The sequence below is a fragment of the Lepidochelys kempii genome, chromosome 2 (assembly GCF_965140265.1).
Source record: "Lepidochelys kempii isolate rLepKem1 chromosome 2, rLepKem1.hap2, whole genome shotgun sequence".
Taxonomy (NCBI): domain Eukaryota; kingdom Metazoa; phylum Chordata; order Testudines; family Cheloniidae; genus Lepidochelys; species Lepidochelys kempii.
Genome location: NC_133257.1, coordinates 256,329,413 through 256,824,898, shown reverse-complemented (window position 1 = coordinate 256,824,898; position 495,486 = coordinate 256,329,413). Strand labels below are relative to the sequence as shown.

Genomic DNA, 495,486 nt, shown 5'->3' with positions numbered 1-495,486 from the left:
TCTGGCCCCTGACCCAGCCCAGCCACTGCTCCAACCCCAGCGGCTGACCACTGTTCTCTGCCCCGGCCCCTGACTGCTGTTCTAAAATACACTCCAAAAGCAGTCAGATTTAAATTCCTGCACACGTCCTTGTATGAAGTAGGTACCTGCCCCATCTTGTGCACTGCACACATACAATATTGAGCATTCTGCACACCAGCGATCTTGCACTTGTCAAAGCTTTGAATTATGTGTAAGTCTATGAAGCCCCCATCCTCATCCCACCTCACGAAAATGTACAATTACAAGCATTTCCTTTTCATTTGTAACCCTGGCTGGGAGTCTAGCCAACATTCATCTTTACCCTTCTGTTAAACAAGCAGGAGACTCTGGGACACCAAAAGAACATAGATTCATATGTTTGTATGTTAAGGGCAGAAGGGACCGTTATGCTTACCTCTTCTGATCTCCTGCATAACACTGGCCATAAGACTTCTCTGAATTAATTCCTGCTTCATGGCCAATTGTGATTGAACTAGAGCTTATCTAACCAATCTTGATTTAAAAATTTACAGAGATGGGGAATTCACCACAACCCTTGGTTCCCTCACTTAAAAAAGCACCTTATTCCTAGTCTGAATTTCTCTGGCTTCAATATCCAGACATTGGATTTTGTTATCCCATTGTCTGCTAGCCCTCTATTAAATATATTCTCCATGTAGGTACTTATACACCATGATCAAGTCACCTCTTAACGTTTTCTTTGATAAACTAAACAGTTTGAGCTCCTTCAGCGTCTAATATAAGGCATGTTTTTCAATCCTTTAATCATTCCTGTTACTCTTTTTTTAATTCTCTTCAATTTTTCAACATCCTTTTTGAAGTGTGGATATCAGAAGCAGTAGTCCAGCAGGTTTCAGAGTAACAGCCGTGTTAGTCTGTATTCGCAAAAAGAAAAGGAGTACTTGTGGCACCTTAGAGACTAACCAATTTATCTGAGCATGAGCTTTCGTGAGCTACAGCTCACTTTTGCACCAGTGCTAAATACAGAGGTAATATAACGTCCCTACTCGATAATCCCCTATTTATGCATCCAAGGATTGCATTGGTCCTTTTTGCCACAATATCACATTGGGAGCTCATGTTCTTGCGATTATCTACCATTATCGCCAAGACTTTTTCAGAGTTGCTGCTTCCCAGGATAATCTCTCCCATCCTGTAAGTATGGCCTGTTCTTTTTTGCATTAAGCTATATTGAACTACACATTGTTTGCTTATGCCCAGCTTACCAGGCGATCCAGATCACACTGTATCAGTGGCCTCTTCGTTAGTTACCACTTCCCCAATCTTTGTGTCATCTGCAAACTTGATCCGTAATCATTTTGTTTTCTTCCAAGTCATTAGTAAAAATGATTAAATAGCAAAAGACCAAGAACTGATTCCGGCACGACTCCACTAGAAACACACTTGCTTGATAACATTTTGTGGTATCAGTTAACCTCTGACTGTGATGGAGCTCCAGTAAATATCTCCATAGGAAAAGGAAGTGAAAACCCCCACAACCAGCGATACCGCAGCTCTCCTCAGTATACCTCATCTCACTAGCTTAAGTGGACACACCTTTGACAGAAAATTATAGTAATCACCGTGCTAATTTCCTTTCACATGAACACCCTGATCAGAACATGAATTAATGGAAAGATTTTTGGACCACTTAGCAATAACCTGTAAACACCCACTTCTGTTAGTTATATCAGCAGCTATACCATGGGATAGACTTGAAACTGGAATGCTCTGTTGAGATTAGCATTATTAAACGGGACCAATCTGATTATCTAGTCCATTGTTTCTCAACTGATGGATTGCAACCACCGGGGAAGCCATGAAAGGCAATCAGGGGGTTAGAAGGTGGTAGAAATTTTATTACAATCTAAAACAAAGAAAATCTCACTCTTACTTCCTGCACAAACTTGCCTTTCAAGTTAAAGTTTTATCTGTCCACTTTTCAAAACACATAAATTACATAGGCTTACCATTGTTCCCACTGATACATTTTTACTCTTACTTTTATAGAAAATGTAAAGGGGGTTGTGATAATTCTTGTCTTCAAATAAGGGGTCACCAACCTGAAAAGGCTGAGCAACACATAGCTATCTGAGCTCCTGCATGGCACAGGTCATAGAATTTCACTCAGTGATTCCTCCAGTGAGCCCAGTAACTTGTAATTGAACCAGACGGAGCATGCTCTCCATCTTGATTTAAATTTGACTAAAATTACAAGACAATTAGTTCTGGAGTAATTTAGAATCTGAGAATATTAGCAGTGGGTGGCATGAAACTAGAAATGCAGGATAGATAAACATTAAACTTGTTGAACACTTCCACCTAGTGGTTTTGGTTAAAATGACATATAAAGAGAAACTTTTGTAACCTTTGGTTTCAGAGTAGCAGCCATGTTAGTCTGTATCCGCAAAAAGAAAAGGAGTACTTGTGGCACCTTAGAGACTAACAAATTTATTTGAGCATGAGCTTTCATGAGCTACAGCTCACTTCAACGGATGCATGCAGTGGAAAATACAGTGGGGAGATTTTATATATACAGAGAACATGAAACAATGGGTGTTACCATACACACTTTAAGGACAGTGATCAGGTAAGGTGAGCTGTTACCAGCAGGAGAGAAAAAAACAAAAACCTTTTGTACTGATAATCAAGGTGGGCCATTTCCAGCAGTTGACAAGAAAGTGTGAGGAACAGTGGGGTGGGGGGGGGGCGAATAAACATGGAGAAATAGTTGATTATCACTACAAAAGGTTTTGGGTTTTTTTTTCTCTCTCCTGCTGGTAATAGCTCACCTTACCCGGTAATAGCTCACACTCTCGTTACAGTGTGTATGGTAACACCCATTGTTTCATGTTCTCTGTGTATATAAAATCTCCCCACTGTATGCATCCGATGAAGTGAGCTGTAGCTCATGAAAGCTTATGCTCTAATAAATTTGTTAGTCTCTAAGGTGCCACAAGTACTCCTTTTCTTTTCTTAACCTTACATTCATTAATAAGGATTTATATTGTGTAAGGATTGTGTATATTGAGTAAGGATTTATATTGTATGCTTGAAGTTCTTGTTAATAAGATACTATGATGAAGTAGGTATTAAACTGGGTGAAGCCAAATGATGTGGTTATACGATGTACTTTTTAAGTTCAGAACTCAGTGGGGAGATAGATAAGTAAATAGGACTCAGACTCCTAAGTCATTTTTGAAAATGGGACAGAAGCTCCTAAGTCACACAGGTGCTTTTCGAAATTTTATCCAAAGTTTTAAAGGCCTCCTAATAGAAAGGGGATTTTTTTAGGGTAGCCCAAGTCTACAGTCAAGGTTACAGAGTATCTGAGGTTCTATCCAATGAGTGTCTCCTGCCAGGTTGTATTTTCTTAGCCACTGAGTCACCAGAAAATTCTTACTAGTTTAATGCCCTGTTATCAGGAACAGGACAGGGAGGCAGGAACCCTGGTTTCTCGTCCCAGCTCTGACAAAAGCTTCCTGTGCAAGCTTGCACAAGTCACTCAACCTCTCTGCATCAGTTTCCCCACCTGTGAAAAAGTGAAAATTGTTCCCCTTCGCTTCTTCCCAGGCTGCCAGTCTTCACAGTGGGATGCTCCCTGTATCCATTCAACTGGGGACAAGCCAGCTCTTGACTGTGATCCTGGCATCCAGCAGCCCCTCAAGAAGAGCATTGTAGAATTCTCTGCCTCTGAGCAGCTCATGCTGCAGCCTCAGGGTCCCTTTGGGGTGCAGCTTTCATAAGAGTTTGAGGGTTTTCTCCTCAGACCTGCTAAACTCAATCCCCTCCTTTGGGCTTTCTGAGGATGGCACCTCCCCTCAGAAATAGCTGGCAGACAACAGGTCGCCGTGAAACCTGGCTCCGAGCCAACGTGTTGTCGAGGTCCCCTCAGAGATGGCTGGGCAGGCCACATGGAAGCTCCCTTCACTGAAAGCGGGCCAGAACCAATGGCATAGAGCTGCAGGGTAAGTTTTTCAAATCCCTCCCCCCTTTGTTTTGCCCCTATTCACTCAATTTGAAGAGCAAACAGGAAAGTTTCACTAGAGCCTCCTGAGTCACAGGAGAAGGCAATGTTTGGGGGGAATCCAGAGGAAGAAATCTCTGATCTTGGTCAGCGCATAGGCTAGGTCTGTGCTGTAATGGCTGAAAAGGCCACAAAGCTTTCCCCTTCCCACAAGCTGCTTTACCTGCAAGGCCTCATGAAAGGTGCCAGCACCTGCAACGTTTCAGATACCAGCGAGTCACTCATATCCAGTTGCTCTGGCTTATTCCTTGTTCTGTGCAATTGGCCTCCCCTCAGCCCAGACTCAGCATGGGGTGAAGTGATTCAGATCCCCTTCCCATGAAGATTGGCCCACATCCTCTCATCTTCCAGCCGCCAGGGTCCCACAGGAGGTCAGAAATAGGCAACTATTTTCCTGAGGGAGACTTACAGGAAACCTGTCTGCAGACTGTCCTTTCAATTCTCCATGACAATTGGGAATTAACAACAATTTACTTAGATGCCCAAAAAGCCACAATCAAGGAAACCATATTGGTTAAAACAAAAATGACCTGATTTAGAGGGAAAGTGAAGCTATAAAAAGTTAAATAATAACATATAACATAAAAGAAAGGGGAAGTTGATTGTAATTAATATAAATCAGAAGCTAGGAATTGTAGAAAATCGATAAGGAAAGAAAAGAGACACAAGGAGAAAGCTATGGCTGGCAGAGTTAAGAACAATAAGAAAGAGTTTATTAAGTAAACTAGGAACAAAAAGTGATTATATTGGTATGGGTCCATTGCTAGATGGAAATGGTAGAATTATCAATAATAATGCAGAAAAGTCAGAAGAGTTCAATAAATATTTCTGATCTGTATTTGGGAAAAAACTGATAATGTAGTCGTATATGATAGCACTCGATTCCACTATAGCTCTGGATAATGTCAAACAGCAGCTATTAGAGTAGACATCTTCTTCAAGTAGTGTCCCTATGGGTGCCCGACTTCAGGTCTGCATGTGCCCTGCACCTTTGTGCGGAGATTTTTGGTAGCAGTGCACATTCAGCCCGCACATGCACCCTACCCATTCTCAGGCTGGACACTGAGGCTATATAGGGATGTATGGGTGAACTGCCCTCAGTTCCTTCTCAACCACCTTTGGCCAGAAATGGTGTTTAGTGGGTGCCAGTTTTTCTCTTTAGGTTTAGGATATAGTACATAGTTGTTACTATGTTAGTTAGTTTATAGGATATATAGTAGTTGGAATTGTTTCCATTTTCTTTTTTCCCTACAAAATTTCCCCGATCTTTTCTTGACTGTTGACTCAGGATGTGGGTCACACACTTCACCGCAGTCTGAACATTCCACAACCCCAAGTAACCTCAATGGTTTTTGGGACTAGAGGCGTCCTGTTCATCGGAAGTACAACAGGTGTTGTTAAATAGCAGGAAGGAATCTACAAGACAAGCTTACCTCCAGAAATGGAAAAGAGATCATCTTTGGTGTAACTGCCATCACCTTTTTCCACAACCTTGGATTACCTGTTGGAATTGAGGACATCAGGACAGTCTGTGAGTTCCATCAAGGTGCACTTAGCATCAATAACAGCCTTCCACTGACCAGTAGAAGGGTTCTTAATTTTCACCCATCCAACCACAATGCGGTTCCCAAAATGTCTTATGAATATTTTTTTTAAAGAAATTAGAGATCCTGCTTTGTTTTGGGATCTCAACGTTCTTAACCCTCTCATGAAACAGCTGTTTGAACCACTAGTTGCTCCTTTTTACATTTATCTATGAGGACGGCTTTCTGGTGGACATCACTGTGCTCAAAGGGTTGGGGAGATTGGGGCTGTAAATGCAGGCCCTCTATTTAATGTGTTCTCCATGGAGAACGTATCATTACAACCCCATCCAAAACTTTTATCAAAGGTTTCTTCAGAATATCAAATTAACTGAACTATTCACCTTCCAGTTTCTTTTCCTAAACTGTTTCAGACTATGCAGAAAGATACTTTCCACACACTAGATGTCAGGGGGGCAATAGGTTTTTACAGAATCAAGCCATCCAGAAAGTCCCCTAGACCCTTTTTGTGTCTGCTGTGAATAGGTCTATGGGATCCACTCTTTCCATGCAGAGACTCTCTACGCCCTCGTCAGTCAAGGTGCACCTGGCAGTCATATCAGCCTTCCATCCACCGGTGCAAGGGCACACGGTATTATCCCATGCTATGACTGGCTGGTTCCTTAAGGGTTTGGACCGTCTTTTTCCGTATTCTAGACCCCTGGTCCCACAGTGGGACCTAAACCTGGTGTTGGCTCGTCTCACGGGGCCTCCGTTTGAACCACTGGCCATGTGCTCCTGCTCTCACCTCTCATGGAAGGTGGCTTTCCTGCTTGCAATCACGTCAGCCAGGCAAGTCTCAGAGCTCAGGGCCCTGACCTCTAAGCCACTGTACACGATCTTTCATAAGGACAAGATCCAGCTCCGTCCACACCCCGCTTTCCTCCTGAAGGTGGTCTCCGCCTACCACATGAGTCAGGACATTTTTCTACCAGTCCTCTGCCCCAAGCTTCACACATCCAGTGAGGAGTGCCGTCTCCACACACTCAATGTGCAGTGGGTTCTGGCTTTCTACCTCAAGCGGAACAAGCCGTTCAGAAAGTCCTCGCAATTGTTCATTGCCTCGGCTGAGCGTGTGAGGGGCCAGCAGATTTCCACTCAGTGGCTTTCCAATTGGATCACTTCGTGCATCTGCTCCTGCTATGAACTGGCGGGTGTCCCCCTGCCACCCATTGTGAGGGCACACTCGACTCGGGTGCAGGCCTCATCAGCTGCCTTTGTGGCCCACATCCCCATCCAGGACATTTTTAGGGCTGCCATGTGGTCTTCGGTTCACACATTCACCTCGCACTATGCGATCGTTCCCCAAATCAGGGATGACGCTGTGTTCAGCAGGGCTGTCCTCCATCCTGGGAATCTGTGAACTCCTACCCACCTCCAACAGATATAGCTTGGAACTACATATTGTGGAATACACATGAGCAATCACTCGAAGAAGAAAAGACCCTTACCTTTTCCATAACTGGTGTTCTTCGAGATGTGTTGCTCATGTCTATTCCACATCCCCTGTCAGAGTTGTCTGGCAAGAAGGAACTGAGGGTGGAGGGAGTGTGCAGCTCCCCTTATACCATTGCCAGGCAGGTGCCACTCCACAGGTTGCAGGGGGCGCTCCCCCCGCTAGGGGAAAAACTTCCAGCACCGGTGCATGTGGTGATCATGCACACCTATTGTGGAATAGACATGAGCAACACATCACAAAGAACACCAGTTGCGGAAAAGGTAACTGTCTTTTCTCTGAAAACATCCACTCAATGTGCTGCGGCAGTCAAAAAAGCAAACAGAATGCTGGGAATAATTAAGAAGGGGATAGAAAATAGGACAGAAAATAACATGTTGCCTCTATATAAATCCATGGTACTCCCTCATCTTGAATACTGTGTGCAGGTGTAGCCCCACCTCAAAAAAGATATATTAGGATTGGAAAAGCTTCAGAAAAGGGCAACAAAAATGATTAGGGGTATGGAACAGCTTCCGTATGAGGAGAGATTAATAAGACTGGGACTTTTCTTCTTGGAAAAGAGACGAGTAAGGTGGGATATGATAGAGGTCTATAAAATCATGACTGGCATAGAGAAAGTAGATAAGGAACTGTTGTTTACTACTCATAACACAAGAACTAGTGGTCACCAAATTAAATTAATAGGCAGCAGGTTTAAAACAAATAAAAGGCAATATTTCTTCACACAACACACAGTCAACATGTGGAACCCCTTGCCAGAGGATGTTGTGAGGGCCAAGACCATAACAGGGTTCAAAAAAGAACGAGATAAATTCATGAAGGATAGGTCCATCAGTGGCTATTAGCCAAGATGGGCAGGAATGGAGTCCCTAGCCTCTGTTTGCCAGAAGCTGGGAATGAGCAACAGAGGATGAATCACTTGATGATTATCTGTTCTGTTCATTTCCTCTGGGGCACCTGGCATTGGCCACTGTCGGAAGGCAGGATACTAGGCTAGATGGACCCTTGGTTTGACCCAGTAGGGCCATTCTTATGCCCTGAGATTTTGATATTTGTTCTTTTCCTTGGGATGTTAATATGGGATCATTAGGAGTTTGCATTTGTGTAGCGGTGGGAAGTTCACAAAGATCTATTTATGTGAAGTGGATTACTAGGGCCAGATCTTCAGCTCTTTTGATCTGACACATAAAATGCTAAGAGTCCTGTAATGTGTCTCTGTGGTACATTTTTTCACATGGAGGACAGTGGTTTCCCCTAAACTACCTGACAGAAGCACTAGTCCTATCCCATTCGAAATGCAGAAATAAATCATCCCCCAAGTCAATGTTTAAAACAGGAGGAAAGAATGAAAAATGTGCTGCCTCTTTGAGAGAAAAGGCAGAAAACCCCTCAGGAAAACTGATCTTTGGTTGATGCTGACTGCTCAATATCCAGAGAGGCTGCTTGATGCAGAGCACTCAATATGCAGAGGATCTAACACCACTTCCAGAGAGGGGTCAGCTTGGAAAATAAACATGGCTGGAGCTCCATGTACATACGTTCAGTGTACACACACATGTATACAGAGCACCATGCCCCTCAAACACCCTATTGAGGAGAGAATGGGTATTGCTTACATTAAGAATGAACTATAAAACAACTGAGCATCTCAAGGGCATTTGTAATTTTGCTTAAAAATTTCTCCAAAAACAAGCCACAAAGAATCGAAAGATTCCTAGATGTAATAGGCCAAATTCTCTCCTGGCAGAACACCATTGACGTGAGTGTACATACCACAGCAGAATTTGTCTTGTCAAGGATGCGTCAATGGGTGTTGCCTCCTTTTTTCACATATAGCTGCAGTAGCCTCACTATAGTTAAAGTTGCAACCAGTTTCTGCCAGAAAGCACTATTTCAGCCTCCCTATAACTTTGGTTTGAAGAATTGCTTTGCCCTAAAAATTGTTTGTCAGGGGAAGCTATAGGGGACCTGGTGATAGTGTCCAGTGAGTAGAAGCATGGGAAGAGAGATTGGAAGACTGCCCGAGGGGATACTTGGGGTGTTGTCCCTCTTTTTAGTCTGAAGGAGGAGTCAATAGATTCCTAAAGTTGGGTATATTCTATATGGATTTGAATTTTTGACACAAAATGTGCATCCATAAACAGAGGCAGCTGTCTTTATTTCTTTGCCAATCTCATGACTGATTGGTCTGCTTCATGCCTATTGTCTGCGCTCATTTGGCAATGCTGCATATTCAGCTGAACCACCTAAATATGCTCATGCCTAAATGGAGTCACTGCACCATCTTATAGCTGAAACCCTTTGCCCTTCTTCACCCCATTCCTTCCTAGCTGTTAGCTCTCCTCTTTTGTTATTGGGCCCTGTTCCTACTAATGAATCTATCTGGGCAGATACCTGCACCTGTGTGAACCCCTGATGAAGTCAATGGGCTCCACATGAACTCAAATTTCCCTCCCAGGAAGATACAATTTCAGGGTCAAGGTCTTAGGCTGTAAGCACTCAAGGTAAATGTGGAGTGGTTAGAGTCCCTTGTCCTCATCATTTACCAGAGAGGACCAAGATGTGTTGCAGCAGGGAGCTTAATAAATATAGGAACTTCCAGGTCAGGGAGTGCTCTAGCTGCTACTTAAGGCCTGGCTCTTTGTGTTTATGTTCTGACACTATATCATGTAAGATATGTCTCAAAATCGCGGGCCATCTGTGGCCCGCAAACCTCCCCAATGTGGCCAGCTGGGCTCAGCAGTTTTGGGGCTGGGTCTCTCCCTTGGCCCCACCTGCCGCCCTCAGGTGCTCCCCCCAGGCGATTTACATGGCCCGGGGCCCTGGCAGTGCAGCAGAGGTGAGAGGCATCTGTCTGCTCACTCCACGTCTGCCAGCTACTCCCTGCGGCCCCGGGGCATGGCGGGGCTGTGCCTCCATGCGCTGCCCCTGCGGCCAATGGGAAGCTGTGGGGGCAGTGCCTGGGGGCAGCAGCGCGTGGAGGCCCCTGGCTCGCCCCACCTTGGAGCCCCAGGTATGTGTTGCACCCCCGACCCCCTCCCAGAGCCTGCACCCCCACCCCCTTCCCACACACCCCCTCCCATCCCCAAACTCTCTCCCAGACCCTGCACCCCCTCCCACACCCCACCTCCCACTCCCAAACTCCCTCCCAGAGCCTGCGCCCCCTTGTGACAGATTTATGTTACCAATCTGCCTGGGGCTTCAAGTGATCAAGCTGAGGCTGCAGGATTTTTACGGGAGGAGATGAAGGAGTACACCAAGTGACTAAGTTTAAAGCTTTATTAACCAAATAATAGCAGTGAGTGCTGGGCACACCCCACGTCACTCAGAGGGAGGAAGAAAGCATTAGTGCTCGAGCCCTAACCCACTTTCATACTTACACATGCACAACCCAAGGCTGGCCAAGCCGGAGTGTAATATAAGAAGAAGAGGGGGAAGGGTAGACGAGAGTTCTGCCCTGTGCACAGGTCGTCTAGGGTCCGCTGTAAATCTCCATCTTGCTTCAGCTCTCAGGAGGGTTTTAAGCCCTGGGTTCTTCTGAGGGTGTTTAATCCAGGGGCCCCCGTCCCCCATGCTCTCTGTACCAGTCCGAACCAGCCTTCTGCAGCTTTTTTGGCTTCTCCAAAACACACCAGTTTCAGGGTTGCAAGACTGTTGTGTTCCCACTCACTGGCCTTCACAATTTTATTAGTTTTCCAACCCTTTCAGTTCTGTCTGGCTCAGTTTTTTTTTTTCCTCACAGCTGGCCAGGGTTGGGATACAGGCTTCCGGCTGTTTGGCAGTAGAGAGCCTGTTTGTGCACGCTGGCCTTGGGTTGCAGTTTTGTTCCTTATTTTGGGGCCTCGCTGGATCATTATGTTAACCAGTTCCTTTTTCCCTTCCTCCCCCTTCGGCCTCTTGTAACCTGCAAAGGAATCTTCCATTGCACACTCACACCTTTAACCCTTCCCAAGATACTTCCCAGTGCATATAGAAGCGTTAGCAATGTACAGCGCTGGTACTTACCCAGGGGACCCCATGGGAGCGGGAGCATTTTATTGTGACACCCTCCCCACACACAGCCCCCAAACTCCCTCCCAGATCCTGCATACCCCCTCCCCCTATACCTCTCCTGCCCCCAACTCCCTACAAGAGCCTGCAACCCCACCCCCAGTCCCAGCCCAGAGCCTGCACCTCAGACCCCTCCCCCACCCAAACTCCCTCCCAGAGCCCAACCTCTCACCCCTTCTGCACCCCAATCCCCTACCCCAGGCCTCCTTCCCCACCCAAACTCCCTCCCAAAGCCTTAGGCAGGTGAGGGGGCGGAGTTTTTTGGGGGGGCGGGTTCTGGGCAGCATGAGTAACATTATTGGCCTGCTGGGAGGATTTAAGGACTGGCACTGGCCCTAAGGTAAATTGAGTTTGAGACCCCTGCACTACATGATCTTGGGAGTGAGTGAATTCCTTTCCCCAAAGAAGGAGTAAAGGAAAGAAAAGAGCCCCACCAGACTGCTAGAGTAGTGAGTGAGTGGGGAAACTGGGGCGGAGACTTTGAAAGCTGCAGCAGGAAGGAGGCACAGCCATGGAACCAATAGCATAAATGGCTCTGTTACAGAAGTTTGATTTTTGGCAACTCAGGCAGCTGGCCTTGCTGGACCCAGAGATTTGAGCAATTCTAGATGGCTTCTGATTTAACAGAGAGAACACAAGAATACCAGGTAAACGCCCTGATATTTGCCCGGGAAGCTGCTGCTGTGGACATCCTCTGTGCCCTATCCCTCACTGATGAGGAAAGAGAGAATTCACTCAAGTGAGTTTTTGGTGCCCTTTTCATAGGCAGTCAGAATGCTGTATACAAGAGAGTTAAATTTAACAGGCGGTTATGACGCTATGAGCCTATCAGGGCCCACTAGCGGAGGGCCCACAGTAACGTAATTCATATCAGGCCTGACACAGGCACTACCCCCAACGCAGTCTTGCCATAAGACGTATCTGGAAGGTGTCACGTAAGGGATCATTTGTAAACTGTGGATATGCTGAACACCAAAATCCCTGTGCGATACATGTCTGGGTTGTGTATAAGGAGTTATATGTGCGTAGTGGAAATGTGTTCTTAAAGTGTGTCTGGGAGGCAGTGTACACATCGAGCCCACCTTACACAAGGGAATGTGGCTTCCCCTGTCTGACTATCTTGTTTACAGGCAGAAGACAATGAAAGTATATTTACATACAGTAGAACCCCGTTTAGCTGACCCGCCATTATCCAGTTCTCTGCGTTAACCAGACAACTGGCACACACTGGTCCAGAAGGAGGCAATCTCTTCTGTGGCCTCTAGATGGCACTGCAGCCTTGCACTTTCCTATTCTCCAATGTATCTGGATTTTTGATTATCTGATCTGGCCCCTAGTCCCCATTTGATGGGATAAATGAGGTTCTGCTGTAAAAGTAAGCAAAGCTATCAAGCTAACAAGCAGCAGCTTAGTGAGCATGCCAGAGGATAGAATCTGCACCACTGGAATCCTTCCTGGCTCTTGAGGCAGAGCAATGGAGTTTGAGTAATATAAGAGAAGCAAAAAGACATTTTAGTTATCCGAGTAACAGCCGTGTTAGTCTGTATTCACAAAAAGAAAAGGAGTACTTGTGGCACCTTAGAGACTAACCAATTTATTTGAGCATGAGCTTTCGTGAGCTACAGCTCACTTCACGAAAGCTCATGCTCAAATAAATTGGTTAGTCTCTAAGGTGCCACAAGTACTCCTTTTCATTTTAGTTATCCATCACTTAGCGGACATAAAAAACAAAGGAGAATCCACTTCCATACAACATTGACAGGACTGAAATGACCTTCACAGGGCTGATGGCCTGCTTGTGAAAGGACAGCAAATTTTTAACCCCATGATACTTCAGAAAAAGAGGATCTGGGTCCTACAGGTACTCTCTCAGGAAGTGAGGACCCTCCACAGGAAACTCCACATGCAAGAAGTGAGAATGTCAGTCTGGAAGCCTGATCAGACCCTCTCAAAGACTTGATCTTTAGAATAATGCTCAGGACTATTTAAATGGAAGTGATAAGGGCTCACCGTAGTGTAAATAGTTTTAAAGAATTTCACGTTTATTTTGAATGTTTGTGGTAAACACATCGGTTTATAATTTAATTTTAATCTATTATTGTCAAGAAAGGGAGATGTGGAGTGATCATATAGTTTTTCCTCTTCAACAGTTACCAGAAAAGCCCATAAGAACAGCCATACTGGGTCAGACAAAAGGACCATCTAGCCCAGTATCCTGTCTTCCGACAGCAGCCAGTGCCAGGTGCCCCAGAGGGAATGAACAGAACAGGTGATCACCAAGTGATCCATCCTCTGTCACCCATTTCCAGATTCTGGCAAACAAAGGCTAGGGACACCATCCCTGCCCACCCTGGCTAATAGCCATTGATGGACCTATCCTCCATCAATTTATCTAGTTCTTTTTTTTAATCCTGTTATGGTCTTGGACTTCACAACCTCCTCTGGCAAGGGGTTCTACAAGTTGACTGTGTGTTGTATGAAAAAATACTTCCTTTTATCTGTTTTAAACTACTGCCTATTCATTTCATTTGGTAGCCCCTAGTTCTTGTGTTATGAGAAGGAGTAAATAACACTTCCTTATTTACTTTCTCCACACCAGTCATGATTTTATAGACCTCTATCATATCCCCCTTTACTCGTCTCTTTTCCAAACTGAAAAATCCCAGTCTTATTAATATCTCCTCATACAGCAGCTGTTCTATGTCCCAAATAATTTTGTTGCCCTTTTCTGAACCCTTTCCAAGTCCAATATATCTTTTTTCAGATGGAGCGACCACATCTGCACGCAGTATTCAAGATGTAGGGATACCATGGATTTATATAGAGGCAATATGGTATTTTCTGTCTTCTTATATATCCGTTTCTTAATGATTCCCAACATTCTGTTCGGTTTTTTTGACTGTTGCTGTACGTTAAGTGAATGTTTTCAGAGAACTATCCACAATGGCTCCAAGACTACTTTCTTGAGTGGTAACAGCTAATTTAGACCCCATCATTTTATATATATATTTGGGATTATGTTTTCCAATGCATTGCAGCAGGGACCTTAATAGACATAAGAACTTCCTGGACAGGGAGATCTCTAGTTGACACTTAAGGCATGGCTCTTTGTTTTTATGTCTTTGCACTACAGTAGGGATGGTGTCTTTCTGTTGGTCCTATGAAGTGTTCGGCTTCTTATTTCAAGAAGTCAGATCATTCAGTGAAATCATGCTCTAAAGTGTGCTGCTGAGTTGGACCCCAGTTGCCCTCACAGCCATTCCAGCAAGGGTTACTCCAGGAAACATGCTGGAGCACATTCAGGGACAGCTGGGAAAGCAACAGCTGGAAAAGGAGAACTGACCTGAGGAGAGAAGGCACATTGGAGATCATTGTAGGGAGAAGGAAAATAAAGTAACTATGGCCCTGATTCTGCTGTCAGATCTGATTTCAGCATCTGGGTCCCTTTTTGAACAGTACCCTGCACCCATATGACACTTGATAATAGTAACAATGCCTAAGTATATGGGAGAAAGAGTAGAGAAATGCAGGAGTGAAGTGCCAGGGCGAAGAATAAAGATGCTATAGAAATCAGATAGGAAAGGGGGCAGGAGTGATTTTTTTTTTATTTTAATTTCCTGTAGATGTTTAAAGCACCAATCTTAGGTCCCAGTGCAGCCAAGCACGTCATCATATTTTGCCTGATCCTGTTCCCATTGAAGTCAATAAGCATTACAATTAATTAAGAATTAAAACCCAAGAAGAAAAAAGCTGATGATTCACATAAAAATAGTTAAAAACTAACTTCATTCCAGTACATTTATTTTAATGTTAAAGATGCTGGAAGGAAGGGCATGTTAGATTGTAATGAAAATTGTAGAAATGAGAGTGTGGAATAAATGAAAATTATTTCATTATCTTGTGTTTGCCTCCATTCTTGGTGGTGGTCTTCTCATTAGCTGGGCCTCAAAGGCATCACCATATTTGACTATTTCTGCAAAAAGCAAATTTTCCCATTGTGATGGAGAATCTGCTATTTTTAAATGATAAAAGGCAAAGGAAGATCTATTTTAATTTTTTTCTGTAAAGTATGCAGCAGCGCAGGGACCAGAAAACTTTTATTGAGCCCTCTGCCTCATGCACAGGAAGTGACCTCAGGGATAAAAGTGAGGCAAAAATCCTCAGGCTGAGAGCACAGAACTTAAAGCCCAGGGGAAGTGGGCTAAGGCAGCTTCTCAACCGGGGGTCCACGGCCCCTTGGGGGTACGTGAGGCCTTTCAGGGGGGCTGCAGAGCCCCGCAGCTGAAACCCGGTGCGCCGAACCCCAGCACTGAAGCCGGGAGCAGCGTGGGGCTGAAGCTGGTGCCCTGAGCCCCAGCACTGAAGTGCTGTGGGGCTGAAACTAGCGGCTCCCCTGCCCCAGCCAGAAGCGGTGCGGGGCTGAAGCTGGTGTGTGTGCCCCCCCGGCAACTAGGGTGACAAGGTGTCCTGTTTTTGACTGGAACACATGGTCGAAAAGGGACCCTGGAGACTCTGGTCAGACCACTGACTGGACTGTTAAAAGTCCGGTCGGCATTGCTGCGGGGCTAAGGCAGGCTAGTCCCTACCTGTCCTGGAGCACCACGCTGCACCCCGGAAGCGGCCATCAGGTCCAGCTCCTAGGTGGGGAGGCCATGGGGCTCCACACACTGCCCGAGCACAGGCTTCGCATTCCCATTGGCTGGTTTCTGGCCAATGGGAGCAGTGCCTGTGGGCGATAGCAGCATGCACCACTGAGCCTCCTGCTGCCCCCGCACAGGAGCCAGCCTTGCGGGCTGCTTCCAGGGCGCAGCGCAGAACCAGGACAGGCAGGCAGCCTGCCTTAGCTCCCCTGCTGCGCCGCTGACTGGGAGCTGCCTGAGGTAAGCCTGTGCCCCAACCCCAAGCCCTTGCCCCAGCCCTGAGACTCCCCAAACCTGGAGCCACCGCCTGCACCCCAGAGCCTGCACCCCCAGGCCAGAGCCCGCACCCCCAGCCCAGAGCCCGCAACCCCCTGCACCCCAACCTCCTGCCCCATCCCAGAGCCCCCTCCCACACCCTGAACCCATCATCCTCAGCCCCACACCAGAGCCCTCACCCCCACCCCCACCTGCACCCCAACCGCCCTCCCGCACTCTAAATCCTTCAGCCCCCACCCCCCAGCCTGGAGCCCCCTCCTGCACTCCAAACCCCTCATCCCTGAACCCACCCCAGAGCCAGCACCCTCAACCAGCACCCTCACCCCCTCCCACACCCCAACTTCCTTCCCCCAGCCCGGACCCCCCCTCCCACACCCTGAACCCCTCATTTATGGCCCCATCCCAGAGACCGCACCCCTGTTTAGAGCCCTCACCTCCTCCCACACCCCAACCCCCTGCCCAAGCCCAGTTAAAAAGAGCGAGGATGGGGCAGATAGAGCCACTGAGGGTGGGGAAATGTAGTGAGTGGGGGGCAGGACCTCGGGGAAGGGGCGGGGATAGGGTGTGCAGTTTTGTGCAATTAGAAAGTTGGCAACCCCAACCCCTACCCCAGCCAGGAGCGGCACAGGGCTGAAGCTGGCGGCCCACCCGCCCCAGCCAGGAGCAGCATGGAGGTGAAGCTGGCACCCCCAAGCCCCCGAAGCCGGGAGTGATATGGGGCTGAAGCTGGCAAACCTCCCCCTCCCAAGCCAGGAGCAGCGGGGGGCTCAAGCCGGGAGCCCCAGAGCCACCCCCACCCCCCTGCTGAACTTGGGAGCTGCACTGGGAGCCCTCCATGCCCGTACATAGCCCCTAGCTACTCCCTTCCTGCACCCTGGGCTACTCCCCTGCCTGCACACAGCCCCTAGCTACCTCTCTGCCTGCACCCTGAGCTATTCCCCTCACTTCACACAGCCCCTAAATACTCCCTCCCTGCACCCTGAGTGGTTTTCAAACTTTTTGAACTGAGTCCCCTCTTTGGGTTATATTTTTTGGTTGCATCCCCACACAGCCCAGACAGGCTATGTGGCCTCCTGAGTGAGTCAGGGGGTGGAGGTGGCGCTCCCTCCTGGACCCTGCTGTGCAGAGCCTGCTTGAGCTTCACCAGCCGTTGTGCCCCCCTAAAATAGAAGTAAAACTATGCCTATGCCCAAGGATTCCCCACCCCCCAGCCCAAAGCCCACAGTGCCCCTCTTCCCCCCAACCCCTGCCAGGCCCTGGTGTTTTTATAGCACGTTGAGTGGAGCCTCAGCAAGAAAAAGTTAAGAACCCCTGGACTAAGCAGTTTTAAAGCCACCTTTGCACCCTCCCAATCCTGGGCTGCTTCAGTGGTGGGAGTGGCCCCCAACATATCTTAGACAACCCTGTGGGCTGATCTAAGCCTTGGTCTACACTAGGAGTTGAGGTTGAATTTAGCAGCATTAAATTGATTTAACCCTGCACCCGTCCACACGACGAAGCCCTTTTTTTCTACTTCAAGTGTTCTTAAAATTGATTTCCTTACTCCATCCCCGACAAGGGGATTAGCACTGAAATCAGCCTTGCCGGGTCAAATTTGGGGTACTGTGGACACAACTAGACGGTATTGGCTTCCGGGAGCTATCCCAGAATACTCCATTGTGACCGCTCTGGACAGCACTCTCAACTCAGATGCACTGGCCAGATAGACAGGAAAAGGCCCGCGAACTTTTGAATTTCAATTTCCTGTTTGGCCAGCATGGCAAGCTGCAGGTGAACATGCAGAGCTCATCAGCAGAGGTGACCATGATGGAGTCCCAGAATTGCAAAAGAGCTCCAGCATGGACCAAACGGGAGGTGCGGGATCTAATCGCTTTATAGGGAGAGGAATCCGTGCTATCAGAACTACATTCCAGTTTTCAAAATGCCAAAACATTTGTCAAAATCTCCCAGGGCATGAAGGACAGAGGCCATAACAGGGACCCAAAGCAGTGCCGCATGAAACTCAAGGAGCTGAGGCAAGCCTACCAAAAAAACAGAGAGGCGAACGGCTGCTCAAGGTCAGAGCCCCAGACATGCCACTTCTATGATGAGCTGCATGCCATTTTAAGGGGTTCAGCCACCACTACCCCAGCCATGTTGTTTGACTCCTTCAATGGAGATGGAGGCAACACGGAAGCAGGTTTTGGGGATGAGGAAGATGCTGATGAGGTTGTAGATAGCTCACAGCAAGCAAGCAGAGAAACAAGTTTTCCTGACAGCCAGGAACTGTTTCTCACCCTGGACCTGGAGCCAGTACCCCCCGAACCCACCCAAGGCTGCCTCCCAGACCCGCCAGGTGGAGAAGGGACCTCTAGTGAGTGTAACTTTTAAAATACTATACATGGTTTAAAAGCAAGCATGTTTAATGATTAATTTGCCCTGGCATTCACAGCTCTCCTGGATGTACTCCCAAAGCCTTTGCAAAGATTTCTGGGGAGGGCAGCCTTATTCCGTCCACCATGGTAGGACACTTTACCACTCCAGGCCAGTAGCACGTACTCGGGAATCATTGTAGAACAAAGCATTGCAATGTATGTTTGCTGGCATTCAAACAACATCCGTTCTTTATCTCTCAGTGTTATCCTCAGGAGAGTGATATCATTCATGGTCACCTGGTTGAAATAGGGTGCTTTTCTTAAGGGGACATTCAGAGGTGCCCATTCCTGCTGGGCTATTTGCCTGTAGCTGAACAGAAATGTTCCCCGCTGTTAGCCACAGGGAGGGGGGAGGGATGAGGGGCTAGCCACGCACTGGGGAGAGGCAAAATGCGACCTTGGAATGAAAGCACATGAACTATGTATGTAATGTTAACAGCAAGGTTTACCGTGAAAGAGTGTAGCCACTGTGCTAGAAAATGTGTCTTTTTAAATACCACTGTCCCTTTTTTTTTCTCCACCAGATGCATGTGTTTCAAGGATCACAAGATCTTCTCCTTCCCAGAGGCTAGCGAAGATTAGAAGGTGAAAAAAATGCTCCCGCAATTAAATGTTCTCTGAGCTCATGCTGTCCTCCCACATTGCCAGAGCACAGACGAATGCGTGGAGGCAGACAATGTCAGAGTGCGGGAAAGCACAAAGACCGGGAGGAGAGGTGGCGGGCTGAAGAGAGGGCTGAAACTGAAAGGTGGCGGCAGCATGATGAGAGGAGGCAGGATTCAATGCTGAGGCTGCTGGAGGATCAAACTAATATGCTCCAGCGTATGGTTGAGCTGCAGGAAAGGCAGCAGGAGCACAGACCGCTGCTACAGCCCCGTGTAACCAACTGCCCTCCTCCCAAGTTCCATAGCCTCCTCACCCAGATGCCCAAGAACGCGGTTCCATAGCCTCTGGCCACCCAGCCACTCCACCCCAGAGGATTGGCCAAGCAACAGAAGGCTGGCATTCAATAAGTTTTAAAGTTTTAAACTTTTAAAGTGCTGTGTGGCCTTGTTCTTCCCTCCTCCATCACCCCTCCTGGTGCTTCTCTCCTCCACCACCCCTCCTGGGCTACCTTGGTACTTATCCCCCTATTTGTGTGATGAATTAATAAAGAATGCATGAATGTGAAGCAACAATAACTTCATTGCTTCTGCAAGCGGTGATCGAAGGGAGGAGGGGAGGGTGGTTAGCTTACAGGGAAGTAGAGTGAACCAAGGGCTGGGGGAGTTTCATCAAGGAGAAACAAACAGAATTTTCACAACCGTAGCCTGTCCAGTCATGAAACTGGTTTTCAAAGCTTCTCTGACACGCACCGCACCCTCCTGTGCTCTTCTAACCACCCTGGTGTCTGGCTTTGCATAACCAGCAGCCGGCGATTTGCTTCAACCTCCCACCCCGCCATAAATGTCTCCCCCTTGTCACAGATATTGTGGAGCGCACAGCAAGCAGTAATAACAGTAGGAATATTGGTTTCACTGAGGTCTAACTGAGTCAGTAAACTGCGCCAGCGTGCTTTTAAACGTCCAAATGCACATTCTACCACCATTCTGCACTTGCTCAGCCTGTAATTGAACAGCTCCTGACTACTGTCCAGGCTGCCATGGCATTAAGGGGTAGGCTGAGTCCCCAAGGATAACTATAGGCATTTCAACATCTCCAATGCTTATTTTCTGGTCTGGGAATCAAGTCCCTTCCTGCAGCTGTTCAAACAGACCAGAGTTCCTGAAGATGCGAGCGTCATGTACCTTTCCCGGCCATCCCACATTGTGAAACGTCCCTTGTGATCCAACAGTGCTTGCAGCACTATTGAAAAGTACCCCTTGCAGTTTATGTACTCGCCGGCTTGGGTGCTCCGGTGCCAAGACAGGGATATGGGTTCCGTCTATGGCCCCACCACAGTTAGGGAATCCCATTGCAGCAAAGCCATCCACTATGACCTGCACATTTCTTAGGGTCACTACCCTTGATATCAACAGATCTTTGATAGCATTGGCTACTTGCATCACAGCAGCCCCCACAGTACATTTGCCCACTCCAAATTGATTCCCGACTGACCGGTAGCTGTCTGGCATTGCAAGCTTCCACAGGGCTATTGCCACTCACTTATCAACTGTGAGGGCTGCTCTCATCTTGGTATTCTTGCGCCTCAGGGCAGGGGAAAGCAAGTCACAAAGTTCCATGAAAGTGCCCTTACACATGCGAAAGTTTCACAGCCACTGGGAATCGTCCCAGACCTGCAACACTGTGTGGTCCCACCAATCTGTGCTTGTTTCCTGAGCCCAGAATCAGCGTCCCACCACATGAACCTGCCCCATTAGTACCGTGATGCTCACATTGCCAGGGCCCGTGCTTTGAGAGAAGTCTGTGTCCATGTCCTCATCACTCTCGTCACTATGCTGACGTTACCTACTCGCCCGGTTTCGCTCTGCCAGGTTCTGGTGCTGCATATACCGCTGGATGATGCATGTGGTGTTTAATGTGCTCCTAATAGCCAAAGTGATCTGAGCGGGCTCCATGCTTGCCGTGGTATGGCATCTGCACAGAAAAAAGGCGCGGAACGATTGTCTGCCGTTGCTCTGACGGAGGGAGGGGCGACTGATGACATGGCTTACAGGGTTGGCTTACAGGGAATTAAAAACAACAAAGGGGGTGGCTTTGCGAGAAACAGAATGGCCCCCTCAAGGATAGAACTCAAAACCTCAAGGATAGAACTCAAAACTGGGTTTAGCAGGCCGTTGATTTCACGGAGGGAGGGAGGAGAAAATGAATACAAAACAAATCTGGTCTATTTCTTGTTTTGATCCACTTCATCTATCTTTATACATCTTGCTGGCAGCAGACTGTGCAGTACAACTGCTAGCCATCGTCATCTCCTGGGTGCTCGGCAGAAGACGATGCAGTATAACTGCTGGCCATTGTCTTCTGCTGGCTGCTGATTAAAAGACAGTGCACTGCCGGTAGGACTGAATCATCATGAGACAAAACTTAAATGACCTGGCTGAGTCACTCGCATGTTTGCCCAGGCGCCCCTGACCTTATCGAGGTCAGTTAAAAGAGCACCAGGACTACGTCGACGACGGCTACCCATCATACTGCACTGTCTGCTGCCAAAAGGCAATAAACTGCTGCTGTGTAGCAATGCAGTACCACATCTGCCAGCACCCAGGAGACATACAGTGACAGTTAGCTGAGCGGGCTCCATGCTTGCCGTGGTATAGCGTCTGCACAGGTAACTCAAGAAAAAAAGGCGCAAAACGATTGTCTGCCATTGCTTTCATGGAAGGAGGGCGGGAAGGGGGGCCTGACGATATGTACTCAGAACCACCTGCGACAATGTTTTAGACCCATCGGGCATTGGGATTTCGACCCAGAATTCAAATGGTCGGCGGAGACTGTGGGAACTGTGGGATAGCTACCCACAGTGCAACGCTCCGGAAGTCGATGGTTGCCTCAGCACTGTGGACAAACTCAGCTGACTACATGCACTTAGAGCATTTGTGTGGGGACACACATAAGCGACTGTATAAAAACGCTTTCTACAAAACCAACTTCTATAAATTCGACCTAATTTCTTAGTGTAGACATACCCTAAGGTACAGCTGCTTCTCTGGGCTGCCATGCAGGCTGTATTGCCACTTGGAATCCTTGTAATGCTGTGGTGCCATCCCTAATACGTCATTTTCATCTCCAGGCCTGCTCCCCAGCATGCCGCCTACAGCATGGCTTGCAAGGGGATCCTCACAGGACAGCATATGGTTATCTTCCACAGTGTCTGCACCAGGGGGACTGCTCCTTTGGCTACAATTGGATAGTTTAGGACCCCCTCTACATTGCTCCAGTGTGCAGAGGCTGGAGTAAGGGGATCTTTGTTCTACCAGCTGCTGAGGGTAAGTGTGTAGGGGTTCTTTATCTGGAGGAAGGGGCAAAGGTTATGCAGAAGGTTCTGGGGAGGGGAGGGCTGTGTAAAGAGGTAGGAAGTAGCAGTGTCTATGCTTGTTTGGAAGTGTGTGTGTGTGTGTGTTAGTGTTAAGGGTGCACACCATTCCAAGGTTTCTAACCCTATTGCTCACTGGTCTGGAGTCCTGACATTCACACCCCCAGCCATCAATCAGGAGATACTGGACTTTCTTAGGGACACAGTGAAATCAACTAGGATGGGCCTCAAATTGAATAATTTAAAATGATCACTAGACTTTTTCTTTTAAGGTAAGTGCTATTATAGATTATGTGCAAATCTCTGTGGGTGTGTGTATGCAGTACTGCCAAGACCAAGCATTAAAAAATCATCTGTCTCGACTTGAAAAATGATTAATAGATTCCAAGGCCAGAAGAGAACATTGTGATCATCTAGTCTGACCTTCTGTGTAACACAGGCTATAGAACTTCCCCAAATAATTACTGGAGCATATCTATTTTTTTTAAAAAATAATCTTGATTTAAAAATTGTCAGTGATGGAGAATCTACCACAATCCTTGGTAAATTGTTATTTATGAGATTTTTAAAAATAAGAAATACTGAGTTCTTTTATTTCCCTTCTGGTTTTGAAGTCTTTAGGGTTCACATTTTCAATGTCCACAATTATGAAGACTATACACTTTTTTCAAAGGAAAGCTGAAACTTACATATAATCACATGAATCCAGGAACTGCGGCTTTAAGTAAAGTATTACATATTATGAACGTATGAGGGACGTAAAAGTCGATAAGAAGAGGTTCTATAAATACATTAGGAGAAAGTCAAAGCCAAAGGAAAGTGTAGACTCACTACTAAGCAGAGAAGGATTACTCCCAGAAGACTGAGGTATTTAATAACTCTTTTGCTTCAGTCTTCACTAAAAAAGGTTAATTATGACCAGATGCTTAACACATTGAATATTAACAACAATGGGAAAGCACCTTAAGCCAGAAGGGGGTGGGTGGGGGAGGTTGATGACCACTAGGAGGCACTGTATGAAGAATACTGAAGCATACCTTTAGCGAGTGCTGGAGATGGTGTACATCAGTGATACTCAGACCTCAGTGGTTAAGGAGCCAAATTAGCAATCAGCATTACCCAAAAGAACCACAGAAGTTTGAATTAATTGTTTCATTTACTATAAGTATTATATATTCAAATTTAAACAGTATGACATGGGAAATATTTTGTGTGTGTGTGTGTGTATGGAACTTGATGACCATATTTTTGTCAAAGTGGATGGAGGAAGAGGATGGAAAACTCCAGCTGTTCTATAGAAATGACTGTAACACCCAGATCATACACTACTAAGATAGACTTTGGGGAATGCAACAGAAACTGTCGGCATGAAATTGATGAATGAAATGGAAACTCCACATGAAGAAAAAGGAAGCAAAATTTAAGGTCTCTACGGGACTACTCTAATTCTTGCATGCTCCACGCTCCCAGGGAAGTGTGTTCAGTGAATGCAGGGCAATTGCACAGAACTCACTTCTAGACATTCAGAGTAGTGAATTCATGAACACAACTAGTTGAGAGTGCTGTTTAGCACCAGCTAGTACACTTGGTCACTTGATGCTATTTGGTATCTAAACACTTTAAAAGCACCTAAGAAAAGTATTTTTAAAAGGGTCCATCCCTTCAAATTGAAATGCTGACACTGGCATAGTGCTTCATGGTTTGAAAACAGCCAGTATGCATCTAGTCCAACCCCCTGCTCAACGCAGGACCAACCCCAACTAAATAATCCCAGCCAGAGCTTTGTCAAGCCAGGCCTTAAAAACCACTAAGGATGGAAATTCTGCCACCTCCCTAGGTAACCGATTCCAGTGCTTCACCATCTTCCTAGTGAAATAGTTTTTCCTAAGATCCAACCTAGACCCCCCCGCATTGCAACTTGAGACCATTGCTTCTTGTTCTGTCATCTGCCACCACTGAGAACAGCCTAGCTCCATCCTCTTTGGAACCCCCCTTCAGTTAGTTGAAGGTTGTTATCAAATCCCCCCTCACTCTTCTCTTCTGCAGATTAAATAAGCCCACTTCCTTCACCCTCTTCTCATAAGTCATGTGCCCAAGCCCCTAATCACTTTCATTGCCCTCTGCTGGACTCCAATTTGTCCACATCCTTTCTGTAGTCGGGGGCCCAAAACTGGATGCAGTACTCCAGATGTGGCCTCACCAGTGCCGAATAGAGGGGAATAATCACTTTCCTCGATCTGCTGACAACGCTCCTACTAATGCAGCCCAATATGCCATTAGCCTTCTTGACATCAAGGGCACACTGTTTACTCATATCCAGCTTCTCATTCACTGTAATCCCCATGTCCTTTTCTGCAGAACTGCCGCTTAGCCAGTCATTCCCCAGCCTGTAGCAGTGCATGGGATTCTTCCATACTAAGTGCAGGACTCTGCACTTGTCCTTGTTGAACCTCATCAGATTTCTTTTGGCCCAGTCCTCCAATTTATCTAGGTCACTCTGGACCCTATCCCTACCCTCCAGCATATCTACCTCTCTTCCCAGTTTAGTGTCATCCGCAAATTTGCTGAGGGTGAAATCCATCCCATCATCCAGATCATTAATGAAGATGTTGAACAAAACCAGCCCCAGGATCAACCCCTGGGGCATTCCAGTTGATACCGGTTGCCAACTAGACACTGAGCCGTTGATCACTACCCGTTAAGCCTGACGATCTAGCCAGCTTTCTATCCACCTTATAGTCCATTCATCCAATCCATACTTCTTTAACTTGCTGGCAAGAATACTGTGGGAGACCATATCAAAAGCTTTGCTAAAGTCAATATATCACGTCACTGCTTTCCCCATATCACCAGAGCCAGTTATCTCATCATAGAAGGCAATCAGATTGGTCAGGCCAAGACTTGCCCGTGGTAAGGAGCAAATAAGAGGAAGCTAACAAGGAAGAAGGGGAAATTTATTTCAGTGTGGGTTTTATATTTACTTTGCAACAGGTCTTTGACATGTAAAGCATCATCAGCCATTTTCAATCCAAGGCCCAGAGAGTGAAACCACATGTGAATGAGAAGACAGCAAGTTAAGAAGGAATCTCGGAGGGTGAAAAACTAAGATGGAGAGATCTGAGACACAGAGTTGCAGGACAACCAGATGTGACGATTACATAGATGTTCATGACTTCATCCTCACAGCACCCCTTTGCGGTAGGAAAACCCTATTATTTCCATTCTACCGTGGGAACTGAGACAACAAGTGATTAAGCAACTTGCTCAAGATCACCCACAGAGAATATGGCAAAGCCAGGGATTGAATCTATATCTCCTGAGTCCCAGCCTAAAGGCTTAATAAGAACATAAGAATGGCCATACTGGATCAGGCCAAAGGTCCATCTAGCGCAGTATACTGTCTTCCAACAGTGGCCAATGCCAGGTACCCCAGAAGGAATGAACAGAACAGGTAATCATCAAGTGATCCATCCCCTGTTGCCCATTTCCAGCTTCTGGCAAACAGAGGCTAGGGACACCATCCCTGCCCAACCTTGCTAATAGCCATTGATGGACCTATCCTCCATGAATTTATCTAGTTCTTTTTTGAGCCCTGTTATAGTCTTGGCCTTCACAATATCCTCTTGCAAAGAGTTCCACAGGTTGACTGTGCATTGTGTGAAGAAATACTTTTCTTTTTGTTTGTTTTAAACTTGCTGCCTATTAATTTCATTTGGTGACCCCTAGTTCTTGTGTTATGAGAATATTTGTGCCATTCAGATGCTTCAAACTGATTGGATGCATGAACACAGAATTACCTAAGAACTGAAGTAAATTATCAAAGTACTTTTTTCATAGCCTTTTTGAGGGAGAAACATAAAAACCGATCAAATCTGAGGTAAATTTTGACCCACAGTAAGAGGAGCTGAAACTGAAACAAGCCTGATGCTAAGGAAAAGACCTCCATTTTTCTCTCCTGTCTCCTTTGACAGTCCTGAAGTGGCACAGGGAACACAGCAGAAATATGGACAATCTGTTATATTTTAACCCTTCCATTATGGCATTGTTTCCATTCACCCTAATAATTATGGTTTTGATCACAAACTAGTAGCAATTTCCAATTACTCAGCAAAACATGCCTTGTGTTTTGAGAACCACCTAGTCATCAGGTATCCATCTTGTCAGCAGACAGTAAGATATTGTTTGTGGAGGTGGGACATCTCTCAGTATAGCACAGCATGACACACTAACCCTATCCTTTTAAAATGCAGCCAAGTATTGGCAATCCACAACTGGACTTACTTAGATGATGGTCACTTTTTGATTCCCCTAGTGTAATAGCATCTCTTTTCACCCATTGCTTGGATGCAAGGCTAATAATCATCTTCCTTTCCAGCTGATGGAATGTTGCTGGAGGCAAGCTATTTTGTGGGGTCTTTGGGGAAAAGGGTTAAATACATCCTGCTTTAATAATGTGAGCTCTACTGTACATATCACGACACTGAACATTTTCTTCACACTTGGGCACATTAGTTCACTCAGGCACTCCCTGCCCATCAATCCTTGCCTTAAATTAGATCAGTCCATTTTAATATTATATCTCAGGGTTTGATTGAACAAATAAATCCAGGCATTATAGTATTTCTCCACAGATCTTTGAAAGATTCTGCATTAGTAGGGCATACCTAATTAAAAAAGAGAAACTGAAAACTGATACAGATGCATCCTGACATATCAGCTAAGTTTATGTCAGGGTTCCACTGCACATGGAAATCAAACAGGCAGATGAAAGGAGAAATAGAACCCTAGTTGTCCATGGGGCAAGGAATTGAATTCCACTAGGAATTTTATGCAGCTTTTTACGCAATCTAGCCCTATAGTTGTAGTTGCCATTTTGTTGCATTCTCACACTATTAAAAAATTAGTTGCATGACAGTGATATTATGATCTGATATCCTTTATCTGTCCTGTACAACCTTCTGTTTCCTGATCCTTTTTTGTTAGTGCTCAGCTGAAGATGTCGTCATCTGAGCAGTCCCACTGGGTTTAGGAGCCTCTATTGACATTTAGTTCTATTGACCCAGCAAACTTAAGGAACCAAGCAATTCTCTAGAGCAGTGATTCTCAGCATTTTTTGGTCAGTGACCAAAAACAGGGCTACAAAATCATCCCATGAACCCACCATCTTTCACAATCCTTTGTGGCCATGTCAAAAGAAGAAACAATGGGAAGGTTTTCGTTCATACTGCTTGTGTGTGGGAAGGTTGCTGGCAGTGGGTTAGTTCTGCTGTAGGGTAAACACTGGTATATTTGATTGTAAGCTTTTCAAGGGAGTGACTGTCCATTACTCTGTGTTTGTCAGGGGTGAAAGTCAGGTGGTACGGGCCAGTACACCGTACCGGTAAAAAGTGGCCACTGGTACTGGCTCGTACCGCTGACTTTAAAGCACTGCCAGGTCAGCGCTTTAACTTTGCTTCCCCTTTTGCGCCTCCCCAGCTGGCGGCCCTGCCAGGTCCCTACGACGTTAAAGTGCTGCCATGGCAAAGCAACCCTGCTTAAAGCCTCTGGTTTTGCTTCTGTCCACTGTGAACAGTTTGAGTCCCTCCCTCATCCACAACAGAGCACACAGGTTCGGAGTTAGGACCTCATCCTTCAAAGATTTACTCAAACATACTCAAATTTATGCATTCTGAGTAGTTTCACTAAAATCACTGAGACTACTCAGAGCGAGTAAAGTTAAACATACATACATTTTTGTAGGATTGGGGCATTGGTATCTAAAATTGACTGCTTCCTGGGGTCTGCTTTGTTGGCAACTCAAACATAATAGCTCAGTTTAAACTTCTGTGTAGTTCTGCTCTTCTGGATCTTCCTATTGTTTACCTGCAGGACATACTCTGGCTCAAAGAAACATGACCACTCCTTTGTTTCTTTGCAGTTCATCTTTGTTTTAAAGACAAGGAGGATTTGTGGCACCTTAGAGACTAACACATTTATTTGAGCATAAGCTTTCATGAGCTACAGCTCACTTCATGCATCCGATTTTTCCTTTTCTTTTTGCAGATACAGACTAACACGGCGGCTACTCTGAAACCTTTGTTTTAAAGGTAATTGCTGCGACAAGAAGCAATATTTTCTTTAGCCAGTAGAGGGAGATGTTGGCTTGACATAGAATTGTTCATAATTATTGCATCACACCTACTACTAGAGGAAGATACTTAAACAGTTTCTGTTTTGAGGTGATAGCAAACTTCATGTGAAACCTTGTCACTTAGGCCCACAATAAAAGTAAGTTATGTGTTGTGCTTCACTGAATAGTTAATGATTCATAATCTATATGAATTATCAGTCTGTGTTTGCCCGTTAGAGCTATCTGACCATTTTTCATCAAAAATGAATTTTGAAGAAAATGTTTTTCTCAAAACCAAAAAAAGTGAAGAATAATTTCATTGTCAAAGAATTTTCCAGTTTTTCATTGCAAAATCAGAAACCAAAGTCCATTTTTAAAATTCAGAAACACTTTCTAATACCCCAAATGTTTTTCAAAAGCCAAATATTTTTCAATTTTTGGATTTCAGGTTTTCCTTTAAGAAATATTAGTTTGAAATTTAGAAAAAAAATCTAAATTTTCCATGAAAAATAATTTTCATATTTGCAGCACCATTGCTGCTTTCTGGTGATCCTTTTAGAATAGCTCTGATTGCTTAGGAAAACACAGGGGCACATTTTTGGAGAAAAGGGGGAGAAGGAAGGTAGGCAGCAATTGATCCATTGGCTCCCCTAACCATACACATTTTGCTTATGTCAGCTGCTTGTTTTGAATATGTTAACGTGTCCAAAACTTGCCACCATGTTTCCCTTAAAAAGAAAGTTTTTAGGGTGGCAGAAAATGTCTTTTTATTTTGTCTAATTTGTTTTGTTTATCTGATTTTTCCACTTTTTAAGTGGTTTCAGTTAACATTGTTTTATTATTTATTTGTTTGAGTTGCTGTCGTGCCTAGGAGACATTGTCATGGACCAGGACCCCATTGTGCTAGGCATTGTACAAACACAGAACAAAAAGGTGGTCTCTGCCCCAGTCACTTTACAATGTAAGTAGAGCTAAGTCTAAGTAACTAAAGTCTAAGTTGCCTTCAGTTATTCTCTTTCATTAACAGTATTATGACTGAATATTCTGTATGTGCTGAAGTAATGTTCAGAAGGGAAGACAGTTAAAAGGAAACACTCAAATAGCATGCACCTTTTTATAGGGAAAGTTTATGAAACACATAGGGAACATGATCTATGGGATGGGACCCTGGACTTGGGAGACTTGGTTCTGTTCTCAGCTCCACCACTGACTGTTTCCCTTGCACCTTTTATTCATCTTGGCTATTTACAAGTAAAATAAGTAAATATTTGACTTTAGTGTTTCCTATCTATTTGGGTTAGTCGGAACAAAAGAGCTCATTTCATTATCAAAAATAAACAAATATTATTATTTGGGTGGGATGGGAGTAATTTCCCAATTTTTAAAGAAAAATGAATTGAAGGTTAGCTCTTTTCTGCTTGCTCCCAGCATTTCACCTGAGGTATTGTAACACCACATTTTTTGCTTTCCACAGGAAAAGTGGTAGATGAATTTAACATTTGTAGCAGTGCGGCTCAAAAAAGCCTTGCTCTGGTATAAGGAACCAGATTCACTCTGAAGGCAAATAAAAGAGAAGGACAATCAACTCATTGCTGGGGGGATGAAGTTAGTGTGTGCATGTAAAATGCTAGTAGGCAAACGTCACTCCCCTTAAATTTAGCATCACAGCTAGCTACATCCACAATCCAGCATTTCCCATTGACTAAGGTTGCCAGTTCCATCCTTATTTGCTTCATTGTGTTACAAAATGCATGTAAAACTGTATAAGTGCATCCTCTTAACTGCAATGTATACATGTCATTGACATTATTTTTAGCAATAATTTGTCACGTATGATCCTGAATGAGTTTCCACTAAGATGGAGTCTCACCGGAGATCCCATGTGATTGTTGCTGAGAAGGAGGGAGGTTGTGGAAGTTGCAGATGGGGAGCAAGAATACTGAGCGATAGGAGTAGAGCAGTTTCCAGGAGAGACATTCATTTGGAGCAGGAACTGGAGGCAGCAGTGGTATCCTGGTGGCTGAGCGGATGCTTGAGTAAATGAGTGTTGTGGATGAGAGCTGGGATGGGGTGAAATATGAAGGAGGTCAAGTGGGACTCATTGGATGGGAGGTGGGGCAGGGTACAGGCTCAGCCGGGTGGAACTAGTGTTGGGTATTGTTGAGATTACAGGAAAAGGTGGGTCACTTTGAAGCAGGATCTGGGGGGTGGAAGGCAGAGTGAAGATTGGGTGGATAATTGGAGTTGGGGAGCAGCAGCCTATGGGAAACAGAAGCTGGGATGAGTAGCGATGTGGGGGGCTGAGCAGTGAGGAGGCTAAAATATGAGAGGGTGGTCCAGAGACCTCCTGTCTGAAATCACAGTTACAATTTCCTGAATGTCCAGACACAAAGATTTTATGTACCCCCCCCACCCCGTATAATAAGAGGCAGCTCAGACAGGCTTCCAGAGGCAAATTCTGTTTTGTTAAAGCACCAAAAAATATGTACCAAAGCTATAGGAATCTCAAATGCACACATGTAATTTTCAGCACAAATACGTATCACAATGATCAAAAAAGCCAGCATCAGCACAACAATGCTACATCCCAGACCAAAGCAGGGCATTAGCCAGTGCAGAAAGGCAGTGATGCCTAGTGGCTAGAGAACTGGACTGAGATTCAGAAGACCTGGGTTCCATTCCCAGCTCTGCCACTGGCCTGCTTGGTGACCTTGGGCAAGTCATTTAGCTTCCCTGTTCCTTAGGTCCCCATCTGTAAAATGGGTATAATGATTCGTCCATTGTAAAGTGCTTTGCACTCTATGAAAAGTACTAGATGTTGTCATTCCCTACTCTGTAGGAAAGAGCAATAAACCCTCCTGGCCTGGCCTGACACCTTATTGTGGTTCCTCATGAACATGGGATAAAATCTTTAAAAGCGTCTAAATCCCATTTTCAGAAGGGACTTAGACACTTAGGAGCCTAAATTCCATTGACTTTCAATCAGGGCATGTCTGTGTGGGAAAGTTATACCAGTATGGTGAGAATTTAAATGGTCATTGTTCTACCAATAAAGTATATCTCCCTGTGTGGATGCTCTTGTGCCCTTTTTCTGATTTATCTTTACGTTGCTTTGGAAGAGGGCTAAGCTAAGATGAAAAAAGCCACTCTTATTCTGAAATAAGAGTGTCCACTGCCCCCTGACATTCCAAGTCTATGTGCCCAACCCAGTCCTCTCTCCCCTACCAGGTTGATCAAGACCCTCCTCACTCCCCATGTGTTCCAATCAAATTCCTCCTCTCCCTGCACAGGGACCCCTCAATCCCATCTTCCTGCTTAAAGCTGCACAATGATTCATTTCTCTCCCCCATCCCCTCTTCTCCCTAACAGCTGCTCCACTATTCTCTCCTCTCCTTCATCCCACCTATCCCTTCCGTTATGCTGCACCATTCCCTCCTCTCCCCATCCCATCTTCCCACTCAGAGCTCCTCCACCATTCATTCCTATCCTCCATCCCATCTTCCCTCTCACAGCTGCTCCACCATTCCCTCCTTGCCTCCATCCTGTCTTCCTGTTCACACCTGCTCCACCATTAAATTCTCGCATACCTTATCATCTTCCCCCTCAGTGCTGCTCCGCCATTCACTCCTCTCTCCTGTTCCATCTTCCCGTTCACAGCTCTCCTCCATCCCACCTTCCCTCTTACTGATGCTTGACCATATTCTCCTCTCTCCAGTCCCATGTTCCCTCTCACAGCTGCTGCACATTTCACTCCACTTCCCATCCCATCTTCCCCCTCACAGCTGCTCCGCAATTCACTTCTCTCCTCCACCCCACCTTCCCTCTCACTGCTCCTCCATCATTCATAGAATCATACAATCATGGAATATCAGGGTTGGAAGGGATCTCAGGAGGTCATCTAGTCCAACCCCCTGCTCAAAGCAGGACTGATCCCCAATTAAATCATCCCAGCCAGGGCTTTGTCAAGCCTGACCTTAAAAACTTCTAAGGAAGGAGATTCCACCACCTCCCTAGATAACGCATTCCAGCGTTTCACCACCCTCCTAGAGAAAAAGTTTTTCCTAATATCCAACCTATATCTCCCCCACTGCAACTTGAGACCATTACTCCTTGTTCTGTCATTTGCTACCACTGAGAACAGTTTAGAGCCGTCCTCTTTGGAACCCCCTTTCGGGTAGTTGAAAGCAGCTATCAAATCCCCCCCCCTCATTCTTCTCTTCCGTAGACTAAACATCCCCAGTTCCCTCAGCCTCTCCTCATAACTCATGTGTTCCAGTCCCCTAATCATTTTTGTTGCCCTTCGCTGGACTCTTTCCAATTTTTCCACATCCTTCTTGTAATGTGGGGCCCAAAACTGGACATGGTACTCCAGATGAAGCCTCACCAGTGTCGAGTAGAGGGGAATGATCACATCCCTCGATCTGCTGGCAATGCCCCTACTTATACATCCCAAAATGCCATTGGCCTTCTTGGCAACAAGAGCACACTGTTGACTCATATCCAGCTTCTCGTCCACTGTAACCCCTAGATCCTTTTCTGCAGAACTGCTGCCTAGCTATTCGGTCCCTAGTCTGTAGCGGTGCATTGGATTCTTCCATCCTAAGTGCAGGACTCTGCACTTGTCCTTGTTGAACTTCATCAGATTTCTTTTGGCCCAATCCTCCAATTTGTCTAGGTCCCTCTGTATCCTATCCCTACCCTCCAGCGTATTTACCTCTCCTCCCAGTTTAGTGTCATCTGCAAGCTTGCTGAGGGTGCAATCCACACCATCCTCCAGATCATTTATGAAGATATTGAACAAAACCGGCCCCAGGACTGTCCCTTGGGGCACTCCACTTGATACCAGCTGCCTACTAGACATGGAGCCATTGATCACTACCCGTTGAGCTCGACAATCTAGCCAGCTTTCTATCCACCTTATAGTCCATTCATCCAGCCCATACGTCTTTAACTTGCCGGCAAGAATACCGTGGGAGACCGTGTCAAAAGCTTTGCTAAAGTCAAGGAACAACACGTCCACTGCTTTCCCTTCATCCACAGAAGGCAATTAGATTAGTCAGGCATGACTTGCCCTTGGTGAATCCATGCTGACTGTTCCTGATCACTTTCCTCTCCTCTAAGTGCTTCAGAATTGATTCCTTGAGGACCTTCTTCTCTTCCATTCCACCTTCCCCCTCACAGTGCTCCCCCATGCAGTCCTCTCCCCCATGCCACCATCCCGCTCACAGTTGACTCACCATTCACTCCTCTGCCCTTCCGATATTCCCCCACACAGCTGCTCAACAACTCACTCCTCTTCCCCTCCCATCTTCCCACTCACAACTGCTCCACCATTCACGCCTCTCGCTCACTTCCTACCTCTTCCCACACAGCTGCTCCACCATTACCTCCTATCCTCTATCCCACCTTACCCCTCTCAGCTGCTACACGATTCTCTCCTCTCTCCAATCCCTTCTTCCCCTTCACAGGTGCTGCAAATTTCACTCTACTCACCATCCCATCTTCCCCTTCACAGATGCTCCACCATTAAATTTTCTTCTCCGTCCCATCCTCCCCTTTCATAGCTGCTCCACAATTCACCCCTCTCTTCTGTCCCACCTTCCCCTGCACAGCGTCTCCACCATTCACTGCTCTCTCCCATCCCATCTTCCCACTCACAGCAGCTACAGATTTCACTCCACTCACGATTCCATATTCCCCCTCAAAGCTGCTCCAACACTCACGCCTCTATTTGACATCCTACCTTCCTTCTCATAGCTGCTCCACCATTCACTCCTCTCCTCTATCCCACCCTCCCTCTTACAAATGTTACATGGTTCCCTCCTCTCCTCCATCCCCCCTTTCCTCTCACACCTGATCTATCATTCCCTCCTCTTCTCCATCCCACATTCACCATGCATTCCTCTCTCCCAAGCCACCAACCCGCTTACAGCTTCTCCACCATTCACTCCTCTCTCCCGGCCCATCTTCCTGATCAAAAGAGCTACACATTTCACTCCATTCCTGATCCCATATTCCCTCTCAAAATCGCTCTACCACTCACTTCTCTCTCTCACATTCTACCTTCCTTCTCATAGCTCCTCCACCATTCCCTGCTCTCCGCCATCCAACCTACACAGTCATAGCTGCTCCACCATTCATTCCTCTCCCAATCCCGTTTTCCCCTCACAGCTGCTCCACAATTCACTCCTCTCTCCAGTCCCATTACCCCGCTAACAGCAGCTAACCATTACACTCCTCTTCTCCATCCCATCTTTCCCCTCATAACTGCTCCACCATTCTATCATCTCTCCCAACCCACCTCCCCCTTCACTGGTGCTCCACCATTCCCTCCTCTCCCTCATGTCTTCTATTCCTCCTCATATCTGCTCCACCATTCCCTCCTCTCCCCTGTCCCACCTTCCCCCTCACAACTGCTCCACCATTCCCTCCTCTCCCCCATCCCACCTTCCTCCTCGAATCCGCTCCACTGTTCCTTCCTCTCCCCTGTCCCACCTTCCTCCTCGCAATTGCTCCAAAGTTCCCTCCTGTCCCCCGCCGCACCATCCCCCTAACATCTGCTCCACCGTTCCCTCCTCTCCCCCGTCCCACCTTCCCCCTCACATCTGCTCCACCGTTCCCTCCTCTCCCCCGTTCCACTTTCCCCCTCACAACTGCTCCACCGTCCCTCCTCTCCCCTGTCCCACCTTCCCTCTCACAACTGATCCACTGTTCCCTCCTCTCCCCCGTCCCACTTTCCCCCTTGCAACTGCTCCACCGTTCCTTCCTCTCCCCCATCCCACTTTCCTGCTCACAATTGCTCCACCGTTCCCTCCTGTCCCCCGTCCCACTTCCCTCTCACAACTGATCCACTGTTCCCTCCTCTCCCCCGTCCCACTTTCCCCCTCACAACTGCTCCACCGTTCCCTCCTCTCCCCCATCCCACTTTCCCCCTCACAACTGCTCCACCGTTCCTTCCTCTCCCCCATCCCACTTTCCTGCTCACAATTGCTCCACCATTCCCTCCTGTCCCCCGTCCCACTTCCCTCTCACAACTGATCCACCGTTCCCTCCTCTCCCCCGTCCCACTTTCCCCTCACAACTGATCCACCGTTCCCTCCTCTCCCCCGTCCCACTTTCCCCTTGCAACCGCTCCACCGTTCCCTCCTCTCCCCCGTCCCACCTTCCCCTCGCGACCGCTCCACCCTTCCCTCCTCTCCCCGTCCCACCTTCCCCTCGCGACCGCTCCACCATTCCCTCCTCTCCCCTGTCCCACCTTCTCCCTCACAACTGATCCACCCTTCCCTCCTCTCCCCCGTCCCACCTTCCCCCTCACAACCGCTCCACCGTTCCCTCCTCTCCCCCGTCCCACTTTCCCCTCGCAACCGCTCCACCCTTTCCTAGAATCATAGAATCATAGAATATCAGGGTTGGAAGGGACCTCAGGAGGTCATCTAGTCCAACCCCCTGCTCAAAAGCAGGACCCATCCCCAATTAAATCATCCCAGCCAGGGCTTTGTCAATCCTGACCTTAAAAACTTCTAACGAAGGAGATTCCACCACCTCCCTAGGCAACGCATTCCAGTGTTTCACCACCCTCCTAGTGAAAAAGTTTTTCCTAATATCCAACCTAAACCTCCCCCACTGCAACTTGAGACCATTACTCCTTGTCCTGTCCTCTTCCACCACAGAGAATAGTCTAGAACCATCCTCTCTGAAACTACCGCTCAGGTAGTTGAAAGCAGCTATCAAATCCCCCCTCATTCTTCTCTTCTGCAGACTAAACAATCCCAGTTCCCTCAGCCTCTCCTCATAAGTCATGTGTTCTAGACCCCTAATCATTTTTGTTGCCCTTCGCTGGACTCTCTCCAACTTATCCACAACCTTCTTGTAGTGTGGGGCCCAAAACTGGACACAGTACTCCAGATGAGGCCTCACCAATGTCGAATAGAGGGGGACGATCACGTCCCTCGATCTGCTCGCTATGCCCCTACTTATACATCCCAAAATGCCATTGGCCTTCTTGGCAACAAGGGCACACTGCTGGCTCATTGCCAGCTTCTCGTCCACTGTCACCCCTAGGTCCTTTTCTGCAGAACTGCTGCCTAGCCATTCGGTCCCTAGTCTGTAGCTGTGCAGTGGGTTCTTCCATCCTAAGTGCAGGACCCTGCACTTATCCTTATTGAACCTCATCAGATTTCTTTTGGCCCAATCCTCCAATTTGTCTAGGTCCCTCTGTATCCTATCCCTGCCCTCCAGCGTATCTACCACTCCTCCCAGTTTAGTATCATCCGCAAATTTGCTGAGAGTGCAATCCACACCATCCTCCAGATCATTTATGAAGATATTGAACAAAACCGGCCACAGGACCGACCCCTGGGGCACTCCACTTGACACCGGCTGCCAACTAGACATGGAGCCATTGATCACTACCGTTGAGCCCGACAATCTAGCCAACTTTCTACCCACCTTATAGTGCATTCATGAAGCCCATATTTCCTTAACTTGCTGACAAGAATACTGTGGGAGACCGTGTCAAAAGCTTTGCTAAAGTCAAGATACAATACATCCACTGCTTTCCCTTCATCCACAGAACCTGTAATCTCATCATAAAAGGCGATTAGATTAGTCAGGCATGACCTTCCCTTGGTGAATCCATGCTGGCTGTTCCTGATCACTTTCCTCTCATGCAAGTGCTTCAGGATTGATTCTTTGAGGACCTGCTCCATGATTTTTTCCGGGGACTGAAGTGAGGCTTACTGGCCTGTAGTTCCCAGGATCCTCCTTCTTCCCTTTTTTAAAGATTGGCACTACGTTAGCCTTTTTCCAGTCATCTGGGACTTCCCCCGTTCGCCACGAGTTTTCAAAGATAATGGTCAATGGCTCTGCAATCACAGCCGCCAGGTCCTTTAGCACTCTCGGATGCAACTCATCCGGCCCCATGGACTTGTGCACGTCCTGTTTTTCTAAATAGTCCCTAACCACCTCTTTCTCCACCGAGGTCTGGCCATCTATTCCCCATGTTGTGATGCCCAGCGCAGCAGTTTGGGAGCTGACCTTGTTCGTGTAGACAGAGGCAAAAAAAGCATTGAGTACATTAGCTTTTTCCACATCCTCAGTCACTAGGTTGCCTCCCTCATTCATTAAGGGGCCCACACTTTCCTTGGCTTTCTTCTTGTTGCCAACATACCTGAAGAAACCCTTCTTGTTACTCTTAACATCTCTCGCTAGCTGCAGCTCCAGGTGCGATTTGGCCCTCCTGATTTCATTCCTACATGCCCGAGCAATATTTTTATACTCTTCCCTGGTCATTTGTCCAATCTTCCACTTCTTGTAAGCTTCTTTTTTATATATCCTCCTCTCCCCCGTCCCACCTTCCTCCTCACAACCGCTCCACCCTTCCCTCCTCTCCCCCATCCCACTTTCCCCTCGCAACCGCTCCAGCCTTCCCTCCTCTCCCCCGCCCCACCTTCCCCCTCATTGCTCCTCCACCATTCACGGCTTCCCCCTCTATCCCGCTTCTCCTAACGCTTGCTACAGCAGCGCCGCCTGTCCTGCACCGCTGCCCGGAGCTGATTGACCTGATTGAGAAGCGGCCAGTTGCCAGCAGGGGGCGCTGCCGGGCAGCGCTCGCGCTGGGAGACGCGCTGGGAGAGTCCGGCGCTGGCAGGTAGCGGGCAGAGAGCGCGGGGCTGGGGCTGGGGCGGGCGCGGGCGCGGGCGCGGGGCGGCGCCTGCTAACGCCTCCCCTGGGCTGGACGGGCCGGGAGCTGCGCGTCCCCACACATGCAGGCGGGGCGCGAACAAATCATGCCGCCTGTGGCGCGGGCGCCGTCCAGGATGGGGAGGAAGCGCTGCGGGGGGACAGAGCCGCCGCAATGAGCTGGAGTTTCCGCCCCCGGGGAGTTCCCGAGCTGGGAGTCAGACTCTGTGGATACAATGCTGGGGCGCTGGGTTTAGCAGGAAATAGCGAATAAAGCCAGTAAGTGTCTCGCCTTGGGTTGTTCGTGGTGAGGGGAGAATGAGCCCTGTTCTGGATGGGGCCGAGAAGGAGAGAGCTGTCACTGGGGGGGGGGCGACCCTTCCCGCGCTGGGGCCCCGCTTCCACTGCTGGTGAATGGTTCCGACAGGAGAGTTGGGCGACACCGGGACCGCCCCAGAGCCCCCCGCTGCCCGCCCCTCTCCCCCCTGCGCCCGCTGCCCGTGGCCGCCTTCGCGCGGGGCTGTTGAACGGGGCTGCAGAGTAGCGGGTGGCGGGGAGGACAGAGAAGCTGGATCAGCAGCGCTGGTGCTGGGGTGTGAGAGCCGCCGCTCCCCCGCTGACGGGTGACTTTTTATTTAGTTGTCGTCGTATTTACTTCCAGATCGAAAAGCACCATCAGCATAACGAAAACCGGAAAAAATGTTGTCGGTAATGTGATGTCGGACCTAGTTGGTCAGAAATTAAATAGTCAGTTTGAAGGGGAACCCTCCCGCCCCCCCACGTGATTTAGAATTAAAAATATATATTTCAGGGGCCGGGGAGGGAGTATAGATCTTATTTGTTATAAGAATAAACCTAGTATTTATCTCATTTGTCAAAAAATAACATCGGATGTCACATGTGTATTGTGGTAGCACCATTCACCCCAAAGCAGTTTGCAAGACACTCATATTTAAAAAGGTTTGGAAGATACCGATCCGAATGGAGATTTCCACTTGGCTCATGATCATATTCAAATAAAACCATGGGGAGATCTGGCGGATTCCTGCGTGGTGATCATGGTTTTATCAGGACATCTGGGAGTGGGACAGTGACATACTAGGGGGCACAGTTTGAGAGAAGGAAAGCAGAAGGAAAGCAACATTTATGCAACCGAAATGTGGCTGCAGTGGGAATAAATCGGATTTTTCTTGGGGATTTGAGTGTCGGGCGGCGGGGGTGGGAGGTGGAGTTGAGCTTTTAAAAACACACAGACACGCACAGAGCAACAGGTCTGGTTTTGCTTAGAAAGATTGAATAAAGGTGATTTGTGGTGCTTGACCTTAACCTTTCCTTTTGAGTTTGGTGGCGTTTGGGGCTCTTTAGCCAAGAGAGGAGAGGCGCGTTCAGAGTTAGGGAACGCAATTCGTCTCACCACTTTGGCAATGAGTAACTCTCCCGAAAGACAGGACACCTAGTGGACTAAACACTGGGTGCGATCCAAAGAGGATTTATCAGTACTAAAAATAAACAAGTCCACGGATGTGTCCAATAGGCTTGTGTCCCGTTTCGACCTTTTCAGGGCTGATTTGCAGATTTTTAATGGTTATTTATTTATTTATTGTTGCGTTAAATGTCCTGTCCAAGGTGCTGAAGTTGGTTTTCCTGACATTTTCCAGGATTTAAATGTTTTGGAGGAGTGAATTCTGGATTCTTTCTGTGTGGTTTGAAGTGAAAGATGGCAGGGAGAGGAAATTGGGATGTGTTTTCAAACACGTCTATTTGATCCTTGCTTTTGGCCTGGGAAAACAAGGCAGGTGGAGATGCAGATGGAAGTGGCAGATTTTGGTGGCAGAGGCTGTAAAAGGTCAGAACTGCTATGGAGTGGGGATGTGCAGTCCACTTATTTTAATGGCCTGAGAGGACAGTGTATTTGAAGATGCTGGTGCTGTTTTGGGGGACACATTATTGCCAAGAAATACTAACCTAGCTGGTTCCCAGAAAGTTGGGGAGGACCAGTATCGGGATGAGATGGAAGAGATATTTGCTGGTTTGGGAATAGTCTGTCTGCATAGTCTTATCAGACGGCAACTGCAGGAGAAAGAGACCCTCAGAAATATAGGCTGTTTAGAAAAAACACCCAATTTCTGTGGGGAAAGTAGCTCAGTGATGAAGTAATTTTAATGCTGGCCTGTGGTACACATTGTGATATTTTTAGGTTTACGTGTCAAAAGCTTTCAGCCTCAAGAAGTTGAGTTTACGTAATTCTTTGTACGTGATGATGCTAAGAATATTTTTATACAAATATGACACAACTCATCATACATGATTGGGAATCTAGTCTGTGATGTGTGTTTTTTCTCTGGTTCTTAATGTTTACTCTTAGGTAGTTATGCGTGCCCCTGGGGGTACACAGAAGTCTTCCAGGGGATACATCAATTCATTTAGATATTTGTCTGGTTTTACAACAGGCTACATAAAAAGCACTAGCGAAGTCAGTGCAAACTAAAATTTCCTACAGCCAATGAGTTGTTTATACTGCTCTCTATACTATACATTGAAATGTAAGTATAATATTTATATTCTGCATTATTTATTTTATAATTATATGGTAAAATGAGAAAGTAATTTTTCATTAATAGTGTGCTGTGACAATTTTGTATTTTTATCTCTGATTTTGAAACTTGGGGGTACACAAGACAAATCTAACTCCTGAAAGGGTACAGTAGTCTGGAAATGGTTAAGCCATTGCTCTTTGGCAATCAATAACAAAACTTTATATATTGTATAACTTTTCTATAATATCTTAAATCTGAGGATCTCAAAGCACTTTACAAACATACAGTTCAGATTCTGTCTCTCTTTTTCACATGGAGGAATATTTTTCTCCACAAGTAGGCCCACTGGTTTCAGGAATGCAACAACCCTATAAGATAGGGAAGTATTATCATCCTCATTTTACAGAAGGGAAAACTGAGTTTAAGTAACTTGCCAGATGTCACAAAAGCAGTCTGTGGCATCACCAACAATTGAAGCACACTTCAATTCCTGGGCTTTGGCCAGAAGGCTTCCTAGTTCCAAATTCTGGTGCTTTAGTTGGGAGTAAATATCTGTTTTAAGTGATGAAAACATTGTATACCTGAATTATAGCACAAACTGCCCCCTATAATCTTAGCTTGTTTTTTTTTTCATCCAAAACTGAAACTGTGGGTGCACTTTGACCTGACAGTGTCTCTTTAGGCTTATCTTGCAAAGTAACAGTTTCTAAATGAGGATGGAAATCAGGTCACATTTCTGGCTCTACAGGATTTATCTCATTTCTCTTTTTTCTCAGTAATTAGAGTCACTAGTAATGAGGAGAAGAAAACTCTTTCAGGACTGGAATTTCCCTAACCTCTCTTGCTTTCTTCTAGTATTTGTGTCACAGAATCAATCCAGGTGATGTATTAGTTTGCCATGCAAGGTCCATTAGTGCCAATGTGTAGGAACTGGTTACCTTTAGGGTTTGGCACAGCTGTTGTCGTCACCCTTACAAATATGCCTATTTTTCCTCTGATAAATAGTGTTGCCTTGGTATTTTCCTCTACTTACTGCAGGGAACAAGTAGAATACTGCAGATACTGGGGTGAAATTATTCAGGGCCAGATCATGCTTGATCATATGTAGCCATGCAAGGGATTAAGATTTACTGTGTGCTGTTTCCTCACATCTCATCTTGGGTTTAGGGGGAGGGGAAGAATGGTGGGACTGTACACCTGATAATTCATATCTTGCACAAGCTTTTTAAAAGTAGAAGTACCATGCAGGAAGTAATAAAATAGCACCAAGATTCTTCTTTACATTGTCACATTTAGTCATTCTGTAGTAACATTGAAATTACACCCTTAAATTGTCCAGTCTTGCCTATTCCCCTCCCAATCTAAAACTGGCCAAACTTTTAAAAAATATTATAATTATTTAAAGTAACAATAATAAAAGCATTGTTTCTCTGCTGAAATATTTATATAAACTTTCAGATCAAACTGAACATTTCCAGTTCACTCATAAGCTTCTCCAAAGGAGTTTACATTGTTAATACTAACACTCCCTTAACTACAGCAATGGTACACAATGCTACCATCATGTTACATAAGTCTCTGCAAAATTTCCAGTTCTAATAATACTCTAAATCTAAGTTATAATTTGAAAATTATCTACAGATTATGCTTAACTAACTTTGTAATTTGATGCTACGTTAATATGGAACATTTTAAAAATAGTAATAAATGTTCAAACCTGGGTGTTTAAAGTTAGACACCTAATCTAATTTTAGGTACCTATGGAGTGTCTGATGTTCAGAAGTGCTTAGCACTTCAAAAGATTCTTGGAATTACCAGACTGGATAGGACCAATGGTCCATCTAGTTCAGCATGCTGTCCCTGCTACTTTCAGATATTTCAGAGGAAGGTTTAAAATGCCCCTGCAGTAGGCAGTTATAGAATAACTTACCCCCGGAGGAAGTTTCTTTCGAAACCCATTTGTTAGAGAGAGAGAGAGTTTATAATAACCCTTCAAAAATCTTGGATGCTTTTTTAATTCCTTATTATTATAACTGAATATTCTTGTTATCCAGATAAAGGTCCATTTTTTTTAAAGTCCTGCTGCCTAAAGATAAGTGTCCTCCCACACACCAAATAGGGAATTCTCCTGATTCCTGTTATAATTCCAAAGCTCGCCATGTTTGTGTCTTCACCCCAGTTTCCATCCCTGCTATGGTTCTCATGTTACAGGGATTGTCTTGCCCTTCCGGCAGAGGATAGCTGGATGCGAGTACTCCCCATATTAGTATAGAGATTGCTACAGAATGACACAGAGGCTCTCTCTGTCTCCCAGTGGCTAAGCATACTGCTTCTGCTACATTCTCAGCCCCAAAGTGAAGAGCTGATTTTGAGTTTCAAGCATGGTAGAGCAATGCACTACTCTGATCCTGCTGGATTGGCTTGTAGGGTTGCCGGTAAGAACTGTTACAATTGGTGCACATAATGTTTTGCTAATACAAGGATATGGAAAGGACTACAAGTATCTTAAGGATTTTTCTTTCTCTTCAACAGTATTTCACTTTGAAAGGTCTAATCTCCAATTGATACATACATGTAATTCTCATTCATATGAATATGGGAGTTACTGACTGCATGTATATTGATGGGAAAATAACCCCTTTACATGTTGTAATATACCGTAGTTACCAGTGATGAAGGATATTTTTCACAAACCAAATCTTTAAGTTCTTATGCAGTTTTTGTTCCTAAATTCCCAAAACTGATGGTCAAATTATGCTCCTTGTTCCACTGGTGTAAATACTGACTAACTCCTTTGACTTCAGTGAAACTAAACTGGATTTACACTAGTGTAGCTGAAAGCATCATTTACCCTAAAGGCTTCCAGTTTTGGCTCTAGGTGACAGTTTGTGTAGCAGTGTCAAAATATATTGGATCCAGTCATATTCTCTGTCTCAAATCATTAATTATTCTGTAAAAGTTTCCAAGAAAAAGCTGTGTATTTAAAACACTTCCACAAAAAATATCTACAAGACCCTTTTGAGGTTAATTTTAGAAAATAATGTTTTTTCCTTCTGCTGAAACCAGATATAATTTGAAAGATAATGTACTAAGATTAAAATATAGCATGTAATTATATATTGCACAAGAACAGATTTCCTGATTTTTAGTGGGTTTAGCTTTTTTTTAAACTTTCTAAACAGACAGTTCTGTTAAAGAGAGAAAAGTAAATGATGTTATGAAACCACTCATCTTAATTTAAAAAAGAAATTACCAAAGCAAACTGAGAGAAAGGAAGAGAGAACTAAAAAATCTCTCTGTCTTTCCCATACCCCTTCTTTAGGCACTACTATAATACAAATAAATATTTTAGGTTTTTTTGTAGAGCCAATGACTCTAGTATATAAGGGCCTGACCCAAAGCACGTTGTAGTCAGTGGAAAAACTCCTATTTATGTCAGTGGGCTTTGGGTCAGAACTTAAGTGCTGCATAGGAAAATTAGATCTGTATAGAGAGATTCATGGTGGAGTCTATGGAGTGTTATGTTCTTTTCCTTCCCCTAGTTAGAGGAAGCTGTGCTTGGGGTATATAATTTAATTTTATATGCAGTACATATAAGCTTTAAAGCACAGAGAGACCTTTTAAACAACCAAGTGGCGTCCGAACAAGTAATTGGGAGTGAATACTGCTAATTATTGTTACATACTGGAGTGCCAAAGATCTCTCTGACTCTTTTGGTGGATTGTAAAATGTGGTTATGAAAATTTAACCATAAATGGAACTGGTAAATGCAGTGTTTATTTCCCTTCCACTATTCCTTTGGTGCACTATTAAATACTCTAATCGGTACACAAGTATTGTTCTATTTACTGAAAGACTCATTCACCTTTCACAGTTCATTTCATATCTCTTTGCTTGTCCCAAAGGATGCTAAGTTAATAGCTCTCAACCCGTTTGCTGTGTCCTAAACAAAGCCAAAATCCTTCTGGGATGCTCTGATTTACTGGATTGCTTCCAACGATTTCTCCTCAGATTCCAGAAACGTGCCCCAAAGCACTGTGATTTACTATGCTGCCTCCTTTGAAGTGACATGGGGAGTGGCAAGCAAGTAATTCTGCAGTCCTGCTGAGGGTAGCTTGAGCGGCTGAATGTGAGATTTTTGTCTGAAAAGTTTGAAAGATCTTGTTGAAGAAATCAGTTGTGGTTTTGTTTTATTTTATTAGTGAGCTAAAGTGATCTTCAAAAAGTGAAACCAAGGCTTTTAGGTGTGTCTATGGTGCCTCACACCATGGCAAATCTGGAGCACTTCTCCTGCGGTCAGTGGAGCTGACTGTAAAAACCTGGTGGTGTAAGAGTGGAGTAAGTGAGATCAGACTCAGCCCCTGAGTGAGGCTGTGTGTATAAACTAAAATCACCATGAACAGTTAACACCAGCAGGTCACAGCATTTAAAACTCATTCAGTAGCTTCATAATAAAGGGTTCCAGAACTATTGTAAGTGCCTGACCCAAAGCCCAGTGGAGTCAATAGAAAGATTCTTATTGACTTCAGTGGATCAGGCTCTCCGTTTCTGAAACCTCATTTCCCCCTCCTGAAATTTTCAGAGGTTTGAGTATTTTTAGATAAATTATGTCATGTGTTGTTGTTTATTGGGTCATTTATTGTTGGGAGCTGTTAGTTAAATAAGGAAATAACCTGGTAATATTGAAGCATGTTAGTTGTGCTTTGCTATGTACTTAATCACTCATCAGTCAAACACTGCAATGTAATTTTTTTTATAGCCCTATTGCCTAGTCAATGAATGCTTAACCAGCATACTGACAGGTTTCAGAGTAGTAGCTTTGTTAGTCTGTATCCGCAAAGAGAACAGGAGTACTTAGAGACTAATAAATTTATTTGAGCATAAGCTTTAACCCACTTCATTGGATGCATGCAGTGGAAAATACAGTAGAAAGATATCTATATATAGATATATATACACACACAGAGAACATGAAACAATGAGTGTTACCATACACACTATAACGAGAGTGATCAGGTAAGGTGAGCTAATACCAGTACGAAGTGGGGGGGAAACCCCTTTTGTAGTGATAATCAAGATGGGCCATTTCCAACAGTTGACAAGAATGTGTGAGGAACAGTAGGGGGGAAAATAAACATGGGAAAATAGTTTTACTTTGTGTAATGACCCATCCACTCCCAGTCTTTATACAAGTCTAATTAAATGATGTCCAGTTTCAAATTAATTCCAATTCAGCAGTCTCTCGCTGGAGTCTGTTTTTGAAGTTTTTTTTTTGTAATATTGTGACTGTTAGGTCTGTAATCAAGTGACCAGAGATATTGAAGTGTTCTCTGTCTGGTTTTTGAATGTTATAATTCTTGACATCTGATTTGTGTCTATTTATTCTTTTACATAGAGACTGTCCGGTTTGGCCAATGTACATGGCAGAGGGGCATTGCTGGCACATGATGGCATATATCACATTGGTAGATATGCAGGTGAATGAGCCTCTGATGGTATGGCTGATGTGATTAGGCCCTATCATGGTGTCCCCTGAATAGATATGTGGACACAGTTGGCAATGGGCTTTGTTGCAAGGATAGGTTCCTGGGTTAGTGTTTTTGCTGTGTGGCGTGTGGTTGCTGGTGAATATTTGCTTCAGGTTGGGGGGCTGTCTGTAAGCAAGGACTGGCCTGTCTCCCAAGATCTGTGGGAGTGATGGGTCATCCTTCAGGATGGGTTGTAGATCCCTGATCTACTTTTTCGGAAGGTGCTGCTGTCTGGTAACATCTACCTAGGGACAGAAAACTCCATGAGGTTTCAGCATTGTACTCTTGGGGATTGGCCTACGGAAGAACAAAGCAAGTGTCTTCCCCCACCAGACCCACAGATGAATCTTGGAGTGTCCATGGGGAGCAGAGGGCAGCTCTGGGCTTTATGTGGCTCTGCCTCATTTCTCTTGGAGCCAAATGTTTGGACTTCTCTGGGAGCTGCTGCACCATAGATTCCCTTCCTGAAGGAACCCTAATGCAAAGTGGAGAGGCACGGGAAAAGCAAAAGAGGCCCAGGATAGCCTGAAACTTTCTCTGGGGACTCTGTGTGGCTGCTGGTGGTGGGGCAATGTGTGTTCTCTCTCTTAACCCTGCCAATGGTTGGTCATTGCCCAATATGTCCCACCTGCTGTGTGTCCCTGGCTTCCACAGTTCTTTCCCCCATACCTATCCCCCGCTGAACACCAGTCCCAGAGTTTGGGGGTTACAAATGTGGCTTAAAACACCGTTTGCCACTTCCTACTTTGATTCTGCATTGAATGCATCAGAAACTGTCCGTATTTGGCTATATGGCTTGTTACTAAGTGACTTTATTTACGTATTGTGTATTTAAAAATGTGTGCTTCAAATATTAATTAATAATATAAGAAAATAGGTAGAAATAAACTGGGTAATGGATCTGATGATACAGAGTTTAGCTGTGATTGACACAGGTGCACATTCCCTCATGTTGCTAGAAACTGACATCTATAGTTTGGAATTCCAGTGTCAGAGACTGTATGGAACTGCAGGGACAGACCCTACTGTGTGTTGCCCTTCCCCCCCCCCCCCCGCACAAAGTTGCCTTGAACCTGGGGAATCCAGTTCCATGAAGATTGCCCATGTGTAAGGGGTTCTTGGGGGTGGGGGAAGATAGAGCCACACAGCTGCTTTTGCACCACCTCTTCTCCTGCCCACCAGTGCAAGTGGAATAGCCAAGTCAAAAATGTAGTTTGTTCAGGGGATCCCTGGACCCTGGTATTCTGCAGCTGCCAGAAATTTCTGGGAGCTGTTGGCACCTGGCATAGATTAGCACAGCCTACTCTGCAGACTGGCCTGGTTCCAGGGCTGCCTCAGGATTGAGTGAATAGCTAGGTGTCTTTGGGCTCCTCCTCTTTAGCTGTGGGTCTGGTCCTTATTTTCTGGCACTATATAAATGTAGTCTATCCCTTGTAGTAGTCAGATCAGAAATTTCACTTGTAATTTAAAACCAAATTTTCATATACATTTCAGTTTATTCCTGGTGAGAAGCAATTCTGGCGGCTGCTACTCTGAAACCTGAATTCTGACCCTGTGAACTTTTAGGCTGCCAGGCTGCATGAAATAGATGCAATGAACTTTTAAAGTTAAGAGCATCCTATCAGCAGGGGGAGGAGTGTCTATGTGCGATGACCATCATCTTGATTGACAACCAGTCTGAATGGGGGCCTTCAGAGCTGAAAGCTTGAGCTAAAACAACCAAGGCTCTGTAGCTGAGGGTTGTACTAGACACAGTCTCTGAGGACCAGGCACAGAGAGGGGATATGTAACAACGGCTGGCCAAGGCAGAGGAATGGAGTGGTGTGCACATGTGCTGATAATATTTAAAAAAAGCAGCCCAATGCCCTTGGTTTGTTGTGAGTTGCTGAGCTAAGAAGCTTTATCTCTGTTGCAGCTGTGATTCTGAAGGGCTGATTGTTTATCAGGATCAGGAAAAAATATTTTACAATGTTGTTATCTTTAGGCTTGGTTCAGTGTTAGTCCTATTGACTCTGACAGTTCCCCCAGGAACATTTTTGGAGGATATTTCCATGTCAGTGGGCGAGTCCCCCTTTAGTGAGATGATGATATACTGTATCCCTTTAGCTGCATTCCTATTGTAAAGCTTCATTTCATCTCCTCACCCCCTCCTTTACCGTGACTGATAATGACTTTTTAAATTAGTCATCACATAGGGTGTGAAATTCTAGAACTGAGTGCATGGCCCAAGGAAGCAGACTCTGCTCTCAGCCACGTGTATGTGGACTGAGACCCCTTTGCCCCAGCCAATGCTAATCTCTGCAGCTGCTACTGCAGGCCGGGGGCCACTGCTCCCCCACTATGTGTATCTGCACAGATTGCAGATCCACCATGTGCTCGCTTCTTTTGTACTCATAGGGAATTGCTCCATGGTACATATAGTCCAGTATCCCTGCCTGGCCTCTCCACAGAGGTCCTACCACATGTTCCTTCTTCTGTAGTAGCCACAGTGGCATGTGTGGAGCATTACCCCTTAATGCACTATCACTTAGATTCATTAAGTCCTTTGTTCCCATGTAGTTCAATGTTAAATGGTGGCATCAATAAGCCTCTTCATTTGTTGACTTTTGAAATATTTTTTCTCCCTTCCTGCACTATCCCTCATGTCCTCTTTTGAGATGCAAAGCTGAATTTGAGAGCTGTTCATCTTCAGTTCAGTTCCAAGCCAGTTGTGTGAAGTAGGTAACAGAATCACTCTGTTACATCAGCACCAGGGCTTGCATTGTAGGCCTTAGACAGTCATGTGAGCTACGTGGCTGATCGCTTCATTTTATAAGTCGGGGGTGGGGTCAATCATGCTACTTTTACAAGTTACCCCTTGTGGGATAGTCATAGAGTGACACTGGCTTTAGTTTCAGGGCCTCCGCAAGTTTTCCTTCTCAAATGATGCTTAAGGGTAGCACTGTTGATTGCAGTGGGGAGTGTAGCAATCAGTGAACCTCAGAAAATTTGATGGGTCCATTCAAATAAGCATCTGAAGTTTAGCTGCCTCTTTGGCCTAGAAATCATGCTAGAAATTGCATGAGTTCAGGTATTCTTACAAGAGTTGCATTACTCCCTGATTCCAGCCAGGGCAGCTTTTCTCATCTCAGTATATTTTGATACTTCTGGTCCTGACTAAAACCAGGAAGAATGAAAAATAAGTAAGTAAAGGGAAGAAGTGTTATCAAGACATACCAGATACCAGGGTGGGATTAACTGAAGTCCAACATTTAGGACCATTGGCATTCACAAATCTCCTGCTCAGCTGCCACGTAACTCTCTAGGCACTTAAGTTTCCACTGTTACAGCCACTGAGGTGCCTAAATTTCAGCATCTAGCCATACACAATGCCATCTCAATCCTGACACTGCTCACCACCTAGCTCACACCTAAGCCCCAGTAGCATTCACAAGTCAGACTGTCCCTCAATTATCTTGTCTTCAGGGCGTCATCTGGCAGACATGCTCAGAACATGCCTTAACTTGCACAAAAGACGGTGTGACATTTTCCCGGGGGGGGGACCCAAATTGTCAGGCACCTCGCTACCTCCCGCCCTTAGCATGAGAAAGCCTTGTCTGTGCCTGCCAGGGGTCCTCTCCCCAACTCTCCCAGCCAAAGGCAGCACAAACACTGCTCTGTCAGCCTACACAGGCTCTGCTGTCCCTCTCCCAGCTAGTGATAGGCATACACCAACCTCGGAGCATCTGCCTGCAGTGTCCAGCTCTTGATCCACTGGACACTCCCAGAATTCTCAGATTCTCTACTCGCAAAGAAACAGAACCCCACAGCTTACCAGTTCCACTCCAGAACACAGCTCTGCTTAACACACAGCACTTACATTTGTTTGTATAAACAAATCTAACAAAGACCAGAGATTCAAGTGACAGCCAGCAGAAATATTGGAAACAAAGAGTTACAAAAATAGAACCATCCCATGTATTCTAGAACCTAAACATAACTAGAGCAAAAGCTCACCCAAAATCCTTCTGGCGTACTACAGCCAGGCTTGCTGTGATCTTCCGTTCATGAGACAAACCATGAAGTCCTCTTGCCTCCACAGTGGAAGATGCAGAGCATGCCTTTGTCCCTACAGTTAGAGTCCAGAAATCCATTGTCTTCACTTGCAAACAGTTCAACCTCTGCTGCTTGTGTATCTAGAATATCCCCTGGAGATTTTGCAATCGCTTGATAAGCATTTTGTTCAGACTGTAAATAGGTGTGCATTGTGAAGTATACAATACTCAATTGCATGTAGCCAGACAGATAGATAAACTTCTCTTGCCTGAAAGAAACCTGTTTCTCACCTTTGGTGTGACCAGCCCCAAGTCACAGACCTTAAGAACATAATTTTCAGTGTATATACATAACTCCTTACACGTTATTGGTATATACATTTCACAGTGATTATGAGGACCAAGGTGACACAAGTTTCTAGTAGGGACCTTACATGAGGCTCTTTGATGGACTATTATGCATGAATCTCTGTAACCCTTATGCATCCCTGTTCCCTCTGCCAGCTGGTGCCAAGAGGTCCCTGATTCACAGCTGGGGGTGTCTCCTAGCCCAGTGATTAGAGCTTTTATCCAGGATGTGGTACCCACCTCTGCCTGATATGCAATAGGGATTTGAGCTTAGGTCCCCCACTTCCCAGGAGCATACCCTAACCATCGGGTTATGGAGTATTCTGGAGCAGGCCTTTTTCAGTGACCCCTGCTGAAGCCATTTCACTGTATATAAATATTTAAATATTCCTTGGGCCAGAAAAAGAGTGATAATGGCTCTATAGCCCAGCAGTTAGTGCACTCACCTGGAAGGTGAGCGACTTAGCTTCCAATCCCCTTGCTCCAGTATTTAATTAGCTATATACAGTGGAACAGCTTCAGCAGGAGAGATTGACACTATCCCTAGCCCAGTGGATACCACCCTCACCTTGGAGGTGGAAGGCTCAAATCCTTGCTATACATCAGGCAGGGGATCTGGCTGCCTCCCATATCCTGGGTGAGTGCTCTAACCATTGGACTAAAGATTCTGAGAGGAGCTTCACCTCTTCAGTTTTTTTGCAATAAAGCACTAACCTGGCTTACGCACCAAACTTCAGGAGCAGGTTTACAACTGTGAATCTCAAGTGGAGCAAAGCACCTCCCTCCATTCCAGACTTGGGTGCCTAAATCCCTTTGACTTCACCCTTCTCTCTAGAACTTACTATTGGCTAACTTTAATAGCTCTCAATGCTGACTTTTGTGAATCCCATTCTCAGGCACTTAACTCTTCCCATACTTCGTATAGGAAGCCTGGGTGCCTAATTTAAGGTTGTGAATTCCCCTAGGTAGCAAAGCACCTATGTCTCCCTTGTGAATCCCATCCAAACAGCCTGATTTTGATCTCACTTGCACCTGTGTAAATCAGCATAACTCCACTGAAGTCAGCGTTTATGGTAATAGGTGGCAGTACAACACACCTAAGAGAGAGTGGAGTTACACCAGGGTGAGGCATATCAGACTCAATGCTTTGGGGTGTCCTTGGTTATGTAATCAGATAAAGAGCAACAAAGAAGGATGTTCCTAGAATACCTTTGCACCTTGGAAGTTTAGTTCCAGCTTAGTTTGAGTTTTGGGAAAAGGTTCAGGAGTCTGCTTATTTTATCTGAAATACTTTTGTTAGTTTCTAAGGAAAGGCAAGTAAATATCGCCCTGCTGGAAATGGAGAACCAAAGGGAAAAACTATAAAAGGGATTTCTGGCTGTTAGCTGGGGATAGTTGCTGGTAACCAGGCTCCATGAAGTAAGCTATAAGGGGGGGATGTTCCCTAGAGGCATTATCTCCCATTGATGGCAATGGCCCAGATCCTCGGCTGGTATAATTCAGTATAGCTCCATGGACATCAGTGGAGCTACACTCATTGACAGCAGCTGAAGCTCTAACCCAGTTAGTTACATGTTGATGAAATACATCCTACAACAGTGGTTCTCAACCAGGGGTCTGAGCCCACGGGGGGGCTGTGAGCAGGTTTCAGGGGGGCTGCCAAGCAGGGTCAGCATTAGACTCACCAGGGCCCAGGGCAGAAAGCCGAAGCCCTGCTGCATGGGGTTAAAGCCCAGGCCCTGAGCCCTGCCACCCGGGACTGAAGCTGAAGCCTGAGCAACGTAGCCTCATGGTGGGGTGGGGCCTTGTTGCATGAGTCCCCAGGCAACTGCACTGCTTGCTACCCCCTAACGCCGGCCCTGGCTTTTATATGCAGAAAACTAGTTATTGTAGCATGGGAGGCTGTGGAGTTTTTATAGCATGTTTGTGGAGGGAGGGCCTCAGAAAGAAAAAAGTTGAGAACACCTGTCCTAGAATAGTCAAGAAGCTGACTACATAGATATCTGAACCATCAACAATGATCTTTGAAAAGTCCTGGAAGACGGGAGAGATTCCAGAGGACTGGAATATTGCAAATATAATGCCAATCTATTAAAAGGAAAATAAGGACAACTTGGGGAATTACTGACCAATTAGCTTAACTTCAGTACCTGGAAAGATAATGGAGCAAATAATTAAGCAATCAGTTTTCAGACACTTGAAGATAATAGGGTGATAAGCAACAGTCAGCATGGATTTGTCAGGACTAAACTGTGTCAAACCATCTGAATAACCTTTTTTTTTTGACAGAGTCACAAGCCTTGTGACTAGGGGGAAAGTGGTAGATGTGGTATATCTTGACTTTAGTAAGGCTTTTGATACTGTCTCGCATGACCTTCTCATAAACAAACTAGGGAAATACAACCTAGATGGAGCTACTATAAGGTGGGTGCATAACTGGTTGGAAAACTGTTCCCAGAGAGTAGTTATGAGTGGTTCACAGTCATGCTAGAAGGGCATAACGAGTGGGGTTCCACAGGGATTGGTTCTGGGTCCAGTTCTGTTCAATATCTTCATCAATGATTTAGATAATGGCATAGAGAGTACACTAATAAAGTTTGCGGACGATACCAAGCTATGATTCTGTGTTTGCGCTGGAAGAAAAATGTATTCTACACACTGATGGTATATGTCATTGGATACATTTGATGCTTTTATAGCACACTAAATTAAGACACAGTCCTGTGAAGAGCTGAGAGCTTTCAGTTGCCATTCACTTCAGTTGGAATTGAAAAGAATCAGGATTCAATCCTGCAAAGTGCTGAGGGGGAAATCCTGCCTCTCATGAAGTCAAAGGGAATTTTACCATTGACTCCAGTAGGGCCAGGATTTCACCCTGAGTGATCCTGTGAAGTGAACACCATCAACACCTACTGGTTTTAATCAAGGGAAGCTGAAAACACTTATCATCTTGCAGGAGCATTCAATACAAAACAGGATTGGGTCCTCATCACCTCACAGCTTTGGACCCATAGTATTCCATATTGTACTTCAAGTTTTCCTTTAAAATGGCAACTTCTGGGTAAGTTGGATTGGATTTCATATTCATACTTTTATATTATTCCCAGTGCAGTGTTTCTTTGCAGTTCACTTCTGTAATGGTAACAAATGTGAAAGTCACTGATTATTAAGACAGACTTTTTTATAGGAATGTCATAATTTGTTATGCTTTCTATCGATCTTAGCGTTTCCTACTGCACCTGTCATCATAGTATGCCACGCTGTATGATTCAATAAGTGACATTATTTACATAATTTTCTTTACTAGAGTGGAGCATTATAACGTGTTATAATATAGTCAATAGCTTTTCTAAAAAGCAAGCAGGCTATATCGATCAGTGTTCTTTGCTGTGGTTAGTAAACAGCATGCTAAAAATAAAAAAATATATAATCAAGATCAATGTCTAATTGATTTTAAGTTGTCATGTCCAGTTGAAAAACAGAACCAGTGCTTTCTGGAATGTTACTAATGTTCTGGAGCTTTATAAAGCTCGAAAGTAAATGGCCACATTAATAGCAGGGTCTGAGATCTGTTGTTTTTGGCTTTGTACAGAATTTTAAGCACTTAAAAGTCAGAAAAAGATTAAGTGTTCATCAAATACTTATGAGAATGTGCAATGTCAGCGAAATTCCCATAAAAATATTCTCCTGTGAGGTGTGCTGCTTGGGAATGGTGGTTTCTTGAATCAGAAAATGCAGGGTGATCCAGTGACTGTTCATAAAAAGGACCCTGCATAATTCTCAGATCAGCTTTACAGTGATGACAATTTAAAATAATTACAAAGTGGAGGAACTCTCACGAGATCTGATCTTGCAAAATAGCCAATAACTTGGGTTCAACTCTCAACTGCATCACAATTTCTTTCTGTTTTGGCTCTGGCTTGGAACCAAAACCATGAAGGGCAGGAATGGACGTTGGTGTTCAGAACTGTCTCCTCATGTCTGTAAGAGGTGTGAATTCAAGATTCCAGTTTTGATCCATCTCTGTTTGTAGTCAGAGTCACTGCTGTAACTGTAGCACCTAGAAGGCAGTCCTTAGGGCTGGGGAAATTCCCTGAAAGTTTGAGGTTGGGCAAGTACCTTTATGCTGCCCATCCTATCCTGGAACTTGCCATCTCTCTCCCTCTATCAGCCCTGAGCTCCTAGTGCCCTCTCTCCTTCCTCTGTTTAAGCTTGTAGTGTGTCTGGAGATTTTACTGCAGCACATGCTGTGTGCATTTGGCAAAGAAAATCCAAAATGGAGGATGATATATTTACAGAATAAGTATTTCCCACCCCGTGGGAAGCACTGTGCCAGTTAGATGGTATCTCTGGGCCATGCCTCTCTGTCTGTAATCCAGCCTCAGTCTGATGGCAGTCAGTCTAGGTTAGCTCTGGAAGGGAAAGGAACCAGAGAGATTTGGGCTGTTTACTTTTTTGGTCTGGTTGAAGCACTTTGACGCCCTCTGTTTTCAATATTTATTATTTCATTGTCACATCTGTTTGTTTTTAATTTGATGACAGTCTTGCTCGCATTATGTCACTCACACACACACTGTGAGGCACTGCAAATGTCCAACTATAGGCTTTTCATTTACTTCCAAGTCTCTGATGGCTCTAAACATGAGGGTTACCCCAGAGTGGGGGTGAATGTTGAACTGCCTTGCATTTTCCTCTTGCATGTGTGTGGGAGGTGGTGTAGAATCGGCTCTGAGCTTGCATGTGTGTGAGGGAGCATGGTTGCTGCTGTACCTTGTTATGGCAGAGCTTATTCCTCCCACTGCTCCAATGGCTGGTGTGGGGCTTGGGGTTTGAGGCAATAGCTCTTGGAGAGTTTCTGGGAGAGTAGGGAGGGGAGCTTAAGGGGACAGTTGTGCCTCATCAGAAGCCCTCAGCCAAATAAGCCCCCTGGTGCCACCCAAGTGGGGTGAGACCGCTCCCACCCATCCCTTCCTGCTAGCCACTTATTGTACACCTGTGTATGGGCCTGGCAAAATCTGTTTGTCATGGGGCAACTGGCAGTTGAAAAAGTGGGAGTGGGTCCAATGTACTGCCCCCATTTGCTTCCTTTGGACAGGGGACAGCGAGACAGGCATGGAACCAGCTCCCAGTGTAACACTGACAGATCCTGGTCATCAGGACCGAACTTGGGACCTCTGGAGCTTAGTGCATGAACCTCTACTGCATGAGCTAAAAGCTATATATGGCTGTTAGCTAAGGCTGTAGAGCAGGCTCATTAATCTCTCTCTAAGTGGTCTCGGTGCCACTAGATGGGACAGAACACCACATGCAGAAGGTGTGTGCGTTACACAGCAGCTGAGACCACCGAACTACTGTAGTGACAGGCCTGCACAGAGTTGAAAGCAGCACCCTGTATGTACTGGCCCCCCTGTTGGACAGAGTCCTTTCCTGATCGTAAGGTGTTGTGGGCAAGAACCATCTTCTTGTTCTGTATTTGAACGTTGTGCGCTGGGGTTCTGGTCCATGACTGGGTCTCCTTGGTGCTACCACAATGCAAATAATTAAGAGACCAATGGTTTTGGTTAGCTGTGGTTGCTTTTTTTTTGACTGAATTTAGCCAAAGAAAGTTCTTAGCTTTGAAAACTGCAATTACGCATGTGTTTTTGGCCAAATTCTACATTCCCACTTGGGGGTGTAGTTCTCATTATGTTCAACAGCATTGAATTCCCCTATCTCAGGTCAGAACTGTGTTCCTGATCCTCAGGTCCACAGTCTCGTTCCTGTACACAGTGGCCTTCCACTGATTTCCATGAGCTTTTGATCAGACCCTGTCTGAGTGGTAGGAATCCATGCCACACAGGCAGCATAACCTCTTTGTGGCTGCTACTGTGGGCTTTTGGCTGCAGCAACCCCTGCAGGTGTTGCGCCCATTGACGTACAGAGGGGAATGGCTGCTGGATTAACATAGCCACAAATTCACTGACTCTGTTCCTCCCCAACTTTGCTTCATATACCAGAAAATCTTGTATACTAGGGGGCAACGACTCCCCATGGAGCTTCAATGTGTGCAAAAGGTCTGGATCCTTTTAATATTTCTGTTGGTTGTATTGTGGTACCACATAAGACCCCCAGTCATGGACCTCATTGTGCTTGGTGCTGTACAAGTACAACAGAAAGCAGGTCTCTGCCCCAAAGAGCTTACATGTACTGTATCTTAAAAATTAACCATCTTTCTTTGTTTTTTTTTGTAAGAGTGCAAGGAAAGAGCTGCCAGCAAAGGCCATTTGCAGGGCACAACAAGTTTCACGGCTCCAACAAAACCCAGGAACTATTTACGCCTCCTGCTACACATTGGGTTCCATCTACTAGCACATTATCTAGTAACTATTAACATATGCACAGATATAAGGCACTCCCTTACCACTTTTTGCACCATTAACCTAAATTACAGTAGCACCCAAGGGTTCCATTCAGGGCCAAGGGCCCTCTGTGCGGGGCACTGTACAAACACCTAGGAAGAGAGAGTCCCTGCCCCAAAGAGTTCACTATCTAAATTTTAAAAAATGCCCAAGTGTGGGAAGGGATGAGTAAAGAGATCAGAGCAATAGCAGGCATGTGCCTTGTTAGTCCCATCTCTCCTTGGAGCTTTTAACATTTATTTTTGTAATCATTTCATTTGTTCTGTCAATTATCATGTGTACTTAAGTGGCTCCCATTACCATAGTATCTGAGCACCTCACCACCTGGGAGGAAATGAAGAGCTACTATTCCCCTTTTTACAGATGAGGAACTCAAGGCACAGGGAGGCTAAGTGACTTGACCACTATCACACAGTAAGTCTGTAGCAGAGCAGAGATATAAAGCCAGGTCTCCCAAGTCTTAGGCTAGCACCCTAACCACGGGACAATCCTTCCTTACTAATGGGGCAGGGAGAGTTGCAGGAATGGGGGGTGGTGAGTAAATAAGAACAAGGGAATGGGGGAAAGGCACAGGAGCTGGTGAGAGGAGGGCCGGGAGAATGAGGCTAGCAGTGGAGAGACTGAGGAAGAGGGCCAGGAGGGGAAGGCACTTGGGGCAAAAACAGCTGCTGGTCAGAAAATAATGCCCAACCATTATGTTGTAGAGAGCTGTTTGCTGCCATCACTGGTATCCAGGGGCTGTGAAGACCATGAGTGGCCTCTCCCTGACCTACACCTACAGCTGCTGCTGTTCCTGGGAGTTGGATCCACCCCCTGGAGATTCTGCTGTGCTACCCGCAACTTATGTGGCTGGGATTCAGGGACAGGGGATGTGGCTCTCTGGTTAAAGTGTCCAGGGAGTCAGGGTCTGCTTTAGTACATGATAAGATGAGCTTCTCCCTGCCCCATTGCTGATGCTCTTGGCTGTCGCTGTCTGCCTGGATTCACAGTGTTGCAGACACCCTGTGCATCCCCTCTCTGCCCATCCCACCCCCGAGCTGGTGCCTGCCCAGCATGGAGCCTCCAGGGAAGAGGAGGTGGCAGCTAGTAGGAAAGTGAAGGGAGTAGTGGGGAGAGGCAGGGTAGGCAGTGGTGAGTGGGGTTTTGCTGAAAGGGGCTGAATAGTAGGAGTAGGGACTGGAGGGGGAACATGAGGGAGGCTGGCTCATAGTCCTCTATTCCCTTAACTTCCACAGGCTCCAGATTCCTCAATCACCCATCTCTGTGGTGTTTGAGCACCTCACAATCTTTACTATGTTTATCCCAGGGTGGATACAAATCATGAAATTGACAAATACATTTGTAATTTTTTAATATAAATCATGAATTTTTTATTTACTTTTCATTGTTAACAGTTTAGTTTTTGAAGGGACTAAGATTTCTGCCTCTAAGAGAAATGAATTGAATAAAAATACGTCATCCTCTCATACTGTAAATATTTATGCACATGCTTAACTTTAAGCACAAATAGTCTCACTGAAGTCAATTGGACTGTTCATGTGAGTAAAGTTACAAAAGGATCAGGGACTTTATTTTCAATAGTCTGTTATTGCCTGTAGTGGTTTTGTAAATTTCAAAGGAGATGCCCTATCAGTAGTGGCCGTTTAAAACTCAGCATTTATAATTTAGTTCATTCTACGTTTTCATAGCATGAATTTTCAAATTTTTTGTATGAAGCTTCAATCTGCTTTTACATCAGTGATTTAAAAACTCAAGTAATGTAAATCCCTCCACTCTGCTTCATCCTCTCAACACTACAGTGGAGTAGGGAAGTACTGTTGTCCCCATTGGACAGATGAGGAACTGAGGCACAGAGACTAAGCGACTTCCCAAGGTCACAGGGGAAGCTGGTGGCACACAACAGGGAATTTGACCCTGGGTTTCATGAGTCCCAGGTTAGTGTCTGAACCACTGGTCTGCCCTCCAAAGCCTACTCCTAAAGTTGTCCGTGGCTCCTCTTCTCCCCAGCAACCTTCCAGGCTCCCCCTCCCTCCCTCCCCACTGCTTTTTCCAGACCCTTCTAGTAGCTCCTCACTCCTTGCTACAGCAAACCCCCTCAGCACCGTACTCGAGCTGTGCCTCTTCCTCAGCTTGCCCATATACCATGGGGTTTGGGGTGAGACGGATTGTGTAGGGCTGGTCTGGCAGTCCTAGGTCAGGAGGGTGTCCCACTTATGTCAGAGTAGGGAAATGCACTGGTTTAGTGGTCCCTCTCTGCCTGCAGAGTGAGTGCACAGTGGAGGCCAGAACCAGCGCAAAGTGTATGTAGGGCTGGGACTATGGAAAGTATCCATGCGGATGCTCAAACCTTTAAAGTACAGATACTTGTGTATGTGCAACTTTGTGTGTGCAGAATTGGAGCTTGCTAGAGACCCTTTTGAAAATTCACCCCAATGCCAGTTATGTCTATCAATTCTGAAACACCATATTCTGGAAGCATTGGAAGATGATCACTTATTCTTGTTCCTTCTCCTTAAGAAGTAAAACTTACCCCTGTGCAAAGGGCCAGCACAAGGGGTAAAATCCTGGTCCTTTTGGAATCAGTGGCAAAACTCCCATTGACTTCAGTGGGGTCATGATTTCAGCCAAGGTCTATGTGCCATGTGAACCCTCAAAATAGGGCTTAATTGGGGGCATAAGCTTACCTCTTGCTCTGCACAGGGAGGATTTTCACTCTTAAAGAATGGAAGAAAAGCTAGGAATAACAAAGCATTTAAGCTTGTGTTTTTTGTGATGACAGTGGTCCCAACCCTGAATTTTCTTAACATAGTAAAGTCACCGAAACAGAGGTATGTTCAAAGCTGGTGAAAAATGAATGAATGTATTATGGAGCTTACCAGAAAAAGAGAATTGTTTTTAAAATGTAAACCAAAGGGAAAGCGTGTTGCTAGTTCATCCAAAAGACTGATTGTACCAGCTAGTAGCAAAAACAACTTCATCAGCTTGTCACCACAGCTACTGTACACCTAAGGCTATTTGTTGCGTTAACAATAAAACAATGAGCATAGTAAGATGAAAGCTCATGTCACCTGGGCACTGATTATAGTCTGTGCCTCCATAAAAATATGCTGTTGGTTTAGCAAGTGGAGAAAACCAGTGATGATGTTAAACAACCTCAAAGGCACATTTTGTCTCCCTTCTTCTTTAAGTGGTGTTCAAGACCAGGTGTTAAGCAGAGCTATTATTAATTTTTATTATTTACTATTTTATTTTATTAGGAATATTTATAAGGTGCCCATCACCATGCTATCATTGCTTACTTTGTGATAGTTAAAATAGAGCAATCTTCATCACATGATTAGGGAGCACACAGCATAGCAGCTGACCCATGATCCCAGATGGCAGCTGGAAGATTAAGTGTCAGGATGATTCTAGACCTTGCCATTCATGAATGAAGAGAGAGGCGCTTTGTGTCTTGCCCTGAACATGGCAGGGAGGGGGGTCAGATGTATTTCCAGTAGGATTGAATTCCCACAGTCTCTAAAGACCCCTGCCCTGCTTCCTTAGCTTCCACCATATAAGAATCATTATTTCCAAGCACAGTTGTTGGGCTAAGACATCAGAGGTGAGGCAGGCTGTAAAACAGCTGAGGCCAAGATCATTTTAGGTCTTCTATAGCTAATGCCCTGCACCTTGATTTTCACTCATGAGTGAATTACTAGTCAGTTGAGAGTGCAGATCCCAAAGGTAATGTGCTCTTGTCGGTGTGTGCTGTGCAGAAGGTAGGCAGCCTCACATTGCATTGCCTGAAGCTTGTGTGGTCTCAGGTAGATTATGTTGCAACAATTCATCCTTGAAGTGACAGTTGTCTGGATGACTAAGGTGAGGCTTTCAGTTTATAGGAATGGTTGTAAAGATATTCCTGGCCAATGCTATCTGAGCACCCAGGTATAGCCCTCAGATTGCAAACCACGTTAAGGCTATGAGGATATAGGAGGCAGATGCCTTCAACTTGTTAAAGTTTTTGCCTTTGCCAGTTCTTCAGTGTTTCCCCTTCTGACCAATCTTGTCTTATTTAGATTGAGCCTTATCCAGTTTGATTTCATCCAGGTCTGTCTCTCTGGCAAGCACTGAGAGATCAGGGAAGCAGTTCAATTAGGGTCAGTTGACAAGGAGAACCAGAGCGGTGTGCATATTTCTTAAAGTCATTGTAGCCTGTATGACTTTGGAGCCCATGTGGTCCTTAGCGTTTTCATATAAAGATTGATAAGGGATGGTAACAGGCTTGCACCCTGCATAAATATGAGAACCTTCAAGGGGAAAGGGCAGTTTTGTAAAACTGAGTCTGTGATTTTGATAGCAGTAAACTGAGACACTGCCCCTACCAGGTCTTGTAGTCAAATAATGCTTCATAGTAGGTGGTTTTCAAAGCCACAAACAGTTCTTGTAATATCAGTATGCATTTCTGGCCTCTGTCCATTGCTCAGAGGAGGTCATTAACACTGAGGTTAATGCTGTTTCCAGAGCTGGAGCCAAAGTTTGTCAGGTCAGCTGAACGTTGACCTGAACAGGTGGGCATGATTGCTACATCCTATGTCTGGGAGAAAAACACAGCAAGCCTTAGTGTAGCACTTGTGTGGAAATGGCACCCAAAGCTGTCCCATTGTGATGGGAATGCCTGATATGCCTCCTACAGGCACCATCAAACACTCCTGTAAGTCTGGTAGGAAGCCAGCTTAAAGTTCTTCGAATAACTTGTCTTCAAAGTGGAAGCCTCAGTTGAGTCCTTCCACTGAGCTTTAGGACTCTGTCTCAATGCTGCACATGATGATGTAGACCCAACATCCCACTACTCCGATCTATTTAAAAGTGCCACCCTTGGACAAATGTGCATCTCCTTGACTTCAGTGGGAATTACACAGGTACATCCAAAGAATCCTGCACAGTTAGTGTCATTGAGTACACTGGCAGAGCTCTGTACTTGGCAGGGATAGAATTCTGACCACAGCTGGTAGTCAGGCGGTCTGCCAGTATTTCAGATGCTTCAGCCACTGCTCATGATCTGATGCCTTGCAGCTGAGCTAATTTTTTTATGCAAACATTGGAACATGTTGAACTTGTCATGTGGGCAAATCCCTCTTTTGCTTTTCATTTGCATACATACCATAGTTAGAAAAGAAAGCATGTGCATTTGTCAGGTATTTTATTTTGGCTTAGTAAGAGTTTCTCTTTCTCTCAAATTTGTTTTCAACAATATGTTTTGGGAAATCATACAAAAACTAGTATTTGTAATAATATAAAAATCCTGATTCTAGATTCAGATGTGCAATATGCCTTACATTGCTGGGGACATAAAATAAAATCAAATGTGCACAAATGCAGAAGCCCATCTTTGAAGTTATACTGCACTATATTCTGCTCATGGAAGACTGGAATCTGACCCCAGGGGAGTCTTTTTTGTTTGTTCACTAAGTGGACAGGGGATGATCCTCTGAAACCCTCTCACTTCTTTGTTACCCTATGCAAAGACTTTGCACAAAGCTGATCCATACTCCCAAATTAGGTAGGTTAGATTCAGTTGCTCTGCTTGTGGGTAAGTGAAAGGGATTGCTTAAGAGTTGTGTAAGGACTTTCCTCCATATTAGGAAGCTGAGGGTTCTTCCTTTGCAGAATTCCCAGGAGGAAGGGGCTAGATTGTGGCCATGATTTTGACACCTGCAAAGAAACTCTGATTTTTCTCTTCCAAGTGTGTTACTGTAAACTAGCAAAAAAGGAAATGTAGGGCAAGGGCCATCATGTAGTCCTCAGTATACCCTGTTGTGTTCAGCATTTTCAGTATGGTATATGATATCAGACATGTTTATGAGCATTATGTGCATGACATAGTACCTCTAGAAATAGAGCAGTTCTTTTTCTCTGATCACTTGTTGGTTTACATCAAACCTTTAATATTAGAACAGGACTGGGTAGCTCAGTTGATTTGATGTGGCACATTTTACTTCCCAGAGTCAGCAGTTGAAGTGTATTTCAGGTTAGTTGTGGCTCCAGGCTTTTAGCATTTGATCATCGTGTTGCCATAGGCCAGAATGGGCTGCTGTGAATCCAGCAATTGCCTTTTGGACCAGTCAGTAATATGGGCTGTAAGGCAAACCAATAGGTTGGTCATGCTTTGTCCCACAGCAGCCAGCAGACCCAGGTTTGGCAGCTGAGTGATCTTAGCAGCTGATTGGCAGTCTGCTTGCTTTGCCTGTTCCAGGAATGAAAATGCAAGCGTTTTTTGTTGAACAAGGACATGAGGCTATCTTGGTTCCAGAGCCACAGATCTTATATTGGTACCTTTCACAGCAGTCATCATTTTGCTGTAGAAACTGTCAAACCAGTTTATAACTTCTGATTTCCAAGTTTTGGAAGCCTGGCCACTCAATGAGGTGTTACGTTCAGTCTCTGGAGACCCGTTGTACCCACTCCATATGCCCAGCTAAGCTGATAGCACTTTGATTCCTGTCAGTAACTGTGTACTTCTCAGATCAAAGAATATTATGAAAAATCCCACTCTTCTAAAAACAGTATTAAAAAGGGGATGGCATTCAACAAGAAGGTGCTGGGATGGGAGCCAGCAGCAGTTACAAGAAGAGAAAAGTTAAGGACTGTAAGGATCTTAATACTTGCATGTTCTAGAGGGTGAATTTTGAAATGGTGAAAGGAAGCAATATGGCTGGTTTAGTGCTTTTATTTTGATTTATATAGCAAAGCTGGTACACATTTTTAAACATAACTACTAATCCAGAGACATTGGACTGAACCTGCCACCCACACACATTATAACCAGTGAGCCAGCTGAACAATAAATGCCTTTCCCTTCCTGAAATCTCAGCCAACCTGACAATAAGTGTATAGATGAGCCCTACAGCGTGTCCCTAAGGTCAAAACACCTATTTCCAATTAGGATGGGGGAATGAGTATCAAAATGCTGCGTGAAAAACACCCTCCCTCCAACAACTTCCTTTTATGCCAGGGGGCTGATAGTTAGAGCACTTCCTTACATTGCAGCAATGATAGTATCCCACAGGGAGAAAAGCTGGCTCTGAGGCAGGCAGTTCACAAACCATTTATAGCTTTATAGGGTAAAACCAATGGTTTGAACTCTACCAGGCAACTGGGGCAGATGATGGGGAAGTGACATGATGTACTCATAGTGTGAAATAAAGTGTAACAAGCAGGCAACCTCATATTGCATTGAATTAAGTCTGTGAACAGTCTTAGTCCACGTTGCAGTAGTCCAACCTCCTGGTGACAAAGGCAATGCCATATTCTATACTGAGAGGAAGCATGGCCCAGTGCACAAAGCACTAGACTGGAAGTCAGGAGACATGGGTTCTAATCTTAGCTCCCTCTTGACTGTTGTATGACCTTGGGCAAGTTACTTCACCTCTCTGTGCTCCTGGTTTCCCTCCCACCCTTCATCTATCTTAATTTTTGCGGGGAAGAAGGAACTGAACACCCTTGTCCCGCCCCTTCTCCGAGGCTCCACCTTGCTCACTCCATCCCTCCTCCCTCTGTCACTTGCTCTCCCCTATCCTCACTCACTCGCTCATTTTCACCAAGCTGGCAAGGGTCCCTTTTCAAAACTGGCAACCTATACTAGGCAAGCACACAATGAGGCTTGATCTCAGATAGGGTCTCTAGGTGCTTCTATAATATAAATTATTAGGGCTGGGATGGGATTAGAGCTTCAGTTTTGGGTCTGAATATGATTGAACACACCTGCAAATGTCCCCCAACTAGGCACTGAAGTTAACATTTCAATGATGTTTATTTCAATGCCTATGTTTGGGACTGCCATGCTCAGGGTATTCATTAACAACATCTAAAGTCCCTGTCTATGCAACAAAATATTCTGGACCAAATTAATCCTTGGAGAAGTCAAGAGAGGCAACTAGGAATTAATCTGGCCCACAGTGATTAAGCACCATGCTTAAACAGGGCCAAGATCTATAAAAGGGACCAACCTGTGTTAAACAATGTGAATATCGGGGGGACTAATCTAAATGGATGGTATTTAAATCAATTATTTTAATCATGATTTAAATAATCAAGCTGAAAACCTTGAGTTAAAGAATCAGTGTTCATCGTGCTTTGTACTTGTACTTTAGTTATTTTCCTAAAGAGAGGGTGATTTCTCATTGGTTGGTAACCATTAAAACATATTGATTTGCAACTAAATGTAGCATTTATACTAAATTAGGTTCCACTTTTTGCTAACCAGCAGGATACACTATAGCTATATATACTTATATAAGCAATTCTATAGCTTAGCTTGCATTTATCCATCTTTTGAATTTTTACATTTTTATTATGTTACAAAATGGAGAATGATGCATTTTTCTCATGTAGCTTTTTTTTTACTTGTGATTTGTGTCAAACTCTGAATGGAAATTAGAATTCAATTAAAAATGCACAAAACAGCATTTTAATGTTTTAATTAAATAAAACTACCTTAAATGTGCTGAAGGCATAAGAGAAAAGTTCATAAAAAGTTTATCAAAACATATTTTGTATTGAAAACAAACTGATTTATTAAACAAAGGAAGCGTTCTCTTTAGTTAGTGAATGGAACTGATTGTTTCTGGTTACCATGTCCTTTAAGATTTTAGAAATAGTAGATCTCATCCTCTCATGCCTTGTTTTTATTCATAGACTGGAAGAGGAAAACAATTTTTTGTTTTTTCAACTCCCAGTTCTTGTCTTCATTTTGAATGAATGCACTACTAATTAAACTGAATTAGCTGAATAAAATGAAATGAAGAAAACATTCTCTCTGAACCTACGGAAGAGGCTGAAGTGTCAAAAGTTGGTTTAGCACTTCAACAAACTCCAATTCCAAGTGCTTAGCCAGTGACTTCCACCAGTTCTGTGGTTTGAGTTTCTTTAAAACATGGCAGCAAACACATACTGCTTAATGTTGTTTTTAATTTAAATAATTATAATTTTAAGCTTTAATATAAATTGTTAATTTCAAATTTAATTTAAACTGTGTTTAAATACCAAAAAATTGATTTTTAATTAATCTTTTTTCATATCCATCCTGATGGACATGTAGTGTAAATGGGGCACAGTGAACCCTCAGTTTGAGCTGTAATGTTTTAAAGCATTGTCTTTCATTGACACCCCATTCCTGGGACAGCACAAGAGTGATTGTATATCAGGAGGGATAATCTCTCCTGCTCGGTGTGCACAGGGGGAGTACGTGCTGCAGCATTCATTAAGAGGGTACAGATTGCTTCCCTTGGCACTGAGCTACTCCTTTTCAGGCAATTTGCTCATCAGAGGAAAGAGAGGGCAAACAGTCCCTGCTCGACTGCTTTTGTGGTTGGCTCACTGCACCTAGGTAGGAACTGATCATTTTCTGTCCCTATACATTCCAAGATGCCTTTAAAAGTAGCTTGTGCCTGTTTCCAGTCCTTGCTTCTATGGCAAGTTAGCAATGTGTAGGTCTGTTTCTCACAAGTTCAGAATAGTGACTTCCCTCCCCCCCCCGCCCCCCATTCTGTATGCGCAGCATTTTTACTGTGCTGCAAGAGATGTAGCCTTGTCTCGGTTGGCTCAAATAGCATCATGGACCTGTCTTCTTGTTCCTGCTTCATCTGCATCTCATCTTGCAGTCACCCAGTCCCTCCAGAGTAGCCCTTAAGGCAGTCCACATGCTAGATGCTGCAGAACCAGATGCATTAACGTTAGGAAAGATGGACAAAGCCAGGCTAGATGGACAAAGCAGAGGGTTTTCTAGATTACTTTTTGCAGGGGGAAGGCAGAGGCAGGTGCTATTGTGTCAGCCACCATTTTGGCAACAGACTGGGGACTGAACTGGAAACCTCTAGCACTAAAAGCATGAGCTGTTGCCGTTGGAATCTAAGAGCCTGGCTGTTGCTGGAACAGACTCACACCCTTTGCAGATTGGGCACATAAGTAGACTCATTGTAAGGTTATAATGTGAAGTCTCATTAGAGAACTAAGGGGCTTGATGAAGAGATGTCAGGGTCTGTTGGAATTATTTTTTTAAAAATGGATGCTGCACCTCTGCTGGCTTTCTGCTATATGTGGGCGAAGGGCACTCTCATGAGCAGTTGATATTCTTATTTAGTCATATAGCTCTCCAAATTGACAAACAAAATCCAGTACAAACATTGGACTCTGCATAATCCTAGAAGTGATTATTTTAACTGTCAGTCTTGAATGTTATGCTTACAGTTCAGTATTATAAGTTGCCTGGCTACGTGACTACCTGAATAAATCATTGCAGCAGGGCCAGTGAATGATACTGTGGGATTGCCACAGGTTTAGCATAATCAGAATGCTTGAGGGCGTTATTCAGTTGTTGCAAGAACAGGAAATCTTGATTAATGCTGAGTTAGCAGTCTTTTTTGTAATGCAATTTCCAGTCCCATGGAAGCTTTAGTCTGAAGGCCATAGACATATCGATGGTCACAGATCAAAATACCTTCACTTTTCATAAATTATGCTGCCATGTTTATGTTAATGGATTCACAAAAGGACAGAATCCATAAGAGTCTAAGGGAAATTCTAACAGATATTCTCAACAATGAATTATAATACTACTTCAGAGAGTGATAGTGAATGTGAATCGTGACAGCGCCTTGTCTTCCAAAGTGAAATTCAGGGAATGCAGTTGTTAGACTTGACGGTGCCAGTTCATCTGCAGAACGTGTAGCAAGATCACATAAAATCTTGTTGGGCAGTCCTCCAGAGAATGCTGAATTTGTACTTCTCTGGCTACATCTCCTTTTGTATTTTTCCCCCATGGCCTTCCAGTGATGCCAGCCCCTATGTTTCCTCAGTCCTAGTCATCTTTCTACCTTCCGTGGTGGCTCCATAAAAGCCTGTCAACTTGGTTGCCACCTGTGGTTCAACTAGGGACCTCCAGAGCTAAAAACATCAGCCTTTACAGCTTGCACTAAAGGACTACGCCTTGTAGCTGAGAACTGTGCCAGACCTTCTCCTCTGTGGGTCAGGCAGAGAGGGGGTCAATTAACATGCACACTGGATAGTTGGCTGCACTTCGTATGTCTGGGTCATCCTCCCTGATACTATTTACCAAGTTACATCCCTCTCTACATCCAAATTCCCTCACTAAAATTTCACCCTGCTGTGAAATCTACAAGGAGAAAAAAAACCCTCTAAAGCCCCCAGACAACAGAAATAAGAACAAAACCATCATGATGTTCCTACATCTTCCTGGGTTAATGTGCTATCTTAGTATTGTCACCCTTGTCCTCCCCCTACCTCTTGTCTGTTTATGAGCCTTACTTGGTATGGCTTACTGACTTTAGTCTGAATGCTCATCAGAGCAGGGACCAGGCCCCCGATTGTGGGTTCCCCCACAACTCCTGAATACCTCCAGAGCCAATGTACAGTGGCAGTAAATCTGGTGGATCTCCCCATTAGGAAACACCGTAGGTGTAAAGGAGAATTCCTGGTGGCTTATGGCTGGTGGAATGGTGCTACACTGTCCAACGTTGGTGCCCCTGAGTAGAAATGAGGCTGAAGCAGGGAACTGGTGTGTGACAGGATTGAGGCGGGAGGAAGTGTGCAGCAGCAGTGTGTTCTTCACTCTAGCCATTTTCTCGTATTCCAACAGCCTGGGGCCTCTGTAGTTTATTCCTCCAGAATCCAGGTAGGCTGCAAAGGTGATGTGATGATGCTGGCAGACCAAGTGTGTGTATTTGGGCCAATTCACTTGTGTGTTAGTATAGGTCAAAGTGATTGTTGAAGGTAGAAGAATGTATTTGGTGTTTAGAGTTCATAAAACTAATGGGCCGTTACTTGTGTTGTTTTTTTTTTTATCTGTAGCTTGTTATGATGAACAGCAAACATTTACATTGAATATACCCCTGTAACTAAATAACCCATTAAAGAAGCCTTGTGGAATACTAATGAAGGACTTTATCAGAAAAAGTGCTAATTACAAAGCAAAATGCCATTTTGTGTGATGACCAGAGGTTAGAGACTCCCTCGCTCTCCATCAAAGGAAAAGCCCATGTGGGTAGAGACACTGACAGCTTGGTTTCTGCTATAAATATGGATTTAAGGAAAGATCGTTCATCTCTGGACTGTTTGGACTCTTACAGGGAAGTGTACCAGATACGAAATGGAGATCCCCAGAGACAATCTGGGTACCCTGAAAAGACTTTTGGGAAACTGGCAGTTTATTACATCACTGCCACCATTTGGAATTACAAACTGTGATTCATGTGTATATGTAACTTACCTCCTTTAACCTCTCAGTAACTCTCATTTTCTTTTTATAGCTAATGAACCTTTAATTAGTTCACTATAGAATTGGCTACCAGCATTGTTTTTGGTTTAAGAGCTAGAATACCAATTGATCTGGGGTAAGTGACTGGTCTCTTGGGCCTGGGAACAACCTGAATGTGGTGTGATTTTTGGTTTGTGACCTTTTATCACAAAGTCCAGTTTGTCTGGGTGGTAAGATATAATGAAGAGTCTCAGGGGACTGTCTGTGACTCCATGGTAAGACTGGCATAGTGATCCAGGAGTTCACATTTGTTACTGGCTTGGTGAAGTCTAATTATAGAACACATCACTAGCTAGGGGTGTCTGCCATGCTTTCTCACAGTCTGCCCTTAGGTAGGCAATCCTAGTTGTGAGCCACACCAGACAGTGTGACAGGTGGCATATGGCCAACTTTGTGTCCATCGCTGAAAGCTCGCGATAGTGTTGTGTATGTACATTCAGTGTTATGTGGAGTACGCATGTTGTGTGTGAGGAGTAACAGTGGAGATAAGAGGATGAGTGAGTGCAGACGTGTCAGAGCATGTGATACATGTTTGTAGAAGCAGGTGGGTGGGCAGAGGAAAAGCTCCCCCATAATAAGGTAAAATCTAAGTTAAAGAAAGGCGCTTCTCAGACATTTTGGTTTAATGTATGAATTCAAACTATACCTAATTTGTAGAGGGGCCTACAGGAGCCTGGAGCCAGGAATTCCTGATTTCTAATCCCAGATCCGCCACTGACTTGGGTCATGGCCTTGGCCAGGTCATTTAGAGCTGGACTGTGGTGCTGGCGGGGTTGTGGAGGGACATTGCTGCTGCCAGTGCCCCAGGAGGAATTGTAGCTGACTCATCCAGAATTCCTCCTGGGAGCTGCCTGAGAACACATACTGCCACAGCAACGCAGCCACCTGGGGTGAAGAAACAGCTCTTCTCTGCACCTGGCTGCTGAGCTGGCCAGCGGTGAGGATGGGCTTTGCTGTGGCCTATCCCTCACCTGCACAACTCAGACACATTGTCTGTCCCCTGCACAGGGGACAGACAATCTGAGCACTAGATTTGTCTTGAGTGCCTGAGCAGGACCAGCTACAATATGGCTCTTAACTTCTCTGTACCCCACTGTCAAAAGGTATAAAATTAAGTTAATGACACTTACCTCGTGGGGGAGGTAGGTAGATCAGCACTTCACAAGGCTCACAAGAGGCATGGGTTTTGGAGCCACAGACTGGGGAAGGGGCACGGTCTCCTCACCCTGCACATCCTGGATGTCCATATGGAAAGGATCTCTAGATGTGAACTGGTGGAAGTCACCCATGTGATGGGGCTGCTCCACCCTCCCTCTTCCCTGGCTTTCTCCCTCTGGGTGGTGGGATTCCAGTGGCAGAAGATACACCATGCAGTATCCCCTTTGTGGTGCCAGCCAGGCCTGAAATTGGCCCCTAGTGTGGTAAGTTTTCCTCTAAGATGAAAGCCCATTTAAATAGTCAAGGTTCCAGAGCCAAATTGAACTGGCCCATTTGCCCAGGAGATCATTATAGGATACTTTTATCCCATGGTTATTCTGAGATCAAAAACAATCGGCATTCTGTAGTTTCTTGGATTGCAGACCATCATCATTTATTCATCAGAATCAAAGTGCTTTATGTTTTTATGTGACTAGTTAGGCAGAGTCTTACTGTCTGCCTCCTTTTTGTTTTTGTTTGCTGCGCTCCAAGGTTTTGAAGCTGGTCTACCAACAAAATCTAGAACTAAGGTTGCAGCTCACTAACTTTTTTGCTATAACCTCATTTTCAGTCACTCAAAATTCAGAAAGATCCTTTTCTCTGGTTGATGGTTTCCATGTTTGAGTCTAATTCTGAAGCTATATTTTTGTACTTAAAACCTAAAAAAGTCTCTTCTTTTGTTTTTTGAGTGAGACAAGGGGGGAGGATGGGAAATGAAACTTTATCAATTTAAAGTATGCTGTCAACTTGAAATCTAATGAGTTTAAAATATTATTTATATTACACTAGAACCAACAGGGCTCCAGCCAAGATCTGGGTCCCATTTTCTAAGTGCAGTTACAAACACATAGCAATAGATGTCCTCTGCGCAAAGATGAAATGGCTCACCCAGGATCACACACCTGCTTGATGTCTGTCTGACTCGGAAATAGGACTCAGTTCTACTGGGTCCCAGTTCAGTGCTCCTGTCCATTAGACCTTGTAGGAAAATGTTCCCATCTCCACCAACCCTTATGCACACACACAGAACATTTTGGCTTTTCCTTGAAAAACCAAAATGTTTTCTATTTTCTTTGACAGAAAATAAACATTTTCCATGGAAATTTCTTCATTTAAAAACTTTGTTTTGTCAAAACCTCAATTTTTCCATTTAAAAATCAGTTTTGATGGATATTTTCAACCAGCCTTAGTATTCACTAGATTTTTCTGCCAACCCTGAAAGGTAGCTTTATGTAGTACTTCTGCTTAGATAAGATCATGGAGGATAAGTCCAGCAAAGGCTATTAGCCAAGGTGGTCAGGGTTAGAACCCTGTGGTCCCTAAACCTCCAAGTGTCAGAAGCTGGGGCTGGGCAACAGGGTATGGATTACTTGATAAATCACACTGTTCTGTTCATTCCCTCTGAAGCATCTGACACCGGCCACTGTCAGAAGACAGGACCAGGCCCGCTGAAGGGGGCAATTGCCCAGGGGCCCAGGAGATTAAAAAGGGCCCGACAGCCAGAAGCCCCAGCCCTTTTAAATCACCCAGTCGGGCCACTTACATTCTGAGTGCTCATTCCAATTTTTGTGGTTTTAATGGCACATTTTCCTGTTTTTAAAAATGTATTTCTCTCCCCTATTACTATGTGAAAGACCCACAGAAACCGAGGAAATTGCTTGTAATTGGTTTCATAGTTTCCACTGCACAGTCAATCAAAGTGCTATCAAATGCACAAACAACCAAAACCATGTAGTAAAACATTTTTCTCTAATGTTGTTCATTCATAACAATCATAGGTGTTAGTTTTTACCTACCCTTGTTACAAGTTTCAGACAATAGTAATTTTTGTGGTCTTTCCTTTTTTATTGTTGCCCATCACCTTAGTATTGGAGTGCCCCCCAAGTATTTTAAAAAAGACAGCAAAGAGCCAAATTCTCTGCTGATGTAATAGTTCCCAGTGCCATTTTGCCTATTAACACCAGTAGTAACTTTTTCTGCAAACGTTGAGCATGCCTCTTTGTAAAAATAATCCATAAGAATGTTTGCCCATAAGTAACTAAAGTGGCTGAACTTTAAAACATCAGACTTTTTATGTGGCTAAATGTCAGTGAGGAATAGACTCTTAGTGAGGTTAGTCAGAGGAACAACTTTCAAAATAACAAAGACAAATGATTAAAATGCTTTGTTTAGACACAAGCAATAAAGTATTTCTGTTTGACTTATAGTGATGTTATCTGCCATACTATGCAGTTGCTCTACAGTGCGACATTGGGGAGGTCCACAGCTTTATTAAGTTTCAGAGTGGTAGCCATGTTAGTCTGTATCAGCAAAAAGAACAAGGAGTACTTGTGGCGCCTTAGAGACTAACAAATTTATTTGAGCATAAGCTTTTGTGGGCTAAAACCCACTTCATTGGATGCATGCAGTGGATAATACAGTAGGAAGATATATATATATATATATATATATATATATATACACAGAGAACATGAAAAAGTGGGTGTTGCCATACCCACTATAATGAGAGTGATCAGTTAAGGTGAGCTATTATCAGCAGGAGTAAAAAAACCTTTTGTAGTGATAATCAGGATGGCCCATTTCCAACAGTTGACAAGAAGGTGTGAGTAACAGTAGGAAAAACAGACTCCAAGGAGAAACTGCTGAATTGTCCAGTTTGCAAATTAATTCCACCATTAAATTAGGCTTGAATAAAGACTGGGAGTGGATGGGTCATTACATAAAGTAAAACTATTTCCCCATGTTTATTTTTCCCCCTACTGTTCCTCACATCTTCTTGTCAACTGTTGGAAATGGGCCATCCTGATTATCACTACAAAAGGTTTTTTTCCTCCTGAAGATAATAGCTCACCTTAACTGATCACTCTTATTATAGTGGGTATGGCAACACCCACTTTTTCATGTTCTCTGTGTATATATATATATATCTTCCTACTGTATTATCCACTGCATGCATCCAATGAAGTGGGTTTTAGCCCACGAAAGCTTATGCTCAAATAAATTTGTTAGATATATTAAGGTTTCTCCTGTAACTACAGAGTAGTGTTCCGGAATGTGAAACCTCTGGAGTTGCAGAATAACAGTTCAGGAGTTAAGGTTTTGGATATCTGTGAGACAGTTGTAGTTTTTGAATTTATGTACAGCAGATTTTCATATTGCTTTAGTTCCATAGCCATTCTTTTTTTTTTTTTTTTTTTGAGGGGGAAATCCAGCCCCAAAGGAAATTAAATACAAAATCTATGAGGCTATAATGTTAATTTTGAAAGTGTAAAGATTTTTTAAATTAGAACATGCAAAAGCTAGTTTTCTCCCAGCAATGAGCATTCCCAAAGATTACACACATTTTGGGCTAGATTGTTAGGCATCCTATATACATTTATAAGTGGGAATGAGGGAAGGGTTCAGTGAACCAAGGAAAATTGTAGTCTTTTTGTGTTGATCTTTATTATTATTTGTATTACCATAGCACCTTGGCCCCTAGTCATGGAGCAGGACCCCATTGTGCTAGGTGCTGTACAAACACAGAGCAAAAAGAGTCCTTGCCCCAAAGAGTTTACAGTCTAAACCCTGGTCTACACTATGGGGGGTGGAGTTGATGTAAGATATGCAACTTCAGCTACGAGAATAGCGTAGCTGAAGTCGACGTACTTCGATCGACTTACCGCAGCATCTTCACGGCGGTGAGTTGATGGCCGCTGCTCCCCCGTCAAGTCCGCTTGCGCCTCTCATGGCACTGGAGTTCTGGAGTCGACGGGAGAGCGCTCAGGGATCGATTTATCGTGTCTAGACTAGATGCGATAAATCGACCCCCGATATATTGATTGCTACCCGCCGATCCGGTGGGTAGTGTAGACCTACCCTTTGATAAGAGACAGCTGATGCAGACAGACAAACGGGGGACTATGTCAGGGCCAGGAGGTAGGCATCTGGGCCTTGTGGTTAGCATAGGGCAAGGGGCCACGTCCTCACACCAGCTGGGGTTCAGAACCAGAAGGTCAGGAATTGAGAGTCAGATACCAGGAATCAGTCTGGGTCAGGATCAAGAAACAAGAGCAAGTAGTGCTAGGTGAGAAGCCCAAAGTAGGGTGGAGCCCAGCTGTATAGACAACTTCCTGTTCCTCCTCCTGACTTAAGTAGGGAAAGCAGCCCAACCCGGAGCTCTGGTGTTCCACCAATCTGGGCCGAAGGGTGGAGCCTGTTATCTGAGCTAAGCTTCAAGGAGCTTGGGTTCTGGCTGTGCCAGCCAGGTGTTGAGTGGAGTGTTATTGATGCCCCCACATCCAGAGCTGGCCTTACCATGAGGCGAACTGAGGTAGTCACCTCAGGTGCCAGAGTCTGGGGGGCGGGAGGCCACTAGGACCCAGAGTGTAGAAAATTGTGTCTGCTGCTGGTGCATATGTATTCTCTCTGCTCTAGATGCACAGAGACGGTGGACTGCTATGCTGGAGGAAGGAGGACACAAGAGACATAACAGGTAGGCAGGAGGAAAGGTGAGAGGGAATAACAGAAAGCAGCAGGAGCTGCAGGGAGAGAGAGGAGGAGGAGGGGCCTCTTATGTACCTCTCTAGCACCCCCAGGAGCCTGGACTGATTAACACCAGCTTCTCAGGGAGCTTCCTTTTTCCTGCTGCTTCCCTGAACCCACTTGAGGAGAACAGGCAGTCGAATGAAGTAGTAGGAGCCAGTTAGGCCCTTAAGATGCTGATATCTTCCCTCACTCAGACCCTGCTACCAGCCTGCTTATTTGTCCCCTTCAATTGAGTGCGGAGAGCCACTATAGCTGGCACAGAACAGCAGTTATGAGTGAAAGAAGAAAACGCCCCCCTGGGGCAGCATTCAGAAAAAGAAAGAAAACAAAGGAAGCTTTTCTATCTAAGCAGGAAGGAGCTCTCCTGAGATACATAGACACAAATGTTCACGGTGAGCGTTCTGGCCCCAGTGAGGATGTGAGTGGTGAGGAGATGCCTGATCTTCCAGTCAGTCAGAGTGCAGGTGACCTGGCAGCTACTGCAGCATCCATATCTCCATCTCAAATGGATGTAACCATGCACATTCCTGAAGAAAAGTGTAGATCAGAGAAGAGTGTGGTGGAGGCGCAAGAAACAACTGCTGCTGAGTTTAGTTCCTTAAGTCTAGATGATCCAGGATTGTGGACCCACTTGGGCAGTAGCCTGAGGGCCTTCCTTGTACTGCATGGGCCACAGCAAGTGAAAAACTTCATGTTCCCCAAAGACAATGAAAATAGAAGTTTCCATTCAACACATTACTGGCGTGAAATCCCCAATGGTGACAAAGTGGAGAGGCCATGGCTTATGTACTCAAAAACCCAGAATGCTGCATACTGGTTTTGTTGCAAACTCTTCCAGTCTAATGTTCCAGCCACATTGGGTTCTACAGGAACAAAGGACTGGAAAAATCTGGCTAGAAATCTGGCATGCGATGGGAAGGCAGCAAATCACCAGAGAGCATTCCATAGGTGGAAAGAGCTTGAGATGAAACTAAGATTTAAGGCCACTATAGATGATCAGCATCAAGAGAAGATTGCATCAGAGTCTCTCTACTGGCAAAATGTTCTGAAAAGGTTCATTGCCGTTGTGAGACTGCTTGGTACCCAAAACCTAGCACTGCGTGGCACTTCAGATAAGCTATATGTGCCAAACAATGGAAACTTCCTCAAAACTGTGGAGCTGATGGCTGAGTTTGATGCTGTACTCCAGGAGCATCTAAGAAGAGTCACCACCCAAGAAATGTGAACACACCACTGCCTTGGAAAAACCACTCAAAATGAGATCATACAGTTACTGGCAACAAAAGTCAAACAAAAGATTGTGGCAGATCTGAATTCAGCAAGATATTACTCTGTTATTCTGGACTGCACACCTGACATCAGCCATACAGAACAAATTACTTTAATGGTGTGTTTTTTAACAACAGAACCGAGTGAAAATGTCCCTGCAGTGGTGACTGTCAGAGCATTTTCTAGAACTTATTGACATTGATGATACTACAGGAGCTGGTATGACAAATGTGTTTCTTAAAAAGCTGGAAGATAGGGGAATTGCGATAGCTGACATAAGAGGTCAGGGCTACGATAATGGTGCCAACATGAGAGGAAAGAATAGAGGAGTGCAGACACGGATCCGAGGGTTAAACCCTCGAGTTTTTTTTGTCCCATGCAGTTCTCATTCATTGAACTTGGTGGTCAGTGATGCAGCATCAGCTTCTAGTGAGGCTGCTGAATTTTTTAATGTAATTCAAAGCATCTATGTATTTTTCTCTTCATCTACTCATCGATGGCAAATTTTGAAGCATCATCTGGGAACATCCTCTCGGACACTGAAACCATTGAGTGCCACACGAAGGGGAAAGTCGAGTGGTGGCGATAAAGCCTATCAAACACCAAATTGGGAAGATAGATGATGCCATAGTTGCCATTATGGAGGATAATGCTATGACAGGAACAGTTCGTGGGAGAACAGTGGCAGAGGGAAATGGAATCACCAGAAACATACACAACTTCAAATTTCTGTGTAGCTTAGTCTTGTGGCATGACATACTGTTTGAAATACATGTTGTAAGCAAGAGACTCCAAGTTGTTGACCTTGCTTTGTCCAGTTGTTCCATTGCTCCAGATAGATCAAAGTCATACCTTCAGTCTTACCGGTCAGATGAGGGATTTCAAAACGTTCTGAAGAGAGCCCAGAAGTTGGCAGAGGAACTTCACATTGAAGCTATTTTCCCACCCATTCAAGAATACAAGAGTCACTGAAGAAGAAGACATTTTGATTATGAGGCATGGGATAATCCCAGAAGAGACCCCAAACAACAATTCAAAGTTGAATTCTGTAACCAGGTGCTAGATTGTGCAATACAGTCAGTTGAAGAACATTTCACGCAGCTCAAGGAATACAGCAGTATATTTGGGATGTTGTATGATATTCCAAAACTCCTCACTATACCTGAAGAAGATCTACACCAGCAATGCAGGACACTAGAGACAGTGTTGACACATGATGACACGTGCAATATTGATGCGAGTGATTTAGGTGATGAACTGAAAGCCCTTTCAAGATACATTTCAGCAGGATCAACTCCAAAGGCTGTTCTGGAATATATGTGCACAAATAAGATGACCACCCTCTTTCCAAATGCTTTTGTTGCTCTGTGCATATGTCTAACACTTCCTGTAACAGTTGCCAGTGGAGAACCCAGCTTCTCCAAGCTGAAGTTAATAAAAACGCATCTACACTCTGTCAAGGTTCCTCCCCCACTCTGAACTCTAGGGTACAGATGTGGGGACCTGCATGAAAACCTCCTAAGCTTACCTTTACCAGCTTAGGTTAAAACTTCCCCAAGGTATAAATTAATTTTATCCTTCGTCCTTGGAATATCCACTGCCACCACCAAACTCTAACTGGGTTTACTGGGAAACGTAGTTTGGACACGTCTTTTCCCCCAAAATCCTCCCAACCCTTGCACCCCACTTCCTGGGAAAGGTTTGGTAAAAAGCCTCACCAATTTGCATAGGTGACCACAGACCCAAACCCTTGGATCTGAGAACAATGAAAAAGCATTCAGTTTTCTTACAAGAAGACTTTTAATAGAAATAGAAGTAAATAGAAATAAAGGAATCACCTCTGTAAAATCAGGATGGTAGATACCTTACAGGGTAATTAGATTCAAAATATAGAGAAACCCTCTAGGCAAAACCTTAAGTTACAAAAAAGACACACAGACAGAAATAGTCATTCTATTCAGCACAATTCTTTTCTCAGCCATTTAAAGAAATCATAATCTAACACATACCTAGCTAGATTACTTACTAAAAGTTCTAAGACTCCATTCCTGGTCTATCCCCGGCAAAAGCAGCGTACCGACAGACACAGACCCTTTGTTTCTCTCCCTCCTCCCAGCTTTTGAAAGTATCTTGTCTCCTCATTGGTCATTTTGGTCAGGTGCCAGCGAGGTTACCTTTAGCTTCTTAACCCTTTACAGGTGAGAGGATTTTTCCTCTGGCCAGGAGGGATTTTAAAGGGGTTTACCCTTCCCTTTATATTTATGACACACTCCATGATGACACAGGAGATGCTGGTTGGCCTTGCAACCATCTCAATAGAGCATGAGCTGGCCCAGACTGTGGACCTTCAGGAAGCAGTTCAAATCTTTGCAACCAAGAAGGCATGGAAAGCATCACTTTGATTATTCAAACAGATAAAAATGCCAGTGTTTACTATGCAGACAAGAAAAGTTACATTGGCTGTTCAGGTGTTTGAAAGTTAAGTGTTACTTAAAATTTTTGAACAAGGCATTTTAAGTTTTTAGTTCTCCTTTATTGGGGTAGGTAGCAGAGCAGTACCATGAGAGGAACAGAACAGGAAGAAGGCAGAATTGAGACCTTTCAAAGTTTTAGCCCAAGCAAGGGGGCATGGGGGTGTCATTTGAGCTCCCCACCTCAGGTGCCAAAATGATGTGGGCCGGCCCTGCCCCTACCCCATGGAGACATGGATCCTGTGGACTTTGGTTCAAGACCTGCAGGTCATGACATTGTACAGTGAGACAATATTGATTAGCATAATCGGCAGTGATCTCAGCTGCCTAGCCATTGTCAAGTATTTTGTAGTCATTATGAAAAAGGAGGGAGTTGAAGAAAGATAATGCATTAAAGTTTTGTGGATGTTTATGGGGAACTCCTTCCAAGTATGAGGGGGAGCACAGGAGAAAGTATGAAGGTAACAAGTGGGTGAATAAAACTAGAGCTGATATTTCAATAGTGAGTAAGAAATAACAGATAGGGTAGGGATAGATTGTGAAGGGCTGTGAAAGTGAATAGCAGTACCTTATGTTTGATGTCATAAAAAAGGGGGATGGAGGGATGAAAAGAGAGGGTCATATAATCAGAGTGATGGGCTAGGAGAATGATCTTTGTAGCAGCATTCGAATGGTTATGAGCATTTGTCAAGTCTAGAGAGAAGGATTTGTAATAATTTAGACGCCAGATGATGAGAGCCCGGGCAAGAGCTGTTTGCCCCACTAGCTACCCTTAAGGGGGCGGGAAGGAGCTGAAGCTGTCTTTCTGCTATCCATCTGCACCAGCCGGCAGAGAGGAGTGCACACACAACCCTTTGGATGTTGACCCTGCCTGGACTTTTGATCCATTAGAGTATTCAGCAACAAAATCCTGTATAACTGAGCCAGCGCCAAGCACTCCGGATCGGAGATGTTGTGCTACAGGTGTACAATCCCACAAAGCAAGTGGTGTAATCATCTTGGGTGCGTTAACCGGAGAGTTAACCAAATGGTACTCTGCTTTAAACTAGGTTACTTTTGTTAAGGACAGTGATAGGAACAAATTAAATCAATTTCAAGTGGGTTTCCATATATTTTTATGTGAATTTTCAATTTAATTTAGATGTGGGGAAATTAGGAATTGGGAGGATCAGTCATGATTTTCAGCATTCTAGCCTTTCAAGCTAGATACTTTGAAAACTGATGTCAGGGTTGCCTTATAACTATATAGGGTCTCTTTGTTGTAGAATTCCCTTAGTAATGTGCATTTCTCTCTCTGCCAGCTCATTCCTTTGAGGGGGTGGAGGACAGGGTAACTGAAATCATTCTGTGTCCCAACAGCCTGGCATCTGGAGCTGGCAAACTGTGACCTCTTGTCCGTGAATATTTCTTCCAGAATGCCAAAACAAGGAAAGATGGCTTTTTAATTTTTCTGTGGCCTATTGTATAATGATTCATAAACCTTAACATAGTCCTTGCATCATACTCCCCAAAATAAGTCAGTGCTCTAGATAAGAGAGGCCAGATCCTTTAGCCCTGATCATGTTGTTTTGCACCACTCTCACAGGAAAAAGCAGTGTTAAAGCAGGTTTAATCGCCTGTCAAAGGAATTCTGAGTAATAGATCTGGCTGAAAAACTTCCATTGAAACAGCTTTTTGATGGAAAACTGGGTTTTTATCTAAATGATTTTTTTTAAAGTTTCTGCTTTCCCCAGAAAACTTTGAGTTTTTGTCAATTATGCTGCCTCACTGTCCCATAGGATTTGTATTTCAGTTACCTCAAGTCTCCACTCTCTTCTATGGATGAGGTTCCCTAGCTGGGGTATATCTCTCATAATGCACCATAGCCAGGTTGTCCCTAATGCACTGCCTGCCCTCTCTGAGTCAGTCACTTAGAATCATAGAATCATAGAATATCAGGGTTGGAAGGGACCCCAGAAGGTCATCTAGTCCAACCCCCTGCTCAAAGCAGGACCAATTCCCAGTTAAATCATCCCAGCCAGGGCTTTGTCAAGCCTGACCTTAAAAACCTCTAAGGAAGGAGATTCTACCACCTCCCTAGGTAACGCATTCCAGTGTTTCACCACCCTCTTAGTGAAAAAGTTTTTCCTAATATCCAATCTAAACCTCCCCCACTGCAACTTGAGACCATTACTCCTCGTTCTGTCATCTGCTACCATTGAGAACAGTCTAGAGCCATCCTCTTTGGAACCCCCTTTCAGGTAGTTGAAAGCAGCTATCAAATCCCCCCTCATTCTTCTCTTCTGCAGGCTAAACAATCCCAGCTCCCTCAGCCTCTCCTCATAACTCATGTGTTCCAGTCCCCTAATCATTTTTGTTGCCCTTCGCTGGACTCTCTCCAATTTATCCACATCCTTCTTGAAGTGTGGGGCCCAAAACTGGACACAGTACTCCAGATGAGGCCTCACCAATGTCGAATAGAGGGGAACGATCACGTCCCTCGATCTGCTCGCTATGCCCCTACTTATACATCCCAAAATGCCATTGGCCTTCTTGGCAACAAGGGCACACTGCTGACTCATATCCAGCTTCTCGTCCACTGTCACCCCTAGGTCCTTTTCTGCAGAACTGCTGCCTAGCCATTCGGTCCCTAGTCTGTAGCTGTGCATTGGGTTCTTCCGTCCTAAGTGCAGGACCCTGCACTTATCCTTATTGAACCTCATCAGATTCCTTTTGGCCCAATCTTCCAATTGGTCTAGGTCCTGCTGTATCCTATCCCTCCCCTCCAGCGTATCTACCACTCCTCCCAGTTTAGTATCATCCGCAAATTTGCTGAGAGTGCAATCCACACCATCCTCCAGATCATTTATGAAGATATTGAATAAAACCGGCCCCAGGACCGACCCTTGGGGCACTCCACTTGATACCGGCTGCCAACTAGACATGGAGCCATTGATCACTACCCGTTGAGCCCGACAATTTAGCCAGCTTTCTACCCACCTTATAGTGCATTCATCCAGCCCATACTTCCTTAACTTGCTGACAAGAATACTATGGGAGACCGTGTCAAAAGCTTTGCTAAAGTCAAGAAACAATACATCCACTGCTTTCCCTTCATCCACAGAACCAGTAATCTCATCATAAAAGGCGATTAGATTAGTCAGGCATGACCTTCCCTTGGTGAATCCATGCTGGCTGTTCCTGATCACTTTCCTCTCATGCAAGTGCTTCAGGATTGATTCTTTGAGGACCTGCTCCATGATTTTTCCAGGGACTGAGGTGAGGCTGACTGGCCTGTAGTTCCCAGGATCTTCCTTCTTCCCTTTTTTAAAGATTGGCACTACATTAGCCTTTTTCCAGTCATCCGGGACTTCCCCGGTTCGCCACGAGTTTTCAAAGATAATGGCCAGTGGCTCTGCAATCACAGCCGCCAATTCCTTCAGCACTCTCGGATGCAACTCGTCCGGCCCCATGGACTTGTGCACGTCCAGCTTTTCTAAATAGTCCCTAACCGCCTCTATCTCCACAGAGGGCTGGCCATCTCTTCCGCATTTTGTGATGCCCAGCGCAGCAGTCTGGGAGCTGACCTTGTTAGTGAAAACAGAGGCAAAAAAAGCATTGAGTACATTAGCTTTTTCCACATCCTCTGTCACTAGGTTGCCTCCCTCATTCAGTAAGGGGCCCACACATTCCTTGGCTTTCTTCTTGTTGCCAACATACCTGAAGAAACCCTTCTTGTTACTCTTGACATCTCTGGCTAGCTGCAGCTCCAGGTGCGATTTGGCCCTCCTGATAACATTCCTACATGCCCGAGCAATATTTTTATACTCTTCCCTGGTCATATGTCCAACCTTCCACTTCTTGTAAGCTTCTTTTTTATGTTTAAGATCCGCTAGGATTTCACCATTAAGCCAAGTTGGTCGCCTGCCATATTTACTATTCTTTCGACTCATCGGGATGGTTTGTCCCTGTAACCTCAACAGGGATTCCTTGAAATACAGCCAGCTCTCCTGGACTCCTTTCCCCTTCAAGTTAGTCCCCCAGGGGATCCTGGCCATCCGTTCCCTGAGGGAGTCGAAGTCTGCTTTCCTGAAGTCCAGGGTCCGTATCCTGCTGCTTACCTTTGTTCCCTGCGTCAGGATCCTGAACTCAACCAACTCATGGTCACTGCCTCCCAGATTCCCATCCACTTTTGCTTCCCCCACTAATTCTACCCGGTTTGTGAGCAGCAGGTCAAGAAAAGCACCCCCCCTAGTTGGCTCCTCTAGCACTTGCGCCAGGAAATTGTCCCCTACGCTTTCCAAAAACTTCCTGGATTGTCTATGCACCGCTGTATTGCTCTCCCAGCAGATATCAGGAAAATTAAAGTCACCCATGAGAATCAGGGCATGCGATCTAGTAGCTTCCGTGAGCTGCCGGAAGAAAGCCTCATCCACCTCATCCCCCTGGTCCGGTGGTCTATAGCAGACTCCCACCACTACATCACTCTTGTTGCACACACTTCTAAACTTAATCCAGAGACACTCAGGTTTTTCTGCAGTTTCGTACTGGAGCTCTGAGCAGTCATACTGCTCCCTTACATACAGTGCTACTCCCCCACCTTTTCTGCCCTGCCTGTCCTTCCTGAACAGTTTATAACCATCCATGACAGTACTCCAGTCATATGAGTTATCCCACCAAGTCTCTGTTATTCCGATCACGTCATAGTTCCTTGACATCACCAGGACCTCCAGTTTAAAAAATTTAAAAAATACACTTGGTGTATTTTTTAAAAATGACTGTTCATTGAGGAAATCTGAACAAGTTCCGAGATCATTGCTGTACACTTTCTGTTTCAAGAAGCATGAGATGATCTCCTCAAATGTTTCTGTTTTTACTCATTGACCATTTGGTCCCATAACCTAAATTAATCAAGAAGCCGTAACAGGGTTGCCATTGTTGCTCACTTTCAGAGGATTGTAAGGTATGAGGCCCCGCTCAGTATTGCTAACGACCAAGCATGCACTATTTAGTCATAAATGCATCTTTATATTGACTTATTAGTTAATGTAATGTACACAATAATTGTACTAAGTCTGATGAATGTAAAATATGATTTTTAGAAAAAATTGTGCAACATGTTCTTTATTAGCCAAAATAATTCACAGTAAACAGATGAGAAGTGTAGGGAAAAGGTATGGGGTAAAGTTTTCAAAGGTACCTAAGTGACTTAGGAGCCTGGATTCAATTTTCAAAATGGCTTAAGTGCTTAGGAGCCTAAGTCTCATTGAAAGTCAATTCAGGTCCCTGAGTCTCTTAAGCACCTTTAAGCAGCAAAGCCTATGTGGTGGTTTAGCATCAGTTCAATTTAAGTAAAAGTAAAAGCAGCCAGGCGATCTGCAAAGTACAGCAGCTGGGCTGGGAGAAAGGGAGATTGTAGCTTTTAGCTTCTACATCTTAGTATTTATTTTTAAAAATAATTGAAAATAGGGAAAATAAAAATGTTTACCATCTCTCCTCCCCTACTTCTTTATCTTCATCTGTCTCATTTACAAACTTGATTATAGCATTATGTAATGACAATCAATTAGCTGTCATTCAGCATCAGCTTCCACATGAGTTTTCCATGCAGAGGCAATGAAATTGTGAAATAGTATTCAGGAGGTATGACAGAAATAAAATGTTTCCATCTTTCATACTCCTGGGGCCGGCCCCAAAGCCAATTGAAGTCAAAGGAAAGATCCCTGTTGGGTTAAGTGGGCTGTGGATTGGCCCCTAGACCCTAGGTAAGTTCTTAATTCTCTGATTGCTAAACTTGGCCTCTGGACATATGCAATTTTTGATGGTAAACAGGCAGATTATCCATTTTCCTTAGAAAACAATAATCTCTCACTCTCCCAGGGAGAAGAATCTCTTTCCCTCCATCAGAGTGGGATATCCGCCAGCTTTTCCAAACAACACTGTTAAATCTCCATTCCACCAAATAATGAAGCACATTTTAAATACATTCCAGCAAACAAAGGCAAACTCCCTTTCCTCATCCTCTCCTTCTGCAGTTTGTCTTTCAAGAACTTCCACTTCCTTTACCCACCGAGCTAATTTTGCTACTGCAGTTCTAAATGTATGACCTTTGATTTGGTTCACACAGGTCTCATGTTAATATTCATATTACAGTAGCACTCAGAGGTCCCACTCAGGGTCAGGGCTCCACCATGCTGGGCACTCTCCAAACACATACGTAAACAGAGTCCCCTGGGCTTACAAGCACTTACAATCAAAGACAAATGGAAAGAGGGCTACAGTAATAAGATCACATGGGTCAGCTATGTGTTCAGCTTGATGGTTAAAACTCATTGCAGGGAGAGGGGTTGGAGTGGAAGGAGGTATATGGAAGAACCATGGTAAAAGGAGTAAGGGAAGAAAGAGGGTTTACATGAGGGGGATAGCTTTGTGCAGTGATTTGTTGATGGAGATGAAAGGCAGGGTGGGGGAGATATTCTGGGAGTAGGTAGGAATAGATACCAAACCCTGGTGGGCTTCAGTGAATTGTATTATTTGGAAACCTATACAGATGTGCATCAGTAACTGTACAGTAACTAGAAAAGGAGTACTTGTGGCACCTTAGAGACTAACCAATTTATTTGATCATAAGCTTTCGTGAGCTACAGCTCACCCCTCTGACTTATTTATACAAGCCAATGTCTGTATAATTTGAAATAGCAGCACATGAAAAGAAAGCAGTATATTTGAGCTCACTAAAAGTAATATGAAGTATTTTATCATCAGAGAATTGTTACCTGGCACCAGTATTTAATTCTAGGCATAATGTTTGTCGTTCCCCAATGCTACTATAATATGAGGATGGAATCCTCTGAATTCATTTCCTTGTAGCTCATGTTAGTTTTCAGAAGACTTTATCTTATCAATAAGTCAATGGTAATGTCAGAATGCAATGATTCTGCTACAGCAAAACTCATTAAACTGGATTTATAAGCAGATACAGTGGAGGCAGAGTTGGCTGGAAGCTGATAAAGGGCTTGTGGGTCAGTTATTCAGAGGTTTCATTTTTGATGTACTATGGAGGCTGCTGCTTTTTCCCTGACATGACTGTAAATTGTGTCCTTCCTTTATTTACACCAGTTCTGCTTTTGGCTTATACACAAGGTGTACAAACATGTCTGATTTTAGGAAAGAAGCATCTCATTACCGCATTATGTGATGTCACAACAACCTGTAGGGTTGCCTGGCAAAGCATGTAACAAAGAAACTGAATCTCATACCTGGGTTTACATGACAGTATCAGTGTCACCCGTTACTTCAGTATTGTACATCTCCTAAAAACTATCCTCCTGCACTAATAAAAATCTTAGCCACTTCAATGAGATTTTGTTGGACAGTTTCAGAAACCCACACTTCTGAGTTCTTTTCTTCTGAGTACAATGTTTGGTATGTGTGGCTCAGGGGATTGGTAACATGATATAAAACCTTTCATCTGTAGGTCACCAGCTTGAATTTGACCCAGGTTAGTAGGGACTGCAAGTCATTACCATCTGTTAACTATGTGAAACTATATGGACTATGTGAAATAAATTGGAGGAATTAGTCCCATTCCTAACAAACAGAGTGTTTGTGTCCAAAAAAAAAAAGTACCGCAATTGTCAATATCCCTGTTTGCACTTTCAACTAAGGGGCTCAGTAAGGATTGAATACTTGTACAAGAGGGAACTCTCTTAGCACACACACCAAAGAAGAGTTAAGAATTTCAGGTTGCTGCTTGTGTTGTATTTATTCTAAAAATAAACACAGGCCTTCAGCTTCCTTTGCCTTTGGGATCTTTCATGAGGACTAATGTAAAATAAAAAAACACCAGTGACATACTTTCTGACATATATGGTAATCTTAAAGGTTTTTATATATTTTAAAAGCATTCCTTGCTGTCTGTCTTTAGTCATAATAGACTACATCCTCTGTCATTGTAATTGGTGTAGCTCCATTTAAATGAGCAGAGCTATGCTGAGTTACACCAGATGGTGATCTAGCCGATGATAATCCATGTTAGGAAAACTCACTAAGTAAATCATCTTTTGTGGACTTGACTAAATTATGCTTTTTGGAAAACCCCAACAAAAAACAGTCCTCAGCTTTTACAGAAATAATGAGTGCATTCTGTGAAATTTCAAGGACTGCTTTATTCTGTTCACCTCTCGTGTTCTCATGTGTTATACTCTCTAAACATACACATCGGTAGCAACATAGAAATTATTCAGTATATGGAGAATCTCCCATAACATCTTCAGACTGAGGAACTTGAAGCACTTTAACAATGTGAATGAACTAAGCTGCAAAATGCATCTTGTGGATTGCGATTAAACTTTTTGAAAGAACCTAAGTCACTTAAGAGCCTAGGTCCCATTGTTTATTCCGTGGGACTTAAGCTCCTAAATGATTTAAGTGCTTTTGAAAACATTATCTTACTGGACCCTCTCAAACTCCTGGCAATAGAACCTTTGTATCACCCCATCCCATACCATTTTGCATTCTTCATAAACAGGAGAATAGAGAGTGTGCACGCACATATGAGTTTCTGTACCTATGCCAGTAACCCTAAATTGCATATGTTCATCATTCACTCTGCATGTCCCTATCCCAGTATTCCCACGTTTTGCGCCACTGGAGACAGCAGTCCACTCTAGGAGCCAAAGGAAAATGCCAAAGAGATCATATCAAATGGGGTGGGGGGGAATGCAAATGTTATGGGCAGCATCAAATAATTTAAAGAAACCCATCTTTGATTTTTGTCATGGGGCTAGTGCAGACAACAATGCCTACACTTCGACCTAATATCTCTTACACAAAAAATACAACTTTGGAATATTGGGCTCAGTTTGTTTTTGTTTAACTTTTACATCTAATATAATTCAAATGGAAATGTTATTTCTTGTTAAGGGCCAGATTCTGTCACCCTAGTTCATGTTGAGTACTACCTTATTCTGTGAGGAGTCCCATTGAAATCAATGCGAGTAATTGAGGACTTAAGGTACTGTTCAACATGAACAAGGCTGGCCAACGCCGGCCATTAGCCTTTGAACACTGTTGCTTTCTTTCGACTGACAATAGATACTTACTTGGCTCAGCCTAGCATAGCATCTGCACTCCTGAGAATCTATAATATATTTATCTTAACAACCTACCTGTGTGGTAGGGAAGAGCTATTATCCCCATTTTACAGATGGGGAAATGAGGCACAGAGAGAGAGTGACCTCCCCAAGCACACAGAAGGAATCTGGGGCAGAGCAGAGAACTGAACCCAGGTTCCTTAGCTCCAGATTAGCACTGGTGTCACCAGGTTATTCTGCCTCTCGTTTAGGGCTAGATTGTGTCACAGAGTCACAGGCTACAATAAAAAACTAGCCCATTGCTGTGCTGCCTGAGGCATATCTAAGGGAAGGAGTCTCTAAGGGAATCTCTAAGGGAAGGGGTATCTCTCTGGCTCCAAGGGGTAGTAATTTGCTGCTAGCCATCACCGCATGGATAGTAGCAGGAGCAAACTCCTGGGCACTCTGGCTGAAGGTCTGGGGAGGAAATGGAGGAACATAAGGGCTGTGGGTCTTATTCCCAATTATCCCCCTGCACAGGTGTGCTGCCCAAGCTATAATCAGGCCTTTAGGGTGAAAGTCACCAATGTGTAGTGTTGTATTAATTTAGATGGAATACAGGGGCCCAAAAGGTCAAAGGTGTGAACATAACTCAGTCCCTGTCCAACATTAAATCGTGTTAAACAAGGTTCAGGGTTTGTTTATACAGAGACATCAGCCTGCTGACAGAACAAGGAGCAATGGTCTCAAGTTGCAGTGTGGGGCATCTAGGTTGGATATTAGGAAACACTATTTCACTAGGAGGGTGGTGAAGCACTGGAATGGGTTACCTAGGGAGGTGGTGGAATCCCTTTCCTTAGCGGTTTTTAAGGCCCAGCTTGACAAAGCACTGTCTGGGATGATTTAGTAGGTGTTGGTCCTGCTTTGAGCTGGGGGTTGGACTAGATGACCTCCTGAGGTCTCTTCCAACCCTAATCTTCTATGCTTCCATGATTAGTACCATGGCAAATGCACCATTAAAAATCCTTTTAACCTTTTATTAAAGATACAGGAAAGAAGGAAAACAGAGTATTTGAAAAGTAAGGCATTAAATAAGGCTTTTGTTTTAACAACATCCCTTGTTCTCTTTCGCTTTAGCTAGGGAGAGTTTTTAGAAGGAAAACACCCCTCTTGTTTGACTGTCTTTTAGATGGTATTAAAGATGATAAAGATGGGAAAAAAGTGAAGAATTAATAGAGATGTGTTGCTGCTGTTAAAGTCTGATCTTGTTTCTTAGAAGACAAAACAAATGCACACACAAAGGTGGGAGAGAAAAGAACAGTAAAAATAGAAATGCAGCTTCTGTCTCGGGCACTGAGTTTCACTTGCAGCCTTACCGCTGGAGAAACACAGGCACCGCACAGTCTCCCAAAAATTGGCAAACTTGTACCAGCACTGGGCTGCTTATGGTATTGCTTTTAACTGCATCTTTCTGGTCACAGGCTTACAGCACTGTTGCAAAATATCCAGTCTTGGCTAGCTAAGACAGACTCTTATTAGACAGAAGGAAAAAGGACAGGGATAGCAAAGAGAAGAAATAAGGTGGGGAAAGAAAAGGACACATGGAGGGGAGAAAGGGAAGAATAGACTAAGTCTCACATCCCAGGTGGTATTTGGAATTTAGCTGGTGCCAGTGGAAGTGGTGGTGTGATCTGGGTCCCTCTCTCTGGCATGGTCAAGATATCTCTCGGGATTAGGACAGAGAAGCTCTGGCATCCCAGGAGATGGTGGGGGTGGCAGCCATGATGGTGAAGGTCTTTCCAGTTGCCAATTTTGATCACAAGTCTTTAAGGCTCTCTTTAAGGCTCCCAAAAGGGAGTGATGGGAGGAAGACTCCATCCCTTCATATTTTGTCCGCCACTTGATTGATTTGATTTTCTGGTCCTCTACTCTTCTTGCTTACCAGTCATAATCTTAACACAGTCCTTGAATTGTATCAGTAGGTCTTTTTGTTTGTACTAATTCAGTATTTCTGTCTTGCTTTTGCACCTTTCCCCATCAATGTTTGTTCTGGATTGCATGACATTCCATGAAATTTCACTCACTTCTCAAGTTGAGCTCACAATTAGGGTAAATTTGTAGACCCATTTATCCCAGCACTAGAGAGCCAGCACTAGCCTATGCACCACATAAGCCCTATTTTGAGAACTTGAGTGTGTCTTAAATGCTGCATGGATCTTGTGAACAGGGGTGACTTTACCTTTAAGAATAAAAACTGAAAGACTTCTTCAGGGTGGAGAAAAGTAGAAGGATTACAGTTACTGGGGGAGTACTGATTTTATCAAATACAATCATTTTTAATGTTGACAACATTTTATTGATTGTTTCCATTCACTACTATGACATAGGAACCAGTTATGTTGGTACTTTGATATCTGATCAACCCTGTTTACATAACCAATCCATTTTTATCAGCACAGGCTGGTGTTGCCAGGGTTTAAGTAGGATTAAGGAGAGAAATGTTCATTCCATGCATAATGATTCTACAGAAACACAGTGTGTTGGACAGGTCTTTGAAGCTTCACGCTTCAAAAAAGTGCTTGAGAGGAGTGGAAATATACAGACTCTGTTGTGAAAAATGTGAGTCACAACAGCCATTATCGCATTAAAAAAACCTGCATTTCAGTTCTTTGATTCAGTCATTGATGATTTTCCTTTTTAAGTTGTGTGCTTTCACACTATATTTAGAAACATCTGTTCTGACCCAGGCTATTTGTAGAAATGTTTGTAATTCATAGATTGGAAGAAATTAGACATGATAAAGACCCGTTAAATCATTTGGGCCATTTCCTTAATATGTCTGAGTTTGAAGAATAACTATGTTAAATATATACTTTGAAACGTAGCAGGTTTGATAAGTGTAGTGTAAGAATGAAAAACATTTTAAAGCTTTTTCCATCACGAAAATGATGGTAAATAGAAATCTTGATAAGAGATTATAGAAGGAGTAGCAGTAACTGCTATAATTAAGATTGCATAACCATTTCCATTCTAACACATTAATTTTGGTCACTTAGAACTTTCTGAAACTTCAATCTTTTGGATTGAAATATTTAAGGCTTGATCTATGTTTGCAGGTTTGTTGTTTTTGTTTTTTTTTTTAAAGAAAGTTTGAGCAAAAATGGTTCAGCCATTTTTGAGCATAAAGAGAATGTAGAATGCCCTTTCCCATTCCCTTACTCACTAGGAGTTGCAGATGTCAGTAAGGTATGAAAATAGCCCTCATTAGGGAGAAGTGTCTTAGAGTTTTCTGGTGAAAATTAATTTTGATGTGACAGTAACCCACACACCTCCTGCATGTGGTGTTCTGTCCCTCCTAGTGGCACTGAGACCACTTAGAGAGAGAGATTAATGAGTTTGCTCTACAGCTTTAGCTAATAGCCAGTTGGCTTTTAGCTCATACAGTAGAGGCTCATACACTAAGATCCAGAAGCCCCAAGTTCAGTCCCGCCAGCCAACCACTGGGATCTGTTGGCATTACAAGTGAGGGCTTGTCCAGGATCTGAAGCTTGAGACATGCTTCCTCAGCTAGGGGAAGTATGTAACCCACACACATCCTGGGTGTGGTGTTCTGTCCCATCTAGTGGCACTGAGATCACTTAGAGAGAGAGAGAGAGAGATATTAATGAGTTTGCTCTGCAGCCTTAGCTAACAGCCAGTTGGCTTTTAGCTCATGCAGTAGAGGCTCATGCTCTAAGCTCCAGAGGTCCCAGGTTCAATCCCACCTGCTGATGACCAGGGTCCGTTGGCGTTACATGACCACCTTATGACCCATTGAAAGTTGCACGATACGCTTACACAGTAAATGATCCACCAACTCATGCTACATTTGTAAAGTGTACAGCTAAGGAAGGCTGCGCTACACATACATAGGCAGCTAGCTCAGCTCTGTCTGCAAAATGCAGTCAAGGTGTATAAAAGCTGATGCAGGGTCAGCAGGAAGCCTTGCCTCATCACTGCATGTCTTGAAAGTGTGCATGGGCTGAGCAAAGGAGCTCCTTTACAGCTCTGGGGATCACAGGGGTAGTATATAATCATTTCCCTTCTCCTCTGAGCACAAGTTTGGTTTCATGTTAGAATCGGGCCACTGGGCCTGATTCTCCAATGCATTGTGCCAGGAGCTTGATTCTCCCCTCACACCAATCTTGTGCTAGTATAACTTCAACATAGTTGCTCCTATCTTCATCAAAGAAGAATTAAGCTTCTTGTGTAGTAATTTTCGTCTGTGCAACCTGAGTGTAAAAGCTATTACCTGTGCACATGAGTGGGGAATGCTGATTTGGTGGCATTCTACAGTTACTTTTGCACATCTGTGCATGTGCAAGTCAAGAGAATCCGGCCCACTTAGACTAAATGCTAAATTTGCCCCTCTTAGTTCCTGGCTCCACAAGCCCATGATTTTCAGATGTTTAATTGCGATTGCAGCTGGCATTTGGAGGTTTCCCCAATGAAAATGCTAGGCAGGAAATGGATGGTCAGAATTTGCTGCCTGACTGTATTGTGTCACGTTTCATGGTTCTCTGCATTGCTTCTCAGAATCTTTTAATCTACTCTGGTGATAAACCAAGCCAAAGAAAAGAACATTCTATATTGTATCTCTTGGTTGGTTGGTTTGTTTGATTATGTTTTGTCTCAGTAACAGCACTGCAGTTCCCGCACCTGATGGGCTCCGAGATGCCTACTCCTGACATAGTTAGTTCAGGGAACGATTGCTCTTCTCTCTGTTGTGCATAGATGCTTGAGATCGATTTGGATACTGGTACACAAAAACATGTTTACAGAATCACCCTGTTCCAGCAAACTCCTGACCTAAGAAACCACCCCGAAATAGTTCCCAAATGTACTGGCTATAGTGCTCCACCTGTATTAAGAGACCACCACTGTTAACCAACCATTTTTTGTCATTCCCTTCAGTGGTCACATAAGACATGTTTCACAGTATAAGGACAACAAGAGGATTAGCTGGCCCATGTCTCTGGTGTTATTTATGGGACTGAAAATGCCATTTGTTTGCAGTTGTGGTGTTGAGTCAGAGAACAATGAGAGTGTAAGAAAACTCATTTCTGGTTTGCTGAAAGGCTTTTGTAACTTCCTGTTTTTTCATGACAATGGCGATATAAGGAGGGGAGCAAGTTGGGGAATTTAAGGGAAGATATAACTGAAGAAGAGTGTACAGATTATCTGAACTCAAGTCAGTATACTAATTCATCTGAACCCTAGCTGTTCAGATCGGCAGCAATGTGAAGTATGATATACAGGATAATGCAAGTCATTCCCCTATGATATGTCATGATCAATGACAATCTAATGAATTCATCTTGAAAAAGTCAGAACAGGAAAAACAATAGCTATTTCAAAGACTACTTTCCTCAAATAAATTGAGTCAATAAATATGCTCTTTGTCATACAGGATCCAGTTAAGGGTTTGTTTGCTAACAAAAAATGCTGTCATCACAGAACTTAATAGAAGCAGACTATCAGGACGTATCCGGTATAAGTAAACAAATAATATTTGAAAGCAGAGAAAAATAATAGGTAGCTAAACAAAACAGGTGTCCAGCATAAGCAGGCCAAAGCAATAGTGTACCACACCTCAAAACCTGAGTTGATTTTGTTTGTCACTGAGTTAGATTTTAATTTAGTAAGTATGGTCTTGCTGCTGTGGGTTAAAAAGCCTCTTCATTTCTCATGTAATATGTGTTTTATTGATACATATTAGAGAATGAAGATTACTCTTGCTGGCAAAACATTTCTCAGCCCACCCTCGTGTAGGGGACCAGCTCAAGGCCTCTGTGCTGTTTAAGTCCCACAAAAGACTTCAAAATAAGGCTTCAATGGGACTTAAACAGTGCATAGATATTGTGCAGGCTCTTGACATAGGGATGAATTCACCCCAGATTTTTTAGTAATAATGTATTTTTACATTAATTTTAACAGCTATCAGTGTGTCCTTTAGGGAAGATCTGTAAGTCCATTATTCCTCTGGTATGGTTTTGCATTTGCATTTTATTCCTGTAAGTTAATATAGATGCAAGAATTACCAGTTCCAGTCACCTATTTTCCATTCTGGCAGGAGTTGGGAATTTTGATGAGGAAGCATACTCAGGCCAAGATATATAATCTTGGGTGCCAAAAGTTAGACTTTTAAATCAATCTGTATTTAGATAACTAAATAGTAGTGGGCTGATTTTGAGAGGTGCTGAATTGGAAGTGTTGATTGCTCAGCATGTGTGAAAATCAGACCACTTTTATTAAGGTGTCCAAATATGCATTTAGGTGACTAACTTTATGCCTAACTGAACATTTGTTCCTCCACTTTTCTAGGGTAGGTTTCAGAGTAACAGCCGTGTTAGTCTGTATTCGCAAAAAGAAAAGGAGTACTTGTGGCACCTTAGAGACTAACCAATTTATTTGAGCATGAGCTTTCGTGAGCTACAGCTCACTTCATCTGTAGCTCACGAAAGCTCATGCTCAAATAAATTGGTTAGTCTCTAAGGTGCCACAAGTACTCCTTTTCTTTTTTCTAGGGTAGTGGGATGTAAAGCAGGAGAAAACTTGTAGCTGTTCAGGGCACTGATATGAATGTGGAAGATGCCTCTTCCTGAACCTGCAAGAAAATAAGTGATGTAAGAAAATATTACAGACACTTACGGTGGAGATTTTCAAATGTCCTTAAGTGACTCAAGATTCTTTAAATCCCAATGACTTTCAATGAGACTTAAGTGCTAAGTACATAAAGCACTTTTGAAAGTGGGATTTAGGTGCTTTTCAAAAGTCTACCCTCAATCTATAAAAGCTATTCAGATTTGATCACTCAGACAACTCCTCATTTGAATTATTTTTTCAATTAGTTTTATTTTCCCTAGTGTTTTATTGGACACATACAATTGGGCAAAAGGTTACCTGATTGTTGCTAACTCATGCATTGTTCTGTTTGCTGGCTTGCCAATTCTCTAGTCACTTACCTTGATCCCTTTTGTTTTAGCTGTTTCCCCTACTTGGAGTAACGACCAGTACAGAAGAAGCAGGATGAAAAGATGGCCGACTTCTTGTTACCACCAGGTTCTAATAGCTTCCACCGGTTCACACCTGAATCCTTGGCTGCTATTGAGAAGCGAATTGCAGAGAAACTTGCAAGGAATGCCAAGCAGGAATACAGAGATCAGCCAGATGATGAAGAAAAGCCTCAGCCACAGTTTGACTTACAAGCTTGCAAAAAGTTGCCTGATATCTATGGGACTCTTCCTCCAGAGCTCATTGGGGAACCACTGGAGGATCTTGACCCTTACTACAGTGACCACAAGGTTAGAGCCTTCAGAAGCATGTGTTGTTTTACATTTGCTTTCTAAGATGGGAGATATTTTATGCGGGGACTCTGGTTTTGTCTTTCCTTGCTCAGTAAAAATGGTTTCTTCTGGTTTAAGGATTGGAGAGCTAATGAGGGCAGAACTTCCTCCGGAGCACTAAACAGAGGGGCATAGTGGAATAAAAGCTTAGCTCAAGTAACATTGCATATGAATATACAGTGTTATGTGAGAAGAGAACATTAAATGAGTTAAATGAAATTGTGGGTTCCATCTACTGTACTTTCCTCTCTTTGCATGAATTTCATGCAAGGACCAAGGTCCTGTGCATTATTAAGCCTAACTTAAGCCCTTCTTGTTAAGGGTTTATGTGGTTCCTTGGGCCTTTTGCTGGCCTTCTGCACAGGAGGGACTATCACCTACATAGCGTAAGAGGTATATATGCAAACCATTCTTGAAAAGTGAAATTCATTTTTCTGCAGAGGGACAGCAAAAGCCCAGGCACCATTTCAGCCTCATTTAAAGTGTCAAAATAGGACTTATGGTGGGATTTAACTGGTGCAGTGTGCTGGCCCTCTGCACCAGGGTGGATTTCATTCTGGAGTGAATATCACCTGGTGAGAATCGTGTGGGCTGGACCAGAGCCACTACAGTACAAGCAGCTCCCTCAAAAGGCTGTTGACTGCATGACTGCGTAACTTGCTTTCCTGTACTTCAAACATGTTATAACATGGATGAGAAAATAACACCCACAAACGAGCATTCTGAGAACTTTCAATTTTTTGATGTATTCCTCTAGACTGTATGTTTAAATCTGTACATGAAATTACTATATGTTTCCTTGATGTAATCACTGGCATTTTTGTTCCTACGTTGTAAAAACTTAAATAGAAAAAGTAACAAAAGTTAAATAGACACAGAAGTAGATTATTTACTTGAGATGCCTGGAATCAGTCTATAATAATCTGTGGCTATTTAAATACAGCGTGCCCAGGCAGAAGCAACAGGACATTGCTGTAGTATTTTAGTCTTGAAAGCCAGATTCTTGATGGGTAAGTTCCAAAATTGCTTAAAGCTCACATTTGAACTGCCCTGATCTTGCTGCCTCCACATGCAGGTCAGTCTCTCTGTGCGCAGTTAGGGCATTTATTGGCTGCCTAGCTGTTTTCAGTCCCCTGCTCTGCTGGCAGCATGAAGGAAGAGCAGCGTAAGAGGTTCCGCACTAATTTTCTGCCATCTGAGGATCCCTTTTGCTTGGGGTGACCTTGGGGTGAACCTTTTAGTCCCATCCTCATTGGCTATGGGGTCAGACAGTGCTGGCAGTGGGGTGCTCATTCTATGTGAGAATTTGGCCAGGAATGAAACAAGGAATTAGTGGAGGGTATTATGCATGAACAGGCTCCTGTATGCAGATGACATACCAATTAGTGCATCCTCAAATGGAAGATCTAGAAGAAATGTTTTTAATAAAGTAAATACTAATGGAAACTGTGTGATCATGGGAGACTTTAACTTCCCAGATATAGACTGGAGGATGAGTGCTAGTAATAATAATAGGGCTCAGATTTTCCTAGATGCGATAGCTGATGGATTCCTTCAACAAGTAGTTGCTGAACCGACTAGAGGGGATGCCATTTTAGATCTGGTCTTGGCGAGTAATGAGGATCTCATAGAGGAAATGGTTGTAGGGGATAATCTTGGCTCAAGTGATCATGAGCTAATTCAGTTCAAACTGAATGGAAGGATTAACAAAAATAAATCTGCAACTAGGGTTTTTGATTTCAAAAGGGCTGACTTTCAAAAATTAAGGAAATTAGTTAGGGAAGTGGATTGGACTGAAGAATTTATGGGTTTAAAGGTAGAGGAGGCCTGGGATTATTTTAAATTAAAGCTGCAGAAGCTATCGGAAGCCTGCATCCCAAGAAAGGGGAAAAAATTCATAGGCAGGAGTTGTAGACCAAGCTGGATGAGCAAGCATCTTAGAGAGGTAATTAAGAAAAAGCAGAAAGCATATAGGGAGTGGAAGAAGGGAGGGATCAGTAAGGAAAGCTACCTTATTGAGGTCAGAATATGTAGGGATAAAGTGAGACAGGCTAAAAGTCAAGTAGAGTTGGACCTTGCAAAGGGAATTAAAACCAATAGTAAAAGGTTCTATAGTCATATAAATAGGAAAAAAACAAAGAAAGAAGAAGTGGGACCGCTAAAAACTGAGGATGGAGTGGAGGTCAAGGATAATCTAGGCATGGCCCAATATCTAAACAAATACTTTGCCTCAGTCTTTAATAAGACTAAAGAGGATCTTAGGGATAATGGTAGCATGATAAATGGGAATGAGGATATGGAGGTAGACATCACCATATCTGAGGTAGAAGCGAAACTCAAACAGCTTAATGGGGCTAAATCGGGGGGCCCAGATAATCTTCATCCAAGAATATTAAAAGAATTGGCACAAGAAATTGCAAGCCCATTAGCAAGAATTTTTAATGAATCTGTAAATTCAGGGGTTGTACCGTATGATTGGAGAATTGCTAACATAGTTCCTATTTTTAAGAAAGGGAAAAAAAGTGATCCAAGTAATTATAGGCCTGTTAGTTTGACATCTGTAGTATGCAAGGTCTTGGAAAAAATTTTGAAGGAGAAGGTAGTTAAGGACATTGAAGTCAATGGTAAATGGGACAAAATACAACATGGTTTTACAAAAGGTAGATCGTGCCAAACCAACCTGATTTCCTTCTTTGAGAGAGTAACAGATTTTTTAGATAAAGGAAACGCAGTGGATCTAATTTATTTAGATTTTAGTAAGGCGTTTGATACTGTGCCACATGGGGAATTATTAGTTAAATTGGATAAGATGGGCATCAATAGGAAAATTGAAAGGTGGATAGGGAATTGGTTAAAGGGGAGACTACAACGGGTCCTACTGAAAGGTGAACTGTCAAGTTGGAGGGAGGTTACCAGTGGAGTTCCTCAAGGATCAGTTTTGGGACCAATCTTATTTAATCTTTTTATTACTGACCTGGGCACAAAAAGTGGGAGTGTGCTAATAAAGTTTGCAGATGATACAAAGCTGGGAGGTATTGCTAATTTAGAGAAGGACAGGGATACCCTACAGGAGGATCTGGATGACCTTGTAAACTGGAGTAATAGGAATAGGATGAAATTTAATAGTGAGAAGTGTAAGGTCATGCATTTAGGGATTAATAACAAGAATTTTAGTTATAAGCTAGGGACGCATCAACTAGAAGTAACGGAGGAGGAAAAGGACCTTGGAGTATTGGTTGATCATAGGTTGACTATGAGCTGCCAATGTGATATGGCTGTGAAAAAAGCTAATGTCGTCTTGGGATGCATCAGGAGAGGTATTTCCAGTAGGGATAAGGAGGTTTTAGTACCGTTATATAAGGCACTGGTGAGACCTCACCTGGAATACTGTGTGCAGTTCTGGTCTCCCATGTTTAAGAAGGATGAATTCAAACTGGAACAGGTACAGAGAAGGGCTACTAGGATGATCCGAGGAATGGAAAACTTGTCTTATGAAAGGAGACTCAGGGAGCTTGGCTTGTTTAGCCTAACTAAAAGAAGGTTGAGGGGAGATATGATTGCTCTCTATAAATATATCAGAGGGATAAATACCAGAGAGGGAGAGGAATTATTTAAACTCAATACCAATGTGGACACAAGAACAAATGGATATAAACTGGCCACTAGGAAATTTAGATTAGAAATTAGACGAAGGTTTCTAACCATCAGAGGAGTGAAGTTTTGGAATAGCCTTCCGAGGGAAGTAGTGGGGGCAAAAGATCTATCTTGCTTTAAGATTAAACTCGATAAGTTTATGGAGGAGATGGTATGATGGGATAACATGGTTTTGGTAATTAAATATTCATGGTAAATAGGCCCAATGGCCTGTGATGGGTTTTTAGATGGGGTAAGATCCAAGTTACCCGGGAAAGAATTTTCTGTAGTATCTGGCTGATGAATCTTGCCCATATGCTCAGGGTTTAGCTGATCGCCATATTTGGGGTCGGGAAGGAATTTTCCTCCAGGGCAGATTGGAAGGCCCTGGAGGTTTTTCGCCTTCCTCTGTAGCATGGGGCACGGGTCACTTGCTGGAGGATTCTCTGCTCCTTGAGGACTTCAAACTACAATTTGAGGACTTCAATAGCACAGATATAGGTGTGAGGTCTTTTTTAGGAGTGGTGGGTGAAATTCTGTGGCCTGCATTGTGCAGGAGGTCAGACTAGATGATCATAATGGTCCCTTCTGACCTAAATATCTATGAATCTATGAAAATATTAAACCAGTGGTATGACTAGCTAAAATGGCATCTGATGAAAATGAGCATGACTAAGATTGAGGTCATGTGGGCAGTGGAGATGCCACAGGGAAACTAGATATAGAGATTAATGGAGTCAGACTAAACCAGCTTGACCAGTTCAAGTACTTCTGTGCATGGGAAGATGGCAAGTTTGGTCAGATATAGTTCAGATTGGAGAGCACTGGAAGAGTTTGAATGTGATACAATTGAGATTGGGGAGTGCTGGAAGAGCATAGAATAACATCACAGGGGTTGTGAATGACAAGCATATGCCACTGAGACTAAAATCCCAACTGTACAGAACAGTGGTGCACCCCACAATGCTGTATAGTGCAGAAGCATGGGTGACAAAAGAGATAGTAACTTTGATGCTTAGAGGTGTTTGAGATGAGATGTCTTTGCCCATTAGAGGAGTTTCACAAAGACAGAATTCGAAATGCAAGTATTAGGATGGAAATCAAAGTTGTGATGTGGCTGACAAAATCCAAGAAATGCAACTCTATGGATTTGGACACATGCGGAGGATGAATGAAGACCTGGTGAAAATAGCATGGGAAGAGAGGGTGATAGGAAAGAAACTCAGAGGAAAGGTGAGGAAGCAATGGATGGGCTGTATCAAAGAAGATGGAAAGCAGGAAGTCCTTAGTGCTAATGATGACTTGACCCCAGCTGATGAGATAAGAGGAAGAAGATAATTATTATGCAAGAGCATATCCATCCTAGTTCAGACAGATCAATTTGTCTTTGTCATAACCATACAGCTAAGGGTAGCCTAGAATTCCTCCTTACCTTAAGGGGTTAAGAAGATCAAATTGGGACCTGACCCAAAGGGCCAATGGGGAGAGAAGATACTTTCAAATCTTGGGGGCGGGGGGGAGAGGGGAAGGCTTTATTGGTGTGTTCTCTGGGGAAAGCAGAGAAGCATCAGGTCAAAAAACTCCTTCTCCTATAAACCATCCTGTACAAGTCTCTGATATTACAAAAAGAGTAAGTAAATAAGGCAAGGCGCATTAGATTACCTTTTGTTTTCAACTTGTGAATTTTCCCTTTGCTAGAGGGAGGTTTATCCAAGTTTTTTGTAACTTTAAGGTTTTGCCTAGATGGGAATCCTCTGTGTTTTGAATCTGATTACCCTGTAAAGTATTTTCCATCCTGATTTTACAGAGATGATTCTTTTACCTTTTCTTTAATTAAAATTCTTCTTTTAAGAACCTGACTGATTTTTCATTGTTCTTAAGATCCAAGGGTTTGGGTGTGTGTTCACCTGTACCAATTGGTGAGGATATTATTCTCAAGCCTTCCTCAGGAAAGGGGGTGTAGGGCTTGGGGGAATATTTTGGGGGAATAGGACTCCAAGTGGTCCTTTCCCTGGTTCTTTGTCTAAATCACTTGGCGGTGGCAGCATACTGTTCAAGGACAAGGCGGAATTTGTGCCTTGGGAAAGTTTTTAACCTAAGCTGGTAAAAATAAGCTTGGGGGCCTTTCATGCGGGACCCCACATCTGTACCCCAGAGTTCAGAGTGGGGAAGGAACCATGACAGTCTTCATTAAGACGACACCCTGAACTATCCTGGAGCTTGTGAGTTTGTTGGGTTGATGTGGCTCTCGAGAGCAGGCCATGCTATAGGATGGGATCCTCATGGCCTGGTCCTGCAAGGTGCTGAGCATCCTAACTCGCCATAACAAGGTCATCAGTTACCACACACTTCAGAATAAATGCAGTGTCTCAAACACCACCGTGGGTGACACAGGGTTTCAGAGGAATCTGCATAGGACAGGAAGGAATTTTCAGCTCAGAGGGAGGTGAAGAGGGAAGTTTGGGGCATTTTTCCTGAGGTGGGCAAAGACTCTGCATTTGGAAAGGTCTTTTGGGGAACTGTTCATTGCGTGAATGGAAATTCGCAACTGGAAGGATCTGGGAAGGGAATTAAGGGCACTGAGATGGGAGGGAATCTGCAGTTGGGAACTGAGTGAGAGGGCCCTGATGTATAAATGCAAACACTAAATGTTCTCATTTAATTTTCCATTTTGTTTTTCAGACATTTATAGTACTGAACAAAGGGAAGACAATCTTTCGATTTAGTGCCACTCCTGCCTTGTATATACTTAGTCCTTTCCATCCAGTCAGAAGAGCAGCAATTAAAATTTTGGTACATTCATATCCTTTCAGGTGACTTCCCACCTTCTGATGTTATCTGATACAAGCGGATGTGGGTATGAAATTATTTGGTTTTATCAAGCTGTTTGACAGCTGCATATTTGATTTCATTTACTACAGACATAACTAGAAATGTGTTAGATTTTTCCTAAATAAGATGCGTAAAATGGCTTTTATGGGAAATACAGAGCTAAACCCTACTTGTCTTACTCATGCAAACAGCCCCATTGACTTAGATGAGACTGCTTGTGTGAATGAAGTTGAGCAAGGTTTGGCCCAGAGTTAGTAAGAGAGGGCACCTTTGGGAGTCAGTGCAGGAGATTTGCTGTGATACATCAGGGGAAGCTAACCAGGATAAATTCCATCTGTCCCCTTCCCCAGTCAGAAGCAAACTTCACACATGTGATAATTCTCTGCTGAGATGCATGCATAGCTCCTTCAGCACTGTTCCATCCTCATGGGCTGTCCTTGTGGTTGAGTGAATACAAAACTGTGTGGGGCTAACACTACTGCTGGCACTAGACATCCCACAGTAGGTGACGAGAAGGCAGGATCATTGTCTCCTCCCCAAATCTATATTGGCCAGCAAATCGTGGAAAGAAAGGCACAATGCACTTTCAGAAGGAAAGCTGGGTGCTGTTGCTGGGGATGGTGTGATTGCACCCTTACATGTCCCAATGCAGAGTAATCCTTAAAAGGTACGAGCCTGCACTCAGACCCAAAAACGTCTTTAGGTCCTTCCCCATAACCTCCTACTCATTTCACTGATGACAGGATACGGAATTTAGAACCTCACCCACACAGTGATTCAGAATTCGTAGAATGCAACTTAAATGAGGTGAGCTGCTGTAGCCCTGAGGAAGGAGACAAGCATACATCTGAATTCTTGCAAGTTAAATAATCTAAACAAAGAAAATTGTTCTGCAGTGTTAATGCTGAACAATTTACCAAGGGTCATGTTGGATTCTCCATCACTGACAATTTTTAAATTAAGATTGGATGTTTTTTTTAAAATATCTGCTCTGGGAATTATTTGGGGCAAGTTCTATGGCTTGTGTTATACAGGAAGTCAGACTAGATTATCACAATGTTCCCTTCTGGTCTTGGAATCTATGAAAATGATTATTTAAAAAATTAAACACTTACACTCAATAGTCCAAGACCTGGCTTGTTAAAAATGTACATCACGGGCCAGATCTTCAGATGGTGTAAATTAGTGTAGCTCAGTTAAAGTCAAGGGTCTATTCCCATCTGAGGCCCTGGCCCAATATCTGTCTATGTAACTGAACAAATACACTATTATGTCTTATCAAAAAACAACAATGTAATGCTTGAGTATTCATTTATGACAATAGTTACAAAAATATTTTATCTGACACTTTAAAAGTTAAAGATCTGGATAGTATAATATTTTAAAAGTATGGGCCCAGATCCTTTTCTCATTTAAGTCCATCAGAGTTTTTTCCATAAACATCATTAGCGATAGCACTTGGATCCAAAGTTTGAAGCTTTCTGAGACACAAATGGGATGTTTAATCTCTGAGTGAAATTCGCCCTTGTGCAGAGAGCCAGCACAAAGTCTCAGAGTAGTAGCCGTGTTAGTCTGTATTTGAAAAAAGAAAAGGAGTACTTGTGGCACCTTAGAGACGAACAAATTTATTTGAGCATAAGCTTTCGTGAGCTACAGCTCACTTCATCGGATGCATTCAGCGGAAAATACAGTGGGGAGATTTATATACTGAGAGAACATGAAACAATGGGTGTTACCATACACACTGTAACCAGAGTGATCACTTAAGGTGAGCTATTACCCGCAGGAGAGCCGGTGTGGGGTGGTGGAACCTTTTGTAGTGATAATCAAGATGGGCCATTTCCAGCAGTTGACAAGAACATCTGAGGAACAGTGGGAGGTGGGGGTGGGGGATAAACATGGGGAAATAGTTTTACTTTGTGTAATGACCCATCCACTCCCAGGCTCTATTCAAGCCTAAGTTAATTGTATCCAGTTTGCAAATTAATTCCAATTCAGCAGTCTCTCATTGGAGTCTGTTTCTGAAGTTTTTTTGTTGAAGTATTGCCACTTTTAGGTCTGTAATCGAGTGACCAGAGAGATTGAAGTGTTCTCCAACTGGTTTTTGAATGTTATAATTCTTGACGTCTGATTTGTGTCCATTTATTCTTTTATGTAGAGACTGTCCAGTTTGACCAATGTACATGGCAGAGGGGCATTGCTGGCACATGGTGGCATATATCACATTGGTAGATGTGCAGGTGAACGAGCCTCTGATGGTGTGGCTGATGTGATTAGGCCCTGGGATGGTGTCCCCGGTGAATAGATATGTGGACAGAGTTGGCAATGGGCTTTGTTGCAAGGATAGGTTCCTGGGTTAGTGGTTCTGTTGTGTGGTGTGTGGTTGCTGGTGAGTATTTGCTTCAGGTTTGGGGGCTGTCTGTAAGCAAGGACTGGCCTGTCTCCCAAGATCTGTGAGATGATGCATCGTCCTTCAGGATAGGTTGTAGATCCTTGAAGATGTGTTGGAGAGGTTTCATTTGGGGGCTGAAGGTGATGGCTAGTGGCGTTCTGTTATTTTCTTTGTTGGGCCTGTCCTGTAGTAGGTGATTTCTGGGTACTCTTCTGGCTCTGTCAATCTGTTTCTTCACTTCAGCAGGTGGGTATTGTAGTTGTAAGAATGTTTGATAGAGATCTTGTAGGTGTTTGTCTCTGTCTGAGGGATTGGAGCAAATGCGGTTGTGTCATAGAGCTTGGCTGTAGACAATGGATCGTGTGGTGTGGTCTGGATGAAAACTGGAGGCATGTAGGTAGGAATAGCGGTCAGTAGGTTTCCGGTATAGGGTGGTGTTTCTGTAACCATCACTTATTAGCACCGTAGTTTCCAGGAAGTGGATCTCTTGTGTGGACTGGTCCAGGCTGAGGTTGATGGTGGGATGGAAATTGTTGAAATCATGGTGGAATTCCTCAAGGGCTTCTTTTCCATGGGTCCAGATGATGAAGGTGTCATCAGTGTAGCTCAAGTAGAGTAGGGGCATTAGAGGACGAGAGCTGAGGAAGTGTTGTTCTAAGTCAGCCATAAAAATGTTGGCATACTGTGGGGCTATGCAGATACCCATAGCAGTGCCGCTGATTTGAAGGTATACATTGTCTCCAAATGTGAAATAGTTATGGGTGAGGACAAAGTTCAGCCACCAGGTTTGCCGTGACATTATCGGGGATACTGTTCCTGATGGCTTTAGTCCATCTTTGTGTGGAATGTTAGTGTAGAGGGCTTCTACATCCATAGTGGCCAGGATGGTGTTTTCAAGATCACCGATGGATTGTAGTTTCCTCAGGAAGTCAGTGGTGTCTCGAAGGTAGCTGGGAGTGCTGGTAGCGTAGGGCCTGAGGAGGGAGTCTACATAGCCAGACAATCCTGCTGTCAGGGTGCCAATGCCTGAGATGATGGGGCGTCCAGGATTTCCAGGTTTATGGATCTTGGTTAGCAGATAGAATACCCCAGGTCGGAGTTCCAGGGGTGTGTCAGTGTGGATTTGTTTTTGTGTTTTTTCAGGGAGTTTTTTGAGCAAATGCTGTAGTTTCTTTTGGTAACTCTCAGTGGGATCAGAGGGTAATGGCTTGTAGAAAGTGGTGTTGGAGAGCTGCCTAGCAGCCTCTTGTTCATATTCCGACCTATTCATGATGACAACAGCACCTCCTTTGTCAGCCTTTTTGATTATGATGTCGAAGTTGTTTCTGAGGCTGTGGATGGCATTGTGTTCTGCACGGCTGAGGTTATGGGGCAAGTGATGCTGCTTTTCCACAATTTCAGCCCGTGCACGTCGGCGGAAGCATTCTGTGTAGAAGTCCAGTCTGTTGTTTCGACCTTCAGGAGGAGTCCACCCAGAATCCTTCTTTTTGTAGTCTTGGTAGGAAGCTCTCTGTGGGTTAGTATGTTGTTCAGAGGTGTGTTGGAAATATTCCTTGAGTCGGAGGTGTCGAAAATATTCTTTGAAAATAGGATTCTAGGTCACCACAGAACTGTATCATGTTCGTGGGGGTGGAGGGGCAGAAGGAGAGGCCCCGAGATAGGACAGATTCTTCTGCTGGGCTAAGAGTATAGTTGGATAGATTAACAATATTGCTGGGTGGGTTAAGGGAACCACTGTTGTGGCCCCTTGTGGCATGTAGAAGTTTAGATAGTTTAGTGTCCTTTTTCTTTTGTAGAGAAGCAAAGTGTGTGTTGTAAATGGCTTGTCTAGTTTTTGTAAAGTACAGCCACGAGGAAGTTTGTGTGGAAGGTTGGTTTTTTAAGAGAGTATCCAGTTTTGAGAGCTCATTCTTAATCTTTCCCTGTTTACTGTAGAGGATGTTGATCAGGTGGTTCCTCAGTTTCTTCGAGAGCGTGTGGCGCAAGCTGTCAGCATCGTCTGTGTGGTATGTAGATTGTAATGGATTTTTTACCTTCAGTCCTTTTGGTATGATGTCCATCTGTTTGCATTTGGAAAGGAAGATGATGTCTGTCTGTATCTGCTCGAGTTTTTTCATGAAGTTGATAGATTTCCACTCCATACGGCTAAATTCAGTGCCTTGCATAATGACAGGTTTCAGAGTAGCAGCCATGTTAGTCTTTATTCGCAAAAAGAAAAGGAGTACTTGTGGCACCTTAGAGACAAACAAATTTATTTGAGCATAAGCTTTCGTGAACTACAGCTCACTTCTTCGGATGCATTCAGTGGAAAATACAGATCTTGGGAAACAGGCCAGTCCTTGCTTACAGACAGCCCCCAAACCTGAAGCAAATACTCACCAGCAACCACACACCACACAACAGAACCACTAACCCAGGAACCTATCCTTGCAACAAAGCCCGTTGCCAACTCTGTCCACATATCTATTCACCGGGGACACCATCCCAGGGCCTAATCACATCAGCCACACCATCAGAGGCTCGTTCACCTGCACATCTACCAATGTGATATATGCCATCATGTGCCAGCAATGCCCCTCTGCCATGTACATTGGTCAAACTGGACAGTCTCTACATAAAAGAATAAATGGACACAAATCAGACGTCAAGAATTATAACATTCAAAAACCAGTTGGAGAACACTTCAATCTCTCTGGTCACTCGATTACAGACCTAAAAGTGGCAATACTTCAACAAAAAAACTTCAGAAACAGACTCCAATGAGAGACTGCTAAATTGGAATTAATTTGCAAACTGGATACAATTAACTTAGGCTTGAATAGAGCCTGGGAGTGGATGGGTCATTACACAAAGTAAAACTATTTCCCCATGTTTATCCCCCCACCCCACCCCACACTGTTCCTCAGACGTTCTTGTCAACTGCTGGAAATGGCCCACCTTGATTATCACTACAAAAGGTTTTTTTTACCCCCCTCTCGCCTGCTGGTAATCGCTCACCTTAAGTGATCACTCTGGTTACAGTGTGTATGGTAACACCCATTGTTTCATGTTCTCTCAGTATATAAATCTCCCCACTGTATTTTCCGCTGAATGCATCCGATGAAGTGAGCTGAAGCTCACGAAAGCATATGCTCAAATAAATTTGTTAGTCTCTAAGGTGCCACAAGTACTCCTTTTCTTTTAGCACAAAGTCTGTGCACCACATCGGTCTCACTTAAGCCCTCAGGCAGTGTATAGGCCTTGTGCTGGCATGGTTAGCCCAGGTGAAATTCACCCAGACAAACATAATTCATTTCAGTCAATTTGAAAGTAAATGGGACTGGATGACATGCACACCTCACTCTCCACCTGAACTGGATCCTCTACTCGATTCCACCATAACTTCATTTGTATTCCAAATAACACAACTCCCACTCTTCAGTCATTTCTGATCATGTTTCCTGTGTCTTATGAAGAAGAGACCTTGAAGGAGACATGGTTCTTTCTTTTGTCCAAATGGCTCTGATTGTGCCATATGGTGGATCAGGAGAGTCATGTGACTGTGTGTACATCATGGGAAACATAGTTCAGCCTGGGAGTTTGGCCCATAAGAGACACTGGGGACATGAGCCACTCAAACAACAACTCCCATGAGGCACACCTATGTGGTAAAAGATTACTCTATTTTGTTTATATGAACATCTATTATCAGTACCACTGCCTTCTTTTTGCTTTATCAGCTTCTCCCAAGGTCACACAAAGGTTCCAGTATTGATAGCCACACTGAGAACTCAGAGAATCTACACATAGCTAAAATGACTAGGTGATATTTTAGTATGAGCCCATTACGTAGGAGCAGTGACCATAGCGACAAAAGAGTAATAATAGACATTAAGGGGATATCACAGAATTATTGATTTATTATCAAATTCAGCAAATTCTCTTTAAATGGATACATCATCCAGTGGAAGAAATAGTTCATGCTCTTAAGTCTATGTTGCTCTCAGAGAAAATATCTGTGAAGGTTCAGATGACAATAGTTCAACTTAAAAATGAACAGATAATACCATCCAAGACATTTCCAAGGTTACTAAGAACCTTGGGGTTGTGCAGAGACATTTCATTATGACTCAAGATTCACCTAAGAACAGTTCAACACTTGCTGCTGGAAGCTGGGGCACAGCTCTGTTCACTGTTACATTAGTGCAACTTCGCTGAAGTCAGTCAAGATCAATGGAATTGCACTGGTCTGAGAGAAGAATTTGGTAACTACAATCTGTTAACAGAAAGAATAAATGCACAACTCTCAGTTATAGGTCTGGGGGCCCATTCTGCACTCACACACAACCATGCAACCCCAAGTGAAACCAATAGAGATTGTGTATGTATTGCAGAGGGCAGAAATATGTCCCCGGTCAGAAGCTGCCTGAAGTGGTGGTGACTCAAATGATGATAATGCAGGTAGAGCCAGTCTCAGTACCTTCAAGAGTCAAAGCAGTGAGAGCTTGGGGTGTGCACTTCAGAGACATGTTAGAACAAGAAATATGGTCAGATCAGGAGCATAATTTTTTGGGAGTGAAATGCTATAAAGCTAACAACATTTTAGTTCCAGAAACACTTCAGTTACACCTTACTAACAGCTGTCTCAAATAGCAACAAGCAGAAGGAGGGAAGGAAGAGATCGAGTCTCACTAGGATGGTAGTAGAGTTCCTACATTAGGCAGCACATCGTTTTCAGTCGATAAACACTATTTACATCAAGAGAACTCTAAATACAAAGGGCAACTGGATAAACAGGAAGTCAATATTCCAAGCTGAATGGAGCCTCAACTGGCAAGTACTCAAGCAGATAATATCACAGACATGAACTCAGGAATTGGATCTATTGCCTTGCATGAAAATATTAAGCTGTCTTTTTTCCTGAAGAGTGTTAGCAAATGGGTGCACTGTCACAAAAGTGTCTGAAGCAACTTGTTTAGTAGATACCATCTCTCCATTTCCAATTATTGAACATATAGTGCAAGTGGAAGAGAATGGCACAGGAGGCAGAAGAAAGAATACTCTTCCAAACAGGATGAGGAGCCCAAGGTTCTTGGATGAAACAGATTTATCTACAGCTCCTCCTCTGGGATTTCCATAGAGAGAGGACCTAATTTTTCAGGGACCTATACAGCCTTGCTAGTCCAATTTATCTTTGACAATCTGGCTATTTTGAAAGATGTTCTACTAGGAAAAGAATGCATAGGATTTGATAACACTTTGTTAATTGAAGTAATTTGCATTATTACTGTGTTTTAGGCATGTTTTTTTTAATCTTCTCATCCATTTAATGCGTTCAGATTCAAATCCATTATTTGATGCGGCCATATTCTTGAGAACATCAGGCTTATGTACATTCTCAAAAGGCAGGAATATATTTCAAATGCCATTTGGAAGAAGAGGTTGTCTTTGGGGTGAGGTGGGCCTACTCCAGGGGCCTTTCTTCCCATATCAAGATTAGTCTGCAAGGAGATGGATATGTCTTCTTCTCTTCCTCCTTCTATAAGAGTGGTGTTTGTGAGGAAGGACCCGCTTCCACTTCCAATCTCGTGGCACTGAGGCTAGATCATACCTTGAAGGGAGACAAGTCTGGCCACACTCCTAAATGGGGGACACCAAAGTCACCTCTAATGTGTGTTGGAGAGATAAAGGGCCATTTATGCTTTTATATGATATATCAGTTCCCATCTCCTATCATGATAGAAGATATTGTGGCAGTGCATTTTGTCCCATTAGGACAGGCAGGAGAGGCGCACATAAATGGAACACCTGATCACTTTTCTTGCTGGTACCAGCTTTCTCCCAGATTGTACCAACCTCCTGTCACTACTCTTGTTGGAAGTCAGTAATGTTAGAGATTATTGCCCTCTGGAGTAGACTGTTTCCACTGTCACAAGCTCAAGACTGAATCTTGTTAGTCCTCATCCATGGGCAGCTGTATTTTTATGAGGAAATTCTGCATTAAGGCAGGGGGACAGGAAAAATGTCTCTGGCAGATATATAAGGCCATTTGAATCTGTTCAGCAATTTGGAATGTTGTAATAGGTCCCAAGAGAAGATGGATTCGTGGGAAGAGGATAGTTCAAAGGGGCACAATAAATTCAGTTCTCTAAAAACACCATGCACCTGTATTCTTATTTTGGGGTTCTAGCTTACTAGTATGATACCAGTGGAACTCTCATGGATCATAGGACTTTGACCCTGGAGGGAAGTGGTAATGGGTTAGAACACAAGCTACATCCCCTAGCGTCCATAGTGCACCATCCCTCGGTGGGTATAAATTCCAGTATTGCAGATAACTTCGTGATTGCTGTAGCTTCTGGTTACTCTAGCTCCTCAGATCTACTGTATCCTTTTCAATACTTACCCCTTCCTTTCAGTTCAGTGAGTTGCTTGAAATTGTTAGGCCCTTGCCATGGCATGTGTGTTGATGGTTCTGGCACTTGGTCTAGGGAATCTCATCACTTCGGCACTCAGCTGCAATGGCCTTGGTTCCCATTCTTGGTGATTGGTGCCTTCCTTTGATAGTTTCTCCAGGTGATTTCAAATCGATATATTCAGAGAGAGAGATTGGTTTGAGTTTTGGGTTCTGCCCATGACAGTAAAAGGGTGGGGAAGGTGAGAAGTGAAGTTTGAGTTCAGATCCAAAGCTCAAGGACTGAGAAGATTGGCCTGGCGTTTTTGTTTGGGGCAATCAGTAGTTCTAACTTGCCAAAGAATAGTGGGGACTAGTGCAAAATGGCAGTCCAACAAAATTTGGATTAATAATAAAAAAAAGTTCTTAGACACTCTAATTTGTATGCCTAAAGCTTAGGTATCTGTTCTTCATCCATGTTTAAGGCACTTAAATAAAAACAGCCTAGTCTTCAAAGATGCTGAGCACTTGACTTCAGTGCAAGTTGATCATGCTTAGCGCTTTTGAAGATTAGGCTGCTTTCCTTAAGGAGCCAAAATATGGATATAGATGCCTAACTTTATGCATCCAAGTTTGAAAAAGTTGGTGTAAATTCCATAAGGTGGTGAACTGTTTTAGCTCATCCCATCAGAGTCTCTAATCCCTGTGATGTGCACACCAGTAGGCTATCAAGTACCTTAAACAGATCTCTCTACTATATTGTGCATGTCTCTTTCTAGATATTTCTGTTGGTGTTTCTTGGGAGAGACCAGGAGAGACAGGTGAAATATGAGTCAACCAGACAATTTTTCAAACTTGGAGATCTTTCCGAGTATTACACCCTGGGATCTTTCACTGGGGACAAGCACTTCTCAACACTTTTTGTGATTCTGAAAGTGTAAAAACATCTTCTGGAATGAGTAAATTCTAGGAGTCAGAGTAAATAGCAATTGTCGGGCTAGCAGATGGATACTTAACAACAGATGGTGTCACTGATCTGAATAGGCCTGATCTTTTCTAATTCTCAAAACTAAGCAGGTTTGGGCCTGGTTAGTAACTGATGGTTAACTGCATGGGAGGATACCTTGTGTTCTAGGGTTGTTGCTTCTTTATATTAGCAATGTCTCTCTCTAAAACATTCTTTGTTTATTAAAGGATATGGAGGAAATTGGGCAGAACTATATTTAGAGCTGGAATGTGGATTGAGAATTCTTGACTATTTAACACTGAAATCATAGAAATGTAGGGTTGGAAGGGACCTTGAGAGGTCATCAAATCTAGCCCCTTACACTGAGGCAGACCCAGTAAATCTACACCATTCCTACCAGCTGTCTGTCTAACCTGTTCTTAAAAACTTCCAATGACGGGAACGCCTTTGGAAGCCTGTTCCACTTAACTACCATTATAGCTGGAAAGTTTTCCCTAATATCTAAACTAAATCTCACTTGCCGCAAATTGAGCCCATTACTACTTGTTGTACCTTTAGTGGACATGGAGAAGTACTGATCTCTGTCCTCTTTATAGCAGCCCTTAACATATTTGAAAACTTATCAGGTGCCCCCTGGGTGGTCTTTTCTCAAGACCAAACATGCCCAGATTTTTAATCTTTCCTCATAGGTCAGGTTTTCTAAACCTTTTTTTTTTTTTTTTTGCTTTTCTCTGGACTCCCTCCAGTTTGTCCACATCTTTCCTAAAGTGTGACACCCAGAAATGGACACAGTACTCCAGCTGAGACCTCATCAGTGCTGAGTAGAACAGGACAGTTACCTCCCATGTCTTACGTATAATAATTCTGTTAACGCACCCCAGTTTTGCAGCTTTTTCACAACAGCATCATATTGATGGTTCTTATTCAATCTGTGATCTACTAAAACCCCAGATTGTTTTCAGCAGTGCTACCACCTAGGTCCTAACCAATTTTGACATTGTGCATTTGATTTTTCCTTCCTACTTGCAAAGCACTACACTTACCTTCGCTAAATTTCCTCTTTTTGATTTCAGACCAATTCTCCAATTTGTCAGTGTTTGTTCTGAATTTTAATCCTGTCCTCCAAACTGCTTGCAACCCCTCCCAGGTTGTTGTCATCTGCAAATTTTCAGTGTTAGTATTGTGAATAATTTATGAAGACATGGTCATCTTAACTGTTTTCCTGGGGAATGTATCTTTACTTCAAGCACCAGCCAACAATAAGTCTGACTAAGGGGCTGGTTCTGCATGAACATATACTTGGCTTCTGTTTTATGTACCTTCACACAAGCTAATTTTAAGGGACTTGAGTGGAAGCCAGCAAACTTCTGTTGAATTTGGCCTTTTGATATCAAGAGTTGTGTCCTACTGTCTGTTTTAGTGAGTGTTTGTCTGTGATATGCCTTTGACCCAGTGGAAGCAGGATCAGCCCGTAAGACCAGGTTTTCAAGAGAGTTCAGCACCCAGCAGCTCCGATTTGGGCACCTGAATGGAGTGGCCAGATTTTCAGATGTGCTGAGCATGCAGCTCAAACCTCAGTGGAAGCTGCTGAATGCTGAGTACTTTTGAAATTCTTGCCACTTCAGTCTGGAACTGAAGTGGAAGTAGAGCTCTTTTGAAAACCTGGTCTCAGTTGCGAGGGCTGAACACACTTGAAACTCTGGCCTTATTACAGTGCCTAGGTCACGTACAGATTGATCTTCAAGTTAAAATAAAAACTGGTATAAAATCAAATATTTTAACAATATTTTATATATGAATATTTATTTTTTTAATGAATAGGACAAAAATCTCACTGTCAATAAAGTGAAATGCCACCTAAGCACCTCCCTTGTCCATGTGGAATTTCTCAGTTTGTAGGTTGTACTGGCCTTCAAGCTGCTTTGTGCTGCTAAAGTGGGGCCCTGAATGTGATGACCCCCCCCCTCAAGGGGTTAAATTATTTTCATTGGTCCCAAGAGCATTGCACTATGTAACATTTTAAAGCAGAAGCTAATCCAAGACCCTTATGAACAGCCCTGCTTTTGCCTTTCCCTACAAACCCTCCTCCTCCTACACAATTCAGTTATTACTTGCTTGTTTGTGTAACTACCTATGCACAAAAATCTCCAATATTCCGTGAGAGGTTTCTTTCAATCTTGTCTTTGATAATGTCCATCGTAACTCCTTTCCCTTGTGTAGCATTGGAAAAAGGAAATTCTTAATGGATGTTCTCACATACGTCAGCTTTGGTTATCATAGATTAAAGAAGTAACTTTAAAGGAAAAAGTTAATGTTGAAATAGCCTGTGTCCAGTAAATCTGAGGAGATGTTATGGTGGTTGTTGTATGGGCCATCTAAGAAAGACTCCTATGTAAGTTTGGGGGAAAACAGTGATTTGCCAGGGTGAACTGTGAGGAAAGCCAGAAAAACTCAGCTGCGGACCAAGACATGGACAAGTGTTATCTGTTTTGGTTGTAGAGAAGTGGGCCATATATTAAGGTATTGTCCTCAGAGGAAATGTGCTTACTGCAGGAAGAGATGCAGGGACCTGAGTAAGCAATGGAAGAAAGGAGTGTAGAATGATATGAATGCACATGACGGTCTGAATACCCACGAGGCAGGTGAACCAGGGGTGGTGCTGATGACAAAGAAGGAACAGCCATTCAAGAGAGCTGCACGGAAAAGGCAAGAGAGATTAGGGTGGAAAAATTACAGAGGCTGATATAAGCCATATAGAGGTGGGCATAAACACAGAGATTACTGTGAATATGGATGCCATGGTTAGGGAAGTGCCTGATACAGATGATCAGTTACCCCTTGACAGCCAGAGGATATGCTAGTGACTATGGCTACCCACGGGGACCAGGATTTGAAAGCGACGAGTCTGCAAGGGAAACCAGGTGACCTGAGACAAACTCTACAGGCAGCCGTTAGAGAGCAGAAGTCGTTGGTGGAGGCTTTTCTAGAGACAGGGAGAAAAAAAACAAGGCCTGTGAGAAGGGCTGTAATGCAACAATGAATAGAGAGGATGTTAGAAACCTGCTTCTCCTGACTGAGAAATATAGAGGGGACCTGGATGCTGCAGAAGAGGCCAGACAGCAAGCTGTGGAAGAAAAGGAGCAATTGCTCATGGAAACTGACCACCTGAAGGGAGAGCTGGAAAGAATATGGGGTGGTCTCGGGCATAGGTGGTAACCCTTGCCATGGGACAGAGCAAGGTTTTAGAAGGAGATAGGGGATGTATGTCACACGCTGGCTGGCTCTATATGCAAGCTAGGCTCAGCCTTGCCTGTGACCTAGCAACCCACAGATAATTAGTAATCACACCTGAGCGTGGTAGGGTGAGTTAATTTAAATAATTGACCCCAGCAGCAGAGAATCAGGAAGGACTGGGAACACCAACTGGGAGAGGGACCAGAGAGCGGGCAGGCTGCTGTGGAAGGCTCTGAGAAAGGGTCTGTAAAGAGACCCACAGGGATTAGTTTAGGCTCCTGTGGGATAGGGCCTACCAACAGCAGGGAAATTCCTAAGGGAAGATGCCAGAGTCCCTGGGAAAGGGAGGTAGTGAGGGAATCAAGTGGAAAGGAAGCAAGATAAGAGAAGCTCTGCAGGGGTCGGGATAAGGAGCCAAGAAGTAGAGGACTTCAGTAGGGCCTGTGAGGGGCAGAAGAAGTGTTAGGGTATTTGGGGCTTTTGGGGCTTTTCCCTTCTGCATTTGAGTCAGGTGGTTTTCTGCTCCACACTGATGGGGTGCCAGCAACATGATCAATAACAGCGCGGAGAGAGAGGCTCCCTGTTCCAAATTCTGGGGCCCAGCCACACCCTGACCTGGAGCATCAAGAAGCAGCACTTACAGGGAAAGTCCAGTTTTGTCCATCTAGCCCTGGGATGGTATAGGTACCGTCATTCTTTGGGGGTAATGCAGGCACAGTCTGGTTACATGTAGGAGCTGTGAGGGGATGGAGCATGCTAAGTCACTCTGTGGGGACTGTGCATGCGCAGTCTGGTCAGCACCTGGGGCAGTGAGAGGATTGAGCAGACTCACAGGGGACAGAATCTGTGGAGAGTTTAGCTGCTAATATCCAAGTCTGTACTGAGCATGTGTGAAGTGTGATTTTTTTTTCAAAGGTTTATAACTTGGTCAAATTTGGACAGATTTTCACTGGGATGGAAAAAGGCACATGCTTGACTGAAAGACACCTACAATGAAACGCTACAGCTCAAATGGTTAAAATTTGGCACAGCTGTAAGCAACTGCGAACAGGCTTTTACAATGGCAACCTTAATAATAGGCTATCAGCCCCATCTTTTCATACATCATAATGTTTAAGGCCAGAAGGGACCATTAAATCATCTAGTCTGACCTCCTGTATCTCCCAGGCAATCACATTTCCCCCAGTTACCCTATATTGAATCCAGTACCTTGTGTTTGACTAAAGCATATTTTCTAGAAGCGCATCCAATCTTCATTTTGAAGACATTACGAGATGAATCCATTACATCTCTTGGTAGTTTGTTCCAACGCTTTATCATCCTCACTGTTAAAAATTTCTGCCTAACTTCTACTTTGAATTGGTCTGGCTTCAGCATCGGTTCTTGTTATGCCTTTTTCTGATTGATTAAAGAGCACTTTTCCGTAACAGACCTTCACCGGTATCCCTTCTGGGCTTTCCAAGTTAGCTCATTGATGCAGGTGCATTCAAGATCCTACTCTTATGAGCTATCAGTAACTCTAAAACAGGGAATGGTGTCTTTAATATATAGTAGCAACCCCTCACCCTCAATTTTTACCCATTGTATCCTTCTTTAACAGGTTATAACCAGTGATTTTGACATTCCAATAATCTCAGCTGGTTTACATAATGCCAATTATATAGCTCCTCTTGCTTTTTACTCAGACTCCTAGTAGTAGTACATAAACAACTAAAAAATGTCTTCTTTTCATGTTCATCATCACATTGGTTCAATTTGTTTGCGACATACTGAGTTTTAGTTTGTACCAGAGTTGCTGCCTTAGCACCTTCCCCTGTGGTGTTAATTTAATGCCCTCTTGACTGCTCCAGGTAGTCTCAAACCAACTAGATTAGCCCTCCTCCCCCTACCTCTAATAAAGGCATCCCTAGAATGTTGCTTGATTCAGTTTCTTACTCAATATGACTACATGGGTATATAACGCTACATGGATATACGAGATACTTTGGGGATGAAACAGGGTGATTGCAAATCTTTCCTTGTTTAGGCTTAAACTGAAGATTTTGCTTGTTTGAAAAAGCCTTAAAATCGCTTGCTCTCCATTTTTTTTCATAGAATTTTCACTGTAGTTGAAAAATAATCCACAATTTTCTAGGTGAAGGTCAGTCTTTTTGTACCTGAAAATATTTAATAACCTAATCAAGTTACTTGATAAAGAGATACAACCATTACACTCCAATCTAAGCCTGATTTAAGAAAATGAGGCTGGCTCCCAGATACCCTCTTTCAGTTGCTCATCAAGAGTCATAGGCCCCTGCAGTGGAAAACGTGTTTGGGTGAGTATTCCCTTTGAGTTCAATTACTGGTTTCTAAGTTTGCACACGGGAATACATGGAGCGGTTACTACCTATTTGATCTTGCTGTTGCGTATGCAGTAGTTCAGAAAACATTCCATTCTGTATTCAACAGAGATTGTTTTTCCACAAAAGGATGATTTTCATGTGGCTTAGATACAAACATTTCAGACATACCCTCAGAACTCATGTGAGATTGCTATTCTAATATAAAATGATCACAGAACTATGATGAGGGGGAAGTGAAAATGTGTTTATCTTTTCAAAATTAACAAAGAAAATTCTCATTCAGATTATCTTTTCTCTCTCTTACATGTATCCCAGGATATCAACAAAATGCCAGGTCATTTTCCTATGCCTTCTGTGCTTCCCACTTACAGATAATATCAGTAAAATGTGAACCTTTATTAACAAATGAGAATCCCATTACACTTGGTAATTTTCACAGCACGCAGCTTTTATTTTAAAGAAAGTGATTCAGGAAACCCAATTTTCAAACTTGGGAATTCAATTTAGGATGTCCAGTTCCATATTTGGGGTCTCAAATTGGCATCTAGGTGAGTAGAATGCATATTGGAGAGTCTGAATGTTGCTCTTAATTTCCCAAATAGAATATTTGGTGCCCTAACTGAGGCAACAGTGTTTGTAAATTGGGCCTGTACATGTGCAAAATTACAGTACTGCAATGCAGCTACTAGCCTTTAATACCCTTCCACACCCAGGGCATCACTCAAAGCCCATTGGAGTGAATGAAAAGATGTGATCTAGAGCTTGCCCCATTGCCAAGCATGTTCAGATGACCCAATACTAAAAGAGCAGGAAGGCAGCTTTGAGGGAGGGTATCAAGAGCCTGAAGATGAATACATGATTTTCAGGCAGTTTTCCTACCCAATCTCTCACTGTATATTATTGTCTACTGATAGTTTCTTCTTTGTTTCAAGGTACAGCATAAAGTACTGAGACAGAATTATCAGATGAGTGGTTTCCCTTTTATAGTCTAAAATGCATAAATGCTCCTGTCATACTGAGGTTCACACCTAAGCACACTGTCACAAAATCCAAACCTGCACATGATTATATGTTTTGGGTGTTGTATTCACTGAATGATGCACAGTTGCTGCATCCATTTTACTGTACAAAATATGCATAAAAGGTGTAGGTAATGACAAAAGCAGGGTAGACCCCACAGATTTTACTGTGATTAGGGTCCAGGTATTCCTTCATGTATAATTGCACACAACTTCTATGTGTTGAAGTTTACGCATGCTACAAAATATGAATGAGTCATCAGATCAAATATGCGGTGCTTGAAAAAATTAGGGTCTTTTTATGAGGTCTCTTTACACAGTCACATTTTTCCTTAACGCATATATTTACATTGTTCAGTATGTTTATTATGTGCACTATTTTAACCAACTGTGTGTTCATGGCACAATCGGAGGTTCAATCATGGAATAAATATGTTGAGTAAGTATCTCTGCAGAGCTGTATATGCCTTACCTTTAGCTCTTCTATGCTTTCTTTCATTGTAGTCTTCTCATTTTGTTTGCTGTTATCTAATTTTTTCCATTAATATTGATTTCTGTGCAATATTTGTCCTGACAAAATGTTTTGCCAGGTATTTCTCGCCTCTGAAAACTCCCTTAGAAAGTAAGTTAACAATTTTCAGTCTACCAAACTCATACTTTTTTGCTAAATGCACCTGCTATGCTACATCTGAATGGAATCATGTTATGATTGGAGCTCCATTTAAAATTGGCCTGCCTTCCTGAGTTTCCATGTAAGGGATTCAGAAGCTGGATACAGTAGACTATATTACTGGACTTCTAATTGAATGATTTCAGAAAATACTTACAGAACACACTTGGGTCAAACCTAAAGGCGTAATCCAAAGCCTATTAACATCAATGCAATCTTCTATTGATGTCAGTGGGCTTTGGCCCAGGGCCATAATAAAAAGAGCTATGGTACATACAAATAATTTCTAGATATATTTTTCTGAGAAACCACCAAACCTTTGGAATTCTCTGTGGGGTGGTCTGAATTTCTCAGATGGTCAGAGCTCTCATTAAACCCTCAGAGCTTTAACTGACAGTTTCCTGTTTGTTTGTTTTTTAAAAAGCTAGCTTTAAAGTTAAGTCTGGTAAGTTTGCATTTCTGTAAGTTGTCTCAAAATGTTCCTTATGGAAATAGATACCAGATGCACAAGCTAATCAACATATAGTACATTAAACAATTACTTTGGCTCATTGAACCAATCAGAACAGACTTTTTATTTTTGTCTGACATATGATAAACACAGCCATCTGCTGTTCTCTAGCCTGGTGGCTGGTCTAGTCAGGGCCTTAGGGAGAGACAGCAAAGTGCCCTTCTCTTCTTTAGGCTTCCCAAGATCATGCAAGGCACATCTTCTAGAAAAAGAATTGCTTCCAGAAATTACTAACTTTAAGCCAGCTCTGAACCTAACAGCTGATTTGATCATCATAACATCCTAATATCAGGATGCATCATGTAATTCAGTATGAGTATATTACCTTACAGCTATGTCTGTGGCTTTCTTCCACGCCTCTTTCCCCATGTTGTCTTTTTCCTATTGGAAATTGTTACAAAGTACAGTACCCATCATGTATTTGACTGAAATACGGACATCACATGGATGCATGAGTCAGGCTACAGGTCTGTACTTCGGAATTTGAATGTTCTAGAGGGAAAAATTAAAGCACTGGACACTTCCTTCAGTGAGTAAAATGTAAATGTCTTTAGTGCACCAAATAGCCTGTTCAACAAATCATAGTCCAGAACAGAAGCATTCATTGATCATGCAGCATGAAATGAATCCTTCCCTTTTCTTTTCATAAAAAAATACCTCTCAGTCTTTCCTCCTCAAATTCAAAGCACAAACTCAAAGGTAGCTAATTTTGAAGACCAGAATGACCCGATGAACTTTAATTTAAGAATTATTTGTAAAATTAGACTACTAATATATTTTGAAAAGCCAAAATCAATCTGTTTTGCCTTGTTGTCTCAGTGAGGATGCAGAACCCCACAATGAATAAGAGAGTGGTGTTCTGTACATATGTTATAAAGCACCACTTAAAAAGAAGTGGAATAAACACTTACATTTTGAAAAAAAGAAATGGATTTAACTTGGCTCCAAAAGATCATTTAGCAGAGTGGCTTCTGTTGTCATAAAAACTCTTCAATTGCTGAAGGACCTCCTCCACATCCATTCAGAATTAGACGATGACTGTGAAATCAGTGAAACCATCTGACATGTTGAACAAAGGGAAAGATCTTTATCATTTTAACGAGCGTATGCACAGCAAAGTTATTTTTAAATTCTTTGTGTACGTTTTCATATTTATTAATGAAAACATGTGCTTAAAGAGCCCCTGTCAATTGCTTGGCCTGTATTTTGGATACCAGAAGCAGGACCAAATCTAGAAGCCATGAAGATCTCAGTAAAAGATACACTGTCCCAGTGGGAGCTCTGAGAGGATTCCACTCCCAAGACTGCAGGGAGGCTCACAGAGACAGTGGGCCTGCTAGCTCACTCACACCATTAGAGGGGAGGGGTGCTGAAGCAATTTATATAGTGGGGGTACTGAGAGCCATTGAATCAAAATGGAAACCACTTCAAACCAGAGGTGCGGCAACACCTGTAGTTCCAGCACCTATGTTATAGGGTGTCTCAAACACTCATGTAGTGTCCGACTGAGCTCTGCTGGCTGGTGTGGAGGGAGAACAGGGCCACTGACTCTTCAGTAGCTAGCACCTACAAGGGCCCTGAGACGGGTTTTAATTGTGCCCAGCTGCAGAACAAAGGGCATGGCTACAAGAAGACTTTGCAACCTGCCTCCCTCTTAGTGCACTCATGAAACAGCTGGGCACAATCTGCTACACCACCTATTCTTGCAAAACACCAAACCAAACTGTGGTATTTGTGTGTTCATGCAATTTTATATGGTGATGTTTCCATTCTACAGATTTAATCCAGCACTGGGGTAAAATCTTGGCGCTATTGAAGTCACTTGCAAAGCTCCCATTGACTTTAATGGAACCAGGATTTCACCCTGAGGGCCTGAGCCAACACCCATTCGTCAAGTCATGACTCCTGACTTCAGTGAATTTGGGATAAGGTGCTATGTGCCCACATGTGAGCTGGCATTAATGGACCATGAATGTATTTAGTACACAAAGACTAGAGACTGACATGACCAGACAGAGAATCCGCAATCTGGGGAATGAAAATTACACACAAACTTCTATTTCCAGTGAAGAGACCCATGTGGTAGCATATGAGTTCTGAGGATTTTTTGCGTATGCACCATTTTTTTAGATGCGGACAGACCTACAAAAATCAGAATGAGAATTCTGCCTGGTTATCAAATGCATCTTCTCTTCATCAGAGGAGTTTAAAAATAAGAGGCCAATGAGGCAGGTGGGAGGGAGGATTGTTGGTGGTGTGTTTTTAAAAATTACTATTTATTATTATCTGAGGCATGTGTGTGTTAATTTGGGGCATCTCTCTAACACTCACCGATTGGAAAAAATGAGGCAGTCCAGTCTGAGATGGTTTTGTCATGTAAAGCACAGTCCTGACAACCAGGTGGGCAAACAATCCAACAGATCAAGAGTGAAGGAAAAAGACACAGAGACAGGCATAGGATCCCATAAACACATAACAAAGAGATGGTCCGTGCCCTAAAGAGCTTACAATCTATGTTTTTTTACTGGTGTTATTAAAAATCCATCTCTTTTTGAAGTACTAGAGCTATATAATTTCATTTCTTTATTATAAATGGTCCTGAGGGGAAATCCCCAGACCTGACTAATCATAGGGTGAAACCCTGGCTCCACTGAAGTCTATGAGGCCAGGATTTCACCCATGAACTCTACTGGGTGAAATACAATCCAGCTCTGAATCTTGTAGCTCAGGTCCCTGGCTACTGTCCATACAGAATGTGCTCAGTTTTGTTCCAAATATATTTATTGCAAAGGATAATTCATGGAATATTTCGATCCATTTTGTCATTCACAGTGAAGAAGCTGTTGGTAGTACACAACTTACTGTAGTAAATAAAAACACACTGCTGCCCCCTTTCTAAATTCCAGCAGGTCCAAATCATTACGTATAATACCTATTTTCAGTTAGGGCATTACATTGCTATTTAGCGCTCATGGGTGGTGTTATTTACCACAGACAGTGAAACATCAGGAACTTTGCAGTTGGGAATATGTTTCTTTGTAATGCATAAGGTGAAGCTGAACCATTATTTAATCTATTGAACATTGATATGGTCTGGATAGAAAGAGATGAGAGGTATGAATAGAATTTTTCACTTAAATGTGAGCTATAACAAGGAATGCTACATAATCCATTCCTTTCCCATTGACTGTGGCAGGCGTGCTTCAGAGTCCAGTAATGTAGTGTTCTAGATAGTTTTCATGCCTCACTCAATGACTGCAGATTCATCAAGATACGCTGCAATGAAGCCTGCATTCATTGTAAAGCTGTCACATGTGCTTCCCCACTTCTCATATGCTCCCTGGGTCCACACATGAAGCAGCTCACGAAGGGCCTGATGCCACAGCCATTACTCATATGAGTAATCCTATTGTAATGAGTTGGAATTTCTCATCTGAGTAGGTCTGGGCCCAGAGTGAATAAGCTGAGTGTGCCTCAACTCCTTCTCCATTAACTGCTAATGCTCTTGATTTTCTTGGACACTTTACTCCCCAGGTACACTTTCACTGGCATTTACACTTTTGAATCATTGATAAAAATATTGGCAAGAGGATTTTGTATGACAGAATTCACCTTCCTTCGAGATCCATGGAATTGGCTGGATTTCAGTGTCATTGTTATGGCGTAAGTAGCACTCCATTGTTCTTTTTCAAGAGTGTGACATGCAGTGTAACTACTATTCACCTGTTCTTTTTAGTAACTGTTGTTCACCAATGTACTAGCACAATACTTCAGCTGCAACAAATCTCTATGGAATTGTTTGAGTGGTTTTAGAACAGGGAACTAGGAGCCAAGGTTCCTAAATTCCAGTACAGATTTTGGCAGCTTGCTGGGTGATCTCGGGCAAGTTGTTTAACCTCTCTGTGCCTCCGTTTATCTATCTGTAAATTGGTTATAATAATACGTGCCTACTGAAGTGGTTTTATGAGACTTAATTAATTCATGTTTATAGGGTGCGGTAAGATTCTTGGATGGAAAGTGTTATGAGAATGCAAGTGATGAAATACATAAATGCATCTGTTTAGTGATAACTGTATTGCAATGAAAATTGAAATGCTTTCTGCTTTGTAATACTTCCATCCCTGACACATGCTGCAGAGGTAGCTCTGATGTTTGTTATGACTGTCTCCCTTTTGTACACAGAAAATAGTAACTAGTATGCCTAATAGGGATTGTTAACAATAAATAACACATTTTCATTAGTAGTTACCTAAAATAAAATAAAAATCCTGTAAAAATCTCACCCGACCCCCAATAACACACCAGAAGCCAGCAAGATAATAACACAATTAAAAAGGAATAAGAAGTTATTTTCCCTGAAAGATGCCGCTTTACTGTTCTGGCATATGTAGAGTGGGGAAGTGCTCAGGAATCTCTGGCCCACAATGGACATGGCATTGAGAGGAGGTTGGAACATAGCAAAGTTTCAGGATTTGCAATGCTCTCAGGCAATTCTTTTGGTCACCAAGCTAGACTGAGCTGACAAACCCCTTTCCCCCCTGTAACTTAACCAATACTTTTTCTACAGGGGATTTAGGTATAAACTTCTGTGTTTTTGAAGCTAAACAGAAGCTTGTTGCATATACTGGGAACAAGGTCCTCTCACTGCCTCCCACTCCATGCTTGAGTGCCCTCTGCGTTGTAAGTCCAGTCTATTTTGGGTTCTGGCAATGCAAAGGAGCTGATGAGCAGATGGATCTGTCCAGCCAAGAATATCGCTGGTCTGGGGGAGCTCTCAGCTGACACAGAGTCACTCATGTCTGACTCTGTGCCCACCTCACCATCCGGCTCCAGCGTAGGCAGTGTGTGTGGTCAGAATGCGGTGAGTTCCACCAGTCCCCAGCTGGAACGTGGACCCTTGAGACTGGGCCCGTGCAGATCATCTCAGAGAGTCAGAACCCACCAATCAGCTCCTTGATACACTCCCCCATCCTGCTCCAAGTAGATCTCAGTGAGCAGGAGAATCTGGGCCATCGATTTCAGTGGAATTACACCAGCATAAACCTGGAGTGATGCTCTGGGGAACCAGCCCCAGACTGTATTTTGCAATATAGAATACACTGTGTTTATTTTGTCAATATATTATTTTCTTTCTTCTTCTCTACTTCCCCAACCTCTTTCCACTCTTGGTATCTCTGTATTTTCTCTCTCCTCCCCCACCCCACCCCCCGTTTTCTGCTACATTTTTCTGCTGGTTTTTTTCCCCATTGAATTTTTGTTCTCGCTGTTTTCTTTCTCCTCCGTTGTTTAAAGTCTCCTTCCATCAGAATGCAAATTTGATATTGATATTTGATATTTGAGCTGAACTCCTGAGTCATCATATTTGAGTGGATCCAAAATTAGGTAAAATGTGTCCATCCAGCCCTGGTCCAGGCACAGCTATGCGTCACTGAAGTTAGTTGCAAGAGTCTTATGGGGGCAGGTTTGGGATGTAAGTTTCTATTAATATTGCTCAATATTAAGAACAATATTTAGAGGTGTAAAATAATTACCATTATTTTCTATAAAAATACTCCCATTGACTTAGTGATCTTTGGCTCACGCCTAGTATTAAAATGGCCAGATTCTGACTCCAAATGCATCCGATGAAGTGAGCTGTAGCTCACGAAAGCTTATGCTCAAATAAATTTGTTAGTCTCTAAGGTGCCACAAGTACTCCTTTTCTTTTTGAGAATACAGACTAATACGCCCGCTACTCTGAAACCTGAGATTCTGACTCTGTAATCCTGAGTTACTCTGGATTTAGCTGAAATCAGCATCTGGGCATGCCTATGATAAGCATTTTAAAATGGTGCACCGAATAAGAGGCCCTTTTGGGGGCCAACCCCATGTTAGTTGTCTTTTTGCATCAGTTTAAGTTAAATATGTTCCCCCTGCAGTGCTCTGTGTGATCCTTCTTTATTGCATTTAAAAGTGGAGTGGAAGAATGCACAGGGGAGGAGTGGTACAGTTCTGCCATCCCCTTCACAGGCATGGAATGTCAGGAAGTAGCACAAGCAGGGGAGTGTAGTTCCATTGTCCGTGAGGTGGTGGATGGGGCAAGGAGCTCATGTAGGAGTCTCCAACTCTGGCATATTGTGGAGCTGTGTCATTCAGCAGCTCCCTCTCCTCTAGTGGACAAAGGACTTTGAGGGTGGGTAAGAGTGGACCAGGAGAGAAGAACGGTAAGAATGGTGGGCCTGCCATGATGCAGCAGCTACCTAGCCTTGAGGCTGCAAAGTGACTGTACATCTGCTTGCACCACTGCTTCTCAGCTGAGCGGGGAAGGGGGTGATATTCTATTCTCACACTGCATCACAGAACTACTTGGACTGGGTGAAATTCACTCCTGTGCAGAGAGGGCCAGCACAAAACTTGTGCCCCACTTAGTTTACCTGGGACTTAAGCAGATCACAGGCCTTTTGCTGGCTCTGGTGCAGTAGGATGAATTTCACCTACTGTGTGAAGAAAGTCCCCATAGAGCCTATGGGACTTTCCCTCTTTGTGATACTGTGCATGTGTTTTAGTTCTTGCAGTGCTATGAAAACAATTTGGGGTCCAATTCTCCTGCCAGTGGCTTTGTAGCACCCACACAGAAGGCCCCATTGTGCTACAGAGTATGTTCTCCAGCATTGTAAAGATGCCATATTACCTGTGCACTGTAAATGCAGTCCTTGGGTTTCCTGGGACACTTCTTGCTGGGGCAGAAACAAAGCCCAGGATAGGGCAGTTGCTGGCTTCAGCTACACAGAGTAGTAGAAAGTTTTGTTACCTCATATCTGTATATAGTGCCTGCTCATAATAAAGAGTGATCTTGAAACCGGTCTGCTTGTCAGTAAGATAGTACACCCTTTGGCAAGAGAATAGGCCCCAGTATTTTGCTCCTAGGCTGCATGCCAAATTACTGTCCAAATGATTTTTTTAATCACTTAAGGTCCCCTAAAATAGAGGGTCTGCAGAGAAAAACAAACACGGACAAACAAAATTATTTCAATAACTGGATGCTTCAGAATCAGCTTATACTCCTGTTGGTGCCTATTCTAAGCCATTCTGTATTAACATATTTTAACCAAATGTATTTTTGACAGAATTGAGGGGTTCAGTTATTGAGAAGAGCTGGAATGGATTAGAAGCAATTTTATTCTCCTCCAGCAGCAAACAGTTCTTCAGGCACTCATGTAGCAGTGAGAGAGTTAAAATTGGTTGCAAGACAATCTGAAAGTTATGAATCCTGTTTTCCAAGTATATTTAACGGCAGACAGTGAGAGGTATTGGATATTGGGCGCTATTCTGACATGATTTGTATCTTACATAAACGCAATTTGCAAATCATTAAAACCAGAATTGTATTGAATCTCAGGTAGCTCTACAGTCTTGTTTGCTTGCAGTTGGTGTGATACTATTGATAGTTCTGCCTATGCACCTGGAAGCATGAGCAGTGAATAGAGTGTATGGATTTGTAAAGGGACGGAGAGTGCTGAAATATGTGACGTTCTATCCCAGACAAATTCATGGGTGTAAAGCTTTGATGTGCCCAGCCAATATATATAATGTTGGTCTGAGTTAACTGAACAGCTATCAGGAGATAAAGTTGTTTTGTTAGCAGATGTTATTGTACAAGTCCCATAGTTTCTTTTAGTTATTGGATCATTACTGTGTAATAATACTATCTCCCATCCTGAGCATATAATGGAACTAGTTGTATACATTATAGATACAGACAGCATCTTCTAGTGCAATAGAACAGTAAGCATTGCAAAATGTACACAGCGTCTGTTTTCCATATCACACAGGAGCATACAATATACAGTACTACAGTGTAGTCCTGTGCACTCACTGGGATTGGTCTTCAGTTTTTAAATGCCATACTGTGAACAAAAGGCAATATCACTTGTATCGTTTGGTTATATGTTCATCTACAGATTATTAATATGCTTTTACAAATCTGCAGTGAGCAAAACCACATCCACGTTCCATTGATCACTTATAATTTCTGGACATATGGGGAGCTGAATTACACACAGTTAGAATGAAACTCAAACCAACATGAAGGCTCTACCACTGGTGATGGAATAGCAGCTGGAGAATGAAGTTTTCACACCCCCTCCTGCTGAAAGGGGGGTTTTGGTGTTAGCCCTCATTCAGATGGAACAGAGAGCTATTGAGGGTGGGCTAAAGGAGGAGCTACTGATTAGGCAAATCTGTTTGCTCAAACTCTCCCATGAGACTCTGGAGAAGAGAACCAATGTTGCTATTGCAGGTCATAATCTGGATTAGCAGGTGTGGAGAGGCTTCTCTGTAACCCTCCAGAGGTATCTGCACAAAACCCAGTGAGCTGCATCCTTGAAACCCAAACTCCACTGGATAGAGGATCTGCAGAAACTAAAATATGCAAAGATAATTTCCCATAATCATGCTAGAACCCAAGAGGTTAGCAGGTGAGATGGTGGACATGCTGCATACGCTACGCTAGGTTGGAGGAAATAGCTTGTGAAACAATCCCAAATCAGAGTTCTCCAATTAGTTACCCTAGCAGTAGCATTTACACTCACATTTTACCTCACTTTATATGAGTATCAGTGAGAACATGATGTGCAAGGTTGTAGAGTGCCAGGACCACTATTTTTAATGAGAAATGCATTACCACAGGATTGAAAGTATAGTCCTCACTTCAAATCTGTCTTCTGCAATTGCAGGCAATAAATACATACTTTTTTCATCATCTCTCAAAGCTCACATCAGTTGTGCAATGTACCAAAGCAATATATGAGAAATAATCCCGTGGAATTATTTTCGTTGATATTTTCTCTTGTATTATATGTGATTTAATCTGTTATGTCCATATGACAGGGAATATTGTAGACTTAAATTCCCTATCATAGTTTTAAAGATTATTTTCCTGTTCTTTTTTTAAAGTTTTAAATAATTCCTGGGGGGATTAAAATTGAAACAAGATGGTATAATATGTATAATATGCACTGCTGAGCACTATTATAACCAACTCCTATGTATAGTTTTAAAGAAAGCTATGCCTAATTCGTAAGATTTATGATGTAGGGAATATTTACATCCTGTACGATATGATATATTCAGGAAGAATGGCAAATAAGAACAGCCTTATAAAGTGGGTGTACTGTTCATTCAGATGCATTCATTCTTACAAGTGAATGCACTGTTCATTCAATCCAATAGCATGCTCTACTGTATAATTCCAAATAACTGTGATTTAATTCTACAGGTATGTAGGAGAATTTGTGAAACTAGTCAGTGTTACACCTCTTCGGACTTTCAGGGTATTGAGAGCTTTTAAAACTATTTCAGTAATCCCAGGTAAGAAGCCCTGATCCTTGCATTTTGGCTCTCAGCTACAAGTGATTCTCTCTCTGTCTCTCCTTGTCCCCTTGACTGTTGTTTTTTGCTGGCGTTTTGTCATTGTTTGTGTGTGACTTTCCCTTGTTACAGATACATAACTGAATTTGTGGACCTGGGCAATGTCTCAGCCTTACGAACGTTCAGAGTACTTCGGGCGCTGAAAACAATCTCAGTCATTTCAGGTGAAAATCAGGTTAAACACTCAGGCTGCAGTTAAAGCCTACATGCCATTTCCAGGAGCAAATACAGTGAATCAAAATGACTTAATACAATAGATACTGATTGGGAATGGATGAATGTAGGGAATGTGACCTGTCAATAGAAGACGTTTTTCATACGTTTTTTAATGCTGACAAAGCTCACTAAAACGAGTACTACTGTATAATAAGCTTTTGTATACAGTGTATCATCTATCATATCCATAAAGTACTCATTCACGAACCATATGAAAATGGCAATGAAGTTTCATTAACATCTTCAGATGTTTATATTAAAAATGAAAGAATAAATGATGACCTCAGAAATATTTATTAGAACTTCCAAGTGCCTCTGCAGACAAGTCAAAGTTTGTGCTAAAAATTGAACTCATTTTGTGGCTGGAAACATAGGTGCCTTAATTCTTCTGGTGCTCTCTTGTTTACATTGGATAGCAACCCTGGCTGAAATTCTGGCCCTGTTGAAGTCAGTGGGAATTTTGGCATTGACTTCAGTGGAGTCAGGATCTCTCCCAATTGATTTTTCACATTTTCAGTGAAACAATCCCAAAGAGAGTCAGTGTTTTGACACAGTTCCATTAGTGAATTAACCCTTTTCCCCACAGCGTTGTTTTAATCAAACTATTTGATCCCATTTATAGCTGTTATTACTGTGATTAATAATAGTTTCAAATTAGTGATTTATTCAGAGATGAGCCCATTTCAAGCTAGCTCCATGAAAATACATTCTTGCCAAGTGTTATCTATGGACAGGTCTCATTCAGCCTCAGTGTTTAAAATATACAACCTGCATGGCAAGGTAGAGAAGATAGCAAAATCCGTGCATGGTAGATCCTGTTGATGATTATCCTGAACAGATGTTGGCAATTACATGTCAAATATATTTGAAAAATTAAGAAGACTGCTCAAAATCTCAAGCACAGTCATTTAAGTGTAGTGAAATTTTTCAACCCAGTACATTGTAAACACTTGCACTCTGACATTAAAATCAAAACAAATGACCTAGTGTAAGTATGTATGGTCATGCATGTTTTCAGCTATGGTAACTAACAGCCACACAGAGCTTAAAATTTAGGCATAAATACTGTGGTTAGGATGCACACGTTTTAAGAACACACCTTGTACAATTAGATCCAGATTCTGCAAATCTTACTCATGCTAAGTAGTGCCTAACTCCAGTATTAGTGTCATTAAAGTCAGTGGAGCTACTTGCAAAGTAAGATAATACTCAGTGTGAGGAAAGGTGGCAACATCTGGCCTTTAATGAGTAGTTTAAGAGGTCTGAAGCTTCTGAAAACCTGTAAAAAGAAAAGGAGTACTTGTGGCACCTTTAGAGACTAACAAATTTATTTGAGCATAAGCTTTTGTGAGCTACAGCTCACTTCATTGGATGTAGCTCACAAAAGCTTATGCTCAAATAAATGTGTTAGTCTCTAAGGTGCCACAAGTACTCCTTTTCTTTTTGCAAATACAGACTAACACGGCTGCTTCTCTGAAACCTGAAAACCTGTAGCATTTCTGTTTTGTATTTTATTTGTCATCCTGGAAGGGAAAACCCAAACTAGCAGAAAAGTTTTAAGATCTTTTACAACTAGGGTGTTCACTGTGAAAATGTTTCTGCTGGGGAAAGCTGTGGTTTAACTGCAAGCTGAGCTCCATGATTTACAGATCACATAAGGCAGTAATAGCTAAAAAAAACAAAACAAAAAAAAACTACCAACAAAAGAGCTCTATCTCTTTTGCCAGTAATTTGAAGACTAACCTGGAAGGACAGTCACCACCACAGCATGCCTTTCAGTTTCCATCTTGTCTTCAATCCTGAACCTCTTCAGAGCAGAGCAATTTTGCTGAGTTATGTGTGGTAATTCTGTGACATTTTAAGAAATCAGAAATTATGCTTGAAGCTTGTTTGGACTTCAGACAATAAATAGTAGCTATTTTGTAATGAGAAGAGGGAGAGTACAAGATATTATTTAAAATACACCCAAACCTTTCTGTAGTATTAAATGCCTGATTGAGCCATTTGTTGGTGAAAGAAGATACCAAATATAATTTGCTAGTGCAATACACAGTAGCACATGTTCTGTCATTTCACCCTCTGGATGTAGACTCAGCTAACTTTCTTATAACTATTTTTAATATCGTGATACTAAGGGCCAAATACTTTGCTGACATAACTCCATGGAGTTTTTCTAGCAGGGAATTTGGCCCTTGGATTTTACCATCAAGATTAACTGTGTTTTGAGCATGTAAAATTACTCAAATGGAGGGATATGAATGATTGGGCATCTATTTAATTGCTAGTAAAACAGAGATAAATGAGAGCTCTCATGCTAGTAGATAATTTCAGGTGAGTTATCCTTTTTAAAGGAATATTTAGGTATTCTTATAAGTCCTTTTAGGAGCTCAGCTTGGGTCTTTAATAATAATACAGGATTTTGCTGAGATGAAATATTACCACACAGTTGATTTTAAAATGAAAAATGATGAACAGTAATATCTTAAATGCCATTCTTGGGCTGCATTGTATTTTTGATGCCTTTGTTATTTCTCAGATAAGGAGGGTGATTGCTGGAATTCACTCTCTTTTGCAAAGACCTGAGGTGATTTCCAATCACACTTTTGCATCATCTGGTTATTTATTTACGGAAATACCTGAAATTTGTGAGCTTGGGGAAATTGCTTTTCTGAACTAATGGGCCAGATTCTGAGCTGATGTAAGGCTTCCACCCAGCAAAGTGCTCAGGTGCTGATTTTCAGAAATACTCAGCATTAGCTTAACTCTGCTTTACTGAAACAATGACAGTTTTACCATTGACTTCAGTGGGAGCAGTTAGATTAATGCTTAGTGCTATTGAAAATCACACCCTTAAGTATGTGCCTAACTGGAGTAGACCCACTGAAGTCAAAGGATCCATTGAGTTCAATCATCTTTTCATTAGATTTCAGTAATATTATGCCATTTACATTTACACTTGCTGAGAATCTGGCCCAATCAGTCTACATTAAGTACATTCAAGTGCCATTTAAAAAAAAAAATCCTTGTCTCTGATTTCCTCATATATATCCATCAACTTCAGATGCCTTTCTTGGGAATAAAGTCCCTTAATGTAGGTGATTTTATTTGTTAATTAGAACTTTGGATCTCACTTATAGTCATGGCAATTTAATTTTAAAAGGACTCCTAAAATTCTTGAGCCAGCCCACTGGACAACTCAATAACACCCATCAATGCCCCATGTTGGGCCTGATCTAAATCTCACTGAAGTCAATGGAAATCTTTCCATCAACTGCAATGGACTTCATATCATACTTTATGTGCAGAGAAATCCCCCCCAGTCATTGATAATAACTAATAAATAAAATAAATTAAACCTATTCATTGAAAATGGCCAATCTCAGGCTGTGGAACACTGTCAGCAGGAGCAAGCTTCATTAGCAGGAGCCCTCAACTTCCGAGGATGAACAGCAGAGCCTACAGTACAAACACTGGCAACTGGAGCATCTCAGCTTCTATGTTGGGATGTGAAGGAGAGGTAGTGTCAGAGATAAATAAGTTCAAGGCCTTTGGGGCCTGATCCAGCTCCCATTGAAGTTAGCATGAGTCTTTCATTGACTTTGGGAATTGGATAGGGTCCTTAAAGACTGTAAAAAACACTTTGGTTGTCATTCGGTACTGAATTTATAGGCAGAGCTCAGAGCACAATTCTTCAGACCTTACGGGTGAAATTTGCCTATGTGTGGAGTGATAGCAAAAGACCCTAAGCACTGCTTAAATCCCATTTATGTCCCATTTAAACCCCACTTCAAAGACATGTTACAGGAGGTCTTGTTTTGGCCCTCTCCATAAGGCTGAATGTCATCCTTGTAGTAGCAACATACACCACTCAAGAAGCAGGCAGCCAGTCGAAGGCTCCTGAAGGGCAGGAATCAAACTTGGAGGTGGCAAACACTTGCTACATGTTAATGTCTTTGTATAAGATGAGCATGGAAAAGAATCATACCCTTCTCTTTGAGAGATGATCTGCAGAAACACTGCAGTCTTATAAATTTTCAAAGGTAATAAAAAAACTGTTAGCTGCAGTATGTGTCTGTAGCTAATAACATAATACACTCATTGGAGTGTATTCTTTTCTTGCTACGTACACGTAACTCAAAGAGACATTAATGAGAACTATGCATAACTCAGGAGATGAGAATAGACAAAGTGATAGCAATCATTACACAAGTCACACTCTGTGGTTTGGTTTGGTTTTTCTTTTCTTTTTTCTTTTTCCCAGAATATGCATGAAAGTGTCTGATGTACAGTAAGTGATTGCCAACATCTGGTATGGATGACGTACTCAATAATGCTAATAATCTATTAAATTTCATAGGAGGAATGGATGGTTTTGGGGGATGTGATTGTTTTTCACTGTTTGGTGTTGCTTGCATTTTTTATGTTTTGCAGTTTGCTTTTGAATACTTATTAATTGATTAATCTGTGGTGATGTTCTAATGTGTTAACCTCTACCACTATTAACAGTAATGTTTTGGGCCAAATCCCACTTGTTTGCTCCCTCTATCTAGGTACACCATAGCATCTGAACTTAGTGGTTCTACCCATGTGAGTAAGGCAAACAGGATTTAGCCATAAAAATGTGGAAAGAATGTAGTCATTCAGAAGAATATTTCATTAATTAATATGTATGGGCCTGATCCAAAGTCCATTAATGTTAATTGACTGGTGACTTCAATGAGTTTTGGATCAGGCCTTGAGACTTTCTGCTGCATGCTGCCCAGTTTGGTGCTTGACCTGCAAGAGTTAAATAAATGCCTTTAATGCTCTATAAATAGTATATTCTATTAAGCTGTATTGCAGTGTTCTCATTGGCATTATTTCAAAGGAGGATTAGTTCCATAGAAGATTTAATAGTGGTCTAAATTTGAATACATCTAGCAATTACCCTTAAAAAAAAACCATGGAAACAGACTCTGGGAAATCCAGAGCACCTGCAGCAAGGTTCTGAGTGCCCTCAATTCCTATTGACTCATCCCTCATAGCACCAGGTCCATAGCGTTTTGGCTAGTGGTGACTTAAATATATTATCTAGTGATACACAAGCCGAGTGACTATGAGAATGACAGTTACTTTTCTGGTCACATCTTGATTTTGCAGGATGAGACAAAAATATAGTGATCCTGCAATAAATATGCCAAGTTCCCTTATGGTTTTACCCAGAAAAATGCAACAATACACCAGTAATAGTGAAATAAGAATAATTTATTTTTAATCAATAATTATAATTTTATTACTAAAGCGCTTTCCACTAAATTGCTGGTGGTCCTGTAAGTTCTAAAAAACCCCAAACCCATGAATAAATAAAATGGAAAACCCTCTAAAGTGGAGTTCTCTGATCCCTGCAAAGATTAAACATGTAAAACGAACACTGGAGGATAAACATTCCATTTAAAACCATAGTAACTAAACTGATAGAATAAGTTTCAGAAATTGACCTCAACATTAACAGCAATGGGTCCTGAGCTTGCAAACCTTTCCTCATGTTGTGTATATCTTACCTGTGCAAATAAGTATTCTCAGGGTTGGGTCCTAATATTGTCCTTGCTCATGCAAGGAGTCCCATTCTTCTTTCTCATGTGAGTAAGGATTTGCAGGTTCAAGTCTCTATTTGCCACATAGTGGGTGGGAGATACACCACACTAAATTACTGTGTGAGGTACCTTGTGATGTGTCAAAAGATATCAAGGCATCTGGCAAGCTAACTAGTGTTACCACTTTACTAAAGAAATACAGATGGAGACTCTGAGTTTGAATTCATATTATTAAAGTGGACGTCCTTCAGGACTTTCACATGGATTACTGTGGGGAAAGTGTATAGGATTAGATTTTGTGAGTTAGCTCTAGAGTTAGAGCTCCCCTCTAAAATCCAATTCTTAGTTGTACGTTCCAAGTTTTAGCAACTACAAAAAGGCAAATGGCAGTATATGTAAAGAGTGGCCAGTGATGAAAGCTCAAACAATGCATGTCAGTGAGTTAGGTAGAAAACAATTAGAAAAACTGTTCTAATGTATTTAGAATTGATTTTCCTCACTGACTATTTTGTTACGGTTCAATTTAAGCCATTAACAGGCTGGTCCTGTTTTTCTTTATGCCCACTCTGCCCCATAGACTTGTGTGGGAGTATTGCCTGAAAAAAACCCGCAGATTTGGGCTGTAACCGAACCTTTTGTAGATCCGCAGCAAGGCAGAATACATTCTTTCATTGGGAGACCTATTGCTTCTTGATTTGTTAATGTTCATTTGGGGCCAGATTATTAGAAGAGCTTCACTCCCATTTAGGCAGCAAAGTAAGTGGCCAGGTTTCCAGAACAGCTCAGTGCACTCAAAAATCTGGCTCTTATCTAGGTGCCTAAATAAAAAGGGAGCACTTTTGAAAATTGGGCCGCATTGTGGTTGCTGAGCGCTGGAAAATCTGGCCCTGAGCTTTTTTTTTTTTTTTTTTGGCTAGTGTGCAGAGGGACAAATGTTGCAGCCCTTTTTGTCCCACCATGGCACAAACTGGCTTGGCACAGGGGATCCAAGAGAGGTTGGTGGGAAAACGTGACCTTCCTACAGCCTAGTAGTTTAGTATATAATGTCTGCATGGCCATTCCACTGCCATTAATACAGTTAATGGCTTATGGTAACAGTTGTACCCCGCACAGCAGTGTAATTAGTTTACGCTTGTGGATTCATGTAGTGCAAGATCCATTCATTGTCCATGTTGAGATTTCAATCAACATTAGAAACAGCGATTTCCTTTTGTTTGTGCAACAAGTTTGAAGAGAGAACAAAAAATGTTTTGCTTTCTTAACAACCCTCATGTGTTTTCTTTTTTGTTTTGTTTTTTTTTAAATAAAACATTTTTAGTTTTGTTTGTTTGTTTGTTTGTTTTACCCATACAGCTCTAATCCAACTTCCATGGATGTTTAGTGCTATGGGGTGGAATTCCTGGGAATCAAGACCTAATATTCAGTGGGCAGGTCAACTCATTATGAATATTTCCAATAAAAAAACTTCTCCTGCTTTCTTTTGCATTTTTTTTAACTTAATTCCTTTTAATGTTACCATATTAGTGTTATTCAGGACCAGAAGAATTAGTTACTGGTAACTGAATATTCATTAAAATTTAATGTTAGTTAAAAAACATAGCTGCTACTGGCATGCAATTGCTCTGGAAGTCCTGCTATATATTTATGATGAATAAGAGGGCTTTTAAAAAAGGAATAAGTCTTCCTTGGTGCTGTTTATATAATGTAGCATCCATATATTTGATCTCACACTAAGGTTCACAGTCACCTCATTTTATGCAAACTCGTTGAAGTTAGTGGGACTATTTGCCTGAGTAAGGCAAGCAGGATTTGGCCTTATTACGTAATGTGTTCAGACATAAAGCAGTACACATACGCTTCTTTATGTGATGGCAAGTGATAAAATTGTCAAGTGTTCTACTGACTTAGACGCCAAAATCCAATTTTCAAAAGTTGATGGGACTTGGGCTCCTAAATCACTTAGGTACTTTTGAAAATTTTAGCATGCTGTTAACAAATCAGTTATCTAAATCTTTAATATGTTTACTCTTACATATAATATGCACCTGAATATTACATACCATCTATGCAGTTTTATTTTATATATGATCAGTTTTGTGTCTAACTCCTTGCCTTTTAGTTCCACCAAATATTTTCCCCTTTGTTTTTAATGGCTTTTTCATTTAAAAATAATAGGAAGAACAAACATAAATAGGAAGAATTTTGTGTCCAAAATATTAGGCCCTAACTATGTTTTCACATTAATCACTTCTGCCTTGTTTGTGCTATCAGGTTGCAAATATGTAACATAGACCTTTTGATTAGGCACTGTAGCTTCTGTGCAGAGTTTCAGCTCTCAAAAGGAATTAACTACACCTTTGTTCCTGCTTCTAAGTCTATAAACTCTTGGCTTTTATCTCCCTAGGACTGAAGACCATCGTAGGTGCACTTATCCAGTCTGTTAAGAAACTTGCTGATGTGATGATCCTGACCGTTTTCTGCTTGAGTGTCTTTGCCCTTATAGGCCTCCAGCTTTTTATGGGCAATTTGAGACATAAGTGTGTCAGGAACTACACCGAATTTAACTCTACCAATGGCACATTTTATTCAGGTGTTCAAAAGTGGAACTCCTTGGATGATTTTCTTAATGACCCAGGTAAACTCTTCTCTTTAACCTTTTGAGTTAATTATCTGTCTCTTTGCATTATGATAGTCAAAACCTATGTACAAACCAATTACTGCCAAAAATATGGATGGACCGAACTCCTCCCCCAGAACAGTATTCTTCACAATGGCCAAGTGGTTTGGGAAGCTCCAGATGTGCTACCATATTTTTACTGTATTGTTGGAAGCAGTGCTAGCAGTTGGCACTTCATAGGCTGATGTGATAATGACTGAAAAACTCATTGCAGCATTGCCATTTCTTGAGACTTTCTTTTCTTTTTTTCTTTTTTTTTTTGAGTCTCACAGTATATAATATTTTTCTTAAAGCCCCAGTCAGGTGATTATATGAAACTCTCACCTTTGTCACTCTTTTTTTTTCTTTTCTTTTTTTAAAGTTTCTAGTTCTCATAGTTAGTGGGAAAAGCTTGAAAATGTGACCCCTAAAGACTCAAAAACCAAAAAGCAAATAAAATGAACCCAACCTTTTATTAATGTTAAAAATCTCATGATTTGGGGACTTAATTCCCTATACGGAGTTGGCAGTATTGCATTATCTGGTGCTGTGATAACATTACCAAAAGGTGTGCTTTCTATGTCAAAGCATTTCTAAACAATCTACAGGTTGCTTTTCTTTGAATTACAAGTAAAAATATGTTAACACGACTCCTGTATTAAAATTTTAAAAATTGCCTTTCATGTAAATAAACTTCATAGTCAGAATGAATGCCTCCGCTATTGACAAAAGGCCTGGTCCAAAGCCCATGGAAGTCAATAGAAGATTCTCATTGATTTCAGTGAGCATTGGTTCAAGCCCTAAATAATTTAATGATGCTGCTGAGGAAAAGTAAATAATAGCAGCATGACAGATGTGACTCATGGTTAATGTATGAAAGGTGAAATCTGTGAGTATTTTGTTGCTTTATTTATTTTGAGAGAAAGGACACTCCAGTGGTTATTTTGAGAGAAAGGGCACCCTAGTGGTTAGGACACTAGCCTGCAATTCCGGAGATATGAGTTCAATTCCCTGCTCCACCACTGACTTCTTGTGTGACCTGGGGTAAGTCACTTAGGGTTAGAATTTTCAAGGAGTTTAGATGTCTAAAAATGCAGAAAGATGCATCTTTCAGCACCTAAATACCTTTAAAAATATGGCCGTTACTGTCTCTGTGTCTCAGTTCTTAGAGCCCTGTGTGAATACAAATTTATATACACGGATGCAAATCAGTATTTGCAGAGCTGCAGGGCTCTAGAACCACAGCAGCGAAAGGAGCAGCACATCAGGTCGCCGCTTCCAGGAGCCAGCAGCTCCTCTGGCATGGCTGTACCATGCCAAGCCCCGCCCACTGGGGTGGGCACCAGGCTCACCGGCAGCTGTGTCAGGTCTTGCTTGTGTTCAAGCAGCTCGCATGCCCCTGGACAGAAGATGCAGACTGCTGTATGGAGGGGACTCCTGTCTGGGAGCGTGCATGCTGCTTGAACACACTAGCACCACTAGGGATGACTGCCAGTGAGCCTGGTGCACGCCCCAGTGGGCAAGGCTGGGGGTGGTGCAGCCATGCTGGAGGAGCTACCAGCATAGGGCGCTGGCTCCTGGGAGCGGTGGCCCGATGTGCTACTCCTTTTGCCACTGCAGTTCCCGGTAGAGCCCTGCAGCTCTGCGGATACTGATTTATATCCACAAATATCTGCATCTGCACATATAAATATGTATCTGCGCAGGGCTCTTTCAGTTCTCCATCTGTAAAAAAGGGATAATACTTCCCTGTCTCTCAGAGTTATTATGAGGATAAATACATTAAAGTCTGTGAGGTGCTCAGGTTCTACAGTAATGGATGGCAGGATAAAACCCTTGGATAAACAGATAGATGGAAGAGAGAAGAGAATCTGGTTCTGGCTCACTGTGTATAAAAGTCGGGAGTGACATACATTGAAATTGTCTCTGAACAAATATAGCAAATGTGATATATAATTAATGTGATAGGGGAAATACCTTTTTTGGCTCAGGGGGAAATATTGCCTGTTATATGAATAACAGCCTTGATTGGGTGAAGGATTTGACTGGGTTAGAGTTTGGCTGTGCTGTATACATAGTAAAAAATAGTAATTCTAATTAAAGGTTTTAAGGTGTTTTTATAATGATGAAAAGTGAAGACAGTGTGGGGTAGTAATGTTCAATTACAAGTGGCAGATAGGAATCATTTAAACAAATGGGAGGAAATGTTGAGTCAGTTTGGAAAAGTATTGAGGGGCAAGGAGCCAAGTGTCTTTATAGAAACATGTACTGATCTTTAGATGAGAATGATGGAGTGTTTCCAGAGATGCTGGAGAAGATAGCTACAGCTATCAGAATAGGAGCCACAATATTAACCAAAAAAAGTCTAATATCATTCTGTGGTGTATCAACAGGAGTACTGTATGTGAGACACCGGACTTAGATGTCCACTCTGCTCAGCACTGGTGAGGCCTCAGCTGGAGTACTGTATCCAGTTCTGGGCATCACGCTTTAGGAAAGATGTGGATAAATTGCAGAGAGTCCAGCAACAAAAACAATAAAAGGTTTAGAAAACCTGGCCTATGAGGAAGGGTTAAAAAAAACTTGGCATGTTTGATCTTGAGAAAAGAAAACTGTTATCAGCTTCCCTCTCAATCTTCAAATCTGTTAAGGGCTGTTATAGAGAGGACTGTGATTAATTGTTCTCCATGTCCACTGATGGTAGGACAAAAAGCAATGAGGTTGATCTACAAATAAGGGAGATTTAGGTTAGAAATTAAGAAAAACTTTCTAACTGTAAGGGTAGTTAAGCTCCAGAATAGGCTTCCAATGGAAGTTATGGAATCCCCTTCATTGGTGGTTTTTAAGAACAGGTTGGACAAACCCCCTATCAGGGATGATCTAGGTTTACCTGGTCCTGTCTCAGCCCAGGGGGCTGGACTTGGTGGCTTTTCAAGGTCTCTTCACATCCTACATTGGTATGGTTCGATGATTTGCACTCCTATGTACAGGAACAGTAAAGGAGGCTAACAGGTAGTACTGAGTGGATATATTATGTAAGCCTTGGGATTTTGTCTATTGCTTTTTAAAGCACTAGTTAGCCTAATTTGGAGTACAATATCTAATTTCAGTCACCTTTGTAGTTAACTTGGAGAGAAATTAGCACTGGGCAAGAAAGATGATAAATGAAATTGGAAATTCTTAGATATGAGGTAAGATTAAAAAACAGGGATTGTTTAGTCTTCTAAAATGACAAATGAAAGGTGACGAAGTATTTAAAGCATGGGTTATTATAAAATTAAACTTTTTGATTTGCTTGAAGCTCTTGGAGAAACTAGACCTAACGGACATGGATTTCAGTTTAGAGATGCTATATGTAAAAATGTAAAACAAATTCAAGGTTTGGAGTGGTTGGGTTTTTTTTTCTCTTCAGAAATAATGTGAAATAGGTGGAATGGGCTTCCAATAGAGGAGGAAAAATCAAGAAGTAGCAATGTATATAAGTAACAATGGGGTGCTGGATACAGAATACTTCTGAAAATCTGGCCTTTATTTATGTACTTAAATAGGAGCTGAGCTCTTTGAAAATCTGGCCCCAATTGTGGATGCTGAGCACTTGAAAAGCTGGCCCTTAGAGACCAAAAGCTTTAAACGTGACTAATGATTTTGGATACCTTAGTTCTTAGATACCCAGTTGGAGAAGTCTTGAGACGGGTCCTTCTTTTCAGAAAGTGCTGAGCACAAGGTGTCCCAGGCTGGGCACCCAAATACTGAAATACCTGAAATCATTAGTCACTTTTGGCCAGGTAAATCTGGTATGTTAAAGGGGTATTCATTCTGTTTTGTGTAGTAGCTGACTGCCCTTTTTATGGGTCAGGAGAGAATTTTCTAGGGATCTTGCTTTTCCTCCAGACTAGCTATAGAGCTTTTTGCATGGCAGTATTTTTACTGTCCTCTGGCACTGAACTGTATAGAAACCAAATGTCTGGAAAAGTGTTAACTTTTAAAAAAAAATCCATATGATATTGTCTAGAGATGGCAACTTTTTTCAGCTTCACATTGATCAGAGTTTTTCACTGAACTGTCCACAGTGATGACCAATGACCTTTCCTGAGCTATTTGTTAATTTAGAACCCTATACGGCTTAAGAGTACTTCAGATTTTCTCCTCATATATATATTTATTTTACTTTGCATTTATCAACATTGAATTTCATCTTTCACCACATTGTCCATTCACCTAGCTTGGTTAGATCCCACTGAAGTTCCTTTTCTGGATTTGAGTCGCCTAAATAATTTTATCATCTGCAAATTCTGTCACCCACTGCTCTCCCCATGTTCCCTATTGTTAATAAATATATTAAACACTCCTGTCTTAGGATACCCTGCTGTTAACCTTCATCTATGACAAAAATTGACCTTTTATTCATACTTTTTGTTTTCTGTCTCCTATTCTTTTGGATTACAAGTCTGAACATTTTCTTTCTTTCTTTCTTTCTTTTCTTTTTTTTTAAATAGTATGAGCTGGATGCGTTTTCCAGGTTTCACCCACTGTCTGTAACCATAAGTGCACTTGGTCCTTCTAAAACTTTTGCTTTCAGTTTCATTGTGTGAAATATGTCAAAAAACAACATTTCCAGCCCCAGACAGCATATTTAACCACTTTGCTGCATATTGATGTAAAGCATATGTCTTAACAAGTGGTGCTTAATATGCCTAGTTGTGTTCCATTCAGTTTTAATGGCTATGCCTGCTGTGACAGGCCAGCCTGGAAAATGTGGAATGAGATTATTTAAAGGCTGTTAAAATCCAGCATGCATATTTATCTCTAGACATCTCATGTCTCATCTGCCCTGTCAGAGTCACAGGATGGTCCACTATAGAGGGAGTACATAAGAACATAAGAGCGGCCATACTGGATTAGATCAAAGGTCCATCGAGCCCAGTATCCTGTCCTCTGACAGTGGCCAATGGCAGGTGCCCCAAAGGGAATAAACAGACAGGTTATCATCAAGTGATCCATGCCCTGTCACCCAATCCCAGCTTCTGGCAAACAGAGGCTAGAGACACCATTCCTGCCCATCCTGGCTAATAGCCATTGAGGGACCTATCTTCCATGAATCTATCTAGCTCCCTTTTGAACCCTGTTATAGTATTCACAACACCCTCTGGCAAGGAGTTCCAGAGGTTGACAGTGCATTGCATGAAAAAATACTTTTTTGTGTTTATTTTAAACTTGCTACCTATTAATTTCAGTAGTGACCACTCTGGTGAAGGTTGTGTAAGTCTTTCTGTTCCAACCCCTTCTTTTCAGTCATAGATCAATTATGGGCGTGTCCACCTTTAGAGCTGTTAGTGACACGATAAGGGGGAAAAAATCGAATATGCTTTTAAAAATCGATTTCCTTTAATCTGGGACCACAAACAGTATTCTGCTAATCATAATAATCTGGCTATTGTGTGGCATCATTGCAGGGCAGAGTTAAGGTTGTTTGGGTGCCTTAATCTTATGTTTCCATAACATTAATAATTTTGGATTTCTTTTATGTTTAAACTTAATTTTGAATTTCCTGGGTTAGAAACACTTGGTTTTGGGATAGGGACAACATCCTTGCATTGTTCTTACCCTTAGGCCATGTCTACACTAGAAACCTTACAGCAGCACAGCTGTACCAATGCAGCTGCGCCATGGTAGGATCTCTTGTGTCGCTGCTCTGTGTTAATGGCAGAGAGCTTTCCCGTTGATATAATCAAACCACCCCAATGATCGGCGGTAGCTATGTTGGCAGGAGAGCATCTCCCACTGACATAGCACTGTCCACACCAACTTATGTTGCTCAGGGGTGTTTCTGTTTTTTTTCACACCCCTGAGTGACATAAATTATCATGACAAAAGTGCTAGTGTAGACATAGCCTGAGATTACTGGCGTGTACTCAGCCTTAACTCTAATTTAATATAGTTTCTTTCTAGGACTAAAAATGAAGGCCTTCTATCGTTGTTCAGATGTCTGTTGGACACCTATGGTGAGATTACTTGCAGCCAGAGGGAGATGGGGAGGGATAAAGTGGCTTTAAGTCACCTTTGCACCCTGACAATCCTGGGCTGTTCAGGGGATGGAAAGCCCCAGTATAATATAGACAGTGCTGTAGACCTTTCTAAATTGCTTCAACCTCCCCAGGCTGCCTTATGGGTAGGGCCCTACCAAATTCACAGTCCATTTTGGTCAATTTCACGGTCGCAGGATTTAAAAAATTGTAAATTTCATTATTTCAGATATTTAAATCTGAAATTTCACGGTGTTGTAACTGTGGGGGTTCTGGCCCCAAAGGGGCTTTTGGGGGCCTTGCAAGGTTATTCTAGGAGAGTTGCGGTACTGCCACCCTTACTTCTGTGCTGCTGCTGGTGGCGGTGCTGCCTTCCGAGCTGGGTGGCCAGAGAGCGGCGGCTGCTGGCCGGGAGCCCAGCTCTGAAGGCAGCGCCGCTGCCAGCAGCAGCCCAGAAGTAAGGATGGCATGGTATGGTATTGCCACCCTTCTGCCCTGCAGAGTTGGGCTCTCAGTCAGCAGCTGCCACTCTCTGGCCACCCAGCTCTGAAAGCAGCAGAGTAGAAGTAAGGGTGGCAATACTGCGACCCCCTACAATAACTTTGGGACAACCCCCGCCCCCCCCAGGACCCTCTTTTGGGTTGGGACGCCCAGTTTGAGAAATGCTGGTCTCCCCTGTGAAATCTGTATAGTATAGAGTAAAAGCACACAAAAGACCAGATTTCACAGAGGAGACCAGATTTCCCGGTCTGTGACACATTTTTCACAGCTGGGAATTTGGTAGGGCCCTACTTATGGGCTATAATGCTGTGTGCTGCAGTCCTGCCTCTGACATGCCTGTCTTGCCCTCATGCCCCGCTTTTAGCACACCCCTTATGCCAGGCCTTGGGGAGGCCTTCTGAAGGCAGGCTTATGGCTGTTTTCCACAGGGGATTCCTGCCCCAGCTGGTGCTGGGGCTTTTAAAGTCCCTTTACCATTGTAATGGGGCTGGAGTAGGGGTGAGGATGTTATCCCTAGCAGTGTGGACATAATATAAGGTCCTTCTGTAGAAAGGTTTTGATCAATAGCTGAAAAGTCACAACTATTCCTTTTAATGATCATTTTACAAAAATTTCTGCTTTTTAAACTGGCTTTTGAAAATCCTTTTAAGGCAGTGTAACTTGCTGAATCCCAAATAGTACTATTACAGTGCAGGTCTGTATTGGGGGCAGTATGGAGCAGCGTCACCCCAGGGAGGATGCTACAGGTGACACTGCTCTTTGGGGAAGCGTATTTCCTCCTGGAGCTTCATAATGCATTGTCCGAAGGCCTCCCCTAGGCCTCTCCACATCTCCTATGGGTTAGCTAGTGTCCCAGGAGGAAGTGCCTACACCTAAGACAGCTCTGGGACCCCAACTATACCTGGCCCTTTCGAGAGAGTGCGAAAAGGGAGGCTTCTTGTGCTCTGCCCACTGATGCGTACACACCAGGACTAGGTACTATCAGGCTCAGTTAAAACTCCTAATATCGATTTTTTAAAAATGCAGCTTTGAAAATTTCTTGTGCTACAGTGCTGGTTGTTGGGTGGTAGGAAGAGCAAGAGCAGAGGTGAAAGTAAACTGGTCCGGTCTGGTACGGTGTACTGGCAAGAGCCAGTACGCCATGCCATACTGGACCGGCTTCCCCAGGCTGGCGATTTAAAGGGCCCAGGGCTCCCTGCAGCAGCCGGAGCTCTGGGCCCTTTAAATCACCACCGGAGCCCTGCCGCTGCTACCCTGCGGCTCCGGCAGACGGGCTCAGGTGGTGCTTTAAAGAGTCCGGGGCTCCCCACCACTGGAGACCCGGGCCCTTTAAATCGCCCCTGAGCCCTGGGGCTCCCAGTTGCCTCTGCAGCTGGTAGCTCCGGGGGTGATTTAAAGGCGCCAGGGCTCCCAGCCGCAGCCAGAGCCCCAGGGCCTTTAAATCTTGATTTAAAGGGCCCTCAAATTTAAAAGGCCCTGCCTCTTCCAGTTGAGGCCATGCCCCCTGCTCAGGACTCTGGCATACCGGTAAGTCCTTTAAGTTACTTCCACCCCTGGGCAAGAGACAGTAGACGGGAATGCTAGAAATACTGGGGGGATGGGGAGGGAGGGGGACAAAGTGGATGGAAAGCAGTGAGGGAAAGCAGAATATCAGGAGATGCAGTGCGAAAGGATTTGCAGAGGAGCCAGTGGATACCAAGTGGAGGTGCGAGCAGCAGCAAATGTTAAGGCAGGTGTGAGGGGAATCAAAGCCCCAGAAGTAGGGAGAGCAACAGGAGAGCAGCTGAACATAATTATATGCAACCCCTGGTAGAACTACCTGGCAGTGCCATTTATTCCTGAGCATTCTTTTCTAACAATACCTTTGGTACAGCGTGTTCCATGGCTTTGTGTGTGGTATGTTTTTCATCTCCAAACTCTATTTCTCTGTTAGATATTTCACTGTGTGTGTTAGAGCCAAAATGCAATACAAGTTTGTTTTAATCACTGCAGGTTACCAGCAGGTGTGTGTGGGAGGGAAACGGGTGGGAGAGACCTGGGAGGGGAGGTTCTTTGTTGATTGGTTTCTTTGTCATATACTAGAGCTGCAAAATTATGGCGCTTTCAGAGTCATATTTTAAATTTGGGATCTGGACGTTTTGGTGGATTACAGTTCTCAGTGCTGACAGACATTTGAAGGGGAAAGTTTACAAGCCAGCATACACCCATCTGGCCAAAACAGACAGTCCCAAATAATAGACACTTCTATAAAACTTTTGCTAAAAAGCCAGCCAGAACTAGAGTTGAACACCACTCTGATTTTGCAAATGCATTTTATTTTTTTCAAAATCAGAGTAAATTTATTGCACATCAGATGCATTCCATGTTGAACAATGAATCAGAGCATCACCCTAGCTGGGTGTTTTAAGAAGGGAACAGGAGCTGCCCTCTAAAATTGCATGGCTTACTAACAAGACACTCACTCATTTCCCTTCAGTGGGTCAGAAGCCACAGATGTTCTTGATGGTTTTCCATCTTTCTTATTTTTTAGTGTTGGCTTTTCAGGAGAGATCATGGCTCTTTGCCTAGCAGCCTATGTGAGTGCTGGCTTTTATGCACAGTCCTGCCTTGCAGGTCTTGACATAAACTGCTAAATAGTTTAATTTGGAATAAATGACCTTTTCTGGTAAATTTGCCTTTGTTTACTTAACAGACTATGCTGTGAAAATTTGCTTAGATCCATTCTAATCAAGGAGCAGTGTGCACTTGAGTAGTTTTGTCCTGTGCTCCCTATTCTGTATAGGATTTTATTTAGCATGTGCATAGTCATCTAGCTAAGCGATGGCATCGTCAATGGCGTGATGCAGTTCTTCTAGGCCACTGCTGAACCTAGTCAGCAGGCATTCCTTGACAATGTTCATCATTGTCTGTGTTGCGCTGCAGTTACACAAAGGTTTGTCACGAAGGCCCCAGCAATACTGGTTTTGCTGCACAGAGACCTTGCCCGGTCTGGAACCTGTTCAACAGGGACCACTGGTGACGGGGCAGGTCAAAACCAAGCGGGCAAATTGTGGGGTCAACGACGAGGGACTGGTTGGGGATTATAACAGATATCCATTCCTCTCGCCAGAGTGTTTCTGCCCTAGCATCCTGGAGTGGCGGATGAGACCATAATGAGCAACGTGACAACAAACATGCAGCTGGTGGTTTAAAAAGGTCATTGTGCAGTGGCAGGCTTGAGTCGGCGTGTACTTTCTCCAGTAACTTGCCAGTGGCAACCTCTCATCTGATAGGAGGAGGAGCAGTATTGCTTAGAACTGGGAGCCAGGGGAGTGGCGTCGGATGCAGGGTGATGGGGATGATACGCATGGCGGAATGTAACTGCGTATCCACCAGTTTGGTGTGTGACAGTCTGCTCCATACTAGTGCGCAGTACTCCGCCATCGAATACGAGGTGGCAAGAGCTGACGTCTGCAAAGTTGTAGCACGAGCATCCCATGACGAACCTGCCAGTTTGCTAAGAAGATTGTTGTATGTCTTAACTTTAGCTGCTGTCTTCTTCAGGTGGGCATGGTAACTCAGTGTGCAGTCTAAGGTCACACCTAGATAGACTGGTTCTACTTCATGCTTCACCTTCTGACCTTTCAGATAAACATTCAGTTCTTAGGTTGCAATGGGGTAATGAAGATGGAACAAACTGGAGACTGTTTTTATGACGCTTGGCTGGAGGCTCCAAGTCTTACAGTAGTCAGCTAACTTTGTCATGTCCCAGTTTAAGGTGGCATCAAGCTTGTGGAATGTCCGGGCCTGGGTACAGCAACAGATGTCACCTGCGTAAATGAACTTTCGTGACTCCATTGTTGGCAGGTCATTGATGTAAAGGTTGAACAGGATTGGCAAAAGCACAGAGCCCTGGGGTAACCCATTGCTCTGTCGTCTTCAAGCACTTGTCTTCTCCCCCGTATGGACTCTGAACCGCCTATCCCGGAGGAACAGTTCAACAATGCCTGTGATCCAAGGTAGCAGGACCTGTGATACCTTCATGAGCAGACAGTGTGCCATACCGTATTGTATGCCGCTGTTAGGTTGATGAAAACAGCGCCTGTTTTCAAGTTTCTCTGGAAGCCATTTTCAAGAAGTGTGGTCAGTGCGAGTACTTCGTTCCATGTGCTATGGCCTCGGCGAAAGCTGGCTTGGTCAGTGCTCAAAATTCTCTCCACGTCAGGTAATATGCACTGTAGGACCAAGCGCTCCAGTGCCTTGAAGCACACCGACAATAATGATATGGGACAATAGCTTGATGCTTGACTTGGGTCCTTTCCAGGCTTTAGGAGGCCAATGACTTTTGCAGTGCACCATATCTTCGGTAGCCTCCCTTCACTGGTGAAAGAATTTCACAAGCCAAAGCCAAACACGGGGGCCAAGGTTTTTCAGGAATTCTGGAGATATGTTGTCATAACCCGCAGCTGTTCCACACTTGATGCTACCCAGTGTCTGTTCCAGCTCTGTTACAGTGAATGGTTCTGGGCAGCTTCTGATCTGGTGTACACATTTAAACATATGCCATTCGTTCCTCACTTGTCTTTGCACCTGTTTCTCCAAAGGTGTTCTGGCCACTTTAAGTAGGTGTGAAGTATAGGGTGAAAAGTAGCCAATATTTTAAAAAAGCTGTGTTTGGACCAGGAGATACTAATAAATTGGAGGGAGTGTAGAGAAGAACAACAAAAAATGATTAGAAGCTTAAAGTACTAATTTGGGAGGAAAGACCCCAACAGAATAAAGTATCCTTTAGGCAGAACTGGAAGGATGCCTAATACTTTCCATTAATGTCCAGTTTTCAATAAAATATAACTTTGCCGAACTTCAAACAATTGGGATGATACTGTCCATAGTAGGTTTCTGCTTCAGTTTGATTTTTTAAAAGAAGTTTTTTTCAGTTTCAGTAAAAATGGTTTAGCTGTCCAAGATTTTGGATAGGGGAAAAATTGGTTTTGTTTATGTTAAATTGTTCTCGTGTAAAAACAAAACAATACAAACCATCCTAAAACCATTACTTGGAGAAACTCTAGCACCTCCATGCTTTGGAGCAAGTACCTGAAATTTGGTCAGAGGATAGCCCTGGGGTCATGGAGGTGCCTCTTTAATAATATCACCCAGATTTAGCCAAGTTATAAGCCCATGAAAATCACCATTTGCACATGCTCAGTAGTGGTTTGTTAAGGGTTGGCAGCAAAGTTCTCCACACATTCCATCTGCTATGAGCTTGCTCCTCTTCTACAGAGGTACATGCCAATCTCATTTCAGGCTGCAAGTATCATTGACCTTTATCTTCACGGAGCATGCTCCCTGACCTCACATAGCTTGAGCTCCAAGTAGTATGCAGTAGCAACAGCAACTGCCCTTTTAGCCTAGGGGAAAGCATGCGGGGAGAAAGCCATGCATAACATTATGCAAACTATGTAATGAACTATTTGCAAAAGTTTACATAAAACTATATATTTAAGATTAGAGTTAACACACCCTGCTCTGAACAATGGGAAGGGTAGGACATGGACCTGCACAAAACTTGGCAGCACTTTCGGGGTGCTCTTGGATGTCTGGGGAGTAGCTGAGTGGGTTTCTGCTACAGTTGTTGGTACCATTGTGCATAAGGAGCGTCTGGGAAACAGAGAACTTCTAGGGAGGCAGGAAGTGCTGGGGCTCTTGGGGACTTGAGCCTAGGGAACTTGAGAAGCCAGGAGCTGTCTAGGGAGTTGAGAGCTTCTGGCGGGACAGTGGTTGCTGGGTTTGATGTGGGAGTGGGGGCAGGTTTAGAAGCTTCTGGAAGTTAGGGGAGCTGCCGGGGCAGTGGAGGGGATGGGAGGGATAGCTCACTGGGTTGAGTATTGGGCTGAGCATTGGCCTGCTAAACCCAGGGTTGTGAGTTCAATCCTTGAGGGGGCCATTTAGGGATTTGGGGCAAAAATTGGGGATTGGTCCTGCTTTGAGCAGGGGGTTGGACTAGATGACCTTCCGAGGTCCCTTCCAACCCTGATATTCTATGATTCTATGGGTGCTGATGGGGCTTAGGGAGCTGCAGGGGTCTCTGAGTCCTGGGGCTGCTGGGGATTAGAAGGCTGCCAGAGTGTAGTGAGTTCTGGGGTACCTGGGAATTAGGGAGCTGCAGGGGTCAGTAGGCACTGGGGCAGGTGCGGGGGGTAGAGGCTGCTGGGAGTTAGTGGGCTGTGGGGGGAAGTGGCTGCTGGGGTGAGGCTGTCAGTGGTTAGGAGGATGGGGAGGGGCAGTAGCTGCTGGAGCTGCTGGAGGTAGAGGCTGTTGGAGTTAGGGGGGTGGAAGGCTACAGTGCATAGTGGGTGCTGAACCTGGTAAGGGGTAGAGGCTGCTGGGGGCAAGGGGACTGTGTGGGGATGGTGGGTGCTGGGGCTGGCAAGGGGTAGAGGCTGTCAGTGGTTGGGGAGATGTGGGAGGGAGGGATGTTGGGCCTGGCAGGAATGGCAGCTGCTGGGAACTAAGGGACTGTAGGGAGTTCTGAACCTGCTGCCAGGGTGGGGGAGGGGGGGTTTGAGGCTTCTGGAGGTTAGGAGGCTGCACAGGGAGTGGATGCTGGAGCTCGTGGAGGAGTAGAGGCTGCTGGGGTTTGGGAGGCTGTGGGGGGGCAGTGGGTGCTGGGGCTGGTGGGGTTGAGGCTGTTAGGGTTAGGGGCATGTAGGAGGGCAGAGAGTGTTGGAGGTGGGCCCTGTTGGTGGTCAGGAGGAAGTGTGGGAGGGGATGGGTGCTGGGCCCGGTGAGGAGTAGAGTCTATTTGAGGACTGGGGGTGTGCAGGAAGTAATGGGGGTCTAGGCCTGATGAGGGGAGGTAATGGGCTGCTGGTGATTAAGAGCTTGTGGGAAGCAGTGGTGCTGGGCTGGCAGGGGAGTGAGTGGTAGAGACTGCTGGAGATTAAGGAGATGTGGGGGACACTGGGTGCTGGGTGATAGATGCTATTGGTGGTCAGGCAGTGGTTGCTGCGGGGCAGAGGATGTTGAGAGTGAGGGGGCTACAGGAACCAGTGAGTGCTAAGGACCTGGGTTGGGGGGGACAGTGGGTACTGGGGTTTGTGGAAGACAGAGGCCTCTTTGGGTAGCTGCTGGTGGAGGTGAAATGGCTGGGGGGTTGTGCTGGGGGGAGCCTGTTGCACTTGGTTGTGGAGAGCGGCTGAGAGCAATACCAGGCCCTTCACCTTATGCTGTTGCTGCCATCGCTTTCTCATGGAGAAGAGGACCTGGGGTTCCTACTTAGCAGGCGCCACAGCAGCTGTGAGTGGCAGAAGGGCAGGCCTTCAGGCAAATGTCTGCTGCCATCCCTCAGATCAGCTGGATGTGTGAGAATCTGGCTGAGCTGTGGGAATGAGTGGCAGGACTGCCAAATGTGTCACTGTCACATGATGAGTGATACTTGGCAGCCCTGCAGGAGGGAACTATGAGTTCTAGGCTCAACTCTGCTGCTGATTGGTATTAATAAAGCTGCACCCTTAGAGCACTTAATATAGAGCAAGGCCTTATTCCCTTGCCTTAGGAAAAAGGCAAGCATCATTCTTCTAAATGGGTATCTAAGAGATTGCACAAGATCACTTCTGGTAGAGGTGGAATATACCCTATCACTACATGGCAGAATCGAGTCACATCCATTTAGTCACCCAACCTTTCAGATTGAATGTGCCAAATCTCTGTGCTATGTGGAACAACTAGACTCCTCTCCTCTCCTCTCCAGGACCAGGAATCTGAATTCCCACGATCCTATTGCTACCTAGCAATTAGTTATGTGAGCCATTAAAGAAGTATATGTTGCATCCCCCTCTGATAGCTGCTCCACAGAGGTAACGGCCTGGTGCTGCTAACAGTTTCTCCTTTAGTTCAAGTAGTAGAGGCCTGTGCTCTAGTTATAAAGGTCCTGGGTCCAGGCTATGCTGGTGACTTGGGGTAAGCAGTCAATATGGTGACGTACTAGAATTTCTGATTTTTCAGTTTTCAATCTTAAAAACCCTACGAAATTCCATTTTAAAAAAAACCTGTGTTCAACTTTAAGGTTGCAAAGTCAAGCACTTGAAAAACAGGAAATACCAGTATTAAGGTTGCCTGTGAAATCTTAATGCATATGCACAAGGAGGCTGAATTATAATGCATTACAATTCAGTTTGTTCTAGAGTATCCCTGCCTCATTTGGTGCACACTGTGGACAGTGATTAAGGCAGAGGGTTGTAAGAAGAGAAGTTTATTTTCTTGTGGTTAAGACACGGGATGAGGACCCAAGAGAGCTGGGTCCTATTCCTGGCTTAGGTTTGCCTTAAGTACTGGTAACCATAATTTGACATAATTCCTGACTTTACAACCTTAAATGTTCTTTTAATGCAATTTAATGTACCGGATTTTCATATGTAATAGATAGATAGATGAAAAGAATAAAAACTGTATAGTTGTCTGTCCACTGGCACTTACATACTAATCTGAGGGATGTTATGGAAAAAGCAAAGATATAAACATTGGCAAAACAACCTGTGTTTCCCTAACCTTGTTCTTGGAAATGGCTGAACTGCTCTGACTGATGCTTTCCAAAATATTCAGCCTGAAGCAATGAACCAGCATGGAAAATTTGAACCCAAATGATTAAAGCCCAGAAAAATTATAAGCATTTCAAAACAGGAGCTTATAATGGAAACATTAAACTACCTTAGCAATTGGTTTTGCTGACAGTTCATCCTATTATAAGCAGGAATATAGTAAAGTAAAATGTGAACAGCTGGCTAAGCAACAACTAAGGGGAAGATGGGACATTATAACAATCTATGAGCAAGGATGCAAATAGGAAAGAAAGAATGGAATGATTTAGGATAATAATGCCAAGGGGATGACTGAGAGTAATAGGGTGAAATTAAGAAAAAAGAACATGTAATGCGAATATCGGGAGAAACTTCCTGGCTGAGATGTAATGGTCTGTGAATCCCCCAAGGGAAACAATAGAAACTCTGTCACTTGAGGCATTTAAAACTGGATTTGCAGAAACACTATTAAATGTATCCTGTCCTGCTTTGGAAAGGAGATGGACCTGGAGACCTAATAGCTTCTTTCCATCTCAACTCCTGTGAATCCCTAATTTTGCAAAGGTGGAGGCATCCCACATGATTTGCAACACTAACTGTTCTTTGGTATTGTTGCTGAATTAATCATGGGCCCAATCCTGCTCCCACTAAATTCTGTGAGAGTTTTTACAGGTGAACACAGTGGGAACCAGATGAGGATGCACATCATTCTCTTGTGTTTTCCTGGAGATAGTGTGGGTCAGATGCTGGGAACTCAAGCATGCATCCTAAGGGAATGTACCTTTCTCCCAGCTGGTGGTAGTGCTCTCTTTTGGAATTTGTTCCATCTTATCACATTTGTTTCTGACAGAGGATGTAGCTAGTAGTTGCCTACAGCAGAGAAAAGGAAAAATGGTTCTTATTAAAGACTCAGAGAACAAAATAAGTTGACAGCTATTGGTTTATGGTTGCGTACAAATATGACACTGGACCCTCATCACTAAAAACATGGAGAGAAAAAACTTTTATTATAATAACTGTGGCTGCTCTGGGCTATATTCTTATCTTAGTTACACCTGTGTCAACCCAGAACTCCACTGGACTGAGTTATTTCAGATTGACGTAGGTGTAACTGAGAGCTGGATCTGGCCCTTTATCTTTTCTGCTGTGGTTGGTATGAGATCGCTTGCTTGTGATGGGAAAAACAAACATTCCTTCCCTGCACAGTCATGCTGTTCTGCTTTATAAGGTCTCTGTCACATCAAAAGACATCTGAGCTCCAGTCAACACCATCACACCCAATGCCTCTGCTGGGAGGGGAAAAAAAAGGTTAGAAGAGTAGGTTAGAGAAATAGTCATTCTCCACTGACATAAGTGTGTATGTATACATTAGACTCTAATAGGCTGATAAGCTGGTAGCTTGGATTATAAGGCTAGTTGCCTGATTTTCAGACTTGCTGAGCATCTGTAGCGTAAATTTGTTTCATTGGACTCTGCAACTGTTTAGCACCTCTGAAAATCAAGCCCTAGGAACCCAATTCTGGCCCACTGGTTTGGAATGCTTGCTTAATGGGAATTGCAGTGTTGTAACAGAGGGTAAAATTGATTTAGTCCTAAGTGAGGCACAGAATCTGATTCAAGAGGTGAATATAGCTGAACCACTCAGCAATAGTGACCACAGTATAATTAAAATTAACATCCTTGGGGGGGAGTACCAAAGAGGCCCACCATGGCTAAATATTAGAGTAAAAGAGGCAGTTAGAGGCAAAAATGCATTGGAAAAAAATTGGAAGTTAACTCCTAGTGAGGAAAATAGAAAGGAGCATAAACTCTGGCAACTCCAGTGTAGAAGTATAATTAGGCAGGCCAAAAAAAAATTTAAAAAAAAATCGAAAAGCAACTAGCAAAAGATACAAAAACAAGCAGCAATTTATTTTAAGTATATCTGTCTAGTTTCCTGATGATCAGTGGGTTTTAAAGGAACGCTCAAGGAAGACAAGGCCATTGCAGAGAAACTAAATTAATTCTTTGCATCAGTCTTCGCTGCAGAGGATTCTTTTTAGGTGACAAATCTGAAGAACTGTCCCAGACTGAGGTGTCATTAGAGGAGGTTTTGGAACAAATTGAACAATAGTAAGTCACCAGGACCAGATGATATTCACCCAAGAATTCTGAAGGAACTCAAATATGAAATTTCAGAACTACTAATTATGGCATGTAACCTAGCACTTAAATCAGCCTCTGTGCTAGATGTAACACTGTTTTTTTTAAAAAAGGCTCCAGAGGCAATCCTGGCAATAACGAGCTGGTAAGCCTACCTTCAGGCAAACTGGTTTAAACTATAATAAAGAACAGAATTATCAGACACATAGATGAACACAATATATTGGGGAAGAGTCAACATGGCTTTTATAAAGGAAAATCATGCCTCCCTAATCTATTAGGAGTCTTTGAGAGAGTCAACAGGCATGTGAATAAAAGTGATCCAGTCAATGTAGTGTACTTGGACTTTCAAAAAGCCTTTGACAAGATCTCTCACCAAAGGCTCTTAAGCAAAGTAAGTCATGGGGCAAGAGGGAAGGTCATCTCACGGATCAGTAGCTGGTTAAAAGATAGGAAACAAACAGTGGGAATAAATGGTCCGTTTTCACAGTGGAGAGAGGTTAATAGTGGGGTCCCCCAAAGATCTGTACTGGGACCCATGCTGTTCAACATATTCATAAATTATCTGGAAAAGGAGGTGAACAGGGAGGTGCCAAAATTTGCAGACAATTTAAAATTACTCAAGATATCTAAGTTCAAAGCTGACTGCAAAGAGTTACAAAGGGATCTCACAAAACTGGGTGATCGGGCAACAAAATAGAAGGTGAAATTCAATGTTGTTAAATGCAAAGTAATGCACATTGGAAAATATAATCCCAACTATACAAACAAAATGATGGGTTCTAAATTAGCTGTTACCACTCAACAAAGAGATCTTGGAGTTATCAAGGACAGTTATCTGAAAACATCTGCTCAATGTACAGCAGCAGTCAAAAAAGCTAACAGAATTTTAGGAACTGTTAAAAAAGGATAGATAAGACAGACAATATAATGTCACTATGTGAATCAATGGTATGCTCATACCTTGAATACTGCATGCAGTTCTGGTCACCCTATCTTATATATCAAAATCTATATCTATCTATCTATGTATGTATATATTAGAATTGGAAAAGATACAGAGAAGGGCAACAAAAATAAGGAGTGTGAAACAGCTTCCATATGAGGAAAGATTAAAAAGATTAAAAGCTTAGAAAAGAGACAACTGTGGGGACATGATAGAGGTCTATAAAATCATGAATTGTGTGGAGAAAGTGAATAAGGAAGTGTTACTTACCCCTTCACATCATACATGAACCAGCAGTCATCCAATGAAATGAATAGACAGCCAGTTTAAAAGTAACGTAAGGAAGTACTTCTTCACAGAACGCTCAGTCAACCTGTGGAATTCATTGCCAGGAGATGTTGTGAAGGCAAAAATTATAACTGTGTTAAAAAAGAATTAGATAATTTCGTCGAGCATAGGTGTCTCAATGACTAGTTAGCCAAGATGGTCAGGAACATAATCCCATGCCCTGGGTGTCCTTTAACCTCTGACTGTCAGAAGCTGGAACTGAATGACAGGGAATGGATCACTCGATATTTGCTCTGTTTTATTCATTCCCTCTGAAGTATCTGGCACAGGCCACTGCCAGTAGACAGGATACTGGGCTTGCTGGACCATTGGTATGACGGAGAATGGCCATTCTTATGTTCTTATATAAAATTGGGTCATGGTATATAGAACTGGTCAGCAGTTTTTTGGGTTTTTTTTGGGGGTGGGGGCGTTGTTTGGTTTTTTGTTTTGGAAAATGCTGATTTGTGGAACTAGAACTTTTTGCAGGAATGCACTGTTTTCAAGAAAACTTTAGTCTGGAGGTTTTCAAGTCCAGGATGGAATTTATGGTCAAAACCAGAGAGGGAGACATTCACTGCAGAATAGCCAACAGTCCAGCAACAGTCCAGTGGTTATGACACTCACTTGGGACGGGAGACTCAGGTTCAAGTCCTTGCTCCAAATTAGGCAGAATAGGGAGCTTGAGTATCCCACTTCCCAGGTGAGTTCCCTAACCATCAGCTGTTCTAGGGTAAATCTGTCTCATGTGTTTCTTCACAGAATTTTCAGAGGGCTTATTTTGGATCTGGTGTGGAACAAAAACAAATTGTGAAACCTCAAAAAAAAAATTTTTTTTCAGAACTGAATTCTTTTTTTCTGGCCAGCCCTATTGGCGTAGTGTGTATTTATGTGGCTGAATACTGGTATGCATGCAAATACATTTGCATTGTAACCTTGTTTAAAATGAGTGCTTAGCTCTCTAATTTCTGACTGCTGAGTACTAATTGCAGATGTTTGATATTTTTGAAAAACAGAGAAAGTAATCCTGCACCATCAAAGTAAATAATTCATATAACTTTCAGTTGATCTGGGGCCATTGTTGTTATGCCCTTTCGTTCATTGTTTTAATATGGCAAAGATGATTATCTTATTCTTTTATACTCCTTTAGAGACACACATACACATATGTTTAGATAAAAGTGCATGGCAGGGTTACACATGTACCTTTAAATACATTATTCCTTTTAGTAGAGCTGGCCATAAATTTTTATTTAAAACTTTTCTATGGCACAAAATGGCTTTTTTCAGAAATAAAGGGGAGGGGAATCAGAAATCAGAAAAACAAAAAAAATTAATGTAAAGTAAAAAGTAAAAAGTTTAAAGAAAATGAAACAATTGTCAACATTTTCCACAAAACAAACTTACTCATTTTTGTTCGATTTCTTCCTTTTACAGGTAAAATGTGTTGAATTTAAATAGTACCGTGTTGCATTGACTGTACATGTTAATGATACAATCAAGTGAGGTAAAGCTGAGGCATAAGGGTGCAGTGGAGCATAGTCTGTAGTGTTACGGAAGGGGTTCTGTTCTTCAAAACAAAATGATGATTGCATCTCAAAGATCTTTGTTTCCCCACCGCATTAGGATATGTCTACACTGCACAGAATTTATGGGGACATATACAGTACATGCACGACACATACCCCTAGCACAGCTATAAATAGCCGTGTAGCTGGCGAGGTTCTGCTTAGGCAAGTAGAGTACAGACACGCCGGATCCATAGAGGTATGTACCCTACCCTATGGTCCTCTATGAGCTCAAGTGGTGCATCCCCTGCCTTCCCACTGCCGGAGCCTTTTCCTGCTGCAGGGAGCTGCCGGGGCCTTTTCCCACCCCAGGGAAAGACTCCAGCAATGGGGAACTGCCAGAGCCTTTCCCCACTGCCTTCCTTCTGCCAGAGCCTTTCGCTGTGGTATGTAGCTTCACATTGCCTTGTGGGGGGAGCCCACCTTTCGATGAAGCATGTAGCAAAACGTACCCTACATGCCAGCACCAGTGGCATGCTTTGTAGATATACCTTTAGGCAGAAGGCCAAACCAACTTCCTTTGAATAATGATGTGACCAGTGTGTGAGCTTGTGATAATGCAGCAGTTTTGCTCTTCAGAGGTAATACTGTAACACCCCATCCCTTCAATTATCACTGGGGAATCAGCTATTCATCTCACCTTCAAATTCAAACCTGGCGTGGTAACTGTCACTCTTATTGTGCAGACTATCCTCCATTTCTTAGATACTTTCCACCGGCAGTGCCTCAGTACTGATTCTCCCCCATGCATTCCATAAAGCTCTTTGGGACTTAGCATTCTGCCTGTTTTAGGAATATAAATGTTTAGGTCAACAGCAGATGACAGGTCATATGTGTACTCTTGGGATTTTAAAACTCATCCTGAACACTGCAACTTGTTTGTACACACTCTGTCTCTCTAGTTCTCTCTCAGTCCTGTGCTCTTGTTCTTTGTGCATCAGCTTTTTGATTCAGTTGACCGTGGGTTGTTGCATCAGTGTGAAAGAGTCTGAAACTTCACTCCAGTGGCTCCAGTCAGCCAAGGAGACAGAACTCAAATAGTGGTGAGGTGTAATTGTGCGTCATCACCAAAGGATTTGAAATGAGATCCAAGGGCTGGAAGCTGAGGCTAGATAAATTCAGACTAAAAATAAGGTGCAGGTTTTTAACTGAGAGGGTAATTAGCCATTGGAGCAATTTACTAACAGGTTTGGTGGATTCTCCATCATTTGCAGTCTTCAAGTCAAGACTGGATGTCTTTCTAAAAGTTATCCTATAGCTCAACCAAAAATTATGGGCTTGATGCAGGAATCACTGGGTGAATTATGCAGGAAGTCAGACTAGAGGATCTAGTCTTTTAAGCCTTCTAGGCTTAAAATCTATAAGAAGTGACAACCCTCCAAGTTATATAATTTTCTCCATGTTGTTCAGCACCTATATGCAGTGATATAATTCCTTAACAAAGTGGAGAGCACCATCAGTGTGCTGTATATCTCTTATCATGTGGTCTCCTCATGTGTGCTCACTACCCTAGACGTATGCCAGGGCAATATCTGTTGAGGGGATTGTTCAGAAGTAGTAAACAAGGTTAAAAATCTTGGCAGTGTTTTGGACCAAGATATTTCCAGAGAAAACCCTACATGTGGAACAAAGTACAAAAACACACCATATGAGCAGTGTTTGTCATTATTTTTCCTATGTTGACTTGTGTAAACCAACAAATGACCTCATGACCACAAGGTTCACTGATTGTAATTTCCTCCTAGCAGTAATCAGAACAGGCCTTTCCATTGCTTGCAGCTTATTTGAAATGCAGCAGCATATCTGTTCACTGACTTGAGTGAGGCATTCTTTGCATTTTCTGCCTATGTAAGCCTTTACTCCTGGGCCAATTCTGTGCCATTGCGCATGTACAGAATTCATGTCCCGCACAGAATTTTTTTTTCTCTGCAGAAAATACATTCTGCCAGAGAGGTGCTGCAGTTACACATTTGCCCATTAGGGGCTGCTGTGGCACCAGAACAGAAAGTAGTCACTCCTGGGTGGGAGCAGCCCCAGCTGTGGATAGGAAAGAGAAGAAGCTGGGCTCCTCAGAGTGCCCTGCCCTTGGGGCCATGTAAGGAAACACAGGATATGGGGGCACAGACAGCATGGGGCACATGGAGCTGCTGGGGGGTCACAGACTGGGGTTCAAAAGGGTTAGTGTGGGGGACAGACTGGAGCGGGGACTGAATGGGATTGGAGGTGCAGGGTCACATGGGGACGGGGGAAGGGATTGGCTGAGTAGGGGTGCAGGGTCACGGAGGGTGCAGGGACACATGGGGACAGGAGGAGGGGGGTGCAGGAACAAATGGAGGTGGGGCAGATGTGCTTGACTGAGTGGGAGAGGTTAGGGGCTAGCCAGGTTCTGCATGGGGGAGGCTCCCTAACAATCCTTCCCTCCCCCTGCAAAAAACCCCTTCCATACTTCTCCCACCCACACCCAACAACCCTCCAAGTTGACACCAGGCTGCTTCCCATCAATTACTTCTCTCTCCCTCAGTTCCTCCATTACCCCTGACTCCCCCAAGCCTTTGCACTATTTCTGACAGGTGTGGGAAATACATTTCTGTATTGTAGTTTAAATGAATTGTTACTCAAAGTTCTGTATTAATATGCCTAGTAAGGAATCTATCAAAAACATATTGTGAATCTTTTTTGTTGTCTGTATTGTTACAGACGTACTTGCTGATGGGTAATTTGAAATAAGTTACCAAAATAATTGAAACTGGTGTGATTCTATTGTGTTGTTTTGACAAATAAAATATGCAGAATTTTAAAAGATTGTGCAAAGAATTTTTAATTTTTTTGGCACATAATGCCCCCAAATTAATAAGCTGACACGCTTGGTTTCTAAAACCATTAACAATGTAGGGTAAGGCTGCAATGGAGACCTCTTTGAGCATCATCTGGGAGAGCATCTCTGCTCTCACAACACCTGCTGTGCAGGGCTCTCACCCTCATGTGTTAAGTCAGCAGGGAATTACTCCCTTGCTATAGGGTCTAGGATATGTAGAGTATGTCGGGTATGCATGTAGGCTAAGTAGGGTATGCACCTTGCTCCTTGTTGAAAACCATCTCAATCCACTTTCACTTGCTTCTGGAAAACATCTATTATTATTTAACCCTGATCAGAGATCAGGGCCTCATTGGGATAGGCTCTGTACAGCCACTTAATTTTTTCCCCAATTATGCTTTTTAGAATGTCCATTGTTGAAAGCATATATATTAACTTACCCTTCTATTCCTATTTCTTTTAATATCAGACTTCCTTGTTTGTTATCTGTTGAATGTTAAAAGGATGTATTTTAGTTATGTTGTTATTACCTTTATTTTGTCTTCTTTATGTTGAACAAAGGCTACTAATGAATTTTAAATACTGATCGCAATAGCTAAGAAGCTTTAAAATTATATATTTTAATTTTTACAGCTGATTCTACAAGAACTGAAGTATGTTGCTTCCTGAAAATTAAAATCAGTGAATCAAACAAAACCCTTTATTCATCAAATCCCCAGATTCCTGTAACTATATATGCTGTTTGGTGGATAATTTTCAGATATTGTATTAATTTGGGAATGTGCTTGTTAGAAAGCAGGTTGTCAATTCATGATTCCTTCACTTTTGTGGCAGAAAACTACTTCATAAAAAATGGCACTTCGGACGCACTACTCTGTGGCAACAGCTCAGATGCTGGGTAAGTGCAATCAAAAAAACATCTTTGCTTCTTTTCTTTTCTTTCTTTGACACATTTTGGTTCAGTTCTGTTCACTTCTAATTGGCATGAAGTAGGGATTTCAACTTCCCAGCGTCAGTAATAATGGAAACAAAGATAATGACAATATCAGGCATAATAGTACAATTTTCTAAACAGCAGAGGAAAGAGATTGGTGTGTCTCACTTATAGAGGTCTGAATTCTTTAGCTACCTTATTACAAACTCCTTTTTCAATCAGTTTAATTTTCTCCTCAAAAAAGTGCTTGAAACTTAATAACATTTTGGCTGAGTGGGTAGTAGTTTAAAGGAAATGAAAGGTGAAGAAGGAAGCAGAAAAGCAGAATGGGGAAATAGACTGATGATTAATTCCAGTATTTCTAGCAGAGGAGGAAGAACAGAATAATAAATTCAAACCTTTGGCCCGTACTGAAACCAAGATGTTTTGGACATGCAAAGACACTTTGTTAATTTGTGAGCTTCATGTGCATGTAATGCAGGTGTAGAAGGTATGTATTCCAGTTTCTCAAACCTCTGCAGGCAGTAGAAGGAACAGGAAATATATGCCTCTTGAGATGCTAATTCAGGTTAGCTGCACAGAGGCAGGGTAGAAGCCTTCCTTCACATACTCATCACCTGTACACACAGTCCTTCTCAGCTGTCTTTGATCCTGATTCTCCAGGCTCAGTGGAAGGTGGTGTGATGGTGGAGAGAGTGGCTCTTGTGAGCCTGAGAGGATTTCGAAGGAGGTTAAACTATGAGGTGAGGAGAAGGGCTTATGATGGGAAGGGAGAAGGTTTTAAGCCCCTGGGAGGTTCTGAGCTGCAGGAAGTTGGGTAGGAAGGAAGAAGGGGGATCTCAGAGTGAGGGGGTTTGTTTTTGAGTTAAGAGGGAGAGAGAATTCTGAGACTGGTAGGTGGGTGAGAAGAGAGGGTTTGGATCTGGTTGAGAGGGTGCTGAGCGGGTTGGGGTGGACTGAGTTGGGACAGGTGAGTGTGGATGAATGATGAGAATGGAAATGTGATTGGCAGAAACTCTGGTGTGTGTGAAGGAGGGTGTGTCGGTAAGGGGAATGGAGGAGGTAGGAAGGTTAAAATCTAGACTGGAATGTGGGGAAAGGCAGGCAGAGAGAAAGAAGAGGTCAGGACTAGGATAAAACACTAAAGGGACCCAGAGAGATAAGCACTTTTTCCGCCTGCCACTGTCTATATCTGTATTTACATGCACACAAAGGATAACTGGATGTGTCAACCTTCTCCCTGCATGTCTTGTATGTCTGATCTGTATTGCCAGGCTGATTTAGACTGTAAGCTCCCTGGGCAGAGGGCCATGCCTTCCTCGACGTTTGTTTCAGGAAAGGTACAACATCAGCACTCAGTAAATAAACATGGATGATAGTAATGCACTGCATTAGCCTAAGCTCAGGCTGGAGTCTAAGACTATAGGAGAATTTTCTAGGAGGTCTCAGGTCTTAGAAGTCCCCTGAGGCCCTCCAAGCAGTGGTAGTTTAAACACGGGTCCCGGTGATATGTGGATTTGAGTCCTGGCTGGCAGCAGGATACCCAGGGCCCAGACCTTAGTTCCATTATGCCATTGGGGCTGAGGGGGAGCAATCACTGTTGGAGAAAACTGGGATCAGGAAGTCATGACATAGAAAAGGTTGGGGGTGCTGGACTTGGTTTCCTTCCATTGACCCTGAGTTTGAATGTAGTGCCTGTTACAGGGTAGTCAGCTCCTTTAAGGGCCCGTGAGCCAGTGGCCAGGCAGCCCCGTTTGATTATTGGACCCAGTTGCAGTGGGTTCAAATGATGCCTATAAAGGGCTGAGAGAGCTCAGTTGAATGTGGGGAGGGCACTCATCCAGTTAATTCCTGGAAAGTTCTCTTTTTGCCTGGCTTTTGTCCCCTGTCTGGTAATGGGACACAACCGGACATGCTTTTGTCTGGTATCGGGTGTGGGACACCATTTTGAATAGCGTGCCACTCCTCCCCCACCGGCCTGACCTCACGTGCGGTGCGCTCTTGAAACTGGTGTTCCCTGTGTGGCGTGGCCTCACACACACCGTGCATCCACCATCATGCCAGCAGGGGCGGGGTCACCCAGGCAGGGACGGGCCCACTCCATCCCCAGAAGTGCCAGAATATCCATTATTCTGGTAACATGTGAGCGGCCGCCCTAGTTGGATGGAAGCTGCAGGAGGGAGGTTGGTTCCTGTGTCTGGCCCTGGAAGAGGGTTAAAGGCTCCTGCAGCCAGTGTTGGTCAGGGGAATAGCGTGTGTGTGTGTGTGCGTGTGCACATGCGCACGCATGTTACTTTTGTTTGCATTAATAAACTGTGCCCTGGGGGAAGGGCCTGAAAGTGACCTGGTCATGGTGTTTAATCTTTCTGAGGCTGGGAACACACACCAGCAGCAGTCTGCCATACCTTACCTTGTTATGTGTTATGGGCTGGGAGCTGACACACTTTCGGCTGGATTCACAACAGGGACTTAGGCTATGACTACGCTACAGCTTAACTTAACATAAGTTATGTCACTCGGTGGTGTGAGTTAGCCACCCCCCTGAGTGACAGAATTTAGGCTGACTTAAGCACTGGTATGGACAGCACTATGTCAGCGGGAGAGCTTCTGTCCTTTGTAAGACACATGAGGTAACTTTCCTGCTTTACTCAGCACTAGTGAGGCCTCAGTTTGAGTATTGTGTCAAGTTTTGGGTGCCAGATGTGGACAAACTGGAGAAAGTCCAGAGGAGAGCAATAAAAATGATACAAGGTTTAGAAAACCTTACTTATGAGGAAAGGTTAAAAAAACCTGGACATGTTTAGTCTTCAGAAAAGAAGACTGAGAGGGCACCTGAGAACACTCTTCAAATATGTTAAGGGATGTTATAAAGAGGATGGTGTTCAGTTGCTCTCCATGTCTATTGAGGATAGAACAAGAAATAATGGACTCTGCTGCAATGAGATTTTGATTAGATATTAGGAAAAACTTTTTAACTATAAAGATAGCTAAGTTCTGGAATAGGCTTCAAGAAAGGTTGTGGAATCCCCATCATTGGAGGTTTTTAGAAACAGGTTAGACAAACACCTGTCAGGGGTGGTGTAGGTTTACTTGATCCTGCCACAGTGCAGAGGGTTGGACTAGATGACCTTTTGAGGTCCTTTCCAGCCCTATATTTCAGTGATTCTGTTTTAAAAGTCATGGAGACATGGTAGTGTATATTAAAATGACTATATGTCCCAGGAACTTTCTTCAAGACACCTGAAGACACCAAGACACCCTTTTTTATTTAATCAAGTCAAACACATGTTTGTTTTTTTTTATCTAACTACAAAATGTTTCCAGATGTATTGCTGTACCAAGCAAAATTTGCTGGCTTACCAGGAATAACAGTGAAGTGGAAACCAGGTTTAGTGTTTGGAAAAATGTTGGAATGAAAAGTCAAATGAGCATGGATCTTCCATTGTTGTTTGGATTGTTGTTATAGACATGTTGGTCCCAGGACACAAGAAAGACAAGGTGGGTGAGATAATATCTTTTATTGGACCAACTTCTGTTGTCACTGTCTCTCTTCCACCAACAGAAGTTGGTCCAATAACAGATATTATCTCATCCACCTTGTCTCTCTCAAATGAGTGTGGATGAGATCAAAGCTGTTCTTTTTCTCAAAGTGAATGTCAGTGACACTTGTTCAGTGTTTCATGACAAACACATTCAGTGCACTAAGTTACTGGGGGGGGAAACATCCTCCACTCTGAGAAATAAGCACGTGTCACTGAGTCAGAAGTTGGAAGTAGTGACACCACCGTGATATTTTAAAAAAATACTTTTCCTGTTGTGTGACTAACTCACAACCCTAAAACACAGATATGCAAAAACACCCCTGTTTTTGATTTTCAAAATATGGCCACCATCGGAAATATCCAAATTGGTTCCGCTTTGCAATTACAGCTTTTTTTCCCTCATTTCTGATTAAAATAATAGGGACAAAAACAGCTATTCTGATTGCTAAAGAGGTTAACTATTTAAAATATTGAGGGTATTTTTATTCTGTTCCCTAAGTCCATGACATTGACAAGTCCAGACCGTAGATATTAACACAGTCTACAGGGTGACCAAGAGCTGGGCATGAATCACCAGCCACCCCTCAAAATAGACATGTGCCCACACAGCTGGCTTATCTTTGAAAGATCCCATGGAAGGCATGCATTTTAAGGAGAGATTTGAATGAGGAAAGGGAGTTGATTGATGCGCTGGTTGAGGAAGTCTTCCAACCATGGAAGGAAGTAAACAGAACAAAGTGGAGAATGATACAGAGGGTGCTAGCAGGCAGGCTTGGGAGCAGTGGAGTGAATAAGATGAGAATAAATGGAAATGAGAACAGGGATGCAGGTGGTGCAGAGATGTAGAAGCTCATGGAGGTAAAGGACCGGAAATTTGAACTTGATGTGGAAGGAGAGGAGAATCCAGCAAAGGGACACGGGGGACATGGTATATTAGGGTAATGAGTGATCATTGCTGTCACGCTATCTGGAGTGGCTCATGACTGTGAGTGCCTACCTCAGGGCAGACTGTCAGAAACAAGGACAGACACCCCAAACTGGTGGTGTGTTCTATAATTAGATTTCACCAAGCTCACAAATGTGAACTCCTGGATCACTATAGCAGTCTTACCATGGAATCACAGACAGTCCCCTTGGACTCCCTAGTCTATCTTGTGACCCAGACAAACTGAACTTTGTGATAAATGGTCACTTACACCAAAAATCACACCACATTCAGGTTGCTTCCAGTCCCAAGAGACCAGTCACTTAGCCCAGAACAACTGGTACCCTAGATTAGTGCTTCTCAAGCTATCTGATGTGGGGGACCAGCAATATTTTTTTCCGATGGCTCGTGGACCAGCACCAGTCTGCAGACCACCACTTTGAGTAGCACTGCCCTAGATTTTACATAAAAGACAATGCCTCTAGCCAATCATGTAATAAACTATCTAAAGGTTTATTAACTAGGAAAAAGAGATGAGTTATTTACAGGTTAAAACAAGCAAACATATACACACAAATAGGTTACCCTTTAAATCCTAAGAGTGACAGAGTTGTAGTGATCTGTAAATTTAAAAAAAAAAGGAGGACTTGTGGCACCTTAGAGACTAACAAATTTATTTGAGCATAAGCTTTCGTTAGCTACAGCTCACTTCATCGGAGGCATTCAGTGGAAAATACAGTGAGGAGATTTATATACACAGAGAACATGAAACAATGGGTGTTACCATACACACTGTAAGGAGAGGGATCAGGTAAGGTGAGCTATTACCAGCAGGAGAGCCGGGGGGTGGACCTTTTGTAGTGATAATCAAGTGGGCCATTTCCAGCAGTTGACAAGAACGTCTGAGGAACAGTGGGGGGTTGTGGGAGGAAATAAACATGGGGAAATAGCTCATCTTAAGTGATCACTCTCGTTACAGTGTGTATGGCAACACCCATTGTTTCATGTCCTCTATGTATATAAATCTCCCCACTGTATTTTCCATTGAATGCATCCGATGAAGTGAGCTGTAGCTCACGAAAGCTTATGCTCAAATAAATGTTAGTCTCTAAGGTGCCACAAGTACTCCTTTTCTTTTGGCTTCAGTTCAGAGTCTCTGGTCCTGTCGGAGTTCAAACAGATGGAAAATTATCCTGTGGCTTTGTTTTATTTCCTTCCTTCAGCTTCCAAATCTACAGGACAAGCTTCCTTGCACATAGCATTTCTCAGATGTGATAAGGCCATTAACCAGTCCATTGTATTGTGATATTCCTTGATGGGCCTTCTGGATGTGTGGGGAGAGGATAAATTGGTTAGTCTCTAAGGTGTCACAAGTACTCCTTTTCTTTTTGCGAATACAGACTAACACGGCTGTTACTCTGAAACCTGTCCCCTGCTTGAGTTCACAAGTTCAGAGCAAACATTTTCAAAGTTATAAAGCAAAGCTTACATATTTTCTTAAAGCACGGAATGCAGACATTGAGAGTGAGATTAATGCATGTAGCAACTTACAAACATTTCATAGACTCTAAACGCTACATTCGTTCTTATAAGCCTAATACCTATTATGAGCAAAACTAATACACAGGTGAATTGTTCTGGACTCCAGCTATCAGTTTTCTCAGTTCTGAGCTAATGCCTGCAGCCTGGGCAAGAATTAGCATCTGGCCTGCCAGATTCACATCTCTAGAAAGGAGAGAAAAAGTATCTTGCTACAGTACTTGCTTAATTTTGGATTTAGCTCTTTAGTAATGAACAGGAAAGTGTGTATCACGTGCTTTGGATTTAAAAGACAAAACTAATAAGCTGTTGGAGAACAATGAGCATAAACTCAATGGCAGTTTGAGTAAGGACTGAAAACTGAGTCAAGCCTTCAGGAATTGGCCATGCATTCCCGATAAACAGTGCTGGCTTGAGGCCTAACCTGCACAGGAAACTATATAGGACACCCATTTCGTAGGGATGCCTCCAGCCCAGTGACCACTTCCTCCCGCCCCACTTTGAACACCAATATGGCTGTGGCTCCAGCCCCTTTACAGGTTTCTCCTTTCCTTGCCGCAGCACAGCTCTAGCCCATAAGCAGAGGTGGTGGCCAGAAGGGCACCAGAATTATAGGTGCTGACTGTGATTTAAAAAAACAAACAAAAAAACCCACCCTAAACATTTATGTTGATCTCTGCTGCATGTTTTTAACTGATGACAATAAGGGAAAAGTGTTCTTTTTTCATTTAACCAATTGGCTGCTGCTGAGCATCAGACTAGAAAACACCTGCTGTGCTGCTGAATGTACCAGATACGTGCCCATTGTCTTCACTTTTAAAACAGGACCACAACACCGTGGCAGATGTGATGGTGGAGGACTGTCAGTGAAAGGGTTCTATCAAGTTACATCAAAGCTGCTGTATTATTAATGTAGTCATGTTATGGGCATTCTCACTTTTCTTACTGAAATTGTAACTTGCTAATTTTGTAAAAATGCTTATAAACCTGGAGTCTGGTGTTTCCTTATCAAAATAGGATACAAATGTAGAGGGGCCACATCAGCTTGGAATCTAGAAAATTATCTCCTTCTTACCTCACTCCCTAGCCTCCTCCCGCTCTCCACCCCCAAAAAAATGAAAACAAGTTTCAGCTTCTACACCTGTCCCTGAATCTTCTCCCAATTTTTGTGGTTTTACAATGACATTTTCCTATTTTTTTTCAGAATTTTTTTCTCTCTCCCTTGTGTTGGTGTGAAAGATCCACACAAACAACAGGGGAAATTGTCTGCTAAGGGAAACTGTGAAACTGACTAGACACAAAGTGCTGTCAAATGCACACGGTAAACAAACTGGACAGCAAAAGATAAAAGTAGCCTTCTGCTCTGTTTGTTTTCATGTATAGTAATCTCACAGGCTACTTGTACCAACAGTAAGAAAACGGGTTTTCTGAGCAGTGTGGTTTTTCCGTCAGTGGTGTTCTTTTCAAGTGTCAAGGTCAGACTGCTTAACATTTTTTTCCTTTCGCATGACATGTACTGTATGTTCAGCTCACGGGCTGTAGTCTACACTATCATATTAACAATGCAAGTACATTTGCATCATATCTGTACTGATATTGCCAAAAAGGCTAGTGAATGGAAAGAAAAGTCGGCCTCTAAAGCTACTTCAGGATATAAAAAGAAGGCACCTTTGGCAACTGCATCCTAGTAACTGTTGCTATAGAAACTTTAGCTACCTTTATTCTCACTGTGACCTTGATTTTTTCTTAGCAGGCTACTTATAAATAACATATATATATAGAGAGAGAACGAGGCATATTTCTATAAAACTTTGTAACTCTTTTGCTCTCATCTTAGTCTTAGTCTATAAATAAAAGGAATTTAGAATGGAAATCCTCTTAAAACATTTTAAAGTTATAAAATGAATCCTAATCCTGTTTTAAAGTATCTTTATAAAGGTATTTGTTGTGTTGCTCTGTTTCACTGAGGCAATCTATACCAACACATAAAACTCCATCTGCAACCTGTTTTTTTTCATAGTTACCAAGCATACAAAAGTGGCATTTTAATGATGAGCTTTACTTCCAGACATATTAACAGCACTTTTGTACAGTGTATCACAGTGATGCTACAGTCTGATGCCCCTCAACTGAAATACTAATCCTTTGCACTTACATATCCTCCATCCAATGATTTCACAGTACTTCACAAATGTTAAGACACTCACCACACTCCTCTGAAGAAGGGAAGTAAATGTGCCCCATCCTGATGAATGAGGCAGTGCATTTATGTCGTTTTATGTACATTGCTTTACACTGCCCCATGCTGCATTTCTCACCTGGACCGTGGCAGTGTGAGAGAGGTGAATAACTTGCATGATCACAAATGACAATGTAACACAGCCCCAACGGTGTGGGAAACTGTTGAATTGAAAGGGAGGATATACAGAAAGCAACAATGGCAGTTGCCTTTATTCTGCTGCTGACAACTATAACAGCGAGAGCTCTGGTTTGCCTGAAATTCATAAGCCTCCATTTACTATTGTTGTTGTTAATTGTGTATTATTGTGGCTTCCAAAGGCTCCATTCAGGATTAAGGCCCCACTGTGCTTGGCGCAGTACAGGCATACAGAAGAGAAATCCCTTCGCCTGAAGGGTTTACTACCCAAAAACACAGACAGACAAAGAGGTAGAGGTTAGGGATGCAGGTTGCAAGTAAATGAACTTGGTGAAGATTGGACTCAGCTTTGTTATTTACCTGGGGGAAGGGGTGGGGAGGAAACGGGGAAAGCAATAGCTACAGCTCATTGGCTGCTTAACTGTGGTCCTCAGGCTGGGTCTCCTGGGTGTCTTGGCCGAGGTGAATCTTAAGGAGAATAGGGTAGTGGCTGCTGGTATTTTATCAGGGGCTATTTGCCATGCCTGGGAGAAAATCTGGAGGTGTCTGAGGGCTTAGTTATGCAAAGTGCTGAGCATGCTGGCCCCAAACCAACAAAGTGTGTGCTTAACTTTAAGCGTGAGTCGTTCCACTGAAGTCAATGGGGCTGCTTGTGCTTAAAATGAAATACGCTTCAATACTTCGCTGGATTGGGGCTGGTGTGTTCAGCATCTAAGAGAAGTGAGCCCAGTTGGCATCTTAAAATGCCATTAAAGAAGACGTCATTTTGTAAAGAACTGGATGCATTCTTTTAACTGTCGAACCTCATGATCCCATTATGCAGTAATTTAATAAGCAACACTAATAAACTTATTACAATCCCTCGTAGTGGATAGCATATTTTAAATGAACTTACCTAAGTTATGATGTAAATAACATACTCTTCATCTACTTTGTGTTGGTTAAAATCATATTGGAATGTGACAAGTGTGTTTGTGGCAGGAGAGCTCCTCACTTCAGTGTAAAAAACACACAAGAAAGTATGCATACAATCTTGTGAAAAATGTTATAGCTTACAGGGCGCACACTTTAGTACCCCACTCTTAGGGCTAGATTGTATATTTGAAATGCCTCACTTGTGAGTGGATCATTGCATCAAGGACTCTGGGTCTAAAAGCATGAGCCAGTACTACCTGAGCTAAAGTAGCTAGCTCTTCTTGGTCCAGGGCTCATCAACCGCAGCGAGTTGGTGTGGGTTACACATTTACAATCTACCCTAGTTAAGGGGCAGTGCATTCCCATCCTGCCCAAGCAACAGCACAGGATCTTCCCCCTTGCTACAAAGGCGTAGCAGTCTGCTACTGGCCCACACCAATAGCAGATTACAACCTCCCTTTGCTGGTTTGTGCACTATGGGATGGAGCCAAGAGTGCCCACTCCCCACCCACCACCTTGAGAGGGCAGCTGTGGGCGCACAATGTTTGTTTACTTCTGCATGCCTGAAGTCAAGGCCTAGGGAGAACATACAGGGGTAAAGGGGGTTCCTACTCCCATTTGCACAGGTGCATAGGTTTGGCCACGATCTGGCTCTCAGGGTATAGGATTTATGTGTCTGAATTGAAAGCCAGTGGTTTTGGTTTTTTAGTTTGTTTTGTGGTTGCAAGTCAATGAGCATGCAAAAGTCAGTGGACAATCTGAGCCTACATCAATCCCCTCTGTGTGATATCTAGACTTTAGCTCATTGCCTAAGTTGCCAGTGCCTCTCGGGAGCACACCCTCTTATTTCACATCAATTATTGTTGCTGAGCTAATTTAGTAAGTCCAACAATACTCCCTTATACTCCCTATTTGGCTTCAAGCCTAAACAAGCCTTGGAAGTCCAGTGGTCCCCTCTACCTACTAGACTCAGGCTTTTACCCCCACTGTGTTGCTAAGGGGGTATTTCTCATTCTATTAAAATTTACCAATTAAAATTTATTTCAGTGATTTCAGCTATAAATATCTCCTCTCATTTTCAGAATCTTTCAGCTTATTGTTATGCCAGTCCACAACTTTTATAGGAGCTGTGAAGATTCCTTATCACAGTTTTGTTTTAATTTAAATAGTCCAGTTTGTACTTATCTATTTGGCTCCAACTTTTGCTGTCTGTTTATAAACCATTGTATGTAATAGATGGAGTTGGACTTTTGCTACCTAGGACAATTGAGAGTACAGACCTCTGCACAGCCCCTCTTATGTTTAGAGACTTCGGGGGGTGACAACATTAACAGCTGTGAGTTGCTACCTCCTGGTACCATATGGCTATCACTGTGTATATTTTCAGGCTCTGAAATGCTGTGATCCAACACACAGTAGTTCACCAATCTTCTTTCACTATAGAGCCCAAGTAGTTCATTACAGCATGGATCAGCAGGTTACTGTGTTTGTCCAGATTAAAGACTTGAGCCAGAGCATTTTGTAATTATGTTCCTTAGCTATTACTACCTAGACTGCCCAATCTGTGTCATTATTTAAAAAGAGGCTTAGTCTTAGGTCCTTTAATTTTCTGTACTGGTGCCAGCAAACTATGGTGATTATGGCCTGATGGATGGATGGGTAGATTGGTGCTTTTAACTGTTCTTAATCGATGACACTGTAATTGCATTGTGATTAATTGTACAGCACCCTGTGAAGGATGTTATATTAATGTAGCTTCTTGTGGTTGCCAGTCTGAGTGAAATCCTGTCAGACGCTTTCTCCTGGAGCTGTAGAGCCTAAAGAGTCTGCTACAAAATCCAAAGGGGAAGACTTTAACATCCTAAGTAAAATCCTGAGATTCCTTTAAAAAAAAAAAAAGCACCTCAGAGGGAATAGGGATGGTTCCCAAAGAATAATCGTAAATGGGAGCCCTTCCAGCTAAATGGGAGCCCTTCCAGTCCTTGCCTACAGACAGCCCCGCAACCTGAAGCAAATACTCACCAACAACCACATACCACACAACAGAACCACTAACCCAGGAACTTATCCTTGCAACAAAGCCCGTTGCCAATTGTGCCCACATATCTATTCAGGGGACACCATCACAGGGCCTAATAACATCAGCCACACTATCAGAGGCTCGTTCACCTGCACATCCACCAATGTGATATATGCCATCATGTGCCAGCAATGCCCCTCTGCCATGTACATTGGTCAAACTGGACAGTCTCTACGTAAAAGAATAAATGGACACAAATCAGATGTCAAGAATTATAACATTCATAAACCAGTCAGAGAACACTTCAATCTCTCTGGTCACGCAATCACAGACATGAAGGTTGCTATCTTAAAACAAAAAAACTTCAAATCCAGACTCCAGCGAGAAACTGCTGAATTGGAATTCATTTGCAAATTGGATACTATTAATTTACGCTTAAATAGAGACTGGGAGTGGCTAAGTCATTATGCAAGGTAGCCTATTTCCTCTTGTTTTTTCCTACCCCCCCCCTCCAGATGTTCTGGTTTAACTTGGATTTAAACTTGGAGAGTGGTCAGTTTGGATGAGCTATTACCAGCAGGAGAGTGAGTTTGTGTGTGTATGGGGGTGGGGGGGATGTGAGAAAACCTGGATTTGTGCTGGAAATGGCCCACCTTAATTATCATGCACATTGTAGGGAGAATGGTCACTTTGGATGAGCTATTACCAGCAGGATAGTGAGTTTGTGTGTGTGGTTTTTGGGAGAGGGGTGAGGGGGTGAGAGAACCTGGATTTGTGCAGGAAATGGCCCACCTTGATTATCATGCACATTGTGTAAAGAGTTGTCACTTTGGATGGGCTATCACCAGCAGGAGAGTGAATTTGTGTGGGGGGGTGGAGGGTGAGAAAACCTGGATTTGTGCTGGAAATGGCCCAACCTGATGATCACTTTAGATAAGCTATTACCAGCAGCACAGTGGGGTGGGAGGAGGTATTGTTTCATATTCTCTGTGTATATATAAAGTCTGCTGCAGTTTCCACGGTATGCATCCGATGAAGTGAGCTGTAGCTCACGAAAGCTTATGCTCAAATAAATTGGTTAGTCTCTAAGGTGCCACAAGTACTCCTTTTCTTCTTCCAGCTAACAAATCCCTTATGGCTTCTTCATAGGACACAGCCACTTCTAAAATTTTTCTTTTCCATGCAGTGTTTCTAAATTGTATGCACAGCCTATGGATCACCACTCTTTGTGGGGGAGTTTTTCTACAGTAAGCTCACTGGGAATTTCAGGTGCTTGCAAGTGTAACCTATATTAGGAAAGTATAGGTCTTTGTGTCCTTTTGGTGTAAGAGGATGAAAGGCTATTACAGATATTGGTTAATAGAGTTCTTTAGTTCAAGTGATAGAGGCTCATGCTTTTAGTACAGAAGTCCCTCAAGTTCGAACACTGCTGAGTCCCTGGTAGCGTACTTTGTACATGTACTCCATGGTCATACAAGATTCTTTCTTATTAGCAATCTATGATATACCTGTCAGGTCATCTTATGTTAGTGGGAAGACTGCCAGATTGCAGGGAGTTGTAAGCATAAGTAAACATACACAAATTAGTGTTGTATTACAAACAGAAGATATTAGACCAGGTTTCTGTCGCTCCCTTCAGCACTAGGAAGGGTTACCGCACCATTCCTAGTGCTTTTCAAAAGAGAAAACAGACAGCCTTTTCATGTACATATGAGTAGCTGGTCCAATTTCCTTACACTCAAAAAGAAGTCACCCTAGGCAGTGATGGTGGCAGTGAATCTGAGGGGGACCTTCTAGTGGCAGTGCAGTCCAATCTCATGGTGCTATGAGGCTTATCTGAGATTTGGTGTGAGTGGTCAACAACTCAATATTTTCCTCTTTTTTAGCCACAGCCCTTCACCTATTCATAACAGTGATTGAAGAGGGTCTCCAGAGGGAAAGCATTCCAGAAATCCTTTATCTGTGCTGTATTTGGAGACAAAGGTCTTGCTAACTTGCATTCAATGGCAAAACTTCCATTGACTTCATTTGGAGCAAGGCTAATGAAACATGATATCCTTCAAGCCACATACAGCTCTCTTCAGATGTTTCAGCAACACCTGCTCTCTTCAGGTGATTAAAATAAACAAGAGCACAGTGAAACAACCCAGTGGGATCACTTGGGATTGTTTTTCAGTGAAGAACTGAGGAAAACCTTTCTGTGCTTGGACCAAAAAAAAAAAAAAATCTCAAGCGAAGTTTAGTCAGTTTTTCTTAAAAAAAGGAATGAGCCTTACAAAAACTTCTCATGGCCTGCCTGGCCATGCTGCCTCAAAGTAGGCAAAATGAATGTTTCTTTAGAGTCAAGAAGATTGGTTCCTCAAATCACTGGAAAAATATCCTAAGCATACCATGGACACTGTTAGGTGTCTGCAGTATCAGGTGAAAGACAAAAATCTAATTAATATCTAGCACCTGGTGACAATACGTGCCATCCTGTTGGGATAGGGGACTTACTTGGAAGTTCATGTTGCACAGGGGAAATGGTCAGACCACAAATTCAGAGTAAACACATAGATTTTAGAAAAGAGAACAGCTTGATTTTTATTCCTTTTCCTCTTCACCAAGCCTGTAATGATAAAATCAAAGTAATACAGGAGTTGTGGCTCTCAACAAAGTGAACCAAAGTAGGAAAGCTCAAGAAGGAGATTCTTTTCTTAGACTGGGAGCAAAAGAATTGAAAATGTCTCTGCTTTTTTCATGTAGCATAGTCAATATGGACTAGATCTTCAGAGGGTGTAAATCAGCAGGGCTCCACTGAAGCACACAAAATCAGATTATATTTTCATTTGCACAGTTAATAAAATGTAAACTATAGGATGGAGGGTTTCTACCTTCATCTAAAGTCCCATGCAGTGATAGATATGGATGCATCTTGCAAAGCTTCAATATTTCTTTCTTTCTTTCTTTCAAAGCAGATTTATTTAAAACCTTGCACTTGACTAATGATCTTAGATTAAGCTTCTGAAAGTGTTGTTGAATTCATAATATTGGTGTCTGGCACTGGAAAACTTCAAAACCACTGAAAATGCACTGAAGAATTATCTCAACCCCAAGATCACATTGCTACCTTGTAGTATAAAGATATGATCTATACCATATACATAGCTGTTCTGTTCAGGAAACAGTACTGTGACACTTCTCCCGCACCACCCCCGTCTCACCACATGACTGACTTTGAATCTATTCTAATTTTGGCTTGAATTCAAAGATTTACTTTGATTTGCTTATTATTAATTATTATTTTATTTTATTTTTATTTATTACTGCTTTTTGGTTTGGTGTCTATTTCTATTTTGTTTTGCTAAACATTGTGCTAAAAAGCAATTGTGCCTGAAACACCCTATTGTGTAATGGAGTGAGAGGGTTCTTATTATTCTGTCACAAGACATGTCATACTTGTTGGATGTGTTTGCCACTCCACATGACTGGTGTAGAAGTGTTTTACAGGATCAGCTGACGGGATATTTCTGATTAATAGCCCTGACTATAGACAAGTTAGAGAAATTTGATTCTTCTTTTTCACAAGTAGAGGTTCAAATTCACCATCCCCAATGTGCAGCATGTTGCTCTGTTCAAAATCACTGCTTGGAAATTATTCTTTGTCATTAAAATGCCTTCACAAAGCCACATTGTTGTAGCCATTTCTAACCATGTCAGCCAGAGCTTTTACAGAGCTCTAAGACCCTTACTAGGCTCTTACCTATCCAGTGCATAAGCAGATAGCTGCTGGAACAACTGTGTAAAAAAAGGCATGCACGTTCTGCTGAGTTCCTCTTTTCCTGCCTGTTAGATGGATCTGGTACCCTTACCAAATTGCTATTGACATGGTTGCTTTAGTAACTGGTAGAGTTAGTTGTAATTAATATACTTTGTTTCTGTGTATGGCATCGTGTTTTAGGGGAAAAAAATTGTAAGGAGTCGTGAAATGTAATGAGAGAATGTTTTGCTTGCGGCATGCCATGTAATAAGGGAATTTGCAAGATGCACAGACTAGAAGCTTTCCTGAGAGAAGCAGAAAAGTCATTGCAGCAGTTTAGGTAAGGATTTTCTTGGTGTGGATGTGAAATCCCAGGCTCCTCTGGTGAGTGTACTGAAGGGCTGGGCGCTTTGATTAAAGGTTCACTGGTCCCAGAGAGAGAGTAGAAGGTCAGGCTGAAGGGTTGACAGCTCAGGTCACATAAGAATATTGAGCCAGATCCTTCGCTATCATAAATCCGCACAGATCCAGTGGTTTCAATGGAGCTTTGTCACTTTACACCAGTTGAGGATCTGTTCCAGCATCTCAGCAGTTCTTGAGATAATTGTAAGGGGTAAGGGAAGCCTTATTTATTGTTATAGTTAGTGACCTGGTTATCAATCCTCAATTCACCTTTTTAGGGTGGATCTTCTCTGCGTACTGTAAGCATTCAACCTTAAATGTAATATGTAACCTGAACTTTCACATGAGATGGAACAGCTCGCCTGTATGTTTCTATGGCTGTGACTTTCAACTGAAAGCAGCCAGTGTCATCTGTAGGAAAATCAGTTCCTCCATCTTGAAGCCTCCTGTAATTAGCTTTATTTTCTATTATTATTTGTAGCACGTGTCCAACGGGATATAGATGCCTAAAGGCTGGTGAAAATCCTGATCATGGCTATACAAGCTTTGATACTTTTGGCTGGGCCTTTCTCTCTTTGTTCCGCCTGATGACACAGGATTACTGGGAGCGTCTGTATCAACAGGTATCAGATATTCTCGTTAAACCATGAAATAAATCAGTCATCCACTTACAATGATATATTGGTCTGTCTACATAGCGAGTTAGTGTGTGGCAAGTCAGGGTGTGAATCAATAGCAGACTAGCTTGATGCGCCCTATCTCGCTGTGTGAAACAGGAGCATGTTGAACTGTGCTACAGAACTTTTAGTGCGCAAGGGCTACACAGCAAATTAGTGAGTGGCAAGCTAGTGTGCTGTTGATTCATTCCCTGGCTTGCTATGCACTGACTCACTGTGTAGACAAGTCCAAAGTCAGTAACTGAAGTTAGGAGAAAACTGATGGTGGTTAGACACAGAATGAATGACTATCCTGTGTACATCCTAGTCAGGAGCCATCAGTTGCTGCAATGAATTTTTAGGAGATGATTATGTCAGTGGATGGCTAAGGAGGGCTGGTAAATGGGAGAAAGAAACTCTCGTTGGGTAACTTGTTTGAATCTGAAAGATGTCACCATGTAATGACTGTTTGGTGGCTGGTGTAAAAGGAGTTGGTGATCCCAGTCCCGCTCAAAGGAGAATGGTTTCCACCTTACAAAAACCATCACTTCCCTTGGCATGCTTCTTGACAGTTGCAGCAGTGACCAAGAATTAAATAAAAAGAAAAGGAGGACTTGTGGCACCTTAGAGACTAACCAATTTATTTGAACAAATTTGTTCAAATAAATTGGTTAGTCTCTAAGGTGCCACAAGTCCTCCTTTTCTGTTTGGGAATACAGACTAAGACGGCTGCTACTCTGAAACCAAGAATTAAATGGAGAAGGAGACTAAATTGTACCCACACACCTAGAAGTATTCTCCCCAGAGCAAATTTTCCATCAAGGAGGCCCTGAGGTTCATGTGCAAAAATTGTCTGAGAAATAACTTGTACCTTTCATGCACAGTTGTAGTAACTGTGTGTGCAAGTGAACAGGTCAACTAAATATTCATTCTTGCATGCATTTGCTGTAATTGAATGTGCAAGTCTCAGGAACTGCATGCAGAAATTAGGCACAAAATTGCATGCACATGGTTGTGTGTGCAAATGGGCTTCTGCCCACTGAAAATTTGGTTCTCCATGTCAAGACTGAAGCACTTTGGTATGGAAATCAGGGAAGGCTGTACTGCCATAGACCATGCTATACAGTTCTTCAAATAAACTGAGGACTCCAGTTTCCTGTGCCACCATCTACACAATTTATTTTTATCTCATGAAAACTGGTAACGCATTGAAATAGAAGCAAATTTAATAACTGTAATTCATTTAATGGGTGCAAAATTGCAGGTACAGATTTGGAAGGTTCAAGTTGCGACTGTAAATAGGAAGGCTGAACAATTAGCATTTAGTGATAATCTGTACCTTATTCCCTGATAACCAGAAACTTCTACGCTTAAACTCTATACTGTTTTCTTTTTATTTTAACATCATCTTAATAAAATTATTAAATGCACCACTGTCTGAGGGCAAGTTCTATATTAGCACACACAATTTATAGTCAGGTGGCAAGTTTCTGAAGGTCTGTATTCAAAGGAAATCAGTGTGCTGACATTTTAGGTGAAGAATGCTTTCTCCGCAATTGCTTATAAATTTATCTGTTATCAAACAAACTCAGACACAATAATCATGAGAAAAACACTCATTTTAAAAATACATCTTGCTGCATGACACAATGATCACCTGATTAAATTATGGCAATTTCATGATGAGAGTGTAACTTCCTATGATGTGATTATTTTTATATTGAACAGGTTTCTGTTCAGGCTGTTAGCAAAAATCTAATTTAATTAAAAGTAAATATAAGTCTTTTAAAACATTGTGGAAACCTTAAACTTAAGTATGCATTGGACTCTTTATTTTTGTGGTTGCAGACTCTGAGATCTGCTGGGAAGATCTACATGCTCTTTTTTATGCTGGTCATCTTTCTGGGCTCATTTTATCTGATCAACTTGATTCTGGCTGTAGTGGCCATGGCTTATGAAGAGCAGAACCAAGCCACTATTGCTGAAACAGAGGCAAAGGAAAGGAAGTTTCGAGAAGCCATGGAAATATTAAAGAAAGAGCAGGAGGTCTGTAAACTATTCTTTGGTTAGTCTTAGCCTGAGCATGCAATACAGCAACACTAAGTCTTTATTCTAAACATATAAGACCAATGAAATAAGGGCTCTATTGAAAATGAGTTGCTGGTTATTGTCTTATTCAGAGGGATTACAATCTTTTCTAGAACAAATATAATGGTAATGTTGTGACCAGTAAGGGCTTTCCTACACCCAAAAGCTGTACTGCTTTGCTTCTACCAGTGTAGTTAAAATGGTGCAACTTCCCCACACCCTCCACCTGCCCGACAACATCTACACAGTGATATTGGTATGGTATATAAGGCATTTTTATACTGGTCTATCTATGTCCATACTAGCGATTGTACCAGTACATCTACTTTGGTAAACATCATGCCCCTAACTGCAGTAGTTACATGGGAACAAAACCTGTGTGTAGAACTGGACTAAAGTAGCCACATTTCTCTTCTGTACATGTTAACCAACATTCTTTTCTCATTTGCTTTATTAATCTTACAGTTTCAAACCACTATTAATATCCTATTGTTTGACAAATGAGAGAATATGTAGAGTCACCTGTTTAAAATATTTAAAATTTTGGGCCTATACAGGGGGTTCTTGGACTTAACGACGCCCGACTTACATCAGACGCCACTTACGATGCTTTTCAATTGACTGCCCGTTTCACCCTTATGACGCTTGTTTCGCCTTTACGATGCTCGGTTTGCATAAAGTTCGCTTGAAATCACTTCCTGGTTGCGATATACTGGTATGGAGCTGGAAGGGGTCACTTCTGATTGGCTTTGAGGCAGCAGGATAGCTTGTTGTCGCGTAGGGTTGCTACTTGTTTTTGATTGGCTCACAGCCCTGGGCTCAGCCAATCAGAAAGCTTGAAATGTGATTTTCTGAGGCTCAGCATGTGTGCCGTTCTCCCTGGCTTTCTGAGCCTGTGTTGCCAGCATTCTGAACAGCATATGTGAGTTTGTCCATAGGCTCCAACTTTTCCCAGCGCTGGTGGATGCTCAACCCCGCCCCTCGCCCTTGGCCCCACCCTGACTCCACCCCCACCCCGCCTCCTCCCGCCCCTGCCCTGCCTCCATTCCAACCCCTTCCCTAAAGTCCCTGCCCCAACTCCACCCCCTCCCTGCCCCTATTGGACTCCTTCCCCAAATCCCTGCCCTGGCCCCACCTCTTCCCCCAGCGTGCCGCGTTCCCCCTCCTCCCCTTCCCTCCCAGCGCTTGCTGCCCCAAAACAGCTGTTTTGTGGCGGCAAGCACTGGGAGCTAGGGGAAGAAGCGAGGATGCAGCGTGCTCAGGGGAGGAGGCGGAGGGGAGCTGGGGTGGGAGGGCGGGGAGCTGCCAATGGGTGCAGAGCACCCACTAATTTCAAATTTCTATCGGCTCCTATGAGTTTATATGTTTATTTGAATGCTGTTTACAAAATACAGTGCACAGTAAATACATTGATGTTGCAACATTAGATATCTATAATTCATTTAGTACAAAAATCTCGGTTATTGTGGTGAAAATAGCATATCAAGCTTTGGTTCAGGATCCAATCCCACCTTCATACCATTGATTCCTATGGGAAAAGTGGTTTCGACCTATAACGTTTCAATTTACAACGCATTGCGAGGAATGAATTGTGTCGTAAGTCCAAGGACTCCCTGTACAGATAAAATCTTATGTTACAGACACTTAAACAGGCACTTCCTGAGATTAAACTTTCCACACCATGAAATGGAACTTGATTTAACTTGGGCTCCTGGTCACATCTACTCCCCACTCCCCAACTCGTTCCCTGCTCCACTCATTCCCAGCACCACTCTCCTTGCCCAATCAGCCCCTGTCTCCACTCAGAGCCTCATCCAATCTCAGTCTCCCCCCACACCCACTGGCTCCCAGTCCTCCCTTCATTTCGCTCCCCAGCTCCCAGGCCCAGTCTCCTTGTCCAGCTAGTCTCAGTCTTCATCCCCTGGCTTCCAGTTCTAGTCTCTGGCCCCTGACTCCCATTGTCCAGATCCATGCAGACCCAGTCTCTCCCATTCCTCCCCACCTGCTAGCCTTCCCCCAACCAAACTTTGTCTCTACTCTCCTACCCCACAGGTCTGTCTGTCTTTATTTTTTCCTCTGCATTTGAATCAGGCAGCTTCCTCCTCCACACTGCTTATGCCCAGCAGAGGGATCACTGAGAACACAGGAGAGACAGGCTCCCTGCTCTCAGTTCTGGTGTCTCACCCTAGCCCACCATAACCCAGAGCTGCAAATGCAGGGAAAATCCTGCTCATCCCCCAGGCTGGAACAGGCCCAGTGCAGACAAATTCTTTAGGGATTTGAATTGCTGAGCTCTAGCAAGTGTCTACTGAGCATGTGAAAACTGTGATTTTTTTCAAAGGCTTATAACTTATCCAAATTCAGGCAGATTTTCACAGAACAGCAAAAGGCACATCTCTGATGCAAAGGATGGCCCCTTCTCAAATTTCAAATCCGCCCTTCAAAGCATAGGGACACTAGAGCTTCTTAAAGGAAAGGTCACCAGAATTACTTATCATGGGCAAAACAATGTATTTTTTTTCTTAGCGTCATTCTCAGAAACAGCTTCATCATTTTGGCTGAAACTTTCTAAAAACAAAATTCAGCCTGAGGGAAGCATGTAAAATTTCAGCCCAAACAGTTAAAATTTGGCAAAGTTACAAGCAACTGAAAAAAAGTATACTGGGAAGAGTAGGGCAACCTTAATAGCACCATTTTTGGAGGTAAAGAAAATGTTATGGCAAGCAGAAAGGAGAATTTAAACTGTTCAGAATGGCACTTACGCTACATGATACAAAGAGAACGCAGCTCTAATTGAAAGGCCTGCTTGGGGCTGATCAGTCATCTTATACAATTGGTCCAACACATTCCTAAGGCTGAAGCTAAGTCCAAAAGAGTCATTGAGTCTTTGAGAGGGAAAACACCTCAACATACCAATTAAATCAGTTGACTCAAATAGGCAAGGTGGGGAAGGTAATATCTTTTATTGGACCAACTTCTGTTGGTTAAAGAGACAAGCTTTCAAGCTACACAGAACACTTCTTTAGAAACACAATGTATCTGAGAACAATGCCCCAGAAAAGCGTCTGAAACCTCCCTCTTCTCCGCTCTAAGCAGTTTGTTCATGGAAGATGTATCCCAAAAGAGTTAAGTTTTGCTGTTGTGTTGTAATCTGTTTGATGGAGGATAATAGAGCTGCCTCCACTCCTTAAAATACATGACTGATTCTTTTTACAGCTGTTAACTTGCTGCATTACTTTGACTGATGTCTGTGGGAGTGGGGGGATATTCTGTTTCTTATGGGTGATTGCTTGTTTGAGTCTGGTGGCTTACAGAAAATAACAATGAAGATTCATTAGGTTCCAATATATCTGGGAAACTGTAGCATTGTTCAGTGATTATCTGATACCTTCTGTATTTTGGCAAGGAACCTGCATATGAGGGTCATGCTTAGTAGATAATCAATGGGTGTGGCTCTTTCCAATTGGTTGGCACCCCCAAAATTAATCTTATTTGTTTTGCTCAAGTCTGATTTTTACCAAGTTTCCATTAGCCTCTTTGGAGGTGCAAAACTCCCTGTTCTTGCCTGAGAGAATCCCCAACTCTCATCAAATGCTTCATTATGGGACTGCAGCTTCTTTTCTAATATTTTGATTTTTCTTTCCTGGCTTTCCACTGACTTTTCAAGACCATTGATTTGTGCTGGTAGGCTTTTTTGAATTGAGCTGCAGCTGGGTTTCTAGCAGCTCTCCTGTTATCAGAATTTTTGTGCAGTGATTCCATAAGATAGCTGACGTGGAGAACATGAAGCAGAAGCATGTGGAGTTGAAAAGTCTGTCTTATCTTCTTTTACAACCGTCGTTTGCATTTGTCGCCTCAGATCCCTGATCAGAGCTGGTGCTGTCACTGCTTGGGATAAGATTTCATTTCTAAAAATGTGTCAGCCGAAGTACCTAGCGTTATTAGTATCATCCTGTGAAGAATACAGAGATCTTGCAATGCACAGCCCAATGGCAGCCAGCTGGGCTCCACTCCTATTCAACCTTTTTGATTAAAGGGGCACTGGGCCTAAAATTCCACTGGCCTAGTTTATTCTGAATGGAAGGCATACATATGACTCACATTGTGCTGTCTGTCCACACTGGAACACTAGTTGTTAAAATATATAAGAATCTCGCTCTTGAGTACTTCCGGAAACAACATTATTTTATGGAAACTTAGTATCCTGAATGTGTTGCTGGTGAGTCATCAAGTGGATAAGTGGAGATGTTAGATTATTGCAGTGGTAAAATGACGGAGCTGATAGAATTTTTTTAAGACCATGGTAAGTCAAATGGGGTATTCTTATAGTTAGTTAAATATTGTAACCTATCCCTTTTTATTAATTCTAACCTTCACCGTGAGCTGACACTTATCAATGAAAACTAATTGCCAAAAAGAATAATCATTATTACTTACTGACATCCTAAACTTGCAAATGGTATATTTGCTATGTTCATTTTTTTAGGCACTGGCTGCTAGAGGAATTGATTCAATGTCACTTAGCTCATTTGAAATGTCACCTTTAGCATCCAAAAATGCCAAAGAGAGAAGAAATAGGAGAATGAAAAAGAAGTCCTTGGGGGTAGAAGATTATGGGGAAGACCAAAAGGTTCCCAAATCTGAGTATGATGGTGGTCAGCGAAGAATGGTAAGTCATTATCTGAAATGTCAATGACAATTTACTTCACTCCGTACCTTGGTGAATAATCAGGGCTCTGAATGGTAGTACTGTAATTAAAAACAAAACAAAAAACAAACCCTTTAATAGTAAACAAGGATCAAACACTGAGCATCGTGACTAGCTTGCAGAAATTCTATATGTTATAATTGTGGAGAGAAACTTATCTACTCAAATTTCAAAGTCATCTTTTTAAATGCCCACTGAAGCATTTTTGTCACTTTTGTTATTGTTTGTTTTTTAAAACATTTAAAAATATCCCCAGTCTCATTTATTTTCATGATAACATGTTTATTGTAAATTGGTTATGGCATAACCCAACAAAAGCCATGTCTAGTTATGGCAACCATTTCCCTACTAATGGGCTAGTGCCTTTTTTGCTTTTTAATGATGTACAGTGGACACTTGAAAAGTTTTCTTTGCTTTTTAATCTTTTGCCAATCACCTTTCAGTACAAGTTTTCTGGAATTGTTTTCACTTTATACTGTAGGGGAAAAAAAGAATATGGGTAAGCCTATTGTTAAAGTTATTTTGTTAATATAATTGATATGTGTGAATGTGAATCTGCTGATATTGGAGATACTGATGACAGTTTCAGATATTAACATTTGTCTGTGCTTAATAGGGGGCAAAGTTTAAAGCAGTTTATTTGTTGTTTTTGAATAGCCATGTAATGGGCTAAGTCTTTCAATACTTTATTGTCAGTAAATTTAGGGACATTTGGCAACCATAAAAAGTGCATAGAAAATGTGAAAGTGATGTAAGTAAATGTGACAAATGAATGACTCCCCAACTCACAACATTTATACATGACACATTAGGGTTTTTTATCCTGAGAGGTTTTCTTGATATTGTTTAATTAGTTGAGTGGGTTGCATTACTAATTATACCATTGTTAATGCTAGAATTGCTATTTTGATTCATTCTGAGTGGGTTTCAAGATACCAAATACCAGAATGAACCGGAGCTGCATACTTGTCAATATGTTTCTTAGGTTATATTTCTTGTTTCATTTTTCACCCCTGGATGTCATATGTATGAGGAACATGGAAGTAACATTTCAAGGCTTATAGTAAATCATCTTTGTAAGGCTGTGTGTGTAATGGTTTGAGGGAATAAGTCTGAATCATCATCATTCAAATGAAATCTGAGTTGCTGTAAGCACACTGCCATCGAGAATCAGTTTCAATGACTGTATTGTGGAAACCCAGATATGGATTTTTGACCTTTTAGTAAATGGTCTCAGTCAAAATGAGGGGTCTTTCTATACAGTGGGCCTGAATTTTTATAATTCTTACTTACACCAGTGTAAATCAGGAATAATTCCACTGGAGTCAATGGTGTATATCTTGTGTGAGATCAGAATCAGGCCCAGAAAGTTTGACTGAGATGGTAGATACTGAAAAATTTTGATCCCTATTAATAAAGATTTGGACCATGAAAAAAGTTCAGATGGAAGTAATAAGTACACAGGCCACAAAGGTTAAAAAAAACAACCTATATTTCCCCACCAAATATTCTCTCTTAATTCATTCCCACTTTACAGATAGGAGAGAAGAGGGACAGGCTCTAAGTTTGTATGCATTTCCAAACACTATTTTCAGTAAGGCAGTGTTCCTTTTTAGGGTTTTTTTTTAAAGGTTGTTCAATGTTGGGCTTAATCACTGCTGATGATTTCTCAGGTTTGTAGTCTCTCTTTAGCTGATTCAGTGTATCATCAAAAGAGCCACTGTTTAAGTACATGGGTTATTGCCTTGTAGTTAGATGATCTGCCCCTTGAAAGAGACAGCGATACACTTACATTGGGATAACTATTCCAGAATCCACCATGTCTTCTCTTCACACTCTGCTTCTTTTTCTCTTTTTCATCCTCCTCTTCTTCTCATTCTCCCTACGATTCATTTCTTCCCATGTTTCTTTATCTCTTGCTCTCTCACTTCAAAGTTTGTTCCTTAGCCACCTGTGAAGATGTATTGTGATACCTTCAGCTGGGGCTGGATTCACCAATCCACACCACTCTTATACTTCTCATCTCCCTCCCCCAGGTCCTTTCACTCTAATCACATGGAGGGGGAGCAGGAGCAAAGACAGTGTTATGCTACTAAGTGGACACAGCCTTGGCCCTTTACATTTCAGTACATCTTTAACAGCCAGGTATTAAACAAATACCTCATGGCTAGGAATGGTTATTAAATCTCAAAACTATATTGAGATTAATACATCTAAAGTAAATCCTTATCTGAGGCACTTTAAAATGGGACTTACTGATCTCCTGCAGTAGATGGAGGAACTCAAAACCTTCATCACTCCCAAAAATGTGTTGCAAAATGTTACTTCTTTTCCCCTTTTTCCTTTCTGGGGGCTTCCAGACTCTCCTTGACATTAGCTATGGTCCAAATGCAAACTCAGTGAAGCGCAGAGCCAGCCATGGAAGTATATTCAGTTTCCGATTCCGTGGCAGAGACATTGGATCCGAAACAGATTTTGCCGACGATGAGATCAGCACTGCCGGGGAAAATGAAAGCCAGCGTGGCTCACTCTTAATTCCAAGGACTGGGAGACGTTCAAGCATGCAAAGTCAAGCAAGCCATAGCTCTCACCCTGCTACTCCAAACTACATGCAGAATGGCAAGAGGAACATCTCAGTGGATTGCAATGGTGTGGTTTCCTTGATAGGAGGGGGCACTGGGGCACACAACCCAGACGCAACGTCTCCTTCAGGGTTACTTCTGCCCCCAGTTATTATGGAAAACCCTGGGACAGGCGACGTGGTGAGTACAGTATGGTTTTTGTATGGTTTACATTCTTGTTTCTTTTACCAATGTTATTGACATTTGCTATGATATCTGTAAACAACCTCAAACAATCACCAACCTACCCCCTCCCCCTGCCCCACATATAAACTATGTGAAAACCATGGGCCAAATCCCACATTGATTTGCACCCTGTGCAGCCTCAGAGAAGACCATGCCCAGTGGATGGAATTTACTCAGGGCATTCTGTGTGGAGGCTAATATTTGTATTTTGGTTTTGATCTGGATTTTTTTGCTCAAAAATGTGGATATTAATGAAAAACGAAATCTCCCCATCCCATTCTTCATGTGGTAGGTGTCTGATGGGTTCCTTCTGCCATTCCACCTCAGGCATTGTCTGGTGGCCAAAACCAGTATTTTAAAAATACTCCTATGTGTATTCCATTCCATCCAGTGATTTCCACACACACATACGTCCCTCTACTCCTATAGGTTCCTACCTTAATACATCTAGCCATTGGCTACTCTATAACTGTTTGGGGGAGAGAATTGCTTATAGATCCCAGGTAGCTCCCAGGGAGACTTTAGCATCCAGTTTAAACAAATCTCAAATTAGAACAGCAGATGATTAACTGGGTTTTGACTGTGTCTTTGTCACAGAGCACTGAGGTGGAGCAACATAATAAAAATAATTGGCTTTCCTCTCGAAAGAGCCACATTATTTAAAAAAATAAAAATAACAAGGATAGTGCTTTTAGGGCCTCATTGTGCAGCATAACTTGGCAAAACATCAGTTGCCATTGATAAATGCCAAGTATAAGAGGCAGGTGCAGTGTGGACAAGCTGACCTGCATAACCTTGTCAATGCCCAGGTCCACTCTGGATTTATTGTCAGATTATCAGCAAGTGAGATGCGTGGGTAGCTTTTTCCCTGGAGCTGTGCAGCTTCTTCCATTTCCAGCTTTGGATTTGAGATGATCCTGCACCCATCTAGAGACTCCCTGATCTGCCCCCACCCAACTTGGAGAGATCCCCATAATGAGATCCCCGTAGGACTTCTAATACTCCCCCTCCAACCCCCCCATGACATTCAATACTTTGCAGCATGTCCTCTCAGCACCCCAGTACATTCCTGCACCACCTCTTTTATAGAAGCCATATGTGCTTCTGCTTCACTAATACAGACATTTTGCAAAACTGCCAGTGGGTTTGCACTCTCTTCAACGTGCCATTCCATTGCTCCCTTTCTGGAGACTTCCTGAAATGCATTTTGCTTCCCTGGATTGAGTTTGTGACAGGCCCTTACACGAGCTTGCAGGGGGATGGGATTGCACAAGGACCTTCTCCTCTTGCATGGCCTGCACAAGGGGCTACAACCATGGCAGTCTCTGCACAGCCCTGGGGGTGCACTTCAGAGAGGATGGCCAGGGACAGGGAGGAGCCCGACCCAGAGCTCCACCACCTGTCCTCTGTGCTGGGCTGGGGAGCAGATCAGCTGCACCGGTGGAGCAGGCTACGCCATCTTAAGTGATGGTGTACCCTGCGCAGTCTTGCAGATAGAGCCACTCATTGGAAACTTGAAGACGATTAGTTTGTAGTACGATTAACAGCAATATTTGTGTTCTATTTTCTGTTCCCGACATTAAAGAGAAGGATATTCCCACAAATATTTGCACTTCATTTTATGTAACTATTTTGCTCCATCAACCTATTTTTCAAAACATGGAAGAAGACCAGTTCTGAAAGTTGTTGCTAGGTGGGTCATAATCTGGGATCCTAGAAATCCACTTGCCATGAAAAAACTTGGAATTTGCATTTTTACTGAGAATCTTTAGTTTTTACATTTTGTGAAAAAATAAAAACATATATTAACTAAATTTTACTGAAGTCAGGGTGACCGTATTTCCCAAAGTGAAAATGGGACACTGTGTGGAACTGGCCTGAGCCACCTAAGGGTTGGGCTGACTGCCTGAGCCCAAGTGCCTGGCATCGCTGCTCACCTTTCTTCTGCACCCCCCTCGGGGGGGGGTCCCACTTTTTTTAGCAAAGCTGGGCGTTTGTCCCATTTGCTCTTGCTATCTGAAGATCATCTGTTAGCAAGAGCAAATGGGACAAATACCCAGTTCTGCCAAAAAAATCAGGATGTCCGGGACAGGGCTTAAAAAGAGGACTGCCCCAGCCAAAACAGGACATGTGGTCACCCTACTTCAACTGATACCCATATATATATACATATTGTGGCTAGGGAAACTAAAGTTCCATGTTTCATTTTAATCGTGGGACAATGTGGATTTTTATGGGGGCGGGGGGTTTATTGGAGAATTTTGGCTTTTCTAACATGGAAAACTAGGATTCCTGATCATAATATGTTACTGACCCTGCTAAGAGCATGACAGAAGCATGGCTGTGTAGTAGCTAGAGTAGGGACCAAGCCACAAAATTCAGATGTGGATCTTAAACTCTTTGCACTCTGAGGATATTTGGATTTGGAATTTTTGTTTTGGCCCTTTAAGAACTAGAGACCATCCACAAAATGTGGTTCATGATCTGGGTTTGGGAGTAATGGACCATATCTGGTTATACCGTACAGTATATAGTATAGCTGCAGAGACGTTTATTTAATTAATTATAATGCATCATCTGAAGGAAAGGGGGGAAATGAATATAGTTCCCAATAATAAATAAAAGACAAAACTAAAGCCATTAAAATAAATTGCATAATTAATCATACAGATAATTGGATTCTGAGATAATGCAGTATGCCCATTGTAATTTTTAATTCATTTCTATGTATTTGAAGTTTATTAAGGTTGATCCAATATAACAAACTTTACAGTTTACTTTGATTCAGTTTAACTTTCTATGAAACATGCCACAAGTGGAACATCTGTGAAGTACAAGGTTTATGAAGGATCATTTACTTGTGTGTTTATGAAAATAGTCTGAACCAAATCAGAAAAATGTTGATAGGTTAGTGGTTTTCCCTCTTTCGTCTGTTTGTGCCAATCCTGCAAGGTGCTGAGCACCTCCCCATTCCTGCGGTCAGAACTTCACAGGGGACATTTGGTGCTTTGCAGAACTGGGTTCTTAGGGAAATTTTGAATTCTGCTAGCATTGCTCTTTATGTGCCAGCTTCTTTTAAAAACATATGTGCAAAATTAACTGGGCTAGATAGTGGGAGGGAGTGCTGCTGGCACTTCTGTGGTTGTCTAGGAAATAACGCCACGGCGCTATAGCAACAGATGTTCATTTAGTGATGCAATGTGAAGGATGTTGTGTCTTCTGTGAAACAGGTTTAATATCTAATCTATCCAGAAAATGTGAGCTGGAGTTAAAAGCTAATTGGCAGCAAGCCCAGTGCCTTACAGCTTCATTATTTAAGAGAACTGTAAGAACTGTGCACAAATTAACTAAACTGTGGAGGAAATGCAGAACAACTGATAAATTGAACACTACAGTGTATTTTGAGATAAAATGGCTCTCCTCTTGGTTTAATGTTTGTATTTTTTCAGTTTTCTTTCAAACATTTCTGAAATGAATTATGTTGCTCAAGAATTAAGTTATCTGTTCGTTAAAAAAAAAAAATCAGATACAGCAGTAGTGAACTTGCGAGTTTCTCCATGTTACTAACGTGTCTTAACTCCTGACTTGAAGGGTCCGTTGCTTGAAGTGCGAGGGTAGTTCAACTGATGTTAATGCATTCCCTGAAATGAGGGACCCAATGCAACAATGAATTTTGAGGAGTTCACATCTTACAACTTTCATCCTCTATAATTTTACAGAGATGTTTATTTATTTATTTAATTATTTAGACATTTCTGTGGTGGTCACCACATTAAAAAGATTTGAGTATCTACATTTTTGAGTGCCCAAACTCAGACACAACAGGCCCTGATTTCAGATTTCAGGTGCTCAGCACCTTATGAAAAGTGTGCCCAGTTAAAGTTTCTGAAATTGATCACTCAGAAATGGAGGCATGCAAAACCACTAATCACTTGTGAAACTATTTGTTTGTCTATAGGTTTGGCTGGAGTAACTTTCATCCTGCAGATTTTATGTCAGGTACAGTAGTTCAGATCCTGATGAACAACTTGGCGGCTTTGTGCTATTCAGCTGCCAACCAAGGGCCAAGCCAAGATCCTGCCCATTTTTGGGAGTGGGAAACATATGTTCCTTTCTATTTTTCATCTGATAGAGTAGCAAACTCTGCAGCAGATAATCTGAGTGTCCAGGCTTGTGTCCAACATGAGTGGTCTGCGAAACCGTGGTCTGTAGACATTCTGCTACAGAGATGGGATATTGCTTAGATGAGTGCATACGCTACAGAAGTCAGTTCCAAAAGTTGTATGTTCTGCACCAGGGGGTAGGAGAGGGACTAGTTGTTAGGCATGGACAACTGTGATGCTGCATCAATGGGGAACCAAGTTTCTTTGTTTTTCCTCTCCTCTCTCTAATTCTCAAATACAACTACCAAAACAGTACAGAGATCACATAATCTGAGTGGCCCATGTTTGGGACCATTAGTCCTGTCTGTTGAGAGAGTCTCCATAGTCAGCAAACGAGATGTTCACTCATAGTGTTCTAACTGCCTATATTTATCTACGTCTGTACTGGTGGCACTGTGCTTGCTCACAAGCTGCTCTGTCTGTTTGATTAAGCCACCATGCACTTAGATGTACAGCCTAAGGCCTGCTCTACACTAGAAAATTAAGTCAACTTAACTGCGTCGCTAAGGGGTGTGAAAAACCCACACCCCTGTGTAGTGGTTAAGCCAACCAAACTCCCAGTGCAGACAGCACTAGGTCAACAGAAGAATTTTTCCATCAATCTAGCTACAGTCTCTGGGGGAGGTCGATTATCTATGCTGATGGGAGAATCCCTCCCGTCGTCATAGGTAGTGTCTACACTGACACACTGTAGTGTTTTAAGTGTTGACATACCCTAAGTAACACGAAGGGCAGCTTCTCTCTGCAAGGAACAGAGAATTGTGAAAGCAATTGCTTCTTTGCCACATGTCTCTTCACGCTTCACCACACCTGTTAATACTTACATGCCACATAAAAACACGTGAAAAACTGAAGAAAAGAAGACAAAATTCTCAGGCACTTGTATTTGCCAAAACAACAGCTTATTTTTCAGCTTGCAATCTAGAAAATGCGTTGAGATCACATGGGGAACAAAATAATGTAATCTGCATGCACCCTGAGTAAAGTTAGCCCCATATCAGACAATGGCAGCTCAGTTACAAAGGAGGAATGGACATAGAATTCCAGACATGGTTTGTGAGCTCACTCCAAGTTAAGTCCAAGTTAAGTCTGAGTAATGAGCTCTCCGGAAAACTTCCATTATGTTTGATACAACAGCATGTTAAGTGGGGCTTGATCCTGTTATCGCACCCATTGTATTTACATAGTGTAACTCTATTGACTTCACTGGAGTTACCCTTGATGTACACCAAAGTAAGTAAGAGAGAAATTAGGCTCTTGTAGGCTCTTCTGACGGTTATGTCCTTTCCCCTCTCCTCAGGCATGCTGAGCACTGTTCTGGGATGCCTAGGGTACTGGTCCTTCGTCTTTAATAGAAAAGGCTTATGAATTAAACAAGCAAATTGATGCCATGCTGCCAACTTAAGCCTCAGTGCATTTGCACCACAGTTATTTGTACTAAGGTGTCCAATTGCTTTGTTGTGCCTTGGTAAGAATTTTCTTCATTATTTAAAAGGTTAGAATAACATCTTGCACACAACAGGTTGATCAGTTTGAACGGAATTATATTAAAGGGCTGTAGCAATGCTCTTTTCTGTAGTTTGACACATCAGATCCAGTGAGGACCCCTAAAGCAAATAACAAGAGGTTTCTGTTTGCGGTATAGAGTTTCATTAGGGTTAAGTTATAAACAGAATTCCATCCTTTCTTCCCTTGTGAAGCCAGCTGGAGCCCTTTCACTAACACTGTGGGGAAATCTCAGAGGTTTTGGTATTGTTTGTTCAGTCAAACAATTGTTTTTGGAGGTTAGAATAGGCAGGGAGATGGAGCTGGGTATAAATCTCTGGGGTCATTGTTATTTATAGCTTCTTAGTAGTTAGGTGTACATTGACGGTCAGCTCCAGTGTTGTTAGAGAGTCAGCCACAACAGCAATCCACATCTGGGACATGAGAATAACAAAGTCACTGATTAAATTGATTTTGAACATAGAGAGACAAAGTCAGTGGTAAAAGTACTTGAGCTACAGCAGTGGAAAGGAGAGACTAAACAGCACCAGAACTAGGCTCGCAGAGGCTAGTTTCAAATGGAGCTCCATGTTTTCTGTTTGAACTGTCAGACTGGCACTTTCTTTTAGGGTTTGATCTAAAGCCTGTCAATAGGAGTCTTCCCTTTGATTTCAGGAGGCAGTGGATCTAGTCCTTAATGTGCCTCATTGCCAGTATGAGCATCCAAAGGATGCATTTAGATGTCTTATTAAGTTGTGTCAAGGTTCCTTCCCTACTCTGAACTCTAGGGTACAGATGTAGGGACCTGCATGAAAGACCCACTAAGCTTATTCTTACCAGCTTAGGTTAAAAGCTGCCACCACCAAAGTGTTACGCAAAGAACAGGGGAAGTGCCCACTTGGAAACATCTCCCCCCCAAAATATCCCCCCAAGCACTACACCCCCTTTCCTGGGGAAGGCTTGATAAAAATCCTCACCAATTTGCATAGGTGAACACAGACCCAAACCCTTAGATCTTAAGAACAATGAAAAGCAATCAGGTTCTTAAAAGAAGAATTTTAATTAAAGAAAAAGTAAAAGAATCACCTCTGTAAAATCAGGTAAATACCTTACAGGGTAATCAGATTCAAAACATAGAGAATCCCTCTAGGCAAAACCTTAAGTTACAAAAAGACACAAAAACAGGAATATACATTCCATTCAGCATAACTTATTTTATCAGCCATTTAAACAAAACAGAATCTAACACATATCTAACTAGATTGCTTACTAACTCTTTATAGGAGTTCTGACCTGCATTCCTGCTATTGTCCCGGCAAAAACATCACAGACAGAGAGAACCCTTCCCCCCCACTCCAGCTTTGAAAGTATCTTGTCTCCTCATTGGTCATTTTGGTCAGGTGCCAGCAAGGTTATCTTAGCTTCTTAACCCTTTACAGGTGAAAGGGTTTTTCCTCTGGCCAGGAGGGATTTAAAGGTGTTTACCCTTCCCTTTATATTTATGACAAGGTATCTGTTCAAACATGCCAGTTTCTGAGCCTCCTATTGGTTTTTCCCCCCTCTAAAATAACAGAAAAGACAGAAGTTGCTCACTTGACTTCAGTGGGAGCTGCTGGGCACTCAGCGCTTTTAAAAATGAGGCCATGTTTTTAGGTGCCTAAATAAGGATTTAGGAGCTTAACTTTAGGCATCCATTTTTAAAATACTTGGCCTTTGTTTTCACTAATACTAAAACCATTTGCTGACCAAACCAGCTTTTTATTGTTGACCACCATATAGAAGCAAAGAGATCATTTTTCTCCTAGCTTTACCCAAGACTGGTGAAAAGGCAAAATGTCAGAGCTTTCCCTATACCAAGAAAAAGTGCTTGTTGACAAAGGAAGCAATTCAAAAATCACCACTCAGATGTAATATAGACAAGAACTAGCTAAAACGCTAAAATAATACTTTCTTAGTCCCTTGATTGCTACCACTGCATGTGCAGAGCTTTACATTGTTGCTAATTTCAGTTTATTTGCAAACTTTGCTTAGGCAAATTCTGAATGAGCATATACCTGCCACTAATTATTCAAATATGAGATAAACATTGCAAGTTGCTTTAGCATACGATCCTGCTTCTCCTTTTATAATGGCATTTCCATAAAATTAAAGCCCTTCATTTCATGGTTGTGTGCTATGATTGTCTCCTTCAATCTTGTTAAATATTTGTACTGTCACTTTATTGGGTCCATTGTTTATACTCTGGCCTGTCCACCCCTTTTTCATGCTTGAAAAGGCTTTTACGCTACATGGAAAATTAAAGCTGAACCAGCTCCAAATGCAGCCTTTAAAATGCTGCCATAAAGGAGCCTATCTTCATATAGCATCACTGGCATACTTCAGAATTGTGGTTATTCAGAACAAAATACTGTTGCGGTGTTGGTTTCAGAATAGCAGCCGTGTTAGTCTGTATTCGCAAAAAGAGAAGGAGTACTTTTGGCACCTTAGAGACTAACAAATTTATTTGAGCATAAGCTTTCATGAGCTACAGCTCACTTCATCGGATGCAGTGTTATATATCCTCATTTATATGTAAATTACAAAATATATATATGTATATTTGTCCTTATGGAATTAAGCTAATACAAGTGAAAAACATTTCCAATGAACAAAATAACAGCACAGAAATAGTTTTGTCCTGCTGGAGGTGTCTTTTTTTAAACTGATGTGGTTTCATGGCTGGACTTTAAAATGATCTCCTGCATTACTTTAAGAATTGTTATTTTTGTTTAATTTCTATTGAAATATAAGTATCATGAAACATTATGCCTGTGTAATGGAAATATTGTGTATCTTGTCCTAATTGCCTGATTCCTGGATGTTTCTCTATCTCAGAACACCTCAACTGCCAATTCCACATACCACTGTTAGTTATCTAATATAAAAAGACTATCTAATAAAGAAAGACACATATTAATTCCTTATGAAGGATAACTGTTCATAAATTTCCCTGAGTAACGTTAATCATCTTCAAGAATTTGTATTGATGGAAACTTTCTTTCTTGAGTGGTGGTGGAACACGTAACAGATTTCAGGCTATATTGGGACTTGGGCTCTGTATCTATGCAACGGAGTAAGAACATTGCTTAGAATCCTGCATAGTCAACCCAGACCTTGTGTTCTGGTGCTGCATTGCCATGGAATAGGCAGAACTTTGGATCCACCCCTCACTCACTGGTCAGTGCAGCTGAGCAAGTGTGTGTGGGGGGGCGGGAAGTGGGGGTTGTCATTTGTTCCGGGTGTAGATCAGCAGCAAATTACACTCCCTTGCCCCAACTTAACTATGAGGAAGCAAGGGAAGAACTGTAACTTAGATATATCTCCTTCAAAAAATATTCACCCTTACTCACACTAGATAGTAACTTACTCTGCAAACAGTCCTTTTAATATCAACGTGACTATTTGCAGAATAAGGCAGTATGTAACATTGTCTCAGAATTGGGCACACTGTGGTTTTTGAGAGGAAAATAGAGAAATTTGAAAATCCAGTAGGATTAGAAATATTCAGGTACTATAAATAATAAACAAGAAGGGAGTTCTGAACACAGTATTCTTTTATGTTGCTAGTCCTATTCAAACTAAACTCTCATAGTGATACATTGTATAATGATAAATGTAACAGGAAGTATGCCCATGAACAATCCTGTTGGAAAAATAATGTGGCGCATATGTTACATTTATTTTTGCAATTTTGGACCTGAAGGAATGTATTCTCTGTGCACCTGGGCATAAAGAATATGTTTTGCGTAAGGGCTGTTGAGGTGTTTCTTGACACGAGCACTTCTGCTCAAGCCAGCAGAGGTATGGTATTTTTCCATATAATCAAAATGTTTGGACTTTCTGGATGGCACAGTACAAGAAGCACTACTTTTATGTGCTTAAACTGTGTGTCACAGCAAGTAGAAATATGATATCATGATTTTAAAAAAGAGGAAGAGAGAAATAATCCAGAAGAATTTGAAGTGGGAGATTTATTTATGCTTTGTTCTGCAAAGGGAATTAGAAGAGCAATTTCTTCTCTCTTATTCATTTTTATTTGTTTGTGTTTCTTTTTACTTTGATATTTGTTTCTGTAGTTCCTTTGCCAGGTTATTTCTTTTCCTTTTGTAATATTTTCTTTCACTTTTATGTATTTTATTATGTATGCCAAATTGGTGTGAATGGCTATGTAATTTTGTAAATGTTTTCTTTTTTAATAAAATGTTTTTGTTTCTTTGATTTGTTGTGGGGTTTTTGAAGGGGGAAAAAGTAAAGCAAGCTAATATATCTAAAATCTCTCCCTCCTCTCTCTCTGTCTTCCCCTGCTCCGTAAACCCCAGATAGCCTGATGACTTCTTATTTTGTTCACATTTACAGGATTTTCTTTAAATAAGTTTTGATTACAATAACTTTTCCTTTATTATGATTTTGACTTTGATTATGATTCAGTCAGTAACCTGATATATGCTGATCAACTTTTTTTTATAAAAGAAATCAATAACTCATATTTTTTAAAAAGCAATTGCTGGTAGCCTGGTTTAGCCAATGGTTGAAGTGATGCTTTAAAATTCCTTATAGTAGTCTTCTCTGGTCTGCCAATGGTTGATATTTCTAGCCACAGAACTTTGACGTTCTATATGGTCAGTATTATGATTATTATTTTATGTGTAGTGGGACCTAATGGTCCCACCCCCACTGTGCTGGGCTTTGTACAAACATGTAACAAAAAGGCAGTCTCTACTCTGAGGAGTACACAACATGGATGCAGTTCTGGTCACCTCATCTAAAAAAAAATAAGAATAGGAAAAGATGTTGAGAAGGGCAATGAAAAGGATTGGGGTATGGAACAGCTTCGATAAGAGGAGAGATTAAAAAGGTCGGGATGGCTCATCTTAGAAAAGAGATGATGAAGGAGTGGGATATGATAGAGGTTTATAAAGTCATGACTGATGTGGAGAAATTTATTAAGAAAGTGTTATTTACCTCTTCACATAACACTAGGGATCACCTGATGAAATGAATAGGCAGAAGGTTTCAAATAGACAAAAGGAAGTACTTCTTCAGTCAATGCACAGTCAACCTGTGGAATTTATTACTTTTTGTTGTAAAGGCCAAAATTATAATGGGGTCCAAAAAAGAATTAGATAAGCTCATGGAGGATATATCCATCAATGGCTATTAGATAAGTTCATGGAGGATAGGTCCACCCATGGCTATTAGCAAGCAACCCCATGACCCTAAACCTCCAAATGCCAAAAGTTGGGACGGGATGATGATCCCTCAAAATTGCCCTGTTCTGTTCATTCCCTCTGAAGCACCTAGCACTGGCTACTGTCAAGAGGCAGGATACTGGGCTAGATGGATCATTGATCTCACCTAGTATGGCCGTTCTTATGCTCTGAAGAGCTCACAGTACAGATCAGAGGACCAGTTTTTTTCCAAAATGTTACCACTGTCAATGAATTACCTTTCTTGTCCAACCCCGTCTTTGGTGGAGAAGTCACCTCTAAGGGGGGTCCTGGTGTACCTAGGGCCAGTGGGGGTTCCTGGTAGTGCATGGCTCCAATGCTGCACTGACAGTGAATGTGGCCAGAAATGCCCTGGGAACAGAGACAGTGCAGAACGACAAGGCTTCCAGGTTGATGGTCCAGGCCTCCCACTCATTCCTTGTGGTCACTGGAGATCCAGGAGGTTCCACAGGGCTTGTGGGTGGACCTAGTAGCTCATTCCTCTGCAGGGAAGGACAAAAGCAGCCATCTTTTCTCCCATATAAAGCTTTGTAAGGGAAACCTAGCAGGATCTACTGTCCCTTGCTCCTGTGGGAGCATTGGCATAAGTAAAGGAAACAGGCTTTGTTTCTGTATGAAGTTGTAGTTCATACTAAAAGAATTCTTACTGTTTGCATTCTTTTAAGTGTGAGAGTATTCGGTCTCATCATAGATACCATATGTCAAGGTTCTTTCCCCACTCTGAACTCTAGGGTACAGATGTGGGGACCTGCATGAAAGACCCCCTAAGCTTATTCTTACCAGCTTAGGTTAAAAACTTCCCCAAGGTACAAACTTTGCCTTGTCCTTGAACCGTATGCTGCCACCACCAAGCGTCTTACATAAAGACCAGGGAAAGAGCCCACTTGGAGACATCTTCCCCCAAAATATCTCCCCAAGCCCTACACCCCCTTTCCTGGGGAAGGCTTGATAAGAGTCCTCACCAATTTGTACCGGTAAACACAGACCCAAACCCTTGGGTCTTAAGAACAATGAAAAATCAATCAGGTTCTTAGAAGAAGAATTTTAATTAAAGAAAAGGTAAAAGAATCACCTCTGTAAAATCAGGATGGTAAATACCTTACAGGGTAATCAGATTCAAAACATAGAGAATCCCTCTAGGCAAAACCTTAAGTTACAAAAAGACACCAAAACAGGAATATACATTCCATCCAGCACAGCTTATTTTACCAGCCATTAAACAAAAGGAAATCTAACGCATTTCTAGCTAGATTACTTACTAACTAACAGTTGTAAGGCTGCATTCCTGATCTGTTCCCGGCAAAAGCATCACACAGACAGATGAACCCTTTGTCCCCCGTCTTCCCCCCACCCCCCCACCCCCGCACTCCCCGCAGATGTGAAAGTATCTTGTCTCCTCATTGGTCATTTTGGTCAGGTGCCAGCAAGGGATTTTCTAGCACTGTATACAGAAAGGTGGTTACCCTTCCTTTATATTTATGACACCATATGTGCATGAGAATATCCTATCCTGTTGCCTGGCTCAGTATTGCCAACCCCAAACCTTCAAAATCATGAGATTGGCTTAAAAAAATCATGATTTTTAAAAAATTATAAATTTGTGGTTCTTTTACTTGCCTTTTGGGTTTTGAGCCTTTAGGTTTGAATGTAGGAATGAAATTAGGAGGGCCAAATCGCACCTGGAGCTGCAGCTAGCGAGAGATGTTAAGAGTAACAAGAAGGGTTTCTTCAGGTATGTTGGCAACAAGAAGAAAGCCAAGGAAAGTGTGGGCCCCTTAATGAATGAGGGAGGCAACCTAGTGACGGAGGATGTGGAAAAAGCTAATGTACTCAATGCTTTTTTTGCCTCTGTCTTCACGAACAAGGTCAGCTCCCAGACTGCTGTACTGGGCATCACAACATGGGGAATAGATGGCCAGCCCTCGGTGGAGAAAGAGGTGGTTAGGGACTATTTAGAAAAACTGGACGTGCACAAGTCCATGGGGCCGGATGAGTTGCATCCGAGAGTGCTAAAGGAACTGGCAGCTGTGATTGCAGAGCCATTGGCCATTATCTTTGAAAACTCGTGGTGAACGGGGGAAGTCCCAGATGACTGGAAAAAGGCTAATGTAGTGCCAATCTTTAAAAAAGGGAAGAAGGAAGATCCTGGGAACTACAGGCCAGTCAGCCTCACTTCAGTCCCTGGAAAAATCATGGAGCAGATCCTCAAAGGATCAATCCTGAAGCACTTACATGAGAGGAAAGTGATCAGGAACAGTCAGCATGGATTCACCAAGGGAAGGTCATGCCTGACTAATCTAATCGCCTTCTATGATGAGATTACTGGTTCTGTGAATGAAGGGAAAGCAGTGGATGTATTGTATCTTGACTTGAGCAAAGCTTTTGACACTGTCTCCCAAAGTATTCTTGTCAGCAAGTTAAGGAAGTATGGGCTGGATGAATGCATTATAAGGTGGGTAGAAAGTTGGCTAGATTGTCGGGCTCAACGGGTAGTGATCAATGGCTCCATGTCTAGTTGGCAGCCGGTGTCAAGTGGAGTGCCCCAGGGGTCGGTCCTGGGGCCGGTTTTGTTCAATATCTTCATAAATGATCTGGAGGATGGTGTGGATTGCACTCTCAGCAAATTTGCGGATGATACTAAACTGGGAGGAGTGGTAGATACGCTGGAGGGCAGGGATAGGATACAGAGGGACCTAGACAAATTGGAGGATTGGGCCAAAAGAAATCTGATGAGGTTCAATAAGGATAAGTGCAGGGTCCTGCACTTAGGACGGAAGAACCCACTGCACAGCTACAGACTAGGGACCGAATGGCTAGGCAGCAGTTCTGCGGAAAAGGACCTAGGGGTGACAGTGGACGAGAAGCTGGATATGAGCCAGCAGTGTGCCCTTGTTGCCAAGAAGGCCAATGGCATTTTGGGATGTATAAGTAGGGGCATAGCGAGCAGATCGAGGGACGTGATCGTCCCCCTCTATTCGACATTGGTGAGGCCTCATCTGGAGTACTGTGTCCAGTTTTGGGCCCCACACTACAAGAAGGATGTGGAAAAATTGGAAAGCATCCAGCGGAGGGCTATAAAAATTATTAGGGGACTGGAACACATGAGTTATGAGGAGAGGCTGAGGGAGCTGGGATTGTTTAGTCTGCAGAAGAGAAGAATGAGGGGGGATTTGATAGCTGCTTTCAACTACCTGAGAGGTAGTTCCAGAGAGGATGGTTCTAGACTATTCTCAGTGGTGGAAGAGGACAGGACAAGGAGTAATGGTCTCAAGTTGCAGTGGGGGAGGTTTAGGTTGGATATTAGGAAAAACTTTTTCACTAGGAGGGTGGTGAAACACTGGAATGCATTGCCTAGGGAGGTGGTGGAATCTCCTTCCTTAGAAGTTTTTAAGGTCAGGCTTGACAAAGCTCTGGCTGGGATGATTTAATTGGGTATGGGTCCTGCTTTTGAGCAGGGGTTGGACTAGATGACCTTCTGAGGTCCCTTCCAACCCTAATATTCTATGATTCTATGGTTTTGTTTTTTCAAATGTTTCTCTGCAGCCATGAAGGCTAGAAACATATTTTTCTTCAAATGGAAGCTGAGATTCTCACAAAATTGCAAAACTCCAGCAGCTAGAACACCAAATATTGTGAGACTGGTGATAAATTCCTAAGAGTTGGCAACACTGCAGACCAAGAAAAGCCATTTGATGAAGAGGCACTTTTCACCCCTAGCATTTGCTTTGTTTGATATTAGAGGCCAATAACTGGAGCTTTTGTTCATACCCCTTTTCCTTTGGTACCCATATAATTAAACAGTTAACACATTTAGGAAATAATGTTATAATTATTGTAATTAAATAGAGTTTCTTTCACAAGCTAAGAGCCTACTGAGTTGATGTTTCTCTGATGTTAGAAATACCCTTCCTCCTCACTTGCATATTTTTACATGTTCAGTCTGGATCAGTGCATCGAGATCAAGGGGCAAAATTTTCAAAAGAACTTGTCTGACTTTGATGCCCAAGTGATATTTTCAAAAGAGACTTAGTCCCAGATTTTTAAGGGTTGTTCTGCTCAATGTTGCAATACCTAAGTCCCATTTTCAAAATGAAAGTCTCAAGAAACTTCGGCTCCTTGAGTTTGAAAATTCTACTCCATGTCTGCCCTGACTTCATCCTCTCTTGTGCCTTGCTGACCAAGTATGTCCATTTAAACAGGCCTCTCCATCTGATGAGGCAAGCAAGAAGCAGCTTTTGATGCCCCATCGCCTTTCAGTGGACCATTTTGACCAGCCATTTCAAAGACAACGAGCAGTGAGTGCAGTCAGTATCATTACCAGTGCCATGGAAGGTAAGACATTCCTTATTGATTCCTTAATTCAAACCCAAGTACATATTGGTAGCAAAGATCATAATGACATAAATTTCAATATCTGTTACTACAAAAAACGTTGCTGTACTAGAGGTTAGTGTGATCATTATGTCACAAATATAATAGGCTGGATTCTAATTTCATCATAATTTTTTTTCAGAACATCTCCTTCATCACCACAGTGTAGAAATGAAAACTCTTTCCTCAAAACATAGAAAGATAGTGGAAAGGAATTAAATTTCTGGTCTACAAATCATAAACAATGACAATGAACAGCCATCCCCTCTCCCTGCCACTTCTTCAGTTCAACAGCATTTCAGTGTATCCTGGCTATAGTTTCATAGTAACTGATACATTGTTATTAACAGGTTTCAGAGTAACAGCCGTGTTAGTCTGTATTCGCAAAAAGAAAAGGAGTACTTGTGGCACCTTAGAGACTAACCAATTTATTTGAGCTTGAGCTTTCGTGAGCTACAGCTCACTTCATCGGATGCATGCCGTGGAAACTGCAGCAGACTTTATATACACAGAGAATATGAAAAAATACCTCCTCCCACCCCACTGTCCTGCTGGTAATAGCTTATCTAAAGTGATTATCAGGTGGGCCATTTCCAGCACAAATCCAGGTTTTCTCACCCTCCACCCCTCCACACAAATTCACTCTCCTGCTGGTGATAGCCCATCCAAAGTGACAACTCTTTACACAATGTGCATGATAATAAAGTTGGGCCATTTCCTGCACAAATCCAGGTTCTCTCACCCCCTCACCCCCCTCCCAAAAACCACACACACAAACTCACTCTCCTGCTGGTAATAGCTCATCCAAAGTGACCATTCTCCCTACAACGTGCATAATTAAGGTGGGCCATTTCCAGGACAAATCCAGGTTTTCTCACATCCCCCCAACCCCCATACACACACAAACTCACTCTCCTGCTGGTAATAGCTCATCCAAACTGACCACTCTCCAAGTTTAAATCCAAGTTAAACCAGAACATCGGGGGGAGGTAGGAAAAAACAAGAGGAAATAGGCTACCTTGCATAATGACTTAGCCACTCCCAGTCTCTATTTAAGCCTAAATTAATACTATCCAATTTGCAAATGAATTCCAATTCAGCAGTTTCTCGCTGGAGTCTGGATTTGAAGTTTTTTTGTTTTAAGATAGCGACCTTCATGTCTGTGATTGCGTGACCAGAGAGATTGAAGTGTTCTCTGACTGGTTTATGAATGTTATAATTCTTGACATCTGATTTGTGTCCATTTATTCTTGTACGTAGAGACTGTCCAGTTTGACCAATGTACATGGCAGAGGGGCATTGCTGGCACATGATGGCATATATCACATTGGTGGATGTGCAGGTATACGAGCCTCTGATAGTGTGGCTGATGTTATTAGGCCCTGTGATGGTGTCCCCTGAATAGATATGTGGGCACAGTTGGCAACGCGCTTTGTTGCAAGGATAAGTTCCTGGGTTAGTGGTTCTGTTGTGTGGTATGTGGTTGTTGGTGAGTATTTGCTTCAGGTTGCGGGGCTGTCTGTAGGCAAGGACTGGCCTGTCTCCCAAGATTTGTGAGAGTGTTGGGTCATCCTTTAGGATAGGTTGTAGATCCTTAATAATGCGTTGGAGGGGTTTTAGTTGGGGGCTGAAGGTGACGGCTAGTGGCGTTCTGTTATTTTCTTTGTTAGACCTGTCCTGTAGTAGGTAACTTCTGGGAACTCTTCTGGCTCTATCAATCTGTTTCTTTACTTCTGCAGGTGGGTATTGTAGTTGTAAGAAAGCTTGACAGAGATCTTGTAGGTGTTTGTCTCTGTCTGAGAGGTTGGAGCAAATGCGGTTGTATCGCAGAGCTTGGCTGTAGACGATGGATCGTGTGGTGTGGTCAGGGTGAAAGCTGGAGGCATGCAGGTAGGAATAGCGATCAGTAGGTTTCCGGTATAGGGTGGTGTTTATGTGACCATTGTTTATTAGCACTGTAGTGTCCAGGAAGTGGATCTCTTGTGTGGACTGGACCAGGCTGAGGTTGGTGGTGGGATGGAAATTGTTGAAATCATGGTGGAATTCCTTGAGGGCTTCTTTTCCATGGGTCCAGATGATGAAGATGTCATCAATATAGCGCAAGTAGAGTAGGGGCTTTAGGGGACGAGAGCTGAGGAAGCGTTGTTCTAAATCAGCCATAAAAATGTTGGCATACTGTGGGGCCATGCGGGTACCCATAGCAGTGCCGCTGATCTGAAGGTATACATTGTCCCCAAATGTGAAATAGTTATGGGTAAGGACAAAGTCACAAAGTTCAGCCACCATTTTAGCCGTGACATTATCGGGGATAGTGTTCCTGACGGCTTGTAGTCCATCTTTGTGTGGAATGTTGGTGACTTCAATCTCTCTGGTCACGCAATCACAGACATGAAGGTCGCTATCTTAAAACAAAAAAACTTCAAATCCAGACTCCAGCGAGAAACTGCTGAATTGGAATTCATTTGCAAATTGGATACTATTAATTTAGGCTTAAATAGAGACTGGGAGTGGCTAAGTCATTATGCAAGGTAGCCTATTTCCTCTTGTTTTTTCCTACCCCCCCCCCCCCGATGTTCTGGTTTAACTTGGATTTAAACTTGGAGAGTGGTCAGTTTGGATGAGCTATTACCAGCAGGAGAGTGAGTTTGTGTGTGTATGGGGGTGGGGGGGATGTGAGAGAACCTGGATTTGTGCTGGAAATGGCCCACCTTAATTATGCACATTGTAGGGAGAATGGTCACTTTGGATGAGCTATTACCAGCAGGAGAGTGAGTTTGTGTGTGTGGTTTTTGGGAGGGAGGTGAGGGGGTGAGAGAACCTGGATTTGTGCAGGAAATGGCCCAACTTTATTATCATGCACATTGTGTAAAGAGTTGTCACTTTGGATGGGCTATCACCAGCAGGAGAGTGAATTTGTGTGGAGGGGTGGAGGGCGAGAAAACCTGGATTTGTGCTGGAAATGGCCCACCTGATAATCACTTTAGATAAGCTATTACCAGCAGGACAGTGGGGTGGGAGGAGGTATTTTTTCATATTCTCTGTGTATAAATAAAGTCTGCTGCAGTTTCCACGGCATGCATCCGATGAAGTGAGCTGTAGCTCACGAAAGCTCAAGCTCAAATAAATTGGTTAGTCTCTAAGGTGCCACAAGTACTCCTTTTCTTATTGTTATGAACAGAAATGCTTTTTCAACACACATCTGTCCCACAAACTGATGCACGGACAAGTCTTGGAATATGTATCGAAGAGGTCTGCATTCAGATACAGTTTGTGTTATACAGCTGTGTTACAAATCTGTTTTGCAGGCAACTTTGATGTCTAGGCAGAGGTGCAAGTAAGCCGGTACGCCCCGGTACGGCGTACCGGCAAGAGCCAGTGAGCCATAGCAGGGCGGACCGGCTTCCCCAGGGGGCAGTTTAAAGTGCCTGGGGCTCCCAGCAGTGGCTGGAGCCCTGGGCCCTTTAAATTTCCACCAGAGCCCCGCTGCCGGAGCCCTGGGGTAGCAGCGGTAGGGCTCCAGCAGCTATTTAAAGGGCCCACGCTCAGACGGGGCCCTGGCCTCTCTTCTCCCCCCCCCCCCCCCGCTCTCTCCTATGGGGGCAGAAGCTTGGTGCTGCCTTCTCCCGGGGCTCTGTCCTGCTGCTGCAGGGCAGGTTCCGCTGGCAGCCCAGCTCCCCCCTCCCCCGCCTCTTCCCCCAGTGTGCTGCGTTCCCCCTCCCCCTCTCACTCTCTCTCCCAGCTGCCGATCAGCTGTTTGCTGGCATGAGGAAGCAGAGAAGAGGTGGGGGGCGGGGCCTTGGGGAACGGAGTGGAATCAGGGCATACCCCTTCCAGTCCCCTGCCGTGAGCCGCTCAGGGCAGGGAGCTGGGAGCGACCTCAGCCCTCTGCCCTGACACCTGCACTCCCCTCATACGCCCATGACCCCAGGCCACACCCCCAGCCCTCTGCCCTGACTCCTGCACCCCCCCACATCCCCACCCCCACCCTGAGCACCAAACGGGAGCTTCTGCACCCTTCCCCACCCCACATACCCACCTGCACCCCTCGCACCAAATGAGAGCTGCCCCAGGTAAGCGCTCCACACCCCAACCTCCTGCCCCAACCCTGAGCCCTCTCCCTCATTCTAGCTCCTGGACAGACCCTGTCCTCACTGTGCTCATCTTGCCCCGACCCCTGCCTTGCTCCAGCTGGGGTCCAATCCTTCCCCCCCCCCACCACCACTATGCTCCGCTGTGCTCTTGCCCCTGGCCTCTTCTTTCCCCAGGGGGGCCCTCAAATATGTTTGGCGCCAGGCCCACAAAAAGTTAATCCGGCCCGGGCCCTTTAAATTGTCCCCGGGGCCTTGTTGCCAGAGCCCTGGGGTAGCAGCAGCGGGGCTCCGGTGGCAAGTTAAAGGGCTGGGGTGGTAGCAGTGGCCCCAGGCCCTTTAAATAGCCCCCTTTAAATTACCCCCGAACCCCAGGGCTCTCAGTTGCCTCTGCAGCTGGGAGCTCGGGGGGTGATTTAAAGGGCCTGGGGCTCCCAGCTGCTGCTCCCACAGCCCTAACCCCAGGCCCTTTAAATCCTGATTTAAAGTGCCTGGGGATTTAAAGGCCCCTCCTCTTAAGGTTGAGGCCCCGCCCCCTCATCAGGACTCCGGAGTACCGGTGAGTCCTTTAAGTTACTTTCACCCCTGTGTCTAGGCCAATGAGTCCTTGTTGATACAGTATAGTGCAGAGGTACTCACCATGTGTAATTTAACAGCTATTTAGAGCTCCCAAAGTTTTGTTGCTAAACAAAACCTAAAGGTTTGTAGGTTGAGCTGGCCAGGCTGGAGTAGAGGCCGTGACCGATAATTCGGTAGGCATAGGAGCCTGAACTAAGTATATCACTGCAGTACAGGTCATGGAGAAGGGAGGTAAGCAGGCTTATCTGCACTTGCTCCTCTCTCCATGGCAGCCAGCACCTATTTGTATGCCCTGGCACCACCAGCAGCAGGTGTCCTGTAGAAGTGGCCTTTTAAACCCCCCAGAGTCTGCTTATGGGAACACAAACTTCCTGTGGCTAAAGGCCAGTTACTGTGGGCTAAGGTTTTTCCCAGGTGAAAGGTACAGGCCACAGGCAGGAGAGAGGAGCAGACACGAAGCCCAGATAATTCGAGTAATAACTTGAGTGTTACCCCAACTCAAGTGCCATCCACATAGAAAAAATATTAACCTGAGCATCATGGTGCTTTTAACGCCAGTTGGCTGGTCCCTCTTGTGGTATAAGCTATAGCTGGAGTCAGCACAACTCGTCAGCTGTCAGCACGATCGCTCCGTGCAACAAGTGTTGCTTCACATGTGGCCGCGCTCTCTCAGGAGAAGCTAACTCGGGACGAGTTAACTGAAGTGTAGATAATTGGAGTTAATGCCGCAGTGAGAGTATAGACTAGGTTTATCTGTGCCCTGTGTAGTTAATTCTTTAGCAAAGGCTTCTTTACTCCAAAACTTTAATTAGTCATTGAAGTTAAATATATGTTAACACAAAACAAAGGGCCATTGACTTAACATCAAAAATCCACTAGCTGAAGATCTGGTCCAATGAGTTAAATTGTTCGACAAAAAACAACAACAACAACAAAAACACCTTCCCCTCTCAGTTGAACGTTTCATTCTGTTTACTCTTATGATCTCATCACATCACTAGTTCTCCTCGGAGTCCTACAAGCTAGAAAGGACCTGAATTTCTAATTTAAAAAAACTAACAAGAACAAAACCACAAACAAAACCAATATTCTGTGTGTTCTTTATACACCAGAAGGAAGCAAATAAAAGGGCATGGGTCCAATTTCATTTTTCCCTTTGCAGTTCACCCGAAACAAAGGCTGTCATATCTGCCATGGGTTTCAAAAATTAATGTAGGTAAGAAATAGTCATATAGCTGGCATGGTGTTTATCATATTAAGCTATCGTGCCAAAATCAATAAATTTGTAAGAAGCTAAATCAGTTAGAAAAAGTTACATTAAATTAATTTGCTGGCATGGTCTAATCTTTAATGCCTCATTGTAGGTTAGACCATCATTTCCACTGTTGCTTTTAAATTATTTTGACAAATGATGGTCATTCTTCTTGGGGTATAGTAGATAGTAAGTACTATCTATATTTTTCTTTTATTAGAATAGGAGTGGAAAATTTCTGTATCTGAAAACTTTTAGCAAAATTGGTTGAGATGTTTGAATACAAGGAAAGTTTTTAAAAAATCCCATCCCTGTTATAAAGATTATCCTTGTGTTTATTTTTAAGTGTTCTGGTGCTGAAGAGACTGAAGTAGAAAGTTAAAATTTGCCAGGGAGATAGTCCTCTTTGAGGAGAAGTGTCTTTGAGTATTCCAGGAAAAATTGGTTTGACTTGACTGAGTAGTAAGTTTTATGATAGCAGCCCCATTAACGACAGTCTGCCAATTTTACAAATAGACCTGAATGGATAACTGATGATTTTTGACGTGGTGGCCAAATTGAAAAATCTGGGGGGGATAGTTTCAGGTGGACCCAAAATGGAAATTTTTTTAATTGTTTAGCAAAATTGAAAAATTAAAAAAAATTAAAGTTAAATAAAATGTTTTGTTTCAGTATTGAGGTTTTAAAAACATTTTAATTTTTTTCAATAAAATTGAAGTAAATTTTGAAATGAAACATTTTTCTGAAGCAAAAAGTTTAAATGTTTCATTTCATAAAATGCCAAAACAAACCAATTCAGCATTTCTTGGTTGTTGTTGTTTTTCTGATTGAAATAATTTGCCAAAATGGACCTGAATTCACAAATCATTTTGGTGGACCCAAATCTGCCTTTTTCAGCAAATAAATGATTTCCATAAAAATTTCAAATCAGCTCTAGTTACAAAAGACAGTAGGCTTCAGTGCACATGCGTGCATAACTAATACAGTTTGTGTACTAATTACTCAATTCAGTTCCTTTTGAAATCAATGGGAATTTTTCCTTTGGCTTCACTGGAAGTTAGACTGGGTCCTGAGCATTTTAAAATATAGTCTGCATTTGCACATTGAGATCAGTTGTGTGTAACTTTAGCACATGAGTAGTTCTAAAAGGCTAACTTCAAGTGTGTCATTTTAATTGTGCAAAGAAGGAGGTGGAACTTGAATGGAGTGCTTTTACAATCAGTTCCTTGATTCAGCAAGGGACTTAAGTGCATATTTAATTTTAAGTACTTGATTAGTGGGACTGCTTCAGCTAGTGATTTAAGCATATACGCTAACCCATACTCAAGTCTCTTGCTGAATCAGGGCCAGCATGAGAAAGGTCTCCATTGCAGTTCCACCCAATTCCTTGCACAGTAAAAATGGCCATCAACTGATATAAAACTCTGTAGGAGCTTGTGCATATGAAACCTTTATGCCATCAGCACAGACATTGTTCTACATAACTGAAAATGTTATGTGACTGAAAGGGAACGTAGGGTGATATCCCACAGCTTCCTCACCCTTGGGACAGGGGTCTTCATTCCAGACACAACAAGGGCCTATGTACAAAGTATACAATCTGGCCTGCAAGATGCAGACAGAATACTCAAACTCATGGTGAAATCCTGGCCCCATTAAAGACCCAGTGACTTCAGTGATTTTATTTAAAAGTTTGCTAGTAGAATCCCAATATATGATACTGTAGTTTTGTCTCTCAGTGAGGGGAAGAGCATAGAGGCTGCACCCTGGCTGAAGAGACGGGACTGTTTATAAACAGACTGTAATTGTTTAGTTGTTCTGTTATGGTGCTCGTACTCACCAAGAGCACTTGTATCGATCATGTTGTCAGCGTGGGGCACCATGGGATGGCTCCTGAAAGCCAGTAACAGTCGATGTAAGCAACACAGTGTCTACACTGACAGTGCATCAACCTAATTACATCTACCTGGACTGTACGCCACGCAGCGGTGTTACTAAATCAACGTAGAAAGGCACTTGTATCCGCAGGAGCCAAATTTATGTAATGACACTTCCACAGCTAGGTCAATGTAAGGCAGCTTACACTGACCTAACTGTGTAATGTAGACCAGGCCATAGTTATATTGACCTAGCCCCCAGTGTAGACAGTGCTTGGGAGCTGCGGGAAGCGGCGGGCTGCAGGGAAGTGCTGGCCACCGCTTCTCACAGCTCCCATTGGTCGGGAATGGTGAACCGTGGCCCGCTAGTGAATTACCTTGATGGGCCGCGTGCCGCAGGTTGCCAACCCCTGTGTTATCGGCTTTGAGGATTAAGTCAACAGTGTGCTTGGTCCTGTGCAATAGGCAAAAAATAAAGACAATCCATGTCCTCAAAGAGTTTGTATTTTACCAGGTTGTTGGGGTAGGACTATTTGTCTATTAAAAAGCAGATTCTTGGTCATTTAGATGGATGCTGGTGGGTTTTCTTCTGTGCTTTGATTCGTTTAAAGTATTCTCTTGTCACATAATTCAGTGTTATTTGACTATTTCTTCACGTTCTGCTTCTCACTTAGAGCTTGAGGAATCACAACAGCGATGTCCTCCATGCTGGAATCATTTTGCCATTAAATTTCTCATTTGGGATTGCTGTCCATTGTGGTTGTTAATCAAGAAACATGTAAAGTTTGTGGTAATGGATCCATTTACTGACCTCACAATCACCCTTTGCATTGTGATGAATACTCTCTTCATGGCCCTGGAGCATTACAAGATGACAAAGGAGTTTGATGACATGCTTTACATAGGCAATCTGGTAAGTGAATTTGAACCCAAAATTATATCTGGAGAGTTTATTTCTGCTTTTTCAAGTTGTGAAGGCTGAAAACTAGTGGAGCTAGAGGTCTTAGGAAGAACCCATTTGATGTGCTGTCAGCACAACCTTGTAGATGTCTTGCCAAGCAAGGGTAGCTTTCTTTATTTGGTGGTCCTCCTGGCAGCTGAAGAGAAATGAAGAAAGGTTATGTATCTGCTGTCACTAAGCAAGCATACTCTGCTGCTCATTAGTGGACAATAAAGTGTCACTTCAGTGCAGAGACCAACAGATTTCCAGTAGGTAACTATTATAGGAAGTGAAGGAACAAGAATCTTAAAAAGTTTTTAAAAATCAATAATAAGGATGTATAGGTCACTGAACATTAGTGATTTTTTAAGTTAAAGAATACTATGGAAAAAATAAGCTAGTGCCCCAGGGGGAAGTATCCTTGAGTTATCACTTTTATAGTTATACTACAGCCAAGATTTTCAAGGTCGGATGGGACCACCAAATCATCTAGTCCAATCTCCTGTATATCGTAGGCCACCAAGACCACCCAGCACCTACACACTAAACCCAACGGGTTTACTCATTTTGGGGCTTCCCAGGTTGAGACAGCTACAACGCCCTGATTTCAGATCATGCTGAACACCCACCTTCTGGAAACCATACTCTTTTAAGGACTCTCAAGTTGGGCACTCAAAAATTGGGGCACTCAGAATAATTAAAGCCTTTGAAACTATTAGCCATATTCTAGAGAAAATACAGGCAGTATATTCCTCTGCAGATTATCATCCAGAAAGAATCACATACTGGATTTAAGGTTATTTTCATTTTTGTAAAAAAAAAAATGGTAGCAATCAATTATTGAAATATTTGACAAAGTATATATGTGTCCATTCACACAATTCCACCAACATGGACTCCTGGAGCTAACAGGTACAAATAGGCAGAAGCAACAGTTAGGCTTCTCAGAGTAGTCCTTTTCTCTTGGAATCTGCTGACCACCAGATACAGAATTTTCCCTCACTACTTCTCTCCATTCTCATAACTGCACCAATTGGCTTCCTCCAGCAGTGTCAATTACTCTCCTAGGCAGATGGACCAATCACCACATCTTAAGCTGTTCAGTCTTGAGAGATTTCCCTTTGTAGCTATGGTCAGTGATGGACTTCTGTCTTGCTCCCAGACCTCTGTTATTGCTCTTTGTGGATAGCACCAGCTATAAAAGGAGCTAAATAGCCCTCTAATTGGGCTGTGTTGGCTCCCCTTAACAGCAGACCCATATGCAGGAATTTTGATCCCTCATCTTATTCCCCGCATGGACAAAACTGAGGTCTCCCAGATCCTGGGGCTTCTCAGCAGGTGGTCAGGTGGCAATTCTGCAGCTGCCCACACTGACACCCCAGAGCAAAGATGCTCATGCTCCCTGCTCTACGCTTGGCCTATCATCTTTTCCCCTTGTCCAGTCCATAGGTAACTTTAGATTCCAGCAGCACCTGTGTGACTCCCCCACAATTCTGCCTGGCAGAGTCTAGATGACCTATGTGCGATCACTCTGAGTAGAGGAGAAAACAGAGACAGGAAACAAAAGAAGTTGAGCTGTAGCTCACGAAAGCTTATGCTCAAATAAATTGGTTAGTCTCTAAGGTGCCACAAGTACTCCTTTTCTTTTTGCGAATACAGACTAACACGGCTGTTACTCTAAAAGAAGTTGAAAAGCAGTCAACCTTATCTTGCTCCAAGTCTCTCAGTACTGCTTGCTGGAGCCATTTCTCCTGTTTGTGGTAATGGTGAAAAAATAAAACGAAGCAGGCATTCTTCTTGCAATGCTGTTTGCAATGGGCTTCTGTGAAAGGACAGTTCTTCAGGCGAAATATCAGTGGCTCAAGAGCATCCTGGGCCCTTCCTCCTCAGTTTTATTAAACCCAAACTTAGATGGGTTATTAGTAGAGCTGGGCACAGAAAGGTAATTCACAGAAAGGTAATCAAAGGTAACTCTGATTCACGGAGGTTTTCAATATCTCAACATTTGGTTTTGTTTCGATTTGGAATGAAAACCCAAAATTTCAAAATTCTCCACAAAAGGGAATGGAGCCTCAGCTGCTGGACAGTCTGGCTGGCTGGCTGGAGCTGTGGCTGTAGGAAGCTCTGGAGTTCCCAGCTTTGAGGCAGTTCACTTGGTGAGCTGCCCCAGAGCCATGGACCCTGGAAGTAGAGGCAATCTGCATAGTGGGCTGCCCCGGACCTGGAAGCCCCAGAGCCCCTGATACCCTAAAGCCCTGGACTGGCCGTCCAGCAGCTGGGATGCTGAGGATCCAGGTGGGTGAGCTGGCAGGAAACCTGGCAGGTTTTTGATGGAAGTTCTGTAGGAGCCCTGCCTGAGTTCTGCTGGATTATTGGTGAGATCAAACAGTCTCTTCAAATGTGTTTCGATTTCGGCAAATCAGCAAATTCGGATAAAACAATGTTTCATCAGAATTTTTCCAGCTGGCTCTAGTTATTAGCATGACTTTATGAAGAATCTCAGTCTGTCTTGAGTCTCCTCACTGCAAGTTCCTAAAGGAACAAAATCAGGATTCTCTTCTTCCTAGCCAAACTCAAAAATGCTAGTATTTCTCCACTGCTTTCTGATAGAGGTTTCCCTGTAGCTGTCCCTCCTCAAGCAGGTAGGGTAGTATTAAATGGGGGGAATCATAGGGAATAAAAGACCATTTGTTTTTTTCTCTAAAGAAATCATGACAGAAACAATAGAAAGAAAAGGAAACAAGTGTTCTTATCCTCTGACAATAAGAAGGGAGAGTATGACTCTTCATCTGGCACTTGTGAGAATCAGTCATTGAAGAGCTTCAGTTCTGATGATATTACTTGCGTCATAAAATTATGGTACAAAGCTCTGGTCCTCTGACTTCTCAGGCTCGTCATCTAAAGAGGATAATGTTTTTACCTGATATCAAGCAAAATAGCAGAATTATACTCACATCTCTGCATGCTTCACCTGAGCAGGCTACCTGCAGTGATGCCAGTTCTTCAGCACGAGGCAGCAATGTTTTCTATATTTCTCATCCTTCCAAAGAAATCAAGAGGTTATTGATCTAAATTAGATTGGTTAGCAACATCACTAATACCTATCAGAATCTGTACACCATAGCCCATACCAGTTTATGGCTCCACTCCTGAAGACAATGTCCAAGTAATCCCCTATCTGGATGATTAGCTAGTGAAAGCAGTTTTTTGTACAATCACAGCTAGCACTGAACAAAGTTCCAGTGATTTTGTGATGCATTGCTGTTTGGAATTCATAAGTAATACACAGAAGAGTCACTTCTGCCTTTACAGATTCTGATTCCCTCAGAAGCTCTGATGTCTTATTGGCCCTAGAGTTTCCATCTCAAAAGATTATTGATTAAAAAGAAATTGTTTCTCCTGTGTCATCCCTCAGCAAGATAATTGCATGATGTGCTCAGCATATCATCAGTTTTTGAGTCAGGATCCTCGGTACAACTTCACAACCATTGACTATGATGTTTAATATCCCCATGGACTTAGTATGTCTAACCACAGTGACTCAGAAGTTGTTAACTTGTTGGAAATCAGAGCTGAGTCTGTCTGGTGCAGTACCACCGCTGGAGACCAGCTGGGCTGAAGTAATTTAGCATGTTGGCCTTTTAAGAAGGATGGTCCATCCAAAATGTTTTGACTAGAGAAATTTTATCTTCCTGATCAGAAAGAGAAAGGCGTTTTAGATATGGAAACATATAAAATTGCTATATGGAAGTCTGTCTACCTGTTCATTCATTCCCCAAGCATTATAGAGTAAATGTTGCCGCTTCCTCAAATGCAGGTTTGGCCATTTGTTCCTTAGCATTGCCATTTTATAATTCTATCTTATCCCTCATCTCATTTGGTTTTCCTAGTTGTTACTTAGAGCCCATTAATCTGTCTTGCTGGAGCACTATTGCAGAAACTTAGTTTATAAGTTAGACAGGATTTCCTCTTGTGTGAACATTACGGGTAGACTTAAGTCAATAACATGTACATATCTTCTGATCGCCAGTGTGCATTGACATAGGCTGTCGTGTCATGGAAAATCAGCTGCTGCAATGTGCAAATGCAGTAGGTGATTTTTCAAGACACACAGCTGTGTGCACTGTTCACCAGAGGGTTAGACTCAAAATAAAACAATATGTGACAAACTGTGTGTCTACATACTACCTTCTCTTCTAAGCCAACTATTTACAACCTTGTACTTATGTATTTAAATCAGTTATTTTAAGGGGTTTTTAAAAGCACTAGATTTGGCATTTTCACACAGTTTGCGAGTATGGGTTCAAATAAGATACCTCCTTTAAAATCTGGTTTGCCATCAACAAACAGGCTCCCCTCCATAAGTATGTTTATGTGGTACAGAAAAATGTTCAGATTAAAAAAGTTTCACTGTGCAACATTTGAACTAGGTTATAAATAAACAAAGTATTCTCAAGGCACTTTCAAAAGCAAATTTCCCTGTCTATTTTTAAAAGAACAATAAGACTCAAATTAGAGGCCCTAATCACCATCACTGCCAGCAGTAATCTGAAAGTGCAAGGACTATGCTGCATAGTATTGGTGCAATAACAGAAACAAAAGGGCTAACTCTACAGGTATGCTGGAACCCAAAAGTACCTCTTTAACTGTGTCATGCAATCACTCTCACCTCCCCACTGAAAGTTATGGACTTAAGCTTTTTAAAAAGCACCTTTATTCTCTCACCTTATTATTGGTATCTGTTTGTATGATAGAGGGAGATGAAAATTAGTGTCTTAATTCAAAGGTATAGCTCATTCCCTGTTGTTGTTTGTTGACAACAATACTAATATTGAAAAAGGATCAGACAAGCCCAGAGTACTGATAATACTGACAATAAGTACTGACAGTACATTAGAGATGAAAGATGAAAGGTTTGCTGGTAAAATTTTGTTGTCTCTGTATTTTAATTCAACATATCAGTAGGAAATCATTCATGACAGGAGATGTGTTTACAGACTGATCTCACTTCCTCTTTCCTTTCCACAGGTCTTCACTGGGATTTTTACAGCAGAAATGATCTTCAAAATAATTGCCTTAGATCCCTACTACTATTTTCAGCAGGGCTGGAACATTTTTGACAGTATAATTGTTATCCTAAGCCTAATGGAACTGGGTTTATCCAGCATGGGAAATCTGTCTGTTTTACGCTCATTCAGATTGGTAATGTTTCCTTATTCTCTTTTGCAAAACATAGCCCCTTGCAAGAATTTATTAAATTCTCTTAAAATTACATTCATTGAAAAGGAAATTAAATTTTATAAATTAGTGAATGCCGGTAGTGACACTAATTATAGATGATGGGCCAAATGGAATTGCTCCAGATTTACAACAGAATAAATGAGAACAGAATTTGACTCTGTCTAGCTGTGTCAGTTACTTGCAACGCATTTAAACTGAGTTTGCATAGAAGTTAATAGAAAAGTCGGTAGATAATTAATGAACAGTGAACCTCAAGAATTAGTAACATGTCACTTTACAGGTTTTATTCCTTAAATACATAATAAACATACTACTGTATTTTTAAATGTAGTCAAAAGTGGATAGCTCTGCATTAATCACAAACTGATTTTTTCCCCCAGAACCTATCACCAAAACACAGAACCTGTCTTTCAGTGAAAATCCTTCACTGTCAGTCCCTTTAAATGTGCAGGGGGGTTACACTCCATTAATGGGAGAATCTGTTGATGTATTGGAACAGAAAAGTAGTTTTCTTTCCAGCCTGACATTTGTGTCGCATTCATATACCAAGATGTCCATGCTAATCATTCTGCCCATTCTGTTGTTTCCCAAGTTTTGCCAGACCATGAAAACAAACTTTTCTTTTCAAGAAGACTTAATTGCCCTAACTTTACCATCTATAAATATTTGCTTCCTGAAAACTGCAAAAGTATGGCCTGATATTGCTAGCGGCTGAATGCCTCCCGCAACCCCTCTTCAGTAGGGATTAAATTAACCCCTGTGCAGAGAGCCAGTATAGGCCTGGGCACCATTAAGTCTTCAAAATAGGTCTTAAGTGGGGTTTAGGTGATTTTTTTAGGCCTTATGGTCCTAGGGTTGCCAATTTTGGTTGGATGTAGATTTCGGAGATTTTATCACATGACATAATCTTTAATTAAAGATTCATCTTTAGTTCCTGGAGACTCCAGGCCAATCCTGGAGGCTTGGCAACCCTATATAGTCCTCTGCACAGAGGTGAATCTCTGGGATTGAAAGGTAGCAATATCTTGCTAAGTCCTACTCAGGAACACACAAGAGTGGCACCTCCCTTTGTGGGACTGGGCCCTTAAAAGTCCAGGCAGCTTGTTTAAAGTTATCTTTTTTGAGACACAGGAACACAAAAGGTAATGTTAAGGACTGAGGCTATGTTCTCTCTCCCTGCTTTCACAATCCCCTGCCCCCAACATTCAGCAGCAAGGAATTGGTCACATAGGACAGTGGTTCTCAACCAGAGGTACCTGTACCCCAAGGGGTGCGCAGAGGTCTTCCAGAGAATATATCACCTTATCTAAATATTTACCTAGTTTTACAACAGGCATCATAAAAAACACTAGCAACATCAGTACAAATTAAAATGTCATACAGACAATGACTTGTTTATACTGCTCTATATACTATACACTGAAATGTAAGTACAATATTTGTATTCCAACTGATTTATTTTATAGTTATATGATATGAATGAGAAAGTCAGCAATTTTTCAGAAATAGTGTGTTGTGACACTTTTGTATTTTTATATCTGATGTTGTAAGCAAGTACTTTTTAAGTGCAGTGAAACTTGGAGAACGCAAGACAAATCCGACTCCTGAAAGGGGTACGGTAGTCTGGAAAGGTGGACACACCCATCTAATCCTAATGCTGCATAGCATATTTTCTGAAAAAATTCATTGCCTGTCATGTGAGAAGCACAAATTGTACTGTAATAAGTATGGCTATGGTGAGTCTAACAAAACTGCTGCTAAAATCACTCTGTACTGCACATTGTTTCCTAGTATTAAAATATTTAATATTTTACCCATTTTTAATAATTCAGAACCAGAAATGTCTGTCATTCTATTAACAGACATTGTTTTATGTTTTGTTCACAGCTGAGAGTCTTCAAATTGGCAAAGTCCTGGCCAACCTTAAATACTCTTATTAAAATCATTGGTAACTCAGTGGGTGCCCTGGGTAACCTCACCCTGGTTCTGGCGATCATCGTCTTTATTTTCGCTGTGGTAGGAATGCAGCTTTTTGGAAAAGACTACTTGCTAAAAGTCAACAAGATAAGCTCTAATAACAATTTGCCCCGCTGGCACATGAACGATTTCTTCCATTCATTCCTTATTATATTCCGAATTCTCTGTGGAGAATGGATTGAAACCATGTGGGATTGTATGGAAGTAGCTGGGCAACCGTTGTGCCTTCTCGTCTTCTTGCTGGTCATGGTGATAGGAAACCTAGTGGTGAGTTTTCATGATTGTTTTTTCATATTTCTATTGTTTGTATGCAAATGTACTCCCTTTTCTCTCAAGAAGTTGCAGATCTCCCATGATGCACAGGTATTATTCCATATCTATTACTTTCTGGAAAATTGTCTACTTTCTTTTTCACTCAAAGAATTCTTTTTTTTATATCTCAAGGACAAAAACTGCAGAATTGCTTTACTGATTTTGAAAAAAAATACGTATTAATTCTCAGAGGAACATGAAGGTTTTCAGTAGAAAAAAGGAACTTGAATTGATGATAATGATTCCTTTTACTTAAGTTCCACTAAAGGCTTGTGTGTTTTAGTCAGATGTAAGTGATTCATGGGCCATGTGCTGTACAAAAGTGAATTCACTTTAACTGTCTCCATACCAGAAGCTATTTTTAGTTCAGTTCATTTTTGGACAAGAACATACAAACCTTACAGCTAACATTGTGTCTTTGCACTGTCTTTGAATGTATGTAGCCTGTTTGGTCTATGGAGTTTAGGTTATGTTTACTGTAAAGTCACTTCCTTGTTTGTTTTGTAGTAGAATATCCCATAAGTAAAGAATGAGTTAAATAAGCTCTGAACCTATTAACGCTGAATCTTATGTCCCTGTTGTCATTTTATGGAACACTTTGCTGGCTTGCACTCATTGTGGAAATGTTTTGCTTATTCAGCTTACAGAGTGTGTCTGACATTATGGATCTGATGGGTTTGGTGTTGATACAGTAAGCTGTTTAACAGTGGATTTTGTCCCTGTTTGCTTTATATTATTCTTTTCAGAACTCAACATTTTGGTTTGAAGCTCTTAGTGTCGGATACCATGACTTCGGGGAAAGGAATTGAAGGAAGCAGAGTGAGGCATTTATATTTGAAAGCTAAACTAAATTAAAAATATTTCGAAAATATTTGACAGAGATTGCAAATTATCTTTTATGGCTGTTGACTGCAAAACAATGTAAATATTAAAATCTGGTTTACAAAAGGTTTTTAAAAATGTGCACTTTTTACAGATTTTCCTTTGAAGCTACATTTGGCCTGAAGAATTAGGACACAGTGATTTTTTTTTTCTGCATATCGAATATGCTCCTTTCTTGAGGGTTGGCAGAGGAGCTGGGAAATTAACCTTCCCTTGCCTTTCATCCAAACAGTTGTTTTACTCTTATTTAAACAATGGACTTGACCTGTGTTAAAGAAAATTGAAAATCATATCTAATAAATATGAGAGAGAATATGCTAATATACCAGATCATTCACTGTTACTTTCAGAGAGAGAGTAGTCAAGTCCATTTTTTCCCTAGTTATTAACACTCATCATGTATCCTTAGACAGCCTGCGTGAGGATCAGGAAATATAAATCAGATTCAGATGAGATTACACTAACATGGTATATATTTAAGCCTGAGTACTTATCAGCAAACCTTTCCAAATGGAAAAACAGATACTGATAGATTTCAGAGTGCATCAGCATGGATAATTCTGAAGTCACCAGCCTATCGAAAATACAAATGCTAACTTTATCGTTTTCAGGAAACAGTTTTGTAGGCATGCGGCAACTGCTAAATAATTTGGAAGTGATTTATTGTAGCTTAATTAGTTCATAAGAAGTAGGAGAAAGGGTGAGAATGTTTGGGGTTTTTTTTAACCTGACAGGAGAAGGGGAAAGTAAATAGGATGACAAATTCTGAATCATGAGAGTTATGTAAACAAACCACATTACACACAGATTTTACAATGTTGATCTTAATTATCAGATAGCAGATTATGGGTTCTGTTCTTACTGAAATCAGTCGAAAAATTCCTATTGCCTTCAAGTGAGTGTTGGGTAGGACCCAGAATCTTTTACTCACCTGCTAAATAGAATTAAAGTCACAAAGTGTGTTTAGAATAGGATTATCTTAAATGAATCCTTCATCCTTCAGTGGGAGAAGGCTCCAGTCCTGTGTGCACTAGTATATATAGGAGATTTCTTTTTATAAATAACTCTAAAGCACTGGCATCTTTGTCAACAAGGTTTTTGACTCATTGTGCTCCTAGTTTCCTATCTGGGTTGCAGAACTCAGGTCTGAAAAGAAAAATATTTTCTTGTTGGATTACACCTCAGTTGGACTCAGAACTCTTTCTTAGTCTCTGAGAGCATGAATGAATGCATACCATTTCTGCATATATAGTGGGTCTGCATACATAGTGCACATCAAGATTAAGTATATGTGAAAAAAATGGATAGGTACTTTGAATAGTGTCCATAGTATCTTTCCCTGCCGCATCTCTAAGTAGTCACATAATGTGGAGCATATTTACTTTTTAAACTCCTCCAGTCCTCTTTTTAACAATGAACTGGATTGGACTTCCGTGAAGCTATATATATATATACACACACAGGTGATTCAGAGGCATAAATGTTATGATCACATGACATTTGCTTCTTGAATCTGTCTCGTATATACTATTGTGCCTCACTAACATAAATTCTGATGTACTCTAAAGGGGACACATGGTAGCTCACTAGGTGCCCTGGATAACCTCATGCTATGTAACAGTTTAGCTGTTGGTTGGCTGGAATTTTAGTAATTCCTAAATCTTCAGCGTAAATCTGTACTCCCTGAAAAGTATGTTGGTGTATTATGGTGTAAATATGGAATTCTCCTTATTGCTAGTCAGTTGACATTGGAGTTATCTTTATAACATTGAACCCTAGATCATAGCCATGAAATTATGCACGGTGTAACTGTTTTTAGCACCATTATACCATGATGCTGTCATCACATTGCATTTCAAGTGTCACTGGTGTTGATCTGGAGGGTATTACAAAATCAGAGGAAGAATGTAATAGGCTCTCCCACACTTATAGGAAACAGCTTCTGAAATCTCTAACTGCATACTTATGTTTACAGTAAAATCTTACAAATGAGTTAGCATATTTCAGATAGAAATTTAGGTTATTGATGTTAATAAGGCAAAGTATAGACAGACAAGTTATTAAAAAGGAATATAGTCAGTTCTGTAATGAGGTGCTGTGACATTCCCAGCTGCTGTAAGTGAAATCTACTTGTGCCTCATCATGTCATGTGGGCTGACGCTAAGGACCTACATGTGATGCCACTTGCCTGTCAAAAGAGAATTTTGTAAGATGAATTTGAAAATGTTAGAATACTAGCACTACTCTTGAATATGATTGACGAAGCAATGCCAGAAGCAGCAACCTTGCCAACTGTTTGTTTGCGCGGATACACTCCTACACTTCTCCTTTAAAAGCATTTGCTAAGTATTTTCCCTTTTACTCTGAAGATGAATACCAATGTGACATCCTCTAATGAGAGGCCACCAAGTTATGCCTGCCCCCTCCCTTTCCAAGCGCCTCTGGGACATCATCTTCTTCAGCACCAGGACCCACAAGCCTCTGCCAGATTTCACTGCTGTCTTTACACAGCCATTTTCCTCATTTTGGGGTTATAAACATCTCAGGATGCATTGTGTTTAATTAGGGAAAACAAAGGAAGTAATCAAGCAGTTAGCCAGCAGAACATATCTTAAAGATACAGGGGAAACAGGCTTACCCTGCCAGACCTCTAGGGTTTCCCTAGTTACTTCATAGTACTTTTTGGAGCACCTTAGGCCACAGAATGTGGTAAGTAGCAGTGGAACCTGCAGGAGTGATACATAATTAAGAGGACTGGGGCATGAGGCTGATACATACAAGAACCACCATATGGAAAGCTACAGTATTAGAGGCCAGTTATTTAGGTTTTAATTATTTGTGATGATTTTACCTCAAGATGGCTTAGAACAATTTTGTTTAATAACAAACTCTAACTGCAATGATAATTTAAGTGCCTGGCAGCAGAGCTCCCCACATGGCTTTAATGAGATTTAAACTGGCCTGCTTTAGGTAAACTCAGTGGAAACTTTTCTGTTAAAAAAAGCTAGATATGCCTGGAGCCTGTTTTCCCCCACACTGTTTCCATTTCTCACAAGCCTTTAATGCATATTCTTTCTGCCTTAACATAACATGATGCGTGATTGTGACACACTTAGAAATCTGAAAATGTCAGCATTCTTGAAACAAAAAGCTCGTCCTTCTCTGTTTTTCAGGTTATAACTCTTATCATGCAGGATAGAGAATCTAATTAGAAGGTTCCTTGAAATGGAACTCTGGGAGGATGATAGTAAATGCAGGTTAAATTAAAACTGTAGTCTGAAATTGGTTTTATGCCAGCATATGTCAAGCCTGGTTCACCACTGTGTTACTCTACTTTTGTTCCATTGATAAAATAGTGTAAAACTGGTTTGGCTTCAGTAGAATTTGCAGAGGTGTGAGTAGAGAATCAGGGCCAGTTACAGAAGATATGATTCAAGCATGACATTTCAGATTTTCTCCCCACATTCCATCACAACAGACATCAGTGAAGGAGTACTTGCTGACAGTCCCTAGATTTGTACATTCTAAGGCAGGATGGAGTAAGGCTTCATTCTTGATGGAGTAAGGCTTTAGACTCTACAACTCACTTCCGCCATTGGTCTGACAGAGCCTGACTTCATTGACATTCAGTGTACATTTCCACAGACTGGTCCGATAATTCAGGCAGACCATGCAATTGTCTATGGTGGCAGAAGAAATACAGAAACCAGACATGGAAAAGTAACTATACCCTCTTCCTGCAGCAGATGCCTCTCCCTGGCTGCAAGAACCCTGCCTATGGCATCTCCTTTCCCTTCCCCTGCTGCCTATCCCATTTCCTGTAGCTGTGACTCCCCTGGCCTCTCACTCCAAGCATAGACTTAGGCAGATTCCCTGCCGCCTGGATGATTGGGACCCAACAGTCCCTGCCTGGTCTGATACTAGACCAGATGAGGCATGCTAAGCCCTGATTAGTCCTCATCGCCTGGAACAGTAACAGCACCTTTCCCTTCAGGGAGCAGGGTGTGGAGGAGACCAGTGAGAGGTACCCCCTCTTCTGTAGAGAAAATGGAAGAATCTGAAAGAAACTCCCTTTCCCAAGTGACTGAGAGTCTCGTAGGCTCTCATGAGAGAGGATTTGCGTGCAGAGGGGCATTGTGTGTAGAACACAGATAGTTGTGTGTGGGGCCAGCAAGTGTGTGAGAGAGACAGGGAGTGAGTGGGGAGGGGGAGAGACTGTGATTGGGAGTGGGGGTGTATGAGAGGCAGGGAGTGAGTGGGTAATGGAGAGAGGCTGTGATTGTGAGTGGGGGTTTGTGAGAGGGATGGAGTAATTGCAGAGGGGAGAGGCTATGATTGGGAATGGGGTGTGTGAAAGAGGCAGGGAGTGAGTGGTGAGGAGGAGAGGCTGTGACAGGGTATGGGGTGTGTGAGAGAGGCATGGAGTGAGTGGGGGGGGGAGAGGCTGCAATTGGGATGGGGGGTGGTAACGAGCATAGGGGGCACTGGGCTCGGGGTGCTGTTTTTGTTGTTAGCGAGAAAAGGGAAAATAGAATCTTTGAAGTAACATGTTTCAGGTGTTCCGCATGTGGATTCATTTTTCAATAACCTCCTAGAGTGTTCTGGACTTTTGTAGAATGTCACAGAACCTTCCAGACTTTCTGAGAACTACATTTTCCTCCAACATCCTAGAATGTTGTCAACCACACCCTTGCAGGTATTTAAGGGGTGGGGCATCACCAATCAGTCAGTGAGATATAAGAGGGAACTGAAGTTAAGTGAGAGCCCTGCTGTGATATTGTGAACCTTGTTTTATTGTGTAATTGTGAAAGTGTACTTGTGTTTTAGGACTTGAGTGTAAGTAGTGACTAATGCAGGACATATTTAATGAGACACCAGAGATATCTATTGAACCCCTATCTATGCAACAACATAAAAGAAAAACTGTTCCTTCTTTTGCCATGCTTAAGACATGCTGTTTGATGACTTTCACAAATGGTGTAAGTTGTGTGGCGAGCGCAGCTTTTCTAAGCTCAGACTCATTAAAACATATCTTCGATTGACAATGGCCGAAGAGAGGCGGATGTCACTTGCTATTTTATCTCTTGAAAATGTCATTGGCCAGTCTTTGGATTCAGTTCGCAAGGGCAAAGGTGAAAAAGCGCTCTTTTGAACTAAAGGACTAGGGTTAACATTCTAAGGTTGTCACCTACTGTAACACGATTTAATACTGGTCCACCCAGTTTTGGTGCACAGTTCAATTTCTTGATGTTAGTACATTTCAGTTATTCTTAAAATTAAAAAGTTTCTGTAAGCTTATAGGAAATTAATTTTCTTTTTATTTGCTTATATATGGCATGAATAAATATAGATTTACAGATCCTTGCATGCAAATTTATCATCTTATATGTCAGTGATAAATCATGCATGTAAATCATGCATCCAAGTCGTGAAATGGAAACAAATGCAATAAAAAATAAGGTATTCAGAAGTTTAACAAATGGAGGGGGAGTATCGCAGAAGCTCCTTGCCTGGGGCATCATTTGATTTAGGGCTGTGAGAGAGGCAGTGAGTATAAGCAATGGGCAGGGCTTTGGTAGTGAGGAAAGAAAGGTAGCAGGGGATGGTTGATGGCAAGAGTGTGGCAGAGAACGGAGTGATGGAAAAGGGAAAGAAGGAAGAACAAACACAGGGTAAGTTTAAAGAAGTAATGTTGAATAGACTTCAGTGCCGTTAGTTAACTAAAATACACACAGTACCATGGGATGGGACAGACGAGATGGACTGGGCAGGGCGAAAGGGAAGGCAGTGAGTGAGTGTACTGCAGTTCCTATCAGGCAGCCAAGTGCATCAGCCTGGCCCTGCATTGAAGACCTTTCTGTTTGCTCAGGCAAAATTTCACCTGCTATGATTTTGTGTGGGGAGTTTGATTAAGCTCTCTCTTTCTTGGTTTTTCTTTGTTCTGAGATGCACTATTATATACTATGTGAATAAGAGCAACTGAGCTGAGCCACAAGAGACCTACTTATTTACACTGCCCTCTTATTTAGAAGCTTATTTTTTCAAAGCAAAGCCAAGAGTCCCACTGACTTTAATGGAAGTTGTATAAGGCCTTAAAAGGGACTATATCCCTGCCTCTGCCTTTCATTTCCCGATGCTCCTCTCCTTATCCTCTGCCCACTCAGCGCACCTTGCTGCTCCATTTTTCTCCTCCTTTCGTTTTTCTCTTCATGCTTTTTTTCTCACTGATCCATACACTTGGAATGACATTTCCTTTCCAGTCCACCATGCGTCCTCACTCCCCAATTCCAAAACCCACTTCCTGCCCCTTGCTTTCCAGTGTTGTCCTTTGCACCTTCTCTCACCTACCTCATTCCTCATTTAATAAATATCAGAATTTATACAGGAAGGATCATTGATAATACATAGGGTAGGAAGGATTAGATTTTTATCCGTAAATGTCAATAGACATCTATCTCACTGGGCGCACACAAACTGAAAAAAATATTTTCATCCATAATAATTGAAATTTACATATAGGCAAAGTAAAAAAAATGCTGCTGGAGAACTTCTAAGAGTTTGACTTAAGGATATTTGAAAATTTATGTTTTAACTGTAAAACTTTAAATCTGTGTCTACTGCCATTAAATAGTTGTTGTGACAGGCCCTTTTCTAACACCCTCTCCCCACTAACTTCCTGCATCTGTGAAAATTTAAATTTTAAAAAATTTTAAAAAATTTAAAAAAAATCTTAAAAATAAACACCAATATTATCTGTCAAAATTATATTTTAACATCTTGAATTCTGCCAAGCCTAACTATATATAACTCCTTTTCCTTTCCTTATCTCTTATCTGCACTCTTGAAGTTCGTCTGGCATAAACTGGGCAAGGAACAGGCCCTGTAAAGCTGCTTCTATAGTCGTAATGCTTCATGAATATTTGAGAGAAATAACAAAGCAAATTCAGAATGGCAGCCAGGATTTTGTGGCTTCCTCGGTCTCACCGTAAGCTTGCTGTTTGTCCCACAGGTCCACTTTTAAAGAGAGGACACTGTAGCTTATCTATCTAGTGCCTGCACTGGCCCTACAAAAATCCTGGCTATATAGACATTTTTATAAAATGTACATTAATGTTAGGTCAGTCAAAATATGGGCCTTGTCATAATTAGAATCCTGTGTAAATCACAATGTCACCGTAATTTTTAAAAATATTTTTAAAAGGAAAATGTCTACAGCAGAGTCTTTAATATAAAAATTTACCTTAGCTAGTCAATGTTTCAAGGACTGAGTGAATTTTACAAATAAGCGTCACTTGTAAAATTCATTCCGTGCAAACTCTGTGAAATTCAATGCTTTGGCATTTACACTGTGATGAATTTTCTTAAAAAAACAAAACCCCTACAATTTACACAGGGCCCTAATCATAGCCCCTAGGATTCATGTCTGGATCTTCCCCTTTCCACAAGGAAGCAGGGATCAGCCACCATTGCCGCAGCACCTCCCTTGCTTCAAACTTCACAGGTAGACAGTGAGCAGGCCAGGGTAATAGGGCTAAGGATTGAGTGGGGAAGTGTGTCATTTCCTAACATCCTATGATTCCTACAGATATTTCCTTCTGTAGCCCCCCATTGTGAAGCTGAGAACACCCCTTCAAAGGGTGTCCCAATGACAGCCACGAGTCCTGCCAGCGTGCATCGAATAGAGATATGCCACTAAGGAAGGAGAGGAAGGGCAACATGGACACAGAGCCAGTGTGAAGGCAAAACTAGCATGGGGCCCTGGTCTCCCAATTATCTAGGGGAGATCCACTGGGTTTGTGGGCAGAAACTGTGGCCTGTTTGCAAGGGGTAAAGGAATGTCAAGTGCAGAACTTTACAGCCAGTTGGAAAATGGGAAGAAAAGTCTGAGGAAAATCACATGGTGACTTCCTACCCTGAATCCCCTCCCATGGGTGTCTACCTGAGAGGGGACCATCAAGCCCTATGTAGGTACCTAGTAGCCAGTAATTAGGCATTTCATCAAGTGGTTATGTACTTGATGAAAATGTCCAAGTTGTTTGTTTATCTAATCACATATATTCAGGGTTGTTTTTCCTCTCTCTTTTTCAAGTACTTAACAACAAAGCAAAGGAATCCGCTGCTAACCAAAGCATTAGGGATGTGATAAATATTTGATTTTGATTAGACTGGCATACTAATGTTGCCTTTTGTTCAATGTTTGCAATCAAGTAAACAGAACATCAAGAAAAGGCACAAATGATGAGTTGGGATGCATTTCTAATTTAATATGTTGCACACAGTTCCTGTGAATATCTTTTAGATTGCACACTTTCTGAGGCAGGGACTGTCTCCATCTGGGACACAGATGGCAGAGGAGCAGATAATAAGGCAATTGGGGAAAGAGAGGGGACCATCAAGAGCTATGTAGTTAACTAGTATCCAGTAATTATGCATTTTATCAAGTAGTTATGTACTTGGTGAAAATGTCCGGATTGTTTATCTAATCACATAAATTCAGGGTCTTTCTTTCTCTCTCTTTTTAAAGTACTTGACAACAAAGTGAAGGGACCTCTTCAATGCAAATATCAAATATTTCCACTCCACTACCCTCAGTCTCTCTAAGGGAGTGGTCAGAAGGTGTCAAGTTTATATGTGAGCCAATGTCTAGGTGCAGTGATACTCGCACTGTATATAAATCCTTTGACTAGCTCAATGGATAGGTGCATTTACTTCAAGAAGTCCTGGCTTGTGGCCCAATCAAAGCTCATTGAAGTCAGTGGAAAGATTCCAGCTGACTTATCTGGGCTTTGGATCTGGGGCTTAATGGTTAGGTCTGAGACATTCTCAGACATCAGGAGTATCTGTACAAGGCATTGTTCAGCACCACTTGTTCACTCACTCCTTCTGTGGGCTGGAGGAAGAGCAAGGGGAAACATGGACATAGACATATGGGATTCTTCCCAACCTGTACATACCTGCCACTGCAGATCAGAACCAGTCTTGAAAAGGGCCTTTGTATAGTGTCATCATTTATCCCTGCCATAAGACCAGTGACAAGGGTCAATAAAGTCAAAATACTTCTGTGCTCAGGATAGCAATTTCTAATGGGAATGGCTGGTGGAAGTTTTAGTCCAAAGGTCAAATTTCAAGAATTTCAGTGGCAAAAGCTTGTTAGAGCTGTCACTATGGTGGTAAAGGGTGCATGTTGGGGACCAAAGATAAGGTCAGTAGCTTTGTTTGAAGCACAGATAAGGCCAATGACTGAAGCTCTGTCAAGATGCCAGCATTTTTAGAACACATGAAGCATTTTGCAACAGGTTTTCAAGACCTGGGCTTCCTTTATTATACAATTAGTAAAGGATGCTTCATTCCAGAGGAACAAGGAAGCGAGGTCTCGATTCATTAAAGTTTCTTGGCTCCAAAAATGCATTCACATGGAATTAGGACACATGCTACAGTTTATAGCAAGTTTCCACAAGTCTTATTTTCTTTTCAGTTTTTCTGTATGCTGAACTAGAACTGCTGTGGCCAATTTTCTTGTTTTTCATTATATTTCATTTCCCCAGAGAGATGTACCACCCAAAAATTGCAGCTGAGTTTGGCCCAAATGATGCAATCCTGAATTAACTAATTATTTAGCACCTAATAACAAACATTTTCTCATTTAAATACGTGTGAAACATTTTTTAAAAAGGAAGAACTGATTAAGGGGGTCGCTAACAAGTGCCGCTCTGAAAGTAAAACAATCTCCTTGGAGGGGAATACAGTATTTATAATGAAGCTCTTACCCATTGATCTGATAATTAACATAAATTAAGGCCTAAAACTGCAAAAAAAGAAAAGTGTGTACTTTAGCAGGAAACTCTGGGGAAGATTATCATGCCAGGAATCTTCAATTAGGATTTAGTAGGAAGTTCTGGAGAGGATGAATAGTTCTCTTCCCTGTCCCATGTGGCAGCAGTCTTCTTGCATAGGAATTGACAGACAAGATGAGACTGGATCAGACCAGAGGTCCATCTAGTCTAATATCCTGTGACCAGCACCAGATGTTTCAGAGATAGGTGCAAAAAATTTCAATAGGGTTTTGCTCTCTTCTGCGTACACTCACAAAAGGCCCCATCCATTTGATGAGAAACTAGGTAGGGGTAGATAGCAGGTGGTAACAGTAGATGCCTAGGAGGCGGGTACTTAAACTGCATCAGCCCATAATGATAAAACACAAAATCGAAAGTATCCCTTTATATTTCTCTTTGCAATAAGGTTATTGCACTGGAAATTAAATTCTTCATATAACCCTTTACTAAAGTAGTATGGTCAAGTCAGCTCCTTCAGGAGATCTTCTTTTGAATTCCATTTTTTTTTCCTCATTCTTTTTTGGCTGCATAGTCTGTATCATTATTTTATGCATGACATAGCCCAAGGTTTTCCAAAATAGGTGAAAGAACCTGTGCCAGCTCATCCACATGCCATCAGAAGCAAGCTCTTATTGTAAAAAATAGAATGCAAATTGAAGCTTACCCTTATTAGGATTAAAAATGGCTCATGTCCAGGGTTATTCATGCTTAAAAAATGTTTACAAAATGAAAGAATTTATTGTTGACTTCCAAAAAGGAAAAGATGTAACATTGTGTACTAAAGGTGCTTGAAATATCAGCTTCTTGATCGTGCTTAGTTTCCTACTGTCCCAAATTTAGAGACCAGGTATATTTTACAATGCAAAATGAATCCATTTCCATTTTAGACAGTGACTATCAGTTTTATATGAGGAAGCAAACAGTGCAGTGTCTAGCCAGAACAGTCTTAAAGGAAAGAAGTGAAAGACTCACTTTATGATATTCCTAATTAAATAATTGACTCCTTTGTTAACTATCACATGGTGTTTGGTGTTGAGTAATTGTGGTAATTAACAGTTATGGTATGTGTTTATATCTTGTTATAAGAAGTGTACTTGGTAACAGTCGATTATAGAGGTTTGTTTTTCATTCATGGAAAAACTGAGCAAGTATCTTTAGTGTTGGAAGCGGTTGTATGTTTGGTTTCTGTTTCACAGATAAAATTCAGGGTTTGTACAGGATGTGTACTACTGTCTGGGGACTCCTCATTAAGGAATCTCAACAAGATTTCACCAGCTGATATGGCTTAATGGAGGACAGTGCTTATGCCTTAAACACGAGACAAGGTGGGTGAGGTAATATCTTTTAGTGGACTAACTTCTCTTGGTGAGAGAAACAAGCTTTTAAGTTTGTCCAGAGAACTCTCTTCTTCAGGTTTGGGAAACCTGCTGTGTCACTGCTAAACACAAGGTGAAACAGATTGTTAGCATAAGTAGTTCACATATATTTCAAGGGACCATTCCAGGTGAAGCAGCCTGTTAACACCACTCCAATGGTAGAGAGGAAAGGAAGTGGGGGAAAAGCAACTGGTGTTAGGGGGTTGTTAGTGGGTTACAGATTGTTGTAGTAAGTCCTTTCTCTCTGCACCCAAGTGAATTCCACCTTCAGGCCCTGATTCTGTGTTGTTATCCATGCTAGCACAGCCATCTGCCCGCTCAGGTCACTACACCAGATTGGGGCCTACACAGTCTCTTGCTAAGAACCTTCAGATTTACCCTTTTAAATTTAATACTGTCACTTTTCTGCTCATTGTATGGTAACTCAGGAGGCTGGTATTGATATCAAGAGGCTGCTGTGGTGGTTTTCCTGTTTGACAGTTAAGATCAGTGAAAACATTCCCATGGATAATGTGACTTGTCCCTCCCCATAATCACATCCTGGTGAGAGTGGCAGGGGTAATGACCTTCAAACATGTGTCCTTTGCAGATGTGTATGATTGATCTGCCAACCTTGGCATTTATGTCATACTCATCACCATGGTATCTGCACACCTTTGATGACATTACACAAACATAATCCACCTATTTTATCCCTGTTTATTGTTAACCAGTTTAAAGTGGATATTTTTTTCTAATGCTATTGGAATATATTGATCTCATAACATCCCATAAATAACTGCCTTGCCAGAATAGGCTTAACAACACACTTGGCTGAGAGAAATTTTGCCATTCTAATTGTTTTATTTTGTCTCTCTAGACAGCTGCTTGAGCTGGCCTAAATAACACTATTAGAGTTCAATTGTATTGGCGAATTGTGGTCTCTTTTGATGTCTGTTGAGCACCCTATGAGAACAAGTGTGATTTTACATCCTGGCTGCAGGACAGAAAGGCATATATCAGCCCACCACCAGTATCTGTCTCTCTCTCTGTCTCTCTTTCTCTCACATACACACTCACTCACTCATACACACATGCACAAATACACACGTGCTAGATTACAGAAAGCAGTGGCCCAAGATTTTCAAAAGTGGCAGTGATTTTGAGAGCAAGAAGCTGCTTGTGTGGAACTAGAGACTGGTGAATCTCTGTGGAAATGACATCTCCAAGGCCCTGAAATATGCAAATTCCAGTGCGCCTCTGATGATTTTTCACTAAGAGGGTGGTGAAACACTGGAATGCGTTACCTAGGGAGGTGGTAGAATCTCCTTCCTTAGAGGTTTTTAAGGTCAGGCTTGACAAAGCCCTGGCTGGGATGATTTAACTGGGAATTGGTCCTGCTTCGAGCAGGGGGTTGGACTAGATGACCTTCTGGGGTCCCTTCCAACCCTGATATTCTATGATTCTATGATTCTATGATTTGGAGTTTTCATTCACACTGGGCCTTAGGGTCATCTTTGGAGAAAACAACTCATCTCCTAGAAGAGGTGCCTGAGGTGTTTCACCTGCCGCTGACTGCCAGACACCCGAGGGGCGAGTGCTAAGAAAAGCAGAGAACTCTTTTCAGGTCATACTAGCCTCACTTCCATTTGCAGTTACATTCCTGGCTGAGCCTAGTCGGGACATGGTGAAGGTTTTGTGTAGTTCCCCTGGTTAGATAGAATCATAGAATATCAGGGTTGGAAAAGACCTCAGGAGGTCATCTAGTCCAACTCCCTGCTCAAAGCGGGACCAATCCCCAACTAAATCATCCCAGCCAGAGCTTTGTGAAATCTGACCTTAAAAACCTCAAAGGAAGGAGATTCCACCACCTCCCTAGGTAACACATTCCAGTGTTTCACCACCTTCCTAGTGAAAAAGTTTTTCCTAATATCCAACCTAAACCTCCCCCACTGCAGCTTGAGACCATTACTCCTTGTTCTGTCATCTGCTACCACTGAGAACAGTCTAGAGCCATCCTCTTTGGAACCCCCTTTCAGGTAGTTGAAAGCAGCTATCAAATCCCCCCTCATTCTTCTCTTCTGCAGGCTAAACAATCCCAGCTCCCTCAGCCTCTCCTCATAACTCATGTGTTCCAGTCCCCTAATAATTTTTATAGCCCTCCGCTGGATGCTTTCCAGTTTTTTCACATCCTTCTTGTAGTGTGGGGCCCAAAACTGGACACGGTACTCCAGATGAGGCCTCACCAATGTCGAATAGAGGGGAACAATCAAATCCCTCTATCTGCTGGCCCTGCCCCTACTTATTCAGCCCAAAATGCCATTAGCCTTCTTGGCAACAAGAGCACACTGTTGACTCATATCCAGCTTCTTGTCTACTGTAACCCCTAGGTCCTTTTCTGGAGAACTGCTGCCTAGGCATTGAGTCCCTCGTCTATAGTGGTGCATGGGATTCTTCCATCCTAAGTGCAGGACTCTGCACTTGTCCTTGTTGAACCTCATCAGATTTCTTTTGGCCCAATCCTCTAATTTGTCTAGGGCCCTCTGGATTCTATCCCTACCCTCCAGCGTATCTACCTCTCCTCCCAGTTTAGTGTCATCTGCAAACTTGCTGAGGGTGCAATCCACACCATCCTCCAGATCATTTATGAAGATATTGAACAAAACCAGCCCGAGGACCGACACTTCGGGAACTCCACTTGATACCGGCTGCCAACTAGACATCTCCGAGGGATCATATCCCATCAGTGTCTCCTCCCCCAACATCACCTACGACTGAGCTGCTGGCTCTTCTGCCTTCCCAGTGAATGGAGGGAGTGTGTGTGTGCATACGCCCCTGCACCCCAACCCCACTCCTCCCCAGCTGGTATGCAGGGTGAGTGGAGCGGGGCAAGCCCCCACATCCTGACCCCACTGCCAAGGAATCAGAGTTTCCATTTTATCACCCAGATCTGAATTCTCTGGTGATGGAGGCCATTAATGAACAGGGTAGACTGCATAGCTCAAAGACTATCCTGTACAGAAAGGACTATACAAGGCTCAATCTTTTTGGTTGCCAATCTTACTCTTCAGTCATGCTTCAGTTCAGAATAGCAAACCATCAGGTACTCATAGCCAAATTTGATTATGTGAACTATTTTACAAATTTAATTCATTTATTGAGCACCCGCCAGAGGAACATCATGACCAATTTAAAGCGGTTATACAAGAGGGTAAGCTTCTGGCAAGAACATCGCTCTGGGCCTCTTTGGATGCTGCAGTTACAGCGGCTCGATCAATATCCACTGCAGTGGTCATAAGGAGAGCATCATGGCTACAGCTGTTGCACTTCCCAAGAGAACTTCAAAACACCATCAAAGATCTCCCTTTTGATGAGTGCAAGCTCTCTGCAGACTCGACAAATACATCTCTCCACACATAAAAGGACTTCAGAGCCATGCTGCAATCCTTAGGGATTTATACTGCTTTAAATAAGAAGAGATTTAGTAGGTCTCAGATGGCACAAAGAGCATGCCTAGCCCTGTATTCAACTTACTGTAGACCATCTAAGCCCCCATCCAAGAGGCCAGGGTACTCTGTAAAGAAACCACCTTCAGCTGCAGCCATATCTTCCCGACCCTCCCTGTCCTCCAAGAGACAGTCTTAATGTATTGGGTCAGAGTCTCAACCACCCAGTCAACATGATTTTACAGCTGCAACATAATACACCCCTTTCCCCCCCCCTCCTTTTGCCTCTCCCGCTTTCAGGCAACATGGGAGAATATAGCATTGGACAATTGGGTTTTGTAAGCCATAACATTTGGATATATTATCCATTTCAAATCTATCCTTCCTGAGCATTCCCCCTCCCCATCCCTCTTCAGGGACCCTTTTCATGATCAATTGGTGTTGCAGGAGGTTACCTCACTTCAGTGTTTAGGAGCAATAGAACCAGTTCTTGTACAGCACAGGGGAAGGGATTCTATTCAAAGTAGTTCTTGCTTCCCAGGAAGAATGGAGGATGCTGACCAATTTTAGACCTCTTAACAGATATTCAAAACAGCTGAAATTCAGGATGGTGTCCCTTGCAGCAGTAATTCTCTTATTAGAATTAGGAGATTGATTTGCGACTCTCGATCTACGAGACACATACTTTCATGTTGCTAGTCACCCTTCACACAATAAGTTTCTTCAGTTTCTAATCAACAATGAGCACTACAAATACAGGGTGTTTCCTTTCAACCTATCTTCTGTCCCAAGAGTATTCTCAAGGATTCTGGCAGTAGCTGCCACCCACCTACTTTGTTTGAGGACAGTAGTTTTCCCAAATCTGGATGATTGGCTGATTGGGGCGGATCATATGAGGAAGTGTTGGTAGCAGTAAAGATGATGTGGTCTCTGTTTGGCAGCCTGGGCCTCCAAATAAAACTCAAAAAAATCCATTTTGACTCCCACACAGCATCTAGACTTCATAGAAGCTTCCCTGGATTCAGTGAGAGATAGAGCAATACCTCCCTCCTAGCAGATTTTTCACAGTAACAAATCTTATCTCGAGGATTCAGGCCAGTACTGGTTTGTGGTATCTGAGTGCCTGGCTGTCGATAAGATTTCTGGTGTGTCTGAGGTGGTTACTGCATCTGTGAAAGTAAGTGTTGTGATCTGTGGGTTTCTCATGTATAGTTGTTTGTCCATGACAGTTGATGCTATTACGGACATGTTCTACAGAGAGGTTGGTGGATGGGTGGTGGTTGTTGAAGTTGTGGTGGAAATCTGTGAGGTCTCTTAGGTCGTCTGTCCAGAGGATGAAAATATCATCAGTATATCTCAGGTACATTTTTGGCTTCATGCTGCATTAGGGGAGTGAAAGTTGTGGAACAGCCTTCCAAGGGAAACAGTGGGGGCAAAAGACATTATCTGGCTTCAAGACTAAGATTGATAAGTTTATGGAAGGTATGATATGATGGGATAGCCTAATCTGGGCAATTAATTGATCTTCAACTATTAGCAGTAGATATGCCCAATGGCCTGTGATGGGATGTTAAAGATGGGGTTGGATCTGAGTTACTACAGAGAATTCTTTCCTGGGTGGCTGGCTGATGAGTCTTGACCACATGCTCAGGGTTTAGCTGATCACCATATTTCCAGGGCAGATTGGCAGAGTCACTGGGGGTTTTTCGCCTTCCTCTGCAGCGTGAGGCATGGGTCACTTGCTGGAGGATTCTCTGCACCTCGAAGTCTTTAAATCATGATTTGAGGACTTCAATAGCTCAGAGATAGGTTAGAGGTTTGTTACAGGAGTGGGTGGGTGAGATTCCATGGCCTGAGTTGTGCAGGAGGTCAGACTAGACGATCATAATGGTCCCTTCTGACCATAAAGTCTATGATTCTATGATTTGTCCAGAAATTCTTCCTTAAGGTGGCCCATGAAGAGGCTGGCAGATTGGAGCCATCCTAGTATCCATGGGTGTTTGGAAAAAGTGTTTGTTGTTGAATGTAAAATTGTTATGAGTGAGGATGTTTAGCAATGTGGTTGGGATGGATATCTGAGGGTTACCTTTGGCTTGTAGATATTTGAGGAAGGCAGCAATGCTGTCATTGTAAGGGATGCCAAGATATACCGAGGTGACATCCATGGAAAGATGGTGTTCTAAGGGAGGTTGTTAATGTTGCAGAGTTTCTGGAGGAAGTCTGGCATGTCCTGGAAGAAACTGGCCTTTACGTGGTTTGAGGATGGTTTCTGTAGGTACTGATATTCCTTCAGTAAGAGTGCCATGGCCAGATATGATGGTCTGCCTAGGTTCCCGTTGTTTGTGTATCTTGGAAAGCATGTAGAAGGCAGGTGGGATGGATTTGTAGGGGATGAGGTTATAGAGTTTCTCTTGGAGTTGTTTGGGAAGGATTTGACAATATCCTTAAATTCCTGGGTACAGGGTCTTCTTTTTGTTCTCCATTATAGGTGGTTTTGGAGAGTATCAGTTGGCCTTGTTAACATAGTCATCACGGTTGAGAACTATGATGGCACCTGTTAGAGAGCTTATTCCTTCACTCTCCCACATCCCTGGTCCTTCTCGCATGAACAGAGAGCAATAATACCTGAAGTCCGAAGGTGCAAACAATTTGATGTTTATTGGAGTGAACTTCCAGCAAGCTTAAATCCAAGTTCCTTTTTCCTTATTTTCGAATCCCAACTTACTTCCTGTTTGCCCCTAATTTATATAGTAATATTCTTAGCTATACCTTAACCAATCTTTCTACTGAAATTTACCTAACCAATCATAACATATTGTAACATGATTAGCTTACCAATTATATCCCAAAAAGAAAAGGAGTACTTGTGGCACCTTAGAGACTAACCAATTTATTTGAGCATAAGCTTTCGTGAGCTACATATCACTTCATCGGATGCAAGCTGTAGCTCACGAAAGCTTATGCTCAAATAAATTGGTTAGTCTCTAAAGTGCCACAAGTCCTCCTTTTCTTTTTGCGAATACAGACTAACACAGCTGTTACTCTGAAACCTGTAATTATATCCCACTACCTTAATTAGTTTACACCCAGCAAAATTAATTATACAGCAGGCAGAAAAAATCACAGAACCAGACAGAGACCATGCAAATAAACAATAGCAAAGTGGGAACTATAATGACAAAATAATACAGAAGTGAGAATTTCACAACTACATCTATAAAGACATAAGGGTTTCCCAGCTGTGTCTATAGATAAGTGAGTTCTTACCAGACAGAAAACTATCAAACTGAATTTCCTTTTACATCTTCTAGGCTGTTCCCTTTCTCTGGAGGTGATCGATTGGATCACCTTCCTAACAGCCCCAGATTGACTAGTTTGGAATGTGAGGATGTGACCGTTCGCTTCCCAGCTTATGGCTGCCTCTGCTGCTTAGCCAAAGGCATTGGCCTAAGAACAGGGCTTCAGATTGTCACAATGAGAGAAGGCCCTTAGACAGACCCCTTAGAGGTCTTGTAGACCTCTATTACTAGCTAAATGATAAACATATTCCTAAATTCTTAAAGTATAGGCCTTTACAGGCAGGCCTGAATATCTATATCCTAACAGCACCCTCTTGATCTAATGGTTTGATCACTATCTGGTGGTTGGATTTCAGGGAATATATCTATCTGCTCAGTGGTGGAGAGACTGCGATAAGATGTTGTTGAGGATTTCAGTCAGTTTTTTTTCTGAAGCAATCAATGTAATGATCAAGTGTGTGGTTTCATCCAATGTGGGGCGTCCAGCCAGATGATTCTTTTTTCTTATTACTGTTGCTGGCGATGTGGTAGTTCTGGGTGGTGGTGTCGTTATTGTGAAAGAAAATTTTGAGGTGGAGTCAGCAAAATTATTCTTCTAGTTTTCCACATGTTGTTATGGTGTCAGGTTCTGTGCTGGGGCAAAAGTTCATTCTCTTGGAGAGTACAGATAATTCAGCTGCAGTTGTGGGTAGTCTTGATAAATTGATGATTTTGAGTTGTTGTACACATCCATTTGGTGGGTCCTGGTACTATGGTTTCTCCTGGAGGCGATGTTCTGTGCTTTGTGAAGTTGTTGTGGTCAGTTGTTTTTGTTTTTATATTGGATTTCGTCAGTTTTGTTTTGTTTTTTGATAATTATTTTGGGTTTCTTGCATGATAACTTTCAAGATCCCTGGGTCCTACACCTGTCTATCATAACATGTTGTGTATATCATCCAATGCACTGAATGTTTCAATCACTACATGAATGAAACCAGACAATCAGCATGCTCTTAAATGAACTCACAGAGGAAAATGATAGCAGACAAAAACACCATATCACTGCTGGACGAACACTTCACAAAACAATCATTCCATATGTGACCTCTCAGTCCTTGTCCTCAAAGGAAACCTGCACAACACCATCAAAAGAGAGCCTGGGAGCTTATATTCATAATTTTTCTAGCCACTAAAATCATGGTCTTAATAAAGACAATAGATTTATGGCTTATTACAACAATCTGTAACTCCCTAACTCCCCTTTTCTGTCTTATGACTGCAGAGGTATTAACAAGCCACTTCATCTTGAAAGGTCTCTTACAATGTAAGTTAACTACTTAGGCTAAACAACCTCTTCCACCTTGTATTTAACTGTGAAATGCTGAATACCTTTCCCATACCTGCAGAAGAGTTCTGTGTAACTCAAAAGCTTGTCACTTTCACCAACAGAAGCTGGTCCAATAAAAGACAGTCCATTACCTTGTCCCCCCATATAGCTCTCACGTAACATACAAGGATGTAGTGAAGGGCAATGAAAATGATTAGGGGGCTGGGGCACATGACTTATGAGAAGAGGGTGAAGAAACTGGGGTTATTTAGTCTGCAGAAGAGAAGAGTGAGGGGGGATTTGATAGCAGCCTTCAACTACCTGAAGGGGGGTTCCAAAGAGGATGGAGCGAGACTGTTCTTAGTGGTGGCAGGTGACAGAACAAGAAGCAATGGTCTCAAGTTGCAGTGGGGGAGGTCTAGGTTGGATATTAGGAAACACTATTTCACTAGGAGGGTAGTGAAGCACTGGAATGGGTTACCTAGGGAAGTGGTGGAATCTCCCTCCTTAGAGGTTTTTAAGGCCCGGCTTGACAAAGCCATGGTTGGGATGATTTAGTTGGTGTTGGTCCTGCTTTGAGCAGGGGATTGGACTAGATGACCTCCTGAGGTCTCTTCCAACCCTAATATTCTATGATTCTAAGGGTCTGATTCATCACTTCATTACTCCAACAAAGTTACAAAGTTAAAATGGTGAATCAGGCTCATTAATTACACTTCACTACCATCCCATATGATAAGGGAGAGAGAGATGGGGGCAATTCTACCTGCCAGTGAAATAGACACACCTGGGGGAGCACAACTGTTTGTTTAACATCACTGATCTACCTTACACAACTTACTGAGGACAGGATATGCAGAATCATAGAATATCAGGGTTGGAAGGGACCTCAGGAGGTCATCTAGTCCAACCCCCTGCTCAAAGCAGGACTGATGCCCGATTAAATCATCCCAGCCAGGGCTTTGACAAGCCTGACTTTAAAAACTTCTAAGGAAGGAGATTCCACCACCTCCCTAGGTAACGCATTCCAGTGTTTCACCACCCTCCTAGTGAAAAAGTTTTTCCTAATATCCAACCTAAATCTCCCCCACTGCAACTTGAGACCATTACTCCTTGTTCTGTCATCTGCTACCACTGAGAACAGTCTGGATCCATCCTCTTTGGAACCCCCTTTCAGGTAGTTGAAAGCAGCTATCAAATCCCCCCCTCAGTCTTCTCTTCCGTAGACTAAACATCCCCAGTTCCCTCAGCCTCTCCTCATAAGTCACGTGTTCCAGTCCCCTAATCATTTTTGTTGCTCTCCGCTGGACTCTTTCCAATTTTTCCACATCCTTCTTGTAGTGTGGGGCCCAAAACTGGACACAGTACTCCAGATGAGGCCTCACCAGTGTCGAATAGAGGGGAACGATCATGTCCCTCGGAAGAAGAATGTTGCATCTGCTCAAAACTGCAGGGAAAATGTAATATAATTACTTGAGACTATAACAGGGTTCAAAAAAGAACTAGGTAAGTTCACGGAGGATAGGTCCATCAATGGCTATTAGCCAGGATGGACAGGGATGGCTTCCCTAGCCTCTGTTTGCCAGAAGGGGATGGATCACCTGATGATTACCTGCTCTGTTCATTCCTTCTGGGGCACTCAGCATTGGCCACTGTCGGAAGACAGGATATTGGGCTAGATGGACCTTTGGTCTGACCCAGTATGGCCATTCTCATGTTCTTATGAGATGCAACCTGCATCTCAGATATAGGGTACAGGATAACACCCCTACCCTTACAATAAATGCCATGGGATCTTTAATGGACCAATTGATCAGAATCTTAATTTTACCCTCATCCCAAAGACAGCATGTCCAGCAGTACAATGCCTGCTAGCACCATTCTAGTTTATTGATTCAGAACTGATTTAAAGGGTAAAATTAAAATTCTTTCAACTTCATAGCTATCCAGATAGAAGAATTGGGTCTTATTCTACTCTCTCTCCCTAGTGTAAACCATAGTAACTCTACTGAAACCATTGGAGTTACACCAGTTTTACATCAGCATATGAGACAGAAGTGGCCCATTATATTTACCCAGTCTTTTTTCTGTGGTTAAAATATCATTTTTATTAGCATAACAAATTGCAGGCCAGATCCTCTATGGAGCTATTTTGATTTGTACTAGATGAGGTTCTAACTCACTGTTGTCAGTATATTTCAGTTTGTTAAAATTAACAAATCAATGGACAGGGACATTGTTTTACAAATGTATCAATGAGGAGTTGATGAGAGGAAGTTTCTACTGAATGGCCAGCATCACTGTGATTCATCAACATCAGCACCTGGGTGCCTTATGAAAGTCTCCCATCCAAGTGCCAACCCATTTTGTAATGTCAAGCACAGGCGTCTACAGACATGGTGCGCAGGCCAAGAAAACCATATCCAAATTGGCACTTATTTTCATTGCTACATTTTTTAAATAATTGGTGAGAAACTGTAAACAAGGGCTCTTTCTTCTCCATCCTGTATTGTCATTCTGTTGGATTGTGCCATGAGTTCATAATGCTGAATTTGTGATATCACGATCATTTCAACAGCAAGAGACTGAGATGTCACAAGCCTTGGATTATGACTTCACTGAAGGATAAAGGAGAAACTGGGCTGGGAGAGAATAAGCCTCTTATCCACACATGAATAGCTGAAATAATAGAAAAAGGAATATAAAAAATAACTGTGCATGTAAATTGCTTTTTGCAGAAGTGCTCTCTCTTTGTAAATTTTGCCCCAGGGTGAAAATGTACAAAGGACTAGAAAATATATTTCCAATACAAGAAATAATCCTCTGCTGGCAGAGAAATGGACTAGATGACCTTTTATTATATGTTCCCGGCTCTACCTTAGAAAAACCCCTCTCGGAGTTGTGTTTGTTTGCAGCTTCTTAGATTTCACTATTGTAAAAAATTAATTATTTCATGGCATTTAGTTTTCTAAAAATCATACAGATCTTAAAGCAGGAGATTATAACTTTACAATCTGCCATAAGTAAGGGGCAGCATGTAGCTACACTACTTCAGGAACAGACCAGACAACAAACTGTGACTAAAAGAGTCCCAAATCCTCTCCAGCTCCCTTTTTGATCTGAGAGCATTTTACTCCGCTTGTGGAATTTTTTACTCCTCTGCACCTAACTGGCTACTCTAGCTAGCAGGTGGGTAGGAGGAGGGTGGTACTGCACCCTTCCTGCCCCCTTCCCACCAACAGAAGGGAATATCAAGTGAGTAGACCTTGGTATCCTGACCACAGCCAGAGTCATAATCTGAGCAAGCCAAGTATAGAGCCTTACTCCCGCTTACTCACCTGCAGTTGAGTAAAGGCTGTGTAACTTAACCACATGTTTTTTCTTGTTTTGCAAGACAAAGTGATACAGGTAAAATAAAATGTAACGCAGACCAGACCTTTACCATACTCCTGCTAGAAAACCTGCTTACCTGTCTATCTGGAGATTCCTCTTGCATATGGTGGAATCCTCAGAGACCTCATAGCAGCTCTATACTTTTGATTCTGTCCCCCACCCCTTGCAGGAGATATGATTTGGGTAAACGAGCAATCTGACTACCTCTAGCTGCCAGAATGGTCCTATAGATCTGTGAGCAGCTAGGCATAAATTAGAGCAGCCTTTCATAGAATCATAGAATATCAGGGTTGGAAGGGACCTCAGGAGGTCATCTAGTCCAACCCCTGATCAAAGAAGGACCGATCCCCAACTAAATCATCCCACCCAGGGCTTTGTCAAGCCTGACCTTAAAAACTTCTGAGGAAGGAGATTCCACCACCTCCCTAGGTAACGCATTCCAGTGTTTCACCACCCTTCTAGTGAAAAAGTTTTTCCTAATATCCATCCTAAACCTCCCCCACTGCAACTTGAGGCCATTAGTCCTCATTCTGTCATCTGCTACCACTGAGAACAGTCTGGATCCATCCTCTTTGGAACCCCCTTTCAGGTAGTTGAAAGCAGCTATCAAATCCCCCCTCATTCTTCTCTTCCGCAGACTAAACAATCCCAGTTCCCTCAACCTCTCCTCATAAGTCATGTGTTCCAGTCCCCTAATAATTTTTGTTGCCCTCCGCTGGATGCTTTCCAATTTTTCCACATCCTTCTTGTAGTGTGGGGCCCAAAACTGGACACAGTACTCCAGATGAGGCCTCACCAGTGTCAAATAGAGAGGAACGATCATGTCCCTCGATCTGCTGGCAATGCCCCAACATATACATCCCAAAATGCCATTGGCCTTCTTGGCAACAAGGGCACACTGTTGACTCATATCCAGCTTCTCGTCCACTGTAACCCCTAGGTCATTTTCTGCAGAACTGCTGCCTAGCCACTGAGTCCCTAGTCTGTAGTGGTGCATGGGATTCTTCCGTCCTAAGTGCAGGACTCTGCACTTGTCTTTGTTGAACCTCATCAGATTTCTTTTGGCCCAATCCTCTAGTTTTTCTTGGTCCCTCTGTATCCTATCCCTACCCTCCAATGTATCTACCTCTCCTCCCAGTTTAGTGTCATCTGCAAACTTGCTGAGGGTGCAATCCACACCATCCTCCAGATCATTAATGAAGATATTGAACAAAACTGGCCCGAGGACTGACCCTTCGGGCACTCCACTTGATACCGGCTGCCAACTAGACATGGAGCCATTGATCACTACCCATTGAGCCCGACAATCTAGCCAGCTTTCTATCCACCTTATTGTCCATTCATCCAACCCATACTTCTTTAACTTACTGGCAAGAATACTGTGGGATACCATGTCAAAAGTTTTGGCCTGTTCTAACTTGTGTTCCCAGATTTAATTACCTTAAAAGTGGCTTAAAGACACCTTTTGGCACCATCCCCCATGTGCTGTCCCTGGTATAGTATTGCTACCCTTACTTCTGTGTTGCTGCTGGTGGTGGCACTGCCTTCAGAGCTGGGAACTCGGACACCTGCTGCCTCTTTCCAGCCACCCAGCTCTGAAGGCAGCGCAGAAGTAAGGGTGGCAATACTGCAACCCCCCTACAATAGCCTTGCAACCCCCTTTTGGGTCTGGACCCCCACTCTGAGAAATGCTGACCTAGATAGAACACTGGACTGGCACTCCATTTCTGTTCCTGGGTCTGCTGGCTAACCTTGGCCAAGTAACTTCAACTCTTTGTGCCTCCGTTTCTCCATCTGTAAAATGGGGATAATTATATCGACCTCTTTTGTGAAGTCTTTGAGATCTACTGGTGAAAAGCGCTATATAAGGGCTAGCTAGCAATTGTTTGGGTACATATTTAAGACCATTCATGTGAATTTTTAGAAGGACCAGGGTGGGTTTTTTGTTTGTTTGTTTTGTTTTTTGATATCTCAGTTTTGGATTTCCAGTTTGAGACACTGCAAAGGGAGCTCATTTTCAAAGCGTGGTGCCCAACACTTTCTGAAAATCAGGCCTTTCTGGAGAGTGTAGCATAAGGTGAAATTATGGGAATAGGTAAATATGGAGTGCTTATAAAGCAGTTCACTCTTTATTTAAACACTGAACAAATATTCTTCTGAAGCAGTCTTTTCATAAAAGAGAGGGAGAATATCTGAGGTTTATTTTTTGTGAAAAGCATGAACTGTAAATAGGTCTTTGTGCAAAATGTCTGCTGTATTTCGGAGAAGTAAATTATATTGACTTGGTAACCCATGATAAATAATGTGAAAAATGAGATCTACTGTATGCAGCTGCAGGTGTGTTTGTATAAAGTTATGCAGCTATGGAAAAGACTCAGAAAAGCAGTAATGAATAGACTTAACAGAAAACTGAGTTTATTTCAACTAATGACAGTAGTAGTCAATCAGTAATAAATCATAATAATCTGCAATTTGCCATGTTCCATGCCAAAAGGGAAGTTGATGCTAGACCTGATTCCTTACTGTGTTCCTTATGTAGTCATTTACACATACAAAGTGAGTGTGAAGGGCTACTAAATCAGAATGTTTTACACCCACTGTGCACAGGTGCAAGTGGCTGAAAAATGTGTAAGACAGCAAGAAATCAAAGCCTCCAAGATTTAAAAAGCAGTAACTTGAGGAAGATTGATATTGATTCCAGTTCATCCTTAGGACGCATCCAGCAGATCTTTGAGATTGTGTTGTTTAGAGATCCTCTTACCACAGTGATGGATAGCTCTGCCTTTAGCAACTGTGTCCTAGGACCTACGTAATGATTCTCTTGGTGGCTTGCTCACCATTATATTTTCTGTTTCTATGTGTATGTGTGCAGATCAATTTACAGCTGCTATACAATACATCTAATTGCTTGGTTTTTAATTACCTGATAGGCTGCATCTCTTTGAATACCTCCAACTGAGCACAAGAGACAGAGAACTCTACCATTTTAAATGTTGAGTATGACAAAGGAGAACTACACAAACAGTTTGTCTAGCATTCTGAACTGAACATGAGTTTACAGAATCCAAAAGCTGACTAGCTACCAAACAATTAGCTTTAATTTCACTTTAGTTTGTAGCTTGAATACAGGTCGCTAGTTCAAACGTGTGTTTTAGGTTTCAAGAAAGACAAATATAATTCTTAATGGACATAGGGCATCTACATTAATGCCAAATGCATTCATTGTAATGATTGTGATTACAGTGAGTACTTTGTGAATTAATAATTACAGGACACTTCAGATAAAGCATTACCAGTGTAATTAAGGTCATGCTAGTTTGCAAAATTCCAGCCCATACATTTTGAGTAATTAAAAAGAGAAAGAGAAAATTCTAGCTTTCTGAAAAGTTTCATGCTAGCATGAACACATTTTTCTATTATTTAACGTATACTAATAAAAATTTCAATTAAAAGTTAATCAGAAAGAGGAGGAGCTGACTTGTTTTTTGTACAGATCTAAACTGTGGCAGTGTACAAGAATAAACATCCTTCACAAAAGTTTATTGCACTGGAAAAGGCACTGAAAACTGGCTATGCTGAAAACTCAGTGTGAGTGCCAAGGCCCTATCTGGCGTTGCCAACCCTCCAGGATTGTCTTGGAGTCTCCAGGAATTAAAGATTAATTTTTAATTGAAAATTATGTCATGTGATGAAATCGCCAGGAATTTGTCCAACCAAAGTTGGCAACCCTAGCCCTAGCATATATTTTATTCATTGGTTGGTTGTTTAGGTAGCAATCAAGGGGATAGCAGACTGTTTCTTAACATTTTATTTTGGATAAATGTCTTTTAACTTTAAATTTAGTCAAAGCAACTGTCACAGTAGCAGAGCTAGCTGCATCTCTGCATGTTTTCTGAGTGCATCCACCTTAGGTGTTCAGGCTCTTGTCCTTACCTGTCTGGTGGAATCATGTGATTCCTCCACTCTTAGGCTATGTCTACACTACATCATTTACAGTGGCGCAGCTGCACCGATGCAGTTGCACTGCTATAGCACTGCTAGTGAAGACCCTCTAAGCCAACCGGAAAGAGCTCTCACATTGGCTTAATAACTCCTGCCTCTGCAAGAGGCGGTAGCTATGTTGGCGGGAGAAGCTCTCCCATCCACATGGCATTGCCCACATCGGCATGTAGGTCTGTATAACTTACGTCGCTCAGGTGTGTGGATTATTCACACCCCTGAGCAACATAAGTTATACCAAAGTAATTTGTAGTGTAGATATAGCCTTAGGCCAGTGACCCAAGAGCGCGTGTTGAACCAGCCACTTATCACCCTGCGGGTACAGCTGAGTTTTAGGCAGCTGCTTTTTTCCCCTTGGGGAACTTGCAACCAACAGCCTCTTTAAAATAAAGTGGTTTTATTTAGTGGCTGGAACAAAGCATTAGAGAAAAAAGGAGTTTAAAACAAAAAACAGCTGACACAGACATTTAATCTAATCTTACACTTCACTACAAGCTAAATTAGATAGAGCTGAAGTTACAAGAACAGAATAGAACAAATTAATATTCTCCTAGCCAGCCCAGATCTTCCTGTATGTATGTGGGAGTTTCAATCTGGCTCTCTCCCTGTTCAAATTGGTTTTCTCTGGTCAGCAGGAGCATCCGGTAGGGCCTATCCAGGAGGCTGTCCCATGACAGCTGCTCCACTATTTGGCCAATTAGACCCATTCAGTCTCAATGGGTTTAAATCATGGGCCTAATGACCATATCTCTCCTGTGGATGAGCATGTTGGAACTGTCTGATCCCCTTTATTAGTCTAACACACCATCTTAGAAGTCAATCACATTTGGTTACAGATCAAAATAGGCATTTAATGAAGCCACTTATGGCCCTATATTGTCACAGTTACGTACCTAGCATCAGAAGAAAGGACTTGTAAGTAATAGAAATTCAGATTCTTTGACTAGCAGTTTTGAAGGTGACTCAAAATTTGAAAAGTTGCACAACCTTTAGGCATCTTGAGCCTGATTTTCAGAGGAGCTGAGCAGGGCAGCTCCCAGTAATGGCAGCTGCATTGTGAATGCTCAGCACTTCTGAGATTCAGGCTTAAGGTGTTTCAGTCAGACACCGAAAAACACAAGCAGCCCAAATAAGAGGCCACTTTTGAAAGTGTTGAACTTGGTATCTTATGATGTTATGGATCTGTGGGGTTGTTAGTTTGGTGCTTTGCCTGTATGGATTGCATATCAGATGTTTCTCAAATGTTAATTAAAGTTTTTATCACCATCTAATTTGCACTATAGTTTATATTTTAAATGTGGATCTATAGCACATGATGAATGAACTTTAGATTAGGGGCAGCCTTTTCCACCCTTAAAGTCCTAAGTGGAGAGAGAGCATCCCAAATGCATTAGCCATGTATATTTGCTTCTGCTACATGGCATTAGAAATCCTTAAAAGTAAAGGAAAGTGCATTTATTTCAGTATAAAAGCATTAAAACCAATGCAGATACTTGAAAGTGTTTCCAAATTTATTGCCATCACTAAGTGCCATGAACATTTATGTCACTGTATACTGTGAAATATAAATAACAATGTAAAGCTGAATAGAAATCAAGGAAGCCCTGGAAGCATTTTTCTTACAGTATTCTATTACAGCTAAGTAGCTTCTTACCGGAAACCATTTAGCCATACAATTAGTCTCCTTCTTTAAGCTGGAATACTAGTCATATTGTCAAGCATATTCTACAGTAATACTTGAGGATATTTTCAACTATGTCTTTATATGAAAATTATCCCTCTCTTCTGTTTTTGAGTTTTGTTGTCTGCTTTTAAACTTTTTGGAGGATCAGGACATGTTACTGTCTATGTTGAACTTTTATTCCTGAAAATAATTTTTTTGAAAAGTCTATGAGATTCTGATTCTTACTTGCACCATTGTAAATCAGGAGTAACTCCATGGATGTGAATAGAGTTTCATTGGTGTAAGTCAGATCAGAATGAGACCCTGTAGTTTCCAAGCCTAAGTGTTAAGTTTCAAAATGACAGTACCATTGATTTTCTTTTGACTCTAATTAATTTCAGGTGCTCAACCTGTTCCTTGCCTTGCTACTGAGTTCTTTTAGTGCTGACAACCTCTCAGCACCGGATGAAGATGGAGAGATGAACAATCTGCAGCTTGCTTTTGCTCGGATCAACAGGGGGCTTCACTATGTGAAAAACACAACATGGGATTTCTGTTGTAATTTACTTAGGCATCCGAGGACGACAGCTGAAAAGAAGGCAATGATTAAACTTGCTGCCCAGAACACAGGTGTCCTTCACAACTGTGTGAATAGCCATACCACTGCAGGCATTGGTAAAGATGTGGAGAACCACAAAGAGAACCATGCCGACGACGGGACTGACAAAAATGTGCAGAAACTCCCAGTGATTAGTGACAATGATGATTTTCTGACCAACCCTGACCTGTCCATCTGTGTTCCCATTGCTGTGGGGGAATCTGATATTGAAGATCAAGAAGATGATGAGGAGCAGAGCACATTCACAGAAATGGAGCAGGTAGGGAGCTAAAATGTTTGTTTGATGGCAGTAGTTTATTGAGAGGACATCCATTTCCGCATCCAACTCTAGATCCATGGTTCATAATGCAAACATTTAAGACCAAATCCTGCCTTGGATATGTACTTGCCACTCTCATTAACTTCAGTAGAAGTTACATGTGCATATCCAAGGGCAAAATTCAGCCTTTAATAAGGGAATGTCTCCTATCATTGTATGCTTTCTCTATGTCTAAATTAATTATGTTAACAAGAGTAACTAAATTCCCACCCACGTCCAGCCCCAGTTCTCCTTTAGTTCAAATTACAGGAATATTAGAGAGGGCCCTTAGGTTCTCTGACAATTTAAAATGAAATTTTCCATACATGAGGAGGGGAAAGTGGCTTGATTTGGTTTATGTAGCAGAACTTCAGCCCCAAATAGTTCTGGTTAAAGGGTCTGAGCCATGCAAATGCTGATGTGACCATATGTAGGAGCATGTAGTGGCTGATTTAGGAAACACGTTTTCGAGAAAGGCAAAAAATGAGTTAGTAACATGCCTTAGTTTGACACTGTAAACTTACTTATTCTACAGACCTCTTAATAGAGCTGGTTGAAAAATTCTGAATGTTTTGAAATTTTGATGAAAAACACATAAAAATCATTCCCAACAAATCCCCGCCCGCCCACACACACACTTTTTGAACCACTCTACCTCTCTGTTTCATGGATCACAATTAATCATGTTGCAGCCAATGCCGTTAGCTCTGATCCAGCACCCACTGAGGTAAATGGAAACCCATGGATTTCAGTGGGCCCTTTGCATCAAGCTGAAATTCTTTTGGGTCTCAGAGATGTAAGGAAGAATGTTCAGACACAAGCACTATCCTTAGAGAGGTGTTATGTGAAGAAAACATAACCAAAGAACCATGTAGAGAGTCACAAATAGATAAATGTTAACTTCTAATGCTTCACTATGGGGAAGCTTATTACACTCTGTCACCAGCCAGTATTGCCATATTGATTGATGAGCTGATAAAAGAGAAGATGGGGAATTAGAACTCTAAATGTTATCAAGCCACGTCATCCAAATAGACACCAGCACAATGAAATGTGCAGTCAGAAAATATTTGGAAATATCTTAAAGGGTTGTTTTTCTTTTACTTTATTTAAGGGACGTGTATTAAAATAACCAGTTTCAGTGAAGGTGGCATGGAAAGTAAAGTAAATTAAATCGAAACCTGAGTGTGACTACTTGCTGTTTTGGCTTTGTGCATTTTCGCTTTATTCTTAACAGCAGATGTGTTGTTTAAGCTTTGATAGGTCCTGTCAGTTGCTCCCTAGTTCTAGCTAAAAGAAGGCAAGTAAGCATACATAAAACATATATGTGATAGTTGCTAAATAGAATGATTGCTACTGACAATGTTTGTGTTCTCTTTGACATCTTTTCTCCCTCCCCCATAATAGTTGAATATGGGCAGAGTACCATGTAAGGTAAACCCCTTGTAAGGTAAACCCTGTATACAGTGGCTTAGAGTATGATGGCTTTGTTATGATTGATTAATCTGACATTATTGATTGGCTGAAATTCATATTATTTTTCTGGAGACAGAATCTATTTCTAGCTGAGATTTGAAAAAAAAGTTTCTTGTCTTTCTACATCAGTTCAAGGCAGGGGGTTTGTGGTACATTGTTAAATACTCTTGTTTGCTCATCAGAACAAAAAAGCATGCGTTCATTGACGCTTCACCTAGAAATATGTCTAGTACTATATGCCATGCTTTTCAAACTAATAAATAATAGTGGGTACAGTTAAAACTTAAAATCTAGTCTCTTCTCATTGGAGCTTGCTGAAGTTTCACAACAGGATCTAAGGAAAAAGTTCAAAAACACTGATTTCCAGTCTAGTAAGACTGCACTGCATTTTTACACATTCATGTAGCTGTTGATCTCTCTCTCATAGGTAGGTACTAGCTCATTTCATGTTATTGTTGCAAGAAAATGTAGAATCAGAATTTTACTGATACGTATTAGACCTGGATGGAAAACAGAATTTCCATCCTGCAGGAAATTTTGATAGAAAGTTGTTTACATCCCGAATTGGGATGAAAAGTCAACGTTTTTGCGGAATGGAAATTCTGAAAAATTTCTATTGAGAAACATCAAAATGTCCTTATTGAACCCTTAAGGAAAAAATGCATCATAAAAATGTGAATAATAGTGAGGAATCAGTTAAGAACATCTTACTACATGCCCAAAATGCCAGAATACCGCAATCAAGGAAGAAGGCCATTTTGGTTAAAAAAAAAAACAAACAAAAAACCTGACCTGCTTTAGAGGTGAACTTACGGTAACTTTAATACACACACACACACACACACACACATATATATATATAATGAAAAAGAAAGGGGAAGTTGATAGTAATTAATATAAATGAGAAGTTAGGAATTGCAGAATATTGATAAGGGAACCCAGGGGACACAAGGAGAAATCTATGACTAGCTGAGTTAAAGACAATAACAAGGAGTTTTTAAAGTATATTGGGAACAAAAAGTATCCTGACAATGGCATTGGTCCATTACTAGATAGAAATGGTCGAATTATCAATAATAATGCAGAAAAGGCAGAAATGTTCAATAAATATTTCTGTTCTGTATTTGGGGAAAAATAGATGATCATCATATGGTAATGATAACATTCTTTGCATTCCACTAGTATCTCTAGAGAACATTAAACAGAAACTACTAAAGTTGGACATTTTTTAAATCAGTAGGTCCTGATAACTTGCAGCCAAGAATTTTAAAATTGCTGGTTGAGGAGCTCACTGGACCATTAATGTTAATTTTCAGTTAGTTTTGGAGCACTTAGTTCCAGAAGACTGGAAGAAAGCCAATGTACTGATTTTTTAAAAGGGTAACTGGAATGACCTTGGTAACTATAGGCCTGTCAGCCTGACATTGATCCTGGGCAAGATAATGGAGAAGCTGATATGGGACCCAATTAATAAAGAATTAAAGGGGGGTAATATAATTAATGCTAATCAACATGGGTTTATGGAAAATAGATCCTGTCAAACTAACTTGATATCTTTTTATTTTTATGAGATTACAAGTTTGGTTGATAAAGATAGAAGTGTTGCCATAATATACTTAGACTTCTGTAAACTAGCACAATATATATTTTACATGGCACACATTAAATGGGTAAAAACTGGCAAACTGTTAGGTTTCAATATATTGAAAAGGGGAATTGTTGTTAAGCAGGTGTGTTTCTAGTGGGGTCCCTCAAGAATTGGTTCTTGGCCCTATGCTTTTTAATATTTTTATCAGTGAGTTGGAAGATAACATAAATTATTACTGATAACATTTACAGATGAAACACAAATTGGTGGAGTGGTAAATAATGAAGAGAACAGGTCATTGATACAGAGCAGGGTTTCAACATAACTGATCGCTTCATAAGCTGGGTGCAAGCCAACTATGAGTTCTTATATGGCTAAATGTAAATGGATACATGTGGGAACAAAGAATGTAGACCATACTTACAGAATGGGGGACTCTATCCTGGGAAGTAATGACTCTGAAAAAGATTTGGGGGTTGTGGTAGATAATCTGCTGAAAGTGAGCTCCCAGTGTGATACTGTGGCCAAAAGAAGTAATGTGATTACATAAACAGGAGAATCTCGAATAGGAGTAGAGAAGTTATAGAGTAGAGAAGTTTCAGAGTAACAGCTGTGTTGGTCTGTATTCGCAAAAAAAAAAGGAGTACTTGTGGCACCTTAGAGACTAACCAATTTATTTGAGCATAAACTTTGGTGAGCTACAGCTCACTTCATCGGATGCATATTGTGGAAAGTGTATAAAAAGATCTACACTTTCCACAGTATGTATCCGATGAAGTGAGCTGTAGCTCACAAAAGCTTATGCTCAAATAAATTGGTTAGTCTCTAAGGTGCCATTGAGTTGAGAAGTTATAGAGAAGTTATATAGGTTATAGAGAAGTTATATAGTTATAGAGTAGAGAAGTTATATAGGACCCGTCGCCCCTAACTGCCCCCTGCCCTTAACTGCCCCCCACCACCCCATTCAACCCCCCTCTCCTTCCTGATTGCCCCCCTGGGACCCTTACCCCATCCACCCCCCAACTCCCTGTCCCCTGACCGCCCCCCGCTGCCCCATCCAACCCCTCCTCTCCTTCCTGACTGCCCTCCCAGGACTCCTGCCCCATTCAACCCCCATTCCCCGCCCTCTGACCGCCCCGACTCCTATCCATGCCCCCTGACCACCCCGCGAACTCCCCTGTCCTCTATCCAACCCCCACTCTGCTCCCTGCCCCCTTACCGCGCTGCCTGGAGCACCGGTGGCTGGCGGCGCAGCTGCACCAGGACAAGCAGCCGCACTGCGTAGCACAGAGCACTGGGTCAGGCCGGGCTCTGCAGCCCTGCCACCCAGACCATTGTGTGGCTGCGGGGGTGGAGGAACAGCCTCCCAGGCCAGAAGCTCAGGGGCCGGGCAGGATGGTCCTATTTCACTATTGGTCAAGAATAAAATCCTGGCATTTCCTGCCTGTGAACATAATTTTTTATTGGAAAAAATCCAAATCTACCTTAGGACAATATGCAAAAATTTTTACAGAGGAATTATGCAAGTTTGTGGAGAAATGAGCTTTCGATGATGATTTGACAGGTTTTTTGAATGTCATAGAATCATAGAAGATTAGGGTTGGAAGAGACCTCAGGAGGTCATCTAGTCCAGCCCCATGCTCAAAGCAAGACCAACCCCAACTAATTCATCCCAGTCAGGGCTTTGTCAAGCTGGGCCTTAAAAACCTCTAAGGATGGAGATTCCACCACCTACGTAAGTAACCCCTTCCAGTGTTTCACTACCCTCCTAGTGAAACAGTTTTTCCTGATATCCAACCTAGACCTTCCCCACTGCAACTTGAGACCATTGCTCCTTGTTCTGTCATCTGCCACCACTGAGAACAGCCTAGCTCCATCCTCTTTGGAACCCCCCTTTGGGTAGTTGAAGGCTGCTATCAAATCCCCCCTCACTCTTCTCTTCTGCAAACTAAATAAGCCCAGTTCCCTCAGCCTCTCCTCATAAGTCATGTGCCCCAGCCCCCTAATAGTTTTCGTTGCCCTCCGCTGGACTCTCTCCAATTTATCCACATCCTTTCTGTAGTGGGGGGCCCAAAACTGGATGCAGTACTCCAGATATGGCCTCACTAGTGCTGAATCGAGGAGAATCATCACTTCCCTCGATCCACTGGCAACGCTCCTACTAATGCAGCCCAATATGCCAAGGGCACACTGTTGACTCATATCCAGCTTCTCATCCACTGTAATCCCCAGGTCCTTTTCTACAGAACTGCCGCTTAGCCAGTCCATCCCTAGCCTGTAGCAGTACAAGGGATTCTTCCTTCCTAAGTGCAGGACTCTGCATTTGTCCTTGTTGAACCTCATCAGATTCCTTTTGGCCCAATCCTCCAATTTGTCTAAGTCACTCTGGACCCTATCTCTACCCTCCAGCATATCTACTTCTTCCCCACAGCTTAATGTAATTCGCAAACTTGCTGAGGGTGCAATCCATCCCATCATCATCATGAAGATGTTGAACAAAACCGGCCCCAGGACCAACCCCTGGGGCACTCCGCTTGATACTAGCTGCCAACTAGACATTGAGCCATTGATCACTACCCGTTGAGCCCGACGATCTTGCTAGTTTTCTATCCACCTTATAGTCCATTCATCCAATCCATACTTCTTTAACTTGCTGGCAAGATTACTGTGGGAGACCATATCAAAATCTTTACTGAAGTCAAGGTATATCATGTCCACCACTTTTCCCATATCCACAGAGCCAGTTAGCTCATCATAGAAGGCAATCAAGTTGGTCAGGCATGACTTGCCTTTGGTGAATCCATGCTGACTGTTCCTGATCACCTTCCTCTCCTCCAAGTGCTTCAAAATGGATTCCTGGAGGACCTGCTCCATGATTTTTTCAGGGATTGAGGTGAGGCTGGCCGGTCTCTAGTTCCCCAGATTCTCCTTCTTTCCTTTTTTAAAGACAGGCACTATATTTGCCTTTTTCCAGTCATCTGGGACCTTCCCTGATTGCCATGAGTTTTCAGAGATAATGGCCAATGGCTCTGCAATCACATCAGCCAACTCCCTCAGCACCCTTGGATGCATTGCATCCGGCCCCATGCACTTGTGCCTGTACAGCTTTTCTAAATAGTCTTTAACCTGTTCTTTCACTACTGAGGGCTGCTCACCTCCTCCCCATACTGTGCTGCCCAATGCAGCAGTCTGGGAGCTGACCTTGTCTGTGAAGACCGAAGCAAAAAAAAGCATTGAATACTTCAGCTTTTTCCACATCATCTGTCACTAGGTTGCCTCCCCCATTCAGTAAGGGTCCCACACTTTCCCATAACTTCTTCTTGTTGCTAACATACATGTAGAAATCTTTCTTGTTACATTTCACACTCCTTGCTAGCTGCAACTCCGATTGTTCTTTGGCCTTCCTGATTACATCCCTGCATGCTCGAGCAATATTTTTATACTCCTCCCTAGTCATCTGTCCAAGTTTCCACTTCTTGTAAGCTTCCTTTTTGTGTTTAAACTCACTGAAGATTTCTCTGTTAAGCCAAGCTGGTCGCCTGCCATATTTACTGTTCTTTCTGCACATTGGGATGGTTTGTTCCTTCACCCTCAATAAGCCTTCTTTAAAATACAGCCAGCAATCCTGGACTCCTTTCTCCATTATATTAGCCTCCCAGGAGATCCTGCTCATCAGTTCCCTGAGGGGGTCAAAGTCTGCTTTTCTGAAGTCCAGGGTCCATATTCTGCTCTCTCCTTTCTTCTTTTTGTCAGAATCCTGAACTCGACCAACTCATGGTCACTGCTGCTCAGGTTGCCACCCACTTCTACTTCCCCTACCAATTCTTCCCTGTTTGTGAGCAGCAGGTCAAGAGGAGCATGGCCCCTAGTTGGTTCCTCCCGCACTTGCACCAGGAAGTTGTCCCTAACACTCTCCAAAAACTTCCTGGATTGTCTGTGCACTGCTGTATTGTTTTCCCAGCAGATGTTAGGTGATTGAAGTCCCCCATAAGAAACAGGGCCTGTGATCTGGAAACTTCTGTTAGTTGTCTGAAGAAAGCCTCGTCTACCTCATCCTCCTGGTCTGGTGGTCTATAGCAGATGCCCACCACGACATCACCCTTGTTGCTCTTAACCCAAAGAGACTCAATGGGCTTTTCTCCAGTTTCATACAGAGCTCTGAGTAATCATACTGCTCTCTTATACACAGTGCAACTCCTCCCCCTTTTCTCCCCTGCCTGTCCTTCCTGAACAGTTTATATCCATCCATGACAGTGCTCCAGTCATGTGAGTTACCCCACCAAGTGTAAATTACCATTTACTTTTATTCAAATAGTGAATAATTGGCACTAAAACCATTTCATTTTACGCTGAACTCAGTTATATAGATATAGTACAGAGGTATTGACTCGTTTAAATTGGTCTCTGTGGGACAGTTCCTCAGCTGGTGTAATTCAGCATAACTCAATTTACCCCAGCTGTGGATTTGGCTCTGCATCTGTAGGAAACACTCATTTCCAAGTCAGAGGCATTCTATGTTTATTTCCTCAAAACACTAATAAATCACCTTTGCACAGGTGTAACTAATGACATATGGTGCAAAACAGTGGAGAAGCAGGCGCATGTCTGGTTTTGACAGTGCCTGTTCCAGCTCCGTATGCTGTGTTAACCCACAAAAAATATCTTGTTCACAACACAGGTTACTGAAGAGGAAGAGGAAATGGTATGACTTGGGGTTTAGTATTCAAGCCTCATTCACGGGATTGATAGTATCAGGCATTATAACTGTGATAACTTCATTTTTCTGACAAACCTATCAGAAGCTGGGAAATAAGCTTCCCCATTCATGTTGCACTTTTAAAGCTTTGATCATGTTACACTCCCAGATTCCACACTACTCCTTATCCCAGCAAATGTCTGTGTTGCCATGATAACCACAGTAAATCGTGCAAAGGGAAATCAAGAGAAATGCAAATGCAATTTACGTGAGTGCATCGAAAGACCCACAGTTATGGCTAAATATCTCTTTGCATTGAGGGCATTATATACAAATGAAACAAGAGTTCCTTGGGGGAGTTCGTTATGCATTCAAATCTATTCTAACTTTTCCCTAACTTTAATCCATTTTTATATATTTAAGAATTTTAGAATGGGTGGGGAGAATGATTGTGTGCTTGTGTGTCTGAAGAAGGATGCTTAGAGAAAAAAATGTCTCCCTCTTCACTTGAAAGATGCTGGTTGAAGAGGGATTTAGTGGTCACAGTTTGGCAGAGTTGCTAGAACCTTGCTTTATTTTCTCCTGTTAGTGGATTTTATTGTTGTTGCCTGGGAGAGGAGGTAAAGGAAGTGTCTACATCAGCATTTATCAAAAGAAAAGGAGTACTTGTGGCACCTTAGAGACTAACCAATTTATTTGAGCATAAGCTTTCGTGAGCTACAGCTCACTTCATCGGATGCATCGCTGTAGCTCACGAAAGCTTATGCTCAAATAAATTGTTTAGTCTCTAAGGTGCCACAAGTACTCCTTTTCTTTTTGCGAATACAGACTAACACGGCTGTTACTCTGAAACCTAGCATTTATTAATGAACATTCCTGTCTGACACCCATGACAAGGAAGCCCTCAGATCTGCCCACTCATTGCATCCCATGGGGCTTCCAGCAGTGAAGTAGAGTGTCTGCAGCAGAGTCACTGGAGATGTGCATTGGGGAGGGGGTGGGGGGGGAAGCAATTTTGATTCATCTCGTAAAATGTTGAGTGCAAGAAGAGATTTTTCTCTACATACAGGAGACATTTAAAATTTCCTCTCTGTGAAGCCAATTGCCACTGTGATTAACCTATTATAATGTGGAAAGTTTAGAATTTTGACATACTTGTCTTAGAAGTAAACACCTCATTTACTTCTGTGCTTCCCAAGTGCATTATTAAAAGTATTAACACAGTGGGCCAAATCTTGTAGTCCTTTTCCAGGCAAAGCATCTATTAAAGACATCGGACTATACTCTGTTCAACGTACGTTGGTGAAAATCCAGTGTCAGCTGGCGTAATTGAGAGGCTAATGACACTTTGCTTAAATCAGGACTGCAAGATTGGATGCAACATTGCTAGAGAGTAGGTATTTTTTGGTGCAGTCCAATCCTCCTGTCTTCCAGAGCCTTCACATCAAGGGTGAATATCGGAATACTCTGCTGGAAAGGACAAAAAAAGCCTCTTTCAAGAAAGCCTTCGCAGTTAAGTAAAACTGCACCCATGTTGTTAAGTGTGGCATCCTGAAAGTTCAAATATTACGAAACCCTTCTACAACTGTATTTTCTATTCAATGTATTAGGAAAAGTTTTCATTTCAATTGGCATTTCTATTATCTCAGCCAATGCTGGCAGCAGCCATCTTGCTGAAAGGTACCAATTTGTGACACTCTCAGTTTGAGAACCTGTAATAACCTAGTACACCTGCGACACCTTAATCTCCCTTTTGTAACTGAGATGCACTGACAGTAAAGTAATATGGAAGAGACATGCTTGTAGCCTACGCATATGGCAGAGAAAGAAAACAAAAATCTGCACAGATTCTATAACGAAACAGGTTTCAGAGTAACAGCCGTGTTAGTCTGTATTCGCAAAAAGAAAAGGAGTACTTGTGGCACCTTAGAGACTAACCAATTTATTTGAGCATGAGCTTTCGTGAAAGCTCATGCTCAAATAAATTGGTTAGTCTCTAAGGTGCCACAAGTATTCCTTTTCTTATAATGAAACAGAAAATGACAGGTAGAACTTAAGTCCAGAAAATTTGGTTGTGTAGGAGATGCCCGCTCCCCATCGAAATTTAATGGAGCTGTCTTTCTGTCATGTATTTTTAGGTGCCAGTCATTGTAGCATTCCCACCCAGCGCTTTAAGAGACAGAGACAGAGACAAAACCCCCCACTCCTCATTAGTTTAACCCTATGATGGGAGCAAGAATCATCATAGTAAGTCATCTGTTTATTCTCCCAGATACACTTGGTGTCCAATTGTCCATGTATGAAAGATTATTCCAGTACCTTTGAAACAGAGAAGTCCAAATACTGATTGTCCTCTGAGGAATAAAAAAGCGTTTCCATATAATTCAACTATTTTAATCTGCGTTTTGTGATGCAGCACAGTAGTGTCACAATGAGTATCTGGTTGCATTCTTTTCAGATTGTCTTTTCAAGCACTAATTTTGGCTCCCTGAAGGATTAAATCATAGAAATCATTTTCTAAACCTCTGTAAAGTCCGTTCAGAGCCCGAAGAATGAACACCTTAATACACGTGACATCAAAACTCACGGTGCTGAAATAATGGGAGGAGATCAAGGAGACATTAAATTGTTCCACCATCTTAATCTGCAAAATGCAGCCATCTCACTAACAAGACCATATAGGAAATTACCTTAAACTTACCATGTTAAAAGGTTTTAGAAATCAAAATGGGCCTGATCAATGCCCCTTCTACAGCCCCTTTTGCACCACTCCACATGCTACCTGGGGTTCTTCTTCAACTTTGACCCTACGGCTCCCTCCAGCAGAGAGTGCAGCATCTGAAACAGTGTCTCTGCAATACTCTTATACTAAATCTACTCTGCATGCTTCTCTTGGCAGTTTGTAGACTATGTATTCAGACTATGACACCCTAGAACAGGTTGGAGTAGCCATGTAGATGGTGAGGCATTCTTAGGTGAGTAGAGTACAGACAAATCGCACCTGAGTTCATCCCTACACAGGTCTCTACTCATCCAGGCGGTGCCTTCGCACCTACACTGCTGCTTTCAGCCATGTAGTGTCATATTGCCTGTCACAGGCAAAGACTATAGCAGGGGGAAGGCAGCTGGGAAATGGTCCACCCAGCTCCCCATTGCTAGAGCCCCGCTGTGGCTGCTTTGTGTCACCCTGATTTTGCAAAGAAACTGAAAAGCCAACAGCTCGAGCCACCTGAGGATTGAATCTCACCTGAATGGGGAGATCCTTACATAGCATCAAATTGCTGTAGCTGCTGCTAGGCCATCTCATCCCAGGATGTGGTATCTGGTGCAGGGAGTGTTGTTTGAGGAAAGGTGGCATACCTTTGCCCATTCCCCTGGGATCCTGCACAGTTCCACCAGGGCCTGGTTTTGCTGTCTTCCTAGTTTCTTGTCTGTGTAACTGCACTGACTCCAATGGTGTAACATAATACCTGATTTACCCTGGTGTCAGAATCAATCCTATTGACTTCTTGGGAACTGAGCTGCTAATGCCAGTATTGTACTGAGTCCACCCAGAATCCCAAATTGGTGTAAGTCACACTCATTTTTCACACCCTCTGAATACCAAATTGGTCCAGGTGACTCTACTTTGCTACTTACATTCATTTTCTGACCCATGATTTTCCCTTTACACCTGTGGCTAGATCCTACTATAAGTTGCATGAGGGCAACTCCCATTGAAGTCAGTGGAAGTTTCATAGGTCCCCAGTGTCTAATTTACATTACTGTTTATGACATCAATAGAGCTGGCTGGAAACCAGAATTTCCATTCCCCAGGAAATTCTGACATTTTGAGTCAAAAATTCCCATGAAACAAGGTGGGTGAAGTAATGTCTTTTATTGGACCAGCTTCTGCTGAGAGAAGCTTTGGAACTTACACAGAGCCCTTCTTCAGGTCTTGTAACTATCAATGTGTTTTGTTTTGCTAATGTGGAAACAAAATATAATATAATAATATATAATATTAAAAATAATATTTAATATAATAAAAAGGTTGAAACAAAATGAAACTCTAATGTCAAAGCAAAACATTTTGACATTATCAAAATGAAATGAGAATGCAGAACTTTTCATCAAAATTGATGCATTCCCACAACCCATTTCAATTTTGATGAAAAACTGTTCCATCAGAAGAGTTTGGACCAGCTCTAGTCATCAGCTTTGAATCTAAATGTAAAGGGGCACGAGTTGATGTAAACTTACCAGCTGAGGAAAAATGCCTGGAAAGATAGGTGCAAGCAAATTAGTGTGTCTTCGAGGAATAATTTGAACTTAATTGGCAAATATTAAACAACATAATCTTTACATTTGTTTTCACATTCACATATGTGTAGAAATTTAGATTTGTTACATCAGTTTTCATCAAGACACAGCAGACAGAACTATAAGACTTGCTGTCAATCTCTTCATTGATTAGAGCAGTCACACTGCTAACAAAGGTTTTAGGGTGCTCATTTAGTATAAGATGCCTGGAAATCTATTTCTCCATAGCATAATGCCTAAGATCCATGAAACACTGGAGGGCAATTAAAAAAAAAAAAAGAATGGCACTGAAAGAACTGATATCAGGCATAGCTGACTTGACAACATGCATTTGGAGAGAATGCTTTGGATTCTTTGACCATGGGATTGTGTTCCAAGAAGGAGGAGTGCTAGGTAGAGACGGGCTTCACCTAACGAAGAGGGGGAAGAGCATCTTTGCAAGCAGGCTGGCTAACCTAGTGAGGAGGGCTTTAAACTAGGTTCACTGTGGGAAGGAGACCAAAGCCCTGAGGTAAGTGGGGAAGTGGGATGCCAGAAGGAAGCATGAGCAGGAGAGCACAAGAGGGGAAGGCTCCTGCCTCATACTGAGAAAGCGGGATGATCAGTGAATTATCTTAAATGCCTATACAGAAATACAAGAAGCTGAGAAACAAGCAGGGAGAACTGGAAGTCCAGGTGCAGTCAAGGAATTATGATATGATTGGAATAACAGAGACTTGGTGGGATAACTCACATGACTGGAGTACTGTCATGGATGGATATAAACTGTTCAGAAAGGACAAACAGGGCAGAAAAGGTGGGGAAGTTGCATTGTATGTAAGAGAGCAGCATGACTGCTCAGAGCTCTGGTATGAAAGTGCAGAAAAACCTGAGAGTCTCTGGATTAAGTTTAGAAGTGTGAGCAACAAGGGTGATGTCGTGGTGGGAGTCTGCTATAGACCAGCGGACCAGCGGGATGAGGTGGATGAGGCTTTCGTTCAGCAACTAACGGAAGTTACTAGATCGCAGGCCCTGGTTCTCATGGGAGACTTCAGTTACCCAGATATCTGCTGGGAGAGCAATACAGTGGTGCACAGACAATCCAAGAAGTTTTTGGAAAGTGTAGGGGACAATTTCCTGGTGCAAGTGCTGGAGGAACCAACTAGGGGCAGAGCTCTTCTTGACCTGCTGCTCACAAACCGGGAAGAATTAGTAGGGGAAGCAAAACTGGAGGAGAACCTGGGAGGCAGTGACCATGAGATGGTCGAGTTCAGGATCCTAACAAAGGGAAGAAAGGAGAGCAGCAGAATACGGACCCTTGACTTCAGAAAAGCAGACTTTGACTCCCTGAGGGAACTGATGGGCAGGATCCCCTGGAAGAACAACATGAGGGAGAAAGGAGTCCAGGAGAGCTGGCTGTATTTTAAAGAATCCTTATTGAGGTTACAGGAACAAACCATCCCAATGTGTAGAAAGAATAGTAAGTATGGCAGGCGACCAGCTTGGCTTAACAGTAAAATCCTTGCTGATCTTAAACACAAAAAAGAAGCTTACGTGAAGTGGAAGGTTGGACAAATGACCAAGGACGAGTATAAACATCTTGCTCAGCCATGCAGGAGTGAAATCAGGAAGGCCAAATCATACTTGGAGTTGCAGCTAGCAAGAGATGTTAAGAGTAACAAGAAGGGTTTCTTCAGGTATGTTAGCAACAAGAAGAAAGTCAAGGAAAGTGTGGGCCCCTTACTGAATGAGGGAGGCAACCTAGTGACAGAGGATGTGGAAAGAGCTAATGTACTCAATGCTTTTTTTTTTGCCTCTGCCTTCACGAACAAGGTCAGCTCCCAGGCGACTGCATAGGAAGCACAGCATGGGAAGGAGGCTACTAGCCCTCTGTGGAGAAAGAAGTGGTTTGGGACTATTTAGAAAAGCTGGATGAGCACAAGTCCATAGGGCTGGATGCGCTGCATCTGAGAGTGCTAAAGGAGTTGCTGGATGTGATTGCAGAGCTATTGGTCATTAACTTTGAAAACTCATGGTGATTGGGGGAAGTCCCAGACAACTGGATAACGGCTAATGTAGTGCCCATCTTTAAAAAAGGGAAGAAGGAGGATCTGGGGAACTACAGGCCAGTCAGCCTCACCTCAGTCCCTGGAAAAAATCATGGAGCAGGTCCTCAAGGAATCAATTCTGAAGCACTTAGAGGAGAGGAAAGTGACCAGGAACAGTCAGCATGGATTCACCAAGGGCAAGTCATGACTGACTAATCTAATTGTCTTCTGTTATGAGATAACTGGCTCGGTGGATGAGGGGAAAGCAATGGATGTGTTATTCCTTGACTTTAGCAAAATTTTTGATGCGGTCTCCCACAGTATTCTTGCCAGCAAGTTAAAGAAGTATGGGGCTGGATGAATGGACTCTAAGGTGGATAGAAAGCTGGCTAGATCGTCGGGCTCAACGGGTAGTGATCAATGGCTCCATGTCTAGTTGGCAGGCAGTATCTAGTGGAGTGCCCCAAGGGTCAGTCCTGGGGCCGGTTTTGTTCAATATCTTCATTAATGATCTGGAGGATAGCGTGGACTGCATCGTCAGCAAGTTTGCAGATGACACTGCGAGGAGGGATAGATACATTGGAGGGTAGGGATAGGATATAGAAGGACCTAGACAAATTAGAGGATTGGGCCAAAAGAAATCTGATGAGGTTCAACAAAGACAAGTGCAGAGTCCTGCACTTAGGACGGAAAAATCCAATGCACCGCAACAGACTAGGGACCGAATGGCTGGGCAGCAGTTCTGCAGAAAAGGATCTAGTGGTTACAGTAGACGAGAAGCTGGATATGAGTCAACAGTGTGCTCTTGTTGCCAAGAAGGCCAATGGCATTTTGGGATGTATAAGTAGGGGCATTGCCAGCAGATCGAGGGACATGATCGTTCCCCTCTATTCAACATTGGTGTGGCCTCATCTGGAATACTGGGTCCAGTTTTGGGCCCCACACTACAAGAAGGATGTGGAAAAATTGGAAAATGTCCAGCGGAGGGCAACAAAAATGATCAGGGTACTGGAGCACATGACTTATGAGGAGAGACTGAGGGAACTGGGATTGTTTAGTCTGCAGAAGAGAAGAATGGGGGGGATTTGATAGCTGCTTTCAACTACCTGAAAGGGGGTTCCAAAGAGGATGGATCCAGACTGTACTCAGTGGTAGCAGATGACAGAACAAGGAGTAACGGTCTCAAGTTGTAGTAGGGGAGGTTTAGGTTGAATATTAAGAAAAACTTTTTCACTAGGAGGATGGTGAAACACTGGAATGCATTACCAAGGGAGGTGGTGGAATCTCCTTCCCTTGAGGTTTTTAAGGTCTGGCTTGACAAAGCCTTGGCTGGGATGATTTAGTTGGGGATTGGCCCTTCTTTGATCGGGGGTTGGACTAGATGACCTCCTGAGATCCCTTCCAACCCTGATATTCTATGATTCTACCATTTATTTGGGCAAGTGCTCAGATCTTGGACTACATGTCAGTCACGGTCTACTGGGTGCCATTTCCTAGTATCCATATCCCCTCCACCCCCCATCAAAATGCTGCCCCGAAATGAGCATTTCTCAGTTTCTCCCTTTGGTAAAAAAGACACTGCAACTCAACATTTTTGGTCCAGTTACAAAATGACTTACTTTCCAGGCCCAGAGAGGTGTGTGTGTGTGTGTGTATGCATGAGAGAGAGAGAGTTTGAAATTGTCATGTCTGATAATAAATCCAAAATATCTAAATTGAAAGTAATGACAACTAAAAGCCAGTCAGATGTTTTGTCATTATTGGATGTCATAGCACGAGGCATTCTTGATGATGACAGAAATATTAAAGCCTTAACTGACTGAAAAATCTGTGGTTATTTCAGTCACTCTCTTAAAGCACATTGTATTTCTAGGTGAACTTTAGAAGTACAACAATCTTCCAGAACTGAAACTTACATTGGAGGAGCCTATTTGTTTGAATTCCCCATATTATATTGTGGAGAGATCCCAATCACTGAAAGAAATATAAAGTGTCTAGTGATTAAACATCAGGATGCAATTTAGCAAAAGGTATTAGTTTGAACTCCGAACAGTGAACACTTATGAAACACTTTCGCTGCCTATTTAAGCCTTTTGAATTGATAACCGGAGAAATTAACTTTGGCAGTGTATCCATTTGCCAAGTTCTCCTATTCAGACTAATTTTAAAACTGAACTCTTAGAAGAATGAAACTATTTGATTATGGACAATGTGCTGCTGGGTGTGGAAAAGGATCTTAGATCAACTAAGACTGAGCGATTAGAATTAATACTCTCTACTTTTCCAGGCCAGAGTTCAAGCTCTTTAAATGTTCTGGATTAATCTGAGCTAGAGCATTGCAAAAGTGTTCTATTTACTTTCCTGAGGGAAGGCATTTGGCAAAGGATCCATATCTTGTGCTATTAGTTCAGCTGTGGCTGGGATGATTGGTACCCTCAGAAGTTTTAGATATGATCTTCTCCAATACCCAAAAACTGAAAAACAATAGGATAGATTCTCAGCTGGACTGACTTCAGCAGAACTATGACAATTTACATCAGCTGAGGATCTGACCAGCTTTAACTGCATTGATGTTTAAGGGCCAGATTCTTATACTCTGGCTCATGCTGACTACTCATGGGGTAAGGTACTGTTCAGTATGAGTAAGTGTATCACAATCTAGCTACAAATATGTGAATTGTCCCAGTGACTTTCAGGAAAAAAAATTGTTTAGAGATGATTTAGTGACCAAATTCTGCCCTCTAATACATGCACCCATGTAGTCAATGGGCCAACTTCTGCCCTTAGCTACACTGGTGTAAATCCAGAGTAAGGACTTAATTGACTTCAGCGGAGTTACTCCAGACACACACCAGTACAACAGAACACTATTGGGTGTCCTGTGCATATTACCTGAGGGCAGAATTTGACCCACTGACTTTACAGATGAGTATTAATTGTGTGCTACATAACAAGCCTACATTTGGAGCTCACCAGCACAGCTCAAAGCTGGTATCTGAGCTGCTTCTTCTGCATCATTTAGCGATATACTTATCTGTTTCTTTTTATAAACCATGTTCCAGCTAAAGTTGTGCATGATGTCATCTTTTTAAAAACCAAATCACATAGAATATATGACCAGCAGTTTCTAATTATGAGTAAATTGTTCCTACTTCCTTTGGGACAGATTGTATCTGGCCTTTGCACAGATGAACAATGGGGAGAGTGGTATATAAGAATTGTTGAACTAGATTAAATTAGTGCTCCATCTACTCTGGTTCCCTTCTCACCAAAAGTCCCCAGTACCAGATGTTTCAGAGGAAGCTACAAGAAACTTTTCAGTGACAGTTATGGGATATCCTGTCCTCAGGGAAAGTTTCCTCATAACCCTGAATCATGAGGGATTATATCACTTCCAAAGCTCATTCTTATTTTTTAATATTTTATTAATATGACTCGGGATACCCTTGTTCTCTCTCTCTCTCTCTCTCTGGGGTTGTGTGTGTCTAATCCATTTTTAAAATCCTGCTGAACTTGACCTTGAGATACCTTGTGGCAATGAGTTCCACAGACTAATTTTGGGTTGTGTAAAAAGTATTCACTTTTATCCACTTCGAATTTTCCACCTCTTAATTTCATTTCATGTTTCCATATTCTTGCAGTGAGACACAGAGAACTGAAGTTCCCAACCTACCTTCCCTAGACCATTCCTTATTTCCTATATTTCCTCCCTCCTTGCTTAGCCCACAGAACAGGCAGGTACAATTACCGTCCAGAGGCTCATTAAAGCACTGGGACTACTCCTTCTATGCTCCCCCAAAGGCACTGAGACCCTCAGAGGGGGTAGGGAGGAAGCAGATCCATGGAATCACAGTGGGAGTAAACTGCATCGCAGAGGGCATAAGCTGGCCCACATAAATGGGTGTGTCAGTGAGCGAGCCTCCCCTCTGTGCTGGTTTCAGAGCGGTAGCCATGTTAGTCTGTATCAGCAAAAAGAACGAGGAGTACTTGTGGCACCTTAGAGACTAACACATTTATTTGGGCATAGCTTTCATGGGCTAAAGCCCACTTTTTCAGATGCATGCAGTGGAAAAGACAATAGGAAGATATATTTATACAGAGAACATGAAAAAACAGGTGTTGCCATACCAACTCTAATGAGACTAATCAATTAAGGTGGGCTATTATCAGCAGGAGGGGAAAAAAACTTTTGTAGTGATAATCAGGATGGCCCATTTCAAACAGTTGACAAGAAGGTATGAGTAACAGTAGGGGGAAAATTAGCATGGGGAAATAGTTTTTACCCTCTGTGCTGGTGAGTTCCAGAAGGTGACATAACACGCCCCAAGGCAGGACTGTGCCTCAAAGCACCATGGCACCCGCAAGCTCTAACTGTTTATTTGTGGTGTGGGAGTGAATTTGTTCCCCTGACTGCAAGATGCGCTGTCTTGGGGTAGCCTTGTGTGTGCAGATGCATAGTTATTCAAGTGGAGTGATGGATTGGATAGTATGTAAGGGAGAAGTAGGAAACCCTTCGATAACGCCTGGGCAACTTAAATTTCTACCTTTGGTTCTTTTTTTTTTTTTTTTTTACAATAGTTTCCTTGTGGCCCATCCTGAATGAGTCAATCAAACCTACTTATGGATACATTCCTTCTTCCAGAACCTCATTTGCCCAGGCAGTGCTTTCCTTTGCCATTTTCATGTCCTCTCTCTGTGACAGCCTTTGGCCTCCTTTACCATACGTGTGTTTAGCCCTACACTGCAACAAGCCTGAGCCAGAACTTCATCTATTCTTGCTCAATGTACGGTAGATACAGTTATCTGTCTGATGAAGGATATGTTTGAACAAACACAATGGAGAGTGATTACTCTCTCTGTGCATTACAATTCCCCTGTGGTACGATATAATTGCTGGTTTTATTCTGCTTTTTCATATAATTTGGGAGTAGCAGCTCTGCTTTACTGATGTGATTCTTCAAGTGTGGATGGGATGGTACTCTTCGGTATACAATTAAAACCAAGAGCTTACTACCAACCTCCTTTCCTCTTATCAGTCATACTGATCCATATGTGTTTGGTGCTGGCCATAGTGAACATCTATTGGTAGAATCTCTGGTTCATGATTATTTATTTCTCTCCTTTTTTAACCCACATTCTTGTAGGCTCTTTTAGAAAGCGAATTTAGCCTTTCTGAAAGATGCTTGTCTGACAGCTCTCCAGAGTGCAGTCTTCTATTTACTGGACCTCCACAACAGCTACATATAGGTCGCAATGCAAACTTCCTTACACAGCAGCAGAAATCTGCACTGCTTTACTTATCCCCACAGCCAAGAGTTAGATAGATGGTAGTTTGGTTTTCATTATCATTTAATTCTTGGCCTTTCTGATGAGGAAGGGTGCCCAATTACTGGGTGGAAATTGTTGCAAAGGAATGGTGCCAATCATGATATCCATAGCTGTCCACTTGGAAAGGGCAGACATCTCCACTATTTCATATAGCCCTGTAAACAACCATGATATAATACCTATATTTGATCACTGCTGAACTGGGCCAGGTACAATGAAGCCTCCATGTTCCATTATCGGTGTTTCTAGCTATTCAGTCCCTCCTATTATTAAATTTTACACATTCAAAGGCTGACTATTTGAAGGCCTTGCAGGTTAAAATGACCTGCCAGTCATTAAATCATTAATTACTGGCATGCTGACTTGTGTTCCTCCAGCAAAACAGTGATGTCATGTCAGCCATCCTGCATTGGCTAAAGTTGTGATGTCATTATTGGCAGTATCCTCTTCCGACAGTAACGACACGACCATTTGAAAACTTCTTACAATTATCCTAGTATTTTAATTCTTGATCATCTCAAGGGGTGCTATGCACTCCTGAAATGCCAGCACAAACCCCATACTCTATATAAATCCCACTTAAGCTTTCAAAACAGGCCTTCAGTTAGACTTAAGTGTATATAGGCCTGGTGCTGGCCATTTGCACAGGGGTAAATTTCACCCTCGGTGCAAAGGGCTAGATTAGCACTCTGCAATGTGTTCTGAGTAAAGGGCAGTTTGTAGTTGCCCTGACCCAGGAGAGTCACAAATCAGTCCCTGTTTCTGCCTTGTTCCACTGGGGAAATAAGCTGAGCCAACCCTTTTCCTGGTCCAGTTTACATGCCTCTCCATGTCAGCTCAGCAGTGCTGGCCTGCAAGTTGTGGGGTGTGTGTGTGTGTGTGCGTGCATGTGCACAGAAGGTTGTATCTACCTGTCCACCCACCTGCTTGGGAGAGGGAGTAGCCACCTGGTATCACCTGGGAGTAGCCTGGGAGTAGTCAGGGGTAGAGTAGTCAGGGAGTAGTCAGGAAGCATGAGCATAGCCAGAGTCATGATCAGACCAGCAGTGAGTGACCTATTGAGAAAATCAGTTTTAGTAGCTCACCTCTGAAAAATATGACATGGAATTGTTTGTCTTTCTAACTTTGTGTGCACAGGCTAGAAACCTTATATTTCCATTGGGAAGGAATAAAATGAGTCCTTGATGGTGACTACTATTTGTTTTGTTTTGCCAGCAGTGAGTCTTTTTACAGAGGCCAGGAATTAGCACTAACCCACACTTTGAGTCTGTGAAAATTAACCATTTTCACTTCTACACATGTGCATTCCAGAGTCAGGTGCAATGATGGTTCCTCTGTATTTATTTGTGTCAGCAACAGGCAGCTGGATCCAGACACAAATGAACTTCGGACACCCCCCCTCCTCCCCCAGATTACACTACAGTTTCAACATAAAACCATTGTTTCTGTTTTTCTGGTGTTGTAATCAGCTACAAGTGTATTGGCTTGGTTTCATTCTACTCGGTGGTTTAATTGTAAATAAAACATAATGGTTCACTTCTTGTTATATAGGGACCAAAGACCTAAAACCAGGACTAGAAATGAGAACAGAAACCAAAGGTTTTGAGATGTGCATATCACTGGTTTAAACTCAAATCTCTAAAGGTGAAGGGGTTGATGCATGCGCCTGCATCTCCTAACCTGCCATTAGGGTTGCCAGGTGTCTGGTTTTCGAGTGGAATGCCTGATCAAAAAGGGACCTTGGCAGCTCCAGTCGGCATTGCCGACTGGGCCGTTAAAAGTCTGGTTGGCGGTGCAGCGGAGGCCCGGGACAAAGCCAGGCTCCCTGCCTGCACTAGCTCTGCAATGCTCCCGGAAGCGGCCGCCAGGTCCTCCCTGCAGCCCCTAGGCGCATGGGCGGCCAGGGAGGCTCTGTGTGTTGCCCCCTCCTCTAGTGCCGGCTTCGCAGCTCCCATTGGCCAGGAACCACGACCAATGGGAGCTGTGGGAGCAGCGCCTGCGAGCGTGAGGGCAGTGCGCGGAGCCTCCCTGGCCGCCCATATGCCTAGAAACTGCAGGGACCTGGCAACTGCTTCCTGGGAGCCGCGGTAAGTGCCGCCAGGACTCCACACTTCAACACCCTGCCCCAGCCCTGAGCACCCTCTTACACCCCAAACTCCTCAGCCCCAGCCCAGAGCCCACATCTGCAGCCAGAGCCCTCACCCCCTCCCACGCACCCAACCCCATGCCCCAGCCCAGAGTCCCCTCCTGTACCCCAAATCCCTCATCCACAGCCCCACCTCAGAACCCAAACCCCGCTACGCACCCCACCCACCTTTCTCAGCCCGGAACCCTGTCCCCCACCCCAAACCCCTCATCCCTGGCCCCACCCCAGAGCCCACACTCCCAGCCAGAGCCCTTACACCCCTCCTGTACCCCAACCCCCTGCCCCAGCCTGGTGAAAATGAGTGAGGGTGGGGAAGAACGAGTGACAGAGGAAGGGGAGATGGAGCAAGTGGGGCCGGAGCCTTGGAGAAGAGACGGGGCAGGGGCGCGGCAGGGCAGGGGTGTTCGTTTTTTTGCCATTAAAAAGTTGGCAACCCTACCCTCCATCTTTATGCATGAAAGCAGGTGCTAGCCCATTCGAGGCCCTGAGCAGGAATATTTTGGGGCTCCCCATATCACATATAATAAAAAGTGAATAGGGGTCCCCCTTGAGCTGCTCGGGACCATAAGCAATTGTTTAATTTTCTTATGCTTTGCTTCGGCCTTGCATGAAGGTTTTTGTGTTGCTTTATGTTTTTACGTTATAAATGAATAAAACAACTGAATTGATAAATATTAACATAATGCATATTGCTGTGGCAGCTCAGCACTTGACACAAAAAATTAAAAGCAAATTACATAAACCACCCACAGTGGGGAGCTTTACTGGTGATAAATCTAATGCTGCCCATGCCAGAAGAACAGATTGTCTAGAATCAAAACAAAACTAAAAACAGTCCCACGTTGAACAAAATAAAATAAATACACCTTGGTCGCTCTTTGGAACCAATGATGAAGCTTTGATGACCCTGGAATGTGTACTGGAAATGGGGGAGGTCATACCAAATGAAAATGGGTTTACCAGGGCCGGCATCAGTTACTTGCAATACTTGAAGCTCATATCATCCCCTGATACTCAGAATGGGATTGCCAGCTATCCCCAGATTCATGGGAGAGGCTGTTATTTCCACAGGTCTTCCCCTCAAGTGTAGTTTGCAGAACAAATCAAAAAGTGCATTGTAATGATGTTCCATCCTGATGTAGTATCACAGCACAATGGAATATGGGACAGGTTTGGCACTACACAATAACATCATCACTAGTAACTGACATCACGTCATCACATGTCATTGTGAATGTCGTGGACAAGAGGGGATTGGGTTTGAAGTTCTTAAAGACTAATCTCATGGGAAGAGTCCCTAGATCTTGATGCCAGCCCTGGCAGTTAGTAAATAGTGAAAAAATTTTGATTGACTTTATCTTAGCTATGCAAGGTAATAATTACTTGACAATTATAATGTTCTTCAGATCAACAGAGTCACACAGTTTGTTCTCAGACACTTCACAATTTCTCATGTCTACGGGTGCATAATCTTTAATGTACAAATGAACTTGAGATATCACCCAGTTTACACTAAACTTTCAACATGAAACAATTGTTTCTGTTGTTCTAGTGCTATAACCAATACTCTGCCATTAAGATTACTTGGTGCTAAGTTGCATGCACATTGCATTAAAAAACATTTTATGGCTGAGTGCCTTACTTGTGTACAGTGTGCTTTGCATATTGGCTGCTCCCCTGTGTATTTTACAGTTTTTAAAGATATACTTTTAGACATGTAACTTTCTAAGACACATCTGTAATCCAGTGATTAGGGAGCACTCTTTGGCCTGTGTGTACTGGTGCTGAGCTGTGCCTGGCAATTTTATGTAGTATATTCTTAAGCACAGGGTACGGATTTGGTCATGCATAATTTAATTTATTAAAGTTAAAATATACATTAGACCTCATGCCCTCTGAAGCAGGAAACCAGTAATTTAATTTAAAATTAATTTGCTATGAAAGCAGAAAGACATTTGAAAGGACCGGTACAAACTTGACATTCTGAGAACATTTGTATGAGAAGCAATTTACTTAACCAACCACTCTCTTTTTCTCCAGTGTTATTTCAGATAGTTATAGTTTGAATAAGAGATTTTTCTCCTCACACCTCTTCTGCTGCCTCCTGCAGTGAGGTAGCTGTAGAATCAAGGAAGGTGGGGTATGACTTGGGGGGAGGGAGGGGACAGAGAAACTTGTTTAAAACATTATTGTTAAAATCCAGTTACACTTGTAATTTTTTTCTCAGCGTGAAAGTAACTCTTTAAGTATTTCAGCACAAGTCTTTGAAATCATCTTGAGCTTTATTAATATTTTAGTAGCAGCGGCAGTAATGACATGAAGTATGGTAATACTTTGTTAAGCTGTTGGAGTTACAGGCTAGATTCTCAGCTGGTGTAAATCAATGAAGCTATGCTGATTTATACACATCTAGTCTTACAAATTTAGGGACCAATCCTACAAACACCACCTAGCATAATTCTTAGTACTCTGAGCAATATAGAATTCGGCAATAGTAATCATCACACCTGCCAATAAGTGTCAGAATTTAATGCACTACTTGTAGTAGTAAGCACTCTGCCAAGTAGTAACTGTTGGCAGAATATGGCATTCAGTTCCATTCAGAATTGGGGCTCTGATTAAGTAGTCCATCCTGTTCAGCAAAGCATCTGAGCGTGTGTGCAACTTTAAGTATGTGGTTAAGTCCCATTGATTTTACTGGGCTCCAGAATGTACTTAAATGCTTTGCTGAATAGGGGTAGACTTAGGCATGTGTTTAAATTTGTTCATGAATTGGGGCCTATGTAGAAACAATGATAATGGAAAGCTGGCCATAATGGGAGAAGGTTATGCTTCCCCATCATCTGTTTTAAGATTGTTTTATCTTTTTCGATGTTCTGTGGGTTTCCTTCTTCTTAAATCTGTATCTTTCCTTCTTTTCATGTGGTTTTCTTTCAACCCTTAAGTACAAATGTGTATTGTACTATAGAATATTGCAAGCTTACCTACTTTCAGTGCTTACACTAAGACTGTCTAGCACTTTTGTCAGTAAAACTTTTCTTAGTCAAGGGTGTGAAAAAACACACCCCTGACCAACATTAGTTTTACCAAGGAAAGCGCCGGTGTGGACAGCACTATGCCCACATAGCTACTGCCACTTGTTGGGGATTCTTTTAATTATGCCGACAGGAGAGCTCTCCCCCATCTGCATAGAGTGGTTACATGGGAGACCTTACAGTGTCGCAGCTGCAGCAGTAGAGATGTGCCCCTATAAGGTCTGTAGTGTAGACATAACCTAAGTACTGCTGCCTGATTTTGTGACTGCAGATTGCATCTCTTGATTATTTGGCTGAACTTAAAGCACCTCTTTGTGTTCTTTTCGGTCACTGGAGATAAATTCTCTCACAAAAAATAGAGACTGAAAATGGACAAGATTGCAGGACAATTCCTCCCTCTAACAACATGCCTGAGAAGAAGGGTGCCCCCACTTTTTTTTTTTTACAGCAAAGCATCTTAACATATACAATTGCTAAACCTCAAAAGTTACAGCATAAGTATGTGTAATCTTGTTGCTTGCCATTTTGCCTTCAAGTGTCATCCCTCAGGGAGTATAGTTCTAGCTGAGGAGTTCTGCTTAAGAAATAAGCATGCTACCAAAGAACAAGAAAATAAATATATCTAGGATTATCTCCAGCAGGAAAAACAGCTGCAACTAAAGGGACAGCAATGCAAAAGCCCAGGAGTCCGGAGTCAGACCTCTGAGATTTGTGAGGAGTTAAGTGAGTTGTACGTGGATAAACAATTGAAGGTTGAGCTGCCATCACCACCACCACTACTACTAGGGCAAAAAGAGGTAACAGAAACAACTTTCCTACCTGATATTGCATGCAATCAGTAGACCAAGATAATAGTGCATGCGATAGAGTTTAAGGTGGGTTTATTTGGTTTGAAAAAACAAAGAACCTCTCCAATGGCAAGGAAGAAATAATAGGTAATAGCTTTAGTAGCCTTGATAAAGGAGCAGAGGTTCTTTATAAAAACACTGAAGAACTTGGAAAATGCATTAAAAATAAAAATATTTGCAACTGTTATCCAAGTGGTATCAAGAAATGCAACCATAGAAGAAACTGTAATGTTACCATCTGTGGCTTTAGGATCTGAGGTGCATGCTGTGCCCTTCTGAAAAGTGACTATGTAAACAAAGAGCTGTTTCTTGGATGCAATCAGAGGCATGTCTGCTGATTTCATTGGATTAAAATAAGTTTTTGTTCTTTTTAGCACTGCAGAGCCAACACACAGCTATGACAATTTAAGCACCTAGGGCACAAATAATAAATAAATAGTAATCCCTGGTGTAATTCAGTTGGTGTCAGCCAAAGTATGTTTCCAACTGCCTCTCAGTCTTCTCTGGGAGATATGCAAATTACTTCATGAGTTTGGTACCATTACTGTGGTATTGCATGAAGTCTGACAGTCAATAACAGAACAAAAATATTGACAAATTGTTTCAATACACTAGGTGACACCAGTGCTTTAAAGTCCAAATATGCTGATTACCTATTTGCTTTTTTTCCATATGAATTTAACATCTGATATAATAGTTAGATCGATTGGTGTTGTGTTCTATTTGAAATCTGGAATTCCATGTTTTGAGAGGTATTATTTTTGTAGTTCTAAAGTTGTTTGAAGGTAGGGACCACTAGAGTTCCATGGGAACTGAACTGGAAGAAGGGAAAGAAAGTTGTTCAAAAAGGCATAATTTTAAGGTCCATGCTTGCAAAAAGTGACTGTTCCCCACCCCCAATATAAAATACTTATAGAGTCTGTACCTAGCAAAGGTCACAGGGAGGGATTTCTGTGGTAATCCAGGAAGCATGGAACATTCGCTGAGCCAGTTCATTCTTTCTACACACATTGATTCCTACTTGTAATATTGTGACTAGAAAATTCACTAGTCATAAAAACATTTAAATTAGAGATATTTACACTGTTTAGTTAGAGTAATACTCATCTTTTCATTTGAACCCTCATCCCCAGATTAAAAGGGCCCTGAATTTAAAAAGGAGACTCAGAAACAATTGATATTCTAGACTCAGGGAAAAAATACATTCTAAAGGATGTAAGATCACAAGCTAAAAAGATCTAGAGATACCATTGGCTGAAGATGTAAGTCTGTCTCTGGAATTGTTTGGTGTGAGGAATGAAGCTTTCTGCATGTCACCTAATAGTGAGGAGAACGTAATTTCAGGTTTACATTGTGTTAGTCTGTTGTTTTTTCTGCCCCCCCACCTAAACTGTAGGTTTTAATTTCTCTACAGAGAAAGAAACTTGCACTAAAGTAGGAAATTGGAAAATGATGTCCTTTGTTAATTTTGGAATGAAATCCTATGATTCTATTGGAACATTCTAGCTGTGATATATTCAGTAACATGGTGATAAAACAATAATCCCCATTTCCTCCCTCACCTTTAAATGGGTCCCAAAATACAAATACTGTCTTCATCTAGTAAAATACAACTGTTTCTATTTGTGGCTACTTGAAAAGAGGTGGAGAAACATGGCAGTATTCCATGGAACACTGGAAATCAAGCGGAAGTTCACATCAGGCTGTGAATTCCAGCATTAAAGAGTAAAGCCCAAAGGATGCTATTTTTGAAGGTTGGAGTCTGCATGGACATTAAATGCCTAGAGTCCTACTCTTCACAAATAATCTCTGTGAGGTCTCATAGGGCAAATAAGGACAAGTTGATCTATTTGATAAATGTCCTAGGAACTTGTGAGTAGCCATATAAAGTAAGTAATTGTTAGAAAGTCTCTTAAAAGATTTGTTAGGCCCAAGAGAGAGGATTTTCAGTGATTCATTCAGTAAGAGGAAGTCATAAGAAACATTGAATGTGCTGGGAATAAAACAATGTTGATGTCAGTAAAGAATAAATTATATGATTAAAAATTAATCTCATATGAACTGTCAGAGGCATTTGAGAAATAGAATCATTGATGCTGGAGATGGAAAAGACCTGTTAGGATGATCTAATTAATCTTCCCTATTGAATATTGTCCTGTCTATCTTTAAATGTCTCAGGCAACTGGGATTTCACCATTTCCCAAAGCAGACTGTTCCCCAGCCTAGTAGATCTCATTGGCAGGAATGTTTTCCTGATAGCTAGCCTAAATTTTGCCTTTCTGAATTTCATCTCATCAGTCATTTGCACTATCATAAATTATTCCTCTTCTTTCATGAATTAATACTTTTTAAATTTTAGAATACATTTATAACTCCCCCCACACACACACACACCATTTAGTCTACACTTAACTAAGCTACACACATTAATTGTCTTGCTTAATCATTCCTTCAACCAAGCCCTCCATCCCACTAATCATTTTTGTTGTTTTTCTTTCAACTCCTTATTTATATCATTTTGGTGTTGAGATACCCAGAACTAGCACAGTATTCCAGGTATAGGAACCCAACATCTGCATAGAGAATAAATATTACCCCTGATATTAAGACATTATGTTTCTGTGTATGCAGTCCAAAACCACATAGGTCTTCTGCATTGCTATATCCCACTGTAAACTCATGTCTGATTTGCTTTCCACTGTTACTACAGGTATATCTTGGAGTCACAGGGGTCCATGTTTCTTCTTTGCACTGAATATCTGTACTTCAGGTATCTTTTCTCTAGATATACTGGTTTGTACTTTTCCAAGACCAGCCTCATTTTCCATCCATGTTTCTAATCTCTCTTCCTCTGTCCTTGCTTCAGGTCAGCACTCCTTCCAGTTTAATACAGTCTAGTAATTTTACTGTTCAGTCCCTCTTCTGCATCATTCACAAAGATAAGGCTGGACCTAACACTGATTAGAATTAATGTTAAGAGTAGACTTTTGTCTGACACTGAATCAGATGCTTTACTAAGATTCATGTGTTGTATCTGCCATTTCCTTCCATCCACTAATTTTGTGAAATAAGACTGGGATTTCAGGATGCCCATCAACTTTCAATGGGAGTTGGGCATCCTGACACCCTGAAAGAACTTGCATTTTGGCGCCCCGGCTGCTGCTGCATCCCCAGGCTCCCCACCCACCCACCCCTGGTCCCTGCTGCCTGCCCCAGCCCGCCATCTCCCCTGTTCCCTGGACCCACTGCCTCCCTGGGTTCCACCCTCATAGCCCCAGGCCCCAGTGCCTCCCCATCAATCCCCCCATTATCCCTGGCCCCTGCTGCCTCCCCGGGCTACCACCCCAAATTGCCCTGAGCTCCCTTCCATGGCTTCCCACCGCAGGCTTGCCCCATTCCTTGTCTCTTGACTATGGTGCCCCTTGACCACAGTGTCCTGAGCCTTTGCCTGAGCTGACGCAGGCTGGTGAGACTGGCTGCGGGGCTGTAAAATTGCTGTGAAGTTGTTTGGGCTCTGGCTGGAACCTGGACTCTAGGATCCTCCCCGCTCATGGGGTCCCAGAGCTCAGGCTCTAGCCCGAGGGAAAAATACTCCCTCACCTCAATCTACACAGCAATTTTTAGCCCCACAGCCCAAGTCCTGCCAACCAAAGTCAACTGACCTAGGGTAGCCACGGCCGTGCCACAGGTCTTTTATTCCAACATAGATATATCCCTAGTGGCCTTTAGGGGAGACCTTACCCCAGTGGAAGATCTGGCATAGCAGAGTTCTGTTCTGCCAAGTCTCCGCCATTCATGCCCTGACCCTGACATGCCTTCTCTTTCTCCTTATGCCCGGGCAGCTGGCACAGGAGGTGACAGCTATTCCAGCAGTATGCCAGTAAAGGAATTCCCCAGCCCAAAGCCATTTTACAATGCTGTGGTGCACGATGGCCTTGATGGTCTAGAGAATCCACCCTTAAGCCTTTATAAATCTATCTACAGTTCATGGTTCTATTATCATCTAGGAGTTTTTGTTCTCTTAATATTTATTCCATTACTTTAATAAAGATCTACAAACAAAGACTTAATGAATGGCAATTGCCAGGATAATTCTCCTTTCCATTCTTCAAAGCTCAAGACTATATTTGCTGTTGTGTAGTCTTCTTGTCTCTTCCCACTTTTCCATGAATGTTCAGTAATGATTGTCAGTGGTATGTTAATTAAGTTTATCAAATTCCTTTGTGGCCTAGAAAGTATATTGTCTGAACCTGCAGATTTGTGTATGTTCAGGTGTTCTCAGTTTGTCTTTACTTGCACTTATTATTTTTACAGGATCTTCCTCACTTCTTACTAGGCCAGAATTCTGTTATTTTTCATGTTGAACATAGATTTTGAAAAGGTGATAATTATCTTCATCATTTTTGAGTTGTCATTAACAACATCTCCTTCATCAAATGTTACTTTGTCTCTAGAAAATATCTTTCCTTCCTTATTCCTTTTAGCTAGAAGAGTCAGGAATTTTCATAAAAATGATTTTTAATGAAAAATGCCATTTTTGGCAAAATTGAAATGTTTAGAAAAGCATGTTGATTTTTTGACAGTTTTGTTAGGAAAACAATGAAATGCATTATTTTGATAATGTTGAAATATCCTCTTTAAACATTTTCAGAATGGAACATTTCAATTATTCATTTCAAAATATCTTTTTGAAATTAAATTTTTTTATATAAAAATTTTAAAAAGTTTTAAGGGATTAAAATCAGAAAGGAATGTTTTCGTTTTATCAAAGCAAAATGTTTGGATTGACTTCAAACAAAAAAATGGAATTTTATTTTGTGGGAAATTTCAAAATTTATTGTTTTCATTCCATTTCTGGCTAATATTAACTCGATTGTCTCTTTTGCTGGTCTTTTCTTTCTCCTACGTGCCCTTCCACTCTTTTTCTCCTGATTCTTGGGTGGTTGCCTCCATTCTTTTCCATTCCCCGTACAGATCCTCAGATCTTTGTCCCATGTCTTCTGAAGCCACTATTGCTGTTGCTTATTCTTTAAATGCTTCTCAAAAGCACTATCTATTCTACTTTAACTACTCCGCATCTGCCTTTCACACTGGTGTATTTAATGCTACCCCCTAGATCCCTCCCTCCATTAACTTCTTTATAGATTTCCTAATTCTTCAGTATGTACTTTCCAGAAATCTAATGCAATTGTACTGCTGCATTCTGTGAATCCCTTACTCCTCCCATGCTGAACTCCTGTGGGTACTGGTACCAAACTGAGTCTGTTCTCGCAATCTGACACTTTCTCTCTACTGGTGAGAAGTACATCCAAAATGGTTTCTCTTCTAGTTGGAGTTTCTACTTTCTTTATCATAAAGTTGTCTTGTCATGTATGTAACTTAGGAAGCATTTTAACAATCCATGTTTGTCTGTGTTTACAACCCAACAGGGAAATGGGCAAATAAAATCCCTCCCGAATGGATACCCAGTGGTTCTGACTGCGCTGAAAGTTGGTGCAGCATTTTTTCCATTCTTGTTCTCATCTAGTCTTGGTCGTCTCTAGACACTGAGCCATTCTCATATTTTCATTCTGAATAGGGATTTTAGAAGCGTTGCCCAATTAAGTCTGTGATTAACTTTATTTTTGCCCTCTCTCGAAATGATATTTTTCTGCTTTTTAATTGTTTATAACCCTTTTTCACAGGGAATTCAGAGAATTGTAAACCCTGTCCAAAACTATGGCCTGTGGGGTGTTGTAATTAATTGCAGATGAATAGGTTTCGTCCCACTTTGTAAGCATTTCTGGAATGATCAATCTGGTCCATTTTAATACAACTTTAGCTTCTGCTTTAATTTGGCTGTAGATTTTACATGGTACATTGGAAAGCAGAGGACTCATTTTCACATTAATAATAAGTATTAAAGTTGTAGTTCATCTGTTGTTTAACTGCATGATCATCTTCATTAAAAATAGTTTGCATACACATCCCACCTTTCACCTGAGTATCTCAAAGTACTTTACGAGCATGGGTAAGTATTATGGGTAAGTCATCTTATGGATGGACATAATAGCATTAAAAACTGAGGCTCAAATAGGTTCAGTGGTTTATTAGAAATTACAGTGAGTCACTGAAAGAATAACCTATGCCTCCTGACAGTTATTGTTTTGTATTATTGTATTGCCTGGTAGACCCTAGCCAGCATTGGAGCTCCATTGTGACAGGCATTATTACAACACATCATATCACACACTCTGCCCTTTAGAGTTTATACTCTAAACAGACAAGACAGGTGATGCTTTAGGAAAAGGGATTATTATCCCCATTTTACAGATGAGGAACTGATATGTAGAGAGAGGCCGTGTCACCTTGGGCAAGTTTCTGAAACTCCCAGACCCAGGAATGAAACAGATCTCCTAATCGAGTACCTTAACCACTAGACCACATTACCTCATAATAGGGTTGCATGCTCTGTTCCAGTGCATGAGGTCTGAGGAAAGGACATATGTCACACAAAAACTGCTAGGGGCTCTCCCATGCTAAATCTCAAGATATGATTATGTCACAAAAAAGAGCTTTGTTTTAATGAATGGGTAAAGTTTTAAAATAATACCTCTCAAGTTTTATCTTATGAATAATTTTGTTGTAGATAACATGGTGATGGCCTGACAATAAACACACAGAGGAACAGGTAGAATTATTATCACAGATGATGGATGCTATATACAATGCATGGCAGTTTTTTCCTGTTATAATTCTTTGCTGAGATATTGTTCAGCTGAGTTCAAAACACAGCAGCTTCCTTAAGGGAAAATTGATCAAATTGTTCTCCTCATCTTTGCCCCTGTTGCCCACAAGCTTGATGAAATCAGTCTCTCTGAAGGGAGCACAGTGGATTTGGGAAATTCTGCAGAGCTACTGGAACAGATCCCTGACCTGGCTGAAGAGTTAATGGAACCTGAGAACTGTTTTCCAGAAGGTAAGGACCTGCTTACTTCACTGTGATTATAAAGTGAGAATGCTCCTGTTCTATCAAAAATGTCTCCACATTAACACCAAGGTGTTCTGGCTACTTGCATTAGTATTTCACTGATGCACTTCATTTCACAGATACTGTTATGCTCCAAACACATACGCAATAGGCAGCAGTTACTTGTTAACATTTGTCTGTGAATTTCTAAAGCCTGATAAGACTGGAAGCCTAAATTGCTGCACAGCTTTTAGCTTGATAGGCTTTTTGCATCATACTTTGTGCTGTGCAGCTTATTTTATGAAGTTGTTTTGACCTGGCTTTGTGTCTTCAAAGACGTGTGTGTACTCAGAATTGGTACAGAACTAATCTGAGCTCACTGGAAAGTAATGGGTTAGTAGATACCACTTAGAAAGTTCATGATTCCCAGGGACTGGTTTGTATTTATTTTCCTGGCTGCTCCTTACTGTTGTTTGAAAGTAACTAAAATGTACTGTAAAAGACATTAAGATTAGCATGCTCGCTAACTTTGATCTGACAGATAGTATGATACAAATGGGACATTCAAGTAAATTATATTAGATAGTATTCTAATGCTTTTATGTATCCATCTTTAATATCAAAATATGCCAGCATTTTACCAATTTAAACTCTACCCATCACTGAAATGCTGGGATAAAGCACAACAACTGTATTGAGAGCCCTTAGCTTTAGCTAAATCTTTTAGAGAAATGTCTCTCACATACGGTTTCTTCTCAAAGTGAGTTTCTATTCCAGTTTTGATTTTTCAATTAGATTCCACAGTTTCATTAGTTCTTTGTGGGGGAAAGACGGTTAGGTGAATTTTAGTTAATCAGTGAATTATATTCCTTTGAAAATTCAAGGAGTATTATACTCAGAAACAGGGCAGCACAGATGGGATCAGACAGGGATAATTTCCAGGGTATTTGAGAGCATGTGAAATCAGCAAAAATATGTGTCTGAGTGTGAGAGAGATGATTGAATGAGGTAAGGGAGCCCTGCAGGGCTTACAAATGTCTCTAGGACCTAAATATTTTCTTGGCAGCTCTGCTTAAAAGCAATAGTCAGAGAGTAATGCAGTTAACTGAAGATAGCATGCTGCTATGCTGCAACTATTCCAGTCAATACAGTAGATTAGATGTGGTGTTTCCATTCTCTCATAATAGACTTCTTATTGAGGCCAGTGAGCAGTGAGCCCGATTCCTTACTGAAAAGTTGCAATTATAATTGCACACAAAAATCCTACATTAAAAGAACATTATTAGAGTTGCAAAGTCAAGCACTCAAAAGTTAGGGGTGCCAGAATTAAGGTTGCTTATGCTTCATGGTACAATCTTTAATTAGAAGATAACTAGGGCCCTACCAAATTCACAGCCATGAAAAACGCATCACAGACCGTGAAATCTGATCTTTTATGTGCTTTTACCCTGTACTGTACAGATTTCACGGGGGAGACTAGCATTTCTCAGATTGGGGGTCCTGATGCAAAAGGGAATTGCAGGGGGGTCACAAGGTTATTTTAGCAGGGTCGCGGGATTGCCACCTTTACTTCTGTGCTGCCTGCAGAGCTTGGTGGCTGGAGAGCAGCAGCCATTGGCCAGGGACCCAGCTGTGAAGGCAGCATCCCACTAGCAGCAGCACAGAAGGTTGGCAATACCGTACAATGCCACCCTGACTTCTGCGCTGCTGCCTTCAGAGCTGGGCGGCTGGAGAGCGGCGGCTGCTGACTAAGGGCCCAGCTCTGCAGGCAGCAGTGCAGAAGTAAGGTTGGAAGTACCACACCATGCCATCCTTACCTCTGTGCTGCTGCTGGCGGCGGTTCTACCTTCAGATATTAATGGAGATAATAAATATTCTCAAAACAGTATTCTGCTGTAAGGTTGCAGAGGTCACAGTTTTCCTGGGAGTTTGGGTGGCTTGTTTAAGCCAGCCATATTAGCTACAAATAGTTGTATGGTGTGGCTACTTTTAGAGAGAGCTTTAATTAGCCAGTATTTCAAAATTCATAGATTCATAGATACTAAGGTCAGAAGGGACCATTATGATCATCTAGTCTGACCTCCTGCACAACACAGGCCACAGAATCTCACCCACCCACTCCTGCGATAAACCTCTCACCTATGTCTGAGCTATTGAAGTCCTCAAGTCGTGGTTTAAAGACTTCAAGGAGCAGAGAATCCTCCAGCAAGTGACCCGTGCCTCATGCTACAGAGGAAGGCGAAAAACCTCCAGGGCCTCTTCCAATCTGCCCTGGAGGAAAATTCCTTCCCAACCCCAAATATTGCTATCAGCTGAATCCTGAGCAGGTAGGCAAGATTCACCAGCCAGATACCCAGGAAAGAATTCTCTGTAGTAATTCAGATCCCACCCCATCTAACATCCCATCACAGGCCACTGGGCCTATTTACCATGAATATTTAAAGATCAATTAATTACCAAAATCATGTTATCCCATCATACCATCTCCTCCATAAACTTATCGAGTTTAATCTTAAAGCCAGATAGGTCTTTTGCTACCACTGCTTCCCTTGGAAGGCTATTTCAAAACTTCACTCCTCTGATGGTTAGAAACCTTCATCTAATTTCAAGTCTAAACTTCCCAATGACCAGTTTATATCCATTTGTTCTTGTGTCCACATTGGTACTGAGCTTAAATAATTCCTCTCCCTCTCCGGTATTTATCCCTCTGATATATGTATAGAGAGCAATCATATCTCCCCATAACCTTCTTTTAGTTAGGCTAAACAAGCCAAGCTCCTTGAGTCTCCTTTCAAAAATAGCTAAAAATGGTTAACTGAGAATATTCCTAGGCCATTTAAAAATGAATCCAGGGTGAGGTCAGTCCTCTGGCAACTAGTAAATTCTAGCTAGCTAGGGAGTAGAGCTGGATGAAATTTTTCAGACTAATAGTTTATTAGCCAAAAAATGCAGCATTGGGTTGACCAAAACTGTCTGTGAATTTGATATGACTATTTAAGTTTCAGCAAGAGAGGCTCACTGCAGAAGACCCTACAGCTCGGAGGTTTGGGCATTCAGCTTCAGCATAGAATCATAGAATATCAGAGTTGGAAGGGACCTCTGGAGGTCATCTAGTCCACCACCCTGCCCAGAGCAGGACCAATCCCCAACTAAATCATCCCAGCCAGGGCTTTGTCAAGCCTGACCTTAAAAACTTCTAAGGAAGGGGATTCCATCACCTCCCTAGATAACGCATTCCAGTATTTCACCACCCTCCTAGTGAAAAAGTTTTTCCTAATATCCAACCTAAATCTCCCCCACTGCAACTTGAGACCATTACTCCTTGTCCTGTCATCTGCTATCACTGAGAATAGTCTAGATCCATCCTCTTTGGATCCACCTTTCAGGTAGTTAAAAGCAGCTATCAAATCCCCCCTCATTCTTCTCTTCCATAGACTAAACAATCCCAGTTCCCTCAGCCTCTCCTCATAAGTCATGTGTTCCAGACCCCTAATCATTTTTGTTGCCCTTCGCTGGACTCTCTCCAATTTTTCCACATCCTTCTTGCAGTGTGGGGCCCAAAACTGGACACAGTACTCCAGATGAGGCCTCACCAATGTCGAATAGAGGGGGACGATCATTTCCCTCGATCTGCTGGCAATGCCCCTACTTATACATCCCAAAATGCCATTGGCCTTCTTGGCAACAAGGGCACACTGTTGACTCATATCCAGCTTCCCGTCTACTGTCACCCCTATGTCCTTCTCTGCAGAACTGCTGCCTAGCCATTCGGTCCATAGTCTGCAGCGGTGCATTGGATTCTTCTGTCCTAAGTGCAGGACTCTGCACTTGTCCTTGTTGAACCTCATCAGATTTCTTTTGGCCCAATCCTCCAATTTGTCTAGGTCCCTCTGTATCTTATCTCTACCCTCAAGCGTATCTACCACTCCTCCCAGTTTAGTGTCATCCGCAAACTTGCTGAGGGTGCAATCCACACCATCCTCCAGATCATTAATGAAGATATTGAACAAAACCGGCCCCAGGACCGACTCTTGGGGCACTCCGCTAGACACCGGCTGCCAACTAGACATCTAGCCATTGATCACTACCCATTGAGCCCAACAATCTAGCCAACTTTCTACCCACCTTGTAGTGCATTCATCCAGCCCATACTTCTTTAACTTGCTGACAAGAATACTGTGGGAGACAGTGTCAAAAGCTTTGCTAAAGTCAAGGAATAACACGTCCACTGCTTTCCCTTCATCCACAGAACCAGTTATCTCATCATAGAAGGCAATTAGATTAGGCAGGCATGACTTTCCCTTGGTGAATCCATGCTGACTGTTCCTGGTCACTTTCCTCTCCTCTAAGTGCTTCAGAATTGATTCCTTGAGGACCTGCTCCATGATTTTTCCAGGGACTGACGTGAGGCTGACTGGCCTGTAGTTTCCCAGATCCTCCTCCTTCCCTTTTTTAAAGATTGGCACTACATTAGCCTTTTTCCAGTCTTCTGGGACTTCCCCTGATCGCCATGAGTTTTCAAAGATAATGGCCAATGGCTCTGCAATCACATCCGCCAATTCCTTTAGCTCTCTTGGATGCAGTGCATCTGGCCCCATGGACTTGTGCATGTCCAGCTTTTCTAAACAGTCGCGAACCACTTCTTTCTTCACAGAGGGCTGGCCACCTCCTCCCCATGCTGTGCTGCCCAGTGCAGTAGTCTGGGAGCTGACCTTGTTCGTGAAGACAGAGGCAAAAAAAGCATTGAGTACATTAGCTTTTTCCACTTCCTCTGTTACTAGGTTGCCTTCCTCATTCAGTAAGGGGCCCACACTTTCCTTGGCTTTCTTCTTGTTGCCGACATACCTGAAGAAACCCTTCTTGTTACTCTTAACATCTCTCGCTAGCTGCAACTCCAGGTGTGATTTAGCCTTCCTGATTTCACTCCTACATGCCCGAGCAATATTTTTATACTCATCCCTGGTCATTTGTCCAATCTTCCACTTCTTGTAAGCCTCTTTTTTGTGTTTAAGATCAGCAAGGATTTTACTGTTAAGCCAAGCTGGTCGCCTGCCATATTTACTGTTCTTTCTACACATCGGGATGGTTTGTTCCTGTAACCACAATAAGGATTCTTTAAAATACAGCCAGCTCTCCTGGACTCCTTTCCCCCTCATGTTATTCTCCCAGGGGATCCTGCGCATCAGTTCCCTGAGGGAGTCAAAGTCTGCTTTTCTGAAGTCAAGGGTCTGTATTCTGCTGCTTTCCTTTCTTCCTTGTGTCAGGATCCTGAACTCAACCATCTCATGGTCACTGCCTCCCAGGTTCCCATCCGCTTTTGCTTCCCCTACTAATTCTTCCCGGTTTGTGAGCAGCAGGTCAAGAAGAGCTCCGCCCCGAGTTGGTTCCTCCAGCACTTGCACCAGGAAATTGTCCCCTACATTTTCCAAAAACTTCCTGGATTGTCTGTGCACCGCTGTATTGCTCTCTCAGCAGATATCAGGATGATTAAAGTCGCCCATGAGAACCAGGGTGTGCGATCTAGCATGGCAGACACAAGTTCAAATCCCTCCTCTTCATTAGGTGGAGGGTGAATTGAACTGGATCTCCCACATCTTGTGGGAGTGCTTGAATGATGGGGCTACAGGGCAGGCACCCTTTCTTTCTCCAGTGGCATGGTGAATGGCATTTCAACCCAAAACGTTTTTGTTTTGTTTCATCAAGAAAACAAAAAAAATTGTGATTTGGTTCAGTCCAAAATGAATTTTCTTCTTCAGCCAGTGGAAACATTCTTGCGCCCAGTTAGTGTGAAAGCAGCATCCGCTCAGTGCCAGCTATTTTGGCATTTTTTCCTCCAGATACATTGCAACACTATTGTGTTGTTACTTCCACTGGAACGTGCTCTCTCTGTATTGCTAGCAGAATTGCAACTGGTGCATTGTCTTCTGTGTCTCAGAGAAGATCATTCAAAGAGAACCTCTGGTCCCAGTTTTCTCCTCACTCCGAGTCTAAGAGGGGAGCAATTTCTCTTTGAGCACCTTCATGTGCACCTTCAAGGCTAATGTAGTGCCAATCTTTAAAAAAGGGAAGAAGGAAGATCCTGGGAACTACAGGCCAGTCAGCCTCACCTCAGTCCCTGGAAAAATCATGGAGCAGGTCCTCAAAGAATCAATCCTGAAGCACTTGCATGAGAGGAAAGTGATCAGGAACAGCCAGCATGGATTCACCAAGGGAAGGTCATGCCTGACTAATCTAATTGCCTTTTATGATGAGATTACTGGTTCTGTGGATGAAGGGAAAGCAGTGGATGTATTGTTTCTTGACTTTAGCAAAGCTTTTGACACGGTCTCCCATAGTATTCTTGTCAGCAAGTTAAGGAAGTATGGGCTGGATGAATGCACTATAAGGTGGGTAGAAAGCTGGCTAAATTGTCGGGCTCAACGGGTAGTGATCAATGGCTCCATGTCTAGTTGGCAGCCGGTATCAAGTGGAGTGCCCCAAGGGTCGGTCCTGGGGCCGGTTTTATTCAATATCTTCATAAATGATCTGGAGGATGGTGTGGATTGCACTCTCAGCAAATTTGCGGATGATACTAAACTGGGAGGAGTGGTAGATACGCTGGAGGGGAGGGATAGGATACAGAAGGACCTAGACCAATTGGAAGATTGGGCCAAAAGGAATCTGATGAGGTTCAATAAGGATAAGTGCAGGGTCCTGCACTTAGGACGGAAGAACCCAATGCACAGCTACAGACTAGGGACCGAATGGCTAGGCAGCAGTTCTGCGGAAAAGGACCTAGGGGTGACAGTGGACGAGAAGCTGGATATGAGTCAGTAGTGTTCCCTTGTTGCCAAGAAGGCCAATGGCATTTTGGGATGTATAAGTAGGGGCATAGCGAGCAGATCGAGGGACGTGATCGTTCCCCTCTATTCGACATTGGTGAGGCCTCATCTGGAGTACTGTGTCCAGTTTTGGGCCCCACACTTCAAGAAGGATGTGGGTAAATTGGAGAGAGTCCAGCGAAGGGCAACAAAAATGATTAGGGGACTGGAACACATGAGTTATGAGGAGAGGCTGAGGGAGCTGGGATTGTTTAGCCTGCAGAAGAGAAGAATGAGGGGGGATTTGATAGCTGCTTTCAACTACCTGAAAGGGGGTTCCAAAGAGGATGGCTCTAGACTGTTCTCAATGGTAGCAGATGACAGAACGAGGAGTAATGGTCTCAAGTTGCAGTGGGGGAGGTTTAGATTGGATATTAGGAAAAACTTTTTCACTAAGAGGGTGGTGAAACACTGGAATGCGTTACCTAGGGAGGTGGTAGAATCTCCTTCCTTAGAGGTTTTTAAGGTCAGGCTTTACAAAGCCCTGGCTGGGATGATTTAACTGGGAATTGGTCCTGCTTTGAGCAGCGGGTTCGGACTAGATGACCTTCTGGGGTCCCTTCCAACCCTGATATTCTATGATTCTATGATTCTATGTGTAAATTTCCCAGCTATAGACTCTTTAAACTTAGCTGTAGGCTCAAAAAATATCTTCAGAGGAATTGCTGGAGTGGATGCCCTGCTCAGCAAGCACTTAGTACCAACTAACAAGATCTCCGTTTTGTTTTGCTTAAATCATTGACTTCCATGAAAGTATATGATATCGACCACCTGATGTTTTAGCAACAATTAATGTAGATGTCATGGCTGGATAATTCAGTGGCAAGGTGAAATAAATCTGAGTATCATCTGAATAGCAGTGAAAACTCAAGTCACAATCCCTAATAGTTGCAGCTAGTGGCAATTTATAAATACAAAAGAGAAAAAGGACCTCCGATACATCCCTGAAAAACACTGCAGCACAAATCTTCAACTGACCCATAAGGTCTGTCACCAGATGATGTTTCAAATATGATTAAAACCAAGCCAAGGCCAACAAAAGACCCTGAACATGCCAACAGTATACAGTGAGTAACAGTGCCAAATATTGCCAAGAGGTCCAAAGAAACTAGAACAGAAAGAGACCTGGATTGGTTGCATTCAGTTGACTGTTGGGTGCCTTCCACACAAAAATCTTTGTATTATGGTGCAATCTGAAACCTGGGAGAGAGAAAGTTAGTAGTTGGCTTTGAATGACTCTTCAAGTATTTTAGATGGAAAGCACCAGATTTGAGAGTAGACTAAAGTTAGACATCTCCTCAGCTAGTGAAGTTGGCTTCTCCCACATAGGCCTTATTATTATAGCATGTTTAAAATGTGATGGAACAATTCAAAATTAAATGGATACATTCACAACCTTGTATTTTTAAATGTCCTCAAAGAAGGGAATAGGGGTGGAGGGAATCTCCACCCCTGTAGTCTGCAAACCCATTTGCACTGAACCATATGGGTAAATTGTGTCTTTGTAACAAGCCCATGTGTGCATTATCCCAAGAGCAGCCCAGGACACAGATTGTGATTCAGAGACCCTCTTTCTGGATTTGGGGGTGGAGGGGAAATTACTCTGTGCCAGCCACTATCTGGCGCAGCCTGCTGCCCCAGATTTGCCAGTACAGCTGTGCTAGCCAGTGCATTTATGGAGCAACAACTCCACCCAGTCCTGTCCACATGCACGGGAGGGAGGACACAGTGGGTCTCTGCAGACAATTGGGAGTGCCTTGCACCTCATCTCCTCTTCTGCACATGTCTGGCCATAATCTGGCCCATAGCAACCCTGCTTGGAAAAAATATGTTCTTGCAGAGTTCTAAGTATATGACTGTAGGAGTTTATATTTTTGGGGAGTTCTATGGCCTATGTTGTACTCAAGGTCACATTAGATTATGACAATGATCCCTTCTGGCCTTGGAATCTATGAATCAGTGAATCACATCAATGCTGGTACATCCTTACATGTTCTACAGCAGCCCAAATTTATTGCTCAAATATAGTAAACTTTTATTGTGTTGAAAAGTGAGTGTAATTAGGACCTTATGCCAAAAGGTAACTACAAAATGGCTTTAATGAAAATATATCAATAACCAAATATAGTCTACCAAATATTACTCAAGTGCAAATTATTCTGTGCCATGTCATGCAAGAAATTAATCTGTTTTCTTTATTTACAACAGATAATCAGGCTCCCAGTCCAACTGATGGAGTTTTGACTGTTGTATTTGTATTTAAATGTATTTCTAGGTATTAAATAACTGTGGATTTTTAACAAAGGGTCTACAGAAAGCCTCAGTGTGATTACAAACCAAGTTTTTAGTGTGACATCATGCTTGTGTTTTAGCCTGTAAGGTAATATATTAATATAATATAGCTCACTGTAATGAAGATACTTGCATCAGAATGCACAAAGGTAGTGAGACTGGGTCTGATAGCTCTATAGTTTCTAGTTATCTTAACAGAAGATTTGCAGATTGCAAAACTTGAATGCAAACAAAAATATTTACACTAGCTGCATTGGAAATTTGCTATTGCTTTTTCCATAATTAATTTGTCATTATTGCAGACATTTGAGTAAGAGCTTTCTCTCTTACAATCTAGCACTGCCTTCTACCTGTAGCTGCAGTGAAGTCTGCTGTGTAGGACACATACACTCTGCTCACACTCTACTCACAGGAAAGCTATTGTCAGGTCACAAATTTAGCATTATGTAATTTATGATTTCACTACAGGAGACCACAGTGGGAGAAGGGAATAACTCAGTAGTTATGAAAAGCAGACAAAAAGTAAATGACATTATGTTAGGCTAATGCATTTGGAAATGTTCCCAGGTGAAAAGGTCCCTCTTTTAGTCAGAAATTACATGCACTGTTCTGATATGAATTGAAAACACAGCCATTGTTCTTGGGCCAAATTCACCACTATACAAACCAGTGCAACTTTATTGATTTAACAGGCACTGTCTTACACTAGCAATGGATTTGGCCCTCTCTGAGGTTCTGATTTTGCCACTCTATGCTTAAACTACTGTATGGGAAACCAATGAGGCAGCAAGGTATATGCCCAGAGAAAGAAATGTCGGTGCCTAAGGAACTTCTACTGCAAAAACTTTATTTAGCTGTCTGTGCGGTTAGATGGCAGCTGAGTGGGAGTTTTGAATACTAACGATGCCTAAATCTGGGATTTAAGTGCCTAAAGTGTCAGTCAGGCCTCTAAGTCTCTTTTTGTCTCTAGAACTAAGTGCCTAAATCACTTTTGAAACTGAGACATAGGCTTCTACAGCACTAAGGCATTTTTGCAAATGTTTCCCTTAATCTTGTTCCTTGTGTTCCTAATGGACAGATATTCACATGACACAAATCACCATCACTGATCACCCTTTTAGCAGTGTCAGCCAGAAGAATGGAATGGCTGTGGAGACTGAACTAGCCTTTTGCCCCAAGACAAGGCTTTAGGAAGGAAACATTTGATGGGGTAGAACCTTCCCTCGTTCAAGCTGTACCTGATCTGTAAAGAGGTAGAGGACTTCAGTCTCCTGTACCATCAAACTGGCATCTTTTACCAACACTAAATTCTTTTAAAATATTTTATTAATTTAATGTTCTTAAAATTGGACCTGCAATTGATCAAGTACCAGAATGAAACTATACAAGGAATAGTCTGGGCTGTGCTTGTGCAGAGCTCTGTTTGCTGGAGACATTTGGAGGTGGGAGGAATGTAAGCTGAAATGGTCAAGAGGCTACGGCAATCACGTCACAGCTGCCCACTTCAGGATTACCTTAGTGGAACTTTCCACATTGACATGCCCTTGGCAGGTCCCTTTTATGGCTGACGACGCCCCCTTTCCAAGTACATCCTTTCCTTCCCATCTCTTGATGACTATCATTTCTATATGCAGTAACACAGCATTCCAGAACATTGCAAGATAGCCTGAATTGTCTTGTTGGCCATTTCTTTTACACTTCAGATGTAAGTTAGTAACCTACACCATGTTTTAGCTACTGAAGGATTTGGCATATGATATTTTATTACCTTAGGGACTGATCATGCTTCCATTGAACTTAGTAGCAAAAGTCCCTTTGTCTTCAATATTGGGAGCAAAATTGGGGTCTGTATCTTGCTTTTCAGAACCATAGTAATTTCTAGGGCATGTCTCCTCTAGGAAATCTTATTGTATGTTAAGTAGTCTAATTAGTTGACATGATGGTGGCAGATTATCGTAGATAAGGTAAATTATGGTCAGCTCCTCTCAGTCATGAATTCCTACCGAAGGCAAACCTGAAGACGCAAGAAACAAGCTTTTAAACCAGGGAGATGGGTTTGTCCATTCCCATTTTACACCAGGCTTTCTGGCATAGCAGACAGTTGTCAAGAATGTTAGGAAAAGCCAGTGTGTTGAAGGATGGGGATAGTTGTGTGTGTCTCAGTTTAGGACAACTGTACCTGTATTCCCCCCTTGTATGGTCCAGCAAGGACACCCATTCTTAGGTTTCTGACTCCCCAGCCATTGCCTCTCTTGGAAAACATGTCTCTCTTCCTCTTCACTGGATTATTTCCAGGCTGCAAAGCCTCCTGCCTACACTGTGAATTCCCCAGCAAAGTCAGACTGCATAAGCCTGCCAGCTTTACTTTTTTTCTCAGAGATGGTAAACAGTGTAGTTGCCCACAGTTAAGCAACCACACTTTTAGCACTTTCTAAGCAAGCGCATTTATTCTTGAGGTAAAAGTATTACAGAGAAAACATGTTTAAAGCAATGAAAGAACCAACACCAGAAATCACCCCCCTGACTCCAAAAAGGGCTCTGGCCAGTGAATAGTCCTTCATATCCCACCCAGGGGTTTTCCTGTGCTTAATAGTCCATCACTCCTTTTGCTCAGAACATGAACACTCACAAATCCGTGAGTTACTTCTTTATACAGTTTTGAGGTCTTTGATCTATCCCCATGTAACAGGTGATCTATAGACAAAAGGTCTTGCAAAGGTTAAAAGACTGAGTTCTTGCTTAATTGGAGTAGGTGCATTTGCTTTCCCCTCCACCTAGAGATTTCCTGGGAAAAAGTTAAATAACTCTTGTGTCAGCCCATTGTTTAAAAGAATCCATTTGAGCACATAACGTTTCCAAAGACATGAGTCATGTCTCCTAAACAAGTTACATACAATCCCAGAACAATACATAAACATTTTCATTTTAATAGAGTGAGCTCATAAGATACTTAAACTTATTTAACGTAAGAGCAGAAGAGCTGCCCTACTGGGTCAGACCATGGTCCAACTTGCCCAGTATTCTGTCTCTAACAGTGCTTGAGGAGAAGTGTACAGAACAGGGAGTGATCCACCTCTGGTTTACACTTCTAGCTTCTAGTAGTCAGAGGTTTAGGGATGTTCCAATGATGGGGTTGAATCCCTGACAGTTTTGACTAATAGCAATTGATAGATCTATCCTACCTCAACTTACTCAGTTCTTTTTTGAGCTCAGTTATACTTTTGGCCATCACTACATCCCATAGCAATGAGTTCCACAGGTTAGTTGTCCATTGTGTGAAAAACTACTTCCTCTTGTTTGTATTTAACTTGCTGCCTATTAATTTCATTGGGTGACCCCTGATTTTTGTATTGTGCGAAAAGGTAAATACACTTCTCTATTCACTTTTTCCGCACCATTCATGATTTTATAGACCTCTGTCATATCCCCTCTCAGTCATCTCTATTCTAAGATGAACAGCCCTAATCTTTTTCATTTCTCCTAGTATGGAAGCCATTCCATACCATTGACCATCTGTGGCAGGGCACTCCAGGGGAAGCCCTAATAAGCTCCTGCCACTCCAGGTCCAATCGGGGGAAATGGGTTGGGGCTGGGCCACTGGCTAGGACTGGCCTGGAAACTAGCCACACCTGCCAGCCTTGTTAACCGGGGCAAAAAGCTTGGGCGTGAGTCCGAGGAGGGGGGGGCGGAGACCAGGAGGGGAGAGTAGGCTCAGGAGGAGCCAGGAGCCTGCTCCCCTGTTGCCACAGAGGCCTGTGCTAGGCCAAATCTAGAAATAATCTGTAAATAGTTGGAGCTTGGTGGTGGGGACCGGACACAGGAATAAAGAGCACGGGTGTTGCACCAGCTTGCAGTGGTCCTGACTCATCGGGGAGCGGGGCCAGGAGGCTGAACCCAGCGGGGCACGGTGAGCACCCCTGTTACACCATCCTTGTTGCCCTTCTCTGAAACTTTTCAAGTTCCACTATAGCCTTTTTGAGGTGGGGTGACCAGAACTGTACACAATATTCCAGGTGTGGATGCACCATGGATTTATGTAGTGGTATTACGATATTTTCTGTCTAATTTTCTCTCCCTTTCCTGATAGTTCTAACATACTGTTAGCCTTTTTGATTGCTGCTGTGCATTGAGCAGATGTTTTCAGAAAACTATCCACGGTGACTCCATGATCTGTTTCTTGGGTAGTAACAGCTAATTTAGACCACATCATTTTACAAGTATAGCTGAGATTATGTTTTACAATGTGCATTACTTAGTGTTTATCAACATTGAATTTCATCTACCATTTTGTTGCCCAGGCACCCAGCTGCTCCCCGTAGCTCCCATTGTCCGGGAACAATGAACCACGGACACTGGGAGCTGTGGGTGGCCGTGCAAATGTAAACAAACTGGCGGCCCGCCAGCAGTTTACCCTGACGGTCCTCAGGTTGCCCACCACTGATGAAAACTGACCATTTATTCCTACTTGTTGTTTCCTATCTTTCAACCAGATACTGATCCATGGGAAAACCTTCCCTCTTATCCCATGGCTACTTAGGGCACATTTACACTTACAACGCTGCATCGGCGCTGCTGCACCACCTTCCTGAGAGGAAGTAGCTATGTCAGTGGGAAAAGCTCTCCTGCCAAAATAGCGCTGTCTACATGGGGTGTTAGGCTGGGATAAGTACGTTCCTCAGGGATATGGATTTTTCACACCCCTGAGCAATGCAGTTATACCGATATAGGTCTGTATTGTAGACCAGACCTTAGTTTCCATAAGAGCCTTTGAGGAGGGACTTTATCAAAGACATTCTGAAAATCCAAGTACAGTATATTCACTGGATCACCCTTATCCACATGGCTTGTTGACTCCCTCAAATAATTATCATAGATCGGTGAGGCATGACATCCCTTTACAAAAGCTGTGTTGACTCTTGCCCAGCAACTTGTGTTTTTCTTTGCGTACAATGATTCTATTCTTTACAATCATTTATATCAATTTGCCTGGTACAATAGACTCACCAGCCTGTAATTGCCAAAATCTCCTCTGGGGTCCTGTTTAAAACTCGATGTTACATTAGCTACCTTTCAGTCATCTGGTACAGAGACTAATTTCAGTGACAGGTTACTACAGTTCTGTAATTTCATTTCTTAGTCCCTTCAGAACTCCTGGTGAATACCATCTGATCCTGGTTACTTACTACTGTTTAACTTACCCATTTGTTCTAAAACCTCTTCTACTGACCCATCAATTTGGGACAGTACTTAAGATTTGTCACCCCAAGAGAATAGCTGTGATGTGGGTATCTCTCCCATATCCTCTGCAGTGAAGACTGATGCAAAGAATTCATTTAGCTTCTCTGCATTGGTCTTGGTCTTGTCTTTCTTGAGTGCTCCTAGAACACCACTGTTGTCTAGTGGTCCCACTGCCTGTTTGGCAGGCTTCTTATTGACAGTTTTTTCATCTTTAGCTAGTTGCTTCTCACATTTTTTCTTGGGCTGCCATATTATACTTCTACATTTTACTTGCCAGAGTTTGTACTCCATCCTATTTTCTTGATTAGAATTTGACTTCCAAATTTTAAAGGATGCCTTTTTGCCTCTAACAGCCTCCACTACTTAGCTGGTTAGTCATGGTGGTATTTTTTTGGTTCTCCAACTGTCTTTTTTGATTTGGGGATATATTTAGTCTGAATCTCTATTATGGTGTTTTTAAGTGGCCTCCATGCTGCTGGCAGGCATTTTACCCTTGCGACTGCTATTTTTATTTTCTGTCTAACTAGCATCTTCATTCTTGTGTAGTTCCCCTTTTTAAAGTTAAATGTCACTGTGATGGAGTTTTGGGGTTTTTTTGGTATTTCCCCCTCTACAAGGATGCTAAATTTCATTACATTATGGTCACTATTACAGAGCAGTTCAGCTCCGCTTAGGACTAAATCAAGCATTGCTTTTCCCCTTGTGGGTTTCAGGACTAGCTGCTCCAAGAAGCAGTCGTTTATGGTATCTAGAAATGTTATCTCTGCGTCATGCCTTGAGGTGACATTTACCCACTCAATAGAGGATAGTTGAAGTCACATATTATTACTGAGTTTTTTGGTTTTGTACCCTCTCTAACCTCCCTTAGATCCCTTAGTATTTCATAGTCACTTTCATTATCCTGGTCAGGTGGCCAGTGTATATTCCTACTGCTATACTCTTAACATTCAGTAAGGTTTGTCCAGGATATTGCAGGAAATTGCCAAACCTGTTACACTTTGTATCTATTTTAGGTACTTATATGGACCTTCTTTTCTTTAGTATCTGAGTGCTTCACAGTCTTGAATGTATTTATCCTCACAACACCCCTATGAGGTAGGGAAGTACTATTATCCCCCCTTCACAGATAGGGAACTGAGGCCCTGATAGTCAAAGGGCTTGTCTACAGTTGAAAGGAGGGTTCCCTCATCACAGGAGGTAATCCACCTCCTTGAGAGGTGGTAGCTAGGTTGACAGAAGAATTCTTCAGTCTATACAGGGACATAGGTGGGTTTAACTATGCTGTTCAGAGGTGTGGATTTTTCAGACCCCTGAGTGACATAGTTATGCCGACCTAATTTTCTAGTGTAGGCAAAGCCGAAGTGACTTGCCCAAAGTCACACAGAAAACCTGTGGTAGAGCACATTTGAACTCAGCTCTCTTGAGTTCTAGGCTGGTACCCTAACCACTGGGCCACACTTTCTGTCTGAGGCCTGAGACCTTTGTACTTCGGAACAACCTACCCTCACCTCCCTTTGATCAAATTGTCTTTTTTTTAATTAATAACTTCTGTGGTACCTTCATGCCAGGAATCTGCCATCACCAAAGCTGAGAATGGTATTGAGAGTACTGGTAATATACCGCCAAGAATCATTAGATCGATCCTGCTACACTGTTTGTGACTAGACAACATAGCATGATAGGCCTGGTAGCACTGGTAAAGCATTACCAGTACTCCCAACACGATTAAAAACTAGTGGAAGGAAGCTCCAGAAAGAACTGACATCTTTAAGTGGTTTTGATCGTTCTTTGGTACTGGGGTAGAAGCAGGAGTAGATAAGGAGAAAAGGAGAAGAGGATGACAGAAAAAAGAAAGAGGAAAGAGTTTGCAGCATCTCGGAGCTTTCTAATATTCTCAGGTCTGAGAAATACACATGGTGGTCCCTGGGCATTAAATATTCTTGACTGTTTCTTTTTTTTTCCCCCTTTCAGTCTGTGTCCGATTCTTCCCTTGCTGTTCAGTGGACACCACAACATTTGCAGGCAAAATTTGGTGGAGGCTGAGGAAAACCTGCTACAGAATAGTTGAGCACAACTGGTTCGAAACTTTCATCATATTCATGATCCTGCTAAGCAGCGGCACACTGGTAAATTTAGCATAATCTCTCATTAGGTTTAAAGTGTATGTGTATCTAAAGGAAGGAGATGATGGGCTAGTTACATTCCACTTCAGGAAAACTCACCCTTTGCTGCTTATTTCCCTAAAGATGGTTAGTTTGGGAATAAAACTTGTCTTATCCCTTGGTAAATTCACTGTCTTGTCTCAACATTTTACAAAGATATTAACTAAAAACTTAAGGCCAGACCCTTCCACTCTTCCTCCCATGCAGTAGTACTTTACTCCATGAGTAGTCCAATGGCAGCCAAACACCACATGAGTTAGGGGAGCTCAGAGATGGAGCAGTAATTGTGAAGATTGTCTTCCTCACGTGTCGGTTTCTTGAGGACCGGACTGTTGCATTCCGAAGGAATGTTGGGAGGTTGCCCTTTGCTGCCTTTCACTAGCTCAGAGGGACATGAATCTCTTTCTTAATGCGTGACCCAAATGTTCCTTAGAGTACGGGGTTCAGAAGCAGTCCAGGAAGGTCGGGCCCACCCTCCCTTTCTCTTATGCTGGCGGGGAAAGGGAGAGATCTGAAAATATTTTTTCTGTTGTAAAATGGGATTACCGTATGGAAAGGATTGAGAACTACACCTTTATTCCTTCCATACATGTGATATTACCAAACTCAATCAATTCTGGCTGGATGATTATTGCCCTGAGTTCTACTTTGGGATCCTCTGCCACAGAGGTTTCACCCCATACTCAAATTATCTTTTATGCAAAGTAGGATGAGAATCTTTGGCTGTTCTGAATGCTAGCATTCGACTTTTGGCTTATGTGTATTGGGCTGATGAACCGGTTTGCTACTGTATCTGGAACAATGATACAGCCTCTGTATACACGGACTGGGTTTGGAATTGATTACTGTACCATTCATTCATCCCCAATTTTTCTTTCCCTTTTGTGTTCCCCACAATCCACGTTCAGGTAAAAAAAGATCAGCACATTTGCAATTGTTCATTTAGGCCCTGATCCTGCAAGCACTTCTGCACATGGGTGACTTTACTCCTATGAGGAACACTACTGAAGTCAACGGGACTCCTTGCAGATGTAAAGTTAAGCATACACAGATGTCTTTGCAGGATGGGGGCCTTATTTTGTTATTTAGAAACAACGTGCTAAAAGCTCTCCATTGCTAAACCAGTTCAAACACAAGAGAATATTGTAAATTTAGAATATAAAATATCAGTGTCCTACTGCTTAATATCTGGTTAATTTAAAAATATTTTCTCAGGGAAAAAAAGTTAAATTATGAGCAAAACCCTATGTGTTTATTTTATTTTTGCCATGCCTATTATTTCATATCTTCAATAGATGTTGAATGGGGTAGTAATAGTTTGCACTAGCTCTGTGCAGCATAGCGCTTTTTCCTTGGATCTCAAAACATTTTACAAATGTTAACTAAACCAATCAACAGGCCTGGGAAAGAAGTATTATTATCCCCAATGTACAGATATGTAAACTAGAAATAAGGGTTAACTAGCTTAGCCAAGGTCACATAGCCAGTCAGTGATAGGGTAAGGAATAGAACGAGAAATCACCCTAATTACCTGTCCCCTGCTCTATGCTCTATTCCTTAAAAAACATGGTCTCCTAGAGTGAAGGGGCCATATGATAATGCATTGATAACACTGGTTAATGGTTTTGGAATGTTTTGTAATAAATTAACCCCCTAACAAGCTATTAATACTCAAAAAGCCTGTGTGGAGTTTATTTGAGAAGCCCCTTGAAGAAGAAGGAAACCGAGGCAGGGCACCTCAGGCCACGAGGGCATGCATGGGAGGCAGTCACTCAGTTACAAAGATTTTCAAAAGTGCATAAGGGATTTAGAAGCACAACTCCTGTTGCCACATCAATGCTTTTGAAAATCTCCCCCAAAATCAATTTGCTGTATAAAAATAAAGGGAAATGAATACAGCCTTCATGCCTAGGATTTCCTTCTATTTAACAGTCGGGTTATCCAGAAAAGATACCTGCATTATGTAAATCCTAATATTTCTGCTTGGCTACCAAGATACAGTTTTAAGTGCATCTTCATCAAGAAGAATTGCCTACAGGAAAACAGATAGTTACTCATTACATTTAAAAATACAAAATATACATTTACTATGGCTTCTGGTATAAGTGACATCAAATCAAACAATACTGTAGACTTGCACTATAATATGAACATTTTCCACTGCAGTACTGCAGAGCAGTTGTAAAGCAATGCTTTGTACTTCCAGGCATTTGAAGATATTTACCTTGAAGAGAGAAAAAACATTAAAACCATGTTGGAATATGCTGACAAAATTTTCACTTACATCTTTGTCCTGGAGATGCTTCTGAAATGGGTGGCTTACGGCTTCAAGAAATATTTCACCAATGCCTGGTGTTGGCTTGACTTTCTAATTGTAGATGTAAGTATCACTTCTGAAATATTATGTTCGTTCTGTTGATTATGCACCATGCAGGAATGTAGATGAAGTTAGATGACATTCAAATTCATAGTGATGACTTAAGATGTTTACAAGCTGTTATGACTAACTGCTCCTTTCAATGTGAAACAATCAGCAGAAGTACTTATGTGAATTCATTTGCCATGGAGAAATCTCAGTGTAGCATAATAGCAAACATATTACTACATTTCCCTTTCTACTTTATTGGCATAAATAAAATGACCTTCATCTGTTAATGTTAACCAGGCTCCCTCTCTGTCCTGTTAGGTCTGCCAGTACTTGCACTTGTAAAATGACAGGCATCGTTCTGAGGGTAAGAAACAATCTTACATGAACCTAGATGTAAAATGCAAGGCTTGGTATGTCATTGAGCATCCTCTGGCAACCAGGGTGCCAAAATGAAAAGCAGCTTTGTATCATTACGCAGAGGTGTTACTGTGCTAATTTAAGTCACACTTCATTTTCAGTCATAAGAACTCACTCTGTCTCTTAGCATTTCCTATCTCATTCCACACTCCAGGCTCGCACCAGGTCTGGTTACCTCTGACTGTGCGGCACATGACCTCAGCCCACTAGGCTTTCAGCAGATTAGAGAAGCTATCCCCTGGCATGGTTTCCTAGGGAGGCTGCCAGAGGTACATAACAACATGTCCAGTACCATCTCCCAAGTATTTACCAGTGAAGGAGTCCAGGAGATGAAGGCATGAAAAGTTTTTTAGGACTGAAAGTGGCTTCTCCAGTTCAAAGTCTTACAAAAGCATCTGATTCCCTCATGCCTTCAGATATTGAAATTTGCCATTCTTAGTTTTCCTGACAGGGAAATCCTTAAAACTAGACAGCAAGGCCGAATAAAGGCAAGCCCACGCTACAAGAATGATAGATCCAGATTTTTACCCTTTCTTCCCGCCAAGTTCAGGGTCTTTGGGTGCTGGTACAGATAAGGACCAGCTGCAAACCATGTAGATCCCAAAGTACCAGAGTGCTTGGATGTGGGCTTTGAGCCCATATCTGGCAGCTGATGAACATGGGTGGTGAATTCACTAAAGACTAAATACACTGGGCCAAGGCTTCTGTTTTTTTACAGATGTGCAGGAATTTTTAATTAGATTGTATCAAAAATGGGTTAATTGTCACAATTATCTCCTTGGCGCTTTTACTAGCTTGACATATTTGAGTCTAAGGCTGATGAAGCTCTACACACATGTCATTTATTTACTTTTAACAAATGCTGTTTTTCCATTTTACACCAGAACCTTGTGTCTAGGGATAGCTGTAATTTCTTTGACTCCAATCCAAGAAAGCACTTCATTGGGCTACTCACATGTTTAATGTTATGAAGGTGCTTACATGCATTGCTTGATCAGGGCTTCCCAAGAGCTTTAATAAATTTCATCAAGTTCATTAAATTATACCTCTCTCTCTTCCTCCTATATATTCTGAGAAACCTCTTAAAGAGAATGCATTTATTTTTCACAGAATAGCTTCAATGACAGAGCAAGGCATGGTTTAATGGTTTGACCACAAGATTAGTTTGACCACCAACTCCTGAGTTATAATCCTGAGAATGGCTCCCATCTGTGGATTTGGTCAAGTCACATAACATTTCTGCCTTGGTTTTGCCATCTGCGGAATGGGGATAACAGAAATTACCTATAATTCTTCATGGGCATTCAGAGGTTTAATTACAGAAGTCAATATTTGTAAAGTGCTTTGGAAAATAGGAAGTACCACATGAGTGCTGAGTATTATCACTACTATAAACACAGGGTCTTAGTAAGAAGAATTTCAATTTGCACACTGAATGCATTGGAACAATTTGGAGCTTTAATGCAGCTTCATTATAAACAGTTTCAAGTGAGTTTCACAGTTGTTATAAATATATACTTACTATAGTGTTACATGTGTAGCATTTAATTAATGCCAAAGGGAGTAAAACTGAGTGCCCAAGTCAAAATTCTGTCCTCCATGTGTAAACCTCTCATTTAATAAGAGTTACTTGTGAATCCAAAGTCAGCATCTGACCTAGAAAGTCTATGTACAGATCTCCCTTTGAATAATGGGGTTTGTACATATAACAGTATGTCACACTGAACAGTTACTCTCAAGTCTTTCTGGTGATATAGACATTTTGGTGTCTTAAAATATATTTTAAGTTTTGCTTTTGCAAATCCATTTAGTTAACCAAAAATTGCCTCTTACTTGAGACAGTCAAGTTACTTAACTGACCCAAGGAAGTCACTTGTCTATAGAGTTCCCAGTTGGCAGCTTGTCCTCTTACCTCTTTCTGATCCCCAACTCATTTTCCAATGATGTTTATGACAGTCCTGCACTATTTTTTTGAAGGTTTTAACAAGATGCTCCTCTCCAACCTATATTGTTTACCCTCGCTGTATGACTCTGATTTTCCTATGCAATTTTTTCCTTTTAATTTTAATTTCTTCTGTCCTTTGAGAACCAAATCTACTGCCACTGAACTGAATTGGGGACTGAAAGGATGAATTAACTGTTCCAAAGAAATAGATGAGCCATTTGTCTGACTTTCTCAGTTGTACTTGTTATTCAGAATTAATCACTTAATTCTTGATTTCCCAATTGCTCATAAGCAGTTTATTGTTAATATTCAAAATTCAAGCTGTGCTGGCTGATTTTTTCATTGGAGATGTCAGTCACATGGTATCATCTGTGTTTTCTGGTTGTACTAATGTAACTCTTACAATCAATTTTCCAATACTTACACAACCAGTTCAGAATTTTCTTTCAGCAAATATTCACTGATATTCATTTAAAATTCTATTTCTACAAACATTTCTGCTAGGAAATTAGCTCACTAGAATCTAAATATAAGAACAAAAAGGGGATGTATATCATGTCCCATTCATTATTTAAGCAAATATTTGTGGAATGTTTTTGAGGTACTTATTCAGCTCTGTGACAGACCTTTGACACTGATTTGTGCCCGTGGAAGAGCAATGACTGTCTCATAATTATGGATTAGTAATTTTGGATCTAGATTCTGGATATCAAAGCCTGGACACCAAAAATTCTACATTAATCCATATACTTGAGGCTATTTTTGCCAGATATAGAATCCTGAAGGGTGATCTCTGATAATGGGCCTCAAAACATCTCAAAGGAGTGTGCCAATTTAACAAATAAAAAAATTAAAAAGGGTTTTAAAACACATTGCAATACAATAAGACCATGTTAACAGCATAGCAACAGATTTGTTGGGGAAAATGACCAAAAAGCACACTCAGTAGGACTGATGGGAAGGAACTTTCCAGGAGTCTACTTAAATACTGGATACACCTACGTCGTTTGCAAGTGTTCTACTAAAGACAAATCTAATGCAGTCAATTTACAGTGAACATGGATTTCTGTGTGCAGATGCTGCAGGATGATGGCCAGTGTAAACTCACAGTTGTTCTCAACTAGGAATATATTCAGAGATTGTAAAAGGTCTGAAGCTTGAATAGGTGTGAATATCATTTTCATTTGCACCAGTTAGAAACAGTGTTAATGCGCAATTACCCTTGTTCGGATGTATATACATACACTCACACAAAGAATAGCCATTTATACAAACAAAAACTTAGAATCATAGAACAGTAGGAATGGAAGGGACCTCAAGAGATCATCTAGTCCAGCATCCCTTACTGAGGCTGGAGCACATACACCTAGACCATCCTTGACAACTGGTTGTCTAACATGTTCTTAAAAACCTCCAATGATAGGGATTCTGCAATTTCCCTTTGAAGCCTGTTCCAATGCTTAACTATCTTTATAATTAGAAAGTTTTTTTTAATATCTAACCTAAATCTCCAGTGCTGCAGATTAAGCCCATTACTTCTTGTCCTACCTTCAGTGGATGTGGAGAACAGCTGATCAATGTCCTCTTTATAACAGCCCTTAATAAATATATTTGACGGCTATCAGGTCCCTCCTCAGTCTTCTTTTCCCAAGATTAAACATTCCCAGTCTTTTTAACCTTTCCTCATAGGTCAGGTTTTCTACACCTTGTATCCTTTTTCTTGCTCTCCTCTGCACTCATTCCAGTTTGTCCATATCTTTCTTAAAGTGTGGCACCCAGAACTGGACACAGTACTCCAGCAGAGGCCTCACCACTGCAGAGTAGAGCAGACAGTTACCTCCAAGACGTATGACATATGACACTCCTATTAATACATCAGAGAATAGCCTTTTTTTGCAACTTCATCACATTGCTGGCTCACATTCAATTTGTGATTCCCTATAACCCCCAGATCCTTTTCAGCAGTACTACTGCATAGCCAGTTATTACCCATTTTGTAGATGTTCATTTGATTTCTTTTCTTCCCAAGTGTAGTACTTTGCACTTGCCTTCATTGAATTCCATTTTGTTGATTTCAAACCAATTCTCCAATTTGTCAAGGTCATTTTGAATTCTAATCCTCTCCTCGAAAGTGCTAGCAACCCCTCCCAGGGTGATATCATCCACAAGTTTTAAAACCATATGTTCCACTCTATTATGCAAGTCATTAAAACTGGACACAGGACAAACTCCTGCAGGACCCCACTGGATATATCCTCCCAGTTTGACAGCAAACCATTGATAACTACTCTTTAAGTATGGTCTTTCAACCAGATGTGCGTCCACCATATAGTAATTGCATCTTGACCACATTTTCCTAGTGTTCTTATAGGAATGTCATGTGGGACTGTGTCAAAAGCCTTAATGAAATCAAGAAATGTGACATCCACTCGGCCAGTAACCCTATCAAAAGAAAGAAATTAGATTGGTTTGGCATGACTTGTTTTCAACAAATCCATGTTTGCTATTACTTATAACTCTTTTATCCTCTAGGCTTTTACAAATTGATTAATAATTTGTTCCAGCATCTTTCCAGGTATAGAAGTTAGGTACTATATTTGTCCTTCTCCAGGCCTCTGGGACCTCACCCATCCTCCATGAATTATCAAAGATAATATCAGATAGTTCCTTAAGTACTCTAGGATATATTACATCAGGCCCTGCTGATTTGAGTACATCTAATTTATCGAAATATTCTTGTTCAAACATAGCAGATTAATAAAGGAGCATGAACATGGCCAAAGCTAGGAACTGTGTGGAATTCAAATAAACGTTTGTGAATGGTTTTTTTGAGGGTGTTTGCCCAGCTCTGTATGTAGGCATCCAGAAACAGCTGAAGATACAACAAAACCCAATGCTGTGAATTTTTACTGGAGCAGGTATACTCCATCAACCATGTATGTTTTTGTAGTGCTTGATGTTCCTTTCAGTTGTTTTCACCAATCTAGTAACATTATCTCAGTCTTACCTAGTTTGAGTTTCAGCCAGCTAGCTCTAATCCATAATCCAAGTTTTATTGACACTGCATATGCCATTCCATTCCACTAGCAGATTCACACAAAAAAATGACAGTCTAGAGACTGGTGTCATTCAAATACTTAGGGAACTTCAATCAATAACTTCCTCACTAATGAGACCCCAATGGATCTATGCACACATTGTACAAGGAGGGAACAGAACAGTACCCTAGAGAACCTTTCATGAGAGACTTTTTGGAAAAGATGAATAATTGCCCTAATCTATCTCTGGGAATGCCCAAAAAAAAAGAAATAGTCACTTTTTCAACTTCTGTAAACATCTGCAGTGCACTCAACAAATCCACATAGTCAATGGTATCTATCTGTGTCAGCTTATTATATCAGCACAAGCAAATAATCTTCATCCATCTCCAGAAGATCATCAACCAGTCAATCACCAATGCAGCTTCTGTAATATCATCATCATCATCCTGGCAAATCCCAAAAGACATGGTCTCCTTGCAGATTGAGAACCACCTAGATCTCTAGCTAGGTCATTAAGGTGGTCTGGCTGGATATTCAGTTTATGTCCATAACTGGCAATCTTAACACACCACCGAAGATTTTGGCACCCACATGATCACCAGCTCTGTGGCGGCAATCATTGTGGAATTTGCTGGTTTTCCATTCTAATAATATATCCATACCAAGAAAGCCACCAAAACCAAACATGCTGATGGAGGCAATTGCTGGGTTTGGCTTTAAATATCCTCATTTCTGATCTTGTCCTGCCACTTGATATGGAGCAGCTGATGGAGATAACAAGAATCGAAAACATCAGTACGATGTTCTTCTGCTTTCATCAGTGCCCACAGTTAACTTCTGTGTAATAGAGTTGGTATAACTGCCGTTCTATAGATTTGCAGCTTTGTAGCAAGCTTGATGTTGCAACATCCCCATAAAGGCTGCTGAAGTACGGTCTGTGTCACTGCCCATACATCTGATGGTTGCCACCTGCTCGATGTCTGGCCCAGACAGGGTAATACTGATCTGGTTGTAACCTAGAGGTTGCTTGATGGTAATGACCAGGGACTGAGTTTCATCTGGATTAAACACCAGACCATTGTGTACTACTTCTTACCCAACTAGATCGGCCATCAGGTTCAGCCTTTCACCAGGCTGAGCCAACAAGACAGTTCCATCAGCTTATTCAAGATCTTGAAGCAAAATGGTGTTCAGCTCAACATCACCGACGGCTGCCTCCTCAACCTTATCCATTAACTAATTAATGATGGTGACAGAATCTAGCCTTGCCAAACTCCTGGAGAGATAGGAAACCATGCCATGTGTTTGCCATTGGCTCAGGCGCAACTTTCCATTCCATTATAGAGCTCTTTTTTCAATGACATTATCTCCCCAGGTACACTGAATCGCCTCATCAGATCCCACAAACTTTCTCAATGCACTGAATCAGAGGTCAGGCTAAATTTTATAACAAGTGTTGTGCATGGCTTATTAAATTCAGTCATCTTTTCACAAAGCTGTTTCAAACTGAAGATCTGGTTGACAGTGGAACAACCAGATCTAAAGCTGCACTGAGTTATCCCAACATGTGCCACAAAGTTCATTACTGATTCGAGGTGTTAACACAGAAGTGAAGACTTTCCCGGGACTGACAACAGCCTAACACCTCTATTGTCTGCCTTATCGGCCTTTTTGAACAGAAGCAGAACAACACCTTAATAATGTCATTGTGGGTGATAGTAGTGCGCTAAGTGGTCTGGCAGAGCCTATGCAGCCACAGTGCAATGATACTTTCACCTATCTTCAGCAACTCAGATGTGATGTTATAAATCCCTGGTGCCATCCCTGACTTCAGCTTATGGACTGCAATCTGGATCTTTTCTTGGTTGAAGGAAGATGGCTATACCAAACTTCCTGCCTCTCTTCAGATGAAAATGGGACTGCAGACAGCAGACACTGCTGAACTTGAGATGAACCATCAGCTTCTGCTGACAAAAGTGCACCTCTGACTTTGATCAAAGCCGTGAATGGGCCGAAATTAGCCCAATTCAACCAAAAAGCTCTTATTATAACCAAGCAATCAAATTGCTTTCTGTTCTGAACTGTGTAAGGTCATCAAAGCGTTAAAAGACTGAAGTCTTACTCCGTTTGTCATCTGGTGAAGGGTGGCATTGTTTCAGGTCATCAGTGCTGACCACTGCCAGCTCAGTGCTTCCTCAGCCCTTCAAACGTCATCCATGGAGATGCTCACTGAAGTTGGAGCTCAGAAAAAGGTGAGGCTACAATCTGGGTTTTCAACGACATGTTTGTCAAGAGCAAAAGCAAAGGCTGAATGGGTTTGACTTCAGAATGTCATCAAGTCATTGTGTAAGAAAATGAAAGAATCCTGATGGTTGACTCAGGCAGCCAGTTTAGAACCAGCTTCCACCAGGCGTGATCTCCACACCCTTTATTCAGCTTTGCGATGTTGACTGGGAAATGTGGCACCAGCTTCTTCATTAAAGAGTCCAAATGGCAGCAGCATCCAGAGCCTGCAGGATCAGTTGTATCAATGGGAAGCTCATTCCAAGACATTCGTCAGTTGTCCACTGCTGTGTTTTATGCCCTGGCTTAAAACAAATTGAGTGTAGACAAAGATGTCTTTCTCCACAAATTTCTGTCTGAGACAAGTTTCAGAGTGGTAGCTGTGTTAGTCTGTATCAGCAAAAAGAACAAGGAGTACTTGTGGCATTAGTTAAGGTGAGCTATTATCAGCAGGAGAAAAAAAACACACAAAAAATCTTTGTAGTGATGATCAGAATGGCCCATTTCCAACAGTTGACAAGAAGGTGTGAGTAACAGTAGGGGGGAAAAATAAGCATGGGGAAATAGTTTTACTTTGTGTAATGACCCATCCACTCCCAATCTTTATTCAAGCCTAATTTCATGGTGTCCAGTTTGCAAATTAATTCCAATTCAGCAATTTCTCGTTGGAGTCTGTTTTTGAAGTTTTTTTTGTTGTAGTATTGCCACTTTTAGGCCTGTAATCGAGTGACCAGGGAGATTGAAGTGTTCTCCAACTGGTTTTTGAATGTTATAATTCTTGACATCTGATTTGTGTTCATTTATTTTTTTACATAGAGACTGTCTGGTTTGGCCAATGTACATGGCAGAGGGGCATTGATGGTTATTACTACAAAAGGTTTTTTTGTTTTTTTTTCTCCTGCTGATAATAGCTCACCTTAACTGATCATTCTCATTATAGTGGGTATGGCAACACCCATTTTTTCATGTTCTCTGTGTGTGTGTGTGTGTATGTATATATATATATATATATATCTTACTACTGTATTTTCTATTGCATGCATCTGATGAAGTGGGTTTTAGCCCACGAATGCTTATGCTCAAATAAATTTGTTAGTCTCTAAGGTGCCAGATATACACCTTGTTCTTTTTTTCTGAGACAAGTGATAGTTGGAGAGACTGCCTCAGTCAGAGATGAACGAATGGGAAGGAGATTAAAGGTAATCTCAGTGTGGGTCCAAAACTAAATAAATACTTTGCCTCAGTTTTCAGTAAGGATGATAATATGGACCAAGGGCATGAAGGCAGGTTGGTTATTGGAAATGAATGTACAGAAATGGAAATTACCACATCTGAGGTGGAAAAAAAAATCTTAGAGTTTAATGTACTCACATCAGGGGGACAGGATAATTTCCATCCCAGAATACTGGAAAACTGGCACATGAAATTGCTAGTCCAGTAGCAAGGATTTAATATATGTATTTATTTGGGGGTAGTACCTTATAACTAGAGGATAGATAATGTTGTATCTATATTTTAAGACTGAGTAGGGTAGTGATCCAGCAATTACAAACCTGTTAGTTTAACCTCAGTATTATGCAAGACTTTGGAACAAATTGTGAAGGGGAGATGTAATGCAACATGGATTTACCAAAGGTATATTATGCCAGACTAACCTCATTTTCTCCTTTGAAAAAATAAGTGATTTTTTTAGGTAAGGGGAAGCAGTAGATCTAATATACTTGGACTTGAGGAAAGCATTTGACACTGTGCCACATGGGAAATTATTACTTAAATTAAGGAAGATGGGGGATCAATACAAGAATTGTGGATAAGGAACTGGCTAAAAGGGAGAAGGCAATGGGTTGTGCTAAAAGGTGAATTATCGGAATGGGAGGTGACTAGTGGAGTTTCTGAAGGATTGGTTTTGGGACCAATCTTACTCAGTTATTTTTATTAATGACTTGGCACAAAAAGTAGCAGCCCGCTAATGAAATTTGCTGATGACACAAAGTTGGGAGGCATCGTCAATAAGATCTGGCTAACCTTGAAGACCTGAGTAACAGAAATGGGATGAAATTCAATAGTACATAATTTAAGGCCATGCACTTAGAGTCTAATCATAAGAATTCCTGCTATAAGCAGGGGACTCATGCGTTGGAAGCAACGGAGGAGAGAAACCCTGGTGTGTTGTTCGATCATGGGATGTTGATGAGCTACCAATGTGATGTAACGGAAAAAGGCAAATGCCTTTTTGATTTCAGAATGTCATCAAGTCATTGTGTAAGAAAGATAAGGAATCCTAAGATACCTAGGATGTATCAGGCATTTCCAGTAGAGACAGAGAAGTATTAATGCCATTGTACAAGGCACTGGTAAGTCCCCATATGGAATATGGTATACAATTCTGGTCACCCATGTTCAAGAAAGATGAGTTTAAACTAGATCTGGTGTAGAAAAGAGGATGATTAGGAGAATGGAAGGTCTGTCTTTTGAGAAGAGACTGGAAAAGCTTGGCTTGTTTAGCCTAGCCAAAAGAAGGCTGAGAGGGGATATGATTGGGCTCTGTAAACACATTTAGGGAACAGTCAGAAAGGGGTTTATTTTTCCTCCAATGTATTCTGAGGTGTGTGTGGGGGGTTTGTTTTGTTTTTTGCTCTCCTTCCTCTGAAGCATCAAAGATGGGCACATCTGGAGATGGGACACTGAATGGAGCGGGCTAGTGTTCTGAGGTGGCACTGAGTGTTCTGTCTCTCATGAGCTTAGGTGGCTGGTTCTTGCTCACATGTTTAGGGTCCAACTCTTTGTCATATGTGAGGTTGGGAAGGAATTTCCCCCCAGGTCAGATTGGCAGTGACCTTGAAAGTTTTTCACCTTCCTCTGCAGCATGAGGTGTAGGTCACTCGCCAGGATTATCAGGCTATATCTCAATCGTTTCTCTGCCACTGCGAGGGCCTCAGGCATTGGTGTACCTCGGTTCCTCCTATTCTTTTTTTGTGGCACATAATACTTTAGTCTCTTGTGGGCTGTAACACTTTGGTCTAATTTGGATTGTTGGGTTTACTGTGCGGATGCTGGGTGGTAGTGGTGGTGGTTGCCTGTGGTATAGAGGAGGTCGAACTAGAAGATCTGGTGGTCCCTTCTGGCCTTCAACTCTATGACTCTATAACTACATTTTCTTGAGCAAGTGTCTAAATATCACCTTCTCAAGAAAAACTGGCATCTTGTTCTTTTCCTTCTAGAGGTATTGACAGTCATCTGCAACATAGGTCCCAACACTTCCTACCTAGTATGCAAAAAAAAGAGATCTAATGCACAGGTCTTGACCCATACATCTTCCCTTGTCCCTCTGACTGTCACCTACTGAAACTCTAGAAGAGAAGATTGTGTTTGTCCCACCCCCACTTCTCAGAGAACCTGTTCTGCTACTATAGCACCAGATATTGCTCAGAACTGGAGTGAACTACAAAATGGTTTGAAAACCCTATAAAGAGAAAGAGACTTGACTCTGTTGCCAGATGCTAACCAGCAAGATTACTCAGGCTGTCAGCTACTCAGATAGGGTCCACTAGTTGGGATTTTGTAGTTGCTCTTGTGGAAGTGAAATAATGTTTTACTATGTCTCCTGGCCAGCAAATTGTATCAGGAGGATTATCCCACTTCTTTGTGAATGGAGATGTAACAGAATGTGCTGTTGCCATTGGCTGTGATCTGATTTGCTTGTACTTAGAGACTTGTATTCCTTTGGGGACAACTTCCTGTGTATTAGTTTGAGAGCTGCTCACAGGTGTTCAGTCACTAAGTGAAGCATCATTTTCCACAGAGTGCTGAAATCAGATACAAAGCATGACTTTCCCAATTAGTTTGTTGGAAATGCTCTGTTCTAAGATTTCTACATTAAACTTAGAAGGAATGTCTGACTGCTTGCATTAAAAATCTAACAATCCTCGGTTTTGAGATTAGCAATTTGAAACTAGCAAATCTTGCTACTCGGCAATCCCCAGATCAAGAACTGAATTGAATTGTGCCCTTGTGTTTGATTGTTTTTAAGTGACAAGTAAAAACTTATCTGAGGTAAATATTGATGGCTTGTGATTACTTTAATTTTCTACATTTGTATTCCCTGTTGATTAGTGAGGTGATTTCTGTTTGCTTTGCTAGTAATTGCACAATCTGCTGTAATCAGTTGTTCCCAAAAAGCAGTAAAACCCTGTTTGTATTGTTTGGAAAATATCTAAAAATCATGTGCTGAATTTCATCTCACCTTTGTTATGAAAAGCACACAAGAACAGTGTGATGACAATGCAGGGAGCTGAAGAAAAAAAATAGACCTTTTCCTAATCTGATGGCCTGAATAAAGACTGGGGGTGGTGGGGTCATTACAAAACCTAAACCTAATTTCCCCAATACTAATTTCCTCCTACTATTACTCACACCTTCTTGTCAACTGTCTGAAATGGGCCACTCTCATTACCAGTTCAAAAGTTATTTTTCCTCCCTTGCTATCCTGCTGTCAATTGAATTGTCTCGTTAGACTGAGCTCACACTTGGTAAGGCAATTCACATCTTTTCATGTATTTATACCTGCTTCTGTATTTTCCACTCCATGCATCTGATGAAGTGGGTTGTAGCCCACGAAAGCTTATGCCCAAATAAATTTATTCATCTCTAAGGTGCCACAAGGACTCCTCATTGTTTTTGCTAACACAGACTAACACGGCTACCACTCTGAAACCTGCACTTTTAAGGTGTGTTAACAGGTTAAGGTGAAACCTAGGCTCCCCCTCAACTTGCTAACTCATGTGAAAACTACAGACTGCCTTCTCTTCACCAGGATTTTACCTGTTAGTTTCCACATGTTAACTAACGTGGTAAGAACACATTTCTTTTACTAGTGAAGGCACCACGAGGTGCATCAGCAAGTGAACGAAACAGACAAACGGTGGGTTGGGAGGATAGCAAAACAATCAGTGGCAGAAGGCACAGTTCCCCATGGACTTGCCAATCTTAGTGAACTGTGGGACCTAGTTTCAATGACTTTTTAATAAGTATTCCTTATTTAAAAGAAAATGCCCCTCACATGGGCATGCAGACTTTCTGCTGTTTGAATGCACAAATGCCTAATCTTGCAGCTGATCAGTTGATGGGATGATCGTTGAAGGTAATGGAAGTTCCTTATACCAGTTAAATTCACCCAGAAACAAAGGGCCAGCATGAGACCTGTGCAGCACTTAGAACCTATTTTCAGGGATAAAGTGGGATTGAAGCAGGTCTGACAAGTTTAATGCACTGGGCATGACACCCACACATTTGGCAGCCCTGCTAGAATCCTGTGCATCCCACAGGGATTGAGCAGAATTATCCTACAATTACTCCTCGCGGCCATCAGAGATGCTCTGACACTGAGCACCAGCACAGGGGCAGGGGCAGTCAGAGCATCTCTCCACTGCTCTCAGCGTTCACCTTGCTGGTTCCCAGTCAGATTAAAACTGGTGGCATGGAAGAGAAAGAGGAATCGGTGGGCTGCACAAGTGACTCCCTGGCTGGGAGGTACAGAGAAAAGCCAGGGGAGGGAGTGCAGGAAGGGGGCAGGGTTAGGATGGAGGTGGGGGCAGGGACAAGCTGTGGTGGCACCAGGGGAGCAAGGACATTTGGCGGTGACCAGGTATGAGGATGTGAACAAAAGGGAGCAGGCTGTAGCAATAGGGTTGGGGGCAGAATAATGGAGCCTACTCCAGGCCTCACCCTGTATCCAAATCTGCCACTGCCCATCCCTGGGTACCTCAGGCTCTCTTGTCATTTCCTCTGCCCTCTCCTTGAACAAGCCCCCAGACCTCTTCCTCCTCAGTTAGTCCCTGAATCCCTCAATAGCATGTTCTCTAGGCTCTACCGTCACCCCGATGGTATCCACCCCCTCCTGTGGGGAGGGATAGATAGGTTTCTGCCTCCCCCATGCCTGTCCTGCTGCTAATGGGCAGCCTGAGGAGGAAATAAGTGACCTCACTGGTGAGACATATCACACAGGGAGTGGCACAAAACTTGGCAACTGTGCCTGTGTACTACATAGGCCTTGAGCTGGCCCACCGCACGGGTGAATTTCACCAATGGAATGGCCACAGTGTCAGACTTGCAGGTGGTTTGCACTAGAGAAAGCAAAAGTGAGGGTCAAAAGACACAATAAAGTCAATATTCCATCCTTGTTTGTTCTGCATTGTGACTTCTTTTGAGATGCATTTCTTGGCAGAAGCGTAGAAACAGTATTCTCATATTTGCCATGCAAAAATAGAGTGTTCCGTGAGGTTTATTTGAATGTAACAAAATATTACATATAATGTACCTGATTATATAGGTGGCAGACACATTTTGGGACCACTCAGTGCTGAACAAATTCACCCTCAGAACTGGCATATCCAATACTCTAGAATCTTAACACATAACTCAAAATTTTAGAGACTTTGCCTAAGAGTAGGTGATTTTCTACATGGGAGGCTTATGTTTCCCATATCAACCTTAGAAATTCTAAGTTAAAAAAAAAAGAGGAAAACTAACATGATACATAGATTGAGAAAACATGCAATTTCGGAGCCTTCTCATGTGAAAACTTCCCCATTTGACTAATCTTATCTCTTCTTACATCGTGCCATGTGTAAAGTAAATTAGGATCCTGCTGGAGTTAAGTGTTCCCAAGAGATGCCCAGGACCCTCAACTCCCACTAGTTTCAATGGAAATTCAGTGTGCTCAGCATATTCTAAATTTGAGTCCCCAGACTGTAAACTCCCCAAATAAGTGGTTGTCTGTATTCTCTCAGCAATCACACTGCATACTTCTGGCACTCTAATACTGTATTCAAATTTGAAATAATAATAAAGAATACCTCCTCCTTCTCCTGACAACAGTGCTCAGTTCCAATGAGATTGCCAGGGAATTAATTGGTCCATTTTCCTGCAGATCTTTTTTGAAAAATATCTTTGTTTTTTTAAAGTTAAGCCACGCTTTGGAAATCAAGCTTGTTACTGTACTGACAATAACTTACACGTGAGAACATTCTTCAACTGTAAGCTATGTCCAGATGTGAAATCAGACTTTCTGAATCAGCTTCTCTCCCTATTTCACAGGTGCCAACCACTATAAAACTCACAGGGATTGCAGAGCTGTCATCTAAGAAAGTATCTGACCCTGTGTGTCAATGTTTGGCAGATCAGGAGGTGCCACATGGTTCTAGAAATTGCCTCATATTCTTCCTCTCCCCATGTGGAGTTGGTTGTGTGTGGTAACAAGATGTGTTTGAAAGAGAGAGGGTAGATTTGAGGGGGCTGACAACATATCTGAAAATGTTTATTTGGGAAAACTGCAGATTGATAAGATGGCTGAGCTCTTCCCAATCTAGCAGTGTGTGATCTCACAGTGAAAGACCATTAGGCTTGTCCTCAGAAATTAGCTGAGCTTTGATTTTTGATTCCCAGCCATCTGCCTTGGGAATTCACTGGAGCTGTTAGAAAAGCCTGAACAGGTGTAAAGGAAGTGACAGAGATTAAGAGAACAGATAGATGTAAGGACCGTCTTCTGAAAAACAGTAGGAAGCAATTAGAGTGCAGAAATGATTTATTTAAAAGCATTTAAACCAACAGGAGTGACATATGCTATTTACAAGGCTGTCCTCTCAAAAGGAAACATTCCCTTGACAAGTGCACCAATGATAAATAGTGAAGCAACTGAGGACATGGAATATTAATACGAAAGCTTCCTGGCCTTGGTTTGAGTATTATGGGGGGAAATGAAAACAGCACAAGTAAAAGTGTTTGGGGGGGGGGGGAAACCCATCCACACTCCTAATTTGTTGAATTGCTTCATTTAAAATGTTTTGGATCTGATTTTTGAGAAGTGGTCTCTGATTTTACAAATAATTGTGGACAAAAAATTCTATCTAGGTACTCGCATGGCCCATAACATTGTAATATCGGTAAATACCTTAAAATCAGGAATGAATTTCTCTTCACAACAGCCTGTCTGTTAGGGAAATCATTTATTTATTTATGTTGCTGTAGTGCCTAGGATCTCCAGTCATGGACCAGGACCCTGCTATGCTAGGTTCTGTACAAATTTTTTTTAAAGTAACTGCCCCACAGAGCTTAGAGTCTAAATATTTTACTGACAAGGAGGTAAGGCACAGAGAGATGGCAATTTGTTCAAGGAAATCTGTAGTAGAGTTGGCAATTGAATCTAGACCGCCAGAGTTCCCATCTAATGCTGTATAACTACAAGACTACTTTTCCTCCTTTGTGTCCATAATTGAAAGCACTTAGATATCTAATTAGCTGATTTGCATCTTGCAAGCAAGTAGCTAGATGTCTAAGTGGTATGAATTGTACTTCCAGAATCTGAAGGTAGGTTGATGCCTTTTAAAAAAAATAAGGTATAATGGAATTAATGCTCATTAAGGAGGGTTGTTGGACATCAGTACATATTTAAGCCTATTGGAGACCATAAAGTCTTAACCTTTTTTGTTACTGTTTTAATAAGTTAGTGCTTTAAAATATTTGACTATTTTTGGGCTGGTCAAATACACAACACTACATATGAAATATCCAGCAGAACCAGGGCTAGAACCCACTTCTTCATGCTTCTGGTCTGGTATGGCTTTAACCAGACTATTGTTTCTTTCTTGGGGCTCAAGTATCCATGATGGTGACTTGGTGAGTGCTTTCTGTGAGGCACTAAGTACCCCCAACCACCATTGACTTCAGCTGGGGTTCAACATTAGCTCACAGTATTGGGCTCTGTGTTACATAGGCACACTAACATGAAACTGCTGGCCTTGAAGAGAATGAAGATGAACACTAGAAACTTAGATGGTGTCTTTGGAATGATATAGATCTAGAAGTTTTTGAAGGTGCAGGTACCACTCTCTGATTTCTAGTAGCAAAATACACAACTTACTGATGAATTTATTTAAACTGATCTTGTATATCACAGATTTCATTAGCCCCATTAAGAGCAGGAATTGGGGACTACAATAAAAAGCAAGATATAGCTGTTACCAACAGCTTCATTTTCTGCTGAGGAGCAAAACAAATAATATGAAAAGGTCTGGGAGGTATTCTACTCTGAATATCAAAATGGGACATGGCTCTTCTTGTACATAAAAACATGGTGTTTTATTTTTTTAAAAGGCTAGTCTGTGCAACTCTTATCCATGCTCGTGAGCATTTAGGAACAAGAGCATTGCAGTCAGTGAGACTACTCAGGTGAAAAAGTACCCAGACTAGTTACCATGCTCCCTTTGGAAATCCCTAACTCCATTCTTTTTAAACATTTGAATAATAGCATCAGTGGATTCAAATGGCAGAAAATACACCTCTGGTTGCATAAGAATGCGCTATGTGTCCCAAGAAAGGAAGCAGTCATCACATCATCTAATCCTAAAATATGAGGTTGGCCGTTGTGCAGAGTATTGCAGACACATACAAATCTCCAGGACATGCATGCTGAGGGCCTGACAAGCCCACTGAAATGAATGAAAAGACTTCCATTGTCTTCAGTGGGTTTTATATCAGACCTGGGATACCATAGAGGCAGAATTGTTAATAATGCCTAGACTAATCTCCACACCAGTGTGGTACTGTTCACTGGGATTACTCAAAGTCCATGCTTTGGCCTACCACTTGGGGTTAATCTGGACAAAAATAAATAAAAAAAGCAAGTATACCACTTGGACTCTCATTTTCAATACCACTGGACTGTTATGCTTTACTCCAGTGGCTCTCAACCTTTCCAGACTACTGTACCCCTTTAAGGAGTCTGATTTGTCTTGCGTACCTCCACGTTTCACCTCTCCTAAAAATTACTTGCTTACAAAATCAGACAGAAAATACAAAAGAGTCACAGCACAGTATTGTTGAAAAATTGCTGACTTACTCATTTTTACCATATATTATAAAATAAATAGATTGGAATATAAATATTGTACTTACATTTCAGTGTATAGTATATAGAGCAGTATAAACAAGTCATTGTCTGTATGAAAATTTAGTTTGTACTGACTTTGTTAGTGCTTTTTATGTAGCTGGTGTAAAACCAGGCAAAGATCTAGATGACTTGATGTACCCTCAGGGGTATGTGTACCCCTGGTTGAGAACCACTGCTTTTCTCAAACTAGAAAATTGATTCTAGTTCTTAAAAGGGCAGGTCTAGTGAACCTATGTAAATTATTTTGAGGTAATACATTTTTAGGTCCTTGAGGGTGGCTTACAAAACAGAGATGTGGTCCTCTGTTCCAATACATACAAATCTACTAGTTAACTCAGATGACCTCAGTGAGACATCATTCTATAAAATTTCCCATTCAAATCACTGGGGTGCAGGAAGATTTCATGACCAGAAATGATGTGTATGTATATTACTAATATGTTACTAAAAATATCCAGTTGTTTGTGTACATAGGAAAGGGAGCTAAACATTGGAAGGCAGATCCTCAGCTGCTGTAAACTGTCATGGGAAAAGACATAGTATGTGATCACGTAATTAAAGACTGTATCATCAAGCATATATACAAGGGGGAGAAATTATGGTTGCACCAGACCATTGGCTTTTACTGCCCATGGATTCAGAGGAGCCCACCACAGCATCACCTGATGCGCTCAGGTGCTGCCCTTCCCCACCCATAGCAACTCCTCACCCTGCCCCCTCCGCAGCCCTACCAAACATGGGGCCTCAGGATCTCCCCCTTTCCCCCAAGAATCCATTTCCCCACCCATCACACAAGATCTCCCCCTTCCTTTGAAACTCCCCTTCCCCTCCCAATCCCCTCAAAATCCTCTCGCCCTGTCTCAGCAAACCTTTCTAGGAAGTGCTGCTTAGAAGCCAGCACCTCCTGCTAGGACTGAAGAATCTAACTCCACCTTCCAGGCAGGAAGCAAGGATGCAGGCAGGCCCTTCCCCTGCGACACCCTGCCCCCTTTCTGGCCCTGGTGCTGCCAGACGTGGGGCTTCATCTGCTGAGCTGGGTAGGTTTGTGGGTAGCTAAGAAAATTAAACTAGGGGGTGGGGCTGAGCTCCCTCTAGCATAGGCAGTGGTGGCTATGACTTATGTTGTAAATAATGGTGGGTAAAGCTGCCTATTTGTGCAGTTGTGGAATATAGACAGCACCTACATAAAGTACCACTGTATGATTTGGGGGTTTTGTTTTTAATTTATCTATTAATTCGCTTTAAAAATCCTTTGGATTTTTTTCCTTTTGTAATATACCCCAGTTTAAAAGTAAGTCATTTTGTATGTTGCAGATTCTTTTTCCCCACCTTCCATCTGTCTTATCTATAAAGACTGTAAACTCTTTGAGGCAGGGTCTGCCTTTGACTCTGTATATGTGGAGCACCAAACACAATGGGGCCCTAATCTTCATTGGGCACTACTGGGACATAAATAAATAAGAAATGGAATCTGTCATCTAAAGAACATTGCACCATCCTCTTTAAATATTGGATTTTAAATCCATGACACTGAATCACTGAAATATTCTTTATTTAATTAACTCCTAGACAATGAATACTTTCCAGCTAAATATTAATTATTACCAGACTCTAAAGCTGATTTACAAATTAAAATGTTTATCTCACCAGAAGCAGTTTAGCAATAACTTTAAACATTTATTAATCAGGCTAGTTTCTTTTCAGAGTTCATTACCAATATTTTAGCTCTGTTTAATTCATCAATCATTCTTGCTGCTGCCCGGGAAAAAATGCATATATTCTATAAAGGGACAGTCTGGATACATGTTGCTAGTTCTGCTAAGCCATATAGATGACAAGAAGCCTGCCTATAAAATATTTTGCATGGACCTGACAATCTCTGGGGCTGTCTGGGGTGGCCACTTTAAGTGGTTAATCTAGACACAAGATTCTGAAGCTAGTTTTTCTTGGGCACAACATTGAGAGAACTGGAAATGAAAGTATTAGTAAATCAATTTTGATGGAGCAGTGATGGGACTAGTTTGGCTGTGTCTTTCCTGATTCCAGGAGGCTTAGACCGCCGCCAGAGCCAACATCTGAAACCCGTTTCCTTTCAGTTTGAGTTATATCATCCCGCTTGGCAGGGGCAATCTGGATACATAAACCTGTCCATGGCCAATAAAAGTGAGGAGCAGATGGAACAAACTTCCCTAAATACCAAGATTCGAGGGATTTCTACAATACCCACCTTCCCTCAGCAACATGAAAGAAGCCAAGGTTGGGCAGGCAACATCATGATTATTTTGGTCTAAAGCCCCTGAGATCTATGGGCAAATTTAACTCTGTGTCTGATCTGGACACTATATGATGCTGTTTCAGAAGGGGCATCCATGGAACAAATTAGGAAGTTAATAATGGGAATAATAATAATAATAATAATGGGAAGTTAGGAAGTTTTTAATGGCATTTGGGCTGACCTCTGGTTTGGCTCCGTACTGAGATGAACTGAGGCTCGGTGCAGAAAAAACCAAAACGTCCTATTTGATTAAACAATATATATTTCACAGGGAATGATTCTGCCACATTGCTCCTATTGCATAGCACAAGAAGTCTCACTGGGTGAAAGCCTGGAAAATCAATGGAGTTTTGCCATTGACTTCAATTCATCCATTGGCTTTATGGGACAATTCAGCAGAATTGGTGCTACTCATTGCCAGTAAGGTTTTCAGAAACAGGCCTACAAACAGCAAATTCCAGTAAATTCCATAATGGTGTTGGTCAACAAAAACTGGACCTACTATATAATCAGTAGTGTCTGTGGGACTCCCACTCCCTGGGCCAATGAAGAATCAGTTGGGTTGCCCAAATGATTTTTTTTTTTTTATTATTTGACAGATGGGTGGGAGGGCAAGGAAAGGCTAGAGATAGCACTCTCAGACAGTCCAGTTTGAGACACATATTGCCATTTCATAGAAGTCAATATGGAAGTAGCCAGCAGCTGTGAAAGTTTATGATAAGTAATATTACGTAATAGATGCGCTATAGACAGAGGGGTAAATTAAACTCAGTGTGTATGCCACACTGGCATAACAATAGTGGGAATGTTCAAATACCCCACTGCACACAGCCCAAACTGAAGCTAATGTCACTGCATAAGGACGTGTTTGTGCCTCAATCCCTGTGAGGAAGACTCAGGAAACTAGATAACAGTATAGATAAGGTTTATTCCCCAGGCTCCTTCTCAGAGTTCACCTTATTCCTCCTTCTCTTTCTTTCAGTCTCCCTAGCCTACCCTTCCCCCCCACTTTGTGGTGCATCCTGGGAATTGTAGTTTCTGGACCCAAGGCTACAGGAATATCCTAGGAACAAACTTACAAACACAAATTGGTGTAGCTATCTGCACTAGCTAGACGCCACATATACAAACCTGTAGCAGGAGTTTGTGCCTACTCACCTACTTAACTCAGCAGCTTGTGCCCATGGTGTCTGCCGTGCAGCGCACAAGACTTCAGCTTCTTTAGGGCAGAGAACATATCTTTGTACAGTGCCTACCACTGTGGGGCCTTGATCCTGATCCTGCTGGACAGTTCTGTAATATAAATATTGAATAGTAGTAACAGCTGTGGATGGCTTCTGTGTTTCCTATAAGCTACGGCAGCCTTTGTAGTTTGAATCATCCATGTGTGTTGACTCCCATGTACAAATTAGTGCTGCCAAGACATGGATATTGTGCCATTTGTGGAGGGGAAGCCTTTACCTGATATCACTTTCTTCTCCAGCTCCTCCTTCATCCCACACATTCAGTGTTTCCACATATGTAGTGTGGTGTACCCTTCTTAGGGTCACCTGATGTATCAGCATCCTAAGTAAAAATTTCCCCCTTCCATGTGGAACCATCTGACACTATTTGTTTGACTGAAGGGAGTTCAGAGAAGAGCAACAAAAATTATCAAGACTGAGTCATGATGGAAAAAGAACTAAATAACATGGGCCAAATGCTGACATCCCTACTCACTTTATACACAGTCTTTACTCAAGCAAAACACCCACATGGTCTAGCTTCAGAGCCAAATGTTGCCTGAGTAAAGTCTGAGTAAAATCTGAATCAGGCATGTATATAATGTGGGTCTATATAAATGGATTAAGTAGCAAGTTAATGGGAACATGAAAACAGCCTAAGCGCCTGCAGGTAATGAAGGTAGTAAATGTCAAGGAGGGAGAGGGATTATTTGGGAGTGTACAATGGAATATAACAAAGAACAACTGGACTAAACTAAGGAAAGGAAAATGTAGACTGAATATTTGGAAACTTCCTAACAATATGAGATCTCTTGGGTTCTATGAAATGCCACAAAGGAAACACTAGAAGCCCCAATGCTTTGCAAATTAAAAATAAGACTAACCAAAACACCAGAAAATATGTAGTAGGAAGCTATCCTGCTTTGTTAAGTAGGATAGATCATCTACTCTAGATTCTGTTATGGCCCCCATGGCCCACTAGTCCGGTTCCAGCCCAGCGACCCTGCAACCAGCAGCCATGGTCTGCACAATCTCTAACCTCACTGCTCTTTCCCTGGGCTGCTTTCTGCTTCGCTCCCACGGGCTCTCTTCTCCATCCTTCTGGGTAAACCCTTCCCTCAGGGCCAGGATCCCAAGGCTTCGCTCTCTCCCTGGGTTTCTTCCTTTTCCCTCTTTAAGCCCAGAGAGTGACTGTCAGTTTCCACACTGCAGCCCCCTCTCTTTCATTCACTGTTGTTTTATGGTGCCACAACTTCAGCATGTGAGGCAAAAACCACTACCTAGCACAGTTTTCGCATAAGCAAAAAATCTATATCCTCTCACCCAGTCCTGTATCCTTGAAAAAGAGAAGTAATGCTTTTTAATGCTACTCCATTTTCCCGGTATTCTCACCAATCCTTTCAGCCTATATTCCTTCACCCTGAGGTGTCTCGATTCTTCATAGACCATCTTTCTTTCTGTGTAATTGTTCCTGCATTGCCACAACAGATGCTAAACTGTTTCTTATACTTTGAATATGTCTCACAACCAATCTTTGTGCTTTTTTCATAAATATAAATGACCGTTCAGGTTACAGTGACCTGTTAGCACTCTAAATGTAGATACTTCTCTTCTTTTTTAATAAAAGGAGTACTTGTAGCACCTTAGAGACTAACAAATTTATTTGAGCATAAGCTTTCGTGAGCTACAACTCACTTCATCGGATGCAGTTGCAGTTCCCAGATCTAAACATTAGAAGGTTCCATCCGCCAAATAAAACCTAGTAGGCGCTCCAGTATTGAGCAATGCCAGGTTATGCATCTCAATGAACTATTCCATGCATTTGCCATTATAATCAGTTTTCCTGCTTCCCCATAATTCATTATGGCTAATAAGGTCTCCACAAATAATATATGGGCCTTTGAGCCCTTTGCTAACTCTTCCAATTCTAAACTGTCTAGTTCTGCACACGGGTTGTAAAGTTTATAGATTTGTATAAAGGTGCTATTATTCTGCAGAGGAATCTCAACAGTATTGTATCCAAAACATAAGTTCTGTATATCTATGTCAACATAACTAAGACCTTCCTCCTCTTATTTCTCTTCCACATATGATTACATAGTATCCTGGAAGTCTAAACATAAGTTTGGTCACGAACCATGTTTCTTGTACATGTCAGGTTTATTTTCCATTTCAAAAATAGTTTTCTTTAATTCCTGACCATGTGTTATTAGACTATGTTCCAGCAAAAAATGTTAGAATCATGTTGTTTAAACTAACAGTATTACCTACTACCTATCGAGAAACAGGAAGAGTATCTTTGGATACAAACTGGCTAAAAATTAGGTCAAATGACAAATGATGAATATTAAAAAACAACACAAGTATGTAGGGGCAAAATGAGAAAGGCCAAGGCACAAAATGAGATTAAACTAGTGAGAGACATATGATAAAGGGTAACAAGAAAATATTATACAAATACTTTAGAAGTAAGAGGAAGACCAAGGATAAGGTAGGCCCATTACTCAATGAGTGGGGGAAGACAACAACAGAAAATGCGGAAATGAGAGACATGTTAAATGCCCTTTTTGTTTCAGGTTTCAGAGTAGCAGCCATGTTAGTCTGTATTCGCAAAAAGAAAAGGAGTACTTGTGGCACCTTAGAGACTAACAAATTTATTTGAGCGTAAGCTTTCGTGAGCTACAGCTTACTTCATCGGATGCATCCGATGAAGTGAGCTGTAGCTCACAAAAGCTTATGCTCAAATAAATTTGTTAGTCTCTAAGGTGCCACAAGTACTCCTTTTCTTTTTGTTTCAGTTTTCACCAAAAAAGTTAGTAGCAATTGGGCATCTAATATAGTGAATGCCAGTGAAAAGGAGATAAGATCTGAGGTTAAAATAGAGAAAGAACATGTTAAAAATTACTTTGACAATTTAGGTGTCTTCAAGTCAGTGGGGCCTGATGAAATACATCCTAGAACAGAGGTTCCCAAACTTGTTCCACAACTTGTGCAGGGAAAGCCCCTGGTGGGCCAGGCCGGATTGTTTACCTGCTGCATCCACAGGTTCAGCTGATTGTGGCTCCCACTGGCCATGGTTCGCTGCTCCAGGCCAATGGGAGCTGCTGGAAGCGGCACGGGCCAACGGACATACTGGCTGCCACTTCCAGCAGCTCGCATTGGCCTGGAACAGCGAACCGCGGCCAGTGGGAGCCGTGGTAGGACAAACCTGCGGACGCGGCAGGTAAACAAACTGGCATGGCCCACCAGGGGCTTTCCCTGCACAAGCGGTGGAATAAGTTTGGGAACCACTGTCCTAGAATATGCAAGGAGCTGACTGAAGAGATATCTGAGCCATTAGTGATGATCTTCAAAAACTCATGGACAATGGGAGAGATTCCAAATGACTGGAAGAGGGCAAATATAGTGCCAATCTATGCAAAATGGAATAAGGACCACCCAGGGAATTACAGAAATTCGCAACACCTAGAAGATAATAAGGTGATATGTAACAGTCAACATGGATTTGTCAAGAACAAATCATGTCAAAGCAACCTAATAGTTTTCTTAGACAGGGTAACATGCCTTGTGGATAGAGGGAAGTGGTAGATGTAGCATATCTTGACTTTAGTAAGGCTTTTGATACTGTCTCATCTGACCTTCTCATAAACAAACTAAGGAAAAATATAGCCTAGATGGAGCAAAACCAATTCCAGAGAGTAGTTATCAATGCTTTGCAGTCAAACTGTAAAGGCATATTAAATGGGGTTTCACAGGGATCAGTCCTACGTCTGGTTCCGTTCAATATCTTCATCAGTGATGTAGATAATAGTGTAGAGAGTACACTTATCAAGTTTGGAGATAATGCAAAGTTGGGAGGGGTTATGAGTGCTTTGGAGGACTGAATTAAAATTCAAAATGATCTGGGCAAACTGGATAAATGGTCTGAAGTAAATAAGATGAAATTCAAAAGGGACAAATGCAAAGTACTCCACTTAGGAAGGAACAGTCAGTGGCACACATACAAAATGGGAAATGACTGCCTAGGAAGGAATACTACTCAGAGGGATCTGGGAGGTCATAGTGGATCACAAGCTGAATATGGTTCAACAGTGAAACACTTTTGCAAAAAAACTCCAGCATCATTCTGTGATATATTAGCAGGAATGTTATAAGCAAGACATGGGAAGTAATTCTTCTGCTCTACTCCATGCTGATTAGGCCTCATCTGGAGTATTGTGTCCAGTTCTGGGTGCCACATTTCAGGAAAGATGTGGACAAATTGGAGAAAGTCCAGAGAAGAGCAACAAAAATGATTAAAGGTCTAGAAAACATGACCCAGATGGGGAGATTAAATAAACCCAGGTTTTCCAGTCTGGAGAAGAGAAAACTGAGAGGGGACATGATAACAGTTTCCAAGTACATAAAAGGTTGTTACAAGAAAGAAGGAGAAAAATTGTTCTCCTTAATCTCTGAGGATAGGACAGGAAGCAATGGTCTTAAATTGCAGCAAGAGCGATTTAGGTTGGCCATTAGGAAAAACTTCGTAACTGTCAAGGTGGTTAAGCACTGGAATAAATTGACTAGGGAGGTTGTGGAATCTCCATCATTGGAGATTTTTAAGACCAGGTTGGACAAACACCTGTTAGGGATGGTCTAGTTATTATTAGTCCTGCCTTGAGGTCAGGGGACTGAACTAGATGACCTATTGAGATCCCTTCCAGTCCTGCATTTCTATGATTCAAAATGGCATGAATGTGATTTATCGAGCGATTGCCTATATGAAAATATTTTTCTGACGCTTTGGGTTTTTTTATTCTTTTAGTCTTTTCCTCTGTCTGTAAAGTGCAATTGATTGCTTATATCATAAATGCTATAAATTTGTCTTTGTCTACAAACAGTACGTCTTCATCTCCATATTCATGGAGCACAGGCTGAGGGAACTGGGATTATTTATTCTGCAGAAGAGAAGAATGAGGGGGAGATTTGATAGCTGCTTTTAACTACCTGAAAGGGGGTTCCAAAGAGGATGGATCTATACTGTTCTCAGTGGTATCCCATGACAGAACGAGGAGTAATGGTCTCAAGTTGCAGTGGGGGAGGTTTAGGTTGGATATTAGGAAAGACTTTTTCACTAGGAGGGTGGTGAAGTACTGGAATGCGTTACCTAGGGAGGTGGTAGAATCTCCTTCCTTTGAGTTTTTTAAGGTCAGGCTTGACAAAGCCCTGACTGGGATGATTTAGTTGGGGATTGGTCCTGCTTTGCGCAGGGGGTTGGACTAGATGACCTCCTGAGGTCCCTTCCAACCCTGATATTCTAGGATTCTATTCCCCTTAAATTATCTTTCCTTCCCTGAACTGTGTGTTATTTTACCAGTACCTCTTTTCCCTCAGGAACATTTTCCTCCTTCTCCACATTCCACTGTGAATATGTTTTTGCATAGGATATTTAATGGATAGTTTTAGTTTTCTCTATCTATCTATCTTGTTCTGCTGCCACTAGGGCCATCAATTAATCGCAATTAATTCCTGCAATTAACTGAAAGCAAAATTAATGCAGCAGAGGGGCTGGAGCAGCACCAGCCTGCAGGTGATGGGGGCGTTGGAGCAGCCCCAACCCACAGTTCCCCAGGCAGTGTGGGGTTTGGAGCCACCCCAGCCCACAACTTCCAGGTGGCTGAAGCCCCATGCCCCAAGAGGCATTGGTACTTATATACTTAGTAGCAGGTATATATACACAGTACATGAAAAGATGGGAGTTGCCTTACCAAGTGGGAGGTCAGTGCTAACGAGACAATTCAATTAAAGTGGAAGTAGGCTATTCTGAACAGTAGAATACCAAGGGAGGAAAAATCACTTTTGTAGTGGTAATGAGGGTGTCCCATTTCAAACAGTTGACAAGAAGGTGTGAGTAAGGCAACTCCCATCTTTTCATGTACTGTGTATATATACCTCCTACTGTATTTTCCACTCCATGCGTCTGATAAAGTGGGTTTTAGCCCACAAAACCTTATGCCCAAATAAATCTGTTAGCCTCTAAGGTGCCACAAGGACTCCTTGTTGCTCTTTGATCTTGTCTTCTCTAGGAAAATAAAGCATGTTCTTAACTTGGGTTAGCTAACACATGGCAACTTATATAAGGTAAAATCCTAGGGATGCCAAGGCAGCTTTTAATGTTAACACATTAGCAGGTCTGTATAAACCCTAGGTTCCAGCATAGTCTTTATCTTGACCAGCTAATATGTGTGAAGACTACAAACTGCTTGGTCATCACTAGGATTTTACCTCATATTAGTTATCATGTTAGCTGACATGAATTAAGAACATGCTTTTTGTTTTTTTCCTAATGAAGATATACCTTTATGGAGACTGTAGAAACTCCATTAGAGTAAGCTAAGTGCCATAACATTACCATATTTCATGGTTTCAGATGTAGTTTTACCTAGAAAATCCTATTGGCTATAAATACAAAGATTAAAATAGTTAGAAAAATGTGCGCTATTGTTAAAATTGGGGCTTACATTCTCTCCACCAATGCTTTCCAAATTCCTGCAGGGTTCAGGGGGTAAGTCTGATATAATACAGAATACAAGACAGGTCACAAGCTTGCAAAAGGAAAAAACACACATTAGAAAAGTGCTGACTTTCCTTTTTGCCATGCTTAGGTGGGGCAGTCAGTGCTGATTTTGAAAGCTGTTTGATTTTTTTTTAATAGCCTTTGGGGTCGTAGTTAATCAAGTCCAAACAGCCAACTCTCTGCTGTAGTGATTTTCCTATAAATAAAATTTGACAGGGAGAAATCAAATACCTTTGAAATCAACAGTAGAGTATTTAGACAAGTTGTCTCGAACTGAGGACTGACTCCAGCCTTGTAAATCATGGCCAAATATCACACAGCTTGACAGCCTAATCCTCTGAATAGATATCTAATACTGTGTAAATCTGTGTCAGGAGGACAGCAGCACCTGTGATGTATTTCAGGGTGACATTTTTGGCACTCTGGAGAAACTGGTAACCCGTTCTGAGCTGAAACCTGGTCTTACAGGATTTGAACAATGCACCTTTGGCCTTGAGCAGAGGTGGACCTATGGCCCATGAATCTGGGATTGAGGGAAGAAGAGAATAAAGCACATGTGCAGCAGAGGCACAATTTCAGATTTTGGTTTGCTTTAACCATGACTCCTGGGGCTATTTAGGCACTTGAAAACTCTATTTTTATTTATTTTTTTTTGGCAGATAACTTAGCAATTAGCTGACAGGAGCCCTATGTCTAATTCCGTTAAAAAAGAAAGAAAATTAAATAAATATTAGACACACTCAGCTCTAATAACAACATGTTCTGATGTCTTGTGGCAAGTCAGTTAAGGGACACTGGTTCGGTTTAAAATTTTAATGTATATTCTTACTTTATTACTAACTGTGGAGAGAGAGACCCCATCAGGACTCCTGGGTTATATCCCAACTCTGGGAGGAGAGCGGGGTCCAGTGGGTTACAGCAGAGAGCAGATACATCTGGGTTCTATATAAGAACATCAGAATGGCCATACTGGGTAAGACCCAATGGTCCATCTAGCCCAGTATCCTGTCTTCCAACACTGGCCAATGCCATGTGCTTCAGAGGGAATGAACAGAACAGGCAATCATCTAGTTGCCCTGTTGCCCACTGGCAAACAGAGGCGAGGGACATGCAGAATATGGTGTTGGATCCCTGTGCACCCTATCTAATAGCCATTGATGGACCTATCCTCCATGAACTTACCTAGTTCTGATTGGAGCCCTGTTATAGTTTTGGCCTTTGCAACATCCCCTGGCAAAGAGTTACACATGTTGACTGTGAAGAAATGCTTTCTTTTGTTTGTTTTAAATCTGCTGCCTATTAATTTCATTGGGTGACCCCTAGTTCTTGTGTTATGTGAAGGAGTAAATAACACTTCCTTATTCAATTTTTCCACACCAGTCATGATTTTATAGACCTCTATCATGTCCCCCCTTAGTCATCTCTTTTCCAAGTTGAAAAGTCCCAGTGTTTTCAATCTCTCCTTATACAGAAGAAGTTCTATACCCCTAATCATTCCTGTTGCCCTTCTCTGTACCTTTTCCAAATCCAATGTATCTTTTTTGAGATAGGGTGACCAAATCTGCACGCACTATTCAATATGTTGGCGTACCGTGGATTTATATAGAGGCAATATGATATTTTTTCTCTTATCTATCCCTTTCTTAATGATTCCCAATAATCTGTTACCTTTTTAAATTGTCACTGCACATTAAGCAGATGTTTTCAGAGAACTATCCACAATGACTCCAAGATTTCTTTATTGATGGATTGAATTCAATTCAGTTCAGCTAATTTAGACCCCATCATTTTGTATGTATAGTTGGGATTATATTTTGCTAAATGCATTACTTTGCTTTTATCAACATTGAATTGTGTTGCCCAGTCACCCAGTTTTGTGAAATCCCTTTGTAACTCTTTGCAGTCTGCTATGAACTTAACTATCTTGCGTAATTTTGTATCATCTGCAAATTTTACCACCTCACTGTTTACCCCCTTTTTCAGATCATTTATGAACATGTTGATTATGTACCTCTCTCGATTCTCACCTTTTATTCCAACCCTTTGTTTCCTGTCTTTTAACTGAAGTGCCTGGCAGTCCTTTCAGGATCATCTAAGGATCCTTAATTTACTTTAATGATAAGGCTTTTGTTATCTTTATCATCCTGCTTCTGTTTATAAAAAGAAAAGGAGGACTTGTGGCAGCTTAGAGACTAACAAATTTATTTGAGCATAAGTTTTCGTGAGCTACAGCTCACTTCATCGGATGCTCACGAAAGCTTATGCTCAAATAAATGTGTTAGTCTCTAAGGTGCCACAAGTACTCCTTTTCTTTTTGCTGATACAGACTAACACGGCTGCTACTCTGAAATCTGTTTATAAACAAATTCCCTGCCCCAAAGCCTGTGCTGCTCACAGCTTCCGAGGTCCACATATCACACTCAAGATGTTGCAATTAAGAGCTCAGTCTGGGGTTAGGGTTAGTAGATCTCCTCTACAAAACTCAGGAGGGGCAAGAGCCCTTCCCTGTCCCCCCGCCCCCAAATAGCGCCCCTGAATTGTGGGAGACCTGAAAACCTGTCAAAAGTTTTGCCTGTAACTCATCTGGGTAAAGATAACAAGGGGAAAGGATTGTTGTTGCACTGCATTTTAATCCTTTTGTTGTAAAAATACATTTTTAAAAAAAAAGAAAGAGCTGAACTTTTAGCAAGTGTGTTGGTAATTTAGTTTCTGTTTTTCATATAATCTCTTAACCTATTCATAATATTGCACGCAGTTCTCTTTTTCATTCACCTCCCCCACAGGCAATCAACTGTGGAGGGGGAACTCAAGGGCTCTGCAGGACTAGTGCCATTGTCTGGCTATGCCAGACAAAAGACAGGAGGCACCAGGTGTGGTTTAATTAGGCTGCAACTTTATTCACTTAAAATATCCGGGAGTACCTGGCAACAAATAGTACAGTACAGGAAGGAGGAGGGTCAACTCCCCGCTATGCCAGACATAGGAGCCCCAGACCCCTTCCTCAACTCCTTTAAAGGGTGCTAGGAAAAGGAGAGGGGTCGCTTCCCCTTGTACGAGATGGAGGGGCCCCAAAACCCCTTTACTCAGCTCCCTTAAGGAATGATTTCCTTCAAATCCTTTTCCAATCTGTGTTATCCAATACCCATATTCCTCCCATAGTACCTGTGAAACGTCGACAGACCCCAGTCGTCAGCGGGCAGGATCAAACCTGGGGCCTCTGGAGCCTAGTGCATGAGCCTCTAGCACATGAGCTAAAAGCCAACTGGCTGTTAGCTAAGGCTGTAGGAGCAGACTCATTTTCTCTCTCTCTGTCTCTAAGTGGTCTCGGTGCCACTAGATGGGACAGAACACCACACCCTGGAGGTCTGTGGGTTACACCTGCACTGGACATCCACCACAAGTTTTATGTAATAAGTTGCGACATTATAACCTAACCCTCTTACTCCACCCCATTGGGTCTCAGACCAGCTGTTGGGAAGGTGAACCCTCCCCCCGTCCGCTTGGCCAATCTGTTGGTGAGGGAAAAATTCCTTCCCAGCTCCCCACAAGGACAAGAGTAACTAGCATAATGTCCATACCAGGTCAAGGGGGAACTCAGTCATTTTGCCATATTCAGGGTGGGTGTATGCTGCCACCTTGATCCTCATAAAGAGGGCCTCTTCAGGGCTGCATGGGGTATAAATATCCTCCCACTCTTCCAGTCAGCAGGGAGGGCAGGGCAGTTACTTTCTCCTGACCTGAGTACAACTGCTTCCTGCCCTTCCTGTCCATCCCTGTAAACTTCCCCCCTTCTTCCCACCCGTTGTAAGAAATTCTTAAAAGAGCAACCCCCTTTACTCCCAGCTAGCTGGACAAAAAAGACCACTTGCATGAAGCTTGCGGCAGACACATTATCAGTATTAAATTTTCCAAAGGGGGTAGGAGTAGAAATATGTCCAGACACCTTCTGAAATTCCTACTGTGGCAGTACACCTCACAGGGCTGTGTATCTATGCTGTAGTGGAGTCCTAACTATACGGGGAATACCTCAGTCATGCCAATTATGTTACAATGTTGAGAGTCAACAGTTGAAAAGCTATTTTATATGTGTGCCCAATACTATGGGCTGAATCCTACAATCCTTTCTCCTTCGTTGGGCAACATTCCCATTGAAGTCAATGGGTGGAGTGAATAAGGACAGCAGAATTTAACTCTATGTTAATGCAATATCAAGGTCCAGATTTTAACCACAATTTTCAAGAAACTCAGAGTGAAAGGCAAACAAATATTAAATGAACATTTACAGCAGTAGGCATGAGCATGAGAGAGTGTGAAAATGAGAGACTGCTTGGCAATGTAGTACACTGTGGTTATAAAGGTTTCAGCAGACCGAGTTCTGGTTGGCTACATTAATAATGAACGGTGAAGACAATACCAGGCTAGACAGAGCATCCCAAATGAGTGTCAGTAAAAGCTTTATACCACACTAATCCTAATGCAATTCAGAAACGTTACAGAGAGTTTTAAATGTTTTTCATAGGCCCTCCACCTGTAAAAGCCAGGCTGCCATAGTTAATCATTAATCCCAAGTGAGCAAGCCTTAGAAAGGGAGAGAAAAATATCACTAATTAATATATGGAACCTATAAAAATTATCTACTTAAACCTAGCCTATGTCTGATCTATCTGCCTAGTAAGTTTCTATACCATGCTTATCACCATGGTACAGAAGCATTTATTATCAGTCTTCCTTCCACTCCAGCCACAGGAGCTGAATCAGTGAGGTGAGTTTGCCTATTGCACCATGTTAAAGTGTGTATCAGTGGCTAGTGCTGTGTGCTGTACACCAATGCTTCTTCCAGCACAGCTGTGCTGATTTACACCAGCTGAGAATCTGGCCCATTGTGTCTGCCCCTGGCACTATTAACTCCAGGAGCTGCTACCCTACTGCTGGCTGTGTCTAAAAGGTGCAATAGAACCATTAATTTATAAAAAATTAAAACACTGAGTGCATTGTACAAAGATATTTAGAGATGATTACTGTCTGCTCTGCTTTGTGTAGTTAAATGACTAAGCTTATAGGAGTAGGGATGGCCCAGGGGTTAGGATGCTAGCCTGGGACTTAGATAACATGGGTTCAATTTCCTGCTCCATCACAGACCTCCTGCATGATGTGTTTCTGGTCCCCTCTGTAAACTTGGGGTAATGGCACATCTCTCCATTACAGGGGGGGTGGGAAAGATGAACACATTCAAGACTGGAAAGCACTCAGATATTACAGTAATGGGGGCCATATAAGTACCTTAGATAGACCGGAACAAAGGATTTGTCAAAGTGAGCAATGCACATATTAATGCATGTAGTCCGTAAAATCTCAATTCCTGGCAATAGAAAAGGTTGTAAAGATGGAACAAAAATTAATCTGTTTATTTTACTCTTGAAAGTCATAGAGATGCTTACAGAGTATGGGAGTAGCTTCCTTTTTCACTCCCTGGTTAGTAAGAATTCAGGCTGTGAATGTCAACTGTGGCTGTAAAACCCATTTACTTCGTGTTTGTTCATCTGATGAATAATCTCAAATTCCATTCAATCTGCACAGATTTCAGTTGTTTGCCTGATAGCAACAACTCTTGATTATGACCAGCTGGGCACTATGAAATCTCTCAGAACACTGAGGGCCTTGAGGCCCCTCCGAGCCCTATCCAGATTTGAGAGCATAAGGGTAAGGGTATCTTTTAGTGTCTATCAAGTATGTGCACCTTTAATTCTGAGCACCTTCTAACTTTCCTTACAGGAAAATAACATAGAATCTTCTCTTTTAGGTGCTGTGTGGGGCTCCAGATAGTGGTGAAAATGGAAAGAGTCATACAAATTATATACATAATTCTTTTAAAGAGTCCATAATAAACTCAGATCCAGTGTCAGGTTAAGGGGAGATCTTTTAAAATCAGTATTTATGATTATAATTCAGTTGACAATGGCAATCTTAAAATCTTCTATCATTTTAATAAATCATTGGATCTTGCAGGATCTTAAAGTGATTCATTGGGAGAGCACTAAATTGCAGCATTTACATGATTTAATAATACTTCTAATGATAGACGCACACACATACCTCTGTCAGCTGTAAGCTAAATAAAATGTCGGTGCCGCAGATTTGTATTTGTGATATCCTCTTTTTCTGGCCAAAAAGCTCCTGTTGACATTACTAGGCACCTGTGTGCTTTGCTAGTGGAAAATAGACTCTATTTCTACGAGTTTACATTCAATTGGAAACAAAGGTTTTATATTCTGAAGGCATCATGGAAAGAACTGTGTATATATCTGGATGTTAAAACTTCTTTTCTTTCTGCATTGATCTAATTCAATGTCTTCCATTTAGGGTATTTCGTCATTGTCCCACTAACCGGTTTTTTCTTTTCAGGAGGGAAAGGCAGAAGAGAAGTAAAATGGTAGGATTGTGCTAATAGTTTGGACTTTTGCTTTATGTCTCCATTCAGGTCTCTTTAATAAGCCTCATAGCTAATTCACTTGGATACTCCGAAATGGGTCCTATTAAATCCCTTAGGACTCTCCGAGCTTTGAGACCATTAAGAGCATTGTCACGATTTGAAGGGATGAGGGTAAGAGTAAACAAAGCAACCATCGAAGCCCATCTGTGTGAACATCAAGCATGTAAAAGGGCCATATTTCTTTGGTTTTGTTTTCATTATGACTGCAAAGGAAATGAATGATAATGCCGTGTGGGGAAAAAAAACCCTCCATTGTATTGCTTGCATTAGTACAGCTGCAGCTTTTACTCTCTGGTGGATTTCATGATAAGCTAATCCCGCTGCATAACTTGTCATACTGTGTTTTAAAAACAACTTTTTGGCTGAGGTAACATCTGGCTAACAATTGTCTCTTTAATTATGAGGCACATCAGGGAAAATAATTTTGCTACAGGTTTGCTCCTGCCTCCAAATTTTATTAAAATTAGAATCAATCGCAAAGTTGTTGAGGACTTTTTCACTAATAAAGAAAATGAACATTAGAGGCACACTGTATATGGAAAACATATGAGCAAATTCACAAAAAACTTTTCTCTAAAGTATTTCAATTTTAATATAGAATGCCAGGATTAGCATTTTAACCATGTGACTTGTGTTCATTGTTCTGTCTTGCATGTCTATCCTCTCCCATTTGCATTTGCTTGAATGTATGGATGTATCCACCAGTATCATACATATTTATTTGTGCTTGATGAGCACAGCAAGTACAGTATGTTTAAGTATCTGGATTTGGGCTTTGTTTTTTAAACAATTTTTATCATGCATGACTATCAAATGATGATAACTGCATTCTGTATAAGTCAAGGGTACCATTAATACTGTAGATCACATGGCAAAACAAATCTCTGTATGGCACAACCTGTAACACTTGGGAGTATATCAGGTACCAACTTAAACACCATTTCCAAGATTTCTGATTTAGGTATATGTAAAATTACATCTGTCCTATGTGGAGAAACCAAATCCCTAAAATATGTCAAGGAAAATGATAAGGTGTTAATAATAAAATGAATTTGGAATATGGCTTCTTTTGCCTCTAGGTCGCAAGTTCAAATTCAATATAAGTCACTGGCGATCAAAAGTCTATACAGTTCATGTGCAACAAGTTGGTGGTTTCAGCTGAAATCCTAGTGGTCCAGTTTCCATATCATAATCATACCATAGTAAGACAGCCAGAGAACTGAATGAGCCTAGAAATTGAGCTAACCCTATAAGTAGTAAGTACATTGGTGGAGCAGTGTGGGGCATCCAAATTTGAACTGTTTTGGTTCAAAACACTGCACTCTTCTTAGTGAACCCATACGATATCATATTTTAAAGAGTATTCACACACAAAACAGTGCATAGGCTTAAGCAGCCAGATCCCCAGCTGGTATATATTGGTGCAGCTCTACTAAAGTTAATAGAACTACTTCTGTTTACACCAGTTGAGGAACTGGCCCCATATTTTTATTAAGTGTGGGTTGTGCCATATACCCAGCTTCACCTACTACAGGCCACATTGCTTTACCACATTCAGGAGCCCTAGCAGGAACAGAGAAATATGGCACAGCTGAGAGGGATAAAGATCTGATCTAAACGCATAGTTGCACCAGTTTAGCTAAAGGTGTGATTTGTGCGTGGACATCTTAAATTGATTTAGACCCGACTTACTTAAGTTTAGCTTAAGTTGGTAAATATACAAGCTCAGTCAAAACCCATATAGCTAGTTTTAAAGTCTTATAAGAATATCCATACATGAGTCTGCAAAAAGAAAAGGAGTACTTGTGGCACCTTAGAGACATGAGTTTGTATCAGTTTAACTAAATTGTTGTTAAACCTAGCAACTTCCGTGTGTAGACAAGTCCAAAGTATGGGGCATTTGAGAGGCTGAAAAACTGAGAGAGTAGAGAAACACTGAAGGAAGGTTGGTGGGATGTTTATTGAGAGCTGGAGAAGTAGTTGGTTTGCTGTAAACCTGCAGGAGAAGGCCATTTTCTATTACATCAGTCCCAGAAATGCTGTTCCTAAAATGCGCATACTCAGGGGTATCCCAGGTTTCCTGACATAAAGTTCTTGTCCTCCCTATCCCATAGGTATAGTTGCAATGTGTACAGTATTTGTGCCTCCTTTTTCTGAGCTATCAGAGATACTGAATTAGCTTGTAAATTATGATAAAGTATAATCGAGACTACGTGCCACTGGAAAATCAATTTATTATATTTTTGGCATGTCTAACCATACTTACCATGGCTAGAGACAGTAAGACCTTTCATTATTAGGAACACATATGCTCCAGAATGCACAAGGAAAATTACCAGAGGAGAGAGAGATTAAATAATGTTAATGTTGAGACGCAAATGCACAGAGTAAGGAGATAATAATAGTTTGTGTTTGTATAGTGCCTTCAGTTGAGGAGCTCAAAGTACGTTGCAGAACTAAGGTATAAGCAAGAAAATTCTCATAGAATGCTTCACTAAACTGTATTGTGCCAAAGCTTTGAAGTCAATTGGTCCTGACTAAAAGATAGAGAGGTAGACCTGTGATTTGGGGCCAGTGAATTGGAGGCATTGATAGGTTTGGAGGGGTGATGTCTGCAGGGTCCAACCCAGAAAAGGGCTCCCTGATTGCATGGTAAACAGGGGCCTGTCATGACTAGACTTCAGAGTGGCCAGGCCCCATGCCCTCCACATCCTATTTCTTCCTATCTGCCAATGGGCTGAGTTCCAGTGCAGGCAGAAGAAATCCTCAGCTTGCACCAGCCCAACAGAGAGTTCTAGGAGTTAGGAGAGAACTACCTTCTGGATATCCAAAGAGAAACCCTGTGGAGGGAGCCTCCCCCAGGGAAACTGCAGGAGAGCCTTCTGCTGGTGCCTAGGGGTAGCCTAATGGTGCATACACAACTGCCAAACCCTGCTGCCAAAAACTGTCTGACTGATAGATCTCAAAAAGTAATTGTAAATGGGCAATTGTTATCCAGTGATGTAATGTTTCTAGTGTGGTCTCAGGGATTGGTTCTTGACCCAAATCTATTCAATATCATTATCAGTGACCTGGAAGAAAATATAAAATCATTGCTGGTAAAGCTTACTTATGGTACAAAAATTAATGTAGTGGTAAATAATGTTAAGGATAGATTAATTATAACAGAGCAATCAAATGGGAAACTGGGCTCACTTGAATAACATTCATTATAATACAGCCAAATACTGCATACATCTAGGAACAAAGAAAATAGGGCACACTTGTAATATGGGGAATTGTATCCTGGAAAACAGTGGTTGAGAAGGGCTTAGGGGTCATAGTGAATAATCCACCGAACATGAGCTTCCCGTGTGATGTGATTGCTAACAGAGCTAATGTGATTCTCTGAAGATAAGCAGGGGAATATCAAGTAGGAGTAGGGAAGTGATACTACCTCTTAATACAGCATATGTGAGGCCATTACTTAAATACTGACATTCTGGCATACACATTTAAAAAGGGACATTGAAAAATTGGCAAGGGTTGGAAAAGAACTCCAAAAATGATTCAAGGTCTGAAAAACCTGCTTTACAGGGAGGGATTTAAGAAGTTCAATCTACTTAGCTTATCCAGAAGAAGGCTAAAAAGTGACTTGATCACAGTCTATAAGTACTGACGCGGGGAGAAGAATTCTAATAGTAGAGGGCTATTAACCTAGCAGACAAAGGCATAATGAGCTTCAGTGGATAGAAGCTCAAACTCAGCAAATTCATACTAGAAATAAGGCACACATTTCTAACACTGAGAATAATTAAACTTTGGGACAATTTACCTAACAGTGTGGTGGCTTCTCCATCACTTGAAATCTTTAAATTGAGATTGGATGTCTTGCTAAAAGATATGACTCTAGATCAACCAAAAGGTATGGGCTTGATGTCGGAATTACTGGGTGACCTTTTCTATGGCCAGTACTATACAGAAGATCAGACTAAATGTTCACAATGTCCTTTCAAGCCTTAAAATCCATTGGGCAGATCATCAGCTGGTGTAATTGTCCATGAAATCAGTGGAACTATGACAATTTAAGCAAACTGAGGATCTGCCCATCTGAATCGGTGAAAGGAAATGTTGAAGATTTAGAGCAGTGGTTCTCAAACTGTGGGTTGGGACCCCAGAGTGCATCGGGACCCCATTTTAGTGGGGTCACCAGGGCTGGCTTAGACTTGCTGTGGCCCAGGGCTGAAGCCAAAGCCCGAGCTCCACAAGCCGAAGCCTGAGGGTTTCAGCCCTCTGTGTTGGGACTCAGGTTACAGGCCACCCCTGCCTGGGGCTGAATCCCTTGGGCTTCAGCCTTGGCCCCCTTTTCTCCCCGCCTGGAGCAGTGGGGCTTGAGTGGGCTCAGGCTTTGGTTCCCCCTCCTGAGGTTGTGTAGTAATTTTTATTGTCAGAAAGGGGTTGCCGTGCAATGAAGTTTGAGAACCCCTGATTTAGAGGGCCTTCAGATGCCAAGTAGGGCACTGGGTGGCAAAAGGCTACCCCCAACAGAAATTATGGGGAAGGAGGTTTCAGGCATGGCCAATAAGATATTAATGGGAATGCAGTGTTATAAAACCATCTCTTATAGATGACTTTACTGTATACATTATTTCTAGACATAACAGAAATTTGGTCCTTAGTTTTGCAATGTTTGCGTCTCAACTTTAACATAAATTCTTAATAGTTTTGTCTGTTTACATATTCAGGTCCTTAATCAGCTGTCACTTGCACTGATGTAAATAAGGAGTAGCTCCTTTTAAACAAGTGGCATTATGTTGGTGTAAAATCAGTATAAATCAGAGGAGAATTAGGCCCTTCATTAATAATTCATTCAAAGAGGTGTTTCATTATTTGCTTCAAGTCTTGTGTCATATTGTGTTATCTATAAGCCACGGAACATAATTCAGCACAAGGAAAAAAGGAGAATGCATGCGTGACCATCATTTGTATTGTCTAACTTGCATGATTGTGTTCTGTTCCTATGCATGATCATTTGCACTGTAATCGCTCTATCTCTAACAGCCATAATGTTTTCCTCTATGTCACACATAGTATAGTTGCAGTAGTTTGGGGCCAGCATGGTTGGACATTGAACAAAAACATCACACTAAGGAACAAATGAAAATTATTAAGATATCCGTTTGGGCGGTATTCCAATGATCATTTGCTTTGTAAATTATTTTGCATCTTGGCTTACAAAATAAAGGTTGGGTTAAAACTATAAAGTTAAGAATGCACTAAATCTAAAAGTGAAAGATAAAATTAGCAAAAGGGACAGTAGTTGTAAAAAGTCTGCATATGAATCTTTAGCACATCTGGCACGTAAATATCTTGCAATGCCAGCTACAATAGTGCCGTGAGTATGCCTGTTCTCACTTTCAGGTGACATTGTAAACAAGAAGTGGGCAGCATTATCGCCTGAAAATGTAAACAAACTTGTTTGTCTGAGCAATTGGCTGAACAAGAAGTAGGACTGAGTGGACTTGCAGGCTCTAAAATTTTACATTGTTCTATTTTTGAATGCAGTTTTTTGTACATAATTCTACATTCTACATAAGTTCAACTTTCATGATAAAGAGATTGCACTACAGTACTTGTAGGTGAATTGAAAAATGCTGCTACTTTTGTTTTTTTAGAGTGCAAATACTTGTAATCAAAAATAAACATCAAGTGAGCACTGCACACTTTGTATTCTGTGTTGTAATTGAAATCAATATATTTGAAAATGTAGAAAACATCCAAAAATATTTAAATAACTGGTTTTCTATTATCAACAGTGCGATTAATCATGATTAATTTTTAATTGCTTGATAACCCTAGTAATTGTGCATTCTTCAATGTACCAGAATAAACTGCCTGCTCTAAATGTGTAAAATCATTTTACTATGCTCTTTTATCCTTTCCAGAAACACAAAGGTAATGGTGAAATGAATTTGATATTATTGGCTTGACAGAAAATTGGGCACTAATATGATAGAAAACAAGAACTGACATTTTCCATAACCAGATTCACAATTGAATAAAATTTCATTTTTGCAGATCGATATCACTTTGTCTCAATTTCAGAAATATAAACTGAGAAGGGGAAAGGCTTAGTGTCTGCATATCAGATTCTAATCTTGAAAGCATGAAATAAACAAGGAGACAAATTCATATAGTAAAGTCTGGAATCTGTAGAAAGGTTGCCAGTTTACTTTGCATTGGTCCTGCAAATTAGTGGGAGCACCTAGAGTAGCTGTGGATATGTAAAAACTGGACAGGCCATTAATATAATGTGAAAGAATACATTTTGTGACAAAGATTTTTCTCTGGAAAATGTCTTTTGTGGTATGCTTAGCATGCATTAAAGGCTTTTACATTTTGGATGGTGGTTTAGAATGCTGAATAACATATATATATATATATATATATATATATATATATATATATATATATATATATATATATATATATATATATATATATATATATATATATAAGGTGATTGTTATATTAGCCTTATATTTTGGAATGCATGTTGATATTGTTGAATTTTTGTGGTGACTATAGAATGCATATTGTATATTCTATTTGCATTGGTTCAGATCCATATTGCAAGCATTGACTTTTGTTCCTATGCCAATTGTTTATAAGTACTTTAAGTGACTGGGTCCTTTCCTATACAATATTTGTATGTGTGGTTGTATACATGGGTTTGCACACTAATCCTGCCTGGAGGTGATTTTTCTCTGCAGAAAACAGAATTATACAGACTTTGGTACGGTATCAAGTGGGATAATGTGATTCAGATATATATTAAATCATGGTGCGTTGGCTGTTTTAATGCTACGCACTGTAGAGATAAGAGTAGTCAGGGAAGGGATTAAATTGTAACAGTAGATCCTCCATATTGGCGGTCAAATATCCTGCATAGTTGCCCTGCTCCAAGAATTTCAATGACTCTGCTTTCTCACAGTAATAGTGGCTTCCAATCAATGGTATCTTTGACAGATGAGACACCACTGGGTCAATTACTACTCAGATAATCAATACCCTTCATAGTTAGGGTTAAAATTTCAGGTATTGTGAAAGGGGCCTGAGTTCAGAAAGCAGTTTAGATACATTGCTGCTTAGAAGAAAGCCTCTCTTCCTCTCTCCTGGTCCCTTAACCATTGTGAGAATATTTACTGTGCCCCGCTGACCTCCGATTATATGCTTAACACATCATTAAACACAGGGTCCAATATGAAGCAGGGAGACTCCTCAGTGGAACTGCTACTTTGCCCTATTATGAACAACAATTGGTTGCATGGGTGAGATACTAATAGATTATTTTTTAAGATACAAAAAAGGAGAGTCTAAAGTGTTCTTAAATTTTTTAAAATAATGAGCCAGATCTTCAGCTAGTTTTAATCCAGTTTACATCAGCTGAGGATTGGCCCAGTTACTTTAGTGTACAAAACAGCTACTTAGGGATGTGTTCATGTGAAGGCCTGCAGTAATTGTATGTTTTTCTTTTATTTCACTTATTTAAGGTGGTTGTGAATGCCCTGTTAGGCGCCATCCCTTCCATCATGAACGTTCTGCTCGTCTGCCTCATTTTCTGGCTCATTTTTAGCATCATGGGAGTGAACCTGTTTGCAGGAAAGTTTGGAAAATGCATTAACAAGACAGCAGGAGATATGCCTTTAGACTCTAAAGTTATTAACAACATGAGCGAGTGCATAATCTATAATGTGACAGGCAATTTTTACTGGACAAAAGTTAAAGTCAACTTTGATAACGTTGGTGCTGGTTACCTGGCTCTTCTACAGGTGGTAAGTATTATCAAAAACACTTGTTCTTGTTAGGTAGATATCTAGTGGTCGAGTCATATGAGGTGCTGAGTGTCGTCAGCGCTTTACTAAAATCAGCACCCCCTAGGATCTGACTCCAAGTTAACAACTACACTTTTCCTTTTTACCTAGACTGCCAAACATATGCAATTTGATGGTGTAAATGATTTATACTTTTGCTGATGAATCCATCTGATAAATATTTATTGTCGTTTCTGGTTTTAGGCTCAGATTAGGAGTTTCCAGGGATATACTCCATGCATCACTCTTTTAGAGTTATCCTGGGGGTGCTCAAACCCCAAGGGTGGATTTGAAACCATTTTGTTCTTCTTCTTCCTGTTTGTAATCCAGAGCAAAATTGAGTCAGAGTTCCTACAATGAAAGTAGCACTGTGTGAAGGCATATGTGCCAGGATACAGTTTATTGGCTTTACTGAACCTGTGCTGGATCACCAGTGTTCCAGTTAGACCTTAAGTGAAAAGGGCCTGATTCTCCTCTCATGTACACCTCTGTCAATTGGCAGTAACTCAAATGAAGTTAGTGTAGTTAATACTAGGAATTCAGCTCAAAGTCATTTACTAAAATCCTCTGACCACCTAGTAAAGAAATCCCAAAGTTGTCATCCAACGACCACTGGCGGTCTGCAGAGGACATGCTGTAGAGATCTGGCTGCTCATATGATGCTGGCTCCTCCTCCTCCTCTCTTCCTGCTGCTAAATTTACTTAAAAATAGCTAAATACCATGAAGGCCCAGATCCTCACCTGCTGTAAATCGGAGAAACTCCACTGAAGTCAGTGGAGCTTGGCCCTTTCATACCAGCTGAGAATCCTGCCTTTCATGCCTTCCGAATAATACTTTTTCATGTAAACCCTACCTGTAGTTGAATGAATGGGAGAGGAAGTGATCCAAAATGGGATACAAAATGGGAGACAAGGTATCTATATGAGACAATCTCTATTAAAATGCAGTCAACACGGTGAAAAAGTTTGAACCCTCCTTGATATCCTAGCATCCAGATATACTCTAGAGTGATCATATCCAAGCTTCATCTACTAGTTCTTCTTCAAGTCGTGTCCCTATGGATGCTCCGCTTCAAGTGCGTATGCACCTCTTGAGCCTTTGATCGGAGATTTTCCAGTAGCAGCATCCTTTGGGCTGCATATGCATCCTATACATCCTCATGCCACACACCAAGGCTGTAAAGGACTGTGCTGTAAACCACCCTCATTTCCTTCTCAACTACTTCAGCCTGAGACAGAGCCCTAGCATATCGGCTTTGAGCATGCCATGGCTCAATTCTTGTTTATAGTTTACTACTATTTAGTATTAGATGCAATAGTTGTTAGTAGATAAGTAGTGTGAGGATTAACTTTGTTCCTCTCTCTTCCTTCAGGGAGCCTTAATCTCTGGCAGGGCATGCCTGGCTCTCCAGGATTCAAATGTTTCCTCTCCTGTCAGGAAGCTATTCTGTTTAGCAACAGCCACTCTAAGTGTGTTTGCTGTCTGGAAGAGTCACACATCTCCCAGAAGTGTAATATCTGCCTGGCCCTTAATCCAGGAAGGAGAAGGAAGTACCAGGAGATCAAGTTGAGGCTGCTGCTGATGCAGCTCTCCCTTTGACCCACTTCAGAGTCAGGTCAGGAGAAACTCCTCCTGCCCCCACCCCAGAAATCTGTCTCTGGGCAGATCCAGCGCTCCTTTGACTTCAGCACATATCTTCCCATAAGAAAGGGAAGATTCTTGAGGCTTCAGTGAAGGCTCCCAAGAAGAGGAGCTTTGACTCCCTACCATAAGGAGTCTGCTCCCAAAAGACCTCAGTCCCCTGCTAAGTGCATGGTATCAGAAGCCTCAACCTCTCGGCTTGGTACCATCGAGGTGAAGGACTCTTGGAGATCCAAGGACAAACACGGCTCTGACAAAATCCTGACACTGTCTACAAGGGACAACGAGGGTAAGGATAAGCACTCCTCCACACCAATACCATTGTGCACACCTCCATTTTTGGTACTTCCCCAGTCAAGACCCTGGGAACTGTGCAAACTGAAGCATCAGACACTATCACTGCCTACTTCGGTATGCTCTAAGAGTATCATCTCCTTCTGTTGTCAAGCACACCACCACATCGGTACCAATCCTCCACTCAGTACCACAGGAATTTAGATACTCAAAAGACTTATCAGTGGCAGATGAACCAAAATCTCCACTTTTCATGGGTACTGAAGACTTCTCAGTACCAAGCCCCTGATCTCCAGACTACCGTCACTCTCCAGTACTTCCAGACTTTCCACCTTGTTCTGTTAGTACCCCCCAGTTGGAGGATATTGAAGAGGAAGAGGGAGACCTCTATTCAGTCTCTTCCATCTCAGTGCAGGGTTCTCCTACGCACTCACACAGGAACTGATTCTTTGAAACGTTTAGGGAAGATCTTCATGTATGTCACCAAGGTGATGGGACCAACCATGGATGCCATCCCCTCTCCTTTATGGACTCCCCCAGTGGCTATATTGGGGGTCCCTGGGCTGCGTACCAACAGCAATTTGCCAAACCACCAGCTCAGACAAATGGGGGAGCTAGAGATATTCATTCCCCTTCTTGCCAACTGAGATCCCAACATGAGGAGACATTTCAGGAACAGGAAGATAAAGAAGACACCTCTCAAACTCCTATTTCTTTATTATCTCCAGATGAGGCCATTACACCTCAACCACCATCCATGGCCAATGATTTCCAGCAATTTCGAGACCTTATAAAGCAGGTAGCCAACGCTCTTCAAATACCACACTAAGATGTCAAGGATTCGCAACACAAATTATTTGACATTTTACAATCAGCAACACCCACAAGATTTGTATAATTCATTAATTAGGTGCTCTTGGACCCAGCAAAGATAGTTTGGCAAACACCCATTACCTTTTGTTCTCCACACCACCGCTCCTGCCGCATGTCATTCTCTGGTGGTGGATGCAGTGAACGAGCAGGGTAAGCAACACTACTACAAGTCTGCCCTGCATGACAATGACCAAAAGTGCTTAAGCCTCTTCGGACAGAAGTCCTATTCATCTGTGACCCTGCAATTTTGGATCACAAACTATCAAGCAGTCATGGCTAAATATAATTTCACAAACTATAATAAATTTATGGCCCTTATTGATCATCTTCCATGGGAACAGAGAAAACAATTTCAGGCATCATCACGGAGTGGCCAGTTATTAGTCAGGATGTCTTTTCAAGTGTCCTTGGATGATGCAGACACCACTGCCAGGTCCATTTTTATGGCACTAGTTATGCACAGGGTGTCATGGCTTTAACTCCTGGAGTGTCCATGACGTCTGAATCTCCCCTTTGATGTTTGAAAGTTGTTCTCAGAAACAACAGATGAATCTCTTCATACACTAAAAGTCTCCAGGGTCATGTTAAGATCTCCAGGTATCTGTAACTCCTACAAAAGAAAGAAAATTGAATAGGTCAAAAACTGCCTAGATTTCTCATCCTGCTCAGTTCTCTGGGTTTCACAGATCTACCAAACCCCCAGGAAGAGACAAAAGTCCCAAATAAAGAGAGCTTCTCATCCTTCTTCTGCAAGTACCCAGTAATCATTGAAACAACAGTTTTGATGGGTTGATCAAGTGTTTGAATCCTCTCACACCTCTAGTTCAGCAGCTGCAACCCTTTGCTCACTTCCTCCCTTTCCCATTTCCAACATGCTAGGAGATGAGTCACTACAGACAAGTGGTCATAGATGTCATAACATCGGGCTACTTCATCCACTTTACGTCTCTTCCTCCCCTCCTTGCACCTGCCTTCCCCATCCCTCTTTAGGAATTTCTCTCACAAGCTTCTACTGAGACAAAAAATAGATTCTTTCCTTAATTTAGAAGTGAAAGAGCCAGTTCCAGCTCTTCATAAAGGAAAGGGGTTCTATTTTTGGGTGGAGACTGATTTGAGATTCCATATAGTAATACACCCATCTCACAGAAAATACCTAAGCCTTACAGTCGACTAGAAAAATTTTCAATAATGAATACATTCCTTCCACCTCTTCTCAACTCCAAGGGTATTCTCAAAGGTCCTTGCAGTAGTGTCTGCTTACCTTCTTTGGGAGACAATTTTAGTCTTCCTGTACCTCAACGACTGGCTGCTCAAGTGTTAGTTTTATGAAGCAGTACTGTCATCCACTCAGACAACCCTTTCCCTTTTCCAAGAACTGGGTCTTCAGCTCAATGTTAGAAAATCCACATTAATCCATGCACAGAGAATATAGTTCATAGGGGCATACTTGGATTCATTTACAGCCAGGACCTACCTTTCTAGGGAGAGATTCATAACTTTGTCAAATCTAGTCAGAACCATTCAAGGGAGTCCTTAGAACCTCAGTAAGGAACTATCTACAGCCCCTGGGTCATGTGGCAGCTTGCACCTTTATGACCAATCACACCTCTGTTGCTTCCAAGGCTGGCTCAGAACAATTTATTCACCAACCAGAGACAGTTTGGCATAAGGTGTCAGACCTCACAGACAACTTACCATAGGATTCAAGGGAGGATTTAAGATTCTTAATTGCAGAGGGTCAGTTAAGAGCTTGGACCTCCTTACAGGCAGCAATTGATGCATCACACAGTACAGCAAGGACAATGGCGACAGCAGTGATGATGAAATGGGCGTTATGGTTACAATCTTCAGGGAAAGATAGACTGCTATAAAGAATTTCCCTTTTGAGAGTTGTGACCTTCTCAGCTGCAAGACAGATGATGCATTACACCCTTTAAAGGTCTCCCAAGCTACTCTTATATCCCTGGATGTATACACATGACAACCCAGAAGGAAGCAAGTTACACATCCCTGTCCTAGGTAGACTTCTTCCCCATTGTATCCTCCCTATCACAGGCCATCAGAACGCCTTGGAAGAAACAAAGATTACACAGAAGATTACACTGCTTCTTCATCAACACAGGTGAGACCAGTTCCCACCTTGAGACTGCCAGTTTGATGGTTTAGTGAGTCGAGAGCTGCATAGAACCAAACCTAAAGGGTCTGTACCCATGACCTATCCCATTTGGGGACCGTTCTTTATTTTCAAGATGCCTGGACCAATATCACCTAGGACTGCTAGATCCAGGAAGACCTCCAGGTTGGATATTCAATCCAGTTTCAAGCTCTCTTTACTCCTCATCCATCCTTCCTGTCCCTTTTCAATGACCCCTCTCATGAAAGACTAATGCAACAGGAGGTAGAGGCTCTGAGAGCAATAAAAGGTGGACCACTTCAATACAGAAAGAAAAGGCTTTGTCCCCATTATTTTTTTAATCTCCAAGATCCTATTCTGGATCTTCATTTGTCAAATCAAGTTCAGAATGGTAACCTTTGCGTCAATAATCCCATCCCTAGATCCGCAGGACTGGTTTGCAGCTCTCAAGCTCCAGGACATGTATTTACATATTTCACATTACCTAGGACACAGGAAATAATGAGTTATAATAGGGACTTCATATTTCTAATACAAGATCCTTCGGTTATCAGCCACCCCTGGGGTTTTCTCAAAATGCCTTGAAATAATAGCATCTTATTTAAGATGGCAAAGAATACAAGTTTACCCTTGATGACTGGTTTGTTTGAGGGAGCTCACCTCAACAGATAACAGACTATGTTCATCACATCGTACAGCTCTTTTCCACTTTGGGACTCAAGATCAATGAACTAGAAGTCATCTGTAGTGCCCACCCAGAAAATAGAGTTGATGGCAGCTCTTCTGCACCCCACGACAGTGAGAGCATACTTACCTCAGCCAGATTTGAAGCCATGGAAGATCTCAACAAGTCAGTTGCCAAAACAGCCTCAGATAACAGTAAGAATGTGTCTGAAATTATTAGGTTACATGGCCTTGTGCACATTCATAACTCTGTATGCCAGACTTTACCTTCATTTTATGCAAGGGTGGCTGAAATTTATCACCTTCTGAGCAAGCATCATATAGATATTCCAGTCCATATTCCTCCACATGTCCTAAAGTCACTAGAGATTAATGATGAAGAATCCCATTCAGGTATGCAACAGTGTTCCTTTTTTCTCCAATATGACCATCAAAGACAACAGAGACTAATGCTTCCAGCTTCAGCTGGAGAGCACATCTAAATCAATATCAGCCTCAGGGTTTGTGGTCCCAAGAGGAGACTTGTTTTCACATTAATGTCTTAGAACTCAGAACGATTCGTTTGACAGAGAACACCACAGCGATGTTCCAGGTGAACAGGTCAGGAGGAACATGATCACCCCCTTTATGTTTGGAAGCAATCTAGCTGTGGAATTGGTGTATCCACCACCAGATCACCCTTACAGCCGTGCACCTACCAGGACTACAGAACACTGTAGCAGATCACCTAAGCAGGAAATTTACAAATGAACAGAAGTGGGCAATAATGGACTCATAATTTGGAGAGCTTTTCACAGGCAGGGTCACCCATCCTTGGACCCATTTGCCACAAAAATAAACAGAAAGTGCCCTACCTTCTGCTCCAGGGGATGCCTGAGTCCAGGATCTCCCTTACACAAATTCCACATTCCTTGAATCCCAAATCTCATATATGTACATCCACTGATCCCTCTCTTACTGAGAGTCCTAAGGAAGTTCAAACAAGAGTCTGCTATAATGATCCTGATAGCACCAGCTTGGCCCACCTGGATTTCATGAGACTTTCCATTTATTATCCTGCAACATTGCCACTGAGTCCATACCTGGTCTCTCTGGACAATGGGAGTATCTTACATCCAAACCCAGCCTCTCTACATATCACAGTCTGAATGCTGAATGCTGGTTGGCATCTATGGAGAGAGCTTGTTCTAGAGACACCCAAAACATTCTTATACGGAGTAGAAAGGAAGCAGGAAAGTAGAAAAGGCTCCCTTTGGGCAGAGCTCCACAGTATGTCTCCTACAGAATCGAACATTCATAATATTCTGGATTACTTAATGTCATTAAAAAGATTAGGACTTTCTATCAGTTCTGTAATGGTGCATCTGGGAGCTACATCAGCACAACATCCCACTACACAGGACCACACGTGAGTTTCACATCATGTAATGACTAGATTCTTCAAAGGGCTAACACACATATTCCCACTGGTGCAGGAACTCCCTCACTTCTGGGATCTCTATGTAGTTCTATTTGGATGAACAGGTCCTTCCTCTGAGCCTCTGGCATTATGTTTATTGCACCATCACTCCATGAAAACAGCCTTCTTAATGACTGTCACTTCAGTCTGTAGGATTGGGGAGCTGCAAGCACTCATGGTGGCCCTCCATGCACTGTTCCCCTCTTAGGCCCTATCCAAAATTTCTTCCCCAGGTTGTTTCTGACTTCCATCTAAACCATGAGTCCCCTACCAGTGCTCTTCCCTAAACAAAACTCCGGCCAAGGGAGCAAGAGACTCCACTCTTCAGATATCTGCAGGGCCCGGTTGTTCTATCTAGATAGATCATAGTCATCCAAAGTCTTGCCTACATCGTTTGTTTGTTGCCTTTGCAGAGAGAATCAGAGGCCAGGCCATTTCATCTCAAAGGTTATCTAAGTGGGTCTCAAACTTTATTAAGCTGTGTTACTAGTTAGCTAGTTTAGATTATCCAAGTGTAGCTCAGACAGCTTCTGCAGCCTCTTTCAGAAATGTTCCCATTACAGAAATATGTAGAGCAGCTAATTAGTGATCTGTTCACTTATTCACAAAACATTATTCCCTGGTAGAGGGATCTAGATTGGAGGCCTCTTTTGGCAAAACTGTTTTATAATCTCTTTTGAGGTAAAAAAGCTACATGCCATGAAAGGCGTGTGTAGCTTTATTGGACCTTGATGTTTACATTATTCTTTAGTGCCCTCCACAGCAAATGATCATAACATTAAATTAATATTAGTTATAAAATAAAATGGACTAGAGACATGCAACAGTGAAAATGGCTTAGAACAGAGTTAGCACAACAGAAGAAGAAACTTGTTCTTGCTTGTTAGTGCCATCTTAAATGTGTCCCTATGAGGCGTTAACCCTGATGTGGTGTTGAATGATTTGTTTTAGTTTTAAAATGCTTCTTTAAGCAAGAGCAATGTTCAAAGAGGCATGTTGAAAATATAAAAATGAAACTTCTTCCACCTTCAAAAACAGCCATTGGAGTCCTTTGTGGCAGCTATCTTGGATTTCCTCCATTTAAAGAGAGTTTCTCCCAGTGCTAAATTTAAAGTGTTTGTTTTATTTTAAGATATTTGCCTTTTGGTTGCCTGACAAATATTCTGAGGGCCATTTAGACACAGTCCACCTATCCTCTCCCTATTCTAATTTACTGCATGGTGTCTAACCAATAATCTAATAACAAAATGTAATCATGTCCCAAGATGAGTTTATCCACAGATAATCTCATCACATGACAATTTCAGTTGAAAATGATGTTTCTCTGGATAGCTTCCAGGCAGGATAATATCACAAACACTCCCAGGAAGATTTTTGTCATTTCTTTATTCAGTATGTAAGTGGCTACTAATTCCAGATAAATAATTTCCTTTCCCAGTGTTATGTTTCTTTCATTCCTGATATCTGTTCCTCTTTGCAGATGAAGTGTCTAAGGAAGTCTTCCAGAAGCCCAATAGGATTTTTAATTATCTCACTTGTAGACCATTTGGTAAAATATAAAATCACAGTCCTGCATTCCCATAATATTTTATCTTCATCAGATCATTTCACCAGCCACTGTCACTAAGTACAACCATGTTGTATGCTAAATGTTACACTCTCACACTGGCTGGAATCTAGCCCATTTACCATAAATACCAGGGATAAAATGCCTAAGGAAGATAAAAGATTGGAAGAACAGTGCAAGTTAAAATCATATTCATTTGTAAGCATGCCTTTTCTGCTGTCATTGACAGAGTGTGACCTCTTATTTCCTCCAATCCCAGTCTCTCTGAAAAGCAGATTGAACTGTAAGTGGAAAGTGACAATAAGAAGACTGAAAAGCCTTTCACAGGATTAGAAAAAGAGCAGCAAAAAAACCGTTAGAGCAGCTGAGAGGGATCAACATGACAGGGTTAAATAACCATTTGTTTCAGTGAAACCACTGATCACATCACCTGCCCTCTCAACTCTTCTCTGAGTCTCTGAACAGTTATACAGATTTTCCAAAAGGTGCTGATTTTCAGGGGTTAATCTGTTTTATCCAGTGGGTGAGAACAGGTACACCATTATAAATACAGTTTTATATATATTTTCATTAAAAATAAATAATGTTGACCTCGCTATGAATTTTCTGTTGGTTAAGCAGAATTTAAAAGCAAGAATAGAATGCATTACCTTAAAGATTTAATTTAATAATAGAGTATATAATGGAGTTTTTGAAAAAGCACTTTGGATATACCTGGCTGAACACAAAGGGCTGAATTGCCATTGGGAATCATGCACAAAATTCCAATTAGCATTATCTGGAATTATGTGCTTAGATAGATAAAAAGTCAACCCAAGTATCCTGAAGATATTAAAATATGTTGGAAATGGTTCTGCTCTCCTGCACTCTTGCTCTCAGTACACTGTTGTAAGTTGGGGTGACTCTGTGGAAGTAAATGTGGCTGATTCTTCCCTCACACAAATTTTAAAAGCAGTGTAAATCCATTGATTTGCTCCCACTTTACACTGGTATAAGTAAAATGGGAATCGGGTTCAGTGGAATTACACTGGTGTAAAACCAGCATAATTTAGGCCAGAATAGGCCCAATGTTGTGTCAGTTTAGTATCATGGCAGTAGATTTCGATGTTCTAAAAATAGGATTGTGGGCCACATTTTCATTCTGAGGGGCTACACCAAGACCCTTTTACTCTGCACTGGCAGCTTTAAAGGGCCTTAAATTACATTCACGCCCACTTTAAGGCCTCTTTATAATGCCAGAGCAGTAAGGTAAATGAGAACCAGGCCTTGTAACTTCCCTGGTGTGTCAACAAGTGTGAGGTGCAAAGCAAGGAAGGAAGTCCCTGTTAAACTACATGACCTTATTAATAGCACAGGGGGGACAAAAATGGTAAAACACATTTTTTGTTTTTTAGAAATGTTCTTTTATTCAAGCTTCTGTGCAAAAAAAATCCCCCTATAGAGCCATAATCAGCAGTGAAACCTCTGTAATGGCTTATCTCTAGACTATTCTATGTTCTTTACACAAACCTTATCTTTCTTTTTTAAATGAAATGTAATCCTGATCCACTGTGTAAAATGGGAGCACGTTCTTTAAAACTTTCCCATTATTCTGTCTGCTGAGCTTGATATGCACCTGCACATTCACAGCTTTTGAAGACTCTCCTCAAAGCTGAACAGACCCTGGGAGCCTGATTTTCCTCTTACTTATGCTACAATGTGACTCTGTTGATTTTCACAGTGTTACCCCGATTTACTCCATGAGAGCAGAATTGGAGCTTCACTGTGAATGCACACAGGAGTCAGTGCTCGCCAACATGAATAAGGGGTCTGTAGTTGGGCCCTAAGTCTTCAGAATCTTTTTTAATGCTAAAGCAACTTGAGATGACGGTTGAAAAGGTCATGTTTGTAACCTCATAGCAGGCCCTAGTCCTCCTGCAATGTAGCAGATCTTACCCCCTCTGGGTCTGGGTTATAAGGGGTGTAGCAAGGAGAAAGGGACATGGCCATAGGGTCTCTGATCCAGCAGTTCCCAGCTATCAGAACAGATCCCTTGCTAGCCTCTGAATCAGGGAGCCGCAAAGACAGAATAAAGCTCCCTTCCCTCCCACTTCCTCAGGTCTGAACTGAATGTAGCTCAGCCAGGTGCAAGAAACAAGGCCATGTTTTGTTTTTTCCTGAAATCAACCAGGCATATTTTCATTCTGCAGTGACACATTGATATTTCCCATTTACTTCAATTTCTTACCTGCAGAAAGAAGCCGTTCTGAATTCTGGAGATTTAATTGCCATGTTTGTTTGTTTTGTTTTTTTTAAATCTCCATTAAAAGCCATTATTTTACCACTAAAAATTTCAAGAAAAAAAAGAAAAAAAATTGCATGAATAAGAAAACCCAGAAGGGAAAACAACCTCAGTTTGATGTCAAGTACCTATGTGAAAAAAAATTAATGGGTATATTTTGCTTTAAAGAAAAAGCAATCAATTAACAATGATGAATATGCTTACCATAATATTTTCTAGAAAAACACAAAGCAGTAATGTAACCATTTGGTCGGCTTATGATTTTCCTAAGTATGTGTTGTTGATTTTTCCTAGGCAACATTTAAAGGTTGGATGGACATTATGTATGCAGCAGTAGATTCACGAGGGGTAAGTCACTCAAATTAAATGCTTTCTTCTTGCATCCTTCTTTCCTGTTTAGTTGAATTTTGCACTATTCTGGCTGGTTAACAGCAAAACTATCTGTGTGCAACTCACTTGACTTCTTTGGGGCTGCACCAAGTTTAACTTAGGGCAGAATTTTGTCTAATGTGCGAGTGAAATGTAGAGTGACTGAAATGGGTCTAGGATGTGTGCCATCATTTGTGTAGTGGGGTTTATATTATGGATCACTTTGGAAATGTAACTATTTAGAGTACAAGAATATTTTAAAAATATTAAAACCTGGGCCCAACTCAGGACACAAATAACTTCCAGGTGACAGTTAACTGACCTCCTGTCCTGCAACAGGAAACTGAGATTTGGAGGGAGCAGATCCATGGCTGGCATAAATTGACATAATGGTGCTATGTCGATTTACGTTACACATCGTACTGCCTTAGGATTCAGTTTTCCAATCTTTTTAAGCCAGACAGAAAGGTGAATACAAACCTGAGACTCACAAAGATGAATGGATCTTTAGATTTTCCATAGATCTTATTTTTTTTATTGCAAGATGTGTTGTATTAAGTGGAAGTTGTGATTAGAATGATCCATATGGAGTGGTCACCATACAGAAATTAACATTTACCAACAGATAGCAAACAGCTTTCACAATGATTTTCTATTCTTAGTAAAAGAAATAAGGTGTATTGTTTAAAATAGATGGACTCTAACTATACTGTAGTTTATACTAAAGTGACTGAACACTGCAATTACATTGCAATTAAAATGTAATTACACTGTGGTAACGTTACCTGGGGTTATCTGAACCCAAAGCTATGGTAACTAATCTTTGTTTTCCAGGTAGTGTCAGGAAATAAGTCAGTGGGATACACACAAGAGTGCTTTCATTCAAAAGTCCTTGTTTTTACTGAGTACAAAGCACACATCAAAACTAGCAATAGTCTAGAAGCCCCCCAAATATAAGGAGTACTTTTGGCACCTTAGAGACTAACCAATTTATTTGAGCATAAGCTTTTGTGAGCTATCGTAGAGCTTGGCTGTAGACAATGGATCGTGTGGTGTGGTCAGGGTGAAAACTGGAGGCATGTAGGTAGGAATACCAGTCAGTAGGTTTTCGGTATAGGATGGTGTTTATGTGACCATCGCTTATTAGCACTGTAGTGTCCAGGAAGTGGATCTCTTGTGTGGACTGGTCCAGGCTGAGGTTGATGGTGGGATGGAAATTGTTGAAATTATGGTGGAATTCCTCGAGGGCTTCTTTTCCATGGGTCCAGATCATGAAGATGTCATCAATGTAGCGCAAGTAGAGTAGGGGCATTAGGGGACGAGAGCTGAGGAAGCGTTATTCTAAGTCAACCATAAAAATGTTGGCATACTGTGGGGTCATGCGGGTACCCATAGCAATGCTGCTGATTTGAAGGTATACATTGTCCCCAAATGTGAAATAGTTATGGGTGAGGACAAAGTCACAAAGTTCAGCCACCAGGTTAGCTGTGACATTATCGGGGATAGTGTTCCTGACGGCTTGTAGTCCATCTTTGTGTGGAATGTTGGTGTAGAGGGCTTCTACATCCATAGTGGCCAGGATGGTGTTTTCAGGAAGATCACCAATGGATTGTAGTTTCCTCAGGAAGTCAGTGGTGTCTCGAAGGTAGCTGGGAGTGCTGGTAGCGTAGGGCCTGAAAAGGGAGTCTACATAGCCAGACAATCCTGCTATCAGGGTGCCAATGCCTGAGATGATGGGGCGCCCAGGATTTCCAGGTTTATGGATCTTGGATAGTAGATAGAATATCCCAGGTCGGAGTTCCAGGGGTGTGTCTGTGCGGATTTAATCTTGTGCTTTTTCAGGGAGTTTCTTGAGCAAATGCTGTAGTTTCTTTTGGTAACCCTCAGTGGGATCAGAGGGTAATGGTTTGTAGAAAGTGGTGTTGGAGAGCTGCCGAGCAGCCTCTTTTTCATATTCCAACCTATTCATGATGACAACAGCACCTCCTTTGTCAGCCTTTTTGATTATGATGTCAGAGTTGTTTCTGAGGCTGTGGATGGCATTATGTTCTGCACGGCTGAGGTTGTGGGGCAAGTGATGCTGCTTTTCCACAATTTCAGCCCGTGCACGTCAGCGGAAGCACTCTATGTAGAAGTCCAGTCTGCTGTCTCGACCTTCAGGAGGAGTCCACCTAGAATCCTTCTTTTTGTAGTGTTGGTAGGGAGGTCTCTGTGGATTAGTATGTTGTTCAGAGGTGTGTTGGAATCCATTGTCTAAAGCCAAGCTCTACGATACAACCGCATTTGCTCCAACCCCGCAGACAGAGACAAATACCTACAAGATCTCTGTCAAGCATTCTTACAACTACAGTACCCACCTGCTGAAGTGAAGAAACAGATTGACAGAGCCAGAAGAGTACCCAGAAGTCACCTACTACAGGACAGGCCTAACAAAGAAAATAACAGAAGGCCACTAGCCGTCACCTTCAGCCCCCAACTAAAACCCCTCCAACGCATTATCAAGGATCTACAACCTATCTTGAAGGACAACCCATCACTCTCACAAATCTTGGGAGACAGGCCAGTCCTTGCCTACAGACAGCCCCCCAACCTGAAGCAAATACTCACCAGCAACCACATACCACACAACAGAACCACTAATCCAGGAACCTATCCTTGCAACAAAGCCTGTTGCCAACTGTGCCCACATATCTACTCAGGGGACACCATCACAGGGCTTAATCACATTAGCCACACTATCAGTGGCTCGTTCACCTGCACATCTACCAATGTGATATATGCCATCATGTGCCAGCAATGCCCCTTTGGCATGTACATTGGTCAAACTGGACAGTCTCTACGTAAAAGAATAAATGGACACAAATCAGATGTCAAGAATTATAACATTCATAAACCAGTTGGAGAACACTTCAATCTCTCTGGTCACGCGATTACAGACATGAAAGTTGCGATATTACAACAGAAAAACTTCAGAAACAGACTCCAACGAGAGACTGCTGAATTGGAATTAATTTGCAAATTGGATATAATTAACTTAGGCTTGAATAGAGACTGGGAGTGGTTGAGTCATTGTAAAAAGTAACCTATTTCCCCTTGTTTATTCCTTCCCCCTCCCCCCACCCCTACCCCCGTTCCTCAGACTTTCTTATTAAACCCTGGATTTGTGCTGGAAATGGCCCACCTTGATTATCATACACATTGTAAGGAGAGTGATCACTTTAGATAAGCTATTACCAGCAGGAGAGTGGGGTGGGGGGAGAGAAAACCTTTTGTAGTGGTAAACACCCATTTTTTCATGGTCTGTGTGTATAAAAACATCCTCACTTTTTTTTTTCATGGTCTGTGTGTATAAAAACAGCCTCACTGTATTTTCCACTTTATGCATCCAATGAAGTGAGCTATAGCTCACGAAAGCTTATGCTCAAATAAATTGGTTAGTCTCTAAGGTGCCACAAGTACTCCTTTTCTTTTTGCGAATACAGACTAACACGGCTATTACTCTGAAACCCCAAATATAGTTACCCAAAGTCTGAGGTGGTGTCGAGGACAGCCACAGGGTTCCAGTGGCCAGCCTGCCTTCTGCAGCTGGAGTTTTGTTGTCAGACTCCCAAGCTCATAGAAATCCAGTCAAAAGAACTTATTCCAGGCTTCTCTAAAGTACACTCTCTAACTAAACTCTTTATAGGTTTTCTCCTGACCAAGCACATAATTCATAAGGGTCCCTAATAGGCTAGCAATCTTCCTAGCAAAGCGAATAATAATTCATTAATTTACTTATCAGCAAAGCAACTTCAGCAAGAAACTTACAAATGCAGGCCCTCCCAAACCAAGGTCAGCCATTCACATTCTCCATCCTCCCCCATCCCCCTTTGCATGAATCTGTCCTTTCACTTTATCTATCTTAGTTAGTAACACTGCAATTGTGTACATGTTTTTGTTCTATTTGCCTAAGCCAAGGCCAGATTTTTCCTGACTCTGTGGTGCCCTCGCTTCCAGCTTATGGTGGCTAAGTGCACAAAATTGCTGCTGTTATGTCAAATCAGTTTCTCTCCTAACAGTTATTCTATTAATATCCATGATTATCACTAGTTCATATAAGCAGGAGTATAGCCAGAAGATCGATTTATTTGTTCCCTTTTTTTATTTCATATTTAATGCATTACAGTGGATATATTCTGAAGTTGCACTTTTTAATACATGCACCCAATACAAAATCTTCTAACCGAAGATTAACTACATGAATTACACTCTGTATTTAGACTGAAAATACAATGTAATGACATTGTGATCATAGTGACAGTATTATAAAGTGTAACTGAAATGATTGTGGTATTTGTGATACCAATGGTGACCTTTTAATGGCAAGCACTGAATGCTTAAACACTGAATGGGTACTTAACTTTTATAATATTTTCTGTGTTATTGAGTGAGTTTGTTCTTAATCTTTTGATGTGTGTGGTAATGGTACAGTTTTTCCCCCTCTTCTTTTTACATTTGCCTTTTATATTTGCAGTGTGAGGAGCAACCTGAATGGGAATGTAATTTATACATGTACCTCTACTTTGTGATTTTCATCATCTTCGGGTCTTTCTTCACATTGAATCTCTTCATAGGCGTCATTATTGACAATTTTAACCAACAAAAGAAAAAGATAAGTACACTGTACATGCTCTGCAGCCCCTTGTGACTGCTGTGTGGAGGGGCACGAGGAATGGATTTAGAGCAGCAGCACAGCCAGTCTAGAATCTCAGCAGAACATCCTTAGGAACCATCTTGCATTACATTACAAATTTACAGTTGCTGCAGCCCATTATCTCTATGCAGAGCAAGTGCTCTGTAAACACTGGGAGTTAGATTGTACTCACACTAATCAGGAAGCAGTGTTAACAGCACCAGCCCAGAGGGACCTCAGGGATTAATTGTGCCTCAGGGACATGTGCCTTCCCAAAGTCCCCCGTGTGCAAGGGATGGTGTGTTCAAGTGGTCACCATCCTTTAGAATGTTGCAGCCTGTCCTCCCCTTCCATCTTTGGGGCAATGTGTGCACCCAGGGATGGAGCTGTCTTTACATTCCCCTAAGAAATGTGATTGTGATTAGCCTTTTATGCACAAAGCGAAGGAGGGAGGAAGCTCCTAGAATCCTCCCTCACCCATGTACCAAAACACCAAAATGTCACAGTCCAGCCCTGAATCACTACTCATCCTTGCTGCCCACTAACTCCTGCCTTAATGTGGATTACTACTTACAGTACCACAGTACTACACCCCATTAGTCACTGATTAGGTGTTAAAAGGAAGAAAATAGAAAAGGATGGAGACTCCCAATACCTCAAACTTAGTTTAAATTGCAATAATACTTAACGTTCAACAAAAGTAATAGCTTTATCTCTCTATACTTAGGTGGGCAAGACATCTTTATGACAGAGGAACAGAAAAAGTATTACAATGCAATGAAAAAACTGGGCTCCAAAAAACCCCAAAAACCCATCCCAAGGCCACTGGTGAGAATATCTATGTTATTCCAATTGAAATATGTATATTCAGTGAATGTCTTTCATAGAGTGAATACAATCCCCTGAAAAAAATGCCCCTTTTGTTATATAATTTGTTTGATTCAGCCATTGTTTGAAAGTGTAGTGAATTGTGTGTCTTATAATCGCCGCTGCACTACAATGATGATTTGGGGACAAGTGAATGAATGGTGTAACACCGTTAGCTATTGTGGCCTGTATTAAATGAACTGGGGATCGCAGTCCCAATTTGTAATAAACAGGTTACCATTCATAAAAGCTACCACTACTATTGGCATGATTGTTGGTAGACTCAGCAAAGAGCCTTAGGATTGAATGAGCATGAAAATCCAACCAATCCATCACCCCCTTTACATTTACAACGTTCCATGTGGAAATTGTGACATATTTTCTTTGGGATTCCAGTTGCAAGGGGAGGGAATTATATCATCATTTTATATGATCTGAGTCTCATAACTAACACTAATGATCCTTTCCTTTGTTTCAGAACAAATACCAAGGTTTTATCTTTGACATAGTCTCAAAACAAGCCTTTGATGTCTCCATCATGATTCTCATCTGCCTTAACATGGTCACCATGATGGTGGAAACGGATAACCAGAGTCTAGACAAAGTGAACATCCTTCATAAAATCAACATGCTCTTTGTTGCCATCTTCACAGCAGAGTGCAGCATCAAAATGTTGGCTCTAAGACACTACTACTTCACCAATGGCTGGAACATATTTGATTTTGTTGTTGTGATTCTATCCATTGTGGGTAGGTAAAATTCAATGGCAGAGAAGTCTTTTTGCCAAAACGGAACAAATAAAAGGTGGAAACGGAACAAATAAAAGGTGGAGATGTGTTTGGCCTGTATTAAATGCTTTTTGCAATATGGTGCTGAGCACCTCCACCTTGGCATCAGGTACCCTCAGTTCCACCAATGGGAGAGCCACTTACAGGACTGGGTCCTAAATATTTTAATTATATTTAAATCATATCTAAATAACACCACATAACAATCAAATGTGGCATGACCAGGCAAAGGTAGAGAGTTTGGGTATGCTGAACATAAGAGATACATCCAGGTAGAACATACGTGCCATACTGCTGAAAGTAACAAGTAACACCCTCACATCCCCTGGCATTGATTTCAATGGGCATTTAGTGGCTGATAGGAACACAGGAGGGTGTGTTAGAGAAATGGCAGTCAGAGGATTAGTAGTTGCAATGCATTAGGGTGTAAGAGGAAAAGTCAAAAGCCACTTGGGCCGTTATTATTATTTATTATTTGTATCGCAGTAGTGCCTAGCAGACCCAGTCATAGACCAGAACCCCATTATGCTAGGTGATATACAGGCACAGAATAAAACAGTTCCTGCCCCAGAGAGTTTACAATCTGAGCATGAACTGCCAATTAAAAAGAAAATAACAATTGGGAAAATGATACAGTTGGAGACGAATGACTGATCAAATGAAGAAAAGTAACTGAGGAACATTCTAGAGATTATTTCCATTAAAACCAGCATTTAACTCTCATGTCTCCTAAAGACATTCATGTTACTTTATACTTTTTTATCCAAGTAAATTTGGTCAGGGGGGATGAACACTGGGGTATTATAGTCTTTCACCTCAGGAGCAAAAAGAAAAGGAGTACTTGTGGCACCTTAGAGACTAACCAATTTATTAGAGCATAAGCGTTCGTGAGCTACAGCTCACTTCATCAGATGCATAGTTTCCACGATATGCATCTGATGAAGTGAGCTGTAGCTCACGAAAGCTTATGCTCTAATAAATTGGTTCGTCTCTAAGGTGCCACAAGTCCTCCTTTTCTTTTTGCGAATACAGACTAACACAGCTGTTACTCTGAAACCTCAGGAGCAATGGCTCAAATGGTAGTGACTGAAAGCTATAACTATGTGTGGCCTGTATTAATTGAACTGGTGATCTCAGTCCCACTGTGTAATAGGCAGGTGTCCACAGCATAAAAACTATGACTTTCCTTGACATCTTTGTCTGTAGACTCAACAAAGAGCCTGAGGATTGAGTGGGCATGAAATCCAACCAATCCATCAGCCCTTTAGCTGTGTTTCCTCTAGGACAGGGGGTTTCAACCTTTTTCTTTCTGAGGCTCCCCCAATTTGCTGTAAAAACCTCCACAGCCTGCCTGTGCCACAACAACTGCTTTTTGGCATATCCAGTAGATTAAAAGCCAGGGCTGGCGTTAGGGGGTAGCAAGCAGGGCAATTGCCTGTGGTCCCACGCCACAGGGGGCCCTGCAAAGCTGAATTGCTCGGGCTTTGGCTTCTGCCCCACGTAGCTTGGGCTTTGGCTTTCTGCCCTGAGCCCCAGGAAGTCTAACACTGGCCCTGATCTCTGGTTTATTTTAGCGGATTCCCTGAAACCTGCTCACAGCCCCCAGGGACCTCTGCTCTAGGAGAAGGCAAAGGCACAGTTAGTAGGACAGTTGGGGGAATGTTCATTGTTCTTGTTAGTAATCTGGAATAATCATTTTATGAGAACATCTAGAATTGTTGCCCATGTATTAATTGGTTATTTGTTTCTTTTTTCTTAAAGGTACCGTGCTTTCTGATATCATTCAAAAATATTTTTTCTCTCCTACACTCTTCAGAGTCATTCGCTTGGCTCGGATTGGCCGGGTCCTAAGACTTATACGGGGAGCCAAAGGAATTAGAACTCTCCTTTTTGCCTTAATGATGTCCCTTCCTGCTCTGTTCAACATTGGTCTCCTCCTTTTTCTGGTCATGTTTATTTATGCCATTTTTGGCATGGCTAATTTTGCCTATGTTAAAAAGGAGCAAGGGATTGATGACATGTTCAACTTCCAAACCTTCGCTAACAGCATGCTCTGTCTCTTCCAAATCACAACCTCAGCTGGCTGGGACGGTCTTCTCAATCCTATTTTAAACACTGGACCGCCATATTGTGATCCGAACCTAAAAAATGCAAATGGTTCCAAGGGAGACTGTGGAAGCCCTGCTGTAGGGATTCTATTCTTTGTTACTTATATCATTATATCATTTCTCATTGTTGTAAACATGTACATAGCCATTATTTTAGAGAACTTCAGCGTAGCCACTGAGGAAAGTACAGAGCCTCTAGGTGAAGATGACTTTGATATGTTTTATGAAATCTGGGAGAAGTTTGATCCTGAGGCAACTCAGTTTATTGAGTATTCGGCACTTTCAGACTTTGCAGATGCTCTGGCAGAACCTTTACGCATAGCAAAACCAAACAAAATTAAACTCATAGCCATGGACCTTCCCATGGTTAGCGGAGATAGGATCCACTGCTTGGATATTTTATTTGCTTTTACCAAACGGGTACTAGGAGAAACTGGGGAAATGGATGCCCTTAAAATACAGATGGAGGAAAAGTTTATGGCTGCCAATCCATCTAAAATTTCTTATGAACCAATCACAACCACACTCAGACGGAAACAAGAGGAGGTTTCTGCCATTATTATCCAGAGGGCCTACAGGAGTCATTTGTTTCAACGCTCCTTGAAGCAGGCCTCTTTCTTATACCGTCACCAGGCTTGTGATGGCAACATGCTTGAAGATGAGGCACCTGAGAAAGAAGGTCTCATTGCATTCATGATGAATGAAAATTATTGTAAGCCAATAGACAAATCAGAAACTGTGTCCTCAACCTCTTTCCCTCCATCTTATGACAGTGTCACCAGAGCCACTAGTGACAACCTCCAGCTAAAGGTGACAGACTCTAGCAAAAGTGATGAACCTGTAGATTATCTGATATCTCCAGACAGAGATAAAGAATCAATTGTCTAAATGTTTGTTTAGAATGCTTTAAAATATTGTTTACAGAATGTAATGCTGTAACTACACAACAATTGAAGCAGCCTTCTTATTAAATATTAGTTGCAAAATAAACAATGGAGTTTTTACCCTTAACTATGGGAGTCGATAAGTTATAACCTTTGACCCTGCTCTTTTCAACATTGCTCAATGTTTCTATATGCACAGGAAGAATCTGTGCAGGGTCATAGCTGTTATATCAGTGGTGTGATTATGAATATGCTAGACTGTAAAACAGTAAACACAGTGTATATCTATCCACAGATAAAACCAGGCTGTAAACATTCATTTAAGGTCTTACTCATATTAGTGTGTTTACTTATGGCAATGTATGACCTTGCATTCTAAAAAGAAAAAATATATATCACAGCTGCTGTAGCAAAACGTAACACTTACTGTATATGTTGTGAATGGTCTTTCATAAATTTATTATATTTGATATTTTTTTACTTAAATCAAATAATTGTCTCTTTTTCCATGGAGATAGATGATCCTTACACCCGACATGTTAAACTCTGAACCAAGGTAACAATAATTGGTGGAACTCCCATCATTCCCAAAAGAAAGTTGTTGCAAAGTAAAATATTTAATCAACAACATATAACTGTTTATTACAATATGACCTCCCCTTTGGGACATGTAGCTGCTTGTCATCAGTAATAAAAAAAATTAGGAGGAAGAAAGTGATGTAAAATAATAAAGAGAGAAATGGCTTGTTCTACCCTACAGGAAATCAGACAGTAATGGATGCTGCTTGTAAAACTAATAAAAATACTAATTTTTTAGTAAGTTTCAAGAATATGCTTTGCCTGTTGTAATCAAACTCACTTAGAAATAGGTTATGACCCTGTAATCTGATGTAAAATGCCCCAAAGCACTATGTATCCAGATAGATTTTCTGTTAAGTGAGTGTGATAGGATCTGTTTTCTCCAACGACATGAAGCTAAGCCTGCTTACTGCAAGCTCTATGCATTAATATTACTCTCTAATGTTTTGATGCAGGTTGTGCAGTGCGGGAGAGTTGTTACAGTGTTATCAATGGGGTGGGACGGTCTGTACAAAAGTTCTGATATTTGGAATCCCTTCTTGGTTTCCATCTTTCACTTTACTGGAGGCTGTGTTTAGATTACTGGGGAACCTTCCTTTTTGAAGGCAGGCAGAGGAATATTTTCATGTGAAATACCAATCAGTCTCAGGCCACACATATAACAGCAATGGGGTCCGATCATAAGTGCTTTAGGAGCAGACATTTTTAGTGGTTTTCTACTGTAAAAAAAATTGTAATTAATTATCAAACTTCCAGCCTTGGCAAAATGTTAGGAGGTGTCTGTGGAATATAAAGAGACAAGTCCATGGTTACAGAAAAGTCCTCTCTTTGTTATTTTCAAATATGATGGTACTTGGGTTCAGTGGGTCTTCATGGGAGGTCTTGCCTGAGAAGTCTGTAATGAGCCATTGCACCATAAGGACTAGTAGCCATGGTTTTCATCTTGGAGAAAAAGACTTATCAAGAATGTATTTAAAGTGTACTGTAGTTGACATTTAGTTACATTCTGGGTTATAAAGGTGTCAAAATCCACATGGGGTTGTTACTGAGAATCTTAGCTATCCAGCAACAAGACCGTGTTACAATGAAATTTTCCTGTGACCACATCATCCACTGACAAAATGAGTGAGAATATGTGAAGAAAACACATAAAATAATATGACTACATATATGTTAATGAAGTTTTCTTCATCCAGTGAGAGGTGTTTCAGGCATTCAGTTGTGCAAGTGGTCGACTGGTTATTCAGGGGACATGGTGTCAGGACTCCTGTGGTCTGTTCCTGATTCTTGCTATGTGAATTTTAGGTAAATAATTTAACCTTTCTGTGCCTCTATATAGTTTACCCATCTATAAAATGGGGATAATAATACTTATCTACCTCACAGGGGTGTTGTGAGACTTAATTAATGGCTGCAAAGCACTATGAGGGTGAAAGGCACTCTGTAAGTATTATTATAATCATTCTCTCTTGTCCCCTAACCCGCTCTTTATGGTGTACACCATAGAGATTTTCCTTCTGGGATTTTGTTGCCTTTGAATCTTGTATGTAATTAGATTCCAACTTAAGGAAACTACTCCAAATGTGTTTTTCAGCCTGGAATTTCTCCCTCCCCCCATAAATTTTGCTCATGACTTCTCAAGTTAGAGAACCTTTCCACAGATTCCTTGTGTAATTTATGCTGTAATATTATACTGATTGTACATATCACGCAGAAAGAACATGTAATATTTTATATTTATATGTGTGTATCATGCAAGTTTGTAGAGTGGCTGACACTCAAACAACATGACTTACTGATTACATTTTTTTTCTCTTGAAAGAGAATTACTGATCATTAGAAATGAGCTACTGCCTCTGACTGAAGGAAATAGTAGCTACACATACACACCAAACAAAACCACATTTATTAATTGACAGCTAGTAGGATTATTTTCTTTTCAAAGTTGAAGAACAAAATGGGGGAGGAAAAATGGTAATTTTGAATGGGTATTGTTCATCCAATTTCTTAATATACAAAAAATCCTATTTTTAGACCAAAGACTGAATAACTTACATAATGCGGTGATAGGTTGTTCACATTATTTTGTTATTATTTTAATTATTTGTTACTTGATTTAGCAGATCTATTAAAATGTAACTTCTTAATATATTACAAATAACACTGAAGCCAAATAATAGAATGATGAGATAGAAAATCAGCTGGTCCCCGATTGTATTACAAGAAAGCTCTTCCAGCAGTCACTGGACCCCTGAGATGGAGCATCATTTTAATTACTGCAAGACCCTACCATATCAATACAATTGCATACTATATTGTGTTGTACCCCAAAGTTGTAAAATAGTGAGTCTGAAAGAGGGACTTAATTATAGATATTTACCATAAACTTTCTAAAAATAAAATGTAAATTAGGTTCAAAAGCTTTGTAAAATGGAACATTGGTTTTCTATTGGATTTTCTATTGTTTTCCAGAACATTTTTTTGAGAACTGAAGTGCTGCATTTGTATTATATGTCGGACTCCCTTAAAAACGTCAAGTACCTGACCTGCAAGTCTTTACTAAAGGAGATACTGATCACAATATATCAGTGGTACAACCTCCCAGGGCAAGGATACTGTAGTTAGTGACTTGCTGGACAGTGCATATTGATTATAAGCAAGATGGGTGCTGTCATTTTTCTGCAGATTTGCTCAATAAAGAGTACAGCATGAATCATCAAACTACAAAAAAGAGCACATAAAATTTCAGCCAATATCACAGGATATATACTAAGCTATTTGTATCTGGAAAAAGCCAAGTTTACTATGTTTCTTTATTAAATAAATAAGGATAACACATACTTTCTGTGCCAAATTATTTTTTTATTGTACCAACATTTACATGATTTCTCCAAGTCCTGTTTGGTAGCCAAATTTGGTTGAGAAATGCAGGGCAACTTTTTTCATGTGTATTAAGAGGTGAAGAATCAATGAAATCCACTCAAGTAATTCTTTCATAGTAAGGCTGATTGCTGCACATTAAAGGCTAGATCCAAATCTTGTTAAAGTCAATGGAAGGACTCCCATTAACTCCAGGAGGATTTGGATCAGGACCTAAAAGCTTCTGTCCAAAGTGAAAAGAAAAGGAGTACTTGTGGCACCTTAGAGACTAACCAATTTATTTGAGCATGAGCTTTCGTGAGCTACAGCTCACTTTCATCGGATGCATCCGATGAAGTGAGCTGTAGCTCACGAAAGCTCATGCTCAAATAAATTGGTTAGTCTCTAAGGTGCCACAAGTACTCCTTTTCTTTTTGCGAATACAGACTAACACGGCTGTTACTCTGAAACCTGTCCAAAGTGAGTAATATATAGAACCAATCCTGCATTTCTAGCTCAACCAATCTTTGCCAGTAGACTTAGTAGGAATATGGAGTGTGCTAGGAATGTGGAATCAAGCCTAAGTGATGTAAAAAACTTTTGCACATGAGATGTCCTCTTGATAATAATACAGATTTTCCCCTATTTAATCATATTGACATGTACTTCTATGATTAGTATGATTATTTTATCTGCTTTGATTGAATCAGGTCTTGTCTACACACAGACTTCTACAAGTTTAGTTAAACTTGTGAAAACTGCTGTTTGGATATTCTTATTTTGGTTTAAGAGTGGCTTGTTCCTAATCACTCTAAAATGCACCAAAATGAGATTGATTTCAACTGAAATTAGTGTTCACACAGTCTTTTGTACTGGTTCAACAAAACTGGTTTAAAATCACATCTGAAGTTAAAATAGTGCAGTTGTACATGTAGACAAGCTGTCATTCTCCTTAAAAGATGGAAGTCGTTCTGAAGAGTAAATAATCTTCTGACTTCTGAGCAGTCATGGGGAGAGAGCTGGGGGTCCTGATCCTCAGCTGGTATAAATCAGTGGAGCTTCACTGAAGTCAGTAAAGCTATGGCAGTTTTACACAAGGATTAGGCCTGTTTTGCCTGTGTGTAAATGAGTACACAAAGCACAAAGACAGTGGACAATGAGACCCGATTAAGCTAAAATCAGTGTGAGATCAGAATCAGCCCCTCCATTTTCAGAGTTGCCCTAGGATTATTGTCATAATACTTTCAATGACTTTAGTTCCTGTTTACTTTAATGGGATTTGTGTGGCTAAATTCCTGGGGAACTTTGAAGAGATAGCAGTTTACAGTTTGGGTTAAATTCCTAGTGCTACATGAGTGCAGGTCAGTTTAGGGAGTGCTGTTATAGTAAGCTATGGCAGCTTGCTTTGTTTTTAGCAAGAATTTTCATAATGACCTCAGCCAAAGCAGTAGTGGCACAAATGAAAAAAGACATAGAGTCATAGAATCATAGAATATCAGGGTTGGAAGGGACCTCAGGAGGTCATCTAGTCCAACCCCCTGCTCAAAGCAGGACCAATCCCCAATTAAATCATCCCAGCCAGGGCTTTGTCAAGCCTGACCTTAAAACTTCTAAGGAAGGAGATTCCACCACCTCCCTAGGTAACGCATTCCAGTGTTTCACCACCCTCCTAGTGAAAAAGTTTTTCCTAATATCCAACCTAAACCTCCCCCACTGCAACTTACTCCTTGTCCTGTCCTCTTCTACCACTGAGAATAGTCTAGAACCAACCTCTCTGGAACCACCTCTCAGGTAGTTGAAAGCAGCTATCAAATCCGCCCTCATTCTTCTCTTCTGCAGACTAATCCCAGTTCCCTCAGCCTCTCCTCATAAGTCATGTGTTCCAGACCCCTAATCATTTTTGTTGCCCTTCGCTGGACTCTCTCCAATTTATCCACATCCTTCTTGTAGTGTGGGGCCCAAAACTGGACACAGTACTCCAGATGAGGCCTCGCCAATGTCGAATAGAGGGGAACGATCACATCCCTCGATCTGCTCACTATGCCCCTACTTATATATCCCAAAATGCCATTGGCCTTCTTGGCAACAAGGGCACACTGCTGACTCATATCCAGCTTCTCATCCACTGTCACCCCTAGGTCCTTTTCTGCAGAACTGCTGCCTAGCCATTCGGTCCCTAGTCTGTAGCGGTGCATTGGGTTCTTTCATCCTAAGTGCAGGACCCTGCACTTATCCTTATTGAACCTCATCAGATTTCTTTTGGCCCAATCCTCCAATTTGTCTAGGTCCCTCTGTATCCTATCCCTGCCCTCCAGTGTATCTACCACTCCTCCTAGTTTAGTATCATCCACAAATTTGCTGAGAGTGCAATCCACACCATCCTCCAGATCATTTATGAAGATATTGAACAAAACCGGCCCCAGGACTGACCCCTGGGGCACTCCACTTGACACCGGCTGCCAACTAGACATGGAGCCATTGATCACTACCCGTTGAGCCCGACAATCTAGCCAACTTTCTGTCCACCTTATAGTGCATTCATCCAGGCCATACTTCTTTAACTTGCTGACAAGAATACTGTGGGAGACCGTGTCAAAAGGTTTCCTAAAGTCAAGAAACAATACATCCACTGCTTTCCCTTCATCCACAGAACCTGTAATGTCATCATAGAAGGCGATTAGATTAGTCAGGCATGACCTTCCCTTGGTGAATCCATGCTGACTGTTCCTGATCACTTTCCTCTCATGTAAGTGCTTCAGGATTGATTCCTTGAGGACCTGCTCCATGATTTTTCCGGGGACTGAGGTGAGGCTGACTGGCCTGTAGTTCCCAGGATCCTCCTTCTTCCCTTTTTTAAAGATTGGCACTACATTAGCCTTTTTCCAGTCATCTGGGACTTCCCCCGTTCGCCACGAGTTTTCAAAGATAATGGCCAATGGCTCTGCAATCACAGCCGCCAATTCCTTTAGCACTCTCGGATGCAACTCGCCCGGCCCCATGGACTTGTGCACGTCCAGCTTTTCTAAATAGTCCCTAACCACCTCTTTCTCCACAGAGGGCTGGCCATCTACTCCCCATGCTGTGTTGCCCAGCGCAGCAGTCTGGGAGCTGACCTTGTTAGTGAAGACAGAGGCAAAAAAAGCATTGAGTACATTAGCTTTTTCCACATCCTCTGTCACTAGGTTGCGTCCCTTATTCAGTAAGGGGCCCACACTTTCCTTGGCTTTCTTCTTGTTGCCAACATACCTGAAGAAACCCTTCTTGTTACTCTTAACATCTCTTGCTAGCTGCAGCTCCAGGTACGATTTGGCCCTCCTGATTTCATTCCTACATGCCCGAGCAATATTTTTATACTCTTCCCTGGTCATATGTCCAACCTTCCACTTCTTGTAAGCTTCTTTTTTATGTTTAAGATCCGCTAGGATTTCACCGTTAAGCCAAGCTGGTCGCCTGCCATATTTACTATTCTTTCGACTCATCGGGATGGTTTGTCCCTGTAACCTCAACAGGGATTCCTTGAAATACAGCCAGCTCTCTTGGACTCCTTTCCCCTTCATGTTAGTCCCCCAGGGGATCCTACCCATCCGTTCCCTGAGGGAGTCGAAGTCTGCTTTCCTGAAGTCCAGGGTCCGTATCCTGCTGCTTACCTTTCTTCCCTGTGTCAGGATCCTGAACTCAACCAACTCATGGTCACTGCCTCCCAGATTCCCATCCACTTTTGCTTCCCCCACTAATTCTTCCCGGTTTGTGAGCAGCAGGTCGAGAAAAGCTCCCCCCCACTTGGCTCCTCTAGTACTTGCACCAGGAAATTGTCCCCTACGCTTTCCAAAAACTTCCTGGATTGTCTATGCACTGCTGTATTGCTCTCCCAGCAGATATCAGGAAAATTAAAGTCACCCATGAGAACCAGGGCGTGCGATCTAGTAGCTTGATGGCTTTGTAATCAGAGGCAGGCCACTGAGACGGTCTAAACAACGAGGAGTACTTGTGGCACCTTAGAGACTAACAAATTTATTTGGACATAAGCTTTTGTGGGCTAAAGCCCACTTCATCAGATGCATGGAGTGGAAAATGCACCACTGCTCATATATATACACAGTACATGAAAAGTTGGGAGTTGCCTTACCAAGTGGGGGTCAGTTCTAATGAGACAATTCAATTAAAGTGGGCTATTATCAACAGGAGGAAAAATCACTTCTGTAGTGGTAATCAGGGTGGCCCATTTCAAACAGTTGACAAGAAGGTGTGAGTAACAGCAGGGGGAAATTAATTTTTAGTTTTTGTAGTGAAGGTCTAGTATCAAAGGACTCCTCTGCGGAGTGACAATAAGAGTGTTGTGTTGGTGACAACAGCAATTAATTTTACTTCTATACGGTATGGGTGCTGAGAAGAGACCAGAAAGTGGGTTAAATAGCAAACAGACAGGAAAACAACACAGAAAAACAACCTTGAAATTGTAAATGAGAGAGGCAGTTTCTTAGAGTTGAGTTTTACATAGCGTTGTGACATAAATTTCCATTTTTTCCAAAGAACAAACATGGATATCCTGCTGAGTGTTTACATATGACAAAGAAATAGCACCCATGTCAAAGGGAAAACATGTGAAAGCAAATAGTCCAAGTGGAATGGCTCTTGGCAGCAAGTGAAAAATGCTTCAAAGTCCAACGTCACTGATAACCCCATGAGGACTGAAGGTGTTGGACTGCAATGAGGGTATGTTTTTGTCAGCACCTCCGCATAAGCTATTTTAGCAAGCTGACAACCCAGCCGTTTGAGTCGGTTCACATGCCATGTGCTTTTACCAGACTGGAGTTCTTAAACCCAATTCCATGGTTAGTAGGATTATCTCAGTTATGGACTCGACTGGTATGTCCCCCGCATGACAGTGCCTGTCACTAGAGAGATGGGATTTTTGCCAGTCTTGGGAATTCCAGTGCTCTTTTGCTCTGAAAAATGACTATGTACAATGTTACACAACATAAGCATTTAAAAATCACATCAGGTTTCAAATCGTTTCTAGGCCTTCAGGGTGCACTTGGGTCACATTTCAAGCTTTTCTTCTAAACCATGAGGGCTAGAAGGATTTTTATTAAATGAAAACTGAGGGTCTCACACAGTCACATGACTCCACAAGCTGGGGCTTTAAGAAAAACATCAAATCTTGTAATGCTTGTGACAAAATTGTGAGAGGTGGCAACACTGGAAAGTGCCATGCCATGCTGAAAAGGGACCATGTTCAATGTCATTTTCTTACTCAAGAGATCCACTCCTTGCGTGAAATCCTGGCCCCATTGAAGTCCATGGAAGTTTTGCCACTTTCATCAGTGAAGCCAGGATTTCACCCCTCACATCTGTCTCCATGGTCCTGGCGACTCACCTTAGTGACAAAAATATAGTTTTACAGCTCTTAACCCTGCAGCAAGGAAACAGGGTTAAAGGAAAATTAGGGCATTTCAATTCAATGAGATGTTACGAACATGACATTCTGTACAAATGTTGCTAAAGTGTAAAGGAGAGAGAGAGACCCCCCAGGTGTCTCTCAGAGGATGGTCCAGCCCATCCAGGACAGGGTCATAACCACGTGTGGGGTTTGATCTCCTCTCTCCATCTGTCAGCAGTGCCCAGTCTTGAGCCATGGGCGGTTGCTACGTACTGTAATACCAGGTCTGCCATTTTGCTTTCTACCAAGTTTCCTAATTTTTCATAACTGCTTTTTTTATGAGAGATCAAATCCTTCTTGTACATCAGCAATGGCTTTTTTATTTAGCTCAGTTTACATCTGTGCATCCCCAAGGACAGTGTATTTTGAAAACGATTGGGCTGCATGAGCCGTAAAATGGGGGCATAATCTGGAACCTTTTTATTCATGACGTCTGAGAAAGAAAGAACCCAGGTTGATTCTGCAGGGCTGGTTATTAGGAAAACTTTCCATTTGTAACCTCAGCACATTTGATAGGAGATTGAGGCAAAAAAATTAGGAACCCACAGTTCCATTTTTACAGTTGCTCTTCAGAACCTAACCAAACGGTACTTTAAATGGTTTCAGAATAGCAGCCGTGTTAGTTTGTATTCGCAAAAAAAAAGGAGGACTTGTGGCACCTTAGAGACTAACAAATTTATTTGAGCATAAGCTTTAGTGGGCTACAGCCCACTTCATTGGATGCATGAGATGAAGTGAGCTGTAGCCCATGAAAGCTTATGCTCAAATAAATTTGTTAGTCTCTAAGGTGCCACAAGTCCTCCTGTTCTTTATACTTTACATGCCAGTCCACACAGATATCTTCATTTCAGCTACAATCTAAGGTAGAGTTTCAAAACAATTTTGAGTGTATCACAGGATATGACTAGGTGACCTGACCATTTAAGGGCCATGAGGCCTGTGGCTAGCCAGCCCTATGTAATCAGCCCTACTTGTGCCATAATTAGCTCTCCCAGCTTCGTGGGCCTGGACTAATCTGAATCAGGTGACAGCCTGAACCACCAGGGCCTCATAAAAGGGCAGAGAAAAATCATGTTGGGGAAAAACCACAGGGAGCAGGTTGGGTCCTGGGAAGGTGCTGAAGTAGGGCCTGGGAGGGCTCTGGAGAATCAGCACTCTAGCTCAGAGCAGGGAAGTTGTAAAAGTGGTCCAGAGGGGCTGAGACTGTGAGAGGGCTTCTAGGGAAGGGAGCAGCCTGGGAGCAGCTCCATCCCAGAGGGGAGAGACTGAAAGGCAGCCCAGAAGGTAGACTAAAGAGGAGCCCAAGTACTGTGCAAGAATTGTTTGTTAGGACTTCCGTCCCCTTCTAGGGCAGCAAAGCCCTGAGAGTGACCCACCTGGAGGACTGACCCATGTGAATCCCAGGAACAGACAGAAAACATGGGTATGGAGACACTGAGGGAATGCCATGCTTGGCCAGCAGGAGGTGCTACAGAATAGGCATGCGCTAGACACAGGGCTAATGCCCTGTGCCCAATCTGTATGAATCTGATACAGGCGCAGCTAGAAAGCCTTAGTTCTCTCGCTCAGGCTGTCACCGCTCATGCTTTTTGCTTTGGAGGTACCTGTTGGGCTGGCCCAGAGGGTGGCTGTCAGGCAGTCACAAGTATTTCCGTCCTTATGTTAAAGACTGAAGTTCTGGATGCTCAGGGAGGATTCAGACTCAGACAGATTCTCCTCCCCTCCAGACATTCTTTCCTTAAGTTTTTAAAAGGAAATGTGTGGCCTCCCCTCCCCCCTCCCAAAAATAAACACACCAAGAGATCCTAAGGAGCTGTCTCATGGTTTTGTTCACCATTGCTCATGGTGTCTGGCCAGAAACGTCATTCCTTGGGAAGGGACCTGGATCTTAGGGGAGGAGCCATAGTCCCTGGTTCAGATGGAACAGGACAGTTTCTCTTGCACAAGGGGCTCTGGGCCCTCCCACTCCCTCAAGCTGCTGGGTTGTGGAGGATGAGGGCAGGGGTGCTGGAACTAGAGGGTACTGGGGGTGTGGCCTGAGAATTAATACTGTTAATACTTCCTCACATGTTGCGGGATGAGGCAGCCAAAGTGCGCCATACAACAGGCTGTGAGGTGAAGCCCTCAAATAGGGTACACTTTGCCAAGTATGTGGACAACAGGGAATGCAACAAGCAGAAAAGATTTTCCTCATAGACTCACAGGAGGCTTGGAAAACCTGTCAAACTAGCAGGGCTGAGACAGAGCTACCTGCTCAGCCCTACAGTTGATCCTTCCAGCTGGAGCACTTTGGAAGAGTGGTGAGAGAAAATGTCCATTGAAAACACAAAGGATTTCATTGTCTCAGACATTCCAGACACTAAAATACTTGAAAGATACCCCCAGCATTTCTGAGCGCCAGGTTACTGGCCCTTGGTGTGTTTGCTGGGAATTATTATTATTGTTGTTTGCTGACTCTTTGAAGGTGCCCCAAAGTCTGTCTCGTAGCACAAGTAAGAAGATATGATCCAGACCTGTTACAGAGCAAGCTAGGCCTTAAAGGGGAGTACAGGCCCAGCTCCCATCTATGCTTGGTTTTCTTCCCTGCAGGCTACAGCAAAGCCAGCTAGGAAGGGGAAAACTGGTTAAGACCTAAGGCAGCTCTCCAATGCCTGGCCTGCCCTGGTGAGGAGCACAGCCTATGAGAGGCTCCTCTGACGAAACCCAAGGCCAGTTGTGGTATTGGGAAGGATGCCTTTAAGCACTGACCTTCCAAGGGAGAATCTGGTGAGGTGCTGAGAGAAGGCCTAGAGGGAGAGTAGCATTGTTGGGAGTGGCTCTGGGAAGCAGTCAAGCAGAGCAACTTTGGCCTGGCAGCTCCTTTGTGCATTAAGGACTGAGGCTTGTGGCTTGAAGTAGAGATAAGGGCTTCTCTGTGATGCCACCTAGAGGGGTGATGCGAAACCCCCTGCAATGGAAGGGAAGGACCTAGGGTGTGTCTACACAGCAATTAAACACCCAGAGCTGGACTGTGTCAGTTGACTTGGGCTTGCAGGGCTCAGGCTGCGGGGCTGTTTAATGGTGGTGTAGAGTTTGGGCTCGGGTTGGAACCCAGGCCCTCGGACCCCATGAGGAGGGAAGCTAGAGGTGTTTCATTGCAGTATAGACGAACCCTAAGAGGGCTGTTGTGGCTCAAGGGGAGATACAGATGGCTTTTTCTGATCTAAAGGGAGGAGTCCCCGAAACAATTGGGGAAGAATTCAAATGCCACATAGGTCCCAAGCAGAGGGCTGTGGCCTAAAGAGGACTAAAGGAGGTTGTTTTTCTTTTTTGGTTAGACTTTCTTTACTATGGAAGGGGAGGACTCTTGATTTGGCCGGAGGATCAAAATACACTGTCAGCTTGATGAAGATGGCCCAGCAGGGAAACAGGTACCACTGCACACCTGATGTCTGAGAGGTCAGCCATCTCCTCATGCTGCCTCAGAGGGTTTATCATCTAAAGCCTGGAGGAGTGGGAGGGAATGGAGGAAGAGAGGATGAGTTACAAAACCAAGGTCATGTAGATACTTGAGTATAGCAAGTCCATCTTGAAGGTTTAAGTGGATGTGTGAGAGGCAACATAAACATTAGGGTTGCCAATCCTCCGGGATTGCCCTGAAGTCTCCCGGAATTGGCATCGATCTCCCAGTGACTACTGAAAGCAATCCAGGAGATTTTAATAGAATATTTTAAGAAAATAACATTACATCATGTTGGGGGGAAAAAAATCTCCTGGAATAGTTTCAGTCAGAGTTGGCAACCCTAATAAACATATGTACCCAGAGCAGAGTAGGGACCCTCTACTATAAGGAAATAAGTATGTAAATGGTGGGGAAACAGCATTGCTCTAAGTCCCCTCTAACAATGGAAAACGCTCTAGCTAAAATAATCGCATCTTGTATGAATTTCCATAAGTAATGCTGCAATGTGATCTCTGTGAATATGTACAATGATGACTGCATGTCTGTGCAGCTATTACTCTGAGATGGATTGATCTGTATGCCCTGGTCAGCTGGGCAAGTCACCCAATATATGGATCTTATTGCACTGAGTGCCTCTTACAACTATATTATCCTGTGTGAATGACACAGGAGGAGACAACGTTCTGTACGTTTCTCCCCATGTATGGTTGTGGAAAGTTTGCAGTTTGAGTCCTCTCCCAGATTGTCTGTATTCCTAAACTGCAGCACAGAGTAAGAATCAAACCCAACTCCCCTTATAGCTCTAATATGCCAAGACTAGTTAGATTCCCTTATTATCAGCGACTTCTGTTTCTAAAACTCTGGGTTCAGTTAGAGGAATTCGGTTCAAGTCCACCCAGACAGTTACCTTCGAATAGGGTTGTCACCTTTTCCACAGACCAAAACCAGACATATTTCTCAATTAGCCTAGGTCAAACACCCATACTACCAGATCTTGGTACAAATCAATAAGATATGATTACGATATGATTGTGCATATTTTACTTATGTAGATAGAGTTGTATTTATTGTAATTTAAAAATACTATCATTTCTTAAAACATATAGACAAGATAAAAAACTTACCCACTACTTCTTCCATGTGTACTTTCCTTTTGATTTTTGCAACTTTCAGGAGTTCTTTGTTTTTCAGTACAAAGTCATCAAATTCCCCACAAGACACACTGAAGTTGAACTTGATGCAAATTTCAGACTTGACCAGGTTTGAAGACATCCCATTTCTTTCATCACCCCAAAGGTTTTGCATAATGCTGAACACTCACTCCACAAATGCGCTGCTGACTGGAATTTCAAAAGCACATTCTACAGTTTTCAAAAGGTTTGGGGCATCACATTTGTCAAAATATTTCTCCCATTTCTGGTCCACTGAGAGTTCATCATTCAGATCCAGCTTTGGTAGTGCTTCTTTCAAGATGCAGCATTCACTGAAGAGTCATTCACCATCTATGTGTACGTCAAAATCTCACATAAATTCTCAACAGGAATGTGGATTTTGACTTCAAGCTGAGAGTGGCAATTTTTTGTAAGTATGACTCTGGTCCGAAATTAAACCGCTTCTCCAAATACTTTGCGCTTATTTGGTAGACCTCTAAAGCATTTCGTTTGAATGCCTCTTGTTTGCTTAGTGGTAGATTCTTCACTGCTTGGTTAACTTTGAAGCCAAAAAACTTTTGTGAAATGCAAGACTTTAGATTGCATAGCACTTTGTTTAGTACGCTGAAGATCTCGGTGGACTGTGATTGTCACTTTCCAATTTCAGGATTGCAGGTTGAAATATATCCATGTAGCTGTGCACGAAAAAAAGTAACAGATAGGTTCAGACAGGTCAGGTATAACTAAAATTACACATTCCAAGGCCCAGTTTGGTAGCTATTAAAGTCAGTGGCAAAACTCCCACTGATTTCAATGGGAAAAGGAGCAGGTCTACAATCTGTACCCAGAAAAAACCACTGGTACGCCTTGCACTGAATTTCAGCCCCTCCTACTGAGCGAAATGAGTGCAATTCTCTCCACTATTGAGATCGCACTGCAGGGTTACAGTAAAATAGTGTTTCTCAGACTATGGCTTGCCTGACTAGCAAGAGGCTTTCTTTATTCTGCTGCAAGCTCTTAATGAATGAGGCGAGGGGAAAGGGCTATGTATTAGGCTTGTGAAACTGGGATCACTTGGTCCCGCTAATTATATCGGATCCTCTTAATGCAGCTGAAGTTAAGTCACCTTCCATTAAATCAGAGAGAGGAAAGAATGGTGCCTTTTTTTCTGCTAGCACAGGTCATGCACGACTCAAAGGGTTAAGTACCACTTTTTTACATATTACAGATAATCCATCACTTTCTCTTTTCCCACCATAAGAAATGCCTACACTGAGTATGCCATATGCATCTGCTGAGTGCCCACAGCCATAAAAACAGTAAAATAATCCTCACAACCTACTGAAAAGGCACTAATAATGCTGTGTTTGGCAGCTGACAGGCCCTCAACATTAAGCTGAAGAATTCAAAGTGCCAGTCCAATGTCTTGAAAGTCGAAGGATGGCAATACGCTGGGGTCGCAGTCTTCTTCTTAGCGTATGCTCAACGTGCCTCAGGTGGCACGTGATCAGGATTCATCACCGAATTTGGTCCGCTGATTGGATCATTAGCTTCCCCAGCCCAGGCCAGGTACTGACAGGGAGCATGACGTGAATGCTGATCCATTGCCCCCCATCCATTGGATAGGTCATTAACATACAGCAACCACTTGAGGAAGATGGCATCCCAAGTCAGCACTTGGAACAACCTGCTCAGAAGATTGGCTGGTTCAACTTAGAGTGCGAGCACCCGAACACTTAAAACATCAGCCCTTTCCCTCTGCTATTCAACAGCAGAGTACTGTGCTCCTGCCTGGTGTCACTTGTCTCACACAAGGCTGGTTGATGTAGAGCTTAACAAAGCTATGCATATTGTTATTGGGACTTTATGGGCAACTCCATTCCCATAGCTACCGATACTTAACAGCACAGCACCTTCGCTGTGAGAGGGCCTCTGTCATGCTGCTGGCCAAGATCATGCCTGCCTTTCTATGCAGACCTCTTCAAACACCCACCAGTTCGCCTGTCTTCTAAACCCCCCTTATGGGCATTTATGCCACCACAGGACATGACGGTGGAACATGTTTGGAGCAATGGGTGGTCAGCACCGACAGTTATTAAACACTCTCTCATCACTGACCCAACCATCTGTCCACCAGGTTTTGCTCTGCCAAGGCACCTATGGTCGTCTCTGAACAGGTTTCAAATAGGACAGTTGTGTGGCTAAGCTCTTTAAATGGGGTTTTTCTAATGACCAGCGATGCAGCTGTGGTTAACTTCAGACTATGTTACATATCTTTGAAGAGTGCCCGCTGACTTATTTTGACTGCAGGCTACTGGCTCTCTGTACAGCTGATGATGATGCCAGCAAATGTCTGGGCACATTCTGCAAATGCTGATATATACTGAAAAGGATCTTATTCGTTCATTGGTGGTGTTTTGGGACCCAGGTATGACTCCCTCCCTCAGACTGGTTAGCAGGAACAAATGCCATGGAGCACAGACACCTCTTACCAGTACCTTGACACCATGTCCAGTCGGCTCAACTCACTGTGACTCTCTCAGAGACACCGTTGTTGCTCCTCTATGATACAGTCTCCTTGTCCTGTCATGGAGCAAGACTAGGGTTTATATTCCAAACTCTCATCTGTCTAACAAGCTAATGGGTCAGACAGGTCTGCCTCCAAGGGACAGATTTTCTTAGTGGTATCATGTCACTGAGAAATGCTCTGAATAAATGGCCCCTTAAATATAACAGTCAAGGAATTCTTGAATCATAACACTTATTCTGCAGCAGTGTACAAGGCCACAACAGGCATTAAGCAGAGTTATACAGAAATGTTTACCTCTGCTCTCCCCCGAGACTTGCCTGCTTATCCCTGCAAACAAGTAAGCTATGAAATATAACTGTTCCTGAAGGAAGAAAAGGAGGACTTGTGGCACCTTAGAGACTAACAAAATTATTTGAGCATAAGCTTTCGTGAGCTACAGCTCACTTCATCAGATGCAGCTGTAGCTCATGAAAGCTTATGCTCAAATAAATTTGTTAGTCTCTAAGGTGCCACAAGTCCTCCTTTTCTTTTTGCAGATATAGACTAACACGGCTGCTACTCTGAAACCTGTTCCTGAAGGAATCACTTTACACTTTGTTTGTCTCTTCCTTTAGGTGGGGGCTTCCAGATAAACATATCTGGAGTATGCATTTATTTTATTCTTTCTGCACTGCCTGTTAAACCCACTTGTTCTGGCATTACCGAGCTAAATTGGATTGATCTCCTACTCAGCATTGCCTAAGACTCTTTCAGAGTCATATAGTGGCTAAACGGATAGGAATAATCAAGCTCTTACATGCTCTTGGGAGTGATACCTTAATTTCCTCAGGGGGACCGTGTCTCCATCTCTGTCCTTCTGAAGAGGAATTTTTGACCCCATCTAGTCCATTGTTTCACTCTTAACCATTAACCATTCCTGCTCCTCAGGTTTTCATGAGGATTGGGTGGGGATCATGATTAGGACTGGTGTTTGTGGGGAGCCTGCGGGACTTCTGATTAAGTTTCTGGCTACATCAGGGAAGGTAGATGACTGGATTTGCTTAAAAGTTTATGGATTATTTATAAGACATCAAAAATGTCTAGAATACAGCGAAGGACTTAGCTACACTTAAAATATACAGCGGCACAATCATGCCTCTGTAGCACTTCAGTGAAGACACCACCTACACTGACAGGAAGGCTTCTCCCATCGGCATAGGTACTCCAGCTCCTCAAGAGGTGGTAGCTAGTTTGACAGGAGAATTCTCCGATCAACCAAGCGCTGTCTACATGGGGGTTAGGTTTGTTTAACTGCATTGCTCCGGGGTGTGGCTTTTTCACACCCCTGAGTGACATAGTCACACTGCCATTTCCTCTAGGTGACCAGGTCGAAGTGATATTTTTCCACCATACCATTTTTGGTGAAAAATACAGATTTGGTGACCCTGAAACATTTTGCAAATTTGTGTCAGCTTTGCTGAATTGTTTCAAGTGAAACAAACTGAAAAATCAAAACATTTAGAATCATAGAATCATAGAATCATAGAATATCAGGGTTTGAAGGGACCCCAGAAGGTCATCTAGTCCAACCCCCTGCTCAAAGCAGGACCAATTCCCAGTTAAATCATCCCAGCCAGGGCTTTGTCAAGCCTGACCTTAAAAACCTCTAAGGAAGGAGATTCTACCACCTCCCTAGGTAACGCATTCCAGTGTTTCACCACCCTCCTAGTGAAAAAGTTTTTCCTAATATCCAATCTAAACCTCCCCCACTGCAACTTGAGACCATTACTCCTCGTTCTGTCATCTGCTACCATTGAGAACAGTCTAGAGCCATCCTCTTTGGAACCCCCTTTCAGGTAGTTGAAAGCAGCTATCAAATCCCCCCTCATTCTTCTCTTCTGCAGGCTAAACAATCCCAGCTCCCTCAGCCTCTCCTCATAACTCATGTGTTCCAGTCCCCTAATCATTTTTGTTGCCCTTCGCTGGACTCTCTCCAATTTATCCACATCCTTCTTGTAGTGTGGGGCCCAAAACTGGACACAGTACTCCAGATGAGGCCTCACCAATGTCGAATAGAGGGGAATGCTCACGTCCCTCGATCTGCTCGCTATGCCCCTACTTATACATCCCAAAATGCCATTGGCCTTCTTGGCAACAAGGGCACACTGCTGACTCATATCCAGCTTCTCGTCCACTGTCACCCCTAGGTCCTTTTCCGCAGAACTGCTGCCTAGCCATTCGGTCCCTAGTCTGTAGCTGTGCATTGGGTTCTTCTGTCCTAAGTGCAGGACCCTGCACTTATCCTTATTGAACCTCATCAGATTTCTTTTGGCCCAATCCTCCAATTTGTCTAGGTCTTTCTGTATCCTATCCCTCCCCTCCAGCGTATCTACCACTCCTCCCAGTTTAGTATCATCCGCAAATTTGCTGAGAGTGCAATCCACACCATCCTCCAGATCATTTATGAAGATATTGAACAAAACCGGCCCCAGGACCGACCATTGGGGTACTCCACTTGATACCGGCTGCCAACTAGATATGGAGCCATTGATCACTACCCGTTGAGCCCGACAATCTAGCCAGCTTTCTACCCACCTTGTAGTGCATTCATCCAGCCCATACTTCCTTAACTTGCTGACAAGAATACTGTGGGAGACCGTGTCAAAAGCTTTGCTAAAGTCAAGAAACAATACATCCACTGCTTTCCCTTCATCCACAGAACCAGTAATCTCATCATAAAAGGCGATTTCACTTCAACGCTTTTGAAACAAAACCCTCTGATTTTTTTTATTCGAAACCACTTTTTGTTTCAAAATTTCCTTTAATTTGCTTTTAAAAATTAAGTATTTGAAATCTTAATGAAATATTTCCTCTTTGGGCAAACAAAACGTTCTGTTTGACCCAAAATGATTTTTTTTTTTTACTTTTTGCTGAAATTTCCATTGTCAGTTTGACCCAAAACAAAGTTTTTAATTGCCGGCAAACCAAAAAAATCCATTAATATATAAATGTGGTTAAATCTGCTCTATAAACTGAAATAACATGGGGAAGGGTGAAAAATATATACCTTCAAATAGGCATTTCTGGGAGGCATTCATCTGGCACGGACACACCTTTCCTAAGCTATGTAAAGGATCAGAAATCATCTTACCCTACAGGGATATTTGTGGGCAGAAATGTACTCTTTATTTTTAAAAAAAGGAGTACTTGTGGCACCGTAGAGACTAACAAATTTATTTGAGCATAAACTTTCGTGAGCTATAGCTCACTTCATCAGATGCATGCAGTGGAAAATACAGTGGGGAGATTTTATATTTTATATATGATAGTGTGGCTGATGTGATTAGGCCCTATGATGGTGTCCCCTGAATAGATATGTGGACACAGTTGGCAACAGGCTTTGTCGCAAGGATAGGTTACTGGGTTAGTGGTTCTGTTGTGTTGTGTGTGTTTGCTGGTGAGTATTTGCTTCAGGTTGGGGGGCTGTCTGTAAGCAAGAACTGGCCTGTCTCCCAAGATCTGTGAGAGTGATGGGTCGTCTTTCAGGATAGGTTGTAGATCCTTGATGATGCGTTGGAGAGGTTTTAGTTGGGGGCTGAAGGTGATGGCTAGTGGCGTTCTGTTATTTTCTTTGTTGGGCCTGTCCTGTAGTAGGTAATTTCTGGGTACTCTTCTGGCTCTGTCAATCTGTTTCTTCACTTCAGCGGGTGGGTATTGAAGTTATAAGAAAGCTTGATAGAGATCTTGTACGTGTTTGTCTCTGTCTGAGGGGTTGGAGCAAATGCAGTTATATCGTAGAGCTTGGCTGTAGACAATGGATCGTGTGGTGTGGTCTGGATGAAAGCTGGAGGCATGTAGGTAAGCATAGCGGTCAGTAGATTTCCGATATAGGGTGGTGTTTTTGTGACCATCACTTATTAGCACCGTAGTGTCCAGGAAGTGGATCTCTTGTGTGGACTGGTCCAGGCTGAGGTTGATGGTGGATGGAAATTGTTGAAATCATGGTGAAATTCCTCAAGGGCTTCTTTTCCATGGGTCCAGATGATGAAGATGTCATCAATGTAGCGCAAGTAGAGTTGGGGCATTAGGGGACAAGAGCTGAGGAAGCATTATTCTAAGTCAGCCATAAAAATGTTGGCATACTGTGGGGTCATGCGGGTACCCATAGCAATGCTGCTGATTTGAAGGTATACATTGTCCCCAAATGTGAAATAGTTATGGGTGAGGACAAAGTCACAAAGTTCAGCCACCAGGTTTGCCTTGACATTATCGGGGCTACTGTTCCTGACGGCTTGTAGTCCATCTTTGTGTGGAATGTTGGTGCAGAGGGCTTCTACATCTGTAGTGGCCAGGATGGTGTTTTCAGGAAGATCACACTTAGGGATCTGGGGCAAAAACTGGGGATTGGTCCTACTTTGAGCAGGGGGTTGGACTAGATGACCTCCTGAGGTCCCTTCCAATCCTGATATTCTATGATCACCGATGGATTGTAGTTTGATAGATTGACAGAGCCAGAAGAGTCACTCGATTACAGACCTAAAAGTGGCAATTCTTCAACAAAAAAACTTCAAAAACAGACTCCAATGAGAGACTGCTGAATTGGAATTAATTTGCAAACTGGATACAATTAACTCAGGCTTCAATAAAGACTGGGAGTGGATGTGTCATTACACAAAGTAAAACTATTTCCTCATGTTTATTTCCCTCCCTACTGTTCCTCACACATTCTTGTCAACTGCTGGAAATGGCCCACCTTGATTATCACTACAAAAGATTTTTCCCCTCCTCCCACCCCCGCTCTCCTGCTGGGAATAGCTCACTTTACCTGATCACTCTTGTTACAGTGTGTATGGTAACACCCATTGTTTCGTGTTCTCTGTGTATATAAATCTCCCCACTTTATTTTCCACTGAATGCATCCGATGAAGTGAGCTGTAGCTCACAAAAGCTTATGCTCAAATAAATGTGTTAGTCCCTAAGGTGCCACAAGTACTCCTTTTCTTTTTGCGGATACAGACTAACACGGCTGCTACTCTGAAACCTTTATTTTTAAGGAAAGTGAATGTAAGCTATATTATACTTTTTAAATGGAGGCAGTGTTAAGAGGTACAAAACCTTGAAGGACTCAGTTACAATTGCTTAGCAAACCAACCACAAAATAAAATGTTGGTGGAGCTCAAAGATCTGGTAGCATCCAAGTAAGTGGCCAGAAGGAATGCAAGGCATGGTCTTTGTCGTGCAGCCTCCCCTCTAGGAAAGGTCCAGACATTTTCAAGAAGAAGCTGGCAGCCCAATGGTGTAAAAGGCTTGGAGTCTGCTCTGTCCTCTTTTCTGCTCCCCTTCTACCAAGTACCTCACTTCACAAGAGATGATGGAGGGAGCGGGGACAATCCTCCCACTATAACCATTTTGTCTCACTGGTGACATCAAAGTCTGTTACACAACCTGTGGCCAGGAACAAGCCAAGTGAATCTGACTCAGCTGAAACTGAGCATTCCCCCCCCCCCCCGGCCCGGCCCCGCTCCCCACAACAGCACGACTACTGCAAATCTATAAAGGATGCTCTGGGCATGTCTCATGACTTCAGCTGTCCCTCCATGCAGAGGGAACAGGCATGTAAGAACGTTTGGTATGCCTCCTGTCCCACTCAGCAGGAAAACTCAAACTGCACCCCAGGCTAAAGTGGTCATAGAATCACAGACTTTAAGGTCAGAAGGGACCATTATGATCGTCTAGTCTGACCTCCTGCACAACGCAGGCCACAGAATCTCACCCACTCACTCCTGTAACAAACTTCTAACCCAGGGGTCGGCAACCTATGGCACGCATGCCAAACACAGCACGCGAGCCAATTTTTAATGGCACGCTGCTGTCTGCCGGACCCAGGCAGACAGCAGCATGCCACTAAAAATTCTGCCCTGCCTGGCCCGCTCTTTTCCGCCCCCCACCCACCGCTCTCTCCTTGCAGGGCAAGCAAGCTTCCCCCTCCCCCCGCCTCTTCTCCCAGCATGCTGGGTTCCTGCCCCTCCGTCTCTCCCTCCCTGCGGCTGATCAGCTGACAGCCCTTGCTACGAGCGGGAGAGGTAGAAGCTGAGCTGCAGCACGCTCTCTGTTCCGGTGACCTTGGGGAAGGGGGTGGAATCAGGGCATATCCCCTCCAGCCCCCTGCCGTGAGCCACTCAGGGCAGGGGGCTGGGAGCATTCCCATGACCTCAGCCCTCTGCCCTGACCCCTGCACCCCCCTCACATACCCCCAGCCCCATGCCCTGACCCCTGTGCCCCGCACAACCCCTGCCCTGACTCCGGCACCCCACACACATACCCAGCCCCCCACACCCCATGCCCTGACTCTTGCACCCCCCCACATCCCCACTCCCACCCTGAGCACCAAATGGGAGCTCCTGCACTCCCGCCCCCCGCCACATTCCCACCTGCATCCCTCGCACCAAATGGGAGCTGCCCAGGTAAGCACTCCACATCCAAACCTCCTGCCCCAACCCTGAGCCCCCTCCCACATTCTAGCTCCTGGCCAGACCCTGCACCCCAACCCCCAGCCTGCTCCTTGACCCGCAGCCCTGTTCTCAGCACACTTCCACCCTCATCTCAGTGCAGAGAGAGGAAGAGAATGGCTAGAACCAGGGAGAAAGTAGGTACCTACTCTATGTGGACAGGGCCAGGATCCCAGACCGGCAGCGGGCTGAGTGGGGCCGGCAGCCGGGACCCTGCCTGGCAAGAGCCGGCGGACAGAACCCTAGACCGACAGCGGACTGAGCCGCTCAGCCCGCTGTCGGTCTGGCATCCCAGCCACCGGCCCCACTCAGCCCGCTGCCAGTCTGGGGTCCCAGCCACCGGCCCCGCTCAGCCCACTGCTGGTCTGGGGTTCTGGCTGCCAGCCCCTTGCCAGCCGGGGTCCCGGCCGCAGGCCCTGCTCAGCCCGCTGCTGGCCTAGGTGATCAGCATTTTAATTTAATTTTAAATGAAGCTTCTTAAACATTTTGAAAACCTTGTTTACATACGACAATAGTTTAGTTATATAATATATAGACTTATAGAGAGAGACCTTCTAAAAAACGTTAAAATGTATTACTGGAACACGAAACCTTAAATTAAAGTGAATAAATGAAGACTCGGCACACCACTTCTAAAAGGTTGCCAACCCCTGCCCTAACCTATGTCTGAGCTATTGAAGTCCTCAAATCGTGGTTTAAAGACTTCAAGGTGCAGAGAATCTGCCAGAAAGTGACCCGTACCCCACACTGCAGAGGAAGGCAGAGGATGTCTCTGCAGGCCCAAAAGGTTCAAGACTCAGTCATCCTTGTCACAACACACTAAAAATATGTAATAATTAAGTTATACAGCCAGTAAGGCCCATTATGTTAAGCAAATGTCATTATTTCCATGAATTGGTGCCAGAAGCAGCAGGCAAACTGTCAGTGTTGGCCTTAAGTTGACACTTGGATATTGTACAAAACATTCATGCCCAGTCGCAGACATTAGTGATGGCACTCTCAAGGCAAGGCTGTCCAATTTCAGCCCTCTCACACCCTATTTGCTGGGCCCAGGCCCATAACTATGATCTCCAAGTGCTGGCTTCATTACTGAGGCAAATCTGGAACTTGGTGCACAGCAGGCTTAGAGCTCTACATCTTAGCCAGGCTCCTACCCTGAAGGGTGCTAAGTGAAATCCTGATGCAGGGAACCTCCCTCAATAGCATCCACAGAGCTCCTCTGCAGCCACCCAACCCTACTGCCTTAATTTGAGTTCAAACCCCTCTGCTCCCATATATGGGCTGGGGAATATTAGAGGTGCCTACCCCAATGTTCTAGTAGAAGGGGTGGATCTCCATGGTTGCCTGACAGCTAGGGACACAGTGAGGCCAAGAAGATGAATGGTCTTGTGGTTAGGGAGCTAACCTGGAACTCAAGAGAGCTGCGTTCAATTCCATGCTCTGCTACAGCCTTCCTGTGTGATATCTCTGCCGTCCCTACCTCACAGGGGTGGTGTGAGGATAAATACATGCGATATTGTGAGGTGCTCAGATACTATTGCAATGGGGGGCCATGTAAGTACCTGGGCAGAAGTCATTTTCTGCTTGCAGAGCCCACTGGGCACTAGGTAGCTAAGTAGAAGCCCCCAGCCTCTCTAAGTTAACTTTTGGTGATGCTCTAAAAGAGCACCTCCCTCACCAGCTTCTTCTGTCTCTTTCTTTCCCTTGCCTCTATGAAGGGTTATTCTGACAAGGATTCCTTTCTTGTGAAACATGCCACCTTGGCCACTCTGGAGCCTGATGTCCTCTAACCACAGAACAGGTAGAACATGGGATCCACTACGTTACTCAATTTATGTTCAGTATCCAAGGCCCATTCAGTCTCAAACTTCTAAGGAGGCAATCAATGGGGCGGGCGGACTTACTGTGAAAGGTGAAGTTGGCCTTTGATTTGGGTGTCTGGGGGCATGGATCCGCATTCACGTCGCACTCCCCATCCTTTCCTGGTCCAAGCTGGGGAAGCTAATGATCCAACCAGCGGGCCAAATTTAGTGATGAATCCTGGTCACGTGCCACCTGAGGCATATTGCACATATGCTAAGAAGATTTGGGTGTCTGTTCTCTGGGAATGGGAATAGAGACCCCCCAGCTTATTCCATAGAGCCCACTGGTTAACAATGGCTTTTGACGTGCCCGGCACAAAACCAGTCAGATGAATGGATGGTGAACCTGGGCCAAGTTTGAGCATTTAGGCCCAGATCCATGAAGGTATTTAGGTGCCAAACTCACATTGATTTCAATAGGAGTTAGGTGCCTAAATACCTTTGAGGGCCTGGGCCTTAGACTCATTCTAACTTCCCTGAGTCTCTGGCCCGACTCTAAGCACTGCAAGCCAGAGACTTTTTGACTCTGCTCTATTAGCCACCTGGCCTGGAGTTAAACCCACGTCTAGAGGTGAACAATTCGGCATCTCCTGAGCCCATCTCCATGATTATGAATACTTTTCATATTTTATAAGTAGCGTAAATATATCCAGTCAAACATAAACTGAACAAAGGGGATTAAAATATGATCCTAAGGCAAGGAAACAATTGAAAGCATTTACCTGCAATCCCCGTTGGTCTCTTCTTTATGCTGATGGGGCAAATTCTCTCTCCAATGAACAGCCCAAGTACATGGCCATGCTTCTGAGGGATTCTATCAGGATTATAGACTCCTCCACACAGCATGCCACCAGTCAGGTATTGACAACAGAGTATCTCCTCAAATGTTATTGCATCCTTAGGAGTGTAGCAGCCTCTACATTTGCCGTGCTTTTCACTGAGGGGAGGTAATGAACTGGTAGCTGGAGAGTTGTGTCAGTCCAGCCTTTTGTTGCCCTGCTGTTGTGGCTCAGGAGATCATCTTGAAGCACAGCCCCAGAGCACGGGCTTCCTGATACCTACCTCGCTTGTGTGATGTCTGTGCAGCAGAACAAGCTTTGGACAGAAAGTGAAGAATGTATTCAGTTGGAACTGAGAGGTAAAAAGACTATAACTCAAGGGGTTACATACTTTGTTAGGTATCACAACACTAATAGGCTTGAAATTCTCTCACTTTTGTTCTTCCAATATCTACCAGGGGTACAGCAGATTCCATAACAGCTGAGGTCAAATGGCGTGCTCTCAATCAGCCCTAGGTTTGTATTACTCAGTATTGGGAGGCCAGATGTTCTCTGGGGGTGGGCTATCGCTCTGGAACCTGCCTACCATACTGGTCTGACTCAGCCTGTGGATGGCACCATGAAAGCCTCACTTCTTCAGGGTCTGGGGTAACCCTCTCTCCGCTCAGCTTTTACCCAGGTGAGGGGAATGTGGGACTGGCCTGCTGATTCTTCAGGGTGGGAGCCTTCAGGTTGGGATTAGAGCCACTTGATTTATACAATATATGATCTGTAAATGTGGTACATGGGCACCACACAGTGACAGACACATTTGGTCAAATAAAATAACATTGGTAGTATTTCTTCAAAGCATTGCTAACAGTTGCTTGCTTATATTTGGTTCCTGGTTCTCTAATGTTTCACCTACTTACCCTTTCCCCCACCTCAATAAGTGACAGGGCTTTGAAAAACTCAGTGATGTGTAGGGTGAACTCCTTTGACCCCATATAGACATAGGGCCCCAGTTTTCCTCTCATGCTCATTTTACAGGCATGTAACTTCACTGGAGTTCCTCTAGATTTTCTTTACAAGTGGGAAGGGAATTGTGCCTGTAATTCTCACTGCACTGCAGTGAGAGCATCCCTGTGATTGTAGTAGTGTTGGCAGATCCTGTATTCCTCCCTGTGGGCAAGGGGGGATTTGGCCATTGAGCAGTGCTCTAGAATAGTCTCACAGCAGAGCGGTGGTATTGCCCAGTGACTAGTCCCGGTCCTAGGCCAGTGCTCTGTGTTCTCGTCCTGACTTTGTCAATGAGCTGCGCTGTAACCTTAAGGAACATCACATCTCCTCACTGTGCTTTTGTCTGTCTATTTAGTTTAGTCACCTTGTGGCAGGGGCTGTCTCTTACCATATTGTATGGGTCTCAGAAATGGGCTGGTGCCTGACTGATACATAGTACAAATACTTACAAATAGAAAACCTAACGCCCGGGCAGGACATTTTCTCAGGCGTAGTCACAGTCAATTGGTGATTAAGAGAGTGTTTCTCTAACTAAGCGTTATGACACATCTCTTAGGGGCACCCGGTACACAGTGATAAAGGCCGATGTCATTTTTATGATGGCACATGCCACTTGGCAAAGTCATGCTTCTGAAAAAGGTAACTGGACACTTGATACACCAAACGTGGCAAATCACAAAGGAACATGGAGAAATATTCACTCAGATCCTCAACCGCAGGGACACACTAGCCACCCTAGATGTTATATATCATCTTCCTCCTAGTGATGATATGCCCGTGCCTAACAACTGTTACAGTCCATCAGTTCCAAAATGCAAACCCATAACACGCATCCAGCTGCCTATAAACTGAGTTAACTTGATCCAGACTAACTATGGCTGTATTCATGACGTCTGGTTGTGTCTCTGATTGAACTCTATTCCAATGACTTCTCCAGCCACCACATTTTTGTAGGATGAGGTCCTCTCTGCAAGAAGAGATACAGGTCGCTTTCCATTTTTTAGCTAGCAAAAGCAAACAGGTCCAATCCAGGTAATATTTGAAGTCAGTGTGTGCACTGAGAAGAGTGAACAAGAACCTCTGAGTTTCCGGAAAGGCAGAGTGAGTGAGTGAGACAATTCAGAACGACTGTCTCATTGCTTTCATCTGGCTGGCAGGGAAGACAGCATTTGTCAGAAAGCTTCCATTAGCTGTGCATTCCAGTTATAATCTCCCAGCCCGAGCATGGGAGCATCTGTTTCAGAGCCAGTATTATATAACCACAATTGGCTTGCAGAGAGCATGTTAAAACTGTGTTTAGGAGAGCCATTGATTCCACAGCATAGGCGTCAGAACACTTTTTTGTTGTTGTTGTTGTTGTTGCTTGAATAAGTATTTGCCATGAAAGCTTAACTTCACCAGGAACACCAGGCATAGTTTCTGTAGGGATTTTTTTTAAATCCACAGTTTACTAGTAAAACTAGGTATTCATCAGTCACTTGAACGTTCTTGCTCCAAAATCCCAGTTTAGGAATATGCAGGAAACTGCAATGTTCAGACATGATTAAAAATATTGTTAAAGAGATGTAACAAATATTTAGAAATTGTGACAGTAGGATTAAGTGCTGGGAAACGCCAGTGTGTCAAATGTGACGAGACGCTAAAAATCTCTCTCTCTCTTTTTTTTTTTAAGTGACTGGCAAATAGTATTAAAATGAGACAGTCTGAAGCAGATCGAGGGATTATGAAGCAGCTCATTTAGGATTGTGAAACTCATTTCAGCAGTTCCTTTCTGAAACACTAAGTGACCCCTACGCATCTGCTGGAAGTTATATTGGAAGGCACCATTATGAACATTGAGTGGAACTTTGCATAATTGAGCAAAAACTTCCTAGTGAAACTACTCTAGAATTACATCCAAGGTTAATGGGGCCTGAAACCAAAGTGTGCAAACCTAAATTCAAAGGTGTCTTGGAAACCTCCAAGGAAAGGCTACTGCAACCGACATTTTAGGCTTGGGGAGTGTCATAAATATAAAGGGAAGGGTAATCACCTTTAAAATCCCTCCTGGCCAGAGGAAAAATCCTTTCACCTGTAAAGGGTTAAGAAGCTAAAGGTAACCTCGCTGGCACCTGACCAAAATGACCAATAAGGAGACAAGATACTTTCAAAAGCTGGGAGGAGGGAAAAAAAAAAGGGTCTGTGTCTGTCGGTGTGATGCTTTTGCCGGGGACAGAACAGGAATGGAGTCTTAGAACTTAGTAAGTAATCTAGCTAGGTATGTGTTAGATTATGATTTCTTTAAATGGCTGAGAAAATAGCTGTGCTGAATAGAATTAATATTCCTGTCTGTGTGTCTTTTTTGTAACTTAAGGTTTTGCCTAGAGGGATTCTCTATGTTTTGAATCTAATTACCCTGTAAGGTATTTACCATCCTGATTTTACAGAGGTGATTCTTCTTTACTTCTATTAAAAGTCTTCTTGTAAGGAAACTGAATGCATTTTTCATTGTTCTAAGATCCAAGGGTTTGGGTCTTTGGTCACCTATGCAAATTGGTGAGGATTTTTACCAAACCTTCCCCAGGAAGTGGGGTGCAAGGGTTGGGAGGATTTTGGGGGGAAAGACATTTCCAAACTACCTTTTCTCAGGAACCCAGATAAAGTTTGGTGGTGGCAGTGGAAGTCCAAGGGCAAAAGGTAAAATAGTTTGTACGTTGGAGAAGTTTTAACCTAAGCTGGTAAAAGTAAGCTTAGGAGGTTTTCATGCAGATCCCCACATCTGTACCCTAGAGTTCAGAGTGGGGAAGGAACCTTGACAGGGAGCCTGGCTGCAGGAGATGACAAAATCCCCTGTGCAATTCCCTCTGCTACTTGGCACCACTAATGTGTTGGCATCTGCTGGCCCTTTAAGAGGTTCTCTTTCCCCATCCTATGACACAAAGAATTCTTCCACCCCCTTGCAGTTTCTGAAAAATCCCCCGAGTGTGATTCTGGAGGCATGGGGGTAGAGAGAAACACCCAGCCATAAAGATCCCAACATCTGCCAGTAGCATGAGGCTGTTATATGGTTGCTCAGTATGGAAGCATCGATTTCAGTGGAAATGGCTTGTATTTCAAGTAGAGCAAAAGTTAATTCTCCATGGGAGTGCAGGGTGTCTCCCCTGTCAGGTTACAGCAACACTGAGAATAAAATGGCTGCTCTCCTCACACTGACAGGGTTCTCCAAAATGTAGAGAGCACAGAAGAAAAGATATCACACTTTCAAACTACATAGGCCACAGAAAAGAGAGAACGAGAATGGAGAGGGATTTGGGAGAGGAGAAAGGAAGGAGAGAGTAACAGAAAGGGGCTAGCTTCTGAGCTGGGGTGAATTGGTGCAGCTCCATTCACATAGGTGGAGCTATGCTGACTTATACCAGCTAAGGCCCAGAACATAGAGGTTCCTTAGGCCTGAACAGGGGCCAGAATCAGACTACAGGGAAGAGATCAGGGATACTGGTAAAGGGTTTCTAGAGGGAAGAAAGAAAACAGAGGAGGGGAAAGAAATAAAGAAATTGGAGTAGGGGAGAAAAGCTACAACCCCATTAAAGAACACTTTATTGTCTTTATAAGCACTTTGGGGCAGGGACTGTCATTTCCCATACAGATGTGCAATACCTAGCGTAATGGGGCCCTGACCCGTGCAGTCCCCTAGGCACTTCTGCAACATGAGCATGTCTGTTTTAGCATCTGCTGTGCTGGGATTCATTTTACTCTTAAAGGAATGAAAATATTACATAGTGCCAACTCTCTTGTGTTTGCTGTAAGGAAATGTCACTTAGCCCCTTAAGGCTGACTTGGGCCCACACTTCTAAAATGGTTCATTCTGCATCAGCCCCTTCACCCCAGGTGAGAAAACTGCCTTTCTAGTCCTGCCAGGGAGAACTTCCTTCAGTGCAGGCACTTGTGTAGGAAAGCCATCGGCTTCCCTGCACCGCCCCCCCCTTGCAAGCCTCCTATGGGGTGTGTGCCCAAAGCAGGAGGGGCCCATAAGATACATAACTGTGGAGATTCATAACACAGGAACCCATAAGTATCTCAGAGTGGGTGTGAGGGGAGGCACCAGAACTTAGAACAGCTCTTGGGTTGCTGTCAATTACACTGGAGAAACCCCGAATGAGGAGGGTGCGAAGGTAACTTGAAGGCACCCAAGTGCCGTATTCCCAGTGGGCTGCACCTTTCAATTCTGTATTGCTGGAGGTGCCGTACCGAATCGCCACCCGGGGGCTTGTCACAGGAGTGCTATATAAATGAGAAATAGATATTCACACTTGGGACTATGTAGTGTAGTTCCTGTCATACTAATAAAACTAGTTGTGCCCTAAAAATGGCTTCCTCTGTGCCACTCTCTGCATCAGCTCATCATAGGGATTAGCTGGCTTCCTATGGGTTAACAAGTAGGCTACAGTTCTGTATGCCCTTTAGCTGGATACATTTTTATTTCAGCACTACAAAACAAAAAGGTTTCCAAGATGAGACTCTGAGACTCTTCCCTCCGCTTCTCCAAGGTGTACCTGATAGAGCCTGTATGCCTTCCAGAGACAGCTACTGAACCTCTTGAATGATGCTATGCAAGAGCTTGGTCTTGGTAAAGAACTCTTTTTACCATCTCCAGTGGTCTAGGAGACTCCATCCCATCCTGACAGATGAGGGTATGACCTCAATTATTCATGCTTTTGTCACTTCTTGGCTGGACTACAGAAATGGGATGTACCTGGTCACAAAGGCTTCAGTGCTTTGGAAAATCCAACGGGTACAGAACATTGCAGTGCGTCTCCTCAGCAACGTGACCTACTGAGAGCACATCAGACCTCTCCTCTGCTCCCTACACTGGCTGCCTAGGAATACTGAGTCAAATTCAAGGTCACAGGCCTTATCTTCAAAGTGAGGCATGGCCTGGGACCAGGGTACGTAAAAGATTGACTAAAGCTGTGGGGATGAAGACTGGTCAAAAGCTTTGCTCCTTTGGCACAATGGAATTCTCCACAAGGAGAGTAAAATTTGTCTGTGCGGGAGACTGAACCAGGACCAGTCCAAGACTGAAATGAACTCCCCCAGGCACTAAGGACCATCACAACCAACATCACCTTCCACTCCAAGTGTCAGGCATATTTCTTTGACCATGCTCTTGCCACCATAACAACATGTGTGTGTGCAACATTTTAAAAAACTCCAAAACAAAACACTCCACTGCACACACTTCCCCCTGGGGCGAGGATGAAAGAACAAACAAGTGACCGATGTTAGTCATGTTGCTTTATGCACTGATCATTTTGTGGTGATGAGTGCAGTACAAGAACTTCTAAAAAATAGAGTGGGACATCCTGTCTCTCCACTTTGTCTTAGCCTTATTCTAGGTTAAATAGGACTCCAGAACTGCAGGTTTCTGACTGTTCCTTAAACTTTTGGACTCCTAGGTAAATATTTAAGTATTATTCTTCCAGGGGTAAATAAATGCCAAATCCAGAAGTCCTTTAATCCTTCAGCACCGTCAAGTTTCCCAATAAGTATCCAAAAATCCCTTTAAAATCAGTAAGAGTTCTGTCTAAATAAGGGCTGCAGGGCTTGGTCCTAAAACCCCAGTTCAGCACAGTCCTTTAGTTACTTTGAGCATGAGTAGTTCCATTGACTTCACTGGGACTACTAACACTATTTAAAGCTAGGCATATACCTAAGTATCTTGCTGGCGAGGGGGTACTTATAGGGACATCCAGCTTCCACAGATGATGACAATCATCAAGGTTTCTAAACATCAGAGGAGTGAAGATCTGGAAAAGCCTTCCAAGGGGAGCAGTGGGGAAAAAATACCTAACTGGTTTCAAGACTGAGCTTGATACGTTTATGGAGAGGATGGTATGATGAAACTGCCTACAATGGTACGTAGCCAATCTGCAACTGCTAGTAGCAAATATCCTTAATGGCCAGTGATGGGACATTAGATGGGGAGGGCTCTGAGTTACTACAGAGAATTCTTTCCCAGGTGTCTGGCTGTAGGGTCTTGCTGAAATTCTCAGGGGGTAACTCATCATCATATTTGGGGTTGGGAAGGAAATTTTCCCCTGGGTCAGATTAGCAGAGCCCCTGGTGTGGGGTTCACCTTCCTTTGCAGCATGGGGCACAGGTCACTTGAAGCTTTAAACTAGTGTAAATGGTGGATTCTCTGTAACTTGAAGTCTTTAAATCATGATTTGAGGACCTCACTAACTCAGCCAGAGGTTAGAGGTCTATTACAGGAGTGGGTGAGATTTTGTGGCCTGCAATGTGCAGGAGGTCAGACTAGATGATCATGATGGTCCCTTCTGGCCTTAAAATCTATGTGTCCATGATAGGGTGAAATCTCTGAACCAGTAACCAAAAGCCAAGACAAAGAAAATAATGTTCTCATTTAATACCTGGCCAGGCATCCATTTGTCTGACAATCTACAGAAATAAGTCTTACATTTGATTTCAGTTTCCATTCCATGTGCCTGCCTAAGAGGAGGGGGAAAGAGCTGAAAGAGAATTTTCCTGGCCATGTTCATATGACTCAATCTGTTCCACTGCACCAGAAATCGTTCTAGTGTGGTACCCTTGACTTGTGCTCCAAAGCCACTTACGGGATGGGATTTTCAACAGCGCCTGTCTGCAACAATACAAGATGCTTCAGAGGAAGGTGAAAACCACTACAATGGATAAGTGTAGAATAAAGCATCTTCCTAGAACCAGGCACTCAGTGGTTGGCCCGTGCCTTGTAACATATCTTGCACTGGTTATAAAAATGTGTATCCTATCTAACATAACTCTGGAAGTTTTCACTATACATGTAATTTTTTAATCCTGTCAACAATTCCTTGGCCTCTATCTTATGGCAATGAGTCCTACAGACAGAGTAGGCATTGTCTCCTTTTTAATAAGTTGCTTTTATTACTTTTTAAGCTTGCCTTTTTATGGCACTGATTGTACTCTTGTTTTCTGAGGGGAGGTCATTTAGGAACTCCCACCATATCATCTCTCAATCGTTCATTTTCTTATAGCTCTATCGCATCAGTACCTATGAGTTTCCTCTCTAACTCAAATATAATCAACTGTGATTAGTGATTTTTAGGTGCCTTGGTTTTGGGATGCCAGTTTAAGACATCTTAGAAGGGGCTAATATTCAGAAGGTGGGTGTTCAGCACTTTCTGAAAACTGGGTCGCTTTAAGATGAGTATCCAGAAATCGCTTGCCTTTGACTTCACATAGATAAGAAAGAGCGTGGGGGAGGTAATATCTTTTACTGGCCCACTTCTGTTGATGAAAGAGACAAGTTTTCAAGCTTACACAAAGCTTCTACTCAGGTACTCAGAGTGTCACAGCTAAATACAAGATGGAACAGATTGTTTAGCATAAGGAGTTAACATGTTGTAAGAGACCGTTCAAGGTGAAGTGGGCAGTTAACACCTCTGCAATCATAGGACAAATGAGGTTTAGTGGGTTACAGATTGTTGTAATAAGCCATAAATCCAATGTCTTTATTGAGCCCAACAAAGTTATGAATTTAAGCTCCCAGGCTCATCTTCTGAAGAGGTTGTGCAGTTTTCTTTGAGGATGAGGACTGAAAGGTTCAACATAGAGTGATTGCTTTGTGAACAGAGCTTCCTCATAGGTAATGTGGTGTTTTTTTAATTTTGTCATTTTTCTGTGTGAGTTCATTCAAAGCATACTGACTATCTTGTTTCACCCACATCGTTGTTATTAGTTATATGCACAGTTGTTATTAGTTATCCATTTTTCAAAATGGAGAGAGGTAAATAGTGGTGCCCCCCAGGGAGATGTACCGGGACCAGTGCTGTTCAACATATTCATAAATTATTTGGAAGGGGTAAACAGGGAGGTGTCAAAATTTATATGAGATACAAAATTACTCAAAATAGTTAAATCCAAAGCCACTGTGAAGAGTTACCAAGGGATATCACAAAACTGGGTGACTGAACAACAGAATGGCAGATACATTTCAATGTTGATAGATGCAAAATAATGCACATTGAAAAGCATAATCCCAACTATACATACAAAATAATGGGGTCTAAAGTAGCTGTTACCACTCAAGAAAGAGATCTTGGAGTCATTGTGGGAGTTCTCTAAAAACACCCACTCAATGTGCAGTGGCAGTCAAAAAAGTGAAAAGAACGTTAGGAACCATTAGGAAAGGGCTAGATAATAAAACAGAAAATACCATAATGCCACTATATAAATCCATGGTACACCCACACCTTGAATACTGCCTGCAGTTCTGGTTGCCCTATCTCAAAAAAAGGTATATTAGAATTGGTAAATGTACAGAGAAGGGCAACAAATATGATTAAAGGTTTGGAACAGCTTCCATATGAGGAGAGATTAAAAAGACTGGGACTGTTCAGCTTGGAAAAGAGACAACTAAGGGGGGATATGATAGAGGTCTATAAAATCATTAATTGTGTGGAGAAAGTGAATAAGGAAGTTTTATTTACTCCTTCTCAGAACACAAAAACCAAGGGTCACCCAATGAAATTAATAGGTAGCAGTTTTAAAACACATAATAGGAAGTACTTCTTCACACAACACATAGAACCTGTGGAACTCATTGCCAGGGGATGTTATCAAGGCCAAAAGTATAACTGGCTTCAAAAAAGAATTAGATAAGTTCATGGAGGATAGATCCATCAATGGCTAGTCAAGATGGTCAGGGATGTAACCACATGCTCTGGATGTCCCTCGCCCCTGACTGCCAGAAGCTGGGAGTGGACAACAGGGGATGGATAACTTGATAATTGCCCTGTTCTGTTCATTCCCTCTGAAACATCTGGCACTGGCTGCTGTTGGAAGACAGGATACTGGGCTAGACAGACCATTGGTCTGACCCAGTATGGCCATTCTTATGTTCTTATATATAGTTGAGAAGAGGCAAAGCGAGGTACCCAAAATACTAATCACTCAAACTTATCTTTTAAGTCTTTAATTACTTTTTCATTTGTCCCTGAACCTCCTTCCTTTCTACTATATCATCTTCTAACCCATTATTCCCATTGAGACCACACCATTGGCTTGTAGAATTGCATAGTTTCAGGATGAGTAAAGAGTGGGATAACTGTACAAAGCTGTGCATGGAGCAGAGGCTTTCATTGAGCTGTTGAGGGTGATACCCAGGTTTTCCAGAACAGTTAATTTAGAACCAACAATGTATCAGGAGTTCAGATTATTCCTTCCAATGTGAATTAAATTGCATCTGTCAGTGAGCTTTATCTACCATGGTCCTGCCCATTCCCCTAGTTATGTGGGGTCCCGGGGAGAGAAGATCACAGTATAGAGGGAAAATGTGGTTTCACTGAGGTTTGTGTATTTTGAGGAAACTTTTCTATTTTCCAGTTGGGAAAACCTGAAGAAACTGGAATCTACATTTTGAAACAATGTTTTTCCTTCTACTTAAAACAAATCTGATTTCTTCTGAAGAATAAACTTTTGGATTTGGATTTCCCTCCTCTTCCCCCACCCCCTTTTTGTTCACTCTTCCCCTTCCTGCCCTGTGAGAAGGGGGTTTCCACACTCATTCTTATTATTTTCCAACTCTTTCCAGTGGTGAGGGTAATGGAGTCTACAAACCCCATACTGAACATAGAGGTGGGAAGGAGAGTCCTTCCTGTTTACAAGCAAGCAGCTTGATCACAATCCCAAACAGCTGCCAGTCATGGAGCCAGGCACCCACAGCTGCAAACAGTAAAGGAAACAGGGCCTGCTATACAGGGATGAGTGCAGTAAAGGAAAGGGAGACAGAAAGGCCTGGGATAGCAAGGTGGTGACAGCCCTGCACCAGGCTGCCTCCAAGAAAACAGCCAAGAGACTGAAAGAGACGACAAACCCAGGAAGTGAAGGGCTGACGGGCTAAATGAAGGTGTGGGTTCAAGAACTGACCTGAGAGCAAACTAAGAAGGATCTGTCAGGAGAAGCTGAGGAGCCACCCCACGAGGCTGTGACAACGAGTAAAAAATAAATCCCAAAGCCAAACTGGAAAACCAAAACATATGTTCTAAAATCCAAAATGACTGACTCCACATGGAACTTTCATTCAGAGACCAAAATCTTCTTTGGAAACCACCGTTTCTGACTGAAATCTTGAAAGAGGCCTTCTTCCTAAATCTTCCACAGGGGAAAATTTGGGGGTTCCTGCCGGCTCTAGCCTCCATTATCTTCACTGAGAGTTTAAAAGGTCAAAGTGGCCATCCTCTCCTAACATCACTTCTCCCCAACACCACTGCACTGTACATTGTGTAGGCCAATAGCCTCTTCCGGGCTACGGGGAAGTGGAGCATATTGTTCCCCCTCTTTTATGCCCCCCACAATCTCTCAAACTGGCTTCCTACAGCTTGCATTACCAGAGGGAGTATCAAATGCTATACCAGTTAGAACTTAGTCAGAAACAAGGCTTGACACTCTTAATCTGACATAGATTTTGAGATTGACAATGAGCATGTGCACTCAGGACCTCTGCTTTGTCTCGTCTAAAAGACAGTAGTACTGTGCCTTCTGTCACCATGCTAGAGTATTATTTCAGTGCTGACTCAGCAGGAAGGGGATCACCTGCCGCATCCCCAGATAGGAGACCTCCCAAATATACCTGCCCTGATGCTCCTGCGTCTGTCAGATCTGCCAGAATGGCAGTGCAAGGTGGCATGGCTGTAAGCAATGCCTGAAATGCATGACATTTTCTCAGAGCCTGTTTTCATGCATCTATTTTCCTCTGAGCTGTGGTGATTAAAGAGCAAGGGAAGAAACAGGAATAAATATTTCCCTTTCAGCTGGAGAGAAAAACCCAAGATATAGCTGCTAAAGGTGAGCTGAGGGGCTAACTCCAGGTTCCTGTCCAGAGCAGAGAGTGATTTCCTACTTAAAAGCTGATTAATCCAAATGCTTTTCAATTTACAAGGCAGAAATCAATCAATAATTATCCCATTTAATCCCAACATAAATCCTTTAATTTTTTTTTTTTAATTAAAAGCAACCGCGTACCATCGGCTGGGATACACCAAACTGCATTAAGCCCTAGCGTCCTGGGGAGACAGTAACCTCAGCTGTAAATTGTTCATGTCGTTTTGTTTTCTCCTCTTATTCTGTCACTGCTGGGTTTATTGGCTGCTTTGTTTGTTACCCTCGAGAAGTTGGGGATAGGTCTGGCAAGTAGCAGGCAAACCTGAACTCTCCTTCAAGTGGGAGGGGATTTGAGAACCAGACAACAACGCCTCATCTGGCAGTAGAATCCGAGACAGAATGGGGTAAACACCACCAGATTTCTTCTTTCTAGCAGCAGATCCCCCAAGGAAGCCGACTTTCCCATCTGACACTGAGACTGGAGACAGAAGCACCAACTCAAAGCCTGGTTTGCTGGCCCCATATGAGCTTTTTGGCTTTGCTTGTGATTGGCTGGCATGCCTGCAAATCACAAATCCAGTCCTGGGGGTGGAGAACTACAGGCAAACACAATATTATTGTAATTCCTAGTACCCGCAGCTTGGATTGAAGTCTCTTTTCTTGGCTAGAAATTAGTAGGTTGTCCATATTAGCTCTAATCAATTATTTAGTGTAAACAGCACAAACATCCCTGGAGCTCTATGCCAGCTGCTGTCAACTTGCAGAGCCACAAGAACAATGCCAGCAATCAGGGTAGGACAGCCAGTGGGAAATATGGTGAATGCCTTTGTTTTCAGATTTACTTTGGTGGTTGAATCAGGAGTCTTGTTTGCAATGGATTCTCAGCTAACTCAGAGTGACATTTCTATTAGTCCTAGCAATGAAGCTAAATCCACACATTTCTTCAGGATGGCAAGCAGATCTCCATTAAATGGTCACTTTACATGTAAATCTGATCCTGCTACAACTTGATAATAAAGCTTACTTTAATTAAAAATGCCATTGATGAAACTCATTGTGCTGTTGGACTACAAATTTTATACTTCACAGCTTTCCAACCTGCCGTGGTTCTAGTGTAGAATGCAAAATACAAAGAGGGCCAGGTCCTCCAGTGCTGTGAGGTTTATCTCGGTAACAGAAGTCATGAGGGTCTTGTCCCTCTCACTGGGTGTGAATACACCTAAACTTTGAAATGTGCAGGGCTCAAAGCAGGTAGCTAAACTTCTTCCCACACAAGCCCATCGCTGTGGACTTTAAATGGAATTTGACTAGGAATATTTGTGGTGCTTTCAGTTAAGTACTGAAAGGGTTTACCATCCCAGCAGTGGCACACAGTGATTAGCCACCATCTTGTCTGATATACTGGAGATTAAACCCACAGACCTCCTGAGCGTGAGCTGCTACAGCTTGAGCTAAACAGCCAAGCAACTACAGCTCGTGGCTTGGACAACTCGTATCCCCTGTGGGAATGGCAGAGAGGGGGGCCCGGTATTGCATGCATGCACCAGTGGATTACATAGGGATGTTAAATCTATGCAATGGAAATAAGAAGGGAGAGGGGGTTTTCCACTTGTTTCTTGTAGGCTGGTGTCTCTTGATCAGGAATGACATCACAAACTGTGACCAATCACATGCCACAGGTCAAAGACAAGGCTGGCAGATGCGAATACAACCAAATAATGAGACACTCGCCTTCGCTTTCACAAAAGCTTCACAATGATGAAGCTGCAATTTTTCTTTTACCTTAATATGACAGCCTTTTACAGAGCTGTTGAGCTTTAAAAAGCTGTTCATACTAGGCTTAAAAAAATCAAGTCGTTGCAATGCTGTACTGCTACCGTAATGTTTTTTCTGGCAACCATGGCGGAGGCAGCTTCCATTTAAATGGCTTATTATTGTTGTGCCTGCTGCTTTGCTTTGATATAATTTAACAGCCTCTAAGAGCAGGCCCCTCCGAGGACTTGTCTTTGCTGGCAACTGTTGCTCTTTAAAAGGCATTTGGGTAAAGCAGAGGTAATATATAGCACAATAACTTAAAATCCCTTAGGAAGGCAACAACCCAATATGCGTCAGACTTGATGAACGAGAAATCCCCTACCATGTACTTCCCACTACATGGTAAATAAAGCCACCATCCACATTAAACTAAGATGTCTTGAGCTTTTCCCCCAGAAAAGATGCCCTGGGTATACCTTAGCACACAGGGAAAATTCAGGTATCTGTGAATCAAGGGACACTCACATAGAAGTATGTTAATAATATACTGTGTGATATAGGCACCCACAGGCTGTTGGATGTAGGGAGCAAGAATTTTGAAAGTGGCTAGTGACTTTTGGGTGCCCAGTTTGAAAAGTCAGCCCCCCTTTAGAGGTTCTCAAAGTGCTGATCACACACTCCCTCTAAAGTGTCTCACGTTGGGCACCAAAATTACTAGTCACTTCTGGAAAATATAGGCCAATGTGTCCTATATACTAAATATGGTGCCCTTTATTCTAGGTTCTTCTGTAGTTCTTAGTGGGGGGTCTGTCATCCTTTTTGACAATCCTGAGAGCCAGGAATGAGTAGGGCTGGTAAAATTTTTGTGGCAAATAGTAAATTCAGTGAAAAACGCTATCTAAGGGCAACCAGAACTATCTGCGAACTCAGGTCAAACTTGGCAAATAGTTTCAGCGAGATAAAAAAAATGAGAAAAATGTTGAAGTCTAAACAGTTTGTTTTGACAGATTCAAGATGAACCATTATGACGTATCATTTTGAATCAAACCATTTCTTTTCTGGAATGGAGTTTTGAATTGTTCCAAATGCAAAATGTTTCATTTTGGAGAGGGAACCACCCCCCAGTACATCAGTCTTTGTTATAAACAAAGCAAATTTGGAGGGGGGCTTTTTCAGTTTGGTCACCAAACCAAAAAAATCTATTATTTGCTCAGTTCTAGAAATGAGCCCAGATAATCTTATACGCCCATTTGAGCTGAACCTATCAACTCCTGGACTCAGTGGTATTTTATTTCAATAAATTATTGTCTCCTTACAAGTGAAGATTAATTCCATAGATTTAATGCATTGTTTTTCCCATTCAGGGTCTCAGCCGCCTCTCAAACATGTAGGCACGCATTGCTGCTTAACTTGGCAAATCAGCTACTGTGCTGGATTATTGATGATGTTTCTCGACATGATCCTTGTTAGAGAGCACTCTGATTAGAGTCTCTGCTATCTGACTTTTAAATATGTATCATCTTTCTGAAAAAACCCACTTGTGATGTCTGGGGTTTTTGTGTGCACAAATTTAACATAAGTAATTGGAGCAATGGTGGTGAATAGCATTGTTATTATTGTAAGTGACTTTGAAATTGTAGTTAATGATGAAAGTGCCTGGGTGGCGGACGTCCATAAGACCTACGACAAAGCAATGTCTGGTTTCACCCATCATAGAGAGTTTGACTTCATTTTGGGTCTTGCCCTGCCTTAAAACTCAGCTAGAAGAATTTGGAAGTGTCCTAATGTCTAATCTCGATCCACGAGAGACACAGAGGACTAAATGCAGGTTTGGATGAGGCTCCTCCAACTCCCATTGACTAAAAGTAGATGAGCTAGTTTATGCTGTAGCTGAAATGGATCAACCCTGCCATAAGTCCAAAACTTCACTCCTTTGAATGAACATGGTTGGGTTGCTGCTGACTTCTGTAAGTCCGGCGGTCATTGTGAAAGCACCCTGTATGTAAAGGCCATGGCAGGGCAGTAGATTCTAATTCTGTGATGATGTCCTGAGTCACTTTGACTGTGACGCTGGTGGCGAGGGTACCCCAGGTGCCTGGCTCAAGTAAAATTGAGCAACTGATTCCATCACTTTCGCTTTCTCTGGGATATATGTTCTTCCGTTGCAAATCATTCGGAGTAAAGCTTGTGCCTTGCGTGTTTGGAGAGTTTGTATTTTGATCAAGCCAATCAGTGCCTCTGGAACCATTTTTTTTTTAATTGGAAAATCCTCTCTGAAATCTGACTTAGAAATTGATTTATGAAATCAGAACATAACCCTATATTGTATAGGGCTGTCAGGTATCCTTCTGAGCTTCCTCGATGAGGGTCAAAGGGGAGCATTCAGGATGCCTCTATCTCAGTCTGATTTTGTTGAGGTGGTGATGAGCGATCTCCTATAATTTCGCTCATTCCTGTTTCTCCCCATCGTTTCCTCCTCAGATCACTAATGCTCTGGGATTAGAGTTTTTGCCGACTCACTGCATGGCTCTGGAATGTCACTGGGACTTGCTGCAGCTGCTGTTAGTGTACAGAAGATATGCTGTAAACTCATTAGCTGTTATCGCCACAGTAGCTCTTAGCACACAAACCAAGGACAACCACCTGGGAAACACAGGCATTTCAATTTCTCACACGGCTTTCGGGCATGTACTGCAGAGGGCTGGAGCTAAGGGAATTACGGGGGGGGGGGGGTGTGAACGCAGCCTCCCACTGCAATAGAGCTAGTTTAATATAGGAAGAGATCAGAAGAAAAAGCAGGCTTCGACTTAGTATGTTATACAGGTTCTTATCCACGCACGTCACCGTAGTAGCTGAGTGCTTTCCAGCAATACATTAAGCCACGTGACTAACATCTGTCAGGTTTGTTCCCGTCCTCTCCCCAGAGGAGAAGTGCGTGGAGTGGAGTGTCTTGTTTTGGAAATTTCTATATGTAGCGTTTGCATATATACATGTGTTGCTATGCAGAAAGCAAGGCCAAAGAAACGTGTCTTGTGCTTGGAGCTGAAGGTGGTGAAGTTTGTGATGGTCCTTAGTACCTGGGGGAGTTAATTCCCCAGTCTTGGCCCGGCCCCTGAGAAAGATCTGTGTCGTGCACGGACAAGCTTGAAAGCTTATTGTAGAAAGTTCTATTGTGCCAGAGCAGTGACGTTGTCAATTGTACTTTTAATCCCGGAACGTTAGGCAAGTTTTTAAGATATCTGGGCACCACTGAGCACCTTGAAGTTAAGGACCATGACCTTGAATCTGATTCAAAATTCTATTGGAAGCCAGTGTAGGGCAGGTTTGATGTACTCAGAGTAGCCTGTGTTGCTGAGACATGTTGCAGCATTCTGTATCAGCTGGAGTTTCTGCAGAACTGAAGGCTTCATGCATAGATATATTTGTGACATTACCCAGGGTACAATCTTGACTGCTGAACAGCTGTGTCCCCTCAATTTTCCAACCTGAGGTGCCTTTTACACTGCTTCACTGTGAGAGCAACCACTCCTGGTCTGCCCACACACAGCCTCCAGCATATAAATCACCCCCTGCTTTACTCTACGAGTGCTACAGCCAGTCACCCATGAATTATTTTACAAAGCAAAACCAGCAAATTCCCAATCCCAAACTTGTCCCCAGAAATGTACGTCTTGTACTGCCTGGTACCCTTCTGGACAATATAAGCTCATAGCAAGTCTGTTGTTTCATTAACAGAAAATGATATGCACAAATCTTATTATCCCAAATGAGGTTCCCAAAAACTTCAATCCAAACACACTGGTTTAAATAAAACAAGTTTATTAACAAAAGCAAGAGAGATGTTAAGTGATTACAAAAAATGAGGAATAAAAGTCAGAATTGGTTACAAAGACATAAAAAGTAAAACACAAACTAATAACTAACTTAACAAGCTAAGTGAACTTAAAGCAAAAGGGTCTCTCTCACCACACGTTTTAGCAGTCTTACTGGCCAAATCTTTCAGCCAGAATCCCTCCCTGTTCCAGTGATGTTTCCTTTGTCTTTCAAGTGTTGTTGATGCTATGAGTAGAGATGAAGGGAGAGATATTCTGGGGAGTTTGCTTCCCTTTATTTTAGCAATTCTCTTCTTTGAGAATCATCTCCAGCTGGAGTTCAGGTGACCGAAAGTATATGGGATGGGAACTTTCAGCTGTTTCTTTGCCAGCATGTAAATTTCTTGCTCACACCCTTTTTCCTGCCAAAGAATGGCCACTTAAGCACGTGAGAGTCCATTTGGTTTTGTTGACACCTGGCTGAGGCATCAGTTGCCTTTTGTCTCTGAGGAACTGGTTTGTGCCTGCTTTTCTAAATTTAGAGCACATCTCAGCAATGTCATACAGTATAAATTTTATAACTTTACATATAATGTTGCCACAAATATTTTACCAGGACGATAATGATTAGCACATTATACATTTTTCACATGATACCTCACAAGGCATACATAGTACGAAATTTATCATAGTCTTGTGAAAGTGGTGATCATAAGGGTACAGCCTGTCACAATATTGCACCGCTGTAGTCCAGCCAAGAGATGATGAAGGTCAATTCTGATCCACTGGCAAAATTCCCATTGACTTCAGTGGGACCATGATTTGGTCCTACTTATTTACAATTTGTGCAGTGGAGTTATAGTCTGGGGAAAGTCTTAGCTCCTCAGATCACTGTTGGAGGCAAAAGGCTTGGACCAAATCAGGCTTGGAAGCAAATGGGCCACATCTTCAGCTGGTGTAGATCAGTGTTGCTCTGAAGTCAATGCAGCTATGCCAGGTTACCACAGGTAAGGATCTGGCCTAGTAAAGGGGAAAAATCGCAACAGGAAGTCAGCAGTAACTACTGACAGAACCATTCTCCCAGGATCCTCTGACTCTAGCTCAGTGAGGCCTGTATGAAGGACATGCTAACTGCTCCCCTGTTACCACTAGTTTCGCTGGGGTCTGACAGAGGAACACCAACTGAATAAGAGCATATTATCCATGCTGGCTGACAGCCTAAGATGACTGGGTTATACTACCTGAACACCACCTCTGACAGCTTCATGCTATCCCTACCAGTGGGAAGAGCTACTGTTTAGCACACAGTTCAGATATTAGCCTTACGGTGATGATACCACAAGAATATTCCCATTAATTGGAGACCCCCCCAGATAAAATCCAGTAGGAGATGCTGGTGCCCTGCCTTTTCTTCCTATTGCTCAAAAAACCCTGGGAAATTCCTTGTAAAAACCTATGCAAAAAGAACATTAAAGCTGCCCAGTTAAGCACTCGGTCGTTAGGAAATTAAGGTTGCATGTGTAACGATAGCTGAATCTGATTTAAAAATGATTCTTAGCTGCATGATTGTTCTTTCCCTCTGAAACAACATAACTTTTTTGACATCCTTATAAGGCGCATGTGATTAGGACTTCCACAGGGATCCTTACCCCCATTCTTTTGTGTATAAACAATTCTTGTTGCCTCCATTTATCGGGCAGTACAAAACAGCGTGTTAGGGGTGTATACAGTTGTAGGAAAAAATTGTATAGTGTATTTTTAAAATATCACGTGAGTGGACATGTAGTATATTCTATGCTTATGCAGAAGAGGTAAAGTTGCATAGGTAATCTTAACTTTGGATTAATTTAATTTCTTGAATTGAGGGCTTTAACACTTATCATTTGCATTATTCTTTTAATCTTTCCAATACAATACACCTCCTACCCAGCAATGACCTCAGTATTATAAGCTGTTGGTGAATAATGGTATAAAGTATCTATTTTTCACTTATTTGTATTCAGTATTTGTAGAAATGTTCATTCAAAGCACTTGAGAATAGTGATAAGGAGCCCACATTTGTATTTGTATTTTGACCCCCAAGGTGATTCATAAACTTTAGAAATGGATTCTGGAACCCTAGAAAATCACTTTCTCACCCTTGGAAGTGCAGCTTCTTCTGGGGTAGTGCTTGGCAATTGGCAACAACAAATAGCAACACCCCACAACAGTTGAGGACAAGAACCGATGTATCAAAGTATATTAGCTTATTCTTTTGTGGACCTGACGTCTTATTTTTCTCCCCCTTCCTATAGAACAGATGATAAGGTGTAGGTCAAAGTTCAGGACTAAACTGTATTACCAGATCTGTGTGAAGAAACTTGCATCTAGCTTCTCTTCGTGATACCTGGTGCTAATCAGTAGTGTTAGTCTCATTAAAAAAAATAATTCCAAATCATCCACATTTTTTCAAGGTAATTTTTTTTTAATAGCACGGGGTTCAGACTCTGCTCTCAATTCCATCACTGTAAATCCAGAGGAACTCTGCTGCAGCTGGCTTTTGCTGCAGTAACTGAGAGTAGAATTTATGCCTGTCTTTTGCTCCTAGGGGCATCTCCATTTCAGTTAAAGGTCTGCTGCTGTGAGAATGCTTCAGGTTGCACTTGACCTGACACATTGCAACAGCTCTGTCGAAGTAGCAATGATGTCTCATACCTGTCTGTAGGCTGTGGATATTAGACCAATCCTTGATAAGATATATTGCAAGGTTTCCTAAGTATTGTATCAATCCATAGAGGAGCATTAGGCGGATGTTAACTGTACAAGTCTAATTCAGGATCCATTAGAGAGAAGGTTATGAAAATATTCTGATGATATATTACTGAGCCTGGATGACTCGCCATTTCCAAACAGGAGGAGCTTGGCTGTCCTGACCCATCAGTAGAGGCTTCCCTGCTGAGCTAGGATTTTATTTCTGTAACAGCTTTTGGGAGGATGAAGAGATTTCCCCCTGGATGAGAAGAAAACTTATTGCCCTTATCCCTAGGGTAGGTTCAATCCTGTGGGGGTGGGGGGCAGCTTCCCCTGTCAGTGTCTCTTTATGCAACACTGAAATGTCTGTGCTTTTTTGTTACATGTGTCAGGCTGGTGCAAATAAAGACAAATAAGGTGTCAGCCCTACAGAAACAGACCTCGCTTTCAACTCTAGTGCTGCAAGCAAAGCGCTAGCTTGCCCCTGGCTCTCGCACAGATGGGCAGGGGAAAGAGGGCAGAGGGAGTTCTGCCCCCAGGCAAGTGACTACTCCCTTCGTACATTCCTAGGAGCACTAAGCAACCTGACCAGGGTGGAGAAGAGGCAGGGCCAAGGCGGTGACCTGCCTATAAAGCAGGCCAGGAGCAACAGTGGGAAACAGCTGCATCACCCTAAAGTCACAATCTCTCCCCGAAGCTCCCTTTGGGAGCTCCCACATGCCCCTCTAATTTGGGCAGGGCCTAACTGGCCTGGGTGCAAGAAACTCTTTATCTGAACTCTTGGCATCATTTAACCTATCGAGAATTAGGGCTGGTCAATTTTGCACCAATTTAACTCAATTGGAACAACTCTGCTTTACTTAAATCAGTGCAGCCCCCGGGGTGAGGACACAGCTATGTGATATCAAAGTGTTCCAGAACAGGCCACACTGCTCACCACTGTATAGCAACATGGGGCTGAGCCCGTACAGCAATTCCCAAGCCCTGCCTCTGACAGTGGCCATTGCCAGGTGTTGCAGAGGAAGGAGTGAGAACCCTGCAGTAGGCTTAAAGTGCACTAGCTCCTGGACCCAGGAAATAAAACTTCTACAGCTCCAGTGGGGTCTCTGGGGGGCTTGAATGTCAGCCCTGCTGAGGGGTGGGGGAGAAAACCCCTTTGATTGGCAGCCGTCCCCACTAGTCTGCTTCCTGGGGAAGAGCAGCCAATCAAAGCTCTCTGCCCCTCCCCTCCTGAGGGTAAATGTAAGCGGGGGAATAGTCCCCCTATTGTGAGGAACTTTCCTGGCTTCTGCACTACCCTGGTGAAGTGGACTAGTGAAAGGATCTGACTCCTCGCTCCCACTTCCTTTACGCAGTGGCCTCCCTGCCCTTGAGGACCCCCCTTCCACTCTCCTGTCTGGCAGAGTCCTCGTAACCCTAACAAGGCTGGGCCCAGGATTCCTGGGGGGCTCGACCCCCAACCCTGCTGTGGTCACCTAGGACAGGGGCTAGGGTGTCCCCACTCCGGGGTACTCTCTCTGCACTGGGCACTTCTCTGACTCACTGACCATTACATACAATTTAAAGCAAATGCAAGTTATTTAATCAACAATTAATTTTAAAAAGAATAAGGAAAAATGGGAAAGGTTAAAGGAAACACATCAACCCGCTCTGTGGCAGGGAACATCACAAACAGTGCCTCTGGAATGTCAGGGCAGTTCACAGTCTGTTCCTGGTAAGTCCCAGGCCTCCTTCTCAGGGCCTGACTGTGCTGCAGGGATGCTGTGGGTTGGACACTCGCTCTGGTGGTGACCACATGCTCTCAGGCTCTAAGTGGCAGGACCCTTCTTCCCAGTGTTGCCCCCGCCCTGTCGGGGCTACGATCCAAGCCTGGCCTGCAGAGCCTCTCGGCTGAGGCGTCTCCCTGTGCTGGGCCCGCTGCCCAGGGTCCCTCTCAGTCTCCCCAGCTGCTCACCACACCCAGCTCCAGACTGCTCCAGCCCCAGCTGCACCCCTCTGTGTCTGCACTGCTGCTGCTCTGCCTCCAGCTCCCTGGGCTGCTTCTTTGGCCCCTCTGGCTCTGGTTGCTGCAGCTCTGCTCCCAGGACAGGGTCTTGCTCTCTCTGGGCTGCTTTTCTGGTCCCTCTGCTCCCCAGCTTAGCTTGGGCCCCTGCTTTCTCCTTAGCTTGGCCTCACTCTGTCTGACCCAGGCAAATCCAGCTCACACGGAGGACGGGACCTCCCTGGCCTCCTGACTCCCTGATTAGCCTGCCCGCCCTGTCATTCAGGCTGATCTGGAGCATTGGCCTCTCCCCATTGTTCCGGGGGACTATCAGTCTCAGGGTCCTGGCTTCCCATAGACCCTTCCCTTTTTAGTAGTGGGAGCTAGCAACTAAAACACCCCCACTGAATGTTAGTAAGGGGGCAACAGTCCCCTTACATAAAGAAAGAGCCTCTGTCCCCACCTCCTGTGAGCATCAGGAAGCTTGTATCCTCTCCCCCCCAGTCCCTGAAGCACCTGGCCTGGGAAGGGACAGAGAGGGGGTGATGAATCCCTGCAGCTGCCCCTTCCCCCACCTAGAACGGGGAGGAGAAGCCCCTTCCCCCAGGCCTGTGAGAGGGTGTGAAGAGCCCCAGGAGGAGCAGAGATGAGGCTGATGGGGGGCGGGGGCGGCATGAGGCCAGAACAGATGTGGGGTACAGAACTGGAATGGGGACAGGCAGATGTGATACCACTTCATTGCTGTAGAAAATGACTTTTTTCAGATGGCTTTAAGCCTGGATGTGAGATAACCTGTCCCCACCACACACACACGAAGTCTTGTCCTGGTCCCTAGTAAAGATTGGTTTAAGCCCTGAAACATGACGTTTAGCTCCATCTGCACCAACTTAACCAAATCTGTGCAAAACCTCAGTGTATGCAAGGCCGCAAACGCTTTAAAAGGTAGGTATTGAGATGGATGGTAAATTTTTGGTGGCCATTCATGTGATTCAGTGTGCTCGCACTAATGCTTCAGTGTCACTGTGAAAATATGATGTTGATTAGGGCTGGCTGAAAACTTCATCAAAACTGTTTTTCAACAGAAAATGGGGGGTTGCCATTAAACAATCTTTTGTGAAAAGTGCCTGCATGCTGCGGAAAATTTCAGTTTAGGTCAGAAAACCAAACCTTGCTGAAAATTTTGACTTTTTTTTTTTTAATCTGTCAAATTTTCATGGGTAGGGAACCCACTTTCAGAGCCACTCTGGTGCTGCTCCTACTGCCATTAATGGGAGTTTTGCCGATGGTTTTCATAGGAGCAGGATTGGACCCCCTAGCCAGGACTACAAACCCAAAATGTTCCAAAATCAGGGTCAGGTTACCCACGCAACCCCCTGGACTCTTCTGCCCACCCAAAAAAGGTACTTAAAAAAAATGACCTTTTTAAAAAAAAATACAAAGTTGGGTTTTTTATTTGCCTTTTGGTTTTTCAGTCTTTAGGGTTCATGTTTTCAGACTTCTCTCCACAACAAGGGTTAGGAATTAGCTTTTTTTGTTTTTTAATTTTAATTAATTTAATTTAAAAACTGAGTTTCTCATGTGATCACAAGATTCTGGAAGCTGGGACTTTAAGGACAACACCACATATTGCAAGATGTGATTACATCACAAGAGAAGATTAGATTAATCACCAGTTTCCATTTAATCTGGAGAAACCAGTCAACCTCCTTTATTTGTGCCAGCAATGCCCCTCTGCCATGTACATTGGCCAAACCAGACAGTCTCTATGTAAAAGAGTAAATGGACATAAATCAGACATCAAGAATTATAACATTTGAAAACCAGTCGGCGAACACTTCAACTTCCCTGGACACTCAATTACAGACGTAAAAGTAGCAATTATTGGACAAAAAAAACTTCGAAAACTGACTCCAAAGTGAAACAGCAGAACTGGAATTAATCTGCAAACTGGACACCATTAAATTAAGCTTGAATAAAGGCTTATGTTCTTATGTATATATCTTCCTACTGTATTTTCAACTGCATGCATCCGATGAAGTGGGCTTTAGCCCATGAAAGCTTATGCTCAAATAAATTTGTTAGTCTCTAAGGTGCCACAAGTACTCCTCATTCTTTCTGCTGATACAGACTAACACGCCTACCACTCTGAAACCCCTTTATTTGGTGATTGAAACCATTACTTTGTTTAGTAGGCATTGAGCATACTGTATTACCACAAATGTAGGCGTGCTCCACCCTTGGGCTGCCAGCATTTTCACAGGATGCATAGGGAATTTTTCCCATTTTAACATTTGATCCCATGCTCACACTTTTACTGCAATCATCTCAGCTGCTAGTGCCAACATACATATCTGCTTTGTATTTGGTAACCTTTGTGATTCTGTGGCTCCTGAGAATACATTTCCTGCCTTTGTACCACCTTGTAAAATGCTGACAATTAATGGTCAATAATACACAGATATTACTCCATGGAGCAACAATCTGATATTTAGAGTCAGGAGTTCAAAGAGGATTAAGAATAACTGGCTATGAACAACATGCATTGCTTGTGGATGTGGAAGCAGCAACAGCTGCTCTTACTTTTCATGCACTGAAATTATTTAAGCACCAGTAAGGGGTGGTGTGGCGTTTCTCGCAGCTACAAAAGCAGCTGACCTATTTTTATTGTACTGACCAGAAGCAGAGGTCACAGAATTAGGAAAGGTATTCTAGAGTAGCAGATGCAAATAAGTTTTTAGGTACTCTGAATGCAAGGGTGTATGTCATATTACCAATGCACACAAGAGAAAAATCTGGGCTTTTTTGTTGATCTGGAAACTTACCATTCTCTACAATGCATATAAGAGTTTAATACATTCACAACACTGCTAAAAATAAAACAATCCAGTGAGATCAGGGATAATATGAAGACAAGATTTAAATGGTGCTGTGGATGACAGTGTAGGAAAGATGCACTGTAAAATAAAGGGATGACTCTGCTTCATGGAGCAAACTTACATTCTTCGCTTGCCAATAGAATTGAGACAGGAGGTAACTTCCAGAGAAAGGTCCAGCGTGTTCCCTTCTGTGTTTGGTTTCAGAGTAACAGCCGTGTTAGTCTGTATTCACAAAAAGAAAAGGAGTACTTGTGGCACCTTAGAGACTAACCAATTTATTTGAGCATGAGCTTTCGTGAGCTACAGCTCACTTCATCGGATGCATACTGTGGAAACTGCAGAAGACATTATATACACAGAGACCATGAAACAATACCTCCTACCACCCCACTCTCCTGCTGGTAATAGCTCATCCAAAGTGACCACTCTCCCTACAATATGCATGATAATCAAGGTGGGTCATTTCCAGCACAAATCCAGGTTTTCTCACCCCCCCCCCACACACACACACAAACTCACTCTCCTGCTGGCAATAGCTCATCCAAACTGACCACTCTCCTTACAATGTGCATGCTAATCAAGGTGGGCCAAGCTATTACCAGCAGGAGAGTGAGTTTGTGTGTGTGGTTTTTGGAGGGGGGTGGGAGGGTGAGAAAACCTGGATTTGTGCTGGAAATGGCCCACCTTGATTATCATACACATTTTAAAGAGAGGTCACTTTGGATGGGCTATTACCAGCAGGAGAGTGAGTTTGTGTGTGTGTGGTGGGGGGGGGGTGCAGAGGGTGAGAAAACCTGGATTTGTGCTGGAAATGGCCCAACTTGATGATCACTTTAGATAAGCTATTACCAGCAGGAGAGTGGGGTGGGAGGAGGTATTGTTTCATGGTCTCTGTGTATATAATGTCTTCTGCAGTTTCCATAGTATGCATCCGATGAAGTGAGCTGTAGCTCATGAAAGCTCATGCTCAAATAAATTGGTTAGTCTCTAAGGTGCCACAAGTACTCCTTCCTTTCTGTGTTTTTATGTGAAGGGGACCATCTATGGCATGGATCTTTCCTTCTTGGGGCACCTTAGATACTCTCTGCCAGGGCTGTATCTAAGAGGTGTTTTGCCAAATTTTGGACTAAGGCATGAGGAGGTAGCATCTCCCTCAGGAGAGCCCACAGCTGTCTGAGTGGCTATCTTGGCACAAATCAATGATTGAGCATGATTAACTCCCTTTCGGGCCCTTCTACTTCTGGCCAGGGAATCAAGACTTTGGTGGCACCTGCTGGAGTAATTTTGCCAGGAAGAGAGGAGCCCCAAAGGAACAGCTGCTCATGTGAACGGCTTCTGTCTGCAGAGCCTTTCTCTGAGACCCAGGGGTTGGGAGCCCTCCGCTCCAAACTGAGGGGGTCTAATGCAGGTCCTGGCTGGGAGTTGGTAGACCTATTGCCAGCTCTGCAGCTGACCTGCTGTGTAGGATCAGACTAGATGATCAGAATGGTCCCCTATTGCCTTAAATCTAAAACATGGGCTCTGCTTTCTGCTTTAGGGAGAACATTAAGCTCTACCTTGCAGAGGTGGTTAGTTGCTTTTTCCATGTAGTTCCTCCCAGAGGCTTGTTCTGGGAGGCAGTGATCTGGCCCAGAGTTGGTCTCTTTCTTAAGGAGACCAGAATTCTGCTCCCTTTCAGAGAGAACACACTGTCTTACAATGCTCATTGCATAAAGATAAAGTGCTCCCCAAAATTATTGAAGCAAGTATCTTTATTTGTGTTAGTGGTACCTTGAGAGTCCCATTGTGCTAGATGCTATACATACATATGGTAAGACTCGTTCTCTGACTCAAAGAGCTTACAGTCTAAATAGAAGAGATTAAGAAAGGAAGTGTGTCCTCATTTTATAGAGCTAAGGCACAGAAAGATCAAGTGACTTGCCAAGGTCACACAGACATCGGTGACAGAGCTGGAATGGAATCCAGATCTCTGGAGGCTCGCTTTGCTGCCTTAGCCATTAGACCAGCCTTCCTCCTAGGATGCTAGGACTTATTATTAAAAACAAGCATCACTATTGCAGACTCTGAACAGGTTCCAGTTACAGGCACATGCTTGAGTGTTAATGGCAGTCCAGGAAGGAAGATGATGCCAACATTCTCAGAGGATGCTTCACAGCATCCTATATACAGTTCTGTGAGCAAGAAATCATCAGCTGATAATGGCTTAGGAACTGTCAAAAGAAGCTGAGAGGGAAAAATCCAGCCATTTGGAGTTCCTATAGTCAGTAACTGAGTGTTAGAGTGAGATGTCTTCATAAGCTTGTCACAGTTAAGGTTTTGAACACACCACCTCAGGGCTTAAGCCAACTCTAGCTATTGGGAGTTGGAAGAAAACTTTCCCTTGGGATAGGCTATCCTCTAATGACCTACTGCAAGGTTTCTTACATCTGCTACCTGGATACTCTGAGGGTTTGTCTTCACTACCAGGGAAAGTCAACCTAAATTATGCTACTCCAGCTACGTGAATAACAGACATACCAAATCCATGGAAAAACTGCAAAAATTGGGCTTGTTTTTGGTTTGTGAGTTGCTTGTTGGCTAGTTTTTGACTTGTAGCTTGTTCCTTGTTTGGCTTGTAGCTTGTTGCTTCTTTTTTTTTAAATCAGCTCCCAGCAAGCAGGGGCAAGGGGCAAGCAGTGGCAAGTGGGGGGGAGAGTCAGGAGTGCACAGGGGGCCAACCACAGTCCCAGACTGCAAGCTGGGGGAGCTAGTCACATAGAGTGTTAGGGTTCTTAGGGATTGGCTTATTTTGGCCTTGTTTTGAAATGGGATTAGCTTGATTTTTGGCTTATTGTGAAAGTCAGGGTGCTTATTTACCATGTGAAAGTTGGCAACTGTGAGCTGGAGTACAGGTAGCTTAGGTCGACTTACCGCGGTGTCTTCATTGCGCTGCATCAACAGGAGATGTTCTCCGGTCGACTTTCTTCTCGGAGACGTGGAGTACCAGAGTCGACTGGCGAGCATGCTGCCGTCGATTTAGCGGGTCTTCACTAGACCCACTAAATTGACACCCACTGCATCGATTGCAGCAGCATCGATCTCCCCAGTAGTGAAGACAAGCCCTGAGTCAGGTTATTGAACTTGATGGACTGCTACACTGATCAGTATAATGTTTTCTATGTACACTCAATGAGTCTTTCCACACGTTTTTCAAATGGAGAAATGGGAAAGGAGGAAAGAAAGCCGCACAGCCAGATCTGCCCTTTTCATTGGGAAATGTCTACCCCAACTGAGACAAGATCTGTGGATCCCAGATCAGTCTCATTAGCTACCCCTGGATCCACAAGCGATAACTATCATTTTATGGGAGACAATCATACTTGAACTCCAAGGGGATCACCAGTGATATTCTTCATATAAAATGTTATTTATGAACTTAACATTGCCTCTGAGAAGCCCTAAACATGTTGGATGGTTATTCTAACCCCAATTGCCTGTCAGATATTAGGAATTAGAAGGTTTAATTTTGAAATCACTCAGCAACATGGTTAGCGCTGGGGATGGTCTGTCTCACTGCTCTTGAAGTACCAGCAACCAATATTAAGCATTGGCAACTGCACTGCCTACCATGCCCAGAGAGGATACAGACATTCCAGTGATGAAAGGAAACTTTTAAACCTAAACAGGTAGTTGGAGTCCCCCCTCATACTTTCCCATAAGAAGCCTGGGCTCCCCTCAAGGAGAACACAGCAGAAGCCTCATCAGACAGGAAGAATCAGTGGGCCAGTTGGGTCACTTTCTTCCTTCTTTTCTCCCCATTCTTGATGATGGGGTACTGGGTCCCATAGACACCTCCCTCACCCCTAGATCATATAGCACGAGGTGCCCCTCGGCCCTAGTAGCCCACAAATCTGTAGTCTCCCAGGCGAACATCTCAGTAATGGCAGCAGAAGGAATGACCCAGCAGCCTCAGAACCTGCTTGCAGTTCATGGATACCCATGAGCTGTTTAATGGGAAGGGAATGAGATGAGAGGGAAAGAAGGGTTACAAATAAATTGGAATTAGACTGATTTATATAAGATGACAATATAGGCTACAGGCTAGGGGTGAGATTAATATAGGTAAAGCATTAAACAAGTAGGAAAGAGTAGGGGTGAGGGGCAGGGCTGGCTCTAGGATTTTTGCTGCTCCAAGCAAAAAAATTTTTGGCCACCCCTGCTTTTTTTAATGCCCACCGTACCCCCGGCTCCGCCCCAACTCTGCCCCCTTCCCAATCCCTTCCCCAAATCCCCGGCCCCGCTTCCTCTCCCGGGCGTGCCGCATTTCCCCTCCCCCACATTGCTTCCTGCGGCTCACACCCCCCCGCAACCCCTTCCCTGCCTGCCCCCCTGAATACGCTGCCGCTCCACTTCTCCCCCCCTCCCTCTCAGGCAAGGGAGAGGCAGCGCGTTCAGGAAGTAACGAGGGCAGGGGGGTGTAGAGGAACCACAGATCTCTGTCTTGAAGAGTTTACAATCTAATTATGACGGTAAAGAACCTAGAACATCTAGAGTGCCAGATAATAATTAATAAAGCAAAACATTCAAGAGGCAAGCAGTATCTAAACTCAGCTGGTTATGCCTGCCGGGGGGAGGGTTGTATGCTGCATTTCCCAGTTTCCCAGCCCTGTCTTTTAATATCTTCAGTAACTGTATAATATCTTTCTTTTCCAAAGACAGAAAACTATTTCCCCCTCCAGTTAAAGAGGGATTCTGCTGTTGTTTCCACGCCTGCCCTTTTGATCCACAACCTCAAAATAAATAACCTGGACAATTGGCTTAAAATAGCAGCTTTGAATTCTAATGAAATTTCTGAGAGACTTCAAATATTCTGCTGTTATTCAACAACTATCCCCAGCTGTCCTGGCACAGTTACGGATCAGATGTAGGCCCTGAGATGAGCTGGGCAAATAATACAAATAGGCATCCATTGCTGAAATAAATGTTTATTATTAGCGCTTACAGATCCCAGTCAGGATCAGGGCCCCATTGTGCTAGGCATTGTACAAAGGCATAGGAAGACACTGACCCTGCCTCAAAGTTTAGGATGCAAAGAAATAAGTGAGTTAATGAGGAAGCTGGGTTTTAATGGGGGCGTTGCAGCTGCTTGTCCATGGAAACAGGGAGCTCTGTGGCTGGGGGGAAGACAGTGAACTGGTGCTTGCATATTTGGGTGCCTATTGTGCATGCTTTTAGGTTGGATTTTCAACCTGTACTTGACCAGCACACATTGTGGGTGAGCATTGGAGTTCAGACAAAAAAATTATTCAGTCTCAATTAAATATTGTAGGCCAGTCATGGGTTTTTGGAAGGGGCTAGGGGTCTGACTCATGAGTTTTGAACTCTGGGGGTGGCTTATGACGTGGGCTACACACCCACACACGGCAGCAGAGGGAACTAAGAATCCCCCTCGTTATCCCCCTTGACCCTAGCAGCGTAACCGCCCAGAGGAGTCTTCCTCACCAGGCTCCATTTCTACCACTTCATATTCTGTGTACAGCTGCTGGTGCTACACACTGAGACTGCATGCTAGGGTGACCAGGTGTCCACACCTGGTCGAAAAGGGACCCTGGCAGCTCCAGTCAGCACGACCAACTGGGCTGCTAAAGGTCCGGTCGGCGGTGCTGTGGCGCGAAGGCAGGCTAGTCCCTACCTGTCCTGGCTGACACCGCCCCTTAATAGACCAGCCGGTCTGGCTCCACACACTGCCCTTGCCCCAAGCACTGGCTCTGCACTCCCATTGGCCGGGAACCAGCCAATGACAGCTGGGTCGGGGTTGTGCCCACAGGCGAGAGCGGTGCGTGGAGCCTCCTGCCCTCCCACCCCTCTCCTCCCCCCACCCCCCAGGAACCGGACCTGCTGGCTGCTTCCAGGGGGCATGCACCATGGTGCCAGGAGAGGCAGGTGGCCTGCCTTAGCCCGGCTGCTGCGCCGTGGACCAGGAGCCACCTGAGGTAAGCCTACGCCCCAACCCTGAGCCCCAACCCCCAGCCCTGAGCGTCCCCCCCCAGCCTGGAGCTCTCTCCTGCACCCCAAACCCCTCATCACCGGCCCAAGCCCAGAGCCCGCACCCCCAGTCCAGAGCCTTCACCCCTCCGGACCCCTGCCCCAGTCCAGCTCCCCCTCCCACATCCTGAACCCCTCATCCCCACCCCAGAGCCCTCACCCCCTCCCACACCCCAACTCCCTGCCTCAACTCGCAGCCCCCTCCCGCACTCCAAATCCCTCTGCCCCACCCCTGCAGTCTGGAGCCCCCTCCTGCACCCCAAACACCTCATCCCCAGCCCCAGCCCAGAGCCTGCACCCAAACTCCCTGCCCCAGCCCAGAGCCCCCTCCCACACCATGAACCCCTCATTTCTGGCCCCACCCCAGAGCCCGCACCCCCAGTTAGAGCCCTCACCCCCCCACACACACACCAATCCCCTGCCCGAGCCCAGTGAAAGAGAGTGAGGGTGGGGGAGCACAAGCCACCAAGGGAGAGGGAATGTAGTGGGGGCGGACAGGGCCTTGGGGAAGGGGCGGGACCTCGGGGAAGGGGCAGGGATAGGGTGTTCGGTTTTGTGCTACTAGAAAGTTGGCAACCCTACTGCACGCTGGTTACTTAGGAAGAGTCTCTCATACTACCCGGCTGTACTCTTCCTGAGCCGTGTGTGTTGCATGGCTGCGCAGTGAGCAAAACACCCCAAAACATCTCTAATTCCCCCTTCTGACCCTCCCTTGAGTGCAGCTGAATGGGCAATCCCCATTTTATCCATCCACCCTCTGACACATATGGAAAGTCCAAAAACCTCAAAGGGACATGTTGCCAGTAGGTGTTGTGTCAGTCACTGCATAGATGGCCCTAATTGGCACTCAAGCTGCCAACCTCAACCCTGTTATACTGGGACCAAAAAAACCCAACCAATCAGCAAGTAAAAAAAAAAACCCAGCCATCAGCATGATCCACATAGTTCAATTTAGTGCTCCAGCTGTCTGGCCTGAAGTGTGTATACAGAATGCACCATAAGTGCTGCTGATAAGATTGAGGTTCCAGAATGTGTAATACTGAGAATGCTTGCTGCTGCTTATCAGTGAGCTGAAAAACTTTCCAAAGTTTCCAGGCCATCAGCTCTGACACCCTGATTCAGACCAGATGACAGGCAGATGTGATACCGAACAGCTTTCATGCCTCTGAGTGATACCAAAGTGGCTGAGAAACCAAAAGCTTAGAACAAGCTGTTGAGTTGGGTTTGCTGACATCATGGTTGTTGAAATGCTCCACTGACTGGCGGCTGCAGCTGTTCTTGGGCTGACATGTTACTTCTCATAAAAACAGCAACAGTGGGCTTGGTCCCAAGCTGGACTTGGCACGACTGATTAATCAAAGGTAGCTGTAAGTCATCAGTACTCCGACATTGGGCCAGAACAAAGCTGCTCCATGCTCATATTAGAGCAACTTCAGGGTTGCTTTTACACTGGATAGACCTTGTAGTAGGAAGAGATCCTGAGGCATAAGCCCTTGTATCAGAGGCCTGGTATGAGGCATGACTTGCTTACAGAATTTGGCAAGAACAGGTCTGACATTGCAGAAATACACATCCCTAAGAAATGCTAGTCACAGAGTACTCACGCAAACACATCCCGATATTTAGTGGTACCAGAACATCCTGATATTAAGGATGGTACAAAAACATTCCTGAAGGATAACAGGAACACACTGACCCCTCCTAAAAGATAAGTTCAGGATGACAGAAAGGAATAGAAATGTTTTGATTGAACCAACATGTACAAGGTGATGGGTAATAACTAGCCACGTCAGGAAGCAGTAACTAACTATGTCAGAGGGGTAGTATTAAGTTGGTTGTATCGGGGTATAAAGATGTATCTCAGAGGGAGTATCTTTGTCTGGCCTTAGGGAAGAATGGAAGGTCCCGCTGTTCACTGAACTGGTCCATTGTTACAGGCATGCATGTATTACTGGTCCGGTAGAGTCTTTAGGATACTAGTACTGTGCTTTGTCGACAATAAACCTGGCTGGGTGCCTTTGTCCCTTACTGGATCTTGTGGTCATTGGGAGGTTTGCTCAAGGTCTGCCATGCCAGCTGTCTGTGCAGGGCTGGGGCAGCACACAGGGGGAACACACACACACACAGCCCAAACATCTATCAACATTTAACCACAGACCTCTCCCCTAGAGACCATTCTCCAGTCCGGGATCAGCAGAGCACACTGGACACTAGCTCTGCCTGCTTCCTCCTTATCACTCAGCGTAATTAAAGATAATGTATAAGGAATAATCCTTCAAACTGGAATATGCTGTAGCGCAGGGTGGCTGATTACTCTAAGCCAGTGGTTCTCAACCCTATTTATCATTGTGGGCCGCACACGGGGCCGGACTTCACACCCCGCCACCCAGGGCCAGACCTGGCACCCTGCCAAGCATGGCCTGGAAGCTGGGACCTAGACCCCCACCACACCGGGGCCGGACTGCTGGCAGCCAGGACCTGGACCCTGCTGTGTGGAGCCAGGCAGCCAGTACTCGAGTGCTGCCATGCAGGGCCGGACAGTGGGGCTGGGCAGCCTAAAACCTGGGGGTGCTGCCATATGTGCTAGGTGGAGCTCAGACATGAAATTGGGCTTCCTCCATGAGTGAAGTGCCTCAGGTGGTGACTGGATTTGCTGTGCGTCTCGCCTGTATTAACACTGCCGAGTCACAAATCAGTACCTACAGGCAGTAGCTCCACTGAGTGAGCAAAAAGGGAGCATAAGGCACAGCACGGGGAGAGAGCTGCTTACCCAAAGTAGAACCTCTCTATGCAATTCCTGTGACAGGGCAGCACCATGGCTCCCCCACCATAGAGCTGCGGCATAAAAATAAGGCTAGTCCCACTTGTGTCTAGCTGACATGTGCTATCTAGATCTTTCCATGGTCCCCACCAGATTATCTAAACCTCTCAAACATTAATGAATCTCCCTGTCGGTAGGGAATATATACCTGCCATTTTAGAGGGGAAACTGAGGCACTGAGACGAAGTGATTTGTTTAAGGTCACACAAAAAGGCTGCGTCAGAGCTAGGAATTGAACACTCAGCTGCTGAGTCTCCATCAATGTCTTAACCACAAACCCATCCTCCCACCTTGATCCATTATTTTGATCTCATGTTAAAATCAAGTATTATCTTTAGTTGTTGATGGCTGTAGACTGGGAACTTCCTAACATACGGCCTTATTCTGCTCCGGAAATTAGTGGCAAAATTATCATTGACTTCAATGAGACTACGACTGGGCCCTTAATTAGGATGAGTGTTCAGCTACCTATAACTGAACAAAAACAAATCTCAAGTAACTATGGAGTCTTGAACGTCAGTGAAAAGATTTCGCCGCCTTTGCGCTTTTCTACTTCCATGTCAATCTGGAGCAACGTAATTGGCTTTATTCCAGGTCTACACTCCAACAGAGGCCAGAATAAAGATCCACAAGTCTAGATGGAGTCTAGACAAGAAATTCAAGCCAGATTTGGATCCAAATCCAAACTTTTCCCACACTCTGTGTTGGTTTGGATTTGGTGTTTTGATTTGGCCCATAATAGACAAGTGTGGGTATGATGTTCTGATCCAAATTATCCTTATCTTTAATGGGATTTGGCATGACCTAGTGTTCTGGTGTGGGACTACCGCTAGCGTGAGGTCTGGGGATTCAGACAATTCTAGGTAATGACGCATCCTTACTCATACCCACCCCACCTGGACAGTCTTTTTTAGAACTCCTATAGGATTCAATGAAACCAAGAGCAGTTAACCTTAATGACTGTATGCTGATGGGACACTAGGTCTGCTAAGGAGGTTGGCTGAATCGGGAAAAGCCACTTCCTCCAGCTTAGTATAGAGAGCTGGGGTTTGGAGAATGGAAATTTACTAGTAGCAGGGCAAAGGAACCAGGTGTCGCTGGTGTGGCACATAAAAACTGTACGGACTCACACAGCCACAAAGGGCTGGAGGGAAGAGATCAGCCTGCTTTAGCTGTGGGACCAGTTTAGCTGTGGACCAACCAAGGTCAGAGAAAGCAAGCTGAGGGGAAGAAAGCAAGCTGACTAGTTCTGAAGTCAAGCCATGAGCTGCAGCAGAAGATCCTGAACATCCCCAGAGGACCCAAAAACTAGCCCAAAGAAGGCTCCAAAATGATGAGGAAATTGTGGCAGGGAAATGTGGGTAGGGTGTATTTTTTTAATAGATCTGTGTATTTCTCATGTGCTTACGTAAAGAGCAATAGTGGTTTAGAATGCTGTGCAAAGTGTTTTTATGTGTTACATCTGTCTCATGCCCCTGAAGCGTTAACTTGTAGACCCAGAATGCTCACCTGTCTGGCATTCTGAGAGAGGGTGTGTTCAAGCTATGGGAGAACTTGAAGGTTCAGCAATGATGCCGGGAGGGTTGACCAGAAGCTCTCAAATCTCAGGAGGGGGTACTAGACAGAAAGTGTTCCTTGGGGCCCCAAACCAGGGACAGTGCCTGGATTTGATTTCTACTCTGGAAGCTTAAAGTACAAAGGACCCACCTCAGTGGGTCCCCTCTCAATAGTTTCATGAGCAGCCAAAAGGGGACACTTGACTAGATCTGTGACAGTGAAGTATAGCTTAGGCCTTCTGTGCCTGTGAGTAGGCTGTGGCTCAACAGACATTTAATTATAGGTTCTCATACCCAGGGTTACACTTCCACCTACAGTATCTGCTGTCTTCTTTCTAGACCATATTTTCACTCTTTTTTCATAATACTGGCTTCCATCACTACAACATCAAAATGTTGCTTCTAATATTGTGATAGGTCCTGTATACATTTAAATTTGTATAGAGCCTCTCAACTGAAAATTATGTACATGTATATTGCTGGCTTAGTGCTTTGTTAATGAAAGCCATTATTGGCTTTTGTATGTTTCATTGCTAACATTTTATGCAATTTTATTCCTTAACATCGGGATCACCCTTCTTTCAGATTTAAGGTCACTTTAGAGCTCAATCCAATTTTAGAAACATTTGGAGATAGACTGTGGAATTTTAGCCCATATATTTGCAGATATTTTGTCCCTCAAAACGCCTTGTCACTTAATTATTCCATGCAGGAACTTTCTCATAACTTATCTCCTCTTCTGACTTGTTCACACTTAAAGGTCACAATCTTGTGTCTCTGATATCGCAAACTCGCCCAAACTGCAAACTACGGTATGAATTCTAAGAGGAGACAAAAGACTGTACGAGGGAGTCTCTTACAAGAGCATCTTTTTCAAAGAACATTTAACTAAAACTAGAGTCTGTGTGAGTAGCACAGAGCAGAGCATATGGAATTGCAAGGGGACAACAGAGAGGAGAAGAGCAGCTGTTTGGTAGCATCCCCCTGAGATCAGCTCTGTACAAACAGGATAGCCAAGAGGTGGGGAAAATTGGGAAACAGGTGCTCTTTACTAGAGCTGGGTGGGAAACAGTTTTCCAGTCCTGCAAAAAAACTTTGGATTTTGAAAATTATTCTCATTCTACATAGTCACAAAACAGAGACGTTTAAAAGTTGGTCAGAAGCATATTCCAGATTAGCCACTAACCCACTGGTTAGGGCAATCTGCTGCAACATAGGAGTACCTAGTTCAAATCCCTCTTCTACCTGCTTCAGAGCAAAGACCTTCTCCCAGCTCTAAGGTGAGGGCTTTAACCACCAAACTAATGTTTACTCTGGAGTGAGCTTCTCTCATCAGAAGTTCCTTTGTGGGTCTGGAAAAACCTTCCCAACAAAAGCTTTTTTTGAAACAGACCCTTGCTCTGTGAATAGGATAAGTTCTGACGAATTGACATGTTCCAATGAAAAACATTTCATCAAAAAATTCCCACCCAGCTCTACTCTTGACTAATCTGATTATGATGCATGTTTCTAGGAGCCTGAAGCGAATGAAGCAGCACTGACTCCCTTGTCTTGTTCGGTGACTTCATCACAAGGTGCATTTACATTGCAGGAGGAGCCACGGCAGCATGGACCACAGCCTGAAGTACTGCCCGGTGTTAGGATATAGATATTCAGGCCTGTCTGTAAAGGCCTATACTCTAAGAATTTAGGTGTATTCTTATCACTTGGCTAGTGATAGAGGTATAAAAAAAAGAATCAAAATCACTGTCTGCTGGTGTAAGGGCCTTCTCTTACTGTGACAGTCTGAGGCCCTGTTCTTAGGCTAAGGCCTTTGGCTAAGCAGCAGAGGCAGCCATAAGCTAGGAAGCGACTGGTCACATCCTCACATTCCAAACTAGTCACATTGAAATTAGGTGCTATTGGGCTGTTAGGCACTATCAGGACAGGATTGTATTCCTATCACCTCCAGAGAAAGGGAAGTGCCTAGAAAATGTAAAAGGAAACTTAGTTTGATAGCATCCTGTCTGGCAAGAACTCACTTATCAATAGCTGGGATGTGAAATCCTCACTTCTGTATTGTTTTGTCATTATAGTTCCCACTTTGCTGTTGTTTGTCTGTATAATCTCTGTCTGGTTCTGTGATTGTTCCTGTCTGCTGTATAATTAATTTTGCTGGGTGTAAACTAATTGAGGTGGTGGGATATAATTGGTTACATAATCATGTTACAATATGTTAGGATTGGTTAGTTAAATTTCAGGAGAATGATTGGTTAAGGTATAGCTAAGCAGAACTCAAGTTTTACTATATAATCTGTAGTCAATGAGGAAGTGACGGGGTGTGGGTGGGGGTGGGCATGTGGGTGTGTGAGATGGGAACAGGGAATGGGGGTAAGAAAATTGGAATCATGTTTTGCTAAAGGGGGAAATGGGAACAGGGAATGGGAGTAAGGAAGTTGGAATCATGTTTGGCTAAGGGCAGGAATGGGAACAGGGACACAGGTGTAAGGCTTTGTGGTGTCAGAGCTGGGAAGGAGGATACTAAGGAAGGAAACTGGAATCATGCTTGCTGGAAGTTCACACCAATAAACATCGAATTGTTTGCACCTTTGGACTTCGGGTATTGTTGCTCTCTGTTCATGCGAGAAGGACCAGGGAAGTAAGTGGGTGAAGGAATAAGCCCCCTAACACCAGGAAGCTGTGTGTATTGAAGGTAGGTGTTCCCTGGACTTGAGATCTACAAAGTCTCTGCTGTCTGTTCCCACAGCTCTCTGGCCAGTGTGCAGTTTGGAAGCCACATCACCAGGGTTGCTCTATCCATGGATTTTCAGGAGCAGTCAGGCCATGTTTTCCAAAGCCTCTTCAACTGGGCCTACAAAAATATATGCCCACAGACTCCATGTTTGCACTAAAAATGGATGTATTTGCTAAAAATAGCCCCCTTGGGTGCTAAATATTGTACTTGACATTGTAAGAGGCTAATGTACAAAAATGCTGAGTATTCATATGAATTCTGTAATTGAATTTCTCTATTCAGCCACTCACTGTACCCGTCTGAATTCACTGGCTACATGTGCTGGAGGAAAGTAGTTCTACAAAATGAATACTCAGACTGGTTGACCCCTGGGCTCTCATCTAGCTCATCTTTCTATGGGCCTAATACTACAATGAGGTCTGTCAAGCAAACTCCTGCTCCCATTGAGAGTCCACATGGATTCAATGACAGGATCAGGGCCTATGATTATGAGCATATCGCTAATCCAAATGTCCTGTCTAGTGAGGAGAACTTGTTTTGCCAAATATGGAACAAACTCAGATCACTGGCTGAGATTTAGACTGGAACCCCAATCACCTGAGGTTCAAGATCCATTGCAGTGTTGATAAAACATGAGGTCTAGGCTCCTATCTACTTTTATTGTTGTCAGTCCCCTAACAGTTCCAGGAGAAGGGTACAAATTGCTGTACACAGTTTACGCAGTACCGGTGTCCATTTGGTTGGAAATGTTATAGCTCATTGAGTTTCCCTTGAAAAAAGCAAAGGCTTAAGTGAAGGAACCCACAGTATTGTGGAACACGTGAAAGTAATAGAGGTGTTTTAGAGGCTCTGAGAAAACCCAGATCACCCATCAGGTTCTTGCAAACATAATCATATGCCAACTTGAAATATATAGAGAGGCAGACAGGTAGAAAATGATAGAGGGACTCAGAAAGAGATGGAAGGGCATTTAGAGATAAATAGGGATTTGTAAATATTAAATGCAAATCTTAATGGACTTGTGTTCTCTGCCAGTACATTTACAAGGGAGGATTAGCAAGCGTGCAGTCTGAAATCAACAAAGATCTCCAACTACAGAGCAGATGTTCTGCAATTAGGAGAACCTGTTCATAGAGGGAAACATGTATTTGGCTAACCTGAAAACCATTTTTTGAAATCTACCTCACACATGCTGCCTTGCAAAATATTTACTTGTTTCTTTCCAGGATGAGTTGATATACAGCTGCTCAGAACAGATTCTGCCTTTGTGAGACTGAGCTCTATTACTATAAAGGATTATGGCATGCTAGGTTTTACTATAACTGATTGCAAACAGTTTATAATCTTCTCTGTGTGTCTTAAGGCCAAATTCTGCTGTTACACCAGTGCAAATCAAGAGGAATTCCACTGGAGCAATGTATCTTTGCTTTTGGGATTGAAAGCATAAATGTACTACGAAGTTGAACTCACTTCAGGAAAATTACATCTGATTTACATTGGTATAAAATAGCTAAATGTGCCCCATGGATTCTGAATATTCCTGTTTAAAAGCATTTGGTAAAGTCAGCATAGATTTCCAACACCTGAAATAACTTAGCAGCATCAAGACCATGGAGTAACCATGTGTCAGGTTACTGTAGCAACATCATTAAACATCGTGGCTAAATCACGCTGATTAGGTCCCGAGACGGCAACCAACTCAGTCTGCACTCTCCAAGGCATTGGCATAACTGGCCTCCAGACAAATAATTATTTTTCAAAATAAGTACAAGATAAGTCTGCCGACCATGAAACTCTCAAGGTTTAAATTCACCACTTCATCAAAAATCCTTGTAAATTAAGGAAAATCTGACAAATACTGAATTACATTTTGCCTTCCAGAACTGACTGTTTAATCAGCATTATAAAATCAAATATTTAACAGCTTTATGCTAGAGTAAATACCTTGGGGTGAGATTTGCCTTTTTAGCAATTAACAGCTGATAGAACGGCTAGGGTTCTAGCTTGTTTACACTTATAGAAGGTTTAGTAGCCAGACTGCACTGGGTCTGACTAGTAGCTGGCACATAAGGCAATGAATTGAAAATAGCTTTATTGTTCAAACTTTTATTGAAGTGAAACCTGTACAAGAGACCACATTTATTAGACACCACCTGCTTTAAAAGACTACCTCAAATTATCCCCTAAATATACAAAGTACAGTTTACTCCATCTCTGTTAAAGGACTGACTTTTTGGGGGATGGAGGCCATTCTGAGTGAGTTTGTGTGTGTATGGGGGTGGGGGGGATGTGAGAAAACCTGGATTTGTGCTGGAAATGGCCCACCTTAATTATCATGCACATTGTAGGGAGAATGGTCACTTTGGATGAGCTATTACCAGCAGGATAGTGAGTTTGTGTGTGTGGTTTTTGGGAGGGGGGTGAGGGGGTGAGCGAACCTGGATTTGTGCAGGAAATGGCCCAACTTGATTATCATGCACATTGTGTAAAGAGTTGTCACTTTGGATGGGCTATCACCAGCAGGAGAGTGAATTTGTGGGGGGGGTGGAGGGTGAGAAAACCTGGATTTGTGCTGGAAATGGCCCAACCTGATGATCACTTTAGATAAGCTATTACCAGCAGGACAGTGGGGTGGGAGGAGGTATTGTTTCATATTCTCTGTGTATATATAAAGTCTGCTGCAGTTTCCACGATATGCATCCGATGAAGTGAGCTGTAGCTCACGAAAGCTCATGCTCAAATAAATTGGTTAGTCTCTAAGGTGCCACAAGTCCTCCTTTTCTTTTTGTGAATACAGACTAACACGGCTGTTACTCTGAAACCTGCTTAAGACAGGTTAACTGTAGTTTGGGATATTTAACACGTAAATGGATGTAGTGTATCTTGCTGAGTTCCCAACTGGCCATTATGGAACACCAGGTATCTCTGATGTCTATTGGCAGAAGATGAAGTCACCAAATAAAAGTGTAGATTCTACTCATTTTTTTTTAAATAGGCACTTAATTTGTCTGTAAGAAATCCCATTGTGCATATGCAAATAGGTAACTGAATGTGCATCAGATAGGTATTGTGCATGCAATGGGGTTTAGCGTGAGGATGCTGGTAGTCAGACTAGATGATCTGGTGGTCCTTTCTGACGTCTGACGTCTTGGGAAGCATGATGTATTTGTTGCAATACAATTAGCAAGCAAATGTATATATTGTAAAAAACCCCAGTCCCAGGATATGTTTGCAGTGCGTGCATGTGCCCAGAGCTGGGCACTGTTAAAAGGAGTTTGTGCTTAACAGCACATCATGCTGAAAATATCCCCTCAACTCTTTTCTAAAACATGCTGCTCAGTATGCACAAGGCATCAACACAAATAACACTCACTGCCAAAACTACCAACTATTAAAACTCCCAGAAAGCTCTGGGGCTTGCCCCTTATCTTACACTTGTTCTTGGGAGAGCAGGGAAGATTGGGGGTTGTTTGGTGTAGGAAAGGGAATCCTGGAGAGGGGGATCTTCCCCCTTGGAAGCTGGAATTCATTGAACTCCAACCTTTCAGCCACCGTGGAAACAAATCAGCTTCTGCAGGCCCTGTGAACCAAACTTCAAGGTTCAGTGCAGGAATGTCATGCTGAGTCAAACACCGCAGGGTTTGCAAAGCTCTGTTTATTCATGGTTTTCAACTGCATGGAGATTATAATAAAGTTAAAGTATATGTAGGTCAAATGTAGCAACCGTAGCCTCATCTTGGAATTTAAAACAACTACGCTAAGCTAAGTCTGGTAGCCTGAAATGTAACATACTTTACAAGTTGTGTATTTTAAAGGGCAATGTGGCCTTCATTCCAAAATTAGTTTTTAAATGATACTTCCAGAGACTATGGTTAAAAGACAACATCCTTAGTTCAATTCGTACAAACAAAACAAAACACGAAAGTGTACGTCGACAGCATGACAGTGTTTTTATGTAGGACCTACACTAAGTGGTATTTTTGCTTCATTTATGCTGTACTGCAGGGACCGGTTTTTCTCTTTTTAAAAGTTACTGAGCAATTTTTTTTCTAAAGAGAGGGAGGGAATCCATTCAACCATGAAATGTATGGCTGGTTTAGCTGAATAAGTCTCCATCACACAAGTTGGCTATTACCCAGGAGCTGGATTCCCTCCTGCACTGAGATCTGCTCAGCATGAGGAGCTGAGGAAGGACTGTCAGGAAGCCAAAGTGCCCTGACCCTGATGTACATTTTGACAGATGGCTGTTGTGCCTAAAGGACCATATGCCAGATGTGCATGGGCGCCATCCCTCCCCAACATGCCTCTGTACTGGGATGCGGGGGGGAAGAGTTTGCTCAGAGGCCCATTATGCCACGGATATGCCAACTGACAACCCTTTCCTAGTCACATTCTTAAGGGAATTCTCATCTGGGCAGATTATAGCCTCTTTGTGCCACTCATTGGTGCCAAGGAACTGGCAGGAAGTTTGGCCTTTAGTCTCTGGGGTATCAGTGGGAGAAGAGACGATGTTCAATCTTTCCCTAATGGAGCTGACACTGTCCTTTAAGACTTTAGAGTTATCGTGTAAAAGCTACAACTGAAAAAAGGAGTGAAACCATCATTGTAAAATCTATTTTCCAACTATTATAGCTCTGAAAGCGGCTATAACTATTAGCAAGAAAAGCCATCCCTTAGTGATGGATTCATGGAGAGAAAGGGATATTCAGTCATAGCTGAGATACCTAATAATAGGTTAATGATAAAAACAATCCATGGACAAAAGCAACTTTCTAATCCCCATTAGTACAGTGGTCAGTCTTTTTTTATATATAAATGATTCATTATAGAATTTTACTCCCATAAAAGCTCTTACATCTTCCTTTTGTACATTTGCCAAATGGCATGGAAAGCCAGAAGGCAATTAAAACACATATGGGTTGAAATTATAGGCCTGTTCCCACAAGGCCACGTGATAAGAAACTGGATTAAGATGTGCAATAATACAGAGTACATACAGTATAGAAGCCAAATTCTCAGATGGTGCGAATCAGCTTGGCTCCTTAATTGAATGTAGCTACACAAATTTACACCAGAGAAACACCACATGAGCAGTAGGCTTACTATTCCACAGTCTTACACGCTGTGTAGTCATTCATCTCCATGTAAAGGGGGAGGTGTAGAGTGCTATTGTCAATATGACTAGGAACAGAATTCTGTTTTAGTTGCAGATACAGCTAGAGGCCCCAACTGACCATCCTCCTGCTCCTTGGAGTCATTTTCACTCATGCAAAGTGAGTGCTGCCACTCTGAACTTGCAGAATTGTACACCCACTTTGCTCTGGTACTGGTGTAGATAACTACACACGGTACAGAGTCATGGTGAATTGGGCCCACATTTTCGTGCTTTGGGAGGGGAAGGGATATACCCCAGCTTTGCAGTGATATAGCCCCTCTGTGAGCAGAAACTCACAGTCAGTGTCAGCCAGGCTTCATCTCAGCCTAAAGGAAAGGTGACGCTTGTATGGGTGCACTGGTGGGGGGAGCGAAGAGGCTTTGCATGTGCAAAACCAGCACACACACATTTGCAAAAGAATAAAGACACAATGCTACAGGTCTCCCTTCTTAGACCTCTCTTGTCCTGACACGTCATGAACTGTAGGAAGGAAAACCCAACAGGTTATTATTTCAACAGTGTTTTTTTCCTTAGAAGAACGTATGATAGTACCAGCTCTTAGAGATACTGATTAGAAGTTTGTTGAGGCTAGTATTTTAAGATAGCTATATAGGAGATATAGAAAGGCGGTGTTAAATTCTGGTTCCTTCCTGTTAAGCATGCACCAAATCTTGCAGTTCCTTTTAGGCTATGTAATGGAGTGGTACCCACCTCTCAGGAGAGCCCCCTGGTTGGGTGTGTGCATGCCTGCAGTTTTCGTAATTTCCTCCACTCATGGTGCCCCCCGTCAGCTGGGTCTTTGGTGACTCAGCCCGACGGCCAAGTCACACACAGTCCATGTGCAAAACAACCCCCTTCTGGGGTATACTGTCCAGCCAGGCCTATCTCAAAGCCCTTGGTAATGTACTGCAGTTCTTCCTGGGCTCGGTCCATCGATAGTCCAACAGGGCCCATCACAGAACCTCTCCATTGACACATCACTGTAGCCCTCCACAGGCTCAGTCCTTAATCTGACCAGCAGGGCCTATCTCAGTACCCTCGTTGGCCAACTTACATGTGAAGGTTCCTGCTCTGGAGTGGAGCAGCGCCCTGAGGGCTTCCTTTCTGGAGGCTCGTCGTCTGCCCTTTAGTTCTCTGACCCCAGCTTTCCAGCTGGGTCTTTCTCAATTCAGCTCTCTTCCAGCAGGGTAACAGTTCCATGTACAGTCCCTTCCCTGGACCTGTCTGAACTCCCTTCTCTCAGGACACAGCCACTTCCCCAGTAGCTATTGAGGGGAGAGTTGGGGGGGGACAGACACCTGGGCCCACCCACTACTCCAGGCCCCAACCTTGGGACCCTCTAAGTAGCAACTGCATGACATGTCCCTTTAACTAAATGTGTTTCGCTGGGCTACTTCCCCATAGCCCTTATCTTTGTCGAGTCCCAGCTACCAGCCAGGAGCACCTTCCTTACCCCCCACCCGCAGTCCCTGCCAGCAACTACCTGCCTTGGTCCTTTCAGTCTCTGCATCCAGCCAGGAGCACCAATTGCTCCCGTAATCCCTGCCAGCAGACTGCATTCACTCTGGCCCTGCAGCTGCTTTTATATGAGTCTGATGGGCCCTGATTGGCTGCTCCATGCAGCCTCTTTCCAGATTGGTTGCGTCCCATGCAGCTGCTCTAGGCAGGTTGGAGGACCCTCTCAGCTGCCCTTTTCTGGGGCAGGATGTGCCAAGGCCATAAAGCCTCCAGCAGGGGGGCCTCAGAGCCTAGTCCATCATGCCACAGACTGGAAGTACAGGAACAATGACTTTGCACCATACACTGAAATCATTTTGGAGGGGGAAGAGGACCTCTCTGATAACATTTAGCCCAAAGGCTAAAGTACTTATCTGGGATGTGGGGGGTCCCAGTTCAAGTCCATTGCCTTCAACTGAGCTACTCACATGAGTGAAGTTAACTACATAAGAGTTTGCAAGATTTGGGTCTAAATCTGTTAAGTGCAAACCATCTTGCCCCATTCACCTCATGTATTGAGACCAGAAGCCCTTATTTCAGTAATGGTACTTCCCAGACTCTTTATCTACACCCTAGTAAGCAGACAATCTTAACGACCCAATAGTTTCTGTTGAAACATGATTTAAAGCCCTAGCAGTAAAGCACCAGAAAAACCCACACAAGATCAACAAACATAAGCTGCTGCTCTTCTCCGCCTCTTCACTTTCCTAGTAGATGAATTCCTCATGCAGACAAGTAAGACACAATTGAGTTTGTGAGCCTAATGCGTATCAGTTCATGCACTCTAGACTGGCTTCCAAAACTACAAAATATACCATATGTTGTGCATAGATGAATGGTTACGTTTGCTTTGGTATGCAAAGGAAAATTGTTAGCCTGCAAACGGATGTGTTACCTGAGAAAATGTAATGAGTGTCTATGGGATTAAAATTCTGCAGTGTGCTAGTCTCTATTTTCATTCTTCTCAAGGCATCCTGTGTGAAGTTGGGCCACATCTTTTTTAAAGACATTTCAGTACTCCTCAGTCACACACAACTTTCAAACACTATTTACGTAGCTCTTTTTGCCTAGAGCACCTTTTCCCCGCACAATGGCATTTGGGTTTTATCCCCTAACTTCACCTCGACCTCATCATTGACAATCTAGACAGATACAGGCCTCATGCCCCGGTTTCTTGACCCATCTATTAGAAATTGTTATACTGCTGTTGGCTTCCTTCTGGAGGTAGACTTAACTGTAGTACAGCAGGATCCTACACTGTCCCTGATATGGTAGAGGGCACAGGCTGTGTGCGATTCCAAACATTCCACATGCTGTAGAATGTGTGTATTGATAAAGTGTTGCGTTCCGCTACCTTTACTCACATTAAGAATTACTTTATTCCTCAAGTAGTCTCACTAATTTCAATGGACCCGATTATGGCTCTAAAACTACTAGGTGAGCAGTTACTCAGATGCTCTCATTGAATGGAACTACTCCGATGAGCAGTGCCATACAGCTGAGAATCAGGGATGACTGAAATTATTAGCCTACTTTCAGTGTATGGTATCTTCTACATGGGTGAGATTCTTTGGCCTCTGTTACACAGAAGGTCAGACTAGGTGATCATAATGGTTCTTTCTGTCTTTACGATTTCTTTTTTATCTATGTGTACCAGAAGATAGCCCAAAATAAATGCACCAATTGAACGTGATTGAGAGCTTGCTTTTACTAGATATGTGACTGTTTTATTCTGTAACTTTAAACTTGTCCATACTTTTTGTATCTACAAGATACACACACTCGCTCAGTGATTGCATAAAATGACTTGAATGGTTGGTTCTACTAAAAATCTGAATTAGTATTTGTATCAAGAAGAGGTAATTAAATGTGAAAGGCTGCAAGCACTTGGATTATGATAAATACAAAGTAAAAAAGATCGTCCCCAGGGAATCCTGCTTATCAGTATGGAAGAGAGCTGAACTGGTACACATCTGCCTCTATCAGACTGGGGCAAGTCCTTCCTGATTAAATGTAAGTTCTGATTTTGGGGCCCAGGCAGGGATTCGCCACATAATTAAAACCAACAAGGGGAGTCATGTTGTTGAACACCAGGGGAAGAAACAAAATTACATCATCAGATTAGTTTCCCCTTTCACAAATGATTTCAGCTTTCAGACATATAGAAGCAGTTTTAACAAAATCCCTACCAGAGTTTTAACTCAGGCCTTAGTTGCCTGAGGATCTTTTGAATCCGGTTCCCTGTGGCCTTTCCTGTACAGCAAAAGCTAAAGTGTCAAATCGGAGTCTCAGTTATGCCTGTTCAGCATGCATGCTGTAGCATGTGCCACTGCCCTCTACGGGATGGAATGTCAGACCTGCTTTAGTGCCTCTGAGAGGTAGGTGTTACCCTGTGTGGGTGGCAGCCCACAGAGGCAATAAGCTAACACTCTGGTAGAGTTCAAGCGGTATAGGTGTGTTTGGAGAAAAAATTCCTGGCTTTTTTCCTCCATGCTGCTTGTGTGTGTGATTTTGCTGATAGCCATAACGCTTGTAAGTACATTCCCTCCGATTAGAATAACTTTTGCAGAAAAGGTACTTGTATACATTTCTACACCCTGGTGTGTTGTATTCAGTATCATCTTTGTACATGTGTAATGAACTGTGGCCAAGTACCCGTATAGACAATAAGTGATTGAACCTGGGAACCTGCAGCACCAAAAATTCAGGCCTCTACCACGTGAGCTAAAGGAGAAATTCTTTAGCTGTGCAACAGTAGTAGCTGGCCCAGCAGCTCACAGACTGCTAGTGGGAGACATGATCATGTGCACTAAGCCAGTGTATTATTCCAACACATATTTTACAGGCACAATTTACAGTGTGTGACTTTTGTGACTCATAGCCCTGAGACTGCTTCAGTGGCAATACGCAGTCAGTGCTGCTGTGACCCTATTCAGTTACAAGAGGTAGTTATTAGTTCTTTTTGACCATATGATGTCTGAGATTTTATTTTACTGAGCAATCACTTTCCATCACCATTCCATTCTAGATCTTCTACTTCTGAAAGCAATTCTCTAAAAGCAAGATAGCCTCAGCCCTCCAGCATGGCACACCCATCTAAGTCCTCTAGTGTTTACACTTTAGACCAAATGAGTGATCAGAATCTTGCCTACGTTTTTAGGTGGGGGCACAAATAGTCTTTAACTCTAGAGGATTCGTCATTACAACTTTGTGGAAGTCTTTAGAGGACACGGTTAGTGTCACATGCTGGATTAGGAATCCCAGTCATGAAAGCAAAGGCAGTCTTCAGACTGGAGTTTTCAAGTGAAACTTCTTTATTTGGAAGGGTTTAGCCCTCTGTCAAGGAAATGCATGAAAGCAGATGTTCTGTTTATGTCATGTTCCTAAATTTCTCCCTCAAGTATCCAAGCTTTGGTTAGTCTCTAAGGTGCCACAAGTCCTCCTTTTCTTTTTGCGAATACAGACTAACACGGCTGTTACTCTGAAACCTGCTAGTTGCTATAGCTCCCCTGATTTCAACTGGGTTTCCACAGATCTACCCCAGCCTGAGGATCTAGCCCAGAAACTTAATTCAAAACCTCAGTCATTCACTCCTCTGGGCTTCCTACTGTGTACTCTGTGCTTGTCGTACTCAGACTGTAAACTCTGCAGAAAGGACTGTCTTATGTTGTATCTTGTACAGAACTGACCGTGTTATCAGTGCTTAATAAAAAGAATTCCATCTAGATGCTTTGATGGCCCCCATCACCAAGTAGCTGAGTGAGTCACAAACAGGCATATATTTATTCTGACAGCACCTGTAATTTCAGGAAAATACTCCCACCTGTACAAAAGGGCAAATGAGGCAAAAAGTCAGTGAGGAAATCTGAGGCATTCCAGGAACCAAACACAGATTTCCTGAGTCCCAGTCCAATGCCTTAACCACATGGTCATTCTTCATAGTCACACATGGCTTCACTTCCTAAATTTGGAAGGAGAATGAGGTATCACTACTACTATGAGAGGCTCTTCCCACTGCATTTCTGCTGTGACTGACACTGGGGATGACTGGGTGAAGCTCTATGCAGGATGCCAGACTAGAGCGGGGTGTCAGGCATGTGGTTCACAGAATGTATTTGTGGTGCATGTGACATTCAGATTCTTCAGAATCTAAGCTAACTTTTTAAAATGAAAGTCTCTAGCCCTCCTAACCGCAGAGAACCCTCCAATTTTGAACTGATACAGTGTCTGTCAGAGTCTAGAGCCAGTCTGCAATAATGAATTAGGAGTGTAAACTCCCCTTTTGAACAGATTGGAGTATCAACCGTAAAGCCCAGTGATGACATTTCGGGGTCAATACTAACCATTTAATCACTGCTCATTTTAGTGTATGCAATAAGATAAGGGGAGGGAGGGAAATCTATTGGGTTGGAAATTGGGAGCTGCTGAAGGGAAGGAAATACAGAGAAAAGAACAAAAGAGACTTGCAAAGAGAGGGATCAGGGAGAGAAACTGAAAAAGAGGAGTCAGGAAGGAAGAGAAAAAGGGAACAAAATCACGGTATCCAAAAGGGAAGCAGACTTTCTCACTGACTGATGAATCCAACAGTAAGGCACTGAACACATAACCCAGTATTTAGTTACATAGTAGCCATATTCTTCCACTGATCACTATGCAGACTTCCTTCTGACAGCAGTGCACTTCGGGGAGTATGTAGTCATGAATTTATAGCCTGGCCCACAGACATAATTAAACACCATTCGACCCTTTCCTCCCAATGAGTTTGACACTCCTGCAGTAGATGAGTATAATGGTCCTTTCTGCCCTTAAATTATGAGTACCGCAGTCTGTTTGCATTGCATTTCCAGCCCAATTTCAGAAGAGCACAGAAATTTGTGTATGCTTCTGAAAACTAAAACTCTGATTTAGATTTGCCCAGCACTAGTTACTATCTAAAATGACTGCAGATTGGAACCTTTTCTCCTCTTGGTATGGGCATATAACTCCCATGAGCGTTCTGTAGGCACACTGATGGGAGACCAGACCTCTATTAGAAAGGTGGCAGCAAAGAACAACAGAGTGATTAAATGCAAAATTGAAATTATAATGAAAATTGGGGCACTGAAAAGAAATTTAATTAAGTAAGCAACTGCAAATCAAACAGAAATGTATTCATTATTTAATCAAATCGTGAGTGCAAAAATCTCTACTTAATCAGGATAGTCTTGGGGAGCAGACAAAGAAACAAATCAAGGAACCAATTTAGAAGCAATAAGAAAATAGCACACGTCCACACTAGAAAAGAACATTTGTCCAAGAAACACAAGCTTAGTTTTGACAAACATTATGTCTCTTATCACCACAGGCCTATTTGTATAAAAATTTATATGCTGAACTTTCTGATACTATCTCTGTATTCATAGGATAAAAATATACCAAAAGTGGATTTTTCTTTCCCTGTTTCTATCCTTCCATAGTCCTTGTTGGGCTCTAATGGGAATCTATGCTGCTATTGTAGGTTTTATCAGCTGTTTCCCTAAACCAAAACATACATTCCCCATCTAAAATGACTTCTTGGTTATAATAACTTAATGGCAACAGACAGAACAAAAGTAAGGTTACCAGAGGAGAGCACACTGTGTGCCTCCTCTGTAACAGGCCACGGCCACTCTGAGAACAACATGGCTGCTGAACACTGCATATTACTCTGATTTAAATTGGGCTACTTGCAGCATGGAGTATTATTTCATATAAGAATGGAAGAATCCAGCTCTAACACATTAAACCTACATGTGGGGCTTGATCCTGTGTGATGCATGTTTGTAGTGTGTTGGTGACAAGCACAAGATACAAAGTAATGAGCAGCATAGGGATGGCAGAGGGATCTGACCCATTATTAATGAGAGCACTGCTGTGAAGCTGCCAAGTTATTCCTGCCTAAAGTTGGAAAGAGAGTGGTGAGCTAAGCACCTCGTTTGCATGAAGAGGATCTCACTTAAGTCTGGTCTCCTAAAACATGCTCATTCTCTGCCCAAGCCCTACCTCTTTTTTGCCCGACACACATGTGAATAAGACAGTACATGTCTAAGTAGCCCCCTAACTTCAAGGGAGCTACTTGCCATCTAAGGTTACTATGCAGTAGTAGGTTTCAGAGTGGTAGCCGTATTAGTCTTTATCAGCAAAGATAACGAGGAGTCCTTGTGGCACCTTAGAGACTAACAAATTTATTTGGGCATTAGCTTTCATGGGCTAGAACCCACTTCATCAGATGCATGGAGTGGAAAATACAGGAGCAGGTATAAATACATGAAAAGATGTGAATTGCCTTACCAAGTGTGAGGTCAATCTAACGAGACAATTCAATTGACAGCAGGATACCAAGAGAGGAAAAATAACTTTTGAAGTGATAATGAGATTACACATGTAATGCCCATTACAGATAGTTACAAAACAGACTCCAATGTGAAGCTGCAGAACTGGAATTCATTTGCAAACTGGATACCATCAGATTAGGCCTGAATAGAGACTGGGAGTGGTTGGGTCATTACAAAACCTAAACTTAATTTCCCCAATACTCATTTCTCCCTACTGTTACTCACACCTTGTCAACTGTCTGTAATGGGCCACTCTCTTACCACTTCAAAAATTATTTCTCCTCCCTTGGTATCCTGCTATTAATTGATTTATCTCGTTAGACTGACCTCACAAATTAATAATAAAAATAAATAAATTAAATTAAATAAATAAACAAAAATAAATAAATAAAAAATAAATGTGTTAGTCTCTAAGGTACCACAAGGACTCCTCGTTATTTATGCAGTAGTAGAATCTGGTGACTCCTTTTAAAATTCTGCTATTTCAAGGTAGCCAAATGAATCATAAGCAGCAAACAAATTACTTTCCCATCCTTTCTTACTTATCTGTGAATTTGTAGTTATGCATAAAACCACAAACTCCCAAGACAGTTGTGCTCCTTACCTTGCAAGTGTAGGCTTGTTTTCAGTTCAGTCAGTCAGATATGGGCAGAATTAAAAGTTAAGGAATAATACAAGCAAGTAATTTACTGCACTGCCTAAGTACAACATGTCTAGAGCTTAATAAAAATCACATATTCAATTAGTGGCTTAATTTACCATTGTGTGAATCGTGACTCCCTATATCAAGCAAGAGGAGATTGGAAGCTAACTATGCCTCACACAAATGCTCTATGGAAAGAAAGAGGTGTTTAGGCAAATAACAGAGATCACCAGCATAAACCTGCTGGTGTTTTTAAAATGGAAGTATACGGAAGTGTCTGTTCCATAGATGAATTTAATTGCTGCTCTGCAATTAAAGGAGGAAGGAGTCTGCGTGGCTAGAGCAGGGAACTTAGAATCGACATTCCAGGGTTCCATTTCCAGCTCTGCTACTGCCTTGTTGGGAGACCTTAAGCAAATCACTTCTCCTTTCTGTGCCTATCTAAAGTACTTTCATCTGTGGGCCCCTTACTGAATGAGGGAGGCAACCTAGTGACAGAGGATGTGGAAAAAGCTAATGTACTCAATGCTTTTTTTGCCTCTGTTTTCACTAACAAGGTCAGCTCCCAGACTGCTGTGCTGGGCATCACAAAATGCGGAAGAGATGGCCAGCCCTCTGTGGAGATAGAGGCGGTTAGGGACTATTTAGAAAAGCTGGACATGCACAAGTCCATGGGGCCGGACGAGTTGCATCCGAGAGTGCTGAAGGAATTGGCGGCTGTGATTGCAGAGCCACTGGCCATTATCTTTGAAAACTCATGGCGAACCGGGGAAGTCCCGGATGACTGGAAAAAGGCTAATGTAGTGCCAATCTTTAAAAAAGGGAAGAAGGAAGATCCTGGGAACTACAGGCCAGTCAGCCTCACCTCAGTCCCTGGAAAAATCATGGAGCAGGTCCTCAAAGAATCAATCCTGAAGCACTTGCATGAGAGGAAAGTGATCAGGAACAGCCAGCATGGATTCACCAAGGGAAGGTCATGCCTGACTAATCTAATCGCCTTTTATGATGAGATTACTGGTTCTGTGGATGAAGGGAAAGCAGTGGATGTATTGTTTCTTGACTTTAGCAAAGCTTTTGACACGGTCTCCCATAGTATTCTTGTCAGCAAGTTAAAGAAGTATGGGCTGGATGAATGCACTATAAGGTGGGTAGAAAGCTGGCTAGATTGTCGGGCTCAACGGGTAGTGATCAATGGCTCCATGTCTAGTTGGCAGCCGGTATCAAGTGGAGTGCCCCAAGGGTCGGTCCTGGGGCCGGTTTTATTCAATATCTTCATAAATGATCTGGAGGATGGTGTGGATTGCACTCTCAGCAAATTTGCGGATGATACTAAACTGGGAGGAGTGGTAGATACGCTGGAGGGCAGGGATAGGATACAGAAGGACCTAGACCAATTGGAAGATTGGGCCAAAAGGAATCTGATGAGGTTCAATAAGGATAAGTGCAGGGTCCTGCACTTAGGACGGAAGAACCCAATGCACAGCTACAGACTAGGGACCGAATGGCTAGGCAGCAGTTCTGCAGAAAAGGACCTAGGGGTGACAGTGGACGAGAAGCTGGATATGAGTCAGCAGTGTGCCCTTGTTGCCAAGAAGGCCAATGGCATTTTGGGATGTATAAGTAGGGGCATAGCGAGCAGATCGAGGGACGTGATCGTTCCCCTCTATTCGACATTGGTGAGGCCTCATCTGGAGTACTGTGTCCAGTTTTGGGCCCCACACTTCAAGAAGGATGTGGATAAATTGGAGAGAGTCCAGCGAAGGGCAACAAAAATGATTAGGGGACTGGAACACATGAGTTATGAGGAGAGGCTGAGGGAGCTGGGATTGTTTAGCCTGCAGAAGAGAAGAATGAGGGGGGATTTGATAGCTGCTTTCAACTACCTGAAAGGGGGTTCCAAAGAGGATGGCTCTAGACTGTTCTCAATGGTAGCAGATGACAGAACGAGGAGTAATGGTCTCAAGTTGCAGTGGGGGAGGTTTAGATTGGATATTAGGAAAAACTTTTTCACTAAGAGGGTGGTGAAACACTGGAATGCGTTACCTAGGGAGGTGGTAGAATCTCCTTCCTTAGAGGTTTTTAAGGTCAGGCTTGACAAAGCCCTGGCTGGGATGATTTAACTGGGAATTGGTCCTGCTTTGAGCAGGGGGTTGGACTAGATGACCTTCTGGGGTCCCTTCCAACCCTGATATTCTATGATTCTATGATTCTATGATCTAAGGTACTTTTAATGGCCCCTTTTACCATTGTACCAGAGTGTCTATAAGCTTTAAAGTAGTTATCCTCATAATGCCAGTTTTATAGCTAGTCCCACTGTGTACCTTAGGGTATGTCTACACTACGGAATAAGGTCGAATTTATAGAAGTCGGTTTTTTAGAAATCGGTTTTATATATTCGAGTGTGTGTGTCCCCACAGAAAATGCTCTAAGTGCATTAAGTGCATTAACTCGGCGGAGCGCTTCCACAGTACCGAGGCTAGAGTCGACTTCCGGAGCGTTGCACTGTGGGGAGCTATCCCACAGTTCCCGCAGTCTCCGCTGCCCATTGGAATTCTGGGTTGAGATCCCAATGCCTGATGGGGCTAAAACATTGTCGCGGGTGGTTCTGGGTACATATCATCAGGCCCCCGTTCCCTCCCTCCCTCCGTGAAAGCAAGGGCAGACAATCGTTTCGCGCCTTTTTTCCTGAGTTACCTGTGCAGACGCCATACCACGGCAAGCATGGAGCCAGCTCAGGTAACCGTCACCCTATGTCTCCTGGGTGCTGGCAGACGCGGTACGGCTTTGCTACACAGTAGCAGCAACCCATTGCCTTCTGGCAGCAGACGGTGCAATACGACTGGTAGTCGTCCTCGTCGTGTCCGAGGTGCTCCTGGCCATGTCGGCTGGGAGCGCCTGGGCAGACATGGGCGCAGGGACTAAATTTGGAGTGACTTAACCAGGTCATTCTCTTTAGTCCTGCAGTCAGTCCTATTGAACCGTCTTATGGTGAGCGGGCAGGCGATACGGACTGCTAGCAGTCGTACTGTACCATCTTCTGCCAGGCAGGCAAGAGATGAGGATTGCTAGTAGTTGTATTGTACCATCTTCTGCCAGGCAGGCAAGAGATGAGGATGGCTAGCAGTCGTACTGTACCATCTTCTGCCGAGCAGCCATGAGATGTGGATGGCATGCAGTCCTTCTGCACCGTCTGCTGCCAGCCAAAGATGTAAAAGATAGATGGAGTGGGTCAAAACAAGAAATAGACCAGATTTGTTTTGTACTCATTTGCCTCCTCCCCTTTCTAGGGGACTCATTCCTCTAGGTCACACTGCAGTCACTCACAGAGAAGGTGCAGCGAGGTAAATCTAGCCATGTATCAATCAGAGGCCAGGCTAACCTCCTTGTTCCAATAAGAACGATAACTTAGGTGCACCATTTCTTATTGGAACCCTCCGTGAAGTCCTGCCTGAAATACTCCTTGATGTAAAGACACCCCCTTTGTTGATTTTAGCTCCCTGAAGCCAACCCTGTAAGCTGTGTCGTCAGTCACCCCTCCCTCCGTCAGAGCAACGGCAGACAATCGTTCCGCGCCTTTTTTCTGTGCGGACGCCATACCAAGGCAAGCATGGAGGCCGCTCAGCTCACTTTGGCAATTAGGAGCACATTAAACACCACACGCATTATCCAGCAGTATATGCAGCACCGGAACCTGGCAAAGCGATACCGGTCGAGGAGGCGACGTCAGCGCGGTCACGTGAGTGATCAGGACATGGACACAGATTTCTCTGAAAGCATGGGCCCTGCCAATGCATGCATCATGGTGCTAATGGGGCAGGTTCATGCTGTGGAACGCCGATTCTGGGTTCGGGAAACAAGCACAGACTGGTGGGACCGCATAGTGTTGCAGGTCTGGGACGATTCCCAGTGGCTGCGAAACTTTCGCATGCGTAAGGGCACTTCCATGGAAATTTGTGACTTGCTTTCCCCTGCCCTGAGGCGCATGAATACCAAGATGAGAGCAGCCCTCACAGTTGAGAAGCGAGTGGCGATAGCCCTGTGGAAGCTTGCAATGCCAGACAGCTACCGGTCAGTTGGGAATCAATTTGGAGTGGGCAAATCTACTGTGGGGGCTGCTGTGATGCAAGTAGCCCACGCAATCAAAGATCTGCTGATATCAAGGGTAGTGACCCTGGGAAATGTGCAGGTCATAGTGGATGGCTTTGCTGCAATGGGATTCCCTAACTGTGGTGGGGCCATAGACGGAACCCATATCCCTATCTTGTCACCGGAGCAGCAAGCCGCCGAGTACATAAACCGCAAGGGGTACTTTTCGATAGTGCTGCAAGCTCTGGTGGATCACAAGGGACGTTTCACCAACATCAACGTGGGATGGCCGGGAAAGGTGCATGATGCTCACATCTTCAGGAACTCTGGTCTGTTTCAAAAGCTGCAGGAAGGGACTTTATTCCCAGACCAGAAAATAACTGTTGGGGATGTTGAAATGCCTATATGTATCCTTGGGGACCCAGTCTACCCCTTAATGCCATGGCTCATGAAGCCGTACACAGGCAGCCTGGACAGTAGTCAGGAGCTGTTCAACTACAGGCTGAGCAAGTGCAGAATGGTGGTAGAATGTGCATTTGGACGTTTAAAGGCGCGCTGGTGCAGTTTACTGACTCGCTTAGACCTCAGCGAAACCAATATTCCCACTGTTATTACTGCTTGCTGTGTGCTCCACAATATCTGTGAGAGTAAGGGGGAGACGTTTATGGCGGGGTGGGAGGTTGAGGCAAATCGCCTGGCTGCTGGTTACGCGCAGCCAGACACCAGGGCGGTTAGAAGAGCACAGGAGGGCGCGGTACGCATCAGAGAAGCTTTGAAAACCAGTTTCATGACTGGCCAGGCTACGGTGTGAAAGTTCTGTTTGTTTCTCCTTGATGAAACCCCCCGCCCCTTGGTTCACTCTACTTCCCTGTAAGCTAACCACCCGCTCCTCCTCCCTTCAATCACCGCTTGCAGAGGCAATAAAGTCATTGTTGCTTCACATTCATGCATTCTTTATTCATTCATCACACAAATAGGGGGATGACTACCAAGGTAGCCCAGGAGGGGTGGTGGAGGAGGGAAGGAAAATGCCACACAGCACTTTAAGCACAGCACTTTAAAAGTTTACAACTTTAAAATTTATTGAATGACAGCCTTCTTTTTTTTGGGCAATCCTCTGTGGTGGAGTGGCTGGTTGGCCGGAGGCCCCCCCACCGCGTTCTTGGGCATCTGGGTGTGGAGGCTATGGAACTTGGGGAGGAGGGCGGTTGGTTACAGAGGGGCTGCAGTGGCAGTCTGTGCTCCAGCTGCCTTTGCTGCAGCTCAACCATACACTGGAGCATTCTGGTTTGGTCCTGCAGCAGCCTCAGCATTGAATCCTGCCTTCTCGGATCACGCTGCCTCCACATTTGAGCTTCAGCCCTGTCTTCAGCCCGCCACTTACTCTCTTCAGCCCGCCACCTCTCCTCCCGGTCATTTTGTGCTTTCCTGCACTCTGACATTATTTGCCTCCACACATTCGTCTGTGCTCTGTCAGTGTGGGAGGACAGCATGAGCTCGGAGAACATTTCATCGCGAGTGCGTTTTTTTTTCTTTCTAAGCTTCACTAGCCTCTGGGAAGGAGAAGATCCTGTGATCATTGAAACACATGCAGCTGGTGGAGAAAAAAAAAGGGAGAGCGGTATTTAAAAAGACACATTTTATAAAACAGTGGCTACACTCTTTCAGGGTAAACCTTGCTGTTAACATTACATACATAGCACATGTGCTTTTGTTACAAGGTCGCATTTTGCCTCCCCCCACCGCGTGACTACCCCCTCAACCTTCCCCCCTCCCTGTGGCTAACAGCGGGGAACATTTCTGTTTAGCCACAGGCAAACAGCCCAGCAGGAATGGGCTCCTCTGAGTGTCCCCTGAAGAAAAGCACTCTATTTCAACCAGGTGACCATGAATTATATCTCACTCTCCTGAGGATAACACAGAGAGATAAAGAACGGATGTTGTTTGAATGCCAGCAAACATACACTGCAATGCTTTGTTCTACAATGATTCCCGAGTACGTGTTACTGGCCTGGAGTGGTAAAGTGTCCTACCATGAAGGACGCAATAAGGCTGCCCTCCCCAGAAACCTTTTGCAAAGGCTTTAGGACTACATCTAGGAGAACCGCGAATGCCAGGGCAAAGTAATCCTTTCACATGCTTGCTTTTAAACCATGTATAGTATTTTAAAAGGTACACTCACCAGAGGTCCCTTCTCCGCCTGCTGGGTCCAGGAGGCAGCCTTGGGTGGGTTCGGGGGGTACTGGCTCCAGGTCCAGGGTGAGAAACAGTTCCTGGCTGTCGGGAAAACCAGTTTCTCCGCTTGCTTGCTGTGAGCTATCTACAACCTCATCATCATCATCATCTTCTTCGTCCCCAAAACCTGCTTCCGTATTGCCTCCATCTCCATTGAAGGAGTCAAACAACACGGCTGGGGTAGTGGTGGCTGAACCCCCTAAAATGGCATGCAGCTCATCATAGAAGCGGCATGTTTGGGGCTCTGACCCGGAGCGGCCGTTCGCCTCTCTGGTTTTTCTGGTTGGCTTGCCTCAGCTCCTTCAGTTTCACGTGGCACTGCTTCGGGTCCCTGTTATGGCCTCTGTCCTTCATGCCCTGGAAGATTTTGACAAAGGTTTTGGCATTCGAAAACTGGAACGGAGTTCTGATAGCACGGATTCCTCTCCCCAAACAGCGATCAGATCCCATACCTCCCGTTCGGTCCATGCTGGAGCTCTTTTGCGATTCTGGGACTCCATCATGGTCACCTGTGCTGATGAGCTCTGCATGGTCACCTGCAGCTTGCCATGCTGGCCAAACAGGAAATGAGATTCAAAAGTTCGCGGTTCTTTTCCTGTCTACCTGGCCAGTGCATCTGAGTTGAGAGTGCTGTCCAGAGCGGTCACAATGGAGCACTCTGGGATAGCTCCCGGAGGCCAATACCATCGAATTGTGTCCACAGTACCCCAAATTCGAGCCGGCAACGTTGATTTAAGCGCTAATCCACTTGTCAGGGGTGGAGTAAGAAAATTGATTTTAAGAGCCCTTTAAGTCGAAATAAAGGGCTTCATTGTGTGGACGGGTGCAGGTTTACATCGATTTAACTCTGCTAAATTCGACCTAAAGTCCTAGTGTTGACCAGGGCTCAGTTTCCTAAGTGACTTTCCCAAGGCAGCTTTTGGCTGGGTTTCCAGTGTCCTGGCCAGCACCCTAACCACTTTCTACCTTCCAGTTCATTCATCAGTGTAAGGTTTAATTGAGATCCTTGAATGAAAGGGACCATACGCATGCAAAGTATTATGATACTCACCCAGAAAATGCCTCTGCTTTTGCTAGTTCCCATATAGCACTATCCTCCAGACAGCACCGACAAACAGATCTGTCCTTTTAATGCTTTCAGCCAATTCTAGCAATGGTTTGGCGTCCAACCTCAAAGAATGGGAAAACTGTGGGCCAAATTCTGTGCTGATTTACTCCCTCTGCAGCTCCATTGACTTGGGGATATGAATAAGAAGGAAGACCACAGTGCAGGAAAGCTCTTAAGCATGTGCTTAACTTTAAGCATGTGAGCAGTCCCACTGAAGTCAAGTTAAAAGTTTAAGCATGTGCTTTGCTGGATCAGGGCCTAAATCAGTGCATATGGTGTCTAGCTTCTTGGAGACTCAAGCATAGAGCTAAGTATGTTGGCACTAGGGCTGTCAAGTGATTAAAAAAATTAACCGCAATTAATCCTGTGATTAATTGTGCTATTAAACAATAATAGAATATCATTTATTTAAATATTGTTGGATTTTTTTTACATTTTCAAATATATTTGATTACAAATATTTGTACTGTAAAAAGCAAAAGGAATAGTATTTTTCAATTCACCTAATACAAGTACTCTAGTGCAATCTCTTTACCATGAAAGTTGAACTTACAAAAGTAGAATTCTGTACAAAAAATAACTGCATTCAAAAATAAAACAATGTAAAACTCTAGAGCCTACAAGTCCACTAAGTCCTACTTCAGCCAATCGCTCAGACAAACAATGTGATTACAATTTGCAGGAGATAATGCTGCCTGCTTCTTGTTTACAGTGTCACCTGAAAGTGAGAACAGGCGTTCGCCTGGCACTGTTGTAGGTGGTGTCACAAGATATTTACGTGCCAGATGCGCTAAAGATTCATATGTCCTTCATGTTTCAATCACCATTCCATAGGACATGCGTCCATGCTCATGATAGGTTCTGCTTGATAACGATCCAAGCACAACATATCAATGCATGTTCATTTTCATCATCTGAGTCAGAGACCAGCAGCAGAAGGTTGATTTTCTTTTTTGGTGGTTTGGGTTCTCTAGTTTCCACATCAGCATGTTGCTCTTTTAAGACTTCCGAAAGCATGCTCCACTCCTCATCCCTCTCAGATTTTGGAAGGCACTTCAGATTCTTAAACCTTGGGTCAAGTGCTATAGCTATTTTTAGAAATCTCACATTGGTAGCTTCTCTGTGAGTTTTGTCAAATCCGTTGTGAAAGGGTTCTTAAAATGAACATGTGCTGGGTCATCATCTGAGACTGCGATAATATGAAATATATGGCAGAATGTGGGTAAAACAGAGCAGGAGACAAACCATTCTCCCCCAAGGAGTTCAGTCATAAATTTAATTAACACTTTTTTTTTTAAATGAGTATCATCAGCATGGAAGCATGGCCTCTGGAATGGTGCCTGAAGCATGAAGGGGCGTACGAATGTTTAACATATCTGGAACATAAATACCTTGCAATGCCAGCTACAAAAGTGCCATGCAAATGCCTGTTCTCACGTTCAGGTAACATTGTAAACAAGAAGCAGGCAGCAGTATCTCCCATAAATGTAAACAAACTTGTTTGTCTTAGTGATTGGCTGAACAAGAAGTACGACTGAGTAGACTTGTAGGCTCTAAAGTTTTACATTGTTTTGTTTTTGCCTGCAGTTATGTAACAAAAAAATCTACATTTGTAAGTTCCACTTCCATGATAACGAGATTGCACTACAGTACCTGTATGAGGCGGATTGAAAAAGACTGTTTCTTTTGTTTATCATTTTTACAATGCAAATATTTGTAATCAAAAATAATAATATAAAGTGAGCACTGTACACTTTGTATTCTGTGTTGTAATAAAATCAATATGTTTGAAAATATAGAAAAACATCCAAAAGTATTTAATAAATTTCAATTGGCATTTTATTGTGTAACACTGTGATTAATTGCAATTAATTTTTTTTACTTAATTGCGTGAGTTAATTGTGATTAATCGACAGCCCTCGTTGGGACACATTGTGCACTGACCCTACCAGCTTGAAACAGTGGCAATTCCTGCTCATCCGAGGATTTGGCTGCACTGTGTGAGAGGTATGACTGCAGCATGTGTAGACATACCTGAGCTGGCTTTGCTCTGAGTAGCTTGAATAACAATAGCAGTGAAGCTTTGCCCAGGTATATGCCCAGGATCCTGGGTGGGTTTGCACAGCTAGGTAGGGTAGCTGCCATAAGAAGTGTGCAGTGTAGCCACATGGGCTGCAGTCACACCTCTAATTACAGCATAGACCAAACAAGATAATTCTACATCAGAGACTAATGCTTCCTGTGCTCTGGCACAAAGTTGCTGTGGATTCACCATCATGATATTGTTCTGCACCATAAAAAGAATTGATGCCTTCTTGTGAACTACAAGCTCTGGTGACAACATCCAGTATGTCATCCGCTAAAGTCCCTAAGCATCTCTTTTCCTTCTCCTCCTCCTCCTTCGGATAATGTTAGCAGGAGCCAATTGTCCTGATCAGAATAAAAGGAATCAGTACATTTGATCTGCACAAACACAAATTCAAAATCACTGCAGGGTTTGCTTCTAGAAGACCATGGTTTATTAATAAGCAGAGATTAAAACCAACCCTGTTATAGTTCTGGCCTTCACAACAAAGCCATAAAATATGAACATTAACTGTCACATGGGCCTTTGCCAAGGTACTTATTTAGAGTAGTGGATGAACAGAGGAAAGAAAGAACGAGAGGGAAGGACAAGTAGGAAGAGTAGTAAGCTTTGTCTCAACAAATTGTGGTTTTAATTCAGACTTCTTTCGAAGGGTGAGATTTTGTTCTTTGCTACGCTGGTGTAAATCAGGGTTAAAACTATTGACGTTAGTGGAATTACTCCAGATTTACTTCAATATAACTGAACAGAATTGGCTCTTTAAACCATATGCCTCGTTAGGGGCCACTTATTCTGTAACTGAATTATAGGATGTCTCGTTCTGGGCAATTGCTGCATAACTTTAGGTCACCTCGGCGCCAACTGGAGCACTAACAAGATACCTAATAACGCAATTGTAAGTGCCTATTGGGAGCTATATTATTATGGTGTATTATTTATGTAGAATCATTGTGCTCTAAATACATAAGACCTGGTGCCAGGTTCTGCTTTCATTTACACCAGCGTGACTGAGGAATAGCTATGCAGATTTCCCAAAAGTTGCTCTGCTTTCATGTACTGGATTTGTGTGGCATGGATTGTTTCCAGTCTATGCTCATACGCACGTGGCAGACAGGCATTTCATGTCATCCCATTTCCTCTGTGGACATAGACTGAAATTGGGACAGGGCCTGGTTCAAGGATGATTTGCATTCTGCCCCTGAAGATGCAAGCTTATATAGGCCTTTGTGAAATTAGCTGAGTAATAGCATTTACAGAACTCACTCTTTACAAAGTTGGAGCCCTCATCTCTCACAGGCAGTAGCCCGTCTCCTGAATATGTGACCCTGCTGCCATGTGTTCTTAAGAGCAACAAGGGCTGGGTTCAAATAGATAGGGATCCTTCTTAAAACAAACTCCATCAGTTTAATTTCCTCCCATGCAATTTCTGGGATCACTAAACTACCTTCCCTGGGTGCCCTTAGTAGGCAATACTTCCTGCTTGGAAGCACTAAGTATGTGTACAAAACAAGAAAAACTTTAGGGCAGAGGTTCTCAAACTGTGGTTCGCGAGCTCCATTCAGGTGATCTGTGGATAGTTCCCTCTAGGGTGCATGCCTGGGCAGCCACAGGCGAGAGAGAATGAAGGGCCACCCACCTAATTAGTGGAGCCGCGCATGCATGCCTCCACTAATTAGGTGCATGGACCCTGGAGAAGATGCACATGTAAGATGAGGTGGTGGTCTTGGGGGGAATACGGAGTAGGTGGAAGGAGGCAGTGGGGTGAGAAGAAGGGGTGAGGGGGATTTGGGACATGCAGGGCTGCGACGGCCAGAGAAAGTGGCGACTTTCCCCAGCTCCAGAGCTGCGGCTGCTGGGGAAAGGTCCCCCCGCACCTTCCCAGGCCCAGCTTGGGGGCAGCAGCAGCACGGGAGAAACCCTCCCTTACTTCCCAGCCCCAGCTCGGGGGCTGCTGTGGCAGGGGAGAGAGGGCACATCCATTGCATTAGAAAGGTAAAACTACTGATATTAAAATATGAGTTGTGTGCTTTTATTTGTAGAACAAAAAATGTTAATTATTAAGGGATTTTTTATATAGCGCTTTTATCCAAAGCGCTTTACAATAGTTAGCTAACGGTACAAACAACATTTAGAAAGATCATTAAGTGGTCCGCCAAGACCCTCGGCAATTTTCAAGTGGTCTGCGCAAAAAAAAGTTTGAGAACCACTGCTTTATGGGGTAAGGGACCACAGCCTCAACTTGGGAAAACCCAGCAGCAAGCTATCTATGTGAATAAGTAAAGCACTCCCCCACAATAACTTTGGCAGTATTCCATTAATCCAGTTCCCCACCCATCAGTGTGACTGTCCAGTAGGAATGTCCCTTTATCATGTCACTTCCCTGTCTGCTAAACCACACTCATGGGTTGGTGTCAGTGGGTGGTGTGGGGCCAGAGTCCCGTCTCCAGTCCTTTGGGAAGTGTTGCCTGGGGCTGTCCTGAAGCTCCCCCACCCAGCCTACTGGCACAACCTACCCCTTCCTAGAAACACGCTTTGTTCAAGACTGCTGCTCTGGGTTGCTAGTACCGCCTTTAACCCCCTAAGTGACATTCAATTGGCAAATTCATAGAGCTGAGCCTACGGGTCTCTTAAAGTGGCTCTGGAGAAAGTCACTTCTTGCAGAATAACTATTTCCATTGCTGTTCAATCCGAGACTTGGCTGAGAGATGTTCAGATGCTGATTTGATGACATTGGTTGTGCCTCAGCACATAACAGGACTAGGGTCGTCAACTTTCTAATCGAACAAAAATGAACACTCTAGCCCCGCCCCATCTATCAGGCCATGCCTCCTTCCCCACCCTTTCCCTGAGATCCCGCCCCCCTCCCTCAGTGGCTCACTCTCCCCCACCCTCATTAACCTTCACTGGGTTGGGGCAGGAAGCTGGGGTGCAGTAGGGGGTGAGGGCTCTATCTAGGGGTGCAGGCTCTGGGGTGGGGCTGGGGATAAGGGTTTGGGGATCAGGAGGGGGCTCCAGACTGGGGGATGGGGCAGAATGTGGGATGGGATTCTGGGCTGGGGCAAGGGGTTGGATGCAGGGGGGGTGAGGGTTCCATGTGGGGGTGCAGGCTCTGTGGTGCAGCTGCAGATGATGGGTCTGGAGTTCAGGAGGGGGCTCTGGGTTTCGGGGGGGCTCAGGGTTGGGGCTTGGGTTTGGGGCACAGGCTTACCTTGGGCGGCTCCCAGTCAGCGGCGCAGCGTGGGGGCCAAGGCAGGCTTCCTGCCTGTCCTCACTCCACGCTGTGCCCCAGAAGCGGCCAGCAGGTCCATCTCGTAGGTGGAGGTGCAGCAGGCAGCTCTGTGCACTGCTCTCCCCCGCAGACACCGCCCCCGCAACTCCCATTGGCCGTGGTTCCTAGCCAATGAGAGTGTGGAGCTGGTGCTCGGGGCTGGGGCAGTGCGCAGAGCCCCATCCCCACCTCCCCCCGCCTGGGTGCCGGGTCTGCTGGCCGCTTCCAGGGCACAGTGCGGAGCCAGGACAGTTAGGGACTAGCCTGCCTTAGCTGTGCCTCACCGCTGACCAGGCTTTTAATGGCCCAGTCGGTGGTGCTGACTGGAGCCACCAGGGTCCCTTTTCAACTGGGTGTTCCGGTCAAGAACTGGACACCTGGTCACCCTAAACAAGGCAGATCATGAGAAAACTGTCCTCACCTGCCCCATCCAGAAAACCAGAAATGAAAATGCTATTAAAGGAGTACCAAACGTGTGGTGACCCGAACACTGCAGCATCCCTATAAGAATTTAGTGCACCATCAAGCATGTGTTGAGCTCATTGAAACTCTGGACTTTACTCATTCCAGCCACAAAACTTGGCTCTGGTTGCATCAGCCTGGGGCTGCAAACCCAGTGAAACATTGAAACCTGTAAGTCTCAGCTGGCGTGATTGCAAGAGCACCAGGGGACAAGTCTACTACCTTCAAAGAGCCCTGAGAGTTCCAACAAATAGTCAGCTCGCTACCTGCCTCCTTCCCCCATTATTGCCTTCACTGGCGAGGAGGTAAATAAGGCCCTCTCACTCATGAAAGCCGAGAAATCTGCAGGACCTGATGATGTTTTTCCAGAATTTCTTAAGAACCTCGGAGCCAAGGGACAGAAATAGCCAGCAGCGCTATTCTCCAATAGCCATTCCTCAGGGCTTGTCCCAAGGATGTGGTGGGAGGCTATCGGTATTGCCACTGCCTAGTCCCCGGTTTACAATGGTGCCAGGCTAACACTCAGAAGGGGCCGCGGTGCCTGGACCATGGCTCCATTTCCCCCCCTCACCGAGGCCCTGCTCCCACTCAACCTTCTCCCCCAAGGCCCTGGCCACTGCTCGCTCCTCTCTGCCCTCTCCCCCTCGTGCAACTGGGGGGAAGAGGTCAAGTGGGGACAGGGCCTCGGAGCACAGGCAGGGCCTCGGGGGGAAGAGGCCGAGTTGGGGCAAGGCCTCAAGATGCAGTGGGGGAAAAGCCACAGTCTGGAAGTCGAGGCCCACAAAAGTTTAATCAGGCCCTGCCACTGCCAAGCCTGGGAAGCCAGCTAGTAATTCCTCATCATATAAGCCTCATTCTCTGCATGTCATACAAGCTCCTGGGGAGAATATTACTGGCAAAGATTATGCCACTTGTAGAAGCAATGTTACCAAATGAACAATCAGGTTTCCAACCAGCCCACAGCTGCACTGACCAGGTATTAGCTTTAACAACACACACAGAGGCAGAATTCCTGCAAAAAAACAACACTGGGGCAGCTTTCTTCAATTTATCTGCTGCCTGCGAGGAATGGCCTTCTCCTGAAAGCCAGCAAAATTATTCCCATGCAATGAAATGATAAAATTCTTCTAAGAGGTTCTGACCAACCATAGGTTTCGTGTTGTCTTTGGTGACCAGGTCAGCAGAGCATGCACAGTCAATGATGGCCTACCCCAAGGCTGAGACCTAGCATCAGTCCTGTTTACTATCTACACCAGCCACTTTTCCCAAAGATGAGCATGGAATTTATCTATGCGGATGACATTGCTTTGACCACATAAACACAGGATTTACCTTCCAGAGAACAAATCCTAACTAAGGACCTTAAAATCATGGAAGGGTATACTGGTGGCTAAACCAACCCCTCCTAAGACTGTTGTGTCAGTATTTCATCTAAACAATCAAAAGGCTAGGGCAGAACTGCACATGGCCAGCAAATAAGGCACGATCCTACCCTGAAATATCTTGGTGTGCCATTAGATCAAAGCCTCATATACCACCAGCACTTGAAAAATGTTCATGACAAAATAAAGATGCACGTAAATCTCATCCAGAAAGGAGCAAGAATGATCTGGGAAGCCAGTGCAAAAATCTCTATGGACCGTTTTACTGACCCTTGTCTACTCCACTACAGAACACTGTCCACCTATTTGGACACATAGCTCCCACATATCACTCATCCATTTCCACAGTATGCATCCAATGAAGTGAGCTGTAGCTCACGAAAGCTCATGCTCAAATAAATTGGTTAGTCTCTAAGGTGCCACAAGTACTCCTTTTCTTTCATCCATTCTCAACACTCTCATGTGGATTATTACAGGCACAGTAAAATCAATGCCACAATCATCACTTCCTGTACTGACAGATATCCACCCACCTGAAATTGGTTGTGACATGAGAATTCTTCATGAGTTCCATCATATTTGAGGGAACAAGGACCTCCCCGTACACGAAGTCTTAAATAATATACTGAGATTCCAACTCAAAGCCAGAAAAATCTTTTTGGCTTGCAGCACAAGAGTTCAAAACCATGGGATTTTCCCCTGAAGATCAATGGGGAGCCAAGTTGGAAGGATGCCTGTGTCCTGAAGAAACACCTCAGAGACTCAGCTGAAGAACCCAATGGCTTTTCACTCCCATGGAAAATGTCCACTTTCAACCACATCCACACATTGCATGGCAGATGTGCCTACCTTCTCCATAAATGGGGACTGAGACACAGTTCTAGTTGTGATGGTGGAAATGGCCTTCAAACTATGAAACACCTCATTGATCAATGTCCCAAAGGATCATATCCTGGTGGTATCTGCCATTCACTCCATGTTACCTGGAGCAATCAATTGGATCGCCATCCTAGACTTTGCTTTTTTTAAGCCATACAAAAGAAAAAGAAGAAGAAGAAGATCCCCTAAGCTTCCTCTCAGGACACTTGCCAGTAAATATTGGGCAATACTGGCTGCTTTTCTTAACTCTGTTTCAAGGGCCCTGCAGATCACACCCCACCAATTTATGCCTTTGACTTCCAGGTTTGAAAAATCCACTGAGCTTTTATTTCACCGGAGTAATCATAACATAAACACAATAATAGCTTTCAGTAACCCTTCTACTTCTTAGTCCCAGAAGGAAAGCCTGATTTGATCAGAGGTTGGCAATACTTTCCTTCCTGATAAATTTGGCTCTCCGAACCCACCCTTCATCTTGCTCCCTCTCTCCTCAGGAGCCAGCTGACCATCGTTCAAATTCAAAACCCCCAACCTACCAAACAGGTAGTCCAAGTAGGAGAGAGCTTCTGTCCAGGAGTCCAAGCCTCTGTGTCTCTGTGCACCAGCGGCTTTATACCCTCTTCGTACAAATTTTGCTTAACACCATTTATCCTATAAACGCTTCTCCTATCATACAATTTCAAGTTAACATAGTTCCTTCTCCACACTCAGCTATAGTGTTTTCAGCTTTACTTAGTGCCTGGGTAGGAGGTGCCTCATTGGTGCTCACACAGCTCTGCGGCTCTCCTCTGCAGCTTCAGTGAAGAACCCTCTCTGCCTTGTACCCCATTGAGAGGTCACCTCTGTATCAGTTTCCATCCAAGAACCCTCCCAACATCACAGGATCCTCAGTGTAGAGGAGCCAGTAGCAAAAGCAGAGGCCTGGCCACCAGAGAGACGCTCCTTGCCCAAACTGAGGAGCCCTTTCCCTTCTCGGTGTGTCTCACCTAGCAACCCAGTTCTGAACTTTGTACAGCTATAGTGATTCCCAAAGTCTTCCTGAAGGAACTCTAGGTGGAAAGTGTAAGCAAATGAAGCTCTCAATAGCCATCGTTCCACCTGTCACCAGTAGATAGGGGAAGATAACTCCTTCCTCTCTGGAGCTTCTTTCTACTGCCGTTCTGGATAAGTAGCTTATGCTGATGAAGCAGATCTGTGGCCATTCTTTCCACCAATTCACCAATATTTGGGAGCAGAAGGCAACCTTACCTTAGAAGGGGAGCAGACAGCACCTTACTCTCTAGGATTTATATCTGTAATCCCCCCAAAATACAATATCTGGAGCCCTGGAGTAGCTTAAAAAAATATTTAGCATGACCATGTTGACAGCCCTATGCTTGTCAAATATTTTCAGGAAAAGAACCTTATCCAAATTCCATTAAAAGCCAAAGAAAAGATTCCCATTGACATAAATGGGAACTGGACTGGGCTCCAAGGATGGAACAGAATTATACTGTGATACACAGAGAGAATTCAGACTGAATATCAGAAAAAAAACGCTCCCTGACAGTGACATGTATTAAGATGTGGAACAGTATCTCAAGGGAAATGGCAGAAGAGCCATCGCCCTGGACCTCTACAATTAGACTGGGCAAAACACTAACCAATGCACTGAGCGTAGTCCTTCATTGGCAGGGAGGTTGCTGGGATGATGGTGAAATGTTACAAAGCATTTAGCTGCTCATCCAGCTCTCATTGAAGTCAGTGGGATTAGAACAGCAGAGGGAGTTGTGGCTCCAAATGGAGGTGCACTGGCAGAACCGTGCAGGGGTCTGGACTAGCTGGGGTATTGCAACTCATAAGGAAGCCGCTTTGGCTGAGCTATGTGGGGACCTCAAAACTGGAACAGTGAAGGATGTTTCAGAAGTGCCTGGTGCATAGGGTGGGATTATGTGACGCTTCAAGACTAGAAAAATCAGCAGTGTTATAGTTCAGGATTGAGGTTCATTGGCCGAGGCGTGTCAGGAAGCCTGCAGTGTGACTTCCTGCCATATCTAGGCTTTTATACCATGCCCATCACTGTAGTGTTATGCTATAGGGTTGGTGAAACCTTGTTGAAGCTGACAGCCATAATAGCCATCCTACGTTAAGGATAAATTTAAGAAGCAGTTAAGCTCCTTTTGGCATAAGATAGTTGAAACAGTAGAAGTCACTCTCCAAAATGCAGGCACATTTACGCTTGGTCAGGAGCTGAGATAGCAGGTGGACAGGGTTGACTGGGGCCTGAGTGCAAACACAGAAAACCTGGTGTTGGTTTTGGTAGAGCTATGGGGGGAGGAGGGCAGCCAGAGCCAGAAAACACTACAGAAGCAGACAGACAAGGCAGCAAAAAGCCAAGAGCAGTCAGAGAATCACTTGTAGCAGGACCCTGAGAGAAAGCTTAGAAAGAGCTTTTGGGGCAGAGTGCTGGTGGAAAAAGAGGCTTGGGCTATAAAGCAAGGACACCGTTTCCTGTTGTTTGACTCCTGTTGTTTGGGTTCAGGGAGATAGGCCTCTCTCATAAACAAGATTGCCCCCAAAAAAGCCCGGACTCCATCCACCATTTCTTCTCCAAAAGGAAACAACCCACAAGACCCTGAATATTGGCTAACTATTCAGGTCAAATTGGGTAACAATAGTACCCTCAGCCTGTGCCTGGCTCAGAAAACTCAGGATTAGCCCCCTCGCTTTCCTGGACATGGCATTAATTCTGAAATGTAATAAAACACATTTCTAAAGATATAGTTCAACATTTGTTATAACAACTTTATCTGTGGCTGTTCAGTATATATATGTTTAAATGTTGGATGTTGTGATAGTTACATTCAACTACCTTACATGGTAACAGTCCGGTTAAAATTACAGTTTTCTTTTGAATTACTGATTGAACTTATAGCTATCCTGTATTTTCATTGAAGAAACTCATAAAACTTCATGAGACAAATTAATCCCAGTAAGCTTAATGGAGCTACAGTAGGCATGAGTTTAACCACGGGATAGTTTATATCAAATGGCAGTAGAATGTCCCTGCCTCCTGCATATTTTTACCATGACATGAAATACAGCTCTTTTCATATAGTGAGGGTTTCCACTTGCAATGGATTAGCAGCTCTTTTGAACCCAAACTACCTTGTGCTCTGAAATGCTGCATGTCAGACATCAGCTAGGAGATTATCAACTACAGTATTTTTGTAGGGGTAGGACTTTAGATTTGCAATACTTTCCATGTTGTTATTTACAGGGGAAGTGTGATCATTATTTATGTCAGTAATTAATTTCAATTTCTAAATAGTGAGTTTCCAAAATGTTGCTAGAAAACCAATGTTACATTTTTGATGTGTTCATCTTCAGAGCTGGGGAAGACAGAGTTGTTCCCAGTTTGGCTGTTGCACTGAGAAGGCTCTCTCACACCTGAAGAAGATGCTCTGTATTGCTTCAGGATTTCAGGTGGATTAGCCAACAATGCACCAGGGACCAGGCAAAGAGCAAGAAAGTCACAGGAAGCAGCACTACTGATAAACCGGTGGGGTTCAGCAAGTGTATTGATTTCAGACATACAGATTACTGGAGAAGGAATGACTCAAAGGCTGTAAGTGCACTGTTACATGCTATTAGCTGGTGCTATTCTATTTCCCAGAATTCAGGCTCACTTGTATGCAGTAGTTTCCTCTTACCAATCCACAAGGAATATTGCAGTGGTCTGGCTTTGTTCGGGGGGGAGGGGAAGGAAAGAGCGAACAGGCAAGACAGTGTCTCCTAGATCCATGCATGGAAGGAAGGGACCCTGCATGCGCAGATTTTCCCTTCCTACTCCTTCCAGTGCAGAAAGAGGTGGGAGTCAGCTGCTATGACAGCACAGTTACCCCCTTCTCAGGGCCCCCCACCCCAAAGGGAAATACATGGGGGGGGGGAGCAGGGATTGGAAGATTCACATTGTTCTCCCACCAGCCTCGTGAAGATCACCTGGGGAATGTAAAGTAGCCAAGGGATGTAATACTTCTCCCTGGTTGGGAATCCCCTTTAAAGGTCCCCCTTTATGGGCATCCCCACCCTGTGGGGCAGTCCAGCACAGCCACACACCCAGGAAGCATAGGTATGGGTGCTCCAGGGCTAATGTGGAGGGAGGGAACACCTGTGCAGTTGGCTTATGCCTCCTGTGGATCCACTGAGTTTAAGAACTGGCCCCTTGGCTAGTTTGGGGTGGGGCAACTCCCCCAAGGGGACAATTGGGGGAAAACTCCACAAGGGGATCCCCTCCCAGGGGGGTTTATTGCAGGAGGGAGCAATTCAGCCCAATCTGTTCAGTTTTGAAATGCCCAACTGCAGGTATGTGAAACTCTATGTGTTCTACCACTAAAGAGGTACCCAGAAAGTCAGGAGCTGGCCAATGGGGCACAGATCAATAGTTCTCCCCAAAGATTCCTGTCTCCCGTGCCAAAAAGTGACAGGGATGGTGCTCTGTGCATCCACGAGCATCTGAGTCTAAACACATCTTCGGCTAAATTCATTTGCTGTTGCCTCTCTGCCTGGCACACATTACTGAAACACACTGGGCCAAATGCATCCCTGGTGTAACTGCAAAGTGGAGAAACCCCAGGGTTGAACTTGACCTGCTGTGTTTTGTAAGCACAATGTGTGTGTAAACAGTGCCCTCTGCCTTTTAGAGGAAGCAGCTTTGTTTTTTATTTCGCTTTCCAGGTGCATCACTGTAGATGGCTCATGCCTGAAATATTTTGTTTTTCAGCAGCAAATGTTCTGCTTTTCTTTGTTTTGGGAGTGTTTTGCCCCCCCAAAAAAAGTCAAAATTTTCCATACAGGGTAGGAAGGGGGGAGCAGAGAATGTCAGACCAGCTCTCGTAGCAACCTTGTTCGTTCTCATATTATTTCCCATCACATAGTACACGGAACACCCTGGCTATAGTTTTGAAAGAACCTCAGCTGATTTTTAGCTCCCACACCAAATCAGATAACACGATGGTCAGTTTCAGTTTAGCTTTGAGGGGTGCTCAGTTTTGAAACCCTAAATGCAAATGAAGTGTGTCAGCCATGAAACCAAGGTAAAAGTCTATCAATCCCTGCAAACTGGTATTGCTGAGCTTCGATCAAACGGCCCTAGTTATTTTTATTGTACAGCGGTGGCCAGATTCATACGTGGCATCTTATCTCCAAAGCTCCATAGCCCGTAACCTACAGTAATCAAGAGGTGTTGCTCAGCCAGGACAAGATTTGTTAGGGCTCTACACAGGCCTGGAGCAAAGATGCATGTGGATTAGAGATCTATATATAAGGCCATCCAGCGACAACCGCAGAGGTCCATGGGCAATGGGGAAAGATAGCAGTCAGCACAATTGCATTATTCATGTGGTGTCCCTGATGGCCATTTCACAAGGCAGCGTTGGTGTCAGCTTTTCCACTCTCACAACAGGGAGTAAAGTGCGTCTATAGCACTTCAAAAGGGCCTGGTAAAGTAGCGTTACAGCAGTCACCAAACAGGCCACTAAAAGTTATCTTTAGGGAGGAGATAAAACATCAAAGTGATTGATTCCTGGCTCTCTCTGTCATAGCTGAACATCAGCACCCACCAGCAGTGTATGAATCCCCCTGCCTCCCTTTCAGCCCAGTGTGAGTGAGAGAGAGGGTGGGGGTGGATTGTCAAATCCTCAATGCCCTTTTTTAGTCAGATTGATCGCCTTACCCTTTGCAACAAGCCTTTTGGAGAATCCAGTGAGGCTTAAAAAAAAAAAAACCCTTTAAACTACAATAAAAAACATTCCCAGAGAAATGCGTAGGTGCCCTGACAGATAGATGTACAATGGTAAATGGTGACCACCCAGCAGCTAAAAGTAATGTACATTTAATGAATTATCTCATCCTGCCAATGAACCAAAGCAGTAAAATGGCCCCATAGAGCACCCCCAGGAACATACCATACCCCTGGCCCCAACCTTCCCCCCAATCCTTAGTGAATACATAGCTTGTAAAAAATCATTGTGGTTTTACCAGATGTTGTTTTCCGGGGGGTGGGGGGGGTGGAGGGGAGTGATTGTGGACAAGAAGAGAGAGGGAACATCTCTGCCCTGGTTTAGTTGGAACTAGCTCACAGATTAGTGCTGATTGTCTACTTGAGAAGCTGTTGCCAAGCTATTTCTCCCTCCCCATCCTCTTTCCCCATCACCTAATATATATCATGTCATATGCTTCTTAACGGGACTGTGAGGAACAGTATGTCACATTGTGAACCCGGAGAAAAGAAGAACAGCTCTTATCTGAGTCCCGCCTACTGTGGAGAAGGTGCTGGCTGACAGGAGATATGAGCAAGCTCGCCTGGGAGACCTCTGAGAGACCCTTACTGACTATGGGTAGGCATTCGGATGGTGGCTTCCTGAGTCAAGTACTAGTTTAATAAATCACTGTTGAAGAACCTGTGGTAATTTAATAAAAGCTGCATTGCTTCATAAGGCCCCGTTAATTGTATTCTGGACCAGAGCCTCAGCTGGTGTAAGTTAGCCTCCCTTCATTTACTTCAGTGGAGCCATCTGATGAGCTGGCCCTCTATACTGAGGCCGCACTCTGAGAAAATCTTTCTGATTGTGTCAGTCACTTGAAGGTTTAAGGCCAAAGTTTAAAAAATGGCCTTTCATTTTGGACGGCTCCATTTCTGATTACCTGACTGTAGACACCTAGAAGGCAACACAAATTAAAAGCCATTTTGTACAAGTGGGCTCTAGAGTAAATTGCAGCAGGTAACGTTAAAAGGAAGTCAACACTATACAAAACTACTTTCTTGGTTTGATCGGCAGAGGAAGCATTACTAACTGAGGTGTGGACTGCTTGCTGTCTCATCCTGGGGCGAGGTAGATGTGCTATGTAACTTTAACAGATCAATTCTCTGTAAAAGATTGTAGCAGAAAATACATCACAGCTACACTGCACCACCCAAAAGAGGGAGATAAATTATCGAGTGTATAATGGACTGACACAAAAAAAGGGAAATGTTAAGGTCAATTTTGCAATTGGATTATTTTCAAAGGGAGGTTAAGGCAACAACATTAGAGACGTTGCAAAGTAGCCGAGATGAAACGCTGATGGATTGAGCATAGAGGACTGCCTTCCATTAGTGAAGGGGAATGGCTTAGCCAGACCCAAGAGGTCATGTCCATCTAGACCAGCTTCTGTCACTTCACAATGAACAACGAAAAAGTGTGATGCAATTTGATATTTGAATGTGAATAATAGAAAGCTGTCAATTAAGTGAGTAGAAAAAAATTATGGGATTACATTTAGCAGTGTCTGCCTGTTTAGACTGACGTAATATAATGTTGAAGGCCGGATGGCAAGGGGGTTAGTAGTGGGCAGGGAGCCTTTCACCTGTTCATCACTGGTGTGACAGCTGTTTGATAGCCCATTTAAACTGAGTTGGGAGTCTCAATACAATTATTAGTAGGCAAATATCCACATCTTAAAGATACCAGAATAACTGGCTGACAGGCCACAGACGGGCACCTCCACACAAGCTCCTCAGCCACAAACCCCCTGCTGGAGTTGGGCACCCAAAGCAGGCCAGCTGCTTAGGGAACCAAAAGGGTCGGTCTCCGGCTCCCACCCACCCGACAGTTCCCTGCCCCCAGCTCTCTGCTTGCAGGTACTATGCTGCCCTCACACCCTCAATTAATCAGTGTCCATCCCTTCTGCTGGAGCAGCTGACAGAGCTCACCTAACAGATCCGGCCCTGCTGGTAAGACAGGCATTCCCCCGCCTTGTTTGAGAATCCTGCTTTAAGGCTTCTGAGGCTAGCGTTCCCAGCAGCTCCTTAGCTGCGGGGTGAGGTCAGGGTTAGGTGGTTATGCAGATGCTGACTGGTAGAAACTTTAGGCAGCAGCTGATTGGCAGTTTTGAAAGTGTCAGTGGCACCTACATGGTGAACGTAAGCTCCTGTGGGAAGTGGTGAGAACTAATGGAGAGGAGACTTGACTGGGATTCAAGAGACCAGGGCTTTGCCACTGCTTTGCTGGGTGACCTTGGGGTAGTTAGTTCCAGCTCTGTGCCTCAGTTTCCCCTTCTGTAAAATGGAGTTAATGATGCCAGCCTTCTTTGTAAAACACCTTGAGATTTACGCTATACAATAGCTAGGTATTATTATTATAAAAAGGCACATAGGTGACTAAATACCTTTGAGGATGTGGCCCTTAGCCTCTCTGGCACAGATCTATAAAGGGACTTAGGCGCTGCAATGCTGAGTGTCATGCCACTTAATTTTTAGGTGCCTAGATAATCACAGGAACACCACTGCAATCCACACAGCCTGAGTTCAGCACCTTGGCTCCTATATAATGAATGGGGAGAGATAAACATCTTAGAATGCAATCCATAAAAAACCAGCAAGGTAGGCGGGGAAACACCTAAGCCAGCCACTGGGAGATGCTGACTATAGGGGAGGGCAGTCGCTAAACCCCACCCCTGTCTTGGAGATAGGCGCCTAAATCTGAGCTGCCGGGAGGTGCCTATCTCAGATTAGTGAGCCACAAACAGGCACCCGCTGCCTCGGGCATCTTGTGGGAATGAGGTAGGTACCTGCCTTGCTCCACACAAAGCAGCTAGAGGAGAAGGGAGAAGAGGAGGTGGAAACGCCCACCTTGTAACTTTTAGCCCAGTGGCTACAGCACTTGCCTGGGATGTGGGAGAGACAGGTGCAGTTCGCTCCTCTGCTTGACAGGGAGAAAGGATTTGAAGAGGGTCTCTCCTCTCAGGAGAGTGCTCTTACCACTGGGGGAAAAGTATAAATTGGGCACCACCACCATCTCCTCTGGACAGACTTTGATGGGCACCCAATCCAGTAGGTGGTCCCACCTGTGAGATAGGTGAGGGAGTGCCTGTATTCCCCTGGTTCGTGAATGGCTCTGGGGCTTATGTAGAAGATAGGCATCTAGATGCCTAGAGGGAGGCAGCAGTGGGCACACCAAGAGGCTAAAACATAGGCGCCTAGGGAGCTTTACTCTGAAAATTTAGGCACCAAACTATTTTAGGCGCCTATAGGGTTCAGCAGGAGTTCTGTGATTTGCAGTGGAACCTAAACTGGGACTTAGCTTTGTGGATTCCACCCTCTGTGCCTTAGCTCCCCCATCTGTAAAATAGGGCCAGTGTACTTCTCTATCTCCTGGGGAGCAGCAAGGATAAATGCACTAATGATTGCAAGGTAGTGGGATACTCTGGTGGTGGGCACCATAAGGACCTTAGACAGATAGATTCTTTGGCGAAGGGGCTAGACTGCATTACAGGAGTGAGCTCAAGAATGGATGTTATTCTCATGGCAAAACACAGATACTGAACCAACCTTTAAACAGGCCTGTTCTCTACTTCCAGGCTGGATGATTGTGGGGTGATCTGGTACAGGTTTTGGGCAAGAAGAAGTTTGTATAAAATGTGAAGCCTCTCAGGCTGTGTTTGAAGTAGCCCCGACACATCTGTTTGAGAGGAGCCTATTATGATACTCGCACAATTGCTACAGGTATGGTCCATCTTATTGCTCCAATAAACAGTAGCCTGCAACCCAGTTAATTTCATTTACAATAAATTACTGTAGGTGTTTATTTCCCCGGGATTTTTGCCCTTTATTTTCTCTTGCCAAAGTGCTCAGAAAAGTCTCTTGTTGCTCAGTAACCAGAGGATTAGAGCTACATAGTTCACCCTCCGACTCAGGAAAACAGGCTTAAATTTTAGAAAATGTAGATTGCCTGCAGTTTTTTTAAGGTCATCATGTGCAAATTACTTGCTGAGTTCCTAGATAGATCATCTTCTCATCTCTCCTGGAAGTGAGTTATAACGATCATGTTTGTGGTTCTGTTGTTTTCAGACCTAAAATACAGTAAAAGCTGTTTTACCCAGCATGTTAGGGAAATGGGGGGTGCCAGTAAGTGAAAAATGCCAGTTAACTAAGAGGGAGGGAGTTTGGATGTGGTGCTGGGGTGCAGGGGTGGGACTCAGGGGCCAGATCCAGGGGGGGGCACTCACCTCGGGCAGTTCCCCACAAGTGGTGATGTGTCCTGACTGATCCTAGGCAGAGACATGGCAGGTGGCTCTGCGCATTCCCCGTGCCCCACCCTGAGCGCTAGCTCTGCAGCTCCCATTGGCCAGGAACTGTGGCCAATGGGAGCTGTGGGGGTGGCACCTGTGGACAAAGGCAGCAAGCAGAGCCGCCTGCTGCGCCTCCACCTAGGAGCAACTGGGACACGTTGCCGCTTGTGGGAAGCTGCCTGAGGTGAGTGCCCCCCGCAAAAATCCAGCACCCCAGACCTTCTCCGGTGCCCCAAGCCCCCTCCTGCACCCAAACTCCCTCCCAGAGCTCATGCTCCACACCCCCTCCCGCAACTCAACCCCCTGCCAACGGGACTATAAACCGGACTTTCAATGAAGATCAGAAATACCAGTTTATAGAGCTTTCCGGTTAGTGAAGTGCTGGATAAAACAGCTTTTACTGTATTTAGATACATTAAATAAACTGGGCCCTGTTTTTTAAAAACAGCCTTTTGAGTGTACAAATTTTGCCCCAGCAAATAATTGCACTTGAAATATGGGTACATGTTAACATTTAATCATCCCACTACTAGATTACATCAGTAATTCAGCCAGTCAGATTTATGTGGAACAATAATATATATAATTTAGATGCAGATACTATGTAAATTGCATAGAGTTGGCATATTTGACTGCTAAGTGAACATTTAAGGTCAGATTTTCAAGAGACCTCAGCAGCCACAATGGGGGCCAGTTTTTCAAAAGAGCTCCCATTTAGGCACCAAAATGAGTGTCCAGATTTTCAGAGGAGCTCAGCATCCTGGTTACTGAGCTTTCTTGAAAATCTGGGCCCTACTCTAGGGCCTGGGCACTTGCCTGGGGGAAAGGACACAACACTTTTACTAACTGCTTAGATTTCTGGGATCATCTAGTTCACAGTAGGCACACTCAGGGGTCCAATGCAAACTGCATCATAGTCAGTCCCACAATAGTAACTTTTGATAGCGACCCTTAAGTTTCTGCTTAGCTAGGATAAAAATGGGCTTTTAATTGAATTGCCTTTGATAAACCATGGTGTCAAGAAATGTAGGTGAAATTTTTACATGAAACTCCCCAAAATTGTAAAATGTTGTAGATGTTTTGTGAAACCTAGAACAAAGCTTTGGTTTTTCCTATCTTCAGTGTAAAGCACACTAACATTTCTTAAAAATAAGAGTTGAATCCATTTTAATTAAAAACCACCCATCAGTACATAACCACAACCAGAAGTCATGGGCTTGATGCAGGAATTGGTGGGTGAGGGTCTATGGCCTCTGTTAGAAGAGATGATCAGTCTATATATTTTTTGATGATGTCACAAGATTTGTTGATGAAGGTAATAGTGTTGATGTAACTTAGTCTTCTGTAACGTGTTTGACTTGATACCACACAACATTTTGTTTAAAAAAACTAGAAGGATTATAAAATTAACACGGCACATGAGTGGATTAAAACCTGGCTAATTGTAACGTAAAAATTGTAAAAATCATAGAATCATAGGCTTTAAGGTCAGATGGGACCATTATGATAGTCTAGTCTGACCTCCTGCACAACGCAGGCCACGGAATCTCACCCACCATCTCCTTTAAACAAACCCCTAACTTATGTCTGAGCTATTGAAGTCCTCAAATCGTGGTTTAAAGACTTCAAGGTGCAGAGAATCCTCCAGAAAGTGACCCATGCCCCACGCTGCAGAGGAAGGTGAAACCCCCCAGGGCCTCTGCCAATCTGCCCTGAGGGAAAATTCCTTTCCGACCCCAAATATGGCGATCAGCTAAACCCTGAGCATATGGGAAAGACTCACCAGCCAGACACCCAGGAAAGAATTCTCTGCAGTAACTCAGATCGTACCCCATCTAACATCCCATCACAGGCCATTGGGCATATCTACCGCTAGTAGTCGAAGATCAATTAATTGCCAAAATTAGGCTATCCCATCATATCATCTCCTTCATAAGCTTATCAAGCTTGAGAGTGTGTGTTTCTAATGGGGTCCCACAGGGATCGGTTCCTGCCCTTATGCTATTTAACAGCTTTATTAATGACCTGAACAAAGACATAAAGTCACTGACAATATTTGCAGATGACCAGAAATTGGGGGAGTGGTAAATAATGAAGAGGGCAGATCACTTGAAACAGAGTAGTCATGATCGTTTGGTAAGCTGGGTACAAGCAAACAATGTGTGTTTTAATATAGCTAATTATAAATGTATACATTTTGAAACAAAGATTATAGGTCATACTTACACAATGGAGGACTCTATCCTCAGAAACAATGACTCTGAAAAATATTTGTGGTAGATAATCAGCTGAACATGAGCTCCTAGTGTGATGCTGTGGTCAAAAGGGCTAATGCAATCCTTGGATGCATAAACAGTGGACTCTTGGGTAGAAATGAGAAGTTATTTTACCTCTCTATTCAGCACTAGTGTGACTGCTGCTAGAATACTGTATCCACAATTCAAGAAGAATATTGATAAATTGGAGAGGGTTAAAGGATTAGAAAAAAACATACCTTATAGTGATAGACTCAAGGAGCTTGATCTTGTTATCTTAACAAAGAAATGGTTAAGGGGCGACGATCACAGTTCATAAGTAGCTACCTGGGGAACAAATATTTAGTCATGGGCTCTTCAGTCAAGCAGAGAAAGTTCTAACACAATCCAATGGCTGGAAGATGACGCTAGAAAATTCAGACTGGATAAGGCATTAATTACCCTCCCTGTTAAAATTAACCATTGAAAATTTCCCAGTGGTCATGGTGGATTCTCCATCATGGAGAATTTCAAAATCCAGATTGGATGTTTTTTCTAAAAGATATTCTCTAGGAATTTTCTCAGAGAAGTCCTATGGCCTGTGTTACACAGGAGGTCAGACAAAATGATCACAAGAGTTCCTTCTGATCTTGGAGTCTGTGAATCTATGATCATAATAATCCCTTCTGGCCTTAAAAGCTATGAAGAGAAGTGGTAGTAAAGTCCCCATATTTCTCACATTTTGCAGATTCACTTAGAGGAGGTTCAGGAGTCTCCACCATAAAGCTACTAGACCAGGAATCGGCAACCTTTGGCACGCAGCCCATTAGGGAAATCTGCTGGTGGGCTGAGACAGTTTGTTTACCTGTAGGGTCCACAGGTTTGACTGATTGCAGCTCCTGCTGGCCACAGTTCACCGTCCCAGGCCAATGGGGGCTGTGGGAAGCGGCGAGGGCCAAGGGATGTGCTGGCCACTGCTTCTTGCAGCCCCCATTGGCCTGGAACAGGAGACCGCGGCCAGTGGGAGCTGTGATCGGCCAAACCTGCGGATGCTGCAGGTAAACAAACCGGCCCGGCCTGCCAGCAGATTTCCCTGACAGGCCACATGCCAAAGGTTGCCAGTGCCTTTGCTAGACACTTCATCAGTGAAGACCACCATTCCAGTCCGTGGCAGATTAGCAACAGGGCCCTAATCCTGCAATTAGATCCTTACATTTATTGTTACAACTATACTGGTATAACTAACTTTCTGTCTGGGCACTTATTCCAGAATAAAAGTGCCTTCTTCCAGTTTGCAAAAAGAAAAGGAGTACTTGTGGCACCTTAGAGACTAACCAATTTATTTGAGCATAAGCTTTCGTGAGTTACAGCTCACTTCATCGGCTGCATAAAGTGGAAAATACAGTGAGGAGATTTATATACACACAGACCATGAAAAAATGGGTGTTTATCATACACATTGTAAGGAGAGTGATCACTTAAGATGAGCTATTACCAGCAGGAGAGTGGGGTGGTGGGAGAGAAAACCTTTTGAAGTGATAATCAAGGTGGGCCAGTTTAGTTTATATTGCTTCCAAAGAGACATAATTCCTGGCTATACTTGGATTACCTCTCAATTGTGTTACTAGCAAGGTAATTGTGTACCTGCTCTGAGTGGAGTGTGTGGGAGGCACAAAGGCCACTGTGAAGCATGAAAGGGTCATTTTCTTCCATCTATGGGTAAAGGACAGATTTTTTTTTTTTTAAGCAGTTATCCCTTTAAGATTTGCTCCAAGATGAGTGGAGGATAAGGTCTTACACCTTTAAAACCATTGACAACTCAGGTAAGGCTTTGTGTTGCCAGCCTCATGCGCAAACTGCTTACGGCTATTCACAATTCAGCTTTCAAAGCTATTTAAGACAGCGCAGCGTTGATACAGCTTCCAGCAGACATGTCCCCATTTCAGCCTAAATAAACAAGCAACAGTTTTTAATACTCAGGCATTTGGCTAAAAACCTCCTTTTTTTGCCTCTGCAAGTGCAGCAACAATTAAAACTCAATGGCTCTAATTACACCAGCAAGAGCTGTTATTTTCCAATCAGCATTAAAATGTGTTGATTTTTTTTTTCTTCCAATGACCTCTGTTACTCACCATCCGATGAAAGGAATACAAAGATTGGCATTTGACTTTGGGGTGAGTTTTTCTGGGAGCAGATATTAGTTGCTTTTCCACAGAGCAGAACAAAGCCACTATTCTACCTTCCCTTCTGGTTTACTTGTCTAATTTGCTACACATAATAACCATGCCAAGTTCCCAATCTTTTTTAAAGAGTGTATACACTTTAGCAGGCCCTCTCTTCAGCCCTCCAGAGTAAAGTGCTATTAGAAAGAACGTGATTTTCTTTAACTTCAACAAGGCTCTAATACTTGGAAAGCCTCTGTTCACAAGTCATAGGAGCAGGGGGGAGGTTTTCTGGCCTGAACAAAAGCACCGGAACCACAGGTGATGCAATTTGATTAGAAACTGCTGAGGCTTAAATTAAACAAAAAATGTTAATCAAATATGTGCCATTAGCCAACTCTCTTCAAAACAGGGCCACATCATCTGCTCCACCTCCACACAGACGCTTCTCTTTTCTCATTGGATGTTCTAAACTCTCAGCCCAATCCAATAAAATTAAATATTTTAACTTAAAAACCAAGCAGACAGCAGTTACAATAACAACCACAACAAAAAGTCTTGATCATGTTTGCAATATTTTCTGCCTCGGCCATGTGTTGCTATGCAACTGAGGCTTTGTTGTATCCCCAGAGGAAAAGCTGCCCTGCCCACCTACCAGGATCCACGTAGGGGTTGTAAGCACAGAGGAGATATTTGCTTCTGGAGACCTTTTCGCTGCCCACAGCGGCCTGTGCAGTTTGTGCAAGCCAGCTAAGCCTCAATTGAGTAAATGAATAACAGACCCAGGGGACAAGTCTACCACTGGTCCTGCAGTCTGATAAATTCAGGATGATATCTACTGTACATACCGCATCCATACATGCTCATTCACTCCCTCCCACACCACTTGGAGCCCAATCCTGTAAGTGGCTGATAGCTTCCTGCAAAGTGAAGTCAATGAGACTTGAGGGCACTCACCATCTCATAGGCCTGAGACTTTCAGAAATGTCCCAGTAAACTGGCTTCCGTCAGGCGTATTGACAATCATGGGAAGCAATTTCAGGCCACTTTCTGTTCTTTTGCTGAAGTGAGATGACTAGGGAAACCACCCATTGCCCTCTTTCCATTTTAGAGGAGAGACACATTTAGATTTTGTGCATATGGGCCCAAGCCTCAGCATTCAAATCCCAGATCCAAATGTTCAGAAAAGCCAGGGGCATTTGGTTCGTAAGGGTTGTGATTTGAGCAGGTGTGATACACACAGGATTGCTGGAAAGAGACTGATCTGGCTCCAGTCACATGAGTTGGGCTGAGTTCACAAAAGGGGATTCTCAGGCATATGGCAGGTGTCATTAGACACAGATTATGGGGGCTGGGCCCTTCTCCAGTTCAGTATTGCCAACCCCAAATGCTCAAAAAGTCCAAAATTGGGGCAGAAAATATAATGAGGTTTAAAAAATTGCATTTTTCTTTGCCTTTTGGGGTTTTTTTTGTTTGTTTGTTTGTTTTAACACACACTCAGAAAATATGTTCAAGCTTCTCAGTAACCACAAGGGCTGGAAACTTCTTTCCTACTGAAGGCTGAGATTCTCAGGCAATCACTTGCCTCCAGGAGCTGGAACTTCAAAAAAAAAAAAAAGTTGTAAGATTCATGATGAAAACCACAAGAACTGGCAACACTAGTTATTGGAATGACAGAAAGGACAAATCAGTTGTTCATTTCAGCTTCGATGCTTATCTATTCTTTCTATGTATTTTGAAGTAACCTATAGGATATGGAATGTTTTATTGGGACATAATAGAGCTGCTTATAACTTTGCCAGACAACCCTTTGGGCTGACATTTTCTATGCTAGGTGTTTGGCAAGAGGATGATTTAATTTAAATTTTAGCCAAAATGGTTCAGCTGTTTCCAAAAAGAAAGCTAGGGAGAAATACAGTCACAGAGCTGGGAGGAGGGAACTGGGACTGGCTGAACCAGGACACTGAAACTGGGATGTGAAGCCTGAGGTGTGGAGACTGCAATAGTGTACACAAGGAGAATGAGACTGGGACAAGGAGCCAGGAGTGGGGAAGAGACAGGACTGAGACAGGGATATGTTAGAGGGGAAAAGACAGAGGGGCTCATGTTTGGATCAACAGACAGAACAGTTTATGTGCATTTAAGTACACTCCCCTCCAGTGTCAAGAACCCAAGATTCCCGAGCCTCACCATTCCTTGCCATCAGCAAATATCTAGGAATCCTACTGGCAAACTGTGTGTGACATCTCTTTCTAGTGCTGGTCCACCCAGAGGATGACAACTTACTACTGCTATGAGTTACCCCATTGGCTCAAGTGGCAGAAGTCCATAGGGTGCATCTAAAGGTTCCAACTCTGCTGATGAATCACGTGGGTGTAAATATGATGCTACAGGATTAGACGTGTTTTTCCAGTTTGCTTTTTTTTAAAGAAACCTAGGAGATAATGCTGTTTCTGTAACACAGTTTGTGTGCTAAGGCTGGAAAGTCAAGCCCTGAAAAGTTAGGAACTGCCAGAATTAAGGTTGCATGGCTGGTGCTCCATTAACAAGCAGCTCTTCAATACCTAGTTTTCTCCTCATTGTTCAATGTGTGCCCCACCCACGCCTTATTTTCTGCACATTATTCAAACCCTGCTATGAAGACAGAATTATTAATTGCCTCATGGACTTTTCTATGGTGCTTATCACTACAGTATCCAACCGCTTCACGAACATTTACTTAATTTATCTTCCCCTCCCCTCACTGGGGGATTGTGGTGTTTTTATCCCCACTTTATAGAGAGGGAACGGAGGCACCGAGAGAAAGGTCAAAAGTATCCAAAAAAGTACTTAGCATTTTGTAAGACATTGTGTATTCAAGCTCACCTGTCACGGACTTCAGCTGCAATTGTGAGCGCTCGGGACTTCTGCAAATCAGGCTGCAGTATCTCAAGTTGGGCACACATGCAATGAGGAACACACTTCTGAAAATTTGGTGCGACTTGCTTAGCATTATATGGACACGTTGTGGCAGAGGCAGGCATAGAAACAAATTCTCCAGGGCTGCATTCAACTGCCTCAACCAGGAGACGAATCGTTTCTCTTCCTGCAGCCTCTTGCCTCCATCACTACGCATCTTCCACTTTCTGCAACAAATGAAGCATGGGTCCTACAGACAACAGTCTCCTTTACTACACAACCCTGATTCATCCCCAGTGCAGGTCCATCCTATGCACTGAATAAGGCAGAAGCCCTGTGGAAAAAGTGATATGGAATCACATAATTAAAGACTGTATCATAATGCATATGCACAAGGGGCCAAATAAAGGCTACACAGGCAACCTTCATTCAGTCATTCCCCCAGCTTGTGTCTGTTTGGCTTTGTAAACTTAGTCATGTTCTTTTAGTGTTGTTTGTGTGTATAATACAAATAGCACCTTATTCTCCACAGCCTTGCCCTTTGTCTAGTCATTTAGAACTGCGTCAAATGGGTATAAAATACTACAATTCTGATATGGTAGTAATTTATACTCACCCTGCACGGCTGCAAATGACAAGGCTGTGAAATATCAAGCTTAATAAATACTATTAATGACCACTTTCCATTGCCCATCGTTTGATTCTTTATGCTGAGTGGACTGCATTGGTTTATGACTTTAAAACAACATTAAATTGATCTAGTTACTGCCTTGTCCCAATAACTGTCTAGCTTTCAGTATGATCTATTTTTCCAGGCTATATGGTAGTAATAATAATACCTAGCTCTTGTATGGCGCTGTCTGTCGATCATTTGCTTTAGTATATAATTTAGCAGTTTTGTTCTGGTGCACAGTTAGTATTATTCTGTTTCAAACTCTTTCAACAAAATATGTGTGTACCGAGGGAGGGCTTCTTGGCAGCTTGCAAAGGATCCACTGACGCCCACAATCTCTTTTAGGCAGTTTTATTGTCCCAAACTTACACAGACCAAACAAACAGTTCTTCTGCTCACTCTGGGCTCTCCCCCCAAGGGGATTTTCCTCTTTACTTCTCAGGCTGTCACTGCCTCACCTTCCAGGGGACTCTGGCAGTCCTGCTTCATGCAGCTTCCTAGCTCTGATTCACCAGGTCTCCTCCTCTTTCTCCAGGCCCAGCTGCCTGCCCTCTTTTAAAGCCGAATCTGCTTCAGGTGCTGCAACACCGGTGCCCCGGCCCTGCTCCTTCTTCTATGGCCAGCGTCACCCTAGGACAGAGACGATAAAGAACTGTTGATTCCCACTTCTATTGGGTTTTAGTTACCTCTTTAATCTGCTCCTTTTTTTTTTTTTTTTTTTTAAGACTATCTCAACATGCCCTGCTTCTCAGGGTAGAAGCTGGGACAAGACAGTGGTGGCAGATGACAGAACAAGGAGCAAAGGTCTCAAGTTGCAGTGGGGGAGGTCTCAGTTGGATATTAGGAAACACTATTTCACTAGGAGGGTGGTGAAGCACGGGAATGGGTTACCTAGGGAGGTGGTGGAATCTCCATCCTTAGAGGTTTTTAAGGCCCGGCTTGACAAAGCCCTGGTTGGGATGATGTAGTTGGGGATTGGTCCCGCTTTGAGCAGGGGGTTGGACTAGATGACCTCCTGAGGTCCCTTCCAACCCTGATTTTCTATGATCCTAAGACCATACATGGGAATCTCAAGGGAGAAGTGGAGGGAGATTTTTAAAGGCAAAAAGAATAAGGTGCCCTACTCCCATTGGCTTTGAATGAGAGCTCAGTGCCTAACTGCCCTTTGTGCTTTTGAAAATCTCCCCCACAAGCAGCTATTCATGGCCTGGAGTTTTAAGTGTGCTGAGCATTCACATCTCCCCATGAAGATAATGACAGCTGCAAGTGCTCGACACCTTTGCAAATCTGGCCGTAAGACCCAGTCTAGCATCTCTGCTGATGATGACAAAATTCTCATTCACTTCAGTGGCAAAGGACCAGGCCCTCAATCAGAAGAGCAACTCTGGGGGGAGAAAGTGATGAAGGGAGAAACTCTGCACTGGCTGCAGCTATGCCATTATAGCACTGTAGGGTAGATGCTCCCTACATGGGGGGAAGACAGTCTTCCATCGATGTAGTTAATTCGCCTCACCTAGAAGAGGTAGCTAGATCGACAGAAAACTCCTTCTGTCAACTTAGCCATGTCTATACCCAGGATTAGGTTGGCCTGACTATAGTGCTCAGGGCAGAACACTTTTCACAGCCTGAGTAATGTAGCAAGGTCGGCCTCAGTTTTAGGCATAAACTAGGCCTCATTTGTTCAAGAGGCTCCCCATCCCTCAAGACAAGTTCTCTGAGTCTGTCTGTAAAGCAGACCGCTCTGTTTTTCCCTTCTGTAGAATTGCCTCCAAGCCAGAGTACAGCTGACCAGGAGCACAAGCTGCATTAGCCCACGTTTGGTCTGGCTGGAATTTGCGCTGTATTTTCATGTTGTCACATTAACATTTGCATCAATTTAACTTCCACATGAGTCATCATTAAATGATTCAATCTCTAGCTGAACAGCCTTCAAATAGCACTGACCTTTCTTTTAAAGCTTGGGCTCAGGTAGAGATTTAGATGAGAAGAGGGAGAACTATTCAAATGCAGATGCCAGGGTCAAACAGCTTATGTTTTCAGCATGTAACTCACAAAGGAAGGGGAACATATTTTCAAGCTAGCCTCTAAACTTGCACAGGTCAATGTTTTCTACTTAGAAAGCTTCATTTGCACATGCAAGCCGGCATGTGTGCGGGCAAGTGATGTAATTGAGGCCAGCGGTTTTGAAGCTTAGGCACCGGCAGCCATATTTTGGTTGAATAAATGGATGGCGTGATTTTTTTAAGGGTTCGAAGCATGTGCAGCTCCAGCTGACTTCACTGGGTGATCATCACCTCTGAAATGTAGGCTACTTGGGTGCCAAATGCAGAGTCCAGTGCATCACTTCAGGCCCTCATTACGAAAACTTTGGCCTCAGTGTGCAATTACTAGAGTTGCTAGTGCAGCCACACACCCCAATTGTCACATTAACATAGACTAATGGTTCATTAACAGATGCTAATCCATGCTAAATAGGCGAAAGCTCCTGAGCCAAAGTATGCCTGGCGTACGGCTACAGAGATCTGGCTGAGTTCAAAGGTGTCCGACAGTGGTCCTCCTTCTCCTTATCTTCCCTGCCTCCTCCAGCTACCTTCAGAACAAAAAGGTGCAGTTGTGCGGCTTGTTCCTGAGAACCTGATTTTTTCCTTCATAGCTGCACCCTCCTGACTGCTGCCCAGATTCTGCTTCATTTGAAATGGTGTGAAAGGCCTGAAGCCCATGGGGGTGATGCCCCCGCCATGCACATCCCTAAACAATGCTTCGTGTGGACCAATTTTAGGGTATGTCTAGAGGGCAGCTCGAGCCGACGCACCTGAGCTGGCTTTATGCTGACTAGCTCGGGTCCTGGATCAGCACAGCTTTAGAGCAGGCTGTACAAACCTAGCAGACCCTGGGGAATGAAATCACACGGCTAGCTCATGCTGCCACAGTTTCACCGCTCCAGAACCCAAGCTAGCGAGAGTAACGCTACCGTTAGCATGTCCGCTCGAGCTGCAGTCGCACCCAGCAGAGCAGTCTGCACATATTCTTAGTGAGCTGAAGCGTGCCCTGCCTCGTTCTGAAAATGGATGCAAGCCCTGTCCCTGAAGCCACACCTACAACCCTGTCCATTTGCATACACCCATCCTTGGGCACTGCACACGCCCAGCTGCCCCCTCTGAAAATCCTGCATGTCTGTCTCCTGGCTGGCCCCAACATATGAGCTGCCTACTGGGATTTGGGCTGGTGCTAGCTTTTGGGGCAATCAGGTGCACCTCTGGGTGCACTCATCCATTATGCCTGCGTTACTGTGGCAATGATTATCCAAACAGAGCTTTTTGGAAACAAGGATCTAAAAGTCCAGGCTTCTACTGAAATTGCTTTATTTAGTGTCTTCACATTTTCAGAGGCTTGTGATTATTGGCTCGCTCTTATCACAAAAGCTGCCATTGGCAATATTCATCATTCCCTTGTGAAAAAAAATCCCAAGCGTCTTCACTCACCGAGGGTTATGTGTCACATGGCTTTCTGTCATTCCTCCCCCACTCACTCGGGTGCTTTTATATCTCCTTATCCATGAACTGGGGGTTCCAGATGCAGTTTCTGTCTCTTTGGCTCCAGGATCTCATCACGAGGCACTTTCCACTTAGGAAATCACTCTTTCCTTCTCAAGTTAGTCCTCAAGTTAGAATGAACGCCTGTGAACTGATGTCTGCTCTGAACGCAGGACAGCAGGTGATTCATGCTGTGTGACCCAGGAGTTAGCGCTGGGTGGAAGGCTGGTGTACGTAAGTAAGATGTGGAGGCCACTGACTCATTGGGACCATTCACTGCTCACATCCCCACTGTGCTGTTCATCTTAGCTCATTACATGGTTGGTGCACAAACAAGGAGGCACACCAAAAAGCCAGATTCCTCTCCTGCTCCACCAGCAACCCAGCAGCAAACCCTCCCCTTCCTCTTGTTCTCAAAACAACAAAGGCCCAAACAGAACTCTAGCCACAAGCTTCTAAAAGACTATTATAAACAATGGGATACAGAAGAGACACACCACGGCTGTAGGCAACAGGGGCTGCTGCTATGTTCTAGGTACCATTCCAGCAGCCCGGGGTCATCAGGGCATAGGGATTCTCCAAGCATGCCTCTTTAGCCCACAGACATGGGACCTACACCAGGACCCACTACAGCTTCCTAAAGAGTCCCATAGGCAGGAGACTCCTCCATTAACATCTACTGGATTTTGCACAGCTTTGCACTGCAAGGCTGGAGCAAAGCTACTATAACAAACCCAAGGACCAGGCCCTCAGTGTTTTTCAGGCCACCTGATCTTTTGTAACTCAATGTTAATGTATTAAGGTTACTTTTTATCATATAAATATTATTCAAAATGGCCCCCTAATTTAATGTGTGCATAGCTGTATGCAGACTGCACGAACCCTGAAACCTTGGGCTCTCTAGACAGCCAATGTATACAGGAGCTGTGCCCCTTGATTTGGAGCCATGAAGGTCCCTTTGCATTGCACTAACAGTGTACGGGTGTAAATGAGATCCAGACCCAGAGAGCAGAAAGGTGGTTTAACGTCACCCTATTTCTTCGCCTGTTCCTGCTGCAAGTTCAGGAGCAGAAGCCCTGACAACTGGGCCCTAAGTGCTGTCCAATGCACAAAGTAAATAAGCTGAGGGAATCACTCTTGCTTTGTGTGACTCACCACTGTGGCGCCTCCTGCTGGCCGTCCTGGGAATTAGCTCTCAGCCCTTCCAGTCCGCCTTCAGCTAGTGGTGTCACGCCTCCATCACTACCGTCTCCACCCTTTGGACTCACATCGCTTCCCAGACCACAGCATCCTCTTCTGGGCACGGTCCTCCAGCTGTGCCCCCACTCCACTATCTCCCCCCTTCCAGAGGACCGGCAGTCCTTAGTCCCACCACTTGCCTCAGCGGCCAACTGAAGTCCAAGGTCCAGCCCCTTGCCTCAGGGGCAAACTGCAGTGTGGATACTGGCCACTCTCCTCACTGGCAAGTGGGGGGGACCCAGGCCCTCCCACTACTCTGGGTCCTGACCCAGGGACCCTATAACTAGCAGCCACCTACTGCCCTCCTCCAACCTGCTGCCTATTTTCCCTGGGCCACTTCCCCCGTAGCCCAAGAACCCTCTCAGCCCTTGTAGCAATGACCCAGCATGGCAGTGGTCAGCCAGCAACTCACCCTCTGCTGCCCCTGCCAAGCACTGCTCTATCTATGGCACTTCTTAAGGCAGACAGTCCTGCTCCCTTGCCTTCCAGGGAGAGACTTCCTTCTGTTCTGCTGAGCTGCCCTTTATATATGGCCCTCGCCGGCCCTGATTGGCTGCTCCAGCAAGCTTTCCCTTTTTTGGTGGGCTCAATAAGCCCTTTCCTGATTAGTAGGTTCTGTGCAGCCTCCCTGGTGCTGCTTTTAACCCCTTCTTCTCCCTGTGTGGGGCAGCCGCCCCACCACACCTGATCTCTTCCAGTCCCAGCACTCTGCAGTGTGATTCCTAACAATGGGAAGTACAGTGGTTTCCGATGGTGATGCAATAGTCATGTTGATAGTATCCCTTTCAAAGCTTTGGACTTCATCTCTCTGACTTGCAAACAGTTCTGTTTCCACAGCTTTCAATGGCAGCCTGACAGCTCTTTCATTTTCATACACGTTACATGCTCCTCATTGCTTTTGTCCCTTCCATAGACAACCTGGAGATGGCTAATCTTCAGCAACCCAGTTGATGTCATACAAGGAGGTGAACATCTTCCAGAGCTGACGTTTGGTCTCTCTCAGTCTCTGCCACATACTTAAGGTTTATGATTAGTACATAAGTTCAATGCACTCATGTCATCAGGGACATACACTGGTAGTTATTCAGCCATTCAGCTTACTCCATATAGCGTGACATAAATTGTTTCCTTCGGCTGGTCTCCAGTCAGGTTTCCTCAATTTTGGCTCTTACACTTACCATTCATGGACAGGGACCTTTCCAGACCAGATACATTCCCATTTTAGGCCTCTGGTGTTTGGTAAAATCTCAAATGCCCAAATCAATGAAAATAAAATAAATTATCAAATAATTATTTGTTTCACTTGCAGGGTGTCTCTGTGTGCATGTGTGTTAAACAATGATCGTACAGCCAAAGAAACCAGCATTTTCAGACAACAATCACCATTTTAAATGCTGGCCCACAGGGAGCTCCTAAAAAGATTTGTACAGTAAAGGGGAAGAGAGGTTGTCCTATGTCCCCGTCTCTGAAATAGTTTGCATACGCAGAAAACTACAGACTTTCAGTACTATATGAATTAGATTTTGGATTTCTAAATGTGTGCCCTTCGCCTCAGGGCTGGTCAACTAACAGTAATGATTTTTTTCAAGAAAAATGTCACATATTTTGAAATAATTTTCAGCCCACAGTATTGGAAAAGACACATTTTTTGGTTTATTTGACATTTTTCCCAAAAATGTTTGGAGGAAACTTTTGGAGTTGGGTTTTTTTCCCCTCCCTCTTTCTTTCTCTTTTTCCTCTTCCATATAGCGGAGAAGGGGAAGGAAAAAGATGAGCCGGTCATTACAACTATTTTGGATGGTGATGCTGGGTAAATCAGGCAATGCTTCAAGGTCACTGGGGCCCAGATCCTTAAAGGTATGTAGTCACCTAACTCCCACTGATTTCCACTAGGAGCTTTACATTAACTTAAGTGAGAGCAAGTTCAATTTTTTTTGTCAAAATACCTCTCCCATCTTTTCATCTGGGTTATTTTCTTATCAACATCTTTTCCAATCCAAATTGTATATAGCTTAGAAATTAAACCTTTTTTTCCAGCTTGCTCCTGGGCCAACTCCTCAAATGTGGTTAAAGGTCCAGACAGAGCCGCCTTGTATCCAGATTTCACAATAAAATATTGTACTTGTAAATATTGAAAATACAGGATCTTTATATTATTTACATTATTACATATCTCTTGGTTTGATTTCAAATCAGGACCCAGGAATAATCAGGAGTAATCTCAGTTCTTACCCACAAGGAACAGTCAATTGATATTTCCCAGTGATAAATTCCTGATTATTTAATGAAAAAACTAAGGGAGAGGGTGTCAGTGACAGTGGTTTAAAAAGCTGGCAAAGTGGTCTGGATGAATGAGTGATTTTTTAGAATTTTTTGTGACCTACATTTCTTTTTCTCTCAAAAATTAATATAAATTGCTCTGATATAATTATATAAATTGCTTTGGGCTCCAGTCTTGATCAAGTTTTACACAGTATTTGGATGGTTAACCCATGCATAACAATAATCAACCAAATTAAGGAAAGCTAGTTTAACCTACTTTGCAGGCTTAAACAGAACTTCAGAGCTCACCCTTTGTCTTTTATGTTTCCATATTACTTTTCATAGTGCATCCTGCACTGAAACGCGACTAATAATGTTGGAAGGACATTCATCTTTACTGAGGCCACCTTATCTAGCCAAGAAATTTCATATTTCTTCTAGCCCCCTGGATTTTGTGAGGAATTGTTATTCGGGATGCATAAATCAGTCAAATACGTTTCAGCTGAAAATGTTTTGCCCAGCTCTAGTCCCTAAATGAGCAGAATTTGCAATGGCTGCAGACTGAAAAGACAAGTTACGCTGGGGCAAGTAACAAATGTGCACTTTGATTCTCTCTCTTTATTAGCTGCCAAGCAAGACATGCAATAACTAACAACTGCCTTGCTCAGATCCTACTGCCGCTTTATTTCCACTGGGCCTGTGAAATCAGTGTCATCTCTTCAGTGTTTTATTAATATGGCGATTTGGCTATCTCCTCCCTAGCTAAACAACACTGAATCAATTATTGAGTCACACTCTCTAGCCTACCTAATAGCACCTTTGTTTAAAAAAAAAAAAAGTATGTTACTAAATCCTGTAATGCACTATGTACAAATAATCCAGTTGTTCTGAAAAGCTGTTAATGGTGCTAGGTTTTTGAAACAACACAGCTGTTAAAATCCCATCTGGGAGAAAAACACTAATGTTTGGTGATGAAAGGAAAAGTGGTGTATTTCCTTTGCTAACCCTCAGTATTTACTGTTTTAATTGTTTAATGCACTAAAATGGACAAGTATGTGTCGATTTTCTCTTCACTTTAAAGAACGAGCCAGTGATGCCAAAGGAGAAGTTGTGGGGCATATTCTCTGCTGGCATGAATTAGCACAGCTCACTAGGGTCAATGAAATTTCTTCAGTTGACACAAACAGAGAATCTGGCTCTGTAACTGTGAAACTTCCAAAGAGCTAATTGTATGTGTCGATCAGGTTCCGCCTCTCAGTGGAACTTGTTTATTCAAACTCTTAAGTAAAAGCATATCACTGAAAAGGTTAAATCAGTGGGCTTGGCTGAATGCTGCAATTATCAGCGGTTCTCTTGTCCAAGAACTAGAGAGGTGTGCCAAGATAATACCTAAAATAGAAATTCTTTGCCTTTCATTCACAGAGCACACAATACGACTGGGATTGCTATTTTCCAGATTCTGCTCTTCATTTTCTTCAGCCACACGCTCTGCACTGCTTAATATCCCCATATCGAATTAAACAGAAATCATATGCCAGATGCCCAGACATGCTACTAGTCATATTTCCTCCATTCTACAATAATCTAATCATGGCTGGGTAATTAAAGATTGCCCCTTACTAGCATGTTGAGCCTCATCTTTTGTAACTTTGGCAATCTGCTCTTCTCCACATATTGATCAGCCCCATCGGTTTTGTACAGGTACCCAAGATGCCATTAGGCGTGCAATCCAAAATGCTCCAAAATGAAGGAGAAAGAAATGAAACAAGGAGCCAAAAGGAACAAGATAGAGAAACGGAAGAAGGGAGGGTGAAGAAAAGGGGACAAAAAACCCTAGAGAGCAAGAGGATGAAGAATGCAACTGCAACAAATGACTTACACACGATCTATGAATTAAGAGCATCATTGTCCATTGCTGTACCCTTTGTGTCATGATAGCGGCATGATACATTCAGGTGTAAATGGCAACCCAAAGGGCAAGCAGCAAAGGGTCAGGTCCAAAGACATATTTTCAGAAGTGAATGTTAATGTTGAATAATGAATATATTAGAGACAATCCATCTGCTCATGGACAATTTGGGAGTGAATAACAGAATAGACTTTTCTTTTGAATTATGGCCTTAAAATCTTTCATCCTGGTTTTCAAGAAGAAATGCAGTGCTTTCTAAAGCACCCTGTTTTACCAGCCAAACACCTTGGCTTATAAAGTGAGGCATGAAATAGTGCCAGTAACAAACCTCTCTCTCTCTCTCTCTCTGCTCCCCTTTCTGGGCTCTTTCTTCTTTTCACATTTGTCTTTGTTTACGTGGTCCTCCTTCTCCTCCTCTATGATTTTCTTTTATAAACCAGACCAAGATTTTCAGATCTTGTATGCTTAAAAGTAGGATCCTAGTACCCTATTTAAGCACCTAAATAAGTGGCCTAATTTTTCAAAAATGCTGAGCACACAGCACTCTTAATGAAGTCAGTGGTGGCTGCTGAGCACTTTTGAAAATCAGACCAGGTGCAACTCAACACGTTATTTAACTTTAAGCACAAGTAGTGCCTTTGGCTTCAGTGGAACTACTCACACACTGAATTAGATAAATGCTTAAGCGCCTTATTGAATTAGGGCCTTAGGTGCCTAAATACAGACTTAGGAGAGTAACTTGGCCATCGGTCATAATATATTAATGTTTATCTTGCTACATATCTGTCCTAGAGTCTGAAGGCTGTGCATTATAGCTGACAATGTTTTCATTTCCTGACTTCTGAGGTCTGAAGAGCCAAATTCCCCTTGTCTGTCTTATTCATATGACCCGCCCCATTCAAGTCCTTGGCATTAATCATGTGAGTATGAGTTTGCAAGATCATGACCTAAGATTGTTAAGTCCCTTGAGCAGAGACTTTATCTTCCTACATGTGTAGAAAGTGGTATGGACACCTCTGATTTAATAAATAATAATTAAGGCCTACATTCTGCCACCCTGACTCACATTGGTAATACTTTGCTCCTGGAATAGTCCCATTCAAATGAATGAGTCCACTTGTCAGATAAGATACCATCTAATGTGAGTATGGTTATAAAAATTTAGGGCCAAATCAGAATCAATGGGACTATGTGTAAAAGGGTCAGACCTTTAGACAACTAATACTTAGACTCTAGTCCCTACTTTGCTACAGGCATCTTGTGTGACCTTGGGCATGTCACTTAGCTTCTCTGTGCCTCAGTCTCTCATCTGTAAAATAGGCCTAATAGCATTTCCTTATGTCCTAAGGGTATTGTGAGGATAAAACTATTAAAGATTGTGAGGCATTCAAATACCACACTAATGGGCTTAAGATAGATAGCTACTCAGTTAAAGCAGCCTAACATGGCAGCAGGAGGGACTGAGATGCAGGGAGAGGGATAAATGGATTAGGCAGAGCCCTTTTTCATTCTCATTGCTATTTCTTATGCTTTTAATTATTTATTATTACCCATCTGTAGTATGGGGATGCCCAGGGACTAACCAAGAACTGAGCCCCATTGTGTGAGGCACTGTAAAACAGCCCCCAAGAGCTCACAGGCTAAATACACATGACAGTCACAGGGCATGGGGGACAGTACAGAATGCACAAGCAAGGTGAACAATGTGGTGGCAAAGAGCACGTTAGTGCCACGGTTTTTCTTTTTTGATGGGTGGGGTTTAGTTAGATAGAAAGACAAAAGCAGGAGCAGAGCAGGTGAGAGGAGGGGAAGAGGGGCAGGTCTGGAGTGCGGCTAAGGTGAAGGGCGGGGAAGGAAGGGAGGCCAGAGACATGGCATTTCTTCCTATGCCCCGCAACGTGTACCAGCACCCAGAACACTAACGAGACTGGTCATAAACCAGCAATGCTTGTATGGTAACTTCCCCAACAATAACAAAAATGACAGCAGCCTCTCACCTGGTTGTGACACCGCCTCCTCCCCGATCTATTCTTCAGGCCCCCCCCAAGCAGTTCCTGGGACTCCGGGCTGAAGACATACTGGCTGTCCCCCTGTTCTGGCTCCTCCAGGACCTCTGCCCTTGGCCAAGTAACATCCCCGTCTGGTCTCAAAAACCCACATGACTGTGGGCTTTGTGCTTGGGGTGGTGCTGGGCACTGGTCTACTCCTCATAGTAGTGACAGGTAGTCAGTGTGTTGCCAGACGTACCTTGTAACAAGGTTTTGATTCTTTCCCTGCACTGAATTGCTGTCTGGTTAATCCCTACCCATCAGGCTCTTGGAGATGTACAGCTAACGGTGCTGATTTGGGGTAGATCTTGACTGATCTCACACTACAGGTCCACCAGAACCTTGGTGTGAACCTCTGGCAGTATGTTGGCATGAGGAGTTCCCAGATGGCATTGCTGTATTCTGCACTGAGTGCTACAGAGAAATAGAGCCAGCCACGTGGAATGTGAGGTTGAAATGTTGCACCTATACGTGTGTAAGCTGGTAGGTGATATCCAGGGCAGAAGAAGGGACTAGGTAGGAGGATGGGGAAAAAAGGCTCCAGGGGGATTGTGGGAAGGCATTTGTGGACTATCAGCACCCGAGTTAAGGAACCAGGTTACAGCTGCATCCACACTGCAAAGTGGGCAGAGTACAGCCTGAGCTGAAGCAGAACCTGAGCTCCAACCTATAGATTTGACTCCAGATATGCTAGTCTGGGTTCACAGCACCTCCAAACTCAGGTCAAAAGTTTCTGTGTGCAGAAGGGAGTGGGAGTTAGGATTTAAAATGGAAGTAAGAGCCTGGTTAACTCTGCCGTGAAGACACCCTGTGAGGGAAAGGGAGGGAGGGGCTGGCTTGTCTTTCATCCCATTTGTCTGATCAGTGACTCACTCTCATTGTCCTGTGCTGATTCTATCTATTGCTTTTCTTAAATTCTCTCTCCTGTTCACGCACAGGAAGGGAAATGGGAAGTCCTGTGCGGAGCTTTGCAGGACAAAGCCAGCCAGAAAAAATGAGCTTCCAGGATACCGTTCAGCACATAGTTTTGCATTTAAACTCAAATCAACCCACAACACAAAGATAAAATTGTACAGCTGCTTAAAAGTACAAAACAACAAGGAAATGTGCACACTGTGCAAATAAGGAATGGGGCTTTGTCATAATGCATATCACTGAGGACTGTGTATATGAGCTTCTGTTTACTTTTTCACCAGAGGTACAGGGTGCTTCACAGCCGGGTTTTTCTGTAGGAGAAACTGGCATTGTGGGAAACCAGGGAAACCAGAATTTTTTTTTTAAAGTAAGTAAATCCATTTCAGAGATTCACTGAATCTAGGGCTGGAACAGGCCCATTAGGTTCACTCACTCCATCTCCCTGTCACTGCAGGACTGTTCCTTAGTGGAGATGTATTAGTGCTTTACTCGGTCTAGTTTTTAATGTCACATTTCATTTCCTGCCACAATTATAAGGCGCTTTTATCTGCGTGATGTGTGTGCGGGGGGCGGGGATGTTTTCATTCTTGTCTGTGAATGGATTCGTAGGTACTGTCCAAAATACTGGACAAATATTTGCTGTTGAAAAGAAAAGATGCTAATATTTCAAAGACTATTCTCTCAGCTTGCTCACTATGATATGGGAAAAAGAACAGCCCTGTGCAGCTCCTCGTGGAGTATAAAAACCAAGTGGATTTATGTGAGCAAGGCTGGTCTTGTGTGTTTAAGGTATTGGGCTGGGAGTCAGGAGCTCTGGGTTTAATTCCCATCTTTGCAACAGATTCCCTGTGTGACCTTGAGCAAGTCACTTAGGGTTAGGTTCACAAAGGGACTCAGACACCTAAAAGCTTCTTTCGGTGCCTAAGTCCAACATTCAAGCACCACTTTCATTCACAAAGCCCCTACTCAGTTGCTTCCTAACCCTTTAGGTGCCTAAATTTCCGCCAGTGGGCATGAGCAAAACTGCCTCAGTCCGAGCAGCTCGGTCCTCTAGCTCACCCCTAAACCTCAGTGGGATTCTCAAGCTAGGCTTTGCCCACCTCCTGCAGGGCCCAATCCTATAGGCATGCTCAGCCTATGCCCTAACCTGCACAAAAGACAGCAGGGTACGTAGGTGTGTGTGTATGTGTCCATTATACACAATAGTCCACTGGTTATAGCACTCACCTGGAATGGGGTAGACCCGGGTTCAAGTCCCTGTTCTAAATCAGGCAGAGTGGGGACTCAGACCTGGGGCTCTCACCTCCCTTGGTGTGCTCCAACCACCAGGCTGTTCAGGATCCTAGGGTGGGGCTCTCTCAATCTCTTGCAACACCTAGGTGCCTTTGAGGAGCTGAGCACTGAGGGCTGGATCCACAAAGACTTGGGCATTGCAATGCCTAAGTCCGAGATGCCCTACCACCGGATGGGCACCTCAGCTCCAAGTTACGCACCCAGGTTCTCCATGCATTGTATGGGGAAAGTTAGGCACCTAAGAAAGGGGTGCACAGAAGCCAACATGTCGAGCTGGGAGCCGCCTAAGCTAGCCAATAGGAAATACTGTGGAGAAGGACTTAGGTGCTTACATGGCTAATAGGCCACAGATAGGCATTTTCCTCTGCTTGGGATACTTAGCCAGAAACCCTCTCCTGGAGCTAAACACCTAAACCAGGACAGCCGCTTAGATAGCTCATGCCCTAGCAGCTGAAACTCTCTCTCTGTCTCCTGCTCATGCCCACCCATTTCCCTGTGTCCCCATCTGTCTTTTGTGTGGGTGCCATACTCTGCTCCCCTCCCCCCCAACCTGAACCCGGCCCTCCTACTGCAGGGTCTGACAGGTTTGAGGCATCTGCCAACCATCGGGGATTTAGTTAACTACTAGGTCAGGCAGCAACTGAGTGGCTGTTTTGAAAATGTCAGTGGAGCCTAAATGGGCGACCTCGGCCACTAAAGAGGCACATGGGTAGCTAAATGCCTTTGAAGATCTGGGCCTTGGTCTCTCTCTGCTTTGATATCCCATCTGTAAAATGGGCCTGATAACACTTCCTTATCACAAGAGTGCTGTGAGCATGAATTTGTCCAGGTGCGCAGTTGCTGTAATGATGGGAGGCATTTAGATGTGAATGAGTCTGACCCATTAACGTTTATATAGATTGAATACCAAGGACCTGGTTTTCCACTGCCGCCCCCCTTATTTAGTCATCGAAGGCCCATTGAGGCCAATGGAGAGACTCCCATGGACTTCAAAGGGCTTTGGCTCGGCCCATTCTGATTGGGTAGCATTGTACACCCACACTGCACTCATTTCACACCGGCAAGGCAGTGGAGAATCAGGCCCGATGACACTGTTATGGCAATACAGAGACTGTACAATTATTTCCGTTGCCCTGTCTTCAAAGGAAAGAGCTGACCTGGTTCCCCAGTTACTCAGCATCCTTTCTCTAGTACCTTTCAGGCTCTCGGGCATTCCTGCAGGTGTTTCCTGCCAGAATTACCTTTTGCAGATATCCCCCCTATTCCCTCCTTTGTTAATCATTCCAGCAATAAGTCTCAACTATTGTGCCTGTTAAAGTGGCCCTGCAAGAGCCTTGGAATGCAGTGTTTTCAGATGTGATTAGGGAAGGAAATATGTCAGCTTCCTCCTTTCTAGCTCTGCTTTATTGCCATTTAACAGAAAAGCCACCTCTCCAGATAACCACTTAGTACATTTATTTCCTTAATACAGCATAATAGGTATCTGTTTTAAAGCTTAGTTTGAATACAGAACTAGAGACAGAAAAAGCAGCTCAGTGGGGCTTCAGCTAATTTGAGGCCTTAAACACAATGGTTGGGAGGTTTATTTTCATTAACAAGTCCCAAGGAAAGAACACTTTAGTTTAGGTTTTACACCCATAGAGCTTGCCTGGAGCTGTTGTCAATATTTGCTACCAGTTGTTGACCAATACTCAGAAGCTGGGGAGTAGAGCACAGCTGTGCTCCACTGGTTCTTATGTGGCAGCTTTAACTTAGACGGGGCCAGGAGTGGTTTAGATCAACCCACAGAAGCAGGAAGCCAGGACCCTGACAGCCCCTGTGACTGACTGACAGACAAACGCCCTCTCCTGTGCTGTGCAGATCTGGGTGCAGGAGGGAATTGTCCCCACTGTTTTAAATTTGCAAGGCTGATGCATGGAACAAATGGGGTGAACTGTTTAAAAAACATTGAACTAACCTTTAACAAAATGCATATCTACCCTAACTCGGAGACTCGGGTGCATCCTCTATACTTCTTCCCATCCTTCTTATATTAGCCACATCATCCTTTAAAGGGAACAAATTAGCAAGGGATGTGGTGGATTCGTCATCACTTGGTCTCATTAAATCCAGACTGGATACCTTCCCAGAACATATACAGTATTTCAACCACAAGTTGTTGGGCTTGCTGCAGGAACACTGGGTGAAATTCAACAGCCTGTATTATGCAGGAGGTCAGTCTAGATGATGGGATTGTACAGCATCTAGCATAACTGTGTCACGGTCTGCTAGTGGGACTACTAGGCACTACTGTAATACAAATGAAAAATAATAAATAGGCCCTTCTGAAATCTATCAAACACATATGGAAGAGAGGCTTCAGAGTAGCAGCCGTGTTAGTCTGTATCCGCAAAAAGAAAAGGAGTACTTGTGGCACCTTAGAGACTAACACATTTATTTGAGCATGAGCTTTCGTGAGCTACAGCTCACTTCATCGGATGCATTCAGTGGAAAATACAGTGGGGAGATTTATATACACAGAGAACATGAAACAATGGGTGTTACCAGACACACTGTAAGGAGAGTGATCACTTAAGATGAGCTAATACCAGCAGGTGAGCGGGGGGGGGGTGGAGGGGGAGAAGGGGAAGAAAACCTTTTGTAGTGATAATCAAGATGGGCCATTTCCAGTAGTTGATAAGAATGTCTGAGGAACAGTGGGGGTGGGGGGGAGAGGGAGGGAATAAACATGGGGAAATAGTTTTACTTTGTGTAATGACCCATCCACTCCCAGTCTCTATTCAAGCCTAGTTAATTGTATCCAGTTTGCAAATGAATTCCAATTCAGCAGTCTCTCGTTGGAGTCTGTTTTTGAAGTCTTTTTGTTGTAATATTGCCACTTTTAGGTCTGTAATCGAGTGACCAGAGAGATTGAAGCGTTCTCTGACTGGTTTATGAATGTTATAATTCTTGACATCTGATTTGTGTCCATTTATTCTTTTACGTAGAGACTGTCCAGTTTGACCAATTTACATGGCAGAGGGGCATTGCTGGCACATGATGGCATATATCACATTGGTAGATGTGCAGGTGAACGAGCCTCTGATAGTGTGGCTGATGTGATTAGGCCCTGTGATGGTGTCCCCTAAATAGATATGTGGGCACAGTTGGCAACGGGCTTTGTTGCAAGGATAGGTTCCTGGGTTAGTGGTTCTGTTGTGTGGTATGTGGTTGCTGGTGAGTATTTGCTTCAGGTAGGGGGGCTGTCTGTAAGCGAGGACTGGCCTGTCTCCCAAGATCTGTAAGAGTGGCAGGTTGTCCTTCAGGATAGGTTGTAGATCCTTGATGATGCATTGGAGAGGTTTCAGTTGGGGGCTGAAGGTGATGGCTAGTGGTGTTCTGTTATTTTCCTTGTTGGGCCTGTCCTATAGTAGATGACTTCTGGGTACTCTTCCAGCTCTGTCAATCTGTTTCTTGACTTCAGCAGGTGGGTATAGTTGTAAGAATGCTTGATAGAGATCTTGTAGGTGTTTGTCTCTGTCTGAGGGGTTGGAGCAAATGCGGTTGTATCGTAGAGCTTGGCTGTAGACAATGGATCGTGTGGTGTGATCTGGGTGAAAGCTGGAGGCATGTAGGCAGGAATAGCGGTCAGTAGGTTTCTGGTATAGGGTGGTGTTTATGTGACCATCGTTTATTAGCACCGTAGTGTCCAGGACGTGGATCTCTCGTATGGACTGGTCCAGGCTGAGGTTGATGGTGGGATGGAAATTGTTGAAAGCATGGTGGAATCCCTCAAGGGCTTCTTTTCCATGGGTCCAGATGATGAAGATGTCATCAATGTAGCGCAAGTAGAATAGGGGCATTAGAGGATGAGAGCTGAGGAAGCGTTGTTCTAAGTCACCCATGAGAATGTTGGCATACTGTGGGGCCATACAGGTACCCATAGCAGTGCCGCTGGTTTGAAGTTATACATTGTCTCCAAATGTGAAATAGTTATGGGTGAGGACAAAATTCAGCCACCAGGTTTGCCGCGACATTATTGGGGATACTGTTCCTGACGGCTTGTAGTCCATCTTTGTGTGGAATGTTGGTGTAGAGGGCTTCTACATCCATGGTGGCCAGAATGGTGTTTTCAAGAAGATCACTGATGGATTGTAGTTTCCTTAGGAAGTCGGTGGTGTTTTGAAGATAGCTGGGAGTGCTGGTAATGTAGGGCCTGAGGAGAGAGTCTACATAGCCAGACAATCCTGCTGTCAGGGTGCCAATGCCTGAGATGATGGGGAGTCCAGGATTTCCAGGATTATGGATCTTGGGTAGCAGATAGAATATCCCAGGTCGAGGTTCCAGGGGTGTGTCTGTGCGGATTTGTTCTTGTGATTTTTCAGGGAGTTTCTTGAGCAAATACTGTAGTTTCTTTTGGTAACCCTCAGTGGGATCAGAGGGTAATGGCTCATAGAAAGTGGTGTTGGAGAGCTGCCGAGCAGCCTCTTGTTCATATTCCGACCTATTCATGATAACGACAGCACCTCCTTTGTCAGCCTTTTCGATTATGATGTCAGAGTTATTTCTGAGGCTGTGGATGGCATTGTTTTCTGCATGGCTGAGGTTATGGGGCAAGTGATGTTGCTTTTCCACAATTTCAGCCCGTGCACGTCGGGGGAAGCATTCTATGTAGAAGTCCAGTCTGTTGTTTCGACTTTCAGAAGGAGTCCACCCAGAATCCTTCTTTTTGTAGTCTTGGTAGGAAGGTCTCTGTGGATTAGTATGTTGTTCAGAGGTGTGTTGGAAATATTCCTTCAGTTGGAGACGTCAAAAATAGGATTCTAGGTCACCACAGAACTGTATCATGTTCGTGGGGGTGGAGGGGCAGAAGGAGAGGCCCCGAGATAGGTCAGATTCTTCTGCTGGGCTAAGAGTATCCAGTCCACACAAGAGATCCACTTCCTGGACACTACAGTGCTAATAAACGATGGTCACATAAACACCACCCTATACCGGAAACCTATTGACTGCTATTCCTACCTACATGCCTCCAGCTTTCATCCTGACCACACCACACAATCCATTGTCTACAGCCAAGCTCTGTGATACAACCGCATTTGCTCCAACCCCCCAGACAGAGACAAACACCTACAAGATCTCTATCAAGTATTCTTACAACTACAATACACACCTGCGGAAGTGAAGAAACAGATTGATAGAGCCGGAAGAGTTCCCAGAAGTCACCTACTACAGGACAGGCCTAACAAAGAAAATAACAGAACGCCACTAGCCGTCACCTTCAGCCCCCAACTAAAACCTCTCCAACGCATCATCAAGGATCTACAACCTATCCTGAAGGACAACCTGTCACTCTCATAGATCTTGGGAGACAGGCCAGTCCTCGCTTACAGACAGCCCCCCAACCTGAAGCAAATACTCACCAGCAACCACATACCACACAACAGAACCACTAACCCAGGAACCTATCCTTGCAACAAAGCCCGTTACCAACTGTGCCCACATATCTATTTAGGGGACACCATCACAGGGCCTAATAACATCAGCCACACTATCAGAGGCTCGTTCACCTGCACATTTACCAATGTGATATATCATAGCTTCCACTCAGAATTATCATAGAATATCAGGGTTGGAAGGGACCTCAGGAGGTCATCTAGTCCAACCCCCTGCTCAAAACAGGACCAATCCCCAGTTTTTGCCCCAGATCCCTAAATGACCCCCTCAAGGATTGAGCTTACAACCCTGGGTTTAATATATGCTGTTAGAGAGCTTATTCCTTCACTCTCCCACTTTCCTGGTCCTTCTCACATGAACAGAGAGCAACAATACCCAAAGTCCGAAGGTGCAAACAATTTGATGTTTATTGGGGTGAACTTCCAGCAAGCTTAAATACAAGTTCCTTTTCCTTATTTCCGAATCCCAACTTACTTCCTGTTTGCCCCTAATTTATATAGTAATATTCTTAGCTATACCTTAACCAATCATTCTACTAAAATTTAACTAACCAATCCTAACATATTGTAACATGATTATGTAACCAATTATATCCCACCACCTTAATTAGTTTACACCCAGCAAAATTAATTATACAGCAGACAGGAACAATCACAGAACCAGACAGAGATTATACAGACAAACAATAGCAAAGTGGGAACTATAATGGCAAGACAATACAGAAGTGAGGATTTCACATCCCAGTATTGATAAGTGAGTTCTTGCCAGACAGGATGCTATCAAACTAAGTTTTCTTTTACATTTTCTAGGCACTTTCCTTTCTCTGGAGCTGATAGGCACTATCAGGACAGGATTGTATTCCTAACAGCCCAATAGCACCTTCTTTGCATGTGACTACTTTGAAATGTGAGGATGTGACCGGTCGCTTCCCAGCTTATGGCTGCCTCTGTCGCTTAGCCAAAGGCCTTAGCCTAAGAACAGGGCCCCAGACTGTCACAGTAAGAGAAGGACCTTACATTGGCAGACAGTGATTTTGATTCTTTCTTTTATACCTCTAACTAGCCAAGTGATAAGAATACACCTAAATTCTTAAAGTACAGGCCTTTATAGACAGGCCTGAATATCTATATCCTAACATATGCCATCATGTGCCAGCAATGCCCCTCTGCCATGTATATTGGTCAAACTAGACAGTCTCTACGTAAAAGAATAAATGGACACAAATCAGATGTCAAGAATTATAACATTCATAAACCAGTCGGAGAATACTTCAATCTCTCTGGTCACGCGATTACAGACATGAAAGTTGTGATATTACAACAGAAAAACTTCAAAACCAGACTCCAGCGAGAGCCTGTTGAATTGGAATTCATTTGCAAATTGGATACAATTAACTTAGGCTTGAATAGAGACTGGGAGTGGCTAAGTCATTATGCAAGATAACCTATTTCCCCTTGTTTTTTCCTACCTACACCCTCCCCCCGCCCCCGTTCCTCAGACGTTCTTGTTAAACCCTAGATTTGTGCTGGAAATGGCCCACCTTGATTATCATACACACTGTAAGGAGAGTGATCACTTTAGATAAGCTATTACCAGCAGGAGAGTGGGGTGGGGGGAGAGAAAACCTTTTGTAGTGGTAAACACCCATTTTTTCATGGTTTGTATGTATAAGAACATCGTCTGTATTTTCCACGGTATGCATCCGATGAAATGAGCTGTAGCTCTCGAAAGCTTATGCTCAGATAAATTGGTTAGTCTCTAAGATGCCACAAGTACTCCTTTTCTTTTTGAGTATAGTTGGATAGATTAACAATATTGCTGGGTGGGTTAAGGGAACCACTGCTGTGGCCCCTTGTGGCATGTAGTAGTTTAGATAGTTTAGTGTCCTTTTTCTTTTGTAGAGAAGCAAAGTGTGTGTTGTAAATGGCTTGTCTAGTTTTTGTAAAGTTCAGCCACGAGGAAGTTTGTGTGGAAGGTTGGTTTTTTATGAGAGTATCCAGTTCTGAGAGCTCATTCTTAATCTTTCCCTGTTTGCTGTAGAGGATGTTGATCAGGTGGTCCTACAGTTTCTTTGAGAGCGTGTGTCACAAGCTGTCAGCATAGTCTGTGTGGTATGTAGATTGTAATGGATTTTTTACCTTCAGTCCTTTTGGTATGATGTCCATCTGTTTGCATTTGGAAAGGAAGATGATGTCTGTCTGTATCTGTATGAGTTTTTTCATGAAGTTGATAGATTTCCACTCTATACAGTACTCTCAATGATCTGTATCTCTCTAATCAAAAAGTTAGTGACTGTGTTACCAAAGTCACTTCAACTTTCTTGCTGATTTATTCTTCACCTGGAGCAACTAATTTAAGATACAATCCACAAGCCAAGATACAGAAGGCTACCAGTCTAAACTGGGGCTGGCCAATCAGTTTTATGAGAACAGAATCCAGTGAATATCCATAAGAACATAAGAATGGCCCTACTGGGTCAGACCAAAGGTCCATCTAGACCCAGTATCCTGTCTTCCGACAGCAGTCAGTACCAGGTGCCCCAGAGGGAATGAACAGAACAGGTAATCATCAAGTGATCCACCCCGTCACTCATTCCCAGCTTCTGGCAAACAGAGGCTTGGGACACCATTCCTGCCCATCCTGGCTAATAGCCATTGATGGACCTATCCTCCATCAATTTATCTAGTTCTTTTTAAAACCCAGTTATGGTCTTGGCCTTCACAACATCCTCTGGCAATGAGTTCCACAGGTTGACTGTGTGTTGTGTGAAGAAATACTTCCTTTTATTTGTTTTAAACCTGCTGCCCATTAATTTCATTTGGTGACCCCTAGTTCTTGTGTTACGAGAAGTAGTAAACTACACTTCCTTATCTACTTTCTTTACACCAGTCATGATTTTATAGACCTCATTTAATATCTCCCCTTAGCTGTCTCTTTTCCAAGCTGAAAAGTCCCAGTCTTACTAATCTCTCCTCATACAGAAGCCGTTCCATACCCCTAATAATTTTTGTTGCCCTTTTCTGCATATTGAGGGGATGTTTTCAGAGAACTGTCCACAATGACTCCAAGATCTCTTTCTTGAGCGGTAACAGCTAATTAAGTGGTAACAGCTAATTCATTTTATATGTATAGTTGGGATTATGCTTTCCAATGTGCATTACTTTGCATTTATCAACATTAAATTTCATCTGCTATTTTGTTGCCCGGTCACCCAGTTTTGAGAGATCCGTTTGTAGCTCTTTGCAGTCTGCCTGGGTGTTAACTGTCTTTAGTAATTTTGTATCATCTGCAAATTTTGCCACCTCACTGTTTACCCCTTTTTCCAGATAATTTATGAATGTGTTGAATAGGACTGGTCCCAGAACAGACCCCGGGGAACACCATTATTTACCTCTCTCCATTCTGAAAAATGACTATTTATACTTACCCATTGCTTCCTATCTTTTAACCAGTTACCAATTCATGAGAGCACCTTGCCTCTTATCCCATGGCAGCTTACTTTGCGTAAGAGCCTTTGGTGAGGGACGTTGTCAAAGGCTTTCTGAAAATCTAAGTACACTATATCCACTGGATCCCCTTGGCCCACATGCTTGTTGATCCCCTCAAAGAACAGACTAGGGACCGAGTGGCTAGGCAGCAGTTCGGCAGAAAAGGACCGAGGGGTTACAGTGGACGAGAAGCTGGATATGAGTCAACAGTGTGCCGTTGTTGCCAAGAAGGCCAATGGCATTTTGGGATGTATATGTAGTGGCATTGCCAGCAGATCGAGGGACGTGATCATTCCCCTCTATTCGACATTGGTGAGGCCTCATCTGGAGTACTGTGTCCAGTTTTGGGCCCCACACTACAAGAAGGATGTGGAAAAATTGGAAAGAGTCCAGTGGAGGGCAACAAAAATGATTTGGGGACTGGAACACATGAGTTATGAGGAGAGGCTGAGGGAACTGGGATTATTTAGTCTGCAAAAGAATGGGGGGGGGGGATTTGATAGCTGCTTTCAACTACCTGAAAAGGGATTCCAAAGAGGATGGATCTAGACTGTTCTCAGTGGTAGCTGATGAC

The 495,486-nt window shown here is 43.0% G+C and overlaps 1 protein-coding gene across 5 annotated transcripts; it reads left to right on the top strand.

The window, feature by feature from the left end:
• The first annotated feature begins 95,008 nt into the window (after positions 1 to 95,008).
• LOC140907820 (sodium channel protein type 5 subunit alpha-like) lies at positions 95,009 to 362,722 on the top strand. Of its 5 annotated transcripts, none has more exons than XM_073334664.1 (27): positions 95,009 to 95,275; positions 101,633 to 101,751; positions 118,459 to 118,548; positions 122,825 to 122,953; positions 128,771 to 128,862; positions 136,892 to 137,122; positions 160,855 to 160,918; positions 176,895 to 177,036; positions 178,918 to 179,115; positions 183,644 to 183,826; positions 186,226 to 186,627; positions 201,787 to 201,919; positions 210,429 to 210,667; positions 215,723 to 215,896; positions 217,823 to 218,179; positions 247,802 to 248,278; positions 273,557 to 273,712; positions 280,601 to 280,721; positions 297,074 to 297,228; positions 299,471 to 299,644; positions 333,797 to 333,919; positions 341,341 to 341,622; positions 352,890 to 352,943; positions 357,478 to 357,619; positions 358,364 to 358,464; positions 358,982 to 359,252; positions 361,053 to 362,722. In XM_073334664.1, exons 1-27 carry the CDS (start codon positions 95,009 to 95,011, stop codon positions 362,285 to 362,287), a joined length of 6,111 nt encoding a protein of 2,036 aa, XP_073190765.1. In that variant the 3' UTR covers positions 362,288 to 362,722. The 5 variants fall into 5 exon arrangements, with proteins under 5 accessions (XP_073190765.1, XP_073190763.1, XP_073190766.1 ...); XM_073334662.1 differs by having other exon boundaries at positions 273,554 to 273,712; XM_073334665.1 differs by lacking the exon at positions 273,557 to 273,712 and adding an exon at positions 251,968 to 251,976.
• Positions 362,723 to 495,486: the final 132,764 nt, after the last annotated feature.

What these genes read in the sequence shown, in the direction of transcription:
- LOC140907820 (XM_073334662.1), top strand. Translation starts at nt 95,009, where the DNA reads ATGGCCGACTTCTTGTTACCACCAGGTTCTAATAGCTTCCACCGGTTC. An exon ending in CACGATTTGAAGGGATGAGG is followed by an intron (nt 333,920 to 341,340) that starts GTAAGAGTAAAC and finishes CACTTATTTAAG; the next exon opens with GTGGTTGTGAATGCCCTGTT. An exon ending in CAGCAGTAGATTCACGAGGG is followed by an intron (nt 352,944 to 357,477) that starts GTAAGTCACTCA and finishes TTATATTTGCAG; the next exon opens with TGTGAGGAGCAACCTGAATG.